General features: G+C 32.3%; 221 protein-coding genes and 47 pseudogenes across 268 annotated transcripts, besides 63 other annotated features; 122 read left to right on the top strand and 146 right to left on the bottom strand.

The window, feature by feature from the left end:
• Positions 1 to 1,775: 1,775 nt before the first annotated feature.
• Positions 1,776 to 2,763, bottom strand: TVAGG3_0587570 (annotated as a pseudogene). Its single transcript has one exon. A coding segment is annotated over exon 1 (988 nt).
• Positions 2,764 to 2,782: 19 nt separating this feature from the next.
• Positions 2,783 to 4,352: a mobile genetic element.
• Positions 4,353 to 5,804: 1,452 nt separating this feature from the next.
• Positions 5,805 to 7,764: a mobile genetic element.
• Positions 7,765 to 8,581: 817 nt separating this feature from the next.
• Positions 8,582 to 8,836, bottom strand: TVAGG3_0587540 (protein of unknown function, DUF4107 family; the record flags this gene model as incomplete). The annotated part of the gene is made up of 1 exon (XM_001293263.1): positions 8,582 to 8,836. The coding sequence occupies one exon, from the start codon at positions 8,834 to 8,836 to the stop codon at positions 8,582 to 8,584; it is 255 nt and encodes an 84-aa protein (XP_001293264.1).
• Positions 8,837 to 9,344: 508 nt separating this feature from the next.
• Positions 9,345 to 12,475: a mobile genetic element.
• Positions 10,272 to 10,775, top strand: TVAGG3_0587530 (uncharacterized protein; the record flags this gene model as incomplete). The annotated part of the gene is made up of 1 exon (XM_051239375.1): positions 10,272 to 10,775. One exon carries the CDS (start codon positions 10,272 to 10,274, stop codon positions 10,773 to 10,775), a length of 504 nt encoding a protein of 167 aa, XP_051097199.1.
• TVAGG3_0587520 (uncharacterized protein) lies at positions 11,122 to 11,523 on the bottom strand (the record flags this gene model as incomplete). Its single annotated transcript, XM_051239374.1, has 1 exon — positions 11,122 to 11,523. One exon carries the CDS (start codon positions 11,521 to 11,523, stop codon positions 11,122 to 11,124), a length of 402 nt encoding a protein of 133 aa, XP_051097198.1.
• On the top strand, positions 11,539 to 12,161 carry TVAGG3_0587510 (annotated as a pseudogene). The gene has a single exon. A coding segment is annotated over exon 1 (623 nt).
• A 1,114-nt stretch (positions 12,476 to 13,589) lies between the features above and the next one.
• TVAGG3_0587490 (uncharacterized protein) lies at positions 13,590 to 14,321 on the bottom strand (the record flags this gene model as incomplete). Its single annotated transcript, XM_001303161.2, has 1 exon — positions 13,590 to 14,321. The coding sequence occupies one exon, from the start codon at positions 14,319 to 14,321 to the stop codon at positions 13,590 to 13,592; it is 732 nt and encodes a 243-aa protein (XP_001303162.2).
• Positions 14,322 to 14,329: 8 nt separating this feature from the next.
• Positions 14,330 to 15,431: a mobile genetic element.
• A 73-nt stretch (positions 15,432 to 15,504) lies between these two features.
• Positions 15,505 to 16,555: a mobile genetic element.
• Positions 15,768 to 16,555, bottom strand: TVAGG3_0587470 (ribonuclease H-like family; the record flags this gene model as incomplete). Its single annotated transcript, XM_001303160.2, has 1 exon — positions 15,768 to 16,555. A coding segment is annotated over one exon (788 nt), but the record flags the coding sequence as incomplete, so codon positions are not given.
• Positions 16,556 to 16,709: 154 nt separating this feature from the next.
• Positions 16,710 to 18,466: a mobile genetic element.
• Positions 18,467 to 19,412: 946 nt separating this feature from the next.
• Positions 19,413 to 19,631: a mobile genetic element.
• A 3,675-nt stretch (positions 19,632 to 23,306) lies between these two features.
• On the bottom strand, positions 23,307 to 24,131 carry TVAGG3_0587430 (uncharacterized protein; the record flags this gene model as incomplete). The annotated part of the gene is made up of 1 exon (XM_001303159.1): positions 23,307 to 24,131. One exon carries the CDS (start codon positions 24,129 to 24,131, stop codon positions 23,307 to 23,309), a length of 825 nt encoding a protein of 274 aa, XP_001303160.1.
• A 1,739-nt stretch (positions 24,132 to 25,870) lies between these two features.
• TVAGG3_0587420 (tRNA cytidylyltransferase protein) lies at positions 25,871 to 27,220 on the top strand (the record flags this gene model as incomplete). The annotated part of the gene is made up of 1 exon (XM_001303158.1): positions 25,871 to 27,220. The coding sequence occupies one exon, from the start codon at positions 25,871 to 25,873 to the stop codon at positions 27,218 to 27,220; it is 1,350 nt and encodes a 449-aa protein (XP_001303159.1).
• Positions 27,221 to 27,258: 38 nt separating this feature from the next.
• Positions 27,259 to 27,447: a mobile genetic element.
• Positions 27,448 to 27,907: 460 nt separating this feature from the next.
• Positions 27,908 to 31,539, bottom strand: TVAGG3_0587400 (helicase protein; the record flags this gene model as incomplete). The annotated part of the gene is made up of 1 exon (XM_001303157.2): positions 27,990 to 31,529. The coding sequence occupies one exon, from the start codon at positions 31,527 to 31,529 to the stop codon at positions 27,990 to 27,992; it is 3,540 nt and encodes a 1,179-aa protein (XP_001303158.1).
• A 788-nt stretch (positions 31,540 to 32,327) lies between these two features.
• On the top strand, positions 32,328 to 33,011 carry TVAGG3_0587390 (uncharacterized protein; the record flags this gene model as incomplete). The annotated part of the gene is made up of 1 exon (XM_001303156.1): positions 32,328 to 33,011. One exon carries the CDS (start codon positions 32,328 to 32,330, stop codon positions 33,009 to 33,011), a length of 684 nt encoding a protein of 227 aa, XP_001303157.1.
• Positions 33,012 to 33,049: 38 nt separating this feature from the next.
• TVAGG3_0587380 (basic proline-rich protein precursor PRP-SP-A) lies at positions 33,050 to 36,852 on the bottom strand (the record flags this gene model as incomplete). The annotated part of the gene is made up of 1 exon (XM_001303155.1): positions 33,131 to 36,829. One exon carries the CDS (start codon positions 36,827 to 36,829, stop codon positions 33,131 to 33,133), a length of 3,699 nt encoding a protein of 1,232 aa, XP_001303156.1.
• Positions 36,853 to 36,974: 122 nt separating this feature from the next.
• Positions 36,975 to 37,012: a mobile genetic element.
• Positions 37,013 to 38,190: 1,178 nt separating this feature from the next.
• Positions 38,191 to 38,227: a mobile genetic element.
• A 137-nt stretch (positions 38,228 to 38,364) lies between these two features.
• Positions 38,365 to 38,564: a mobile genetic element.
• Positions 38,565 to 41,185: 2,621 nt separating this feature from the next.
• TVAGG3_0587340 lies at positions 41,186 to 41,902 on the top strand (annotated as a pseudogene). The gene has a single exon. A coding segment is annotated over exon 1 (717 nt).
• Positions 41,903 to 42,463: 561 nt separating this feature from the next.
• Positions 42,464 to 42,790, top strand: TVAGG3_0587330 (protein of unknown function, DUF4106 family; the record flags this gene model as incomplete). Its single annotated transcript, XM_051239373.1, has 1 exon — positions 42,464 to 42,790. One exon carries the CDS (start codon positions 42,464 to 42,466, stop codon positions 42,788 to 42,790), a length of 327 nt encoding a protein of 108 aa, XP_051097197.1.
• An 830-nt stretch (positions 42,791 to 43,620) lies between these two features.
• Positions 43,621 to 61,302: a mobile genetic element.
• Positions 45,023 to 46,285, top strand: TVAGG3_0587320 (annotated as a pseudogene). Its single transcript has one exon. A coding segment is annotated over exon 1 (1,263 nt).
• On the top strand, positions 47,203 to 47,991 carry TVAGG3_0587310 (uncharacterized protein; the record flags this gene model as incomplete). Its single annotated transcript, XM_051239372.1, has 1 exon — positions 47,203 to 47,991. The coding sequence occupies one exon, from the start codon at positions 47,203 to 47,205 to the stop codon at positions 47,989 to 47,991; it is 789 nt and encodes a 262-aa protein (XP_051097196.1).
• Positions 48,021 to 49,256, top strand: TVAGG3_0587300 (uncharacterized protein; the record flags this gene model as incomplete). Its single annotated transcript, XM_051239371.1, has 1 exon — positions 48,021 to 49,256. The coding sequence occupies one exon, from the start codon at positions 48,021 to 48,023 to the stop codon at positions 49,254 to 49,256; it is 1,236 nt and encodes a 411-aa protein (XP_051097195.1).
• On the top strand, positions 49,324 to 49,713 carry TVAGG3_0587290 (annotated as a pseudogene). Its single transcript has one exon. A coding segment is annotated over exon 1 (390 nt).
• TVAGG3_0587280 (uncharacterized protein) lies at positions 49,730 to 50,182 on the bottom strand (the record flags this gene model as incomplete). The annotated part of the gene is made up of 1 exon (XM_051239370.1): positions 49,730 to 50,182. One exon carries the CDS (start codon positions 50,180 to 50,182, stop codon positions 49,730 to 49,732), a length of 453 nt encoding a protein of 150 aa, XP_051097194.1.
• Positions 50,219 to 51,094, top strand: TVAGG3_0587270 (protein of unknown function, DUF4106 family; the record flags this gene model as incomplete). Its single annotated transcript, XM_051239369.1, has 1 exon — positions 50,219 to 51,094. The coding sequence occupies one exon, from the start codon at positions 50,219 to 50,221 to the stop codon at positions 51,092 to 51,094; it is 876 nt and encodes a 291-aa protein (XP_051097193.1).
• TVAGG3_0587260 lies at positions 51,114 to 52,254 on the bottom strand (annotated as a pseudogene). The gene has a single exon. A coding segment is annotated over exon 1 (1,141 nt).
• On the bottom strand, positions 53,182 to 54,047 carry TVAGG3_0587250 (organellar and viral DNA polymerase type B; the record flags this gene model as incomplete). The annotated part of the gene is made up of 1 exon (XM_051239368.1): positions 53,182 to 54,047. A coding segment is annotated over one exon (866 nt), but the record flags the coding sequence as incomplete, so codon positions are not given.
• Positions 55,075 to 55,737, bottom strand: TVAGG3_0587240 (uncharacterized protein; the record flags this gene model as incomplete). Its single annotated transcript, XM_051239367.1, has 1 exon — positions 55,075 to 55,737. One exon carries the CDS (start codon positions 55,735 to 55,737, stop codon positions 55,075 to 55,077), a length of 663 nt encoding a protein of 220 aa, XP_051097191.1.
• TVAGG3_0587230 (uncharacterized protein) lies at positions 57,092 to 57,754 on the bottom strand (the record flags this gene model as incomplete). The annotated part of the gene is made up of 1 exon (XM_051239366.1): positions 57,092 to 57,754. The coding sequence occupies one exon, from the start codon at positions 57,752 to 57,754 to the stop codon at positions 57,092 to 57,094; it is 663 nt and encodes a 220-aa protein (XP_051097190.1).
• Positions 58,578 to 58,979, bottom strand: TVAGG3_0587220 (uncharacterized protein; the record flags this gene model as incomplete). Its single annotated transcript, XM_051239365.1, has 1 exon — positions 58,578 to 58,979. The coding sequence occupies one exon, from the start codon at positions 58,977 to 58,979 to the stop codon at positions 58,578 to 58,580; it is 402 nt and encodes a 133-aa protein (XP_051097189.1).
• Positions 59,022 to 59,552, top strand: TVAGG3_0587210 (K02A2.6-like family; the record flags this gene model as incomplete). The annotated part of the gene is made up of 1 exon (XM_051239364.1): positions 59,022 to 59,552. The coding sequence occupies one exon, from the start codon at positions 59,022 to 59,024 to the stop codon at positions 59,550 to 59,552; it is 531 nt and encodes a 176-aa protein (XP_051097188.1).
• TVAGG3_0587200 (phage tail repeat-like family) lies at positions 59,953 to 60,624 on the bottom strand (the record flags this gene model as incomplete). Its single annotated transcript, XM_051239363.1, has 1 exon — positions 59,953 to 60,624. The coding sequence occupies one exon, from the start codon at positions 60,622 to 60,624 to the stop codon at positions 59,953 to 59,955; it is 672 nt and encodes a 223-aa protein (XP_051097187.1).
• Positions 61,303 to 61,383: 81 nt separating the features above from the next.
• TVAGG3_0587180 (uncharacterized protein) lies at positions 61,384 to 62,132 on the top strand (the record flags this gene model as incomplete). The annotated part of the gene is made up of 1 exon (XM_051239362.1): positions 61,384 to 62,132. A coding segment is annotated over one exon (749 nt), but the record flags the coding sequence as incomplete, so codon positions are not given.
• A 139-nt stretch (positions 62,133 to 62,271) lies between these two features.
• Positions 62,272 to 62,479, bottom strand: TVAGG3_0587170 (uncharacterized protein; the record flags this gene model as incomplete). Its single annotated transcript, XM_051239361.1, has 1 exon — positions 62,272 to 62,479. A coding segment is annotated over one exon (208 nt), but the record flags the coding sequence as incomplete, so codon positions are not given.
• An 18-nt stretch (positions 62,480 to 62,497) lies between these two features.
• Positions 62,498 to 62,860, bottom strand: TVAGG3_0587160 (uncharacterized protein; the record flags this gene model as incomplete). The annotated part of the gene is made up of 1 exon (XM_051239360.1): positions 62,498 to 62,860. One exon carries the CDS (start codon positions 62,858 to 62,860, stop codon positions 62,498 to 62,500), a length of 363 nt encoding a protein of 120 aa, XP_051097184.1.
• A 2,466-nt stretch (positions 62,861 to 65,326) lies between these two features.
• On the bottom strand, positions 65,327 to 66,664 carry TVAGG3_0587150 (ribonuclease H-like family; the record flags this gene model as incomplete). Its single annotated transcript, XM_051239359.1, has 1 exon — positions 65,327 to 66,664. One exon carries the CDS (start codon positions 66,662 to 66,664, stop codon positions 65,327 to 65,329), a length of 1,338 nt encoding a protein of 445 aa, XP_051097183.1.
• Positions 66,665 to 66,750: 86 nt separating this feature from the next.
• Positions 66,751 to 70,629: a mobile genetic element.
• A 4,033-nt stretch (positions 70,630 to 74,662) lies between these two features.
• TVAGG3_0587130 (ribonuclease H-like family) lies at positions 74,663 to 75,517 on the top strand (the record flags this gene model as incomplete). The annotated part of the gene is made up of 1 exon (XM_051239358.1): positions 74,663 to 75,517. The coding sequence occupies one exon, from the start codon at positions 74,663 to 74,665 to the stop codon at positions 75,515 to 75,517; it is 855 nt and encodes a 284-aa protein (XP_051097182.1).
• A 679-nt stretch (positions 75,518 to 76,196) lies between these two features.
• Positions 76,197 to 97,724: a mobile genetic element.
• Positions 77,081 to 77,466, bottom strand: TVAGG3_0587120 (annotated as a pseudogene). Its single transcript has one exon. A coding segment is annotated over exon 1 (386 nt).
• Positions 77,569 to 79,142, bottom strand: TVAGG3_0587110 (annotated as a pseudogene). Its single transcript has one exon. A coding segment is annotated over exon 1 (1,574 nt).
• Positions 79,648 to 79,893, top strand: TVAGG3_0587100 (uncharacterized protein; the record flags this gene model as incomplete). Its single annotated transcript, XM_051239357.1, has 1 exon — positions 79,648 to 79,893. One exon carries the CDS (start codon positions 79,648 to 79,650, stop codon positions 79,891 to 79,893), a length of 246 nt encoding a protein of 81 aa, XP_051097181.1.
• TVAGG3_0587090 lies at positions 80,845 to 81,422 on the bottom strand (annotated as a pseudogene). The gene has a single exon. A coding segment is annotated over exon 1 (578 nt).
• TVAGG3_0587080 lies at positions 81,710 to 83,001 on the bottom strand (annotated as a pseudogene). The gene has a single exon. A coding segment is annotated over exon 1 (1,292 nt).
• TVAGG3_0587070 lies at positions 83,136 to 83,778 on the bottom strand (annotated as a pseudogene). The gene has a single exon. A coding segment is annotated over exon 1 (643 nt).
• On the bottom strand, positions 83,789 to 84,622 carry TVAGG3_0587060 (organellar and viral DNA polymerase type B; the record flags this gene model as incomplete). Its single annotated transcript, XM_051239356.1, has 1 exon — positions 83,789 to 84,622. A coding segment is annotated over one exon (834 nt), but the record flags the coding sequence as incomplete, so codon positions are not given.
• Positions 85,001 to 85,183, top strand: TVAGG3_0587050 (uncharacterized protein; the record flags this gene model as incomplete). Its single annotated transcript, XM_051239355.1, has 1 exon — positions 85,001 to 85,183. A coding segment is annotated over one exon (183 nt), but the record flags the coding sequence as incomplete, so codon positions are not given.
• TVAGG3_0587040 (KilA, N-terminal/APSES-type HTH, DNA-binding family) lies at positions 85,659 to 86,299 on the bottom strand (the record flags this gene model as incomplete). Its single annotated transcript, XM_051239354.1, has 1 exon — positions 85,659 to 86,299. A coding segment is annotated over one exon (641 nt), but the record flags the coding sequence as incomplete, so codon positions are not given.
• On the bottom strand, positions 86,463 to 87,428 carry TVAGG3_0587030 (organellar and viral DNA polymerase type B; the record flags this gene model as incomplete). The annotated part of the gene is made up of 1 exon (XM_051239353.1): positions 86,463 to 87,428. One exon carries the CDS (start codon positions 87,426 to 87,428, stop codon positions 86,463 to 86,465), a length of 966 nt encoding a protein of 321 aa, XP_051097177.1.
• On the bottom strand, positions 87,637 to 88,302 carry TVAGG3_0587020 (uncharacterized protein; the record flags this gene model as incomplete). Its single annotated transcript, XM_051239352.1, has 1 exon — positions 87,637 to 88,302. One exon carries the CDS (start codon positions 88,300 to 88,302, stop codon positions 87,637 to 87,639), a length of 666 nt encoding a protein of 221 aa, XP_051097176.1.
• On the bottom strand, positions 89,031 to 89,556 carry TVAGG3_0587010 (integrase core domain containing protein family; the record flags this gene model as incomplete). The annotated part of the gene is made up of 1 exon (XM_051239351.1): positions 89,031 to 89,556. A coding segment is annotated over one exon (526 nt), but the record flags the coding sequence as incomplete, so codon positions are not given.
• Positions 90,789 to 91,780, bottom strand: TVAGG3_0587000 (organellar and viral DNA polymerase type B; the record flags this gene model as incomplete). The annotated part of the gene is made up of 1 exon (XM_051239350.1): positions 90,789 to 91,780. A coding segment is annotated over one exon (992 nt), but the record flags the coding sequence as incomplete, so codon positions are not given.
• Positions 91,949 to 92,485, bottom strand: TVAGG3_0586990 (organellar and viral DNA polymerase type B; the record flags this gene model as incomplete). Its single annotated transcript, XM_051239349.1, has 1 exon — positions 91,949 to 92,485. One exon carries the CDS (start codon positions 92,483 to 92,485, stop codon positions 91,949 to 91,951), a length of 537 nt encoding a protein of 178 aa, XP_051097173.1.
• On the top strand, positions 92,503 to 93,279 carry TVAGG3_0586980 (uncharacterized protein; the record flags this gene model as incomplete). The annotated part of the gene is made up of 1 exon (XM_051239348.1): positions 92,503 to 93,279. One exon carries the CDS (start codon positions 92,503 to 92,505, stop codon positions 93,277 to 93,279), a length of 777 nt encoding a protein of 258 aa, XP_051097172.1.
• On the bottom strand, positions 93,875 to 94,157 carry TVAGG3_0586970 (uncharacterized protein; the record flags this gene model as incomplete). Its single annotated transcript, XM_051239347.1, has 1 exon — positions 93,875 to 94,157. A coding segment is annotated over one exon (283 nt), but the record flags the coding sequence as incomplete, so codon positions are not given.
• TVAGG3_0586960 lies at positions 95,876 to 96,363 on the top strand (annotated as a pseudogene). Its single transcript has one exon. A coding segment is annotated over exon 1 (488 nt).
• On the top strand, positions 96,874 to 97,119 carry TVAGG3_0586950 (protein of unknown function, DUF4107 family; the record flags this gene model as incomplete). The annotated part of the gene is made up of 1 exon (XM_051239346.1): positions 96,874 to 97,119. The coding sequence occupies one exon, from the start codon at positions 96,874 to 96,876 to the stop codon at positions 97,117 to 97,119; it is 246 nt and encodes an 81-aa protein (XP_051097170.1).
• Positions 97,725 to 100,962: 3,238 nt separating the features above from the next.
• Positions 100,963 to 101,163: a mobile genetic element.
• A 4,491-nt stretch (positions 101,164 to 105,654) lies between these two features.
• On the bottom strand, positions 105,655 to 106,757 carry TVAGG3_0586920 (spectrin binding; the record flags this gene model as incomplete). Its single annotated transcript, XM_001317383.1, has 1 exon — positions 105,801 to 106,646. One exon carries the CDS (start codon positions 106,644 to 106,646, stop codon positions 105,801 to 105,803), a length of 846 nt encoding a protein of 281 aa, XP_001317418.1.
• Positions 106,758 to 106,767: 10 nt separating this feature from the next.
• Positions 106,768 to 106,788: a mobile genetic element.
• A 445-nt stretch (positions 106,789 to 107,233) lies between these two features.
• Positions 107,234 to 107,320: a mobile genetic element.
• Positions 107,321 to 107,968: 648 nt separating this feature from the next.
• On the bottom strand, positions 107,969 to 109,471 carry TVAGG3_0586890 (armadillo (ARM) repeat-containing protein family; the record flags this gene model as incomplete). Its single annotated transcript, XM_001317382.1, has 1 exon — positions 108,091 to 108,735. The coding sequence occupies one exon, from the start codon at positions 108,733 to 108,735 to the stop codon at positions 108,091 to 108,093; it is 645 nt and encodes a 214-aa protein (XP_001317417.1).
• A 239-nt stretch (positions 109,472 to 109,710) lies between these two features.
• On the bottom strand, positions 109,711 to 110,155 carry TVAGG3_0586880 (NFU1 iron-sulfur cluster scaffold; the record flags this gene model as incomplete). The annotated part of the gene is made up of 1 exon (XM_001317381.1): positions 109,888 to 110,085. The coding sequence occupies one exon, from the start codon at positions 110,083 to 110,085 to the stop codon at positions 109,888 to 109,890; it is 198 nt and encodes a 65-aa protein (XP_001317416.1).
• A 1,782-nt stretch (positions 110,156 to 111,937) lies between these two features.
• TVAGG3_0586870 (uncharacterized protein) lies at positions 111,938 to 112,572 on the bottom strand (the record flags this gene model as incomplete). The annotated part of the gene is made up of 1 exon (XM_001317380.2): positions 111,965 to 112,558. One exon carries the CDS (start codon positions 112,556 to 112,558, stop codon positions 111,965 to 111,967), a length of 594 nt encoding a protein of 197 aa, XP_001317415.1.
• Positions 112,573 to 114,190: 1,618 nt separating this feature from the next.
• TVAGG3_0586860 (A-type inclusion protein-related family) lies at positions 114,191 to 117,825 on the top strand (the record flags this gene model as incomplete). Its single annotated transcript, XM_001317379.1, has 1 exon — positions 114,191 to 117,763. One exon carries the CDS (start codon positions 114,191 to 114,193, stop codon positions 117,761 to 117,763), a length of 3,573 nt encoding a protein of 1,190 aa, XP_001317414.1.
• A 967-nt stretch (positions 117,826 to 118,792) lies between these two features.
• Positions 118,793 to 119,647, top strand: TVAGG3_0586850 (proteasome regulatory particle assembly; the record flags this gene model as incomplete). The annotated part of the gene is made up of 1 exon (XM_001317378.1): positions 118,793 to 119,647. The coding sequence occupies one exon, from the start codon at positions 118,793 to 118,795 to the stop codon at positions 119,645 to 119,647; it is 855 nt and encodes a 284-aa protein (XP_001317413.1).
• Positions 119,648 to 120,619: 972 nt separating this feature from the next.
• Positions 120,620 to 122,271, top strand: TVAGG3_0586840 (spectrin binding; the record flags this gene model as incomplete). Its single annotated transcript, XM_001317377.1, has 1 exon — positions 120,986 to 121,525. One exon carries the CDS (start codon positions 120,986 to 120,988, stop codon positions 121,523 to 121,525), a length of 540 nt encoding a protein of 179 aa, XP_001317412.1.
• A 97-nt stretch (positions 122,272 to 122,368) lies between these two features.
• On the bottom strand, positions 122,369 to 123,919 carry TVAGG3_0586830 (transcription initiation from RNA polymerase II promoter; the record flags this gene model as incomplete). The annotated part of the gene is made up of 1 exon (XM_001317376.1): positions 122,369 to 123,919. The coding sequence occupies one exon, from the start codon at positions 123,917 to 123,919 to the stop codon at positions 122,369 to 122,371; it is 1,551 nt and encodes a 516-aa protein (XP_001317411.1).
• Positions 123,920 to 124,108: 189 nt separating this feature from the next.
• Positions 124,109 to 124,960, bottom strand: TVAGG3_0586820 (uncharacterized protein; the record flags this gene model as incomplete). Its single annotated transcript, XM_001317375.1, has 1 exon — positions 124,109 to 124,960. The coding sequence occupies one exon, from the start codon at positions 124,958 to 124,960 to the stop codon at positions 124,109 to 124,111; it is 852 nt and encodes a 283-aa protein (XP_001317410.1).
• A 62-nt stretch (positions 124,961 to 125,022) lies between these two features.
• Positions 125,023 to 126,171, top strand: TVAGG3_0586810 (zinc finger, C2H2-type family protein; the record flags this gene model as incomplete). Its single annotated transcript, XM_001317374.1, has 1 exon — positions 125,038 to 126,135. The coding sequence occupies one exon, from the start codon at positions 125,038 to 125,040 to the stop codon at positions 126,133 to 126,135; it is 1,098 nt and encodes a 365-aa protein (XP_001317409.1).
• A 364-nt stretch (positions 126,172 to 126,535) lies between these two features.
• Positions 126,536 to 127,891, top strand: TVAGG3_0586800 (major facilitator superfamily transporter; the record flags this gene model as incomplete). Its single annotated transcript, XM_001317373.1, has 1 exon — positions 126,536 to 127,891. One exon carries the CDS (start codon positions 126,536 to 126,538, stop codon positions 127,889 to 127,891), a length of 1,356 nt encoding a protein of 451 aa, XP_001317408.1.
• Positions 127,892 to 127,962: 71 nt separating this feature from the next.
• On the bottom strand, positions 127,963 to 129,202 carry TVAGG3_0586790 (glycerophosphocholine phosphodiesterase protein; the record flags this gene model as incomplete). Its single annotated transcript, XM_001317372.1, has 1 exon — positions 128,037 to 129,158. The coding sequence occupies one exon, from the start codon at positions 129,156 to 129,158 to the stop codon at positions 128,037 to 128,039; it is 1,122 nt and encodes a 373-aa protein (XP_001317407.1).
• Positions 129,203 to 132,027: 2,825 nt separating this feature from the next.
• Positions 132,028 to 132,699, top strand: TVAGG3_0586780 (Hop2A-like protein; the record flags this gene model as incomplete). The annotated part of the gene is made up of 1 exon (XM_001317371.1): positions 132,028 to 132,699. The coding sequence occupies one exon, from the start codon at positions 132,028 to 132,030 to the stop codon at positions 132,697 to 132,699; it is 672 nt and encodes a 223-aa protein (XP_001317406.1).
• Positions 132,700 to 133,173: 474 nt separating this feature from the next.
• On the top strand, positions 133,174 to 136,782 carry TVAGG3_0586770 (protein ubiquitination; the record flags this gene model as incomplete). The annotated part of the gene is made up of 1 exon (XM_001317370.2): positions 133,194 to 136,730. The coding sequence occupies one exon, from the start codon at positions 133,194 to 133,196 to the stop codon at positions 136,728 to 136,730; it is 3,537 nt and encodes a 1,178-aa protein (XP_001317405.1).
• A 502-nt stretch (positions 136,783 to 137,284) lies between these two features.
• Positions 137,285 to 141,606: a mobile genetic element.
• Positions 141,607 to 163,467: a mobile genetic element.
• Positions 142,251 to 142,766, bottom strand: TVAGG3_0586750 (protein of unknown function, DUF4107 family; the record flags this gene model as incomplete). The annotated part of the gene is made up of 1 exon (XM_051239345.1): positions 142,251 to 142,766. The coding sequence occupies one exon, from the start codon at positions 142,764 to 142,766 to the stop codon at positions 142,251 to 142,253; it is 516 nt and encodes a 171-aa protein (XP_051097169.1).
• On the top strand, positions 143,920 to 144,769 carry TVAGG3_0586740 (annotated as a pseudogene). Its single transcript has one exon. A coding segment is annotated over exon 1 (850 nt).
• TVAGG3_0586730 (uncharacterized protein) lies at positions 144,766 to 145,167 on the bottom strand (the record flags this gene model as incomplete). Its single annotated transcript, XM_051239344.1, has 1 exon — positions 144,766 to 145,167. One exon carries the CDS (start codon positions 145,165 to 145,167, stop codon positions 144,766 to 144,768), a length of 402 nt encoding a protein of 133 aa, XP_051097168.1.
• On the top strand, positions 145,193 to 145,807 carry TVAGG3_0586720 (uncharacterized protein; the record flags this gene model as incomplete). The annotated part of the gene is made up of 1 exon (XM_051239343.1): positions 145,193 to 145,807. One exon carries the CDS (start codon positions 145,193 to 145,195, stop codon positions 145,805 to 145,807), a length of 615 nt encoding a protein of 204 aa, XP_051097167.1.
• TVAGG3_0586710 lies at positions 146,034 to 146,809 on the bottom strand (annotated as a pseudogene). Its single transcript has one exon. A coding segment is annotated over exon 1 (776 nt).
• On the top strand, positions 146,827 to 149,793 carry TVAGG3_0586700 (annotated as a pseudogene). Its single transcript has one exon. A coding segment is annotated over exon 1 (2,967 nt).
• TVAGG3_0586690 (integrase core domain containing protein family) lies at positions 149,834 to 150,919 on the top strand (the record flags this gene model as incomplete). The annotated part of the gene is made up of 1 exon (XM_051239342.1): positions 149,834 to 150,919. One exon carries the CDS (start codon positions 149,834 to 149,836, stop codon positions 150,917 to 150,919), a length of 1,086 nt encoding a protein of 361 aa, XP_051097166.1.
• TVAGG3_0586680 lies at positions 151,145 to 151,806 on the top strand (annotated as a pseudogene). Its single transcript has one exon. A coding segment is annotated over exon 1 (662 nt).
• On the top strand, positions 152,013 to 152,978 carry TVAGG3_0586670 (organellar and viral DNA polymerase type B; the record flags this gene model as incomplete). The annotated part of the gene is made up of 1 exon (XM_001317364.2): positions 152,013 to 152,978. The coding sequence occupies one exon, from the start codon at positions 152,013 to 152,015 to the stop codon at positions 152,976 to 152,978; it is 966 nt and encodes a 321-aa protein (XP_001317399.1).
• TVAGG3_0586660 (KilA, N-terminal/APSES-type HTH, DNA-binding family) lies at positions 153,385 to 153,786 on the top strand (the record flags this gene model as incomplete). The annotated part of the gene is made up of 1 exon (XM_051239341.1): positions 153,385 to 153,786. One exon carries the CDS (start codon positions 153,385 to 153,387, stop codon positions 153,784 to 153,786), a length of 402 nt encoding a protein of 133 aa, XP_051097165.1.
• Positions 154,186 to 154,551, bottom strand: TVAGG3_0586650 (uncharacterized protein; the record flags this gene model as incomplete). Its single annotated transcript, XM_051239340.1, has 1 exon — positions 154,186 to 154,551. One exon carries the CDS (start codon positions 154,549 to 154,551, stop codon positions 154,186 to 154,188), a length of 366 nt encoding a protein of 121 aa, XP_051097164.1.
• TVAGG3_0586640 (Prim-pol domain family) lies at positions 155,904 to 156,545 on the bottom strand (the record flags this gene model as incomplete). Its single annotated transcript, XM_051239339.1, has 1 exon — positions 155,904 to 156,545. A coding segment is annotated over one exon (642 nt), but the record flags the coding sequence as incomplete, so codon positions are not given.
• TVAGG3_0586630 (HNH endonuclease family) lies at positions 157,876 to 158,455 on the bottom strand (the record flags this gene model as incomplete). The annotated part of the gene is made up of 1 exon (XM_051239338.1): positions 157,876 to 158,455. A coding segment is annotated over one exon (580 nt), but the record flags the coding sequence as incomplete, so codon positions are not given.
• Positions 158,776 to 159,633, bottom strand: TVAGG3_0586620 (uncharacterized protein; the record flags this gene model as incomplete). The annotated part of the gene is made up of 1 exon (XM_001317363.1): positions 158,776 to 159,633. One exon carries the CDS (start codon positions 159,631 to 159,633, stop codon positions 158,776 to 158,778), a length of 858 nt encoding a protein of 285 aa, XP_001317398.1.
• Positions 159,656 to 159,926, bottom strand: TVAGG3_0586610 (annotated as a pseudogene). The gene has a single exon. A coding segment is annotated over exon 1 (271 nt).
• On the top strand, positions 162,029 to 162,499 carry TVAGG3_0586600 (uncharacterized protein; the record flags this gene model as incomplete). The annotated part of the gene is made up of 1 exon (XM_001317360.1): positions 162,029 to 162,499. One exon carries the CDS (start codon positions 162,029 to 162,031, stop codon positions 162,497 to 162,499), a length of 471 nt encoding a protein of 156 aa, XP_001317395.1.
• TVAGG3_0586590 (uncharacterized protein) lies at positions 162,548 to 162,784 on the top strand (the record flags this gene model as incomplete). Its single annotated transcript, XM_051239337.1, has 1 exon — positions 162,548 to 162,784. One exon carries the CDS (start codon positions 162,548 to 162,550, stop codon positions 162,782 to 162,784), a length of 237 nt encoding a protein of 78 aa, XP_051097161.1.
• Positions 163,467 to 164,810: a mobile genetic element.
• A 150-nt stretch (positions 164,811 to 164,960) lies between these two features.
• Positions 164,961 to 165,946, top strand: TVAGG3_0586560 (putative DNA-binding domain family; the record flags this gene model as incomplete). Its single annotated transcript, XM_001317358.1, has 1 exon — positions 164,975 to 165,523. One exon carries the CDS (start codon positions 164,975 to 164,977, stop codon positions 165,521 to 165,523), a length of 549 nt encoding a protein of 182 aa, XP_001317393.1.
• A 350-nt stretch (positions 165,947 to 166,296) lies between these two features.
• Positions 166,297 to 166,327: a mobile genetic element.
• A 10-nt stretch (positions 166,328 to 166,337) lies between these two features.
• On the bottom strand, positions 166,338 to 167,742 carry TVAGG3_0586540 (armadillo (ARM) repeat-containing protein family; the record flags this gene model as incomplete). The annotated part of the gene is made up of 1 exon (XM_001317357.1): positions 166,360 to 167,742. The coding sequence occupies one exon, from the start codon at positions 167,740 to 167,742 to the stop codon at positions 166,360 to 166,362; it is 1,383 nt and encodes a 460-aa protein (XP_001317392.1).
• A 514-nt stretch (positions 167,743 to 168,256) lies between these two features.
• On the top strand, positions 168,257 to 168,922 carry TVAGG3_0586530 (protein of unknown function (DUF3447); the record flags this gene model as incomplete). The annotated part of the gene is made up of 1 exon (XM_001317356.1): positions 168,257 to 168,922. The coding sequence occupies one exon, from the start codon at positions 168,257 to 168,259 to the stop codon at positions 168,920 to 168,922; it is 666 nt and encodes a 221-aa protein (XP_001317391.1).
• Positions 168,923 to 168,994: 72 nt separating this feature from the next.
• Positions 168,995 to 169,573, top strand: TVAGG3_0586520 (cyclin-dependent kinase inhibitor 2C-related family; the record flags this gene model as incomplete). Its single annotated transcript, XM_001317355.1, has 1 exon — positions 168,995 to 169,573. The coding sequence occupies one exon, from the start codon at positions 168,995 to 168,997 to the stop codon at positions 169,571 to 169,573; it is 579 nt and encodes a 192-aa protein (XP_001317390.1).
• Positions 169,574 to 169,796: 223 nt separating this feature from the next.
• TVAGG3_0586510 (armadillo (ARM) repeat-containing protein family) lies at positions 169,797 to 172,181 on the bottom strand (the record flags this gene model as incomplete). The annotated part of the gene is made up of 1 exon (XM_001317354.1): positions 169,797 to 172,181. One exon carries the CDS (start codon positions 172,179 to 172,181, stop codon positions 169,797 to 169,799), a length of 2,385 nt encoding a protein of 794 aa, XP_001317389.1.
• Positions 172,182 to 173,182: 1,001 nt separating this feature from the next.
• On the top strand, positions 173,183 to 175,005 carry TVAGG3_0586500 (myosin rod-like family protein; the record flags this gene model as incomplete). The annotated part of the gene is made up of 1 exon (XM_001317353.1): positions 173,185 to 174,927. One exon carries the CDS (start codon positions 173,185 to 173,187, stop codon positions 174,925 to 174,927), a length of 1,743 nt encoding a protein of 580 aa, XP_001317388.1.
• Positions 175,006 to 175,509: 504 nt separating this feature from the next.
• TVAGG3_0586490 (protein of unknown function (DUF3447)) lies at positions 175,510 to 176,019 on the bottom strand (the record flags this gene model as incomplete). The annotated part of the gene is made up of 1 exon (XM_001317352.1): positions 175,510 to 176,019. One exon carries the CDS (start codon positions 176,017 to 176,019, stop codon positions 175,510 to 175,512), a length of 510 nt encoding a protein of 169 aa, XP_001317387.1.
• A 333-nt stretch (positions 176,020 to 176,352) lies between these two features.
• TVAGG3_0586480 (surface antigen family) lies at positions 176,353 to 178,818 on the bottom strand (the record flags this gene model as incomplete). The annotated part of the gene is made up of 1 exon (XM_001317351.1): positions 176,353 to 178,329. The coding sequence occupies one exon, from the start codon at positions 178,327 to 178,329 to the stop codon at positions 176,353 to 176,355; it is 1,977 nt and encodes a 658-aa protein (XP_001317386.1).
• Positions 178,819 to 179,084: 266 nt separating this feature from the next.
• Positions 179,085 to 182,386, bottom strand: TVAGG3_0586470 (TOR signaling; the record flags this gene model as incomplete). The annotated part of the gene is made up of 1 exon (XM_001317350.1): positions 179,211 to 181,937. The coding sequence occupies one exon, from the start codon at positions 181,935 to 181,937 to the stop codon at positions 179,211 to 179,213; it is 2,727 nt and encodes a 908-aa protein (XP_001317385.1).
• An 82-nt stretch (positions 182,387 to 182,468) lies between these two features.
• On the top strand, positions 182,469 to 182,834 carry TVAGG3_0586460 (uncharacterized protein; the record flags this gene model as incomplete). The annotated part of the gene is made up of 1 exon (XM_001317349.1): positions 182,469 to 182,834. The coding sequence occupies one exon, from the start codon at positions 182,469 to 182,471 to the stop codon at positions 182,832 to 182,834; it is 366 nt and encodes a 121-aa protein (XP_001317384.1).
• A 227-nt stretch (positions 182,835 to 183,061) lies between these two features.
• On the bottom strand, positions 183,062 to 184,020 carry TVAGG3_0586450 (uncharacterized protein; the record flags this gene model as incomplete). Its single annotated transcript, XM_001317348.1, has 1 exon — positions 183,115 to 183,984. The coding sequence occupies one exon, from the start codon at positions 183,982 to 183,984 to the stop codon at positions 183,115 to 183,117; it is 870 nt and encodes a 289-aa protein (XP_001317383.1).
• Positions 184,021 to 184,321: 301 nt separating this feature from the next.
• Positions 184,322 to 184,624, top strand: TVAGG3_0586440 (UDP-glucose 4-epimerase family; the record flags this gene model as incomplete). Its single annotated transcript, XM_001317347.1, has 1 exon — positions 184,322 to 184,624. The coding sequence occupies one exon, from the start codon at positions 184,322 to 184,324 to the stop codon at positions 184,622 to 184,624; it is 303 nt and encodes a 100-aa protein (XP_001317382.1).
• Positions 184,625 to 184,650: 26 nt separating this feature from the next.
• Positions 184,651 to 185,343, top strand: TVAGG3_0586430 (UDP-glucose 4-epimerase family; the record flags this gene model as incomplete). The annotated part of the gene is made up of 1 exon (XM_001317346.1): positions 184,651 to 185,343. The coding sequence occupies one exon, from the start codon at positions 184,651 to 184,653 to the stop codon at positions 185,341 to 185,343; it is 693 nt and encodes a 230-aa protein (XP_001317381.1).
• A 1,692-nt stretch (positions 185,344 to 187,035) lies between these two features.
• Positions 187,036 to 187,790: a mobile genetic element.
• Positions 187,791 to 188,316: 526 nt separating this feature from the next.
• TVAGG3_0586410 (uncharacterized protein) lies at positions 188,317 to 189,938 on the bottom strand (the record flags this gene model as incomplete). Its single annotated transcript, XM_001317344.1, has 1 exon — positions 188,575 to 188,856. One exon carries the CDS (start codon positions 188,854 to 188,856, stop codon positions 188,575 to 188,577), a length of 282 nt encoding a protein of 93 aa, XP_001317379.1.
• A 979-nt stretch (positions 189,939 to 190,917) lies between these two features.
• On the top strand, positions 190,918 to 191,555 carry TVAGG3_0586400 (protein of unknown function, DUF4106 family; the record flags this gene model as incomplete). The annotated part of the gene is made up of 1 exon (XM_001317343.2): positions 190,918 to 191,555. A coding segment is annotated over one exon (638 nt), but the record flags the coding sequence as incomplete, so codon positions are not given.
• A 76-nt stretch (positions 191,556 to 191,631) lies between these two features.
• TVAGG3_0586390 lies at positions 191,632 to 192,668 on the top strand (annotated as a pseudogene). Its single transcript has one exon. A coding segment is annotated over exon 1 (1,037 nt).
• Positions 192,669 to 193,261: 593 nt separating this feature from the next.
• Positions 193,262 to 211,153: a mobile genetic element.
• TVAGG3_0586380 lies at positions 195,001 to 195,266 on the top strand (annotated as a pseudogene). Its single transcript has one exon. A coding segment is annotated over exon 1 (266 nt).
• On the top strand, positions 198,165 to 199,160 carry TVAGG3_0586370 (uncharacterized protein; the record flags this gene model as incomplete). The annotated part of the gene is made up of 1 exon (XM_051239336.1): positions 198,165 to 199,160. The coding sequence occupies one exon, from the start codon at positions 198,165 to 198,167 to the stop codon at positions 199,158 to 199,160; it is 996 nt and encodes a 331-aa protein (XP_051097160.1).
• TVAGG3_0586360 lies at positions 199,311 to 199,618 on the top strand (annotated as a pseudogene). The gene has a single exon. A coding segment is annotated over exon 1 (308 nt).
• TVAGG3_0586350 lies at positions 199,635 to 200,088 on the bottom strand (annotated as a pseudogene). The gene has a single exon. A coding segment is annotated over exon 1 (454 nt).
• Positions 200,551 to 201,000, top strand: TVAGG3_0586340 (protein of unknown function, DUF4106 family; the record flags this gene model as incomplete). The annotated part of the gene is made up of 1 exon (XM_051239335.1): positions 200,551 to 201,000. The coding sequence occupies one exon, from the start codon at positions 200,551 to 200,553 to the stop codon at positions 200,998 to 201,000; it is 450 nt and encodes a 149-aa protein (XP_051097159.1).
• On the bottom strand, positions 201,462 to 202,326 carry TVAGG3_0586330 (annotated as a pseudogene). The gene has a single exon. A coding segment is annotated over exon 1 (865 nt).
• On the bottom strand, positions 202,415 to 202,825 carry TVAGG3_0586320 (organellar and viral DNA polymerase type B; the record flags this gene model as incomplete). Its single annotated transcript, XM_051239334.1, has 1 exon — positions 202,415 to 202,825. One exon carries the CDS (start codon positions 202,823 to 202,825, stop codon positions 202,415 to 202,417), a length of 411 nt encoding a protein of 136 aa, XP_051097158.1.
• On the bottom strand, positions 204,247 to 205,161 carry TVAGG3_0586310 (organellar and viral DNA polymerase type B; the record flags this gene model as incomplete). The annotated part of the gene is made up of 1 exon (XM_051239333.1): positions 204,247 to 205,161. The coding sequence occupies one exon, from the start codon at positions 205,159 to 205,161 to the stop codon at positions 204,247 to 204,249; it is 915 nt and encodes a 304-aa protein (XP_051097157.1).
• On the bottom strand, positions 206,578 to 207,437 carry TVAGG3_0586300 (annotated as a pseudogene). The gene has a single exon. A coding segment is annotated over exon 1 (860 nt).
• TVAGG3_0586290 (phage tail repeat-like family) lies at positions 207,574 to 208,158 on the bottom strand (the record flags this gene model as incomplete). The annotated part of the gene is made up of 1 exon (XM_051239332.1): positions 207,574 to 208,158. One exon carries the CDS (start codon positions 208,156 to 208,158, stop codon positions 207,574 to 207,576), a length of 585 nt encoding a protein of 194 aa, XP_051097156.1.
• On the bottom strand, positions 208,178 to 208,330 carry TVAGG3_0586280 (uncharacterized protein; the record flags this gene model as incomplete). The annotated part of the gene is made up of 1 exon (XM_051239331.1): positions 208,178 to 208,330. One exon carries the CDS (start codon positions 208,328 to 208,330, stop codon positions 208,178 to 208,180), a length of 153 nt encoding a protein of 50 aa, XP_051097155.1.
• Positions 208,350 to 208,751, bottom strand: TVAGG3_0586270 (uncharacterized protein; the record flags this gene model as incomplete). Its single annotated transcript, XM_051239330.1, has 1 exon — positions 208,350 to 208,751. The coding sequence occupies one exon, from the start codon at positions 208,749 to 208,751 to the stop codon at positions 208,350 to 208,352; it is 402 nt and encodes a 133-aa protein (XP_051097154.1).
• Positions 209,321 to 209,728, top strand: TVAGG3_0586260 (uncharacterized protein; the record flags this gene model as incomplete). The annotated part of the gene is made up of 1 exon (XM_051239329.1): positions 209,321 to 209,728. The coding sequence occupies one exon, from the start codon at positions 209,321 to 209,323 to the stop codon at positions 209,726 to 209,728; it is 408 nt and encodes a 135-aa protein (XP_051097153.1).
• Positions 211,154 to 211,606: 453 nt separating the features above from the next.
• On the top strand, positions 211,607 to 212,455 carry TVAGG3_0586240 (uncharacterized protein; the record flags this gene model as incomplete). The annotated part of the gene is made up of 1 exon (XM_001314543.1): positions 211,607 to 212,455. One exon carries the CDS (start codon positions 211,607 to 211,609, stop codon positions 212,453 to 212,455), a length of 849 nt encoding a protein of 282 aa, XP_001314572.1.
• Positions 212,456 to 212,459: 4 nt separating this feature from the next.
• TVAGG3_0586230 (serine threonine-protein phosphatase family) lies at positions 212,460 to 212,702 on the bottom strand (the record flags this gene model as incomplete). The annotated part of the gene is made up of 1 exon (XM_001314544.1): positions 212,460 to 212,702. The coding sequence occupies one exon, from the start codon at positions 212,700 to 212,702 to the stop codon at positions 212,460 to 212,462; it is 243 nt and encodes an 80-aa protein (XP_001314573.1).
• An 18-nt stretch (positions 212,703 to 212,720) lies between these two features.
• TVAGG3_0586220 lies at positions 212,721 to 212,996 on the bottom strand (annotated as a pseudogene). Its single transcript has one exon. A coding segment is annotated over exon 1 (276 nt).
• Positions 212,997 to 215,212: 2,216 nt separating this feature from the next.
• TVAGG3_0586210 (microtubule motor protein) lies at positions 215,213 to 217,207 on the top strand (the record flags this gene model as incomplete). Its single annotated transcript, XM_001314546.2, has 1 exon — positions 215,270 to 216,679. The coding sequence occupies one exon, from the start codon at positions 215,270 to 215,272 to the stop codon at positions 216,677 to 216,679; it is 1,410 nt and encodes a 469-aa protein (XP_001314575.1).
• A 104-nt stretch (positions 217,208 to 217,311) lies between these two features.
• On the bottom strand, positions 217,312 to 218,235 carry TVAGG3_0586200 (phosphorylation of RNA polymerase II C-terminal domain; the record flags this gene model as incomplete). The annotated part of the gene is made up of 1 exon (XM_001314547.2): positions 217,374 to 218,228. The coding sequence occupies one exon, from the start codon at positions 218,226 to 218,228 to the stop codon at positions 217,374 to 217,376; it is 855 nt and encodes a 284-aa protein (XP_001314576.1).
• A 15-nt stretch (positions 218,236 to 218,250) lies between these two features.
• TVAGG3_0586190 (uncharacterized protein) lies at positions 218,251 to 218,805 on the top strand (the record flags this gene model as incomplete). Its single annotated transcript, XM_001314548.1, has 1 exon — positions 218,265 to 218,561. One exon carries the CDS (start codon positions 218,265 to 218,267, stop codon positions 218,559 to 218,561), a length of 297 nt encoding a protein of 98 aa, XP_001314577.1.
• Positions 218,806 to 218,937: 132 nt separating this feature from the next.
• Positions 218,938 to 219,822, bottom strand: TVAGG3_0586180 (serine/threonine-protein kinase IAL-related family; the record flags this gene model as incomplete). The annotated part of the gene is made up of 1 exon (XM_001314549.1): positions 218,938 to 219,822. The coding sequence occupies one exon, from the start codon at positions 219,820 to 219,822 to the stop codon at positions 218,938 to 218,940; it is 885 nt and encodes a 294-aa protein (XP_001314578.1).
• Positions 219,823 to 220,413: 591 nt separating this feature from the next.
• TVAGG3_0586170 (error-prone translesion synthesis) lies at positions 220,414 to 222,002 on the top strand (the record flags this gene model as incomplete). The annotated part of the gene is made up of 1 exon (XM_001314550.1): positions 220,420 to 221,946. The coding sequence occupies one exon, from the start codon at positions 220,420 to 220,422 to the stop codon at positions 221,944 to 221,946; it is 1,527 nt and encodes a 508-aa protein (XP_001314579.1).
• Positions 222,003 to 222,020: 18 nt separating this feature from the next.
• Positions 222,021 to 222,064: a mobile genetic element.
• A 16-nt stretch (positions 222,065 to 222,080) lies between these two features.
• On the bottom strand, positions 222,081 to 223,918 carry TVAGG3_0586150 (uncharacterized protein; the record flags this gene model as incomplete). The annotated part of the gene is made up of 1 exon (XM_001314551.1): positions 222,694 to 223,821. The coding sequence occupies one exon, from the start codon at positions 223,819 to 223,821 to the stop codon at positions 222,694 to 222,696; it is 1,128 nt and encodes a 375-aa protein (XP_001314580.1).
• Positions 223,919 to 224,228: 310 nt separating this feature from the next.
• Positions 224,229 to 225,202, bottom strand: TVAGG3_0586140 (WD repeat-containing protein 53 family; the record flags this gene model as incomplete). Its single annotated transcript, XM_001314552.1, has 1 exon — positions 224,302 to 225,186. One exon carries the CDS (start codon positions 225,184 to 225,186, stop codon positions 224,302 to 224,304), a length of 885 nt encoding a protein of 294 aa, XP_001314581.1.
• A 181-nt stretch (positions 225,203 to 225,383) lies between these two features.
• On the top strand, positions 225,384 to 228,699 carry TVAGG3_0586130 (HSP90/HTPG type heat shock protein family; the record flags this gene model as incomplete). Its single annotated transcript, XM_001314553.2, has 1 exon — positions 225,384 to 227,729. The coding sequence occupies one exon, from the start codon at positions 225,384 to 225,386 to the stop codon at positions 227,727 to 227,729; it is 2,346 nt and encodes a 781-aa protein (XP_001314582.1).
• A 1,594-nt stretch (positions 228,700 to 230,293) lies between these two features.
• Positions 230,294 to 231,334: a mobile genetic element.
• A 1,090-nt stretch (positions 231,335 to 232,424) lies between these two features.
• TVAGG3_0586110 (uncharacterized protein) lies at positions 232,425 to 235,253 on the top strand (the record flags this gene model as incomplete). The annotated part of the gene is made up of 1 exon (XM_001314554.1): positions 232,425 to 235,253. The coding sequence occupies one exon, from the start codon at positions 232,425 to 232,427 to the stop codon at positions 235,251 to 235,253; it is 2,829 nt and encodes a 942-aa protein (XP_001314583.1).
• A 248-nt stretch (positions 235,254 to 235,501) lies between these two features.
• TVAGG3_0586100 (regulation of choline O-acetyltransferase protein) lies at positions 235,502 to 237,340 on the bottom strand (the record flags this gene model as incomplete). The annotated part of the gene is made up of 1 exon (XM_001314555.1): positions 235,502 to 237,340. The coding sequence occupies one exon, from the start codon at positions 237,338 to 237,340 to the stop codon at positions 235,502 to 235,504; it is 1,839 nt and encodes a 612-aa protein (XP_001314584.1).
• Positions 237,341 to 237,877: 537 nt separating this feature from the next.
• Positions 237,878 to 237,915: a mobile genetic element.
• A 556-nt stretch (positions 237,916 to 238,471) lies between these two features.
• Positions 238,472 to 238,505: a mobile genetic element.
• On the bottom strand, positions 238,506 to 240,532 carry TVAGG3_0586070 (regulation of choline O-acetyltransferase protein; the record flags this gene model as incomplete). Its single annotated transcript, XM_001314556.1, has 1 exon — positions 238,506 to 239,426. The coding sequence occupies one exon, from the start codon at positions 239,424 to 239,426 to the stop codon at positions 238,506 to 238,508; it is 921 nt and encodes a 306-aa protein (XP_001314585.1).
• Positions 240,533 to 242,069: 1,537 nt separating this feature from the next.
• On the top strand, positions 242,070 to 242,465 carry TVAGG3_0586060 (glycine-rich protein family; the record flags this gene model as incomplete). The annotated part of the gene is made up of 1 exon (XM_001314557.1): positions 242,070 to 242,465. One exon carries the CDS (start codon positions 242,070 to 242,072, stop codon positions 242,463 to 242,465), a length of 396 nt encoding a protein of 131 aa, XP_001314586.1.
• A 219-nt stretch (positions 242,466 to 242,684) lies between these two features.
• TVAGG3_0586050 (regulation of choline O-acetyltransferase protein) lies at positions 242,685 to 243,173 on the bottom strand (the record flags this gene model as incomplete). The annotated part of the gene is made up of 1 exon (XM_001314558.1): positions 242,685 to 243,173. One exon carries the CDS (start codon positions 243,171 to 243,173, stop codon positions 242,685 to 242,687), a length of 489 nt encoding a protein of 162 aa, XP_001314587.1.
• A 3-nt stretch (positions 243,174 to 243,176) lies between these two features.
• TVAGG3_0586040 (regulation of choline O-acetyltransferase protein) lies at positions 243,177 to 243,503 on the bottom strand (the record flags this gene model as incomplete). Its single annotated transcript, XM_001314559.1, has 1 exon — positions 243,177 to 243,503. The coding sequence occupies one exon, from the start codon at positions 243,501 to 243,503 to the stop codon at positions 243,177 to 243,179; it is 327 nt and encodes a 108-aa protein (XP_001314588.1).
• Positions 243,504 to 244,009: 506 nt separating this feature from the next.
• On the bottom strand, positions 244,010 to 245,845 carry TVAGG3_0586030 (regulation of choline O-acetyltransferase protein; the record flags this gene model as incomplete). The annotated part of the gene is made up of 1 exon (XM_001314560.1): positions 244,010 to 245,845. One exon carries the CDS (start codon positions 245,843 to 245,845, stop codon positions 244,010 to 244,012), a length of 1,836 nt encoding a protein of 611 aa, XP_001314589.1.
• A 711-nt stretch (positions 245,846 to 246,556) lies between these two features.
• Positions 246,557 to 248,401, bottom strand: TVAGG3_0586020 (regulation of choline O-acetyltransferase protein; the record flags this gene model as incomplete). Its single annotated transcript, XM_001314561.1, has 1 exon — positions 246,557 to 248,401. One exon carries the CDS (start codon positions 248,399 to 248,401, stop codon positions 246,557 to 246,559), a length of 1,845 nt encoding a protein of 614 aa, XP_001314590.1.
• A 1,113-nt stretch (positions 248,402 to 249,514) lies between these two features.
• Positions 249,515 to 250,759, bottom strand: TVAGG3_0586010 (regulation of choline O-acetyltransferase protein; the record flags this gene model as incomplete). The annotated part of the gene is made up of 1 exon (XM_001314563.1): positions 249,515 to 250,759. The coding sequence occupies one exon, from the start codon at positions 250,757 to 250,759 to the stop codon at positions 249,515 to 249,517; it is 1,245 nt and encodes a 414-aa protein (XP_001314592.1).
• A 1,090-nt stretch (positions 250,760 to 251,849) lies between these two features.
• TVAGG3_0586000 (regulation of choline O-acetyltransferase protein) lies at positions 251,850 to 253,034 on the bottom strand (the record flags this gene model as incomplete). Its single annotated transcript, XM_001314564.1, has 1 exon — positions 251,850 to 253,034. One exon carries the CDS (start codon positions 253,032 to 253,034, stop codon positions 251,850 to 251,852), a length of 1,185 nt encoding a protein of 394 aa, XP_001314593.1.
• A 114-nt stretch (positions 253,035 to 253,148) lies between these two features.
• Positions 253,149 to 253,628, bottom strand: TVAGG3_0585990 (regulation of choline O-acetyltransferase protein; the record flags this gene model as incomplete). The annotated part of the gene is made up of 1 exon (XM_001314565.1): positions 253,149 to 253,628. The coding sequence occupies one exon, from the start codon at positions 253,626 to 253,628 to the stop codon at positions 253,149 to 253,151; it is 480 nt and encodes a 159-aa protein (XP_001314594.1).
• A 433-nt stretch (positions 253,629 to 254,061) lies between these two features.
• TVAGG3_0585980 (uncharacterized protein) lies at positions 254,062 to 254,385 on the bottom strand (the record flags this gene model as incomplete). The annotated part of the gene is made up of 1 exon (XM_001314566.1): positions 254,062 to 254,385. The coding sequence occupies one exon, from the start codon at positions 254,383 to 254,385 to the stop codon at positions 254,062 to 254,064; it is 324 nt and encodes a 107-aa protein (XP_001314595.1).
• A 546-nt stretch (positions 254,386 to 254,931) lies between these two features.
• TVAGG3_0585970 (regulation of choline O-acetyltransferase protein) lies at positions 254,932 to 255,942 on the bottom strand (the record flags this gene model as incomplete). Its single annotated transcript, XM_001314567.1, has 1 exon — positions 254,932 to 255,942. The coding sequence occupies one exon, from the start codon at positions 255,940 to 255,942 to the stop codon at positions 254,932 to 254,934; it is 1,011 nt and encodes a 336-aa protein (XP_001314596.1).
• Positions 255,943 to 257,865: 1,923 nt separating this feature from the next.
• TVAGG3_0585960 lies at positions 257,866 to 258,264 on the top strand (annotated as a pseudogene). The gene has a single exon. A coding segment is annotated over exon 1 (399 nt).
• A 932-nt stretch (positions 258,265 to 259,196) lies between these two features.
• Positions 259,197 to 277,480: a mobile genetic element.
• On the top strand, positions 260,250 to 261,714 carry TVAGG3_0585950 (annotated as a pseudogene). The gene has a single exon. A coding segment is annotated over exon 1 (1,465 nt).
• Positions 264,830 to 265,247, top strand: TVAGG3_0585940 (annotated as a pseudogene). The gene has a single exon. A coding segment is annotated over exon 1 (418 nt).
• TVAGG3_0585930 lies at positions 265,751 to 266,543 on the top strand (annotated as a pseudogene). Its single transcript has one exon. A coding segment is annotated over exon 1 (793 nt).
• On the bottom strand, positions 266,633 to 267,241 carry TVAGG3_0585920 (annotated as a pseudogene). The gene has a single exon. A coding segment is annotated over exon 1 (609 nt).
• On the bottom strand, positions 267,803 to 268,738 carry TVAGG3_0585910 (organellar and viral DNA polymerase type B; the record flags this gene model as incomplete). Its single annotated transcript, XM_051239328.1, has 1 exon — positions 267,803 to 268,738. One exon carries the CDS (start codon positions 268,736 to 268,738, stop codon positions 267,803 to 267,805), a length of 936 nt encoding a protein of 311 aa, XP_051097152.1.
• TVAGG3_0585900 (uncharacterized protein) lies at positions 269,267 to 269,605 on the bottom strand (the record flags this gene model as incomplete). The annotated part of the gene is made up of 1 exon (XM_051239327.1): positions 269,267 to 269,605. One exon carries the CDS (start codon positions 269,603 to 269,605, stop codon positions 269,267 to 269,269), a length of 339 nt encoding a protein of 112 aa, XP_051097151.1.
• Positions 269,921 to 270,286, top strand: TVAGG3_0585890 (uncharacterized protein; the record flags this gene model as incomplete). The annotated part of the gene is made up of 1 exon (XM_051239326.1): positions 269,921 to 270,286. One exon carries the CDS (start codon positions 269,921 to 269,923, stop codon positions 270,284 to 270,286), a length of 366 nt encoding a protein of 121 aa, XP_051097150.1.
• TVAGG3_0585880 (uncharacterized protein) lies at positions 270,420 to 271,050 on the bottom strand (the record flags this gene model as incomplete). Its single annotated transcript, XM_051239325.1, has 1 exon — positions 270,420 to 271,050. A coding segment is annotated over one exon (631 nt), but the record flags the coding sequence as incomplete, so codon positions are not given.
• Positions 271,415 to 272,005, bottom strand: TVAGG3_0585870 (DNA/RNA polymerases family; the record flags this gene model as incomplete). The annotated part of the gene is made up of 1 exon (XM_051239324.1): positions 271,415 to 272,005. One exon carries the CDS (start codon positions 272,003 to 272,005, stop codon positions 271,415 to 271,417), a length of 591 nt encoding a protein of 196 aa, XP_051097148.1.
• On the bottom strand, positions 272,023 to 272,956 carry TVAGG3_0585860 (uncharacterized protein; the record flags this gene model as incomplete). Its single annotated transcript, XM_051239323.1, has 1 exon — positions 272,023 to 272,956. A coding segment is annotated over one exon (934 nt), but the record flags the coding sequence as incomplete, so codon positions are not given.
• TVAGG3_0585850 (uncharacterized protein) lies at positions 273,662 to 274,178 on the bottom strand (the record flags this gene model as incomplete). Its single annotated transcript, XM_051239322.1, has 1 exon — positions 273,662 to 274,178. A coding segment is annotated over one exon (517 nt), but the record flags the coding sequence as incomplete, so codon positions are not given.
• On the bottom strand, positions 274,370 to 274,729 carry TVAGG3_0585840 (uncharacterized protein; the record flags this gene model as incomplete). Its single annotated transcript, XM_051239321.1, has 1 exon — positions 274,370 to 274,729. One exon carries the CDS (start codon positions 274,727 to 274,729, stop codon positions 274,370 to 274,372), a length of 360 nt encoding a protein of 119 aa, XP_051097145.1.
• TVAGG3_0585830 (phage tail repeat-like family) lies at positions 275,742 to 276,611 on the bottom strand (the record flags this gene model as incomplete). The annotated part of the gene is made up of 1 exon (XM_051239320.1): positions 275,742 to 276,611. The coding sequence occupies one exon, from the start codon at positions 276,609 to 276,611 to the stop codon at positions 275,742 to 275,744; it is 870 nt and encodes a 289-aa protein (XP_051097144.1).
• On the bottom strand, positions 276,656 to 277,480 carry TVAGG3_0585810 (phage tail repeat-like family; the record flags this gene model as incomplete). The annotated part of the gene is made up of 1 exon (XM_001314568.1): positions 276,656 to 277,480. The coding sequence occupies one exon, from the start codon at positions 277,478 to 277,480 to the stop codon at positions 276,656 to 276,658; it is 825 nt and encodes a 274-aa protein (XP_001314597.1).
• Positions 277,481 to 277,498: 18 nt separating this feature from the next.
• On the top strand, positions 277,499 to 277,831 carry TVAGG3_0585790 (uncharacterized protein; the record flags this gene model as incomplete). Its single annotated transcript, XM_001314569.1, has 1 exon — positions 277,499 to 277,831. One exon carries the CDS (start codon positions 277,499 to 277,501, stop codon positions 277,829 to 277,831), a length of 333 nt encoding a protein of 110 aa, XP_001314598.1.
• Positions 277,832 to 278,020: 189 nt separating this feature from the next.
• Positions 278,021 to 278,347, top strand: TVAGG3_0585780 (uncharacterized protein; the record flags this gene model as incomplete). The annotated part of the gene is made up of 1 exon (XM_001314570.1): positions 278,021 to 278,347. One exon carries the CDS (start codon positions 278,021 to 278,023, stop codon positions 278,345 to 278,347), a length of 327 nt encoding a protein of 108 aa, XP_001314599.1.
• A 4-nt stretch (positions 278,348 to 278,351) lies between these two features.
• TVAGG3_0585770 (serine threonine-protein phosphatase family) lies at positions 278,352 to 278,585 on the bottom strand (the record flags this gene model as incomplete). Its single annotated transcript, XM_001314571.1, has 1 exon — positions 278,352 to 278,585. The coding sequence occupies one exon, from the start codon at positions 278,583 to 278,585 to the stop codon at positions 278,352 to 278,354; it is 234 nt and encodes a 77-aa protein (XP_001314600.1).
• A 17-nt stretch (positions 278,586 to 278,602) lies between these two features.
• On the bottom strand, positions 278,603 to 278,965 carry TVAGG3_0585760 (uncharacterized protein; the record flags this gene model as incomplete). The annotated part of the gene is made up of 1 exon (XM_001314572.1): positions 278,603 to 278,965. One exon carries the CDS (start codon positions 278,963 to 278,965, stop codon positions 278,603 to 278,605), a length of 363 nt encoding a protein of 120 aa, XP_001314601.1.
• Positions 278,966 to 280,409: 1,444 nt separating this feature from the next.
• TVAGG3_0585750 (uncharacterized protein) lies at positions 280,410 to 283,034 on the bottom strand (the record flags this gene model as incomplete). The annotated part of the gene is made up of 1 exon (XM_001314573.2): positions 280,446 to 283,013. The coding sequence occupies one exon, from the start codon at positions 283,011 to 283,013 to the stop codon at positions 280,446 to 280,448; it is 2,568 nt and encodes an 855-aa protein (XP_001314602.1).
• An 823-nt stretch (positions 283,035 to 283,857) lies between these two features.
• TVAGG3_0585740 (uncharacterized protein) lies at positions 283,858 to 286,086 on the bottom strand (the record flags this gene model as incomplete). Its single annotated transcript, XM_001314574.2, has 1 exon — positions 284,646 to 285,302. The coding sequence occupies one exon, from the start codon at positions 285,300 to 285,302 to the stop codon at positions 284,646 to 284,648; it is 657 nt and encodes a 218-aa protein (XP_001314603.1).
• A 1,287-nt stretch (positions 286,087 to 287,373) lies between these two features.
• TVAGG3_0585730 (endocytosis) lies at positions 287,374 to 287,992 on the top strand (the record flags this gene model as incomplete). The annotated part of the gene is made up of 1 exon (XM_001314575.2): positions 287,383 to 287,949. The coding sequence occupies one exon, from the start codon at positions 287,383 to 287,385 to the stop codon at positions 287,947 to 287,949; it is 567 nt and encodes a 188-aa protein (XP_001314604.1).
• Positions 287,993 to 288,764: 772 nt separating this feature from the next.
• Positions 288,765 to 291,609, top strand: TVAGG3_0585720 (armadillo (ARM) repeat-containing protein family; the record flags this gene model as incomplete). The annotated part of the gene is made up of 1 exon (XM_001330577.1): positions 288,808 to 291,492. One exon carries the CDS (start codon positions 288,808 to 288,810, stop codon positions 291,490 to 291,492), a length of 2,685 nt encoding a protein of 894 aa, XP_001330613.1.
• Positions 291,610 to 291,855: 246 nt separating this feature from the next.
• TVAGG3_0585710 (flavodoxin-like fold) lies at positions 291,856 to 292,492 on the bottom strand (the record flags this gene model as incomplete). Its single annotated transcript, XM_001330578.1, has 1 exon — positions 291,864 to 292,463. One exon carries the CDS (start codon positions 292,461 to 292,463, stop codon positions 291,864 to 291,866), a length of 600 nt encoding a protein of 199 aa, XP_001330614.1.
• A 116-nt stretch (positions 292,493 to 292,608) lies between these two features.
• On the top strand, positions 292,609 to 293,171 carry TVAGG3_0585700 (flavodoxin-like fold; the record flags this gene model as incomplete). Its single annotated transcript, XM_001330579.1, has 1 exon — positions 292,618 to 293,157. One exon carries the CDS (start codon positions 292,618 to 292,620, stop codon positions 293,155 to 293,157), a length of 540 nt encoding a protein of 179 aa, XP_001330615.1.
• A 755-nt stretch (positions 293,172 to 293,926) lies between these two features.
• Positions 293,927 to 294,723: a mobile genetic element.
• A 494-nt stretch (positions 294,724 to 295,217) lies between these two features.
• Positions 295,218 to 319,011: a mobile genetic element.
• TVAGG3_0585680 lies at positions 295,868 to 296,267 on the top strand (annotated as a pseudogene). Its single transcript has one exon. A coding segment is annotated over exon 1 (400 nt).
• On the top strand, positions 296,566 to 299,139 carry TVAGG3_0585670 (annotated as a pseudogene). Its single transcript has one exon. A coding segment is annotated over exon 1 (2,574 nt).
• Positions 299,634 to 300,528, top strand: TVAGG3_0585660 (annotated as a pseudogene). Its single transcript has one exon. A coding segment is annotated over exon 1 (895 nt).
• Positions 301,812 to 302,609, top strand: TVAGG3_0585650 (uncharacterized protein; the record flags this gene model as incomplete). The annotated part of the gene is made up of 1 exon (XM_051239319.1): positions 301,812 to 302,609. The coding sequence occupies one exon, from the start codon at positions 301,812 to 301,814 to the stop codon at positions 302,607 to 302,609; it is 798 nt and encodes a 265-aa protein (XP_051097143.1).
• On the top strand, positions 302,877 to 303,748 carry TVAGG3_0585640 (uncharacterized protein; the record flags this gene model as incomplete). Its single annotated transcript, XM_051239318.1, has 1 exon — positions 302,877 to 303,748. A coding segment is annotated over one exon (872 nt), but the record flags the coding sequence as incomplete, so codon positions are not given.
• TVAGG3_0585630 (protein of unknown function, DUF4108 family) lies at positions 303,908 to 304,327 on the top strand (the record flags this gene model as incomplete). The annotated part of the gene is made up of 1 exon (XM_051239317.1): positions 303,908 to 304,327. The coding sequence occupies one exon, from the start codon at positions 303,908 to 303,910 to the stop codon at positions 304,325 to 304,327; it is 420 nt and encodes a 139-aa protein (XP_051097141.1).
• Positions 304,344 to 304,795, bottom strand: TVAGG3_0585620 (annotated as a pseudogene). The gene has a single exon. A coding segment is annotated over exon 1 (452 nt).
• Positions 305,013 to 305,708, top strand: TVAGG3_0585610 (protein of unknown function, DUF4106 family; the record flags this gene model as incomplete). Its single annotated transcript, XM_051239316.1, has 1 exon — positions 305,013 to 305,708. The coding sequence occupies one exon, from the start codon at positions 305,013 to 305,015 to the stop codon at positions 305,706 to 305,708; it is 696 nt and encodes a 231-aa protein (XP_051097140.1).
• Positions 306,196 to 306,786, bottom strand: TVAGG3_0585600 (KilA, N-terminal/APSES-type HTH, DNA-binding family; the record flags this gene model as incomplete). Its single annotated transcript, XM_051239315.1, has 1 exon — positions 306,196 to 306,786. A coding segment is annotated over one exon (591 nt), but the record flags the coding sequence as incomplete, so codon positions are not given.
• On the bottom strand, positions 309,350 to 309,670 carry TVAGG3_0585590 (organellar and viral DNA polymerase type B; the record flags this gene model as incomplete). The annotated part of the gene is made up of 1 exon (XM_051239314.1): positions 309,350 to 309,670. One exon carries the CDS (start codon positions 309,668 to 309,670, stop codon positions 309,350 to 309,352), a length of 321 nt encoding a protein of 106 aa, XP_051097138.1.
• Positions 312,458 to 312,682, bottom strand: TVAGG3_0585580 (uncharacterized protein; the record flags this gene model as incomplete). The annotated part of the gene is made up of 1 exon (XM_051239313.1): positions 312,458 to 312,682. One exon carries the CDS (start codon positions 312,680 to 312,682, stop codon positions 312,458 to 312,460), a length of 225 nt encoding a protein of 74 aa, XP_051097137.1.
• On the top strand, positions 316,296 to 316,895 carry TVAGG3_0585570 (uncharacterized protein; the record flags this gene model as incomplete). Its single annotated transcript, XM_051239312.1, has 1 exon — positions 316,296 to 316,895. A coding segment is annotated over one exon (600 nt), but the record flags the coding sequence as incomplete, so codon positions are not given.
• TVAGG3_0585560 (uncharacterized protein) lies at positions 317,410 to 317,772 on the bottom strand (the record flags this gene model as incomplete). Its single annotated transcript, XM_051239311.1, has 1 exon — positions 317,410 to 317,772. The coding sequence occupies one exon, from the start codon at positions 317,770 to 317,772 to the stop codon at positions 317,410 to 317,412; it is 363 nt and encodes a 120-aa protein (XP_051097135.1).
• A 423-nt stretch (positions 319,012 to 319,434) lies between the features above and the next one.
• TVAGG3_0585540 (alpha tubulin) lies at positions 319,435 to 320,804 on the top strand (the record flags this gene model as incomplete). The annotated part of the gene is made up of 1 exon (XM_001299096.2): positions 319,446 to 320,804. The coding sequence occupies one exon, from the start codon at positions 319,446 to 319,448 to the stop codon at positions 320,802 to 320,804; it is 1,359 nt and encodes a 452-aa protein (XP_001299097.1).
• A 541-nt stretch (positions 320,805 to 321,345) lies between these two features.
• TVAGG3_0585530 (glycine-rich protein family) lies at positions 321,346 to 321,963 on the top strand (the record flags this gene model as incomplete). Its single annotated transcript, XM_001299097.1, has 1 exon — positions 321,346 to 321,963. One exon carries the CDS (start codon positions 321,346 to 321,348, stop codon positions 321,961 to 321,963), a length of 618 nt encoding a protein of 205 aa, XP_001299098.1.
• Positions 321,964 to 322,447: 484 nt separating this feature from the next.
• TVAGG3_0585520 (structural constituent of cytoskeleton) lies at positions 322,448 to 322,615 on the top strand (the record flags this gene model as incomplete). The annotated part of the gene is made up of 1 exon (XM_001299098.1): positions 322,448 to 322,615. The coding sequence occupies one exon, from the start codon at positions 322,448 to 322,450 to the stop codon at positions 322,613 to 322,615; it is 168 nt and encodes a 55-aa protein (XP_001299099.1).
• Positions 322,616 to 325,401: 2,786 nt separating this feature from the next.
• On the bottom strand, positions 325,402 to 325,617 carry TVAGG3_0585510 (uncharacterized protein; the record flags this gene model as incomplete). The annotated part of the gene is made up of 1 exon (XM_051239310.1): positions 325,402 to 325,617. The coding sequence occupies one exon, from the start codon at positions 325,615 to 325,617 to the stop codon at positions 325,402 to 325,404; it is 216 nt and encodes a 71-aa protein (XP_051097134.1).
• A 69-nt stretch (positions 325,618 to 325,686) lies between these two features.
• Positions 325,687 to 326,135, top strand: TVAGG3_0585500 (uncharacterized protein; the record flags this gene model as incomplete). Its single annotated transcript, XM_051239309.1, has 1 exon — positions 325,687 to 326,135. A coding segment is annotated over one exon (449 nt), but the record flags the coding sequence as incomplete, so codon positions are not given.
• Positions 326,136 to 326,750: 615 nt separating this feature from the next.
• Positions 326,751 to 340,818: a mobile genetic element.
• Positions 328,285 to 328,893, top strand: TVAGG3_0585490 (annotated as a pseudogene). Its single transcript has one exon. A coding segment is annotated over exon 1 (609 nt).
• Positions 332,817 to 333,221, top strand: TVAGG3_0585480 (phage tail repeat-like family; the record flags this gene model as incomplete). The annotated part of the gene is made up of 1 exon (XM_051239308.1): positions 332,817 to 333,221. One exon carries the CDS (start codon positions 332,817 to 332,819, stop codon positions 333,219 to 333,221), a length of 405 nt encoding a protein of 134 aa, XP_051097132.1.
• Positions 336,198 to 337,082, bottom strand: TVAGG3_0585470 (DNA/RNA polymerases family; the record flags this gene model as incomplete). The annotated part of the gene is made up of 1 exon (XM_051239307.1): positions 336,198 to 337,082. One exon carries the CDS (start codon positions 337,080 to 337,082, stop codon positions 336,198 to 336,200), a length of 885 nt encoding a protein of 294 aa, XP_051097131.1.
• Positions 337,469 to 338,624, bottom strand: TVAGG3_0585460 (uncharacterized protein; the record flags this gene model as incomplete). The annotated part of the gene is made up of 1 exon (XM_051239306.1): positions 337,469 to 338,624. A coding segment is annotated over one exon (1,156 nt), but the record flags the coding sequence as incomplete, so codon positions are not given.
• On the bottom strand, positions 339,748 to 340,701 carry TVAGG3_0585450 (uncharacterized protein; the record flags this gene model as incomplete). Its single annotated transcript, XM_051239305.1, has 1 exon — positions 339,748 to 340,701. The coding sequence occupies one exon, from the start codon at positions 340,699 to 340,701 to the stop codon at positions 339,748 to 339,750; it is 954 nt and encodes a 317-aa protein (XP_051097129.1).
• Positions 340,819 to 342,871: 2,053 nt separating the features above from the next.
• TVAGG3_0585430 (flavodoxin-like fold) lies at positions 342,872 to 343,498 on the bottom strand (the record flags this gene model as incomplete). Its single annotated transcript, XM_001306576.2, has 1 exon — positions 342,890 to 343,489. One exon carries the CDS (start codon positions 343,487 to 343,489, stop codon positions 342,890 to 342,892), a length of 600 nt encoding a protein of 199 aa, XP_001306577.1.
• Positions 343,499 to 346,357: 2,859 nt separating this feature from the next.
• TVAGG3_0585420 (flavodoxin-like fold) lies at positions 346,358 to 347,049 on the top strand (the record flags this gene model as incomplete). The annotated part of the gene is made up of 1 exon (XM_001306577.1): positions 346,365 to 346,964. The coding sequence occupies one exon, from the start codon at positions 346,365 to 346,367 to the stop codon at positions 346,962 to 346,964; it is 600 nt and encodes a 199-aa protein (XP_001306578.1).
• A 1,020-nt stretch (positions 347,050 to 348,069) lies between these two features.
• TVAGG3_0585410 (PQ loop repeat-containing protein) lies at positions 348,070 to 349,056 on the bottom strand (the record flags this gene model as incomplete). Its single annotated transcript, XM_001306578.1, has 1 exon — positions 348,070 to 349,044. One exon carries the CDS (start codon positions 349,042 to 349,044, stop codon positions 348,070 to 348,072), a length of 975 nt encoding a protein of 324 aa, XP_001306579.1.
• Positions 349,057 to 350,125: 1,069 nt separating this feature from the next.
• Positions 350,126 to 350,803, top strand: TVAGG3_0585400 (OS-9-related family; the record flags this gene model as incomplete). Its single annotated transcript, XM_001306579.1, has 1 exon — positions 350,147 to 350,746. One exon carries the CDS (start codon positions 350,147 to 350,149, stop codon positions 350,744 to 350,746), a length of 600 nt encoding a protein of 199 aa, XP_001306580.1.
• A 430-nt stretch (positions 350,804 to 351,233) lies between these two features.
• Positions 351,234 to 351,685, bottom strand: TVAGG3_0585390 (flavodoxin-like fold; the record flags this gene model as incomplete). The annotated part of the gene is made up of 1 exon (XM_001306580.1): positions 351,236 to 351,604. The coding sequence occupies one exon, from the start codon at positions 351,602 to 351,604 to the stop codon at positions 351,236 to 351,238; it is 369 nt and encodes a 122-aa protein (XP_001306581.1).
• Positions 351,686 to 353,010: 1,325 nt separating this feature from the next.
• On the bottom strand, positions 353,011 to 353,341 carry TVAGG3_0585380 (flavodoxin-like fold; the record flags this gene model as incomplete). The annotated part of the gene is made up of 1 exon (XM_001306581.1): positions 353,090 to 353,308. The coding sequence occupies one exon, from the start codon at positions 353,306 to 353,308 to the stop codon at positions 353,090 to 353,092; it is 219 nt and encodes a 72-aa protein (XP_001306582.1).
• A 501-nt stretch (positions 353,342 to 353,842) lies between these two features.
• Positions 353,843 to 353,982: a mobile genetic element.
• Positions 353,983 to 354,172: 190 nt separating this feature from the next.
• TVAGG3_0585360 (flavodoxin-like fold) lies at positions 354,173 to 354,982 on the top strand (the record flags this gene model as incomplete). The annotated part of the gene is made up of 1 exon (XM_001306582.2): positions 354,232 to 354,831. The coding sequence occupies one exon, from the start codon at positions 354,232 to 354,234 to the stop codon at positions 354,829 to 354,831; it is 600 nt and encodes a 199-aa protein (XP_001306583.1).
• A 292-nt stretch (positions 354,983 to 355,274) lies between these two features.
• Positions 355,275 to 356,501, bottom strand: TVAGG3_0585350 (uncharacterized protein; the record flags this gene model as incomplete). The annotated part of the gene is made up of 1 exon (XM_001306583.1): positions 355,275 to 356,501. One exon carries the CDS (start codon positions 356,499 to 356,501, stop codon positions 355,275 to 355,277), a length of 1,227 nt encoding a protein of 408 aa, XP_001306584.1.
• A 126-nt stretch (positions 356,502 to 356,627) lies between these two features.
• Positions 356,628 to 358,149, top strand: TVAGG3_0585340 (SART-1 family; the record flags this gene model as incomplete). Its single annotated transcript, XM_001306584.1, has 1 exon — positions 356,628 to 357,959. One exon carries the CDS (start codon positions 356,628 to 356,630, stop codon positions 357,957 to 357,959), a length of 1,332 nt encoding a protein of 443 aa, XP_001306585.1.
• Positions 358,150 to 358,215: 66 nt separating this feature from the next.
• Positions 358,216 to 359,015, top strand: TVAGG3_0585330 (uncharacterized protein; the record flags this gene model as incomplete). The annotated part of the gene is made up of 1 exon (XM_001306585.1): positions 358,422 to 358,988. One exon carries the CDS (start codon positions 358,422 to 358,424, stop codon positions 358,986 to 358,988), a length of 567 nt encoding a protein of 188 aa, XP_001306586.1.
• Positions 359,016 to 359,139: 124 nt separating this feature from the next.
• On the bottom strand, positions 359,140 to 360,133 carry TVAGG3_0585320 (uncharacterized protein; the record flags this gene model as incomplete). Its single annotated transcript, XM_001306586.1, has 1 exon — positions 359,186 to 360,109. The coding sequence occupies one exon, from the start codon at positions 360,107 to 360,109 to the stop codon at positions 359,186 to 359,188; it is 924 nt and encodes a 307-aa protein (XP_001306587.1).
• A 176-nt stretch (positions 360,134 to 360,309) lies between these two features.
• Positions 360,310 to 361,496, bottom strand: TVAGG3_0585310 (post-chaperonin tubulin folding pathway; the record flags this gene model as incomplete). The annotated part of the gene is made up of 1 exon (XM_001306587.2): positions 360,603 to 361,376. The coding sequence occupies one exon, from the start codon at positions 361,374 to 361,376 to the stop codon at positions 360,603 to 360,605; it is 774 nt and encodes a 257-aa protein (XP_001306588.1).
• A 273-nt stretch (positions 361,497 to 361,769) lies between these two features.
• TVAGG3_0585300 (amino acid transmembrane transporter protein) lies at positions 361,770 to 363,231 on the bottom strand (the record flags this gene model as incomplete). The annotated part of the gene is made up of 1 exon (XM_001306588.1): positions 361,808 to 363,199. One exon carries the CDS (start codon positions 363,197 to 363,199, stop codon positions 361,808 to 361,810), a length of 1,392 nt encoding a protein of 463 aa, XP_001306589.1.
• Positions 363,232 to 363,275: 44 nt separating this feature from the next.
• Positions 363,276 to 364,317: a mobile genetic element.
• A 1,435-nt stretch (positions 364,318 to 365,752) lies between these two features.
• On the bottom strand, positions 365,753 to 367,441 carry TVAGG3_0585280 (uncharacterized protein; the record flags this gene model as incomplete). Its single annotated transcript, XM_001306589.1, has 1 exon — positions 366,354 to 367,292. One exon carries the CDS (start codon positions 367,290 to 367,292, stop codon positions 366,354 to 366,356), a length of 939 nt encoding a protein of 312 aa, XP_001306590.1.
• A 529-nt stretch (positions 367,442 to 367,970) lies between these two features.
• TVAGG3_0585270 (cyclin-dependent kinase inhibitor 2C-related family) lies at positions 367,971 to 369,107 on the bottom strand (the record flags this gene model as incomplete). Its single annotated transcript, XM_001306590.1, has 1 exon — positions 367,971 to 369,107. One exon carries the CDS (start codon positions 369,105 to 369,107, stop codon positions 367,971 to 367,973), a length of 1,137 nt encoding a protein of 378 aa, XP_001306591.1.
• Positions 369,108 to 369,250: 143 nt separating this feature from the next.
• TVAGG3_0585260 (spectrin binding) lies at positions 369,251 to 369,487 on the bottom strand (the record flags this gene model as incomplete). Its single annotated transcript, XM_001306591.1, has 1 exon — positions 369,251 to 369,487. One exon carries the CDS (start codon positions 369,485 to 369,487, stop codon positions 369,251 to 369,253), a length of 237 nt encoding a protein of 78 aa, XP_001306592.1.
• A 215-nt stretch (positions 369,488 to 369,702) lies between these two features.
• On the bottom strand, positions 369,703 to 370,138 carry TVAGG3_0585250 (spectrin binding; the record flags this gene model as incomplete). Its single annotated transcript, XM_001306592.2, has 1 exon — positions 369,703 to 370,138. A coding segment is annotated over one exon (436 nt), but the record flags the coding sequence as incomplete, so codon positions are not given.
• Positions 370,139 to 371,447: 1,309 nt separating this feature from the next.
• On the top strand, positions 371,448 to 372,269 carry TVAGG3_0585240 (WD40 repeat-like family; the record flags this gene model as incomplete). The annotated part of the gene is made up of 1 exon (XM_001306593.1): positions 371,448 to 372,269. One exon carries the CDS (start codon positions 371,448 to 371,450, stop codon positions 372,267 to 372,269), a length of 822 nt encoding a protein of 273 aa, XP_001306594.1.
• A 71-nt stretch (positions 372,270 to 372,340) lies between these two features.
• Positions 372,341 to 373,240, top strand: TVAGG3_0585230 (spectrin binding; the record flags this gene model as incomplete). Its single annotated transcript, XM_001306594.1, has 1 exon — positions 372,341 to 373,240. The coding sequence occupies one exon, from the start codon at positions 372,341 to 372,343 to the stop codon at positions 373,238 to 373,240; it is 900 nt and encodes a 299-aa protein (XP_001306595.1).
• A 253-nt stretch (positions 373,241 to 373,493) lies between these two features.
• Positions 373,494 to 375,091: a mobile genetic element.
• Positions 374,435 to 374,686, top strand: TVAGG3_0585220 (uncharacterized protein; the record flags this gene model as incomplete). The annotated part of the gene is made up of 1 exon (XM_001306595.1): positions 374,435 to 374,686. The coding sequence occupies one exon, from the start codon at positions 374,435 to 374,437 to the stop codon at positions 374,684 to 374,686; it is 252 nt and encodes an 83-aa protein (XP_001306596.1).
• A 153-nt stretch (positions 375,092 to 375,244) lies between the features above and the next one.
• TVAGG3_0585200 (putative GTP-ase activating proteins for the small GTPase, ARF family) lies at positions 375,245 to 375,424 on the top strand (the record flags this gene model as incomplete). The annotated part of the gene is made up of 1 exon (XM_001306596.1): positions 375,245 to 375,424. One exon carries the CDS (start codon positions 375,245 to 375,247, stop codon positions 375,422 to 375,424), a length of 180 nt encoding a protein of 59 aa, XP_001306597.1.
• Positions 375,425 to 376,056: 632 nt separating this feature from the next.
• On the top strand, positions 376,057 to 377,134 carry TVAGG3_0585190 (3'-5' exonuclease family; the record flags this gene model as incomplete). The annotated part of the gene is made up of 1 exon (XM_001306597.2): positions 376,057 to 377,091. One exon carries the CDS (start codon positions 376,057 to 376,059, stop codon positions 377,089 to 377,091), a length of 1,035 nt encoding a protein of 344 aa, XP_001306598.1.
• A 1,025-nt stretch (positions 377,135 to 378,159) lies between these two features.
• Positions 378,160 to 378,909: a mobile genetic element.
• A 280-nt stretch (positions 378,910 to 379,189) lies between these two features.
• On the bottom strand, positions 379,190 to 380,674 carry TVAGG3_0585170 (uncharacterized protein; the record flags this gene model as incomplete). The annotated part of the gene is made up of 1 exon (XM_001306598.1): positions 379,230 to 380,669. One exon carries the CDS (start codon positions 380,667 to 380,669, stop codon positions 379,230 to 379,232), a length of 1,440 nt encoding a protein of 479 aa, XP_001306599.1.
• Positions 380,675 to 381,010: 336 nt separating this feature from the next.
• TVAGG3_0585160 (KPL2-related family) lies at positions 381,011 to 383,512 on the top strand (the record flags this gene model as incomplete). Its single annotated transcript, XM_001306599.1, has 1 exon — positions 381,011 to 383,512. One exon carries the CDS (start codon positions 381,011 to 381,013, stop codon positions 383,510 to 383,512), a length of 2,502 nt encoding a protein of 833 aa, XP_001306600.1.
• Positions 383,513 to 383,701: 189 nt separating this feature from the next.
• Positions 383,702 to 383,734: a mobile genetic element.
• A 628-nt stretch (positions 383,735 to 384,362) lies between these two features.
• Positions 384,363 to 398,954: a mobile genetic element.
• Positions 387,279 to 388,103, top strand: TVAGG3_0585130 (annotated as a pseudogene). Its single transcript has one exon. A coding segment is annotated over exon 1 (825 nt).
• Positions 389,180 to 390,346, top strand: TVAGG3_0585120 (integrase core domain containing protein family; the record flags this gene model as incomplete). The annotated part of the gene is made up of 1 exon (XM_051239304.1): positions 389,180 to 390,346. A coding segment is annotated over one exon (1,167 nt), but the record flags the coding sequence as incomplete, so codon positions are not given.
• On the top strand, positions 390,600 to 390,887 carry TVAGG3_0585110 (uncharacterized protein; the record flags this gene model as incomplete). The annotated part of the gene is made up of 1 exon (XM_051239303.1): positions 390,600 to 390,887. The coding sequence occupies one exon, from the start codon at positions 390,600 to 390,602 to the stop codon at positions 390,885 to 390,887; it is 288 nt and encodes a 95-aa protein (XP_051097127.1).
• Positions 391,508 to 393,553, top strand: TVAGG3_0585100 (uncharacterized protein; the record flags this gene model as incomplete). Its single annotated transcript, XM_051239302.1, has 1 exon — positions 391,508 to 393,553. A coding segment is annotated over one exon (2,046 nt), but the record flags the coding sequence as incomplete, so codon positions are not given.
• Positions 396,616 to 397,284, bottom strand: TVAGG3_0585090 (uncharacterized protein; the record flags this gene model as incomplete). The annotated part of the gene is made up of 1 exon (XM_051239301.1): positions 396,616 to 397,284. The coding sequence occupies one exon, from the start codon at positions 397,282 to 397,284 to the stop codon at positions 396,616 to 396,618; it is 669 nt and encodes a 222-aa protein (XP_051097125.1).
• Positions 397,318 to 398,214, bottom strand: TVAGG3_0585080 (annotated as a pseudogene). Its single transcript has one exon. A coding segment is annotated over exon 1 (897 nt).
• Positions 398,955 to 405,171: 6,217 nt separating the features above from the next.
• Positions 405,172 to 407,004, top strand: TVAGG3_0585060 (uncharacterized protein; the record flags this gene model as incomplete). Its single annotated transcript, XM_001299592.1, has 1 exon — positions 405,172 to 406,965. The coding sequence occupies one exon, from the start codon at positions 405,172 to 405,174 to the stop codon at positions 406,963 to 406,965; it is 1,794 nt and encodes a 597-aa protein (XP_001299593.1).
• A 157-nt stretch (positions 407,005 to 407,161) lies between these two features.
• Positions 407,162 to 414,410: a mobile genetic element.
• A 2,255-nt stretch (positions 414,411 to 416,665) lies between these two features.
• Positions 416,666 to 416,694: a mobile genetic element.
• Positions 416,695 to 417,280: 586 nt separating this feature from the next.
• Positions 417,281 to 418,716: a mobile genetic element.
• Positions 418,717 to 422,188: a mobile genetic element.
• A 6,996-nt stretch (positions 422,189 to 429,184) lies between these two features.
• Positions 429,185 to 429,233: a mobile genetic element.
• A 3,657-nt stretch (positions 429,234 to 432,890) lies between these two features.
• Positions 432,891 to 432,919: a mobile genetic element.
• Positions 432,920 to 433,528: 609 nt separating this feature from the next.
• Positions 433,529 to 447,459: a mobile genetic element.
• TVAGG3_0584990 (uncharacterized protein) lies at positions 434,093 to 434,683 on the top strand (the record flags this gene model as incomplete). Its single annotated transcript, XM_051239300.1, has 1 exon — positions 434,093 to 434,683. One exon carries the CDS (start codon positions 434,093 to 434,095, stop codon positions 434,681 to 434,683), a length of 591 nt encoding a protein of 196 aa, XP_051097124.1.
• TVAGG3_0584980 (protein of unknown function, DUF4108 family) lies at positions 434,713 to 435,132 on the top strand (the record flags this gene model as incomplete). Its single annotated transcript, XM_051239299.1, has 1 exon — positions 434,713 to 435,132. The coding sequence occupies one exon, from the start codon at positions 434,713 to 434,715 to the stop codon at positions 435,130 to 435,132; it is 420 nt and encodes a 139-aa protein (XP_051097123.1).
• TVAGG3_0584970 lies at positions 435,149 to 435,569 on the bottom strand (annotated as a pseudogene). Its single transcript has one exon. A coding segment is annotated over exon 1 (421 nt).
• TVAGG3_0584960 (protein of unknown function, DUF4106 family) lies at positions 435,638 to 436,513 on the top strand (the record flags this gene model as incomplete). Its single annotated transcript, XM_051239298.1, has 1 exon — positions 435,638 to 436,513. One exon carries the CDS (start codon positions 435,638 to 435,640, stop codon positions 436,511 to 436,513), a length of 876 nt encoding a protein of 291 aa, XP_051097122.1.
• TVAGG3_0584950 (KilA, N-terminal/APSES-type HTH, DNA-binding family) lies at positions 436,835 to 437,369 on the bottom strand (the record flags this gene model as incomplete). Its single annotated transcript, XM_051239297.1, has 1 exon — positions 436,835 to 437,369. A coding segment is annotated over one exon (535 nt), but the record flags the coding sequence as incomplete, so codon positions are not given.
• On the bottom strand, positions 437,610 to 437,843 carry TVAGG3_0584940 (KilA, N-terminal/APSES-type HTH, DNA-binding family; the record flags this gene model as incomplete). The annotated part of the gene is made up of 1 exon (XM_051239296.1): positions 437,610 to 437,843. One exon carries the CDS (start codon positions 437,841 to 437,843, stop codon positions 437,610 to 437,612), a length of 234 nt encoding a protein of 77 aa, XP_051097120.1.
• TVAGG3_0584930 lies at positions 438,119 to 438,440 on the bottom strand (annotated as a pseudogene). The gene has a single exon. A coding segment is annotated over exon 1 (322 nt).
• Positions 438,864 to 439,055, bottom strand: TVAGG3_0584920 (organellar and viral DNA polymerase type B; the record flags this gene model as incomplete). Its single annotated transcript, XM_051239295.1, has 1 exon — positions 438,864 to 439,055. A coding segment is annotated over one exon (192 nt), but the record flags the coding sequence as incomplete, so codon positions are not given.
• Positions 439,674 to 439,937, bottom strand: TVAGG3_0584910 (uncharacterized protein; the record flags this gene model as incomplete). Its single annotated transcript, XM_001293678.1, has 1 exon — positions 439,674 to 439,937. The coding sequence occupies one exon, from the start codon at positions 439,935 to 439,937 to the stop codon at positions 439,674 to 439,676; it is 264 nt and encodes an 87-aa protein (XP_001293679.1).
• Positions 440,337 to 440,702, top strand: TVAGG3_0584900 (uncharacterized protein; the record flags this gene model as incomplete). Its single annotated transcript, XM_051239294.1, has 1 exon — positions 440,337 to 440,702. One exon carries the CDS (start codon positions 440,337 to 440,339, stop codon positions 440,700 to 440,702), a length of 366 nt encoding a protein of 121 aa, XP_051097118.1.
• On the bottom strand, positions 441,909 to 442,673 carry TVAGG3_0584890 (DNA/RNA polymerases family; the record flags this gene model as incomplete). The annotated part of the gene is made up of 1 exon (XM_051239293.1): positions 441,909 to 442,673. A coding segment is annotated over one exon (765 nt), but the record flags the coding sequence as incomplete, so codon positions are not given.
• On the bottom strand, positions 443,107 to 443,959 carry TVAGG3_0584880 (uncharacterized protein; the record flags this gene model as incomplete). The annotated part of the gene is made up of 1 exon (XM_051239292.1): positions 443,107 to 443,959. A coding segment is annotated over one exon (853 nt), but the record flags the coding sequence as incomplete, so codon positions are not given.
• On the bottom strand, positions 444,004 to 444,588 carry TVAGG3_0584870 (phage tail repeat-like family; the record flags this gene model as incomplete). Its single annotated transcript, XM_051239291.1, has 1 exon — positions 444,004 to 444,588. The coding sequence occupies one exon, from the start codon at positions 444,586 to 444,588 to the stop codon at positions 444,004 to 444,006; it is 585 nt and encodes a 194-aa protein (XP_051097115.1).
• On the bottom strand, positions 444,608 to 444,760 carry TVAGG3_0584860 (uncharacterized protein; the record flags this gene model as incomplete). The annotated part of the gene is made up of 1 exon (XM_051239290.1): positions 444,608 to 444,760. The coding sequence occupies one exon, from the start codon at positions 444,758 to 444,760 to the stop codon at positions 444,608 to 444,610; it is 153 nt and encodes a 50-aa protein (XP_051097114.1).
• A 975-nt stretch (positions 447,460 to 448,434) lies between the features above and the next one.
• On the top strand, positions 448,435 to 448,758 carry TVAGG3_0584840 (uncharacterized protein; the record flags this gene model as incomplete). Its single annotated transcript, XM_051239289.1, has 1 exon — positions 448,435 to 448,758. The coding sequence occupies one exon, from the start codon at positions 448,435 to 448,437 to the stop codon at positions 448,756 to 448,758; it is 324 nt and encodes a 107-aa protein (XP_051097113.1).
• A 264-nt stretch (positions 448,759 to 449,022) lies between these two features.
• On the bottom strand, positions 449,023 to 449,385 carry TVAGG3_0584830 (uncharacterized protein; the record flags this gene model as incomplete). Its single annotated transcript, XM_051239288.1, has 1 exon — positions 449,023 to 449,385. The coding sequence occupies one exon, from the start codon at positions 449,383 to 449,385 to the stop codon at positions 449,023 to 449,025; it is 363 nt and encodes a 120-aa protein (XP_051097112.1).
• Positions 449,386 to 452,504: 3,119 nt separating this feature from the next.
• Positions 452,505 to 453,342: a mobile genetic element.
• A 155-nt stretch (positions 453,343 to 453,497) lies between these two features.
• Positions 453,498 to 454,673, top strand: TVAGG3_0584810 (regulation of ARF protein signal transduction; the record flags this gene model as incomplete). Its single annotated transcript, XM_001300245.1, has 1 exon — positions 453,503 to 454,531. The coding sequence occupies one exon, from the start codon at positions 453,503 to 453,505 to the stop codon at positions 454,529 to 454,531; it is 1,029 nt and encodes a 342-aa protein (XP_001300246.1).
• A 167-nt stretch (positions 454,674 to 454,840) lies between these two features.
• TVAGG3_0584800 (uncharacterized protein) lies at positions 454,841 to 455,481 on the bottom strand (the record flags this gene model as incomplete). Its single annotated transcript, XM_001300244.1, has 1 exon — positions 454,940 to 455,428. The coding sequence occupies one exon, from the start codon at positions 455,426 to 455,428 to the stop codon at positions 454,940 to 454,942; it is 489 nt and encodes a 162-aa protein (XP_001300245.1).
• Positions 455,482 to 455,610: 129 nt separating this feature from the next.
• Positions 455,611 to 456,378, bottom strand: TVAGG3_0584790 (BVR-B (biliverdin IX beta reductase B)-like domain-containing protein; the record flags this gene model as incomplete). Its single annotated transcript, XM_001300243.1, has 1 exon — positions 455,611 to 456,378. One exon carries the CDS (start codon positions 456,376 to 456,378, stop codon positions 455,611 to 455,613), a length of 768 nt encoding a protein of 255 aa, XP_001300244.1.
• A 260-nt stretch (positions 456,379 to 456,638) lies between these two features.
• On the bottom strand, positions 456,639 to 457,151 carry TVAGG3_0584780 (Rab guanyl-nucleotide exchange factor protein; the record flags this gene model as incomplete). Its single annotated transcript, XM_001300242.1, has 1 exon — positions 456,724 to 457,140. One exon carries the CDS (start codon positions 457,138 to 457,140, stop codon positions 456,724 to 456,726), a length of 417 nt encoding a protein of 138 aa, XP_001300243.1.
• Positions 457,152 to 458,858: 1,707 nt separating this feature from the next.
• Positions 458,859 to 460,907, bottom strand: TVAGG3_0584770 (protein of unknown function, DUF563 family; the record flags this gene model as incomplete). Its single annotated transcript, XM_001300241.1, has 1 exon — positions 459,657 to 460,874. The coding sequence occupies one exon, from the start codon at positions 460,872 to 460,874 to the stop codon at positions 459,657 to 459,659; it is 1,218 nt and encodes a 405-aa protein (XP_001300242.1).
• A 123-nt stretch (positions 460,908 to 461,030) lies between these two features.
• Positions 461,031 to 461,101: a mobile genetic element.
• Positions 461,091 to 462,130: a mobile genetic element.
• Positions 462,131 to 462,792: 662 nt separating this feature from the next.
• On the top strand, positions 462,793 to 463,200 carry TVAGG3_0584740 (MULE transposase domain-containing protein; the record flags this gene model as incomplete). Its single annotated transcript, XM_001280735.1, has 1 exon — positions 462,793 to 463,200. One exon carries the CDS (start codon positions 462,793 to 462,795, stop codon positions 463,198 to 463,200), a length of 408 nt encoding a protein of 135 aa, XP_001280736.1.
• Positions 463,201 to 463,290: 90 nt separating this feature from the next.
• Positions 463,291 to 463,529: a mobile genetic element.
• Positions 463,530 to 463,535: 6 nt separating this feature from the next.
• Positions 463,536 to 485,006: a mobile genetic element.
• On the bottom strand, positions 463,742 to 464,068 carry TVAGG3_0584720 (uncharacterized protein; the record flags this gene model as incomplete). Its single annotated transcript, XM_001324072.2, has 1 exon — positions 463,742 to 464,068. One exon carries the CDS (start codon positions 464,066 to 464,068, stop codon positions 463,742 to 463,744), a length of 327 nt encoding a protein of 108 aa, XP_001324107.2.
• On the bottom strand, positions 464,246 to 464,713 carry TVAGG3_0584710 (protein of unknown function, DUF4107 family; the record flags this gene model as incomplete). The annotated part of the gene is made up of 1 exon (XM_001324073.2): positions 464,246 to 464,713. The coding sequence occupies one exon, from the start codon at positions 464,711 to 464,713 to the stop codon at positions 464,246 to 464,248; it is 468 nt and encodes a 155-aa protein (XP_001324108.2).
• TVAGG3_0584700 (uncharacterized protein) lies at positions 465,428 to 465,746 on the bottom strand (the record flags this gene model as incomplete). The annotated part of the gene is made up of 1 exon (XM_051239287.1): positions 465,428 to 465,746. A coding segment is annotated over one exon (319 nt), but the record flags the coding sequence as incomplete, so codon positions are not given.
• Positions 467,146 to 467,684, top strand: TVAGG3_0584690 (uncharacterized protein; the record flags this gene model as incomplete). Its single annotated transcript, XM_051239286.1, has 1 exon — positions 467,146 to 467,684. A coding segment is annotated over one exon (539 nt), but the record flags the coding sequence as incomplete, so codon positions are not given.
• Positions 468,178 to 468,777, bottom strand: TVAGG3_0584680 (uncharacterized protein; the record flags this gene model as incomplete). The annotated part of the gene is made up of 1 exon (XM_051239285.1): positions 468,178 to 468,777. One exon carries the CDS (start codon positions 468,775 to 468,777, stop codon positions 468,178 to 468,180), a length of 600 nt encoding a protein of 199 aa, XP_051097109.1.
• TVAGG3_0584670 lies at positions 468,795 to 471,690 on the top strand (annotated as a pseudogene). The gene has a single exon. A coding segment is annotated over exon 1 (2,896 nt).
• On the top strand, positions 472,293 to 472,844 carry TVAGG3_0584660 (integrase core domain containing protein family; the record flags this gene model as incomplete). The annotated part of the gene is made up of 1 exon (XM_051239284.1): positions 472,293 to 472,844. The coding sequence occupies one exon, from the start codon at positions 472,293 to 472,295 to the stop codon at positions 472,842 to 472,844; it is 552 nt and encodes a 183-aa protein (XP_051097108.1).
• TVAGG3_0584650 lies at positions 473,517 to 473,976 on the top strand (annotated as a pseudogene). The gene has a single exon. A coding segment is annotated over exon 1 (460 nt).
• On the top strand, positions 474,339 to 474,749 carry TVAGG3_0584640 (organellar and viral DNA polymerase type B; the record flags this gene model as incomplete). Its single annotated transcript, XM_051239283.1, has 1 exon — positions 474,339 to 474,749. The coding sequence occupies one exon, from the start codon at positions 474,339 to 474,341 to the stop codon at positions 474,747 to 474,749; it is 411 nt and encodes a 136-aa protein (XP_051097107.1).
• On the top strand, positions 475,141 to 475,602 carry TVAGG3_0584630 (uncharacterized protein; the record flags this gene model as incomplete). Its single annotated transcript, XM_051239282.1, has 1 exon — positions 475,141 to 475,602. One exon carries the CDS (start codon positions 475,141 to 475,143, stop codon positions 475,600 to 475,602), a length of 462 nt encoding a protein of 153 aa, XP_051097106.1.
• TVAGG3_0584620 lies at positions 475,885 to 476,359 on the bottom strand (annotated as a pseudogene). Its single transcript has one exon. A coding segment is annotated over exon 1 (475 nt).
• On the top strand, positions 476,450 to 477,003 carry TVAGG3_0584610 (organellar and viral DNA polymerase type B; the record flags this gene model as incomplete). Its single annotated transcript, XM_051239281.1, has 1 exon — positions 476,450 to 477,003. A coding segment is annotated over one exon (554 nt), but the record flags the coding sequence as incomplete, so codon positions are not given.
• TVAGG3_0584600 lies at positions 477,536 to 478,366 on the top strand (annotated as a pseudogene). Its single transcript has one exon. A coding segment is annotated over exon 1 (831 nt).
• Positions 480,333 to 481,187, bottom strand: TVAGG3_0584590 (annotated as a pseudogene). Its single transcript has one exon. A coding segment is annotated over exon 1 (855 nt).
• Positions 481,518 to 481,946, top strand: TVAGG3_0584580 (uncharacterized protein; the record flags this gene model as incomplete). The annotated part of the gene is made up of 1 exon (XM_051239280.1): positions 481,518 to 481,946. The coding sequence occupies one exon, from the start codon at positions 481,518 to 481,520 to the stop codon at positions 481,944 to 481,946; it is 429 nt and encodes a 142-aa protein (XP_051097104.1).
• TVAGG3_0584570 lies at positions 483,260 to 483,546 on the top strand (annotated as a pseudogene). The gene has a single exon. A coding segment is annotated over exon 1 (287 nt).
• TVAGG3_0584560 lies at positions 483,577 to 484,060 on the top strand (annotated as a pseudogene). Its single transcript has one exon. A coding segment is annotated over exon 1 (484 nt).
• Positions 484,109 to 484,345, top strand: TVAGG3_0584550 (uncharacterized protein; the record flags this gene model as incomplete). Its single annotated transcript, XM_051239279.1, has 1 exon — positions 484,109 to 484,345. The coding sequence occupies one exon, from the start codon at positions 484,109 to 484,111 to the stop codon at positions 484,343 to 484,345; it is 237 nt and encodes a 78-aa protein (XP_051097103.1).
• TVAGG3_0584540 (uncharacterized protein) lies at positions 484,474 to 484,800 on the top strand (the record flags this gene model as incomplete). The annotated part of the gene is made up of 1 exon (XM_051239278.1): positions 484,474 to 484,800. The coding sequence occupies one exon, from the start codon at positions 484,474 to 484,476 to the stop codon at positions 484,798 to 484,800; it is 327 nt and encodes a 108-aa protein (XP_051097102.1).
• Positions 485,007 to 486,324: a mobile genetic element.
• On the top strand, positions 485,238 to 485,717 carry TVAGG3_0584520 (MULE transposase domain-containing protein; the record flags this gene model as incomplete). The annotated part of the gene is made up of 1 exon (XM_001300092.2): positions 485,238 to 485,717. A coding segment is annotated over one exon (480 nt), but the record flags the coding sequence as incomplete, so codon positions are not given.
• Positions 486,325 to 486,845: 521 nt separating the features above from the next.
• Positions 486,846 to 488,752: a mobile genetic element.
• Positions 487,562 to 487,635: a mobile genetic element.
• Positions 487,966 to 488,225: a mobile genetic element.
• Positions 488,753 to 488,928: 176 nt separating the features above from the next.
• Positions 488,929 to 488,969: a mobile genetic element.
• Positions 488,970 to 489,223: 254 nt separating this feature from the next.
• On the top strand, positions 489,224 to 489,858 carry TVAGG3_0584460 (transposase-related family; the record flags this gene model as incomplete). Its single annotated transcript, XM_001300093.2, has 1 exon — positions 489,224 to 489,858. A coding segment is annotated over one exon (635 nt), but the record flags the coding sequence as incomplete, so codon positions are not given.
• Positions 489,224 to 490,127: a mobile genetic element.
• Positions 490,128 to 490,683: 556 nt separating this feature from the next.
• Positions 490,684 to 490,771: a mobile genetic element.
• Positions 490,772 to 490,933: 162 nt separating this feature from the next.
• Positions 490,934 to 491,019: a mobile genetic element.
• A 363-nt stretch (positions 491,020 to 491,382) lies between these two features.
• Positions 491,383 to 491,423: a mobile genetic element.
• Positions 491,424 to 495,312: 3,889 nt separating this feature from the next.
• Positions 495,313 to 496,108: a mobile genetic element.
• Positions 496,109 to 496,311: 203 nt separating this feature from the next.
• Positions 496,312 to 498,277: a mobile genetic element.
• On the bottom strand, positions 497,172 to 497,693 carry TVAGG3_0584400 (MULE transposase domain-containing protein; the record flags this gene model as incomplete). Its single annotated transcript, XM_051239277.1, has 1 exon — positions 497,172 to 497,693. One exon carries the CDS (start codon positions 497,691 to 497,693, stop codon positions 497,172 to 497,174), a length of 522 nt encoding a protein of 173 aa, XP_051097101.1.
• Positions 498,278 to 498,433: 156 nt separating the features above from the next.
• Positions 498,434 to 498,542: a mobile genetic element.
• Positions 498,543 to 502,346: 3,804 nt separating this feature from the next.
• TVAGG3_0584370 (uncharacterized protein) lies at positions 502,347 to 502,583 on the top strand (the record flags this gene model as incomplete). The annotated part of the gene is made up of 1 exon (XM_001300094.1): positions 502,347 to 502,583. One exon carries the CDS (start codon positions 502,347 to 502,349, stop codon positions 502,581 to 502,583), a length of 237 nt encoding a protein of 78 aa, XP_001300095.1.
• Positions 502,584 to 502,607: 24 nt separating this feature from the next.
• Positions 502,608 to 502,823, bottom strand: TVAGG3_0584360 (uncharacterized protein; the record flags this gene model as incomplete). The annotated part of the gene is made up of 1 exon (XM_001300095.1): positions 502,608 to 502,823. One exon carries the CDS (start codon positions 502,821 to 502,823, stop codon positions 502,608 to 502,610), a length of 216 nt encoding a protein of 71 aa, XP_001300096.1.
• A 1,131-nt stretch (positions 502,824 to 503,954) lies between these two features.
• Positions 503,955 to 521,213: a mobile genetic element.
• Positions 505,424 to 506,325, top strand: TVAGG3_0584350 (annotated as a pseudogene). The gene has a single exon. A coding segment is annotated over exon 1 (902 nt).
• TVAGG3_0584340 (uncharacterized protein) lies at positions 508,297 to 509,360 on the top strand (the record flags this gene model as incomplete). Its single annotated transcript, XM_051239276.1, has 1 exon — positions 508,297 to 509,360. A coding segment is annotated over one exon (1,064 nt), but the record flags the coding sequence as incomplete, so codon positions are not given.
• On the top strand, positions 509,714 to 510,103 carry TVAGG3_0584330 (keratin-associated protein family; the record flags this gene model as incomplete). The annotated part of the gene is made up of 1 exon (XM_051239275.1): positions 509,714 to 510,103. The coding sequence occupies one exon, from the start codon at positions 509,714 to 509,716 to the stop codon at positions 510,101 to 510,103; it is 390 nt and encodes a 129-aa protein (XP_051097099.1).
• On the bottom strand, positions 510,672 to 511,339 carry TVAGG3_0584320 (annotated as a pseudogene). The gene has a single exon. A coding segment is annotated over exon 1 (668 nt).
• On the bottom strand, positions 512,338 to 512,979 carry TVAGG3_0584310 (Prim-pol domain family; the record flags this gene model as incomplete). Its single annotated transcript, XM_051239274.1, has 1 exon — positions 512,338 to 512,979. A coding segment is annotated over one exon (642 nt), but the record flags the coding sequence as incomplete, so codon positions are not given.
• On the bottom strand, positions 513,399 to 514,064 carry TVAGG3_0584300 (uncharacterized protein; the record flags this gene model as incomplete). The annotated part of the gene is made up of 1 exon (XM_051239273.1): positions 513,399 to 514,064. One exon carries the CDS (start codon positions 514,062 to 514,064, stop codon positions 513,399 to 513,401), a length of 666 nt encoding a protein of 221 aa, XP_051097097.1.
• TVAGG3_0584290 (uncharacterized protein) lies at positions 516,561 to 517,133 on the bottom strand (the record flags this gene model as incomplete). Its single annotated transcript, XM_051239272.1, has 1 exon — positions 516,561 to 517,133. One exon carries the CDS (start codon positions 517,131 to 517,133, stop codon positions 516,561 to 516,563), a length of 573 nt encoding a protein of 190 aa, XP_051097096.1.
• On the bottom strand, positions 518,661 to 519,135 carry TVAGG3_0584280 (DNA/RNA polymerase superfamily; the record flags this gene model as incomplete). Its single annotated transcript, XM_051239271.1, has 1 exon — positions 518,661 to 519,135. A coding segment is annotated over one exon (475 nt), but the record flags the coding sequence as incomplete, so codon positions are not given.
• TVAGG3_0584270 (uncharacterized protein) lies at positions 520,068 to 521,198 on the bottom strand (the record flags this gene model as incomplete). The annotated part of the gene is made up of 1 exon (XM_051239270.1): positions 520,068 to 521,198. One exon carries the CDS (start codon positions 521,196 to 521,198, stop codon positions 520,068 to 520,070), a length of 1,131 nt encoding a protein of 376 aa, XP_051097094.1.
• Positions 521,214 to 532,948: 11,735 nt separating the features above from the next.
• Positions 532,949 to 533,767: part of a mobile genetic element that runs on past the window's edge.

The raw sequence follows: 533,767 nt of genomic DNA, 5'->3' as shown, positions 1-533,767 counted from the left end.
TGTCAAGGAACATGTTTTTCAATACTAACATTTCATTTGGTACTGTCCATTTGAGTTTTCTAAATATTCATCCCTTCTCGATTCATCGTCTGCAAAGTAAGTTTTTATGACATTTTGTAAACTTTCGTTTGCAAGGTCATGTACAATAGGTTCTCTTCCTTCTCTCCCTAACTTTCTTTCTAAACTCTTCACCAAATACCATCTTTATGGTTCTGTGTAGTTCTTTGAGATAAATGTTCTAGAACGTCAGGTGTTATATTTCATCAGCCATGTTCATTTCAATACTGGTCCAAATATCTGCATCTTTCATATCTTTCAATGGCATTAAAGCCGCGCTTAAAATACCAGCTATGTCTCGTTCACCATTGACTTCCATTGCGTCTACAACTTCTTGGAATTGAGGTTGTAAGTTTATGAACCACCTATCCGGGTTAGCTTTATGACCCCATCTCATTGTAGTTCCATCGTCTGCAGAAACAAAAGTAGGTTTGTTTCCATCTTGGTTAGGTTCTGAATGAACTTTAAACAATGTTTTCATTTCTATATGTTTTCTTGAAATTTAACCTTTTATTTTCACCGAGTTCATCCGAAGATTGAACGTTAAATGCTCGTAAGTAAAAAGGGTTGTTGTATTTGTGTACATTTTCTTTCAGTACTTCCATTCTATGCTGAATATTTTCATCTGGTGTTGGAGTCTTTTGTATGTCGCAAACATTTTTTCGATATTCTTCTACTATGTCAGCCGAATTTTTTTTTTAGACTCTTGGAAATATTCCATATTCTCCGCATACTCTTGTTGAGGGTCAAGATTTTTCGGCTGTTCCAAATCTTCATCTGGTTCTGTGAAGTTAGTTTCCAAAGGAGGGACTTGTTTGTTTCCTTCAGGCTCTTCTAGCTGTTGTTGCTGAACTATTTCTTCCATGCTTGGTTGTATCTGAACTTCTTCCTGTGGAGTTTCTTGTACCTCATCTGCTGGCATTTCATATATTCCGAGACCGTTTCAACAATTTCCCTATCTACGTCATCCGCATTCATAAGCTTTTGTTCTTTCGTTCCGTCTCTATTTTTTACGCGTTTCATGACGAAAGTTGAATTGTCATTTAGCTCTGACATCAAATATCTCGGAGTAAATTCATCCATGTCATTTGGATGATATGCTATTAAATCATATCCCTTAGCGAGCTTGTATTTTCCAGGTTTGAGATTATATCCGTTTTGGTGCTGAGCCATAAAGCTAAATAGGTTCGGGTCAGTATTTCCATCCTTGAACTTTCCAATAGCTTCTTTAATATCTGTCACTAAAGTCAATACTATCTGGGAAACCACACTCTTCTTTAAGCATTTTTAAGAATTCTTGGTTTCCTTGTTCTCTACTTCTTTTATGTCCTTGCTCTGTTTGTGGTTGTTGTTGTGCTGGATTTTGAACTGTTGGTTGTTGTGCTGGATTTTGAAACTGTTGGTTGCTGTGCTGGTTTTTGAACTGTTGGTTGTTGTGTTGGTTTTGGTGCATGCCTGTGTCTGTGTCCATGTGACGATGTAAATGTTCTAGGTAGTCCTGGTGCAGGTGCTTCTCTTGGAGGGTTTGGTGGTATATAAATTCCACCAGCTGGCACATATGTTCCATCTGCAGCGTAATGTCCTACCTGACTTTTCGTTTCTTAAGAAAGCATTTACTAGGTCTGTTTTGGTCTGTTGTAACTCTTTTTCTTGACTTTTCACAACAGTTGCTCTAACGGCGTCATAGGCACTTTGAACTGCCTGTCTCGTTGCTGCATCTGTTATTTTCGTCATATTTTGTGCTACTTCTTTTAACTCTTTGTCGAAACCTTCAGACTTCAGTTTCTTTCCAGATGAGAAGTCGTTCACTTGTTTCACCTTACTATGAAGAGCTTCGAAGGCGTTCTTAAAGTCAGCATTTGTTAAAGCTTCATTTGAACTGTCTTCATCCGCTTGTATTTTTGTCCTTATTGACCCTATGAGTTGGGCTGCTTTAGCGTTGGCTTGGGCATCTAACCAGTCATTGTTAGCTTTTATATATTCTGCGCTTTTCATTGCCTTTTGCATGGCTGCGTCGTTATTTTACTTTCTTGTGCTAAGTTTTCATACTGTACGGTTTGGTTTTGCAACTGTAAAAGTTTTCTGCCTTTACATTTGCTTCAACTTCCTTTTTATACTCATCGCTATCCATATATGTCTTCAGGGCTTTTTGTTTTATCTCTTCATCTTTCAGTATTTTATATTGAGTAGTATGGTTTTTCAAATTTATGACATCTTGTTCCATTTTTGCTACTTCTGCTGCTTTTTCTGACACTTTTTTCGCATATTCCTCTGTACTTAGTTCTTTCAGTTGTTCTTCTTTCTTCTTTTTCTCTACGTTTAACTCATTGAGTTTCTTTGTGTGTCTGTCATATTCTAGTTTCTTTTCGTTTTCACTTATTTGCTTCTGTATGTCTATGTTTGACTTTTTGACATCTGTTATTTGATTTTTGAGTGAACTCAAATTCATTTGACTTTGAGGGTTATAGGCTGTTCCGTCTGCAGCTCACCATAGCCTGCCATTTTCGCTAAAAGTGCCGCTCTTAAACCTCCACTCTGTGCACCAACAACTCGGTTTAAAAGCATAGGATTGCTTGACATTTGTTGCAACATAGTGGGGTCATTCAGCATTTGTTGTTGCAACTGTTGTTGTGGTGTTAGTTTTACTATTGGATGTTTCAATGCTCTCTTCCTCTTACGTATATTCTTACGTAGCTTACGTGGCATTTTAAGTGAAGTTAAAAAGGAAACAATAAGAATTACCGAAAAAGTGACAAAACATCAAAAACAGGGAGGAGGTCTCAATTTTTATTACTTATATTATTTTACAATATTTATATAAATACTCTTTAGAATATATTTTACTATAAAATTATACCTCAAATTCAAATATTTAAAATATTATTTACATAATTATCTCAAAATTATATTTTTATATATTATTTTTCATATGTATAAATCATATAATCTATATCTATGCAAATCTCATCTAATTTTTTTGAAACAAACCGCTACCATTTATAATGGTCCATCTTAAATTCATCAAAAATTCTGGTACATGTTAGTACCAGAGTCTTCAAATCTCAAACACTCTGGTACTAACATGTACCAGACGCGAGTTTCCAATGCCCTCGTACGATTTTCTATTCAGATCTTCTTGAATGAGAAGGTCTTCATAGAAACTCGTACGAGGGCTTCTCTTTTAAATACTCTGGTACCTGCTGGTATCGGAGTCGACTTTACAGCCCTTTCCCCAATTTTGAAGCTGGGGAAAGTTTTCAAGCAATGAAAGGGAAGCTCTCGCTATGAGGTGAAAATCTAGAATTTTTACCTCATAGCGAGTAATCCTTTGTTAATTGCTTGAAAACTTTCTTCAAATTATCAAAATTTCGAGGAAAGTTTCCTTGCTTCAAAGTAGAGATGGAGCCCTTTGAGCCACTGCATATAGGTCAGTAACTCAAAATACTCCATCTCTACTAGAAATCGCCAAAATTTGGGTCGCAATCTTTGAAATGCGACGCAAGTTTGGGCAATTTCGCGAGGGACTTGCTCCATTTGGTGCATAGATTCACACTCTATGCACCAGATGGAACAATTCTTTCGCTGACAGCGGGAAACTTTGTCTGAATAGTTTAACATTCAGACAAAGTTTTCCGCTGTCAGAGAGGGAATGGAAGGGTAAGGGGTATATATTCATAATGTATACCGCTTACTCTTCTATTCCCTCAAGAAAGTTCAAAAACTTGGGTGCAATCAGTTCTGATTGCACCCAAGTTTTTGAACTTTATATAAGGAATTGTTGGCTATGATGTACTGATCATGAATCAGTACATCATAGCCAACAATTCCTTCGCAAACAGTGGGAAACTTTGTCTGAATAGTTTAACATTCAGACAAAGTTTCCCGCTGTCAGGGAGGGAATTAGAGGGTGGGAGATATATAGATAGACTATAAATCTCTCACCCTTTAATTCCCTCAAGAAAGTTCAAAAACTTGGAAAATGCTGAAGAAAAACTTTCTCAAATAAATGAGAAGATACAAAATTCAATTACATATTTAAGATCGTTTGAAATTCCAAATGAATTGTTAGATACGTATATGTTAGAAATTAATGAATTTTGTTATAATTCTCCGGGTTATATTTTAGAACATTTCGAAGAATTTTTGGAGGATTTCAAAGAAAAGAATAATTTAATAGACTAAAAAAATTATTATTTTTATTTATTGTGAATTTTAAATTGTCACTTTTTGAGTGTTACTCCCTATTGAAAGTGTCACTTTTTGGGTGTCACTTTTTCGGAAATTCTTATATACTCCTATTGGATGTTTCAATGCTCTCTTCCTCTTACGTATATTCTTACGTAGCTTACGTGGCATTTTAAGTGAAGTTAAAAAGAGGCTTTTGACAGATGTTTATATGAGACTTTCTCCGGTTTATAGGACCTCTCTCATATTCTATCTTGTTAAGACTTCCTGGACTGTTGTCAAAATGTCATGTTGTCTCATTTTTTCAGAGAAGTTGGTTTAACCGAGGGACCGAGGGACCTGGTGTTATACTAAACATCTTCAGGGGCTAGAGGGGCGCAGCCCTGGAAGCCCCAATACCTTTTTTTTTTTTTTTTTTTTTTTTTGTTAGAGATGTGAAAACTTAAATTTTATAATCCCTGGGATGCACTTTCTTCGATTTTTTTAAAATTTTTGGGATAAATTTTGACATCTTTTTTTTGCTGGCGACCCCCCCGTTCACAAAAAAAATATCGAGCGAAGGGGGGGTCGCCAGCAAAAAGCGAAAATTTTTTTTGGTGAACGGGGGGGTCGCCAGCGAGAACCTTAAAAATAAACTTCAGAAAAAAATCTAAAAAGAAAAAAAGCGAAAAGGCCCTGGAGTCGAACTGGGGAACTTAAGGCTTATACTATGACTCTTACCACTGAACTATATTATCTGTGGATCGGTGCTTTAAAAATTGTAAATATAAAGATTATCATAACGAATTAAAATGTAAAATAATAAATATTACTCTTATATATTATTAGATTTTAAATTACAAAATAATAATAACAAAAAATATTCATGACCGGAGGTTTTAATTAATGTTTAATGAAAGAGAACGATTCATTATAAATTATTGAATTTTAAATTGTTGTAAAAACACATTGAAATATTTGTGAAGAAAATGGCTATTTAATATTGAAAAATAAATAATAACAAAATGTTTATTTCATTTAGTTGCCATTAAGATATGACGGCTATTTAACAAGTTTTTCTTGGATCTTAACCGCCTAACGTTCAAAATTAACCTTTGTGCTTTGATATTACGTTCACATGTTGCCTCCGAAGGAGATGAACATAACAAGCGTAATGCTATTTCCGCAAGGATGGATTTTTCTCCAATTCTATGCGAGATCTCTTCCCAAGCATAATTTTGTGCCTCGTCCATCAGATCGTTCTCAAAGATGTCTGATTCCTTATTGATGAACGTATTATATAACGAGAGTACAAGCGTTTTTTGTCTTTTGTTCAATCGGAATTGAACCAAAATGCGCTTGAGGTAATCTTTAGCTGCTGTTAGATCATTTTCGGCAGTCTGATGATTATCCTCGCGTACATCTTGCAATGTAAGCCTAAGTTGATCATCAGATTCGACAATTCTACGAAATGTGCCTTCATCTGTTACATCAATTACAGCGTTTGTGTTACCTTCCTCAAAAATAGAATCCATGTAAATGTCCTGTAAATCTTCTGCCGGAGCTTTATCAGGAATATGCTCGAAACAATAAGAATTACCGAAAAAGTGACAAAACATCAAAAACAGGGAGGGGGTCTCAATTTTTATTACTTATATTATTTTACAATATTTATATAAATACTCTTTATAATATATTTTACTATAAAATTATACCTCAAATTCAAATATTTAAAATATTATTTACATAATTATCTCAAAATTATATTTTTATATATTATTTTTCATATGTATAAATCATATAATCTATATCTATGCAAATCTCATCTAAAATTTTTTGAAACAAACCGCTACCATTTTATAATGGTCCATCTTAAATTCATCATAAATTCTGGTACATGTTAGTACCAGAGTCTTCAAATCTCAAACACTCTGGTACCAACATGTACCAGACGCGAGTTTCCAATGCCCTCGTACGATTTTCTATTAAGATCTTCTTGAATGAGAAGGTCTTCATAGAAACTCGTACGAGGGCTTCTCTTTTAAATACTCTGGTACCTGCTGGTATCGGAGTCGACTTTACAGCCCTTTCCCCAATTTTGAAGCTGGGGAAAGTTTTCAAGCAATGAAAGGGAAGCTCTCGCTATGAGGTGAAAATCTAGAATTTTTACCTCATAGCGAGTAATCCTTTGTTAATTGCTTGAAAACTTTCTTCAAATTATCAAAATTTCGAGGAAAGTTTCCTTGCTTCAAAGTAGAGATGGAGCCCTTTGAGCCACTGCATATAGGTCAGTGACTCAAAATACTCCATCTCTACTAGAAATCGCCAAAATTTGGGTCGCAATCTTTGAAATGCGACGCAAGTTTTGGCAATTTCGCGAGGGACTTGCTCCATTTGGTGCATAGATTCACACTCTATGCACCAGATGGAACAATTCTTTCGCTGACAGCGGGAAACTTTGTCTGAATAGTTTAACATTCAGACAAAGTTTCCCGCTGTCAGAGAGGGAATGGAAGGGTAAGAGGTATATATTCATAATGTATACCTCTTACTCTTCCATTCCCTCAAGAAAGTTCAAAAACTTGGGTGCAATCAGAACTGATTGCACCCAAGTTTTTGAACTTTATATAAGGAATTGTTGGCTATGATGTACTGATCATGAATCAGTACATCATAGCCAACAATTCCTTCGCAAACAGTGGGAAACTTTGTCTGAATAGTTTAACATTCAGACAAAATTTCCCGCTGTCAGGGAGGGAATTAGAGGGTGGGAGATATATAGATAGACTATAAATCTCTCACCCTTTAATTCCCTCAAGAAAGTTCAAAAACTTGGGTGCAATCAGTTCTGATTGCACCCAAGTTTTTGAATTTTGTATCAGGAATTGTTGGCTATGATGTGGATAGCCGCTGCCAGACCAAATGAATTAACCGTTGTGAATAACGTTTCTGAATCTTTATTTAAAAAGATAAAATATCACGATTTTGGCTGCGTTAAAAATCAAAGAATTGATGTTTTTGTCAAAAATCTTTTAGAAGAAGTTGCACCCAATTACTTTTATCGTATTAAAAACGATTTACTTCAAACAGGTTTTATTCCTTCAATTAGAATTTCGCGAGCCTCGATTGACAGATTATAAAACAAAATTGAAAAGAGAAGTTCAATCACGTTTATACCAAGTATTAAATTTTGTTCAGAATCAAGAAGCCAATTTGAATCCATTAAGATTTTTATTGGAAAATGCTGAAGAAAAACTTTCTCAAATAAATGAGAAGATACAAAATTCAATTACATATTTAAGATCGTTTGAAATTCCAAATGAATTGTTAGATACGTATATGTTAGAAATTAATGAATTTTGTTATAATTCTCCAGATTATATTTTAGAACATTTCGAAGAATTTTTAGAGGATTTCAAAGAAAAGAATAATTTAATAGACTAAAAAATTTATTATTTTTATTTATTGTGAATTTTAAATTGTCACTTTTTAAGTGTTACTCCCTATTGAAAGTGTCACTTTTTCGGAAATTCTTATATACTCGTTTGTGTTACCTTCCTCAAAAATAGAATCCATGTAAATGTCCTGTAAATCTTCTGCCGGAGCTTTATCAGGAATATGCTCACTTTGAAAGGAACTCAAGGGATCGGCCAAATCTTCTACTTCTTCGTTTTTAACAAACTTTCTATGGAAGTAGAACCTTCCTCTCGGCGTGAGAGAGAATGCCAAACACCATAGCCCACCAAAGTCAGAGTCCAAGGTATAGCTATCCAATGAGTTAGTATACAATTCTTCAGTATGGTGGCACTGCGTTCCACCATACGCAATACTTGTGAATTTGACACTTTACAAAACCGTTAACATATATTTTACAACACAAACGACAACACTAACTTAACCTTAAATATTTACAAAGCCGCCAACCACTTCACCTCACTAACGAACTCACTAATGTAAAAAAATAAACGTTCTCACTAACGTTCTCACTAACGACTTCACTAACGTTCTCATAAATTTTCCTCAATATCTTCATCATCAGTGTTAACCATATTGTAGTCATACTTGAAGCCATAAACTTTCTCTAACTTCTTAACGTACAATTTACATAACTTACCTTCGTCATCGTATGGTTTAATGATATAACTATTTCTATCTTTATACACAGTCAATGAAAAGTCAACTGGTCTCGGATGTATTTGAAAGAACATGTTATGCTCAGGAAGGAAGAATAAATGTTTAAATGTATGTTTGTTATACTGTGGAATTCGAATGAGTTGCTTTTGTTCTGTCATTACATCCAAATAAAAATTTTCAGTAAAAATAAAACTAACGTTAAAAATTTCTCATAACATAAACGTTCTCATTGCTTTATAACTCTCTTCCTTGGTTTCTTTTTAGTTGCTTTCTTTACGTCCGTCTCCAACTTGACTGTCTTTCTTCTTCGTCCATAATGATACCAGTTACTTCCACCAGTCAATGGGTCAAATGGTCTTTCGTAAGGGTTTCCATACATTCCATAGGGACCATACGGAAGAACTACTGGTGGAAGTTGTGGAGAAGAAACATTTTCTTTAGTTCCATCGAATCTATTTAAATGCATTGTTTCACCTTTCATCTGGTCATTAAAGTCTTTTGCATGTTTTGCAAACTCATCGTCCTTTCCTAAAGCATTTTCTGACTCAGTCGCAACCAAATTGGATGCTTTATTTATGAGCCCTATTTTATTTAATCTTAACTTCTTTGCAACCCAGCCTCCAATCTTTCCTTTATTTGCATCTAATGTCTTCGAAACTCTTCCTCCACTCATTTTATTTACTGCGTCATAAGCTCCAAGTGCTTTTGCTCCAAATGCTAATGCTTTTGTTCCCATTGCGCCTAAAGCTGCCCAAGCTACCATTTACACCATATTAAAATCATCTCTCTTCAATATTATCTCATAAAAGTTCTCGTTACTGGAGAAAGTCAATGAAACAAAGCGTTCTCCGGGCTTCGTCCTCACCGCTTTGCGGTCTATCTAACTTATTTCTTATATCATCTATACGCTTCAAAATGTCTGAACAATTGCTAACATCTTCTACAACAATTATTTCATCATGAATGACCTTCAAGAACAAGCTCATTTAATATGCTATTAAAATCATCTCAATAATGAGTCCATCCTTTCCATCTTTAGGTAGCACAACATCTTTCATTGAAGAAGGTTCAACAAGTCTTATATTAAACTTACTGACAAAGTTTGTTATACTATAATGCTTCGGCGGCGAATACATATAGTTTGAAAGACATAATATAGATTCTTCAGCAAATTCACTTATACTGGATTTTATAACAATGTTCTCACGAGACCAAATGCCACCAATTGAAAAACTTGTAAGCAATCCTGCTGAACCTTCTACTGTAAACGTCGATGGTAACATTCCACGAAGGTCATCTATTGACATCGTTGAGTCACTGAATTTAAAGATTTTCTTAAAGCAATCGTCATTATCTAACCATGCAATAGCTTTGAAGTTTTCATTCGAATAGACATCTGCTTCATTAAATGTAAATCCTGACTTCTTTGCAGAGACGACTTTAAAATCTATTGAGTTTGTTTCAAAATTATATGCTATGGTAACTTCTGAAGGTAATGGATGTCCTTCCGCAGTAAGTTGTTCTCTCACTACCGTTTGAAGCTTTGTGTTAAAAACTTTCATGTCATCTCCTGTGTCTAGGTTCACATACACAGCAACAGGGAAACTATCTTGCTTCTTTGTTTCATCATTATATCTCAAAACATTAAAGTTCTTCAATAATATTGTTCTTCCTGCTGGAATACTTCGAACCTGTCTGATTTCAATAGCTTTCTCACCTCCTACATACTCTACCCAGTGTCTTGGATATTCATAGTATACTGACTTTCTTGAATTTTGGTTGGTTTCATCATAACGTGTTCATAGTATATCTTTATACTCTTGTCAGTTAGACTCGGTGCTATGTTCTGAATATTTCTGACTTGCATTTTTAATGGAGATAAAATGAAGCATTTAATACATGATGTAGATGAAGACATGAATGAAACTACAGACATACTTAACTCTTCTCTTATTCTTCCTTTCAGCAAAGATTATGAATTCTGTTCAAATGGTGTGTATTTCTATTGTGGAAAGATGGGTTCAGGTAAGACATTTAACCTCATTCGTCATATACTCATAACAGAGCGTTTAGGAAACGACTCTTACTATGACCAAATCATTATATCAGCAACTTCAGACTCTATGGATTCAACAGCGAAAACATTCATGTCAAAAGTTCAAGCATCTGTCGTTAAAGTTCCAGATAGCGAACTCATTGAATTTCTTCAACGTTACATTCGACGTAAGAGGAAATATTATGCCATCGTTGAATTTATACAGTCAGGAATGCAAAAGACTTCTGAGGAGATGGAAAGAATTATTGACAAACACCACTTACGTCAATACTCAGGAGTTTACGATATGAAACGACTTACAAACTACATTCTGTCAAAACTTTCAAAATACCCCTTCAAAAATATCCATCAAACACTTTATTAGTTTGTGACGACTTCGCTGGTAAAGGTTTAGTGTCAAAACCAGACTCACCATTAGCTAACATCATAACTAAAGTCAGACATTACCATTTAACTGTAGCAATACTTATGCAAACATGGCGTTTTCTTGCTTTAAACATAAAACGTCTCATAACTGACTTCGTTATCTTTCAAGGTTTCTCACGTTATGATATTGAACTCATTTGGAAACAGTCAGGTATAACATTACCTTTTGAAGAAATTTGGGAAGCATATAAGTCTCTCATCTCTCCTCGTTCATACCTTGAGATTCATATCATGACTAATACCATTAAAGTCAAAAATATTCCATGGGAACGACCAACATTGTTTTAAAGTTTAACCTTCAATTGACTGATGGTAAACAAATTCCATGCATCTCTGTCGCCATTTCTGTTAATATTTTTGCTGTCATTCATATCATCCACTTCCCCATCCGTTAGCTTTTGAGGATATGCGTTAGAATAGCTGTTCTTAAATGAAGGCTTTTCACCTTTGAGAGCATAAACTCTATAACTTTCTGCATACTTTATGTTTGAACCTCCTGAGCCATCGTTGACATAAATTTTTATAGGCTTCCACCCTTTGTTCATGTTCCTGCTTCTTCCCTTAGCTCTTTTGTTCAGTAGTTCTACATCTTTATACACAGCTCCTGTCTCAGTGAATTCAACAGTATTTTCATTCGTTAGCTTTACATTCAAACCCATGTCGAGTATATTGTTCATTTCATACATATAAAAGGTTTTTATATGTATGAAATGAGAAGCAAATCCATCTTAGCTGGTGCCGTTAATGTTCCAATTGAACCAACAGCAAATGTTGACTCACGAACGACAAACAATATTGTCATAAAGAACTATAGTTCAGAGTGTTTGAAAGAAAAAGAACCAGAACTTAAGTCGGTGAATTTAAACTCAGCTTCAAACGCTAACGCTACATCAGATGTTAAGTTAGAGTATCCACCACTGGACCAAATTCTTTCAAGAGAAGCCAACGACAATCCTTACACAAATGTTCAAACAAATCCTTCAGATAACGTAGACCATTACCTTCTTCAGTTATACCAAACAATTTTACTCAAAGACGATAAGAAGCTTTTGACAAATCTTATAAGCAAGAACCAAATAATTCTAACAAAGGAGGACCTTGAAAATGTTATATCACGAATAACAGGGAAACAATGTGTCATTGACTATCTCGACCCTGAAATCGAATGCTGTGGTCAAACTCCACTATTCATGAAAATAGGTAACATCCGCATCATTGAAACACCAGGAACTACAGGAGTTGAGTTTAAGTATAAATATTCGAACGAGTATACAAACTATCTACTGACTATAAGCTTTGTTTGAAATATGTTTTAGTAAATTAAAGCAGTCAGGAGGGCTCTTTGAGCCCATCTTGACGCTTTGCGCCGTCAGTCAAAAAAAATTTCAAGTTAGCAATTTGTAATATCTATCCAAAACTTCTTCAACAGTATCGAACTCATCTTCATAATGCAAACCTAATCTTATTGACTTGGTGCACTTTTCACTAACACAATATTTTTCTGTTCTCTTGACTGACATAACTAACTCATTTGTTTCATCAAACAGCAACAACCAAAGTTCATGACCTAATACATAACATTCATACTTTATATTTTTAGCTCTGAGTTCTCTTGTAAGCTGTTGCATTTAATATTTTAGACTCTTTTGATCTTTTATAATTATATAATTTTTTATTTTCTTATATTATCTTATTTACTTCACATAATATATAACTCCATAGTATATGTAATTAAATTTTAACCTTGATTTTATTACAAATTCTGTTATCATGAATATGCGCAATCAAAACATATTAATATAGAGTTTTGAACTAATTCAATATTGTGTAATGGATCAAAACAACAAATTATATAAAATATTACAGATTTACATTGTAAATCAATATAATCAAATTATATAATCTTATATAAAAACAAAGATCCTTCATCTGCTTAGATCTAATAACTTCAAGGTATACCCTGATTAATTGCATACATAGAATTTAACAAAAACAAATATTTCATATTCCTGGAGGTCTATCGTCATGATCGGAACGATTTTCGGGAAAAACATCAAAAGACGATTATTTTTCGGGAAAAACGTTTCTTCCCAATATTTGTCACAAACATTAGATTATTAAAATATATGTTGGATATCCCTTAGTATGAGACTTCATGACTCTTGTTGTCTAACGTGAGCTTTGGATTGCAAGCTCTGTGGTTAACGAACATAAATTAATTGTAAAGTTTTCAAAATTTTCATCGTTTCTATCAGCATCTATTTTTCCTTTAAAATAATATATTTGTATGAATACAATATTTAGTAATTTTTTTATTTCCCATAATTTCATTCAAAATTTCAGAAAAAATTAATTTCTATTCAATATTATTTCAGCTTCAAAACACTTCATTCTTATAGATGTTGATTCACTAAAGTGTGATTCTATTTATATGAGGTAGGGGCATGAGGCTCGCAAGTCTTATTGCTTTTTACCTCAATTTAGGTATTAAATAATTATAATGATTCATAGTGGCCGCTGCTGACTGGCCATCAGCAGTCCCCTGGCCAAGATTAATATAATTATTTAATACTTATCCGGTTTTACATCAATAACAACAAAGCTAATCAATCATCATTCAGAAATGCGGGAAATTACTACTAATATTAAAGATTGATAGACATTAGGCTGGCCACCTTCTGTCTAATATCTTTACGAATAAAAATATACTTTTTAAAACAAATTATTTAATAAATTTTATTAAAAAACAAAATCAAATATCAAATTGATCATCATTCAACTTGATGAAGAAGCGGCATGCTACATATTCTTCTTTGCATGATTCGTTCATTGAATTTCTTGTCTTTCGCAATTCAGATATTACACGTTCTACATCTGCTTCACTGCACGAAAGTGACATCATCCTTTTTCCAATTGGTCTTATTGCTTTTAGTTGCTTTATGCCATTCATGTACCAAAACTTGCCATCATTTTGAGCAAGATGATGACCATTTATAAGATGGGAATCATCTTGCTCTATGAAGAAATCGTAAGCATCAATCAATTCCTTGGCTCTATCGTCTTTATTGATCGTTGGATCAACTGTTGATTCGGCAATTGCTCTTTGTCTGAGGATTGTTATCATGAATGTGTATAGATCTTTTATCTCTTCATCTACAACATCCCAGACCAAGAAATTCCTCGAACCATCGGCATTTGTTTCGGCTGCATGATCGTCGTTAAGCATTTGTTCCTCTTCTGCTTGCTGGATCTCTTCATCATGCTCGGCTACCTCGTCAACACGTTCTGTTCGTTCTTCTTCAAGGATTTCACCGAGTTTCTCAAATGTGATCTCGCGATTGATGATCCTCAGGGAAGGAATCGTTGGGACTTGCACATCTTTCAACTGCATTATAGGTGGATAGCTTGTCTTTCCTCCAAAACCCTTCTTGTCTCTGATGATCTTCCTTGCTAACGGTGTAAAGCCGAAAGCAAACCGAAGCAAATCTATTCTGTTGTAAACGAAAACGATAAAAACAGTTTGACAGAAAAGTGACACTTTACATGGCAAAAAATAGAGCCTTACTTTTGAGATACTTGAGATTGAAACTGAATCTTATGAGGCGGTGATCTTGAATCACTACCTCATAAGGTTCAGTTTCATATAAAATTTGTTGCAATTTGTTATTCTTTTGCAATTATTTCTTATAAGATTTTACATCTTTTAGCGGGGAATGTTTGTTATCATGTATATATTATAAATATCTACACAATAACGAACATTCCTCGCTAAATTGCTGAGAAACTTTGAGGAAATGTCGAACAATTTCCTCAAAGTTTCTCAGATTTATATAGATCACTAGAGTCCCCTAGGCACTGATTCTGGTTCAGTACCTAGGAGGCTCTAGTTCTCTAACGAACTGATAAAATGTTTTTAAATTTTTGGATATTGCTACCTGTGAAGCACTGACTTCAAGTCAGTACCTCACAGGTAGCAATTACATTGAAAGATGGGAGAAACTTTGTCCGAAAGTTAAACTATTCGGACAAAGTTTCTCCCATTTGTAGTGGAGATGGAAGGCTTTGAGGTATATTGTATTAATATATACCCAAAGCCTTCCATCTCCACTTGAAAGTTCCAAAACTTTGGGTTAATAGTTTGCAATTAACCCAAAGTTTTGGAACTTTCTAGAAGGAATTGCAGGGTAAGAGGTACATATTCATACTATGTACCTCTTACCCTCCAATTCCTTCCTTAACATAAACAAATTTGGAGTTAATTGTTTGCAATTAACTCCGGGTTTGTTGACCTCCAAATGAAAATGAAAGGGTAAGAGGTATATAGTGACCCTATATGCCTCTTACCCTTTCATTCTCATTAATTATGGGAGAAACTTTGGCCGAATGTTAAATTATTCGACCAAAGTTTCTCCCATTTTTTGAAGGGATTGGAGGCTATGAGATACTGATGCAATGTCAGTACCTCATGGCCTCCAATTCCATCCTGAAACTGATCAAAGTGGACCTTACATGCATTTGAAATTTGCCATGTAAAGTCCACTTTTTGAGAGAGAGAGGATTTGACTGCGTCAAATCCTCTTTTTCGTTTACGAGAATTCTACCATATTCTTTCATATCATTTTTGAATATTGTAGTGATTGATCGGAGAATCTCTTCACCATCTGGCGTTAATCTTCCTGCCATTTCATCCAACATCCCTTGGCACTGTTGTATCATCAGGAATGCATAAGCACCCATGGACTTGTTGGATTCCAGCCATAATTGAAGTTGCTTTAATGGCTTGAATATCATTAAAGCATCTTTAAAGAGTGGAGGAATTCCATCACGTGTCCATTGTAACTGTTCACGTGTAGCTCTGGAAAGGGATAGTGGGAGATCTCCACTTCTTAAAGCAGTATTAATTGTTTCCAGATTATCAAAGATGAAAAACAGAGTATCATATATGTATAGCCAGCGAGTTTCCGGGATTGATGGAACCCTGATCTTGTATCTCGCTCTCATATCGTGATTCTTAAAGATAATGATAATCTGGTGAACTCTATTCATCAGTTCATTCAACAATGGACATTGCTTACGTGCGTGGACAATAGCATTGTTCAAGACGTGGTTAAGGCAACGAATGTACACGGTTTGTAAGCCAGGGAAAAGGGCTCCTTCTGGCCTCCAGTGGCAGAGTCCTTTAACCTGGGCTGGCAAACCATCTCCGACTACTCCAGCTACGTGGTTTTTATTAACCTTAAGAGAATCAAACCACGTATGGTAGTCCTCGTATGTCCAATTAGTCGAAATTGTTGTGTCGAAGAATTGGTGGCGATCTGTTTTGCCTGGATTGCACACACAAGAGAATAGACCATGACAGCTGCCGTGTGTTCCGCAGTCCAGGGAAATTGAGAAGATGCGGAATTCCTCGCAGAACTTTAGGCCCCGAGGGGAGTCTGTTTTGCCTAAAGTAATCAATGCCTCTCTGACACCGCGCCGTGTGAACTCAATGTCTGGGATTGTAAAGTTGATGCCTTGTTCGCGATTGACTTTATTTTTAAGCCACTTGGCGAAGCTCTCTAGGAAGCTTTTAAATGCTGGCTTCATTGTGGCATAAAGGCTTATATCTAGGCTCGCAATAAGCCTGGCAATGATCTCTTCTAACGAAGGATCATTACCAGAGCCAACTGCTTGCGGAGTATTCTCAACTTGGTGCTCAGCAGGAACGTAGTTGGGCATTGTGAGTAAAAATTTGCACTTATGATCTTTAAAATCATTTTTCCTGCTTTTTTTAATGCATTGCACGAACTGCCCTTGAACTAATGTTTCACTACATTCGGCACAGTATGTAAAGAGCCTTCCTTTGTCTGATTGATTAGGCTCATTCTCATAAGAGTATATAAGAATTTCCGAAAAAGTGACACCCAAAAAGTGACACTTTCAATAGGGAGTAACACTTAAAAAGTGACAATTTAAAATTCACAATAAATAAAAATAATAAATTTTTTAGTCTAATAAATTATTCTTTTCTTTGAAATCCTCTAAAAATTCTTCGAAATGTTCTAAAATATAATCTGGAGAATTATAACAAAATTCATTAATTTCTAACATATACGTATCTAACAATTCATTTGGAATTTCAAACGATCTTAAATATGTAATTGAATTTTGTATCTTCTCATTTATTTGAGAAAGTTTTTCTTCAGCATTTTCCAATAAAAATCTTAATGGATTCAAATTGGCTTCTTGATTCTGAACAAAATTTAATACTTGGTATAAACGTGATTGAACTTCTCTTTTCAATTTTGTTTTATAATCTGTCAATCGAGGCTCGCGAATTCTAATTGAAGGAATAAAACCTGTTTGAAGTAAATCGTTTTTAATACGATAAAAGTAATTGGGTGCAACTTCTTCTAAAAGATTTTTGACAAAAACATCAATTCTTTGATTTTAACGCAGCCAAAATCGTGATATTTTATCTTTTTAAATAAAGATTCAGAAACGTTATTCACAACGGTTAATTCATTTGGTCTGGCAGCGGCTATCCACATCATAGCCAACAATTCCTGATACAAAATTCAAAAAACTTGGGTGCAATCAGAACTGATTGCACCCAAGTTTTTGAACTTTCTTGAGGGAATTAAAGGGTGAGAGATTTATAGTCTATCTATATATCTCCCACCCTCTAATTCCCTCCCTGACAGCGGGAAATTTTGTCTGAATGTTAAACTATTCAGACAAAGTTTCCCACTGTTTGCGAAGGAATTGTTGGCTATGATGTACTGATTCATGATCAGTACATCATAGCCAACAATTCCTTATATAAAGTTCAAAAACTTGGGTGCAATCAGTTCTGATTGCACCCAAGTTTTTGAACTTTCTTGAGGGAATGGAAGAGTAAGAGGTATACATTATGAATATATACCTCTTACCCTTCCATTCCCTCTCTGACAGCGGGAAACTTTGTCTGAATGTTAAACTATTCAGACAAAGTTTCCCGCTGTCAGCGAAAGAATTGTTCCATCTGGTGCATAGAGTGTGAATCTATGCACCAAATGGAGCAAGTCCCTCGCGAAATTGCCAAAACTTGCGTCGCATTTCAAAGATTGCGACCCAAATTTTGGCGATTTCTAGTAGAGATGGAGTATTTTGAGTCACTGACCTATATGCAGTGGCTCAAAGGGCTCCATCTCTACTTTGAAGCAAGGAAACTTTCCTCGAAATTTTGATAATTTGAAGAAAGTTTTCAAGCAATTAACAAAAGATTACTCGCTATGAGGTAAAAATTCTAGATTTTCACCTCATAGCGAGAGCTTCCCTTTCATTGCTTGAAAACTTTCCCCAGCTTCAAAATTGGGGAAAGGGCTGTAAAGTCGACTCCGATACAGCAGGTACCAGAGTATTTAAAAGAGAAGCCCTCGTACGAGTTTCTATGAAGACCTTCTCATTCAAGAAGATCTTAATAGAAAATCGTACGAGGGCATTGGAAACTCGCGTCTGGTACATGTTGGTACCAGAGTGTTTGAGATTTGAAGACTCTGGTACTAACATGTACCAGAATTTATGATGAATTTAAGATGGACCATTATAAAATGGTAGCGGTTTGTTTCAAAAAATTTTAGATGAGATTTGCATAGATATAGATTATATTGTTGCATGCTAAGATCAGTCATAATGTAAACCTCTCAATTTTATTGTCGTGGGAAGTATCTCAATTCCTTCAAAAAAATTGAAAAACTATTTAATTTTAAAAATATAATACTTTTAATTAGTTAATTAATTGGAGATATTTTTAAAAAATCACTTTTGATAATACTTTTGAGAACTTTAATTAAAAAAATATATTCAAAAATATCCAGGATATCAAGAGTGAATTGTTCCTTATGAGGTATATAGTTATAATGTATACCTCATAAGGAACAATTCCCTCCTTAAAACGAGAAAACTTGTTCGAAATTGTTTATCATTTCGAACAAGTTTTCTCGTTTTTAATAACAAACTAAAGGCTATGAGGCACTGATTATATATTAGTGCCTCACAGCCTTTAGTTCCTAATAGATAGCTGGGAAACTTTCTCCAAATGATAAGTTATTCAGAGAAAGTTTCCCAGCTATCAAGAGGGAATTGTTCCTTATGAGGTATATAGTTATGATGTATACCTCATAAGGAACAATTCCCTCCTTAAAATCGTAGACATTTTTATACTTATTAATCAACCATTCAAAATCATATTCCTCTGAAAGTTATTTTATTAAAAATTTAGAATTTTAATAAATATAGAGTTTGAATTTCATACAATACCTATATATTTTCAATAATGGAATTTGAAAACCATTCTCAAAAGTTCTCAGAAAACCTTTTTTTCATTAATTTTAAGAAATCTGAGTATTAAATTAAGTGATAAATTCGTTTGACACTACTTTAATTTTTAAATTCAAAAAATTATATGTGCTTCTTAAAATGACTCAAAAAAATTTATTATAAAATAATATATAATATTAAAAATCCCACAACATTTTTTACTTTACATAATCGTACTTCCTCGACGATTAATTTCCACTCAATTTCTATCGTTGACCGAACTTAGCATGCAACAATATGATTTATACATATGAAAAATAATATATAAAAATATAATTTTGAGATAATTATGTAAATAATATTTTAAATATTTGAATTTGAGGTATAATTTTATAGTAAAATATATTATAAAGAGTATTTATATAAATATTGTAAAATAATATAAGTAATAAAAATTGAGACCCCCTCCCTGTTTTTGATGTTTTGTCACTTTTTCGGTAATTCTTATTGTTTCCACGAACTGCCCTTGAACTAATGTTTCACTACATTCGGCACAGTATGTAAAGAGCCTTCCTTTGTCTGATTGATTAGGCTCATTCTCATAATAGCCGATCGTAGTGAAACATTTTTTCCACACTTTGTTTCCAATGTTTCAGGAGTTGGTGGATATTTCGTCTTCTTAAATGGAATCCACTCATCATATACATGAGGATCCCATGCAGTCATAATAAAAATAAAGCTTTTTGAATATATTCAATTTTTAAATGATATTTTCACGGGTTAAATATAAAATAAAGAATAAGATGTAAATTATTAAAATATTTAATTTTAAATTTTGAACCCGTGATAAATATTTTTTTTGCATTGTTATTAATAATGAAAAATAAAGCTTATTTCAATGAAAATTGTTCTGCAAATTTATTTCACTTTTGACCTCACTTTTTCCGTAATTCAATTTTTTACTTTTAATATTTTAGATCTTCATAATATCATTTGAAAAATTAACCATATAAAAAAATCAAGTTATCAATTCACTTTTTCCGTAATTCAAAAATCAAAAATATAAATAATATATCTTTTTATCAAATATTATTATTATATTCTATGAAAAATGAGGTCCGGAAATTTTGCGGATTCCCGTAACTCAATTTTACGAAAAAGTGCAGTAAACTATTCAAAATACGAGAGAGGGTCAAAGTTGCTATTTGTCACTTTTCCACAAGAATATAATGGGGAAAAAGTTATCATATAGTTGATCTCATTCACTGAGGTGAGAGATGCATGTAGTGTAATGTTATAAACAGTGGGATTGCTGCTCTAAGTCCTAGGTTCGAGACACATTGGCTTCATTTTTCTCTTTTTTATTGACGTAAACTATTCAATTTTTGTGTTCTCCATTCAAATTTCAGAATTTTTTTTGCAGATTTCACGCTACATTCGAAGTTACCTTTTGTAACAACCACCACTGCCTACGAAAGACGAAAGTGTGTCACGATTTCACCCGGAAATCCGACGGTTGTTTAAGAGTAAGCACTTTTGGCACCTACTCTTCAAAATACGGGAAAATTGGTGTAAACTAATGATTTTACGGTAAAATCACGGAAAGTCCCGGAAGAATATATGTGCCTATATGAAATTATACAAAAATGAATCAAACGCATTTTAAAAGATTGTTCTTGTATTATAAATGCTATTCGCAGATTTATTAGTTGAAGAAAATTACCAAATTTTTGCCGATTTACAAAAAATGATTTACAAAGCATATTTTTATAAGGCTTAAAAACTCTTTAAAATGTGACCGGTGACGGAAATCCATGGTAACCAACCGCGGTTCCCGTTTGGAATGCCATATTATTAAGATTCTAAATACTCATACTATTCAAATCTAGATTTTTTCAAATCTCTATTTTTCATATCAAAATTGTTATTTTTTCTTTCAAATTTCAAATTTTGATTTTTTTTTGAAATTTTTATTCAATTTTATGTTTATTTTATCATATTCTTATTATATAGTATTCTTATTCATATTTATTGTTTTAATTTTTCAATGCATACGATAATTTCTTATTCAATTTTTAAACGAATGTTTTGATGGGACGAGCTTACTGAGCATAGGCTCATCCCATCAAAACATTCCTTTAAAAACTCTGGCCTTCATCGAGGCCAGAGTTCGCAATTCATCTCCTCAAAGCCAAGTTCCTCGACGGTCGTCCTCATTAGGCACGATCCGAGAGGAACTTGGCTTTGAATGAAAATTACAAGCTCTGGCCTCAGGAAAAGCCAGAGCTTCGCATACCATCCTCGGGGCCGGCTTCCTCAAAGACCGCCCTGATTCGGGGCGGCCGGAGAGGAATCCAGTCCCGAGAGAACGTCCCTACGAAGCTCTGGCCTTTCCCGAGGCCAGAGCTTGCAAGTACAATCCGCAGGGCCGATTTTGAGGGAGATCGTCCACGTCGTTGACGATCTCCTCTCATCTCGGCCCTGCAAGAAAGAAATATACAGGCTCTGGCCCTAGCAAAGGCCAGAGCTTCGCTTACATTCCCCAGGGCCGGTTTTCCCAAATGCCGTCCTGATCTAGGGCGGCAGGAGCGGAATCCAGCCCTGGGAACATCCAAATACGAAGCTCTGGCCCTAGCAAAGGCCAGGGCTTCGTTTTAAATCCACAGGGCCGGCTTCTCCAAATGCCGCCCTTATCCCGGGCGGCAGGAGAGGAATCCGGCCCTGGGAACATCCAAATACGAAGCTCTGGCCCTAGCAAAGGCCAGGGCTTCGCTTTAAATACTCAGGGCCGGCTTTCTCAAATGCCGTCCTGATCTAGGGCGGCAGGAGAGGAATCCGGCCCTGGGAACATCCAAACACGAAGCTCTGGCCCTAGCAAAGGCCAGGGCTTCGTTTTAAATCCACAGGGCCGGCTTCTCCAAATGCCGCCCTTATCCCGGGCGGCAGGAGAGGAATCCGGCCCTGGGAACATCCAAATACGAAGCTCTGGCCCTAGCAAAGGCCAGGGCTTCGCTTTAAATACTCAGGGCCGGCTTTCTCAAATGCCGTCCTGATCTAGGGCGGCAGGAGAGGAATCCGGCCCTGGGAACATCCAAACACGAAGCTCTGGCCCTAGCAAAGGCCAGGGCTTCGCTTTAAATACTCAGGGCCGGCTTTCTCAAATGCCGTCCTGATCTAGGGCGGCAGGAGAGGAATCCGGCCCTGGGAACATCCAAACACGAAGCTCTGGCCCTAGCAAAGGCCAGAGCCCGCACAATACATCCTCAGGGCCGATTTTGAGGGAGATCGTCCACATCATTGACGATCTCCTCTCATTTCGGCCCTGAAAGAAAGAAATACACAGGCTATGACCTCTGCTAAGGCCATAGCCCCGCTTACAATCTACTTTGCCGAATCTCAGGAGATCCTCCAAATCACGGCGCTTCTCCCTGAGATTCGGCAAAAGCATTTAAAATACAGCTCTAGAAAGCCAAGAAGGGGGTCCTGACCTCGAGAAAGGGCCCCCTTCTTGGCCTTTCTGAGGAACTTTGGTTCGCATTGCGGGCGTCTGCTGCTTCTTTGGACTGGAGCAGCAGACACTCGCAATTTTGAATCATCGCAAGTGCATTTGTGATTGGAGAATGCACTTGCGATGACTTTGGTGCAATTTCGAGAGAATTCTCTATTGATCATGATAAGTGCACTATAGCATCATATGTGCACTTACCATGATCAATAGACTTATTCTCTCGCTGCATTCGCCGAAAGAACAAGAAGACATTCGCAATCACATCTCAACTTGAATAAAACTCTAATATTTCTTTATAATAGTACTCTACTCATTCATAAACTCACCAATAATATATCGTGACACAATTTTTATATTCATATTTCGATATTTGAATTAGTTATATAAGATGTCATACTATAAGTTGTGAGATATTCATATATTATATATATAATATTGTTATATAAAGGCTATATAATATGCGCATAAGAATATTTGATCTAAATATTGACTTTTGATAAATTTATAATGTGAATAACTTGGGTCCAAAAATATTTTCCATTCATTGCTACACTTTTAGATGCGCACATATATAGCGCATCTGCCCCTAAAAGATCAGGTCTGAATATCAACCTTTGCCACTGCATACTGTTCAAAAGGACGATCGTGGTATGGGAAAAATTCACCTCACATGGTATCGTCTCAAAAGTTTTCATAAGTAAATTTTTCTTTTAACTCTCTAAATAATTCGGGTGTTAATGGTTTAGAATGCCATTTATAATTAACCCTAAAGCAGAACATGTATTTATTTTCTGCAGACGTTTGACCTAAATATTCTTCAATCCATTCTTTCAATAAAGGAAATATTGTCTTCCTCCCCGTTGATGTTAAATCTCTTAACTCCAAAACGTTTTCATAAGGATTTCGCATAAACACATCCCACTTATCATACGATAACGTTTTTTGGTTATCGTCTGAATTTAACGCTTTCCACTGTTTATAATTTCTTACATCAATTTTATTTTCCTCCTTAGGTTCTAATTTTTCCATAAATTCCGCACCTTCGTTATAAAACGATTGTAGATAATGTTTATAATCTATCCTATAATCAACCTCTTTCTTTAATTCCTCTTTTAATCTATTCTTTAACTCCCTATTTTCTTTTTTCAATTTATCGTTTTCGACTCTCAATCTCAGTAGTTCGCTATCGTCCTTAACCCTCTTCACATTCTTCACATAGTTTAAATATTTGAAATCGTCGGCACTTTTTGGTTTTACTTCCTCCCTTTCTGGTGGAGGTGGTGGTTCTGGAATAAATCCCGCTTCTGGTAAGTAATAACCCAAAAACTTTTTAACCGTGAATGTTGTATCATCCTCCCCATGTTTATCCTTCACTTCTAGCACATAATCCCACATGTCCTCATAATCATTCTCGAAATTCTCAAAATCAGGAATATATTTTTGCAATTCTTCCTCCGAAAGTTCGAAAATGTTTTTGTTCAAAATTTCAGCAGGTATATTTTCCATATCTTTTATGTAGAAAATAAAAAATCAAATTAATGAAAAATAAAATTTTTATTTTCTGTAAAATGAGCGGAAGACCTCGAAAATATAAAACTGATGAAGAACGTAAAGCAGCAAAAAATAAACAATCTCACGAAAGCTATTTAAGAAATAAAGAAGTTTATAATAAAGGTAATTTAATTAGGTATTACAAAAAGAAACTTGAAAAAGAAAATGACGAGGAAGTAAGGGAAAAAATAATGATGAAAATTAAGTCGCTTAGCGACGAGATGATCCGTAGGATCTCATGAAAACATAGAAAGCTATCAGTGAAAACATCAGACCCTCAAGGTCTCGCCGCTTAGCGGCTAGGTGAGAAATCGGGTGAGATCTCACCTAAGCCACAAAGTGGCTCATGACCCCGTAGGGGTCTTTTAAAAATTTACGCCTTTCGTTAACGAAAACATTACCTTTAAAAACTAACCTTAAGCCGTTTGTCCTAAAAAACTAACCTTAATTTATTTTTTATTTATTTTTTTATTTTATATATGTGTACGTGAAAAGTAAATGTTAAAATTTATGATTTCACTACTTAATAAATTGCCGTGGCTGCGTCATTTCTGTGAAAAATTCATGTAAGGAATTCGTGAATTTTCAGAAGTGGCTTAGTAGTTATTTTTCGTTTCTGGGCGCAGCCAGGGCAATTTATATATGTAGTAATTGAATGTTGAAATTTTTTTATAAGAGATGACGTAAGGTCTGGTTGAAAACTCGTACATTAAAAAAAAACTCGTACATGCCTCAAAAATTGAATACTTTTCAATATACTTTCTCAATCCTATCGTCAAAAATCTGTCATCCTATCGTTCACTTTACAAAACCTATTGTTCACTTTACGCAACCTATCGTCGAAAATCTGTCATTCCTCTCAATTTTTGAGGCATGTACGAGTTTTTTTGAAGCCCTCCATTTTTCAACCCAACCTTATATCATTTTGCAACTATGAAAATTATTTAAATGATTATGTAACTGATTGCCTTGTTGAGAGCAAAAGTGATTCAATTTGTTAAAAAGTGAATTGATCAGCTCAAATTCGGTGAAGTGAAGTAACATATTTTTCTTGCTCACAATTTATATCTCAAAAAAAGTTGGTGAAGTGAATAAAAGTTAGAGTGAATAAGGTCTGATTGAGGGAGAAAAAAAAACTCATAGTTGACTCAAATATTGAATACTTTTCAATGGACTTCTAAATTCTTCATAAATCTGCCATTTTATCGTCCATTTTTCGAAATATATCGTCTAATTTCTGCTATTCAATCGTCGAAAATACATCATTCCTTTCAATTTTTGAGGCATGCTGGTTTTTTTACAGCCACCCATATTTCAACCGGAGTTTGATTGCATTTAACATTCCACGGTCCGGCCAAATGAAATCATAGATATCTACATCATATTTATATTCTGTTTAGATTTTGTCAACGAATAAGCTCCAATAAATTGATTCAAGTTAAAGACGATAACAATTATTCACATTTTTTCTTTCAAGATAAAGATGATAACAATAATGTACGGTGGACCCTTAACTTACATATGATAATATGATACAGCACAACTCAAGGTTTGCGGTCAGTTAAGAAAATAGAATTAAAAATGTTTTTATAATAGTATTGACCTCATTTCTGGAAGCTTTAAAACATTTGAATCAAAAATAATCGTATTCAAGAGATTTTTTTCTTGGCAGAATTTTGAAGTAGTTTTAATAAATGATTGAACAAAACATTGCACTTCTTGAAAGTGGCGAACTCCTTACTAAAAACGAATCAGTTATATTTGATAAAATCAGATCTGCAGGTGATCATTTCGGAAATAAGGTTGTTTGCCGCGTTGCAGGAGGCTGGGTACGAGATAAACTGCTTAATAAGGAATGTGATGACATAGATATCTGTGTTGAAGGCTGTACATCTGAAGAATTCGCTTTGCAACTTGCAGAACAATATCCGAAAAAAGCAACAAAGATAGTCGTATTCGAAGAGAATCCTAAACAAGCCAAATTCATGAAAACTGTTCGAGTTTGTATATATGGATCTGCATGGATCGATATTTGCAATCTAAGAGGAGAAAATTTGGTTGCAACCGCTTTAACTGACGCTCAACATCGTGACCTATCTATTAATGCTCTATTTTACAATATTACAGATTCTAAAGTCGAAGATTTCGTTGGCGGAATCCAAGATCTTAAAAATCAAGTTATTAGAACGCCAATATCTCCAGATGTTACATTTACAGAGGATCCTCTTAGAATTATAAGATCAATTAGATTCCATGTTCGCTATGGATACAAAATTGATGAAAATTTACTTGAAATTGCCAAATTACACCTTTCTGATTTCGAACAAAGGGTTTCCAAAGAAAGAATTGCATCAGAGATCATCAAAATCATAAGGATGGACGGATTTATTGAGTTTGTTGACTTAATAATCAAAATCGGCTTTTTTGAAACAATTTTTGACCCTTTCCACAGATATTCCATAGACCCATTACAAGCACGAGAGAGACTTTCAATCGTAACTCAACGTTCTCCTAAAGAATTTGTTATTCCAATTCAATTAGGTGCAATCTTGTTTCCAATCTACAACGAAGAACCAGTACCAGATCCAGAACATCCAAAGACAAAAATACCGCCAATAGAATGTACAATTTGCAGATATTTGAAATTTCTAACAAAATATGCTCACGAAGCTAATATTTTAGTTAAAGGAGCTTTGAGAGCTAACACAATTAAACTCGACAGAAGAATTGTTGGTCACTGGATAAGAGAAATAGGTCCAATTTGGCCTTTTATTAAGTTTTTAATTTTTGATCAGGCAGAATATGAAAAATGTGAGAATGTGTTATATAACTTCATCAGAGAACAAGGTCTTGCAACATGTTACGACATGAAATGCTTGATTAATGGAAAAGATTTGGCAAATTTACTCGGTGTTAAACTTGGAAAAGGATTTCAGACACATGTTGATGATTTGATAGATTGGCAGCTTGGAAATCCTAATGGAACTCGTGAAGACTACATAGAATTTATTAAAAATAAAAAATTTAATTGTTTGTTTGAATAAATAAAGAAATTGTTTAAAAAATGTATCTTTTAAGGATGCACTTTCTGACTTGCTCCCATAATATCAATATATTTTTATTGCAAAAAAGTATAACAGTAATATAAGGTACTAAGTAGTGATTTAAAATAGTTTCTTCCCGAACAAAGTTAATGACCTTTTACCATAGAAAAAATGGATAAAAAACTAGAATGTCAAAAAATTGAGAGAATGTCAGAAAGTGGTAAGTGTATCGGTAATATTTTGGTGTGATAATTGATTTCAATTAGATGATCTTCATGAAAAAATTAAACTTACAACAGCTCATTTTAATAAGAATTCTCTTCCTTATTGATCATTTGTCTCTCAAGAAATTCAGAGAAATAGGAGTGAAAAAAACTAAGCTGCATATCTGAAGAATTATTTTCACAACTCTAAGAGCAAAATCATAATTACTAATGCTTGGTAAGTTGATACTTAGACATTGGAAGAATTACATAGTATATATTTGTCATCATAGCAACAAGTGCACTTATTTTAGGACTTTAAATTCCTTTTTCCTGTGTAATAGCATTGCTTTCTTTTTATTAAAATAAATTCTAAATATGCCTCTATATTTGTAAAAATATATATTGTAATAGACAGTTTCCTCTTAAGCTCTTCAGATATAATGATAGCGGGATCCAAAGTCTTATAAAAATTAAGTTTTATCAGAACAACAAGAATAAAGTTTAAATTTTATATAAAAAAATAAACAACACAATAAAAAATAAAAAAACATAATATATAAATATTAATCTTTTGGTAAGAAATCAGAGAAATCAGACCAGTAACTGAATGCGTCGACCAAACTCTGTGTCAAAGGACCAGTAGTGAAATCGAGTGCCAAACTCTTTGATTGGTCAGCAGCTAAAGGAGCGAAATCAACAACTAAAGGAGGAGGTAAATCTCCGAAAACTCTCTTCTTAAACTTGAACTTCCTTGGAATAACATTTCCACTTGATTTTGCTGGAGGAACAGTCTGAACAGTTGCTTTTGGTTGCGCAATAACCATTGCTTCTGGTTCCTTCTCGAACTGACCAATGACAGGCCATTTTTGTGTCAAAGGAATCACAGAACTAAAATACCTTTTCTGGTAACCATTTAACTCATCAATTCCTTCCATATTCTGCAGCAAAATATTAACTAAAGGTGATGTCAATCCATACATTTCATGGCCATCAATATAAGTAACAGGTTGGCCACAAAATCTCTGTAGTTGAAGCCTGTATTGGTTGAAAACATCATCTGGATCTTTTCCTTCAATTTTGCTGTTTGGATCCGAATCCGGCCAAATAACGAAATTCAATTTTTCATCGTTCAATTCAATTTTACAATACATCCACACTTTTGTGTCTTTGTGAATTAGACTGTAAGATTGGACGGAAACATGGTAATCAATGGGATAAACGTATTTGTCGTTGAAGAATCTTTTATCAATTTTTCCAATGTTTCTAAGCATCATCATGTCGTTGATTCTCAGTGGCATTTTCTCCTTGAAATCTTCAGGAATTCGCTGAATAACTTTCGTCCTTTTCGTCTCTTCAAATATCAGTTTAACCCTGTTATAAAGTTTTGCTTCTGTTGGCTGTCCTCTACAAGCACAAAGTAAAACAGGAGAATTGAGCCATAATCCTAATCCATGTGAAGAAACAGCTGTCAGAAACTCGATGTCTTCTGCTGAATATTCATCGAATTTTGTGGAACACTCGCGAACTTTTTCAAATAATTTGACACGTAAAGGAATTTTCTGACTGTGATATTTGACAATTCTTTTGACAAAATTGTCAGAAAATTTCTTTTTATCATCAGAACTTGTTTGGCAAAATCCGATGATGTTATCCACGTAGTTTTGCACTGATTCAGGGCTGTACATCATTAAACCAGCCGCTTGCATGAATTTTTCCAAAGAAGGAAAACCGTATGACATCAAAGTATTTAGAACTTTGTCGTGAGAAGAAGAATCAAACTTAGTTTTGCAACTTCTCAATGAAATTAATGTGGATGTCTTTTTATCGGTTTTGTCACTTTTTACGGGCTTATTTTTAGCAATTTGGATTAAATTTCTTATGTATTTTTGGTCCTCTTCTGACAAAGAATTTAATCCATCTTCCCATGCAGAAAAGAGTAATTTTTTAACATCATCAATTTTCCTATTATCTAAATCATTTTCAAAAAGTGACAGATCTATATCGTCGGGTGAAGTGACGGTTTTTTCACCGATAAGACGATAGAAAAATCTTTTATTTTCTACGTCTCCTAAGAGTGGTTCTACTTTAGCTGTTGCAAAAACTGATGGCCATGCAGCCAAAGACGTTAATAAACGTTTTTGATCAAATTTATTATTTTCTTTGATCAAAATCAAAACATTTGGATAAATTTTGTCACCTTCTTCCACTGTTTTTAATAAATGCTTCAAGAAGAGAACACCGAGCTTTTGGAGATCACCTTCTGGGCGTCCGAATTCTTGGAATTTCTCCCATCTGCCCCATCCATATAAATTGAATAGTTGTAAATATCTTTGTAACCTTGGTTCTGTCCAAAACTGTGCTGGCGTGAGGGGCCTCGACTGCCTGGGCGCGTGTATCGAGAGATGCTTCTCAGGCATAGTCCAGTATTCATCTAAAAATGGTTCGGAATTCTGAGGAAAAGCGGTTTTGTCAGAATATTGTAAAACTCTGATTTCTTTAAACAGCATCCTCGGCATCTGATGGACAACGTCTAAATGCTTGTATGCAAGTCTGTAGCAGTCTTTGATTAGGTTAAATAATTCGGTTTTGTCACTTTTTTCAGGAATTTCGAAATTTGACGGTTTTTTATCACGATTATTCCAGAAAAATGCGAAAGATACGTATTCAAAGGAATCAGACGTGATGAGTCTGTATATCTGTGCCTTGGAATTCCTCGCGTGCCACTTGACAATGAGTTTTCCGTCTTCAATCGGTGTCCAATCAGTATCAAACGCGAAAACTGTCTCCCCGTTGAATTTCTCGAGACAGAGGGACGCGTAGTTGGCAGGAACAATGATAACTCGGTGTCCTTGTTGATGATTAAAATCATCAATTAAAATATTCGCTTCGTTTTCCGTGGAATTGGCTTCTATCTGCGTGTAGATGGTCTTACACTCGGTCATGATGGTGTGTAGAGCTGTAACCATGTTAGAATTGCAGAAAATTGCCACTTTTTTGCCGTCATTTCGTTGAATTGAAAGTAATTTCGACAAAACAGGGACTTTTCCGGATGCTGTCATGATGTCGCATGGAGTATCGGTCGCAAGGAAAGGATGTGATGACAATGCACGTAGTTTTGAGGCAAATTCGCAAAGATCTTTGATATCTGCATTTTCTGATCGAATTTTTTCGGAAGATTCCTGTAGTAATTCGATATACATTGCCTGTTGAAGAGCTGCCATGGGACAAGGAGTGAAATTCTCCTCAAATAAGTAATCATCGGCCGCATCTTCTGGTTTTATGATAAAAACGGTTGATGGATCAACAGCAGCATCAGGAGGTACTTCTAGGAAAGTTTCGAGTGATGGATATTCGTCAAAGAACTCAGTTCCAACAAAAGTTTTATGAAAAGCAAATAATCCGTCCAAAGGCATTTTTGGAGAAGGATCGTCAGCAATAACTGATGCCCATTGACGGTAAGGTATAATTGTCCTGTCATTTATAAACTGTTCGTAGTTTGTGATAACTATTCCGTAATCTGAGGTTGGATTCACATCTAGTAGTAACTGCTGGTCTGTTATAGTATCTCTTTCAGATTGGTCACTCGTGCAAACAGATATTGATTGAGATGTCCAATATTTTAATTGTTCTACCCAAACAGAAATCTCTTTTGGCTGCGCTATTAACAAAAATGGAGGGCACTTGCTGTATGCTGATCGAATTTTCTCGATAAAAATGCTTACTGCTGCGTATTTGATTGATTTTGTCTCATCTATTAAAACACAATTAGTTCCTTGCAACCATTTACTGCAAAGAAATGCAGATGATGATTTTGAGATATTTGCTGCTATATTTTCTGCTTTTGTCGTTGGTAATTTTAATTGTTTTGGCGGGTATTGAAAAACATGATCTAATTTCAAAGAAACATGCGTGCTTAGCTTCTTGTGAGGTGGATCTGGTTTAACAGGTTGCATTGGCGTCTTAAGAAAGATTCTTGTGTTGGAGGCTTCAGATTGCGCTCTTTGAGCAGCACGCCTCGGTGAACCTCTTACACCAGGCCTCTGCTCGACTTCCCTTGATGATTCAGTCCCTTCCTCAATCGCTGTCCGGCGGCGACTTCTCATCTTGGAAAAGCTAATATTTTTGTCACTTTTTTATAAATTTGAAGTTGCTTGATTGTTTTAATCATATGAAATTATCATTTTTAGAAATGATGTAAGGGTGTATAGCATTTTCAACCAATAAAATCCTTGTTTTGCATAAAAAGCATTCAGGAAATCAATGTTTCAGCACATCCACTCTTTATCCCAAAACAAAACATTAAAAAGAAAGAAATAACACATATAAATGACAAAAGAAAGAAAATGAAAAAGAAATCTGTAAAAGATCTCTTTCGAGTGGAACAGATTATGAGCATAGTAGAAAATATCATAACAGTTAGAGATATGTGAAATAAGATGCCCTTACCACGTAAACTATTAAAATGCGTTTTGAAACGTCATTGAAAATTAACAATAGGTAATTCCATATGTATAACTTTCTTGGCATGAAATAAGTATATATTCATTAGCAAAATTGCAAGACGATTTTGAAAATCCGATTCCCTTTATTTGTACGACTTTTTTTTTTAATTTTACAAAATAACTCACTTAAGGACTGGGTTTGTTCTTAATTATGAGTACATTGCCAACCACATCAATGATTATATTCAAGATGACAAATTATTCGATATTTTTGAAATAGAAGACTTAAAATTAATCTTACAATCTTCAAATTTGCATTCATATGACTTTATCCAGATTCTCAAACAGTCTCCTAATACATTAAAAGCAAATGAATTATATGAGTGCGCCTGCAATACAAAACTTGTAATAAATAATCTTGAAGAAGTAATTTCAGCATTGAAATCAGTTAGAAAATATATGGATATAGGTCTGTTAGATGGTATAATCAATGTTTTAACACAAATTTACACAGAATTTTTGGGTTCAAGAATCAATAGGAGCAATGAAGAAGATTTTATTGAAAGAAATCAATACTGTACTGATAATGAAATTAGTGTTTCATCTTATAGTCCAGGAATCCGTTCAAATTCAGATCCATTCGTAGTAATATCCAACAAACCAACAAACTCATCTAATTCAACAGATTTTAGTGCTCAACAAGATTCATCTGCAGATCCATTTGCATCACCATTCAACACTCATGAAGATACATTTACAGCATCATCCAACACTCATGAAGATCCATTTGCATCATCATCCAATGCTCGAGAAGATCCATTTGCATCATCATCCAACACTCGTGAAGATCCATTTGCATCATCATCCAACATTCAACAAAAACCATTCAGACGTGATCCGTTTGCAGCACCTTCTAATAAACCAAAAGACTCATCTAAACCAACTGAATTTAGTACTCAACAAGACCCATTTGCTGATCCATTTAGACCCTCATTTAACAAACCAACAAACTCACCTAATTCATCAGCTTCTAACACTCAACAACATCCATTAAGACGTAATCCGTACGATACACCATCGAACCATCTAACAAACTCATCTAATTCAAATGATTACGGATCTAGTCTCTTTTTAGAATTTTAAAAATTGATAAAATTTTAAAATATTTTGATAATTAAATTATTTTTAATAAAAAAAGAGAAATCACAGTGAAAGAATAAATAATATAAATAAATAATAAAATAATATATAGCGAAATAAACTTATTTGATACTTCTCATGTTATTGAACAGAACTTCTGGATCATACTTCTGTCTGCACTCATTCTCAATGTCAGCATTTGAAGGTTCAGCAACATCATCAAATACCATTGATCTCCAACTCAAAGCTGCCCTTTCTTCATCAGTAAGTTTAGTTGTTGTGGGGATAGCAAGTGATAGATCTAATTGCTGACCTGGAGGCGCAAATGGCATTCCAATTTGTGGCTGTCCTCCAGCGAGAGGAGAAACAGGAGCATTCGGGAATGATGGAAATCCCGGAGAACTCGTGCTGACTCCAGGGAATCCAAGTGGTGGTGAATTGCTGACTCCGACGTTGGGGAAAATTGGAGAAGACTGCATCGCCTGTTGGTTCTGTCCGCTGAGAGATTGAGGAAGGCCTGGTTGAGGTGAATTTGGCCTTCCTTGCTGTGGGAATCCAATTGCTGCTGATGGGAATGGAGGTGGTTTGGATGCTTGAGGTGGTACAGGGAAAGAAGGTGATGGTGTTGTGGATGGATCTGGTTGAAAGAGAGGTAATTCTGATGAAGCATCATCATCCTTTGATCCAGGTAATTTCGTTGGGAGTGGTGCTGCTGATGAGTTGATTGCAGCTGAAGGGAATGGAGGAGCTGCATTTGATGACTCATTAGCCAAAGGTGCTGCAGGGAATGCAGGTGTTGCGGAAGAAGCTGGTGGTTGTGGGTATGGAGGAACTGATGAATTTGGATTTCCTGGGTATGGAGGGATTTGTGATGATTTCGGCGGTGCAGGGAATGGAAGAACTGTTTGATTCGATCCTGGAGCAGCTGGAAACTGAGAAGCAGAAGAGTTAGAACCTGGTGCACCAGAGAATGGAGGAATTACCTTTGTTTCTGTTTGCTTTGGCTCAGGTTTTTGTTCTGGTTTTGGCTCTGGTTTAGGAGCAGCAGAATTAGAACCTGGTGCAGCAAATAGAGGAAGAGTAGCATTTGATCCTGGAGCAGCAGCTGGGAATGGAGGAATTGCTGGTGTTTCAGGAAGTTTTGGTTCAGGCTTTGACTCTTGTTTTGGTTCAGGTTTAGGAGGAACAATTGGAGAAGGTGTTGGTTCTTCTTCTTTCTTTGGTTTATCTTCTTCTTTGATCATTGAACTTGATCTCGATTTCCTTCCCTTCTTTTCTGTTTTCTTTTCTTCTGATTGCTCTGTATCACTGTAGTAGTAATATGAGTAATATGAGTAATCATCACTGTAGTACTCAGTGTCACTTTCTTCCTTCTTCTTGATTAGATCCATGAGAGAAGGAGCGACCTTTTCCTCTTTGGGTTGGGCTGGTTTATCTTCTTTTGGTGTCATGTTCAATTGAGAGAAGTCCAATGCAATGCTTGGCATGGCCGGCCTGTTTACTGGACCTCTGGCTTGTGGAGATAATACATCTGATGGAAGAGGAATTTGGAGAGGAGGTGGAGCAATTTCAGGTGGTTTCTGTGGATTTGAACTGGGTAATGGAGGAGGACTAGTAATCGATCCTGGTAATGGAGGCATTTCACTATTGGATGAAGCAGGTAATGGAGGTGGAGCGGCAACTCCTGGGAATGGAGGCATTGTACCACTGGATGAGCTTGGAATTGGTGGTTGAGGTTTGATTCCAGGAAATGGAGGAATTCCACCACTGGAAGAGCCAGGTAATGGAGGTTGCGAAGAACTGCTTCCTGGGAATGGAGGAATTGTACCACTAGAAGAACCAGAAACAGTTGATTGTGGTTTGATTCCAGGGAATGGAGGAATTTCACCACTGGATGAACCTGGCATTGGAGGTGGATTTGGCTTTACAGGATAAAACGGAGGAATTGAAGGAGCTGTAGATGCTGGAGGGGTATTTGGTTTAATTCCTGGAAACGGTGGGATTTCTCCGCTGGAAGATCCAGGTGATTGTAATTGCGGTTGTTTTGGTGAAGGTGGAGCTGGTCCATTAGCTGAGCCTGGTGGAGATATTGGTTTAATTCCTGAAAACGGTGGGATTTCTCCGCTGGAAGATCCAGATGATTGTAATTGCGGTTGTTTTGGTGAAGGTGGAGCTGGTCCATTAGCTGAGCCTGGTGGAGATATTGGTTTAATTCCTGAAAACGGTGGGATTTCTCCGCTGGAAGATCCAGATGATTGTAATTGCGGTTGTTTTGGTGAAGGTGGAGCTGGTCCATTAGCTGAGCCTGGTGGAGATATTGGTTTAATTCCTGAAAACGGTGGGATTTCTCTGCTGGAAGATCCAGGTGATTGTAATTGCGGTTGTTTTGGTGAAGGTGGAGCTGGTCCATTAGCTGAGCCTGGTGGAGATATTGGTTTAATTCCTGAAAACGGTGGGATTTCTCCGCTGGAAGATCCAGGTGATTGTAATTGCGGTTGTTTTGGTGAAGGTGGAGCTGGTCCATTAGCTGAGCCTGGTGGAGATATTGGTTTAATTCCTGGAAACGGTGGGATTTCTCCGCTGGAAGATCCAGGTGATTGTAATTGCGGTTGTTTTGGTGAAGGTGGAGCTGGTCCATTAGCTGAGCCTGGTGGAGATATTGGTTTAATTCCTGGAAACGGTGGGATTTCTCCGCTGGAAGATCCAGGTGATTGTAATTGCGGTTGTTTTGGTGAAGGTGGAGCTGGTCCATTAGCTGAGCCTGGTGGAGATATTGGTTTAATTCCTGGAAACGGTGGGATTTCTCCGCTGGAAGATCCAGGTGATTGTAATTGCGGTTGTTTTGGTGAAGGTGGAGCTGGTCCATTAGCTGAGCCTGGTGGAGATATTGGTTTAATTCCTGGAAATGCGGAGATTTCGTTTTGACTTGTAGTTGGAGAAGGTTGTATATTAATAGATGGAAATGCTGGTAATGCAGCCGGTTGATTATTTGGCTTTGGTGAAGTAAGATTTGGAAATGGAGGAATTTCTTTTTCAGAAGTTGTACTTTTCGGCTGATTATCTGTTGGTGGGAATGGATGTGGATCTGCTTTTACAGGAGTTGGTGAATTAGCCTTTAATACTGGGAATGGAGGAATTGAACCAGAATTTTGGCTTTGAATTCCAGGGAATGCTGGTATCTGACCAGCAGATGGTTGGTTTGACATTGGTTGGCCCGGGAACGGCGGAATATTACTGCTATTTGTTGTTGGAGATGGAATTGGGAAGGGTGGTATGCCGTTACTTGCTGCTGGTTTAGGTGATAGTACGGGTTCTTCTGGTTTATTTGGTGTTTCTGATGGCTTCGGTTCATTTAACGATGAATCAGGGTTAAATGGCGGCATTTGTGGTGCATGATCCGGTTTCGGAGAAACAGGTTCACTTTTTTGTGGCATTGCAAATTGAGGAAAAGCCGGTATACTTGAATTTTGATTATTTGGAGATGGCGGTGGATTAAATGCTGCTATAGGAGATTTCGGAGATTTTTCTGGTGATGGTGAAAAAGCTGAGGCTTGATTAAGGGGTGCAGGTTTAATTTCAGAATTAAATGTGCTCACAGCTGGAGGTCTGAATGCTGAATTGTATCCACCAGTTGGAGGAGGTTTAAACGCGGGTAATTGCCCATTTGTTGCCTTTGGCGGAACAAATTGAGGCATTTGAGCTGAAGAAGTTGAACTAAAACCAGGAGCATGGAAACCAGATCCTCCTGGAGACTGAAACGGTGGTGCTTGAAATGATGGAAGTTGATTTGGTGGTTGCTTAGGAGGAGGCTGAAATGCCATTTAATTCAATTCGTATGAATTTTCTGTAAGAAATCCCTTTTTCATTTAATTCTATCGGCGCTTCGCGCCGATAGAATTAAGACAGTGTGTATATAGAGGACAACACAGTAACTTTTGACATTATGAATTTACAGTAAATAGGTAGTGTTGTAAACAGAAATTCATCAAAAGTGACACCTCAGAAAAGCTAAAATATTGAATTTTTGGAACTTTTGATAGAGCACGTTTTTAAATATTAATTAAAGTAAATGTATATTTTGTAAAGATTCTTTTTAATAAAAAAATAAAATTTTGAAGAAGAACACAAAATCTTCTGAAAAATAATATCACATAAACTCATATTATTTTCTAATATATAACTATTTTATATAAAAATCAAATTCAATGATCTTAAAAGCGAAGGATAAACCTCAAAATTTACGAATATAATGAGTGGGAATATAATGCTTATCTATCATAAAACCATATGAAATATCAATTTTTGCTTTACGCCTAATTTTTGACGACAATTAGCAAAAAATGTTAAATGTTAACACTCAGTCCATTTGAATATGAAAAATAAAATTGACTTTGATTAAATGTTTTTATTTATCATGCAATTCTTCTTGCGACCAAAGATTTGAATAAAATTTCAAAAAATAAGATAGCTTAAAAAATAATATACGGTAGTGTTTACTAATAGATGAATAGTATATAAATTCTATTAAAATGGATTTGATCCAAAAAAATATAAAACCAAAAATAATTGTTATAATTTAAATGAAGAAGTAATTTAAAACGATTTTATTTATGATCAAATTTTATATATTTTTTTGGATCAAATCCATTTTAATAGAATTTATATACTATTCATCTATTAGTAAACACTACCGTATATTATTTTTTAAGCTATCTTATTTTTTGAAATTTTATTCAAATCTTTGGTCGCAAGAAGAATTGCATGATAAATAAAAACATTTAATCAAAGTCAATTTTATTTTTCATATTCAAATGGACTGAGTGTTAACATTTAACATTTTTTGCTAATTGTCGTCAAAAATTAGGCGTAAAGCAAAAATTGATATTTCATATGGTTTTATGATAGATAAGCATTATATTCCCACTCATTATATTCGTAAATTTTGAGGTTTATCCTTCGCTTTTAAGATCATTGAATTTGATTTTTATATAAAATAGTTATATATTAGAAAATAATATGAGTTTATGTGATATTATTTTTCAGAAGATTTCATTCTATATGCCTATGAAAAGTACTCTCAAAACTAACTTTTTCCTAATTATAATTAAATCTAGAATATTGTATTATGCTTAGTATTATTTCATTTTTCTCATTCAATTTAGAATTTACAAATGTCAAAAAATTGAGAGCTGTCACTTTTGATGAATTTCTGTTTATTACAGGTAGGTCAATAAAAAATACGTTATTTCGCAAGAAAAAAAATTCTCATGAACAACTTCAAGCCGATTTTTCTCAGTAATAAAACTCCAAACTTCTCTTAATTGTGGAGAGAAATTGAAGTTTTCTTCATGCATAGTAGGGCTGTACAAGATTTAAAAAAACATTGCCGGGTTACCGTAGAGGCCTAAAAAAATCGCGCCTCGGCGGCAAGCCGCCTCGGCATTAAGAATGCGCATCTAAATTTTTATATGTCCTTCTTTCTTTTATTTTTTTCCTTCCCTTTCTTTTCTTTTTCTTTTTCTTTTTTTCCCTCCTCTTGCTCTCATTTAGCTTTTTTTTTCCTTTTCTCATCATTTTTCAAAATTTAAAATTTTTATCAAAAATCTTGCCTATAAAAGCAGACTATGGAACCTTTTAATGCCTCTTAATCAATATTATACAGCATAAAGCATATTAAATGAAAGTAATTACGTATAAATTTATTTTATTATCTTATTTATTAATTCTTTAGCATGTATTGTTTAATATTAACTTTTCTGTACATTAAATATGATATCTCCAAAGTATGAATGCCTTGTAACGAAACGAAAACTTAATTTTATGTTGAATATTTGTCGGGAAGAAACGTTTTTCCCGAAAAATAATCGTCTTTTGATGTTTTTCCCGAAAATCGTTCCGATCATGACGATAGACCCATAGGATATTGATTTTGGTATGAAGGAGTTGAATTTCACTTCTGAAATTGATATGATAGATAGCTCAGAACATATGAATATGAATTAACTAATCAAAATAGTATATTATATAAATATGCTAACTTAATTAAGATAATTTAATTGATATAAGGGAATTATAATACAATTTAAGTTAAGGGCATAAAATTCATAGGCTATATATTGCATCTGCCATCAATATTATGTTAAATTCAATAATTTTATAATGAGAATAAGATTCGAATCAAAAAAGTATCGCAATATGAAGTAAAATACTGGCGACTAGTTTCACATACTTATGATATATGATATATGACTGTGTTTATGGTTAAAAAGTAGTTTTATAAGTAGAATTTTAATAAAAGTAAATTTTTATTCATAATTTAAGAAATTAAACAAGGAAAACTCACTACTTCGAAAAATTTCATATGAGTGAGCTGCAAATTTGTAAATAAATCGCGAAATAAAAATAATATTCAATTGTATTTAAATTTTTTTATGATTTGTATAAGCAGATGATTTTAGTGCAGTAATTGATGTTTGAAAACGAAAAGCAATGCTTGGATTTGTAAATTGAAATATGAATCGCGAAAAACTCTGATTAGTAAGTAACACGCTTTTATATTTCGATAAAATTTATCGTCGATATACTAAATCCGATAAAAATTCGATAATTGTAAAAAATATGATGTAAATTGTAAAAGAGTTGAAAATGTTTGGGGTGGCTTGAAATGAATCGGAGGATGTAATAATTTGGTACTAATTTAATTGCATTAAAATGCTAAAATTATGAAATTGTAAATTTAATCGAAAGATATGAGTTTAAATAAAGAAACGAGAGATATTTTAATTGATTTAATTATTTTATATCACTGATTGTCAGTAATATCCTTTGATCTTTGATTCAATGAATACGTTAGTATGAATAATCAATATTCATTGAACAAAAATGAACAAATACAGTGTAATATGCCGATTTTAGTATGCAAATGTTATATCGTGTGATAAATTCTCCGTAATAAAGAAGATATTTACAATTATTTTTATATGAGCTTTAAATCTGTTGAAATAGTTCCAATATTGCATGAAATTGGCAGATTTGAAGTAATTTGATTAGTTTTGAGATGGAAAATTTCTAAAAAAATTCTGAAATCAAGAAAATATTTCGAAATTTTGTTAAAAATACTTTCAAAATGCTGAATTTAGAAAAAATTTGGAATTTCTTGATCCTAGAATTTTGATTAATTTTGTTAAATAGCTTAAATCATCAGTGATTTATGAAGTTTTGGATAAATTCTTAATCAATATTCATTCAATGAATTTGAGCAATAACACTGAAACAGTAAGGTTTACACATGAATTAAATGGAAAATAACCAGCATATCCTATAGAATTTCTATTTTTTTATCATTGATTTGAAATGCACTATATTAGAAATCAATATCTTTAGAAAATGTGCCATAATATTTTATTTTATCTTGAATATTGTTTATTAACATTATACTAGTATCTCTTCTCGATACGAATTAAAAGATTTAACGGATTGGCTATTAAACTATAAGATTGTTCAATCTTACTAGATAAGGCAATATATATATAAGTTAAGGAAACCTTAATTTAGTTAATATCTTTGATTTATACTAATTATAAATGAGTGAATTCTGGATTGTTCTATTTTTACATCCATCATTTAACACAATCTTTTTTGAACAATTTTATATAAAAGAGATCTATTATAAATGATTAAAAATGTCATTTAATTGATAAATTTGTATATCCTTGTCATGATATTGTTTTTCATATATAAAGCAGTTAACTATATGTAATTGATCTATTCCAATCTAGTTTTGATTCACAATCAAGAGTTAATATCTACTATTTACTATATTATCCATAATTTTAAATTAATGTTGAATAATTACCAAAAATATACATATAATATATATAAAATATGGAAAATTAATGGTTTGAGGTCAGGTATGAGGGGCTTCCAGGCACTTCGTGCCCTCTAGCCCTGAAGATGTTTAGTATAACTTTGTCCGGACAAGTAAGGGTCTATCGTCGCTACAGGAAAAGTTACAGGCGTTCCAAGGAAGTATACTTTGAGAAGACTTTCCCCCTTATAGAATGAGATAGGACGGTTATTTTACAAAACTGACAACACTTTGACCGAGTAGTTTTTTGTGCTGAACAAAAAGTGTCATATAAACATCTGTCAAAAACCGCTTTTTAACTTCACTTAAAATGCCACGTAAGCTACGTAAGAATATACGTAAGAGGAAGGGAGCATTGAAACATCCAATAGTAAAACTGACACCACAACAACAGTTGCAACAACAAATGCTGAATGACCCCACTATGTTGCAACAAATGTCAAGCACCCTATGCTCTTAAACCGAGTTCTTGGTGCACAGAGTGGAGGTTTAAGAGCGGCACTTTTAGCGAAAATGGCAGGCTATGGTGGAGCTGCAGACGGAACAGCTTATAACCCTCAAAGTCAAATGAATTTGAGTTCACTCAAAAATCAAATAACAGATGTCAAAAAGTCAAACATAGACATACAGAAACAAATAAGTGAAAACGAAAAGAAACTAGAATATGACAGACACACAAAGAAACTCAATGAGTTAAACGTAGAGAAAAAGAAGAAAGAAGAACAACTGAAAGAACTAAGTACAGAGGAATATGCGAAAAAAGTGTCAGAAAAAGCAGCAGAAGTAGCAAAAATGGAACAAGATGTCATAAATTTGAAAAACCATACTACTCAATATAAAGTACTGAAAGATGAAGAGATAAAACAAAAAGCCCTGAAGACATATATGGATAGCGATGAGTATAAAAAAGAAGTTGAAGCAAATGTAAAGGCAGAAAAACTTTTACAGTTGCAAAACCAAACCGTACAGTATGAAAACTTAGCACAAGAAAGTAAAAATAACGACGCAGCCATGCAAAAGGCAATGAAAAGCGCAGAATATATAAAAGCTAACAATGACTGGTTAGATGCCCAAGCCAACGCTAAAGCAGCCCAGCTTATAGGGTCAATAAGGACAAAAATACAAGCGGATGAAGACAGTTCAAATGAAGCTTTAACAAATGCTGACTTTAAGAACGCCTTCGAAGCTCTTCATAGTAAGGTGAAACAAGTGAACGACTTCTCATCTGGAAAGAAACTGAAGTCTGAAGGTTTCGACAAAGAGTTAAAAGAAGTAGCACAAAATATGACGAAAATAACAGATGCAGCAACGAGACAGGCAGTTCAAAGTGCCTATGACGCCGTTAAAGCAACTGTTGTGGAAAGTCAAGAAAAAGAGTTACAACAGACCAAAACAGACCTAGTAAATGCTTTCTTAAAAACGAAAAGTCAGGTAGGACACTATGCTGCAGATGGAACATATGTGCCAGCTGGTGGAACTTATATACCAGCTGGTGGAACTTATATACTAGCTAGTGGAACTTATATACCACCAAACCCTCCAAGAGAAGCACCTGCACCAGGACTACCTAGAACATTTACATCGTCACATGGACACAGACACAGGCATGCACCAAAACCAACACAACAACCAACAGTTCAAAACCCTGCACAACAACAACCACAACCAACAGTTCAAAACCCTGCACCAAAACAACAACCAAAACCAACAGTTCAAAACACTGCACCAAAACCAACAGTTCAAAACCCTGCACCAAAACCAACAGTTCAAAACACTGCACCACAACAACAACCAGCACAACAACCACCTCCACAACCAGCACCACAACCAACAGTTCAAAACACTGCACAGCAACAACCACAAACAGAGCAAGGACATAAAAGAAGTAGAGAACAAGGAAACCAAGATTTCTTAAAAATGCTTAAAGAAGACTATGGTTACCCAGATACTCTTGACTTTAGTGACAGATATAAAGAAGCTATTAGAAAGTTCAAGGAAGGAAATACTGACCCGAACCTATTTAGCTTTATGGTTCAGCACCAAATGGGATATAATTTCAAACCTGGAAAATACAAGCTCGCTAAGGGATATGATTTAATAGCATATCATCCAAATGACATGAACAAATTTACTCCGAGATATTTGGTGTCAGAGCTAAATGACAATTCAACTCTCTTCATGAAACGCGTAAAAAATAGAGACGGAACGAAAGAAGAAAGGTTTATGAGTCCGGATGACTTAGATAGGGAACTTGTTAAAAACGGTCTCGGAATATATGAAATGCCAGCAGATGAGGTACAAGAAACTCCACAGGAAGAAGTTCAGATACAACCAGACATGGAAGAAATAGTTCAGCAACAACAGCTAGAAGAGCCTGAAGGAAACAAACAGGTCCCTCCTTTGGAAACTAACTTCACAGAACCAGATGAAGATTTGGAACAGCCGAAAAATCTTGACCCTCAACAAGAGTATGAGGTGAATATGGAATCTTTCCAAGAGTTTAAGAAAAATTCGGCTGAAGGAGTAGAAGAATATCGAAAAATGTTTGCCGACATACAAAAGACTCCAACACCAGATGAAAATATTCAGCATAGAATGAAAGTACTGAAAGAAAATGTACACAAATACAACAACCCTTTTTACTTACGAGCATATAACGTTCAATCTTTGGATGAACTCGGTGAAAATAAAAGGTTAAATTTCAACAAAACATATAGAAATGAAACATTGTTTAAAGTTCATTCAGAACCTAGCCAATATGGAAACAAACCTACTTTTGTTTCTGCAGACTATGGAACTACAATGAGATGGGGTCATAAAGCTAACCCGGATAGGTGGTTCATAAACTTACAACCACAATTCCAAGAGTTGTAGACGCAATGGAAATGAATGGTGAACCAGATTTAGCTGGTATTTTCAGCGCGCTTTAATGCCATTGAAAGATATGAAACATGCAGATATTTTGAACCAGTATGAAATGAACATGGCTGATGGAAATATAACACCTGACGTTCTAAAACATTTATCTCAAAGAACTACACAGAACCATAGAGATGGTATATTTGGTGAAGAGTTTAGAAAGAGAGTTAGGGAGAGAGAAGGAAGAGAACCTATTGTACATGACCTTGCAAACGAAAGTTTACAAAATGTCATAAAAACTTACTTTGCAGACGATGAAATGAGAAGGGATGAATATTTAAGAAAACTCAAATGGACAGTACCAAATGAAATGTTAGTATTGAAAAACATGTTCCTTGACAAAATAAAACCAACTACAGAAATAAATGACGCAAGACTGAAACGTTGGGTAAAAGCTTTCCCATTCACAAAAGATATTGTTGGTAACATGGAAAGAAAACCAGAATGGCTACAAAAACATATATTTGGAAACAAGTTTATTCCATATGGACAAGCTATATTTGAAGAGCTTGAACCGGAAACTCAGGAAAGAGTCATGCAAACAATACGCGAAGACTCAAATACAAACTATGACGAAATCTTTCTAGGATATTGGTTACCTGAGATGGGCGACCAGAGCCTAAAGGCAAAAAGGACACGTGAAATTTGCAACATACTAGATGAACATGATGCAAAGATGCAACAACTTAAAGCAGAGGGCAAGTTACCAAAGAAGAAGAGTAGAACAAAGTGAAAGTAGTGAAGAAGTAACTTCATCTAGTGAAAGTAGTGCAATGAAGGAAAAAGAAGAGTTAAAAAACTCAGCCAGGAAGAAAGTAAAGCTTGGTACACGTGGGTTCTATTATGACATAAATTCCAACTATTCTATATTTTTACCCATATGAAATGTACGCCGCTCAGAATATAAACGCCAACAGTTTTGGATGCCATGAATGGAAATGTTTCCGAATGGTATAACGAATGCGACAATGCCATTAGAAGGTCAGAAATAGTTCCTGGAACTTACGAATATACAACTGCTGTTTCTTATGGAAATGTAGGTGAGTTTGGAGAAGGTTCTTCAACAACAGTAGATATTGCTTGCGACAGGTTTCATATAATTTCTATTGACAACTCATTCTTATACGTGGAACAAGACATTGAAATAAAACCTTCTGCCAAGTTGTCTGACAAGAAAGGTTGCAATGGAATTTTCTATGTCGGATACCAATATGCTCCAGAAGTTTTCATGGGATATAAGATATATTCTAACTCTGACTTAGTTCAAACAGTAACATGGGCAAACTATGAATGGTTCGCTTTGAGAAACTCAGTACAACCACAAGCTAGAGAACAAACAGACCAGTATGCCAACTATTGAGAAAATAAGAAGACTTGACCCTAACGTTCCAGGAGTTTATGTTGACCTTTCTGGACAAACTGCAGCAGCAGTAACCAAAGTAAAACTGAAACTTAGAGTTCCTTTGTCATCTTTCCTCATCTTCAGGTTTTTAAGATACTTGCCAAACTGGGCAGGAAAAATTTCTATCGAACTTACTCCAAGCAAAAATAACTTAGTCATTGCACCAACACAAGACCCATTCACTCTTACAGACGTAGAGGGAACTAAAACGCCATTCGCCGACTTTTGCAAAGACAAAGTTGACTTAGACTTTGGTTTCTCAAACCTCAACACTGAAGTAAACTATTATTTCAATGCTGCTGGAACTGCTTGGGACCCAGTTAAGTTCACATGCGAAAAATTTGAATGCAAGAGAATAGAAAGCAGACTTGCAGTCTATATGTTGGACCCAGATATTTCAAATGCTTTAGCTGCCAAATATATTGCAGTTCCACTTATGTTCCCTATACACCAAATATCTGTCAAAGACTTTGCAGGTGAAGTTGGAAACCAAAGTGCTGACCCAGGTGCAAGAACAGATATTGCTTTAACAACTGCAATGAAACATGCAGATACTATGTTTGTACTGTTCAGACGAACTATAAATGACTATTCTTGTTTCTACAACCCTGGTATTAAATATCATATAAACATAGATGGCAAATATTATCCAAGAGAAGAATATTCTACAGTTGAGGATATGAGGTCATACAACTTGACATTAGATGCTATGAACTTTAACAACAACTTCACAACAACCATTAACCCTGAAATGCAAAGTTCTATTATGCCATATGTGAAAGTATGGACTCATACAGGAGGTCAAAAAACTCAATATACAAATGGAGACCGTTCAAACTTTTGGCTTGGCATTCCATTTGCTGACTCAGAAGACTTTATGGGTGGTATTTCAACTGTTGGTACTGTACAAATACAATATACTGGTGACAGAGACGGTCCAGATGAATTGAAAGCAAAGAAGTTTACAAAACCAATAGCACTTTTCACGGAAGATGCTCTTTTGAAGATTCGTTCGATGAAACCTGCTGGGCTCCTCAGATTGGCATAACGACAGCTTCCATCGAGCAGATTTTGGCAGCAGGTCAGTAAGTTGTTCTTGAACTGACTTCTCTCCGTCAAATATTGACAGTACGCCAGTTTTGACATAAAATTGTATTATAAACTTACCTTTAGAAATATCTGTAAGTTTGTTGTTATATTTTTGTCTGCTTCAAGAACTTTCACCATTTCAGTTATACCAACTTTCTTTGCTTTATGGAAATATTTTGGTTCAGCAAATATTGCTATTCTATAACATTTTCCATTGTTTGTGTAAAGAACTATTCTGTCAATGTATTTGTATTGTTTGTGTGTGTAAACTTTGTTCTGCTTCAATTCGAAGAGATATCCGAATACGTCCATATTTTTATTCGAAGTAAAATGTCATTTCCGAAAAATAGAAGCGTAAGTGTTTCAAAAGGTTTAATAGCGGTGGCAGATGTGAAGTTAAATTCACCAACTCAAACAAACAGTCAAAGTGTTGTTGTCAATGTCAAAGAAAGAGATGTTGAAGTGGGGAAACCATACGAAGACGAAGATGGTATAACAATTGTTCCTGTAAAAGAACAACCAACATACCCTGAAGTTAGCAGAGACTTAAGTTCTGTTGCAGATATTCGAAATGACTACCAACAACTGAAAAACAAACTTCAAACTCAGGAGAAGATTTGTCAAGCTTTAGGTATAATGTTAAACTTGGTCGAACACAACCCTGTAAAAGTGAACTCATATGTCATTGCACCTCATGAAGTTTTGAAAGAACTATTGAAACTTTTGACAGAGGCAGACGATATAAACATCAAAGAAATAGAACCCGACGTTAGTTGCTGTGGTGTTTCATATAATGTCATTGACAAGATATACGTTATGAAAGGAGGTGAAACGTTGAACTTAAAATATAGTTTCCCAGACGTTATAAAAATATTTGACGACCACAACATTTCATTAAAATTTATTTGCTAAGTAAAATGGCAGAAGACACAATGGTTTATACTATTACGACTAAAAACCCTGAGTCATATAATTCTATAACAACAAACTTACAAAGTCCTCAAGGACGATATTGTAAACTAACCTTAAACACAATGACGACTAAAGCTTGTTTTGCTCTTTTGACACCAGAAGATTTTATTGTTGTGAATGGTAAAAAATACTCCTTTGAAGATACTTACTCAGATATACCACCAACAGGTTTTGTTGACTTATTTAATACTTTAAGTACGAGTGTAACATGTGCTGCAACTAGAGCAGGTTTCATTATGTTTGGATGTCCGACTGAGTTTACTATAAACGATATGAGCTATAATACAAAACTTATATCTGGTTTTTACTACCAACAGTTTCCTATAACAGGAAAAGGTGTCATACAAGGAATGTCTGTTCCATTGACTTTAAGTACACCTATTTTATATATTGTTTCAAACTTAGGTTCAAAGTGCTATTCGAATGTCGACAGAAACTACTATGACCAAAAGATACTTATGCGTATAAACAACACTTTCTCTGCTGGTTTGCCTATTGTTCATTCGAATGCAGAGTTTTCAGCTTTAGTAAACTCAAACACTTTAGCAAACATAAACTTAACCTTAGTTGACGCAAACTTTGTTCCTGTAAAACTTTTATGTCCTATGTATTTGTCAATGACGGCAGAAAGTTTCGAATTGGAAGATGCAACTGGTGAAAGTATTGTATTACAAGAACAACTTCAACAACAAATAGCTCAAGAACAACAAATGCAACAAATAGCTCAAGAATAAAAAAAATGTTTTTTTTTATTTTTATAAAAATGTACAGAATAGATGTTTCAGATTTTTATGACTTCCAAGCATTCAGAAATATGTGTCCATTTCGAGACTATAACAAAGCAGTCGAGAATTTGAAACGTTTAGTCATTTATGTCGACTCTGCCCCAGAATGTTATGTTATGAAAGAATGGGATGTAGTCTTTAACAAACCAAGAGCAACAATAGTTTCAGAACAAGAATGTAAACAGAAACTTAAGAAAATAAAAGTCGTACAAGTTGGTATGAAGATGTTAGATGCTTGGGATATCTTATTGTCAAAACTTGAAGATTTTTCAGTTCGTGGTATAAAGTTTTATACACCTTCTCCAAACTTCTATTCTATCTTCACTGGATATAAATACGAACAAGTAGAATGGAAAGAAAATGTTATAGAAGCTTGGTTAGACCATGTCAAAGAAATTATATGCAATGGAAACGAAAGAGTCTATGAGTATATCTTATGTTGGTTTGCAAACATCTTACAACATCCAAGTGCTAAAAATGAAACTGCTCTCATTATAATTGGAAAACAAGGAACAGGTAAGAACACTTTCTTTACAGATATTTTGTGCAAACTGTTAGAAGGTTATTCGAATCCGAATATGATAAACTTAGAAAACATCTGCGGTAAATTTAACTCTTCAATAGAGAATATGAAACTTATAGTATGTAACGAACTTCAAAGTATAGATACAACAAAAGTTTTAAACTCAGATGCTTTGAAGAGTCTTATAACAGACAAAGTTGGAGTTGTTGAAAGAAAATATAAAGACCAAAGAGTTTGTGAAAATGTTGCAAATTTCATTATGGTTTCAAACAATGCTGTTCCGATGAAGTTAGAAAGTTCTGACAGAAGATATGTAGTTGTCAGAACGTCAGAAGCTCATATGCAAGATACAGAATATTTTGACGACTTAGCAGAAACTTTGACATCTGACTTTTACAACCACTTGTTCTCATATTTCATGACATTAGATATTTCAAAGTTCAATCCAAGACAAATTCCACATACCGAAGAGAGACAAACATTGTTAGAAGCAAACAAGAGTGTATATGAACTGTTCATAGATGAAACTGACTTTGAGTGTTTAGATGAAAGGTCATTGTACGATTCGTATAAACAATATTGTCAAGAGTATGGTTATATGACAGCGTCTAAACGAACATTCTTGGCAAATGTCAAAAGTCTTTTAGACGTACAGAATGGTGTATATACAAAGAAAAATTTTTCTGAGTAAATTTTAAAAAAAATATTTTTTTTATCCGATAGAAAAGATGACAAAATTCATCTCAGTAAACAAGTACATGTCAGGACTTAAATAAGAACTAGACCCATTCACATATTTGAATGTTTACTTCTACCATTTTGAAAAGTCTTCATTCAGCAAAGTTTGGAACATCGAACCAGTTAAGTTTGCTATTGTGACTAAAAATGGTGCGAAATTTGAAGACTTAGACATAGAAGGTTTGTTAGCAGTCAAAGAAAGTTTTGACAGAAGGTTCTCAAAACTCGAAGAAGGTAAAGCATACAAACTTGTTATACCTTATGAACCAAAGAAAGCAGACGACTATGAATATTATGAGTCTAAAGTTGTAGAAGTTCAAGGTAAATTGGGTAAAAAGATTTTAGAGTCTAAGCCAGTGTTTACTCCTAAAGAGGAAGAGAACATTGACATTGACCCAGAAATGTTCTAAAAATAAAATTTTATTTTTACATGTCAAATTTCTTCTTCTCTGGAACTGGTTCAGGTTCTTTCTTCTCTTCTTCTACTTTCTTTTCTTTCTTTTCTTTCTTCTTCTTTTCTGGTGGAGTTATGTCAAACTTCTCAGAACCATATTTTTGTAAAAGTTCTTTGTCCTTTAATAGCTCTTCTATTCTGTTTTCTATTTCATCTTCAAGAACAGTGCATGTGTCTTCTTTGCATTCTAAGAAGTTTTGTTGGACTTCATCTCTCCAAGAGGCGTCATCTCTGTCAACAAGTCTATCATTGACAAATTTTAAGACTTCTCTGCTTAATGTTTTATGGTTCTTGTCATATTCCCAGAAACAGAACTTTAGAACAAATTCACCTTTCTTGTTTACACTATGTAAGATTTTATGGTCGACAGATGTTTTGCTGTCGAAAAGCTTGTCTCGAATATAGATGGCGAAATCGCTAGACATTTTCTAAAAGATAAAAATTTTAATTTTTCTAAAAATATGTTAGAAAAAAAGTTTGCTGACATTGACAAAAAATTTGAGAATGTTTTAAACAAGAACAAGAGGAAGTTGGAAAATGCTCAGATAAAACCCATACATGACAAGTTCTTATTTGCTCAGAATGGTATAACAGGTCTAATTGCACCACCTGGGTCGGGTAAGACTTTCACTTATCTTAAAATGGCTGCACAACAACAAGAACTAGATGAGAAGAACCCATTCTATGAGTTAGTTGTTATTTGTAGTACTTCGGGTCAATTTGACCAAACCGTCAATTCGTTCAAAGATATTATAAAGAAGTCTAAGTTAGTATGTATAAAAGACTCTGAGTTGTTAGATTGGATAAAGAAGTACCAAAGAAGAGTTTTGAAGTACAATGCTATAAATGAGTATATAAATTCGAAGTTTAAAGACCCAAATGAGGAAATGCAGAGAATATTAGAGAAGAAACACTTCAGAAACAAACAGAAAGAGATAGAATACATTTCGAAGAAATTGCAATCTTACGATTGGAAGACATACCCTCACAGATGTCTTCTTATCTTAGATGATTTCGCCTCTCATCCTTTGTTAAAGAACAGAGAACAAGACATGTGTCGAATTCTTAAGAAGCTCAGACACTTTAACATCTCAGTTGTCATTTGTGTACAGACAGCCAAGAGTTTAAGTAAGGATGTAAAGAGAATACTTACTGATATTATACTTTTCCCCGGATTGTCCGAAGACGATTTCATGGAACTTATGAAAGAGTCCATGGCAGGTAAGTTTGACAGACATGAACTATGGGAGAAGTACAAAGTCATACAAGACCCTCATACTTCTTTCAGAATTCATATCTACGCAAACAAAGTTCAAATTGTAAAAAGTCAAGCTTGAAAAATCTAAGTGTTTAGTCTTAGTAAGTCTGTTGTGGTGCTGCAGCTTTCGGTTCTTCTGGCTTTGGAATGGACTCGGTTGGTGGTACGTCGGACATTCGTTTGTGTCCTGTCGGAAGGAAGAACTTTTTCTGTCGGAAGGAAGGACTCGGAATGTCGGAAGGAAAAACTTTTTCTGTCGGAAGGAAAAACTTTTTCTGAAGTTCGACCAAAAAGTTCTCAATTTTCGAAAATTTGAATGGTTTACGGACGAACAACAGGAAATTTTTTTCCAGTTGTCAGGAAATTTTTTTCCAGTTGTCGGGAAGAACTTGGAATGTCGGAAGGAAGGACTTGGAATGTCGGAAGGAAGGACTTGGAATGTCGGAAGGAAGGACTTGGAATGTCGGAAGGAAGGACTCGGAATGTCGGAAGGAAGGACTCGGAATGTCGGATGGAAGGACTCGGAATGTCGGATGGAAGGACTCGGAATGCCAGAAGGATTTGACAAGACAATTTACCTTATAGAGCTACCTGAGCCATCTGAAGTCAAGACCAAAAATAAACGCTTTACATGTATTTTTCAGCAACTTCGTCAAATAATTTTATAGCACTATCTATCTCATCTACTTCAAACGTTTCTTTACCTTTTATGGGAGCACCATACATTTTCTCAAACTTTTCAAGTAGTTCTGTTTCAGCAGCTCTCATATCGTTAACGAACACAACCTTAACTCTATTGACTATACTGTCATATCTTTTAGTTATATTATATGTTCTTCCTATCTTATATCTCTTTGTATTGAAGTCCTTCGGTTTCTGAACGATGTAAAGTAAGCCTTCACTGCAACGTTCAGTATCGAATGAACCATATGTTATGAAGTTATATCCAACAACTGGGTCAATCCATAACAAAACTATTGGTATAAGACTTTTGTCTATAAGATATGCTCTTGTTCCATGAAATGCTACTGATATCATAAGCTCAGGATTTCTTGTCAAAATTTTCTGAGTTGAAGCAATTTTAACCCAGTCGAATGCTTTCTTTCCAGATGGAGATATAATGTCTGACAAAGAATATTTTTTGTATTTCTTTGAGTATCTTACGTTTAAATCACCTATTCTAACCACTTTGGTGTCATTGTCTATCTTTCTAACTGTTTCAAACTCAATGTTTGTCATTTTCTGTTTCTTACATACAAAATAAAAAATATTTTTTTAAAAAAAACTAACTTTATTTTTTCTATTTTGTATCTTAAGGAAATTTACGATTTTCGTATGGAATCTCGTTCCTCGGTTTTCCTCGGGTCGCAAACATATGAGGAAATTCATGAAATTTGGTCATTTTTTCACGATTTTCGTATGGAATCTCTATCCTCGGTTTTCCTCGGGTAGCAAACATATGAGGAAATTCATGAAATTTGGTCATTTTTTCACGATTTTCATGAGTTTTAGGCGACCCCGGAAAAAGTCTAAATCGCAATTTTTTACGATTTTCATGTATAAAAGATATGATTTCAGGGATTTTTTACGAAGTGTTAAAGTTCTCTTCGTAAAAAAATAACAGTTATATAATGAAATTTGGTCATTTTTTTCACGATTTTCATGAGTTTTAGGCGACCAGGTTTTTTTCCCTACTCGCAATTTTTTACGATTTTCATGTATAAAAGATATGATTTCAGGGATTTTTTTACGAAGTGTTAAAGTTCACTTGGTAAAAAAATAACAGTTATATAATGAAATTTGGTCATTTTTTTCAGCAAAAATATATTTTAGGGTAGATGGTTTTTAGGTGTCACCAGGTCCCTCGGTCCCTCGGTCAACTAACATCTTTTTGAAAATGGTGACAACATGACATTTTGACAACAACACAGGAAATAAACTTCTTCGTATATGTTTTGTCATGATTTCATCGAAATGAGTGTAAATGTTTTGTCAAACATGAGTGTAAATGTTTTGTCATGATTTCATCGAAATGAGCGTAAATGAACCAAAAATATATTTTAGGGTAGAAGGTTAGATCTAACCTCTTTTCTAACCTCTTTTCTACCCCAGTTATTTTATAAGCGTTTTACATGGTAAACGTTATGAATTCGTGAGACTCTAAACAATTTTGTGGCTTCTATTTCTTCGCTGAGGATATCGAATGTTTTAACTATGCCGAAAGTCTCTTTATATTTCTTCTTGACGTCAGATAGAAGGAAATCTTCTGCTGTTGGATAGTTTTTGTTCAGAAATTCTAACATGTCCATTTTATCTTCTGCTGGTTTCTCTGCTTCTTTCTTTAAGTCAGCATAGTCGTTTCGCATACGTTCTATCTCTTTGACGGAGTAGTTATATTTCCTCATTGCTGCTTTACATTTAGAACATTGTGGGTTCATTTTTGCGTTATATTCTGAAACCTTACCTGCTAAAACAACTATAGCGTCAATGGTCCTCTTAAATTCAAAACATGCAGGTTTTATTTGTTCGTTCCATACTTTACCTCTTCTATCTTTATCTCTTATCTGCCATACACATTCAGCAACTAACGAAACAAAGTTGTCGTAGGTCTTAAATTCTTCAGATTTATATATGTCAGAGATGTTCTTATATACCATATCGCAATCTTTGTCCATGACTTTGTGGTTGCAATGAAAACCAAGGAATTCATAGTTTACCTTACGTATGAACTTCTTTATTTCTACTGAGTCGGTTGTTTTTACTTCAATTTCATCGAATTCAGGAATAGTGAGCTTTTGTTGTTGGATTTCAGGAAGTTTAGGTAGATGGTCGATGAGGTCCTGCATTTCATAAAGATATTGTTCATTTGTTTCATCTTTTGCAGTGCAATCTAAATCTCCTTGGAGAAGTTCCTGCTTTATCTTCTGGATTTCTGTTTCGAAAGTATATGAAGAAGGAATGAAGCTTTTCATTTCTACTAACATTGAAGTTGGGTTCATGACTAAAGAGTTTGGTGAAGTTGTTGCTAACATGTTCTTACAATAAAAATAAAAAATATTTTTTTAAAAAAACTAACTTTATTTTTTATGTTTTTTGTGAAAGTGTCAAAATTCATGAAATTTCAAGAGTTTTCTACGATGGTAGAAAAGAGGTTAGAAAACGTGTTAGATCTAACATGCTAACATAAAATATATTTTTTGGTGGTACGTCGGACATTGTTCTGAAACAGTACAAATATTGTTCTGAAACAGTACAAATATTGTTCTGAAACAGTACAAATATTGTTCTGAAACAGTACAAATATTGTTCTGAAACAGTACAAATATTGTTCTGAAACAGTACAAATATTGTTCTGAAACAGTACAAATATTGTTCTGAATCAGAACAAATATTGTTCTGAATCAGAAAATTTTTCTCACAAATTGAGAGCTTTTACGGGAAATATTGTTCTGAATCAGAACAAGTATTGTTCTGAAACAGTACAAATATTGTTCTGAAACAGTACAAATATTGTTCTGAAACAGTACAAATATTGTTCTGAATCAGAACAAGTATTGTTCTGAAACAGTACAAATATTGTTCTGAAACAGTACAAATATTGTTCTGAAACAGTACAAATATTGTTCTGAAACAGTACAAGACTAGTTCTGAAACAGAACAATGGACAACATCGAGCCATTCATGAAATTTCAAGAGTTTTCTACGATGTTAGAAAAAATGTTAGAAAACGTGTTAGATCTAACATGCTAACATAAACTTTATTTTTCAATACTTTTTCTATCTTAAGGAAATTCATGAAATTTCAAGAGGGTAGAAAACAGGTTAGAAAACAGGTTAGATCTAACCTTCTACCCTAAAATATATTTTTGGTGTAAATTTCATGAGTTTTCTACGATGTTAGAAATGAGGTTAGATCTAACATGCTAACATAAAATATATTTTTGGTGTAAATTTCATGAGTTTTCTACGATGTTAGAAAACAGGTTAGAAAACAGGTTAGATCTAACCTTCTACCCTAAAATATATTTTTGCTGAATTCAATAAAAATAAATGGTTCATTTACTCACAATATTTTTTTACAAAACGACCCCAAACTTTTAACTTCTTTTCTGCAGCTTCTAATGCTATCTTAGCGAGTTCATATTCTCTAAATTCTCTCTTTAAATCTTCTTGTTCCCATTGGTCTAGTTCGTATGGAGAATCTCTATAACCATAACATATCTCACGTTCATGTTCAAATTGTTTTTCGCACATTTTTCTAACTTCTTGTTCGAACAAAGGTTTAGCATTCTCTACTGTATCTTCAAGTTCTTCTTCATCTAATTTCTCATGAACTTTCTTGTCTATGGAGTCCATAATTTTTCCAACTGCTATGCAATATTTTGGAGAAGCCCACATTGCTATATAGTTTATAAGTCTTGGGTCTACATACGTTCCTCTAACCTGTTTGATTTCATCTGGAATTCCTGCATGAATTTTGTATAAAAACCAACCGCCGGAATTCCGGCGGTTGCTATATTCTTCACAAAATGCCTTATAATACTCTTCCCAGGACTTATTTTCCAACAACTTTCTAAAGTCTTTCCTAAACTGCTGACACATATTTGTTACATTTATATAACCATCCTTGTCTCTACGTAAGACTTCAATACCGTTGTAAGTGCCTTTTGTGAATGTTTCGCCATTAGATTTGTTCGTGAACGTTTTTGCTTCGACTGACATTTCTGTTCTTACAATAAAAATAAAAAATATTTTTTTAAAAAAACTAACTTTATTTTTTATTTCGGGAAATTTCATGAGTTTTCTACGATGTTAGAAAAGAGGTGAGAAAACAGGTGAGATCTCACCTCTTCACCTAAAATATATTTTTGGTTCATTTACACTCGTTACGATGAAGAAGTCTTGACATTTTCCCGACTGTTGTCAAAATGTCATGTTGTCACCATTTTCAAAAAGATGTTAGTTGACCGAGGACCGAGGGACCCCTCAGTAAACATCTCAATTTTAACTCACTTTTTTTCTATCTTAAGGAAATTCATGAAAATTCAAGAGGGTGAGAAAAGAGGTGAGAAAACAGGTGAGATCTCACCTCTTCACCTAAAATATATTTTTCAATACTTTTTCAGCACTTTTCCGTAGTTATATATGAAAGACAATTCGAGATAAAAGTCATAGTACAATGGTATAATATGCTGCACACCATTTGTTGTGAACCAAACTTGAAAGTCAGAGAAACTGTTACTAGGTGGTTCGTAGAATTTAGAAGCAAAGTCATAAACGTCCTTACCAATACATAGAAAACTATTGTTGCTTGAACTGAAACTTGCATGACACATAACATTTTGAGGGTCAAACACGTTTCTATAAACTGTCAAATCTGCTGGTGGATGTATAAATTTAAATGGACCATCTGGCGGTAATGGTTCGTTCTGGTTTAGTAACCGAAGAAATTGTGCCCAAGAACGTTTGTCTACTTTCCAAAATAAAACTCTGTATCTCTTGAGGGTTAATTTCAATCTTTTGAAATGAAACGGTGGAGTTCATCTTGTCATATTCTAGTTTCAGATAGTATGTTCCATTTAGTAAAGAGTCGTATTTTTCTTGAAATTCCCAATAGTATTTGTTCATTTGAGTTTGAAAGTCATTTAGAGTTTTCTCAAGACTTTCGTCTGAACGAACTGTAAAGATTCTCATTTCATCAAATTTGTCTATTAGACCATCAGAACCTTTATACTGCCCATGAAAATATACTGCGAACATAAATGCGTTAGTTCTATTTGAAAACAAAACTCTTCTAAATCCTATTGCCTTTGCATCTGAAGGACTTTGAAGCCAACGAATTGGATAGTCAAACCTGTATGCTCGGATGAAATTTCTTCATCTGAAATAGTCCTACCAGCATTTGTAAAGATATAGTCTAACGGTTTTGTATCTGCTACTTTTGTTCTTTGTTTTTCAACCTGAAGCATTTAATATATGTAAAAATATATGGTTTAAAAAACGTTTTTACTTCATGCAATTTCATATTTCTCATCTAACAAACATGTTGTCTGACTTCTTGAGGGTTAGGTTGGTACTATTCGAACTTGACACTTGCAATTCCTTCAATTGCATTCAAAATGTCTGAGTCGGAGTCAACCATTTGTTCTCTCTTTGTAGTCTTGAAAGCGTCAAGAAGTTTTGCGGCTGTTTGTTCATTGCCATGTGCATAGTAAATGTGACCATCCAAATCTGTTATGGTCAATCTGAGATTGTGTCCTTTCTTATTTCCGTCTTGTATGGCAGCAAGTACACCCATGAAGCCTTCTTTGTTCTTTCCTTCGTCAAAGTTTACTGTAAAGGTTCGACCAGAAGTAATTTGACTTTCTAACTTCACGTACTTCTCATATGCATATCTTGTTCTTTCCATGGGAGCATGTGTGTCTTCACCTTTTCCTTTTTTCCTTCTCAAAGGATGCAATTGTTCGTCATGTTTCCAATAGAATCTGGCAAAGCCGTCGTGTCCTTCAACTTGAGGTTCACTAACATCGAAAGGCATGTCCATAAGACGTTCTTCTTCTAACCTCTCTAGTCTGTTTGGATAATTTGCACGTGCTGTTTCCAAATCCATTTCGTAGCGAAGACCAGACAATTTGTCATAGACTTTTATGGGTCTTCCCTTCCTATATTTAAACTTCTTCGAAACTCTCCAACCATAACTTTGCAACTCTGCTTTTATTCTAGCAGATTTTCTATCCATTCTATATGGGGGCATTTTTATAAAAATAAAAAAATATTTTTTTCTTTACTTTACATAACCGCCTGCTGCCATAAGTCTTTGACGCCAACCCATACCAGCTAATGAAGGTTGACTTGGTTTAGTTTGGAAACTAAACTTTGGTTTTGGTTTATCTTCAGTTTTTTTTTTTCTTCTTCTATCGGTTTTTCGTCACTTTTCGGTTCCTCTGACTTTACTTCACTTGCAGGAACAGTTGTGTCGTCAACATCTTCATAAATATCATATGCCATTTGTTTTTGTTTTCCTTTCAACTTTTTGTGTTTGTTGTAAAGTTTAGAATATTTCGACTCTAAGTCAATGAGATGTTCTATAATGAACTGTTGGTCAGTGAAGTAAACTTTTCCATCTGTTGTCTCGAAAGCTCCTTCAGACTTCAATATTTTATTTGTGAGAGTCTGTTTCTTTTTTGAGATACTAGCCGTTCCATTTTTATGAAAAGTGACTTTGTAGTTAGGGTTTGTAATTCCAGACCTGGCACTTTCTATTTATTGAATTTTTCTCTTCATCTGTAAGTTCTTTGACAGGTTTTGACAATGGTTCTGAACTTTTTGTTTGTGGTGTCAAATCTACCGTTTCAACTTCTTCGGTCATTTCATCTCAGTAAAAAATTTTAGTTTGGTTTGTTTTCAAACTGGTTGTTTTTGTTTTTTAAGTCGGTCTAAAACTTCCTGAGGTATAGGAAGAACTTGACAAACACGTTGTGTAACTGCTGGAAGCCGACAAATCCATCTTGAACCCATTTGTCTCAATGCTGTATTGTTCATTTCATCTCAGTAAAAAAACTTTACATTCCCCACGTTTGAGGCGGTTGAGGTTGGTTATTGTTTACCCATTGTTGTGCATGGTTATATCCTCTGTTAAAGAATCTTTCACCTTGGTCCATATAGTGTCCTGCTTGGTTATAGTAGTCATTTGCTTTGTTATAATAGTTTCCTGCTTGTCTTCCTACATTGTCCATCCATCCTTGAACTTTTCCTCTTGTTTCAGGATTTGGAATAAGATTTGTTGCATCTCGTGCTACATCCCAACCTTTCTGTACAGTTTGTATAATAGGTTGTGCTTTCTCTTTCAGTATACCTAATGTACTCAAAATCTTCCTTCCAACTCCAAATACACCTCTGGCTATTGTTCCCACTGCGGGTAAAAATCTGGATGCAACTCCTGCTAACGCGCCAAATAAATCCATTTCTTATAGGGTAAAAAATGACGAATCCAAACAAGGACCCCTATGTTTCTAAAGCGACAAAGAAAAGCACTCATGGTAAAAATCTTTAGTTCAACACCAAATGCTTGGTTTATGGATATCTTGGAAAACATTCCGAGGTATAGAGAAGATGGACCACCATACTGGCTAATATTTGTCGGTCAAAACACAAGATACTGTGAAGCCATACCATTACAGTCCAAAAATATTTTAGATATCTTAGCAGCTTTGACAATATTCGTTGACAAATACCATCCAACAAAACTGACATCTGACTGTGAAAGTTCTTTCAAATCAGACGATATTAAAAACTATCTGCGTTCAAAAAATGTAAACCAATATTTCATTGTCGACCAAAACCATTCTGCTCTTGGTGTCATTGACGGTTGTATAAAAATGTTAAGAGACTTAAACCAACCACAAGGTGGTGAAGCAAATGAAATGTCATATGACGACAAATATAGACACTTCTCCATGGCAAAGATGAGACAAGTTTTAAATATTACAATAGCCGTAAACAAAAAGGTTTGGGAAACCACTCCCCCGAAGAAATGAAAAACAACCCTGACTTAGAGAAAGACTATATATTTAATAATTTAGTCAAAAGAGACAAACAAGAAAGAATGCCGGGCTTCAAACTTCAGAAAGGTGACAAAGTAAAAATAGAAATACCTAAACGCGACCCATATGAAAATACTATTGACTATGACAACAATGGGAACTCGACAGGTACTCACATTCGTGTTCGTAAAAATAGAAGAAAGTATACAAGAGAATATTATGAAGTTTTAGGCAAACATGGCAAAATGTACAGACTGCAAGCAGAAGATAAAACTACTATTGTCAGACCTCGTTTCAAACTTGTCAAAGTTCAAGGTGGTATACTTTCAAAGACAGTTCCTAACAAATATAAGACAACTCCTGACGAATATGCTAAAGAAGTTGAAAATGACGACTAAGCATTTCTATACCATGCGTAAACTGTCATGTAAGGTGGCATGTAGTCTTTACTTTGTCCCGTTGTTTGCGTATACCCTGAAACGCGATGTGTATGGTTTCCATCTCCCTGAGTGTTACCCCAGAAACAATTTATAGCAAACTGAACGTCGTCTTTAACATCATATCCTTTACCTTTTTTCATTGCTGACCAATCCCAAAAATTATGCTTATGCCAACCTGCTTGAGATGTACTTAAATCTATGTAGTGACTGTGTGCAGGTAAATTTTCACCTGAAATCGTTTTACTTCCACCTGTTTCCTTTGAAGAGTTTGCACAATACAAAAACCTGTCGACTATTTGAGTCCAAGTTCCAAAACCAAGTACTGTTTCTGGTCTGGTAGAGTTCATTGACGTATAAATAGAGCCAACCGGGTAAATAAGATTCGGCAAAATTTGTTTAAGCACATTGAGTTCCTGTCTTAGATGTATAATACTATTGTCATTAGATATCAAAGTATCTACAAGACTTGTTGCCGGTGGTATTGTTGGAGCTTTACTTGGCAAGGTTGTGTTTAGTGTAATATCATCTGCTGTAAAAGTTGTAAAACTTGTATGTGTATGGTTCTTGTCTGCTTTCTTGTCATATAAATCTTGAGCAGTGAATTTAACGTTATTTTCATCCTTCATGACATAAACATCTTTACATCTAATGTTTCTCATCGTCGTTATGTCGTCATCCGATGTTAAACCTTGTGGAAAGTTAGGAGGTTTACAATATAATACATCCCCATCAGGTTCTTCAACCGTTCCTTCAATACTTTCTATAGCAACAGTTGTAAAACTTGTATGTGTATGTCCAACGTCACTTTTACTGTTTAAGGTTTCTTGTAAGTTTGTAATATTTGCAATGGTATGTGTATGAGTCTTATTTGCTTTTGTCTCTAAGGTTTCTTGTAAGTTTGTAATATCAGATATAGAATGTGTATGAGTCTTTTTAGAATATTCGTTTTCAGCTCTTGTCACTTCACTTGACATTTTATTGTCAACATATGTTTTGTCTGCTAGTTCAGGATGAGTATGTTCTTTTGTTGCATATGTTGCATCTGCTCTGTCATGTTCTTCTTGAACTTTTTCAATGACATATTCTTTGTCAGCTTTGTTGTCAACATCTGCTTTCAAAAGAAGTTCAGATATAGGTTTCTCGTTTAAAGTTCCTTTTGTTGGATTTATACAAACAGTATGGTTCTTATTGTCTTGAAATAGAAACTCATCTGTCATTGGGTTTATTGTCAGTTTTAAGTCACCCCCTTTCAATGACTCAGATATCTTAGAATAGTTTGAAAAGTTTGTTGTGTTCTTATTTAGAGCTTGTATAATGAGTTGTCGGTTGTGTTGTATTTCTCTCATAGACGCTGTTTCATTTGACATTTTTATTCTAGATAAAATATGCTTTCAATAGAAAAAGAAAATTCAAGAGTTGCTACAACTAAACCATTAGATGAACTTTTTACGAATGTCGGTCAAAAGTTTGAGACAGAGACCGTAAAGCATGAAGGCTATCGTTTTGACTACCCGTTAAGATGGTTAAGAGACCCATCTGTCACAAAAGCTATTGGCTTTCGTAGAATGAAGTTTGTGTCTGTAGAAGATAAAAGTTTTCCATTTATTGTAAGGTTTCATATAGATTATATATCTGAAGGGAAACGAAAAATGTGGGAAGAAATTGAGCTAATACAAGTTGACCTTTCATCTTCTCTACAGACTGCGTTAAAAAATATAGAAGATAAAATAAATTCATGTTATGCAAAATATGCTGATGAATATGCAAATACCGAGAGCACACTTTATGTGAGAATTGTATATGACAAACAAAATTCACAAGTGTCATTTCAAATCTACGAAGACAATCCAAAGAAAGACGAACAAATATATACAGAATTCACTGCAATGTCATGGTATTATTTGCAAAGAATGTTAAATCAGAAAGTCGAACTTCCTTTAGCAAATATCTACAGTCGATATGCAAGAGATGAACCATATTTATTTAAAGATGTTTTCGACCCAGCTGCTATTATAGTTCATGCTTCATTTTCTGGTGCACAAAACTCTTTTTTATGCTTGGCAAATGACTTTTACGAAAAACCTACAAAGCTATATGAACCACCAAGTGGAAGTATTTCAGACTTTCAAGTATGGTTTACAACAGATGGAAGAAAGAGAATAATTCCATTATACCATGCGTTTTACTTAGAACTTAGTTTCATATACAACTACTATCGAACGGTAAAAATATAATTTTTTAATACGGTTGAGGTGTTGGATTTGGTTGCCAACTAGACTGTGGTGCAGGTTCAGGCTGTTGTATAACAGGAGCTTGTTCTTCTGGTTCAGGGTCTTTAGGTATAATACCAACGAACTGACCTACTCTTTTACCAATATTTTTGACACCGTTCCATACTCCTCTTCCGACAGATTTTATTCCATTCCATATACCTCTTCCAACTCTTCTGAAGAAGTTTCCAATACTACTGAAGAAACCCATTTTACTATATGTAAAAATCTAATGTCCGCCTAGTCTCTTACGTTTCCTGTTGAGTTCCATAGCATTCTTTAACTGGAGCTCATACATTCTGTTTCTCCTCTGGTAGAAAACATATTCTGGGTCAACTCCTGTGTTCGCGTCATCTGCATAAAGTTGTTTATATCCCACTTCAGGGTTTGTATAAAACTCTTTCCATCTCATATTTGCATACCATGGTGGCAAACCTAACGCAGCGTCATTTGACATGGCAGTTTGCATTTGTACATCTGTTGGCACTTGACCATAGTTTGCCATTGCAGTTTGTATTCTAACTTCATTTGGAATATTCTCTGGGTTTGGTTGTCCAGGTTGCTGTGCATTCGCTAAGTTCTGTGCGTCCATTTAATATTAGATAAAAATATCTCTTACGAGTACATATGCTGAACATTTGCAGACATTGGTTCATCTTCATATTCTCTATATCTTTCTGCCACGTCAAATAAATAAATGACACAATGGAAAAAACCTAAAACAAGTAGTCCTATTTCAAACCACATTTACTTACTAGTAAAATTTCTTTGTTATGACACTTTCTCCGGTTTATAGGACCTCTCTCATATTCTATCTTGTCATATCTAAACTCATAGTCATGTATGTCCTCTAACCATCTCATAACGGTTTCCAAACCACTTTTATCGGATGTAAAGTAAAAGCATGGATGGTTATGTATAACGTCTAAAGTTTCTAAAGAGTCTCTCAAAGTCCAGTCTACTTGGTATTGAAAATCCCATGTGTTATAGAACGGCGGGTCCACTATAAAGAAAATATTTTCCTTGTCTTTATATTTTTCATACAACTCTGTCCAATGACATCTCACAAACTCTATACCCTCAATATATTTTTCTATGTCCTCTTTGAAAACATTTGTATAGTTAAGATATAAAACTTTTGACATAAGTGTTTCAATGTCATGAACTCTTATAGCACCACTATATAATAGTCTAGCAGATATACTATCCCAGTCTATATATTCTGCTTTTTTCAAAACCTCTCTCACAATATTTTTCTTATCTAATGGTATACGTTCCATCTTACCTATAGGTATCTTTTCTTTTAACTCTTCAATATATTGTTTGTGTCTGGTATATGTTTGAGACGGTCCATATAGTTGTCGAAGTCATTGCATATAATCTTTGAGTCTGGGAATATTGTATGGCACAAATGGGATATATAGAAACTTCCACCGAACAAATCTACAAATGTTAGACCATTCGGTAGTTTCTTAAGTTCTCTCAATAGAATATCTTTACATTTACTCTTATTTCCAAAGAACGGTAACGGTGGTTTTGTAAAATTCATTTATATATAATAATAAAAATGTTTTTTTCCTGAAAAGTGACAGAAAAGTGACAAAACATGAAAACATATATAATTTGTGAAAAGCGACACATTATATAATGTTTTCGACCCAGAAGAAGGCTTCTCAAAGTATACTTCCTTGGAACGCCTGTAACTTTTCCTGTAGCGACGATAGACCCTTACTTGTCCGGACAAAGTTATACTAAACATCTTCAGGGCTAGAGGGCACGAAGTGCCTGGAGGCCCCACACACCTGACCTGTTTGTCTCATAAAAATGCTAGAATTACACTTTTTATTATCATATTAGATTTTCGACTTAAAACTATTGAAATACATTATATTACATTTCAAATCTATAACTACATACAAACACTCAGGTTGGAAAAACATAGACTCTTTTGATCTTTTATAATTATATAATTTTTTATTTTCTTATATTATCTTATTTACTTCACATAATATATAACTCCATAGTATATGTAATTAAATTTTAACCTTGATTTTATTACAAATTCTGTTATCATGAATATGCGCAATCAAAACATATTAATATAGAGTTTTGAACTAATTCAATATTGTGTAATGGATCAAAACAACAAATTATATAAAATATTACAGATTTACATTGTAAATCAATATAATCAAATTATATAATCTTATATAAAAAACAAAGATCCTTCATCTGCTTAGATCTAATAACTTCAAGGTATACCCTGATTAATTGCATACATAGAATTTAACAAAAACAAATATTTCATATTCCTGGAGGTCTATCGTCATGATCGGAACGATTTTCGGGAAAAACATCAAAAGACGATTATTTTTCGGGAAAAACGTTTCTTCCCAATATTTGTCACAAACATTAGATTATTAAAATATATGTTGGATATCCCTTAGTATGAGACTTCATGACTCTTGTTGTCTAACGTGAGCTTTGGATTGCAAGCTCTGTGGTTAACGAACATAAATTAATTGTAAAGTTTTCAAAAATTTTCATCGTTTCTATCAGCATCTATTTTTCCTTTAAAATAATATATTTGTATGAATACAATATTTAGTAATTTTTTTATTTCCCATAATTTCATTCAAAATTTCAGAAAAAATTAATTTCTATTCAATATTATTTCAGCTTCAAAACACTTCATTCTTATAGATGTTGATTCACTAAAGTGTGATTCTATTTATATGAGGTAGGGGCATGAGGCTCGGCAAGTCTTATTGCTTTTTACCTCAATTTAGGTATTAAATAATTATAATGATTCATAGTGGCCGCTGCTGACTGGCCATCAGCAGTCCCCTGGCCAAGATTAATATAATTATTTAATACTTATCCAGTTTTACATCAATAACAACAAAGCTAATCAATCATCATTCAGAAATGCGGGAAATTACTACTAATATTAAAGATTGATAGACATTAGGCTGGCCACCTTCTGTCTAATATCTTTACGAATAAAAATAATACTTTTTAAAACAAATTATTTAATAAATTTTATTAAAAAACAAAATCAAATATCAAATTGATCATCATTCAACTTGATGAAGAAGCGGCATGCTACATATTCTTCTTTGCATGATTCGTTCATTGAATTTCTTGTCTTTCGCAATTCAGATATTACACGTTCTACATCTGCTTCACTGCACGAAAGTGACATCATCCTTTTTCCAATTGGTCTTATTGCTTTTAGTTGCTTTATGCCATTCATGTACCAAAACTTGCCATCATTTTGAGCAAGATGATGACCATTTATAAGATGGGAATCATCTTGCTCTATGAAGAAATCGTAAGCATCACTCAATTCCTTGGCTCTATCGTCTTTATTGATCGTTGGATCAACTGTTGATTCGGCAATTGCTCTTTGTCTGAGGATTGTTATCATGAATGTGTATAGATCTTTTATCTCTTCATCTACAACATCCCAGACCAAGGAATTCCTCGAACCATCGGCATTTGTTTCGGCTGCATGATCGTCGTTAAGCATTTGTTCCTCTTCTGCTTGCTGGATCTCTTCATCATGCTCGGCTACCTCGTCAACACGTTCTGTTCGTTCTTCTTCAAGGATTTCGCCGAGTTTCTCAAATGTGATCTCGCGATTGATGATCCTCAGGGAAGGAATCGTTGGGACTTGCACATCTTTCAACTGCATTATAGGTGGATAGCTTGTCTTTCCTCCAAAACCCTTCTTGTCTCTGATGATCTTCCTTGCTAACGGTGTAAAGCCGAAAGCAAACCGAAGCAAATCAATTCTACCATATTCTTTCATATCATTTTTGAATATTGTAGTGATTGATCGGAGAATCTCTTCACCATCTGGCGTTAATCTTCCTGCCATTTCATCCAACATCCCTTGGCACTGTTGTATCATCAGGAATGCATAAGCACCCATGGACTTGTTGGATTCCAGCCATAATTGAAGTTGCTTTAATGGCTTGAATATCATTAAAGCATCTTTAAAGAGTGGAGGAATTCCATCACGTGTCCATTGTAACTGTTCACGTGTAGCTCTGGAAAGGGATAGTGGAAGATCTCCACTTCTTAAAGCAGTATTAATTGTTTCCAGATTATCAAAGATGAAAAACAGAGTATCATATATGTATAGCCAGCGAGTTTCCGGGATTGATGGAACCCTGATCTTGTATCTCGCTCTCATATCGTGATTCTTAAAGATAATGATAATCTGGTGAACTCTATTCATCAGTTCATTCAACAATGGACATTGCTTACGTGCGTGGACAATAGCATTGTTCAAGACGTGGTTAAGGCAACGAATGTACACAGTTTGTAAGCCAGGGAAAAGGGCTCCTTCTGGCCTCCAGTGGCAGAGTCCTTTAACCTGGGCTGGCAAACCATCTCCGACTACTCCAGCTACGTAGTTTTTATTAACCTTAAGAGAATCAAACCACGTATGGTAGTTCTCGTATGTCCAATTAGGAGATATAAAAATTGCTCACATTTGCTCACATTTTGGCACTTTTTTGTACGTTTGTCAAAAAATTGTGAGGAAGATCTCACAAAAATAGTCAAAATGTGAGCAAATTTTGAGAAGTGCTCACATTTTGACATACGATTATTTTCATACGTTTTTTTGATGAATTCTAATAAAACTTCATTACCACTTTCAGAACGAAGCGTAACTTTTCAGCACGTAACGCTCTATCATGTGTAGTGACATATTATTCAAAAAAACTCAGATTGCTTATCTTATAATAACAATTTCATTAGAAAAAATGCACGATTTCACGCTAAAACTTTGAAGCAATTCTTAAATTCGGATAAAAAATCGATATGTATTACACTTTAAACTTCAAAAAATGGTTCAAAATTTAGACTTAGTTTATCTTAACAATATAGCAGATTTTAAGCCGAACAAGTAGGAGTAATAGAAATAGCTCTTGAAAATAATTACAATTAGTAATATGTAAGTCAAAGTTCGAGTATTCTAATAAATAAACGTTCCGGATTTTCTTTACTACAAGAATCAATACTTAATATATAGAAGCAACAGTAAAAACTTATTAGAGATTCAAAAAGAAAGTTGACTAAAGAGAATCTTTTTATATAAGTAATTTTATTTTTTTGAAATACGAGATCGAATAAACATGTATTTTATTTTATTACTATAATAATACGTTTTTACATAGTAAGAAAGTTTAGAGACTGAAATGAAATTAAAAATTGAGAAAAAAATAAAGCTTTTCTATAAAAATTCATATTAATATATAGTATAATGATATTACAATTTATTGATCAAATAAAAAGAATATTTGTTGAATAATTTCTGTTCAAATTAAAAGTTCTTCAACTTACGGTAAATCTATCTGCCTTAAAAAGTATTACGATATTATGCAAAGTCAATTTTCTCCAAAAAAATATTTGAAGATGATACTTTAAGTATACCAAAAATACAAGAATTTTGAGAGAACTCAATGAATTTTTGTGAAGGTGGAGTTAAATTGAGAAGATTTTTGGTCAGAGAAAAACAAAAATTACTATCTGATAAAATGGTATTAAAATGAAAAAAGTTTAAACAAAGGAAATGAAGAATTTATATTATATTAGAATTTAAAGAGTAAATATAAAAGATTGAAAGAAAGAATAATAATAGGATTCTTGAATGCAACATTTGGAATGATGTTTCCAGTTGTAGATGTGTTAAGCAAAGAGAGATAATGATAGTTTCTTGAGTTTTGAGTTAAGCTTGTTGTAGATGAGAGAGAAATTTTGACGAGACTGAGGAACTTCATTTGGAATGATGTTTCCAGTTGTAGATGTGTTAAGCAAAGAGAGATAATGATAGTTTCTTGAGTTTTTGCAATTAACCATCCTCAATGACTATTGTTTTAATATAATTTTTAAATTTTTTAAAACTGACATTTTAGTTGTATATTTTTTCTAACAAAGGTACATTCACTAGGCGATAACAGTAAAATGGGATGAAAATATGATAAATAGCATCCCTATATAGTGCTAAACAATATTTATACGGGCCAAAAAAATTGGCTAGAGATTTGGCGAGTTATAAAACTTAGAAAATTGAGAGGGATTTTTATTTTTGAATTTTTTTGGAAAGTTAAAATTGCGATTAAAAATCGATTTCCAGGAGAACTAAGCATCTCATCATATATTTAAATCGATAAAAATATTAAATAATAGTTGAATAGTATAACAACGTGAAATTATGGCTGAATCTACAGAAAAAATGAACATATTTGACATTTTTGAAAATTCATACGTTAGATGGTGACAGACTCATAAACTATACTTTAGCTAAGATTGATATATGGTTTCAACAACACATGGTTAAAATTGTAAAAATATTTTAGATTTCAAAAAGATATATATGGTAATATAATGGAACAAAGTCAACAAATAGCATGTTAAATATGTTATAATTAACTTTTTATTAGATCCAATAGTAGATATCGAATGGTTTCCAGCTTTATGGTTAAATATTTTCTTTTCGAGCTTCTCTTTAACTGTTGTATTAAGGTTGTAAATTTTTGATGCTAGAAACTATGGAATCTTCTTTGCTGCTGCATTTTTCTTGAGAGTTCTTGCAATTTCGAATAGATCTGCGCATTGTATGAAATTGAGGCTTTAAAATATCTTGAAAACAGAATAGGACTGCTTTTCCAAAGGAATGCTTACTTGTAAATCAGAGAGTTTCAAAATTGAGAGCAAGATTATCATCATAACTTTCGATTTTGCTGCGAAAAAGGAAGACAAGTAATTAACAAATCATTTACTGTTGTTCATAAAAGAAGAAAACTTTGATAACAACTAATGATGATAAAATCAAGCTATCTTTTAATATTTTAAATTGATAAGACATTCAAAATATTTGAATGGTTTAAAATATTTTCTTTTAATTTCTATAAGATATTATCATGATTATATAATAAAATTTAAATTTTTATTCAAAAAGGCAATATTTCAAACTTTTAATTTCAAAAATCTTAATTCTGCAATAAGTGTATTTAATTGTAGCAAATTTAATGATCCTTCGTCATGCTTAGCAATTTGGAACTCATAAATTAATGATTTCTTCAAGTAAAATTCTGCATTATTTCAAAAGTCAATAATTCTCTAGTAACTTTTCTTCAAACCCTAACCATTATATTATATGTATAATGGAGAATAATTGCAAAGAAAGATAGCCGAATTTACTGGGTAGTTCTTGTGATGCGAAATAATTGCAAATTAACACATAGTTTTAACAGCATCAATCTCTTTTTGCTCTCATTTAAATGCATTCGCACACTTTAATTTTGAAATATAAGAGTTTTGGAAATTATCAAATTTATCTGCTCAAATACTATAGATCTTCATAAGTGTTAATAGAATCACCAGCCTTACATATAGTGTTTAATATAATGATGCACATCATACTGGGATTTATTCCTTATTCATCTAGTTATTATAAGATTTACAACCCCATGAAAATTTAAAATTTTGTCAAAAATAGTGAATGTACCTTTTTTCTAACACAACTATCAATAAATTGTAATATCATTATACTATATATTAATATGAATTTTTATAGAAAAGCTTTATTTTTTTCTCAATTTTTAATTTCATTTCAGTCTCTAAACTTTCTTACTATGTAAAAACGTATTATTATAGTAATAAAATAAAATACATGTTTATTCGATCTCGTATTTCAAAAAAATAAAATTACTTATATAAAAAGATTCTCTTTAGTCAACTTTCTTTTTGAATCTCTAATAAGTTTTTACTGTTGCTTCTATATATTAAGTATTGATTCTTGTAGTAAAGAAAATCCGGAACGTTTATTTATTAGAATACTCGAACTTTGACTTACATATTACTAATTGTAATTATTTTCAAGAGCTATTTCTATTACTCCTACTTGTTCGGCTTAAAATCTGCTATATTGTTAAGATAAACTAAGTCTAAATTTTGAACCATTTTTTGAAGTTTAAAGTGTAATACATATCGATTTTTTATCCGAATTTAAGAATTGCTTCAAAGTTTTAGCGTGAAATCGTGCATTTTTTCTAATGAAATTGTTATTATAAGATAAGCAATCTGAGTTTTTTTGAATAATATGTCACTACACATGATAGAGCGTTACGTGCTGAAAAGTTACGCTTCGTTCTGAAAGTGGTAATGAAGTTTTATTAGAATTCATCAAAAAAACGTATGAAAATAATCGTATGTCAAAATGTGAGCACTTCTCAAAATTTGCTCACATTTTGACTATTTTTGTGAGATCTTCCTCACAATTTTTTGACAAACGTACAAAAAAAGTGCCAAAATGTGAGCAAATGTGAGCAATTTTTATATCTCCCAATTAGTCGAAATTGTTGTGTCGAAGAATTGGTGGCGATCTGTTTTGCCTTGATTGCACACACAAGAGAATAGACCATGACGGCTGCCGTGTGTTCCGCAGTCCAGGGAAATTGAGAAGATGCGGAATTCCTCGCAGAACTTTAGGCCCCGAGGGGAGTCTGTTTTGCCTAAAGTAATCAATGCCTCTCTGACACCGCGCCGTGTGAACTCAATGTCTGGGATTGTAAAGTTGATGCCTTGTTCGCGATTGACTTTATTTTTAAGCCACTTGGCGAAGCTCTCTAGGAAGCTTTTAAATGCTGGCTTCATTGTGGCATAAAGGCTTATATCTAGGCTCGCAATAAGCCTGGCAATGATCTCTTCTAACGAAGGATCATTACCAGAGCCAACTGCTTGCGGAGTATTCTCAACTTGGTGCTCAGCAGGAACGTAGTTGGGCATTGTGAGTAAAAATTTGCACTTATGATCTTTAAAATCATTTTTCCTGCTTTTTTTAATGCATCGCACGAACTGCCCTTGAACTAATGTTTCACTACATTCGGCACAGTATGTAAAGAGACTTCCTTTGTCTGATTGATTAGGCTCATTCTCATAATAGCCGATCGTAGTGAAACATTTTTTCCACACTTTGTTTCCAATGTTTCAGGAGTTGGTGGATATTTCGTCTTCTTAAATGGAATCCACTCATCATATACATGAGGATCCCATGCAGTCATAATAAAAATAAAGCTTTTTGAATATATTCAATTTTTAAATGATATTTTCACGGGTTAAATATAAAATAAAGAATAAGATGTAAATTATTAAAATATTTAATTTTAAATTTTGAACCCGTGATAAATATTTTTTTGCATTGTTATTAATAATGAAAAATAAAGCTTATTTCAATGAAAATTGTTCTGCAAATTTATTTCACTTTTGACCTCACTTTTTCCGTAATTCAATTTTTTACTTTTAATATTTTAGATCTTCATAATATCATTTGAAAAATTAACCATATAAAAAAATCAAGTTATCAATTCACTTTTTCCGTAATTCAAAAATCAAAATATAAATAATATATCTTTTTATCAAATATTATTATTATATTCTATGAAAAATGAGGTCCGGAAATTTTGCGGATTCCCGTAACTCAATTTTACGAAAAAGTGCAGTAAACTATTCAAAATACGGGAAAATTGGTGTAAACTAATGATTTTACGGTAAAATCACGGAAAGTCCCGGAAGAATATATGTGCCTATATGAAATTATACAAAAATGAATCAAACGCATTTTAAAAGATTGTTCTTGTATTATAAATGCTATTCGCAGATTTATTAGTTGAAGAAAATTACCAAATTTTTGCCGATTTACAAAAAATGATTTACAAAGCATATTTTTATAAGGCTTAAAAACTCTTTAAAATGTGACCGGTGACGGAAATCCATGGTAACCAACCGCGGTTCCCGTTTGGAATGCCATAATGCATAGTAATTTATTACTTTGTATTTACATTAATTTCAGAAACAGTGTTGACATATATGCAATTTAAAATCGATGTCATTTATACTTAATAAGAATATATCCAATCGTTCTATTCTTTCAAAATATAAAGCTCTACAATGGAAATTGTATACCTTAAAATTTAATAATCTGCCACGATACTTTGAACGATGAAAATCGTAAGCCACTGCAATAAGATTAATCCTCAATTGTTGTATATATTGATATCTTACTCTCATAAAAATCTGCAAGACCGTTTTCGCGAAAAAGTCATTTTACATACGTGCGTTACTTAGTTAGGCGATTGTTTTAACCTCAACCATAAAAATAATGCAAAATACTGAAAGTCTAGATATGATTAATAGACTCTAAATATTGCTGCTGCGCTTAAAACAAGATTTAACAAATTTGTCGATATTCACTCAACAAATTGAAATTTCATCAATAAAGCAAAAACAAAATGAGTTACAAACGGGAACATGACGAATTTATCTACTAAAAACAAATTTATAACTAATATACAGCAAAAATTCTCGATTAATCCCCGAATTGCAACAAATAACTTGAAGATGTTGTTTTACGTTGCTTACAAAAGCAAACTACATAAAGTTTTTGAAATAGAACCTTTTAAATACGCTCAAATAAAAATATATTCTAATACCTTTTCTCTTTTTTTAAATAAATATATTCTCATTCATTCCCTAAAACAAACCATTATATGAATAACATGAAATATGTCATTAAAAATAAATTATCATAATAATCCAAAATATTCATATGAGATATGGGGAAAAAAGACAAATTTTTATGGCAGTCCAAACGGGAACCGCGGTTGGTTACCATGGATTTCCGTCACCGGTCACATTTTAAAGAGTTTTTAAGCCTTATAAAAATATGCTTTGTAAATCATTTTTTGTAAATCGGCAAAAATTTGGTAATTTTCTTCAACTAATAAATCTGCGAATAGCATTTATAATACAAGAACAATCTTTTAAAATGCGTTTGATTCATTTTTGTATAATTTCATATAGGCACATATATTCTTCCGGGACTTTCCGTGATTTTACCGTAAAATCATTAGTTTACACCAATTTTCCCGTATTTTGAATAGTTTACTGCACTTTTTCCGTAAAATTGAGTTACGGGAATCCGCAAAATTTCCGGACCTCATTTTTCATAGAATATAATAATAATATTTGATAAAAAGATATATTATTTATATTTTTGATTTTTGAATTACGGAAAAAGTGAATTGATAACTTGATTTTTTTATATGGTTAATTTTTCAAATGATATTATGAAGATCTAAAATATTAAAAGTAAAAAATTGAATTACGGAAAAAGTGAGGTCAAAAGTGAAATAAATTTGCAGAACAATTTTCATTGAAATAAGCTTTATTTTTCATTATTAATAACAATGCAAAAAAATATTTATCACGGGTTCAAAATTTAAAATTAAATATTTTAATAATTTACATCTTATTCTTTATTTTATATTTAACCCGTGAAAATATCATTTAAAAATTGAATATATTCAAAAAGCTTTATTTTTATTATGACTGCATGGGATCCTCATGTATATGATGAGTGGATTCCATTTAAGAAGACGAAATATCCACCAACTCCTGAAACATTGGAAACAAAGTGTGGAAAAAATGTTTCACTACGATCGGCTATTATGAGAATGAGCCTAATCAATCAGACAAAGGAAGGCTCTTTACATACTGTGCCGAATGTAGTGAAACATTAGTTCAAGGGCAGTTCGTGCGATGCATTAAAAAAAGCAGGAAAAATGATTTTAAAGATCATAAGTGCAAATTTTTACTCCCAATGCCCAACTACGTTCCTGCTGAGCACCAAGTTGAGAATACTCAGCAAGCAGTTGGCTCTGGTAATGATCCTTCGTTAGAAGAGATCATTGCCAGGCTTATTGCGAGCCTAGATATAAGCCTTTATGCCACAATGAAGCCAGCATTTAAAAGCTTCCTAGAGAGCTTCGCCAAATGGCTTAAAAATAAAGTCAATCGCGAACAGGGCATCAACTTTACAATCCCAGACATTGAGTTCACACGGCGCGGTGTCAGAGAGGCATTGATTACTTTAGGCAAAACAGACTCCTCTCGGGGCCTAAAGTTCTGCGAGGAATTCCGCATCTTCTCAATTTCCCTGGACTGCGGAACACACGGCAGCCGTCATGGTCTATTCTCTTGTGTGTGCAATCCAGGCAAAACAGATCGCCACCAATTCTTCGACACAACAATTTCGACTAATTGGACATACGAGGACTACCATACGTGGTTTGATTCTCTTAAGGTTAATAAAAACCACGTAGCTGGAGTAGTCGGAGATGGTTTGCCAGCCCAGGTTAAAGGACTCTGCCACTGGAGGCCAGAAGGAGCCCTTTTCCCTGGCTTACAAACCGTGTACATTCGTTGCCTTAACCACGTCTTGAACAATGCTATTGTCCACGCACGTAAGCAATGTCCATTGTTGAATGAACTGATGAATAGAGTTCACCAGATTATCATTATCTTTAAGAATCACGATATGAGAGCGAGATACAAGATCAGGGTTCCATCAATCCCGGAAACTCGCTGGCTCTACATATATGATACTCTGTTTTTCATCTTTGATAATCTGGAAACAATTAATACTGCTTTAAGAAGTGGAGATCTTCCACTATCCCTTTCCAGAGCTACACGTGAACAGTTACAATGGACACGTGATGGAATTCCTCCACTCTTTAAAGATGCTTTAATGATATTCAAGCCATTAAAGCAACTTCAATTATGGCTGGAATCCAACAAGTCCATGGGTGCTTATGCATTCCTGATGATACAACAGTGCCAAGGGATGTTGGATGAAATGGCAGGAAGATTAACGCCAGATGGTGAAGAGATTCTCCGATCAATCACTACAATATTCAAAAATGATATGAAAGAATATGGTAGAATTGATTTGCTTCGGTTTGCTTTCGGCTTTACACCGTTAGCAAGGAAGATCATCAGAGACAAGAAGGGTTTTGGAGGAAAGACAAGCTATCCACCTATAATGCAGTTGAAAGATGTGCAAGTCCCAACGATTCCTTCCCTGAGGATCATCAATCGCGAGATCACATTTGAGAAACTCGGTGAAATCCTTGAAGAAGAACGAACAGAACGTGTTGACGAGGTAGCCGAGCATGATGAAGAGATCCAGCAAGCAGAAGAGGAACAAATGCTTAACGACGATCATGCAGCCGAAACAAATGCCGATGGTTCGAGGAATTCCTTGGTCTGGGATGTTGTAGATGAAGAGATAAAAGATCTATACACATTCATGATAAAATCCTCAGACAAAGAGCAATTGCCGAATCAACAGTTGATCCAACGATCAATAAAGACGATAGAGCCAAGGAATTGATTGATGCTTACGATTTCTTCATAGAGCAAGATGATCCCCATCTTATAAATGGTCATCATCTTGCTCAAAATGATGGCAAGTTTTGGTACATGAATGGCATAAAGCAACTAAAAGCAATAAGACCAATTGGAAAAAGGATGATGTCACTTTCGTGCAGTGAAGCAGATGTAGAACGGGTAATATCTGAATTGCGAAAGACAAGAAATTCAATGAACGAATCATGCAAAGAAGAATATGTAGCATGCCGCTTCTTCATCAAGTTGAATGATGATCAATTTGATATTTGATTTTGTTTTTTAATAAAATTTATTAAATAATTTGTTTTAAAAAGTATTATTTTTATTCGTAAAGATATTAGACAGAAGGTGGCCAGCCTAATGTCTATCAATCTTTAATATTAGTAGTAATTTCCCGCATTTCTGAATGATGATTGATTAGCTTTGTTGTTATTGATGTAAAACTGGATAAGTATTAAATAATTATATTAATCTTGGCCAGGGGACTGCTGATGGCCAGTCAGCAGCGGCCACTATGAATCATTATAATTATTTAATACCTAAATTGAGGTAAAAAGCAATAAGACTTGCCGAGCCTCATGCCCCTACCTCATATAAATAGAATCACACTTTAGTGAATCAACATCTATAAGAATGAAGTGTTTTGAGTTAGTACACCTATCTTGGGTACGGAGGCACTGCGCGCCTCCTTACCCATTATATGTGAATTTGACACTTTACGAAACCGTTAACGTATATTTTACAACACAAACGACAACACTAACTTAACCTTAAATATTTACAAAGCCGCCAACCATTTCACCTCACTAACGAACTCACTAATGAAAAAATAAACGTTCTCATAAATTTCTTCTATATCTTCATCGTCAATGTTAACTCTATTGTAGTCATACTTGAAGTCATAAAGTTTCTCAAGTTTTGAAATGCATAGTCTTGTTAACTTACCTTCATCATCATAAGTTTTTATAAAACTACCATGACAATCTTTATACACAGTCAATGTATAATCTACTGGTCTAGGATGAAGTGTAAAGAACATGTTATACTCAGGAAGGAAGAATAAATGTTTAAATGTATGTTTGTTATATTTTTCGATTTGTATGAGTTGCTTTTGTTCTGTCATTTATATAAAAATAAAATAAAACATTTATATCACCACCCTCACACGTATGAAAACATAGCACAAAAATATATTTAGGTGAAGTGGTGAGATCTCACCTCTTTTTTCACCTGTTTTTTCACCCTGTTGAATTCATTGCTTTATAACTCTCTTCCTTTCTCCAACTCTTCTAACTTCTTCTTAAGTTCAGCAATGTTGTCCTCATGAAGTTTAATCTTTCTCAAAATTCCTTCTTTATCTAATGGTTGCTTTATCTTTCTAAACTGAACTCTACCATCCTTCATAGTATGAATGTAAAAACCTTCTGGAATAGTTCCTGATTTAATGTATTCTACCAAAAACTTTTGTTTCATTGCTTCAGTGACTTTATTTGTCATTTCAATCAAATAAAAATTTTAATATTAAATAAAAAATAACGTTATTTTTTCAGTAAGGAAACGTAGGAGTTTTACGATTTATTTGAGGAGTAGGTTCTGGTTTAAATGTTGGAGTCGGTTTAGGAGTTGACTTTTGAATAGGAGTTTGTACTTCCATAGGTTCAGGAGTCATTGAAGGTTTTGCTTGTGAAGGCGTTGGTTTTGGCGAAGGTGTTGGAGTTTGTTTAACTTCAGCTACTTCAGTATTATTTACAACATTTGCTTTATTTCTTTTCAACATCATAACTGCTCCTGCTGTAGCTAGCAAACCTAGTGGGAGACCATATTTATATAAGGACTTGACCAAATGCTATTTTTGACAGGAGCTGGTGGAACACCTAACCTTGGTGAGACTGCTCTTTGCCATTGTGCAGCTCGTAAGAAATATTCAATAGGTGCTCCATAATCGTTTGGTAAAGTTTGTTTCATAGATGGTGAAGGTTCACGAGAGCTTGATGAAGAACTCATTTATAAGCTTTAAAAATAAACGTTCATCCTTTATTCCTCACTGTCGTCCGTAGCTAAGTTATAGTCATCTAATCTTATTATGGGATGCCATTAGCACGCACCTGAATGGCAAAGCAACAATCCCTCATAAATCCAATAAGTGGCTTTGGTACATTTTCAGTTGCTAGTTCAATAGGTCCTTTAACAGACAATTTGTATGTTATTGGAGCAGTAGATGTTTGACCTTGCTGGAAGCAAAAGTCCACTTCTGTTGGAAAACCACATAAGAAATGTGTGTTGTCATAGCTATCCCATTTATGTTCCACACTACCATCATCCACCAATGACCTCATAACATCTTCATTAAATCCTATCATATCATTGTTTGTATTGCAAGCGTTCGCAACCATTTCATAAAATACAGGTCCATATGATTTTTCAGGTTCTGCAGGCATATTTCCATAAGCTCCCATGGAAAGCTGAAGATATTTAAACTTAGGGTTCTCAAAATTAACATAATAGTTGTCTTTCTTTCTAAATAGTGCCCAAATACTTTTAACATTAATAGGCGTATAAGCTGCTGTAAATGTTGCACTTGAACTATCTGTATTCTTTGAGAATGAACCGTCCATAGGAATCCAATCCATAACTTTAACAGGAAAACATAAAGCCTCGTTTGTATAATGTTCTACAAGTTCTGTATAAATGTTAGGGTCTAAAGAGAATGACTTTGGATGAATGAAACATTCATTAAAATCCATCTTTGTTCGAAATAGTTGCTGGGTTACAGTTGTAATAGTAACTGTTCCACTAGCTTCTACTGCCTTCGTTATCATAGTGAATGGTTCATTCCATGGAACAAATTTATTTGTCGGTGGATTTGAATCTGAAGCAAATGCAACTTTAAGAGTTGGATTGAAAGCAATGATATCATTTACAGATATAGATGTGCATTGTAAGGCGTCGCTACTGAACTTTACTTTAAGCTGAATGTTTCCTGCAAAAGCTGGAATAAATCGAATAGCTTCTAATGGAAGGAATCTTCTAACAGGAATTCTTAAACGAAGCTTAAAATCAAATGATTTTCCTGCTGTAATTGGACCACTAACAATTTGTCCTGTTCTGCATGTTCCCGAATGACTCCATACATCTTCATGTCGAGTCTTTGAGAAAACATCTACTTTCTTTATTTGTTCGGTAGTTTGTGAGTTTGAAGTTATATATGCTTCTTCTCTTGCGTTGTCTTGAGAATATACGATACGACCATTTGCAAGGATTTGATATCCAGCAACTGCATAGAAAGCGTCATCGAAACCAATCCAAAATCCTGGTGGGTTTGTTTTATTGGAACCTGAACCAATTTCTTTATCTACAATAAATTGACCTTCCATTTTATACGTAATGAATGTATTGTAAAGGTCCAACATATTTTCACCAGGAGGTGAGAGATTGAATGTTACCCATGTGTTATCTTTAGCAGTTCCAGGTTGTGATGGAATCTTTGCGTCAGAATATTTTCTATTAGTGTCACCAATTTGAACTGCATTGTCTATGATATCGAAATATGAGCGAATCTGATGAATATGCTCTGCTGGAGTAAATTCGTTTAGCTGTTCGTTCTGCATGTATTTACTTCAGATAAAAATATCTATTTACTTCATTATTCTCACTCTTCTTCTTGGCATTCGTGGTGGAAGTTGTTTCTTGACATTTTCAATGAACTGTACATTCTCTTTTGTCTCAACTTCTTTCACTGGTGGGTCAGGGTTCTTTGACTCGGTTTGTTTTTCAATGAAATTCACGAACTTTGCAATAAGCTCTTGGTTCGTTATTGAAAGTACATCTGGCTTCTTTTCTTCTGGTTCTATGGTGCTCAGTTTGAACAGAAGGTTTTATATGGGCTTCGTGGACTTCACCCTTGCCATGCACCTTAATGTTGTCGCTTTCTGCATTCGCTAATGGAACCTTTCTTTTTCTTACGTATATTTTACCATCTTTACTCTGACTTACGTAATAGAAAGGATGTTGTATTCCTCTTGCGTCATTTAATATAATAGACTCTCGCTCTGATTTTGACAAGCTCATTTTACATCGGTTAAAGTTTTAATTTTGTTTTTTATCTGCAGTCAAATGACTCAGACAAGCCCTACGGACAAGACCCAAGGGGTCATAGATGTTGAAGCATTGAAGAAAGAAATTCGTGAGCAAATTTTATCCGAACTGAAGGAACAAAAACAAGAACAAAAGCCAGAGAGACCAAAGAGAAAACTTAGTGAAAAACAACTTGCTGCATTAGCTGCTGGAAGACAAAAGAACCCACGTTTGCTGGCGAAGAAAGCTAGAGAAGAAGCTGAAGCAAAAGCAAAGAAAGAGTAAATGGTTTATTTTTATCCGAATTAAATGTATAGACAAATACCTTTATCTGTTGCGTTCAGTAGTGAAAACCCTGACGTCAAAATAAAGGGGAACAGAGTAACGTTTAAGTTTCCAACAGACTGGATTGTGAACATAAATGAAGAGAAGTACATTGGCATAACATCTATGTATATAACACGTGCTTTCAGAAAGGTTGACTTTATACTTCAAGTCGAGATAGAAAATGACGAACAGTCTTTAAGCGCCCAAAACATTCACATATACAAATACTTTAAAGACGATACAACGTTGAAGACTGTATGATTCATTTACGAAAATTTCAAAAAAGTTTAACATTGAAGTACAAACTTTACAGCCTTTACGTGAGTTTCTTGCACAACTGAAAGAAGAAGGTGTAGAAAATTATAGACTTTCATTACGATTTTAATAAAATGAAGATGGAACACATGACTGTCAATTCATTGTATTCTCACCATTCAATGAAGTCGCTAAAAAGAAAGAAAATCCATTACGTATAAGATTCAAAATCTCTGAACCAAGTGATGATTTCAAGAATGTTTTCAATTATGATGCAATGCTTCCGAGGAAAAATGATTTTTCCGAAATTAGATTTCCAGGCATTTGGGATAGAAAGCAAGCTATATTATATTCAAACTTAAGTAAGGGAGTTGAAAATGAGTTCATTGGTCATACAAGAACTTCACCACTTCCTAACCCTAAATACTATAAAATTAACTGGCTTCAATCGTGAGTTTTGGATAGACATGTTCTCCACTCATGACCATAACTGCCCAGTGTTCTTACCTCCAGACCATAAGGACTGTCTCTACATTGAAGCACAACTCTTAAACTCTACCATCGCAGTATTGTAAATGACCACATGGGCTTCGCCTTGCCGCTAGTTTTTATTTTTATCACGAATGACCTCATTGCTGACAAAAATAAATGACCTCAGAACTTCAACTTACGAATAAAGCTTGTTTTAGTCGTTATTGAGAAGTTAAACTTCTCTTCAAAGCAAGGTTGACATGACTTACATAAGTCAAATCCAATCTCTTGACCGTCATAAAGTGCTTTGTATATAACTTCATAACACTGAACTCAGAGTCTTTGTCAAATTTTCCTTGCGGAACCATTAAACCTTTATCTTCATCATAGAAACACTGAACAGAGTCAGGAAACATTTCATTAGCGGTTAAAGCAATAACATCTTGCTTCACGCCTTTCATTCTGCAGTGAAATGCAACTTCATTTAAATCATTCGTGAGTAAGTCTATGTAAGTCTTCTTTCCACAAAATATTGACTTGTATGCTAAACTTTGTTTATCTTTTGTGATTTCTGCAAAGTCGCTATGAAATTGACCAAGGTTTTTACCAATGAGAACTCTTCCATAACGTTTCTCAAACTCTTCAGCTAAACGAGGGATATCTTCATTGTAGAGATGCATACTGTCCGTATCGCTATAAAAGATGTCCATTCCTAAGTCCTCAGCAGTACAGAATACTTCACACATTATTCTCTTCGACATAGACAGAATGTTAACACCAAGTGGACAGAAGTTAAAGTGTCTGCAAATGCTTTTCGTTAGCTTGAAAATAGTTTTATCTGAACCATCCAAACCTTCGAACTTCACTATATGGTTGTAGTTTCTGATGGCATATCTTATAGCATCTTTGTCATTTACTATGGTTATTTTTGACTCAATAGGAGATAGAATAGTTTTGCCATAAATACTGTTCAGAATGAGCTTTATATTTTCTTGCAAAGGATTTCCTTCTTTCTTATACTTTAACCTTAACTCAAACAACTTCTTTACTTCATCTCTTATTCTAATATCTCTGTTTCCATCGTAATAGTATCCTTGCAACACTTCACATTTGACACCTTGATATTTTATGAGGTCTTGTAATGTTATATGGTCAACATACATTAAACAGCAAGTGTTTGAACTTCTGGGAACGTTAAGTTCTGGATTTAGTTCAGGGTCACAAACTATTAAAGGAAAGTGTCTATGTATTCCAATCTCTGTTATCTTAATGAGAACAAAGAAGCCAGACATAAACTTTTCACCAATGGGTTCCTTTTGGTCGTCATCGAATAAATGTCTCATGAGATACTCTGTGCTTAACATTTCTTTCTTCATAACCTTTGGAATACCTTCTAAAGTATAAAGTCTTGCTATAGCTGATGGATATAATGAAACAGCGTCGAAATCAGCAATGAGTTTCTCTTTCTCTTTTGTTTAATGTTATCTGACAGCATACATCTTCCACCTTGAATACAGCGTGAAATAAATTCTCTTGGTTTATTTGAGAGGTCATATAAATTTCCATTCGGGAAGTACACTCTGTTCTCAAACAATTTGTTAGCAATTGAACAAATACTAACGTAGTCATAAACGTTTAAATCAAATTCTTTCAATATGTCATTGCGGAACTTAACAAAACCTTCTCTTAAAATTCTTACATCTTGTTTGCAATAAAATGTGCTATACTTTTCTAAGTCGAAGTGGTTCTCATCTATTCTGCAACCTTTGATGGAATCTATGTTTTTCATGAATGTATCTGCATCCCGGATAAACTTACATGCTTCAGAAATGACACCAGTTCTGTTGTCATTTGCTAACAAAACTGCTGTAGTAGTTGTATGGAAATACTTCTTTCGGTCCTGTTTGTAAGTTAAACATAGCAGGAAATAGTTTAAGCTTCTTATTTATAACACTGTAAGAGTCTTTTATAATAATTGCCCTTCCTTTATATAAGCCAGTTATTTGCATTGTTCGTGAACCTTTAATGATGGGAGTTCCTTTCACTTCTGTCATGTGTCTTAAGATGAAGTTTATATCATAACTGAGGTTATGGAAATATATTAAACTCTTGTCAGGAAGTCGTTCCAAAAATTCTGTTGCACAGTTCTGACCCCAAATGCTTTCACTCACTGAACCATCTTCACTGTCTAACATATGTTAAAAGCTTTATGAAAGCCATCGGTACTGCACTCAAAGTCAGCAAAGAAAACGTGCTCAGGAATGAACTTGCACTTATTTTTATTTACTTCTTTTGACTCGGCTTTCTTCTTCAGTTGTACACAATACTTTGGAGCATATGTCAAATCTTTAAATGGTGCAAGGTTCTGTTTATATAAGTCAGTCGTATATGTGAAAAGTTCTCCATAAGAAATAGGTTCGAAATATTTGCACTCCCACAATGTTTTCATAACATCCCATAACGGTGTTGTTCTATCATAACGAACTACATATTTGTTCTCTCTCTTTGTATAAATCTTCATCTGTTTCTCAATGTTCATTCCACCACACTCCTTCAAGATTTCTATATAGTTGCGAATGAAATATGTTGTCATTGGTAATCTTTCGTTTAGCATGTAGTGGTCTTCAACAAGAAGTAAGTCAATAGTTCTAACAGTTTCACATTCTTTTGGTATGTATCTCTTTATTTCATTATGTCTTGAGTCATTGAAATAACCAATGGTAACATTAAATGCTATACCTGTTGCGTCAGAAATTTCTTGTACTTTACTTTGAGGAAAGTCTCTAACACGAATGACTTCTCTCATGTGGTCAATAGTTTCTTCATTTACTCCAGCCTGAATGCAAGCATAAACGAAGCAGTTATCTTCTGTCATAAGTGTTGCAGTTCTTTTGTTCAATTCATTGAAGATTTGGTAGCGTTCAAGATTTATAGGTAATGTGCAAAGATACTTCCAGAACTGACCGCTTCTCTTCTTATAAAACTTCTTTTCACCATTATCTTTCCAAAAGCTTTCTATAAGTGCTGGGTTTCCTGTTTGCTTAAGAGCTTCCAAAATGGCTTTCTGGTCATTTGTCAGTGTGCTTTCATCTCTATATGGTCTCTTTTTTGGTTTGCCTTTCTTTACATCTGACATCGTTAAGCCTTCATATTCTGTTAAATCATACATCTTTATTTCAGTAAGATTCTTTATGTTTGTCAAGAAGAAGTCATAGTGCATTTCAACAATACCTGCAGCATTTGCTTCTATCTCTGATATAAAGTTCTCCTTCAAGAGCTGATGTAGTAATGTTCCAATATTATTGAGGTTTAACGTAGAACATTCATACTTTCCACCAAGTTTATAACATACCATCCATCTCTGTTGTGAGTTTATTTTAATTTTCTCTAAGAGTCTCATGAAAACCTTACCGAAATGTTTGTGTAAGTAGTCTCTGTTTGGTTCATCTAAAGCTTCGATGTTAAAGTCAATGAGTCTATTGCCTGACTTCACATTTCTCTTCCTATTCTCTTCATCTTTCTTTAACCATCTCTCACCTTCTTTTGGTTTGTCGTCAATGGAACGAATGACATCGTTAGCTTTGCGAACTTGTTCTATAGCGCTCTTAAACATCTCTCTTCTCTGTTGTTTCAGTGTGTCGTCTCTTCTTCTTGTTTCACCAACGTTTGCATTTGTTATGTCAAACATTTCTCTTCTTACTTCATGAGGTACTGAACGTCTATGATATAAGTCAATAGCAACGTCATTTAAAGGAAATGCTCTTGCATGGACTTCGTCCTCGCCGCGTTGCGGCTTTATGAACTCATGAATTCTATCATAACTTATTGCACCATTATAGTCTTTAATGAAGTCAGCGAGTGCTTTTTTGTTTGTTGCGTAATGTTTTGCAACATCTATATTAGCTTCTGTAAGAAGTTGTTTTATTTCCGAGTGTTCTAACTTAGACAACTTCCGATACATCTTTAGTAGGAAATAAAAAAAATATTTTTGAAAAAATTAGATTAGATTTTTTAAAGTTATTTTTCAAAATAATTTAATATTTTTATTTTAATGAAACACATGCAAGATTGCAAGTTCTTTTCATACAATGCTCTCGCTACTGCATCAAGAATGAGTTCAATGGTTTCAAATGTTAATGTTATCTTTAACAAGAAGTTTGTGAAAGAATCTAAGTTTGGTCAGTATGTCAGACCATTAGCTATCGTCATTGACCGCAAAGGTTATACTTCACGAGAGTTAGCAGTAGTTTTGAAACAAAAGAGTTTCTTCGTGAATGTCAAAGATACTCATTATACTGTTATAAAGAACTCTAATATTGACTTCTTCAGTATTGCTTTAAATCTTTCCGAACAGAAAGAATATAAGAAAGGTGAAACAAATGTGAAATATTATCCTTCATCTCTGAAGACAATAACGAACAAAGATGTTATACAGAAATTCTTACCAAAGGTTGAAGAAGCTTCTATTGACATTGACGAAGGAAGTGAAATGGTTGAAGAAATAGACCCTGAAGCTATTTAAGCAAAAATATATTTTTGGTTAGTCTTCATATCGATATTTTACAACAATTCCCCAATGTATAAACTTTTCATACGCTTTTTCATAAGCTTTATATACCTTCAGAAATTTTGCATAATCTTTAGAAGCATTTAGATATTGTTTAAATGCTTTGTATGTCTTCAGAAATTTTGCATAATCTTTTACATGCTGTTTGTTCTCCTCTTCTGTCAAGAGTTCTGAATATTCTAAATTCATGTTCTTTCATATGAGATAAAATTTTATAAAAAAATAAAATTAGCTTAGATTTTTTTATTCTTCCTCTTTGAAGTTATCGAAATATTCTGTTATTTTTTCCTTCAGTAATGTTAAGTCTTCTTTGAATGTAAGTATTGTGCAACCTTTGATGTCATAGTGTGTTTGAGGAAGAGTATTTTTGACAATTTCCTTTATTTGCTCATTCGGTGTCATTGAAATCGGTAAGTTTTCACGATAGAACCAGTTTCTGTCAGATTTATATATTTTAGCTAAGTCATAAAAGCTCTTGTTGTTTCTTCTGACTAAATGCAACATAACCATATCTTTATCTTCTTCTTTCTCCAACTCTTCAGTATATATCATATACCTATAACTCTTTTCCTTTCCTTTTGGTACTGAACGCGGTATTCTTTTCTGTATGCTTTTGTCTTTGGATTCAATGACTTCATCTTTTGTATGAAGTTTCTTTTCCATCTCTCCACGTTCTGCTTTATATAGTTCGTCTAACATCATGAAAATATAACAAGCATAACGAGGTGAAGCCCATATTGCTACAGCGTTTACTAAAAGTCTATGAACATAATAACCTTTCAAACCAGGAGCCAAATTCTTGCGATTTTCGTACGGAATCTCTTCTCTCGGTTTTCCGAGGGAAGCAATCATATGAGGAAATTCTTCTAAAAGTTCTTTTGTCTGTTGGTTTTCAAACCAATGATATGCTTGCTTTGTAGAACGAAGAGCGTTCATTATACTTTGCATCTGGTACATGTCATCTTTGACTGAACGAATGAGACGTAACTGTTTGTTATACTGTATGTACTCGTATTCTTCATTTATGGCTTCATGAACGATAGCAATTGTTGTGTTCTCTAATGTTGACATTACTGTCTTTACATACAAAATAAAAAAATAAATAAAAATAAAATTAGCGTTATTTTTCTAACTAATGAAATTCATTATTTTTGTGCTGAATTCAATAAAAATAATGTTGAGGTGAAGAGGTGAGATTTCACCTGTTTTTTCACCTGTTTTTTCACCTCTTTTTTCACAAGCGTTTTACATGAATTGTACGATGTATATTTGAAATCCTAAACAATTTCGTAGCTTCTATTTCTTCTTTTAGTACATCAAAAGTTTTAACAATGCCGAAGGTTTCTTTATACTTCTTCTTGACGTCAGATAGAAGGAAATCGTCAGCAGTTGGATAGTTTTTGTTCAGAAATGCTAACATGTCCATTTTATTTTCTGCTGGTTTTTCTGCTTCTTTCTTTAAGTCTGCATAGTCGTTTCGCATTCTTTCTATCTCTTTGACTGAGTAGTTATATTTTCTTATTGCTGCTTTACATTTTGAACATTGCGGCATCGTTTTTGCGTTATACATTGAAATAAAACCAGCTAGAACAACTAAGGCGTCAATGGTTTTCTTTAACTCAAAAGCTGCTGGTTTTATCTGTTCATTCCATACCTTACCTCTTCTATCTTTATCTCTTATCTGCCATACACATTTTGCAACTAATGAAACAAAATTATCGTATGTCTTAAATTCTTCGGATTTGTAAAGGTCAGAAATATTTTTATAAACCATGTCGCAATCTTTGTCCATAACTTTATGGTTGCAATGAAAACCAAGGAATTCATAATTTACTTTACGTATGAGTTTCTTAATTTCTACTGAGTCAGTTGCTTTGACTTCAATTTCGTCGAATTCAGGAATAGTTAGTTTTTGCTGCTGAATTTCAGGTAGTTTAGGCAAATGGTCGATGAGGTCCTCCATTTCATAAAGATACTGTTCATTTGTTTCATCTTTCGCACTACAGTCTAAATTACTTGTTAAAAGTTCTTGCTTTATCTTCTGGATTTCTGTTTCAAAAGTATATGAAGAAGGAATAAAGCTTTTCATCTCTACCAACATTGACGTAGGATTCATGACTAGCGAGTTTGGTGCTGTAGTTGTGGACAGAGTCCCGCCGTTCGTGGCTTGAATTGTTGTTGTGCCGGTTGTTGAAATCATATCTTTTATACAAAATAAAAAAATAAATAAAAATAAAACTAACTTTATTTTTTCTATCTTAAGGAAATTCATGAAAATTCATGAGAAAGCTAAAGCAATCTGAGCCGCTAAGCGGCGAGGGTGAAAAAACAGGTGAAAAAAGAGGTGAGATCTCACCTCTTCACCTCAATTATATTTTTGGTGAATTCAATAAAAATAAATGGTTCATTTACTCACAATATTTTTGTACAAAACGACCCCAAACTTTTAACTTCGTTTCTGCAGTTTCTAATGCTATCTTAGCGAGTTCATATTCTCTAAATTCTCTCTTTAAATCTTCTTGTTCCCATTGGTCTAGTTCGTATGGAGAATCTCTATAACCATAACATATCTCACGTTCATGTTCTAATTGTTTTTCGCACATTTTTCTAACTTCTTCTTCAAACAAATGTTTAGCATTCTCTACTGTATCTTCGAGTTCTTCTTCATCTAATTTCTCATGAACTTTCTTGTCTATGGAGTCCATAATATCTTTGACATAAAATGCATACTTTACAGAGCACCATTCAGCAACAAAATGAACGAGGTCAGGATGTATGTAAATACCTTTGAATTCATTTATAACGCCCTTAGTAAGCTCATAAAATGCTTGTTTTGAGGTCGAGCCACTTTTGGCTTGACCGTATTCGTTCATCCAAAACTCAAGAATTTGCTGCATTTTAGCACTATTGAGAAATCTGTTTAAATGGTTTAACCTTCCCGCTTCTCTTGCCATCTTTGTTGCATTAATGTAACCATCCTTGTCTCTACGTAAGACTTCAATACCATTATAAGTGCCTTTTGTGAATGTTTCGCCATTAGATTTGTTCGTGAATGTTTTTGCTTTGACTGACATTTCTGTTCTTACATACAAAATAAAAAAAATAAATAAAAATAAAACTAACTTTATTTTTTTCTATCTTAAGGAAATTCATGAAAATTCGTGAGGGTGAAAAAACAGGTGAAAAAAGAGGTGAGATTTCACCTAAAAATTATTTTGTCTGATTTACATCTAATGAAAAAGTTTAGAAGAATTTTCTTATTCTTTCTGGCTTATTTTTGTCTTTCCAGTACTCCCGCTCTAATGGTCCCAGATGTGTTGGCTTTGACTCTCTCAAGTTCTTAGATGGTATAACATCTTCAACGCCTCCTTCATATCTTACTTTATAAGTGTCATCGTTTATGTTATAGCCAAGTATTTCAATAACCACTCCTCGCTTTGCTTCGTCAATGGTTTCAGCAAGTTTGCCATTACTACTTTCGACTAATTTGTGACGAGGGTAAAACGCAATAGAGTCGTCAGCAGCTTTTATAAGATATCCATTACCTTGCGTAGAGTCTACGATATAATAGTTTCTACTTAACCTTAAACGTTTCTTTGTCAACGGTTTGTCGTCAAGAACTACACGAACTTTTGTACCAGGAATGAGGGTAAATTGTGTTGAATTTCTGATATTTTGTGTTTGGCTTCGTTTCTTTTGTATATACTTTTCTTCTTGTTGTTGTGTCATTGAATTTGGTGTATGTCCTGTTGTAGAATGTGTTGAGGAATTATATACTTCGAGAAAATGTTTCATTGTTTCTTCAGTAAAGTCTCGCTCTTGTTTAAATCTCTGAGCGTTCTTATGAAGCGGTTTATGATGCCGAGTATGTTATGGTTATGGTCTTCAGTAGTGTAGTGAGTTATGTTATGCTTAATGAGAAAATCTGTGATTTCATTGCTGAGGTATGCACTGTCTTGGTCTGATGTTAAAGTACTTGGGCTATGTTCTGCTACAAACTTTTGTAAAACTCTTAACACTTCACGAGTTCCTTTATTTTTCATTGGATATGCATATGCTTTACGAGTGTTAACATTAATGAAGATGAGGAATGGTTTATGTCCTCCTTTTCTGCTTTGAATGAGAGTGTCAAATTGGTATGTGTCAGAAGCGTTGGAGTAAATTGGTAAAAAGTAGTCGTAAGGGTTTATTTTTGTTTGATGTACAACATTTTTGTCAAAGAACCTTTTCACTTCAGCTCTGTTAGTAAATCCCCAACTCTTTGCAGCTTCATTGAACTTCTTAAATGACCTCCATGGATGTTGTTCGAATACTTCTTTCAAGCTCATTTATGTAAAGTTAAAGATTTTATTCTAGGCTCAAGCGCGTTCATTGAACGCGGTACCATGCAAATATAGTCATAAATGGTGGCATATAATCTTCACCCGAGCCTGTTGGATTTGTTGTGAAAGTGTGTGAATGATTACCTGTGGTTCCACAGAAAATACCTGTGCTTGAATCTACTGGATCACTTGAAATATCATATCTATTCATTCCCTGTCTATCCGAACCTGCTGCAAGATTTGTATAACCTCTTTTTGTTATTGAATGTGAATGACTACCTGTTGTGTTTGTAGTTCCTGTATGAGTGTGCGGTGGAAGGTTTGCTTCTTTAATTTTCTTCGAACCTCCTGTTTGCTTTGAAGAGTTAGCACAGTATAAGAATTTATCTACAATCTGCTTCCACGTACCAAAACCTAAAACTGTTGCTGGATTTGTTGAATTCATTGACGTATAAATAGAGCCTATAGGATATAATGTTTGAAGTATTTCAGTCTTTAATGTTTGAAGCTCTGTTTTGTCTGCTTTCTTATCATATAAATCTTGAGCAGTGAATTTAACATTATTTTCATCATCCATGACATAAACATTTTTACAGCTAATTTCTTTCTTCGTTGTTATGTTTTCATTCGATGTTAAACCTTGTGGAAAGTTAGGAGGTTTATAATATAATGCATCTCCACCAGTTCCGCCAACCGTTCCTTCAATACTTTCTATAGCAACAGTTGAGAAGGAGTTATGTGTATGTTCTTTATCTGCTTTTTTATCTAACATTGCTGGTAGTTCATGTGTTTCAAAGTTTCTGACATGACCTTCAATGTTCATACATTTACTATTTAAGGAGTTTAGTGTATCTTTTACGCTTGTACTTGGATTCTCTAAAGGTGCACTTGAACCAAGGGTATAGTTCAATATTATGTCGTCTGCTCTAACAGTAGTGAAGGATTTATGTGTATGGTTCTTGTCAGCTTTACTATTTAATGTAGCTTGAAGTTCATTTATATCGGAGATATTGTGTTTATGAGATTTCAAAACTTTGTTCGTTGCGTCAAGTTCATCTTTGTCAGCTTTACTTTTAATAGCATCTTCAAAAGTTATTTTTGCCTTAACTCTCAATGTAAATCTTGGTTCAACTAATACACCGTTAACAAAGAAGTATGAAGCATAAATTTCATTGTTATAACCAAATGCTTCTGGTGCTTTACCTGTGTCATACTGTACAGTACCGTGTATGTCATAACCTTTAGCACGAATGAATTTATATCTTCTTTCATTAACATCTTCCATCTTCACTTCTTCTTCAGTTCGTGTTAAATATCCATGGTAGTCCGTTATAATCTGTTCGTCTGAACTTATATAATGAACATGGTTTTTATCTGCTTTTTCGGCTAATTTCTCTTCTATCTCATTTATTTCAAGTTCATGCCTACCACCACCTCCCGAAGAAGTATTTTTCTTCAGCTCTTGAAGAACGTCCACTTCGCCATCTTTGGTGTCAATAATGAGACTTTGAGTTAAAACCTTTCCTGTCTTAATGGATGTTTGTAAAACTTCTTCTTCACCGTGTTCGGGGTCATGGTCGTCATCATATCTTGTGAAATCAGAGATGTTGTCATACATTAAGCATATCTGTCTCAAAAGTTCTGCTATTTGAAACTGGAACGAAAGATATACAGAACTTTCATCATCTCCTAAAGTCAAGTCTGCTTTCTTAAGTATTTCTTGAATGTATGCAATGAGAACAGAGTACCTTGGAAAATATTCGAACAATATTTCATTAGCTGTTGGTTTTGGTGGTTCTTCTGGAGTTTCTGTTGTTTCAGTTCCTTCTGTAGGTTCTGTTGGAGTTTCTGCATCTCTTGACTTCAATGCTCTTGCTCTCAAAGACCTAAATGTTAGAGCACCAGGTTTTACAAAGGACTTTATAAATGCTTTAATAGTTCCTGGTAAGTTATTGTTAGCATTAAGTAAGTTCCTTATGCTTCCATCATGTACGTCCATAGCACTATGTAAAAAATCTATACTTTTCTTGTAGTCAGCAATAGACTGACTGTGATTTTTTAAAGATTTGTCAATACCTTTAAGCCAATCTTCATGCATGTCTGATACTGAGCCAAGAATATCATTTGCTTCCTTTAGTGTATTTTGTGCTTCTCGTAAAGTATCCAATCCCGTACGTGCATTGTTTGCTATACGTCTTACAGTATCTATTTGACTCCTTGTTTCTTGCATCCAACCAGATAAAGTTTTAATAGTATCAGAACCATTTGAAATGAAGTTCAAAGCATTTTTAACGTCATCTAAAACTTCTTCACCAAGTACTGCCCATATCTTTCCGATTTGGTATTGAAGAACTCCATATGAAGCAGCTGTTAAACCAGTATTTATAAGGTTCCATATTCATGATTTAGCAGTTTTTCCATCCTTTCCATCTTCACCATCCAAACCGTTTTCGCCTTGAGGTCCTTGTATTCCTTGTATTCCTTGTGGTCCTTGAGGTCCGGTGTCACCCTTCTCTCCTTTCAGTTCATCTTTATGTTCGTTATAATATTCTAATGTCATAAGGTGTACATCATTACTGCTACCAGCAACGCCGAGAATTTGTTTCTCATTCATGACTAAATTCTTTAGGCATTTAATGTTGTCGTCAAATCGAAAGCTCTTTAACAATTCAATGAGAACATTTAATACTTTCACTAATGAGGCATCTACTGTAGAATTTATATATTGCACCGTTCCATCATTTATGATGGGAACCTTGCTTGTTGTAATGAATGGGTCATAAGTGTTAAAAGTATCGAAATCAATGACTTTTTTAGTTTTTCCATCGTCAATGACTAAATCCTTGCCTTCAATGGTTAAAGTTGAGTTTTCGTTTACTAGTTCATGTGCTCTTCTTGCTTCATTTGTTTCATACGCATATGCAGCAATAGTCATATTTTAATGAGAATAAAATGTTGTTCTATTTGCAAAGTACAGACCCAAACGAATACGGGACAGTAAAGCTACAAACAAACTTAGGTCTTCAGAATGAAGCGCTTGCTTTCAGAGTTGTTGACTTCAATACTATCGCAACTTTTGTCATAACAGATGAAACAGATTTCATGGAGATTGAAATAGATGGAAAGAAGCACGAAATAAGATTTCACAATAATGTAGAATATAAGATGGAAACATTAGCTGGAGTGTTAAATGCTCTCATAAATACTACAATAAACAAGGATAACGAAGAAAACTTAATGAATGTTAAACTTATTGCAGGAGTTTTGAAGTTCAGTTATGCGAAGGAGTTTAAGATAACACGAATGAGTCATAGAGTACAACTTCTTTTGGGTGCATACCATATGACATTTCCTTTGAAAAGTGTTGACAAAACGATTGAGATGAAATCTGTTCCATACGTATGTTATGGTAATTGTTTATACATTGAGTCTAAAATAGCTAATGTCACAGGCATTTCAGGAGTTAATAGTAAAGGTTCAGTAGAATATAAATCCTTCTGTTATGCAGTCAATTCAATGTTCATTCCAAACGTTCCTGTCATAGCAACTCATTTAGGTAAATGGGTTCGCATTAGTCCTCATAATTTGAAAGACATGCAATTCAGACTTGTTGACTTTCAAGGAGAGCCTGTAGAACTGAAGGCACCAGTGCGAATGACTGTTGAAGTTGACTTTTTAGAAAATATTAAATGCAACAGCTTACAAGAGAACTCAGAGCTAAAAATATAAAGTATGAATGTTATGTATTAGGTCATGAACTTTGGTTGTTGCTGTTTGATGAAACAAATGAGTTAGTTATGTCAGTCAAGAGAACAGAAAAATATTGTGTTAGTGAAAACTGCACCAAGTCAATAAGATTAGGTTTGCATTATGAAGATGAGTTCGATACTGTTGAAGAAGTTTTGGATAGATATTACAAATTGCTAACTTGAAATTTTTTTGACTGACGGCGCAAAGCGCCAAGATGGGCTCAAAGAGCCCTCCTGACTGCTTTAATTTACTAAAACATATTTCAAACAAAGCTTATATTCTGTTGAAAGTTTTGTATATTCATTCGAATATTTATACTTAAACTCAACTCCTGTAGTTCCTGGTGTTTCAATGATGCGGATGTTACCTATTTTCATGAATAGTGGAGTTTGACCACAGCATTCGATTTCAGGGTCGAGATAGTCAATGACACATTGTTTCCCTGTTATTCGTGATATAACATTTTCAAGGTCCTCCTTTGTTAGAATTATTTGGTTCTTACTTATAAGATTTGTCAAAAGCTTCTTATCGTCTTTGAGTAAAATTGTTTGGTATAACTGAAGAAGGTAATGGTCTACGTTATCTGAAGGATTTGTTTGAACATTTGTGTAAGGATTGTCGTTGGCTTCTCTTGAAAGAATTTGGTCCGGTGGTGGATACTCTAACTTAACATCTGATGTAGCGTTAGCGTTTGAAGCTGTGTTTAAATTCACGGATTTCAGCACTGGTTCTGGTTCTTTCAAACACTCTGAACTATAGTTCTTTATGACAATATTGTTTGTCGTTCGTGAGTCAACATTTGATGTTGGTTCAATTGGAACATTAACGGCACCAGCTAAGATGGATTTGCTTCTCATTTCATATAGAATAAAAACCTTTTATATGTATGAAATGAACAATATACTCGACAAGGGTTTGAATGTAAAGCTAACGAATGAAAATATTGTTGAATTCACTGAGACAGGAGCTGTGTATAAAGATGTAGAACTACTGAACAAAAGAGCTAAGGGAAGAAGCAGGAATATGAACAAAGGGTGGAAGCCTATAAAAATTTATGTCAATGATGGCTCAGGAGGTTCAAACATAAAGTATGCAGAAAGTTATAGAGTTTATGCTCTCAAAGGTGAAAAGCCTTCATTTAAGAACAGCTATTCTAACGCATATCCTCAAAAGCTAACGGATGGAGAAGTGGATGATATGAATGACAGCAAAAATATTAACAGAAATGGCGACAGAGATGCATGGAATTTGTTTACCATCAGTCAATTGAAGGTTAAACTTTAAAACAATGTTGGTCGTTCCCATGGAATATTTTTGACTTTAATGGTATTAGTCATGATATGAATCTCAAGGTATGAACGAGGAGAGATGAGAGACTTATATGCTTCCCAAATTTCTTTAAAAGGTAATGTTATACCTGACTGTTTCCAAATGAGTTCAATATCATAACGTGAGAAACCTTGAAAGATAACGAAGTCAGTTATGAGACGTTTTATGTTTAAAGCTAAAAACCTCCATGTTTGCATAAGTATTGCTACAGTTAAATGGTAATGTCTGACTTTAGTAATGATGTTAGCTAATGGTGAGTCTGGTTTTGACACTAAACCTTTACCAGCGAAGTCGTCACAAACGAGCAGAGTGTTTGAAGGATACTTTTTGAAGGGGTATTTTGAAAGTTTTGATAGAATGTAGTTTGTAAGTCGTTTCATATCGTAAACTCCTGAGTATTGACGTAAGTGGTGTTTGTCAATAATTCTTTCCATCTCCTCAGAAGTCTTTTGCATTCCTGACTGTATAAATTCAACGATGGCATAATATTTTCTCTTACGTCGAATGTAACGTTGAAGAAATTCAATGAGTTCACTGTCTGGAACTTTAACGACAGAGGCTTGAACTTTTGACATAAATGTTTTCGCTGTTGAGTCCATAGAGTCTGAAGTTGCTGATATAATGATTTGGTCATAATATGAGTCATTTCCTAAACGTTCTGTTATAAGAATATGACGAATGAGGTTAAATGTCTTACCTGACCCCATCTTTCCACAATAGAAATAAACGCCATTTGAACAGAACTCATAGTCCTTACTGAAAGGAAGAATGAGAGAACTGTTGAGCTTTTCACTGCTTTCATTCATGTCTTCATCTACGTCATGTATTAAATGCTTCATTTTATCTCCATTAAAAATGCAAGTCAGAAATATTCAGAACATAGCACCGAGTCTAACTGACAAGAGTATAAAGATATACTATGAACATGTTATGATGAAACCAACCAAAATTCAAGAAAGTCAGTATACTTATGAATATCCAAGACACTGGGTAGAGTATGTAGGAGGTGAGAAAGCTATTGAAATCAGACAGGTTCGAAGTATTCCAGCAGGAAGAACAATATTATTGAAGAACTTTAATGTTTTGAGGTATAATGATGAAACAAAGAAGCAAGATAGTTTTCCTGTTGCTGTGTATGTGAACTTAGATACAGGAGATGACATGAAAGTTTTTAACACAAAGCTTCAAATGGTAGTGAGAGAACAACTTACTGCGGAAGGACATCCATTACCTTCAGAAGTTACCATAGCATATAATTTTGAAACAAACTCAATAGATTTTAAAGTCGTCTCTGCAAAGAAGTCAGGTTTTACATTTAATGAAGCAGATGTATATTCGAATGAAAACTTCAAAGCTATTGCATGGTTAGATAATGACGATTGCTTTAAGAAAATATTTAAATACAGTGACTCAACGATGTCAATAGATGACCTTCGTGGAATGTTACCATCGACGTTTACAGTAGAAGGTTCAGCAGGATTGCTTACAAGATTGTCAATTGGTGGTATTTGGTCTCGTGAGAACATTGTTATAAAATCCAGTATAAGTGAATTTGCTGAAGAATCTATATTATGTCTTTCAAACTACATGTATTCGCCGCCGAAGCATTATAGTATAACAAACTTTGTCAGTAAGTTTAACATAAGACTTGTCGAACCTTCTTCAATGAAAGATGTTGTGCTACCCAAAGACGGAAAGGATGGACTCATTATTGAGATGATTTTAATAGCATATTAAATGAGCTTGTTCTTGAAGGTCATTCATGATGAAATAACTGTTGTAGAAGATGTTAGCAATTGTTCAGACATTTTGAAGCGTATAGATGATATAAGAAATAAGTTAGATAGACTGCAAAGCGGTGAGGGCGAAGCCCGTGAGAACGCTTATGTTTCATTGACTTTCTCCAGTAACGAGAACTTTTATGAGATAATATTGAAGAGAGATGATTTTAATATGGTGTAAATGGTAGCTTGGGCAGCTTTAGGCGCAATGGGAACAAAAGCATTAGCATTTGGAGCAAAAGCACTTGGAGCTTATGACGCAGTAAATAAAATGAGTGGAGGAAGAGTTTCGAAGACATTAGATGCAAATAAAGGAAAGATTGGAGGCTGGGTTGCAAAGAAGTTAAGATTAAATAAAATAGGGCTCATAAATAAAGCATCCAATTTGGTTGCGACTGAGTCAGAAAATGCTTTAGGAAAGGACGATGAGTTTGCAAAACACGCAAAAGACTTTAATGACCAGATGAAAGGTGAAACAATGCATTTAAATAGATTCGATGGAACTAAAGAAAATGTTTCTTCTCCACCAGTAGTTCTTCCGTATGGTCCCTATGGAATGTATGGAAACCCTTACGAAAGACCATTTGACCCATTGACTGGTGGAAGTAATTGGTATCATTATGGACGAAGAAGAAAGACAGTCAAGCTGGAGACAGACGTGAAGAAAGCAACTAAAAAGAAACCAAGGAAGAGAGTTATAAAGCAATGAATTCAACAGGGTGAAAAAACAGGTGAAAAAAGAGGTGAGATCTCACCACTTCACCTAAATATATTTTTGTGCTATGTTTTCATACGTGTGAGGGTGGTGATATCATTAATTTTTAAGTTTATTTTTTATTTTATTTTTATATAAATGACAGAACAAAAGCAACTCATACAAATCGAAAAATATAACAAACATACATTTAAACATTTATTCTTCCTTCCTGAGTATAACATGTTCTTTACACTTCATCCTAGACCAGTAGATTATACATTGACTGTGTATAAAGATTGTCATGGTAGTTTTATAAAAACTTATGATGATGAAGGTAAGTTAACAAGACTATGCATTTCAAAACTTGAGAAACTTTATGACTTCAAGTATGACTACAATAGAGTTAACATTGACGATGAAGATATAGAAGAAATTTATGAGAACGTTTATTTTTTCATTAGTGAGTTCGTTAGTGAGGTGAAATGGCTGGCGGCTTTGTAAATATTTAAGGTTAAGTTAGTGTTGTCGTTTGTGTTGTAAAATATACGTTAACGGTTTCGTAAAGTGTCAAATTCACATATAATGGGTAAGGAGGCGCGCAGTGCCTCCGTACCCAAGATAGGTGTACTAACTTTTTGAAGCTGAAATAATATTGAATAGAAATTAATTTTTTCTGAAATTTTGAATGAAATTATGGGAAATAAAAAAATTACTAAATATTGTATTCATACAAATATATTATTTTAAAGGAAAAATAGATGCTGATAGAAACGATGAAAATTTTTGAAAACTTTACAATTAATTTATGTTCGTTCACCACAGAGCTTGCAATCCAAAGCTCACGTTAGACAACAAGAGTCATGAAGTCTCATACTAAGGGATATCCAACATATATTTTAATAATCTAATGTTTGTGACAAATATTGGGAAGAAACGTTTTTCCCGAAAAATAATCGTCTTTTGATGTTTTTCCCGAAAATCGTTCCGATCATGACGATAGACCTCCAGGAATATGAAATATTTGTTTTTGTTAAATTCTATGTATGCAATTAATCAGGGTATACCTTGAAGTTATTAGATCTAAGCAGATGAAGGATCTTTGTTTTTTATATAAGATTATATAATTTGATTATATTGATTTACAATGTAAATCTGTAATATTTTATATAATTTGTTGTTTTGATCCATTACACAATATTGAATTAGTTCAAAACTCTATATTAATATGTTTTGATTGCGCATATTCATGATAACAGAATTTGTAATAAAATCAAGGTTAAAATTTAATTACATATACTATGGAGTTATATATTATGTGAAGTAAATAAGATAATATAAGAAAATAAAAAATTATATAATTATAAAAGATCAAAAGAGTCTATGTTTTTCCAACCTGAGTGTTTGTATGTAGTTATAGATTTGAAATGTAATATAATGTATTTCAATAGTTTTAAGTCGAAAATCTAATATGATAATAAAAAGTGTAATTCTAGCATTTTTATGAGACAAACCATTAATTTTCCATATTTTATATATATTATATGTATATTTTTGGTAATTATTCAACATTAATTTAAAATTATGGATAATATAGTAAATAGTAGATATTAACTCTTGATTGTGAATCAAAACTAGATTGGAATAGATCAATTACATATAGTTAACTGCTTTATATATGAAAAACAATATCATGACAAGGATATACAAATTTATCAATTAAATGACATTTTTAATCATTTATAATAGATCTCTTTTATATAAAATTGTTCAAAAAAGATTGTGTTAAATGATGGATGTAAAAATAGAGCAATCCAGAATTCACTCATTTATAATTAGTATAAATCAAAGATATTAACTAAATTAAGGTTTCCTTAACTTATATATATATTGCCTTATCTAGTAAGATTGAACAATCTTATAGTTTAATAGCCAATCCGTTAAATCTTTTAATTCGTATCGAGAAGAGATACTAGTATAATGTTAATAAACAATATTCAAGATAAAATAAAATATTATGGCACATTTTCTAGAGATATTGATTTCTAATATAGTGCATTTCAAATCAATGATAAAAAAATAGAAATTCTATAGGATATGCTGGTTATTTTCCATTTAATTCATGTGTAAACCTTACTGTTTCAGTGTTATTGCTCAAATTCATTGAATGAATATTGATTAAGAATTTATCCAAAACTTCATAAATCACTGATGATTTAAGCTATTTAACAAAATTAATCAAAATTCTAGGATCAAGAAATTCCAAATTTTTTCTAAATTCAGCATTTTGAAAGTATTTTTAACAAAATTTCGAAATATTTTCTTGATTTCAGAATTTTTTTAGAAATTTTCCATCTCAAAACTAATCAAATTACTTCAAATCTGCCAATTTCATGCAATATTGGAACTATTTCAACAGATTTAAAGCTCATATAAAAATAATTGTAAATATCTTCTTTATTACGGAGAATTTATCACACGATATAACATTTGCATACTAAAATCGGCATATTACACTGTATTTGTTCATTTTTGTTCAATGAATATTGATTATTCATACTAACGTATTCATTGAATCAAAGATCAAAGGATATTACTGACAATCAGTGATATAAAATAATTAAATCAATTAAAATATCTCTCGTTTCTTTATTTAAACTCATATCTTTCGATTAAATTTACAATTTCATAATTTTAGCATTTTAATGCAATTAAATTAGTACCAAATTATTACATCCTCCGATTCATTTCAAGCCACCCCAAACATTTTCAACTCTTTTACAATTTACATCATATTTTTTACAATTATCGAATTTTTATCGGATTTAGTATATCGACGATAAATTTTATCGAAATATAAAAGCGTGTTACTTACTAATCAGAGTTTTTCGCGATTCATATTTCAATTTACAAATCCAAGCATTGCTTTTCGTTTTCAAACATCAATTACTGCACTAAAATCATCTGCTTATACAAATCATAAAAAAAATTTAAATACAATTGAATATTATTTTTATTTCGCGATTTATTTACAAATTTGCAGCTCACTCATATGAAATTTTTCGAAGTAGTGAGTTTTCCTTGTTTAATTTCTTAAATTATGAATAAAAATTTACTTTTATTAAAATTCTACTTATAAAACTACTTTTTAACCATAAACACAGTCATATATCATATATCATAAGTATGTGAAACTAGTCGCCAGTATTTTACTTCATATTGCGATACTTTTTTGATTCGAATCTTATTCTCATTATAAAATTATTGAATTTAACATAATATTGATGGCAGATGCAATATATAGCCTATGAATTTTATGCCCTTAACTTAAATTGTATTATAATTCCCTTATATCAATTAAATTATCTTAATTAAGTTAGCATATTTATATAATATACTATTTTGATTAGTTAATTCATATTCATATGTTCTGAGCTATCTATCATATCAATTTCAGAAGTGAAATTCAACTCCTTCATACCAAAATCAATATCCTATGGGTCTATCGTCATGATCGGAACGATTTTCGGGAAAAACATCAAAAGACGATTATTTTTCGGGAAAAACGTTTCTTCCCGACAAATATTCAACATAAAATTAAGTTTTCGTTTCGTTACAAGGCATTCATACTTTGGAGATATCATATTTAATGTACAGAAAAGTTAATATTAAACAATACATGCTAAAGAATTAATAAATAAGATAATAAAATAAATTTATACGTAATTACTTTCATTTAATATGCTTTATGCTGTATAATATTGATTAAGAGGCATTAAAAGGTTCCATAGTCTGCTTTTATAGGCAAGATTTTTGATAAAAATTTTAAATTTTGAAAAATGATGAGAAAAGGAAAAAAAAAGGTAAATGAGAGCAAGAGGAGGGAAAAAAGAAAAAGAAAAAGAAAAGAAAGGGAAGGAAAAATAAAAGAAAGAAGGACATATAAAAATTTAGATGCGCATTCTTAATGCCGAGGCGGCTTGCCGCCGAGGCGCGATTTTTTTAGGCCTCTACGGTAACCCGGCAATGTTTTTTTAAATCTTGTACAGCCCTACAAATTTTGGAACAAGCATCAAAAATAAATAACATTTGTAATTCCAAAGATTTTTTCATTTTGCAAATTTTCATGGAAAATTCGTATTTCTTATCTCCATTTTCAAATTTTTGAATTTTTTTGGAATTTTAAATGAAGAATTGAGAAACCTAATATAGATGGTTGTTATCTCATATGTGAATATGTTCGTTTTATTTCACAGTTTGGAATTTTCTCATATTTTATGACTTAATTTTGATAGTTTTCGTTCAGAAATTTTAATCATATTTTTAGTAAACATTTATTAGTATTCTTCATTAGTTGGTTGGCGCAAAGCGCCAACCAAATAATGAATAATTCAATTTTTCAAAAAATTATTTAATTTGGCCGAAGGTGGCGTGCTTGCCCGAAGGGCAAGCGAAGGCACTTGAGGCCCCAAATTATATTTGATCAAATATGTATCTTCACATTGCAGATCAATAAATCAAATGATATGCTTGTCCAAATCTTTCTCTGATAGTGCGCACTGTAATAGGAATACTATTATATAATAGGAATACAATTATATAAGATAATATTAAGCAGAAACGTCCAAAAGGGAATTTTCAAAAAAGATGATCATGATTAAATAATGTAAATTATTTAAAAATTGATCGCCCTATATTGTTGTATTGGTTTAGTTTACATCTATTTAAATTTTAATGATACTTTTTCCCATGACAGAATTGATATTTTTTATGAACAAACGTAAAATAGCATGCATTCATTACACCCCATCTTTTCACTTTTTTAATGGTGCACTTGGCATTTTCTGACTTTTTTTTTCCTATTCAATATAAAATAATTTTATTATTTGTCAGTTGTAGCACCATGTTCAACTAAGAATTTGAAAATATTTGTTGCTTTAACATCGATGGCAATAGAAAGAGGGCATTTATTAATATCGAGAGAATTTCATAAAACAATGATAAATATGAAAATAAAAAGAATGTAATCGAACAATGATTAATATGAAAAGAAAGAGAATTCTATAAAACAATGATAAATATGAAAAGAATGAGAGTTTTATAAAACAATGATTAATATGAAAAGAAAGAGAGTGTTATAAAACAATGATTAATATGAAAAGAAAAAGGATTTCATAAAACAATGATAAATATGAAAAGAAAGGGAATGTCATAAAACAATGATGAATATGAAAAGAAAGAGAATTCTATAAAACAATGATAAATGTGAAAAGAAAGAGAATAAGTTTCATGTTAACATCAGCACCATGATCAACTAAGAATTGGACAATTTCTATCGATTTCACTTTGATGGCAATACTAAGAGGGCATTCATTAATATCGAGAGAATTTCATAAAACAATGATAAATATGAAAAGAAAGAGAGTGTTATAAAACAATGATTAATATGAAAAGAAAGAGAATTCCATAAAACAATGTTAAATACGAAAAGAAAGAGAATTTCATAAGATAATGTTAAATATGAAAAGAAAGAGAATATCATAAAACAATGATTAATTTGAAAAGAAAGAGAATATCATAAGATAATGTTAAATATGAAAAGAAAGAGAGTGTTATAAAACAATGATAAATATGAAAAGAAAGAGAGTGTTATAAAACAATGATAAATATGAAAAGAAAGAGAAATTCATAAAACAATGATGAATATGAAAAGAAAGAGAATTTCATAAAACAATGTTAAATATGAAAAGAAAAAGAATTATATAAAACAATGATAAATATGAAAATAAAAAGAATGTAATCGAACAATGATTAATATGAAAAGAAAGAAAATTCTATAAAACAATGATTAATATGAAAAGAAAGAGAATTCTATAAAACAATGTTAAATATGAAAAGAAAGAGAATTATATAAAACAATGATAAATATGAAAATAAAAAGAATGTAATAAAACAATGTTAAATATGAAAAGAAAGAGAATTTCATAAAACAATGATAAATATGAAAAGAAAGAGAATGTGATGAAACAATGATAAATATAAAAAGAAAGAGAATTCTATAAAACAATGATAAATGTGAAAAGAAAGAGAATAAGTTTCATGTTAACATCAGCACCATGATCAACTAAGAATTGGACAATTTCTATCGATTTCACTTTGATGGCAATACTAAGAGGGCATTCATTAATATCGAGAGAATTTCATAAAACAATGATAAATATGAAAAGAAAGAGAGTGTTATAAAACAATGATTAATATGAAAAGAAAGAGAATTCCATAAAACAATGATTTATATGAAACAAAAAAGAATGTTATAAAACAATGTTAAATATGAAAAGAAAGAGAAATTCATAAAACAATGATGAATATGAAAAGAAAGAGAATTTCATAAAACAATGTTAAATATGAAAAGAAAAAGAATTATATAAAACAATGATAAATATGAAAATAAAAAGAATGTAATCGAACAATGATTAATATGAAAAGAAAGAAAATTCTATAAAACAATGATTAATATGAAAAGAAAGAGAATTTCATAAAACAATGTTAAATATGAAAAGAAAAAGAATTATATAAAACAATGATAAATATGAAAATAAAAAGAATGTAATAAAACAATGTTAAATATGAAAAGAAAGAGAATTATATAAAACAATGATAAATATGAAAATAAAAAGAATGTAATAAAACAATGTTAAATATGAAAAGAAAGAGAATTTCATAAAACAATGATTAATATGAAAAGAAAGAGAATAAGTTTCATGTTAACATCAGCACCATGATCAACTAGGAATTGGACAATTTCTATCGATTTCACTTTGATGGCAATACTAAGAGGGCATTCATTAATATCGAGAGAATTTCATAAAACAATGATAAATATGAAAAGAAAGAGAGTGTTATAAAACAATGATTAATATGAAAATAAAAAGAATGTAATCGAACAATGATTAATATGAAAAGAAAGAAAATTCTATAAAACAATGATTAATATGAAAAGAAAGAGAATTCTATAAAACAATGTTAAATATGAAAAGAAAGAGAATTATATAAAACAATATTAAATACGAAAAGAAAGAGAATATCATAAAACAATGATTAATTTGAAAAGAAAGAGAATTCTATCAAACAATGATTAATTTGAAAAGAAAGAGAATGTGATGAAACAATGATAAATATAAAAAGAAAGGGAATGTAATAAAACAATGATAAATATGAAAAGAAAGAGAATAAGTTTCATGTTAACATCAGCACCATGATCAACTAAGAATTGGACAATTTCTATCGATTTCACTTTGATGGCAATACTAAGAGGGCATTCATTAATATCGAGAGAATATCATAAAACAATGATTTATATGAAACGAAAAAGAATGTCATAAAACAATGTTAAATACGAAAAGAAAGAGAATATCATAAAACAATGATTAATTTGAAAAGAAAGAGAATTCTATCAAACAATGATTAATTTGAAAAGAAAGAGAATTCTATCAAACAATGATAAATATAAAAAGAAAGGGAATGTAATAAAACAATGATAAATATGAAAAGAAAGAGAATAAGTTTCATGTTAACATCAGCACCATGATCAACTAGGAATTGGACAATTTCTATCGATTTCACTTTGATGGCAATACTAAGAGGGCATTCATTAATATCGAGAGAATCCAATAAAATAATGATAAATATGAAAAGAAAGAGAGTGCTATAAAACAATGATTAATATGAAAAGAAAGAGAATCCAATAAAACAATGTTAAATATGAAAAGAAAGAGAATATCATAAAACAATGATTTATATGAAACGAAAAAGAATGTCATAAAACAATGTTAAATACGAAAAGAAAGAGAATATCATAAAACAATGATTAATTTGAAAAGAAAGAGAATTCTATCAAACAATGATTAATTTGAAAAGAAAGAGAATTCTATCAAACAATGATAAATATAAAAAGAAAGAGAATATCATAAAACAATGATTAATTTGAAAAGAAAGAGAATTCTATCAAACAATGATTAATTTGAAAAGAAAGAGAATTCTATCAAACAATGATAAATATAAAAAGAAAGGGAATGTAATAAAACAATGATAAATATGAAAAGAAAGAGAATAAGTTTCATGTTAACATCAGCACCATGATCAACTAGGAATTGGACAATTTCTATCGATTTCACTTTGATGGCAATACTAAGAGGGCATTCATTAATATCGAGAGAATCCAATAAAATAATGATAAATATGAAAAGAAAGAGAGTGCTATAAAACAATGATTTATATGAAACGAAAAAGAATGTCATAAAACAATGTTAAATACGAAAAGAAAGAGAATATCATAAAACAATGATTTATATGAAACGAAAAAGAATGTCATAAAACAATGTTAAATACGAAAAGAAAGAGAATATCATAAAACAATGATTAATTTGAAAAGAAAGAGAATTCTATCAAACAATGATTAATTTGAAAAGAAAGAGAATTTCATAAAACAATGTTAAATATGAAAAGAAAAAGAATTCTATCAAACAATGATAAATATGAAAAGAAAGAGAATAAGTTTCATGTTAACATCAGCACCATGATCAACTAAGAATTGGACAATTTCTATCGATTTCACTTTGATGGCAATACTAAGAGGGCATTCATTAATATCGAGAGAATTTCATAAAACAATGATAAATATGAAAAGAAAGAGAGTGTTATAAAACAATGATTAATATGAAAAGAAAGAGATTATAATTTTTGTTGATATCAGCCCCATTAGAAATCAAACACGAAGCAACGCTATAATTACAAAAATACATGCTTTCTGCTATTGAATCAGGAGTTTGACGAAAATTTGATTTAAGGTACTCAGCAATTTCATAGTTTCGATAATCCAATGCTGTATTAATCATCTTATCAAATGATATACCATCTTCTATCATTTGCATAAAAATGTTTTCATTTCCACCTTGAACAGCATATCTTTCGGAGTATGTAGTGTATTGAGCTCCTAAATTTTTCAAGTAATTGAAACACAATTCTGATCCATATTTAATTGCCCAGTCAAGTGGTGTGATTTTATTAATTTCCTCATCAATATCAAGATTTGGGAATTTACTCTTAAGATCATCAACTTTATCCCATGCAATATAGTATAAAGGAGATTCTTTTGAATATAAATTCAGAATTTCATCTTCTTCAATTTCAGGTTCGAAGTTTTCGAATTTGAAACCTTGATAATGTAGAAGAGTAGCTAATTTATTATTTTGCGGTTTATAAATGTATGAAAATGCGTTTAATATCTTTTGATAAAGTTCTGAAAATAATTTGATTTCTTTAACACGAATTTGTGAAAAAATGTCTATGAAATAAAGTGCCATTTGGATATGTATTTTGTGGGTTGTTATTAATTCGATAATTTGTGAAGATATTTGTATAATATTATTGCAATTGACGCCCCAAATAATTTTTGATGCTTGATCTGGGTATTCGAATACATTAATTGGCTTAAGGTCGCTGTAATTGCGCCAATTTTCATTTTTTGGCTCTGAACTTGTCATTCTTTTTGAAAATTTTGGTTGTGGCACTTTTAAGGGTGGCATCCGACCAAATTGTCACTTTCTAACCCAAGCGAGAAAATTTCGTAATTTATAACCAAGTTTTTTAAAATCTATATATAATGCTTCACTAACATGACAAAAATTATCCCTACAAATCCACATAAATTAAAATAAACATTTTTATAAAAACATTTTTCGAATTACCTCAGACTTTTCAGAGGATTGAGTGACAACTCAATCCTCTGAAATAGCCTGTGATAATTCTTAGTCTCTACACTATTTCAATACAAGATTTTTTTGCCAATCACTCCAAATCACTTGATTTTATGGATATATGTCAAGGATCACACATAATTAATAATAATATTTTTTATTTTCAAAAAGGTACTTTTAATGGGCCAAAAATTGAAAATTTTTAATTTCTCTAGTTTCTAGCCAGAATCAATATAGAGTTCATATGCAAAAAGTGAAACTACTATGGTGTGGAAAAAAATATCAAAGTTCCCCACTTAAACACTATATATATATACAAGCTCCATTTTTAAACATTTTTTTAAAAATCGAGTATTGAAGAAAGTGTTGAAACCCTCAATTTGTGGGAAAAGTTCTCAATTTTGTGGTCATTTCATCTTATCACGTGGTAAGTTTTTATAAAACTCTTTATTTTCCATCGAAAAGTATAGGAAGTATTTGGTATTTATACATTGATTTTGAGCAAATATGATAAGTAATTCCGGATTTCATCACTTAGATTTAATAGATACGTGTTTTGCTGAATAGAAAAGATAGATTTTTGTACCTATATTGAATACCTTAAGTATTTTTGATATTAATTCAAAAAACAGAGACGAGATAGATACAATTAATGTAAAATTCATTTTTTTCATTCATTATTTCTCTACCAAATAAAGACATCAGACTATGCAAACTTTGTTGTAAATACTTGTCTTTACATGTCAATTATGAAATTATTTCTAATCGCAATTCAAAATCTCTTTCCTCAGATCATTATTGATCCAACTCATAATTTTGATCAGAAAAATCTAAATCCATTTTTTGACATCGCCTTTCGTAAGAACTTTATTCAGGATCTTGAAGATGAAGTATGAAAAGAATCATTCCATTTGAATCATTATGTTTAAGAGTATAACGCATGCAAACTTATGCAAATTAAATGAGGAATTGCGTATTTTATAAAAATGTATTGTGATTTCAAATAAATCAAACTATTTTCTCACAAAATCTATAACACTTGATACCGAAAGTCTGAAAGAAAACCTTCTGTAAATTCTGACTGAAGAATACATAAATAGGATTCGGGTAAATGACGTATCATTTCCAATTTAGCGGTAAAACATAATTTACTCTATACTTTATAAAGAAAAGGATTTATAAACAAGAAAATATAAAAAATCTGAGCGAAATCTCTTGAAGATATACATTCTTAAGCTTCATTATCTGAGTCATTAAAATATTTTGATTTAAACAAGTCTAATCTTTCAGATAATTCAGGATCATTTTCTTCATTTTCAAATTCATCAAGATAATCATTGATTGATTTATCAAAGAACATTTGTCGCATCTCCTTAAGTTGAGAATCGCTTTCTGCCATAGCAAATAACTTTTCACAAAGTGCCAAAGCTCCCATTCGTATTTCGTCATTAGAATATTGAATTCCTCTTTCTAGCCATGCGAAAGCATCCATTTTTGAAGGATCAACTAATATATCAAGACTAATTTGTTGAGAATTCATGATTTCGAAAATAAGAGTTATAATTAATGCATTTTGGATATACTGACCTCCATATTTGCTCTCTAGTTTCCCTTTTAGATTAGCGATAAAATCTAAATCAACTTCTGTTTTGTGAAGATAAGTTTGTAAACAAAAAATAGCACAAGAGAAATCACCAATTACGAAAGGTTCAGAATCTAATAATAAAATGATTTCATCAACATTAAGATATTGTATTTCTCCTTCAAGCTTGAAATAATTAAATAAAAATGCACAACAAGCTGATTTAATGCTAGGATATGTTGAATGCAAGCCTTGATATATTATGTTTAAAGTATTTTCTTGGCTAGGATTCATAATTAAAAATTTATTTTGTTTCATTAATTTGATTAATGTCCATATCAATAAGTGATCACATTCCATATCCAATTTCAAATCAATTGAACATATTGCAATTTCACAAAGACCTTCTGCAAACTGATTTTCTAAATTATCACTTGCAAAATTATACAAAAACTGACAGTATTCGCTACGAGTTTCAAATATTTCTTGAATGGGATATGAGGCGAGCAATTTTTGCATTGTTTCATGGACTAAATTGAGATTTATTGTGTTTGATAAATATTGAATGATATCTTTCTGTACAAATAATGAATTTAAGCAAATGATAACGTATTTAAATAGTTTCTCATCTTGGCTGCTTAATATATTTGATATTATTTGCGAAAAAGAATGATTTTCAAGAAACTCAACAGTATTTTCTATGTTTATCCTAGAAATCAGTATTGATATTACTCGTAATGATTCAGAAAGTATCTGTGCAGATGGATTTTGCAAGCAAGAAAAAATTATATTGATTGAATCGAATTCATTAAAAATATTTTCATCTAATACCGCATTAGGATAGTTTCTAACTATCCAATTGATGTTTTTTAAACTCATATATAAATCAGCAGCATCAGAATTTTGAAATCCATTTTGCAATGTAATGAAATGCTGATGTAAATGATAATTAAGTTGAAGTGTTTGCTCATTTACGTCAATTTTGACTGGTTCACAGATCGTTTTGTCTTCATTATCCTCTGAAATTTTTATATTCATCACTAAGAATTGTCACTTTTTCAAATTTTATCTTATGCTATCATATCAGCTGATCGTCTTCACGCCAAAAATGATATACGAGTGTTTTTGTGTTTAGCATTATATTTCAAATTCTCTAAAAATAGATCCAATATCCAGAACATATATTTTGCGATCTCAATAAATCAAAAACTATAGAATAACACTTTTAAGTCTGTTTTGTGTCACACGGCGTCGGTGATAATATGTTCTAAAAGTGTTAATCCTGAGGAGTCTAAAATATATTCAAATTTTATCAAGCTTCAGCTTTTTAACACATAAAATCAGCTGATTTCACATTCAAATTGTAAAAAATCGCTAAAAATTTAAAAAATTACGAGTAATACATGATAGAAAAATATAAAACTATTAATTTTGTCCTATATTTAACTACTGCTTTACTTCTTCATCAAGAGGGAGTTCCTTGATATCAATGATTTGCTTTTCACCGAATTCTTCCTGAAGGCATCCAAGAATTCCAGCATTTAATGTATTTCTACGAGAAGGACAGCCAGAGCAATGTCCCATAAGCTGTACAGAAACGATACCATCTGTGATGTCCTTTAAAACTATATCACCTCCATCCATTTGAAGGACAGGGCGAACACGCTCATCGATAACGGCATTAACTTTGTCGAAGAATTCCTTTGAAGCCTTTGCAAAGAACTTTGTCACTTTTTAAATTGTTTGGGAATATTTTATACGTGGAAAGTACGAAGGATTGACTAACAAAGCTTTAAAATCATATTTTTACGGAACCAACTTTCAAATATGTGCTTGTGAATAAAATTTGCAATTGAATGAAATTATATTTAGCCCAGGATATGAATTATTGTTAACAATAAAATTTTTACTTACTGCTAATAAGGATGTCAATTTGGAAGAAAAGTGAGAAAATTCCTAAAATGCTAAAAATGAATTTTCCAAATGTACTTTTTTATCTCATTTTTTTGATTTTGAAAAAAATTTGGAGAGAAGAACTCTTCGTTTTTGAATTTTATCACGATGGTTTTAAAGTATATTAGACACATGTATTGGTATTACTATTTTTGTATATTTTGAGAGAAAATCCCTAAAAAGTGAGAAAATCTAAGACAGTTTGAGAAAATATATAAACTATTGAAAATTTGAATTAAACTTCTAATTTGGAAAAAAGAAATTTGGAAAGAAGAAAATTCAAAAATCGAGATTTAGACTCAGCATCAAATGGAGAACAAAATGTTTTTTCATATGAAGGAAAAAAATTTTCTTGTGAAGAAATAGAGTTTTTAAAATTTTATTGTATGTAATGAAATAAACAAATATTAAAATTATTTTTTGATAACAAGAAAATTCCCAATAGAAAATATTTGAGAGAAAGAAAAAAAGAAAATTGAAAATATTACTCTCCTTTATATTTCATGAGATTTTAAATTTATTCTCATAAAATTGACAATTTTATACGTTTAGATGAAAATAAGTGATTTTGGTTGAAATAGAAATTATTATTTGCTTACAACTATCAAATAGATTTTTGCTATTTTGATTAAAATTTGTTAATCAAATTAATAAATTTTTTCTAAATATCTTAAATATCTGGATCACTCACATATACAATGAATTGAACGATAAAAATAATACAAACTCAACTAAGTTTCCTGTCTTTCAACTAAAAAAAATTATGCAAATTAAATTAAATTGTTTATTCAAATATAAAACAAAGATGAAGTAATTACAGTTATCATAAACTTTATGAATAACTCTGTAATTGGTTCAGATTTTCGTAAAAATATTTTTATTAATATCGATAAGAATACGTTTACCTACTATCACAACATATCGATAAACAAGAGTAGAGTGATTTTTATCATCGAAACTTTTTAAAAGCTGTAAGCTGGAAGGAAAAATCTTGTTTTTTCTGAGTTAGTTGTAGAACTATTGATGCACGAGTTATCATTGTGATGTAGAAGGATGTCAATGTACTGACTGAAGGATATGAAGTGAATTGAATTTCATTGCATTTCAATTTGATCAAAATTTGTTGAAATGATATGAATGTGTCAACATCTGTATCACTCTCTTTCACTCCTTCCCTATTCTTTCGAGAACGAAGCTAGCTCAGCTTTCGCTGAGCGAATTGACACTTTTGATGCCCTAAACGTGCATGCTCTCAAATTTATCGAAAAAAATTATACCACCTAAACTAGTATATTCTTATTTTAAATATGATATTATCCTTAGAATCCACACTAGAATATATTTAAATCAACTTTTAAAAAAGTTCGAATCCTGCGCGTCTCACTTTTTAAATTTTCGAAAAGGAAAATTATATTTTCCTAAAATGAAAACAATTTCCGAATTGACATCCTTACTGCTAACTATTCCTTTTTGCTATCTGTTAGATATTTGAAAATTTGATATCCAAAATTAAAAATTAAAAGTAATGTTGATAGTAAAAAACAAATAAGCGTTTATTAATAACATTCAATTACCATGGGCCGTAGTTCGGCATTGGAGCATATACAGGTGGAGGTTGGTTAACAAGTGGAAGACCACATTGGCATAACTGTGGTGAAGTAGGCATTGAATATTGATAATATGGGTAAGGATTTGGATATGGCTGTTGATATGGATAATATTGAGGAGGATATTTCGGCTGCTGTGTTGGTGGATATGGTAAAGCATTGCAATTGCAATAAGGAAGATTAAGCAGCGGAGGAACAAGAAGTGCAGGATTAATTGGCTTAGAATTATTATTATTTATAGGCTGATTCATTTGCTTTTGTTGTGTATTTGGAATTTGCTGTTCGGGATTGAATCCATTTTGCTTGTTTTGTTCATTTGATCTTTGGATCTTTACTTGGATACGACTTCTCCAGCATAAGAACATTTGATACTCTTTAGCATCAACTTCGTACATCTTTTCCTCTTCTTCTTTGTTACAGCATTCTTCTGATTTGCATTTACCACAGCATTTTCCCTCGTTATTGTTGCAACATTTATGTGCTTTCTTGTGTGATATGATTGAAATATCGGTTTCTTGGATTTCCGAACTTTCTGGCTGTACAGGTGAATCAGACATCCTAAAAAAACAAGTAAAAATGAATTTGAAAATTGAGAGGAATTTTTCCCTATTGTAAATAACTCAATCAATATTTTCAATTGGATTTTCCCTTTTTGCAAAATCGAAAAGATTTGAATCAACCTTAAGTAGGGATTTCTCAATCAAAAATTGTTTTTAGCAATTTTTTTGGGAAAAAATCCCTCAAATAAAACCAATCGATTAGAAATATATATTTCATACAATCATGTAAGGGTTTCGTTTTGCTAAAATTGTCACTTTTATAGCATATTTGTTTTTGGATGTTTTGCGAAACCAAAAAAAAACTATGATATACAATGTGTGTGTAAAGAAAATACTTTATTTACTAGTTAAAAAATCATTTGGTATTGATCAAGTTATTTTTTCTGGATAAGATATTATATGGATAATTGGATAGAAAATACAATTATATAATCTTGTACCTGGTTTAATTAAGCTAATTGTCATCAGAAACTTGTAATTTTTATGAATTTCAGATTTTCTTTTCATTACTGCTTTTCTTAATAGGTCAAGTTCTTATTTACGTTATAAAGTATGATATTTACAAATATCAAGTTATCATGTTTTTTGAGAAATTATGAGAAACAAACAAGAATGAAAAAGATAGGAATAGCAATGAATAGTGATGTGGGTATAGAAAATGTAAGAGATATGAATGCAAAGCAATCAGTATTTAGGATATTGACCATAGATTTCGAAAAAAAAATGCTGCATATTGAGCGAAAACTATGATTATATTATAAGGCTGTCATTTAAAGCATAATGAAACTATTCCCTTTTCATTTTAATCGAATAAGATAGTAAAGATTTTTGAATTAGCTAGAAACTGATGAGATGTTTTCACAAATCAGATTTTTAATCTCTATAATGCATAATTCACTCAATATCTCAATTTTGATATTGCGAGATATTTTTGCTATCGGTTTCGCAATTTTGACACAATAGCAAGAGGGTTCTATAAGCATTATTATCAACGTAGAATCTGAATATCATATCAGAAAATGTCGCAAATCTGACATTTACCCGACCAAATAGCAAAAATAATTGAATACTTTTCGCAAAAACTTTAAAAATCGATAAAAATATGAAATATAGATATTAAAGAGACTTTTTATATAATATTCATAAAGATTTTCCAAAAATATGATACCGCAAAATTAAAAAAGTGACGTCTTGAGTGGAGTCAAAGGTCGAAATTGCTAGCTAAATGTTTTTTTAGCGAAATTGCGTATTGTACGTTTTTTTCGCAAAACGAAACCCTTAAATCATGACTGCTGTCACAATTAGATGCATCATAAAACCTGTAAATTGATTTTGTTTTGATTTGATTGTGTATTGAGAAATTATCTTATAAGTATTCAATGGCTATATAGAATAGCATGATATATTGTGCAATGATTCAGAATAATTTATGATGATATGATTGAACTCATTCAAAATTATCGATTCAGGCTTCATTTCTAGGCATTTTACGTAAAAAGAATGCGTTTTTCAATCTATGCAAACATAGCGGGGATCGATACATGACTTTGTCAAGAATCATGGAAAACTCCCCCTCTTTTTTATAAACTTTGCCCCCTTTTGAAATTTCATTTTTTTTTATAAACAGTAATGGAATCAAAACAGCCTAAACTAGTTCAAAAGAATGATTCAACAGAGTCTGAAGGACAAGTAGAAGTGGCTGCTGCTTCCAGGCAAGAAATAGAGAATCTAAAACGAGACAATAAAGATCTTCTTAACCAACTTTCTAATTTGCAAGCAAAATATGATGAATTGCTTAAATCAACTAACGTATTTACAGATACTTCATCTTTAAAGAACGTTAATGGCGATAATGATTCAAATAACAATTTACCGCCAAACCAAACAAACAATTCATCAGGTGAAAATAATCATTTATATGAGCATCTTTTATCCTTACTTGCAAATCACGAATCTAATGAAAAACAGGATTCTTCTTCAGATAGTTTTACGAAAGGAGGTGATAATCGCCTTTCTGCCAAATACAACACAGTCATTAACGAATTACTAGAAGTTCAAAAGCAGAACGACGAGCTTCTCAACGAAAATGTCGAATTAGAAAAAGAAAACGATCAACTTCGAAATCAGCTTGCTACTGCTACATCCGATTTGAAAGAGAGCGAAAAGATTATAAAAGGTCTGAATGCTCAATTATCTTCACTTCGAAGGGAATTAGACGCAAGAATCGGAGATAACGAAAAAGCCGACCACAGATTATTGGTTACCGATACAGAGAAGCAGGTAGTTCAAATGCAATACGAAGAACTCCAAAACCAGGCTGTTAAAAGAAAAATTAAAATAAACGGTCTCAAGAAACTCAACGAGAAACTCCAGGAAGATAATAAATCTATCAGTAAAAAGAACGCTACACTCAACATGGAATACCAGAAACTCCAATTTGCATACGAAGAATTAAATAGACAATATGAGATCAATCTAAGCGATAAAACAAACGAAGAAGCGTTACAAACCAAAGAAAAACAGATACAGAAATTACAAAAGGCGTTAGATGACATGACTTCTCATCTTGAATCTACATGTTCAGATTTAACCTCCGAAAACGAGAGAAGGACACAAATGCAAAGCGTTTTACAGAAGCAGAACCAATTATTATCATTATTAGAACAAAAAGTTACTACTTTTTCAGAAGAAAACTCAAATCTGAAATCCCAAATCGAATCTCTCAAGCAAGAGAACTCAGATTTGAATCCCTTCAAGACCACGAGACAGTGCCCACACAAGGAAGTCAGTATAGCCCTTCTAAACTACATAAAATCAGAACTTCCTGAAACAAATCTTTCAATTGAACTCGAAAACATTCTTTGCCAATCCGAACTCGATACAACGGAAAAGGTTGTCACTGCCTTTTCAACGCTACTCAATTCTTCCCTCTGCAGCAACGCGTTTACCATCAAAATGGACCAATATAATTCTGACATGACCGAGCTGAAGACACAAAACAACAGACTTGTCAATTATATCGCAAACATGGTCCAGTTCATCGACCACGTTGCAAACAGCGGTGATATCCAAGAGTGGCTCATCGGACACGTACAACCTGAAGACTTTAGAAACTCCTTGAATTCTCAAGTCGCAAGAATTCAGAGTTACTTGCAATCCAACAAACTTTTGAACGAAAATGAAGATTTATGTGATTCATTTGCACACTTTCCAACATACATCAACAAGAAACTTGCAAAAGAAGATGTCTACAAGTCGAATGACAATGAATTATTATGTCTTTTGCAAATGTTTTCTCTTGCAAATGACATTTTAACGAAATTCAGTGTCGAATTGCAAAACAGAAGTTCTTTGTTGATGGCGGAGTTAAGAAGAACAAGAGATGAATTCGCTGAAAGTGAGCAATCAACAAAAGACGAAATAGAACTTAAGACACAAGAAATTGAAATCGAAAAACAGAATTTGATTGAAGAAAACGAAATTTTGCAGAGAAAAATTGAAAATGCAAAAGAAGAACTTAGAAAATCCGAAGTTTCGAATTCTTTGGCAATTCTTCAGTTGTTGAATGATGATTTAGACAATTCAGAAGTTGTTCCATCCAATGACGAATACACACAACAAATTGAGCAGAAGTTGTATCAAAAACAAGAAGAAATGAAGAAGAAAGATGAAGAGAACCAGAAAGAAAAAGAAAATTTGATGAACCAAATCAATGATCTTAAGAAGAAATTGGGTGATTTGTCAACAGAAAAAAGGAACTTAAATGAAAAAATGGAGAAAGAAAAAGACATTTTCGAGGAAGAAATCGAAAATCTTAAAGAAGACAATGAAACAATCAAAAACTTGAATGATAAATATGTTGAAGAAATCAACAAACTCAAAGAATTAGTTGCTGAAGAACTAGAACACAACAAACAATTGATTGAAGCGCATGAAAAAGCGATGAATGACTTGCAGAATGATATTGAAGAGAAACATCAAAAAGAACTGATGCAAGTAGGTGATGAAATTGATAAATTACATAATCTCATCACGAAGAAAGAAGAAGAAAACACAGAAGCATTAAAACAAGTAAAGAATCAGTTCAGAGATGAAATAAATAAACTTAAAAATGAAAAAGAAGAAGCTGAAAAACATTCAGAAGAAATCACCGAAAACTATGAAAATTTGTGTGAAAACTATAAGCAAAAGATGGAAGAAGCAAGAGAAAATGAATCTAAAGCAAGAGAAGAAATGATTCGTGTTCAAACAACAAACAAATCATTGAACGACGAACTCAGCGAAATCAGAGTTGATTTCAAGATGTTGGCAATGAAATATAAGAGTTTAGAAGAGAAATCTAAACGAGAAAAACAACAAATTGAAGCAAAGATGCAAATGGTCAACATGGCAAATGAAGCTGCAATGAAGAAGAAAGTTGGAGAAGCTGAAATTGTTGCAAGAGAATCATTCAAGAATTTCTTGATTTCTGTTTGTGAAAAATTCACTTCATTTGTTGACTTTTCGAAACAAATTGATGAAAATTCAGTGAATGAATTACTAGATAAAGTCAGTTTGGAAGTAGAAAGCAAGTCAGCAAATGGAATGAACTTCACAAGACAGATCAGCGAATACAAAGATGCTAAAGCTCTTTTAGGAATCAAAGATGAAGAATCCCTCGTAAATAATTTGCAAAAATTAGTTGAAAAATGCAGAGATTACGAGAATATGAAGACTTCAATCGAATCAGAACATTCTGAAGTTAAAGACTTACTTAACAAAGTCTCCAAACAATCACAATCTGCTTCAGAAGCACAAGATTGGTTGGAATGGGCTGTTAACTTACATGGAATTATTTCTGACAGTTTTTCATTGGTTAAAAAACCAAGCGAATTGAGATTTGCAATTGGAGAAGCTGTCATGTCTTCACTCGGTAAGAAGAGGTTATGGAGACACATGGAGATTTTAAGATCTGAGAAACAGATCTTCGTCAATGGCCTTGATCGACAAAAAGTTGTTATTCCACGAACAACAATTACAACATTGACTGCAGTTTTAGTTTCGATTAGAAGAATCCAGAAAATGAGTGGACATTTGTTTTCTCCTATTTCTATTCCTAGAAATAATGAAGAAACACAGATATTGTCTTTAACACCAAGAAGAGGTAAGGTTATGGAAAGTAACTCGCCAAAGAAGAATTGGCCTTTACTAATTCCAAAATAATTTTAATTATATAAGTTTATTTGTTTTTGAGATTGTATTAAAAAAAAGTAAGTATATATTCTATATTCTGTGATTTCATTAGTACCTTGTTAATTATCATTATATATAGTTTGTTATTATCCAAATTTTTGCAGACTTTTCATAACATCTACTCAATATTAAGACCATTTCAATATAAGCTCCATTTTTAAATTCATTTTAAAAATTGCACATTGAATACTGGGTTAGGATTATCACAATATTATAATATCTTTTCGAATTTCCTTTTTATCAGACTAGAAAGTAAATACATATTTTTAGTGATTAGAAATACGTTTATTATGCTAGAACGTAAATCTAATCATACACATTAGAATCTAACTTAATTATTGATCTTCAAATACACGAATCTGAAATGCAAATATATAATATCATTAGATAGTTCAGTAGAAATTGAGAATAGATATAAACAAAGCTCCGAAAGTAATATGTATTCAAGCAATGATTGAATATAAAATATGTTTATAGATTTTTATCTCCTATTTCTGACATAGGACAATGGAGAAAATCCAATTGCCTAATAGTTCATAGTTTCGACTTTTTTAAAAAATTTCGACTATTTTTTTTAATTTTTCAAATGGCGGAAAAGAAAGATATCCATCTCATATACGAAGATTTGACAAAAAGGTATCGAAATAATTATAAAATCATTGCTTCTTTCGTACGTATTAACACAACAAATACAACAGAAATACAAGAAATTTATCAAAAGATAAAAAAAATTTCTGTTGAGATAAATTTATTTCCATTTGTACGTCTCCCTATCGTTTTTAGTGCTTACAGATATAATAATAGATATTTGAAATCATATTGGCTCATTTTCAAAATGTTATTTGAAGAATTTCGAATAAAATTTGATTTAATAGATCATCCGGCTTTAGAATATTTCTTTAATAAAGAGTATGGTTTCCCAAAAAGTTATAAAAGTGAAAAATCTTATGGAAATTATACATTAGATCTTCATGAAAAAACACAATTTATAGATCAATTATGGATGATGATAAAGATTCATTTATTGTATTCATTGAAAGCGAATCATTTGATAAAACTCAAAAACTCAAACATGATTTTTATCCAGAATCATCTGAAGGATATTCATTTCTTGAATTGTGTTGCTATCACGGAGCGGTTGATTGTTTTAAGTTATTAAGAACAAAATTCAACTCAGAAATTACTCCACAATGTCTTCAATTTTCATTCTTAAGTGGGAAACCAGACATTTTGAACGAATGTTTGAAATTCCAAGAACCCGATCAAGAATGCATGAGATATGCAATTATTTCATTCAATGTTGATTTTATAACATTTTTGAATAGAGAGTATGAATTAGAAATCGATTTGGATACTTGTAGGCTCTGGAAGAATTACCAAGCTTTCTTTATTTATCTTGATGTTTCAAATGACATTGAAAACTGCTTTCCTTATACTCCCTGTTTCGGTACTTCTATTTTCGAATATTTTATTTCACAAGGAGTTGATATTAATGCAAAAGAGAATCAATTTCATGCTACAGCCCTTCATTTCGCAGCCCTTATTGGTAATATAGAAATAGTTAAATTTCTTATTTCTCGTGGATTAAATATTAATTCAACTGATATTAGTGGGGCATCTATTCTAAATTATGCAGCTTTTTACAGTGACAAAAAAACGATCGAATTCCTTATTGAAAATGGAGCAGATATTAATGCAAAAAATAAAAACGGAATTACCATTCTTCAAGTGGCAGCTTCAACAAATAATTATGGTGCTGCAAAAATTCTTATTTTGCATAGTAAGAAAATTATTTCAAAAAGTAATTTTGAGGAAACAATTGCTTTTATCGATGAGCGAGATAATGATGGATAAACTGCGCTTTTTTATGCAATTCAAAATAATTCATTTGATACTGCTAAGCTTCTCATTTTAAATGGAGCCAATGTAAATATAAAAACAAATAAAGAAAATTCTCCCCTTCTACATGCAACACACCAAAACCATTTTGAAATTGCAGAAATACTTTTATCTAATGGTGCAAATATAAATGATAAAGCGATACATGGATTCTCCTTACTACATTTTGCGGTGGCCCACAAAGATGTAGATAAAGCAAAATTCCTTATAATGCACAATATTGACATTAATGCAAAAGATAATTATGATCATTATGCTGTTGATTATGCATATTTTATGAAAGACAAAGAGATGATAGCATTTCTTGAGCAATATGGTGCAAAGCGATCTGACCAAAACTAATATTGAATTTTCAATGTTGTTTAAACTCATTTTTTAAAAGTATTACTTATTCAGCTCAAAGCATGTTTCTTCTGATATTTGTTAATCATATATTATCCCCTTTGTTGATGATAAATTTCTTTTTAATTATTATTCTATTCTGGCTTTTTCGAATTGGCTATGGAAGAGCATGCAATTACATGAGATATGCAGAGGCATTATCTCCAAGAATGAGACGTGCTCATTCATAACAAGACTCTTGTCGGTCAACATTCCACATTCAAGTTATGAATGAGCAACAGTATGCATTCCAGGAAACATGCCGATTCAAAACATTGAACGTATTGAGTTTGGATCCTTTGTCAAACAAATAGAGCTTGGATCCTCTAAATTATCTGCATCAATAATTTCTTTCATTTCTGGTATGACAAGCAGAAAGAAAGCGATCAGTAACCCTAGGAAAAAAGAAAAGGGGTGTCACTTTTCGTATATGTACCTTTCGTTTGTGTACCATCAACATAATACTATAATTTGATAAAAATATCAATTTATTTTATTTTCGAGATGATTTTCTGCCAGATAAAAGTGACAATTTTAGCAGAGTTATAAAAAATGAATAAAATGATTTTTTCTGAACTTACAGAGAAACATAAGGACATAATTGATACATTTAATGCTATCTACAGTCTTAAATCAGAAAATGAAGAAGAAATCGAGAACATTTACCAACTAATTAAGACAAAATTAATAGAAACTAATACAATTTCACTATCTTACGTTCTGAGCGCTATTTGCAATGCCGAAAAATTCAGAAACCGTTACATGAAATCGTATTATGCTATCTTTAAAAAGTTAATTGATGAATTCAATCTAAAAGAAATACCACACATTTCTATTTTATTTGATTATTTAATTTATAAAGAAACAGGTGTTGTCTATGATGTAAAACATAAATTGAATTTTTAAATTTTTATGTCATCAAATAGCTTGAATTCATATGAAAATGATGAACTTTATAAATCAATAATGAAAAATGATAAAGAGTCATTCATTATTCAAACGGGAAAAGAAGGATTCGATGAAAACAAAGTATATGACAATGGTTTGTTTTCTACTGATAATCTTCAATATACATTGCTTGAATTATGTTGTTATTATGGGGCTGTTGATTGCTTCAAGATTTTGAGATCAAAATACAAATCCGAAATTACAGATGAATGTCTGATGCTATCTTTTTTAAGTGGTATTCCTGATATCGTCAATGAATGTTTGAAATATAAACAACCAACTGAAAAATGCATGAAATACGCAATTATTTCGCATAATATCGATTTCGTTTGTTTTTTGATGAACGAATATGGATTAGAAATCGATTTGAACTATTGCTGCAAATTCAACAATCTACAAGCATTATTAATATATTTAGATCAAACAAATGATATCGAAAATGTTTTGTTTATTCATCGTGCTTTGGAAATTCGTTGGTTGAGTATTTTCTTGCGCAAGGTGTAAACATTAATTCAAGAGATCATCTCGGAAGAACTGCACTTCATATTGCTACATTGTACAATAACATAGAGTCATTAGAACTCCTTATTTCAAAAGGTATCGATATAAATGGAAAAGATGACCTCGGTAGAACTGCAATTTATTTTGCAGCCGAAAATAATCTTGTCGATATATTAAAAGTACTTATTTCTCATGGTGCAGATATCAATGCTGTTAATACAACTAAAAGATCTGCTCTACATGTTGCTACACTAAACAGATGCAAAGAAGCTATTGAATTTCTAATATCTCATGGTGCAGAGATTAACGCATATGATAATTTTAATAACAGTCCTCTTCATATCGCTGTTGGAAATTCATGGATTGATATTTCACGAATTTTTGTTTCGAATGGCGCTGATGTTAATTGCAAAAATCAAAACGGGAGGACTTGCCTTCATATTGCTGCATATAATAACAACAAAGAAACAGCTGAATTACTTATTTCAAATGGTGCTGACATAAATGCAAAAGATATCTTTGGAGAAACTCCGCTTCAAATCGCCTCTGAAAATAATAACCAAGTAGTTATTGAAGTTTTAATTTCACATGGTGCTGAGCCAGCTACACAAGATAAGTGAAATTATTTCATCTCATAAATGCATTTGGATTTTTTATTCGTTTTTTCTATTTCAATCGAAGTAAAATTAACATTAAATAGATGCGACTAAGTACCTTAAATTCTTGGAAAAATCGATAATTAGATATCAAGACATTTAGTGATAGTAATTATATATGTTGACTTCATTTTCTTTCATTATAAATATACATATAGATTATTTATTGAATACAAACATATATTTTTATTCACACTTTATAAGAGCGGCCACAAATTACAATTGAATCATCATTCAATACTTGAATGGAATCTGATGTTGTTGAGTCAGGTTTTACGGATGTTTGCTTGCTTCCATTAATATCATAAATGGAAACAATTCCATCTTCGCATGCAGTAATAAAAGAAAGTTCATTTGAACTAAATTTGATATCATTTACAGGTGAATCTGTTTTTGATTCATGCAAAATATCTCCATCAAAAGAAAGTAAAGCAAAACCTTTCGTCATTCCGACACAAATCATTCGACCATTTTCCGTAGTATCCAATGAAACAGGTGTATCATTCAGTTCTATTTTATTGAGTTCTCTTCCTTCTCCAACATCCCAAATTCTGACAGTTCCATCTAAAGAAGAACTGACAAATGTTTGTCGATTTTTTGAAGACAAACAAGTGACAGTACTCGTATGTCCTGCAAAAAGTCTAATAGGAAGATGATGGCTCATCTCCCACATTGATATAGTACCGTCAAAACTGCCTCCAAAAAATAAAAAAGTGTCATCATAAAAAGTGACATTTGAAATTGGTTTTGTATGGAAATCATATCTTCCTACTTGAGAAGCTGCTTCTGTATGTGCTATTCTTATCTCATTATCCATTCCACCTGAGACAACCATCGCGGAATTAGCTGAAAATGCAAAATTTGTAACTCTTTTCGAATGCTGATTTAAAATTGTTGTTGATGTCTTGTTTGGAAAGTAAAATCTATGCTCTTTATCGAGAATGAATAGTCTAACAGAGTTTGCTTCAGCATAGCCTAGTAAGCGACCGCAAGGAGAGAGTTTTATACATGATAAATTATTATGATGATTGAAAAGCGTAATATGGGACATATCATGGATATAAGTTTGCTGTATATCTTTCTGTTGCATTGTATCTCTATTTTTGGCCGTATAGATTGATCCAGGATTAAATAACTCGAATAATCTGATTTTTTCTTTTTCATCGTTTATTTTAGCTTGGGATTGGTTTACATTTGTATTTTGTATGTTAAAAGTATCTTCCGCGATAGTATATCGTATTTTTTCTGTTATTATTATGAATGCATACGACAATTTATCATCTTCGAGTATTTTCTGGAGTTTGAATGCAGAATATTTCGAAATAGAGATATCTGTTGATGGTAATTTAAAAGCTCTTGGATTCTCAATTAAATTCTGTAAAATTTCATTCTGGTAATGAGTGAGATTCGTTTTATATGAGTTAATGAAGTTTGAAAAGTAAAATTCATAACCTCGAATGATTAAACTTGACGCAAAATGTATAAATAATGGAAAAATAAATTGATTAAGATCTTTTTGGACAAATGCTGAACATTCAGCAACTTTTTGTAAAAAAATCTCTAATGCTTCCATTATTCTTTTTGGTTCTGGTGATGAAATGTATTCTTCGAAAATTTTCTCTGTTTCGGTCAACTTTGGGCCTTTATCATTAAACAAATGCTTGTTTATCTTCGTCTGTTGCTTTTTAAGCAATAAATATTCTTCAACAAAAAAAGGCATTGAAAATTGATTCTCATTCATTCATAAAATTGACATAAACCATCATATCACGTCATCTTAATCATATTTATATAATAATAAAGACATTAATTTCAGCTAAAATCAAATTTATAAAAATAACACAATTTTTTATTGCAAACAATATAGACAAAACAATTGATGATATATTGCTTTGAATTTGGCAATCTAAATTTAATAAGGAAATGCGAATTAAACTCTCCATTTGCCCTTCATTCTATCAAATCTATCATCTGATGAATCATCCATTTGCAAAAGTACATCGTAATTATTTCCGAATAATGAAACTCTTGCTGGACATCCTGATTCATTAATTAAAATAGCAAAAGGTGAATCTCTTGCAGGTTCGCAGCTCCAGCCTAATCTATTAGCAGCAGCAGTGATTTTTTCATATGCATTCAATCTCTCCATTACTTGAGCAATGCAAACTCCTATTGAATCTTCATCTGGAGATATATCACTAACAAATACATCTTTCTTTTCTAGTTCAACCTTTGTTTGGTATATGTTAAGGATATATTTCTTTTTCAGTCTGTATTTATTTTCCGAGATGACTTCAATATTTGTAAATTCGGAAAGCTTGTTATAAGCGTTTTCATACCACTCATACTCTGCAGAACTCTTTTTAAGATCAGTGATCTCTTTATCGCAGATTTCTACTAAACGATTATAGTCTGTTGTATTGGATGAAGGTATTTTGTCTTTAAGTTGCTTTAAAATAGAATTAGATTGTGATATTAAGGTTTGGAATTCATCTGCCGTCATTTCATTTCTTACTCGATCGTTTTGAATTTTTTGTAATTCTTGTTCAATTTTTTGTCTTTGGTCACGGGCTTGATCCAATTCGCTCTTCTTGAAGGGTTGTATAGTTTTATCCTGTTGTAATGTCTCATATAGTTTTGCTTTTGTGTACAAATCGACGTACTCGTTTGCAGCTTGCTCAAATTGACGGATATCATCATTTCCTACGTTATTTTTGATATCTCTGAGCAACTCGTTTCCTTCCTGAATGCCATTCTGGAGTTTGTCGACAACAGAATCCATTTTTGAAAAAAAAATTCTTGACGCGTAAAGTCAGTGGCAAAAAATTTGTTTTTTAAACGTATAAAAATTTTTGAGGAATGTACCCAACTCCGGGCGCTCCTCCTCCTCAATATGGATATAGACCACAGATGGGAATGCCTCCACCAGGAATGCAACCTCCTGGAATGAATCCATATGGACCCCCACCCGTTTTTCAACCTCCAATGCTCGGAAGACAACCACCACAAATGAATCAACCACAAATGATTCCAGTATTCAATATGCAAATGCAAGGTGGAGCTCTTTATCAGCCATCAAATCAACCTCCTCCACCACAAATAATTCTTACACGACCAAATCCGCCAAAAGAACAATATGCATGGGCACCAAGAACAGAGCCAATGAATTGGGGATTAGCCGAATCACTTGATGTTAACCAAATGGTTCAAAAAGGTGATTTAGCTTCAGTCGAATTTTATATGAATAAGTTTACATTTGCAAATATATCAAAGGATGATATGAAGCAATTCGGAAGCAAGGGTGCCCTTAATGCCTTTCTTATATTACAACTCGCATGTGATTATCTAATGGCTCAAAGGAATATGGCACCACCTCCATCTACTGATGAGCCAGATGCGAAATTGCTTGAGCAATACAATGCTAACATTGCTCAAGCAACTAAAGCTATCGAACAATATAAACTTAAAGTTAAAGAGCTGCAAAAACAAGTCGAAAGACTGAAAAATGATAGAGCAACAGAGAAAAAGATCATTTTGAAGCTTAAAGCCAAATGTGGTAAGCTTCAAGAATCCATGAAATCACGTCGATTTAACAAAAATAATAACATGGCTACTACAGAAACAGAACCAGGTGCTCTTAAAGAAACTCTTGCACTTCAACAACTTAGAAAGAATGAGAAGAAGCTTGGGCAGCTAGACAGCAGCGAAATTTCGTCATCATTAAGTGAAGCTATAGATACAAAAGATCTAAATAGAGAAACTGGAGAAATAGTAGATGATGATTCAGATGAAGCTCAATCTTCAACTGGAGAATTCACAGGAAGTGAATACGAAGATGAAGATGAAGGCGAATATGGATCTATTAATGATAGTGGAGCCTATGATGATGGCACCGGTACAGTTAGATCAGATGACGATGATGATAGCGGAGGAATTTATTCAGAAGGCGAAGTTTAAGTTATTTTTTATTTTATTTATGTAAATCATATTGTGTGCACTAATCTAGAATCCTCTAACTTTTTAAATCTGAAATTGAATTTTTCGAAACTTGACTTTTAAGAGTTTTAACTCCATGAACCTTATAAGATAGTCTATTTTACTGCATAGTTTAGAGCCTTTGACTATATGATTCAAATGTTATCAGATTATCTGACACTCAAAAACCTTAAATACATTTTATTGATTTAATAATGATTGTGACATTTATTTGATAAATAAAAGTTTTTGACGTAATCAGTGTATTGAATTTTTCCGAACTCATCGTTTTGTCATATTTATATTATATGTTTCTATTTAAAATTACATGTTTTTTAAATTCAGAGATTTCTGAAAATTGAAAAGGGGTTATTTTAATTTCATGAACGATCCATTAATAGAGCCTACAAAGCATTATTCCTCATGCAAAATTTTCTGTATCACAATGTCATGCCTAGCATTCCAAGTTGGCTGGACTGTTGTGTTTGGACTTGTAGATCCTTTAATGACTGACTTAAATCTATCAAAAGTTACTAAATTCATAGCTTGGTCAATTGGACCAATTACAGGTTTCTTCGTTCAGCCAATTATAGGTTATTATTCCGACCGCTGCAGATCCCGTTTTGGTCGCCGTCGTCCATACTTGTTTTGGGGTGGAGTTGGAACATTTATTGGTCTTGGTGGACTATTTGCTCTATACATGCTCAGAGAGAAATGGTCCCATAATTTAATCACTCCAATCTTACTAATTGTTATTGCTGTTACATATATTTCGATTAATACATTCCAAAGCCCAGCTCGTTCTATTATTGGCGATATACTCCCACCAGACCAAAGAACAAGAGGTTTTGCATTTTCATCAATTTTAATTGGAATTGGCGCAGTTGTTACAAATCTTCTTGGCGGTATTGGCTACTTTGTTAATAGTCCATCATATCAAAAGAAAGTTTTTCCAATTACTTTAATTCTTTCAACGGTCACAATTGTAATTTCACTCGCTACTACAATTATTGTTGCAAATGAGAAGCAATTTACAGAAGAAATCGAAAAAGGCAGTATCTTTGACTTGAAGTCAATATTTCATATGTCCAAAGTTCAAACTAGGGTTTCTATCGCTCTTATGACTTCATGGGCAGCTTTTACAGGCTTTTCAATTAAATTAACTACATTTTACTCAAAAGAAGTTTTCCCAGATGATAATAATAAGGGCTTGTGTTTCGGATTGGTTGTGAACGCACTTGTTAACACTTTAGCCTTCCTGTATGGTGCAATCCATGAGAAATTTGTTAATACTTTAGGAACAAAAATGGCATATTTTGTTTCTCACTTTTTAATGTTCGGAAGCTTACTTGGCGTATTATTTGCAAAGAACAAATGGGTGTTTATGGCTTTGATGGCACCTCTTGGCATGGGATCAACAGTTTTCAATACAATTCCATTTTCTATTGTTACTGCAGACTCCACACCTCAATCATTAGGTAAAAACATTGGAGCTCTTAATATTTTCCTTGTTCTTGGCCAACAAATTGCAAACCTTGTTATTATTGCAGTTGGATATATTCATAAGAAGTGGGATTGGTTAAATCAAAGAGTTGGTGAAAACCAAGCTTATATAGGCTCCGGTTTTGTTGCTAGTGCGATTGCCTGTGTTTTATCTTTTTGGATTATTGTTCCAAAGGGCGAAGAAGGAGCTATTTCAATTACAAGCTCAGAAGAAAAATATGAACAACTCAAATGATTTCTTTTAGAAAGACTCTACTATATCTTTCAATATATTAAAAAAAATTAATAAAAATTAATAGTATATTTCACGCAAAAGCAATGTTTATTTTTGTTAAACGAATAAATAATATTTATTAAGATTGCATGGCATTATGTACTCATCATTTGCCTACTTTCTTCAATTTTTCGACAGCTTCATTATATGGCTGAATGTAATCACTAATAATAGAAGCTATTCCATGATTCATTAGCATTTCATAGTATTCCTTTGTCTGTTCCTGATAATAATAAGTCATGAAACTAATATTGAGTTTTGTTGCTTCATCAATGATCTTACATTCAGGTAATAGGTTGCGCGGATCAGTGGAAATATATGCTATTCCAAGCTTTTCCAGAAGAGGGAAGAATGTTCTAATTCTGTCCCTAACATGACTAAGTTCTTCACCATTTGATGGATTTATTAACAATGCTACGGGGTACCTCTTTTGTCTAACAGCAAAGCTTATAACAAGAGTTGGATCAAAAGAACCCAATATAACCGTACGATTCTTTCCATGTTCTTTGAGTTCTTTCAATAATATATCAACATATGCATTTCTTTCTTCGAATGGAATCATTTTTTCAAGCTCCTTGGAACATGGGTACTTTACTTCCGTCAAAATTGAAAGATCTTCTGGAAGTTGAGTAAGGACTCCTGAATATGTGCACCTCAATGTGTTATACTCTGTATTTAAGCCCGATTCTTGATGTTCTTCAACAGTTATATCTTGGTTACAATACAAATAATTTCCTTTTTCATCAATTTTAATTGGATCTCTGCCGGTTGCAGATTTATGAGGAAGAGTAACCAAAAATGGATGAATAACAATAGGAATCCCACCATTGGCTAACTGGACATCCATTTCAACGCATCTCGCACCATTTTTATATGCCTCATGAAAAGATGGAATTGTATTTTCCAAGAAATCATGGACAATTTGGTTATTTCCGGCACCTCGATGTCCAATAACAAATCTATCAGGAAGATTATTAATTGTTGGACCAGGAAGGTCGATTTTTGGATCATCGATAATGATAGCATCAATATTAATGAAACAGTTGCTTTTAGATGTTAATTCCAAGTGATTATAGTTTCTGAGGGTATTGAATTCGATTTCAAAAGCGTCACTTTTATTTTCGAATTCGAAAGGAATTTTCAGCTGGATTTTTTTCATTATACTGACCAAAGAGAAGCAAGTAATTGTGTTTACCGTATATATTAATACCTTCTGATACTGAATCATAAGTAGTTAGACTTTCAGATCGGGAGGTTTCGTATGCAAAGAAGTATTTCATAAAAATGACATTTTTTATTGAAACTGACAATTGAGCGAAAAAAGCCGCTTATCGTTTTATCCTTGATCATACTGGATATTAATATAATTATTAAATAATTATGTAAGTCCTAATGCTGTTGAAAAAGCAATATTGGCTAGGAAAAGATAATTTCGAAATAAATAAGGATGATTTTCTGTTTTGATAGTATATTAATAAATTTTAATGAGATTCAAGCCATTCCTTTTATGGATTTTCAATAGAGAACAAAGAAATACAGTAATTCTTAAAAGAAGATTTGATTTAAAAGAGAAGTGCCGCCACGCCCAAACTTTGATATCATTGTCCCAGACTTTACTACGAAAATCTAGTCCTATAGGTGACAATAAAAGTCTACCAAATGATCCCCTTATTTGCTTCACCCCAAAATAATATTTGCGATTTCAACGACAAAAGATAAAACACCCAATATGACGAATGAATAAGTACTACTAGCATAACCTAATTATTGACAACAGTTTGAATTTCCTATTTATTCAAAATTTGTAAAATTTCTATCTCAAATAAGATCAATTAAGCGATATAGTATACTTGAATTATGATAATTATGTTTTACATCCATAGTAGATTACCATTACTGACTATTTTTTAGACAGGATCAAAATTTTCAAATAATGAAAAATGAATATTTATATTCTAACTTATATAGCATGCTGATTTGCTTTTTATGCAATCAAAAGATTCATATCTCTTATTGCCTACTCATTTAATAAAAATAATTTTTGAAATTTGATGTTTCTATAATTTACTGCTTCAATAAAGCTCAGTAATGAGCACTATTGATTCATCTATTAAGCCTTTTATATTTTGCAATTATTAAGGAATAACAAATAATTTTTGATCAATTAGCGAATATAGCATGAATTAAGCTTAGTAAACATCATACAATCTGAATTCGGATATTAGTATCTAGATTACGATGGTTAATGTGAAAGATAACCGTATCATTTTTTAAACTATCTTTGAAAACTATGGAAAATTCTCGCATTATAGTATTTACTGAATGTATGAAGTTGATTGTCTAATTGTCAATATAATTGTCATATTGATTAGATAAAAATATTGGAAATCTTTTGCAATGAGCATTTTTGTAGTAAAATATATTGCTTTTACAAAATAATATTCATGTATTCTTACTTACAAACTCAAAACTCAGGATGATTATATAGAAAAATAAAAATTTGTTAGTAATCAAACAAAATATTGATAGTGCTGCTTCAAAGAAATTCAATGAAATCTAACGTGTCCATATTGAATTATTTCGACTTCTCTTTATGAAATTCGTTTATAACATATTATCAGGATGCTGAAAAAGTGAGAGTGTCAAATATTTAAGGTTCTTTTTTGAGAACAACCGCTAAATAAAAAATACAAATAAACGACACATTTGGCATCTATGATATATAACAAAACTATTTTCCCATATATTTTGAGCAAAAAACTTAAAATTGAGAGTGGTAGCACTTCTTTTAAAAGTGACATTTTTATGATAGTTCAACATATAATCCTTATGCAATGACACTAAGATTCCAAAACTTCAATAATGATTTACAAGGAACTGGATATAATATTGAAGTTTATAGTTCCATTTTCGAGAGCCAAATCTCATGTCCAATCTTTGTTGAACAGCAAGTTGATTTATCTGTTATAAATTGCTTTTTCACATCTTGTACTAGTACCAGAAAAATGAGTATCGCGTCATCGAGGATACCATCCACTGTTGCTTTTTCTGGCAAAAAATTCATATTTCAATATATCTCTATTTTCAATTGTTCTTCGGGTAAAATTGGATTAGCAGTGTCTTATTCAGATATAAACCAGACGTATGACCACATTTCTTGTGTTTTAGCCCATAGGAGTGGATTAAATCCAAATTTCGGTTATTGCAGCTTAACACATATAAACATAACCGATTATGTTCCAAGTAGAGGATCAGGAGCAATATTCATAGCAAATGGACCTGAAGAATATAATGTATCCGAAGTAAACTTTATTAACAATTCCTTAGCTCAAATTTATGCCATAAGCTCCAACAGAACTGAAGAACAATTGACAAAAAATGTCAATTTTATCAAAAATTTGGGTCTCCAATCTTTAATAGGAATGTGGGGCAAAAATCATTTATTTCAAAACATTTGCATATTTGAAAATACCTTCGATAAATTATTGGACATTAGAGCTACTACAAATTATCGATTTGTTAATTCTCAAGCTGATAATGAAACTCTCACAAGTTCATTCCAAATTACAGATTTTTCAATGAATATGATATCAAATTTCACTATCAAGTTTAGTGCAGTACCTTTTCAATGTACAGCTAATGCTAATCATCTACCATTTTTAATTAGGGGATATTTTATAAACGTAATGATCGTCATTTTTATTTAACTTGATTTATTTTTTGTATGTGTGTGTGTATGTGTGCGCACGGGCACGCATGCGTGCATTTATATCTTCATGAGTGTGTGCATGATTGTCAGAAACAAATACAATTTCAAAAACTTTGATAATGTCAAATAAAATTAAATGTTTTAAAATTGTAAACAAGCACAACCTTCTAATTATAAATGTAAATTATAGTAATTTTCCTTGCTACTTCCTTTTTGAAATTTATATTGCATCGAATTCAAAAATAATTTGGTAATAATAGCTATTTAAACCCAAAAATATTTGAAATTTTATTTAACATTACTTATTTAAGATATTTTAAAATCCGAATTAGAAAAAATATTTTTGAATCCAAAAGGGAAGTTCCCCGGGGAACTTTGTTCATTTTTGATGCCTAAGTCTAAAGCAAACCCAACCAACCAAATTCTTCAGTTCCTACTTGAGAAGAATAGGCCATATAGTGCAACCAACCTTGTTGACGAGCTTCATGGCGAATTTACCAAAACTGTGATTCAAAAATCACTTGATCAACTAACAGAAAGCGGTCAGATAACATGCAAACTATGTGGAAAGTCTACAAAGCTATACTTTGCCAAGCAAGAAGGAAAGGAAGTTGCTTCTAAAGAGCAATTAGTTGAAATGGATCAAAACAACAATCTTCTCCAACAAAAGATCGAAGAACTAAAGAAGAAAAGAGATGAATTAAAATCCAAAAGAGATACTTTGTCATCTACCAGAACTTTGGAAGATCTTAGATCATACAGAGTTCAAATTGAAATTGATTGTCAAACAGCAGCCAAGCAAAGAGATGAACTTATACAAGCCGCACAAGGCATCAATCCTGATGATATTGCTCAGATAAATAAAGAATTTAACACAAGATGCGATCAATGGAAGAAGAGAAAAGCTCTTTGCATGGATATACTAAACCAACTCTGCGACCAAGACGGAATGGATAAGAAGCCAAAAGATCTCATTGAAGATATCGGAATTGAAACCGATGAGCAGTATCATTTGAAACTAGAGTTCAAGGACAGGAAATTTATAGTTACAGAAGTATGATTTGAATATATCATTTGGGAAATAAACATCTTAAATTTAAATTTTAACATTTTTAAGAATTAATCTTGAATAGGACCTTCAAGAGTTACTTGTCTTACCAAAATTAAGATATTCTTGTAGTGGTAATTTGTAATTATTGATTGTAAAAAAAATATTTCGAATTAATGTTTGATGTAAACATAAGAAGTGCTCTAATCATATAAAATGAAGCTAATCGATGTAATAACTTACTTACTAATTCTCTGAAATTCTGAGTTTTGCTGAAAATATTGAAAAGATTGCAAAATTTAATGGAAAGAAGCTTGAATTCCTGGCAAAACCAGACCAGGATGCTAAATTTCAAAGATGTGATTCAAGAATCTCTAAATCTAAGTCTAAAATCATCAAAAAAAATTTTTTTTGTCATGGATTTTTTTGATAGGATGTCAAAAGTTGATGGAAAAAAAGTGCGAGAAATTTTATTGTCGGTTTTTGAAAATTTTGGTCATTTGAAAATGAAAAAGATTGCCAATTTTGCACCACGTGGAGCTCCGTTAGCCACATTTGAGATGTACGGAACATCGCAAAATGTCCGTCTCCCAGCTGCTGCGACAGCAACAGCGATTTCTGACTCTTCAATTCGGGCAACTTTCATGCAAATGTCGAAACCAAACGTCCAAATCAAAAAAGACGGCTTTGCTTCTCTTTCTGAGAAGATACCGATGATGGATGACCATCAGGAATTCCTTGTTGCCGTTACACCAAGTATAGCATTATTCGATCAAACGTTTATTGACTATCATCCAAACGTAAGAATACTTGCAGTCAACTTCATACAGAAAATATGTGAGAAATTAGGTAGAGATATCGTTGAATTTGCACCAAAAATTTTCCCATCATTACTTTTATACTCTTGTGATACAGAACAAGAGATAAGCAATGCTGCAAAAGCCATATTTAATGGATATTTCTCAACATCAGAAAAGAAAAATGCAATTATCTCAAAATTACGCTCTGAAATTAGTCTTCGCATCAAATACTCATATAATGACTTAAAAGATATGGAAAAACACTTTTCTAACAACGATGAAATCGAAAACTGGGGTAGAGTCGCTTCAGCAACCCTTATTTTATCAACTTTGTTATTAAGCGCTTGCAAGTTTGCCCCAGAAGTTCTTTCCTCTTTCGGAGATGTCCAATTACGCAGATGGATATCCCTGAAGGACGCAAAGTTCTTGCCTCAGTCTACAACTCAAATGAGATCTTCCGCTTACTTATACATCGCCATTAACACGCAAAACGATTTTTTCGGAAACGAATATGCCGATTTGATACTCAAACTCATCGGATCAGAGTCTTCTCCTCTCTGCCAATCCCGATTAATTAAATTAATTTCGATTTACATGGACAAAGAGTATTTGACGACAGAAAAAGTCAGATCAGCCATTCTTCCTGCATTAACACTCTACTACGATCCGATTAAAACCGGAATTCCTGCATTACTTACAAGAATTGCCGATCAAAGCTTCGTAGAAAGCGCTTTGAACACTGTTTCATCACTTCCTGATATCGAACTTGCCAATTTATTCTTCAAGATACTCTTTGATCTGTCATCTGACCGTATTGAGCTTAAACCAAGCAATGATTGTTTGTATCAACTGTTCAATGGTGCTATTTCCAAGACACCACCCAGCAGATTCCTCGGACAAGTCGATTTGAAGTACTTTGTCGGCATTTCTTCCGATCCAAGAGTCAGATCTTCACTTGAATCAGGAAATGACGACAGAGCAACAGAGTATTTGCAATACCTGGATACTCAGTCATGCGTTGACTGGCTAAAGACACGTGAAACAATAGGAATTAACACGATTATCCGCTTGATTAAGAATCTTGGCTCAACAATAATTCGCAAGACCTGGCCATCAATCATAGATATACCAATAGAAAAGGCTTCTGACCAAAAGCGCGCAGAACTCATTCAGCTTTACGCAAGAACTGATGAGATGCCAGCAATTATTAAACAATTCCCAGAAACCGTTCGTTATTTCCTTCCTAATTGGTCTGCTGGCTACGATTGCTTGCGTTGCGATGAGCTTTTGGCCATGACCGGCGAATTATTAAAACAATCAATCGGATTATATCGTATTCTCATCCAGATTTTCCCTCAAAACGAGAAAATCGAGTCCGAAATGGAAGAAGCCATCCTCAACGAGATCCAGGAAAACGAAGAAGCAGATCCTGTCTTATTCGAGTACTACACAAAACCAACTGAGAAGGTTTTGACAGCCTTTTTGAACTGTCTTTCAGTTGAAGTACTCGAACCAGGCGACAAAATCATTCCTTTGTTGGTCGACCACATTCCGAAAATTATTAACGATACAAAACAGAATAATTTGGCTGAACAAGTCTACAAGTTCATAGAATCCAGCCAAATCGATCCTTTATCAATAGATATACATCCAAAGGACAATCCAGTCTTTTATTTAGAATTGTGGGAAAAAATCGGTTTTGACAAACTTCCACAAGACAAATTCATTGAATTATTGAGTTCCACATTGAACAGGAAGTGTCCATGGCTTGAGATCTTTTTGTACATCAGGAATATCGACTGGACACTTGTTCCAAGTAAATTATGGGATTATTGTTCACTTCACCCCGAATTAAGTGAACTTGCTATCAAAAATAACGATGTCATTTCACTTTCAGCGATTTGTGCTAGTAACAACTTGAGTTACGACAAACTTCCTAAGACAGGCATTGTTTTAGAAGCTCTTTCATTGATAGAACCACCAATGAATATCAACAATGATTTGATTTCTTCTGTAATTCAAAATGAATGGAATCATTTCACTCCGAAATCTAATTTGATTTCCAATGAAAACTTGACAATTTCTTTGAGGCAAGTAATCAATGTTTTGGAACATTCTGCACCGATAATAATGTCAATCGATGAATTCGTGCCTTTCATTGAAAAAGGTGCAAAAAGTGACAATAAATTTGACTTCTTCCTCACATTGAGAATTTTGTCAATTTTGAGAGACATTGAAATGAGATTTGACAGTTTACAAGAAACTTTACAAACGGTTATTGACAAATCTGTCGAATTTTATCCACTTCCATCTCCTGTTGAACGCGAATTTGCTTCTGCGATGAGAATTGCTCAGTTATTGTCTCCAAACAAATTTTTGACACTCCTCAAATTGGTCGGACATCACTTCACTTCACCTACTTCAAAGATGCTTTCCAAACAATTTTCACAGCTTATCAGGTACTTCAATGTTTGGGATATCATTGAATGCAGACTTGAATCGAACTTGAATTTGACAAATCCACTTTCATGGCATTTGATTGTTCTTTCTTTAGAAATCATGCCATATCAAAAGAGAATGGACATGGTCAATTCATTTACATCTGAATTATTCTCAATTTTCGATTCATTGTCAATAGAAAGTGATGATTTCATCAATTTGATTTCGACATTTCCTGCAACAGCTTTTGATTGGTCGACAAAACTTTCAAATAACATTTTACATCCTTTGAATAGAGAAATGACAAAACGTGGAACACAAAGAGTTTTCGAGATTTTGGCAAAGAAATTAAAGAAAGTCAAACTCGGAAACACAACAATCCAAACGAACGTAAGAAACATGACAATCTCATGTGTTTACGTCGAAGATGCAGCGAGTGTTCCAATAAAAATGGATATAACTCTTCCTGACATTTATCCATTCAGGAGAGAAAAAGTTTCTTGCAATATTGATAAAGGTGAGAATTCTAGTGATTTGAGATCAAGAGTTGCTGCTGCAATCATTCAAGGACAAGGTGTGGAAGCAGGTATTAGATCATGGCATAATTATATTGTTAAGGAATTGCAGGAAAAGGAACCATGTACAATTTGTTATTCATATTTGGACGATCAACAAAGAATTCCGAAGGTCAAGTGTTCTGTTTGCGGTCAAAAGTTCCACGGTGCTTGTTTGTCAAAGTGGTTCGCTCACTGCTTACAGCCTACTTGCCCATTCTGTGCTTCTCCTTGGAAACCAAAAGGTTAAAAATAAAATTATAAATGTAACTTTTTTTAATTTTAAACTTCATTTTTTGACATTTTTAGTAGTGCACTTACCTTTCTGACACACTCAGATAAAAAAATTTTATCTTTTTTGTAATAACAAAAAGTATAACATCTATATTAGGTACTATAACAGCTTTTCGCTTGATCAATTAGGACATAAAGTTAGAGATGCCAAACAAATTGAGAATGATTAATTGATCTTAATTGAATTCTTTTATGTCAGAAATTGAAATAGAACCATTAGGAGAATAGTACTATTAACAAAATCACATGATCTTAATTGAATTCTTTTATCACAATTTTTCTGAAGGTTGGGACTCGAGATTTTGGAACTACAATCGATTTTTGTCAGAATGAAAATTGGAACACTATAGAATGAAATGCGGCTCATTTACTTTTCGCTGAATAATAGTTTTATTGAATTATTTTTATTCAATTTACAGTCATTTCCTGAACAATATAACATCTGAGCAAGAATACAAATAGTTTGATTGAAAAAGATACTATCTACATGATCTAAGGTGTAATTAAATTGGTAAAAAATGGGGTTGGCGTCCTAAGGCGTCCTAGTGTAAATTTCTCAAAATTGTGATATTTACATCACATTTTTGAGAGGTTTATGGGCGTCCTAAGGGAAAATTGAATAGCTAGGGCGTCCCGAATTTTCATTCTAAGATTTAAATATATTATATACTTAAGTATAATACAAGCAATATAAAAATTAAATTTTTATTATGTTAACTTATAAGAAATTTTTTTGAATTATCGTTGATTTATTGTAATCTTTTCAGGCTATACTTTTGAAATCAACTTTACCTGTCATACGCATTAATGTCGTAGATGTCCAGGTGTAGCTATTATATCCCAGCAACATTGGTATTTTATCATTGTAAGATATCCAAATGAAGCATTTTTTCAGATATAATTTTTCGTAAATTTTTCAAAAATAAGATGGTAAAAAAGCCTCGACTTGCTCGAAAAATAACATTTTTTTACTTGTAAAAATAACCCTTTTACAGCATGGGCAGCTAATCACTATTTCTTTTTCTAAAAGTATATTTTTCAAAAAAAATTAAGATCAAATTCGACAATTTCTTGATGAAAGCAAAAATATTACACATACTTCTAGATGCATGGGATAAAATATGCAATTATTCATTCAATTCGCATGATTTGAAAAAAAAATCTAAATTTGATAAAAATGTAGAAATTTTTTATTTTTAACTTGAGATTCGATTTTTTTTGATCCAATTTGTGAATTTTTTTTGATCGGAATTTCAATTAATTTGTTGATCAAAAATGACCTCACAATGTTTGATCATAAGTGAAGTCATCTTCATGGGTATTTAGAAATTCCAAGAGAAATTGCTTATTTCTCGCAGATGTAATATCTGAGAAAATCGAATTTAAATATTCATAGAAACCCAAATCATTCTCCGGTTCGAATAATTCATCTGTTGCTTTTTCTGTTTTTTCTATGAATTTTAATAATTTGATTAATAAATCTTCATCAGGAAGAATTATTGCTGCATTTGTGTGATAAATTCCATATTGAGGTAATATGGCAATAATTACATTTATAAAATGTAATTTTATCCAAATTTTTTTGGCAAATTCGCATAATAGCATTAATATTTGAAGCTGAGATTAAACCTGTGATTACTTCTGTAACTTTTGGAAAATCATCGCAATTTAATATCTCTTTATATTGAATTGAGAAATAAAAAAAAAATCAAATGGATTCATTTCTTCAATTTCAAGGAGATTGTAAAAATTGATAGAAGTGTTATTGCAACAAATTGTATTTGCAGCAAAAAATATCATTTGCTTGATTCCATTTTTGGAATAAATTTGCTGGAACAATGTTAAATTAAAACAGTTGCTTAATTTTTTCATTGTTTTCATAAAAAAGTAACAAGTTTGCAACTGAAATTTCAAAATTTTGATAATTGCCAGTTATTTCAGTAAATATATATATTTGCTTTTCTTCATCTAAAAATGGCAAATATTGATTTGCAATATTAACTAAAGTTTGGGATAAATTGTTCCAGTTTGATTTTACAATTTGTGAGCACATTATGTAATATGTAAATTTATCCGCTTTGTAGGAATTTAAAATTGTTTGTTGTTCTGTTTCAGTTAAATTACTGAATTTTTCAAGATTAATATTGTGATAAAAAATAGAATCCTTGAAACATTCTGATATCTTTTCAATGTTTAAAAGGATGCTAAAAAATGTAAAAGAACTTCATCAGTCACTGTGATTTTTTTGAAAAATTTATCCCAATTCAAGCATCCAATTGATCTTTCTGTCATTGTACTTATGCATTGATAAAGTTGATTTAATGAATCCGAAGAATAATCATTATGCTTGACTAGTTGAGTTAGTTGATACAGACTGTCGTCAGCCATTTTAAAAAAATGAATAAAATTGTATAGTAAATTATATTTGTGAAATTTGTGACGCTACATTCAATCTAAGACCAATATCTCAAGAATTCCTCATTTAAGTATTACTTTTCATTGTTTTTTAAAAAATATCTTTGCTTATTTGTTCACTTTTTTGACATTTATTATATGCTTTTTATCATATTTCCGATGATATGAATATATATTCTATATAAGAATGACGCTACATTCAATCTAAGACCAATATCTCAAAGAATTCCTCATTTAAGTATTACTTTTCATTGTTTTTTAAAAAATATCTTTGCTTATTTGTTCACTTTTTTGACATTTATTATATGCTTTTTATCATATTTCCGATGATATGAATATATATTCTATATAAGAATGACGCTACATTCAATCTAAGACCAATATCTCAAAGAATTCCTCATTTAAGTATTACTTTTCATTGTTTTTTAAAAAATATCTTTGCTTATTTGTTCACTTTTTTGACATTTATTATATGCTTTTTATCATATTTCCGATGATATGAATATATATTCTATATAAGAATGACGCTACATTCAATCTAAGACCAATATCTCAAAGAATTCTCATTTAAGTATTACTTTTCATTTTTGATTCAATTTTCGAACGGTTTTCGTAAATTTTGCATCATTTCATTTTTTAATGGGAAAATCATCTATATTTAATCAAAAAAGAGCAAACTTTACAGACGAAAATAAAATATTTATCAGGGAACAATCTGATAAATACCAAAAATCAACATCGAGAGATGAAAAAACGAATATAATCAAACAAGTTCTTCAATATTTTAATATTAAATACGCCGAAAATGAATCTAAAGCTGTCAGAAGATATTTTAGTTATATTGCAGTTAAAAATATTCCCGCAGTTACTGGAAAATATCCTGATACAATTGTTCGCAAAGATATGCTTTATTCGCATGATCATACAAATATTATTAATTCAAATAATATTGAACGTTACTACCGTTGCATCGATCATTCTTGTCAAGCACGTTATTTAGTTAAAATTGAGAACAGTTCAGTTTCCGAAGATTTACAAAAGGAACATATACCCGAATGCAGACAATTTAAAAAGTTACAAAATGAAAAAAATGATCTTCATAAATCAATGACTCTGACAGAAATATACAATAAGGCAATGGCAAAATTTTCTGAAGACAACGGCACTTTTCAGCAGATTAAAAAATTTATGACAGAACTTGCTGTTGGTACTGATGAAAACCCATTAATTAAAGATTCATTGGTCAGGGAAGTTTATAATAAGTCCAGAAAATTTTCTGTTGGAGAAAAAATTACAGACGATGAAATTGCTAATTTTTGTTTAATAAATGGCGAGCAGTTTTTCATTGGCCATGATTTTCAAGCAAATTGTGAGACGATGTTTTTTGGTTTTGAGAAGGCAATTCAATTTGCAAAAGAAGCCACAGATTTATTTTGCGATGGAACTTTTAAAATTACACCAAAACATTTTCAAAAAGGACAGATGCTAACAATTATGATTTGTGAACCTTCAACAAATCATTATCTACCACTTTTATTTATATTCATGAAAAACCGCACATTTGAATCTTATAAGAAGGCATTTGAATATATTTTTACTGTCAAGGGATTTCAATTTTCAAAGCTAATTCAAATTCATTGTGATTTTGAAAAGGGAATGATAGAGGCACTTCAACAAATTTTCCCTAAAGTCCGTATAATTGGATGCCTATTTCATTTCAAACAAGCTTTACACAGGAAAACTTGTAGCACTTTATATACAAAAAATTTCAATACTTTACAAAATTCTTTATTAAGCTATATTCTATTACTCCATTCATGTCTCATGAAGAATTTGTACTTACAATGCATATAATTAATCAAAATAAAGTTGATTCGATCAAAGATTATATTGATATTTCAACAAAGTTTGGTTGCCGCACTACAATTTAATATCTCAATATAATAATGCAACTGCAATATTCACTAATGATTGCCTCGAGAGTATGCATTCAGAATTTTCTTCGTTAAAACATCCAAACATTTATGAAGCTATTAAGAAGATATCTCAAATCCAATTAGATAAATATAACGCATCAAAAATAACCAGAAGATCGAGCGCCATATAAAAACCGTTATCACTGATAGCTACAAAAATTATATTCTTGACTGCTTTCAAAAAGAACTTGAGAAAAAAATTTTTCTATCAAACAATACAACGTAAGTGATCTTTCTTTGGCTCAGAACGAGATTTCTCCATATGGTTCCATAGAATCGAGTTCATTGTTCGAAAATATTCCAGTTCATGATGCAGATATACTCAAATCGATCGATCTAACAGATAAAGATACAATGATCACTAAGTTTTATTAATGAAAAAAGAGAAAAAATTATGGCATTATTTAATGAAACATTAAATCATCCAGATTTTAATTCATCAGTTAGTATGGTTATCTCGTGTACGGAGGCACTGCGTTCCTCCGTACGCAATACTTGTGAATTTGACACTTTACAAAACCGTTAACGTATATTTTACAACACAAACACAAACACCAACTTAACCTTAAATATTTATAAAGCCGCCAACCACTTCACCTTACTACTGTAAAAATAAACGTTCTCACTTATAAAAGTATTGCAACTCTTCCATTGCTGTGCTTCACACAATAGTTCATATCTTCAGTATCGCTGCTGTCGCTCCAATCGTCAGAGTCAAAATCACTGTCAAAATAAATGTTAGTAAGTTTTGACAAAGCTAATGAAACACGCTTACCGTTTGTATCGTATGCTTGTATAAACTTTCCATTCTTCATTCCTTCATAAACGCTCAAACTAACTTTACCCTTTCTCCCTCGTATCTGATAGAATGTATTTTCACGAGGAACGAAGAACAAATTCTTGAACTCATGACCGTTGTAGTTTGTTATCTCAATAGTTTTCGTCATTTAATAATAAAATAAAAAATAAAATAAAAAATAATGATATCACCACCCTCACACGTATGAAAACATAGCACAAAAATAAATTTAGGTGAAGTGGTGAATCTCACCTCTTTTTTCACCTGTTTTTTCACCCTGTTGAATTCATTGCTTTATAACTCTCTTCCTTGGTTTCTTTTTAGTTGCTTTCTTCACGTCTGTCTCCAACTTGACTGTCTTTCTTCTTCGTCCGTAATGATACCAGTTACTTCCACCAGTCAATGGGTCAAATGGTCTTTCGTAAGGATTTCCATACATTCCATAGGGACCATACGGAAGAACTACTGGTGGAGGAAGAGTTCCATCGAATCTATTTAAATGCATTGTTTCACCTTTCATCTGGTCATTAAAGTCTTTTGCGTGTTTTGCAAACTCATCGTCCTTTCCTAAAGCATTTTCTGACTCAGTCGCAACCAAATTGGATGCTTTATTTATGAGCCCTATTTTATTTAATCTTAACTTCTTTGCAACCCAGCCTCCAATCTTCCCTTTATTTGCATCTAATGTCTTCGAAACCCTTCCTCCACTCATTTTATTTACTGCGTCATAAGCTCCAAGTGCTTTTGCTCCAAATGCTAATGCTTTTGTTCCCATTGCGCCTAAAGCTGCCCAAGCTACCATTTACACCATATTAAAATCATCTCTCTTCAATATTATCTCATAAAAGTTCTCGTTACTGGAGAAAGTCAATGAAACATAAACATTCTCATGGACTTCGTCCTCGCCGCGTTGCGGCTTCATAACTTCTTTCTTATCTCATCTATACGCTTCAAAATGTCTGAACAATTGCTAACATCTTCTACAACAGTTATTTCATCATGAATGACCTTCAAGAACAAGCTCATTTAATATGCAATTAAAATCATCTCAATAATGAGTCCATCCTTTCCATCTTTAGGTAGCACAACATCTTTCATTGAAGAAGGTTCGACAAGTCTTATGTTAAACTTACTGACAAAGTTTGTTATACTATAATGCTTCGCGGCGAATACATGTAGTTTGAAAGACATAATATAGATTCTTCAGCAAATTCACTTATACTGGATTTTATAACAATGTTCTCACGAGACCAAATACCACCAATTGACAATCTTGTAAGCAATCCTGCTGAACCTTCTACTGTAAACATCGATGGTAACATTCCACGAAGGTCATCTATTGACATCGTTGAGTCACTGAATTTAAATATTTTCTTAAAGCAATCGTCATTATCTAACCATGCAATAGCTTTGAAGTTTTCATTCGAATATACATCTGCTTCATTAAATGTAAAACCTGACTTCTTTGCAGAGATGACTTTAAAATCTATTGAGTTTGTTTCAAAATTATATGCTATGGTAACTTCTGAAGGTAATGGATGCCCTTCCGCAGTCAGTTGTTCTCTCACTACCGTTTGAAGCTTTGTGTTAAAAACTTTCATGTCATCTCCTGTGTCTAGGTTCACATACACAGCAATGGGAAAACTATCTTGCTTCTTTGTTTCATCATTATACCTCAAAACATTAAAGTTCTTCAATAATATTGTCCTTCCTGCTGGAATACTTCGAACTGTCTGATTTCAATAGCTTTCTCACCTCCTACATACTCTACCCAGTGTCTTGGATATTCATAAGTATACTGACTTTCTTGAATTTTGGTTGGTTTCATCATAACGTGTTCATAGTATATCTTTATACTCTTGTCAGTTAGACTCGGTGCTATGTTCTGAATATTTCTGACTTGCATTTTTAATGGAGATAAAATGAAGCATTTAATACATGACGTAGATGAAGACATGAATGAAACTACAGACAAACTTAACTCTTCTCTCATTCTTCCTTTCAGTAAGATTATGATTCTGTTCAAATGGTGTTTATTTCTATTGTGGAAAGATGGGTTCAGGTAAGACATTTAACCTCATTCGTCATATACTCATAACAGAGCGTTTAGAAAGATTCATATTATGACCAAATCATTATATCAGCAACTTCAGACTCTATGGACTCAACAGCGAAAACATTTATGTCAAAAGTTCAAGCCTCTGTCGTTAAAGTTCCAGACAGTGAACTCATTGAATTTCTTCAACGTTACATTCGACGTAAGAGGAAATATTATGCCATCGTTGAATTTATACAGTCAGGAATGCAAAAGACTTCAGAAGAGATGGAAAGAATTATTGACAAACACCACTTACGTCAATACTCAGGAGTTTACGATATGAAACGACTACAAACTACATTCTGTCAAAACTTTCAAAATACCCCTTCAAAAAGTATCCTTCAAACACTCTGCTCGTTTGTGACGACTTCGCCGGAAAAGGTTTAGTGTCAAAGCCAGACTCACCATTAGCTAACATCATTACTAAAGTCAGACATTACCACTTAACTGTAGCAATACTTATGCAAACATGGAGGTTTTTAGCTTTAAACATAAAACGTCTCATAACTGACTTCGTTATCTTTCAAGGTTTCTCACGTTATGATATTGAACTCATTTGGAAACAGTCAGGTATAACATTACCTTTTGAAGAAATTTGGGAAGCATATAAGTCTCTCATCTCTCCTCGTTCATACCTTGAGATTCATATCATGACTAATACCATTAAAGTCAAAAATATTCCATGGGAACGACCAACATTGTTTTAAAGTTTAACCTTCAATTGACTGATGGTAAACAAATTCCATGCATCTCTGTCGCCATTTCTGTTAATATTTTTGCTGTCATTCATATCATCCACTTCCCCATCCGTTAGCTTTTGAGGATATGCGTTAGAATAGCTGTTCTTAAATGAAGGCTTTTCACCTTTGAGAGCATAAACTCTATAACTTTCTGCATACTTTATGTTTGAACCTCCTGAGCCATCGTTGACATAAATTTTTATAGGCTTCCACCCTTTGTTCATGTTCCTGCTTCTTCCCTTAGCTCTTTTGTTCAGTAGTTCTACATCTTTATACACAGCTCCTGTCTCAGTGAATTCAACAATATTTTCATTCGTTAGCTTTACATTCAAACCCTTGTCGAGTATATTGTTCATTTCATACATATAAAAGGTTTTTATTCTATATGAAATGAGAAGCAAATCCATCTTAGCTGGTGCCGTTAATGTTCCAATTGAACCAACATCAAATGTTGACTCACGAACGACAAACAATATTGTCATAAAGAACTATAGTTCAGAGTGTTTGAAAGAAAAAGAACCAGAGCTGAAATCCGTGAATTTAAACTCAGCTTCAAACGCTAACGCTACATCAGATGTTAAGTTAGAGTATCCACCACTGGACCAAATTCTTTCAAGAGAAGCCAACGACAACCCTTACACAAATGTTCAAACAAATCCTTCAGATAACGTAGACCATTACCTTCTTCAGTTATACCAAACAATTTTACTCAAAGACGATAAGAAGCTTTTGATAAATCTTATAAGCAAGAACCAAATAATTCTAACAAAGGAGGACCTTGAAAATGTTATATCACGAATAACAGGGAAACAATGTGTCATTGACTATCTCGACCCTGAAATCGAATGCTGTGGTCAAACTCCACTATTCATGAAAATAGGTAACATCCGCATCATTGAAACACCAGGAACTACAGGAGTTGAGTTTAAGTATAAATATTCGAACGAGTATACAAAACTTTCAACAGAATATAAACTTTGCTTGAAATATGTTTTAGTAAATTAAAGCAATTTGTAATATCTGTCCAAAACTTCTTCAACAGTATCGAACTCATCTTCATAATGCAAACCTAATCTTATTGACTTGGTGCAGTTTTCACTAACACAATATAGCGCTTTGCGCTCGGCGCCTTTGACGCCTTTTTCTGTTCTCTTGACTGACATAACTAACTCATTTGTTTCATCAAACAGCAATAACCAAAGTTCATGACCTAATACATAACATTCATACTTTATATTTTTAGCTCTGAGTTCTCTTGTAAGCTGTTGCATTTAATATTTTCTAAAAAGTCAACTTCAACAGTCATTCGCACTGGTGCCTTCAGTTCTACAGGCTCGCCTTGAAAGTCAACAAGTCTGAATTGCATGTCTTTCAAATTATGAGGACTAATGCGAATCCATTTACCTAAATGAGTTACTATGACAGGAACGTTTGGAATGAACATTGAATTGACTGCATAACAGAAGGATTTATATTCTACTGAACCTTTACTATTAACTCCTGAAATACCTGTGACATTAGCTATTTTAGACTCAATGTATAAACAATTGCCATAACATACGTATGGAACAGATTTCATCTCAATCGTTTTGTCAACACTTTTCAAAAATGTCATATGGTATGCACCCAGAAGCAATTGAACTCTATGACTCATTCGTGTTATCTTAAACTCCTTCGCATAACTGAACTTCAAAACTCCTGCAATAAGTTTAACATTCATTAAGTTTTCTTCGTTCTCCTTGTTTATTGTAGTATTTATGAGCGCATTTAACACTCCAGCTAATGTTTCCATCTTATATTCTACATTATTGTGAAATCTTATTTCGTGCTTCTTTCCATCTATTTCAATCTCTATGAAATCTGTTTCATCTGTTATAACGAATGAAGCGATAGTATTGAAGTCAACCATTCTGAATGCAAGCGCCTCATTCTGTAGACCTAAGTTTGTTTGTAGCTTTACTGTCCCGTATTCGTTTGGGTCTGTACTTTGCAATAATAGAACAACATTTTATTCTCATTAAAATATGAGTATATGCATATGCGTATGAAGCTGACAGAGCTAAACGTTTATATTTTGGTCAATACTCTCTCACACTTACTGACAAATATATTGTTTTATTTCTGATGGAAATATGAGAATTACATAACATGGAAGGACTATGAAAAGTTTGACCCTATTTTAACTCCATGTACTATGCCTTTCATTGTAAATGGAGAATTGTCATGAAGAACGACACAACAGTATATAAGTCTGTATATGAAGCGTTAGAATATATGTTGAATTATAATCCGAAAGATTTGACCCAAGCACTACACCATGTGCAATGCCATTTATTAAGGACGGTGAAATCGTAAGAGTTCCGGATTCAACGGTTTACCAGCTGTTCAAAACAGTTTACAAAAACATTTTAGCGAATATCTTTAATTCAGAAACTACAGAAATAAAATTACCATATATAACAGATGCTAAAGAAATTAAATCAAAACGACAAATTATTTACGTCACTTAATGATTTAATGACTTATATCATTAATATTCCTGCCACCAACTACAGCATTTGATCCAAATCGACGGTTTGCAGTGTACCTTTCATAAAGGACAGTTCAGTAATTGTTTTAAGGATTACAGTTAACGAATCATTAAAGGCGTCATTAATGAAATCATTGATTTTAATTCATTCACGAATACATATAATTCATTCATTAATGTTTCATATGCTTCTAAAGAAGGTGAGCCAAAAAACTATCAATAAAGCGGTGTATGAAATAAAAGCATCAACGACGAAATTGAATTCATTAACTTTTGACGGTGATAGTTTCGTTAATGACATAACATCGGGGAAAACAATTTTAACGAAAGAATATTTAAAATCTCATGTTAGTGAGTTCGTTGAAATTGAAAAAGAAGGTGGAATTAAGTTCGATCCACTGAATTTCATTTCAACTTAGCGAATGCGGTGGTGTTAGTTTCGCTGAATGGACAACTATACAGAGTGAAATAAATGCAATATGGACGTTTTTGGGGTCAAAAGCGGGAATGGGTGAGCTTGTAAATGCTGCAAGAACATTAGGTGAAACAGGAAATTTTGTAGATGGTTTTAAAAGACTTGTTTTCAAATGTTTTAACAAACACAAAGAAATTATTTAGATATACCATACATAACGGACGGATTTTTCGAACAGGTAGCAACAAACCCTCCGGTTATGGCTGCGTTGATGATGGTTAGAGATATAAAACCACGTAACGACGGGAACGAAGAACATGAACAACAGAGCCCAACGGGCTCAGAGCCACATAGTGGCGAGGATACTGGTCGGGTTATTCAAGACATTAAAAACGTGTATCCTGAAGTTATTGATATTTAGAGGAGTTAATGATTCAATTTCAAAACATTCTATAACCCTCGATGAAGAGAATAAATTAACAGATTATATATTCGTCATTATTGCAGAATTAATGAAGAGAATAAATGAAAAAGGAATTGGTGATATCATTAATGTCAGCGATGTAATGATGAAAAGAAATTTTGACTCATTATTTACAAAACCGAAAACAGAATATAGTCTTTTGACGTAATTACCGAATTAATGAAAAAGATTAATGATAATAAGAGTTCTGGCGGAAGAGTTGAATTAGAAGTGAGATGTTAATGAGAAATTAGCCGAAAAAGCAGATAAAAACCACGTTCATTATATAACTTCAGACGAACAGATTATAACGGACTACCATGGATATTTAACACGAAGTGATGAAGCGAAGACAAAAAATGTTAATGAAAGAAGATATAAATACATTCGTGCTAAAGGTTATGACATAAGCTGTACTGTACAGTATGACACAGGTAAAGCACCAAAGCATTTAGTTAACGATGAAATTTATGCCTCTACTTTCTCTGTTAAAGGTGTATTAGTTGAACCAAGATTACTTTGAGAGTTAAGTCAAAAATAACGTTTGAAGATGCTATTAAAAGTAAAGCTGACAAAGTTGAACTCGAAGCAATGAAAAAGTTTTGAAATCTCATAAACACAACATCTCCGATATAAATGAACTTCAAGCTACATTAGACAGTAAAGCTGACAAAAACATACACATAACTCCTTCTCAACTGTTAGAGCAGACGACATAATTTGAACTATACCCTTGGTTCAAGTGCACCTTTAGAGAATCCAAGTACAAGCGTAAAAGATACACTAAACTCCTTAAATAACAAATGTATGAATATCGAAGGTCATGCCAGAAACTTTGAAGCACATGAACTACCAGCAATGTTAGATAAAAAAGCAAATAAGACTCATACACATACAAGTTTTACAACTGTTGCTATAGAAAGTATTGAAGGAACGGTTGAAGAAACTGGTGGGATGCATTATATTGTAAAACCTCCTAACTTTCCACAAGGTTTAACATCGGATGACGACATAACGACGATGAAAAACATTAGATGTAAAGATGTTTATGTCATGAAGGATGAACATAATATTAAATTCACTGCTCAAGATTTATATGACAAGAAAGCAGACAAAACAGAGCTTCAAACATTAAAGACTCAGATTCTTCAAACATTATATCCTATAGGCTCTATTTATACGTCAATGAACTCAACAAATCCAGCAACAGTTTTAGGTTTTGGTACATGGCAGCAGATTGTAGACAAATTCTTATACTGTGCTAACTCTTCAAAGCAAACAGGAGGTTCGAAGAAAATTACTGAAGCAAACCTTCCACCGCACACTCATACAGGAACTACAAAACAACAGGTAGTCATTCACATTCAATAACAAAAAGAGGTTATACAAATCTTGCAGCAGGTTCGGATAGACAGGGAATGCATAGATATGATATTTCAAGTGACCCAGTAGATTCAAGCGCAGGTATTTTCTGTGGAACCGCAGGAAATCATGCCCATACTTTCACAACAAATCCAACAGGCTCGGGTGCAGATTACATGCCACCATTTGTGACTGTATTTGCATGGTACCGCGTTCAATGAACGCACTTGAGCCTAGAATAAAATCTTTAACTTTACATAAATGAGCTTGAAAGAAGTATTCGAACAACATCCATGGAGGTCATTTAAGAAATTCAATGAAGCTGCAAAGAGTCGGGGATTTACTAACAGAGCTGAAGTGAAAAGGTTCTTTGACAAAAATGTTGTACATCAAACAAAAATAAACCCTTACGACTACTTTTTACCAATTTACTCCAACACTCCTGACGCATACCAATTTGACACTCTCATTCAAAGCAGAAAAGGAGGACATAAACCATTCCTCATCTTCATTAATGTTAACACTCGTAAAGCATATGCGTATATAATGAGAAATAAAGGAACTCGTGAAGTGTTAAGAGTTTTACAAAAGTTTGTAGCAGAACATAACCCAAGTACTTTAACATCAGACCAAGACAGTGCATACCTCAGCAACGAAATCACAGAATTTCTCATTAAGCATAACATAACTCACTACACTACTGAAGACCATAACCATAACATACTCGGTATCATTAACCGCTTCATAAGAACGCTCAGAGATTTAAATCAAGAGCGAGACTTTACCGAAGAAACAATGAAACATTTTCTCGAAGTATATAATTCCTCAACAAATTCTACAACAGGACATACACCAAATTCAATGACACAACAACAAGAAGAAAAGTATATACAAAAGAAACGAAGCCAAACACAAAATATCAGAAATTCAAAACAATTTACTCTCATTCCTGGTACAAAAGTTCGTGTAGTTCTTGACGACAAACCGTTGACAAAGAAACGTTTAAGGTTAAGTCGAAATTATTATATCGTAGACTCTACGCAAGGTAATGGATATCTTATAAAAGCTGCTGACGACTCCATAGCATTTTACCCTCGTCATAAATTAGTCGAAAGTAGTAATGGCAAACTTGCTGAAACCATTGACGAAGCAAAGCGAGGAGTGGTTATTGAAATACTTGACTACAACATAAACGATGACACTTATAAAGTAAGATATGAAGGAGGCGTTGAAGATGTTATACCATCTAAGAACTTGAGAGAGTCAAAGCCAACTCATCTGGGACCATTAGAGCGGGAGTATTGGAAAGACAAAAATATGCCAGAAAGAATAAGAAAATTCATCTAAACTTTTTCATTAGATGTAAATCAGACATGAATGAGAACAATCATGGAATTATTAATGTTTTCATAAATTTACACCAAAAATAATGTTTAGGTGAAGAGGTGAGATTTCACCTGTTTTCTCACCTGTTTTTTCACCTCTTGAATTTTCGTGAATTTCCTTAAGATAGAAAAAATAAAGTTAGTTTTTATTTTTATTTATTTTTTTATTTGGTATGTAAGAACAGAAATGTCAGTCGAAGCAAAAACATTCACTAACAAATATAATGGCGAAACATTCACAAAAGGCACTTATAACGGTATTGAAGTCTTACGTAGAGACAAGGATGGTTACATTAATGCAACAAATATGTGTCAGCAGTTTAGGAAAGACTTTAGAAAGTTGTTGGAAAATAAGTCCTGGGAAGAGTATTATAAGGCATTTTGTGAAGAATATAGCAACCGTCTGAATTCCGACGGTTGCTTTTTATACAAAATTCATGCAGGAATTCCTGATGAAATCAAACAGGTTAGAGGAACGTATGTAGACCCAAACTTATAAACTATATAGCAATGTGGGCTTCTCCAAAATATTGCATAGCAGTTGGAAAAATTATGGACTCCATAGACAAGAAAGTTCATGAGAAATTAGATGAAGAAGAACTTGAAGATACAGTAAAGAATGCTAAACCTTTGTTCGAACAAGAAGTTAGAAAAATGTGCGAAAAACAATTTGAACATGAACGTGAGATATGTTATGGTTATAGAGATTCTCCATACGAACTAGACCAATGGGAACAAGAAGATTTAAAGAGAGAATTTAGAGAATATGAACTCGCTAAGATAGCATTAGAAGCTGCAGAAAAGAAGTTAAAAGTTTGGGGTCGTTTTGTACAAAAATATTGTGAGTAAATGAACCATTTATTTTGTTGCTAAATTCAGTAAAAATAATGTTTAGGTGAAGAGACCCAAAGGGTCAGAGCCGCAAAGCGGCTAGGTGAGATGTCACCTGTTTTCTCACCTCTTTTCTCACCTCTTGAATTTTCATGAATTTTCACAAAAGACCAAAAATAACGCTAGTTTTATTTTTATTTATTTTTTTATTTTGTATAAAAGATATGATTTCAACAATAGGTTCTACAACAATTCAAGCCGCGAACGGCGGGACTCTGTCCACAACAACAGCACCAAACTCGTTAGTCATGAATCCTACGTCAATGTTGGTAGAGATGAAAAACTTCATTCCTTCTTCATATACTTTCGAAACAAAAATCCAGAAGATAAAGCAAGAACTTTTAACAAATAATTTAGACTGTAGTGCGAAAGATGAACAAAATGAACAGTATCTTTATGAAATGCAGGACATTATTGACCATTTACCTAAACTACCTGAAATCCAACAACAAAAACTCACTATTCCTGAATTCGATGAAATAGAAGTGAAACCAACTGACTCAGTAGAAATAAAGAAGTTCATTCGTAAGGTAAATTATGAATTCCTTGGTTTTCATTGCAACCATAAAGTTATGGACAAAGATTGCGACATGGTATATAAAAACATTTCTGACATATATAAATCTGAAGAATTTAAGACCTACGACAACTTTGTTTCGTTAGTTGCTGAATGTGTATGGCAGATAAGAGATAAAGATAGAAGAGGCAAAGTATGGAACGAACAAATAAGACCCGCTATGTTTGAGATGAAGAGAGCAATTGACGCCTTAGTTGTTTTAGCAGGTAAGGTTTCAGAATATAACGCAAAAATGAACCCACAATGTTCAAAATGTAAGGCAGCAATTAGGAAATATAACTACTCAGTCAAAGAGATAGAAAGAATGAGAAACGACTATGCAGACTTAAAGAAAGAAGCAGAAAAGCCAGCAGAAGATAAAATGGACATGTTAGCATTTCTGAACAAAAACTATCCAACAGTAGAAGATTTCCTTCTATCTGACGTCAAGAAGAAATATAAAGAGACTTTCGGCATTGTTAAAACTTTTGACATACTGACAGAAGAAATAGAAGCTACGAAATTGTTTAGGATTTCAAATATACATCGTACAATTCATGTAAAACGTTTATAAAATAACAGGTGAAAAAACAGGTGAAAAAACAGGTGACATCTCACCTAGCCGCTTTGCGGCTCTGACCCTTTGGGTCTCTTCACCTAAATTATATTTTTATTGAATTCAGCAACAAAATTCTGAGTAAAATAATTTTTAGGGCTTGTGTCAAACCGTTGAGTTTTCACAAAATTTAAAAAAATAACGTTTACCATGTAAAACGTTTATAAAATAACTGGGGTGAGAAAACAGGTGAAAAAACAGGTGACATCTCACCTAGCCGCTTTGCGGCTCTGACCCTTTGGGTCTCTTCACCTAAATTATATTTTTGCTGAAAAATGACCAAATTTCATGAATTTCCTTAAGATAGAAAAATAAAGTTAGTTTTTATTTTATTTATTTTTTTATCCTGTATGTAAAGACAGATATGTCAACATTAGAGAACACAACAACTTCTATCGTTCATGAAGCCATAAATGAAGAATACGAATACATACAGTATAACAAACAGTTACGTCTCATTCGTTCAGTCAAAGATGATATGTATCAAATGCAAAGTATAATGAACGCTCTTCATTCTACAAAGCAAGCATATCATTGGTTTGAAAACCAACAGACAAAAGAACTTTTAGAAGAATTTCCTCATATGTTTGCTTCCCTCGAAAAACCGAGGGAAGAGATTCCATTCGAAAATCGCAAGAATTTGGCACCTGGTTTGAAAGGTTATTATGTTCATAGACTTTTAGTAAATGCTGTAGCAATGTGGGCTTCACCTCGTTATGCTTGTTATATTTTCAAACTTCTTGACAACAGTTCAGGAGGAAGGTAGTTATGAATTATTTTTGAAGAACCGAAGGTGCTACCATGCTACCATGTGCTACCAGGTCATTTAACTTCTCTGAAAAAGTGTGACAACTCGACATTTTGACAACATCATGGGTCATTCAATAATTAATTATTTTTGAATAACCGAAGGTGCTACCATGCTACCATGTGCTACCAGGTCATTTAACTTCTCTGAAAAAGTGTGACAACTCGACATTTTGACAACATCATGGGTCATTCAATAATTAATTATTTTTGAATAACCGAAGGTGCTACCATGCTACCATGTGCTACCAGGTCATTTAACTTCTCTGAAAAAGTGTGACAACTCGACATTTTGACAACAGTCATGAAAGGATTAATGCAAAAATAAATTCCAATCATACTTTATAAAGCTAGACCTTCAGGTCTCGCCGCTTCGGTCTGAAAGACCTTCAGGACTCAAAGAGTCCGTTAGCGGCTCATTTACAGGTATTTCATCATCAGTAAATGATTCCTCATTATCGTTTGGTTCAACCTGTTTATATAATCCTTTCATTTCTTCTTTCAAAACATAATACCATGTTTGTTTACCGTCTATTCTTCTATGTTTCCTATCACATTTATCCTTAATACTCATTTGAAAGTTTTTGTCTTTCATGTCTGATGGTTTGCAGAATAGAGCATTTTCACACGTCATACCTGCACACAATTCATCATAATGTGTATTTATCCATACATCTAAAGGATTTGATGATAATTCAATTAAATCTTGTTTGGCTTCAGTCATCGGTATGATTCGTACATTAAATGATGAAAGGTCATATTGCATAAAATACGTCAGTAAATTATCATAAAATTCCTTTGTGCATGAATCCATTAAATTCTTGAAGTAATCAAATTGACCCTTGAATTTACCATTAACTCTTAAAACTACGTATCTTCTGTCTCCAACTTCAATTTTGACAGGGTAAACGTTGTTAGTTACGAAAATGAAATTGGCAACATTCTGAGCAGTTCTTCTGGGTTGATTCTTTTCATTAATTCTTATCTCATTATCCGTTATAATTGATTTCAAAGCGTTGAAGTTTGCGAGTCTATCTTCACCAACATTCTTGAGTTCATTAAGTACAAGAAACATTTTATTTTCAACAACTGAGTTGAAATTACCCGTTAGCTCACTTATTTCGGTAATGTTTTTACATGAATAACCAGCGAGGAGTTCAGAAATAATGTCTGTGAATCTGTTTTTACCTGTTCCCTGAAGTCCTTTCAAAATAATTGCTGTTTCATTCTTGATTCCAGGATGTTGAATCATTGATGCAATCCAGCCGAGAAGGTATTTATACACTTCATCGTTATTACACAAATGGCTTCTTTAATGAAATTCATAAACATCTCAATTTTTGAGTAATCTGGTTTTTCGAGAACGTTGTATTTATAACCTTGAAACGTTGAGAAAACATCTGGGGAATCAGATTTAAAGCAAACACCCTTAACGGTTAATGAAGACAATTGATTTAGTAGTACATCCCATGCTGTTATGGTTTTACCTTCTTCTTTAAATAATTTAATCATTTTGAGTGACTCTTTCATGTTTGACTGAAGAACAAATGATATTTGATTCATTTTGTCGTGGATATTATAGTCCTTTTGAATGAAATATTTATTTCCACAATCTACAAAACGAATGACACGTGATAAATCCTCAATTACTTCAGAACTGTTTTTATACTGATGATTTTCAGCCTTGCGTCTAATATCTGTTATCAAGAATGAATCATCAAGTTTGATATCAAATGTTATTTTTGGCTTACGTAACAAAGGTAAAACATATTCATCATAATATTCCTTTTGATATAGTTTTAGAATCTTTACCAAAACAAATGGAGAAGTCATTAAATGTGCATATCTACTACGTGCTTTTTCAAAATTACTTTTTGCATTTTCTGTTAAACTGCAGAAGTTATAAACGTTATCGTATGCTTCATTAATTAAATGATCCGGTAACGAATTAATAGCTTGAAACAGTGTGAATAATGTTATTTCTTTTTCTAAATTCATGTTTCCACCGTCATTATGTACTTCAAAATCACACATGCCATCAACTATGCTCTGGGCAAGTTTATCGTCAATGTTTACATCTTTGTTTTCATTCATGATAGTCTTTATTTCTTCATTCTTCTGTTCAACTCTTACCTTAATATTCAAATCATTTAATATATCATTCACTGTTCTAGTTAATGTTGAATCATAACTTCCACGAATGAATGAGTATGTATTGATTGGTTCTGTTGCATTCTTGCGAACTCTTGAATCAGCCATAACCACTAAAGAACGCTTTGAATCATCCATAGAAGTCATTATATCAATATCATAATCATTGCAGGAATAACATTTAATCATTCTGTTCGAAACTGCATAGAAGAAATTAGTGTTGCAATAAATGTGAAGACCTCCTGAAGCGGTTTTAACGATAACATCTTTATCCGAAAGTTTTGATAAAATGTCTTTTCTAACTGTTTCTTTAAGTTCATCATTGTATGATTTATTGATATCAACATCTATAATCGTTAAATTTGAAATTTTATTTACTAATAAAGCCATACCAGTTTTCCTTCCTCTTCCTCCATCGTGTTTGAGGTAGTTACGTAAATCAATCTTGTTTTCACCAATTCTTTCGTTGAGGGTTTTAGTTTCTGCCACAACTAATTCCTCAGCTAATGAATCAATAACTTTTTCATCAGAAACGATATAGTTGCTGTTGTTGTTTGTTGCTGTCATTTATATAGGAATAAAAAATAAAAACAATTCATAACTACCTTCCTCCTATGTTGTTGTCAAAATGTCGAGTTGTCACACTTTTTCAGAGAAGTTAAATGACCTGGTAGCACATGGTAGCATGGTAGCAGTGAAAACATTAACGTAAACATTATTTTTGCTGAATTCAACAACAAAATGAACGAGGTCAGGATGTATGCAAATACCTTTGAATTCATTCATAAATGCCTTAGTAAGCTCACAAAATGTTTGTTTTGAGGTTGAGCCACTTTTGGCTCGACCGTATTCTTTCAACCAAAACTCAAGAATTTTCCTGCGTGAATTTTGTATAAAAAGCAACCGTCTGAATTCAGGCGGTTGTTATATTCTTCACAAAACATATACGTTTAGTTTCGATGAAATCATGACAAAACATGTACGATGAAGAAATCATGACAAAACATATACGAAGAAGTTTATTTCCTGTGTTGTTGTCAAAATGTCGAGTTGTCACACTTTTTCAGAGAAGTTAAATGACCTGGTAGCACATGGTAGCATGGTAGCACCTTCAGTTCTTCAAAAATAATTAATAACTACCTTCCTCCTGAACTGTTGTCAAAATGTCGAGTTGTCACACTTTTTCAGAGAAGTTAAATGACCTGGTAGCACATGGTAGCATGGTAGCAGTGAAAACATTAACGTAAACATAAACGTAAAACATTAACGTAAACATAAACGTAAACATAAACGTAAACATTAACGTAAACATTAACGTAAAACATTAACGTAAACATAAACGATAAAATTTATTTCCTATGTTGTTGTCAAAATGTCAGTTGTCACCATTTTTAAAAGAAGTTAAATGACCTGGTAGCACATGGTAGCATGGTAGCAGTGAAAACATTAACGTAAACATAAACGTAAAACATTAACGTAAACATAAACGTAAACATTAACGTAAAACATTAACGTAAACATAAACGATAAAATTTATTTCCTATGTTGTTGTCAAAATGTCAGTTGTCACCATTTTTAAAAGAAGTTAAATGACCTGGTAGCACATGGTAGCATGGTAGCAGTGAAAACATTAACGTTTAAGTTCGACAAAGCATGTACGATGAAATCATGACAAAACATGTACGCTCATTACGATGAAGAAATCATGACAAAACATGTACGATGAAGAAGTTTCGACACATTCATTTATGCTCATGTTTGACAAAGTCATTTACGATGAAATCATGATAAAGTCATTTACGATGAGGTCATAACAAAACATTTATGTTATACAGTAATGTTAGTCATGAATGTTTGTCCTACGTGTTGGCGTTAGTGTTGAAAAATAATGTTTGTCCTACATGAAGCCGTACAAGCGTTTGAATTTGTTTATGCATAAAATTACACTCTTGTTTTCTGTATCTATCATAGAAACATAAGCAGCACCTTTTTGTAAAGTTTATATGAAGTTTTCGATAGTTAGGACCTGTATAGTAATAGAATGCGTCCTCATTCTCAACATAGTAGTAGAACTCAAACGAATGCTTACCATAATCTGTTATTTCAACAGCTTCGTCAGATATTTCATCAACGAACTCATAAACTATATCGCCATACTTGCTTTTATTTCTATTGTTTTCAGATTTAGAACACCAACGAAGGTTTGAGATTCTATTGTCGTCTCTTTGATGGTTTATATGGTCCACACACGGTAAATTGTTCGGATTGGAAATAAAATGAGTAGCTATGAGAACATGTTTTTGGTACTTTTTGAGGTTTAATGTTACACAAATATAACCTGTTCCTCTGTTATATTCATGTATAATTCTCTTGGTTTCTTTCTTCCTTATTTCAAAAGGCTCAGAACAGTGAATTTCATACTCTTCATCTTGTAAACATTCTTTCCATACATCTTGACCAACAAGTTCAGCGTACATCTGTCTTTACATACAAAATAAAAAATAAATAAAAATAAAACTAACGTTATTTTTAAAATTTGTGAAAACTCAACGGTTTGACACCTGCCATACGTCATTTTACTCAGTAATGAGGATGAAGAGCTTTATTCGTAAGCTTAAGTTCTGAGGTCATGGGCTTCGCCCTTGCCGCTAGCGGCTTATTTTTGTCAGCAATGAGGTCATGAATGAGGTCATGGGCTTCGCCCTTGCCGCTAGCGGCTTATTTTTGTCAGCAATGAGGTCATTTATTTTTGTCAGCAATGAGGTCATTCGTGATAAAAATAAAGCTAGCGTAGATTTTACAATACTGCGATGGTAGAGTTTAAGAGTTGTGCTTCAATGTAGAGACAGTCCTTATGGTCTGGAGGTAAGAACACTGGACAGTTATGGTCATGAGTGGAGAACATGTCTATCCAAAACTCACGATTGAAGCCAGTTAATTTATAGTATTTAGGGTTAGGAAGTGGTGAAGTTCTTGTATGACCAATGAACTCATTTTCAACTCCCTTACTTAAGTTTGAATATAATATAGCTTGCTTTCTATCCCAAATGCCAGGTGTTACAATCTTTGAAAATTCATTTTTCCTCGGAAGCATTGCATCATAATTGAAAACATTCTTGAAATCATCATTTGGTTCAGAGATTTGAAATCTTATACGTAATGGATTTTCTTTCTTTTTAGCTACTTCATTGAATGGTGAATATATAACAAACTGACAGTCATGAGTTCCATCTTCATTTTCATTAAATTCATAATGAAAGTCTATAAGTTGTGGCTGACTACCTTCTTCCTTCAGTTGTGCAAGAAACTCACGCAAAGGCTGTAAAGTTTGTACTTCAATGTTAAACTTTTTCTCGAACATTTCATTAAATGAAATCATACATTGCAACAATGTTGTATCGTCTTTAAAGTATTTGTATATGTGAATGTTTTGGGCGCTTAAAGACTGTTCGTCATTTTCTATCTCGACTTGAAGTATAAAGTCAACCTTTCTGAAAGCACGTGTTATATACATAGATGTTATGCCAATGTACTTCTCTTCATTTATGTTCACAATCCAGTCTGTTGGAAACTTAAACGTTACTCTGTTCCCCTTTATTTTGACGTCAGGGTTTTCACTACTGAACGCAACAGATAAAGGTATTTGTCTATACATTTATTGGATAAAAATAAACCATTTACTCTTTCTTTGCTTCAGCTTCTTTGCTTTTTGTTCTTCCTTTGCTTTTGCTTCTTCTCTAGCTTTCTTCGCCAGCAAACGTGGGTTCTTTTGTCTTCCAGCAGCTAATGCAGCTAGTTGTTTTTCACTAAGTTTTCTCTTTGGTCTCTCTGGCTTTTGTTCTTGTTTTTGTTCCTTCAGTTCGGATAAAATTTGCTCACGAATTTCTTTCTTCAATGCTTCAACATCTATGACCCTTGGGTCTTGTCCGTAGGGCTTGTCTGAGTCATTTGACTGTAGATAAAAAACTAAATTAAAACTTTAACCGATGTAAAATGAGCTTGTCAAAATCAGAACGAGAGTCTATTATATTAAATGACGCAAGAGGAATACAACATCCTTTCTATTACGTAAGTCAGAGTAAAGATGGTAAAATATACGTAAGAAAAAGAAAGGTTCCATTAGCGAATACAGAGAGCGACAACATTAAGGTGCATGCAAGGGTGAAGTCCACGAAGCCCATATAAAACCTTCTGTTCAAACTGAGTCAAAGAACAAGAAGAAAAGAAGCCAGATGTACTTTCAATAACGAACCAAGAGCTTATTGCAAAGTTCGTGAATTTCATTGAAAAAACAAACCGAGTCAAAGAATCCTGACCCACCAGTGAAAGAAGTTGAGACAAAAGAGAATGTACAGTTCATTGAAAATGTCAAGAAACAACTTCACCACGAATGCCAAGAAGAAGAGTGAGAATAATGAAGTAAATAGATATTTTTATCCGAAGTAAATACATGCAGAACGAACAGTTAAACGAATTTACTCCAGCAGAGCATATTCATCAGATTCGCTCATATTTCGATATCATAGACAATGCAGTTCAAATTGGTGACACTAATAGAAAATATTCTGACGCAAAGATTCCATCACAACCTGGAACTGCTAAAGATAACACATGGGTAACATTCAATCTCTCACCTCCTGGCGAAAATATGTTGGACTTTACAATACATTCATTACGTATAAAATGGAAGGTCAATTTATTGTAGATAAAGAAAATTGGTTCAGGTTCCAATAAAACAAACCCACCAGGATTTTTGGATTGGTTTCGATGACGCTTCTATCAGTTGCTGGATATCAAATCCTTGAAATGGTCGTATCGTATATTCTCAAGACAACGCAAGAGAAGAAGCATATTATAACTTCAAACTCACAAACTACCGAAACAAATAAAGAAAGTAGATTTTCTCAAAGACTCGACATGAAGATGTATGGAGTCATTCGGGAACATGCAGAACAGGAACAAATTGTTAGTGGTCCAATACAGCAGGAAAATCATTTGATTTTAAGCTTCGTTTAAGAATTCCTGTTAGAAGATTCCTTCCATTAGAAGCTATTCGATTTATTCCAGTTTTGCAGGAAACATTCAGCTTAAAGTAAAGTTTCAGTAGCGACGCCTTACAATGCACATCTATATCTGTAAATGATATCATTGCTTTCAATCCAACTCTTAAAGTTGCATTTGCTTCAGATTCAAATCCACCGACAAATAAATTTGTTCCATGGAATGAACCATTCACTATGATAACGAAGTCAGTAGAAGCTAGTGGAACATTACTATTACAACTGTAAACCAGCAACTATTTCGAACAAAGATGGATTTAATGAATGTTTCATTCATCCAAAGTCATTTCTCTTTAGACCCTAACATTTATACAGAACTTGTAGAACATTATACAAACGAGGCTTTATGTTTTCCTGTTAAAGTTATGGATTGGATTCCTATGGACGGTTCATTCTCAAAGAATACAGATAGTTCAAGTGCAACATTTACAGCAGCTTATACGCCTATTAATGTTAAAAGTATTTGGCACTATTTAGAAAGAAAGACAACTATTATGTTAATTTTGAGAACCCTAAGTTTAAATATCTTCAGCTTTCCATGGGAGCTTATGGAAATATGCCTGCAGAACCTGAAAAAATCATATGGACCTGTATTTTATGAAATGGTTGCGAACGCCTGCAATACAAACAATGATATGATAGGATTTAATGAAGATGTTATGAGGTCATTGGTGGATGATGGTAGTGTGGAACATAAATGGGATAGCTATGACAACACACATTTCTTATGTGGTTTTCCAACAGAAGTGACTTTTGCTTCCAGCAAGGTCAAACATTACTGCTCCAATAACATACAAATTGTCTGTTAAAGGACCTATTGAACTAGCAACAGAAAATGTACCAAAGCCACTTATTGGATTTATGAGGGATTGTTGCTTTGCCATTCAGGTGCGTGCTAATGGAATCCCAATAATAAGATTAGATGACTATAACTTAGCAAACTGACGACAGTGAGGAATAAAGGATGAACGTTTATTTTAAAGCTTATAAATGAGTTCTTCATCAAGCTCTCGTGAACCTTCACCATCTATGAAACAAACTTTACTAAACGATTATGGAGCACCTATTGAATATTTCTTACGAGCTGCACAATGGCAAAGAGCAGTCTCACCAAGGTTAGGTGTTCCACCAGCTCCTGTCAAAAATAGCATTTGGTCAAGTCCTTATATAAAATATGGTCTCCCACTAGGTTTGCTAGCTACAGCAGGAGCAGTAATGATGTTGAAAAGAAATAAAGCAAATGTTATAAATAATACTGAAGTAGCTGAAGTTAAACAAACTCCGACACCATCGCCAAAACCAACGTCAAAACCAACGCCTTCACAAACAACACCTTCAATGACTCCTGAACCTATGAAAGTACAAACTCCTGTTCAAAAGTCAACTCCAAAACCGACTCCAACATTTAAACCAGAACCCACGCCTCAAATAAATCGTAAAACTCCTGCGTTTCCTTACTGAAAAAATAATGTTAGTTTTATTTTATTTGAACATTTTATTTAGAGTAAAATGACGACTAAAGTCACTGAAGCAATGAAACAAAAGTTTTTGGTAGAATACATTAAATCAGGAGCGGTTCCAGAAGGTTTTTACGTTCATACTATGAAGGATGGTAGAGTTCAGTTTAGAAAGATAAAGCAACCATTAGATAGAGAAGGTATATTAAGGAAGATTAAACTTCATGAGGACAACATTGCTGAACTTAGGAAGAAGTTAGAAGAGTTGGAGAAAGGAAGAGAGTTATAAAGCAATGAATTCAAGTGGGTGAAAAAAGAGGTGAAAAAAGAGGTGAGATTTCACCACTTCACCTAAATTTATTTTTGTGCTATGTTTTCATACGTGTGAGGGTGGTGATATCATTTATTTTTTATTTTATTTTTAAAATTATTTTTATTTTATTTTTTATTTTATTTGGATGTAAATGACGAAAACTATTGAGATAACAAACTACAACGGTCATGAGTTCAAGAATTTGTTCTTCGTTCCTCGTGAAAATACATTCTATCAGATACGAGGGAGAAAGGGTAAAGTTAGTTTGAGCGTTTATGAAGGAATGAAGAATGGAAAGTTTATACAAGCATACGATACAAACGGTAAGCGTGTTTCATTAGCTTTGTCAAAACTTACTAACATTTATTTTGACAGTGATTTTGACTCTGACGATTGGAGCGACAGCAGCGATACTGAAGAATATGAACTATTGTGTGAAGCACAGCAATGGGAAGAGTTGCAATACTTTTATAAGTGAGAACGTTTATTTTTACAGTAGTAAGGTGAAGTGGTTGGCGGCTTTATAAATATTTAAGGTTAAGTTGGTGTTTGTGTTTGTGTTGTAAAATATACGTTAACGGTTTTGTAAAGTGTCAAATTCACAAGTATTGCGTACGGAGGAACGCAGTGCCTCCGTACACGAGATAACCATACTAACTTCATCCACTCCAATTCAAACTAATTTTGAGCAAGCCGATACAAATCAAGGTTCAGATGCTCCAATTCGCTCCGAAAATTCAAATATTGCAGACTCTACAGATTTAGAACCAGAAAATCAAAACCATCCTTCTACAAATCAAATGTCTAGTAATCTAGAACATAAGCTGGACCTTCTTGATCATATTGAAAAACAATTATCGAAAATGCGCTCGTTATTGGGAATTCTTCCTACTACAAATGCTATTGTTGGGCCGTCAAAACAAGTTTCAGTTAATAGCAAGCAAAATTCTGAAAAAAATAAGAAAAAATCTTCCATAACAACAAAATCAAACAATAAAAAACAAAATTCATCCGACAATCCTCCTAAACGTAAAGCTCCTATTTCGGAAAGGATTCTCAGCGATAATAACTTATATTTTCAAGTTCATCGAAAGAGATCGAAAAGCAAACGTTCCACATCTACAGAGAAAAAGAATTGATATATGAAGTCTAATTCCTTTTATAACTACTATATTTTTATTCTTATGACTAAAAAATAATATATTATTTAACAATTTTCATTTTTTTCTTTTAACAATTTCGTTTTATTTCCATTTATTGTTAAATGATTTTTAGCATACACCTTTCTTTGTTCATCTTCTAAATACAATTTATTTTTTCTTAGATATAATTCTATTCATTCAATTCGATCGTCATTTTTCAGTACATGATCGTAATTTTCAATTATTGATCGCGATTTTACTTCAGAATTTGTTCGCAATATTGCTTATCAAAATTATATCTCTATTCTCTCATTTCTGTTTAGTCAATATCATTACACTCCTATTGTCTAATAACATGCTATTAATTTTCTTAAAATTAAAAAAAAAAATATCAACTTTTAAAAACAGAAACTTAACATCCTTAGGTCAATGGATTTTGATGTGAGATACATTTAATCTGTTTTTCTTTTTTTATTTTAAATAATTGAATATTTATAGTTGTTATGGGTCTTGCATCATGTAAAACGAATTTTCTTAAAGTAAATTTACTTTTTCTTCAATCTTTCTTACATATTTATTAAAAAAAAATTATCCAAAAAAAGATGTTTTAGAATGAAAAAAATAGAAAAATCTTCATTTATAGTCTTTCTTGAATGTATACGTTTTGATTTTTTTCTTTTTTAAAAAATTCAATTTCTAGAAAAATCGAGAAAAAATCATTTTCTTCTATTTTTTAGGACGCCATACCCCATTGAAATCTCCTCTCAGGACGCCATAAACTATTCAATTATGGTGTAAACTTCTCAAAAATTGAATAGTTTACATCAGGACGCCGTAGGACGCCAACCCTTTACGCGCCCATTAAATTTTGCAAAGAAATTTATTGAAAGAATTGAGTGTTTTTATGAGTTGTGAGGAGTCTTTTCTACCTAATTATGGTTATGGTGCGTTTCAAGATACATCATTCTTAGATTTATCTTCAGAAGGATATCATTGTCACTTTTTATAGTAAATAATTTAGGAAATGAATGATCAAATCAAAGAGCAACTTGAGAAAGAAGGGTTTGAAATTCCCGTTGAAGATCCACCCGCAAATTATATGGTAACTACAAATCCATTTGGAGAAGACGGATCTTTCAATCCTGTAGATACTAGCGCTTTATATCAAATGTCACGAGGAGACTCGGCTCCAAAATCCTTAGAAGATAAATATTGGAAAGTCAGACAATTTTATGCTCATCAATTGAGATCATTACAAAGAGCTGAATTAATTGGCGATGAAATCACAAATATTAGAGAAATATTAGCTAGTGGAAATCTAAATAAAATCAATGAGCTAATGCATGAAAGGCACAAATGGGTTGAAAAAGCATATTATTCTAGAAAAGATAATAGACCTATCTGTGCAGATGTTTCATGTTCACATTATGCATTGCCTTTCTCAAAGTATTGCATTAACCATATAATTTACGATACAGAACAAAAACTTTATGAAAAATGTCCTGTATGTGGTACTGTAAAGCCCGTTAACGGCATTTGCTGCTATTGTCAAGCTGAAGCAACAGAAAAATAATAAAATACTTGTTTTTATTATCTATAAATGTACATTACAAAAAAAAATCCTATTGAATTATTTTTAATTGCTATTTCCAGAACCAAATGCTTTACGCTTATATTAGAAGATAAATCCATTTGAATAGTAGATGTGTACAAACCAATCATTGAATTAATCTATTTTTTTACAAAAGATATATTACATGTGCTATTAAAATCTCATCTAATAAGGTCTCTCATTTTCCCTTATTAAACTATTAATTATCCAATGCCAATTTTAGAATTCGAGAATTTTTCGCCTGATATAGAGCCACTCAAAATATAATTTGTGTTTTCCCTCTCTACACATAGATGGTATTGATGTTCTTCCTATTTTAGGTATCAAAACATGCTTGTAAAATCTCTTTTTTAGTCGACAATGATAATTTTGTCACTTTTCCAGACGACAATAAAACATCCTTCATTTATTTAGGGCTTTCCAAGTTTGAAAATTCATTTACAAAGATAGAAAATGTCTTGTGAACCAAAAAATAAAGATATGTATGAGAGGATTGAGCTTAAATTAATAGAAATATAGTTATAGTTCATTAATTCAGATGCCGGATGAAAATGATAATTATCAAACATACGATTATTTTTGATTCAAATGCTGTTCGGCATTAGAACCATTAATATGATAATTACACTTTTATTGCATTTTTAACAAGCTTCACGCATGTATAAAAACGCAACAAAAGTGTAAATTTTGTTATTTTTCTGATATTCTTCATGCCTGTATTCCGATTTTTGAGCGAATGTCAGAAAGTGGTAAGTGCACCCTTAAAAAAATTATATCACATTATATTATTCTTTATTTTATCGATATTTTAGAGGTTCTCCAATCTCCAGAGCCAATCGATCTCTTTCTTCTTTTGCTTCTTTCAATTTCTCAGTTAATCCATAGAAGTCAATGTTTAAATTCAAGAATTCTATTGCATCAATCAAGTTGTCGCTTCCAGAAACACTGTAAGTTTCAATCATTTCCATCAAACCAATGTTATCTGCCTGATCTTCATATTTCTGGGCCAATCCATTCATTGACATCTTTGCTTTGATCTTGAAAGCGACTTTTATGACGAAATAAGCAACCATTTCATCAGAACCGTCTGCAATCTTCTCGATAAGGATCTTTAGTACTTCAAAAACATTTGGAAACTGAGTATAAGGGTCTTCTAAGTTGGAAATCATGCAACACAATGCAAGACCACTTTTTTGATAGACATTGTAGTTTGGACTGTTAGTGTACCAATCACAAAGATAAGAAACAATATCTGTCTGTAGTATATCTAAGGTTCTTGTTCTACCAAGTTCGGTAATTAAACTAATTAATGACAATCTGCAAGATTCTTCGAAATTTCCTATATTTTGAGCGAAATAATCAAGTGGAATAGCTTTGCTAAATACATCCTTTTTGTTCGTATCCTCAAACATTTCGTTATGAACAAATCTTGACAAAATAAAAATGACTGCATCGAGATATTCACCGGAAAGCTGCGGTAGTATTTCGATAAATCTATCAAAGAGTCCACAAGCATTAAGAATACGTGTAGAACCAAGCATTCTGAGAACAGTATTATTTGCAAGTGTAAATAAAGCAACTCTTCCTATTTCAGGAGGGGAATTGAAAGCTACTTCGAATAGCAGACGCATTACATTGCATGTTAAAGGATTGTCTACAGGCTCATACGGTAATCCTGTATGAACATTGTAAAGATAAAGGACATCGTAATAAGTGATTTCGCGTTTTTTAAGAGATTCTAAGAGAAGTTCTGAAAACGATGCTAATTCTATTATTTCATGTGAATTATGATTGTATTCACTTGCTATATTAAGAAGACAAGCGAAAATAGGTACATTTTGTTCTAATAGGATTTGAGATGATGCATGCTTAAACAATTCAATGATATTAATCTTGAGAGAGCTTGTTAATTTATCTGTTGCAAAAAATATTTTTGAAAGCATTGAAAAAACTGAAATTAAGATAGGAGCATTGGATTTGCTAAGCGATATTTCGAGAGCTGTTACAAAATTTTGTGATGTAAACGTTGTAACCGGAATTTTGATATTTTCTTGAATTAAATTTGTAATATTGTTAGCAGATGAAATGATGTCTGTTGCTATTTCACTTTTCACAGCGTTAACAAACGTATCTAAAGCATTTCCAACTTGATTAATATACTGAAGTTCTTCTGGTTTCATTTTCAAAAAAAAAAAATTGAGGTCAAACCTTCATTCCTCTGTAGTTTAAACTATTCAATTTTCGACACTTCGAGGTCTATTTTCTCTTGATAGAATAGATATAATTATGCATAAGCATGACCATAACATGACCATATCATTATCTACCTATCTGTCGTTTCAGATATCAAAAAGAAGAGATTTGATCAAAATCTTAAACAATGGAGTTTTCACTGAGAGCCTGCTGATCAAGGTTTCTCAAAATTGGTACATCCAATGTTCATTTTTTATTGAAATAATATGTTTAAATATGATTAAGAGTCTATATCTTCATCATTGAAAAAACTCTACAACCCATTTTTGAAGAATTTCTGCGATTCACCACATTAGATATTTGAATACATTTGTGCATAAGATAATATTGTATCATTGATTATATATTTCATAATATTGGTCGCCAATTCTTTGTTGTTATACCATTTTTAAAGCAAATGTTATAAATTGAATAGTTGTAAACTAAGACAGTGGTTTCTTCATGTCTGAACAAAACATCCATCCAAATAAATACAGTGAATTGCGAAGTATGTTTGCACACCAAATTGATTTATATATTGCGTTGCATCAGCTAAAAACAGAAAACGAAGAAGATTTAAACAAGATTTACAATACGATCAAAACAGAATTGATTGATTCAAGGAATATCGTCCTCAAAAAAATTATGAAAGATATTTTATATATTATTCTTTATAATAATCGTTACAAAAAGTCATATTTGAGACTTGCCAAACTCCTATCTGATGATTATCATATAACAGATGTCGGTTTTCTTACGCTCACTTCTAACTATCTATTTTACAAAGAATATGGAATTAAATTAGACAAGTCTGATGATTTCGAAAAACTTAAATTAGAAAATCTGGATATTCATTCCAAAGATACGATTTACAGAGCAATTATGTACAATGACCTAGAAAGATTCATTTCATTCACTGAAATAGAAGGGTTTAATAAAAATCAAACACTTGAAAGTAAATTATACCCAAATATTGGAAAACTTTCATTACTTGAATTATGTTGTTATCATGGAGCAGTTGATTGTTTCAAGTTCTTAAGAACCAAATTTAACTCAAAGATAACTCAAAAGTGTCTATATCTTTCATTTTTAGGAGGAAATCAAGAGATCATAAGTGAATGTTTGTAACACGAGACACCAGATAAATATTCCATTGAATATGCAATTGCCTCGCACAACATTGATTTTGTCACATTCTTGATGAATGAATACAATATAAAGATCTTTTTATATGATTGCGGAATGCATAATAATCTTGATTCATTTTTAGTTTATTTTGATCAAACTAATGATATTAGCGAATGCTTTGTTCTTTCATCGATTTTTGATATTCCTTCCCTTTGTGAGTATTTCCTTTCACATGGTGCAAATATCAATGAAAAAGATAATGATGGAAGAACAGCTCTTCATTTTGCAGCAAATTATAATAGTAAAGAAGCAGCCGAATTTCTTATTTCACATGGTATAAGTATCAATGAAAAAGATAAATATGGAAAAACCGCTCTTAAAAATGCAATTGATTTCAATAGTGATGAAACAGCCAAACTTCTTATTTCACATGGTGCAAATATAAATGAAAAAGATTGTAATGGAAAAACCGCTCTTCATTATGCAGCAGAATATAAATATAAAAAAGAAATAGTCGAACTTCTTATTTCACATGGTGCAAATATAAATGAAAAAGATAATTATGGACAAACTGCTCTTCATTATGCATCAGAAAATAATAATAAAGAAATAGTCGAACTTCTTATTTCACATGGTGCAAATATCAATTAAAAAGATAAAGATGGACGCACAGCTCTTTATACAGCAAAACGGGAAAACTGCTCTTTATTATAGAGCAAATAAAAATAATAAAGAAACAGTTCAACGTTTTATTTTGCATGATTAAAAAAAATGCTCCTGCAAAATACTCTTCCCTTATTTTTCTTTTAATTTCGAGTAAAAATTATGTAAAAATTAGAAAGTAATATATGTTATATTTTTACAAACATTGGTCTTAATCCGCAACATCCTTTTCGTCTTCTTCAGAGATATCCACATACTCTGATACATCTATTTCAATTTGTTCTAAAAGGAAGATCAAATTATTTCGAATTTCATAGCAATCATCATTAAAAAGAAATGATTTTGAAAGGATTTTAAAAAAAGTATCATGAGAAAGAATAAATTCTTTTGCGACATCTTTGTCACATAAAATCATATCTCGATATAAACTCATTAAATCACTGCAAACAATTCCACTCACATATGCAATTTCTTTGCAATTTTCGATGATACTAAAAACGAATTCTTTCATCATAATAAAAAGATCAAGATGTGTTGAGAGCAGTGCTGATAATAAATTCAAATTGACTGAGATTGTTTGGTTTTCTGCTGATTGATCAAAATTTTCAAAAAATGATTTAACAATTTCGATTAAATATTCATTAAAACGTTCCATTTGATTGGGAAATAATTCAACAGCTCTGGAAAGCACATAAATAGAATCATTAGAAATATTTTGACTAATTGTTCCAACATTTGATAATAAAATGTTGGCCAAATTCTCAATATATATTGCAAAGTTGTTATTTTTCATTATATCAAGTAAATTCATACATCTACTTGTGTAAACTTCCTCATCTTCAATATTTTGAAGAGAAATAATGAAAATATTATGAAGAATTTCTAAATATTCTTGAGATATATCATTAACAAATCCTGAAACATAACAAATCACTTCGAATATAGTATCAGATTGTTCTATGTCTTCAATAAGCGCTTCAATAATATCCATCGCGTAATCTTCGATGACAACTTTTGCAGTTGTTGCACAAAACATAATTGAATCAGCAATATTTGTATAATATGTTTCATTTTGAGATTTTTCTCTATATGCTTGTAGAAGGAAAGGAATAGATGCTAAAGCACAATCAATGCTCTCTGTGACATCAAAAAATAATTCTAAGGCATCTGTTGCTCCATTTGATACTAATTCATCATCACAAATAATTTTTGACAAAATTAATTCCATAATTTCATTTCTGGGAGACAATTCGAAAACAGACAAATAAGAAAGGCATGCCAAGGAAATCTTAATAATAAATAAATCATTACAATCTAATAATGATGCTACTGGTTCTACAAGTTGTAATAATCCACTTTTTTCTTCATCAGAAAGACCAATTTTGTTTCTATTTACAAAAACAATAATGAAATTAAGACATTGAAATATAACACGCAAACAAGAATCATTATTAAACATTGTAGAAAGAATTGTCATGAAATGATCATATGATAATGATATGCTTTCTTCTACACAATTTATAGCTAAAAATAAACAAGTTTCTTTGTGTTTCTCATCATCAAAATTAGATAAAATATTATCAATATTTTCTAATAAAAATTGACCAATTTTATCTCCTGAACTTCTGCAAAGAGATGTTATTGCATTGCCAGATGCTTGGTAAACTCCCCATTGTTCATCTTGTGGATTTTCTTCTGGAGTTGATAATAAATGAATATTAATAAGATTTTGACAAATTTTGAACATTTTTTCTAAATTTATAAATATTTTTTGCTGGGAAATCTGAATTTTAGCAATTCTTTCAACAATCATTGATATATTAATAATTGTAGACTGTTCTAATTGATCGAAAGATTCTAGATCGCTTTCAATTGTGGATAAAAGAAAATCTAAAAAAATTTCAAAAACTGAAAAGGAACTTTTGATGAGTTTATACCAGAATCGATAAGATTCTGCCTTGTATTCTTTTGATTGTGTTGATTGAGTTATTATTTCAAAAATTTTATTGAAAATATTTTCTTGGTTAATAACAATTGGTATTTCATCGCAAAGTAGTGTTAGAGCTCTAATTACATCTTTTGTAAATAAATTTGAGTCTGAAATTTGTAAAATTGATTCGAAAATTGGTATTGATTGTTCTCTTTCAAGAGAACATTCTTTGAGTATACCTTCAATCGATGTTATAATAAAATGAACAATTCTTGGATCATTAGTTGTATTGAGATTTGAAACTAGATCAGTAATAATATTATTAGCTAAATTAGATCGTATTAATGGTGATGATGCAATTGCAAGTATTTGTGAAGCAGATTGTGCAACTTGGTCATTTGGATGAGAAAGAAGATTAAATGACTTTTGGACAGCATCGAAAAATATATCTGATCCATTATTTTCTATTGTCATAACTTGTAGAATTTGATATGAAATGATTGCTGCAAGTGATAGGGCGCGATAATCTTTGTGAAAATCATTCAAAATTTGTAGCAATTCAGACAAAAGTTGTTCTGGCTGATTTTCTTCTAATTCTTTGATTTTGTTTTCCGCAGATTCGCGTAGATCACAATTTGTTTGAGCAGTAATTAAAAGATCCTCCATAAAAGCTTCGTAAACTATTCAAATAAAATCTTGATTACAAAGGTACAATATTTAAATTCTAGGGTATTTATATGCCTCTATTATCTCTATGTATTTTATAAAGTAATCCTTCAATAGGACAATGCAACAAAACACATCCATCTATGTATTCTCAATGCGTATTTATTCGAATTAACCCTCTTCTGACTGATTATATTTTGTAATTTCAGTAAATTTCGTTATAAACTATTCACAGTAATAAAATAGCTTCTATAATGAATAAGATTATAAATTACCTATACAGAGTTAGCTGGCTTTTTCTAAACTCATCCTATACTACAGCTATATGCAGTTCCTAACTAGAGTTTTAGTCCATAATTTTGTTTGGAAGGAAGTGACTGCACTTTTATTTTCTTCATGTGTTTTGGGTAGGAAATTTCAATACCGATGAGAACTATGATAAGTATGCATAAAAATACCTCTTATTTCATGTGATACATGGAGCGATACATGTAATTCGTTTTAATTGCTTATTCTTTTTGAAGAATTTTTCCAATTCAAAATTCATGAAAAGTGGGTAAATTTTGTTTGTCCCCCTTTTTTAATATTTAATGAATTGGACAATCAACTACTTGAATGATTTTAAAAACATGCCATTAGAATGATGACATGCTGATAATCTATTGACCAGAACGGAAATTCGTCGAATTATGATGAATTACTCAAAACAGAGGAATATCAGATTGTAATTCTAGAAGAAATCAAAGATATCCAAAAAAATTATCTGGATTTCGCATTAACTATTTACATATTACTAGAAGAGACCTTAAGTTCAATGTATAGAGCAAATATTTTAGAAGATTTGTTACATAGATCTTCTCAAATTCAGAAAAACCGAGTTTTAAAGTATAAATTATAGCCATCAGCAGATATACATGAGATTCCCATTAATCAATTGCATTAATTTATAAATGCTCACTAAAATTTTATATAGCGACCGTTTAAAAAATCTTGAAAATCATTTATGACCGAAATTGATAATAGTATCCTTGATGAATCTTCATTTCTTCACGATACATCTACTACAGAAGATAATTTAAATGGGAAACAAGATCCTTTCATTCTTGTTAGGGAATATCAAGTTTTATTAACAAAGACTCAGAAAGAATTATTCGATTTAAAGATGAAATACAAACAAATTGAAGAGGAATACGAATTATACAAAGTAAGGATTGTCGATTTAAAGAGAAATAATACACAAATGAGAGATGCGATTGCAGAAAATACTACGCTTAAGATACAATTCGAAAATATTAAGACAAACGCAGATAAAAGGAACAAAGAACTCATGCAGAAGATTCAAAATCTCCAAAAAAGCAATGATGACTTAAGTCGCGATAAAATTAAACTAGAGGGCGAATTAGATGATGCAAAACGAAATGATTTGAGAAATGGTGCTCCAATTACATTACCAGATGGAACAAAAATCTTACTTTCTGACTTAATTCAAAAATTCACATCACTAAGCGCTAAATACTCTTCAGCAAACGATCAAATTATTCAATTACGGGATTTAAATGAGAAATATGCAAAGAATGGACAATCTATTGATGAGCTTACCGAAAAATTAAAAAATGCAAATAATCAAATTGCTTTATTAAAAGACCAACTCCAGCAAAACGCATCTAAATATGAAATAACGATTGAAATCCTTAAAAAGAATTACGAAGAACTGAACAATACTCGTGAACGTGAATTATCTCAATTAAATCAGACTTTAAACGATGGAACTGATACAATTGCTGCTCAAAAAGCTGATATTGATAAACTTACTAAACAAGCGCTTCAATATCAAGATCTTATCAAGCAATTACAAGAAAAGATTTCGGAACAATACAATGATCATAAACAGCTCGAAAATAAGCTTGGAGATGCACAAAAAAGGATTGGTATTCAGCAAAAACGCATGGAACAGAAGACTTCTGAAAAAGAAGACGAAATTGAAAAGCTTAAGCATGAATTAGAAATCCAAAGTGATAAAAACGCTGAACTCCAAGCTCAAAATAAACAACAACAAGATCAAGTGTCCGAATACATAAATTCACTTCAAAAACTTAAACATAAACTATCTAAAGCTACAAGCTTAAACAATGATCTAAATTCGCAAATTTCTGAACTAAATGGGCAACTAAGAGTCAGTAAAAAGGAAAACGATCTTAAAAACGAAAAGATTAATATTCTTGAAGATAATTCTAAACAAATTCCAATTCTTGAATCTAAACTATCTGATGCAACAACTGAAAATGATCATTTAATAGCGGAGGTTGATGATTATATGAAGAAATTAGCAGAAAAAGATCAAAACATATCAGTATTAGAAAAACAATTGAAAGAAAATGAAATGAAGTATAATTCAGAAAATGGTCTATTACAAAATGAAAAAGCACAATTAAATCAAAAAATTCAAGAGTTAAACATCAAAATAGAAGAACTCCAGAATGAAATTAATGAATTAAATGATCCTCATTGCCATTGTATCAGAAGAACAGAGTTCCAAAGCTTAAAAACAGATATTTTGGAATCTTTAAAATCATCACTTCAAAATAAAACAGAAAAATCAGTTGACTACGAAAAAACAACCAATCAAATTCTACAATTATCAAATGTTGTAACTAATTCTATATCACAGACAAAGCTTTCGTTATCAAAACAGCATGATGAGATTTTGATGCTAATGAATCAACCTATTAAAGAAGGAAAGAAGTGAAGCTATAATATTATTTTGCTTGTTTATTTGTTATAAAAATTTAATTTTACTATCAGATAAAATAGAACTGTAAAAAAGGCACATATAGTTTTCATCTTTTTCAGAGATTTTTGCACCATGTGAAATAAGTAGATTCATTGGTTCTTTATTATTATCATATACTGCATAATGAAGAGTTGATTTTTCATCATTATCTTATTCATTTACATTTTCACCATGTGATCTAAGAAAATCGACCATTTCTTTAGAATTATTTTTGATTAGAATATGAATAGCGGTTTCTCCATCTTTATCTTTTTCGTTGATGTTTGCACAATGTGATAAGAAGTTCAGCTATTTTTTACTATTACATCCTGCTGCAATATGAAGTGCGGTTTGTCCATCGTTATCTTTTTCATTTATAGTTGCACCATGTAAAATAAGAATTTCGACTATTTCTTTGTTATAATTATTTACTGCTGCATAATGAAGAGCGGTTCTTCCAGCATCATCTTTTTCATTGATATTTATCCCATCTGAGATAAGAAGTTCAGTTGCATCTTTACATTCATATTTTGCAGCAATATGAAGAGTGGTTTCTCCTCATATATCTTTTTCATTGATATTGGAGCTTTGTGAAATGAAATATTCATAAAAGGATGGAATATTAAGACTTATGGAACAAATAATGCATTTGTTAATATCATTGGTTTGGTCGAAATAAACTAATAATAAATCAAGATTATTATACCGTACACAATAATTTAAATCGATCTCCATATTGTATTCATTCATCAAGAATGTGACAAAATCAATGTTGTGCGAGGCAATTGCATATTCAATGGAATATTTATCTGGTGTTTGATATTTCAAACATTCACTTATGATTTCTTGATTTCCTCCTAAAAATGAAAATTGAAGACATGTTTGAGTTATTTCTGAGTTAAATTTCGTTCTTAATAACTTGAAACAATCAACTGCTCCATGATAACAACACAATTCAAGTAATGAAAGTTTTCCAATATTTGGGTATAATTTACTTTCAAGTGTTTGATTTTTATTAAATCCTTCTATTTCAGTGAATGAAATGAATCTTTCTAGGTCATTGTACATAATTGCTCTGTAAATCGTATTCTCTGAATGAATTAGATTTTCTGATTTAAATTTTTCGAAATCATCAGACTTGTCTAATTTAATACCATATTCTTCGTAAAATAGATAGGAAAAAATAGTTGGAATGCTGATGTCCTCTGTTATATGATAATCATCAGAAATGAGTTTTGCAAGTCTCAAATATGACTTTTTGTCACGATTATTATAACGGATAATACGTAAAATCTCTAAATGTAGAAAATCGGTATACTCAGCATTTTCTTCAGGATCAAAATTTCTTAATCCCTGTTCAACTTTTTAATAAAACTGAAGATTATGTTTAAAATAAAATTTTTAGAATATTTCTACATTTAGAATAATAGCGAATGCATAAAGAAGTGATTGGGTGATTTCAGCGTTGATAACTCTACATTGACATGTAAGGAAGTCGCATGAGTATATCGCTTTAGGGTTAAGAAGACATTCTGATATGATTTTACTAATGAATGGGATTGACCTGTTCTCGATGATGACACCACATCGCAGATGATCACATCCGAAGAAGATAGAACTCTCGACGTTTTCAACGCACTTAGGGATGTTGATCGATGTCAGTGAAGAGCAGTTCGCGAAAGCATATTGTTCGATGGTACGAACTGAGTCGTCTGGGATAGAGATGCTGATCAGATTTCTGCATCCAATGAATGCACATGATGATATAGTACGAAGTGTCTGTGGGAGGTTGAAGAACTTTATATCTGATGCTGGCGGGAAGCAGAAGAGGATTGTCTCTGACTTGTTGTAAAGAGCACCGACATCGACTGAGAAGTATTCACTTCGTGGGCACTCAATGACAGAAAGAGATGAACATCCGTCGAAGAACAAGTTGCCGATGTTTCGAAGAGAACAGTCTTCTGGAATTGTGAACTTGACTAGATTTGTGCATCCTTTGAAGACGTAGTCTGACATGTATTCGGTGTGATTTGGAACTGTGAACGAAGTGATGTTCGTGTTCTCGAAGCAGTTAGATCCTATCTGCTTGACATTTGGAGGAAGTGTGATGTGTGAAAGATTAAAACATTTGCTGAAACAACCCATACCAATAGATGTCAGTTTAGAGTCTGATGGAAATGTGATGTTTGTGATTCCTGTGTTACTGAATGCATATGTATCAATATTCTCTAATGATGATGGGAAAACAATTTCTCTCAACGACAAACAATCTGAGAATCCTAATCTCTGAATAAATGTTATATTGTTTGAGAAAATTACATTTTTGAGATTCGTACAACTAATAAAGGCATAATCTCTAATTGTTGTATTTTCGCATTCTGAAAATTCTATTGTTTCAAGACCTGTGCAACTTTGAAAAGCTGAATCATATATTGTTTTCAGTTTATTTCCGAATTTCATTATTCGGATTGATATGCATTCTGCAAATGCACGCCGTCCAATAATTTCAAGAGAATTTGGAAGAATAATATTTATTAGATTTCTGCAGTTAGCAAATGCTGCGCCATCTATATATTTAAGCTTCGATTCACCTTCAAAAACAATAGTTTTTAGATTATTATTTTCATTAAAAACATTGTCACGAATCTCTTCAACATACTCTGGTATTGTATACGATTCTTTCTCGCTCAAACGTAAAGACAGGGCTGTTCTTGAATTATATATTAGATTTTGATCATCGCTTATGAATTGAGATCCTTCCTCAAAGGTAATATTGGTGTGCGGAGAAAAACATCTTCCCCCCAATACTGTAACTGAACTTGGGATAGTAACATTAATCAGATTATTACACTTTGCAAAAGCATTAGCGCCAATAGTTTTTAATGTATTTGGAAATACAATACTAGATATATTTACTCCATAGAAACATATTGCGCTAATTTTTGTGACTCCATTCTCTATTGTAATTTCATTTAGGCTTGCACAATTTTGAAACTGTCCATAACCATTTAAATTAATGAAAGGTTGGAGATTCATTGATTTTAATTGGGAGCCAAGAAATGCATATGTTTCAATTGTTTTTATGTTTGATGTGAATGTAATGGATACGAGCAATGAATATCCAAATGCATAATATCCAATATTTTCAATAAAGTTTGGAGTTGTGAATGATTTGGAGTTATTTCTCGGAAAGAAAACTAGTGATTTTTTATCTTTTGTATATAGAATACCATTCACTGAAGTGAAGGAATCACTTAATTCATCGCATTCGATTGTTTTAAGTGGTTCTGGAGAATCTATGTTTGCATTCATCATTGAGACATGTTTTGGAATAAAAAGATTTTTAAGAATTGTTCCTTTAAAACATCCGGAATCCATTGTTTGCAGTTCTGAATCTGATGAAATAAAAACATTCTCAAGCTTTGAGCAATCCAAGAAACAGTATTTTGACAAAACTTGTATTGAAGATGGTAAAGATATATTCACTAGTGAATAGCAATTAAAGAATGCATAAGTATTGATTGTTTTAAGATATTTACAGTTTGAAAAATCAATAGCATTGAGTTTTGTACATTGAAAAAATGCACATTCACCGATTGTAGTAAGTTTGGAATTCTCTTGAAATGAAACCGATTTGAGAGTGCGTCTGCTCCCTTCGAAAGCATGATTTCCACAATATGATGGACCGAGTTGTCCAAAAACAATTTCACACCTAGATTTGATCTCAATATTTGTAACTCCATTAGTAGAATCCTGATAATTTTCTTCAAATTGTATTTACTGGCATATAAGGTCGATGAAAAATTGAGCGTTTTTAAAAAACCGCCGTTTGAGAGGAAAATTGAGAGCCCCGATGTATACTTTTTGACATTGTCAAAAACTTTGAAAGGACCAAAAAAATTTTAGTGTCAGAAAGTTTACAAATGTATACTTTCTGACGAACAGACTCTCAGAAAGTACTCAAACTGCGGTTTTTTATTTCCGCACCTTTTTTTGGCGACCTTATGCGAGAAAATTAAAGGTTATAAAGACCAAACATCCTCTATCGTCATTGCTTGATCCAAAAAAAATAAACATCTGAATTAAAGATCATATCATAGGGTCGTAAGTGAACCCTCAAACATGAAAAGTATTTTCATGTAAAAAAAGCTTGTTTACATATAAAAATAACCCTAATTTTTGGGATTAAATTATTCCATTTTTCAAACAAACTCTACAATGCATAATGTAAGAAAAAGTTATAACAAACAAGTTAATTTTTAATTAGCAACATTTGTTGCATGTATTGTGTTTCCATTTGCAACAAAACAAAAAGTATGTTGATGAGAATTAAAGTCAATTGACGAAATTGCACCAGGTTTGAACGAATACAACCTTGGAAGCACGTGGAAAGGTGTTCCACTAATCAAATCAACTACATCAAGCGATTTTCCGCATGCAATAAAGCAAGGTTTGTGTAAAGATACATCAAATATCTCGTAATTATCAAGAGATGTAAAACTTCTTTTGTTCATCGAGTTCAATCTAAATTGTGACATTTTCCCGTCACTACCTAGCGCGAGGAAACCTCCTCTTTCGAATTTAACAGTTTCAAATTCAACAAATCCATCTCCATAATAAATTACAGGATTGTCAAAACCGCTTCTTGAATCAAACCATTTTAAGCAGCCACTTTTTCTTCCGATAACACCAATTAATGAGTTATCTTCTGGGCTGAGATGTATCTTTGATATTCCTTCATCAAGCAGCTTGATAGGGTTTGTGTTTTGGCATCTTGAAGCATCCCAGATTTCGACAGTTCCTTCTTCTGTTCCAATCATAAAACAGTTTTTGATATCATCGAATTCTGTGGAATTCAACTCCAAATGACAAGCTGCAGGAACTTTAAAGGAATCATTGAGATACATTTCGCCGTGTATTCCGCTTATTATGGAAATAAATCCGTTCTTTGTTCCTGTAATCAATGAATCATTCAAAAACGGAGTAACAAAAGATAAAGGCGAATTATTGTCACTTCTAAAGAATTTCTGCTTGTTGTGCTTTATTGTGATGTGCTCCGTGAAATTACGTACACAGATGGAGCCATCGACATCTCCAAAAGCATAGAAATTCTCATCAATGAAGGCAATATTTGTTGTCACTTTTTTATCATGTTCTACCTTATCAATTTCGTTGAAAATGTAGTTTGATTGCGGGAATGCACCCATTGATGGCAACACTTTCTTTGTTAGTGGCATAATATGAGGATTGAAAGGTGGATCTGTGCAGATATGCAAATTATCAAATTTAATCTTCAAGAAAGCGGAAATCGAACCATCAATGAGGGCTGATGAGTGATAAGGTATTATTAGCACATCATTTTTGTCTTTATTATGGAACTTTTGGAAGATATATTTCGCCGCATTTGCTATATCTGGATTTGCATCATCTTTCATAGCAACTAAGCATTCGAATACATCTTTAAAGTATACTTCGTCATTCGCCATATCAGATATCAAGAAATTCTGCAGCAAAAGGAAAGTTTGCATTCGAACAATTTGAGATGGGCTCAAATAGTTCTCAACAATGGTGTTTCTTACGAGATCAATTGATATAAACCCGATATCATGCACAATTAAGCTGGAAAGAACGTTAATACTTGCACTTTTTATGTCGGGATCATCAATAATTATTGAATTGCAAACTTTATTGAAGAAAAGGTTAAAATCTCCTTGGGGAAGTTCCTCGAATGCATCAACGAACAAAGAGATGAACAGAAGTGACCAAAAGATGTGCATTTTGTTTCTGCCATTTGACAAATTTACAAAATATTCTTTGTTTGGGAAATTTTCAACGTAACTTCCATCCAAAGAGCACATGATTGTTAGCAAGACAATAGCGAGTGTTATATTGACATCATTACTATTATCACGTATTAAATTTGTCAAAATATCATTCGGATAACTCAAAAACAGTTCATAACCGTTTTTATTTGTATACGCGAAAGCCAACAATTTGCAGAGACAATAAGCAATTCCTTTTATAGAAGAGAGGTGGTTCTTTGTTTGTATTGTTGTCAGACACTCGATCATTCCAAGACAAATTGAGTTTTTGATTGACAAATTTTGTCTTTTGTCAAAATACAAAATTAATGTTTCTATTCCTTTTTCAACCAAATTGTCGTCATCAAAAATCAATGGGAATAAGGCGAATTGGCGTGGAATATCTTTGTTGAACCTGTCATTCAATGCATTAGTAATTGACGACAAAACATCTGAAAGAAAAACGTTTTTGTCGTAATTTACAATTTGATTTTGTTTTGTGTTGTCGAAAGGAGCCAATAAATAATACAAAACATGGTCTAAGTACATGCAAAGATATTCCCAGAGAGGATGCTCCGTGAAATCAGGTATTTTTGGATAAGAAAGTGGATGAAATCCGATTTCATTTCCAATGTGTTGTGCAAAACAAAAATTGACAAATAAATGTGAAACTTTTGGATCTTTGAAGAAGATATTGTAATGATCAGTAGGTTTAAGGACTTCTAAACTCATTGCTCTGACAAGACAATTCATCATCTTGTTGATTATTTGTGTAAAAGGCATAATTAAATTTTTCAAATTTCCGTTTTCGGAAAAATCTTCAAGTTCTAGTTCATGGATACCTTCTTTCTTGAATGCATAGAATTGACGTGATTCTAGAAGTATTGCGACGTATGCTGGAGTTAACATACAAGATGTAAATAAATCTGCTGGTAAACGTACTTTTCTTGGTAGTATTTCGTCTTCTGAGCATGCAAAGAACCCTATTCTGTCTTTGTTTCCTATTGTTTCGTCTGCAAAAATCGGATACATATTTCCTGCGTAATCAGCATCAATAATAAAGCAACTTGGATCTTTGAATGCGGATATCAAATCTGTATACTTTAAGGAATCGTTTTCGTCTTCTATTGTTGGCGATAAGTTTAAAGTTGTTTGATCAGGATTTTGTTGTAATCCATGGCCCATTAATAAAAATAATGTTCGTCTTGGATTGTCGTATGTATTTAACGAATTTATACATGAAAGTAATTGACTAGGAGTCGGATCTGGTAAAATTAATGAATCATTTATAACAAAATTGAATAAATACTGCTTAATTAGGAAACCTGCTTTCCTAGATTTTGAGCTTTGACCGATATTTTGAAAAATTTTCATATCATACCACCCAAAATATCTGGATGATAATTCATAGCCTCTGAAAAGCAAATTCGTTTCAATATCTTGTAAGCATATAGCAACTACTGCATTTATGAGTATAGGACTTAGTGGTAGCTCGCTTTCATCTGTTTGTTCATTTGAAATTGTAAAAGGAACTTTGTATTTAAGGGCGCCAAAATGATAATCTGGCTCTGATTCCAAATTACTATTTGGGTCGGGATAACTAAGCTGCATTGTCGGAATTAATTGGTATTAGAAATTGAAAATCTTTGAAAAATTTGACATGTCAAAAATTATAAGCGTTTTCAATAAATGTAAAATGTCAAATATATTAATATTATGAGTCAACAAAAAATGCATGTTATTAAGATAGAAAAAGGAAAAACAAATGAATATTACTCCGAAATAGTCAAAAAAGGCGATGAGACTATTTTACTTCTTTATGAATCAGATACAGCAAAATTTGCAAAGTTTGATTACGATTTAAAGAAAACTTACGCATCAAGTGGATCAACAGTAAATTCTTTGTATTTGATTACCCCATTAACTGATTTCATTCTTGTTTTTGATGGTCCAAATGACAAAAATAATTTTCTTCAAAAATTAACTGCAGTTTCAATCATCAAAAAAGATAACGATTACATGGAAACATTACAAGAACAAATTGCACCAACAGTCAAATTCTCAATGCATGGAATTTATTGAACTCAAATTTATTTTTGGGTTCAATATATCTCGGATCAAAAAATTATCTAATTGCACTGTTGTTATTTTTATTGTTTAGTTAACTTTATAGAATTGCATTTATTGTTCAATATATACAAAATATAATGTAATTTGTTTCATTCCATGTTTCAATTGTTACTCCACTTTCATGAATAAAAGCTTTTGTTTATTTCGATTCTACAAAATACAAAAAATATTTTTTTTTAAATAAATAGAGATTTTGAAACATGTAAATATAAAATTTAGTATACAAGGTGAATTATATTGATGGGAAAGGTGCTTTCCAGAATTTGAATGAAACTTCCAAAGCAGGAAGAGATTCCTTTGGAACTTTTTCTGAAATATAGGTTTCAATCATTTTCTTGAGACTATCTGATTCTAGAAACTCTGCAATTAAAGCTAAGAATGGTAATTTTTCGATGGATAATCTGATTGATTTTCCCCAGAGGTAATCAATAATGTCATCTATAGGACCTTCAAGTTTTGGTAAAATAATGATTCTGTCTTTGGATTTGGCGATATAATTTGAATAATTTGAAGCAATGTACTTGCAAATTCCAAATTTCTTCTTGTAATAGAGTAATTGCATATCATGAAGTTTCGTAAAGTTAACAATATTCATTAAGTCGGAAGATGGAATCTCAAATGGGACCGGATCAGAGATAACTGGCTTCCATTCATATCTTCTGAAATTGTGTAACTTCTTTAGAGTGTATTCTCTATCGGTTACTTGCATAGAAGTGACATTGATGTAATGTCCAGGAATATCAACAAATGAACGAAGAATATCTTGATCAAAATCAGCGGCTAAAGCATTTTGAACATCATTTTTGCGTACGTTGAAAAATAGAAAATGTAAATTGAATGAGTCTGCTTTAGATATAAAGTTAAGTGTAACTTCTTGGTTTTTAATTGAGAAAGGAGACTTTTTAAATTGAAATGTTTGCGATATAGGAAGAGGTGATTTGAGTTTTGCTAAAGCAGAACGAAAATCAAATACACCATAAGAAGTATGATATTGCATCATATGCATAATATCACATTTTATTACAGAATTAATTGCTTTTGATAATTCTGCCATTGAAATTCCTTCTGGAAGTCCTTCCAAATATAGATAATTTGCATCCATAATAAATTTTATATTTTTTTTCTATCGTCATTTTTAATCACATCGGCGCTTCACACCAATACACCACAATCACTAAATCAGAATCAAATGTCTAAATCGGATAATCAATTCGATAGAAATGACATTCGGACAACTTGTGCAATCGTGATACCCATAAATTGGACAAATTTAGATAAATCCGATTGTTGGAAATTGATAATGATAGCAGATACATGTAAACTTCAGAAAATATTGCTTGGCATAATTATGGATAAATGCAAAATACTTAAATTTTTCATTAGGCAATGTATGCCCTGTGTTTTGAGAACAAAATTGAGAACATTTTCATTTACTTTTAATGACAATTCTCATTACAGGTGGTGCTGGTTATATTGGAAGCCACACTTTAATAGAACTATTCAAGGTCGGATATGACTTTGTAGTATTTGATAATCTTAGCAATTCTTGCGACGAATCTTTAAAGAGAGTTTCTAAGATCATCAACAAAGAAGTCAAATTTGTTAAGGGTGATATCAGAGATCATGCAGCATTAAAGGAATGTTTTGAAAAATACAAACCCGACTCAGTAATTCACTTTGCTGGTTCAAGGCAGTCGGTGAGTCAGTTGTTAAGCCTATTGAATACTATGACAACAATGTAAATGGTACATTGGTACTTCTTGATGTTATGCGCCAATACAACTGCAAGAAGATCATCTTCTCAAGCTCTGCCACTGTTTATGGTAATCCTAATGCTCCACTTATCAAGGAAGACTTCCCAGTTGGTGGCACAACAAACCCTTATGGCACTTCCAAGTACTTTATTGAAAGAATACTTCAGGATTGCTACATTGCCGATAACAAAATGCAGATTGTACTCCTCAGATACTTTAACCCAGTAGGAGCTCACGAATCTGGCACAATCGGCGAAGATCCAAGTGGCATACCAAATAATCTTATGTATTACATTTCTCAAGTTGCCGTCAGAAAGCGCCCACACTTGAATGTATTTGGCAACGACTACCCAACTTGCGATGGTACAGGTGTCAGAGATTATCTTCATGTTGTCGATCTTGATATCGGTCATGTCAAGGCTCTTGATTATATCAATGCTCATCCAGGAAGCAAGCCACTTGTTGTCAATCTTGGCACAGGCAATGGTTGCTCCGTTCTTGAGCTTGTTAAAGCCTTCGAAAGAGTAAATGGAATTGAAATTCCATATAAGATTGTGGATCGCAGACCAGGAGACCTTCCAACTGTTGTTGCTGATCCATCTTATGCTAAAGAAGTTCTTGGTTGGCAAGCGACAAAGACAATTGACGACATGGTTCGCGACTCTTGGAATTGGCAGTCTCATAATCCAAACGGATACAGATCGTAAATAACAATAAAATCTATTTTTAATCCAATATAATACTAAAGTGCTTATAGTGTTGATGCCGAAATCACATTTATGTTTGTTTGAAGAATTCAGAAGTATAACAGTTCCTGAGTTGTAGATGCAAATACTCTTTATACCCCCACCTTCACCTCCAATGTTGATTTCAAAATTTTTAGACATGCACCATTAATGAATTTGCATCATACAACAACAATCTGTCCGTTTAATATTACTGTTTTCCTATAAGTTGACAACAAATTTCTCGGAGTTTTTATGATCATTGATTTCTACATGTCTAATATATAATAATTGCTTCTTCTAATTAGTTTAAAAGATATTAATATGTTAAAATGTAAATGTCACCCTTTAAAAAATTATTCATGTCCAAACATGACATTCATCCAAATAAATTCAGCACATTGCGAAGTATCTATAAATACTACATTGATTCATTTATTGCGCTGTATCAGCTGAAAACGGAAAAAGAAGAAGATTTAAACTCAATTTACAAATTGATCAAAACAGAATTGATTGATTCAAAGAAATATCCGCCATAAAAATTATTGAAGATATTTTATATATTATTCCGTATAATAATCATTATACAAAGTCATATTTATATCTTGCCAAACTCATATCTGATGATTACCATGTTATAGAGGTCAAGAGAGTTGACCATATTTCAAACTTCCTGTTTTATAAAGAATATGGAATTGAATTAGGCAAATCCCATGATGATGAAGAATTTAACTCTGAAAATCTGGATATTCATTCAGAAAATACAATTTACAGAGCAATTATGAATAATGACAAAGAAAGATTCATCCAATTCACGGAAAGTGATGGATTTGATAAAGATCAAAAACTTAAAAGCAAATTGTATCCATATTATTCTAAAGGATATTCATTACTTGAATTATGTTGTTATCATGGAGCAATTGATTGTTTCAAGTTATTAAGATCAAAATTTAGATCAGAAATAACTCAAATGTGTCTCAAATTATCATTCCTAGGAAGAAATCAAGAGATCATGAGTGAATGTTTGAAATATCAAAAACCAGATGAAGAATGCATGGAATATGCAATTATTTCACACAACATTGATTTTGTTACATACTTGATGTATGAATACAATTTAGAGATCGATATATATTATTTATCATTTTGCGGACAGTATTGTAATCTTGAATCATTTTTAGCTTATATTAATATAAGCTTTCATTTTTCAGTGAAGTTTAATATTCCATCTCTTTGTGCTTATTTCCTATCAAATGGCGCAAATATCAATGTAAAATTTTTTGATGGAAAAACTATTCTTCATATTGCTGCAAAATATAATTGTAAAGAAACAGCCGAACTTTTTATTTCACATGGTATAAATATCAATGAAAAAGATGATGCTGGAAGAACCGCTCTTCATATCGCAGCAGAAAGTAATAATAAAGAAACAGCCGAACTTCTTATTTCACATGGTATAAATATCAATGAAAAAGATAAAGATGGAAGAACCGCTCTTCATACTGCAGTATTTTATAATCTTAAAGACATAGCCGAACTTCTTATTTCACATGGTATAAATATCAATGAAAAAGATAAAAATGGATCCACAGCTCTTCATATTGCAACACTTTTTCATAGGCATAAAGAAATAATCGAACTTATTCTTTCACATGGTGGCATTATTGATGTTTTTAAGGGTGGCGGAAAGTGATGTGACCGAATAACAAAAAGTAAAAATAACTAAATAAATATTTGAAATTATTTTGTTATTGTAGCATAACTAAATATTGAATATAAATAAGTATTTACTACGAAGTTTGCGTAGTCTGAGATCTCTATCTGATAGAGAAATAATGAATGAAAAAATTGAATTTTCAACTGTATCTAGTCTCTGGTTTTTGAATTAATATCAAAAATACTTAAGATATACAATATAGGTACATAGGTCTATCTTTTCTATTGAACAAAACACGTATCTATTAAATTCCTCTAAGATGCAATAAGTGATGAGATCTGGAACTACTTATAAAATTTGCACAAAATCAATGCATGAGAATAAACAACACATAGATGCCAATTACATCCGATACTTTTCTTTACAGTTTGCACCTATTCAGAGTTTAATTAGATTTGTATCTACTCTTTCAATATGAGATAAGGAGTCTTTCTTCATGTTGTTTTCTATGTTTTCTATTGAGCATATTTTGTGCTTAAAGCTCCAGTCATGAGATATTTAAATTTTTTTACCCCTTTCAAACGCAAAATTCAAATATTTATCATAGGAGGGAAAACCAAAAGCTTGCATATATGATAATGAAATTATGGCATACATATACTTCTACAAATGAGATTTGTAGCTATATAATTTTTACCGAAAGATATTAAACATATGACGAGATAATAGCATTTTATTTTTGTTCATTCACTTCACTTTCCGTCACCCTTAAGAATTTTGATATTTGAAATTGAATCATTAGATATTTTTGTCAAATGATTTATACTTTTGGTGATGTATACTCAATGTAAACTTCTTTTTTAAATAACATACACCGAATATTTTTAATTTTCTATTTTAATAGTTCGGATAATGCCATATTAATTTTGCACAATATATTAATATGGTCACACTTTTGAGAGTTTTATATGTCATTTGCTGCCAGATTAGCTAAAAATTTTATGCGTTGCTAATGAGGTTTCCATTTTTTGTCTCATACTAATATTATATGCTCTATTTCTGATTCTCTTCCTATATAACATAAATTCTCAGACATACGATTATTTTTGATTCAAATGCTGTTCGGAATTAAATGCAAAAATAATCATATACATGAGAATTTATGTTATATTCATACATTTTTGGGTCGCTTCGCGCCCCTGACAAAACATCGGAAAAGTGTAAATTTAGTCTTTTTTTTTTCCGGAAGTGAAAAGAAAACTTTAATATAGAAATATCATCTGATTTCAATTTTTTAGGGAAAATACACAGACAACCATTGATCTTATGGATGGGTGAATAATCACGCACGTTGACCAAGAATTTAAATTTATCACGAATTTAATGCTTTGTTGAGAATCATTTTGAACAATAATAGTCCAACAAATTTCTAACATGCATTTTGGCTTGAAACACTGGAAATCGCTCATTTAAACATCAAAATTCTTGTGTGAATGGATAAAATAAATAATTTACAAATAACAAAAATTAAGGAAAAACAACAATATTTCCGACACTTATTGAGACAATTGTTCTGATTGTTGTGTCAATGTTGGAACTGGTATATTTTCGATTATTGTATCCAATTCTTTATGAATATAAGCAACAAAACTTGCTGGATATTGTGTGTTAGCAAGAAGTTCTGTTACAATAGCTTGACATTCTGGAATAGCGTTAGATGAAGACCTACGACGCTTCATTATTTTTCTGCATTTTTGAATCTTTGCCAATATCTCTTTAAACTCTTTTGTTTCTTTTCTATTGTTAATATTAGTAATTTTGTCAAACTCATATGACATTAATTTATAAGTATTTGAGATATAAATTATTAACAATGGAATATCTAAGATAACATGCTTAACTTGATATGAAAACTTAAATGGTATCAAGATAACAAGGAAACACTGAAAAACAAAGATCAATTTATTTGACCAATCAAGTAATCGCAATCCATAAACGAAAATTTCTATGTAATTTTTATCTATTGACAGTACCTTAACATATTTTGGTGGGGTGAGCTCATATTTCAATACAAATTTGAAAATTGAAAATAAAATTATTGAAAATGCAGCAAAAAATGCGCAGACGTTTTGGTTATGCGTTGCTTGAACAATATAAAGAGAGAATCCTTGAAGAATGCAAAGGGAATAGGAAATAAATCCCAAAATATATGAACTGAATGGTTTTAAGCAGAATATACGCACAGAATAGAAAATAGTTATTAGTATACCTGCTGTTGGTATAACAACATCCTCCAAATCTGTTCTAATAAACGCATAAGGATTAATATCTAACTTATATGTTAAGTCTTCCCAATTATTTTTACGACTTCTTGTATTGAAGATCTTATTGACCAATAGTAAATAAAAAACCATAAATTTTTTGACCCGTGACCAAGGAATTTTGAAAAATTTCTGAAGCCATGAAAAATTAAGTATTGTATATATATATTCTTCATAATGTAGAATGCGTGGCATCCATTTTTCTCTTGAGTCAAGATTAGTACCAACGTTTCTAAAATTGAAAGTATAAAAGATATTTTGCTTGTTGCAATTAAAAATTATAGGGTAGTATATATTTGAATCACGAACGCCAGTAATCCAATGGGCAAAACTGTAGTTTGTAACCCTGAATTGAAGATTTTTGTCTGTTAAATTTTTTGAACAGTAATTATCTTTTGTTTCCATTTGAAGATACTCTCTCTTATACTGTTTTCGGTTTAGTAATAATACTGTCGTTCCTGAAATGTTTTCCCCTTCTAATGAAATTGAAAATTCTCCTGCAATATCAAGTTCAATATCCGGTAAAACAACTTGTGGTGATTTGCTACTTATTCCTCCGTATTTTTCTAAATAAATGCCTAATAAAACTAATGCCGACCTCATGTTAAAAAATGAAATGTAAATTTAATTCAATTTTGAATAAATGTCAAAATTTAAATTAGTTATTGTATGTTTCAGCTTTTCTAAATAATATCGAAAATTTTGTTGACACTTTTATTCACTACTCAAAGTCAACTTATGATCGAATATCGAACTGACTTTGAGTTTTAAACTACTTGATTCGATCACTGAACAATGGTTATGCTTTCTGTTAATTAAAGTAAGAAACAGAATATTCAAAATTACTTCATTTATATAGCTCTATCGTGCAATGCTTCCTATATAACAAGATAAGACTCTTGGAAATAAAAAGAACGTTGTTATTAGAACTTATACTACGAAATAATCTGATTCAATATCATATTTTCAGAATAATTACTGTTTTGGCCATCGTGATGGAGTTAATTCACAATTATTCTTGAAAATAAAATAAGTTTTAAAGATACAGCTGACAGTGGCTCCTTTTTATTTAGGAATTAATCAAGAGTATTAAGAAAAAGGAAAATGATATGAATATTAGCTTTGTTATTACTTTTATATATAATCAATAAGGGTTTCGTTTTGCGAAAAAAACGTACAATACGCAATTTCGCTAAAAAACATTTAGCTAGCAATTTCGACCTTTGACTCCACTCAAGACGTCACTTTTTTAATTTTGCGGTATCATATTTTTGGAAAATCTTTATGAATATAAAAAAAAAGAAAAAAAAAGGTAGTGGGGCCTCCAGGCACTTCGTGCCCTCTAGCCCTGAAGATGTTTAGTATAACTTTGTCCGGACAAGTAAGGGTCTATCGTCGCTACAGGAAAAGTTACGGGCGTTCCAAGGAAGTATACTTTGAGAAGACTTTCCCCCTTATAGAATGAGATAGGACGGTTATTTTACAAAACTGACAACACTTTGACCGAGTAGTTTTTTGTGCTGAACAAAAAGTGTCATATAAACATCTGTCAAAAACCGCTTTTTAACTTCACTTAAAATGCCACGTAAGCTACGTAAGAATATACGTAAGAGGAAGAGAGCATTGAAACATCCAATAGTAAAACTGACACCACAACAACAGTTGCAACAACAAATGATGAATGACCCCACTATGTTGCAACAAATGTCAAGCAATCCTATGCTTTTAAACCGAGTTATTGGTGCACAGAGTGGAGGTTTAAGAGCGGCACTTTTAGCGAAAATGGCAGGCTATGGTGGAGCTGCAGACGGAACAGCTTATAACCCTCAAAGTCAAATGAATTTGAGTTCACTCAAAAATCAAATAACAGATGTCAAAAAGTCAAACATAGACATACAGAAACAAATAAGTGAAAACGAAAAGAAACTAGAATATGACAGACACACAAAGAAACTCAATGAGTTAAACGTAGAGAAAAAGAAGAAAGAAGAACAACTGAAAGAACTAAGTACAGAGGAATATGCGAAAAAAGTGTCAGAAAAAGCAGCAGAAGTAGCAAAAATGGAACAAGATGTTATAAATTTGAAAAACCATACTACTCAATATAAAGTACTGAAAGATGAAGAAATAAAACAAAAAGCCCTGAAGACATATATGGATAGCGATGAGTATAAAAAAGAAGTTGAAGCAAATGTAAAGGCAGAAAAACTTTTACAGTTGCAAAACCAAACCGTACAGTATGAAAACTTAGCACAAGAAAGTAAAAATAACGACGCAGCCATGCAAAAGGCAATGAAAAGCGCAGAATATATAAAAGCTAAAAATGACTGGTTAGATGCCCAAGCCAACGCTAAAGCAGCCCAACTTATAGGGTCAATAAGGACAAAAATACAAGCGGATGAAGACAGTTCAAATGAAGCTTTAATGAATGCTGACTTTAAGAACGCCTTCGAAGCTCTTCATAGTAAGGTGAAACTAGTGAACGACTTCTCATCTGGAAAGAAACTGAAGTCTGAAGGTTTCGACAACGAGTTAAGAGAAGTAGCACAAAATATGACGAAAATAACAGATGCAGCAACGAGACAGGCAGTTCAAAGTGCCTATGACGCCGTTAGAGCAACTGTTGTGGAAAGTCAAGAAAAAGAGTTACAACAGACCAAAACAGACCTAGTAAATGCTTTCTTAAAAACGAAAAGTCAGGTAGGACATTATGCTGCAGATGGAACATATGTGCCAGCTGGTGGAACTTATATACCAGCTGGTGGAACTTATATACTAGCTAGTGGAACTTATATACCACCAAACCCTCCAAGAGAAGCACCTGCACCAGGACTACCTAAAACATTTACATCGTCACATGGACACAGACACAGGCATGCACCAAAACCAACACAACAACCAACAGTTCAAAATCAACACAACAACCAACAGTTCAAAATCCAGCACAACAACAACAACCAACAGTTCAAAACCAGCACAGCAACAACCACCTTCACAACCAGCACAGCAACCAACAGTTCAAAACCCTGCACAACAACAACCACAAACAGAGCAAGGACATAAAAGAAGTAGAGAACAAGGAAACCAAGAATTCTTAAAAATGCTTAAAGGAAGATTATGGTTACAGATACTCTTGACTTTAGTGACAGATATAAAGAAGCTATTAGAAAGTTCAAGGAAGGAAATACTGACCCGAACCTATTTAGCTTTATGGTTCAGCACCAAATGGGATATAATTTCAAACCTGGAAAATACAAGCTCGCTAAGGGATATGATTTAATAGCATATCATCCAAATGACATGACTGAATTTACTCCGAGATATTTGGTGTCAGAGCTAAATGATATTCAACTCTCTTCATGAAACGCGTAAAAAAGAGACGGAACGAAAGAAGAAAGGTTTATGAGTCCGGATGACTTAGATAGGGAACTTGTTAAAAACGGTCTCGGAATATATGAAATGCCAGCAGATGAGGTACAAGAAACTCCACAGGAAGAAGTTCAGATACAACCAGACATGGAAGAAATAGTTCAGCAACAACAGCTAGAAGAGCCTGAAGGAAACGAACAAGTCCCTCCTTTGGAAACTAACTTCACAGAACTAGATGAAGATTTGGAACAGCCGAAAAATCTTGACCCTCAACAGAGTATGAGGTGAATATGGAATCTTTCCAAGAGTCTAAGAAAAATTCGGCTGACATGGTAGAAGAATATCGAAAAATGTTTGCCGACATACAAAAGACTCCAACACCAGATGAAAATATTCAGCATAGAATGGAAGTACTGAAAGAAAATGTACGCAAATACAATAACCTTTTTACTTACGACCATATAACGTTCAATCTTTGGCTGAACTCGGTGAAAATAAAAGGTTAAATTTCAACAAAACATATAGAAATGAAACATTGTTTAAAGTTCATTCAGAACCTAACCAATATGGAAACAAACCTACTTTTGTTTCTGCAGACTATGGAACTACAATGAGATGGGGTCATAAAGCTAACCCGGATAGGTGGTTCATAAACTTACAACCACAATTCCAAGAAGTTGTAGACGCAATGGAAGTGAATGGTGAACCAGATATAGCTGGTATTTTCAGCGCGGCTTTAATGCCATTGAAAGATATGAAAGATGCAGATATTTTGGACCAGTATGAAATGAACATGGCTGATGGAAATATAACACCTGACGTTCTAGAACATTTATCTCAAAGAACTACACAGAACCATAAAGATGGTATATTTGGTGAAGAGTTTAGAAAGAAAGTTAGGGATAGAGAAGGAAGAGAACCTATTGTACATGACCTTGCAAACGAAAGTTTACAAAATGTCATAAAAACTTACTTTGCAGACAATGAACCGAGAAGGGATGAATATTTAAGAAACTCAAATGGACAGTACCAAATGAAATGTTAGTATTGAAAAACATGTTCCTTGACAAAATAAAACCAACTACAGAAATAAATGACGCAAGACTGAAACATTGGGTAAAAGCTTTCCCATTCACAAAAAGATATTATTGGTAACATGGAAAGAAAACCAGAATGGCTACAAAAACATATATTTGGAAACGAGCTTATTCCATATGGACAAGCTCTGTTTGAAGAGCTTGAACCGGAAACTCAGGAAAGAGTCATGCAAACAATACGCGAAGACTCAAATACAAACTATGACAAAATCTTTCTAGGATATAGGTTACCTGAGATGGGCGACCAGAGCCCAAAGGCAAAAAGGACATGGGAAATTTACAACATACTAGGTGAACATGAGGCAAAGATGCAACAACTTGAAGCAGAGGGCAAGTTACCAAAAGCGACACCAAAGAAGAAGAGAAGAGTAGAACAAAGTGAAAGTAGTGAAGAAGTAACTTCATCTAGTGAAAGTAGTGGCAATGAAGGAAAAAGAAGAGTTAAAAACTCAGCAGGAAGAAAGTAAAGCTTGGTCCACGTGGGTTCTATTATGACACATAAATCCAACTATTCTATATTTTTACCCATATGAAATGTACGCCGCTCAGAATATAACGCCAACAGTTTTGGATGCCATGAACGGAAATGTTTCCGAATGGTATAACGAATGCGACAATGCCATTAGAAGGTCAGAAATAGTTCCTGGAACTTACGAATATACAACTGCTGTTTCTTATGGAAACGTAGGTGAGTTTGGAGAAGGTTCTTCAACAACAGTAGATATTGCTTGCGACAGGTTTCATATTATTTCTATTGACAACTCATTCTTATACGTGGAACAAGACATTGAAATAAAACCTTCTGCCAAGTTGTCTGACAAGAAAGGTTGCAATGGAATTTTCTATGTCGGATACCAATATGCTCCAGAAGTTTTCATGGGATATAAGATATATTCTAACTCTGACTTAGTTCAAACAGTAACATGGGCAAACTATGAATGGTTCGCTTTGAGAAACTCAGTACAACCACAAGCTAGAGAACAAACAGACCAGTATGCAAATATTGAGAAAATAAGAAGACTTGACCCTAACGTTCCAGGAGTTTATGTTAACCTTTCTGGACAAACTGCAGAGCAGTAACCAAAGTAAAACTGAAACTTAGAGTTCCTTTGTCATCTTTCCTCATCTTCAGGTTTTTAAGATACTTGCCAAACTGGGCAGGAAAAATTTCTATCGAACTTACTCCAAGCAAAAATAACTTAGTCATTGCACCAACACAAGACCCATTCACTATTACAGACGTAAAGGGAACAAATCAAACGTCATTCGCCGAATTTTGCAAAGACAAAGTTGACTTAGACTTTGGTTTCTCAAACTTCAACAATGAAGTAAACTATTATTTCAATGCTGCTGGAACTGCTTGGGACCCAGTTAAGTTTACATGCGAAAAATTTGAATGCAAGAGAATAGAAAGCAGACTTGCAGTCTATATGTTGGACCCAGATATTTCAAATGCTTTAGCTGCCAAATATATTGCAGTTCCACTTATGTTCCCTATACACCAAATATCTGTCAAAGACTTTGCAGGTGAAGTTGGAAACCAAAATCTGACCCAGGTGCAAGAACAGATATTGCTTAACAACTGCAATGAAACATGCAGATACTATGTTTGTACTGTTCAGACGAACTATAAATGACTATTCTTGTTTCTACAACCCCGGTATTAAATATCATATAAACATAGATGGCAAATATTATCCAAGAGAAGAATATTCTACAGTTGAGGATATGAGGTCATACAACTTGACATTAGATGCTATGAACTTTAACAACAACTTCACAACAACCATTAACCCTGAAATGCAAAGTTCTATTATGCCATATGTGAAAGTATGGACTCATACAGGAGGTCAAAAAACTCAATATACAAATGGAGACCGTTCAAACTTTTGGCTTGGCATTCCATTTGCTGACTCAGAAGACTTTATGGGTGGTATTTCAACTGTTGGTACTGTACAAATACAATATACTGGTGACAGAGACGGTCCAGATGAATTGAAAGCAAAGAAGTTTACAAAACCAATAGCACTTTTCACGGAAGATGCTCTTTTGAAGATTCGTTCGATGAAACCTGCTGGGGCTCCTCAGATTGGCATAACGACAGCTTCCATCGAGCAGATTTTGGCAGCAGGTCAGTAAGTTGTTCTTGAACTGACTTCTCTCCGTCAAATATTGACAGTACGCCAGTTTTGACATAATATTGTATTATAAACTTACCTTTAGAAATATCTGTAAGTTTTGAAGTTATATTTTTGTCTGCTTCAAGAACTTTCACCATTTCAGTTATACCAACTTTCTTTGCTTTATGGAAATATTTTGGTTCAGCAAATGCTATTCTATAACATTTACCATTGTTTGTATAAAGAACTATTCTGTCAATGTATTTGTATTGTTTGTGTGTGTAAACTTTGTTCTGCTTCAATTCGAAGAGATACTCGAATACGTCCATCTTTTTATTCTAAGTAAAATGTCATTTCCGAAAAATAGAAGCGTAAGTGTTTCAAAAGGTTTAATGGCGGTGGCAGATGTGAAGTTAAATTCACCAACTCAAACAAACAGTCAAAGTGTTATTGTCAATGTCAAAGAAGAGATGTTGAAGTGGGGAAACCATACGAGGACGAAGATGGTATAACAATTGTTCCTGTAAAAGAACCAACATATCCTGAAGTTAGCAGAGACTTAAGTTCTGTTGCAGATATTCGAAACGACTACCAACAACTGAAAGACAAACTTCAAACTCAGGAGAAGATTTGTCAAGCTTTAAGTATAATGTTAAACTTGGTCGAACACAACCCTGTAAAAGTGAACTCATATGTCATTGCACCTCATGAAGTTTTGAAAGAACTATTGAAACTTTTGACAGAGGCAGACGATATAAAATCAAAGAAATAGAACCCGAATTAGTTGCTGTGGTGTTTCATATAATGTCATTGACAAGATATACGTTATGAAAGGAGGTGAAACGTTGAAACTTAAAGTATAGTTTCCCAGACGTTTATAAAAATATTTGACGACCACAACATTTCATTAAAATTTATTTGCTAATAAAAATGTCAAAACTTCTTGAAAGATGTTTGAAGAAAAATAATATAGACTTTATTTCATGTAAAGGATTTACACACTTTTTGAACGATATGAAAGACCCTGTTTTGTTTGTTCGTGTAGACAAAGGAAAGTTCTATATGTCTTTACAAAATATTTGAACTTCTTAGACAGAGAACTTCAAGAAACGCCATGTGAAAGTTTTAGATGAAGTTCTTCTCCACTTTCAGAAAAACTTTTAAATATATGTAAATGGCAGAAGACATATAATGGTTTATACTATTACGACTAAAAACCCTGAGTCATATAATTCTATAAAACAAACTTACAAAGTCCTCAAGGACGATATTGTAAACTAACTAAACACCAATGACGACTAAAGCTTGTTTTGCTCTTTTGACACCAGAAGATTTATTGTTGTGAATGGTAAAAAATACTCCTTTGAAGATACTTACTCAGCTATACCACCAAGGTTTTGTTGACTTATTTAATACTTTAAGTACGGGTGTAACATGTGCTGCAACTAGAGCAGGTTTCATTATGTTTGGATGTCCGACTGAGTTTCTATAACAATATGAGCTATAATACAAAACTTATATCTGGTTTTTACTACCAACAGTTTCCTATAACAGGAAAAGGTGTCATACAAGGAATGTCTGTTCCATTGACTTTAAGTACACCTATTTTATATATTGTTTCAAACTTAGGTTCAAAGTGTTATTCGAATGTCGACAGAAACTACTATGACCAAAAGATACTTATGCGTATAAATAACACATTCTCTGCTGGTTTGCCTATTGTTCATTCGAATGCAGAGTTTTCAGCTTTAGTAAACTCAAACACTTTAGCAAACATAAACTTAACCTTAGTTTGACGCAAACTTTGTTCCTGTAAAACTTTTATGTCCTATGTATTTGTCAATTGACGGCAGAAAGTTTCGAATTGGAAGATGCAACTGGTGAAAGTATTGTATTACAAGAACAACTTCAACAACAAATAGCTCAAGAACAACAAATGCAACAAAATGCAACAACAACAGTCAAGAATAAAAAAAATATTTTTTTTATTTTTATAAAAATGTACAGAATAGATGTTTCAGATTTTTATGACTTCCAAACATTCAGAAATATGTGTCCATTTCGAGACTATAACAAAGCAGTCGAGAATTTGAAACGTTTAGTCATTTATGTCGACTCTGCCCCAGAATGTTATGTTATGAAAGAATGGGATGTAGTCTTTAACAAACCAAGAGCAACAATAGTTTCAGAACAAGAATGTAGACAGAAACTTAAGAAAATAAAAGTTGTACAAGTTGGCATGAAGATGTTAGATGCTTGGGATATCTTATTGTCAAAGTTAGAAGATTTTTCAGTTCGTGGTATAAAGTTTTATACACCTTCTCCAAACTTCTATTCTATCTTCACTGGATATAAATATGAACAAGTAGAATGGAAAGAAAATATTATAGAAGCTTGGTTAGACCATGTCAAAGAAATTATATGCAATGGAAACGAAAAGGTTTATGAGTATATCTTATGTTGGTTTGCAAACATCTTACAACATCCAAGTGCTAAAAATGAAACTGCTCTCATTATAATTGGAAAACAAGGAACAGGTAAGAACACATTCTTTACAGATATCTTATGCAAACTGTTAGAAGGTTATTCGAACCCTAATATGACAAACTTAGAAAACATCTGCGGTAAATTTAACTCTTCAATAGAGAATATGAAACTTATAGTATGTAACGAACTTCAAAGTATAGATACAACAAAAGTTTTGAACTCAGATGCTTTGAAGAGTCTTATAACAGACAAAGTTGGAGTTGTTGAAAGAAAGTATAAAGACCAAAGAGTTTGTGAAAATGTTGCAAACTTCATTATGGTTTCAAACAATGCTGTTCCGATGAAGTTAGAAAGTTCTGACAGAAGATATGTAGTTGTCAGAACGTCAGATTCTCATATGCAAGATACAGAATATTTTGACGCTTTGTCAGAAACTTTGACATCTGACTTTTACAACCACTTGTTCTCATATTTTATGACATTAGATATTTCAAAGTTCAATCCAAGACAAATTCCACATACCGAAGAGAGACAAACATTGTTAGAAGCAAACAAGAGTGTATATGAACTGTTCATAGATGAAACTGACTTTGAGTGTTTAGATGAAAGGTCATTGTACGATTCGTATAAACAATATTGTCAAGAATATGGTTATATGACAGCGTCTAAACGAACATTCTTGGCAAATGTCAAAAGTCTTTTAGACGTACAGAATGGTGTATATACAAAGAAAAATTTTTCTGAGTAAATTTTAAAAAAAAAATATTTTTTTATCCGATAGAAAAGATGACAAAATTCATCTCAGTAAACAAGTACATGTCAGGACTTAAAGAAGAACTAGACCCATTCACATATTTGAATGTTTACTTCTACCATTTTGAAAAGTCTTCATTCAGCAAAGTTTGGAACATCGAACCAGTTAAGTTTGCTATTGTGACTAAAAATGGTGCGAAATTTGAAGACTTAGACATAGAAGGTTTGTTAACAGTCAAAGAAAGTTTTGACAGAAGGTTTTCAAACCTTAAAGAAGGCAAAGCATACAAACTTGTTATACCTTATGAACCAAAGAAAGCAGACGACTATGAATATTATGAGTCTAAAGTTGTAGAAGTTCAAGGTAAATTGGGTAAAAAGATTTTAGAGTCTAAGCCAGTGTTTGCTCCTAAAGAGGAAGAGAACATTGACATTGACCCAGAAATGTTCTAAAAATAAAATTTTATTTTTACATGTCAAATTTCTTTTTCTCTGGAACTGGTTCAGGTTCTTTCTTCTCTCTTCTTCTACTTTCTTTTCTTTCTTTTCTCTCTTCTTCTTTTCTGGTGGAGTTATGTCAAACTTCTCAGAACCATATTTTTGTAAAAGTTCTTTGTCCTTTAATAGCTCATCTATTCTGTTTTCTATTTCATCTTCAAGAACGGCGCATGTGTCTTCTTTGCATTCTAAGAAGTTTTGTTGGACTTCATCTCTCCAAGAGGCGTCATCTCTTCAACAAGTCTGTCATTGACAAATTTTAAGACTGCTCTGCTTAATGTTTTATGGTTCTTGTCATATTCCCAGAAACAGAACTTTAGAACAAATTCACCTTTCTTGTTTACACTATGTAAGATTTTATGGTCGACAGATGTTTTGCTGTCGAAAAGCTTGTCTCGAATATAGATAGCGAAATCGCTAGACATTTTCTAAAAGATAAAAATTTTAATTTTTCTAAAAATATGTTAGAAAAAAAGTTTGCTGACATTGACAAGAAATTTGAGAATGTTTTAAACAAGAACAAGAGGAAGTTAGAAAATGCTCAGATAAAACCCATACATGACAAGTTCTTATTTGCTCAGAATGGTATAACAGGTCTAATTGCACCGCCTGGGTCTGGTAAGACTTTCACTTATCTTAAAATGGCTGCACAACAACAAGAACTAGATGAGAAGAACCCATTCTATGAGTTAGTTGTCATTTGTAGTACTTCGGGTCAATTTGACCAAACCGTCAATTCGTTCAAAGATATTATAAAGAAGTCTAAGTTAGTATGTATAAAAGACTCTGAGTTGTTAGATTGGATAAAGAAGTACCAAAGAAGGGTTTTGAAGTATAATGCTATAAATGAGTATGTCAATTCGAAGTTTAAAGACCCAAATGAGGAAATGCAGAGAATATTAGAGAAGAAACACTTCAGAAACAAACAGAAAGAGATAGAATACATTTCGAAGAAATTGCAATCTTACGATTGGAAAACGTACCCTCATAGGTGTCTTCTTATCTTAGATGACTTTGCTTCTCATCCTTTGTTAAAGAACAGAGAACAAGACATGTGTCGAATTCTTAAGAAGCTCAGACACTTTAACATCTCAGTTGTCATTTGTGTACAGACAGCAAAGAGTTTAAGTAAGGATGTAAAGAGAATACTTACTGACATTGTACTTTTCCCCGGATTGTCCGAAGACGATTTCATGGAACTTATGAAAGAGTCCATGGCAGGTAAGTTTGACAGACATGAACTATGGGAGAAGTACAAAGTCATACAAGACCCTCATACTTCTTTCAGAATTCATATCTACGCGAACAAAGTTCAAATTGTAAAAAGTCAAGCTTGAAAAATGTAAGTGTTTAGTCTTAGTCTGTTGTGGTGCTGCAGCTTTCGGTTCTTCTGGCTTTGGAAGACATTCAGGAAGAGGAACGTCAGTCATCCGTTTGTGTCCTGTCGGAAGGAAAAATTTTTCCTGTTGGAAGGAAATTTTTTTCCTGTCGGAAGGAAAATTTTTTTCTGTCGGAAGGAAAAACTTTTTCTGAAGTTCGACCAAAAAGTTCTCAATTTTCGAAAATTTGAATGGTTTACGGACGGACAACTGGAAAAATTTTTCCTGTTGGAAGGAAAATTTTTTCCTGTCGGAAGGAAAATTTTTTCCTGTCGGAAGGAAGAACTTGGAATGCCAGAAGGAAATTTTTTTCCTGTCGGAAGGAAGGACTCGGAATGCCAGAAGGATTTGACAAGGCAATTTACCTTATAGAGCTACCTGAGCCATCTGAAGTCAAGCTTGAAAAATAAATGGTTCATCTACTCTACTTGTTTGAAGTTGTCAAAATACTCTGTTATTTTTTCCTTTAACAATGGCAAATCTTCTTTGAAGGTAAGAATTGTACAACCTTTAATATCATAGTGTGTTTGAGGTAACGTATCTTGAACTATTTGTTTCACATCTTCATTTGGTGTCATTGAAATCGGTAAGTTTTCGCGATAGAACAATTTCTGTCAGATTTGTAAATCTTAGCAAGGTCGTAAAAGCTTTTGTTGTTTCTTCTGACTAAATGCAACATAACCATATCTCTGTCTTCTTCATTTTCCATCTCTTCAGTTAAATCATATACTTATAGTTCTTTTCCTTTCCTTTTGGTACCGAACGTGGTATTCTTTTCTGAAGGCTTTTGTCTTTTGCTTCAATGACTTCATCTTTTGCTTCAATGACTTCATCTTTTGCTTCAATGACTTCATCTTTTGCATGAAGTTTCTTTTCCATCTCTTCACGTTCTTGTCTATGAATTTCGTCAAGAAGTCTGTAAATATACCATGCATAACGAGGAGAAGCCCATATTGCAACAGCATTTACTAAAAGTCTATGAACATACCAACCTCTTAAATTTATTGGCAAATTTTTACGATTTTCATGTGTTTTATGCAAGACCGAAAAAAGTCGGTCTAGAGAAATTTCACTCAAAAGTTCTTGTGTGCTTTGGTTTCTGAACCAGTCGTCTGCGTGTTTAGTGTCTGGAGCAAAACATGCTGTCAAAATACTTTGCATTTGGTACATATCGTCTTTGACCGAACGAATGAGACGGAGTTGTTTGTTAAACTGTATGTACTCGTATTCTTCATTTATAGCTTCATGAACGATAGCAGTTGTTGTGTTCTCTGTTGTTGTCATATCTGTCTTTATATTCCGGATAAAAAAAATATTTTATAAAAAACTAGCGTTATTTTCTAACTTTCACAAAAGACCAAAAATAAACGCTTTACATGTATTTTTCAGCAACTTCGTCAAATAATTTTATAGCTTTACCTATCTCATCTACTTCAAACGTTTCTTTACCTTTCGTGGGAGCACCATACATTTTCTCAAACTTTTCAAGTAGTTCTGTTTCTGCAGCTCTCATATCATTAACAAACACAACCTTGACTCTATTGACTGTACTGTCATATCTTTGAGTTATATTATATGTTCTTCCTATCTTATATCTCTTTGTATTGAAGTCCTTCGGTTTCTGAACGATGTAAAGTAAGCCTTCACTGCAACGTTCCGTATCGAATGAACCATATGTTATGAAGTTATATCCAACAACTGGGTCTAACCATAACAAAACTATTGGTATAAGACTTTTGTCTATAAGATATGCTGCAGTTCCATAGAATCTTACCGATATCATAAGCTCAGGATTTCTTGTCAAAAATTTCTGAGTAGAAGCATTTTTAACCCAGTCCTTCGGTTTCTTTCCAAATGGAGATAAAATGTCTGACAAAGAATATTTGTTGTATTTCTTTGAGTATCTTACGTTTAAATCACCAATTCTAACCATTTTGGTGTCATTGTCTATCTTTCTAACTGTTTCAAACTCAATGTTTGTCATTTTCTGTCTTTACATACAAGATAAAAAAATATTTTATAAAAAACTAACTTTATTTTTTTATTTTGTATAAAAGATATGATTTCAGGGATTTTTTTTACGAAGTGCAAAAGTTCTCTTCGTAAAAAAATAACAGTTATATAATGAAATTTGGTCATTTTTTTACGATTTTCATGAGTTTTAGGCGACTACGTTTTTGTCCGTACTCGCAATTTTTCACGATTTTCATGAGTTTTAGGCGAGTAAGATTTTCTATCTTGTATAAAAGATATGATTTCAGGGATTTTTTTGACGAAGTGTCAAAGTTCTCTTCGTAAAAAAATAACAGTTATATAATGAAATTTGGTCATTTTTTTACGATTTTCATGAGTTTTAGGCGACCAGATTTTTTTCCCTACTCGCAATTTTTTACGATTTTCGTACGGAATCTCTATCCTCGGTTTTCCTCGGGTAGCAAACATATGAGGAAATTCATGAAATTTGGTCATTTTTTTCACGATTTTCGTACGGAATCTCTACCCTCGGTTTTTCGAGGGTAGCAAACATATGAGGAAATTCATGAAATTTGGTCATTTTTTTCAGCAAAAATATATTTTAGGTGAAGAGGTGAGATCTCACCTGTTTTCTCACCTCTTTTCTCACCTCTTTTTTCACCCCATATGTCCTTACTGAAAAAGTATGTGTTCCATATGCCATTTTACTCAGAATTTTATACAGAATTCAATAAAAATATATTTTAGGTGAAGAGGTGAGATCTCACCTGTTTTCTCACCTCTTTTCTCACCTCTTTTTTCACCCCATATGTCCTTACTGAAAAAGTATGTGTTCCATATGCCATTTTACTCAGAATTTTATACAGAATTCAATAAAAATATATTTTAGGTGAAGAGGTGAGATCTAACCTCTTTTCTCACCTCTTTTCTCACCTCTTTTTTCACCCGTTGAATTTTCATGAATTTCCTTAAGATAGAAGGAAATCGTCAGCAGTTGGATAGTTTTTAGGTGCTACCATGTTACCATGTGCTACCAGGTAATTTAACTTCTCTGAAAAAATGAGACAACATGACATTTAGACAACAACACAGGAAAATGTCAAGACTTCTTCATCGTATATGTTTTGTCAAGACTTCTTCATCGCAATGAGTGTAAATGAACCAAAAATATATTTTAGGGTAGATGGTTAGATCTCACCTCTTTTCTCACCTGTTTTCTCACCTCTTTTTTCACAAGCGTTTTACATGAATTGTACGATGTATATTTGAAATTCTAAACAATTTTGTGGCTTCTATTTCTTCTTTTAGTACATCGAATGTTTTCACAATGCCGAATGTTTCTTTATATTTCTTCTTGACATCTGAAAGAAGGAAATCGTCAGCTGTTGGATAGTTTTTGTTTAGAAATGCTAACATGTCCATTTTGTTTTCTGCTGGTTTCTCTACTTCTTTCTTTAAGTCAGCATAGTCGTTTCTCATACGTTCTATCTCTTTGACGAAGTAGTTATATTTCCTCATTGCTGCTTTACATTTAGAACATTGTGGGTTCATTTTAGCATTGTACATTGAAATTTGTCCTGCAAGTACAACTATAGCGTCAATGGTCCTCTTAAATTCAAAGGCTGCTGGTTTTATCTGTTCGTTCCATATTTTACATCTTTTATCTTTATCTCTTATCTGCCATACACATTTTGCAACTAACGAAACAAAGTTGTCGTAGGTCTTAAATTCTTCAGATTTATATATGTCAGAAACATTCTTATATACTATATCGCAATCTTTGTCCATGACTTTGTGGTTGCAATGAAATCCAAGAAACTCATAGTTAACCTTACGTATGAACTTCTTTATTTCTACCGAGTCGGTTGTTTTTACTTCTATTTCATCGAATTCTGGAATAGTGAGCTTTTGTTGTTGTATTTCAGGAAGTTTAGGCAAATGGTCGATGAGGTCCTCCATTTCATAAAGATATTGTTCATTTGTTTCATCTTTTGCAGTGCAATCTAAATCTCCTTGGAGAAGTTCTTGCTTTATCTTCTGGATTTCTGTCTCAAATGTATATGAAGAAGGAATGAAGCTTTTCATCTCTACTAACATTGAAGTTGGGTTCATAACTAAAGAGTTTGGTGAAGTTGTTGCTAACATGTTCTTACAATAAAAATAAAAAATATTTTTTTAAAAATACTAACTCACTTTTTTTCTATCTTAAGGAAATTCATGAAAATTCAAGAGGGTGAAAAATTAGGTGAAAAAACAGGTGAGATCTAACCATCTACCCTAAAATATATTTTTGGTTCATTTACACTCGTTACGATGAAGAAGTCTTGACATTTTCCCGACTGTTGTCAAAATGTCATGTTGTCTCATTTTTTAAAAGAAGTTAGTTTACCTGGTGACACATGGTTACCCGGTGACATGGTGACCCCTTCAGTAAACATCTCATTTTAACTCACTTTTTTCTATCTTAAGGAAATTCATGAAAATTCAACGGGTGAAAAATTAGGTGAGAAAACGGGTGAAAAAACAGGTTAGATCTCACCTCTTCACCTAAAATATATTTTTGGTTCATTTACACTCGTTACGATGAAGAAGTCTTGACATTTTCCCGACTGTTGTCAAAATGTCATGTTGTCTCATTTTTTAAAAGAAGTTAGTTTACCTGGTGACACATGGTTACCCGGTGACATGGTGACCCCTTCAGTAAACATCTCATTTTAACTCACTTTTTTCTATCTTAAGGAAATTCATGAAAATTCAACGGGTGAAAAATTAGGTGAGAAAACGGGTGAAAAAACAGGTTAGATCTCACCTCTTCACCTAAAATATATTTTTGGTTCATTTACACTCGTTACGATGAAGAAGTCTTGACATTTTCCCGACTGTTGTCAAAATGTCATGTTGTCTCATTTTTTAAAAGAAGTTAGTTTACCTGGTGACACATGGTTACCCGGTGACATGGTGACCCCTTCAGTAAACATCTCATTTTAACTCACTTTTTTCTATCTTAAGGAAATTCATGAAAATTCAACGGGTGAAAAATTAGGTGAGAAAACGGGTGAAAAAACAGGTTAGATCTCACCTCTTCACCTAAAATATATTTTTGGTTCATTTACACTCGTTACGATGAAGAAGTCTTGACATTTTCCCGACTGTTGTCAAAATGTCATGTTGTCTCATTTTTTAAAAGAAGTTAGTTTACCTGGTGACACATGGTTACCCGGTGACATGGTGACCCCTTCAGTAAACATCTTATTTTAACTCACTTTTTTCTATCTTAAGGAAATTCATGAAAATTCAACGGGTGAAAAATTAGGTGAGAAAAGAGGTTAGATCTCACCTCTTCGCCTAAACTTTATTTTTGCTGAAAAATGACCAAATTTCATGAGTTTTGGTTGAAAGAATACGGTGGAGCCAAAAGTGGCTCGACCTCAAAACAAGCATTTTGTGAAGAATATAGCAACCGCCGGAATTCCGGCGGTTGGTTTTTATACAAAATTCAACAGGTGAGAAAAGAGGTGAGAAAAGAGGTGAGATCTCACCATCTACCCTAAACTTTATTTTTCAATACTTTTTCAGCACTTTTCCGTAGTTGTATATGAAAGACAATTCGAGATAAAAGTCATAGTACAATGGAATAATATGCTGCACACCATTTGTTGTGAACCAAACTTGAAAGTCAGAGAAACTGTTACTAGGTGGTTCGTAGAATTTAGAAGCAAAGTCATAAAAGTCCTTACCAATACATAGAAAACCACTGTTGCTTGAACTGAAACTTGCATGGCACATAACATTTTGAGGGTCAAACACGTTTCTATAAACTGTCAAATCTGCTGGTGGAAGTATAAATTTAAATGGACCATCTGGTGGTAATGGTTCGTTCTGGTTTAGTAACCGAAGAAATTGTGCCCAAGAACGTTTGTCTACTTTCCAAAATAAAAACTCTGTATCTCTTGGAGGGTTAATTTCAATCTTTTGAAATGAAACGGTGGAGTTCATCTTGTCATATTCTAGTTTCAGATAGTATGTTCCATTTAGTAAAGAGTCGTATTTTTTTGAAATTCCCAATAATATTTGTTCATTTGAGTTTGAAAGTCATTTAGAGTTTTCTCAAGACTTTCGTCTGAACGAACTGTAAAGATTCTCATTTCGTCAAATTTGTCTATTAGACCATCAGAACCTTTATACTGCCCATGAAAATATACTGCGAACATAAATGCGTTAGTTCTATTTGAAAACAAAACTCTTCTAAATCCTATTGCCTTTGCATCTGAAGGACTTTGAAGCCAACGAATTGGATAGTCAAACCTGTATGCTCGGGATGAAATTTCTTCATCTGAAATAGTCCTACCAGCATTTGTATAGATATAGTCTAACGGTTTTGTATCTGCTACTTTTGTTCTTTGTTTTTCAACCTGAAGCATTTAATATATGTAAAAATATATTGTTTTAAAATGGTATGCCATTTCATATTTCTCATCTAACAAACAAGTTTCCCAACGGTCTTCTCCAACAAACTCAGCGTACATTTCAAATAAAATAAAAAAATATTTTTTTTCTTTACTTTACATAACCACCTGCTGCCATAAGTCTTTGACGCCAACCCATACCAGCTAATGAAGGTTGACTTGGTTTAGTTTGGAAACTAAACTTTGGTTTTGGTTTATCTTCAGTTTTTTGTTTTTCTTCTTCTATCGGTTTTTCGTCACTTTTCGGTTTCTCTGACTTTACTTCACTTGCAGGAACAGTTGTGTCGTCAACATCTTCATAAATATCATATGCCATTTGTTTTTGTTTTCCTTTCAACTTTTTGTGTTTGTTGTAAAGTTTAGAATATTTCGACTCTAAGTCAATGAGATGTTCTATAATGAACTGTTGGTCAGTGAAGTAAACTTTTCCATCTGTTGTCTCGAAAGCTCCTTCAGACTTCAATATTTTATTTGTGAGAGTCTGTTTCTTTTTTGAGATACTTGCCGTTCCATTTCTATGAAAAGTGACTTTGTAGTTAGAGTTTGTATTTCCAGACCTGGCACTTTCTATTATTGAATTTTTCTCTTCATCTGTAAGTTCTTTGACAGGTTTTGACAATGGTTCTGAACTTTTTGTTTGTGGTGTCAAATCTACCGTTTCAACTTCTTCGGTCATTTCATCTCAGTAAAAATTTTTAGTTTGGTTTGTTTTCAACTGGTTGTTGTTGTTTTTTAAGTCGGTCTAAAACTTCCTGAGGTATAGGAAGAACTTGACAAACACGTTGTGTAACTGCTGGAAGCCGACAAATCCATCTTGAACCCATTTGTCTCAATGCTGTATTGTTCATTTCATCTCAGTAAAAAACTTTACATTCCCCACGTTTGAGGCGGTTGAGGTTGGTTATTGTTTACCCATTGTTGTGCATGGTTATATCCTCTGTTAAAGAATCTTTCACCTTGGTCCATATAGTGTCCTGCTTGGTTATAGTAGTCATTTGCTTTGTTATAATAGTTTCCTGCTTGTCTTCCTACATTGTCCATCCATCCTTGAACTTTTCCTCTTGTTTCAGGATTTGGAATAAGATTTGTTGCATCTCGTGCTACATCCCAACCTTTCTGTACAGTTTGTATAATAGGTTGTGCTTTCTCTTTAAGTATACCTAATGTACTCAAAATCTTCCTTCCAACTCCAAATACACCTCTGGCTATTGTTCCCACTGCGGGTAAAAATCTAGATGCGACTCCTGCTAATGCGCCAAATAAACCCATTTCTTATGGGTTAAAAAATGACGAATCCAAACAAGGACCCCTATGTTTCTAAGGCAACAAAAAAAGCACTCATGATAAAAATCTTTAGTTCAACACCAAATGCTTGGTTTATGGATATCTTGGAAAACATTCCGAGAGTTAGAACAGATGGACCTCCATACTGGCTAATATTTGTTGGTCAAAACACAAGATACTGTGAAGCCATACCATTATGGTCCAAAAATATTTTAGATGTGAAAACTGCTTTGACAATATTCGTTGACAAATACCATCCAACAAAACTGACATCTGACTGTGAAAGTTCTTTCAAATCAGACGATATTAAAAACTATCTGCGTTCAAAAAATGTAAACCAATATTTCATTGTCGACCAAAACCATTCTGCTCTTGGTGTCATTGACGGTTGTATAAAAATGTTAAGAGACTTAAACCAACCACAAGGTGGTGAAGCAAATGAAATGTCATATGACGACAAATATAGACACTTCTCCATGGCAAAGATGAGACAAGTTTTAAATATTTACAATAACCGTAAACAAAAAGGTTTGGGAAACCACTCCCCCGAAGAAATGAAAAACAACCCCGACTTAGAGAAAGACTATATATTTAATAATTTAGTCAAAAGAGACAAACAAGAAAGAATGCCGGGCTTCAAACTTCAGAAAGGAGACAAAGTAAAAATAGAAATACCTAAACGCGACCCATATGAAAATACTATTGACTATGACAACAATGGGAACCCGACAGGTACTCACATTCGTGTTCGTAAAAATAGAAGAAAGTATACAAGAGAATATTATGAAGTTTTAGGCAAACATGGCAAAATGTACACACTGCAAGCAGAAGATAAAACTACTATTGTCAGACCTCGTTTCAAACTTGTCAAAGTTCAAGGTGGTATACTTTCAAAGACAGTTCCTAACAAATATAAGACAACTCCTGACGAATATGCTAAAGAAGTTGAAAATGACGACTAAGCAATTCTATACCATGCGTAAACTGTCATGTAAGGTGGCATGTATTCTTTACTTTGTCCCGTTGTTTGTGTATATCCTGAAACGAAATGTGTATGGTTTCCTTCTCCCTGAGTGTCACTCCAGTAACAATTTATAGCAAACTTAACGTCGTCTTTAACATCATATCCTTTACCTTTTGTCATTCCTGACCAATCCCAATATCTATGCTTATGCCAACCTGCTTGAGATGTACTTAAATCTATGTAGTGACTATGTGCAGGTAAATTTTCACCTGAAATCGTTTTACTTCCACCTGTTTCCTTTGAAGAGTTTGCACAATACAAAAACCTGTCGACTATTTGTTCCCATGCACCAACACCAAACATTACTTGAGGACCTCTTGCTTCCACAGATGTATAAATAGAACCTACTGGGTTCATTAAATCAAACATATGAGACATTATAGGATTGTCTCTTTTGAACTTAAAATATAGTGCAACTATTTCAGGTTTCTTCTGGTTTGTGTCAGAATATTTTTTATAATATAATCTTATGTTTTCAGGGTAGGTAAAGTCTTGACTATAATATTTATTTCTGTCATCTTCATAATAGTATACTATTCTCGTTTTTTCTATTGCATTATATCTTTTATATCTATAATAATCTAAATATAATGTTAGCTTTTGTTCATCTACATGTGGTGTTCTGACGTCATCTCCATAGTCATAATAATATGGTGCTGGAGCTGGGTCAGGCAATGTCATATCTGCCATTTCATAAACTCTTAAATATTTCTTTTGTTCGTCTCCATATAAGTTTAAGTAGCAGTTGTTGTCTAATGGAACTTTAACTTGTGTACCATCATTCTTTTTATAGCTTACATACATTTCATTGTTATTTTTCGGAATGAGTTTATACCGTATACCATTTTTTAAGGAATGTACAAACTGCCATCTAAAATATTTATTTCTTCATTGACAGAAAAGTCACCAACAATAGTTTCAATATTTTTTGTTCCAACTAAACTTTGGTATATTTCATTGACATATGTTTTATCTGCTTTCTTTTCAAGGCTAACGTTTAAGTCTGTTATTTCAGAAGATGTATGTGTATCCAACGCACTTTTCCTGTTTAAGGTTTCTTGTAAGTTTGTAATATTTGCAATGGTATGTGTATGTCCAACGTCACTTTTCCTGTTTAAGGTTTCTTGTAAGTTTGTAATATTTGCAATGGTATGTGTATGTCCAACGTCACTTTTCCTGTTTAAGGTTTCTTGTAAGTTTGTAATTTTGCAATGGTATGTGTATGTCCAACGTCACTTTTCCTGTTTAAGGTTTCTTGTAAGTTTGTAATATTTGCAATGGTATGTGTATGTCCAACGTCACTTTTCCTGTTTAAGGTTTCTTGTAAGTTTGTAATATCAGATATAGAATGTATATGAGTCTTTTTAGAATATTCGTTTTTCAGCTCTTGTCACTTCACTTGACATTTTATTGTCAACATATGTTTTGTCTGCTAGTTCAGGATGAGTATGTTCTTTTGTTGCATAAGCTTTGTTAGCTCTTTTTCTTCTTTTGCTATTGCATCGTCTACATATTCTTTGTCAGCTTTGTTGTCAACATCTGTTTTCAAAAGAAGTTCATTTATAGGTTTCTCGTTTAAAGTTCCTTTTGTTGGATTTATACAGACAGTATGGTTCTTATTGTCTTGAAATAGAAACTCATCTGTCATTGGGTTTAATGTCAGTTTTAAGTTTCCTTCTTTCAATGACTCAGATATCTTAGAATAGTTTGAAAAGTTTGTTGTGTTCTTATTTAGAGCTTGTATAATGAGTTGTCGGTTGTGTTGTATTTCTCTCATAGACGCTGTTTCATTTGACATTTTTATTCTAGATAAAATATGCTTTCAATAGAAAAAGAAAATTCTAGAGTTGCTACAACTAAACCATTAGATGAACTTTTTACTAATGTAGGTCAAAAGTTTGAGACAGAGACCGTAAAGCATGAAGGCTATCGTTTTGACTACCCGTTAAGATGGTTAAGAGACCCATCTGTCACAAAAGCTATTGGCTTTCGTAGAATGAAGTTCATTTCAGAAGCCATACATGGTTTCCCATTTACGGTCGGTTTTGAAGTTCGATACTATAACAAAGAAAAACGTATGTATGAGAAATTTGAACAGGGAAAACTTTTACAAGTGAATTTGCTTGTAAACTTAGAAACAACTCTTCAAGCTTTTCAAGAAAAAATAAACGATATCTATATCGAATATGCAAAGCAGTATAACATTGACGAAGGAGAATACCATCTCGATATTATATATGACAGGAAAAATGCAACTGTTAAAATCAATAGAATAGAAGACCTTGGAGAAAACGTTTATATTTCTACAAAATATAACAACTTGGCATGGTATAGATTTATGAGGATGTTAAATCAGCCTGCAGCATATCCAGTACACCCAGACTTTTATGAAGTCGAAAACCCTAATGGAACATATGAAAATGTTTTCGACCCAGCTGCTATTATTGTTCATGCTTCATTTTCTGGCGCCCAAAACTCTTTTTTATGCTTGGCAAATGACTTTTACGAAAAACCTACAAAGTTATACGAACCACCAAGTGGAAGTATTTCAGACTTTCAAGTATGGTTTACTACAGATGGAAGAAAAAGAATAATTCCATTATACCATGCGTTTTACTTAGAACTTAGTTTCATATACAACTACTATCGAACGGTAAAAATATAATTTTTTAATACGGTTGAGGTGTTGGATTTGGTTGCCAACTAGACTGTGGTGCAGGTTCAGGCTGTTGTATAACAGGAGCTTGTTCTTCTGGTTCAGGGTCTTTAGGTATAATACCAACGAACTGACCTACTCTTTTACCAATATTTTTGACTCCGTTCCAAATTCCTCTTCCGACAGATTTTATTCCATTCCATATACCTCTTCCAACATTTCGAAAGAAGTTTCCTATTCTTCCAAAGAAACCCATTTTACTATATGTAAAAATCTAATGTCCGCCTAGTCTCTTACGTTTCCTGTTGAGTTCCATAGCATTCTTTAACTGGAGCTCATACATTCTGTTTCTCCTCTGGTAGAAAACATATTCTGGGTCAACTCATGTGTTCGCGTCATCTGCATAAAGTTGTTTATATCCCACTTCAGGGTTTGTATAAAACTCTTTCCATCTCATATTTGCATACCATGGTGGCAAACCTAACGCAGCGTCATTTGACATGGCAGTTTGCATTTGTACATCTGTTGGCACTTGACCATAGTTTGCCATTGCAGTTTGTATTCTAACTTCATTTGGAATATTCTCTGGGTTTGGTTGTCCAGGTTTGCTGTGCATTCGCTAAGTTCTGTGCGTCCATTTAAATATTAGATAAAAATATCTCTTACGAGTACATATACTGAACATTTGCAGGCATTGGTTCATTTCATATTCTCTGTACTTTTCTGCCACGTCAAATAAATAAATGACACAATGGAAAAACCTAAAACAAGTAGTCCTATTTCAAACCACATTTACTTACTAGTAAAATTTCTTTGTTATGACACTTTTCCGGTTTATAGGACCTCTCTCATATTCTATCTTGTCATATCTAAACTCATAGTCATGTATGTCCTCTAACCATCTCATAACGGTTTCCAAACCACTTTTATCGGATGTAAAGTAAAAGCATGGATGGTTATGTATAACGTCTAAAGTTTCTAAAGAGTCTCTCAAAGTCCAGTCTACTTGTATTGAAAATCCATGTGTTATAGAACGGCGGGTCCACTATAAAGAAAACATTTTCCTTGTCTTTATATTTTTCATACAACTCTGTCCAATGACATCTCACAAACTCTATACCCTCAATATATTTTTTCTATGTTCTCTTTGAAAACATTTGTATAGTTAAGATATAAACTTTTGACATAAGTGTTTCAATGTCATGAACTCTTATAGAATCACTATATAATAGTCTAGCAGATATACTATCCCAGTCTATATATTCTGCTTTTTTCAAAACCTCTCTCACAATATTTTTGTTATCTAATGGTATACGTTCCATCTTACCTATAGGTATTTTTCATTTAACTCTTTCAATATATTGTTTGTGTCTGGTATATGTTTGAGACGGTCCATATAGTTGTCGAAGTCATTGCATATAATCTTTGAGTCAGGAAATACGGTATGACATAAATGGGATATATAGAAACTTCCACGAACAAATCTACAAATGTTAGACCATTCGGTAGTTTCTTAAGTTCTCTCAATATAATATCTTTACATCTACTCTTATTTCAAAGAACGGTAACGGTGGTTTTGTAAAATTCATTATATATATAATAAAAATGTTTTTTCCTGAAAAGTGACAGAAAAGTGACAAAACATGAAAACATATATAATTTGTGAAAAGCGACACATTATATAATGTTTTCGACCCAGAAGACTAACAATTTTCCGAATAAAAACTTCATTTATACTAAACATCTTCAGGGCTAGAGGGCACGAAGTGCCTGGAGGCCCCACTACCTTTTTTTTTTAATATTATATAAAAAGTCTCTTTAATATCTATATTTCATATTTTTATCGATTTTTAAAGTTTTTGCGAAAAGTATTCAATTATTTTTGCTATTTGGTCGGGTAAATGTCAGATTTGCGACATTTTCTGATATGATATTCAGATTCTACGTTGATAATAATGCTTATAGAACCCTCTTGCTATTGTGTCAAAATTGCGAAACGATAGCAAAAATATCTCGCAATATCAAAATTGAGATATTGATGAATTATGCATTATAGAGATTAAAAATCTGATTTGTGAAAACATCTCATCAGTTTCTAGCTAATTCAAAAATCTTTACTATCTTATTCGATTAAAATGAAAAGGGAATAGTTTCATTATGCTTTAAATGACAGCCTTATAATATAATCATAGTTTTCGCTCAATATGCAGCATTTTTTTTTCGAAATCTATGGTCAATATCCTAAATACTGATTGCTTTGCATTCATATCTCTTACATTTTCTATACCCACATCACTATTCATTGCTATTCCTATCTTTTTCATTTTTGTTTGTTTCTCATAATTTCTCAAAAAACATGATAACTTGATATTTGTAAATATCATACTTTATAACGTAAATAAGAACTTGACCTATTAAGAAAAGCAGTAATGAAAAGAAAATCTGAAATTCATAAAAATTACAAGTTTCTGATGACAATTAGCTTAATTAAACCAGGTACAAGATTATATAATTGTATTTTCTATCCAATTATCCATATAATATCTTATTCAGAAAAAATAACTTGATCAATACCAAATGATTTTTTAACTAGTAAATAAAGTATTTTCTTTACACACACATTGTATATCATAGTTTTTTTTTGGTTTCGCAAAACATCCAAAAACAAATATGCTATAAAAGTGACAATTTTAGCAAAACGAAACCCTTATAATCAATGATGATTAGCAATAACTTATAATTTTAGTGAACGTTTTGAATTTCACTAAAATCTTATAAAATCTGATGTTTCAGCTTGATCATTCAGTAAGCACCTTAAAATTAATGCCTCCAATATCACCACGTGGTGTACCAAAAACGCCTCAACCATTAAATATGTCAAATTCAAACGCAGCATTCTTTAAAAAATCAATCCCTCAAACTCCATCAAGTGAAAGGGATCCAGAGTCAGACATAAAGGTATTTTTACGAGTTAGACCAATTCTTCCAGGAGAAACACAAGCAGATTTGCAGATCAATGAGAATACAGTAATTGCCAAAGTTCAGCAAAAAGATAAAACATCAAAACATCATGCAGAACGAACTTACTCATTTACTCATATTTTTAAGCAAGAATCAGAACAAGAAGAATTATTCCAGGAAATCGCTATGCCACTTCTTAAAAAGTTTATACGAGGTTATGACGCACTTCTATTTGCATATGGAGCAACAAGTGCAGGCAAAACATTTACGGTTAGAGGAACTGAGCAAAATCCAGGTCTCATTCCAAAAATGGTAAGAACTTTACTTGCAGTTGAACAACCAGTAGATGCAGAACGTGGTTTATTTGTGTCTTGCGTGGAAGTTTATAACGAACGCATTCATGATCTTCTTGGCGATACAAAGCAGCCAATGCGTATTTCAAAGGATGGTTTTGGCTTTACAGTCATCAAAGATGCTAAAGAAATCGAAATCAAAAGACTTGAAGATTTGAAATCAATTTTATCAACCGTTGATAAAGCTAAATCAGTATGTGCAACTACATATAATTCTCAGAGTTCAAGATCTCACTGTGTTTTTATGCTCAAGTTAATTTCAATTCCTATTGATCCGAAGACCAAGCAAAGAGTTAACGATATTTCAAAAGTTAGTGCTTCAAGGCTTTCTATTGTTGATCTTGCTGGTTCTGAAAGAGTCGATCCCCAAGATAAGAATCAAAAAGCTGTAAATGAGGCAATTAGTATTAACTCCTCAATGTTTACACTTGGACAGTGCATTAGGATGATCAGGCAGACAAAACTTGGCGTAAAAGGTCTTAAGATACCATACAGGCAGTCAAAGATTACAGAGCTTTTTAAGGACTTTTTCGATCCTGTTACATCACGAAAAACATATTGCTCTATTATAATCAATATTTCTCCTTCGACAAAACAGATATCAGATACTTTATTTGCACTTCAATTTGCTGCAGAAGCTGTTGAGTGTAGAGTTGCAGCTGATGATGTAGAGGAAGAAGATTTAGTTGTTGGAAAAGCCCTCAACTTCTCAGATGAATCAGAAAATGTTGATGATAATAACAACGATGCTGAAGAAGAACAGAATGAAATAGAACTCCTTAAATTAAAAGAAGCAAAGATTAGACAAGAAATCCACTCTGAATTCCAAGATAGATACAAGAAAATCACAAAAGAGTTTGAAAACAATATTACGCAATTGAAAGCTTCTTCTGCTCAAGTTTATCCATGCAAACTGTAAGCGATGCTTGCTCAGAAGGCTCAAGCTGATGCTTACAAGAGATCTTTACTTGAAGCAAAAACAGAATTAGAGAGATTGCAATCAAAGAGCAAAGAGTTAGATAAGAAAGTTGAGGATGTCGAAGTTGAATTGAAAGCCATGATTGAAAAATGTAAAATTGAAGGCCAAAAGAATAGACAAGTCACAGAAGAGCTTGCAAATATGGAATCTACAAATACTAAACTTGAAGGTGCTTTAGAACAAATACATCAAAAATTATTAGAGACCCAAACTCAATGCAGAAAAGAGTACGAAGAAGAAATGGATGAATTCCAGAGAAGAATCAAAGAAATCAATTAATTGTTTTGTTATGATATTAGTTTTATTCATGTGTTGTTATAAGGGTAAAAATTATGCATAATTATTAATTGTTCATATGTCAATATCACAGTTGCATATATCATATGTGAATGTTATTGAGCTTACATATATGCAACTGTTTTAATCTATTGATGAATACCATATTAGAATATTCTACCAACATCGTGTCATATATACCTTATTACTTTCGACATTACTTTTGTAAACTGTAATATTATAATGTGAAAGAAAAAAATCATTTATTTTGTTATCTAAATGTTCATTAATCTTTAATAAGAATTTGTGTAAATGTATATAAGCTTTATTTATAAAAAGAAATAACAATATATTCTGATTATAAGAGATTTTTCAATTCTTCACTCTTAAATTCTGTTTGGTTGATATAGAAATTCACACTTCCATACCTAGTGTTACAAATTGGACATGTTCTGCAGGCTTCTTCAAGTATTGAAAGACAGACAGGGCAAATGTAACCTCTGCTGATCATTTTATGTGTATCAGCGCTAGGGGCCGAATACTCAAGCGGCTCAGGTGCTGGTAATGCCATTAAGTCTCGTACGGTTGTTGGTGGTAATGAGAATAAATATTGAGCCAAAGCAGCGCCCATCTTGATTGTCTTTGAAAAACCATGAGTAAGATCGGCAGCTTGGCTGAGGAAGCACAATCTATTTGAATTTAAGAATAAAACATCGATTACGACATCAAGCCTTTTAGCAGCGAATAAAAGATTATCGTACTGTGAGCCAGTCTCAGGAGAAACTGAAAACGCAAGTATTCTCTTTTTGATGTTTTTATTAGGTAAATTATTCATTAAACATAAAGATTTTGAAAGAGCAACATCAAGACGAACATGTGGTGTTGGTGGTATACTAGCTGATCTGCCATTAAATTCTGCAATCTGAATGATGATATTTTCGAAATAATTTTTAATTTGTTCTTGGTTTGTTGGATTGAACTTTTGATTTATGACATCTTTTGTACGGCCAGGTTCTGGGAAAATGAATTCGGCATGACTTTGGTTATAAGCTAATACGCAAGGTGGAAGAATACAATCTGAAAGAATCATTTGCTTCAAGTACAGAAACAAATGGTTCATAAATCCATCAAACTTAATATCTTTCATTTCCTTCCATTCAAGAGGATTGACATCAATTAGAATTGCTAAAAATTCATGAGTTGCGTCGTTCATGATTTTTTTAGTCAAATTTTTCAAAAAAAGAAGCAAATGAAAAAAAAGTCATTAGCTCCAAGACCTCATAGCACTGTTTTACGTGCTAATTCTCTTAAGGTCATCTCCAAACAAGATAGAAGTAGCATATCCGAAATACCGGTTATTACTTCTCCGCATTTCGACATTATTCCACAATACGAAGTTGTTGAACACGAAAACCAAATCGACATAACAAAATCCATTGTAGAACAAACAGTTAAAAAGCAATCACCTCAAGTCGAAAAAGATGAAAAATTTTTCATGCCATTCTTTGAAGTTGATTTCCAAAAATCAGTGTATTCATATGATTAACCATAGCATTTATATACCATTACATTATTTAATTTTCATAGAATTAATTCTTTGAACTTCATTGTATATTTCTTTAGTTTATTAGGTAATCCACTCATTTTTTGTTTTTGTTGGAATTTGAACTTTACTATCCCTTGGTAAGGAAGTATTTAGAATATTGCTGTATTTTTTTTTTATTACCGAAGGTTCCGGATCTTTTTATGTATGCCTCAATATTTTAGTTCATTTTCCAAACCATTCCGTTACTTAAACATTAGTTTTTCAAATAATTTTTTTTATCAAATTTATTTCAAATTTATTTCTCAACACGGTTCTCTATTATTTGAATTATAGATTATTAACTTTTATAAAACATACAAAAATATTGTTTATTTCTCTATATCCATTGAAGTATCCATGGATGAGATCCAACCTCACCCAAAGATATACGCTTTGTAGGATCTTTTTGCAAAAGTTTCTGTATAAGATCTTTTGCTAATTCTGGCATATCATCTGGGAACTTAATATTTACAGATTTGATCCTCTCGATTGTTTTATCGCGTTCAGGCTCTTCAAATGGAGCATTTCCTGTTAAAAATTCATAAAGTAGAACACCTATTCCCCAAATATCAACAGCGAAATCATACTTCTCACCATTGAGCATTTCAGGTGGAAGATAATCAAGAGTCCCGCAAAGAGTTGATCTTCTGTTAGTATTTGAAATAGATGCAGACCATCCGAAATCTGAAATTTTTAGGTTGCCATCTGATCCGATTAAAATATTTTCTGGCTTGATATCTCTATGGATAACACCTTTAGAATGGCAGTATTTGATTGCTTCTACAATTTGCATTATGTAAAAAGCAGAAGTCTCTTCATCGAAACGATCATTTTCTCTAAGTATTTTAAACAACTCACCATTTGGTGCATACTCCATAACTAGATATATTTTAGCTTTGTCGTAAAAAAATCCGTATAATCGAAGAATATTGGGATGTCTTAAATGAGATTGTATTTCGATTTCGCGTCTAACTTGGTGTTCTATTTCTGCTTTTGCTAAATGTGACTTGTACATTACTTTAATAGCAACAATGAAATGTGTTTTCTTTTCTCTTGCGAGATAGACTCTTCCAAATTTCCCAGTTCCAAGAGGCCTTCCAATTTCGAAATCATTGATGGACCAATCACTTTGTTGTCCTCTAGACATCAACAATTCTAACTTTTGTTGAGCGAGAGTATTCTGTGGTCTGTTTTCTCGCCTCAACATTGTTGATGCTGACATGGAAATATGTTAAACGGCCACATTATCAACGGAATAGTATCCATTTCGCAGAGAAATATTATTATTTTACCAATTGTGGACAATATACTTGTAAAATGCTTCATTTTAAAAAAGTTAACAGAATTAAATCTCATTTTGAGTTTCAATCCATACTTACATATTTTCATCTAGGAAGTAAATGATGGTCCGAAACAGCTCCAAGAATGTCTCTATGTTAGTTAAATACCAACAAATTTAATTCAATTTTATTATTGGTAATCAATTTGATCAATTTATGCATTTATATATAAAACATAATGCATTCATTAAAGTACTTATAATCTGGGCATTGTGTTCAAGATATTTTGGATTCTCTCTTCAATATTTCTTGAGTGAGATTCTTAGAATAAAGTCAGAATATAGAGCTATTCAAAATGAGAGGCTATTCATATCTTGCCTTTAATAATATGAATAATTAATTGGATGGATGTCATCGTAGCTCTTTAACTACTTTAACTTTAGCATAGAAAGGCAGTGTTACTTATCTTTCTATCATAAATGGCCTTCCATTTTGAGAACAATTCCATTCTTTTTTTAGTTTTTTTTTGGTAAAAAAAAATGAATGATAGGAAAATAGTAGAGGCATTCAAAATGTATCAAAAAAAGCCACAAAGATCTGCTGTTGTGGCCTTGAAAGAGTACCTTAATGCTGTCTCTGATCAAGAAGCAATGCTTGAACATATTATAAACGAAATCATGAAATTGATTGGCGACGAAACAAACGTTGATAAAGAAATCATTGAGAAAGTACTTACCAACATTCAAAAGCAAAATTCAATATCTCATCAAGTTTTTGATTTTCAATCTGCATTCGACGCTCCTAAGTTTGAATTCGATATGAACACACAAAACCTTGTTCCATCTACTCAACCAAAGTCAATTCTCGGAAAAGGACCAAGTAAAATCTCTCTTTACAGGGAAAGATTTCAAATCTTAAAATATTCACTCATAAATTCCAAAGCTTTCGCCAAATCAGCACTTAAATTCTGGTCAGATGACGATGGAAGCCTCTCAATCGTTGATATTGCAACTTTAGTTAGTAAACCACACGATTCTACAGTAGTTTTTATTGGAATTCTTGATTACGAAGGCGAGGTATACACAGTTGAAGATGAATCCGGCGTAATAAATCTTGCAATTAGTCCAGAATGCCAATTCTTTGGAGGAATTCTTCCAGTTGGCTGCATTGTCGTTGTTCAAGGCAAAGCATTAGGTGATTATGTCAATGCTCTTGTTATTGGACATCCTCCTGCTCTTACAACCAGTGATTTCATGAACAAATTCTGGTCATTACCATATGATCCATTTGGATGGAACTTAAATAGGGAATCAATGAGTAATTTGCAAAGTATCTTACATGAAGAACATGAAAATGCTCTTATTCTTGTTTTCTCTGATGTTTGGATCGATGTTCCATCATGTGTAACAGAATTCAGTCATGTTCTTCAAAATTACGACAGTTCTCCACCAAACATGATCATATTGTGTGGTAGCTTCACTCAAAAACCACTTCCTTTCAATGGAATGAAACAATTTGAAAGAGATTTCAGAAAATTCATCAAAAAGATCTCAGATGAACATACAGCAATGATACAGAACTCCAAGTTCGTATTTATTCCATCGTTAACAGATCCAGGAGCTCCAAAAGTCTTTCCAAGACTTCTTTTCCAAGATTCAATCAAAAACATGTTTCCTGAAGCAATTTTCATGTCAAATCCATGCAAGATAAGATTTTTAAGTAGAACAATAACTGTATTCAGAGATGACATCATGTCCAGACTTGCAAGAGCTTCTCCACGCACTGTTCCTGAAGAGAATGAGCACGAAAACTTGTTAATTACAATTATTCACCAAGCTCATTTAACTCCAACAGATCTCGCACACGCACCAGTTGCATGGGAATACGACCACACAATGAGATTGTTCCCTGCACCAGACTGCTTGATTCTAGCTGATGCAGCAGCACCATGGAGATCTGAAGAAGGAGATACAGTTGCCTTCAACCCTGGCCAATTCGGAAATGGAGGAACATTTGGTCTTTACAGTCCAGCTGAAAATACTTGTCTTCTTCAGAAACTGGCTTAATACATATATATATAAATCTTGTAAACTTATATTTTTTTGTAAATAATAAAGAAGAAAACTATATTAAAAGTTTGTGTAATTTGTTTGTGATGATATTGTTTGGATGTCTCTCAGATGAAAAGCCAAATCCAGATTCTGGAATCAGTTAATGATGTTATGATAATATGGCTCTTCAGAGGTCAGAGAATGAAAAACGAGTTTATGGTGGAACTAAGTTCGTTTTATTCATTTAAGCAGCAAATATATGTTATTTTTTATACAACTTTATTAAAAAGTACCATATTTTCTTAATTAAACCTAATTTTCCTCCGCAATTGAAAAACTCCCAAAATGTTGAAATCAATTACATATATAAAAACTTAATCGTATGGAAACAACGGAACTTCTTATTACATATGGTGCAAATATCAATGAAAAAAATTATTACGGAGAAACCACTCTTCTTATTGCAGCCTGTAATAACATTTCTCAATTCAAATTTCGAAAACTCAAAATACATTAGAGCATTTGGATCCAAAAATAATTGTACTATTTCTGCAGATAACTGTGCATCAAAGTAGAACCATTCTTAACTATCAGAGCCAAACAGATAGTCATATGGCTGTACGAATTTGTATTCATGAATCCATATACAGACGTATTCCTCATAATAGCACAGAAATTTGATACCCTTGAAGGAAATTTAAGAATAACAACCTAAGAAGTAAATAAACTACTGAGAAATATACAAACAATTTATTAAAGTCATTACCATAAGAGGTAATCAATATATAATCTGACATCATATGAATTAATTCCACAGTTAAAAAGTCTGTTATTAGTAATAAACAAATACTTTTTTTCTGGTGTATATGTATGCCATAATGATGCAGATTGAGATACAGTAACATTAACACAGATGAAATCCATTGGATTAATAAATCCGCCACGATTTCCATGCATTGCCATAGCCCACCAACCTAATCTGGAACCAAAAGTGTGAACAACGTACTTGGATGAGATTAATTGATATAATCCACACTTCTTTGACTCATCATCGTCGTAAACAAGTGTTGAATTGGCTTTTTCTGGTATTTTCGCACTTCGATGAGTAATAATTTGGAATTTTTCTGGAACTCCACATCTCCAGAGTTTCTGATAGTATCTTGATGATGACACCATCTCGTCATCATCGTATTCTTTAACTTCTACAGCAAATTCATTTTTCAAATTTTGACATCTATTTTCTGGCTGATTTTTTGATCCAAACAAATAATTTCCCAAGTAATAGGCAGCATGGAACCCAAATTCGGCTCTTAAGAAGGGAGCAATCGAAAAATGAGTGTAAATAGCTTGTGGCCACGTAATATTATTTAAAATGATGTTATTGTTTTTGTAACCTAATTCAGAGCAACTAAATGTGTAATCTGTCGATATTACAGTTCCTTGCATTTCGTTTCGGATGTTAAAAATTACACTTGGTAATTTAAATGGAAAATAACTGTGATTTACATAAATATAGCGTTCCGTTGCGATTGCAATTGCTAATGCGTGATAAAGCATCGTCATTCTATCTTCTAATTCGTAATTTTTTACATCAACGTAGATATATCCGTCAGCATTCAATGAAGAAACTGATTCTTCGTATTTTTTAATCACTTCTGATGCATGAACAATCTCGTAACATGATACTTCACTTTTATTATTATAGCAATCAACAAATCCTTTTGACCGTGTTGGTAATTTCATATGAGATTGAGCGCGGATGAAATCTACTAGTTTACTATCTTTCTTCACTATTGGAAAATCGAGATCAAAATCAATCTTTGAGTAATTTTTAATGTAATCATTCTTATTTTGAACGTAAGATCGTGATACAATACTTCTATCTTGCATTGATAGTTGTAAGCATGCAAGAAGTAACAAACTTAAGATTATTGCTAATCGAAAAAAGTTACCAACTCGCATCTGAATTTTTTACCAAGAGAATTATACGACCAACAATAATTAGTTCATCACTTGATTTATAAAAAGCAATAAACAATAAGATTTCAAAATATCCAAGAACGAAGTATTTATTTTAATAATTCTCAAAATCTATTTGAATATGAGTCCTTGTTTCAAATGTGTTTTACGTTGAATATCTGCACAACATACACTTCCAATGCATTGCTTGATGATGACATTGTTATCGATAACAATTACGGAAGAATATTTTTTAAATTCAAATTGATAAAAATGTTTGGAAATTTGATGCTATTCTCACTTCCACACTTAATTCTTAGTTAAATTAAGCTATCTTTAAAATAATATATTTTTTGAAATAAATAATATCTAAATTCTATTTTTTATGATATAAATATATATACAAAATGATTATTGCTCTTCTTCATGGTTTGTGAAGTCATCTGGTGTAAATATTCCAATTGATCCGGAATCTGATGTATCTGCAACAGCAACGAAGTTCTGATTTGCAGAAATCATCTGAATCTTTTCTTCTTCATTTCCTATAACATCTATTACGTGCATTTTCTCTACATCCAGAACCATCAAAGATCCATCAGCTCCGCCCGAAACAGTGACCTTTCCAGAGAAGCAGGGAGCAAATGTAATATAATGTACAGCGCCTTCGTGTTCGAAATTTCCTGATGCAACGATTTTTCCATCAACGAAAATGGAAAGACCATTTTGAGTAGCTGCAGCAACAGTATTGCCTTGGCATGCAACACAGTGAACAACTGCGGGGTTGACTTGTTGTCTTTGGTTACTTAATTTATATGATTGGAATTTTTTAGATGATAGGGTCCATTCACCTACAGATAAGTCAATATAACCAGCAATTATTTTGTCTTTGTTCTTAAAACAAAGAGAATTGCATACTGGTGGTAAAATTGGAGAAGATTGCGGTTTTTTAAGTATGCGCTTATCAGTAAGAATGATATCATTAGACATTGTTGCTACAGCTATTACAGAGTCATTGATTGCAAAATCAGAAATTTCACTAGGTGCCTCGAAAATTAAATTTCCGGAATTTTTTTCACGAATGTCATGTTTAAATATAGATGCTTCTGTTGCTGAGTATACAATATTGTCATCTGCGACCTTTACACCGATTAATGCGTCATCTCTCATGAATTCAAAAATTTGAGTTTGTTTTTGGATATCTAATACTGCAAATTTACCTTCATCACATCCAACAGCAACCATATTACTTGTTCCTTTGAAACAATCAATGCTATCTACAAGATCTCCAACATCCATTATTTTTTTGCTCTGGATTTCTACCTGAAATTTTAATTAATTCCCCCTAAAATTTTCATTTTTCTGTTTTGTTAAAGTATATCGTAGATCACATACTTATATTCCACTTTTACCATTAAATATATTCCAAATTTTCAATATATAGTCCAAAAAGTCGATTTGACCGAAAATAAAAACCGCTCTTTATTTTTTTCAAAATGTTTCAAGTTATCTTTTTTGCAAAGGCCTCTCTGAGCGCGGCACCTGGTCTTCCTAAGAACAAGAATGTCCAGTTCATTGATGAAGGCCTTCGTGGACGCGTAGAGCATAATTTTTCACCAGATCAAATGAAAAGTATCGAAAACAAAGCAGAAAAACACGAATTCGAAACAGAAATTTCTAAATTGATGAATATTTTAATTGACTCACTTTATGAGAACAAAGATATCTTCCTTCGTGAAGTAATTTCAAATGCAAATGATGCACTTGACAAAATCCGTTTCCAAGCAATCAAAGATCATAAAGCACTCGACCAAGGCAACAGAGAGCTCCAAATTTTGATTGATGTCAATGAAGATGATAGAACAATCACAGTTACAGATACAGGCATTGGTATGACAAAACGAGACTTAATAGAGAATCTTGGTAGGATTGCACGTTCAGGTACAAGCGAATTTAAGAAAATGATTCAATCTGGAGATACATCTTTAATTGGCCAATTCGGTGTTGGTTTCTACTCAACATTCCTTGTTGCCGATAAAGTTACTGTTATTTCCAAGCACAACGATGATCCAAAACAATGGATTTGGACAAGTGATTCATCAGCTCAATATACAATCGCAGAAGACCCTCGTGGAGTCACTTTAGGACGTGGTACACAAATTATCATGCATATCAAAGAGAAAGATTACCAATATCTCAACAGAGATCGCTTAATTGCAATTGCTCGTCATTATTCCATGTTCGTCGACTTCCCTATCAAGATTTGGCAATACCACGAAGAGAAAATCTGTACAGACGAGATCCCAGAAGCCGAATCTTCAGAAACAACCGAAGATGATATTTTTGATAGCCAAGATACGGTCAAAGATGAGGATTCTGATGAAGAAATCGTTACCATTGCCACACCTGAAGACAGAGCATCACCAAAGAAGATCGTTTGGGAGTGGGAACAGATTAATAATCGTCAACCAATTTGGATGCGCGATAGGAACGATATTAGCGAACTTGAGTACAACGAATTTTATAAAGGAGCATTCAAGGATACTAAGAATCCTATGTTTAAGATTCATACTTGCGAGGAAGGTCGAATTACCTTCAATGCCTTATTATACATACCATCAACCGCACCATCTTCCGACAAAATGATGCAACATACAACACGAAACGTCAAGCTTTACGTCAAAAGAGTCCTCGTTTCCGATGAATGGAACGATGAATTACTTCCTGACTACTTACACTTCATTAAAGGCGTTATCGATAGCAGCGACCTTTCTTTGAACGTTGACAGAGACCATCTTTCAAAGGAGGGTACATTAACTTTAATTAAACGTCGTATTACAAATAAAATCATCTCCGAGCTACAGCATTCATTCCAATTCGAACCAGGCTTATACTTCCAATTTTACAAGCAGTATTCTGCAGCTCTAAAGTACGGAGTTATACAAGATCAGAAGAATAAAAATTCTCTGGCCAAACTTTTACTTTTCTACACATCTTACTCCCCGAACTCTATGGTAACCCTCGACGAGTACGTTAGCCGCATGAAGACCGGCCAAGACAAGATTTACTTCATTGGATCTGCCAACAGAGAATCCGCCGCTGTTTCACCTTATCTCGAGAGTTTGTATTCACGCGGCATCGAAGTAATCTTCGCAATCGAGCCAATCGATTTGTACTGCCTTGAAAGAATGGATACTTTCGATGGCTACAAGTTTGAGAACCCCGAGACACAAAACGACAAAGGTTCTTTGACAAAGGACTTAATGGCCTGCAATTTGACTCAAAGAGAATGGTCTGTAATTCAAAGATGGTTCAAAAAAGTGCTCGGAGATAAAATTGAAAAAGTGTCACTTTCATCACGTCTTAAATCTACTCCAGCAATTTGTACAGCTACAAACTGGGGTTACACAGCTTCCCACGAGCGTCTCATCAGAGCACAGACCGTTTATGACCAGAAACTTACAGATAATTTGCAGATGAACAAAAAGATCCTTGAAATGAACCCAGAACATCCAACAATCATCGAATTGTTCGATAGAATAAAGAACAATGAAAAAGATCCGCAATTAGTTGAAGACGCCAAGTTAATTTTCGAAACAGGTTTGTTGGCAGGCGGATTCACAATCGATGGTGTACTTAACTATACATTGAATGTATTTAAGATGCTGGGAAGATCAAACGGAATTGAACAGAAGGTGAAAGAATTCGAGGAAGCAAACAAAGTTTACTACACAACAATGGAAGACGAGTTCAAGGCAACAACTAACATTCCTAAGAGACAGAAGCCTAAGAAGGCTGATAAAAAGAGAGAAACAAAACCCGAAAACGTCAATGAACCCTAATATATTAATTTTTATGTAAATTATATATAAAACAAACAAACAAAGTTTTTTTATTTTTTATTTTTTTATAACATTGCATCATTTTTTAAGTCCCACATTATTATAAAACAGTTGACTATAGAAACACTCAGACTTATTTGTTATAGTTATATATAATGAAAATAGTTGAAGATAGCTTCATATAGTCTGTCCTGATAAGGAGAATTGCTGATGATTGTAAAAGAATATTAATACAAGTTTTGATATTTCATATGCATTTGAGATGGCTACTGTATAGTCAGCCGTTTTCAATCCCATTAGCCGTTCTGTAACCGCTGGATAAGATGGTGCAGGGTAGTTGGGATTCTCAAGCACAAAGTCAAGGAGTTTCCTCTTCTGAGTGGATCCTTCATCTAATGCCACGCATACATACGGCATGTAGCTTATTGAGAACCTATTCATGATCTTCTTATGTACGTCATTAGCCGTTTGAATCATAATCTCTCTGAGCTTGTCTCTCTTATAGTGAGGGATCATATCTGTAGCAACCTGAGCTGGCGCCTTATTAGCAACCCTTGTTGCTGTATAGCCAACCAAGAATGAATAAACAATCAAGTTATATAATTCTTCAGATTCTCCAACTAATAAACTAATATTGTTTTTTGCTAAAACAACTACTAATCTAGTGAAGATTCCTTCAACTGTGTATGTACCGGGTTGTTCTAGATAATTTTCGGGTGAATTAAAAAAATTTTGTATGGATTCTTGTCTTTGGTTATCAGGAAAGCATACATGTAGCTTCCCCTTCGCAATACTTTTTTGAGCAAATCATCTCTTTTTTGGAAACCACATTGAAATGTGGTTCCATCTTGCTTTGGGACCTCTGCTGTGCATCCCATAATATAATGTTTGCTAGACCGATCATAACTAATTCTTCGATATTTTCGGTCATCGCCTGGGTATGAATAAAGCTCTAACATAAAACAAAAAATGAAAAAATATATCATTCAAAATTATTTTGTTGTAAAAATTTTTAAAAAATATTATATAAATTAAATAATTAATATTTACTCAAAACGATTAATATTGAAAATTTGAATTTGAATTTAAAATTTTTTGAAACTATTATAATTATCAATTTTGTATATTAATCTGTAATTTTATTTTGAACACGCACCATGTTTGAATATACTCTCTGAACAAAATGTATGGTGCGTATATTTCAATATACGCACCGCTATATCTCCCATTGAATTTTGAGAATAATGATCGATTTTTGATATCGCAAATCACTTTTGCGTATTCTCAAATTACGCACTACACAAAAAATTCAATGAGTTTGCTAATATGAATACGCACCAGATGAAAGATGCATATATTAGATGTTTTTAAGTTAGTAGTATGATAAGTTGCTAAAATTAATAACCATTGTAGATTTTTTAAGTTCCAAAAAAATTTTGAAAAGGAAAAAATAAAGTAAATAGATACGTTTTTATTTTTATTTTTTTTTAGAAAAAAATATAAGTGCGGAAGTGAAGTGCGAATAATTTTTTGTTCCGCATATGGTTTTTGCGTAAATAGCGCACCCTTATTCTTAAGAACAGAATTTGACTCAAAAATAACAAAAAGGTGCTTACTTTTTTCATTTTTAGGAGGAAATCAAGAGATCATGAGTGAATGTTTAAAATATCAAAAACCAGATGAAGAATGCATGAAATATGCAATTATTTCACACAACATTGATTTTGTTACTTTCTTAATGAATGAATATAATATAGAGATTGATTTATTTCCTTGCGAATTTTATAATAATCTTGATTCAATATTAGTTTATTTCGATCAAACTAATAATATTAACAATTTTTTGTTTATTCAGCCATCCTTAATATTCCATCAATTTGTGAATATTTCCTCTCACATGGCACAAACATCAATGAAAAAGATAAATATGGTAAAACTGCTCTTCATTATGCAGCATATAATAATAGTAAAGAAACTGCCGAATATCTTATTTCACATGGTGCTAACGTCAATGAAAAAGATATATATGGGAAAACCACTCTTCATTATGCAGCAATTACAAATCATAAAGAAATCCTCGAACTTCTTATTTCACATGATGCAGACATCAATGAAAAAGATATATATGGGAAAACCACTCTTCATTATGCAGCAATTACAAATCATAAAGAAATCCTCGAACTTCTTATTTCACATGATGCAGACATCAATGAAAAGGATATAAATGAAAAAACTGCTCTTCATTATGCTGCATTAAATAATTGTAAAGAAACAGCCGAACTTCTTATTTCATATGGCGCAAATATCAATGAAAAGGATAAAAATGGAAAACCTGCTCTTCATTATACTGCATTAATTAATTCTAAACAAACAGCCGATCTTCTTATTTCACATGGTGCAAATGTAAATGAACAAGATGATGAAAAATCAGGTCTTCATTAATCATTACATTATAATAGTAAAGAAACAATTGATCTTCTTATTTCACATGGTGCCTTCTTTACAGTTCTGTTTTTTTCCAATACTAAGATTAAATTTTTATAGCATATAAACAAGCGTCTTAAGGGTGCACCTGTATGTACGTTTATTTGAGAGGAGGAGGATTACCCTCTCAATTTTGAGGGATTCGTTAGTTTATTTTCTCGATGAATATGCAATAAAATTTGATTTTTACCTTATCAATATACTTCATATAATATACACATGTTCATGTAAAAACTTTTTTCCAAAATCCTCAGGAATTAAGGGATTTTTGAATTTTAAGAATTTTTTTCGAATTTTTTCGAAAAAAAAATATTTTCAGAACAGCCTTAACGGCTAAGATTTAGGAACAATGTTCAGTATCAAAAAGAAAGGAGGTCTGATATAGACAACATATATCGTTGAAGGGTGAAAAAATCTCTAATATTTGAGCCCAAAATTTCAAATTTTAATTTTTTGAAAAAAGAGGCCACCCGTATGTACGTTTATTTGAGAGGAGGAGGATTATATTTTTGAAAGGGTGAAACATTATGAATATGTTAATTATATAATAATATGTATTATTATAAAAAAGAAAAAATAAAGCACGTTAAAATTTTTCTTTCTTGATTTTTTACAAAATCTACTTAGAATTATGCAAAATATGACTAAATAATTATAAATTTCAAGTTAAATTTTAATTATGATAAATAATTTAAATTTCAAAATGTCAAGTTCAGTTCGACTATGTATGTAGTAATTCCTCAATAAAGTGCCAAAACCCTATTAAAATATATGAACATTTTCAACATTTTAATGTTTTTATTTAAAAATTTGATGGAATATGAGCTTCAAACAATTATTATGTAAATAAAAATAATTAAATATATGTATTTATTCGTATTACAACCGTAGTAAGTCGATTCTTCCTTTCTTCTACTGAGATTTGAATTTGATTTCGAATTGTAAAGAGATTCAAAGGGAAAATACTAGCGGATAAAAACTACCTCCATGAAAGGGTCATAATGGACTCAAGTTGTATTTTTTGATATTTTTTGCTTTTCGAGCCTAAATAGGTAGCCAAGATAATGCCTAAAAATAAGGTTCTAAATTCTGAAGTTTACATGATCCTCTCGTGTGCACCCTTAATATACTATAAAAATTCTCATTAAGAACATTCTCATTATATATGCAAAAGAATCGAACTTATTGTTATAGCATTTGACAAATAAATCAAAATTTGATCTCCAGAAACAAGTTAGCAAAAAGAAATGAAAACAAAATAGAGGTAATATAGTGTATAGTTTTGCAATGAACTTTATTTATGTTAGTGTTGCAGTATATGAGTTATTTATTGAATTTTATTGATGAAATGCGTATTGGATTTTCGATATTTACATTTGCACTATTTTTCTCACCGCTTTTCATGATGTTATTGAGTGAATTAGAAGAATGAATATTGATGCAGCTATCATTGCCAGTTGTAAAGAATAAATAATTACAAGTATTTTCTTGAATAAAACTGTCACATATATCAACACTTGATGATGCAGTTCCCACGATGATTCCCCAGTCTCCTTTATGAAAATTTTTGATAATATTTATTCTAGAGAGTTTGCATGTCACTTGACAGTTGTAAAAGAGACATTCTGCATATTTGGCAATTTTTGGTGCAATTTTGCTATTTTCTGACAACTTCTCAATTTTTTGGTGCTCTATAACTTGCGAAAAATACTTCGCCGTAAAATAAACCCGTTTTTTCTTTTACGACCTCTTTTGTTAAAAAAGTGTCAGAAAGAGGGTTAAGCGGAATATAAATCATATCATATGTTTAGTTAACCGTTTAATATGCATGCTAAATGCCTAGTGAGAGAATATCACTTATTTCTATCGAACCATACAAAGAAATAGAAAAAAGACAATGCAAAATGATCTTTCCAGATAATTGTGTAGCTTGATGATACATTCCAGAATAAAAGAATAATGATAACAATATTGAGAATTGCTGATGGATGGGAAAGAAAAATTAATGCGATTTATAGATGGTTTCTGATTTAAATGCTTAATTAAATAAAATTTATCTATTACCAATAGATGATCTCAATTACATATTATCAATTTGAAAATTAGAACAATTTTCCTTAATAAATTTGACTTTTCAGTGAAAATATAGTATGGACTTGGCATTTATTCTTTTATTTTAGAATGCACGTTATTAAATTTTCAAAATCTTTTATGTACCTGTTCTCACCAACAGGTTTTACTGATATAGTACGAGGGCCTAATGTGATATATGAAGCCCCATCCACTATTGCAGCTTTCAAGGAAAGAATAGAATTAGTTAAGGAAGAAGAAATTAAATTACGAGAAAAAATCAAGAAACTATCATTCAAATCCAATCAACTATCATTATTAATAGATAAAACGCTCCAAGAAAGAGAAGAAAACCCAATTGTTTTAGGTCCTTTAAAACCCGTTATTCCTCCATTGGCAAATATTGAAAATGCAGCAGATAAAATACTTCAAAAACTATTGTTACAGTCAGATACAACGCAAATATTAAACTATCTCAACGAAAATCCAATTTTTGAACAATTAATATTTTCTCAAAAGTCAATTTTTGATGATAAACTACAACTTGCGCTTACTCATGCTACACCAGAAGTTCAGATACTGTTTTTAAACAAAATGACAGAGAGATTTACTAAAATACAAAACTATTTCACAGATACACTTAAATTCATTACAGATCTTGCACATGAAAAAGAACTAATAGATATGTTAACTACTCCTAATACATCTGAAACAGAATTTATGAAATTTTATTTTTCACAATTAAATAAAATTTCTGAACGTCTTAATTTCGATTCCTTTAAAGTAGTTTACACGTGTTCTGAAGGAGAGACTCTATTTTATCCAGATCTCAATCAATCAAGGTTTATTGACATTGATGATTCATTATCTGGCCAATTAATTCATAATGATTGTTACGATTTTATCAATGATCCAACAGCATCAAGAAGCTTTGAAATAACATGTGAAGCACCTATATTTAATACAACATCAGCTCATTGTCTTCCTTTGCATTTGAATCAGATGCATGTTGCTTTGTGTTTGTTGTTTTCGAATAGAAGAGTTAATTCCATTGAAAAAGAGTTTATTTTAGCAACAATGAATTTAATGAAGCCATTGATATCTTTATGGAGATTTGCATTCTTACATGCTTCTCCTTTCTCATATACGAAATTAGCCAAATCAATTTCGAATTTGCGAGAACATGAAAATTCAGAAAATGAATTGTTTTCAAATGTCTCAAAAGAAGCTTGCTATTTATGTAATGCGAAAGTTTGTAGAGTTCTAGCTGTTGAAGGTGCTGAAGTTGATTTCCCATCGCTTCCGATTTTACCTGCTGAACCTTCTCTCATTAGAGAAAGTTATGAAAACAACATTGTTAATGCAATAAGAAATCCGAGATCTCAATCTTTTTTCAACAAAAAATGTGATGATGAAATAACTTTACCAAAAATCACATCACTTTTAGTTGTTCCTGTCAAAACATTGCCTGTTATTTTAGCTATTTATAATCCATTGTTTTCTAATGAGTTTTCTAATATAACTGTTGGAATGTCAAGATTGTTTGCTGAATCTTTATCTCCTTTATTGTTGCAGTACAAACTTAGAAGGCAACTGAATGTTGCAAAGAAAGAGCAACAAAGAGAATTAGGATCTTTTCCATTTTCTTCTGATTTTTTGTTGAAATTTACAAAAGAAATTGGAAAAAGCGATTTCATTGAAAATGTTTCGAAATTTTTGAAGATGGAAATCAATATTTTCTTGAAACTAGATGATGATTACTACGAAAACATCATAACGAAAGAAAAAACTGAGAAAGAAAACTTGACATTGGAAAATGAAGAAGAAGATTCCGAAAATTTGAAGATTTTTCATGTTGTTTCACATGATAAAATGATTTATTTGAAAGCAACTTATGCACCTCAAGAGGATGAAGAAAGATTTGATAACCATATTAATTGTTTAGAGACATTTGTTCTTATGTTATCTGTTTATTTGCAGAACAAAGAAAATGAAAAAGTCATCAAAATAATTGATTCTCTTTCAAATCCAAGTGATGAGAAAATGTCTGAACTTTTGGAATGTAAAATCACATCTGATAAAAAGAGTATGAGATCAGCAAGTGTTACAGCAAGTGTCTGTGATGATGGAACTCCTATTTATGTTGCAAGTGATAAAAAACTTAATGATAAAGAGTTCGAATTACTTGAATCTTATGCTGAATGGCAAGCTTTTGCTAAATCTCATGAAAAAGAGAAAGAAAGGAATGATGTTTTAGTCGCTGCTTTTATAAGAAATAAAGCAACAGATGTATTCGATTGTGATGTCCATATGTTGTCTGATTTCTTGACTACAGTAACTTTTTCGCATTCTGAAGGAAGTTTTGCTCCAACGAGAATATATGAAACTGTAAATTCTTTGTTGATCAATCCAACTTGGAAAGAAATGTTTAATGACACAGAAAAGGTTATTATTGGTTTGTTGGCTGTTACTTATGGTTGTATGGAACAATGGACAAAAGTTGATTCAAAAAGTTATCAAAAAGAAATTCAAAAATTGCCTATTTACTGTCACAAGTTTGCTTGTAGAGTTATTGACCAATTATGTACTAATTTAGAAGAAAATGATGTTCTTCAAATATTGGAAACTATCAAAGATTATTCTCTTAATAAAACAGCAAGTGAGGAGTGTTTGATTATTGCTAAACTGAAACTATATTCCTTAGATAATTACAAACCAAGTATTGTTGGAAAAATCGCTGTTGGAAAAGCAATTATTTATGTTTCACAATCAATTTTAGCAAGTTTAGATCCACAAGCTTCAGTTGAAGAAATGAACACAAAATATAATGAAGAATCATTGAAACAAATCTTGTTTGCTGCTGAAAAAGTTTTAATTCCAATGCTCACATATTTATCTTCTAAAAATACTGCAATATTAAAGATGCTCTCTAATGTTAGAGAATCCATGAAATTGCTTAGATCAAAATGATAATCCATTCTTAAGAGGCTTCATTTTTCATTCCATTGTTAAGTTATTTTATATTTTTATGTTTTAATTTACTTGATGGTTAATCTGAATAAAATGTTAATACTTTCTAAATATGTTAAAGTTTACCTATTGTAATTATAGATGGTTCATAGAATTATATAAGAAAATAATATCTCGCAAAAATGTTTTTAGGTTTTGCACAAGGTCAAAGATGAATAATAAATAGATATTGAAACATATAAATTATATTAGTTTGGTAAATAATCATTTTGTTGATCATTTAACTCTATATCATTATCACTCTTATCTTTATTAGAGTGACGTTTCTTTCGGATGACAATTACTGTAATGATAATAGCAGCAATAATAATAACTCCGACAACAACACATGGAATTACAATTTTGATGATATTGTTCGATTTGTTTGTGCTATTAGATTTTTCGTCGGTTTCATTGTTATTATTACTATTATTTATAATATTGTTATCATAGTCATCAAGTTGTCTTACATTTAGATCTGGATCTAATGGATCACGAACAAAATGCATTTCGCTCAATTTCACAGTTCGGCAGAACAACTCTGGATGAACACATGTAATATTCGTATAACCTGAATAGTAAGTAGATTCTGCTGTTATTATTTTGTTTGGATTTTCTTTGGTGCAAGTAAGATTTGTCTGATTTCCATAGATATCTTTTAATTCTGGAGTTATCAATGTAAAACTTTCATATTTGTTGCAAATATATTTTCGACAGTATGCATATCCTGGAATCATAGCTTCTCCTTTTTCACAATATGCTTCATATGGAACTTTAACCATTGTATAATCAAAAATATCGTGATGGCATAGCCTATTCTTTTTCAATGGGTTATAAAACTCTTGGTTAGTGCACAATTTTTCCCAGTCTCCACTACAATCTGATCCACGTTGGAGACCAAAATCCAAAGCAAAATATTTAAAATCAAATCCAACATAATCGGGCTGATAATAAAATGGAATCATTTGGTATTCGTCTTGTTGTTTAAGATAATGTTTTGGAAAGACAAGTTGTGGTGGTCCTAGAGCAAAGTCTTTAATTGGTTTGCCTCCAATTTGGGATTCTGGATTTCCCCAAACTAATGGTTGTGCCATTGACCAGTTGCATATATAGTTTCCTGTGTCTTGAAGTATGGCAATTGTTGCATCTGTAATTCGTTCAAATTTCATTCCATTACTTTGTGTAGACATTCCAATATTCAAATCTGAATAGAATCTGCTTGCTTTAATATGAAAACCCTTTGTATCAGGGCCACCACCATCTTCTATTTCGATACCTGATGTACAATTCTTATCATCACCTTCAAATACATCTATACCATAATGTTTTTGTGCGAAAATATGAGAATATGGTCCAGTGATAAATTTGTATGTTTTTCCATACTTTTTCATTGAACAGAATGCTCGTCTCTCTGGATAAAACAAAGTAGAATTTCTATAATGATAGTTCTGTTGTAATGCATATAATGCATGTGTAAATTCATGAAACATTACATTAGCAAATGCACTTGTGTTTGTTTCAAATTCTGAAACATAATTTGGAAGTTCAAGGTCTTTGATTAGCACATGGGCTTGCAGAGGGCGTTCGAATTTATCACGTGTTAATGCACCTGCCTTGGCAATTACATCAGATCCTCTTGGATACCTTATAATTTTTACAAAATATTCAATATCGTAATCTTGATTTGGAGTTGGAATGACTCTGAGGAATTTTTCGGCAAATGATTTGAGATTATTCATTGCAATAGTTAGATTTGTTAAATCTTTGTTAGAAACAATCATTTCTTTTGTGCATGTTACACTTTTACTTGAGGTGAGTTGAATAACTTGACCTACTTCATAACATGAAAGTGATTCACGGAGTTCGCCTGTGATGTAACTGTAGTTTAACTTGATTCGGATGTTCTTCCATCCACTTTCGTCAAGATTTTGTCTCGTTCCGTATGGATAAGTATCAACAACAATAGGTTCTGGCAATATAAGTTGTCCATCATCTGTAAAATATGCGTTATCGAACGATTTAACAAGCAAAAACAACATAAAAAGCATTTTTTATTTTAAAAATTTTATTTCTTTCAATTTTTCCGATAATCTTATAACATAATTAAATTGAATCGGGTTTTGATATTAAAGTAAAGACTTGTTAATATATTTAAATTCATTTTTATAATGATCAGGATTAACCTTATTGTATTGATTAATAACAATTTTATCTGATTTTAAATCGTATATTTTAAAAATTATTCTTTTACCAATTTTAACTATTTTTGAAACGTAAATATCGGATTTTTTACAGGATTTTCCTTCATCGTCTTTGATAATGCTAATTAATGATGAACAAAATGATTAATTATAAAGGAATTATATTCCTTTATCCTTACAGAACAGTGTTTTTAGCTAACTTTTATTCAGTAATTTATTCTAATCTTTTGCATTTCTTCTGAGCTGGATATTAGTATGAAAGATGATAATGTAAAAATTACAGACAAAAATATTTAATTTAAGATAAATTTTACCAATACTGAATATTTAATTTGTCAAGAAGTTATCGCATGAATGAGCTATTTGGTCTTCTTCGATTTCTTCTGTTGTAAACAGAAATTCATCAAAAGTGACACCTCAGAAAAGCTAAAATATTGAATTTTTGGAACTTTTGATAGAGCACGTTTTTAAATATTAATTAAAGTAAATGTATATTTTGTAAAGATTCTTTTTAATAAAAAAATAAAATTTTGAAGAAGAACACAAAATCTTCTGAAAAATAATATCACATAAACTCATATTATTTTCTAATATATAACTATTTTATATAAAAATCAAATTCAATGATCTTAAAGCGAAGGATAAACCTCAAAATTTACGAATATAAATGAGTGGGAATATAATGCTTATCTATCATAAAACCATATGAAATATTCCCACTCATTATATTCGTAAATTTTGAGGTTTATCCTTCGCTTTTAAGATCATTGAATTTGATTTTTATATAAAATAGTTATATATTAGAAAATAATATGAGTTTATGTGATATTCTTTTTCAGAAGATTTCATTCTATATGCCTATGAAAAGTACTCTCAAAACTAACTTTTTCCTAATTATAATTAAATCTAGAATATTGTATTATGCTTAGTATTATTTCATTTTTCTCATTCAATTTAGAATTTACAAATGTCAAAAAATTGAGAGCTGTCACTTTTGATGAATTTCTGTTTATTACACTTCTTGTTCGTTAGCGTTATCTTCATGATTTGATTTGCGTTTCAAGATAACGATAGTTACAACAACAATAATAACAATGACAACAGCAGCAGAAACTCCTCCTGCTACATATGGAACTATTGATTTGCCATCTTTCTCTGATGATGATTCAGTAGTATTAGTAGTAGTTGAATTTGCAGTATTTAAATATGGATCATCAAGTTGTTTGACACTCAAATCTGGATCGAATGGATCACGAACAAAATGCATATCGCTTAACTTTACAGATCTGCAAAATAGCTCTGGATCAACACATGTAACATTAATGTAAATCTCAATCTTTCCAGGAAGTTTAACCGTCATTGTTCGATTTGGATCATCTTTGGTGCACGTGATGTTTATTAAATTTCCATCATAATCTCCATAATCAGTCGTAATCAATGTGAAATTATCATATCTATTACAAATATAAGGATGACAGACCCCATCATTTGGAATCATTGCTTCTCCATCCTTGCATTTGACTGCTGGATATCTCACAGGAGCATAATCAAATTCTTTAAATCTCGAAAGATATGTGAAGTTTAATGGGTTATAAAATGTACCTGAATAAGATTGTGGAGCTTCAAGCTGAAGTAAATATCCGCCGTGTTTGAAATCGAATCCTACAAATGATGGATGGTTGTTGTTAGTATTTACAAAAACTGAATTTGAGTAATAAAGATATCGTTTTGGAAAAACAAGTTGAGGAGGACCAAGGGCAAAGTCTTTAATTGGCTTGCCACCAATTTGTGATTCTGGATTACCCCAAACTAATGGTCTTGCCATTGACCAATTGCAAATGTAATTTCCTGTATCTTGAAGAATCGCTATCGATGCATCTGTAAGTCGGCCAATAAAACTATTGTCGGTATTATAATCAAATTGTATATCCATTTCAAAAAAAAAACACTCTTCCTTTAAGAAAGTTATATGTTGTGCCTCTGAATCCATCATATTCTATTTCTATTCCTGATGGACAAGTCTGGTTGTCATCACCTTCAAATACATCAACACCATAGTGTTTCTGTGCAAATAAATGTGAATATGGAGCAATTAAAAAAATGAACTGTTTACTGTATTTTGTAAGTGAACAATAAACTTTTTCATACGGATATAGCTTTGTTGAATTTCTTGGATGATATCTTCCATAAATTGCGTTACAAGCTTTAAGAAATTCTTTCAAAAGGTTACCCATAAAATAATAATTAGTTTCAGATTCCCACATTGAAACTTCTGATGAAATTGCTGCTTGGTTCAAATATATAGTAGATGTAGTTGGTCTATTATATTCATTGTATGTGTCTGGACTTGCAAGTGAGCTATAACTATATACCGATCCTGGCGGAAATCTAATTACTTTAATAATTAATTCCATGTCATAGTCTTTGTTGGGAGAAGGGAGTACCTTAAGGAATTTTTCCTCAAATTCCTTTAAATTGTTGAGAGTTTTCGTAAAATTAGTTAAATTTAAATTTGAAATTAACATACTTTTGGTACAAGTAGCCTGTTTGCCCATATACTGTATAATTTGACCTTCCTCATAGCATGTTTTTGATTCCCGAAGCTCTCCAGTGACGTAACTCATGTTAAGTTTGATTCTGATGTTTTTCCATTCCTCATCTAGAACTTGACGTTGAGTATTTGAATATTCTGGAACAAATTTGGGTTCGGGAAATATCAGTCGACCTTCTTCGTTGAAATATGCTTCATCTGAACATCGAATTTTGTATAACAATGAAAAAAGCATTTGATATAAAATTTTTTCTGAAAAAATTTTATCGATTTTACAAATATGAATCGTATTTAAATATTATCTTTCATACACTATTTTAGATATATTAATGAACATTGAGGGCAAGTCGATTATAATTTGATCAGAATTAACCTTATTAAATATCTTTTCATAACTGATATTGAAAACATACCATCTTATATAATAAAATTATTTTACAATTATTTTGAGATTCATCATAAGCAAATAAAAATTTGAAATTTAAAAACGCTAAAATTATCTGTTAAAATGATAATATTTATGATAAGAATTAAATTATTAAACATTTTCAAGTATAAACTTTTAAATATTTAGATTTTTCAAAATATTAATTTTTTATTTCTTTAAATAATCAACTATATCCATAAAATTTTTTAATTCCGTAGAAATTATGACATTTTATTGATATGACAATTGAATAAAGATTATAGTGTCAAAGACTCAAGTTGTGTTGACAAGAATAGAAAGCATCACAACAACCAGAGAGTGATAATGACATTTATTATCAGTGAATTAAATATGAAGCTTAATGAGAATTTTTCTATAACAATAATATTATAATTTCACTAAAAATAGATTGATAATAATAAGCAAACATATTATAATCAATCCGATGAATGACTACTAATCTGAGAGATAGTTTTCTTCAGTATCGGGCGTTTGTGCTTCTGCCTGTTTCGTTTTATTAGGTTTGTCTGGTTTGTTTGTGTTTTCAATATTTTCGATATCATCGTTCTTGTGATCATAGACTTCTTCGTCGTCATTTTCTTCATTAGAGTGTTGTTTCTTACGAATGATGATTACAATAATGACAATAACTGCAATAATGATTATACCTAATATAACACATGGAACAACAATTTTGACAACTTTGCCTTTGCTCGATTTCGCGAATGAAATGCATCTCACTCAACTTCACTGTTCGACAAAATAACTCTGGATGAACACATGATATGTTTATGTATGAGCTAATGCTTGAAATAAATAACCTTAAAAAACTAATGCCTGAAATAAATAACCTTTAGCTAACATCAAAACAAATAAATATGGGAAATCCAAAATGAATCGGAATAGGCTTTTCATAATCATCAACATGTGAGTATATCACTTTTTCCGGTTTTTTTTTAGGTTTCCCAACGCCCATTTAACATCATCACTTCATTTTATGTTTTGATGATAAAGAATTATATTACAATATGAGCTATCTAAGAAAAACATTGGTAAACTCAATGTTACTCGGAATGGAAGTCGATTTACTTTTGGTTTTCCATGTGATAATTCTTCAGGTGATTGTACACCATATACAATTAAACTTGTTCATGGAGTGTACTTATTTGAAGCATGGGGTGCATCAGGAACGGCACAAAAACATCCTGATGGGCCAGTATTTCAAGGTTTAGGTGGATATTCATCAGGAATTCTTAAGGTTAATGAACCACTATTGACGATATATTTATATATAGGATCCCAAGCTTTGTTTAATTCCATCAAAGAATCAAGAGGAGAGGCATATATTGGTGGAGGTTCTTCTGATATTCGCCTGTATTCAAATCCCTCATTTGATTGGTTTGACCCTTTGTCTCTCCGCTCCCGAATTTTGATTTCAGGTGGGGTGGTGGGTCAGAATGGCCTGGTTCACAAGGAGGCCACGGTGGAGGATTAGAAGGAGGTGCTAGTAACAGAGATGCAAAAGGAGGAACACAAACAAGAGGTGGAATTGCATGTCATGATTTTTTGGGCATAAATGCACAGAAGGATTATTTGGTATGGCATCATATGTTCCAAATTCAACTGGTTTTGGTGGGATGGGAGGTAATGGATATTATAGTGGTGCTTCTATTGATTATGCAGGTGCTGGTGGTGGAGGAAGTTCATTTATTTCAGGATATGAAGGTTGTATTGCTCTTAATAGTGATGCAGACAACTCTCCAAATCCAAATAACTCTTCTATCCACTATTCAGGTAAATATTTTATTAATCCTATAATGATCCAAGGAAATAATTATATGCCTCTTTACACATCAGATTCTTATGGTATTGGAAATTTAGGACGATGTGTTATTCGAATTACAGTCCTATCCCATTTCATTTGTACCGATCAGCGTAATTATATTCTTGAATTAAATCTTGTTAAAATTTCTTTAGTTTTTATCGAAATGTAATATAAAAATATCATTTTTATTAATTATTTTTTAATCTTTCAGTTTTTCCTAATTACTGTAAGAAAATAGGATTTTCAAATGCAAATTTAATTTTCAGAAGTATTTTTAACTTTCTTATACATTTGCATTATATGATTTCCAAACATATATTTCCATTGGTTATATTTTTTTATACTCCTACTAATCAATATATATTATAACTTTTAAGGAATTTCTTATTCACTGGATTGCCATTCTTCGAATTCGTTCAAACCTTACTCCAAAATCTTGAATTGACATACCGATATTCAAATCTAAATAGAATCTGCTAGCTTTAATGTGTCCACTAGCTGTTCCAACTTCATCACCGCCATCTTCTATTTCGATGCCTGATGTACAATTATTATCATCGCCAACGAAGACATCAACACCATAATGTTTTTGCGCAAACAAATGCGAATAAGGGCCTGTGATAAATGAGAAATTCTTTCCATACTTTGATAATTTACAATAGTTTTGTTTTGTTGAATAAAAAAGGGTAGAATTTTTATGATGATAATTAGTAAACAATGCGCCTAATCCATGTGTTAATTCATGAAACATTAAATTGACATATGCACTTGTATTTGTTTCAAATTCTGATGCATATTTAGCTCGTTTAGCTTGATTGATAAGCACTTCTGAAAGAATTGGTCGGCGAAATTTATCTGTTTCCAAATAACCTGTCATGGCTTAAATAGAAGAATCGCTTGGATATCTCGTAATTTTAACTATATATTCTAGGTCATAATCTTTGTTTGGAATTGAAATAACTTTGAGGAATTTTTCTGCAAATTCTTTATGATCATTCATTATAATAGTGAGATTTATAATATCCTTACCAAGATCAATAATTTGGCCTACTTCATAACATGAGAGTGAATTATGGAGTTCACCTGTGATGTAACTGTAGTTTAACTTGATTCTGATGTTCTTCCATCCACTTTCGTCAAGATTTTGTCTCATATATTTCGGATCTGGAGCTGGTTCAACAGGATCTGGAAAAATAAGCTTTCCCATTAGAAAAATATTCATTGTTTAATGATTTCACATTCCAAAATCTGGTTTGTTTTATCAATTTTTTTTCAATACTCTTATGAATCGGTTTAACTATTTCAGTAATGACATGAAAACCAATATCAGCACTCATTCTTATAATTCTGACTATATATATCAATTTTCACTCTTTTAGTTATTTATATTCTTTTGATAGGAAAAATATTTATTTCCTCTCAACTTTTTCTATTTTTTTATTAATCTAAAGAACTAATGAAAAGAAATGTATTTGGCAAACATATACATTTTTAGTATGATTGTTCAATAAAAATTCTTAATGCAGAGATACTTTAAAAAAATGATATCAATAAAAGGGACCTTAGAGTATAAAAAATTGATAAACATCAGCAGTATTTATAATTTTCATTTCTCATTAAAATTAAACTAAACAATATCTTTACTAATGTTAGGGAAATTTTTTTGAACAACAATAATATGTAGGAACACAATGACTTTGTCTGTGATCAATTTTAGTCTGATAAGTAATTATCGCCTGAATTCGCATCTTGGTCTTCTTCGATTTCTTCTTGTTTAGATTTTCTGCCATGATCTGCAGTTTCGACATTATCAAATTCTTCTTGATCCCCGTGACTTGATCGGTATTTGAAGATAACAATGAATACGATAATAACGATGACAACAATAACTGTAATTCCGACAACTGTATATTGAGAAATGACTCTTGTAAGCCTTGCAGATTGTGATTCTGCATAAGGATCATTAAGTTGTGTGACACTCAAATCTGGATCGAAAGGATCACGAACGAAATGCATTTCTTGCAATTTAACTGTTCGGCAGAACAACTCTGGATCAATACATGTAATATTCTTGAAAAGATCAAAATATCCAGGAAGCTTAATTGTAAAATTCAAATTTGCATTCTCTTTTGTGCACGTTATATTTGTGAAATTTGCATCGATATCGCCATAATCTGGTGTAATCAATGTGAAATTATCGTATTTGTTACAAATATATTGATGACAAACTGAATCTCCTGGGATCATTGTTTCTCCATCTTTGCACATCATCGATAGATATTTGATTGGAAGATAATCATGGTCGGAATAAAACCCAACGTAAAATTTGTTTAATGGGTTGTAAAAATCAATCCCTTTGCAATATGCTGTTTTGCTTGATCCGCATATTGGTGCCTTATCACAAATTGTATATCCACCGTGTTTGAAGTCAAAACCTACATAGTCTGGACTTTCTTTATCCCATTCCATATTTCCTCTTGTTGGATAATAGTAATATTGTTTTGGAAAGACAATTTGTGGTGGCCCTAGTGCAAAGTCTTTGATTGGTTTTCCATCAATTTGCGTTTCTGGATTTCCCCAAACTATCGGTCTTGCCATTGACCAGTTGCATATGTAATTTCCTGTATCTTGAAGAAGAGCTATTGTTACATCTGTAATTCGCACCATCGAATTATGATCTACACGGAGATTATTTTCAATGGCTATATCTGTGTAAAATAATCTTCCCATAACATAGTTATTACTATATAGCGAGCGAGAGCCGTCATATTCTATTTCTATTCCTGGTGGACATGTTTTATTGTCGCCTTCAAATATATTAACACCATAATGTTTTTGTGCAAATAAATGTGAATAAGGACCAATCAAGAAATTGTATTGTCTTCCATACTTTGTGAGTGAACAATATGTTTCATTGACCGGATATAATTCAGTTGAATTCTTTGGATGATATCTTCCACTTATAATATTCAATGTATTAAAGAAACCATGCATCATTTCACCAACAAAATATGAAGAATCAGTATCCCAAATCGAAGGTTCTGTTGGTAATGAATCGTAGTCAATAATTAGTGTTGCTTGAGTAGTTCGTAAATATTCATTATATTTATCTCTACTAGACTTCACAGGTAATCCGAATCTTGGAGGATATCTTACAATCTTGATAATTAGTTCCATATCATAATCTTTGTTTGGAGAAGGAAGTACTTTAAGGAAACTCTCTTGAAATTCCTTGAAGTGATTAAGAGTTTTTGTAAAATTCGTTAAATCAGTATTAGGAAGGGTTGACTTTTTATCGCATTTAATTTCATGGCCATAATAATCAATAATTTGTCCTTCATCATAGCAGGAGTACTGTTCTCGAAGCTCCCCTGTAACGTAACTCATGTTAAGCTTGATTCTGATGTTTTTCCATTCATCATCTAGAGTCTGGCGATGAATATTTGTATACTCTGGAACCATCTCAGGTTCTGGAAATATCCATTGACATTTTTCGTTGAAAAATGCTTCTTCCTGTGACTTTGAACTGAAAAACAATGATAAAAACATTTGACAAAAATTTTACCTTGAAAGTCATTGTGTTGAATCGGACTTAAATGTTGATGTTGATACACTATGTTGGACATTATATATTACTTTGAGGGCAAGACGATTGTATTTTGATCAGTATTAACCTTAATTTTGGAATTTCATATATTTTCATTAAATGTGATGAACTTCCATAGGTAATCGCTTCTATTCATTTTTAAGGTATGACGTAAGAAAATACGATTTCGGAATTTCGGAATTTTAGAATTTACTCATAAATAGTTGAAAAATAATGATATTATAAATTTTGTTAATTTTTATGACTGTTATTTCCTAAATCAATAGGTAATTTATTCCGAAATTTTGCATTTCTCTATAAATATCAAATTGCGCAAGAATATAATCTATTACCAGTAGATTTCAAGTAATTTTTTAATATAGAATGCAATGAAAAAAACAAAAAGAATAATGATAATCATAAAACTTGAATTAGAGTTAAGCTAAGCATTAGGTTATGAATCCAATAAGTGTATGGGTATAATTGGAAAATTTAAGGCAATATGTTTTTGGAGCCTTACATTATTAGAAGCTGATCGTTAATTATTAAAAGATAATGCGTTAATATACCTTTTTACTAAAAAGTATCCGTAAATTATATATATTGCAATACAACAAACCATTAGAAAAAACAATTTCTTATCATTCAAATTGATCATTAACAATAGATGTTTTCTAATCTGAGAGATAGTTTTCTTCAGTATTAGGTGTTGGGGCTTCTGCCTGTTTCGTTTTATTAGGTTTGTCTGGTTTGTTTGTGTTTTCAATATTTTCGATATCATCGTTCTTGTGATCATAGACTTCTTCGTCGTCATTTTCTTCATTAGAGTGTTGTTTCTTACGAATGATGATTACAATAATGACAATAACTGCAATAATGATTATACCTAATATAACACATGGAACAACAATTTTGACAACTTTGCCTTTGTTCGATTTCTCGTATGGATCATCAAGTTGTGTTACACTCAAGTCTGGATCAAATGGATCACGAACAAAATGCATCTCACTCAACTTCACTGTTCGACAGAACAACTCTGGATGAACGCAAGTAAGGTTCTCGTATTTGTTCTTATAGTTAGAATTTCGGACTATAATTGTTTCATTTGGATTATCTCTCGTGCATGTAATATTAGTTTCAGACCCGTTGATATCTTCGAATTCTGGAGTGATAAGTGTAAAACTATCATATTTGTCGCAGATATACTTTCGGCAGCCGCCAACACCCGGAATTATTGCTTCACCTTCTTTACATGATTCAAAGGGCATTTTAACCAATGCATAATCAAAAATATCATAGCCTGCAAGATATTTTAAATTCAATGGATTGTAAAATTCCTTGTTAGAACATAATTTTGCCCAATAGCCATCACAGCTGGAATCATATGGCGAACCCAAATTCATCCCAGTATATTTATAATCAAATCCAATACTATCACCTAATTTTCCTTGGGCAAGATATAGTTCGGGAAAGACAAGTTGTGGAGGTCCAAGGGCAAAGTCTTTAATTGGTTCACCTCCAATTTGTGACTCTCTATTACCCCAAACTAATGGTTTTGCCATTGACCAATTGCAAATGTAATTTCCTGTATCTTGAAGGATTGCAATTGTGGCAGCTGTAATTCGCTCAACTATTGCAGTTTCTTGTTGAACTGACATTCCGATATTTAAATCTGTAAAAAATCTATTAGCTTTGATATGGCTACCATCTGATCCAATATCTTCAAAACCATCTTCAAGTTCAATTCCAGATGAGCAATTCTTATCATCTCCAACAAATACATCAACACCGTAATGCTTTTGAGCAAATAGATGTGAATAAGGGCCTGTGAGAAATGTGTAATTTTTACCATATTTTGATAGTGTGCATCTTTGTTGTTTTGTGGAATAATAGAGAGTAGAATTTCTATGATGATAATATGAATGAATCGCACCTAAAGCATGTGTAAATTCATGAAACATTATGTTAATAAATGTGCTTCTGTTCGTTTCAAATTGAGAAACATATTTCACAAGGTGATCTTGATTAATCAGCACTTGGGAAAGAATTAGACGATGTAAATTATCGGTTTCAAGGTAACCTGCTCTGGCAGCAACGGAAGAACCTTTTGGATATCTATTAATTTTAACTATATATTTTAGATCATAATCTTTGTTTGGAGTTGGAATAACTTTCAGGAATTTTTCTGCGAATTCTTTAAGATTGTTCATTGTAATAGTGAGATTTGTCATATTGAAATTTAATAGGGCCATTTCTTTTGTACATGTAACACTTTGAGTTGAAGTGACTTTAACAACTTGGCCTTCTTCATAGCAAGAAAGTGGATCTCGAAGTTCACCTGTGATATAACTGTAGTTTAGCTTAATTCTAATGTTCTTCCACCCACTTTCGTCAAGATTTCTTCTAGTTCCTTTTGGATAAGTTTCGACTTCAATTGGATCAGGGAATATAAGTTGTCCATCATCTGTAAAATATGCATTATCAAGCGATTTAACAGACAGAATCAACCCAAAAAGCATTATTTGGCACTTCTGTTTCTTTTTTTCTCAAAAAAATTATTTCAATAATAGAATTGAATTGAATCGAGCTTTAATATTCCGGTGCACATAAGTGTGCTAATTTAAATACATTATTAAAAATGATCAAATTTTCATCAACTGTAATATTTATAAATCGGATATATAAATATTTATTTCTTTTATTATTTACATTAGTTTTAATAGGAAATTATCAATATTACACTTTTTTCTTAAAATTTCGGAAATGTTGATCTCAAGAACGGTGAAAAATAAATGAGTATTGTTGAACACATTCATTATGAAGCTTATATCAATTAAAAATAAGTATTTGCATTTCATTAGATTGTTATCGGTTCCGTTTCAGAGTGAAATTTTAATAGTTATAAATGTTACTATGTAAAAAATAAAAAAATAGTTAAAAGGCATCTTGAAAAGAAATATTTAAATAAATTTTTACAAAAAGTTTACTATGTGAATGTTTTCAACTAATATAATTGTATAATTGATTATTTTTAATCTGATAAGTAATTATCGCCTGAATTCGCATCTTGTACTTCTTCGATTTCTTCTTGTTTAGTTTGATTAAATTTATTGGATCTTCTGACTCGATCTGCAGTTTCGACATTATCAAATTTTTCTTGATCCCCGTGACTTGATCGGTATTTGAAGATAACTATGAATACAATAATAATGATGACAAAGATGACTGTAATTCCAACAACTGTATATTGAGAAATGACTCTTGTAAGCCTTGCAGATTGTGATTCTGCATAAGGATCATCAAGCTGTGTGACACTCAAATCTGGATCGAAAGGATCACGAACGAAATGCATCTCTTGTAATTTAACTGTTCTACAAAACAACTCTGGGTCAATGCAAGTAATATTTTTGTAAACATCAAGATATTCAGGTAGTTTGATTGTAAAATTTTTACCTGCATTCTCTTTTGTACATGTAATATTTGTGAAATTTGCATCGATATCGCCATAATTTGGTGTAATCAATGTGAAATTATCGTATTTGTTGCAAATATATTGATGGCAAACTGAATCACCTGGAATCATTGCTTCTCCATCTTTGCATTTCATAAAAGGTAGCCTAATTTGAATATAATCATAAGTATACCATGAGCTTATAAATGAACGGTTTAATGGGTTGTAAAATTCTTTTGCAATAGTCTTCCCAATAACCTGTGCATGATGATGGTGCATTAGATGAGATTGTGTATCCTCCATGTTTAAAATCAAAACCAACATATTGGGGAGAATCTTTATCTAAAGTAATTGCAGTTGTATCGGAATAATAGAAATATTGTTTTGGAAAGACAAGTTGTGGAGGACCCAGTGCTAAGTCTTTGATTGGTTTTCCACCAATTTGCGTTTCTGGATTTCCCCAAACTAATGGTTGTGCCATTGACCAGTTGCATAAATAATTTTCTGTATCTTGAATAATAGCCATTGTTGCATCCGTCAGTCGTTCAATATAATTTCCGCTTGCACGAAGATAAAGTTGAATGCTCAACTCTGTGTAAAACAATCTTCCACGAATATAGTTATTATATGTTCCGCGAGTACCATCATATTCAATTTCTATTCCTGATGGACATGTTGAATTATCGCCTTCAAATACATCAACTCCATAATGTTTTTGTGCAAATAAATGTGAGTAAGGTGCTATCAGGAAATTGAACTGTCTGCCATATTTGATTAATGAGCAATATGTTTCATTGTCTTTATATGGTTTTGTTGAATTCTTTGGATGATATCTTCCGTGAATTGCATCCAATATTTTATTGAATTCACGCATTATATTGCCCATATATTCTCCTGATTCTGTTTCCCACATTGATGGCTGAGATGGAAGTCCAAGGTGATTGAAATTCATTGTGGCTTTAGTAGTTCTTTGATACTCATTATAAGTATCTGGATTTACTCGAAGAAAACTTTCAATATAAGGATATCTAATAATTTTGATAATTAGCTCCAAATCATAGTCTTTGTTCGGCGAAGGAAGTACTTTCAGGAACTTTTCTTCAAAATTCTTGAAATTATTAAGTGTTATTGTAAAACTCGTTAAATTTGTATTAGAAAGTATCATATCTTTTTCACATGTAATATTTTTATTATAAAATTTGAGAATTTGTCCTTCTTCATAGCATGCATTTGGATCTCGAAGTTCTCCAGTGACGTAGCTCATGTTAAGTTTGATTCTGATGTTTTTCCATTCCTCATCTAGAACTTGGCGATTAGTGTTTGAATACTCAGGAACAAATTTAGGCTTCGGAAATGTTAATCCACCTTCCTTGTTGAAATGAACTCCGTCCTGAGACTTTGTACTGAAAAACAATGAAAAAAACATTTGTCAAAAATACTTCTGAAATCCTCTTTGCATTTTTTCGGATTTGAATCGGATCTCAACATTAGTATATATATGTAATCATATTTATATAGTTCTAAAATTTAAGAGATATTTGATTGTATTTCGATCAGTTTTAACCTTATTATATCATTTCAGATCTATTTTCATTAAATATCTGACCGACCTACATCAAAAATTATTTTGTTATGATTTTCATATTTAACGCAAATAAATACGATTTCGGATTTTAAAATCTAGAATTATCAAATAAAAATACTAAAACACATTATAAATATGACTTTTTAATAGATGTGATCAACAGTTACCTCTAAATTAAAAGAAAATTATGGACGATAATTTTATAATCTTTATAATTTCAAATCTCACTGCAACATTGTAAAGTTTTCTTACATATTTAAAGATAGTGTTTACCAATAATCCAATAAAAATCAAAAATCATAAAACAATAACAAAAAAATGCAATAAAAACTGAATAACTATTGAAATTTTATCAAGTTATAATTTCAATTGATAAAATTATGTAAAATATATTCGAAAATAAATATACAGCACATATTTTGACAAAAATTTGATTCTTCATTGAAAGATCCATCATGAACTTATGGATGAATATCATCTAGAAGATTTTCTTGATTTTAATAATAGAAATGATAGTGTTGATAGCTTTCATGATGTTTCAACTAATAACAGAAGTGAAGATAATTTTATTAAAATTCATGTCTTTAGAGTTAGAAGATGGATCTTCCTGTTTGGATTCAATAATTATTTGGTCCTTATTTTTGTACCTCTTTCTCATATGTATTATCGAGTTATGTAACACTCATATTTGGATCTACAAGATCACAAAAAAAAATCATGTAATTTCACCGTACTACAAATAAGCTCTGGATGGATACATGCGAATAATTAACTATAATTGATTCGAATGATCGTATAATAGGTATACTATTTCATGTGGATTTAAATGATCCAATGCCCATCATACTTAAAAAAATATTTAAATTATTAATATTAGATCGTTTAAATTTTCAGAAAATAACAAATTCTGATAACGCCCATTCACGAAAGGTTAAACTTCATCATCTTTGAGGTTGTTGATACTTTCATCTTCACTGATATCTGTATTTGACTTTCGTTTCTTGATGATAAAAATAATAACAATGACAATAATAGCAATAACAATAACGCCGCAAACAACACATGGAACAATGATCTTGATTTTGTTGTTAGATTTAGATTTAGAATCTGATTCAGAATCTGATGTTGTATTTGTGTTTGCATCTGTTTTAGTACTTGATTCACCATATGGATCATCGAGTTGTGTAACACTTATATCTGGATCGAATGGATCTCTTACAAAATGCATTTCATGCAATTTAACTGTTCTACAAAACAATTCTGGATGAACACATGTGATATTTCTAACAGCATCTGAATAGGACGAGGCTAGAACTGTTATGTTTTTGTTTGGATCATCTTTTGTGCATGTAATATTAGTTTGATTTCCATTAGCATCTTTGAGATTTGGTGTTATCAATGTGAAACTATCATATCTATCGCAGATATATTTCCTACAAATTCCATCGCCTGGATACATTGCCATACCATTTTCACATGAAGACCAAGGAAATCTGAATAAATTGTACTCAAATACTGCGTATTTTGAGATAAACTTTTTATTCAACGGATTGTAATAATCTTTACCTTTGCAATATTCCGCCCATTCACCATCACAATTGCTTGGAGTTGAAATATCTCCAAATGCAATTCCTCCATATTTAAAATTAAATCCCGTAAAATCTGGATCCGATTCCATCAATACATAACTTGTCTTTTCTTTTAGATATTGTTTTGGAAATACTAATTGTGGAGATCCAAGTGCAAAGTCTTTGATTGGTTTGCCTCCAATTTGGGATTCTGGATTGCCCCAAACTAATGGTTGTGCCATTGACCAATTGCACAAATAGTGTCCTGTATCTTGAAACAGTGCCATTGTAGCATCAGTTATGCGTTCAAAATGTAGTCCAGGATTTTGAACGAATGCAGAAGCCAGAATATCTGTAAAGAACTTAGTGCTTTTAAGAATTGAACCGGATTGTTCAATGCCAGATGGACATGTATTGTCATCACCAACAAATTCATCAATACCATAATTTTTTCGTGCAAAAAGATGTGAATATGGTCCAATCAAAAAACTAAATCTCTTTCCATTTTTCGTCAATGAGCAATAGTTGTATTTATCGGGATAGAACATTGTTGAATTTTTGTGATGATACTTAGGATATGTTGCCCCAAGAGCATGTACACTTTGGGAAAATAGTTCAACAATGAAATCACTAGTTTTTGTTTCAAATTCTGAAACATATTTTTAAATTTTGGCAGGATTAATCTTTATATCAGATTTTAATGGTCTTCTTAATTTGTCGTATTCTAATATATTTGCATCAGCTATAGTAGAAGAAGAAGATTTGTATTGAGGTAATTTGATAATATATTCAAAATCATAATCTTTATTAGGTGTTGGAATAACTTTGAGGAAATTTTCGAGGAATGTTTTCAGATTGTTCATTGTAATAGTAAAGTTAGTGAGATCCATATTTGAAACAACTTTGTTTTTGTCACAAGCAATAGTTTCTGAGCCAACTTGTATCTGTTGATCTTCTTCATAGCATGTTTGAGGATCACGAAGATTTCCTGTAATATAATCGTAGTTTAACTTGATTCTAATGTTCTTCCAATCTGGATCATCAAAATTATATCTTTCTTGAATCGTCTTGATATTAGAAAGAACACTATTGGATGATCTACGTTCATCATATCTTGTTAAGTTTATATGTTTCAAAGACATAATAGATAAAATAAGTTCAAAAAACATTGTAAAAATTTTTCTAAATGAATCTCATTTGAATTCAAATGAATCGGATTTTTGCTACATTACTATGAACATGGATGGTGTTGTAAAAATGTATTTTTGAGCTGATCAGAATAACCTTATCGTATTGATGATGCATCGTTTTATTTATTATAAATCGCAGTTAAGGATAATGTATGGTTTCGTATTTCTTATTCATTTCCGTCTGAAACTTTTGAATTTATCATAATTTCTAAAATAAGATATATTTAAATTTATGTTTAATAACATAAATACATGATTTTTACTCATATTTCATTGCCAAAATTTTAAAAATTCTAAATATCTTAGATAAACATAAGATTATATTGTTTTAAATAAGTTTAAATATAAAAAAAGACTAAACATAATGAATAAATTGGTTATAATTCTAATCTGATAAGAAGTTATCAGCTGAATCGGGTGCTAGACCTGTTTCAATATCACCTTTTCTTGCTGATTTATTAGACCTATTAGGATCTTCGGCATTGTTGCCATAGTCATTATCTTCATTTGATTTTCGTTTCTTGATGATAAAAATAGTAACAATAACAATGATAGCAATAATAAGAACACCACAAACAACACATGGAACAATGATCTTGATTTTGTTGTTAGAATTAGATTTAGAATCTGATTCAGAATCTGATGTTGTATTTGTCTCTTCTTTCGTGCTAGATTCCAAATATGGATCATCGAGTTGTGTAACACTCATATTTGGATCGAATGGATCTCGAACAAAATGCATATCACTCAACTTCACTGATCTGCAAAACAATTCTGGATGAACACATGTGACATTTATATAATCATCCATATATCCAGGAAGTTTCAGTGTAATTGTCTTATTTGGATCGTCTTTTGTGCATGTAATATTAGTGAAATTTCCTTCAATATCACCATATTCAGGTGTAATCAATGTGAAACTATCGTATTTATCACATATGTATGGATGACAAATTCCCTCGCCAGGAAGCATTGCTTCGCCCTTTGGACATTCAGATGATGGGTATCTAATATTTGCGTAATTAAATATATCAGAAGAAGAGATTGTTGGTAAGTTTAACGGATTGTAGTATTGTTTTGCATCACAATATTTTTTCCATACTGTGTTTGAATTACAATTTGGAGCATTTATGGAAAATGGTATTCCTGAATGCTTGAAATCAAATCCTACATACTCTGGATCTTTTCTGTTAAATACATTCTGTCCAGGTTTAGCATTATATAGATATCCTTTTGGATAAACAAGTTGAGGAGGTCAAAGAGCAAAGTCTTTAATTGGTTGGCCTCCAATTTGAGATTCTCGATTGCCCCAAACTAATGGTTGAGCCATTGACCAGTTGCAAATGTAATTTCCTGTATCTTGAATAATAGCAATTGCTGCATCTGTTAGTCGAATTAGTGGGCCCGTTCCGATATTTATTTCACCAAAGAAAGTTAATCCTTTAAGATGGAAATCTTTTGTACCTTTTCCGCCACCATCTTTTATTTCAATTCCTGATGGACATGTTTTATCATCACCAACAAATTCATCAACACCATAATGTTTTTGTGCAAAAAGATGTGAATATGGAGATATTTGGAACTTGAATTCTTTTCCATACTTAGTCAATGAGCAATACATTTGATCTCGTTTATAAAAATCCTTTGAATTTCTTGGATGGTACAATCCTTGTAATGCATATAGTGAATGTGTGAATTCATGAATCAAAGTGTTCATATAACTACTTGATTCTGTTTCAAATATTGATAGCTCAGATAGTACTCCTAATGCATTCAGCCATATAGTTCCTGATGTTGGTCTCCAATATTCATCAAAAGTCTCGGGTCTTGCTTGTGCAACTACTCTAGATGTGCTAGGAAAGTAAATTATTCTCACAGTTAGTTCCATATCATAATCTTTAGTTGGCGTAGGGAGAACTTTAAGAAATCGTTCTGCAAAATCCTTTAAGTTGTGTATCATGATTGTTAAATTTGTATAATCATGACTTGAAAATATCGTACTTTTATTACATTCAAGATTTTCATTTGCATCCTGAAATTCGATGATTTGACCTTCCTCATAGCACATTGATGGGTCTCGAACTTCACATGTAATATAACTCATGTTAAGCTTGATTCGGATGTTTTTCCATTCATCATCAAGTGTTTGACGTGTGAGATTTGAATATTCTGGAATAAGAACTGGGTCTGGGAAGATGATACGACCTTCTTCATCAAATCGGAGACGTTCTTCTGACTTGATAAAATAGAATAAAATAAAAAACATTCTGTTATAAAAAATTATTTGACAAAAATTATCAAAATTGCCAAGTTGAATCGGATTTGAATGTTGACATTAACAGATTATATCAGTCTCATTAATAATGTTTGTGATAAAAATGCTCACATTTGATCAGAATTAACCTTATTGATAATTTTATGTTTCTGATTTCATAAAATGGTTATTTTAATATCAAGATACATTATATTCTTATTTTTCGGATAAGATGTAACTAAATAATATATTGAAAACAAAGATCTTATGCTGTATTGAATATGGTGTTATCATACTTAAATGTCATATCTTTAAAATACTTTGGTAAATATTATTTCCCTAAAATTTGAGAAAAAGAATCGACAATTGAATAAAGTGTTATTAGCATAAATTGCTAAATTACAAAACATATTGAGTAGCATTTGAGTATTATTGATTGCCGTCATGTCCCTAGATAATACACTTTGAGAAAAAGTTTTTGAGATAACACAAAAGACTGTCAACAATTCGTGTCATTAAAAAAAAGGTAGTGGGGCTTCCAGGCGCGTTGCGCCCTCTAGCCCTGAAGATGTTTAGTATAAATGAAGTTTTTATTCGGAGGGCTTCCAGGCGCGTTGCGCCCTCTAGCCCCGAAGATGTTTAGTATAAATGAAGTTTATATTCGGAGGGCTTCCAGGCGCGTTGCGCCCTCTAGCCCATAAAAAATTTCTGAGGACGAGCCAGCCGTTGACTTTTTTGTAGAGCACTCAAAATAGTATAACTTTGTCCGGACAAGTAAGGATCTATCATCGCTACAGGAAAAGTTACAGGCGTTCCAAGGAAGTATACTTTGAGAAGCCTTTTTCCCCTTATAGAATGAGATAGGATGGTATTTACAAAACTGACAACACTTTGACCGAGTAGTTTTTTGTGCTGAACAAAAAGTGTCATATAAACATCTGTCAAAAACCCTTTTTAACTTCACTTAAAATGCACGTAAGCTACGTAAGAATATACGTAAGAGGAAGGGAGCATTGAAACATCCAATAGTAAAACTGACACCACAACAACAGTTGCAACAACAAATGATGAATGACCCCACTATGTTGCAACAAATGTCAAGCAACCCTATGCTTTTAAACGAGTTATTGGTGCACAGAGTGGAGGTTAAGAGCGGCACTTTTAGCGAAAATGGCAGGCTATGGTGGAGCTGCAGACGGAACGGCTTATAAACCTCAAAGTCAAATGAATTTGAGTTCACTCAAAAATCAAATAACAGATGTCAAAAAGTCAAACATAGACATACAGAAACAAATAAGTGAAAACGAAAAGAAACTAGAATATGACAGACACACAAAGAAACTCAATGAGTTAAACGTAGAGAAAAAGAAGAAGAAGAACAACTGAAAGAACTAAGTACAGAGGAATATGCGAAAAAGTGTCAGAAAAAGCAGCAGAAGTAGCAAAAATGGAACAAGATGTTATAAATTTGAAAAACCAAACTACTCAATATAAAGTACTGAAAGATGAAGAGATAAAACAAAAAACCATGAAGACATATATGGATAGCGATGAGTATAAAAAGAAGTTGAAGCAAATGTAAAGGCAGAAAAACTTTTAAGTTGCAAAACCAAACCGTACAGTATGAAAACTTAGCACAAGAAAGTAAAAATAACGACGCAGCCATGCAAAAGGCAATGAAAAGCGCAGAATATATAAAAGCTAATAATGACTGTTAATGCCCAAGCCAACGCTAAAGCAGCCCAACTTATAGGGTCAATAAGGACAAAAATACAAGCGGATGAAGACAGTTCAAATGAAGCTTTAATGAATGCTGACTTTAAGAATGCCTTCGAAGCTCTTTCATAGTAAGTGAAACTAGTGAACGACTTCTCATCTGGAAAGAAACTGAAGTCTGAAGGTTTCGACAACGAGTTAAGAGAAGTAGCACAAAATATGACGAAAATAACAGATGCAGCAACGAGACAGGCAGTTCAAAGTGCCTATGACGCGTGTAGAGCAACTGTTGTGGAAAGTCAAGAAAAAGAGTTACAACAGCACAAAACAGACCTAGTAAATGCTTTCTTAAAAACGAAAAGTCAGGTAGACATTATGCTGCAGATGGAACATATGTGCCAGCTGGTGGAACTTAATACCACCAAACCCTCCAAGAGAAGCACCTGCACCAGGACTACCTAAAACATTTACATCGTCACATGGACACAGACACAGGCATGCACCAAAACCAACACAACAACCAACAGTTCAAAATCCAGCACCACAACAACAACCAAAACCAACAGTTCAAAATCCAGCACAGCAACCAACAGTTCAAAACCCTGCACAGCAACAACAACCAACACAGCAACAACAACCACCTCCACAACCAGCACAGCAACCAACATTCAAAACCCTGCACAACAACAACCACAAAACAGAGCAAGGACATAAAAGAAAAACAAAATTCTTAAATCTTAAGGAAGATTATGTTACCCAGATACTCTTGACTTTAGTGGACAGATATAAAGAAGCTATTAGAAAGTTCAAGGAAGGAAATACTGACCCGAACCTATTTAGCTTTATGGCTCAGCATAAAATCGGATATAATCTCAAACCTGAAAATACAAGCTCGCTAAGGATATGATTTAATAGCATATCATCCAAATGACATGAATGAATTTATCCGAGATATTTGTGTGTCAGAGCTAAATGATAATTCAACTCTCTTCATGAAATGCGTAAAAAATAGAGACGGAACGAAAGAAGAAAGGTTTATGAGTCCGGATGACTTAGATAGGGACTTGTTAAAAACGGGCTCGGAATATATGAAATTCCAGCAGATGAGGTACAAGAACTAACAGGAAGAAGTTCATACAACCAGACATGGAAGAAATAGTTCAGCAACAACAGCTAGAAGAGCTCGGAAAACGAACAAGTCCCTCCTGTGAAACTAACTTCACAGAACTAGAATGAAGAGATGAACAGCCGAAAAATCTTGACCCTCAACAAGTGTATGAGGTGAATATGGAATCTTTCCAAGAGTCTAAGAAAATTCGGCTGACATAGTAGAAGAATATCGAAAAATGTTCGCCGACATACAAAAGACTCCAACATCAGATGAAAATATTCAGCATAGAATGGAAGTACTGAAAGAAACTGTACGCAAATGCAATAATCCTTTTTACTTACGACCATATAACGTTCAATCTTTGGCTGAACTCGGTGAAAATAAAAGGTTTAATTTCAACAAAACATATAGAAATGAAACATTGTTTAAAGTTCATTCAGAACCTAACCAATATGGAACAAAACCTACTTTTGTTTCTGCAGACTTATGAACTACAATGAGATGGGGTCAAGCATAATCCGGATAGGTGGTTCATAAACTTACAACCTCAATTCCAAGAAGTTGTAGACGCAATGGAAGTGAATGGTGAACCAGTATAGCTGGTATTTTCAGCGCGGCTTTAATGCCATTGAAGATATGAAAGATGCAGATATTTTGGCCAGTATGAAATGAACATGGCTGATGAAATATAACACCTGACTCTAGAACATTTATCTCAAAGAACTACACAGAACCATAGAGATGTATATTTGGTGAAGAGTTTAGAAAGAAAGTTAGGGAGAGAGAAGGAAGAGAACCTATTGTACATGACCTTGCAAACGAAAGTTTGCAAAATGTCATAAAAACTTACTTTGCAGACAATGAACCGAGAATGGATAATATTAAGAAAACTCAAAGGACAGTACATAATGTTAGTATTGAAAAACATGTTCCTTGACAAAATAAAACCAACTACAGAAATAAATGACGCAAGACTGAAACATTGGGTAAAAGCTTTCCCATTCACAAAAGATATTATTGGTAACATGGAAAGAAAACCAGAATGGCTACAAAAACATATATTTGGAAACGAGCTTATTCCATATGGACAAGCTCTGTTTGAAGAGCTTGAACCGGAAACTCAGGAAAGAGTCAGCAAACAATACGCGAAGACTCAAATACAAACTATGACGAAATCTTTCTAGGATATAGGTTACCTGAGATGGGCGACCAGAGCCCAAAGGCAAAAAGGACATGGGAAATTTACAACATACTAGGTGAACATGAGGCAAAGATGCAACAACTTGAAGCAGAGGGCAAGTTACCAAAAGCGACACCAAAGAAGAAGAGTAGAACAAAGTGAAAGTAGTGAAGAAGTAACTTCATCTAGTGAAAGTAGTGCAATGAAGGAAAAAGAAGAGTTAAAAACTCAGTCAGAAGAAAGTAAAGCTTGGGTCGAGTGGGTTCTATTATGATATATAAATCCAACTATTCTATATTTTACCCATATGAAATGTACGCCGCTCAGAATATAACGCCAACAGTTTTGGATGCCATGAACGAAATGTTTCCGAATGGTATAACGAATGCGACAATGCCATTAGAAGGTCAGAAATAGTTCCTGAACTTACGAATATACAACTGCTGTTTCTTATGGAAACGTAGGTGAGTTTGGAGAAGGTTCTTCAACAACAGTAGATATTGCTTGCGACAGGTTTCATATTATTTCTATTGACAACTCATTCTTATACGTGGAACAAGACATTGAAATAAAACCCTCTGCCAAGTTGTCTGACAAGAAAGGTTGCAATGGAATTTTCTATGTCGGATACCAATATGCTCCAGAAGTTTTCATGGGATATAAGATATATTCTAACTCTGACTTAGTTCAAACAGTAACATGGGCAAACTATGAATGGTTCGCCTTGAGAAACTCAGTCAACCACAAGCTAGAGAACAAACAGACCAGTATGCAAATATTAGAAAATAAGAAGACTTGACCCTAACGCCAGGAGTTTATGTTGACCTTTCTGGACAAACTGCAGCAGCAGTAACCAAAGTAAAACTGAAACTTAGAGTTCCTTTGTCATCTTTCTCATCTTTAGGTTCTTAAGATACTTGCAAACTGGGCAGGAAAAATTTCTATCGAACTTACTCCAAGCAAAAATAACTTAGTCATTGCACCAACACAAGACCCATTCACTCTTACAGACGTAAAGGGAACAAATAAAACGTCATTCGCCGAATTTTGCAAAGACAAAGTTGACTTAGACTTTGGTTTCTCAAACCTCAACACTGAAGTAAACTATTATTTCAATGCTGCTGGAGATGCTTGGGACCCAGTTAAGTTCACATGCGAACAGTTTGAATGCAAGAGAATAGAAAGCAGACTTGCCGTTTATATGTTGGACCCAGATATTTCAAATGCTTTAGCTGCCAAATATATTGCAGTTCCACTTATGTTCCTATACACCAATATACTGTCAAAGACTTTGCAGGTGAAGTTGGAAACCAAAATCCAGGAGCCGAAGGTGCAAGAACAGATATTGCTTTAACAACTGCAATGAAACATGCAGATACTATGTTTGTACTGTTCAGACGAACTATAAATGACTATTCTTGTTTCTACAACCCTGGTATTAAATATCATATAAACATAGATGGCAAATATTATCCAGAGAAGAATATTCTACAGTTGAGGATATGAGTCATACAACTTGACATTAGATGCTATGAACTTTAACAACAACTTCACAACAACCATTACCTGAAATGCAAAGTTCTATTATGCCATATGTGAAAGTATGGACTCATACAGGAGGTCAAAAAACTCAATATACAAATGGAGACCGTTCAAACTTTTGGCTTGCATTCCATTTGCTGACTCAGAAGACTTTATGGGTGGTATTTCAACTGTTGGTACAGTTCAAATACAATATACTGGTGACAGAGACGGTCCAGATGAATTGAAAGCAAAGAAGTTTACAAAACCAATAGCACTTTTCACGGAAGATGCTCTTTTGAAGATTCGTTCGATGAAACCTGCTGGGGCTCCTCAGATTGGCATAACGACAGCTTCCATCGAGCAGATTTTGGCAGCAGGTCAGTAAGTTGTTCTTGAACTGACTTCTCTCCGTCAAATATTGACAGTACGCCAGTTTTTACATAATATTGTATTATAAACTTTCCTTTAGTAATATCTGTAAGTTTTGAAGTTATATTTTTGTCTGCTTCAAGAACTTTCACCATTTCAGTTATACCAACTTTCTTTGCTTTATGAAAATATTTAGGTTCAGCAAAGACTGCTATTCTATAACATTTTCCATTGTTTGTGTAAAGAACTATTCTGTCAATGTATTTGTATTGTTGTGAGTAAAACTTTGTTCTGCTTCAATTCAATAAGATATCCGAATACGTCCATCTTTTTATTCTAAGTAAAATGTCATTTCCGAAAATAGAAGCGTAAGTGTTTCAAAAGGTTTAATGGCGGTGGCAGATGTGAAGTTAAATTCACCAACTCAAACAAACAGTCAAAGTGTTGTTGTCAATGTCAAAGACAGAGATGTTGAAGTGGGGAAACCATACGAAGACGAAGATGGTATAACAATGTTTCCTGTAAAAGAACCAACATATCCTGAAGTTAGCAGAGACTTAAGTTCTGTTGCAGATATTCGAAACGACTACCAACAACTGAAAGACAAACTTCAAACTCAGGAGAAGATTTGTCAAGCTTTAAGTATAATGTTAAACTTGGTCGAACACAACCCTGTAAAAGTGAACTCATATGTCATTGCACCTCATGAAGTTTTGAAAGAACTATTGAAACTTTTGACAGAGGCAGACGATATAAACATCAAAGAAATAGAACCCGACATTAGTTGCTGTGGTGTTTCATATAATGCCATTGACAAGATATACGTTATGAAAGGAGGTGAAACGTTGAACTTAAATATGTTTCCCAGACGTTATAAAAATATTTGACGACCACAACATTTCATTAAAATTTATTTGCTAAGTAAATGGCAGAAGACATAATGTTTATACTATTACGACTAAAAACCTGAGTCATATAATTCTATAACAACAAACTTACAAAGTCCTCAAGGACGGTATTGTAAACTAACCTTAAACACAATGACGACTAAAGCCTGTTTTGCTCTTTTGACACCAGAAGACTTTATTGTTGTGAATGGTAAAAATACTCCTTTGAAGATACTTACTCAGATATACCACCAACAGGTTTTGTTGACTTATTTAATACTTTAAGTACGGGTGTAACATGTGCTGCAACTAGAGCAGGTTCATTATGTTTGGATGTCGACTGAGTTTACTATTAATGATATGAGCTATAATACAAAACTTATATCTGGTTTTTACTACCAACAGTTTCTATACAGGAAAAGGTGTCATACAAGGAATGTCTATTCCATTTACATTAAGCACACCAATCTTATATATTGTTTCAAACTTAGGTTCAAAGTGTTATTCGAATGTCGACAGAAACTATTATGACCAAAAGATACTTATGCGTATAAACAATACTTTCTCTGCTGGTTTGCCTATTGTTCATTCGAATGCAGAATTTTCAACCTTAGTGAACTCAAACACTTTGGCAAGTATAACGTTGACATTAGTTGACGCAAACTTTGTTCCTGTAAAACTTTTATGTCCTATGTATTGTCAATGACGCAGAAAGTTTCGAATTGGAAGATGCAACTGTGAAAGTATTGTATTACAAGAACAACTTCAACAACAAATAGCTCAAGAACAACAAATGCAACAAATGGAACAACAAAGTCAAGAATAAAAAAATATTATTTTTTTTTATTTTTATAAAAATGTACAGAATAGATGTTTCAGATTATCTCTCAAGCATTCAGAAATATGTGTCCATTTAGAGATTATAACAAAGCAGTCGAGAATTTGAAACGTTTAGTCATTTATGTTGACTCTGCCCCAGAATGTTATGTTATGAAGAATGGGATGTTGTCTTTAACAAACCAAGAGCAACAATAGTGTCTGAACAAGAATGTAGACAGAAACTTAAGAAAATAAAAGTCGTACAAGTTGGCATGAAGATGTTAGATGCTTGGGATATCTTATTGTCAAAGTTAGAAGATTTTTCAGTTCAGGTATAAAGTTTTATACACCTTCTCCAAACTTCTATTCTATCTTCACTGGATATAAATATGAACAAGTAGAATGGAAAGAAAATATTATAGAAGCTTGGTTAGACCATGTCAAAGAAATTTATGCAATGGAAACGAAAAGGTTTATGAGTATATCTTATGTTGGTTTGCAAACATCTTACAACATCCAAGTGCTAAAAATGAAACTGCTCTCATTATAATTGGAAAACAAGGAACAGGTAAAATACTTTCTTTACAGATATCTTATGCAAACTGTTAGAAGGTTATTCGAACCCTAATATGACAAACTTAGAAAACATCTGTGGCAAGTTTAACTCCTCAATAGAGAATATGAAACTTATAATTTGCAATGAACTTCAAAGTATAGATACAACAAAAGTTTTAAACTCAGATGCTTTGAAGAGTCTTAAACAGACAAAGTTGGAGTTGTTGAAAGAAAATATAAAGACCAAAGAGTTTGTGAAAATGTTGCAAACTTCATTATGGTTTCAAACAATGCTGTTCCGATGAAGTTAGAAAGTTCTGACAGAAGATATGTAGTTGTCAGAACGTCAGAAGCTCATATGCAAGATACAGAATATTTTGACGACTTAGACAAAACTTTGACATCTGACTTTTACAACCACTTTTCTCATATTTCATGACATTAGATATTTCTAAGTTCAATCCAAGACAAATTCCACATACCGAAGAGAGACAAACATTGTTAGAAGCAAACAAGAGTGTATATGAACTGTTCATAGATGAAACTGACTTTGTGTCATTATGTAAAGGTCATTGTACGATTCGTATAAACAATATTGTCAAGAATATGTTATATGCAGCTTCTAAACGAACATTCTTGGCAAATGTCAAAAGTTTTTTAGATGTTCAGAATGGTGTATATACAAAGAAAATTTTTCTGTAAATTTTAAAAAAATATTTTTTTATCCGATAGAAAAAGATGGCAAAATTCATCTCAGTAAATAAGTACATGTCAGGACTTAAAGAAGAACTAGACCCATTCACATATTTGAATGTTTACTTCTACCATTTTGAAAAGTCTTCATTCAGCAAAGTTTGGAACATCGAACCAGTTAAGTTTGCTATTGTGACTAAAAATGGTGCGAAATTTGAAGACTTAGACATAGAAGGTTTGTTAACAGTCAAAGAAAATTTTGACAGAAAGTTCTCAAAACTCGAAGAAGGTAAAGCATACAAACTTGTTATACCTTATGAACCAAAGAAAGCAGACGACTATGAATATTATGAGTCCTAAGATAGTTGAAGTTCAAGGTAAATTGGGTAAAAAGATTTTAGAGTCTAAGCCAGTGTTTACTCCTAAAGAGGAGAGAACATTGACATTGACCAGAAATGTCTAAAAATAAAATTTTATTTTTACATGTCAAATTTCTTTTCTCTGGAACTGGTTCAGGTTCTTTCTTCTCTTCTTCTACTTCTTTCTTTCTTTTCTCTCTTTCTTCTTTCTGGTGGAGATTATGTCAAATTTGTGCGCAACTATATTTATGTAAAAGTTCTTTGTCCTTTAATAGCTCATCTATTCTGTTTTCTATTTCATCTTCAAGAACAGCGCATGTGTCTTCTTTGCATTCTAAGAACTTTTGTTGGACTTCATCTTCCAATCGGCGTCATCTCTGTCAACAAGTCTGTCATTGACAAATTTTAAGACTGCTCTTTGTAATGTTTTATGGTCTTGTCATATTCCCAGAAACAGAACTTTAGAACAAATTCACCTTTCTTGTTTACACTATGTAAGATTTTATGGTCGACAGATGTTTTGTCTGTCAAAAAGTTTGTCTCGAATATAGATATGCGAATCGCTAGACATTTTCTAAAAGATAAAAATTTTACTTTTTCTAAAAATATGTTAGAAAAAAAGTTTGCTGACATTGACAAAAAATTTGAGAATGTTTTAAACAAGAACAAGAGGAAGTTAGAAAATGCTCAGATAAAGCCTATACATGAAAAGTTCTTATTTGCTCAGAATGGTATAACAGGTCTAATTGCACCACCTGGGTCTGGTAAGACTTTCACTTATCTTAAAATGGCTGCACAACAACAAGAACTAGATGAGAAGAAACCCATTCTAGAGTTAGTAGTCATCATTTGTTCGACTTCTGGTCAATTTGACCAACCGCTCAATTGGATATTATAAAGAAGTCTAAGTTAGTATGTATAAAGGATACTGAGTTGTTAGATTGGATAAAGAAGTACCAAAGAAGAGTTTTTTGAAGTATAATGCTATAAATGAGTATATAAATTCGAAGTTTAAAGACCCAAATGAGGAAATGCAGAGAATTAGAGAAGAAACACTTCAGAAACAAACAGAAAGAGATAAATACATTTCGAAGAAATTGCAATCTTACGATTGGAAGACTTACCCTCATAGATGTCTTCTTATCTTAGATGATTTCGCCTCTCATCCTTTGTTAAAGAACAGAGAACAAGATATGTGTCGAATTCTTAAGAAACTTAGGCACTTTAACATTTCAGTCGTAATATGTGTACAGACAGCAAAGAGTTTAAGTAAGGATGTTAAAAGAATACTTACTGACATAATACTTTTCCCCGGATTGTCCGAAGACGATTTCATGGAACTTATGAAAGAGTCCATGGCAGGTAAGTTTGACAGACATGAACTATGGGAGAAGTACAAGTCATACAAGACCCTCATACTTCTTTCAGAATTCATATCTACGCAAACAAAGTTCAAATTGTAAAAAGTCAATAAAAATAAATGGTTCATCTACCCTACTTGTTTGAAGTTGTCAAAATACTCTGTTATTTTTTCTTTCAGTAGCGGTAAGTCTTCTTTGAAGGTAAAAATTGTACAACCTTTCATATCATAGTGTGTTTGAGGTAACGTATCTTGAACTATTTGTTTCACATCTTCATTTGGGGTCATTGAAATCGGTAAGTTTTCGCGATAGAACCAATTTCTGTCAGATTTGTAAATCTTAGCAAGGTCGTAAAAGCTTTTGTTGTTTCTTCTGACTAAATGCAACATAACCATATCTTTATCTTCTTCATTTTCCATCTCTTCAGTATAAATCAATATACTTATAGTTCTTTTCCTTACCTTTTGGTACCGAACGTGGTATTCTTTTCTGAATGCTTTTGTCTTTTGCTTCAATGACTTCATCTTTTGCATGAAGTTTCTTTTCCATCTCTTCACGTTCTGCTTTATATAGTTCATCTAACATCATGAAAATATATACAAGCATAACGAGGTGAAGCCCACATTGCTACAGCATTTACTAAAAGTCTATGAACATAATATCCTTTCAAACCAGGAGCCAAATTCTTGCGATTTTCGTACGGAATCTCTTCTCTCGTTTCCGAGGGAAGCAATCATATGAGGAAATTCTTCTAAAAGTTCTTTTGTCTGTTGGTTTTCAAACCAATGATATGCTTGCTTTGTAGAACGAAGAGCATTCAAAATACTTTGCATTTGGTACATATCGTCTTTGACCGAACGAATGAGACGTAACTGTTTGTTATACTGTATGTACTCGTATTCTCATTTATAGCTTCATGGACTATAACTGTTGTTGTGTTCTCTGTTGTTGACATATCTGTCTTTACATACAAAATAAAAAAAATAAATAAAAATAAAACTAACTTTATTTTTTCTATCTTAAGGAAATTCATGATTTTTGTGCTGAATTCAATAAAAATATATTTTAGGTGAAGAGGTGAGATTTCACCTCTTTTTTCACCTCATTTCTACCCCAGTTATTTTATAAACGTTTCACATGGTAAACGTTATTTTTTAAATTTTGTGAAAACTCAACGGTTTGACACAAGCCATATGCCATTTTACTCAGAATTTTGTTGCTGAATTCAGCAAAAATATATTTTAGGTGAAGAGGTGAGATTTCACCTCTTTTTTCACCTCATTTCTACCCCAGTTATTTTATAAGCGTTTCACATGAATTGTACGATGTATATTTGAAATCCTAAACAGTTTTGTAGATTCTATTTCTTCTTTTAGTACATCGAATGTTTTAACAATGCCGAAAGTTTCTTTATACTTCTTCTTGACGTCAGATAGAAGGAAATCGTCAGCAGTTGGATAGTTTTTGTTCAGAAATTCTAACATGTCCATTTTATTTTCTGCTGGTTTCTCTGCTTCTTTCTTTAAATCTGCATAGTCGTTTCTCATTCTTTCTATCTCTTTGACTGAGTAGTTATATTTTCTTATTGCTGCTTTACATTTAGAACATTGCGGGTTCATTTTTGCGTTATATTCTGAAACCTTACCTGCTAAAACAACCAAGGCGTCAATGGTTTTCTTTAAATCTGAAGCAGTTGGTTTTATCTGTTCATTCCATACCTTACCTCTTCTATCTTTATCTCTTATCTGCCATACACATTTTGCAGCTAATGAAACAAAGTTGTCGTATGTCTTAAACTCCCCAGATTTATATATGTCAGAGATGTTCTTATATAACATGTCGCAATCTTTGTCCATAACTTTATGGTTGCAATGAAAACCAAGGAATTCATAATTTACCTTTCGTATGAACTTCTTTATTTCTACTGAGTCAGTTGCTTTGACTTCAATTTCGTTGAATTCAGGAATAGTGAGCTTTTGTTGTTGGATTTCAGGTAGTTTAGGCAAATGGTCGATGAGGTCCTCCATTTCATAAAGATACTGTTCATTTGTTTCATCCTGTGCGGTACAGTCTAAATTACTTGTTAAAAGTTCCTGCTTTATTCTTTGTATTTCTGTTTCGAAAGTATATGAAGAAGGAATGAAGCTTTTCATTTCTACTAACATAGATGTTGGATTCATGACTAACGAGTTTGGTGCTGTTGTTTGAATTGTTGTTGTGCCGATTGTTGACATTTCTGTTCTTTTATACAAAATAAAAAAATAAATAAAAATAAAAATAACTTTATTTTTTATTTCGGGAAAATTCATGAAAATTCAAGAGGGTGAAAAAAGAGGTGAAATCTCACCTCTTCACCTAAATTATATTTTTGCTGAATTCAGCAACAAAATGAACGAGGTCAGGATGTATGTAAATATCTTTGAATTCATTCATAACACCCTTAGTAAGCTCATAAAATGCTTGTTTTGAGGTCGAGCCACTTTTGGCTCCACCGTATTCTTTCAACCAAAACTCAAGAATTTCCTGCATGAATTTTGTATAAAAAGCAACCGCTGGAATTCAGACTGTTGCTATATTCTTCACAAAATGCCTTATAATACTCTTCCCAGGACTTATTTTCCAACAACTTTCTAAAGTCTTTCCTAAACTGACTGACTGACTGACTGACGGCACAAAGTGGCTTAACGAAAACATTAATATATAAAATTCATGAAAATTCAAGAGGGTGAAAAAACAGGTGAAATCTCACCTCTTCACCTAAATTATATTTTTTGGTCCAGGAACAACTTTCTCTCAATTGGAGCTGTAGCATACTCTTTGTGTAAGCGGTTCAGACCTTCTTCGAAGTCTTGGTCTCTCTTGGACTGAGATTGGAATTGGAATTGTTGGGGTGGAGCTTGCTGGAACATCCAAGGGTTGGGGAAGTAAGGCATAGGCTGAGGAGGGTAGTTCGGGAAGCCTTGTGGTGGGTAGTAACCTTGAGGTGGAAATTGGTAGTAATTCGGAGGTACTTGCTGGAACTGAGGTTGCTGAGGAGACTGTTGTGGTTCTTTAGGTTCCTCTGGTTTGGGAATGGACTCGGTTGGTGGGACGTCGGACATTCGTTTGTGGCTTAACCGTCGGACCACAACGATAAAAATCTCTGCTACTAGCAGTACTTTTACTGACAGTAGCAGTACTTTTTCTGACAGTAGCAGTACTTTTTCTGACAGTAGCAGTACTTTTTCTGACAGTAGCAGTACTTTATCGTCGAAAACCCTCTCAAATTTTCCTTTTTACTGACAGTAGCAGTTGTTTTACTGCTACTAGCAGTACTTTTACTGACAGTAGCAGTACTTTTACTGACAGTAGCAGTACTTTTACTGACAGTAGCAGTACTTTTTCTGACAGTACCAGTACTTTTTCTGACAGTAGCAATGGTCGAGGTCGAACCTACCGACGAGGCAATTTACCTAATTGAACTTAACGAGCTTGTTAAAGACTTCCTCAGGCAGAATGTAAAAGGCAAGCTTGTTAACGGTTGGATAACGGGAAGGTCTACACTTCAGCTCGAGACTTCGACTGGAATTCCAATTCAAATACCAGACGGGACAGCCTACGATGGCATAAAGGACGCCAAAAGAGAAGCTCTTGTTAAGTTCTTTGCCAAGCGTCCTTGGATACTACTTCCAAACAGAGAGAACCCTTTCCCAAGAATGAACCAAATTCTCAAGGGTCTCCTTCACTTCTCTGGTCAACCATTCTACATAACCTGTGAAGGCGACATTCAGCCAGTTCAGTAAACATCTCATTTTAACTCACTTTTTTTATGTTTTTTGTGAAAGTGTCAAAAATAAATTGTTTTCATGAGTTTTCTACGATGTTAGAAAAAATGTTATTTTCTAATATCTTCACATTCAATACTTTTTCAGCACTTTTCCGTAGTTATATATGAAAGACAATTCGAGATAAAAGTCATAGTACAATGGAATAATATGTTGCACACCATTTGTTGTGAACCAAACTTGAAAGTCAGAGAAACTGTTACTAGATGGTTCGTAGAATTTAGAAGCAAAGTCATAAAGTCCTTACCAATACATAGAAAACTATTGTTGCTTGAACTGAAACTTGCATGACACATAACATTTTGAGGGTCAAACACGTTTCTATAAACCATCAAATCTGCTGGTGGAAGTATAAATTTAAATGGACCATCTGGTGGTAATGGTTCGTTCTGGTTTAGTAACCGAAGAAATTGTGCCCAAGAACGTTTGTCTACTTCCCAAAATAAAAACTCTGTATCTCTTGGAGGGTTAATTTCAATCTTTTGAAATGAAACGGTGGAGTTCATCTTGTCATATTCTAGTTTCAGATAGTATGTTCCATTTAGTAAAGAGTCGTATTTTTCTTGAAATTCCCAATAATATTTGTTCATTTGAGTTTGAAAGTCATCTAGAGTTTTCTCAAGACTTTCGTCTGAACGAACTGTAAAGATTCTCATTTCGTCAAATTTGTCTATTAGACCATCAGAACCTTCATACTGCCCATGAAAATATACTGCGAACATAAATGCGTTAGTTCTATTTGAAAACAAAACTCTTCTAAATCCTATTGCCTTTGCATCTGAAGGACTTTGAAGCCAACGAATTGGATAGTCAAACCTGTATGCTCGGGATGAAATTTCTTCATCTGAAATAGTCCTACCAGCATTTGTAAAGATATAGTCTAACGGTTTTGTATCTGCTACTTTTGTTCTTTGTTTTTCAACCTGAAGCATTTAATATATGTAAAAATATATTGTTTTAAAATGGTATGTCATTTCATATTTCTCATCTAACAAACAAGTTTCCTTCAACTTGAGGTTCACTAACAAACTCAGCGTACATTTCAAATAAAATAATAAAAATGTCACTTTTTTAAAAATAAATTTTTTATTTCATGCAATGTTTTATTTCTGTGCTGTCTTCAAGTATACCCCAATATTTCCTTTTCGATATTACATGAACTTCGGAAAATACCTTATCTAGCTTAAAACAGCCCATCTTTTCACCAACCATTCCCATTTCAATGAGTTTGTTGTATCCTTCTTCGTTCGTCATGAGTGCGTCAATGTTCTCATAGTAAACCTTCACTTTCGATTTGACTTCGGAGAAGAATTTGTTGTAGTTGTCAAGGACTGCCTTTGCGAACTGAGGATAAGACCAATGTTCGACAATAGGTTTTAATGTGGTTACTAAGCCACTTTGACCTTGAGTGAATTCGTACTTCAAAACAAAAGGAGAAAACCTTTCAACAAAGTTGTCGACCTTCTCATAATGTTTACTCTTCATCTCTTGAGGTTTCTTAATGGAATATCCCCATGTCGAATTCATAAGCAATTTGAGTGTCATTGCAAGTTTGGGGTTTGAAGCTTTCCTAATATCATACAGTTGTTGTATGACTTTTCCAACTGTATAGTTCCTTCCCGGGAACTCACCATCTTCGTTTGGAATTCCAGTCGGAATATATTGGACAAACCTCATGTATGCAGCGTTAAGGTCGACATAGTATATCTTTTCATCTGAGTCGAACTTGTCGCAACCAATTGGTCCAGTTTGTGGAAATTCAAGTGAGTCTCTTATCTTCTGAGAAACTTCTCCTGTTATCTCATAAACATCGTCGAAGCAACCTGTTTCATATAAAACCTTCTGACCTAACTCAGATGCTCTCCAATACAATTTGACGTCAATTGGATGTCTCAATGGAAGTTTGTTTATAGCATCTTGAAGTTCTTGCAACCTCATTGGAAGTTCTTCTGGTTCAGGTTGGTATCCGAACAATCCAACTCCTTGTGGAATTGTGTACTTCTTTTGTACTAGAACTTTGTCTGGAACAACTTTTGGTCTTGCCAACAGTGAAAAGTTTGTTTCGTCTTTTGGTACAAAAGTTTCTGTCAGCTTGTCATCTGGAATTGGTTCCAACAAACCTTTCTCGAAAAGAATGTTTACAGCTCTGACAATGTTGCACTTGCCTTTTCCGAACAATGGGTTTGTAAGACTTTCGTTCAACATGAAGTGGTTGTGGACAATTGCAATCTTCAACCATGGTAAATTGAACTCAACAACATAGTCGTCATGTGAAGAACCTTTAGCTGTAAGTATGTTGACTCGGATATTGACATTTGCCAACGGTGCAATTTTTGCCAATTGACCTCTGAGAATGTACCTTGTCTTCACACATGACTCAAGATACTTCATCTTCTCATCTGTAACAAGACCAGAGTTCCTGAGACATGTAAGAATACAAGGTTCATTGACAATTGTTTCAATTGAATTGTAAATTCCATACCTTGTCAAGTCAATGTCAGACTTATTTATGAACGGGAAGTATCCAGCATGTTGTCTGACTGCTTGATGGTTAGGTTGGTACCATTCGAACTTGACACTTGCAATTCCTTCAATTGCATTCAAAATGTCTGAGTCGGAGTCAACCATTTGTTCTCTCTTTGTAGTCTTGAAAGCGTCAAGAAGTTTTGCGGCTGTTTGTTCATTGCCATGTGCATAGTAAATGTGACCATCCAAATCTGTTATGGTCAATCTGAGATTGTGTCCTTTCTTATTTCCGTCTTGAATTGCAGCAAGTACTCCCATGAAGCCTTCTTTGTTCTTTCCTTCGTCAAAGTTTACTGTAAAGGTTCGACCAGATGTAATTTGACTTCTAACTTCACGATACTTTTCATATGCATATCTTGTTCTTTCCATGGGAGCATGTGCGTCTTCACCTTTTTCTTTTTCCTTCTCAAAGGATGCAATTGTTCGTCATGCAGTAGAATCTGGCAAAGCCGTCGTGTCCTTCAACTTGAGGTTCACTAACATCGAAAGGCATGTCCATAAGACGTTCTTCTTCTAACCTCTCTAGTCTGTTTGGATAATTGGCACGTGCTGTTTCCAAATCCATTTCGTAGCGAAGACCAGACAATTTGTCATAGACTTTTATGGGTCTTCCCTTCCTATATTTAAAATTCTTCGAAACTCTCCAACCATATCTTTGTAACTCTGCTTTTATTCTAGCAGACTTTCTATCCATTCTATATGGGGGCATTTTTATAAAAATAAAAAATGTTTTTTTTCTTTACTTTACATAACCGCCTGCTGCCATAAGTCTTTGACGCCAACCCATCCCAGCTAATGAAGGTTGACTTGGTTTAGTTTGGAAACTAAACTTTGGTTTTGGTTTATCTTCAGTTTTTGGTTTTTCTTCTTCTATCGGTTTTTCGTCACTTTTCGGTTCCTCTGACTTTACTTCACTTGCAGGAACAGTTGTGTCGTCAACATCTTTATAAATATCATATGCCATTTGTTTTTGTTTTCCTTTCAACTTTTTGTGTTTGTTGTAAAGTTTAGAATATTTCGACTCTAAGTCAATGAGATGTTCTATAATGAACTGTTGGTCAGTGAAGTAAACTTTTCCATCTGTTGTCTCGAAAGCTCCTTCAGACTTCAATATTTTATTTGTGAGAGTCTGTTTCTTTTTTGAGATACTAGCCGTTCCATTTCTATGAAAAGTGACTTTATAGTTAGGGTTTGTATTTCCAGACCTGGCACTTTCTATTATTGAATTTTTCTCTTCATCTGTAAGTTCTTTGACAGGTTTTGACAATGGTTCTGAACTTTTTGTTTGTGGTGTCAAATCTACCGTTTCAACTTCTTCGGTCATTTCATCTCAGTAAAAAATTTTAGTTTGGTTTGTTTTCAACTGGTTGTTTAGGTTTTTTAAGTCGGTCTAAAACTTCCTGAGGTATAGGAAGAACTTTACAAACACGTGGTGTAAATGCTGGAAGCCGACAAATCCATCTTGAACTCATTTGTCTCAATGCTGCATTGTTCATTTCATCTCAGTAAAAAAATTTACATTCCCCACGTTTGAGGCGGTTGAGGTTGGTTATTGTTTACCCACTGTTGTGCATGGTTATATCCTCTGTTAAAGAATCTTTCACCTTGGTCCATATAGTGTCCTGCTTGGTTATAGTAGTCATTTGCTTTGTTATAATAGTTTCCTGCTTGTCTTCCTACATTGTCCATCCATCCTTGAACTTTTCCTCTTGTTTCAGGATTTGGAATAAGATTTGTTGCATCTCGTGCTACATCCCAACCTTTCTGTACAGTTTGTATAATAGGTTGTGCTTTCTCTTTAAGTATACCTAATGTACTCAAAATCTTCCTTCCAATTCCAAATGCACCTCTGGCTATTGTTCCCACTGCGGGCAAAATCTGGATGCAACTCCTGCTAATGCGCCAAATAAACCCATTTCTTATAGGGTAAAAAATGACGAATCCGAACAAGGACCCTATGTTTCTAAAGCGACAAAGAAAGCACTCATGATAAAAATCTTTAGTTCGACACCAAATGCTTGGTTTATGGATATCTTGGAAAACATTCCGAGAGTTAGAACAGATGGACCTCCATACTGGTTAATATTTGTTGGTCAAAACACAAGATACTGTGAAGCATACCATTATGGTCCAAAAATATTTTAGATGTGAAAACTGCTTTGACAATATTCGTTGACAAATACCATCCAACAAAACTGACATCTGACTGTGAAAGTTCTTTCAAATCAGATGATGTAAAAAACTATCTGCGTTCAAAAAATGTAAACCAATATTTCATTGTCGACCAAAACCATTCTGCTCTTGGTGTCATTGACGGTTGTATAAAAATGTTAAGAGACTTAAACCAACCACAAGGTGGTGAAGCAAATGAAATGTCATATGACGACAAGTATAGACACTTCTCCATGGCAAAGATGAGACAAGTTTTAAATATTTACAATAACCGTAAACAAAAAGGTTTGGGAAACCACTCCCCCGAAGAAATGAAAAACAACCCTGACTTAGAGAAAGACTATATATTTAATAATTTAGTCAAAAGAGACAAACAAGAAAGAATGCCGGGCTTCAAACTTCAGAAAGGTGACAAAGTAAAAATAGAAATACCTAAACGCGACCCATATGAAAATACTATTGACTATGACAACAATGGGAACCCGACAGGTACTCACATTCGTGTTCGTAAAAATAGAAGAAAGTATACAAGAGAATATTATGAAGTTTTAGGCAAACATGGCAAAATGTACACACTGCAAGCAGAAGATAAAACTACTATTGCCAGACCTCGTTTCAAACTTGTCAAAGTTCAAGGTGGTATACTTTCAAAGACAGTTCCTAACAAATATAAGACAACTCCTGACGAATATGCTAAAGAAGTTGAAAATGACGACTAAGCAATTCTATACCATGCGTAAACTGTCATGTAAGGTGGCATGTATTCTTTACTTTGTCCCGTTGTTTGTGTATATCCTGAAACGAAATGTGTATGGTTTCCTTCTCCCTGAGTGTCACTCCAGTAACAATTTATAGCAAACTTAACGTCGTCTTTAACATCATATCCTTTACCTTTTGTCATTCCTGACCAATCCCAATATCTATGCTTATGCCAACCTGCTTGAGATGTACTTAAATCTATGTAGTGACTGTGTGCAGGTAAATTTTCACCTGAAATCGTTTTACTTCCACCTGTTTCCTTTGAAGAGTTTGCACAATACAAAAAACTGTCGACTATTTGTTCCCATGCACCAACACCAAACATTACTTGAGGACCTCTTGCTTCCATAGATGTATAAATAGAACCTACTGGGTTCATTAAATCAAACATATGAGATATTATAGGATTGTCTCTTTTGAACTTAAAATATAGTGCAACTATTTCAGGTTTCTTCTGGTTTGTGTCAGAATATTTTTTATAATATAATCTTATGTTTTCAGGGTAGGTAAAATCTTGACTATAATATTTATTTCTGTCATCTGTATAATAATATACTATTCTCGTTTTTTCTATTGCATTATATCTTTTATATCTATAATAATCTAAATATAATGTTAGCTTTTGTTCATCTACATGTGGTGTTCTGTCGTCATCTCCATAGTCATAATAATATGGTGCTGGAGCTGGGTCAGGCAATGTCATATCTGCCATTTCATAAACTCTTAAATATTTCTTTTGTTCGTCTCCATATAAGTTTAATGAGCAGTTGTTGTCTAATGGAACTTTAACTTGTGTACCATCATTCTTTTTATAGCTTACATACATTTCATTGTTATTTTTCGGAATGAGTTTATACCGTATACCATTTCTTAAGGACTGTACAAACTGCCATCTAAAATATTTATTTTCTTCATTGAAAGAAAAGTCACCAACAATAGTTTCAATATTTTTTTTGTTCCTATCAAACTTTGGTATATTTCATTGACATATGTTTTATCTGCTTTCTTTTCAAGGCTAACGTTTAAGTCTGTTATTTCAGATATAGAATGTGTATGTCCAACGTCACTTTTCCTGTTTAAGGTTTCTTGTAAGTTTGTAATATTTGCAATGGTATGTGTATGTCCAACGGCACTTTTACTGTTTAAGGTTTCTTGTAAGTTTGTAATATTTGCAATGGTATGTGTATGAGTCTTATCTGCTTTTGTCTCTAATGTTTCCTTAAGACTTGGTATTTGGTTAATATAATGTATATGAGTCTTTTTAGAATATTCGTTTTCAGCTCTTGTCACTTCACTTGACATTTTATTGTCAACATATGTTTTGTCTGCTAGTTCAGGATGAGTATGTTCTTTTGTTGCATAAGCATTGTTAGCTCTTTCTTCTTCTTTTGCTATTGCATCGTCTACATATTCTTTGTCAGCTTTGTTGTCAACATCTGCTTTCAAAAGAAGTTCATTTATAGGTTTCTCGTTTAAAGTTCCTTTTGTTGGATTTATACAGACAGTATGGTTCTTATTGTCTTGAAACAGAAACTCATCTGTCATAGGGTTTATTGTCAGTTTTAAGTTTCCTTCTTTCAATGACTCAGATATCTTAGAATAGTTTGAAAAGTTTGTTGTGTTCTTATTTAGAGCTTGCATAATGAGTTGTCGGTTGTGTTGTATTTCTCTCATAGACGCTGTTTCATTTGACATTTTTATTATAGATAAAATATGCTTCCAATAGAAAAAGAAAATTCTAGAGTTGCTACAACTAAACCATTAGATGAACTTTTTACTAATGTCGGTCAAAAGTTTGAGACAGATACCGTAAAGCATGAAGGCTATCGTTTTGACTACCCATTAAGATGGTTAAGAGACCCATCCGTCACAAAAGCTATTGGCTTTCGTAGAATGAAGTTCATTTCAGAAGCCATACATGGTTTCCCATTTACGGTCGGTTTTGAAGTTCGATACTATAACAAAGAAAAACGTATGTATGAGAAATTTGAACAGGGAAAACTTTTACAAGTTAGTTTGCTTATAAACTTAGAAACAACTCTTTAAGCTTTTCAAGAAAAAATAAACGATATCTATATTGAATATGCAAACCAGTATAACATTGACGAAGGAGAATACCATCTCGATATTATTTATGACAGGAAAAATGCAACTGTTAAAATCAATAAAATAGAAGACCTTGGAGAAAACGTTTATATTTCTACAAAATATAACAACTTGGCATGGTATAGATTTATGAGGATGTTAAATCAGCCTGCAGCATATCCAGTACACCCGGACTATTATGAAGTCGAAAACCCTAATGGAACATATGAAAATATTTTCGACCAAGATGCTATTATTGTTCATGCTTCATTTTCTGGCGCCCAAAACTCTTTCTTATGCTTGGCAAATGACTTTTACGAAAAACCTACAAAGTTATACGAACCACCAAGTGGAAGTATTTCAGACTTTCAAGTATGGTTTACTACAGATGGAAGAAAAAGAATAATTCCATTATACCATGCGTTTTACTTAGAACTTAGTTTCATATACAACTACTATCGAACGGTAAAAATATAATTTTTTAATATACCGGTTGTGGTTGCCAACTAGACTGTGGTGCAGGTTCAGGCTGTTGTATAACAGGAGCTTGCTCTTCTGGTTTAGGGTCTTTAGGTATAATACCAACGAACTGACCTACTCTTTTACCAATATTTTTGACTCCGTTCCAAATTCCTCTTCCGACAGATTTTATTCCATTCCATATACCTCTTCCAACTCTTCTGAAGAAGTTTCCAATACTACTGAAGAAACCCATTTACTACGTGTAAAAATCTAATGTCCGCCTAGTCTCTTACGTTTCCTGTTGAGTTCCATAGCATTCTTTAACTGGAGCTCATACATTCTGTTTCTCCTCTGGTAGAAAACATATTCTGGGTCAACTTCTGTGTTCGCGTCATCTGCATAAAGTTGTTTATATCCCACTTCAGGGTTTGTATAAAACTCTTTCCATCTCATATTTGCATACCATGGTGGCAAACCTAACGCAGCGTCATTTGACATGGCAGTTTGCATTTGTACATCTGTTGGCACTTGACCATAGTTTGCCATTGCAGTTTGTATTCTAACTTCATTTGGAATATTCTCTGGGTTTGGTTGTCCAGGTTGCTGTGCATTCGCTAAGTTCTGTGCGTCCATTTAATATTAGATAAAAATATCTCTTACGAGTACATATACTGAACATTTGCAGGCATTGGTTCATCTTCATATTCTCTGTACTTTTCTGCCACGTCAAATAAATAAATGACACAATGGAAAAAACCTAAAACAAGTAGTCCTATTTCAAACCACATTTACTTACTAATAAAATTTCTTTGTTATGACACTTTCTCCGGTTTATAGGACCTCTCTCATATTCTATCTTGTCATATCTAAACTCATAGTCATGTATGTCCTCTAACCATCTCATAATGGTTTCCAAACCACTTTTATCGGATGTAAAGTAAAAGCATGGATGGTTATGTATAACGTCTAAAGTTTCTAAAGAGTCTCTCAAAGTCCAGTCTACTTGGTATTGAAAATCCCATGTGTTATAGAACGGCGGGTCCACTATAAAGAAAACATTTTCCTTGTCTTTATATTTTTCATACAACTCTGTCCAATGACATCTCACAAACTCTATACCCTCAATATATTTTTCTATGTTCTCTTTGAAAACATTTGTATAGTTAAGATATAAAACTTTTGACATAAGTGTTTCAATGTCATGAACTCTTATAGCACCACTATATAATAGTCTAGCAGATATACTATCCCAGTCTATATATTCTGCTTTTTTCAAAACCTCTCTCACAATATTTTTCTTATCTAATGGTATACGTTCCATCTTACCTATAGGTATCTTTTCTTTTAACTCTTTCAATATATTGTTTGTGTCTGGAATATGTTTGAGACGGTCCATATAGTTGTCGAAGTCATTGCATATAATCTTTGAGTCTGGGAATATTGTATGACATAAATGGGATATATAGAAACTTCCACCGAACAAATCTACAAATGTTAGACCATTCGGTAGTTTCTTAAGTTCTCTCAATATAATATCTTTACATCTACTCTTATTTCCAAAGAACGGTAACGGCGGTTTTGTAAAATTCATTTATATATAATAATAAAAATGTTTTTACCTGAAAAGTGACAGAAAAGTGGCAAAACATGAAAACATATATAATTTGTGAAAAGCGACACATTATATAATGTTTTCGACCCAGAAGACTAACAATTTTCCGAATAAAAACTTCATTTATACTAAACATCTTCGGGGCTAGAGGGCGCAACGCGCCTGGAAGCCCCACTACCTTTTTTTTCATTAGCATTAATTACTAATTCACAAATCATATTGAGTAGCATTTTAATATTATTGATTGTCATTATTTCAAAGAATTCAGAGTAATCTCATATTGTAATCTCATTTTCATAGTTATGTCTCCATAACCTTCGCCTACATAACCTTTAGAGGTTCTCATTGCAAAAAAAATTAAAATTGAAAGGAAGATTATGAAAAATGGCTGAAATAATTTCGGAAAAAACGAGAGATTAATAGTTAACTTATCTTTAAATTCAAAGTAAAAGAGTCATAAGTCAAGAATTAATTAAGATATTAGTCAATTTTTATTAAATTTTATTTAATGAAAGAATATAATTTGAAGAATTCAGAAGCGATATTACTAGCAACTCTTGGATCAGCAATAACAGACTTGAGTGAATCTGACATATCAGTTTGATTCTTTGTGACAAGAATTTCAGCAAATTCTGTTGCTTCCTCTTCATCTACGCCGTGTTCGCTTAGTTTATTAGCCATCCAAGCTTCACGAGACATCTTTGGCTTCTGTTGTTTAGTTTCTTTAGAAATTTTTGCCAAATAAGGATTAGATTTCTTCTTATTTTGAGGTTTAACTTCAGTAATGATCTCATCATCTTCATTGACATCGTCGAAGTCCCAGAAGTCGTTTGCACCAATATTTCTCTTCTGCTGTTTGTTCTTCTTCGATTTTTTGTCTTCGAAAGTTGAAAATTGTTGATTTTCTTGTTCCAAACCGAAACCAGCGACTTCGAATTGTTCTGCCTTTTGTTGTTCTTCTGCCATCAATTGTTCGAATGAAGTAGCTGTTGCCTGTGTTCTTGTTGCAGTATAACCAAGTCTTACGTTTTGTTTGTTTGATTTAGCGCTTAATTTTTCTTCTTTTTCGAGTAAAGAAGCGAAATCTGTCTTTATTGGTTGATTTACTGCTTTTCTTCTTTGTGCGACGTATTCTTCTTCTGCTTCTGGATCATAAACATCTACATGATGTGTAATAATATTCTCAGAAATAACAATCTTCTTACCTTTCTTTCTTCCTCCCGAATTTTGTTGCTGAGAAATTTGCGGATTTTTCTTTTCTTCGGCAGCCATCAACTCTTCGAATGAAGGACCATTTGATTTAGGTCTTTGTGGCTGTGTAATGACTCTCTCTGGTTCAACATAATCAACATATTTCTTCTTTTTCTTTCCGCCAACAACAACATTATTAGTTTGTTTTGGAGTTGTTGTTGTTTGTTGAGTTTTTTGTTGAGATTTTTCAGCGGATTCGAGAAGAGAAGAGAAAGAAGGAGTTACAGGGGATGATTGTGTTTGGAAGACTTGTTTTGGTTTCTCTTCTGGAACAAATGGTTGGTATTTCTTCGATTTCTTCGATGGTTGTGTCGGTTTTGACTGAACAACTTTGATTGGATTTTTATCTGCTTCTGCTTCATTCAAGAGCTTATCGAATGAAGGAACATTTGGCTGAACAGGAGGAGGAAGAGGTTCTTTCTTTGGTGCAACAAATGGTTGGTATTTGCCACGTTTTCCTGTTGATATTTTTTCTTGTTTTTCAACTTTAGGTTTTTGTTTTTCTTGTTCCCTGATGATGTCGTCCATTGATTGGCCTGAGAACTTAACGGGAGCACCGTATTGGATGACCTGTTCCTGTTTTTTGTTCTTTGATCTCTGTTGCTCTTTAAGAGATTCTTCAATTGCGCGTTTAACCATCATTTCTTCTTCAATCGAGCCGAAATCATTGGCAGGGGATTGTTGTGGTGCTGGATTATATGTGATGACTTCTTCTTTCTTCGGTTTCGGCTTTTCTGACTTTTGGGATTCTTTGATCTTCTTTTGTTCGTTTTCTAACTGGGAGAAGTCAACAGGAGGATTGTATGGCTGTGGCTGGTATGAGATCTTATCTTCTTTTGGTGTCTGTTTCTTCTCTGGCTTCTGAGATTCTTTGATTTTCTTTTGTTCGTTCTCTAACTGAGAGAAGTCAACAGGAGGAGTGTATTTGGCTGGCTGGACTTCGATTTTCTCTGTTTCCTTTGATGTTTCTTCTGCTTTCGGCTTGTTTTGGAGCTCATCTTGCTCGATCTTGGAAATTTCTGGAACTGGAGCTTGTGGCTTCTCCTGTGGCTGGAATACTGGTTGTGTCTCCACTTTTGGCTGTTCCGGCTTTGGTTCTGGAGCTGTTTGAACAGATTCTGTAGTTGGATTTGGTTGTGGAACAAATTGTGGCTGGAATTGAGGAGTTTGTGGTGCTGGTGATGGATTGAATGTGAATACCATTGGAACTTGTGGCATCATCTGTGGCTGGAAGACAAATTGATTTGGATCATAGATTGGCTGTGGTTGGAAGCCAAAAGGAGGCTGCATTTGAGGGAATCCGAATCCAATTTGTTGTTGTGGATTGAATCCTGGTGGGAATTGTGGATTATTCATTGGTTGGAATCCAAATTGAGGAGTTTGATTGTTTTGTTGGATTTGTTGTGTTGGCTGTTGTGCAGCGACTTCTTGTTGTGGTGCTGTATTAACTTGTTCAGTTTTATTTGCATTATTTTGGACAATATCTCCGAATGTAATTTCTTTGTGCTCTTCCTGAACTTGAGCTAATGCTTCGATATTAGGTGGTATAGCTGGTTGTGGCTGTGGTTGTGGTAGAGGACTGTTATTGTGTTTATATTGTTTGTGGTTTGAATCTTTAGACTTATTCTCGTTCTTATGTTGATTATTATGCTCGCCTGGTAGAATTACAGGATTAGATTTCTTGAAATCGTCGTATTTTAATGGTTTATATTGTATTTTAGATAAGAGTGGTCCGAAAGCCTCTGCAAAGTCTGGGATAGGGCTTTCTTTGTAATGGTCAATAATTTCTTGAGGAGTTAACTTTATTCTCGTTGACATTATTACAAAATTTTAACTGGCCATCAACCTCGCGACGATAGGATTTCATCAAATAATTTTGTCAATTATGTTTTCAATTGGAAAGTTAAACATGATTAATATTGGAAAATACAACTCTCAAAAAATTATCGGCCAATTGAAAAATTTTGTAAAAAAATCTTGATGAAACCTCTTAAACTTCTTGGAAAAAAACATTTATTGCTCATTAAAACGAGATATTTACTGAATTAGTTAGGAGCGGTATCGCATAATGTGAGATTTATATACAAAAATTGTTTTCGAAATAATATTTTACTTTTTATAATACTAGAAAATATCCTTTTTATAATACTAGAAAATAAAACGAATTCTAATGGATTAGATATCAAATTTATGAGTGTCTGTTATAAATTATTATGCAACTCGTAAAAGATACTCTATGGATGGCTTTCCTTGTTTTAAAAAGTTAATTAGATTCGTGTGATAAACTAATACAATAGCAATTTTCCTTTGAATATGTCATAATTTGGATGATAAGCTCTGTTTACAAAAAAAATGAATGTCACAGTAATGGCTGGAGGAGGAAATATGAATTTAGACCTCAAAATGAAGTTACCATATTTCTCATCATCATTTGTTTTTACAAGAAATAGAATATAGAAACATTCAATATAAGCCATAGGTATGCCTACGGATTTACTGTGCAGCTTAATTAGAATACTTTGGTTTAAATTCAATATTTAATGATTGGTATTCTTAAAAATTTTTCTTCAAAAATTGTTTTCGGAGCTAGTAATTGCGAGCTATTATGTGATTTAGAATTATAAGAAATTGAGATGACTCATTGAATTATAAACATCAAATTTTTCGAGTGAGAATTTCTTCACGGTCTTTTATAAAACGGAATCAAAATAAATATGATCGCTTACATAGGAAGGACTTTACATAAATACGTGATCATTATACGGGAGGTACATCAAAGAGATCAAGAATTAACTGTCACAAAAAATCGCATGTGGTGCAAACCTAGTAATAACATGGAACTTTTAGAATTGTAATGTCTATTTAAAGCAGTTACATACGCTCATCCTTTTCCAATTCAAAATTATTTTGGATGATACCAATAACGGAACTACTAACAAATTCTTTTGAGCAATAAAACAAAGATTTTACAATATCCACATTGAATTAAAAGCGTTAAAAATATAATAAAACAACAAAAAACGATTACGAATATGTAAAAGCTTATTCTCGAGTTCCAGAATACCATATATGACTGTCACGGCATGATTACTCAGTAATTCCGATATATCTCTCATATGACTGTCAATAATCCAATTTAAAAAGAAAACATGTAACCTCCACCACAGGACACCACTAATTAAAGCTGTAAAATGATGAGAATGTCAGAAGCGGTGAAATCTCATGGAATAATGAACACCACTAAGAATTGCAGAAAAAAATATCGAAAATTTTCAGAAGTTGTAAAAATTCTTATTGAAATAGAAAAAGAAAAAAATCTCCTCCCGTGTGGATAAATCAAAGTTTATTCGAAGGAATAAAGTTATTGTCATTGTTTGTTCGGAAATTAATTTCACGCAGTTTGTAGTATGTGTAATATGAAATCTGATTTCTAAAACTTTTCTTGTCTTTTCAACACATCTTATTCGGCAAGATGTGTTTCAAGACGATACTTGAGAGAGCTATCGTCTGTGTACTGAAATGAATCTGAACGAATCTTCTCATGGAATCTAAGTTCCATATAAACGACAAAGAAATGAGTAATGAACGGGAGGTAAAGGCAAATGCAGTCTCGCTCTGCATATCAAGCCGGCAGCCCACGGGAACAGCTGCCCTCGCGGTCATTTGCTCATTCAAGCTACAACGGAGATGATCATCGGCGGCACTCCAACCATAGGTGCGGTCTACATCTCTTTCGCCATTGGGTGTTAAGAGGCTTTGTAGGTTTTTGCATTGTGTTTGAAGGAAAAGAGAGATTATGAGGTGAGTTTCAACAGGAAACATATACAGTAAAGATGTAACTTTCTCGCTGTATCTCTGAGTTTTTGTTGCATTATCAGAAATCTTAAATCTTATGATCAGTTTATAGAGACCAAGGGACGCAGCATATGGGATGCTGCAATGGCCTCTACCACCAAAGAGGGAAGCAGGGTGGGAAAGAGTAATCGGGTAAGATAAAGAAAGATTAAACAGGATAATGAACAAGGTCTCAGAAAGAACAAAATGTGAAACGGAGTAAACGTTTGCATTATCATATGAACTCGTCAATCGGATTGACAAGAGGTTCATTTCTCTTAAATGGTGGAAGAGCTCACATCTTATGATTATCTCATAGAGACTAAGGACCGCAACATACGGGATGTTGCTGTAGTCTCTACCACCAAAAATGGTTACAGGGTGGAAAAGAGAAATCGGGTAAGATGAAGAGTATCTCAATCTCAACTTTTCCGCAAAAAGGGTTATCAGGCAAAAAAACGAGATTGGGCTTCTTTGAACCAAATAAAATGAAATGATCAGTATATTGGTCGCTAAAGCGGCCGGGATTCCACTTCTTCGCAGGACCCTTATAATGCTTGAGAACGAACAGCGATCAAAAATTGAGAGGATTTTTGCGGCTTTAACGGTTCTCGAATGGCCATCAATGGGACAAGCTTTGGGCGAATTTAGGGCTTCTAGGACCGCCACGCCCGGTTTGAACGGTCCCCCGCACTCATACAAGATCAGTGCGATCACTGTATAGGAGGATATCCAAAATGGCACAATTGTTATGATTATTGTTCACAAATTTAGTTCAATTTTCAATAAACTCTTTTTATTCTACTCCATTTATAATAATGCTGTCTTTGAGACTATATTTTACCAGACCCTCCTTTATTAGTTTTTTATTTCAAAATTTGGGTTAAATCTAATAAGCTAAATATCTTATTCAAATTTGAGATATACAAATTACTTCAACTAAGGGTTTCGTTTTGCTAAAATTGTCACTTTTATAGCATATTTGTTTTTGGATGTTTTGCGAAACCAAAAAAAAAAAACTATGATATACAATGTGTGTGTAAAGAAAATACTTTATTTACTAGTTAAAAAATCATTTGGTATTGATCAAGTTTTTTTTTCTGGATAAGATATTATATGGATAATTGGATAGAAAATACAATTATATAATCTTGTACCTGGTTTAATTAAGCTAATTGTCATCAGAAACTTGTAATTTTTATGAATTTCAGATTTTCTTTTCATTACTGCTTTTCTTAATAGGTCAAGTTCTTATTTACGTTATAAAGTATGATATTTACAAATATCAAGTTATCGTGTTTTTTGAGAAATTATGAGAAACAAACAAAAATGAAAAAGATAGGAATAGCAATGAATAGTGATGTGGGTATAGAAAATGTAAGAGATATGAATGCAAAGCAATCAGTATTTAGGATATTGACCATAGATTTCGAAAAAAAAATGCTGCATATTGAGCGAAAACTATGATTATATTATAAGGCTGTCATTTAAAGCATAATGAAACTATTCCCTTTTCATTTTAATCGAATAAGATAGTAAAGATTTTTGAATTAGCTAGAAACTGATGAGATGTTTTCACAAATCAGATTTTTAATCTCTATAATGCATAATTCACTCAATATCTCAATTTTGATATTGCGAGATATTTTTGCTATCGGTTTCGCAATTTTGACACAATAGCAAGAGGGTTCTATAAGCATTATTATCAACGTAGAGTCTGAATATCATATCAGAAAATGTCGCAAATCTGACATTTACCCGACCAAATAGCAAAAATAATTGAATACTTTTCGCAAAAACTTTAAAAATCGATAAAAATATGAAATATAGATATTAAAGAGACTTTTTATATAATATTCATAAAGATTTTCCAAAAATATGATACCGCAAAATTAAAAAAGTGACGTCTTGAGTGGAGTCAAAGGTCGAAATTGCTAGCTAAATGTTTTTTTAGCGAAATTGCGTATTGTACGTTTTTTTCGCAAAACGAAACCCTTACTTCAACAAATCACTTCTCTATACATTACTTTATCCATTGATTATTCCATTAGTTATAACAACTAAACAAGTAACATCTGATAACAATAAAAATTTCATGTTCTATACTTGAGAAGATTCATATAATGAATGTTAAATTATTCTCGATGACTGATGTCAATAACAGATATCAATGATATTTTATCTAATTACATCTGAAATTAATCTTCAATTCGGCAGAATTGACAGACCGATGAAATTATAAAATATATTAATTTGTGCATTATAAGCGTCATTTTTATACTAATATAAAACCCGAAAACAAAGAAAATAGGAGATGCAATGAAACGATAAGAAACCGCTAAACAGTCTTAAAATGGCTGAAGACTTTGAAATCAACCTTGGTGATGAGTTCGAGAGGCAGCTTACATGCATCATGAACGCACACGTTTTCAAAATCCCACCACTTCAGCAGTCTGATGGTTACAGATGCACTGGCTGGGAAGGAAATCAGCTCTGGACAGGCCGCTGCCGTGTTCTTACAAAGGGAAAGTTCAGCCGTGTTGTTCTCGATAATCCAAACACAGGCGAAGTTTTCGCTGAGTGCCCACTTGACCATCCAAACGCTGTAGAAAAGGTTTTAGACTCCTCCCGTTACTTCGTTCTTCGTGTCGTCAAGGGCACAAAGCACGCTTTCATTGGCATGGGCTTTGATGATAGAAACCAAGCTTTCGATTTCAACGTTGCTCGCGAAGAAGCCGCTAACAATATGAATAACTACGATCAGCGCAAGACTCAGGCTCAGTCTGGCGCTCCAGCTGAAATCAAATCTTCCGGAACAGATTACTCTCTTCAGGCTGGTCAGAAAATCACAATTAACATTCCAGGCGGTGCTTCTACTCGCAAGAAGCGCACTGTTGGCAGCGGTGGCCTTCACCTTTAAATAACTTTTGGTATTTATTTTAATACGAAATCTAGTTTTTCAATAAATATTTCAATAATATTATTCCTTGAGGTAATGATATATAAAACATTTACCTAGGCATTGAAATATGTATACTACGAAACTTATAACAATTTCTTTTCTAAATTAAATAATAATATTAACAAATCATGGAATTTTTCTATATAAAAATGTATAATTTCATAAGTAGATCAATTTTAAAATATGTCTATAAATCCAAAAATATTTTGCTTTTTCATTTTTGATGCTAAATTTGTATTTTTTCAAATCATTTTTAAAATTTTTGATTTTTTTTGGAATTTGAAAAGATAAATTGGGCATATGATGCAAAGAAAAAACAGTAATACATGTACTATTGTTTATTATTTTTTATAGATGAATGATCTATCTTCTTTTTTTCATGAAATCATACTTATATTTCATTCCTAGAAAGCATTATTATGACAATTTAGCATTAAATAACTTTTATACAACTTTAATACATATTTTCCTTATGCAATCATATGTTCTTATTCTTCTTATAGCTCATTTGACATTCAATTATCTTATTATTCCTATTTTAATAAATATAAGTGATGTAAATGACATACTGATATCATAAAATATTAGGATATATGAACCATCTGAAACACAGTCTATGAATTATGTAATCATTTAAATGGTCATGTATCAAAATCAAATAATTTTGCCAAATGAAGTAAATGAAACAATCTTATAGGCCTTGTATTCTCTTAGTTGTCGAACAGATCATTAGATTATGAACTTATCTCACTCAATTTTGATACAATTTTTATATTTGCTTTGGACATGCAAAATTTTAGAAAAATTTTTTTGTTTATGCAAGAAGAGCTTTACACTCTTCTTCCAATTACATTCCAATCAAGTGATGATAGTCAAATCAAAGCTGCCTCAGATCGTCTCCTTGAGCTGAGTGAGTCTCCAGAGTTTTACACAGTTTTAATCGACATCATATTAAACAAAGAAACAAGCGAATCCATCAAAAAGAGTGCCCTTATCAGAATCTCGCATGAAATTTCCCAAAAATGGAATGATTTTCCTGAAGAAATACAAGCCACAATCTTACAATCCCTACCAGCAATCCTTACAAGCAAAACAGAGAACACAAAGCAAATAATTTCCCATTTCTCACGCTTAGTCGTTAAATTCTCCTATAGTTCTGGTCAATATTCAAATATTATTGGTGATATTCAACAATCTTGCTCGAATCCAGATACTGTTCTCTTCGGGTTAATGCTTGCCAAGTCATTTTCATCAATTGTAAGCGATAAAACACTACCAACAGAAGTTCAAATTTCAGCAGCCGATCAATTAGTACCATTTTTAACAAATTTCTTAGATTCAACAGATAATTACGTATGCTTAGGCTATATACTTACTTGTTTTTATCATATCTTAACAAATCCAGAAGTTAAAATTTTTGATGAAAATTTCCAAATGTTTACACCTATTTTAGTCAAAGCACTTGCTATTTCCAGCATGGTAGACGATCCATCATATTATTTCTACGCAAAAAGCTCTACAAAGTTCTTAATTGTTTTTATTGACAGATATCTTCCTGTTCTTGAGCAAGACGTCATTTCTCCAATCATAAACGTTTCGATATCATTACTATCCCAATCTACAACCCAGCCATACGTTCGTGCAAACTTATTAAGAATATTATATCAATTAGTTTGCAGAGAAGAAGTTTATGAGTACTTTATCCATCCATCTGCCCAAGAATTCTTTGAACAAGCCATGTATCCTCAATTTTCCGTAACAATTGATGAAATCAACACCGCGATACAAGATCCGAAATCATTTGTTGACGAAATGCACAAATCATCAAATGATTTCAACGACAGCCGTGAAACAGCGGGTTTAATCATCAAACATCTCGCTGAACACAACCAAGATTCAAATGAGCCAATATTTAATGTCCTTTTACAAGGTTTCAAAGAGTTTGCTGACTCAAATGGCGATGTTGAATCGCAAGGAAAGTTCTTTGCCATTGCTCATTTCTTCTCTTTCGCGGCAGATTCGTTCGCAAGATACCAAAAACCGCTTTTAAACCGTTTGGTCGCAGAAGTGTCACCTTTATTCGAACATGACAGTGAACTTGTTCGTGCGAGTGCATTTCTGTTGATCTCCGATATCCACTGCCATCTTTCCGTCCAAGTTGCTACAGCATGTGTCCAGAATTGTGGAGATTTGAGTCCTTTAGTTAGATATTATTGTCAGAAAGCCGCTGCCAATTTACTTGACAAAATTCCTGAACAAAAGATGGCGGACGAGATCAGGGAAACAGTGAGTGATGATGTGTTGACAATAATGTCTGCGATGCTTCAAACAAGTAATGAATTTTCTGATGCTGACTTCACAAATATTTTGAATCAAATTGTCAAATTTTTCGGTGACATGTTACTTCCATCTGCTGCCGAAATTGCACAAGAACTTTGTACATTGATATCAAATAGTGGTCAGCAGCCAATTGACGACGAAGATGCTTTAGACAACGTGATCAAAATCAATCAAAGTTTGGCAACTTTGGTTGAATTAGTTTCTGATCAAGGCCAAGGTTTGGAAACTTTCGCACAACAAGTCTTGGAATATTGTGTCCAGGCGTTGTCAGAAATGACAAATCCGATGGCTGTTGATCCTTTCTTGGAAACTGTTGGTCAAATTTTGGAATGTTGTAATTCAATTTCACCTCACTTTTGGCAGATGACGGAATCACTTGCAAAACACTTTGCAAATCCTGATTTCGAGATGCCTGTTGGTGCATTGTGTGAAATACTTAATTTACTTGTTTCTAAAGACCCAGAATTCCACACAAGAGAAGAAATCGCTGTTCCTTTGATTAATTTCCTTTTGGAGCTTTTGCAAAGAAAAATGGAAACTCCTGATTCTTGGAATGAATTGGCGAAGGTCGCTGAAGGAATACTTGTTAGAGTTCCTAAGGATTCTCCACTTTTGAACGAATTTTTGCCTCAGATTTCGGTGATGATCCAGAATTACATACAAAATGTCGACACAAGGTATCACGATTATGATGGTGCTATCTTGGCAATGAATGGCGTTTTGTATAATAATTTCAACGCCGCACAACAAAGTTTGGGAGAAGATTTCCCAAATTTCCTCGAAAATTGGGTTGAAAATCCAATTTTCCCTGAAACATATGTTACAGTCATTGGTAACTTTGGAAATATCAATGCAGATCTGCAGTTTATTGCACTGAAAAACTTAATTGCACAAACTTTCGATGACATTCTCTCGAAATATGTTGAAAATGGAGATGATTTCGACCAGGACATCGAAAGAGATGGTGTTGTTTGGTTTGATTACGGAGAGACGATTTTACTCTTCTTCCAGTTTTTGCAACAAGTACAAGGAACTTTCCCTGACATGATTGCTGATATAGAAAGCTACTTCGACCCAGAGGCATGGGCTGATTTGTTGAGATTGCCTCAGATTGCGCAGTTATATATTGATACAAGAGATAGAAAACTCAAGAAAGAATAATATATATATATTAATATTTATAGATAATAAATTTTAGAGATTTTTAGAGAGATTTTTTTAAATATACATCGTTTATTTCAGTCAGAACTTATTGTGTTGTTCTAGAGTAATCAAATTTTCATGTTTTTGGAGTATGATAGGATACTTTCATTCTAAAAGTGTGATATCGTTGATTTCTAATCCAGATAATTATCAAACTTATAAATCATATTGAAACAACTTTGAATATTATGATTTTAATAGGGTTTTAACTTTGAAGAAGAGATAGTTTCTTTGAACAAACCATTATTCATAAAAATTAGTTTAAAATAATATCATATCAATGTTTTATTCACGATATAGTATCTAATTATATTTGTTTTTGTTGTTTCTTATTTGAAGTACTTTTCGAGAAGTTGTTTGTATTGTTCGATTTCTTGTTCAACATGTGGGTTCTTGTGAACATCGAAGAAGTACATTCCTTCGAGGACATCGAAACCGATGAACTTGAAAGCCTTCTCGACTGTAAGCCAGTGATTCTTCTTTCCGAGATCTGCGTAGAACTGTCCTTCTTCTGTGAATGCGATTTCTGGTGCATTCCATGTTGACGAGATCATAACATGCTTTCCTATCATTAATCCACCAGTTCCATACTTCTTTGATGGATCTTTGCGGGTGCGGCCATCGTTTTTGACTAGTGTTCCTTTTCCAGAGGAAAAGACTGTATCGATGTATTTCTTGACTTGCCATGGAAGACCCATCCACCATCCTGGAACTTGAAGAATAACAATGTTGCACTTGAGGAATTTATCGATCTCTTCTTGAATGTCGTATCCGTTCTCAACGACTGTAGTGATAACATTCCATCCGAATGATTCGAGCTGTTTCTTAGCAACATCTGTCAAGTAATGGTTTAAGTTTCCTTTCGACATGTTGAACTCGCATCCGCCATCGATGATGAGTGCTGTACCTTTAGATGTCTGTGCTGACATTGATAAAAATGATATGGAGTACTAGCCAATTTATTATTCTCAGAATATTCAAACTTGAACAATTGTAAACATTTCAATTTTTTTATTAGAAAAAATCATCTCAATTTTCTGATGTTTACAATTGTCCAACCGAAATTTCTCATAAGAGTTCAACATGTCGAAAGGAAACTTAAACCACTACTTGACAGATGTTGCTAAGAAACAGCTCGAATCATTCGGATGGAATGTTATCACTACAGTCGTTGAGAACGGATACGACATTCAAGAAGAGATCGATAAATTCCTCAAGTGCAACATTGTTATTCTTCAAGTCCCAGGATGGTGGATGGGTCTTCCATGGCAAGTCAAGAAATACATCGATACAGTCTTTTCCTCTGGAAAAGGAACACTAGTCAAAAACGATGGCCGCACCCGCAAAGATCCATCAAAGAAGTATGGAACTGGTGGATTAATGATAGGAAAGCATGTTATGATCTCGTCAACATGGAATGCACCAGAAATCGCATTCACAGAAGAAGGACAGTTCTACGCAGATCTCGGAAAGAAGAATCACTGGCTTACAGTCGAGAAGGCTTTCAAGTTCATCGGTTTCGATGTCCTCGAAGGAATGTACTTCTTCGATGTTCACAAGAACCCACATGTTGAACAAGAAATCGAACAATACAAACAACTTCTCGAAAAGTACTTCAAATAAGAAACAACAAAAACAAATATAATTAGATACTATATCGTGAATAAAAACTTCGATATGATATTAATATGAAAACTATTATAAAAATTATGATAGAAATAATTTAAATATGGGAATACACAACCAATCAAGGTAAATTTGTTGCATGCTAAGTAGTGTCAACGATAGAAATTGAGAGCCTATTAATCGTCGAGGAAGTACGATTATTTTTTGGGCGAAAAAGTATCTTAAAATATGATTATTAATATGTTTTTAAAATAAAAAAATTGAAAGTTAATTTGAGATTCTCATATAATTTTTTGAATGAAAAAAATAAATATAGTCTATATGAGTTTTTGAATAATCACACTTGAGATATATCTAAAAAATAATTAAAAATAGAGTTTGAGAAGACTTTTCAAGGTGTAATGAAAAGTGTGATATAGAAAATAATTATAGATATTTTAATTTTATATATTGTGCTAAGCATTATATTAAATTTTTAGGAAAAACACTTTTCATAAGTATTCAATATTTGAAAATACGCTCCAAAAAAGAATAGATTCTTTTATATTCGCTTATATAAAAGGAGACTCTCTATCAGATGCGAATGCATGAATTCAGCACCTCTGATAGAGAGTTTCCTCTTATATAAGCAAATCTTTTTCATTCGTTTTTGTTAATATAAAAACATCAAAATCTACCAATATGAGAAATTAAACCCTGCGAGGCACCAGTCTAGAACTGGCACTTCGCAGGGTTGAATTTCTCTTGACAAAATACAATAATCAAATGCTCCAAAGTTTTCAAATTTTTATTAGGAATAGGAACCTACAAAGCACTGATTATATATCAGTGCCTGGTAGGCTCCTATTCCTTCTCTAAATGGGAGAAACTTTGTTTGAATAAGATAACATGCGAACAAAGTTTCTCCCATTTAGAGTGGGATTTGGAGGGTGGGAGGTACATAGATAGACTATGTATCTCTCACCCTCCAATTCCCTCGGGAAAGTTCGAAAACTCGGTCGCAATCAGATGCAATTGCGACCGAGTTTTCGAACTTTCTATTAGGAATAGGACCTACAAAGCACTGATTATATATCAGTGCCTGGTAGGCTCCTATTCCTTCTCTGAAGCTGGGAAATTTTGTCTGAATAGTTTAACATTTGGACAAAATTTCCCAGCTTCAGAGAAGGAATTGGAGGGTGAGAGGCATATAGGCATACTATATACCTCTCACCCTTCAATTCCCTCGGGAAAGTTCGAAAACTCGGTCGCAATCAGATGCAATTGCGACCGAGTTTTCGAACTTTCTATTAGGAATAGGAGCCTACAAAGCACTGATTATATATCAGTGCCTGGTAGGCTCCTATTCCTTCTCTAAATGGGAGAAACTTTGTTTGAATAAGATAACATGCGAACAAAGTTTCTCCCATTTAGAGTGGGATTTGGAGGGTGGGAGGTACATAGATAGACTATGTATCTCTCACCCTCCAATTCCCTCGGGAAAGTTCGAAAACTTTGGTGCAATCATCAACGATTGCACCAAAGTTTTTGCGTTTAATTGAAGGAATTGCTCTTTATGATATATACAGTTACAATGCATATATCATAAGGAGCAATTCCTTCCAGATATCTGGCAAACTTGCTCGCAATGGTTCACAATTGCGAACAAGTTTTGTCATTTGTCAAGAGAAATTCAACCCTGCGAAGTGCCAGTTCTAGACTGGTGCCTCGCAGGGTTTAATTTCTCATATTGGTAGATTTTGATGTTTTTATATTAACAAAAACGAATGAAAAAGATTTGCTTATATAAGAGGAAACTCTCTATCAGAGGTGCTGAATTCAGGCATTCGCATCTGATAGAGAGTCTCCTTTTATATAAGCGAATATAAAAGAATCTATTCTTTTTTGGAGCGTATTCTCAAATATTGAATACTTATGAAAAGGGTTTTTTCTAAAAATCTCAGAATATATTTACAATAGTAAAATAAATAAGATATTTAAATTTATTTTTAAATGCTTTTTTTATATGAGATTCTCAAAAGTTATATCAAAAGTCTGTTTTTTCTAAAATCTAATATAAAAAAAAAAAAAAAAAAAAAAAAAAAAGGTAGTGGGGCTTCCAGGCACTTCGTGCCTTCTAGCCCTGTTGATGTTTAGTATAAATGAAGTTTATATTCGGAGGGCTTCCAGGCGCGTTGCGCCCTCTAGCCCATAAAAAGTTTAGTATAAATGAAGTTTTTATTCGGAAAATTGTTAGTCTTCTGGGTCGAAAACATTATATAATGTGTCACTTTTCACAAATTATATATGTTTTCATGTTTTGTCAAGACTTCTTCGTAAATGTTTTGTCAAAACTTCTTCGTAAAATCAGACAAAAATAAAGTTTAGGGTAGAAGGTTAGATCTAACCTGTTTTCTAACCTCTTTTCTACCCTCATGAATTTTCATGATTTCATCGTACATGTTTTGTCAAGACTTCTTCGTAAATGTTTTGTCAAAACTTCTTCGTAAAATCAGACAAAAATAATGTTTAGGTGAAGAGGTGAGATCTCACCCGTTTTTTCACCTGTTTTCTCACCTCTTGAATTTTCATGATTTCATCGTCATAGGCACGGAGATAGGACGGTTATTTTACAAAACTGACAACACTTTGACCGAGTAGTTTTTTGTGCTGAACAAATAGTGTCATATAAACATCTGTCAAAAACCGCTTTTTAACTTCACTTAAAATGCCACGTAAGCTACGTAAGAATATACGTAAGAGGAAGGGAGCATTGAAACATCCAATAGTAAAACTGACACCACAACAACAGTTGCAACAACAAATTATGAATGACCCCACTATGTTGCAACAAATGTCAAGCAACCCTATGCTTTTAAACCGAGTTATTGGTGCACAGAGTGGAGGTTTAAGAGCGCACTTTTAGCGAAAATGGCAGGCTATGGTGGAGCTGCAGACGGAACAGCTTATAACCCTCAAAGTCAAATGAATTTGAGTTCACTCAAAAATCAAATAACAGATGTCAAAAAGTCAAACATAGACATACAGAAACAAATAAGTGAAAACGAAAAGAAACTAGAATATGACAGACACACAAAGAAACTCAATGAGTTAAACGTAGAGAAAAAGAAGAAAGAAGAACAACTGAAAGAACTAAGTACAGAGGAATATGCGAAAAAGTGTCAGAAAAAGCAGCAGAAGTAGCAAAAATGGAACAAGATGTTATAAATTTGAAAAACCATACTACTCAAATAAAGTACTGAAAGATGAAGAAATAAAACAAAAAGCCCTGAAGACATATATGGATAGCGATGAGTATAAAAAAGAAGTTGAAGCAAATGTAAAGGCAGAAAAACTTTTACAGTTGCAAAACCAAACCGTACAGTATGAAAACTTAGCACAAGAAAGTAAAAAAACGACGCAGCCATGCAAAAGGCAATGAAAAGCGCAGAATATATAAAAGCTAATAATGACTGGTTAGATGCCCAAGCCAACGCTAAAGCAGCCCAACTTATAGGGTCAATAAGGACAAAAATACAAGCGGATGAAGACAGTTCAAATGAAGCTTTAATGAATGCTGACTTTAAGAACGCCTTCGAAGCTCTTCATAGTAAGGTGAAACTAGTGAACGACTTCTCATCTGGAAAGAAACTGAAGTCTGAAGGTTTCGACAACGAGTTAAGAGAAGTAGCACAAAATATGACGAAAATAACAGATGCAGCAACGAGACAGGCAGTTCAAAGTGCCTATGACGCCGTTAGAGCAACTGTTGTGGAAAGTCAAGAAAAAGAGTTACAACAGACCAAAACAGACCTAGTAAATGCTTTCTTAAAAACGAAAAGTCAGGTAGGACATTATGCTGCAGATGGAACATATGTGCCAGCTGGTGGAACTTATATACCAGCTGGTGGAACTTATATACTAGCTAGTGGAACTTATATACCACCAAACCCTCCAAGAGAAGCACCTGCACCAGGACTACCTAAAACATTTACATCGTCACATGGACACAAACACAGGCATGCACCAAAACCAACACAACAACCAACACAACAACCAACAGTTCAAAACACTGCACCACAACCAACAGTTCAAAACACTGCACCACAACCAACAGTTCAAAACACTGCACCACAACCAACAGTTCAAAACACTGCACCACAACCAACAGTTCAAAACACTGCACAGCAACAACCACAAACAGAGCAAGGACATAAAAGAAGTAGAGAACAAGGAAACCAAGAATTCTTAAAAATGCTTAAGGAAAATTATGGTTACCCAGATACTCTTGACTTTAGTGACAGATATAAAAAAGCTATTAGAAAGTTCAAGGAAGGAAATACTGACCCGAACCTATTTAGCTTTATGGTTCAGCACCAAATGGGATATAATTTCAAACCTGGAAAATACAAGCTCGCTAAGGGATATGATTTAATAGCATATCATCCAAATGACATGACTGAATTTACTCCGAGATATTTGGTGTCAGAGCTAAATGATAATTCAACTCTCTTCATGAAACGCGTAAAAAATAGAGACGGAACGAAAGAAGAAAGGTTTATGAGTCCGGATGACTTAGATAGGGAACTTTTTAAAAACGGTCTCGGAATATATGAAATGCCAGCAGATGAGGTACAAGAAACTCCACAGGAAGAAGTTCAGATACAACCAGACATGGAAGAAATAGTTCAGCAACAACAGCTAGAAGAGCCAGAAGGAAACGAACAAGTCCCTCCTTTGGAAACTAACTTCACAGAACTAGATGAAGATTTGGAACAGCCGAAAAATCTTGACCCTCAACAAGAGTATGCGGAGAATATGGAATCTTTCCAAGAGTCTAAGAAAAATTCAGCTGACATAGTAGAAGAATATCGAAAAATGTTCGCCGACATACAAAAGACTCCAACATCAGATGAAAATATCCAGCATAGAATGGAAGTACTGAAAGATAATGTACACAAATACAACAATCCTTTTTACTTACGAGCATATAACGTTCAATCTTTGGATGAACTCGGTGAAAATAAAAGGTTAAATTTCAACAAAACATATAGAAATGAAACATTGTTTAAAGTTCATTCAGAACCTAGCCAATATGGAAACAAACCTACTTTTGTTTCTGCAGACGATGGAACTACAATGAGATGGGTCATAAAGCTAATCCGGATAGGTGGTTCATAAACTTACAACCACAATTCCAAGAAGTTGTAGACGCAATGGAAGTGAATGGTGAACCAGATGTAGCTGGTATTTTCAGCGGCTTTAATGCCATTGAAAGATATGAAAGATGCAGATATTTTGAACCAGTATGAAATGAACATGGCTGATGGAAATATAACACCTGACGTTCTAGAACATTTATCTCAAAGAACTACACAGAACCATAGAGATGGTATATTTGGTGAAGAGTTTAGAAAGAAAGTTAGGGAGAGAGAAGGAAGAGAACCTATTGTACATGACCTTGCAAACGAAAGTTTACAAAATGTCATAAAAACTTACTTTGCAGACAATGAACCGAGAAGGGATGAATATTTAAGAAAACTCAAATGGACAGTACCAAATGAAATGTTAGTATTGAAAAACATGTTCCTTGACAAAATAAAACCAACTACAGAAATAAATGACGCAAGACTGAAACATTGGGTAAAAGCTTTCCCATTCACAAAAGATATTGTTGGTAACATGGAAAGAAAACCAGAATGGCTACAAAAACATATATTTGGAAACGAGCTTATTCCATATGGACAAGCTCTGTTTGAAGAGCTTGAACCGGAAACTCAGGAAAGAGTCATGCAAACAATACGCGAAGACTCAAATACAAACTATGACAAAAGCTTTCTAGGATATAGGTTACCTGAGATGGGCGACCAGAGCCCAAAGGCAAAAAGGACACGTGAAATTTACAACATACTAGGTGAACATGAGGCAAAGATGCAACAACTTGAAGCAGAGGGCAAGTTACCAAAAGCGACACCAAAGAAGAAGAGTAGAACAAAGTGAAAGTAGTGAAGAAGTAACTTCATCTAGTGAAAGTAGTGGCAATGAAGGAAAAAGAAGAGTTAAAAACTCAGTCAGGAAGAAAGTAAAGCTTGGTACGAGTGGGTTCTATTATGACAAATAAATCCAACTATTCTATATTTTTACCCATATGAAATGTACGCCGCTCAGAATATAACGCCAACAGTTTTGGATGCCATGAACGGAAATGTTTCCGAATGGTATAACGAATGCGACAATGCCATTAGAAGGTCAGAAATAGTTCCGGAACTTACGAATATACAACTGCTGTTTCTTATGGAAACGTAGGTGAGTTTGGAGAAGGTTCTTCAACAACAGTAGATATTGCTTGCGACAGGTTTCATATTATTTCTATTGACAACTCATTCTTATACGTGGAACAAGACATTGAAATAAAACCTTCTGCCAAGTTGTCTGACAAGAAAGGTTGCAATGGAATTTTCTATGTCGGATACCAATATGCTCCAGAAGTTTTCATGGGATATAAGATATATTCTAACTCTGACTTAGTTCAAACAGTAACATGGGCAAACTATGAATGGTTCGCTTTGAGAAACTCAGTACAACCACAAGCTAGAGAACAAACAGACCAGTATGCAAATATTGAGAAAATAAGAAGACTTGACCCTAACGTTCCAGGAGTTTATGTTAACCTTTCTGGTTCAGATGGAACTGCTGCCACTAAAGTAAAACTGAAACTTAGAGTTCCTTTGTCATCTTTCCTCATCTTCAGGTTTTTAAGATACTTGCCAAACTGGCAGGAAAAATTTCTATCGAACTTACTCCAAGCAAAAATAACTTAGTCATTGCACCAACACAAGACCCATTCACTCTTACAGACGTAATGGGAACAAATAAAACGTCATTCGCCGACTTTTGCAAAGACAAGGTTGACTTAGACTTTGGTTTCTCAAACTTCAACAATGAAGTAAACTATTATTTCAATGCTGCTGGAACTGCTTGGGACCCAGTTAAGTTTACATGCGAAAAGTTTGAATGCAAGAGAATAGAAAGCAGACTTGCAGTCTATATGTTGGACCCAGATATTTCAAATGCTTTAGCTGCCAAATATATTGCAGTTCCACTTATGTTCCCTATACACCAAATATCTGTCAAAGACTTTGCAGGTGAAGTTGGAAACCAAAGTGCTGACCCAGGTGCAAGAACAGATATTGCTTTAACAACTGCAATGAAAACATGCAGATACTATGTTTGTACTGTTCAGACGAACTATAAATGACTATTCTTGTTTCTACAACCCCGGTATTAAATATCATATAAACATAGATGGCAAATATTATCCAGAGAAGAATATTCTACAGTTGAGGATATGAGGTCATACAACTTGACATTAGATGCTATGAACTTTAACAACAACTTCACAACAACCATTAACCTGAAATGCAAAGTTCTATTATGCCATATGTGAAAGTATGGACTCATACAGGAGGTCAAAAAAACTCAATATACAAATGGAGACCGTTCAAACTTTTGGCTTGGCATTCCATTTGCTGACTCAGAAGACTTTATGGGTGGTATTTCAACTGTTGGTACAGTTCAAATACAATATACTGGTGACAGAGACGGTCCAAGATGAACTGAGAGCAAAGAAGTTTACAAAACCAATAGCACTTTTCACGGAAGATGCTCTTTTGAAGATTCGTTCGATGAAACCTGCTGGGGCTCCTCAGATTGGCATAACGACAGCTTCCATCGAGCAGATTTTGGCAGCAGGTCAGTAAGTTGTTCTTGAACTGACTTCTCTCCGTCAAATATTGACAGTACGCCAGTTTTGACATAATATTGTAAGATAAACTTACCTTTAGAAATATCTGTAAGTTTTGTGTTATATTTTTGTCAACGTCAAGAACTTTCACCATTTCAGTTATACCAACTTTCTTTGCTTTATGAAAATATTTTGTTCAGCAAAGACTGCTATTCTATAACATTTACCATTGTTTGTATAAAGAACTATTCTGTCAATGTATTTGTATTGTTTGTGTGCTGTAAACTTTGTTCTGCTTCAATTCAATAAGATATCCGAATACGTCCATCTTTTTATTCTAAGTAAAATGTCATTTCCGAAAAATAGAAGCGTGAGTGTTTCAAAGTTTAATGGCGGTGGCAGATGTGAAGTTAAATTCACCAACTCAAACAAACAGTCAAAGTGTTGTTGTCAATGTCAAAGACAGAGATGTTGAAGTGGGGAAACCATACGAAGACGAAGATGGTATAACAATTGTTCCTGTAAAAGAACCAACATATCCTGAAGTTAGCAGAGACTTAAGTTCTGTTGCAGATATTCGAAACGACTACCAACAACTTAAAGACAAACTTCAAACTCAGGAGAAGATTTGTCAAGCTTTAAGTATAATGTTAAAACTTGGTCGAACACAACCCTGTAAAAGTGAACTCATATGTCATTGCACCTCATGAAGTTTTGAAAGAACTATTGAAACTTTTGACAGAGGCAGACGATATAAACATCAAAGAAATAGAACCCGACATTAGTTGCTGTGGTGTTTTCATATAATGTCATTGACAAGATATACGTTATGAAAGGAGGTGAAACGTTGACTTAAAGTATAGTTTCCCAGACGTCATAAAAATATTTGACGACCACAACATTTCATTAAAATTTATTTGCTAAGTAAATGGCAGAAGATATAATGGTTTATACTATTACGACTAAAAACCCTGAGTCATATAATTCTATAACAACAAACTTACAAAGTCCTCAAGGACGATATTGTAAACTAACCTTAAACACAATGACGACTAAAGCCTGTTTTGCTCTTTTGACACCAGAAGACTTTATTGTTGTGAATGGTAAAAAATACTCCTTTGAAGATACTTACTCAGATATACCACCAACAGGTTTTGTTGACTTATTTAATACTTTAAGTACGGGTGTAACATGTGCTGCAACTAGAGCAGGTTTCATTATGTTTGGATGTCCGACTGAGTTTACTATAAACGATATGAGCTATAATACAAAACTTATTTCTGGTTTTTACTACCAACAGTTTCCTATAACAGGAAAAGGTGTCATACAAGGAATGTCTATTCCATTGACATTAAGCACACCAATCTTATATATTGTTTCAAACTTAGGTTCAAAGTGTTATTCGAATGTCGACAGAAACTATTATGACCAAAAGATACTTATGCGTATAAACAATACTTTCTCTGCTGGTTTGCCTATTGTTCATTCGAATGCAGAATTTTCAACCTTAGTGAACTCAAACACTTTGGCAAGTATAACGTTGACATTAGTTGACGCAAACTTTGTTCCTGTAAAACTTTTATGTCCTATGTATTTGTCAATGACGGCAGAAAGTTTCGAATTGGAAGATGCAACTGGTGAAAGTATTGTATTACAAGAACAACTTCAACAACAAATAGCTCAAGAACAACAAATGCAACAAATGGAACAACAAAGTCAAGAATAAAAAAAATATTTTTTTTATTTTTATAAAAATGTACAGAATAGATGTTTCAGATTTTTATGACTTCCAAGCATTCAGAAATATGTGTCCATTTCGAGACTATAACAAAGCAGTCGAGAATTTGAAACGTTTAGTCATTTATGTCGACTCTGCCCAGAATGTTATGTTATGAAAGAATGGGATGTAGTCTTTAACAAACCTAAAGCAACAATAGTTTCAGAACAAGAATGTAGACAGAAACTTAAGAAAATAAAAGTCGTACAAGTTGGCATGAAGATGTTAGATGCTTGGGATATCTTATTGTCAAAGTTAGAAGATTTTTCAGTTCGTGGTATAAAGTTTTATACACCTTCTCCAAACTTCTATTCTATCTTCACTGGATATAAATATGAACAAGTAGAATGGAAAGAAAATATTATAGAAGCTTGGTTAGACCATGTCAAAGAAATTATATGCAATGGAAACGAAAAGGTTTATGAGTATATCTTATGTTGGTTTGCAAACATCTTACAACATCCAAGTGCTAAAAATGAAACTGCTCTCATTATAATTGGAAAACAAGGAACAGGTAAGAACACATTCTTTACAGATATCTTATGCAAACTATTAGAGGGCTATTCGAACCCGAATATGACAAACTTAGAAAACATCTGTGGCAAGTTTAACTCCTCAATAGAGAATATGAAACTTATAGTTTGCAATGAACTTCAAAGTATAGATACAACAAAAGTTTTGAACTCAGATGCTTTGAAGAGTCTTATAACAGACAAAGTTGGAGTTGTTGAAAGAAAGTATAAAGACCAAAGAGTTTGTGAAAATGTTGCAAACTTCATTATGGTTTCAAACAATGTTGTTCCGATGAAGTTAGAAAGTTCTGACAGAAGATATGTAGTTGTCAGAACGTCAGATTCTCATATGCAAGATACAGAATATTTTGACGACTTAGCAGAAACTTTGACATCTGACTTTTACAACCACTTGTTCTCATATTTTATGACATTAGATATTTCAAAGTTCAATCCAAGACAAATTCCACATACCGAAGAGAGACAAACATTGTTAGAAGCAAACAAGAGTGTATATGAACTGTTCATAGATGAAACTGACTTTGAGTGTTTAGATGAAAGGTCATTGTACGATTCGTATAAACAATATTGTCAAGAATATGGTTATATGGCAGCTTCTAAACGAACATTCTTGGCAAATGTCAAAAGTCTTTTAGATGTTCAGAATGGTGTATATACAAAGAAAAATTTTTCTGAGTAAATTTAAAAAAAATCTTTTTTTATCCGATAGAAAAGATGGCAAAATTCATCTCAGTAAATAAGTACATGACAGAAGTCAAAGATAAGTTAGCTCCATTCGCATATTTGAATGTTTACTTCTACAATTTTGAAAAGTCTACATTTGACAAAATTTGGAACATTGCACCAGTTAAGTTTGCTGTTGTTAGAAAAAGTGGTGCAACTTTTGAAGACTTATACATTGACGGTATGTTGACAGTCAAAGAAAATTTTGACAGAAAGTTCTCAAAACTCGAAGAAGGTAAAGCATACAAACTTGTTATACCTTATGAACCAAAGAAAGCAGACGACTATGAATATTATGAGTCTAAGATAGTTGAAGTTCAAGGTAAATTGGGTAAAAAGATTTTAGAGTCTAAGCCAGTGTTTGCCCCTAAAGAGGAAGAGAACATTGACATTGACCCAGAAATGTTCTAAAAATAAAATTTTATTTTTACATGTCAAATTTCTTTTTCTCTGGAACTGGTTCAGGTTCTTTCTTCTCTTCTTCTACTTTCTTTTCTTTCTTTTCTCTCTTCTTCTTTCTGGTGGAGTTATGTCAAATTTGGCGCAACCATATTTATGTAAAAGTTCTTTGTCCTTTAATAGCTCTTCTATTCTGTTTTCTATTTCATCTTCAAGAACAGCGCATGTGTCTTCTTTGCATTCTAAGAAGTTTTGTTGGACTTCATCTCTCCAAGAGGCGTCATCTCTGTCAACAAGTCTGTCATTGACAAACTTAAAGACTTCTCTGCCTAATGTTTTATGGTTCTTGTCATATTCCCAGAAACAGAACTTTAGAACAAATTCACCTTTCTTGTTTACACTATGTAAGATTTTATGGTCGACAGATGTTTTGCTGTCGAAAAGCTTGTCTCGAATATAGATAGCGAAATCGCTAGACATTTTCTAAAAGATAAAAATTTTAATTTTTCTAAAAATATGTTAGAAAAAAAGTTTGCTGACATTGACAAGAAATTTGAGAATGTTTTAAACAAGAACAAGAGGAAGTTAGAAAATGCTCAGATAAAGCCTATACATGACAAGTTCTTATTTTGCTCAGAATGGTATAACAGGTCTAATTGCACCACCTGGGTCGGGTAAGACTTTCACTTATCTTAAAATGGCTGCACAACAACAAGAACTAGATGAGAAGAACCCATTCTATGAGTTAGTTGTTATTTGTAGTACTTCTGGTCAATTTGACCAAACCGTCAATTCGTTCAAAGATATTATAAAGAAGTCTAAGTTAGTATGTATAAAGGATACTGAGTTGTTAGATTGGATAAAGAAGTACCAAAGAAGAGTTTTGAAGTATAATGCTATAAATGAGTATATAAATTCTAAGTTTAAAGACCCAAATGAGGAAATGCAGAGAATATTAGAGAAGAAACACTTCAGAAACAAACAGAAAGAGATAGAATACATTTCGAAGAAATTGCAATCTTACGATTGGAAGACATACCCTCATAGATGTCTTCTTATCTTAGATGATTTCGCCTCTCATCCTTTGTTAAAGAACAGAGAACAAGATATGTGTCGAATTCTTAAGAAGCTCAGACACTTTAACATCTCAGTTGTCATTTGTGTACAGACAGCAAAGAGTTTAAGTAAGGATGTAAAGAGAATACTTACTGACATTATACTTTTCCCCGGATTGTCCGAAGACGATTTCATGGAACTTATGAAAGAGTCCATGGCAGGTAAGTTTGACAGACATGAACTATGGGAGAAGTACAAAGTCATACAAGACCCTCATACTTCTTTCAGAATTCATATCTACGCAAACAAAGTTCAAATTGTAAAAAGTCAAGCTTGAAAAATCTAAGTGTTTAGTCTTAGTAAGTCTGTTGTGGTGCTGGGGCTGTCGGTTCTTCTGGCTTTGGAAGGCATTCAGGAAGAGGAACGTCAGTCATCCGTTTGTGTCCTGTCGGAAGGAAGAGTTCTTCCTGTTGGAAGGAAGAACTTTTTCTGTCGGAAGGAAAAACTTTTTCCTGTCGGATGGAAAAATTTTTCCTGTCGGATGGAAAATTTTTTTCTGAAGTTCGACCAAAAAGTTCTCAATTTTCGAAAATTTGAATGGTTTACGGACGGACAACTGGAAAATTTTTTCTTGTCGGATGGAAAATTTTTTCTTGTCGGATGGAAAATTTTTTCTGTCGGAAGGAAAAACTTTTTCTTGTCGTCGGGAAAATATTTTTCTGTCGGATGGAAGGACTCGGAATGCCAGAAGGATTTGACAAGCCAATTTACCATCTAGAGCTACCTGAGCCATCTGAAGTCAAGCGTAAAAATAAATGGTTCATCTACCCTACTTGTTTGAAGTTGTCAAAATACTCTGTTATTTTTTCCTTTAACAATGGCAAATCTTCTTTGAAGGTAAGTATTGTACAACCTTTAATATCATAGTGTGTTTGAGGTAACGTATCTTGAACTATTTGTTTCACATCTTCATTCGGTGTCATTGAAATCGGTAAGTTTTCGCGATAGAACCAATTTCTGTCAGATTTGTAAATCTTAGCAAGGTCGTAAAAGCTTTTGTTGTTTCTTCTGACTAAATGCAACATAACCATATCTCTGTCTTCTTCATTTTCCATCTCTTCAGTATAAATCATATACTTATAGTTCTTTTCCTTTCCTTTTGGTACCGAACGTGGTATTCTTTTCTGAATGCTTTTGTCTTTTGCTTCAAGCTTGTTCTCTAGCTCTTCACGTTCTTGTCTATGAATTTCATCTAACATCATGAAAATATAACAAGCGTAACGAGGTGAAGCCCACATTGCAACAGCATTTACAAGAAGTCTATGTACATAATATCCTCTCAAACCGTTTGGCAATTTTTCACGATTTTCATAGAGTTTTGGCGACTGGGGTTTTTTACCTACTCGCTGTTCTTCACTGTTTTCAGAAAAAAGTATGTCTCGCTGTGCTTCGCTCAAAAGTTCTTGTGTGCTTTGGTTCCTAAACCAGTCTTTAGGAAGCTTAGTATCTGGAGCAAAACATGCTGTCAAAATACTTTGCATTTGGTACATATCGTCTTTGACCGAACGAATGAGACGGAGTTGTTTGTTAAACTGAACCCACTCATATTCTTCATTTATAGCTTCATGGACTATAACGGTTGTTGTGTTCTCTGTTGTTGACATATCTGTCTTTACATACAAAATAAAAAAATAAATAAAAATAAAACTAACTTTATTTTTTCTATCTTAAGGAAATTCATGATTTTCATAGAGTTTTGGCGAGTAGGGAAAAAAACGGTCTAGAGAATTTTCATGATTTTCATAGAGTTTTGGCGACTGGGTTTTTTTATCTACTCGCTGTTCTTCACTGTTTCCGAGGGAAGCAATCTTATGCCATTTTACTCAGAATTTTGTTGCTGAATTCAGCAAAAATATATTTTAGGGTAGAAGGTTAGATCTAACCTGTTTTTTTTCACAAGCGTTTTACATGGTAAACGTTATTTTTACATGTATTTTTCAGCAACTTCGTCAAATAATTTTATAGCTTTATCTATCTCATCTACTTCAAACGTTTCTTTACCTTTTATGGGAGCACCATACATTTTCTCAAACTTTTCAAGTAGTTCTGTTTCTGCAGCTCTCATATCATTAACAAACACAACCTTAACTCTATTGACTGTACTGTCATATCTTTGAGTTATATTATATGTTCTTCCTATCTTATATCTCTTTGTATTGAAGTCCTTCGGTTTCTGAACGATGTAAAGTAAGCCTTCACTGCAACGTTCTGAGTCGAACGAACCATATGTTATGAAGTTATATCCAACAACTGGGTCAATCCATAACAAAACTATTGGTATAAGACTTTTGTCTATAAGATATGCTGTAGTTCCATAGAATCTTACCGATATCATAAGCTCAGGATTTCTTGTCAAAATTTTCTGAGTTGAAGCAATTCCAACCCAATGCCATGTTTTCTTTCCAGATGGAGATATAATGTCTGACAAAGAATATTTGTTGTATTTCTTTGAGTATCTTACGTTTAAATCACCTATTCTAACCAATTTAGTGTTATTGTCTATCTTTTTAACTGTTTCAAACTCAGTGTTTGTCATATATGTTCTTACATACAAAATAAAAAAATAAATAAAAATAAAACTAACTTTATTTTTTCTGTCTTAAGGAAATTCATGATTTTCATAGAGTTTTATGCAAGACCAGGTTTTTTTCCCTACTCGCTGTTCTTCACGATTTTCATGTGTTTTAGGCAAGGCCGGTAAAATCCGGTCTAGAGAAATTTCACGATTTTCATGAGTTTTAGGCGACTAAGTTTTTTTTCCCTGGTCGCTGTTCTTCACGATTTTCATGTGTTTTAGGCAAGGCCGGTAAAATCCGGTCTAGAGAAATTTCACGATTTTCGTACGGAATCTCTTCTCTCGGTTTTTCCGAGGGAAGCAAGCATATGCCATTTTACTCAGATTTTTGGTCATTTTTCAGTAAAAATAATGTTTAGGGTAGAAGGTTAGATCTAACCTCTTTTCTCACCTGTTTTCTAACCTCTTTTCTAACCTCTTTTCTAACCTCTTGAATTTTCATGATTTCATCGTACATGTTTTGTCAAAACTTCTTCGTAAATGTTTTGTCAAGACTTCTTCGTAAATGTTTTGTCAAGACTTCTTCTTCGTAATGAGTGTAAATCAGACAAAAATATATTTTAGGGTAGAAGGTTAGATCTAACCTCTTTTCTCACCTCTTTTCTACCCTCTTGAATTTTCATGATTTCATCGTACATGTTTTGTCATGATTTCATCGTACATGTTTTGTCAAACATGAACGTATATGTTTTGTCAAGACTTCTTCTTCGTAATGAGTGTAAATCAGACAAAAATATATTTTAGGGTAGAAGGTTAGATCTAACCTCTTTTCTCACCTCTTTTCTACCCTCTTGAATTTTCATGATTTCATCGTACATGTTTTGTCATGATTTCATCGTACATGTTTTGTCAAACATGAACGTATATGTTTTGTCAAGACTTCTTCTTCGTAATGAGTGTAAATCAGACAAAAATATATTTTAGGGTAGAAGGTTAGATCTAACCTCTTTTCTCACCTCTTTTCTACCCTCTTGAATTTTCATGATTTCATCGTACATGTTTTGTCATGATTTCATCGTACATGTTTTGTCAAACATGAACGTATATGTTTTGTCAAGACTTCTTCGTAATGAGCTTAAATCAGACAAAAATATATTTTAGGTGAAGAGGTGAGATCTCACCTGTTTTCTCACCCGTTTTCTCACCTTTTTTCTACCCCAGTTATTTTATAAACGTTTCACATGGTAAACGTTATTTTTAAAATTTTGTGAAAACTCAACGGTTTGACACATGCCCTAAAAATTATTTTACTCAGAATTTTGTTGCTGAATTCAGTAAAAATAAAGTTTAGGTGAAGAGGTGAGATCTCACCCGTTTTCTCACCTGTTTTCTCACCTGTTTTTTTATAAGCGTTTTACATGAATTGTACGATGTATATTTGAAATCCTAAACAGTTTTGTAGCTTCTATTTCTTCTGTCAGTATGTCAAAAGTTTTAACTATGCCGAAAGTTTCTTTATACTTCTTCTTGACGTCAGATAGAAGGAAATCTTCTGCTGTTGGATAGTTTTTGTTCAGAAATTCTAACATATCCATTTTATCTTCTGCTGGTTTTTCTGCTTCTTTCTTTAAGTCTGCATAGTCGTTTCTCATACGTTCTATCTCTTTGACGGAGTAGTTATATTTTCTTATTGCTGCTTTACATTTAGAACATTGCGGGTTCATTTTTGCGTTATATTCTGAAACCTTACCTGCTAGAACAACTAAAGCGTCAATGGTTTTCTTTAACTCAAAAGCTGCTGGTTTTATCTGTTCATTCCATATTTTACATCTTTTATCTTTATCTCTTATCTGCCATACACATTCAGCAACTAACGAAACAAAGTTGTCGTAGGTCTTAAACTCCCGGGTTTTGTAAAGGTCAGAAACATTCTTATATACCATGTCGCAATCTTTGTCCATAACCTTATGGTTGCAATGAAATCCTAGAAACTCATAGTTTACCTTTCGTATGAACTTCTTTATTTCTACTGAGTCAGTTGCTTTGACTTCAATTTCGTCAAATTCAGGAATGGTTAGTTTTTGTTGTTGGATTTCAGGCAATTTGGGTAAATGGTCGATGAGGTCCTGCATTTCATAAAGATACTGTTCATTTGTTTCATCCTGTGCGGTACAGTCTAAATTAGATGTTAAAAGTTCTTGCTTTATCTTCTGGATTTCTGTTTCAAAAGTATATGAAGAAGGAATGAAGCTTTTCATTTCTACTAACATTGAAGTTGGGTTCATAACTAACGAGTTTGGTGCTGTTGTTGCTAACATGTTCTTACAATAAAAATAAAAAATATTTTTTTAAAAAAACTAACTTTATTTTTTATTTCGGGAAAATTCATGACAAATTCAAGAGGGTAGAAATGAGGGTAGAAAAGAGGTTAGATCTAACCTTCTACCCTAAATTATATTTTTGCTGAATTCATGAGTTTTGGTTGAAGAATACGGTGGAGCCAAAAGTGGCTCGACCTCAAACAAGCATTTTGTGAAGAATAATACAAAATTCAACGGGTGAGAAAAGAGGTGAGAAAACAGGTGAGATCTCACCTTCTACCCTAAACATTATTTTTGTGCTATGTTTTCTGTATAAAATTCATGACAAATTCAAGAGGTGAAAAAAGAGATGAAAAAACAGGTGAGATCTCACCTCTTCACCTAAATTATATTTTTCAATACTTTTTCAGCACTTTTCCGTAGTTATATATGAAAGACAATTCGAGATAAAATTCATAGTACAATGGAATAATATGTTGCACACCATTTGTTGTGAACCAAACTTGAAAGTCAGAGAAACTGTACTAGGTGGTTCGTAAAGAATTTAGAAGCAAAGTCATAAAAGTCCTTACCAATACATAGAAAACTATTGTTGCTTGAACTGAAACTTGCATGACACATAACATTTTGAGGGTCAAACACGTTTCTATAAACTGTCAAATCTGCTGGTGGAAGTATAAATTGAAATGGACCATCTGGTGTGTAATGGTTCGTTCTGGTTTAGTAACCGAAGAAATTGTGCCAAGAACGTTTGTCTACTTCCCAAAATAAAAACTCTGTATCTCTTGGAGGGTTAATTTCAATCTTTTGAAATGAAACGGTGGAGTTCATCTTGTCATATTCTAGTTTCAGATAGTATGTTCCATTTAGTAAAGAGTCGTATTTTTCTTGAAATTCCCATAATATTTGTTCATTTGAGTTTGAAAGTCATTTAGAGTTTTCTTCAAGACTTTCGTCTGAAACGAACTGTAAAGATTCTCATTTCGTCAAATTTGCCTATTAAGACCACCAGAACCTTTATACTGCCCATGAAAATATACTGCGAACATAAATGCGTTAGTTCTATTTGAAAACAAAACTCTTCTAAATCTATTGCCTTTGCATCTGAAGGACTTTGAAGCCAACGAATTGGATAGTCAAACCTGTATGTTCGGGATGAAATTTCTTCATCTGATATTGTCCTACCAGCATTTGTAAAGATATAGTCTAACGGTTTTGTATCTGCTACTTTTGTTCTTTGTTTTTCAACCTGAAGCATTTAATATATGTAAAAATATATTGTTTTAAAATTGTATGCCATATAGCTTCTTGAATTTGTTAAGACGTATTTGAACGTATTTTCCATCTGTATCTCTAGTGTTTACATAAGCATAGCCTGCCTTAGTAAAATATACTTGTAATTTCCTATAGTTTACGCCGGTATAAAAGTAGAAAGAGTCTTGTTCTTCGCTATAGTAGTAAAACTCAACGTATGCTTGCCATATGTCTGTAATTTCAATTGTTTCATCTTCTAGTTCGTCGACAAATTCGAATACAATACTCCAAATTTGCCTTTGGTTCTTATTGTTTTCAGAACAAGTGACCCAACGTAAGTTTTCAAGTCTATTGTCGTTTCTTATACGGTTTATATGGTCTACAAAAGGTAAATTGTTAGGATTCAGTATAAAATGAGTTGCAATGACAATATGTTTAAAATAGCGTTTTCCCACTCATCTTCATAATAGCATATCCGTCATTTCGCTCCCATTCGCTTAAACTCTTTTTGTCTTTTTGTTTCTGACTTCAAATGACTCACAACAGTGAATTTCAATTTTCTCATCTAACAAACAAGTTTCCCAACGGTCTTCTCCAACAAACTCAGCGTACATTTCAAATAAAATAAAAAATGTCACTTTTTTAAAATAAATTTTTACTTCATGCAATGCTCACTAACATCGAAAGGCATGTCCATAAGACGTTCTTCTTCTAACCTCTCTAGTCTGTTTGGATAATTGGCACGTGCTGTTTCCAAATCCATTTCGTAGGTCAGACCAGCCAGTTTGTCATAGACTTTTATGGGTCTTCCCTTATATATTTAAAATTCTTCGAAACTCTCCAACCATATCTTTGCAACTCTGCTTTTATTCTAGCAGATTTTCTATCCATTCTATATGGGGGCATTTTTATAAAAATAAAAAAATATTTTTTTCTTTACTTTACATAACCAACCTGCTGCCATAAGTCTTTGACGCCAACCATACCAGCTAATGAAGGTTGACTTGGTTTAGTTTCCAAACTAAACTTTGGTTTTGGTTTATCTTCAGTTTTTGGTTTTTCTTCTTCTATCGGTTTTTCGTCACTTTTCGGTTCCTCTGACTTTACCCTACTTGCAGGAACAGTTGTGTTGTCAACATCTTCATAAATATCATATGCCATTTGTTTTTGTTTTCCTTTCAACTTTTTGTGTTTGTTGTAAAGTTTAGAATATTTCGACTCTAAGTCAATGAGATGTTCTATAATGAACTGTTGGTCAGTGAAGTAAACTTTTCCATCTGTTGTCTCGAAAGCTCCTTCAGACTTCAATATTTTATTTGTGAGAGTCTGTTTCTTTTTTGAGATACTAGCCGTTCCATTTCTATGAAAAGTGACTTTATAGTTAGGGTTTGTATTCCAAGACCTGGCACTTTCTATTATTGAATTTTTCTCTTCATCTGTAAGTTCTTTGACAGGTTTTGACAATGGTTCTGAACTTTTTGTTTGTGGTGTCAAATCTACCGTTTCAACTTCTTCGGTCATTTCATCTCAGTAAAAAAATTTTAGTTTGGTTTGTTTTCAACTGGTTGTTGTTGTTTTTTAAGTCGGTCTAAAACTTCCTGAGGTATAGGAAGAACTTGACAAACACGTTGTGTAACTGCTGGAAGCCGACAAATCCATCTTGAACCCATTTGTCTCAATGCTGTATTGTTCATTTCATCTCAGTAAAAAACTTTACATTCCCCACGTTTGAGGCGGTTGAGGTTGGTTATTGTTTACCATTGTTGTGCAATGGTTATATCCTCTGTTAAAGAATCTTTCACCTTGGTCCATATAGTGGTCCTGCTTGGTTATAGTAGTCATTTGCTTTGTTATAATAGTTTCCTGCTTGTCTTCCTACATTGTCCATCCATCCTTGAACTTTTCCTCTTGTTTCAGGATTTGGAATAAGATTTGCTGCATCTCGTGCTACATCCCAACCTTTCTGTACAGTTTGTATAATAGGTTGTGCTTTCTCTTTAAGTATACCTAATGTACTCAAAATCTTCCTTCCAACTCCAAATACACCTCTGGCTATTGTTCCCACTGCGGGTAAAAATCTAGATGCAAACTCCTGCTAATGCGCCAAATAAACCATTTCTTATGGTTAAAAAATGACGAATCCAAACAAGGACCCCTATGTTTCTAAGGCAACAAAGAAAGCACTCATGATAAAAAATCTTTAGTTCAACACCAAATGCTTGGTTTATGGATATCTTGGAAAACATTCCGAGGTAATAGAGAAGATGGACCACCATACTGGCTAATATTTGTCGTCAAAACACAAGATACTGTGAAGCCATACCATTACAGTCCAAAAATATTTTAGATATCTTAGCAGCTTTGACAATATTCGTTGACAAATACCATCCAACAAAACTGACATCTGACTGTGAAAGTTCCTTTCAAATCAGATGATGTAAAAAACTATCTGCGTTCAAAAAATGTAAACCAATATTTCATTGTCGACCAAAAACCATTCTGCTCTTGTGTCATTGACGGTTGTATAAAAATGTTAAGAGACTTAAACCAACCACAAGGTGGTGAAGCAAATGAAATGTCATATGACGACAAGTATAGGACACTTCTCCATGGCAAAGATGAGACAAGTTTTAAATATTTACAATAGCCGTAAACAAAAAGGTTTGGGAAACCACTCCCCCGAAGAAATGAAAAAACAACCCTGACTTAGAGAAAGACTATATTTTAATAATTTAGTCAAAAGAGACAAACAAGAAAGAATGCCGGGCTTCAAACTTCAGAAAGGTGACAAAGTAAAAATAGAAATACCCAAACGCGACCCATATGAAAATACTATTGACTATGACAACAATGGAACCCGACAGGTACTCACATTCGTGTTCGTAAAATAGAAGAAAGTATACAAGAAGAATATTATGAAGTTTTAAGGCAAACATGGCAAAATGTACACACTGCAAGCAGAAGATAAAACTACTATTGTCAGACCTCGTTTCAAAACTTGTCAAAGTTCAAGGTGGTATACTTTCAAAGACAGTTCCTAACAAATATAAGACAACTCCTGACGAATATGCTAAAGAAGTTGAAAATGACGACTAAGCAATTCTATACCATGCGTAAACTGTCATGTAAGGTGGCATGTAGTCTTTACTTGTCCCGTTGTTTGCGTATATCCCGAAACGCGATGTGTATGGTTTCCATCTCCCTGAGTGTCACCCAAAACAATTTATAGCAAACTGAACGTCGTCTTTAACATCATATCCTTTACCTTTTTTCATTGCTGACCAATCCCAAAATTTATGCTTATGCAACCTGCTTGAGATGTACTTAAATCTATGTAGTGACTGTGCGCAGGTAAATTTTCACCTGAAATCGTTTTACTTCCTCCTGTTTCCTTTGAAGAGTTTGCACAATACAAAAACCTGTCAACTATTTGTTCCCATGCACCAACACCAAACATTACTTGAGGACCTCTTGCTTCCATAGATGATTATAAATAGAACCTACTGGTTCATTAAATCAAACATATGAGATAATATAGGATTGTCTCTTTTGAACTTAAAATATAGTGTAACTATTTCTGGTTTCTTCTGGTTTGTGTCAGAATATTTTTTATAATATAATCTTATGTTTTCGGGGTAGGTAAAATCTTGACTATATATTTATTTTTGTCATCTATAATAATATATACTATTCTCGTTTTTTCTATTGCATTATATCTTTTATATCTATAATATTCTAAATATAATGTTTGCTTTTTTGGGTCTACACGTGCGTCAACCATAGTCATAATAATATGGTGCTGGAGCTGGGTTAGGTAATGTCATATCTGCCATTTCATAAACTCTTAAATATTTCTTTTGTTCGTCTCCATATAAGTTTAAGTAACAGTTGTTGTCTAATGGAACTTTAACTTGTGTACCATTATTCTTTATATAGCTTACATACATTTCATTGTTATTTTTTCGGAATGAGTTTATACGTATACCATTTTTTTAAGGACTGTACAAACTCCCATCTAAAATATTTATTTTCTTCATTGACAGAAACATCCCCAACAATAGTTTCAATATTTTTTGTTGTTCCTATCAAACTTTGGTATATTTCATTGACATATGTTTTATCTGCTTTATTTTCAAGGCTAACGTTTAAGTCTGTTATTTCAGATATAGAATGTGTATGTCCAATGTCACTTTTCCTGTTTAAGGTTTCTTGTAAGTTTGTAATATTTGCAATGGTATGTGTATGTCCAACGGCACTTTTATTGTTTAAGGTTTCTTGTAAGTCTGTTATTTCAGATATAGAATGTATATGAGTCTTTTTAGAATATTCGTTTTCAGCTCTTGTCACTTCACTTGACATTTTATTGTCAACATATGTTTTGTCTGCTAGTTCAGGATGAGTATGTTCTTTTGTTGCATAAGCATTGTTAGCTCTTTCTTTTTCTTCTTTTGCTTATTGCATCGTCTACATATTCTTTGTCAGCTTTGTTGTCAACATCTGCTTTCAAAAAGAAGTTCATTTATAGGTTTCTCGTTTAAAGTTCCTTTTGTTGATTTATACAGACAGTATTGTTCTTCTTGTCTTGAAATAGAAACTCATCTGTCATTGGGTTTAATGTCAGTTTTAAGTTTCCTTCTTTCAATGACTCAGATATCTTAGAATAGTTTGAAAAGTTTGTTGTGTTCTTATTTAGAGCTTGCATAATGAGTTGTCGGTTGTGTTGTATTTCTCTCATGGAAGCAATATCTTTCGACATTTTTATTCTAGATAAAATATGCTTCCAATAGAAAAAGAAAATTCAAGAGTTGCTACAACTAAACCATTAGATGAACTTTTTACTAATGTCGGTCAAAAGTTTGAGACAGAGACCGTAAAGCATGAAGGCTATCGTTTTGACTACCCATTAAGATGGCTAAGAGACCCATCTGTCACAAAAGCTATTGGCTTTCGTAGAATGAAGTTTGTGTCTGTAGAAGATAAAAGTTTTCCATTTATTGTAAGGTTTCATATAGATTATATATCTGAAGGGAAACGAAAAATGTGGGAAGAAATTGAGCTAATACAAGTTGACCTTTCATCTTCTCTACAGACTGCGTTAAAAAATATAGAAGATAAAATAAATTCATGTTATGCAAAATATGCTGATGAATATGCAAATACCGAGAGCACACTTTATGTGAGAATTGTATATGACAAACAAAATTCACAAGTGTCATTTCAAATCTACGAAGACAATCCAAAGAAAGACGAACAAATATATACAGAATTCACTGCAATGTCATGGTATTATTTGCAAAGAATGTTAAATCAGAAAGTCAAACTTCCTTTAGCAAATATTTACAGTCGATATGCAAGAGATGAACCATATTTATTTAAAGATGTTTTCGACCCAGCTGCTATTATTGTTCATGCTTCATTTTCTGGCGCCCAAAACTCTTTCTTATGCTTGGCAAATGACTTTTACGAAAACCTACAAAGTTATACGAACCACCAAGTGGAAGTATTTCAGACTTTCAAGTATGGTTTACTACAGATGGAAGAAAAAGAATAATTCCATTATACCATGCGTTTTTACTTAGAACTTAGTTTCATATACAACTACTATCGAACGGTAAAAATATAATTTTTTAATACGGTTGAGGTGTTGGATTTGGTTGCCAACTAGACTGTGGTGCAGGTTCAGGCTGTTGTATAACAGGAGCTTGCTCTTCTGGTTCAGGGTCTTTAGGTATAATACCAACGAACTGACCTACTCTCTTTACCAATATTTTTGACTCCGTTCCAAATTCCTCTTCCTACGGTTTTTATTCCATTCCATATACCTCTTCCAACATTTCGAAAGAAGTTTCCAATACTACTGAAGAAACCCATTTACTATATGTAAAAATCTAATGTCCGCCTAGTCTCTTACGTTTCCTGTTGAGTTCCATAGCATTCTTTAACTGGAGCTCATACATTCTGTTTCTCCTCTGGTAGAAAACATATTCTGGGTCAACTCCTGTGTTCGCGTCATCTGCATAAAGTTGTTTATATCCCACTTCAGGGTTTGTATAAAACTCTTTCCATCTCATATTTGCATACCATGGTGGCAAACCTAACGCAGCGTCATTTGACATGGCAGTTTGCATTTGTACATCTGTTGGCACTTGACCATAGTTTGCCATTGCAGTTTGTATTCTAACTTCATTTGGAATATTCTCTGGGTTTGGTTGTCCAGGTTGCTGTGCATTCGCTAAGTTCTGTGCGTCCATTTAATATTAGATAAAAATATCTCTTACGAGTACATATACTGAACATTTGCAGGCATTGGTTCATCTTCATATTCTCTGTACTTTTCTGCCACGTCAAATAAATAAATGACACAATGGAAAAAACCTAAAACAAGTAGTCCTATTTCAAACCACATTTACTTACTAATAAAATTTCTTTATTGTGACACTTTCTCCAGTTTATAGGACCTCTCTCATATTCTATCTTGTCATATATAAACTCATAGTCATGTATGTCCTCTAACCATCTCATAACGGTTTCCAAACCACTTTTATCGGATGTAAAGTAAAAGCATGGATGGTTATGTAAAACGTCTAAAGTTTCTAAAGAGTCTCTCAAAGTCCAGTCTACTTGGTATTGAAAATCCCATGTGTTATAGAACGGCGGGTCCACTATAAAGAAAACATTTTCCTTGTCTTTATATTTTTCATACAACTCTGTCCAATGACATCTCACAAACTCTATACCCTCAATATATTTTTCTATGTCCTCTTTGAAAACATTTGTATAGTTAAGATATAAAACTTTTGACATAAGTGTTTCAATGTCATGAACTCTATAGAACCACTATATAATAGTCTAGCAGATATACTATCCCAGTCTATATATTCTGCTTTTTTCAAAACCTCTCTCACAATATTTTTGTTATCTAATGGTATACGTTCCATCTTACCTATAGGTATCTTTTCTTTTAACTCTTTCAATATATTGTTTGTGTCTGGTATATGTTTGAGACGGTCCATATAGTTGTCGAAGTCATTGCATATAATCTTTGAGTCTGGGAATATTATATGGCACAAATGGGATATATAGAAACTTCCACCGAACAAATCTACAAATGTTAGACCATTCGGTAGTTTCTTAAGTTCTCTCAATATAATATCTTTACATTTACTCTTATTTCCAAAGAACGGTAACGGAGGTTTTGTAAAATTCATTTATATATAATAATAAAAATGTTTTTCCCTGAAAAGTGACAGAAAAGTGACAAACATGAAAACATATATAATTTGTGAAAAGCGACACATTATATAATGTTTTCGACCCAGAAGAAGGCTTCTTCCCAGAAGCAATGGAGGAAGAAGAAGAGTCCTCCGAATTCACACCAGAAGACTAACAATTATCCGAATAAAAAACTTCATTTATACTAAACATCTTCGGGGCTAGAGGGCACGAAGTGCCTGGAAGCCCCACTACCTTTTTTTTTTTTTTTTTTTTTTAATATCATAATCTATTTCTCATTTTAAGTACATCTTAATTCATTTTATTTTCTATATTTTTTCAATATTTTTGAGGGAATTGTGTTGCTTCCCCGATGATAAAATTGAGAGGTTTACACATTGACACTACTTAGCATGCAACAAGTTTCATTATCTGTTTAATATTTTGCGGCCATTCATCTATGATACAAAAATAGTCTCTGAGTCCAGCATTAATTAAATGATGACAATAATCTGTCCAAAATCTAAACGTAAATGTAATTGAATTTCTAAAAAGACGTTATAGTTTTGTGAGCAAATTCCGATAATATTTCCGGAATTCAAATATTGCATTATATGACTATTTTGCAGCAAGATTAAAAACGGATGTGTCCGTTTTTTAATAAAAAACTCTCAGAAAATATTGTAGGGTTTGTTCAAATCACTCTTCATCAATGCGTGAAGTTATCTCCATCCACGTTGGTCAGGCCGGTGTCCAGATTGGTAACGGCTGCTGGGAACTCTACTGCTTAGAACACGGTATCCAGCCAGATGGCCAGCTCCCATCAGATAAGACAATTGGCGTCGAAGATGATGCCTTCAACACATTCTTCTCCGAGACAGGCGCCGGCAAGCACGTTCCACGTGCTGTTTTCGTTGATCTTGAACCAACAGTTATCGACGAGGTCCGTACAGGCACATACCGCCAACTCTTCCACCCAGAGCAGCTTATCTCCGGCAAGGAAGATGCTGCTAACAACTACGCTCGTGGCCACTACACAGTTGGTAAGGAAATCATCGATCTCACACTCGACCGCATCCGTAAGCTTGCTGATCAGTGCACAGGTCTTCAGGGCTTCCTTATCTTCCACTCCTTCGGTGGTGGCACAGGTGCTGGCTTTGGCTCCCTCCTTCTCGAGCGTCTTTCTGTCGACTACGGCAAGAAGTCCAAGCTCGAATTCACAGTCTACCCATCTCCACAGGTTTCCACAGCTATCGTCGAGCCATACAACTCCATTCTCGCTACACACTCCATGATCGATCACTCCGACTGCGCTTTCATGGTCGATAACGAAGCTCTCTACGATCTCTGCCGCCGTGCTCTTGATATCGAGCGCCCAACATACACCAACCTCAACCGTCTCATCGGCCAGGTTGTTTCCTCCCTCACAGCCTCCCTCAGATTCGATGGTGCCCTCAACGTCGATTTCACAGAGTTCCAGACAAACCTTGTCCCATACGCTCGTATCCACTTCCCAATCTGCTCATATGCACCAGTCATTTCTGCAGAGAAGGCATACCACGAGCAGCTCTCAGTTGCCGAAATCACGAACTCACTCTTCGAACCAGCGAACATGATGGTTAAGTGCGATCCACGCCACGGCAAGTACATGGCATGCACACTCCTTTACCGTGGTGATGTTGTTCCAAAGGATGTCTCCGCTGCTGTCGCAACAATCAAGACAAAGCGCACAATCCAGTTCGTCGACTGGTGCCCAACAGGCTTCAAGATGGGTATCAACTACCAGCCACCAACAGTCGTCCCAGGTGGCGACCTCGCAAAGGTCCAGCGCGCTGTCTGCATGCTCGCTAACACAACAGCCATCGCCGAAGCTTGGTCTCGCCTCGACCACAAGTTCGACCTCATGTACGCTAAGCGTGCTTTCGTCCACTGGTACGTCGGTGAAGGTATGGAAGAAGCTGAATTCCCAGAAGCTCGTGAAGATCTTGCCCTCCTCGAGAAGGACTACGACGAAGTTGCTGCTGAATCAGTCGAAGGTGGCGACGAAGAAGAAGATGGTGGCGAAATGTAAGAACAATAAAAACATCTAACGTTTTCTCCTTTTAAAAAATTTTTAATTTTTCATCAATAAATACTCAATTATACCTTATCATATTGACTAATCCTCCATCAGATATTAAGGAAAAGAGAAATCTACAACATTTAGCCTCTTGTTTCAAAATTACTTAATTGATTTCAAAATCTGTTTCAAAATTACTTAATTGTACAAAAATAGAATTGTGTATGATTTAACTTATAAGGGCACTAATAATTCCGAATTTTACCCTTATGAGATTAACCTCACCGCAGGAAAATGGAAAGTTGAGTGCTGGGGTGCAAGTGGTGCATCAGTTTCAGGCGTTAATTATGGATGTGGTAGTTATACAAGTGGGTATTTATCACTTCCAAACAATTTGACATTATATATTCATGTAGGAGCTAGTGGTAACAATTCTCAGCGTGAATATACTTATGGCGGCGGAGGCCCAGGACAAGTTGGAGGCGGCGGAGCTTCAGATGTGAGATTACTTCCAGGATCATATTTCGATGAAGATGGCCTGAAAAGTCGAATTATGGTAGCAGCTGGTGGGGGCGGCCATGATGCTTTTAAATTCGGTGGTTCTGGCGGTGGACTACAAGGTTTTGATAGTGATGGTAAAGGAGGAAATCAAACCTCGGGAGGTGATGGCCTTTATCCAGGAAATTTTGGATTAGGAGGTGGAAACGGAGAAAGAACTTTACCCAATGGTACTCCAGATGGCAATGCAGGCGGTGGCGGAGGTTATTTTGGAGGTGGTACAAGTTTTGGCGAATCATATGGTTCTGCAGGTTGTGGAAGTTCATATATAAGTGGTTATCCAGGTTGTATTTCTGTCGCTGAAGATTTCAAAATCTTAAGTCCTAAATTTTCCAGTCAAGCAGATCCATCAATACATTTCTCTGGAATCAAGTTCGAAAACCCGATAATGATTGATGGGAATAGTCTTATGCCAGCTCCATTTTTTGATAAAGTAATCACAAGAACGGGTAATATTGGAAATGGCCACGTCATCATTTCATCAGTTGATTATCATAATTATCCTAAAATTCATACCATTCCTTATCGAGTTTTATGCTCAATTCCATTGAAAATTCCACCATCTTTTGATGGAACATTCTTATTTTCGCTGTTAAATATATCTCATGACTAAAAAGTATATATATCTTTTCTTGATTTATTTAATATGAATTTTTTACAATTTTGTTGATTCACTAAGTATATAGAATGTAGTGATACGCATGAAATTATAGAAAGTTGAAGATTGATGAACAACATTAACAAAGATCATATATTGAGTTACATTGACTTATTTGTTCTTCACTATTTAGAATATCTGTACAATACATCATAAATATTTTCTGGAAGACTTATTGAGATATTATACTATTACAAAAGGTATGAAATTCGATTTAGTTTTTGAATCATCATCTTGACTTAAAATAAAATTTAACATTCTCATCAGATACAATGTTGCCTACAACGTCGATTTCACAGAGTTCCAGACAAACCTTGTCCCATACGCTCGTATCCACTTCCCAATCTGCTCATATGCACCAGTCATTTCTGCAGAGAAGGCATACCACGAGCAGCTCTCAGTTGCCGAAATCACGAACTCACTCTTCGAGCCAGCCAACATGATGGTTAAGTGCGATCCACGCCACGGCAAGTACATGGCATGCACACTCCTTTACCGTGGTGATGTTGTTCCAAAGGATGTCTCCGCTGCTGTCGCAACAATCAAGACAAAGCGCACAATCCAGTTCGTCGACTGGTGCCCAACAGGCTTCAAGACATGTGTATGATGAAAGATGGTAGCGATAAGGAAGAAGATATTGGTGAAATTTAAGAACAATAAAAGTACCTAAAGTTTTCTTTTTTTAAATCATTTTTGCGTATTCATCCTAAATTGAAACATTATTTATATATCTCACAAGGTGATGAATTAAAGATGAATCTTAAAAAATTAAAAGGTGACCAAACTATTTTTTGAAAGTCCGCCATAACTTTAATGGTACTATTTCAGCGTGTACAATGAATACAAAAATTCTAAGAGTGCCACATAAAATAGTACTTTAGACTTGAGTTAATGCTACCAAGCAAATGTTAAAAAGATGACTTTAGTGTTTTGATAATCAAAGATTAAAATCATTATTGTCTAAATCAATAATCATAACGACAGAAGTTAATGTTTTTTCATAAGTGCTTTAAATCCACTTTTAAAAGTATACCTCAAAAATCAAAATATCAAAAAAAATTGGCCGATAGGTTTGGCTTTAATTTTTGTCTGCTTTTATGATTTGATATGGATGTTATAATTTTAAAAGTTGAGCCAAATTCACCAATAGATTTTTGAGATTTGCAAATACTCAATAATTTTCAGCGTGTTATCTTTTATTAAAAGAACTATTTGGTTTCAGTATCATATAAATTGATATTTACTTTCTATTTGAACCTTCATTTAGCTAATGATTTAATAATACAGATTTCATCTAGTCCTTATAAGAGAATTTTGAATTTGTTATAATAAAAAAACAAACAGATATAGCTTACACTTCTATAATAAAGATACCTTTTATAGAAATCAGTATGAAATGTGTTTTTTGACACGTAAAGCTCTCAATTCATTATAACATGTTTGTCGATTTTTATATATTTTTCGCTTTCATTATCTATGATATTAAAAATTATGTCATCAGAATGTGAAATAATTAAACAAATGCCCTACGGGAAGTATTTTAAAAATTGATTGTAATTATAGTTAGATTAACCATCATCACTTGCAAACTGAACTAATTTACTACTTCTCCAATTAACACTCATGAACAATGTTTTTTTAAAAAAAAGTAGTAGAAGATGACGGGTTTTGTGACTTTTTTTGTAAACGTAAGAATTCATACAATATTGAACGATTTTGTATCATTTAAAATTAACATTATTTTTAAAATAATTTATTTTTTTATTCTTACATAAATAACCCAACAAGTAAAACCGGATAAAATAGATTATCGAATTTTAGAGGATGGTGTTCCTGTTTATATTCAAAGATTTAAAGGGAAGCAATATTATAGAATTCTTAATCCTGAATACATAAAACATTTATTTAAAAAGGAAGACTGTGAATTATTAAACGTTAATGAATATGAAAATGCTAAATCAAAACTGAGATATAAATATATTGGAAGTGATGAAAGGTGTAAAGATAAAGATAAAGTTTATTCAGTTTCATATTATGAATGGAAAACGATAAGATTAGAAAACATTTAGGAGATTATGGGGAAAATCTGAATTCTTTAAATCTAGTATATACGAGAGAGTAAAAGAAATTAGAAATAATTATTTTCATGAATAAAAAATAAACTTTAAAAATTCATGTCTTACATTTTTGAATAATTTATTTTTAATTCGTAAGAAAATGAGTGGATCAAGATTCGTAACCGTCAATCAATTAATGGATGCTCTTTCACCAATTCTTGAAAATGTTAAACAAGTAGATGTTTATTTCGATGATTATGTAGAAAGTTTATATTATAAAGGTAAACATAATATTAAACCATTGCTTTTGCATTTGATAATAAATTAATTGAAAATGCAAAAATTTGGGAATTAATTCCAGATATTGAATATATAACGAATATAATAATAAATGGTTCAAACGAATTCCAACCACAAAAGTTCTTTGTAAATTAATGATCAAAACGAGGCCAAAGAATTTCATGAATTTACATATCATCCAAATAAAGTTTCAGAACTAGAAAATGAAAAACTTCAGAAAAAATTAAACGATAGACTTTCAAATGATCGTATTGAAAAAATAAATAAACTAGCAGAAGTTGCATTTAATAATGAAATATTTGATGAATATAACCTTGAACTCAGTGATGGGCTTTAAGGACCCGGGCTCAACGAGTCATGATTTATGAAATCAATAATTTGATTTATTCGCTCTTCAATAATTTCTATTCTTTTTGTTAAATCATCTATTTTCATTAATGAGGTGATTCTTGATTGAGGAATAGATTTCAAACTAACCACTCCTTTTATTTTTGAAATTTTGAATCCATCAACTTTAAACATTTTATTCAATTTACATGTTGTCAATTCTTCAAATAATTTTTTATTATTAGCATAATAGTCATTAAATTCTTCAACAGATGAAAAAATTTTTATTTCAGTAATTGGTTTAACAACGTTTATTTTTTGTTGAACATTTTCACTTTCATTTATTTCTTCCTCCTCTGTTTCATTTATTTTTAAAATGGTTTCATTTATCATTAAATAAAAATTAGAATATAAGTGATGAAATATATTTTTTAATTAATATTAAATCAGAAATGGCGGCAGGATTCTTTAAAAAATTATGGGATGGAATTAAGAAAGCTGCGGGTTGGGTTCATAAAAAATTATTAAACCTGTTGCAAACTTTTTGGCACCAGTAGCGAAAACGGCAGGAACTATCATAGGTGGAGTATTAGGTACTAAAGCAGGTAATCCGGCGATGGGAGCACAAGCAGGTAACGCAATTGGTGGAATGCTGAAGGAATACTTAATAAAATAGGAGGTAGATAGTGGAAAAATAAATATATTATTTTTATCTTAGTATCGGTTGAAGTCTTTGATAAACTTTTTCTCCTTTATTTAATATTTCTCTTATTGGGGCAGCTTTTGGTGTTATTGATTCAGCAACGTCACTAATTGCTTCTTTATTCTTAAATATCCAATTTGCTCCTTTCTTCATTGTTTCCCAAACTTTATGCGCTCCTCTTTTTACTTTATCCCACAGTTTCTTAAAGAATCCTGCAGCCATAGTTGATTATTTCATTAAAATTAAAAATTCATTTTCATCTTTTAATTTTGATTTTTTATTTATTAATAAATGACGACTAACTATTTGGTGCCAAACACTAAACCGATTAATGGAAATGTGTTTCATTCATTCGAAAAGATAAATGAAATATTCGCAAAGAATGACGGTAGAAGATATTATAGAGAACTTGAAAGTTCATGCTATGACTCTGATGCTCCATATTTTGATGATAAACAAACTCATTTAAGAATTACAAATCCGGCTCATGATGTGAACCAATTAGGTGACACATATATTAAACGCAAAGTTAAAGCAACTCTAGTTTCAAATAAAGCTTTCACATGTGATGCCGCTTTTAAATGCATGCGTTTATTCGTTGGTTACAAATCATCAAATCAAAGCTTTAAACAATTAGAAGTAGAAACCGAAAGAGGTGATGCCGGTTATCTTCAGATGGATTGCGCCCGTGAATCTTTCGCATTTGCAACATATAAACCAAAATCAGAAAGGAAAGTTAAAAAGTTTGTTCATTCGTTATATAATAATGTTCAAAAATATGATAACTCAGTATGTGGTAAATATATTGACCCTTCAGAAGTTTTCAAGAAAGCAAATGAAGAAGTTGATGTCACTTTTGATATGATTATTCCGGTAAATGATTTGTTAGCATTTCAGGCGTTCGATGATTATCCTAAATCATTTGGTGAAATCATTCTTAAATATTATGTTTTCAGGGATACTTTAGTATTTTGTCAGGTTGACCCGTTAAGAGTTGCTGATTTACAAAATTACGTTTATGAAAAGATAACTGATGAAAATTATGAAAAGATTATGAATCATGTTTATAAATATGATCGCAAATTCCAACAAATCGGACTTCCTGCCAAATTAATTACAAGCTTAGCCGCTACATCTGCTGACGCAACAGTTGAGACGTTATTATTTCATGCACAAAGATGGAAGTTTTAGAGGATAAATGCATTACACCAGGATACGGTTTAATTGAAGAATCAGTTAAAGCAATACCACGTTTATTCAGTAAGGAAGATCCATTCATGATTCCAGCTCAACATATTGACGTTCGTTCACTAAATGGAGGTTGCATCACTCCTGAAGGTATTAGCTCAGATTTCTCATACGCTCTTCATAATGTTACAGATGTTGTGTTAACATTTCCGAAGAATGCAATGCAAAGAACAGTTTTAGAAAATCCAATGCTTCGAGGTCTTCAGGTCACTATAGATTCCAGAAACTTCCCCGATCAAGCGATGACCACAGTGGGTGACATATTCTTTACACGTATGCTTCAAGCTTCTGATTTAGATGGAGTGAATGAATGCACAGAAGAATACGAGGACTCATTAACTAGACCACTGAATGATGATAATGGCACGCCATTAGCTAGAACATGGAAAGACCAAACTTCATTCTTATGCACTATTCCAGTTCAACGTGATGGAGCGGGTATATTCTTTGATGGATTAGAAACTTTCAACTCACAAGTTACAGTACAAGTGAAAGCTTATCCAATCATTCAGGGTGAAAATGACACTTACTGTTCAAAGGTGACAAATCCTCCTCAGGTTTGGTTTACTAGGACTACATATTGGACATGGACACCGGATGAAGGTTTGAAATATCATCCAACAGGTACACCACCACAGTATAGAAGTTCATATGATGAAATATTGATGAATAGAAATGTTTAAAATTATAAATTTATTTTTGATTAAATGGATTTAAATTCATCCACCTTATGAAGAATTAGCGGGAGTATATAATACATACGTAGATGATATGATTAATGAAGCATTGAGTGATAATAGAAATGCTCTATCTAAGGAAAAATTAATGAAAATTCCATATTCTGAATGTTACTTAAATTCAATCACTGCAGCAATTGGTAAACAAAATAAAGGTAAAACATTAACGATATTAAAACAAATTATCATTATTGCTAACACTTCCCCCATTCACATGTGTTAATTTATATCAACCGTTCAGGTTCACCTTCAGATGATACATTTGAATCTTTAAAGCATTTAATCAAAATTCCAATTATTTATTTATCACAAGAAGAAGCAGAAGATTATTTAAAAAACTTTTTAATGTATAAAGAATTATATAATACAATCAAGAAGCAAGGATTAGAGGATAAAATTATTGATAAACAACGGGATGAATTATTTGAAACACTTTCTATTTCAAATTTTGATAGAGAATTTTTGCATTCACTCATTTTTCTAGATGATGCGTGAAATCAAAACTAATAACAAATGAGAAATCATATTTTAATCAGTTATTAACTCAATGTCGACACATTCAGTGTTCATTCTTATGGCTGTTCAATACTTCAAAGCATTAAGCACAAACATTAAATCAAATCTATCAACTTTTCATTTTCAGTGGTTTTAGTCGTCAACAGTTGAACGTTATGCTTTATCAAGTGAATTTACCAATGAGCATTAATGAACTTTACACACAATATCAGCAATTAGGTGAACATGGAAAAATAATAGTTGATTTAAATAAAGGTTGTTAAATTTGATTAACTTTTTATAATTAATTTTTATTTTTTATTTATAATTAAACATGACAGAAATAGCAAATCTTCTACAGGTTCCATTAAAACAAGGGACAAACAAAAAGGGTGCATATAATAGAACTATGAAAGTTCCAGACGGAATGAAAGAATTAGTCACATTGTTGCCGGTCTTCAAAAGGATGTTAAACAAATGAGAAACGTTTTAACATTACCAGAAGCTCAAGCATATGCCAAACGTCATGGACCAAATTGGGAAGCACACGAAGCAGACATTACGGGTCCAAATGGAAAACCTGATGGTATAAATGAAGTTTTCGTTACTGATGGTCAAGGTAATATTAAAGTCATAAATGGTTATAAATTAACAATGACTGATTATCCTAAACGTAAAGCATATAATGAACGTTATCCTATGCAATTTGATGAAAATGGAAAAGCTGTTAAACAATACATTGGAGAAGGTGAAATGGTCCAATTAATTCATACCGTCATAATCCATATTCTTATTTCAATGAAGAATTAAATGCTATTGAAGAGGGACCGGATGGATTACCACGATATGTTAATCAGTTTGATGGTCAATATGCAAATTTGAGACCTGAAATTCCAGCTAAGAAATTCTTTAAAGTTGCTTTATTCGATCCAGTGTTCAATGAACAGAAAGAAGCAATGAAAGCAGAATTTAAACCAATTCAAGTGGCAAGAATTTCTTCATCTTCACTTTCAGAAGCGTTCAAGGAATTGATAAAGAAACCACTTTATTCTCAACAAGGTTATAACTTTGATTTAATTAAAGAAAGTGATAGACGTAAATTAGAAAAATCAGATGGTTTTAAGAATGCATGTAATGAAATGATTAAAGATATTGTAAATGATAAAATAAGACTGGAAGAAACTCAAAGCAATATCAATAACATAATTGGTGCAGTTACAAAGAAAGTATAAGCAAACAATGATGAACCTTGGGATATTACCGTAACAACTAAATAAAACTTTAAATATATTTTTCTTTTTTTTATTCGTTTATAAATGAGAAGACGTTTCACTAGTCAAAAGAACACTAACGCAAAAAGCAGAGATTACGGTTGGTTATAACGTAAATGATGATAAATCACGAGATTATTCAAAATGTTTAAAGTTAATGTTAGTCCTGAATTAACAAGGTCAGCAACTCAACCAAATTTATTAACTCGTGACTTACCGAAGAATGAGGAGAATGAAGAAAACCATGAGAATGGAGACCCAATCATTTTATCTGAACCCGGTAAAGAACCCGTTGAAATCCCCACATATCCAACATACCCCCCACCTCTTCATCAAACATCGAGAACCCAGGAATATACGATTCCAGTCGCAATGCGCCATATAAAATAGACATTAATTCTGAATTAATGAAAATTTACCGTGATATATAATAACTGATAATTATGATTCAATAATAAATTTAATTGATCAATCCGGTTTAATTATTTTACCTTATGAATCATTAATTCACATTATCGCCATTCTTTGTGATGTTCAAGATTCAGACGTTAAGATTCAATTTTTCATAGATGATGAGGTTTCATGCTGCGGAACAGTTGCAAAATAAATCCTATAAAGGATATTAGCACAATTAAGATATCAAAGAATGGAACAACAACTGAACTACATTTAACTTATAATAACATATACAATAAAATAGTTGATGAATATAAAATATCACTTGAAAAATTCTTTGTTAAGACTATTTAATATTCAAGCATTAACATTATCGAATAATAATCCTTTGAATCATAATCAATAATAATTGACCTTTCACCAGTTTCTATCGTTTGTTTTATTTCTTTTTGTTCCCCACTATCTGGATCGGTCATTGTAATTGTTTTTGTTATAGTATCAGCTTTATCTTTAACTTCAATCTTTTTTCCATCAGGATATTTAAACCAAAATTCCAAAAATTCGATATTGTCAATCTGTTCATATTTTAATCTATCAATTACATTTTTAATACCATCTGAAAATCTTATGAAATGGTCATTATATGGGTTTGATTGAACTAAATTTGAATGAAGTGAAATATAACCTGATGATGAATATGACATTGACTCATATTTTCTGAAAACACTGAAATTTTATAACATGAATGAATTTCTTATTCGTTGAATTTATGAATTCTTGAGGTAATCTTATTCTAGTTTTATTTATCACTGGAAAATAACGCTTTACCATATTTTTAATCGTAATAAAAATGTCAATTATCAATATTATTTCGAATAATAGTTGTGAATTAAATTTAACAGTTAGCGGAATTTATAATGTTACTCTCGTTTCTGTGAGTGGTAAATTTAATCCCATTCTTTTAGACCCTTCAGATATATATATCATTTATTAAAGATGACCTTGAAAAAACGTATGATATGTATATAAATAATGTGATAGTGAAATGGGATATTAACATGATTTTAAGTTATTTAAATGAATCATTTATCGTATGGTATGAAGAAAATTTTAAATCAAAACCTGATAAACTTTTTGAACTTGATGAAATAAATAACCTTATTAAAATTCCCGCTGAAAATTAAATTTTGTACTCCTCATCTTCGTTCATTGTTGGGGATATTAAATTTTGAAAAAGATGTTGGGGATGTTTTGTATTCTGACACTGGTTCCAATTTCATTTTAATCAAATGTGATAAAGTTAATACCCCAATGAGATTTTCACATCAAACATTAGACCCTAACTCTTACCCATCAATACAAAACATTTTATCCATCAACTTAAACACATTTTCTTTATCATATCCGTTTCAATTATCCGGAAATTCATTTATTCTTCATTCAAAAGATTTATCAAATATTAAATTTAGAATAACTGACCTATTTGATTGTGATTTAGAATTTATGAATGAAATATTATGGCAATTTCAAATAGAAAAAAATAGCTGATGAGATAACGGATTAAATATTTATTTTTAAATCATAATAAATGATTAAACAACAGCAACCACAGCAACTTAAGGCACAAACCATTACATACGCCACATATGCATATAATTCAAAGACGGCAGAACAAACGCAAAGGTTGAAATATGGAGATTTGGAGATAGTATTGAAAAATGACCATTTTGAATTCGTTTGCAAGGGTGGTGCAGTGATATCAAATATAAAAGAAATTTTATTTATGAATTCAAAAATTAAAGGAATAACGGATGATATAACATCAATTCCACCAGAAGAACAGAGATATTACGCATTAAATGCATTTCCTAAAGTTTTGAAGATTGGAAGATTTAATTTAAATGAGGAATTCATAGAAGGTTTCCTAAATGACATAATGAAGAAAGCAGATAAGGAATATGTGGATAGTGAGTTAATGAAGAAGGCAAATTTGGTTTATGTTGATGAAAAAGATAATGAAATTAAAGAAAAGGTTGAATGGTATCATGAATGGACATTTGAGACTTTTAAAGTTAAAGCTGATACAGAATGGGTTTCTGAATGTTTAGACCTTAAAGCAGATAAAACTTATGTTAACGATGAGTTAGAGAAGAAAGCAGATAAGGAAAAAGTTATTTCATTCATTAATACTGAGTTAATGAAGAAAGCTAATATATCATTTGTTAATGAAGAAATAAAACAATCAGAGGTCTATTTTACCCCACCATTTTTAAATTTTATGAAATCATCAGATAAAACCTTTGATATAGATTCTTTTGAATGGATATGTTTCGATGGAGTGACCATGTATTTATTTTATACAGCTGGAGTGCTTTATTATTTTAAAACAAATGATTTTAAAAACTATGAATCATTTACTCCATCTGTTTTGAATCCTGATACACGAAAGCCAATCATTAATCCAAGAATTTTATATGTTGAATATAATAACGGTAAATTTATGGGAATGATAACGGTTGGAGATGATTTTTGCCCTTGTTATTCATTCGATTGTATCCAATGGTTCAAATGTAATTTAAATCAAGATGCTAAATTTAAATATTCAAATAATCCTATTAGATGCGTTAATAATAAATGGGTACTAATTTATGAAGTCAATCAAATTTTCATTAGTGAGGATGGGATAAATTATTATATGTTTAGTATGATGTCATCAGATTTGAAAATTGATTATACAAGTAAGTGGTATTACATTAACAACATGTATTTTATCCTACAAAATGATAAAATTTATAGATCATCTTCAATACCACAAGGTCAATTTGAACAAATTTTTCAAGCTGATGGAGACATTGAAGCTTTATGTTATGGATCAAATGTTTATGTTCTCGTTTCAGGTGAAATGGTCTATTCATATCCTGTAAGTTATAACAGACATATTTATTTATCACAAGATTTATCAAATTGGGAATTGGTTTATTCATTCACTCCAAAACTTACTCGAAATTATAGATTTACAAATTTATTTATATTGATGGGTATTTCATTGCTTTAGGATGGTGATTTAGTAAATATCAGTAGTGATGGAAGAAACTGGTCTGAAATCACAAAATTTCAAGATGTTAGAAAAGCAATTTTCAAAAATAATACGTTAATATTGATAACAAGACCAGTTTTAAATACTCACCCAAATTCAATATTATATAATAAATTCAATATTCATAATGGATTAAATACAATTCTTGAGATGATTTACCCCATTGGTTCTTTATATATGTCAATGAATTCAACAAATCCGGCAACAGTTCTGGGTTTCGGTACGTGGAAGCAGATTGTAGATAAATTCTTATACTGTGCTAACTCTTCAAAGCAAACAGGAGGATCGAAGAAAATTACTGAAGCAAACCTTCCACCGCACACTCATACAGGAACTACAAACACAACAGGTAATCATTCACATTCAATAACAAAAAGAGGTTATAGAAATCTTGCAGCAGGTTCGGATAGACAGGGAATGGATAGATATGATATTTCAAGCGACCCAGTAGATTCAAGCGCAGGTATTTTCTGTGGAACCACAGGAAATCATTCACACACTTTCACAACAAATCCAACAGGCTCGGGTAAAGATTACATGCCACCATTTATGACTGTATTCGCATGGTTTCGCGTTCAATGAACGCTCAATGTTTGTGAAACAAACTTTAGAACGGACTGAAAGTCCTGAGCTCCAAAAGAGCGAACGGCATAATTTAAATTTTTATTTTAGTATAAATGAAGATTCTACCATATGGTGTTATTGGAAGAGATAAAGATGGAAACCCAATATTTGATCCAAAGTTAAAATTAAAGTTACTGACAAGACAACAACTTGAAAAGTTGCTGAAACCAAAACAGAATGAAAAATGAGAAAATGAGAAAATGAGAAAGAAAAAAATTTAAATTATGCAATTTTATTTTTATCATAAATGACCAAATTAATTAAGCCAACTATTTCTAAATTAATGATACCAATGAAATCATTTCATGGAGTACTTATCCCAGGTTCTTCACAATTAGCCGGGGCAAGTGTTGTGACTCAAGGTGGAACATTAGCGAATCCATTCAAATTATTAACTAAAGATGAACTTAATAAAATGATGATAAAATAACTGATAACAAAATTTTATTTCACTGCTACCATAAAAACAGGTGAGATCTCACCTCTTCACCTAAAATATATTTTAGGTCAAAGCTTCCACGAGAGAAAAGATTCCTCATTCGCTAAGGATTCCAAAAATGAAAAAATCATTGATTTCGGCTGAGAAAAAACAGCAAAACCCTTCTTCCACGGGAACAAAGAAATAAAGAAGAAATAAAGTAAATTTTTTATTTATTCCCGTGGAAGATAGAGCACTTTTATGACACTTTTTATTCACGACAAACAAGACAAATAAAGAAAATAGAAAATACGGCGCTGTCGCGGTTCGAACCACAGACCCTGACCCCTCCATAACACCACCTTAGACCACTGTGCTACGTAGCCTGTCGACATAAGATTTTATAAATTGCATATTTGACGTAAATTTATTTCCCAGTTATTCAAAAATAATTAATTATTGAATAACCTAAAATCATTAATGAAAACATAAACGATAACATTTATTTCCTGTGTTGTTGTCAAAATGTCATGTTGTCATCATTTTTAAGAGAAGTTAATTGACATGGTAGCACATGGTAACATGGTAGCACTGAAAAAAATTAAATTTGGATTGAGTTTAAAAATTCATCTTTATTAAATTCATCTCTTCCAATCAATTTATTTATTCTATTAAATTCTTTTATTTTTACTTCACTCAGTTTAAGAATTGAACGGTAAGTTTCTAATTTTTCGATTATTTCTTTCCTCTCTTTATCGTTTTCAACCTCACCGCATTGCGACTTCTTTTTGTAATAGCATATTTTTGATTTAATTCTGTTTAGTTTCTTTTTATATTCATCGTCTGGACTCTTGGATGCTTCGTTGTCACTCATTTCTTACGAAATAAAAAAAATTAAATGTTATTTAAATATAATGGAGTAATAAAATAAATCGGAATTTCTATTAATTTATTGTTAACCTCAACTAATGCATTGCCGTTAATATATCTAACAAATTCAGCTATTGTGTCAAATCTTCGTCTTCTTTTTGTCATTGATTTATCAGTTTTTCCATAATCGAGATGAATCAAAACTTTATCCCCTTGTTTAAAATTCATGAGCCCCGAATTAATTTGTTCACGTTTAACATCATTCAACCTTTCCATTTGCTTTCTAATATATTCCCATTCTTTTGAAATATCATTTTTCATTTCCACCGGTTTCATGTTTATAGTTCTATGCCATGTATTATTGTAATAATATACTAACTGCTGTATGATGGAGTCATGATTTCCATCCCAGTATATCTGACCGTTAACCCCTAACGCATCTCTAAGAGTTCTCATTACCGCATCAACTATTTTATTATGAAACGTATATGGAGAGGATGAAAAGAAAAAATTAATTTGTGGGAAATAATGAGTCATAGCTGCCTGAAATCCTTTATCACCATCACCCCTGATATTATCTACTCTTTCATGATCTAGTAAGTATTGAATAGCTCTTCTTGTTTCCTGTTCTGTTTTCCCTTTCACCGGAATGCAATATAAATATCTAGTGTTAATGTTAATGGCAAATAAATAAGTAACGTTTCCTTTTGAATATTCAGATGATCGATTTCGTATGAATATGGATATGGTGCAAATGAAGGGCGACTAAATTTTTCCTTTAACGGTTGAATTTTCGGGTCAATTGGTTTATTTAATATCTTGAAATCCTTTTTAAAATCTTTTTGCTTCTTTAATGTTTGAAATGGATATAATAAAGTGAATGATGAAGGATTAACTGAAGGAGGAGGAGGTACTGTCGTTAGAGGTTTTGGTGTTGCAAGTGGTTTAATTTTATCTGCTTTGATTTTGGATTTCATTCCTTCCTTCATTAATTCTGGATGTATTCTATTCATTTGTTTTAAATATGCTGTATATAAAGGTTTAATATACTTTCCCGCTTCGAGTTTATGTTGAAGGATGAATTCCAAAAGTTGATCTTCATTTAAAAGTCGGGCTGAATATGGTTTAACTAATGAATCATAAATTAAAGCTTGTGCTTCATTTATGGTCTGAAGGACCTGGGCGTTTTGCACCTTTTGTTTTTGCTCCTTTTGCTTTTGCGGCTCAGGATTATATAATTTATATAATTCATCAATATCTTCTTCTGTTAATACTTTATTTTTAAAATCTTTCAATTGTTTAAGTTGTGATTTAGTTTTTCCCTTTGAATATTCATTATTTTTAATTTTGTCTTTAATTTCAGAAATTATTTTATTATGATATTTCAAAATTTCATTTTTATAATATGGATAATAATATTCCATATCATCACCCGTTATATTATTATTATATTTTTGGAGATATGATTTTAATTCATAATAACTAAGAAATTTTTGATTAAGTACTAAATCAGCAATTAAATTTTTTAAATCTGTGTTATCCATTTATATAAAAATAAAATCAATGTTTTAAGGGTGCCCACCTCTTTGAATCATAGTATCAAAAACATCATTAACGGTTCCTTTTGTCTCTTCTGTGGTATTTTATTAAATAAATGGCATACAACATCCATTTTCACAACATACAGCCTTAGTGTGTGCTCCTGTTAATGCAGTCTTACCAATTGTTAAGCGAGTCATTGACCCATTTTTAAGTTGTAAATTAATATTCTGACCATCAAATATCACTTTATCATTTATTATATCCAAATAATTTTTAGGTGTTAATTGTTTATTTTGTCGTAAACTAACTCCTTTCATTTTTTGTGCAATCTTTTTAAAATCACTTCCATCAATTGAACCGTTGAATGATGTATAACACTTGGGGCATAAAGCAACCATGTTATCACCTTGTTTCTCAATTGCTAAACCCAATAACTTCTTCTCATGTGCTTTTTCTTCAGCTTTATTCTTTAATTTAGGTTTAAATTTCTCATCAAAACAAAAGAAATCAAAAGGTGCGAATTTGTAAATGTTTTTATCATAAAATTGTTTATCAGTAACAATTGCTTGAAATGCTTGAGTGTTAGGAAGATTTGGGTCGCCAGCGATTGCCCAATAAGATGAATCAGTATCACCTTCAATGAAATGAAAACGATTAACATTCATGCATTTATACATAAAATCATAAATGAAAACCAAATACCAGTATTTTGCGTTATCTAAAGTGAAGAATGCCTCTTGTAAACATGTATCACATCTATAAAATCTATCTTTAAGCATCACTTGATACGTATCTTCACCTATTTCTCTTATGTTTTTAAACTTATTTGACATACATGCAACGCGTGCCTTCTGTGCATTCATTATTTTAGTCTTTGCGTAATTTTGTGTATTCATTGCATCGTAACCATATGATCCATTAAGTGAAATCTTGCAAAATAAACTTTTTCCTTTATTTCCTTCTAATTCAGCCTTTTGTCTTTCGTTCATAAATTCGTTCGCAAATTCATTAAAGCAAGTGTTTTTCGTAAATGTTAAAATTGATTGAATATCATCAATGATAAAATGAAATCTGTCTATTAGATACCAAAGATAATAAGAAGAAAATGGTTGATATTGGTTGTGTGTTGATGCTAACTGAGTTAATTTTTTCTGTTTCTGGTCAACTGGTAGATTGTTTGATTTCATGTAATTATACATAAAACTGCCAATTGTTTTTTCATCTGTGATAATATCTAAGTTTCTTATTATCGGTAAAAAGTTTATGTAATCATTAATGTATTTTTCATCAATGTGACCCTTTACTTCAGCCACGAATAAAGTATTTTTCTTCTTAATTATTCCCAGTGCTTTTGCTTTCTTTGTTGCTGTATCACAAATGATAACACCATTCAATCTTCCCGGCATATACATTTTATGGTCAGTATATTGAATGAAATCATGAGGATTAGATGAAAATGATGAAGGATATAATGAATTAAAGTCAACTCCAACGAAATGAGTCATAATGTTGGTGGTGTCCTCATTTGATACAGTTTTAGTTTCTGGATTATATGAAAGTTTATTAATGTGCGTGATTCCTTTAAGATTAACACGATGTTGAACATTTGATAGACCACCAGTAATTCCATTACGGAGAATGTGATAAGCTTCAACTGAATCTAAAGTCATTGGTAAATTATTTTTTAATGCATAATTTCTTAAATTGATTCTTAAACGTTGAACATCTTCATCTTTATTTGATTTTACGACATTGCAATAACAACACATTAACTGACAATTTTCTTTGGTATGTGGTTTTTCATTATCGATTCTATCCAATGTTGGTTTATTTACATATGTAAACGCTTTACCACACATTTTGCATTTAGATGAAAGGATTAAATCGTGATAGTATTGAAAGTCATCCATTGAAACATTGTTTTTGGTATCTCTTTTCGCCTTTTCATCTTGTTTCTTATATGAATCAATTTTATATTTCCAATACTTTTTTGTTAATTCAAAACTTGATTCCACATTTTCTTCTTCTGGATATGTTTCGTTAGGATTGAAGTTCTTATATGCTAACGCGTAACGAATCATTGATGCATTCGATGATAAAGAAAGATTATGAAGCATGTCAATTTTATAAACAAATGTTTCTTCAATAATTTTATCGATTGGGTCAATCATAATTTCAACGTCTTTATTGCAATAATGAATAAAATATTCTAATCTATTCTCAAAATTTTTAGCATCATTGAGATATATTTGATAATCTGAATCGGATATAGTTTCTTGAGTTAATGCTGAATAAAATGAATCTTGAGTGAATGGTTCCACTTTATATAATTCTTCTTCGTAATTCTCCCATGTGATGAATTGATAAGGGAAAAAGGATTTAACACGTGATTTATTGTTTCCGAAATCTTGAGTGAATTGGTCTAATGTTCCACCCGCTATATAATTTCTGATGTCAATAAATCTTAATTCATATGGACAGTTTGTTTTCTTTACTATGACTTGCTTAAATTGAGAAGAAGAACCCAGCATTGATTTTATTTTCCATTTTGCAGTGTTTAAATCACGAAGAATTAAATTTAAATCAAACTTTCCCGAATTAAAACCTATGATATTCACTTTATTGAATTCCTCATCTAAAAGCTCTTTCATTGCTTCCTTTTGTTTCTCATTTAATGTATTCATTAATTCTTCATATTGTTCAATATTTGATTTAGCAACTAATGAACAGGTTGAAAATAAAAATTCAATCCAATCAGAGATGAACGAATCACTTGATGTTAAGCAAAAATTCCTCGTAAATGTTTTATCACGGTCTACGACCTCGCCGCTTTGCGGCTTTATTTTGACAGTTGATGATACCATAAATGGTTTTAAGTAAGCGTTCAAAGTTGCACATTCAGAAAGTTGAAGTTCTTCTTTAGTCTCTAATGTTTCGAAGTCAAAAGTAATATAATATCTTGTTGGTTTATAATATTCCTGCAAATTATGTGCTAATAGCCATTGATATATCTTCTGTTTCGTGATATGTGGTGCATATGGTTGTTGTGTGTTTTGCAATTGAACGTCTTGAATTAATCTTCCATTATTTTCTTTACATTTCTCACAATGTTTTAAAAATCTTCTTTGGTTTTTCCTTTCTGGATCATCACGGATAGAATATACTTCTTCTTTGCAAAAGGGGCAAACTTTATATCCTGTGAGTGCTTCAACGTCTGTAATTCTGTCAGCGTGAAGTTTTCCACATGGACTCTGTGTTAATAAAATATTTACTGTTTCAAATTCTGGATCTATCATTATTGATTCCACTAATGGAAAGTCTACCTTGTTAATGTCTACGTCTTCTGGTTGAGGGTCACAATAATAAAAATCAATATTAACGTTTAACATTCTTGCTAACCTCTCACTTTCTGATGAAATGTCAAATCCTTCATATACATCTATGGCTTCATTTAAATAACTTCTACGAGTTTTAGGATTAACACCATCAGGAATGTTATAGAAGCGTTTAAATAACCTTCTACCTTCGGCTCTTATTTGATTATCATTCATTTTAGCTGTTCCATTTTTATTCATTTATGTAAGAATAAAAATTAAAAAATAAATAAAAATAAAGTTTATTTTTTTTAAAGTCCGAGACTCAGAGAGTCCAGGGCTAAAGTCCATAAAATGAATTAAGAACACATAAATTTTTATCATCTGCGACGTGACGAATACATTTTAATTTACTCAAGAATGCGTACCCTGATACATTAAATCTAATTCCTGTCTTATTTAATTTCACAACTTTGAAAAGGAATGTATGAATAGCTATAAAATGATGAGAAGATGTTTTATGGGTTGCTTCCATTTTTTCTGAAATAAATGAATAAATATAATGTTTATAAGTTTTCATATCTTTTATGTTCTTAATAACGAATGGTATAGACCTTTCAACTTCGTCTTCCTTCGGTGCTGTTCTTTCATATGAAACATTATTGGTATCTTCAATAATGAAACCACAATCGCATAAAATTTTATATGTACCAATTGTTTCTTTTGATATTTTATCTAACAAATCAAAAACTTTATCAACACCTGTACATTTATTTAAATAATAATTTGTGTAAATATCATGGTCTTCTTTCTTAATCGTATTTGTTGCATATGTTACATTTTTCAGTGCTTTTTTGAATTTTTCAGAATCAAGAGGAGGTGAAAGTAATATACATGGATAATCTCCATCGTCAATAAACTGAAGCTTATGTTTATGAATAAATTTAGTTCCTTCTTCTGAAAGTGTTTCGTCAATATCACCATCTAATAAATTTTTAGTAGATTCCAAAAAGTAATTTTTATATCTTTCCTCATGTGATTTTTGAACTTCTGATTCTGAAGCTGGGATATTCATTAAACCCTCTACTTCATTTTCATTATATTTTTCAACTTCTCTTAATTCCTTAATTTTTTCATCTATTTCATCTCTTATTTTTTCCAGTCTTTCAATTTCATCATATTCATCATCTTTAATCCGTTCTTCATAATATTCAGGGAAAACATCAGGTTCTTTAGGTTTTTCTTTCTTTTTAGATGCGGGATATAAGAAATTTATAACATCATCTTTATTCATTTTTCCATCATAATCAAACTCATTTAAAAACTCCGCGAATTTTTGACAATTTCTTAAATAATATTTATCAACCTCATAACCTGCCTCCTCTAATATATCCTTTATTTCCCTGTTTGTGAATCCTAATTTTTTAACGTCGTTAGTTTTGACACTCATTTTCTTACGAATTAAAAATAAATTATTCAAAAATGTAAGACATGAATTTTTAAAGTTTATTTTTTATTCATGAAAATAATTATTTCTAATTTCTTTTACTCTCTCGTATATACTAGATTTAAAGAATTCAGATTTTTCCCCATAATCTCCTAAATGTTTTCTAATCTTATCGGTTTTCCATTCATAATATGAAACTGAATAAACTTTATCTTTATCTTTACACCTTTCATCACTTCCAATATATTTATATCTCAGTTTTGATTTAGCATTTTCATATTCATTAACGTTTAATAATTCACAGTCTTCCTTTTTAAATAAATGTTTTATGTATTCAGGATTAAGAATTCTATAATATTGCTTCCCTTTAAATCTTTGAATATAAACAGGAACACCATCCTCTAAAATTCGATAATCTATTTTATCCGGTTTTACTTGTTGGGTTATTTATGTAAGAATAAAAAAATAAATTATTTTAAAAATAATGTTAATTTTAAATGATACAAAATCGTTCAATATTGTATGAATTCTTACGTTTACAAAAAAAGTCACAAAACCCGTCATCTTCTACTACTAAAAAAATATAATTTTTTATTCTAAATTTTACATTAACATGTCATTTATTATGATCTCATAAAACATATCCATATATTATAGTTACAGTAATATTAAAATTTCAAATTTTGAATTAATTTGGTTATATTATGACCATTAAGCCAAGATCCCAACTTCTCTATGCTATCTATGAATTTCAACTCTATATGTAACTAACACGTTATAAGTTTTGTTTATAAATATAAGGTGCATTTCAGTAAATTACTCTTTTATAATAGTTCTTTTATTACAGCTATAAAATCTATACTAAATCTATATGTTTTTATACTAAATTTATTAATTGTAATACTAATTTTAATTGTTGCTGATCATATGCTAAATTTTATATGAAATCCTTAATTAGAAACTTGAGTTGAATATATATTATATGAAACAATCGGTGTTTAAAACAAAATACAGCTTGATTTATATAGTAATTTATGCTTTACATGTATTTTATATAAATTTTTATTGAATTCAAATATTCAATAGTTTTTTATGCTAGATTAGTTGTATTTATTTAAATATATTATATTGGCAACCTTTCTTTACCCTGTCCTAATAAACGCATTTTGTAAAAAAATATAGTGCATCAGTTTCGAACTAGCGTCCACGGTACCCAACAGTAAGGGGTAATAACCATTCGACCATTTGCCACGTAAAGCATCGCCAGATTTTTTTGTATTTAATCACTCCCAAAACACTGTTTTGGCTTATTGGAAGCATATCAGACATAATCGCCATAATCAAAAAATCTTATACCCAATAAGTAATAAATTTGTCGATATAGATTTTCCATAAAATTAGTTTTTAGTCTGATCTTAAAATAAATTTAATTTTTTATAAAAAAAATCACATTTAAAAGTACCTTTTTAGTAGCTCGAAATCCTGTTGGTGGATTTCGGGCGTACTTCAAAATTAGCTTTTCTTCTACATATGCAAGCTATATTTTAAATATGGGGCAAATCGGATCGGCGAAAGGAGTTTAGTTACCTTTAAAAATTATTTTAAATCACAAATATCATCCTCATTTCCATTTGTTCTAAAAAGAATAGTATTACGCATTGATAGAACACGGTCTATATTAGGAAAATACTTGAATGAAAAGAGTAAGAGTAAAGTTTTTATTAGTTTTTATGTTTGTCTTAAAAACTGCTTCTAGAATTTTACATATTATACCTGAAATAGTGATCCATTTTTATTACATTATTTTAATTCAAATCGTCAAATGTAAGCATTCAAATCTCTTATTTAACTAAGAAACTGTATATTACATAATGAACCATAATCATATAAGCTGGAAATGTTATGGTTATATTCCAAAGCTCGAAGAAGTAGTTTCTTTGAACAAACCATCATTCATAAAAGTATGTTTAAAATAATATAATATCAATGTTTTATTCATGATATAGTATCTAATTATATTTGTTTTGGTTATTTCTTATTTGAAGTACTTTTCGAGAAGTTGTTTGTATTGTTCGACTTCTTGTTCAACATGTGGGTTCTTGTGAACATCGAAGAAGTACATTCCTTCGAGGACATCGAAACCGATGAACTTGAAAGCCTTCTCGACTGTAAGCCAGTGATTCTTCTTTCCGAGATCTGCATAGAACTGTCCTTCTTCTGTGAATGCGATTTCTGGTGCATTCCATGTTGATGAGATCATAACATGCTTTCCTATCATTAATCCACCAGTTCCATACTTCTTTGATGGATCTTTGCGGGTGCGGCCATCGTTTTTGACTAGTGTTCCTTTTCCAGAGGAAAAGACTGTATCGATGTATTTCTTGACTTGCCATGGAAGACCCATCCACCATCCTGGGACTTGAAGAATAACAATGTTGCACTTGAGGAATTTATCGATCTCTTCTTGAATGTCGTATCCGTTCTCAACGACTGTAGTGATAACATTCCATCCGAATGATTCGAGCTGTTTCTTAGCAACATCTGTCAAGTAGTGGTTTAAGTTTCCTTTCGACATGTTGAACTCGCATCCGCCATCGATGATGAGTGCTGTACCTTTAGATGTCTGTGCTGACATTGATAAAAATGATATGGAGTACTAGCCAACTTATTATTCTCAGAATATTCGAACTTGAACAATTGTAAACATTTCAATTTTTTATTAGAAAAAATCATCTCAATTTTCTGATGTTTACAATTGTCCAACCGAAAATTTCTCATAAGAGTACATTCAAAATAAATTAAAATACATGCAAGTGTTTTGTGCTTGCATCATTTATTCAATTATCTGAATATTTGATATTTTCCCAAAAATCCCGAAAATTTGATATAAATATTCTATGTAATATATTCTATTCATAACAAATAGATAGTTAAATCCAATGAAATTTCATTATGATCTATAATATTGTTGCATGCTAAGATCAGTCATAATGTAAACCTCTCAATTTTATTGTCGTGGGAAGTATCTCAATTCCTTCAAAAAAAATTGAAAAACTCTTTAATTTTAAAAATATAATACTTTTAATTAGTTAATTAATTGGAGATATTTTTAAAAAATCACTTTTGATAATACTTTTGAGAACTTTAATTAAAAAATATATAGTTATGATGTATACCTCATAAGGAACAATTCCCTCCTTAAAATGAGAAAACTTGTTCGAAATTGTTTATCATTTCGAACAAGTTTTCTCGTTTTTAATAGGAAACTAAAGGCTATGAGGCACTGATTATATATTAGTGCCTCATAGCCTTTAGTTCCTAATAGATAGCTGGGGAACTTTCTCCAAATGATAAGTTATTCAGAGAAAGTTTCCCAGCTATCAAGAGGGAATTGTTCCTTATGAGGTATATAGTTATAATGTATACCTCATAAGGAACAATTCCCTCCTTAAAATCGTAGACATTTTTATACTTATTAATCAACCATTCAAAATCATATTCCTCTGAAAAGTTATTTTATTAAAAATTTAGAATTTTAATAAATATAGAGTTTGAATTTCATACAATACCTATATATTTTCAATAATGGAATTTGAAAACCATTCTCAAAAGTTCTCAGAAAACCTTTTTTTCATTAATTTTAAGAAATCTGAGTATTAAATTAAGTGATAAATTCGTTTGACACTACTTTAATTTTTAAATTCAAAAAATTATATGTGCTTCTTAAAATGACTCAAAAAATTTTTATTATAAAATAATATATAATATTAAAAATCCCACAACATTTTTTTACTTTACATAATCGTACTTCCTCGACGATTAATTTTCACTCAATTTCTATCGTTGACCGAAATTAGCATGCAACAATATCAATAATTTTAATAAATATAAATTCAATTTATGATGTGAACGAGATATCACGCGATTTACCAATTTTTGATTACCATAATTAAATTACCCAGATTTGCCTTACTTTTACCACCTCTCTAAAGCTGGGGACACCGCCTATCGTTGGGAGTAGCTATTAAATAGAACCACCAAGGGTATTTTTCGAACTGCCGGTGTAGTGGAAACATCCGACATAATGATTCATTATGCCAAGGTTTGATTCTCATTTACCCAATTTTTTCTTTTTTGGATCATGAATTTTTTTTTGGGTCACTATAAGATTTGTTTCATGTTCTAAATCTGCTGCATATGTAATCTATTTTTATTTACCTATTTTTTAAAAATCTATTGGATTGCCAAAATTGAATATATTTAAAATCATAAAACTCCAAAAAAACTATAAATATATGTTTTATGCATAGTGCCGATACTCAAATATCAGATTACTTAGATCCATGAATAATATCCGAATTTTTTTTCTTAAAATTAAACTTCAAAACTTCTTCCAATCTTATTCTTAATCAATTGTAAATTTTTAAAACCATTTTTTAAAATAATTTTGCGTAAATTTTATTCTCATGTTGTTTTAATCGAAAATTGATACATTTTCAAAAAATAATATTGACTTATGAAATTCATTTTTAAGGTGAAATAGTATTGTTTTTATTAAAGTATATGAATAATATATAAAAAATTAATGAATAATATAAGCAGATTTTTAGTTTACAAAACAAATATGAGCAATGCAATTTCAAACTTTTGCTGGCAATTTCGATATTGCTCAAGTTTGTAGTATTTGTGATACCTATAACATCGGCTTAATCAAAATTCGATTTTTCTTATGAGTTATTGAGAAAATTTGATTGCAATGAGAAGGATTTCGACGTTTTTGATAAACTAAGAGCTGAGCTTTAGGGGTTCAGTTCATTTATGGCTGTAGTTTGATGCGTAGATCTCTTTTTTATTGTAAATTCTTTCAGCATGGAGATCGAGAATGAATCTTTTGAGAACTTTATGAGTTTTTACACCCGTAAAGAGGTCCTTCGAGGAAAGATAGTCCAGACTACATGAAGATGTGGGTTAACCAAAAAAATCCGATGGTTTCCCCATATTCATGTAGATCTTCGAAAAAATGAGCACCAAAAAAGCCAAAAAAATAGGCTTTTTATTGGATTTGTACACTAGATCAATAATCTATTTAGGATCTGACACTCTTTTTAGCCAGAGATATGAGGTCCTTTCAAGGAAAACGATCTATTCATCCATAAAAAAAATGAATTATCGTTTTCCCCAGAAATTACATGGGAGTGGTAAAAGTAAGGAAAATCTGGGTATGATTAGTAATAATTGGATATTATTGGAAAAAATTAATCAAGCATATGAAAAATCATGGGACATATAGTATTTGATGAATCAATCGCATGACAAATGCGACAAAATAGTTTAGAAAATAGCAGACTTGTTTCAAAGTCAACTCTTATGAGAAATTTTCGGCTGGACAATTGTAAACATCAGAAAATTGAGATGATTTTTTCTAATAAAAAATTGAAATGTTTACAATTGTTCAAGTTCGAATATTCTGAGAATAATAAGTTGGCTAGTACTCCATATCATTTTTATCAATGTCAGCACAGACATCTAAAGGTACAGCACTCATCATCGATGGCGGATGCGAGTTCAACATGTCGAAAGGAAACTTAAACCACTACTTGACAGATGTTGCTAAGAAACAGCTCGAATCATTCGGATGGAATGTTATCACTACAGTCGTTGAGAACGGATACGACATTCAAGAAGAGATCGATAAATTCCTCAAGTGCAACATTGTTATTCTTCAAGTCCCAGGATGGTGGATGGGTCTTCCATGGCAAGTCAAGAAATACATCGATACAGTCTTTTCCTCTGGAAAAGGAACACTAGTCAAAAACGATGGCCGCACCCGCAAAGATCCATCAAAGAAGTATGGAACTGGTGGATTAATGATAGGAAAGCATGTTATGATCTCATCAACATGGAATGCACCAGAAATCGCATTCACAGAAGAAGGACAGTTCTATGCAGATCTCGGAAAGAAGAATCACTGGCTTACAGTCGAGAAGGCTTTCAAGTTCATCGGTTTCGATGTCCTCGAAGGAATGTACTTCTTCGATGTTCACAAGAACCCACATGTTGAACAAGAAGTCGAACAATACAAACAACTTCTCGAAAAGTACTTCAAATAAGAAATAACCAAAACAAATATAATTAGATACTATATCATGAATAAAACATGTATTGAATAAAAAACTTGATAATGCAACTAAGAGCTTTAAATTTACCTTGTTTGGCTGTTTATTCCCATATTTAATGTATTTCTATCATAATTTTTATAATAGTGCCAATATATTAATATAATATCAAAGTTTTTATAATAGTGTCAATATGATAGAATTAATACAATAATTTATTCAAAGACAAATATAATTGTAGGGCTAGTGAAAAATTGGCGTCACAATGACGTGGCATGTAAACTATTCAATTTTGAGTGTAAACTACTCAATTTTGAGTACCCCTGGCGTCATATTGGCAAAAATTGAGAAGGGCCGCGTCACATTTAAGTGTCAAAAAAATTTTTTTCTTGTACGTCAGAGAAAAATACTGGCTAGTGCCCCTTCTGGTCTTTCATGTGCCGGAAGGAGTGGCTTTTGCCAGTATTGCCGCTCCTTCCGGCATCATCTTTGCATTTCGCAAATGTCGCGGCAAGTACACCTGTGGTACCAGAATGCACTTGCCGCGACCTACAATTGCGAGTGTCTGCTGCTCCGCCCCAGATTCGCAGCAGACACTCGCAATGCGAAACAAAGTTCGCCAGAAAGACCGGGAAGGGGGTCCTTTCTCGAGGTCAGGGCCCCCTTCTAGTCTTTCATAAGAAGCGTTGTCTCTTGTCTAGCGCCTCTCAGGCTCCGATTCTCTCTCATAAAAAATTTGACAAGTAAATTACTTTGTAAATTATGACGCGGCGGTATTGAATTTTTTGGCATGTGACGCCATAAAGTATTCAATGTTGAGTACTTTACGTCTTCACGCCAATAACACTCGAACCCTTTATAAACCTATAATTGTATTGAATAAAAAACTTGATATGATATTAAACAATTGCAAAGCATTCAAAAATTGTTTTAGTGTGTATAGTTTTAATTGTTACTGAATAAAAAGTCCAAGAACAAAAGATATAAAAAAATTATTCACTTTACAACATTTAATATTGAAATATCTACATGATATAAATACATATGACTGAATAAAAATAGAATTACAAATAGATTTACTAAAAAAAGAAAAACAAAATTAATCTGGTATATAATCTGGGTTACCTTCGACATCAACACCTCCTGGAGAAGCTGTAGCAACAGCCTTTTCAGCATCAACTCTCTTCTCCATGTCTCTGTTATCAACTTCCATATCTGGAAGCTCAATTTCGTATTTGGCCTTATCTGAGGAAGCAGACTCCTCCTTCTTCTTGTTGGCGACCTTGTTGAAGTAGATGCACATTCCAAGTAATACGAATTCCCAGAATCCATCGGCAACTGAAGCTGCATAAGTTGTCCAACTCTCGTGGTTACCAAAGCACATGAAAATGGCGTTTCCAAGGTTAACTGGAGCTTGAATTTCAAGCATGAGAAGAGATAAAGAGCCACTGCTTCTCATTTTGTAGGTTTTGATGATCTGTGGTAAGAATTGAAGGACTTCAATAATAAAACCGACAATACCTGAAATATGACCTAAGTAGTCGATAGCTGGAGACATAAAGCTGAACTTCATACCTAAGACTCCCCAAACGAATATGCAAGAAATATAAAGAACGGCAGCAATAAGTGAGACGGATCTAAACTGTTTCCAGCCTTTCTTGATGTCGCTTTCGTCAACTCCGGGTCTTATTTCTTTATCGTAGAAAATCATGATCAAATAAGGTACTTGAGACATTAAAAACCACTGTGCAAAGCAGTTTGCGAATGTTAAAAAGCGTGCATAGGTGTAAAAGTTCAAATGATGAAAAACTCCAACAAAATCTTCCCATTTGAGACATAAAACATTGAAAACGACGCACCAAAGGCAAATAGTTGAAGAAAATGTTGTAACAGGAGCTAAACCGTATGATGTTCTCATCTTCATCAGTTTAATTGGTTGCGGAATGTAAGATGCAATTGTAATTATCAAAAGAACTGTACCGACAATTGTCCAAACAATGACGGGCTTTGGATAGAAGTAAGCGAAATCGTTGAACCCATGAAAATCCACATATGATGGGATTTCTTCGCCCATTTTGGATCAAGTGTGGTCAGAAGTAAACTATTCAATTTTATTTTCAATTCAATCGTTAAACCATATGAATCATTTCAGAGTAATCACAAAATTTGAAAACCCACCATGTTAGAAATTTTCATATTTGTTCACCTCAATCTGAAAAAAAAATAAAAGTTCGGAACTTTTTCAATGTAAATTTTATCGGATAAAATTAACCAAAATTATCAGCAAACCCACGCAAGTAAAATGATTTAATCCAAAATGTAACGTACTCATTTGAGAGCGCGATAATAGAGTTTGATTACTTCTGAGGTCGTGTCAATTTTTATCGTTCCGGAACTCATATCGTTTTTTCGATCGAATGTAAACGTGCTATTCTATGTCGCACACAGAAGATTATTCAAAAATTAGAAAAGACAACCCATCATTTTTTACAAAGAAAGCACCAATGTCCGATTAGGCACAAACATTTAAAGGAACTTTCTGAAGAACTAGATTCACATCAAAATTAAGCATTTCTCTAAAATTGTCAAATCATCGTTCTTATTTATCTTCACAATCTCGATTTCATTCCTTCATTTAAAAATTTTGCGCAATGGTAACCATTACACTTGAATTATAGACAGAGATTATTATATATAATTTTAAAAAAATTGCCCATATGCAAATCTAATACTGTTAGAACGAATATTGAGTCTAGTTGGTCGTTATAAGAAAATACTCTCACTTTTCAGATCTTAAGGATGCAAAAAATAGAAAAATTGCGAAGATGATTTGAAAGTATGATATCTCTTAAAATATTTAATAAATTTATGTGGACAAAGTATATTAGTTATGAACAGCATTTTTTGTTGAAATGACAATCCTTCAAAATTCAAGAAGAAGTTTTGATAAAACAAAAACTCAATTTTTATTTTAATCTCAAGCTAACTTGAATGGTTTCAATTTTAAAATTTTGGAAAAATATTCTGATCAGAAAGAATCGAACTGGCCTCTGATCCGTGTCAAGGATCTATTCTAACCAATATACTACTGGGACTTTACAATTTAGATCTAAATTTTTAATTAATAATTAATCCATTATTATCACTCTTGTACAAAAAATTTGACACCTGCAAAAATGTTATCTTTTTTCACTTCAGCTTCATTCTCCCAGGTTGTTTATGAATCATCATTTTTGTCTGAAGCTCCTAAAGATTTTAAAATCAAGAAATTTGAAAGTAATTTTTCCCAAATTTATCAAAATCATTCTTATACTTGCTACGTTGGTCGTTCCGTTAATTCATCAATATATCCACAAACACTCTCGGAACTACAGCAAAATCTCATTGGTCAGTGTTTCGAATTTACGCATACAGGGTATTGGTATTTCAAGTTCTGCCCATTCAAAATCCTAAATCAATTTAGATACGAACCACTCAATCAGATACCAACTGATAATTTTATTTTAGGTCAAGAAGATGATTCAAAACCTAAATCGATTTATAACGGAATTTCATACGATTGGAATAACGGAGATAAATGTGTTGTTACTAATCGCCCAAGACATACTAAAATTGAATATATTTGCGACAGATCTACTTCTGAAATCGGATATATTGCAGCAATATCCGAACCTGATTATTGCGAATACCTCGTGCAATTCCACACACCTTATGTTTGCTGTTTGAATGACGATAAGCGCGAATTTTTGTCAGAAATAGTTTGTATTCGTGATTAATACCTGTTATTTATTTCATAATATAGAATAAAGAATGTTGTTTAATAACTGTACTAAAAAATCTGATTTTTTTTAATAAAATATATTGTAGAATATGATACTGATGTTAATATGAAAATTATTCTCTTTATTTTCAAATCTATCATTCCTTTATGGAATGATCATTCTTTTCATTTGAAGGAATTTTCTAAAAAATGTCTAAATATAGTCTTGGCTAAATCTTTAAATTTGAGTCATTTTTTGCAGTTTGATCGGATAAAACTTGGGATTTCGACATGAAACCGACATCAAAAATTCGAGAAAAATTATTAAATGAGGTCTATTGCCCCAGATCAGGAATTTAGTTTTAATGAAAAATCACATAAGAAAGATTTGGAACAAAATTTGAGTTTCACCACGAAAAAGTTTTACACATGAAAATTTAGCTTAGGCAAATAGTATTGAAAACAGAGATATCTGTTAAATTCTCAAAACATAAGAGTTTAAATCTTATTTGAAGTACTTTTCGAGAAGTTGTTTGTATTGTTCGACTTCTTGTTCAACATGTGGGTTCTTGTGAACATCGAAGAAGTACATTCCTTCGAGGACATCGAAACCGATGAACTTGAAAGCCTTCTCGACTGTAAGCCAGTGATTCTTCTTTCCGAGATCTGCATAGAACTGTCCTTCTTCTGTGAATGCGATTTCTGGTGCATTCCATGTTGACGAGATCATAACATGCTTTCCTATCATTAATCCACCAGTTCCATACTTCTTTGATGGATCTTTACGAGTGCGGCCGTCATTCCTGAACAATGTACCATGACCTGTCTGGAAGACTGTATCGATGTATTTCTTGACTTGCCATGGAAGACCCATGCCCCATCCTGGAACTTGAAGAATAGTGATGCGAAAAATTCCCAAACATATGGGGTTTCTCATATCCCGTCCCCTATCGTTTCCCCAATTCAATTTTTTTGGAATTTTATTTTTTTTCCCGCCCATTTGAATTAAAAATGGGCGATTTTCGTTAATGTGATTGAAATATCATAAAATTAATACGTATTTTAGCTAATAATTCTATTTTTATACAATATTCTCTCATTAAATCAACATTTTTTTTTAATTTTAATTTTTAATTTTTAATTTCTTCATAATTTTAGCGATTTATGCTCATTATTAGCAAATAAATAATATATATAATATACTTATTTCATTTTATTCAGATAGGTCTTTGGGATTGGGATACCTTGTCCAAATTCAGAGGAAGTTTGAGAGGTTGGGATGGGGTAGCCCATATTCAATTATCCCAAGTGTACTCCACGAATTTAAAATTATATTATATTATTGATGACATATCTAAATTTATAGATAAAAATTTCAATGCGTACACAATTTTTTTTGAGAAAATTCTTTTTTTTACTTATTTTCATTCATAAAAGCTCACGTGAACTTAATTAACAACTGAGACATTTCCTATGAAATCATTTAATGCCGTCAAAATAGACATGTCTAAGCTGTTTTGAGTGACTTTCGCTCGATGTCTGATGCAATATCAGACATCGAGCGAAAGTCTCTCATATTGGCAACACATCCATACGATCAATACTATAGCTACGAATTACAAGCCTGTTTGGGCAATTTTTGGCCGAGTTCTGATTTTTCATTAGATCTCGAGCGAAAGTCTCTCAAATTGGCTGCCAGTTCATAAGAGTGAAACTCTAGCTACGAATTAGAAGCTTGCTTGAGAGACTCTCGCTCGCGTTGGGATCTGCATCAGAACTCGAGCGAAAGCCTCTCAAAGTGGTAAGACCTGCTCATTGTTGAGCAGGAGCTGCGTAATGTGTTCGAGTAGAGTGAGGCTCTTCTAAGATCTTCCTTGTGATTGGAAGAAATTAGAAGAGTCTCACTCTACTATTTTGTAATTGTATGCCCTGGCCTTTGAGTGACCAGGGCTGCGTAATGTGTTCGAGTAGAGTGAGGCTCTTCTAAGATCTTCCTTGTGATTGGAAGAAATTAGAAGAGTCTCACTCTACTATTTTGTAATTGTATGCCCTGGCCTTTGAGTGACCAGGGCTGCGTAATGTGTTCGAGTAGAGTGAGGCTCTTCTAAGATCTTCCTTGTGATTGGAAGAAATTAGAAGAGTCTCACTCTACTATTTTGTAATTGTATGCCCTGGCCTTTGAGTGACCAGGGCTGCGTAATGAATTCGAGTAGGATTGTACAATAGCTCGGCAAACGCCGAGCAAATTGATATAAACGTACATCCCACAAAAAATGGATTGTCAAAATTTATCCCAAATTTTACAAAACCGCAGCGGTTATGACATCCCAGGGCTAAAAAAATTCGGAAACTCGCATCTCTATTGAAGAATAACAATGTTGCACTTGAGGAATTTATCGATCTCTTCTTGAATGTCGTATCCGTTCTCAACGACTGTAGTGATAACATTCCATCCGAATGATTCGAGCTGTTTCTTAGCAACATCTGTCAAGTAGTGGTTTAAGTTTCCTTTCGACATGTTGAACTCGCATCCGCCATCGATGATGAGTGCTGTACCTTTAGATGTCTGTGCTGACATTGATAAAAATGATATGGAGTACTAGCCAACTTATTATTCTCAGAATATTCGAACTTGAACAATTGTAAACATTTCAATTTTTTTATTAGAAAAAATCATCTCAATTTTCTGATGTTTACAATTGTCCAACCAAAATTTCTCCTAAGAGTACATTCAAAACTAAATTTTTGTTATGTTATTAAACTTAAAATATTATTAATATCAAAAACTATATTTACGGAACATCAAATTCTATTGAAATTTTGATTCATTATTTTCAATTACCCTAGAATTTGCATGATATTTTGATATTATGATATATTTTATAAGCAAACCCTAAGATATTATATATCACTATCCAAGTATCGTAATATAATAAGTATAAACTTGATTATGATCTATTCAAAAAAAAATTCAAATTTTCATTGCAGATAAAATGAATGTAATAGATAATTAGAGGGTGGTATTAATTTATACATATGTTTTTAATGAAATGTGTTAAGATATTCAAAATAAATTATATGAAATTTTGTGAATTTTTGGGAAAATATTAAGGGTGCCCTATAACGATAATGTAAACATCACAAAATTAACCTTATTAGAACTCGAATGAATGGATTATCCAGATTCTAGTTCTCAATATAATAGCCTTAAAAGTGCTTTTCTGAGGGTGGTCTATCGTCTATAGGGCACCCTTAAATTTCACAAATGTAAATAGAAATAAGTTGTATATGCATCAAAGAGCATTTAATAAATAGTATATTGGACTTGCAAGATCAAATTTTGTTTTGAATGTACTCTTAGGAGAAATTTTGGTTGGACAATTGTAAACATCAGAAAATTGAGATGATTTTTTCTAATAAAAAATTGAAATGTTTACAATTGTTCAAGTTCGAATATTCTGAGAATAATAAGTTGGCTAGTACTCCATATCATTTTTATCAATGTCAGCACAGACATCTAAAGGTACAGCACTCATCATCGATGGCGGATGCGAGTTCAACATGTCGAAAGGAAACTTAAACCACTACTTGACAGATGTTGCTAAGAAACAGCTCGAATCATTCGGATGGAATGTTATCACTACAGTCGTTGAGAACGGATACGACATTCAAGAAGAGATCGATAAATTCCTCAAGTGCAACATTGTTATTCTTCAAGTCCCAGGATGGTGGATGGGTCTTCCATGGCAAGTCAAGAAATACATCGATACAGTCTTTTCCTCTGGAAAAGGAACACTAGTCAAAAACGATGGCCGCACCCGCAAAGATCCATCAAAGAAGTATGGAACTGGTGGATTAATGATAGGAAAGCATGTTATGATCTCGTCAACATGGAATGCACCAGAAATCGCATTCACAGAAGAAGGACAGTTCTATGCAGATCTCGGAAAGAAGAATCACTGGCTTACAGTCGAGAAGGCTTTCAAGTTCATCGGTTTCGATGTCCTCGAAGGAATGTACTTCTTTGATGTTCACAAGAACCCACATGTTGAACAAGAAGTCGAACAATACAAACAACTTCTCGAAAAGTACTTCAAATAAGAAATAACATATTGTATTGAATAAACGTGATATGATGTTAAAACATTGACACAATTTCATATAAGGTAAAAATACATGATTTTAGATGAATGCTTATGAATTCATAATTAGTTCATTATTGAACGTTGCTGAAATAAGATTGCATGAAATTATGATACCTTTAATATACCAGATTCATTTGCCATTAGATATTGATTAAATTATTCTAATTGATTAAATATATCATAATTAATGAAAATTAAACACGAATTATTAAATTCCAATAATATTACAGACCATATATTTGTCCGAGATCTAATTTTTTTTCCTCAATTCATCATCAAAAAAATAATTAAAAACTATTTATAAATCATAAGAATCTAATGATGTGAAATCAATTTTTGCATAAGATTAGTAAAAATCATGATTCAATTTTAAAAATATAAGTTATACAAAAAAATTTATTAAAACAATTTGTTGAGTTCAGCCTGAAGTTCATTATATTCTGAATCAAGAAGGTCCAAATAATCTCTTCCCTTCGAAGACTTCTCTTCTTCGTTCAGCATCAAAGTTGAATTCTTATAAAAGCTCTCCAAAGTGCCCAAAGACTTCTCAAGGAGTTCCTTACGACGAACAAGTTCCTGGTAGTAACTTTCTTCGGCGTTTGCGTCCGAAATTTCCTCAACAGTTGGAGGAGCTTGTAATTCGTGTAATTCTGCTAATGCAATCGCTCGTGCTCTTATGCAGTTGCTATCCTTGTCGTTGAATAACTTCATAAATCTGTTCTCTAGGTCGGAAATGATCTTCTGGTTTCCGATTATGTGAGTTTTTTCTTGATTCGTTTGGTTTTTGAGCATTTTTATGTTGCTGATTAAGCTCTTTCGTTCTGCTTCCCATGATTTGATCGAAGCAATGTTTTGAATATCATTTTGGGACTTTTGTTTATTTAATTCCGCCAATTGTCGTTTTTGATTGACAACAGTAATGAGATTCTTCTCTTTTGCAAGATAAGCTTCGTATTCTTTACGTTGTTTGTTTAATTCCGCTGTTAATTCTTCAGTTTTTTGTTTTAACGTTTCTTGATCGTTTGTTTCTGCATTTACTTGGCTTAATACCAGTTCAGAATTTTCTGCTGTCTGTATTAATGCGTTTTGTGCTGAAATTTTCTTGGATTTTAAGTCTAATAAAATATCATTTGAAGATTTTTCTTTTGTAACTTCTTTATCGTATATTTCTAGCGTTCTTTGTAGTTTTTCTTTTAATTCCTTTTCAATTTGATGGAGTTTTCCCTTCTTATCTTTGAGTTCCGCGCGAAGAACATTCGATGCCTCGAGTTCAGCTTCCTTTAGAGCTAAATATGATTCCAATTTGGAATATCCTTGGAAGAATGATACATCTTGTGGTATAAAATCTTGGCTAGCGAAACCTTGTGGATCGTTTTCATTAAATGAAGGAGATTCTGCTGAATATGCATCCAATTCGACTTCACATTCGGCAATCTCAAATTTAAGATCATTATTTTCTTTCTCTAATGCGATTTTACGGTTTTCTAGAGCTGTAATCTGTAAATGAGCGGATTCTATATCTGAATTCAAATTATCTTCAAGTAATTTCTGATCTCGAGGCGTCATCTGAAGCTTTTGATCAATGATGCTGCTTACATCTGAAAAACTACTATTTGCAATGCTCATTTCCAAGATTGTCACTTTTTTGAGACCTTATCTTTTATTTTTTACATTGAATTTGCTATAAGATATCAAAATAGAATTCATATTTTTTTCTATCAAGGGAAAAAGTGACATCGAAAATTTGAAAAAATGAGGAGAAGGAAATTCGTTCCACGAGAGGATATCAACCCATTAGTACACCCAGTACCGAATTCTCCTTTGAAGCCACTCATTCAGACTCCTCAAACACAACAAATTCCTTCTCTTAGTGCTCCTGATGAAAAAGACTTGCTAAAGAACACAGTTCCTAAAGATAATTCGCAAACATTAGATAACAAACCAAATATTGCTGAAAATAATGATAAACAAAATGAAATTATTAGTCAAAATAGCGAAATAAGTAATAATAATGGATCATCAAACCAATTAGCTATTAATGAAACACTTCAAAACGTTTCCAAGCCAAAACCGAAGTTTACTTTTCAAAATGTACCAACTTCACAAAATGATGTCAATATTTTTGAGAACCATCAAGTAGAAACAGGTGATACCGATCATCCACAAGCCGTTTCAGAAAATACTTCTAAACCAAAGCCTAAATTTACATTATTAAATGTTCCTGCTTCAAATAATAGAGAAGAAAATACAAACAGCTCAAATAATGATGCTAATATAACTCAAATAAGTAATGAGAATAATAGTTCTGTTCCAACCAATGAAGAAAAAACAAATCGAAAATTTTCTTTCTTTAATTTACCAAATACTGATATCAATAGCGAAAATAATCAGCCAAATGACATTAAAAATGAAAATGAACCACAAACTAATACAAATAAACCAAAACCAAAATTTACATTTTTAAATCTTCCAAACAAGCCAATAGAACAAGAACAAACAGAACAAAGTAATATAGAACAACCAGAAGTTACAAAAGACCACTTAGAACCTATTACAGAAGAAAAGAAGAAAGAAATTGCAGAAATTTTAAATCACGACAAACCATTAGGATTTGGAATATTCAGAACATTTCAATATCTCCAAAATACATCACAACTTATCATCCATAAAGGTGAAAATGAGAGAATTCTTGAATATCGAGATGAATTTGGAAATCTTGTGGACGAAAAGGGCGCATTCAGGACACAATCACACGTTTTCCATGGAAGAAGGCCAGGCGCAAAGAAGATGAAGAAACTCAAAGAGAAATCTCTTGCAAAGAAGAGAATTGAAGATTCAATGGTCGGAGACACTCCTCTTCAATCAGGAAAGGCACTTAGAGAAGCTCTTGCTAATTCTGATAAGCCATTCATTGAACTTACAGGAACAAATCGACAAATTATTCCTTATATTCCTGCTGAAGTCCAGGTTGATCCAAAGATGGAGAAGAGGAAGAAGAGGCTTAAGAAGGTTAAGAAGATGAAAGTTAAAGAAGTTGGAGGTAAAACGGTGCATAATTTCAAGTCAATTATTAATCCTCAATAATTCATTATTTTGTTTTAATAAATGTTATGTATATATAGTTATTATTGCCTCTACAAATAGTAAATTTAAGGAAAGAAAAGTATATCATTTGAAATAGAAGATGATTTGTTTGGAGTCAGTAAGCCATTATAGGTACCACATGTATGTATGCGATGATAAAAATAGTAATTAGTGCTCAAATGAAGTTAATTCATCAAAAAAGAATCTCAGATTGGTTAAATTTCTAAAATTATGTTTGCTTTCAAGCAAATAGATTGCTTGAACCATTTTAATCATTTTCTTTTCTCAAGGTATTATCTCTCGCAATTTCGAAAATCAGAATGACGTGTGGCATTACATAAATATGTAATGCCGGCTGTTTATTATATTATACACGTGTGTTTCAAGGTGAAAATCTGATTTCCTAACTCTAAAATCTAATGTCACTTTTTTATACTGGATCAAAATTTTGTCAATTTTTTCATGACTGAGTGGATTCCTCTTTCTGGGGATATCCTATCAGGTAAAACACAAACATTATACAAAATACTACGTGAGCTTTTGAAAACTGGAAAAGTCCAAGTTTGCGGCTTTTTCCAACCTTCTAGAGAAACAAATAAAATTCGCGATGGTTATGACTTAGCATTCATTGGCCAAAATGCAATTACATATAAAAAATTTGCTGTGAAGAACCTTAATGCCCCTCCAAAAACAATGCCTTGGTTCTTTAATAACGCGTTATTTGATGAAGCGCTTGAAGAATCTAAATCCTTTAAATTTGATGGTAGACCAGTTGTTCTTTTACTAGATGAACTGGGACAACTTGAAGTTCATCAGAAAGGCCATTTTAATGCGATTTCTTCTTGGGTTGAAAGACTTAAAGGAAGAAAAGCATTCATTATAGGTACCACATCAGCATATAGAGTTGAATTAGCCAAAGAAATGATGGAAAATTTAGGTGTAAAAACTTCAGAACTAAATTACAAAGTTCCTCTTGATGATAACCAAGTTTCAGAGTTTGTCAAGACACTAATAGAGCATCTTACATAAGATTTAATAGAGATATATTATTTTTCTGTAAATTATAGATGATTTTATTTCAATTTCATTTGTAAGATTATTTTTTTAGTAAAACATTTTTCCTTTAAACATGTTTTATAAAGATATGAAAGTTAAGATATGAAAACAAAATTGAATTAAGTTTTAATATAAAATTAACAAGTTTTTTACAAAACGGCGAACAAATATTACTGAAGAGCTTCAGTTTGGCACCATTGCCATACTGATGGTTTCATCTTTACAGATTTATCCATGCAAACTTGGACATCTTGTCCAGTTATGAGGTTGTAGTCTCTGAGATCTTTCTGTCTGCCTTCTAAATTATAACGGCAGCCGATTCTTTCTGTTTCACGCGCTGCTATTTTTTCTCTTTGTTCAACAATTTCTTTTTCGCGAGCAATAGACTTCTTATTTCTTTCGCACGAGGAGCTAAAGTCCTTAACAAACTCGTTTGCAACCTTTTCATCGGTTGTTTCGCCAGTAACAATGTTAACTGTATTCTCCATGGCTCTTCTCTCGTTTGGCGGCACTCTGCTCAGCTTGAACTCATGAGTTCTGGTTCTTGCATCCAATTCGCTCTTTGCACGTGTGGCCTCGAGATTTGCAGTAGGGAATGTATTTGAAATAGGATCAATTGAACGAGTAGCCATGATTTTTTCTGAACGTTCGCGCTGTTTAAGGATTTGAGTAATTGAATTCTTGAATGCATTGGTTTTTGCAACGCCTGTAACAGAATCAAATTCGGTGTTTTCATATGAAGGTGTAATTTCGCGCATTTGTCTTGGCTTAGCCTCATCTTTGAATCCTTTCTTGCCATTCCATGACAAAAGATCTAAGCCATGATCATTAGAAGGCTTGACTTTTCGCTTAACTTCCTCTGGTGGATCGAAAAGATTATCTGTTGCATAAAAATGAGAATCGCAATTGATTTTTGTCTTTGTGTATTCCTCATTCGGCTCTGGTTCTTGTCCAAAGATACCACCATCTTGGTATTGTTTAATTTTTTCGCGAACATAAAATGATTTATCAGGTGGAGCGTTCCTCCTGGCTTCTTCTTGCTTTAAAAGTTCTGCCCATGACTTTGGTTCTGGCTCCCCAGGTCTTTTTATCATCCTAACGAAAAAATTATATCGTTTCTCCTGCTTGGTAACGTATTTTTAAAAGTCACTTTTTTTATTTATAGAGAAACAAAAACTTATTGTACAATAAGAACTAGTATGGGAAGAAATAACTGGTTATTTACCTCTTATACTGAAATTGCAAAATGAGAATTGAAATTGAATCTCATTAATGATCTTCAAGCTTTCTAGTTTACATATAAAATATATTATGAAGAATATTTATTTTCTACATCTGAAATGTTCTATAATGATGAATTTGAGAATAAGAATTTTTATTCATGATGAAAAGAATCTATATAATTGTAGCTCAATTCAAAAACTTTGTGGTCAGAATTAGGTAATTAGAAATTTGCATCACCGCAATGATATGTGTTAAATTCGCGAATTTTTAATTTGAATGTGAGAAGAAATCTGCATTTTCATTAAGAAGAAGATGAAACACAAGCATATGTTTAAAATAAATCAATAAATATATAGAATATAATTAAGCTTTAGTAACATACTGTGGAACTGATTGTTCATTTTCAGGAATTGTTGTCCAATGTGGTGATTTCTCAGATTTAAGCCACTTAAAGTCCTTAACATCGTTCCATGGACCTGGCTGAGATCCATAAGGAGCAAAACGAACTCTATCACAATCTTCAATAATTGGTCCAGACATCATTTCAACATAGAAATCAGTATCATATGTTTCGTGTATACGCAATTGCTTGCATCCAAGTAAGAATTTGCAGTTTGTGCACTTAGTTATATGAATAGATCCTCCAATGTTGAGAGCAATGACTGTTGTATCCTTTAAGTTTGTAAAACAGCATGCCATTGGAGAACCAACGATCTTTACAGTGCAATTTTCGAGCTCTGTAAGACCAACTCTTGTTTCATCAGATGAAACTTCTTTAGAAACATTCTTTTCGCCTTTCATTTGCCATGTTTGGATATCATTTATTATGTCATTATCAATTGTAGTTGTATTTTGCTGCTTTTGCTGGGTAGCCTTTCTAGAAAATTTGAACACTGGCTTTGCAACAGCAATTTTGACTTTGGAGTTTTCTAACTGATGAACATATAGCTGAAAAGTAAATCTTGGTAAAAGATTTTGACCTTGTTGAAGAATTACCATCAAAGCGTCAACATCACTGTTATGCTTTGCCGCATCTGTTATTTTTTCACTAGAAATTTGTTTTATTCTGTTTTCCATCTCAGATAAGAATCCTTGTTTGTTCTGAGAGGATAAGCATCTTTGCAATTCGTCGTTCATAAAAAAATGTTTTCTTTTCTAAACGTGCACTTTTTAATTCGTTTTTGTTCTGGCTACTTAATAATTATATTGAATCTTCTTTACCCCGGCTACTCTTGAAAAGAGTTAGTAGTATTTGGCATATATCTGGCTATTTCAAACAAATTCAATAATTTTGATATAATATCATAATATTACCAGTTATGAGTAAAGGAAAATTTGCCTTTTGCAGTATGTTGTAGCATAATACATAATTGATAGCCCTCAAAATCTAAATTATTTTTGATATTGAAAATAATATTGATTTCCTATTACGTTATTAGTAAATATCATAAGTAAACGAATGTTTAGCACTAGAAATAGGATATCTTGCTTAAAAAGAAAGATATAAAAAGTTATTTAACAATAAAACATGTAAATTTATTCGATAGGTATTATAATATTAAAATATTCTAAGCGCCTTTTGAAGAAAAGGCGTGAACTGCATCAACAAATGCCAAATATGTTGAAATAATTCCAGCAGCTAAACCGAAGAGGCCAAGAAGAATTGCCAAGATATTCTTCCAATATGTCCACTTCTGTTTCGAGTTAAAGAAGTAAAGAATGGCTGGATACATATAATTAGCAAAACAACCACCAAGAGAGCCAGAAACACCAAGAGCTGGCTTGACCTTGGATAAGAACATAGCAATAATAAGAGGAATGCCATTTGTAAGGCATAAAATTAAAGCACGCTTTCCATTTGATAAAGTATTTGGTGTATTAACTTTATAAATCAAAGAAGACCAGCTACCGAGTACTGCTTGGCTAAGTAATGGATAAGCGCATGTAACAACTACAAAGAAACAAATTCTGACGATAAGAATAACAATATCATTATTTTCAAAGCTATTAAGGATATTATCTGAAGTTTCGGCACCAAAGATTGTATATCCTGTGATTCCGGTTACACCAACAACAAGGCAGCAGAGAATACAAGTAATAATAATTATTCTGCATCTTTTTCTGTAATCTGGGTTGTAAAGCTTCATTGATGGTATAGTTACAACAGGTAATGAAAAGGTGATCGCATAAATTGATAATGTTGAGAAAACTTTGAAATCAAGTTTCCAATAACTGATTGACTTGCTAATTCCTTGCTTGGGGACGATTGAACTGCATTTGTATATCATTACAATGAGGAAGAATGAAAGGCAGAATACTGTTGCTGTTGAAAAGTATTGCAAGAATGAAATATTACGTGGAATAGTAAGAGGAATTGGGAGACATATAGAATAGACGAAAATCATGAGGGCTCTCCACCAAATTCCTTTAGTTAGATCGATTCCTCCCATAGAAAACCATGAAATGAGCATATCTCCAGCGACAATCATATAAGCTAGGAGGGCACAAGTTAAGAAAAGAAGTGTTAATACTGATAAAACAATCGAACCAATCTTACCTAGAATCTTAAAAGCGAGGTCGTCAAAACCATCTGCTCCTGTTTGCGTCTGTAGCTTGATAACGATATTTGTTGCGAAGAATGATAAGACAGCCATAAGTATTAGAACAACATATGACATTATTACGCCTGTATTTATGAAAGAATTAGGAACACTTAATAGACCAATGCCCAAAACAGAGTTTAAGAGATTGAAAATAGTTCCAATAGCACTAACTTGCTTAACTTGCTGTTTTTGGCTTGGTTCTTCGTTAACATCCTCTTCTTCTGGTCGAGGGACATCTGGAGCTTGCTGGATTGGAAGACCATCAATACCAATTTGGACCTTTCCAGCAGTTGGATGCTGATTTTCGTTCATGCTTGGTAATTCATGGTCTTCATTAACGATGTCTTCGAGCTCCATCGTATTTTCGATTTTGATAGTTTCGAAAAACGATGATATTTTTTGAAAGAATTTTTAGAAAAATATTATCGGAAATGAGTAGGGGTAATTTTAGCTAAAAGTGACACGCCTGTAAAAAGCGACACACCCGTGAAGGGTGTGATTACCGATCGGTAATTTCGACAGTTTAGAATTTAAAATTTTTTATGGAACTGTTGCGAGTTTCATAAAGAATTTAAGGAATATAAGCAAAGATTTGAATCAAAATCTTAGACCTAAGCCGCTCGATTCGCTCGCGGCTTCCGCGAATTACAGATCAGCAAAGATTTGAATCAAAATCTTCGAACTAAGCCGATCGCTTCGCTCGCGGCTTTCTTTATTATTTTAAATTTGCATATTTCCATCAAAAGTTCATAAGGTAAAAAATTTCGTTTATTTTTACTAAGAAAAAAAAGGTTTTTGATAATAAATTTATTTTATTTCGAAAAAGTAGCAATAATCGTAAAAGGGTATTGATAGGCTTGCTAAAGTAACTAATTTTAGCTGTCAAATACTTTTGTATTTTGAAGTAAATTAGTATAAATTTGTTTTTACTTTTATTTCGAAAAAGTAACAATAATCGTAAAATGGTATTGATAGGCTTGCTAAAGTAACTAATTTTAGCTGTCAAATACTTTTGTATTTTGAAGTAAATTAGTATAAATTTGTTTTTACTTTTATTTCGAAAAAGTAACAATAATCGTAAAATGGTATTGATAGGCTTGCTAAAGTAACTAATTTTAGCTGTCAAATACTTTTGTATTTTGAAGTAAATTAGTATAAATTTGTTTTTACTTTTATTTCGAAAAAGTAACAATAATCGTAAAATGGTATTGATAGGCTTGCTAAAGTAACTAATTTTAGCTGTCAAATACTTTTGTATTTTGAAGTAAATTAGTATAAATTTGATATTATTTTAACTCCCTTTGAAAACCTCAATTTTCCATACAGAGGGAACGGGAATAGCATCCAATATTCCCTGAGAATGGTTGCGCATTCTCAGTTCCCTCTATATTTCGAACGAAGCTCTTATCGGTCTTTTTTTTTAATACTAAACGTTTTTTTTCCCCTGTCACTTTTAGCTAAAATTTGGGTTTGCCAAAACATTTAGCTAGCAATTTCGACCTTTGACTCCACTCAAGACGTCACTTTTTTAATTTTGCGGTATCATATTTTTGGAAAATCTTTATGAATATTATATAAAAAGTCTCTTTAATATCTATATTTCATATTTTAATCGATTTTTAAAGTTTTTGCGAAAAGTATTCAATTATTTTTGCTATTTGGTCGGGTAAATGTCAGATTTGCGACATTTTCTGATATGATATTCAGATTCTACGTTGATAATAATGCTTATAGAACCCTCTTGCTATTGTGTCAAAATTGCGAAACCGATAGCAAAAATATCTCGCAATATCAAAATTGAGATATTGAGTGAATTATGCATTATAGAGATTAAAAATCTGATTTGTGAAAACATCTCATCAGTTTCTAGCTAATTCAAAAATCTTTACTATCTTATTCGATTAAAATGAAAAGGGAATAGTTTCATTATGCTTTAAATGACAGCCTTATAATATAATCATAGTTTTCGCTCAATATGCAGCATTTTTTTTTCGAAATCTATGGTCAATATCCTAAATACTGATTGCTTTGCATTCATATCTCTTACATTTTCTATACCCACATCACTATTCATTGCTATTCCTATCTTTTTCATTTTTGTTTGTTTCTCATAATTTCTCAAAAAACATGATAACTTGATATTTGTAAATATCATACTTTATAACGTAAATAAGAACTTGACCTATTAAGAAAAGCAGTAATGAAAAGAAAATCTGAAATTCATAAAAATTACAAGTTTCTGATGACAATTAGCTTAATTAAACCAGATACAAGATTATATAATTGTATTTTCTATCCAATTATCCATATAATACCTTATCCAGAAAAAATAACTTGATCAATACCAAATGATTTTTTAACTAGTAAATAAAGTATTTTCTTTACACACACATTGTATATCATAGTTTTTTTTTTTTTTGGTTTCGCAAAACATCCAAAAACAAATATGCTATAAAAGTGACAATTTTAGCAAAACGAAACCCTTAATCCAATCGAAGATTCATGGATGAATAAATTGAATAGTTTACATCTTTAGGATCAAATGAATGATTGTATCGTTAATTTAAATTGAACAAAGATACTTTAAAATTAAAAATCAAGGATAGTTGATAATACTGGATATTAAAACGTTATTTTCTTTTGTTCCAAATTTTGAAAGACCTTCCGCGGATTCACAATTTATTTTCTGGAAACTCTTATAAATCTTGTAATAGCCTTACATCATCATCGTGATTTCATCAAGCGTAAAAATAATTGATAGAACATATAAAATCTACGCTTTCATCAAATCAGAAATCTAATTTGTAAATAATTTTATGATGTTCGTATATGCGTATAAATGCAGTTCAGTTAGATGCTACCCTATACTGCATAAAATTAAGAAAGATGAACAAAAATTAGAAAACCAGCAACAAACTCTTTTTTATTTGAAAAATTCTAGTTGTAGCCTGCTTTATTCATGCACATGATCAAAAAAAAATAAATTGAAAAGCAGAATTAGAGCGAGTAAAACAAAATCATCATGTTCATGAATCTTTGAAAAGCCATTTTGTATTATTTCTTTAATGTTTGCTGGTAAACGAGAGCTGCGAACAAAATCTCACTGGCGCAATAATCTATGAACATCTTTATTAGTGCTTCGATCATTTGATCATGATACTCATCACCAGAATAACCATCAGATCCATACATGTTACTAGCTCAAGTTTTAATGTATAGATTTTCATCAGCATCTAATTGCCTGATTATAGAATTCCTATTTTCTTTAGGCATCGATCTTCCAGATGTTGTTGCAAGTATTGCATTAAGCACTCTGAAAGACATAATATGCCCAGATCCGAACTTTGAACGCCCAAGATCCATGCTAAATGGATTGAAATACAATTTCAAATTGTAAGAGGACGGGAACTTTCTTTAGATGCCTCTTGTAATTCAATATAAATAGTAATTTCTATAAACTAAAATGTTTTATTATTGAATTGTACAGATTTCAGCACAAAAAATAACAAAGTTATTTTACTGTGCATAGAAATGAAGCAATAGCAAATCCAAAAACAATTAGCGGCGGTATATTTTGGTTTGCCTCTAATTGGGCTTCACTATTTGATGTTCTCATCAGAGATAAAAATTCGGTTTGTTTTTCATCAAGAAGGATGCAGTTTTTGATACTAGAGATAGCAAATCGTCCATTGTGGTTCAAAACCCAAACACCACATGGACTTATTGAAGGAATTTTTGAATTAAGTGCAGAAGGAACTTCTGGAATAGGATTTTTAAAAGAAAGTGATACAGTTCGTGGAGATTTAGGTATTTTGCCTGGCATGAATGAGACTTCCATCAATTCCTTTTCGCCAGAGTATAAAGTATTAAAATCGTAATTTTGGGTCGAAACAAGTTTTGCATCGCTGGATGATGACGATAAGTGGGCTTTTGTTCCCTTGAAAATAGGAATTGTACGCATTGATTTTTTGACTTTTGCGTGATATAAATATTCTGCTCCTCTTTTAAGTTGAAAATGAACCATTCCACCATTCCAAGATATTTTCGTTATTTTTTCGAAATTATATGGAACCAGTGTCGATGTGTAAACGTAACCTGGCAATCGATTAATTTCTTTTTGAAGTACGTGAACTTCTTCTTGCGATAATCGGCGATTTGGATCTGAAGGTTGCTCATTTTGCACTGTTTCTACTGGCTCGGCTTCGTTTTGATGTTCTTCAACATTTTCTTCTGATTTTGGTTCTTCTTTTGGGGCCGGAACTTCATTTATATCTTCATTTGGTTTGCTTTGATCATCTATTTTATCAGATTTCTCGTCTTCGAGAATAAGAATTGGTTTTTTCTGCCTAACTTTACGAACTCTTGTTCTCGTTGGTGAACCTTTTGGTGGAGAAATCTTTATCTCTTCCTCAGATCCACTGTCATCGAAGACAACAGTTTTTAGAGTCATTGATAAAGAAACTTCTTATAAATTTTTTTTTTGTGCTCAAATTTTGTAAAAAAAAAGTCTCACACCTAACTTAATTGGAACTCCAAATCCTAAGTGTCTAATTGAATGAAAACTAAAACTTTTTATTTCAATTGGTTCTGGCATTCATCAAATCTGAAAGATCGTTTTAAACATTTTCCAAGGTCATAAGTTAATACTTTTTGGTCGGGATAAAGTAAATATAAATCAATATATACTACCTAATATGACTGTTATACTTTTCTGCTATTAAAATAAAGATATGTTGATTTTTGCAAAGCATATCAGAAAGCGATAAGTGCACCATTAAGTAAAATAGCAAAACCCCCTTTGAAAAACTATTATCAGACAATATATTATGATCTCTATATTCAGTCTTATAAAAATACTTCTAGTAATGTTTGCATAAGTGAATAATAAGTTTGAGGTTTATTCTTTGATAAAAAAGAATGCAGTTGCTCATTTATTGAGGGAATTTTGGAAATCAATGTGATCTATTTTAGACAATTAAGGAAAAAAAGCTTCATATTCATTCAGATGCATCTGTATATACTATATTTTATAGATGCATGACTACAAATCTTGAAATTAATTTCCAATATCATTGGCTCATTAGTAGACGAAAATGCAAAAAAAAATTGAGAAATGGTACGAAAAAAGTCACTTTTTATTATAGACTTGTGATTTCTTTACTGATTTTATCTGCGGCAATATGACGCGCGGTTTTTTATATTTATTTTTTGGCTTGGTATTTGCACTATGTGAAATAAGAGGTTCTTCTGTTTTTTTACTGTTTTTATTAATGGCAATATTAAGAGCGGGTTTTCCATTTTGATTTTTTGCCTTGGTATTTGCACTATGTGAAATAAGAGGTTCTTCTGTTTTTTTACTGTTTTTATTAGTGGCAATATTAAGAGCGGGTTTTCCATTTTGATTTTTTGCCTTGGTATTTGCACTATGTGAAATAAGAGGTTCTTCTGTTTTTTTACTGTTTTTATTAGTGGCAATATTAAGAGCGGGTCTTCCATTTTGATTTTTTGCCTTGGTATTTGCACTATGTGAAATAAGAAGTTCTTCGGTTTCTTTACTGTTTTGATTTGTGGCAATATTAAGAGCGGTTTTTCCATATTCATTTTTTTCATTGATATTTATACCATGTGAAATAAGAAGTTCGGCTATTTCTGTGCTATTATGATATGCTGCAATATGAAGAGCGGTTTCTTCATGCTCATCTTTTTCATTGATATTTATACCATGTGAAATAAGAAGTTCGGCTATTTCTTTGCTATTATTATATGCTGCCTGATGAAGAGCGGTTTTTCCATTATTATCTGTTTTATTGATATTCGCACCATGTGAAATAAGAAGTTCAGCTATTTCTTTGTTATTATCATATGCAGCTTTATGAAGAGCGGTTTGTTCATAGTTATCTTTTTTATTGATATTTACACCATGTGAAACAAGAAGTTCAGCTATTTCTTTAAAATTATATTCTGCTACAAGATGAAGAGCGGTTCTTCCATTTTTATCTTTTTCATTGATATTTATACCATGTGAAATAAGAATTTCGGCTGTTTCTTTACTATTATTATGTGCTGAAATATGAAGAGCGGTTTCTCGATCTCTATCTTTTTCATTGATGTTTATACCATGTGAAATAAGAAGTTCTGCTGTTTCTTTACTATTATTATATGCTGTTTTATGAAGAGCGGTTTCTCCCTCATAATCTTTTTCATTGATATTTATACCATGTGAAATAAGAAGCTCGGCTATTTCTTTGTTATTATTATATGCCATTTCATGAAGAGCGGTTTTTCCATCTTCATCTTTTTGATTGATATTTGCGCCATGTGAAAGGAAGTATTCAAGCAAGGATGGAATATTGAGCCTTGCGGAATAAAGAAAGCATTTGTTAACATCATTAGTTTGATCGAAATAAATTAAAAATGATTCCAAATATTGAAACTCGTGGAATTAATAAAGCATTTGTTAACATCATTAGTTTGATCGAAATAAATTAAAAATGATTCCAAATTATGATACAATCCGCAATAATATAAATCGATCTCTGAATTGTATTCGTTCATCAAGAATGTAACAAAATCAATGTTGTGAGAAATAATTGCATATTTCATGCATTCTTCATCTGGTTTTTGATGTTTCAAACATTCACTCATGATATCTGGATTTCCTCCTAAAAATGAAAACTTTAAACACATTTCAGTTATTTCTGAGTTAAATTTCGTTCTTAATAACTTGAAACAATCAACTGCGCCATGATAACAACATAATTCAAGCAATGAATATCCTTCGTAAGAATATGGATAAAAATCGCTTTTAAGTATTTGATCTTTATCAAATCCATCTCCTTCAGTGAATGCGATGAATCTTTCTAAGTCATTACACATAATTGCTCTGTAAATTGTATCTTCTCTCTGAAAACTGAGATCTTCTAATATAAGTGTTTCGAAATTATCAGATTTGTTTAATTTAATTCCATATTCTTTATAAAATATGTATCTAACACTTTGTTCTTGTGTGATATCCTCGTTTAATTGATAGTTATCATATATGAGCTTGGCGAGAGATAAATAAGCCTTTGTATAGCGATTATTAAACAGAATGATACAAAAAATATCATTTACAATAGTATGAGGAAGACATTTCTTTGAATCAATCAATTCTGTTTTGAGCATTTTGTAAATCTTGTTTATTTCTTCTTCATTTTCAGTTTTCAGCTGATACAATGCATTATATAAATCGATGTGGTATTTATATTTACTTCGCAATTCACTGAATTTATTTGGGTGAGTGTCTTGATCAGACATAAATAATTTATTATAAGAACGCATTTCAATTTTACCATTTAAAATATCTTTAAAACTATATTCGGAAAATAAATACTATACTATTTCAGCGGAAAAGCACTAAGGTATAATATCGGATTTCTTTTATGCAATTTGATTAAATTTGTAGATATGAAATAACCCAATAACAACAGAAACGTCTAAATCATTAATATTTTCATCCAGATGCGCATGATAAAAGCGTTATTTGCTTTTGGAAGTTACATATAAAGTTATAAGTTAAACATGTATATATTTTTCAACAAATTTCTTTTAATTTCATGGAATGCAAGGGATATCTAATAAGCAGTCCAGAATTTGGAAGTGATATATGAGATTATTGCATATTTTATAAATATCTAAGTTTGTTATTATATGCAGATGCCAATGAAGCATGATGTTCAAGCCAAAAAAAAATTCAAAAAAAGACTTTTTTTCCAATCGCAGGAATTGATGTTTCATATTCAGACTTTAAGTTAATTGGAACTCCAAACCCTCAGTGCCTCACAGAGTGGAAAACTTCATGCGCATGGTGGTCTACAAGTTCAGCTCCTTATTTTGATATACTGTCTCCAGCTCCTTTTATTCTTAAGTCAATATCATTTTTATCATATACTGGAGATGTACCTCCAAACACTATTCATGTGTATGGATACACAAATCCAGAAGATAAAGTTGAAGTTTTTTACGTTAACGATTCATTTTGCCGTGAGTTTTTATATTCAGATTGGAATGGAAATAAACTTTGTCCAACAAATAAAAGTAAGACATATAAAATCAATTCCGAAACTCCATATAAGACATATCGAATATTTATGGAAACAAATACATGTTTTAAACAAGGAACTTGTTGCTTTACATGCTTCCTTCTATCAGGTTTCAAATTTACTGGAGTAGTTCCAAACAAATTTTGTTTAACAAATATAATCCAAATGTATTCTTTTCAATTACTACACATACTAAATACATGCTTATTTCTACTTATTTTAGACTAATTTAATGATTTTTTTATGTGAAGAACGTGTTGCAGGTCATAAATATAATGCTATGATTTGATATTGCTTTTTCTCATGATTAAGGATAGTGTTTCCCATGAATGTAAATTTCAAGCGCAAAATTTGCTTGATTTCATGCAAATATATGATGCCTATTTGAGTATCCAACGAATGATATATCTTTGGAGGAGGCATATGAGATGATTTTTGATGATTCGATTTTGAATCACTTTTTGTCAAAACCGACAATTTCGCGAATTTTATAAAACGAACTGATAGTCTAATTTAACAATATAATGTTCGAAATTTTGGACGATAATTTTGAATTGTATCAATTTTTTTCCCCCCCCCCCAACTATCACAAAATGAACAAACCCATCGATGTTACACGACATCCTTGGAAGTTTGATACTGGCGAAAGTAACGAAGACATTTACATTATTGGAGAAACACACAACATGAAAAAGTATTTGTTTTTGACAAGCCGCGCCAGAATTATTGAATCTTATCCTCCATTTGAAACTTTTACACGTCTTCAAGATGATCTAATCAACCAAGATAAGATAACTGCGATAGCAATTGCAAATAAATCGAACTTGTTGGCTATTAGTTTCGCTAACGGAAGACTTGTTTTATATGATACAGATAATAAAAAGGAAGTTACGGTTTTCACAAGAAAATCCACATCAAATCTAAAGTTTATGAGCTTCACACCTTCAGATGATGGAATTCTCTCAGCGGATTCCGAAGGAGACCTTTATTCATATACTGTTGGCAAACAGATCCAAGAATCGAGGATATTTACTAATGGAATTAAGTCATTTTCTATTTTTGCCCCATCATTAACTTCAAATTTTGTATTTTTCAATTCAAAGTCCGATACTTACTTAAGATTGACATATTCTAATACCCAAAACATCATATTCTCATCGCAAAACAACGACCCGTTGTCAGCAGTACTTAAAGTTACTCCGAAATCTGCGATTTATTATTGTGTCGCCAGTTCTTCACTTTGTATCTTTTCTGTATACGAAAAAGGCAATTGGGAAGTCAGCCAATACCTTGTATTACCTCTACCAGCCATAGAAATCTATTTACCGAATGTTTCAAATTGTTAAGAACGAAATTCACATTACCAATCACTCCTCTTTGTCTTCAATTTTCATTTTTGCATGGAAATTCATACATCATGACTGAATGTTTGAAAGAACAAACGCCAGATAAAGAATGCATGACATATGCAATTATTTCGCACAATATTGGTATGATTTCATTTCTAGAAAAAGAATACAAATTAAAGCTGAATTTGCAAGATTGTGGTGACTTCCACAATTATGAAGCCTTTTCTTTTGACTTGGATCAAGAAGAATATTTCAGTTATTCATTAGTTTTTTCAATAAACTTTCTCATACCATCACTTTGTGAATATCTTACTTCACATGGTTCAAAAATTCGAGGAAGTGATTTTTTCGAAAATACAGCTTTACATTATTCAGCTCAATTTAATTGTACCGAAATAGCAGAAATTCTTATTAAGAACGGAGCAATTATCGACGCAAGAAATTTTGATGGAGAAACTCCTCTCATGGTAGCATCTCGAATGGAGGGTAAAGAAACAGCAGAGCTTCTTATTTCTCATGGTGCAAATATGAATGCAGCAGATAAATTTGGGAAAAATGCTCTCATCAAAGAAGCGCGCTACGGAGGGAAAAATGTCGCAGAACTTCTAATCTCACATGGAATAGGTGTAAATGCAAAAGGTAATGATAATAATACTGCTCTTCTTTATGCGTCGAATTCTGGTAACAATGAAATGGCTGCAATCCTTCTTTCTCACGGAGCAAATGCTCCTCTACATTTTGCCTCGAAATCCGGTGATAAAGAAATGGTTGCCGTTCTTCTTTCTCATGGAGCAAATGCCAATGAAAAAGATATCCTTGGTAACACTGCTATACATTACGCGATATCCTCTAATGATAAAAAATGGTTGAACTCCTTCTGTCTCACGGAGCAAATGTCAGTGCAAAAGGTCTATTTGGAGATACGCCAGTTCAGTTGGCAAGGTAAAAGAAACATTTGGAAATTGTGAAACTTCTTAAAAATCATGGCGCAGAAATCAGTATTTCTGATCAACTCCGCGATTACTTTGAGGAACATCCGATGGCTTGGCTATTGACGTTTTTGCTTATTATTTTAATTTGCCGATATTTTAATAAAAAATGAATCTGAGCAATGCACGGAATTGCATACGGTTAGATTTTTCATTAGTATTACAAATTTAAACGTTATTGGTATATTAATTTCTTTTATTTCATATAATAAAACATGGATTCATTTAAGGGTATAGATCCGTATTTTTCCCAAGTGAGCGGGGTATCTCCAATCCCAGCCCTATCGTCCTCCCAGTGTCAGTTTTCAATATAAAATCCAAATTTTTTTTGAAAATAAAAATTTCGAGAAATTTTTCTGATTTTTTTTCTTTGATTTCAATAATTCAAAATAAATTTGGGAGTAAAAAGACACTATTTAATGAAATTCATATGAGTGAATGTGGATAAATACTCTCAAAACATACAATTTATCTATTTTTTCTTTATATTATCAACTAATTAGTGATAATTTTTTTTGAATCAGATTTTTTTTCATTAAAAACATAATATATAACACAACAATGATGCACACATACGTATCTACACATCAAAATATAAAGCTTGTTTTGGTCTGGGCATCCCAACCCAAAATTCTTTAAAAATTGAATAAAATTGAATACTTGGGGCTGGGATGCCCATCCCAAAACCGAATTGAATTTTTTGAATTAAAGAATATATTTATGTATTTATAATATACATGTGATGTCTATAAAAAATACTAAATTCTAAAAAAAATTCAATTTATTCAAAACGTATACTAAGTGATCACTTCATTAGTAGGATCAGCAATCCTACTAAATGGTGAGAACGCCACTAACTAAAAAAGGAGTCCTTGGAGCTCTTGATCTCTTGTCAGTAGAGTTCATAATGAGGCATGGCATCTACTGATTAGAGATCAGAGCAATCCTACCTTACCTTCAGGAGCTACAAAGCTCCTAATCGTTACGAGAGGGAGTCTTGGAGCTCCTGAAGCTCATCAGCAGAGGCTATTTACCATTTGGGCCTCTTCTGATGAAAGATGCGAAACACGTCTACGAACCAGGAGCTTCAAAGCTTCTAATCCTTACTAAAGGGAGCTTTGGAGCTCCTGAGTCTCCATCAACAGAGTCCCAGATGGTAAATGTCCTTTGCTGATGAAAGATGCGAAACACATCTACGAACCAGGAGCTCCAAAGCTCCTAATCCTTACGAAAGGGAGCTTTGGAGCTCCTGAAACTCCTTTTACTATAAAATATGACAGTTTTCTTCTGAGGTTCTCATCAAATCTAAGACTTCAGAAGAAAGCTGTCCTATCAATGTATACTTACACTCTCATGGACTACAAGTGTACAATTTTAAAGCAGAGATTATCCGAGGCCTCTCATCAAATGAGGGACCTCGGATAATCTCTACCTTAAGTAGTCAAATAACTTTTCTCACTATTTAGGAACAAAAGAACAAGAGTTGGAGTACTTTAAGGCAAGATTTTTCCGAAATCTCTCATCGAATGAGAGACTTCGGAAGGACCTTGCCAAATCCTTGAACGCCAATATCCTTGGAACTGAGCTAGAACCAGGGAGAAGTAGCATACTATAGAGCACGATGGTAATCTCGGAAATACTTATATCGCCCCAAGCACAATATTTAAGAAGTCTAACTCATATATACAAGAAGTCAGGCTGAATAGATATTGTGCATATGGTTTGCAGAACTCTCATGATATTTAAAATTCATGTTATCCCAAAAAAGGTGACACTTTGGGTGTATCGTCCATCCCAGGGATGCAAAAATCACATCACCTTGGATCTATAATTTAAGGGTGCCGGAAAGTGAGGTGACGCGATTATCGTGGTGATATTGCTCTCCATCATGCCATATTCTTTGAATGTAAAAATATCACGAAACGCTATGTTAATGATTATTGACATGATTTCTTAAATGATGATTTTGTAAATTCTTTTGATATGGAAAGAAACTCCAATGATTTGGTTGAACTTCTACTTTCAAACCGTGCCACTGTCAATGCAAATAACCATGATGGGAATACACCTCTTCATTTAGCTTCAATGATGGATGATGACAAAGTCATTGAACTATTAATTTCTCATGGTGCTACAATAAATCCTTTAGGTATAATGATCTAACTCCCCTTGACTTAGCTGTTATACGTGAAATAAGTTGCCGAAGGGGCGCAGAAGATCAATGCGGATCTAGTCCTGATTATCAATTGGCAAATAAGGTAGTGAATCTCTTAATATCACATGGAGGAATAACTACGAAAATAGGGGACCAGGCGTATACTTAACTTTTGAAATTAAGAGAAAGTTAACAAAATAGTATATGAAAGAATAAGCATTCGTTGTATTTCAAAGATTCTCCAAATTGTACTATGGGTATTTTATTGAATTAATTTCATTTCTAAAATAACATATATTTGGACATTATATAAATTCATAAACTAAAAACTTATTTATAACTATATACAATGTATTTCGTTATGGAATACATTATCAAATATTTTGGTTTCCAACAAAAATCTGAAACGGTTCTATCAACGGTCTAAAGTTTGATATTTGAAATAACAATTTATATGCGTCTAATTTTTATCTCTTTTAAAAAACTGCATCGAATAAATTCCGGTAAGAAAATTTCATCAATTTTTTTTGAATCATTATTCAAATTTGAGAGATCGTCTCATATGACAATAATTCAGAATACAATCATAAGACATGAACTTAACAATCCTTTCAAACCGATTTCCTGTATTACATAAGACATGCTAACATGTATAATCATCAGAAAATTTGTATCATTTCACATTTCATTATTAATGATACCTCAATCAGTACCATGCATGATTACAGGTGTTAACCATCTTCCTGTAACTCAAAATCTAAATCAGAATGCTTTTAATGCATCTGCCATGGATATTCTTACAAGATTAAACAATGGAGAAGAGGTAAGAGTTGCAATTGATTGCGAAGGTTTTCAATTAGGTTATCACTCACATTCACTTGGAATTCTACAAATAGCTGAATGCTTCAAGAGTGGATTTCCTAGTTCAAACTCTTCACATGTATCAATTGAGCTCCAGCAAGGATTTTTAATTAAAACTCCATTCTCTCAGCAAACTACTACATATCTCTCAAACATCTTAAGCCATAAGAATATAAAGATTATTATGTTTGGCTGTACGTGCGATATTCCAGCCATTCTTGAAGAAGGTGTAAACTTAAATATCAAAGCAATCATTGATGGACAAACTTACTCCATTGATAGACCAAAAAGTCTTAAGGACACAATAGGCATTGCTACAAATTGCGTAGAATACAATAATGCATTAAGATCATTAGCAACAAAAGATGAAATCAATTTTGACTTATTCTACTATCAAAACAAGGATAAACCAGATCCATTTTCAATTATGCTCACGCAAAGATTCTGGAATTATAGCGGAAATGATATTGGATTAACAGCAATCGGCCTGATGGGCGCTCTTAGAATGACAAGTTTCGAAAACTTAATAAGATCTTCAAATATAAAAACCCAGAAAATATATGATCTAATCCAGCGTCATGGATATATCGCTCCTGCTTGCGAAAACGGTTTCCAATATTCACCACCTTATATTAATGGAAGGATTCCAAACATGGAAGTTGCCCTTAAACTTTATGTAAGATGTTGCTTAATCGAAGAAAATTTCAATCTTTATCAATTATTTGCACCATGGGATAAGAAGCTTTCTTTGAATCAAATTCGCCAAGGAAAATCAAAAGCTCTAAATTATATAAGAAATCAGAGATTTTACTAATTTGATCTGATATTTTTAAAATCTGAAATTCTTAAGACTAAACTTATCATATATTATCAAAACGGCATATGAATTTAAATTTAAATGTCAACAATAGGATCAATTCGATATCGTAGATTTTATATATAAAAATTTGAGTCAAATAAAGAATTTGCATGTATAAAGCTCTAAAAATACGGAAATATATGCTATATATAATTAAAACATGGGCGATGAGTTTAGATGAAATAATTATGTCATTCATTGAAATAATTCCATTCAAATCATAGCAATTGCAATCCCCAGCTAATCTAATGTGGTTTTAATTAAAGTGTTGAGGGTGAGTGCACTGTAATTTCCAAAAATTCTACTTTACAATTGTAAACCATGTAAAAATGCCCGTTTTTTAGTGTATCTACCGGGATGCATTTTCCAAGAAATCTATCGAAATATGCATGATGATTTGCTGGATATGTATATCGCCATCACAAAAACAAATTTCAGAAATGAAATCATAAAAAAAAAACGTGGTTCTTGGGCAAAAATAAATCAATATTAGATGCATCAAATTTCAGAAAGTTGGTACCCGGTATGACTCTGAATTAATTTCAATTAATTCAATTTTAACAATCATAATTCAAATGCATTGTCTGCTTATTTTGGCAAGATCTCATGATTTTAAGTGTTTACATAATGAAAATGAAAAATGGCTTGTTCCAAAAATAGATCTTACTTCAATTAAACCACAAAAGAGAAAAATTAAAGAATCATCTTGGCAAAATATACGTATAAACATCGTTACAGATTTTATTACAGGTGCACTTGAAGACAATCTCAAATGTAAATCTGTTGGTCAAACAGTTTCATGGAGCCGTGGTACATTTAAGTGCGCCCAAGAAGATATTCTGAACGAATCAAGAAAAGCTAATTTTATTCAAACTCTAGATAACGTTAAGGTATACTTGCAGAAACTACTCAAAGTTATACCTTTTTCTGGCTCAATAACCATGGCAACAGCTGCTTCAAATTCTTTTTCATATTCACCGTTGAAAAGTTATACAGGTTATGATTTAGTTCTAGCTGTTGTTCTTCGAGTATTGCTCATAACTTCATTTGTAGTAAAGATATTAATGATATTGAAACATATATTAGTAGTGTATATACTAAGGTTTTTATTTCTATGATATTGATGTCTTGGATACTTCCAGTTTGAAGTAAACTGTTTCGCAATTTTCGAACTTGCGGGCCTATCTAGTCCCTGGTTATTCCATGGCAGGGGCTGATACTGCAGAAATGATATCTAGGTACAAGATACTAGATATTTTATAGAAAACATTTGGCACTTGTTAAAAAGTGTCGAGATCTAATTAGTGGGTTACTTCAAAACTAAGACCGATTGCACTACCATCTCACTGGATTCTGCTAATTACCATTAGGGAACAAACCCAATGGTAGCGGTTTCCAGTCGAAATGGTCTCATTCAAAGTTTAATTAGGTTTGTATCTAGTCCTCCAATATTGTGTTTAAGCCAGTGAGATACATTAAACACAAAATTTCAATAGTTATACTAAAAGTTTTACAGAACAAAGTTTATTTTCAATTCTCATATGTTGAGATAAATGCACTTTTTCCCTTCCAGATTTTAAAAATTTTGTATGATTTTTTATGTTTTCGATAACCTTATAATTATAAACATCGTTTTCACTTAGTTTGAATATGATACTATGATACATCATCACTTAAGGTTTATACTCATATAAACAAAACAAAATAAAAATGATTTTATGGGTTTGAAAAGTGTTGTTTTTGTAATAGCTTTCACTTCACTTTCCGGCACCCTTAAAGGAAATATATAACCTATTGGTGACTTCCATTTCATTGAAGTTTGTATGATGGACAACCCAGTCATCAAAATGGTAACGTCATGATGGTGACTTCCTTTTCATTTACTTTTTTATGTACAATATGATTTCAGAAGCTTATTATAATATGTCTCGAAAAATTGAAATTTTCAATATGATTTTGAAAGTTATTGAACACATTTTCACTTCTAACTCAATATATTCAGGTGCCCAATGGGAACTTTTATCATGAAAATGAGGTTTGAAATTGCATAATAAAAAAAGTGATATAAATAACTTTTAACTCTGAAACAAAATTTAATATATCTTTGGACGACAAATTTCCTCGAAGTAAGTTGTACCCCAGTCGTTTCCTTGGGCTCCAGTGGAATTCAACTCGAAATGTGAAGAAGTGAAGTAAGTTGGATCGACTTTAACAGTTGGTCCGTATCTAACTTCCTTCTTCTGATCAGCTTTCTCCTCGTAGTATGGATCGAAAGTGCCTCCTGTGGCAAATCCGACTCCTCGAAGGTGGTGAAGGTCTACGCCCTTCTCAGCTGGTTTTCCTGTACCGGCCAGTTTGTTGAAATCCTTTGCTGTTGTACTGTAATCCGGATTATCTTGACCAAGGAAAAGATGATCGTCGCGAGCATCAACAAACTTGCCGCGGCCATCCTTTGTACGATCGTAATTACCAATAAGATCGGATGATGTTGTTTGATAACGTCCTTGGCCATCACCTTTGAAAACAATATTTGATTCTTGGAGGTTAACTGTAAGACGCTCTGGACGGACGGTCTCAACCTTCTTGTTACGATCTGGCCATTCGTTCTTTTCATGTCCTGGATCGAAATGAGTATCACGAAGCTGAGCTTTATCAATTGGATTTGGAATTGGTTGTCTGTTGGTAAAATCGGTTGTATAGTTGGACTTCCACATACTTGAGTTGCCAGCATCACCATGATCACTAAGAACAGCGCATGGAGGAGCCTTGAAAGTTTCTGGACGTCCTGCAAGTTTTGACGGTTTGTAGAGGGAAGATCCCATTGTTGTCTGGTAGTTTGGCTTATCATAGCCTATATCGAAGTTTGCTTTGTTCATATCCATGATTTTGGCGTCTGCAACTTGTGGATAATTTTGTTTTGCTTTCTGGTTTGATCTGGCTTTCTGATGCGGGCCAAGACCAGCGGATTTATCAAATTCGACGTGAGATTTCTGTAATTCGAGATTGTATGTCGGTGGTTTTTCGATTGGACGTTCGATGAAGTCGTTATTGTATGTTGTATCAAAAGATTTAGGATCTGAGCCGAAGTAGAAGTGAGAAGAAACGCCTTCTGCCTTTCTTGCCTTAGCTTCTGCGTTATCATAAGGAGGCCTGCCTTCGTTAGCCTCTTTCAGAGCTGCATGGCAAGTAGATTCGGGTATCGGTTCATCTCCTTTAATGATGTCGGAGCATGGTAGTGGATCTGCTCTTTTTGGAACGTCAGATCTATCAAAACGTTTGTAAGTTCTTTGGTAATCTGTTTTCATTTCTTCAGCATCTGGTTCTAAGTTACCACCACCAATGCTTATGCCTTCTGGTGGAGCGTTTGTTTTGTAATTGAAGTTAAGAGGATGCCTAATGTACGTATCGTGATAAAGAGTTGACCAATGATCATCAATCTCCTTCGGATTGACACTATCCCTGCGCGCATTCTGTTTAATCTCTGAGATATCATCACGCTTTGGGATAGGACGGAATTTGTACTGTACTTGCATTGATTAATAACGGATGAAAAAAAGTGCAAAAAAAAATTTTTTGATTTTGATATTCTAATTATATTCAGATATTTTCATATGTATTTATTTAATATAGTTTGGTTGCATTACAGAAAACAAATCAAATTATCAAAAAGCTTAAAATAAATTTCGAAATAAGAATTTTCACTTAAAATATATAAAATAGCCATTATAATGAGTATACTTAGACTAGTTAAAGCATTTTCATTAAACAGAATATAGTATTTATACTCAAAACATCAGAGAAATCTTTTCCATTGATAAAATAAAAAAGTAACGAAAATTTTTATTTTGAACGTTATTTTTGATAATTTTGTGTGATGTGCCCTCCAAAAAAGCTCACAGCGCCACCAAAAAAGGCACAACAAGCGCAAAAAGCCAGTAAACTATCCAAAGGCAAAAATTCGAAATCGAAAAACCCAGAACCAGAAGAGCAACCAGAAGTTGTAGAAGAAGAAAAGCCAGTTGTTGAAGAACCACCAAAGAAAACAACATGGCTCGATACATTAAAGTATACTCCACCGCCTGATCAAGAATTGCACATAAAACTTTCAAAAGAAAGACAAGCAAAAACAAAACTCAAACATGAACAGATTTGTATGAAAGAACTACAAGGAATATTAAATTATTCGTTAGCAGTTAGTCAGCAAACTACAGATTTTAAAGAAAACAACGGTTTTAATGAAAAATTACTTCAAAGAAAATTACGCCATTTAAGAGAAGATTATCAGAAAGGAGAATATCTTCCACCAGAAGTGCAAATAGAAACATCGCGTAGTACAGTTGTCCGTAGAGAATTCAAAGCAACGATTTTGAAATCACCAGATATTTCTTGCCTTTTACAGACAGAACCTGTTGATGTTTACAAATCATTAATCAATCTAATGAAGGCTACATCATCAAATGAGTTCACTTACGATGCAAATCCAGAGATGGATTCGTTATTAAGTCAATTATCAAAAATGGGCAAAGCTTTTTCAGATCCAGACAAACTACCAGATCATGTTGATCTTCCTTTTATTATTTGTGTTACAGGACCTCCATGTTCCGGTAAAACAACAATATCACAATTCATTCATAAATTTTTCAAAGTTACACAGATAAATGCCTTAAATTCAGATAGTGTACCTGATTCTGGTGATCCACATGTTATCAATGTCTCTTCTAATGATGAAAAAGGCATTTTAAACGCCATTCAAAATGTTTTAGATAATTCAAACGATGGAATTTTAATTGCCAACTATCCAACGACCAAAAACCAACTTTCTGGTCTTGAAAAGTTCTTTGCTGGTTATTCCAAGAAATCAAGTAAGAACGCAAACTTAAATATCATCTTCAGAACGTCAATGACAGAAGAAGAAGCTCAAGAAGCCATAAAAGAAAGAAAACTTGATACAAACAGCGGATTTGTCTATAACACAACATTCAATCCACCAAATGCAATTGATATTGCACAAGGAGCTGTTTTAGAAGATTATCCAGGCGATTTAAGTAACTACCAGAAACTTTTACAATCAACATCTAATATGGATAATGCAACAAAGAAAGGAGCGATTGTAATACAAATAGGAAAGTTAGATACAGTTGATAAACTTTATTTACAGATAGAGAATGCATTGAGACAATGTTTTGATCAGAATAATGTTCAACCAACATTTACAACTTTCGTTGGATTAAGAGATAGAGAACAACTTGAATTTGCAAAGCAATGCTTTAATATTTTCAATTTATGGAATTCTGTTTGTGTTACAATGTTTGCACAAGGATTGAGCGAGATGTTCCAAAGATCTAAGTTAATTAAAGAACAAACAAAATACTTGGCAAACGCTGCTTTGGAGAAATACGCAATGATTTTGTCTCAAAAAGATTTTAGACCTGAAATTTCTGTCTCTTTGAGAGGAAATTCTGGTTATTTTGATGCGATTTGGAACGAAACAATTAAAGAAAGAGATGAAAGAATCAAAGATATCAAAACAGTCTTAAGAAGAAGTGGATTGGAAGACTTAAAAACGATGTTAGATAATGATAGTAATTTAATTTACGAATCAATTTTGAACAGATTATATATAACTTCATGGTTCTCTAGAGAGTTCGGAGAAGTTGTTTCTGGTAAGAAAGTAGAGAATATCGATAAACCGACATTGCCAATGTTCGATAACACTGATGATTTCGAAGAAATTGCAAATAATTTCAATTTGGAAAACTTTTCTTCATCAAAGGAATCGAAGATGGATAAATTTGTTGATTTCTTAGTTTATTACAAAGATAACGCGAAATCAAATATAGAGCGTGATGACGCTGTTCTAGGAAATAAGATGTTTTCTTATTTAATTGAAGCGAAAGAGAAAATTGATAGTGAAATCAATAAAGAACTCGAAAACATGGAAACAACAATGAAAAGCTGGGCAAATAAAAGATATAGAAATGAAATGGAGTCTTTTGCTGAGAAATATAGTCATTGTGATGAATTACCAGCTGGACAACCTTTGTTCACTTTTGATAAAACATTTGCTGATGGAGATGTTTTGAAGTTAATTGAAAGACTTGGATACAGATTCTCTCCAAAACTCCCGTTACCAATAGAAGAAGAAAAGATCTTGAATATGGTGAATGCTGTGAAAGGAACAAATGTTTCTTGTGTTACAAAGTTTCTTGAAGCTGCTGATAAAGCTAATTTCACAAATGAAGAGAAAGATTACTTGGAATGCTTCATTAGATGGTCAACTATTCCTGAATTTATAGATGTAAATTCCTTCTGCATGGCTTTCGTCCCTGATTCTGAAACATCAGATAAAGTTTCAATTTTGTTATTTAAAAAATAAATAAAAGTCTTTATGTTGTATATTTTAAATTTTATTCGATTTTTCTTTAAGGGGCTCATAGAGCTTTCTGACATGCTCTCACAAAATCAATATATCTTTATTGTAACATCCATATAAGGTGCTATTTAGTGATTTCTAATAACTTTTTCTAGACTAATAATATGATGCTTATGAATCAAAAAAAATTCTGAGTATGTCAGAAAGACGTAAGTGCACCCTTAAGTGTGTGAAACTTCATTGAAAATTAACTTTAAACAACAAACCAACATATGTGCGCTCTTAATTTACATATAAATATAATCATTGATATCAAATAATTTGAGTAGTAGAATAGGATGGGTTGTGTGACTTTTTTTGTAAACGTAAGAATTCATACAATATCGAGCGATTTTGTATCATTTTTTTAACATTAATTTTAAAATATATTTATTTTTTTATTCTTACATAAATGACCCAACAAGTAAAACCAGATAAAATAGATTATCGAATTTTAGAGGATGGTGTTCCTGTTTATATTCAAAGATTTAAAGGGAAGCAATATTATAGAATTGTTAATCCTGAATATCTTAAACATATATTTAAAAAGGAAGACTGTGAATTATTAAACGCTAATGAATATGAAAGCCAAAATAAGCTAATGAGGTATAAATATAATGATAAAGAATATTTAATTTCATGGAATCAATGGAGTCATAATCAAAGACCTCATAAACGAGAGAGTAAAAGAAATCAGATATAATTATTTTCATGAATAAAAAATAAACTTTAAAAATTCATGTCTTACATTTTTGAATAATTTATTTTTATTTTGTATGAAATGAGCGTCAAAACTAACGACGTGAAAACATTAGGATTCACAAACGAGGAAATAAAGGATATATTAGATGAGATGTGTTATGAAGTTAGTAAATATTATTTAAGAAATTGTCAAAAATTTGCCGAGTTATTAAATGATTTAGATTATGATGGAAAAATGAATAAAGATGATGTTATAAATTTCTTATATCCTACATCTGAAGAAGAAAAACCTAAAGAACCTGAATATTATGAAGAACGGATTAAAGATGATGAATACGATGAAATTGAAATTGAAAGACTGGAAAAAATAAGAGATGAAATAGATGAAAAAATTAAGGAATTAAGAGAAGTTGAAAAATATAATGAAAATGAAGTAGAGGATTTAATGAATATCCCAGCTTCAGAATCAGAAGTTCAGAAATCTCATGAAGAAAGATATAAAAATTATGTCTCAGAATCAACACAAAATTTATTAGATGGTGAAATAGACGAAACACTTTCAGAAGAAGGTACTAAATTTATTCGTAAACATAAGTTACAATTTATTGATAATGAAGAATACCCTTGTATCTTACTTTCACCCCTCGATTCTGAAAATTCAAAAAAGCTCTTAAAAACGTGACATATGCAACTAATACAATTAAGAAAGAAGATCATGATATTTACACAAATTATTATTTAAATAAATGCACAGGTGTTGATAAAGTTTTTGATTTATTAGATAAAATATCCAAAGGAACCATTGGAACCTATAAAATTTTGTGTGATGGTGGTTTCATTATTGAAGATACCAATAATGTTTCATATGAAAGAACAGCACCGAAGGAAGATGAAGTGGAAAGGTCTATACCATTCGTTATTAAGAATAAAAGATATGAAAACGTATAAGCATTATATTTATTCATTTATTTCAGAAAAAATGGAAGCAACCCATAAAACATCTTCTCATCATTTTATAGCTATTCATACATTCCTTTTCAAAGTTGTGAAATTAAATAAGACAGGAATTAGATTTAATGTATCAGGGTACGCATTCTTGAGTAAATTAAAATGTATTCGTCACGTCGCAGATGATAAAAATTTATGTGTTCTTAATTCATTTTATGGGCTTTAAAAAAAAACTTTATTTTTATTTATTTTTTAATTTTTTATTCTTACATAAATGAACAAAAACGGAACAGCTAAAATGAATGATAATCAAATTAGAGCAGAAGGTAGAAGGTTATTTAAACGCTTCTATAACATTCCTGATGGTGTTAATCCTAAAACTCGTAGAAGCTATTTAAATGAAGCAATAGATGCATATGAAGGGTTTGACATTTCATCAGAAAGTGAGAGATTAGCGAGAATGTTAAATGTTAATATTGATTTCTATTATTGTGATCCTCAACCAGAAGACGTGGACATAAATAAGGTAGACTTTCCATTAGTGGAATCAATAATGATAGATCCAGAATTTGAAACAGTAAATATTTTATTAACACAGAGTCCATGTGGAAAACTTCACGCTGACAGAATAACAGACGTTGAAGCACTCACCGGCTATAAAGTTTGTCCATATTGTAAAGAAGAAGTTTATTCTATCCGTGATGATCCAGAAAGGAAAAACCAAAGAAGATTTTTAAAGCATTGTGAGAAATGTAAAGAAAATAATGGAAGATTAATTCAAGACGTTCAGTTGCAAAACACAGCAACCATATGCACCACATATTACGAAACAGAAGATATATCAGTGGTTATTAGCTCATAATTTGCAGGAATATTATAAACCGACAAGATATTATATTACTTTTGACTTTGAAACATTAGAGACTAAAGAAGAATTACAACTTTCTGAGTGTGCAACTTTGAACGCTTACTTAAAACCATTCATGGTATCATCAACGGTTAAATTAAATGATAAAACATATACGAGGAATTTTTGCTTAACTTCGAGTGATTCTTTTATTTCTGATTGGATTGAGTTTTTATTTTCAACCTGTTCATTAGTTGCTAAATCAAATATTGAACAATATGAAGAATTAATGAAGTCGCAAACGGACCAAACGGGGGACTTTGTCTCATACATTAAATGAAAAACAGAAGGAAGCATTTAAAGAACTTCTAGATGAGGAATTCAATAAAGTGAATATCATAGGTTTTAATTCGGGAAAGTTTGATTTAAATTTAATTCTTCGTGATTTAAACACTGCAAAATGGAAAATAAAATCAATGCTGGGTTCATCTTCACAATTTAAGCAAATCATTGTAAAGAAAACAAACGTTCCATATGAATTGAGATTTATTGACATCAGAAATTATATAGCGGGTGGGACATTAGACCAATTCACTCAAGATTTCGGAAACAATAAATCACGTGTTAAATCCTTTTTCCCTTATCAATTCATCACATGGGAAAATTACGAAGAAGAATTATATAAAGTGGAACCATTCACGAAAGATTCATTTTATTCAGCATTAACTCAAGAAACTATATCAGATAGTGATTATCAAATATATCTCAATGATGCTAAAAATTTAAGAATAGATTAGAATATTTTATTCATTATTGCAATAAAGATGTTGAAATTATGATTGACCCAATTGATAAAATTATTGAAGAAACATTTGTTTATAAAATTGACATGCTTCATAATCTTTCTTTATCATCGAATGCTTCAATGATTCGTTACGCTTTAGCATATAAAGACTTTAATCCTAATGAAAAATATCCTGAGGAAGAGATAGAATCAAGTTTTGAATTAACGAAAAAGTATTGGAAATATAAAATTGAATCATATAAGAAACAAGATGAAAAAGCAGAAAGGGATACTAAAAATAATGTTTCAATGGATGATTTTCAATACTATCACGATTTAATCCTTTCATCTAAATGCAAAATGTGTGGTAAAGCGTTTACATATGCAAATAAACCAACATTGATAGAATCGATAATGAAAAACCACATACCAAAGAAAATTGTCAGTTAATGTGTTGTTATTGCAATGTCGTAAAATCAAATAAAGATGAAGATGTTCAACGTTTAAGAATCAATTTAAGAAATTATGCATTAAAAAATAATTTACCAATGACTTTAGATTCAGTTGAAGCTTATCACATTCTCCGTAATGGAATTACTGGTGGTCTATCAAATGTTCAACATAGAGTAAATCTTAAAGGAATCACGCACATTAATAAACTTTCATATAATCCAGAAACTAAAACTGTATCAAATGAGGACACCACCAACATTATGACTCATTTCGTTGGTGTTGATTTTAATTCATTATATCCTTCATCATTTTCATCTAATCCTCATGATTTCATTCAATATACTGACCATAAAATGTATATGCCGGGAAGATTGAATGGTGTTATCATTTGTGATACAGCAACAAAGAAAGCAAAAGCACTGGGAATAATTAAGAAGAAAAATACTTTATTCGTGGCTGAAGTAAAGGGTCACATTGATGAAAAATACATTAATGATTACATAAACTTTTTACCGATAATAAGAAACTTAGATATTATCACAGATGAAAAAACAATTGGCAGTTTTATGTATAATTACATGAAATCAAACAATCTACCAGTTGACCAGAAACAGAGAAATTAACTCAGTTAGCATCAACACACAACCAATATCAACCATTTTCTTCTTATTATCTTTGGTATCTAATAGACAGATTTCATTTTATCATTGATGACATTCAATCAATTTTAACATTTACTAAAAACACTTGTTTTAATGAATTTGCGAACAAATTTATGAACGAAAGACAAAAGGCTGAATTAGAAGGAAATAAAGGAAAAAGTTTATTTTGCAAGATTTCACTTAATGGATCATATGGTTACGATGCAATGAATACACAAAATTACGCAAAGACTAAAATAATGAATGCACAGAAGGCACGCGTTGCATGTATGTCAAATAAGTTTAAAAACATAAGAGAAATAGGTGAATACATATCAAGTGATGCTTAAAGATAGATTTTATAGATGTGATACATGTTTACAAGAGGCATTCTTCACTTTAGATAATGCTAAATACTGGTATTTGGTTTTCATTTATGATTTTATGTATAAATGCATGAATGTTAATCGTTTTCATTTCATTGAAGGTGATACTGATTCATCTTATTGGGCAATCGCTGGCGACCAAATCTTCCTAACACTCAAGCATTTCAAGCAATTGTTACCGATAAACAATTTTATGATAAAAACATTTTCAAATTCGCACCATTTGATTTCTTCTGTTTTGATGAGAAATTTAAACCTAAATTAAAGAATAAAGCTGAAGAAAAAGCACATGAGAAAAGTTATTGGGTTTAGCAATTGAGAAACAAGGTGATAACATGGTTGCTTTATGTCCTAAGTGTTATACATCATTCAACGGTTCAATTGATGGAAGTGATTTTAAAAAGATTGCACAAAAAATGAAAGGTGTTAGTTTACGACAAAATAAGCAATTAACACCTAAAAATTTTGGATATAATAAATGATAAAGTGATATTTGATGGTCAGAATATTAATTTACAACTTAAAAACGGGTCAATGACTCGCTTAACAATCGGTAAGACTGCATTAACAGGAGCACACTAAGGCTGTATGTTGTGAAAATGGATGTTGTATGCCATTTATTTAATACAATTTAAAATTTTATTCTTAATAAAATGCCACAGAAGAGACAAAAGGAACCGTTAATGATGGTTTTGATACTATGATTCAAAGAGGTGGGCACCCTTAAACATTTATTTTATTTTTATATAAATGGATAACACAGATTTAAAAATTTTAATTGATGATTTAGTACTTAATCAAAATTTTCTTAGTTATTACGATTTAAAATCATATCTCCAAAAACATAATAACAATATAACGGGTGATGATATGGAATATTATTATCCATATTATAAAAATGAAATTTTGAAATATCATAATAAAATAATTTCTGAAATTAAAGACAAAATTAAAAATAATGAATATACAAAGGGAAAAACTAAATCACAACTTAAACAGTTGAAAGATTTCAAAAATAAAGTATTAACAGAAGAAGATATTGATGAATTATATAAATTATATAATCCTGAGCCGCAAAAGCCAAAGGAACAAAAACAAAAGGTGCAAAACGCCCAGGTTCTTCAGACCATAAATGATGCACAAGCTTTAATTTATGATTCATTAGTTAAAGCATATTCAGCCCGACTTTTAAATGAAGATCAACTTTTGGAATTCATCCTTCAACATAAACTCGAAGCGGGAAAGTATATCAAACCTTTATATACAGCATATTTAAAACAAATGAATAGAATACATCCAGAATTAATGAAGGAAGGAATGAAATCCAAAATCAAAGCAGATAAAATTAAACCACTTGCAACACCAAAACCTCCAACGACAGTACCGCCTCCTCCTTCAGTTAATCCTTCATCATTCACTTTATTATATCCATTTCAAACATTAAAGAAGCAAAAAGATTTTAAAAAGGATTTCAAGATATTAAATAAATCAACTGACCCAAAAATTCAACCGTTAAAGGAAAAATTTAGTCGCCCTTCATTTGCACCATATCCATATTCATACGAAATCGATCATCTGGAATATTCAAAAGGAAACGTTACTTATTTATTTGCCATTAACATTAACACTAGATATTTATATTGCATTCCAGTGAAAGGGAAAACAGAACAGGAAACAAGAAGAGCTATTCAATACTTACTAGATCATGAAAGAGTAGATAATATCAGGGGTGATGGTGATAAAGGATTTCAGGCAGCTATGGCTCATTATTTCCCACAAATTAATTTTTTCTTTTCATCCTCTCCATATACGTTTCATAATAAAATAGTTGATGCGGTAATGAGAACTCTTAGAGATGCGTTAGGGGTTAACGGTCAGATATACTGGGATGGAAATCATGACTCCATCATACAACAGTTAGTATATTATTATAATAATACATGGCATAGAACAATAAACATGAAACCAGTGGAAATGAAAAATGATATTTCAAAAGAATGGGAATATATTAGAAAGCAAATGGAAAGGTTAAATGATGTTAAACGTGAACAAATTAATTCGGGGCTCATGAATTTTAAACAAGGGGATAAAGTTTTGATTCATCTCGATTATGGAAAAACTGATAAATCAATGACAAAAAGAAGACGAAGATTTGACACAATAGCTGAATTTGTTAGATATATTAACGGTAATGTATTAGTTGAAGTTGACAATAAATTAATAGAAATTCCGATTTATTTTATTACTCCATTATATTTAAATAATATTTAATTTTTTTATTTCGTAAGAAATGAGTGACAACAAAGCAGTCAAGAGTCCTGATTTAATTAAGATTCAGAGTCCAGACGATGAATATAAAAAGAAACTAAACAGAATTAAATCAAAAATATGCTATTACAAAAAGAAGCCACAATGCGGTGGGGCTGAAAACGATAAAGAAATAATCGAAAAATTAGAAACTTATCGTTCAATCCTTAAACTGAGTGAAGCAAAAATAAAAGAATTAAATAGAATAAATAAATTGATTGGAAGAGATGAATTTAATAAAGATGAATTTTTAAACTCAATCCAAATTTAATTTTTATTCCTCTTCGACAACATCTCTCTTTCCATCATTATTGCATAACCACATTTTCTCAATTTTAGTGGTTTGTTATTTTTAACATGTTCTTGCATCATTTTTATCATTTCCTCCCTTGTTATGATTCGTGGTAAATTTTGAGCTTGTGGGGTATCCATTTATGATAAAAATAAAAATTTGTTATCACTTATTTTATCGTTAATGTTTTCGGGTTATTCAATAATTAATTATTTTTGAAGAACTGAAGGTGTCACTACGTCACCATGTGTCACTCGGTCATTTAACTTCTCTGAAAAAATGTGACAACGTGACATTTTGACAACAACACAGGAGGAAGGTAGTTATGAATTATTTTTGAAGAACTGAAGGTGTCACTACGTCACCATGTGTCACTCAGTCATTTAACTCATGACATTTAGACATCAACACAGGTTATTCAATAATTAATTATTTTTGAAGAACTGAAGGTGTCACTACGTCACCATGTGTCACTCGGTCATTTAACTTCTCTGAAAAAATGTGACAACGTGACATTTTGACAACATTTACGAAAATTTGATGCAGTCCAAAAATAAAGTTAGTTTTAAAATTATTTTTATTTTTTTATTCCTATATAAATGACAGCAACAAACAACAACAGCAACTTTATCGTTTCTGATGAAAAAGTTATTGATTCATTAGCTGAGGAATTAGTTGTGGCAGAAACTAAAACCCTCAACGAAAGAATTGGTGAAAACAGGATTGATTTACATAACTACCTCAAATATGATGGAGGAAGAGGAAGGAAAACTGGTATGGCTTTATTAGTAAATAAAATTTCAAATTTAACGATTATAGATGTTGATATCAATAAATCGTACAATGATGAACTTAAAGAAACAGTTAGAAAAGACATTTTATCAAAACTTTCGGATAAAGATGTTATCATTAAAACCGCTTCAGGAGGTCTTCACATTTATTGCAACACCAATTTCTTCTATTCAGTTTCGAACAGAATGATTAAATGTTATTCCTGCAATGATTATGATATTGATATAATGACTTCAATGGATGATTCAAAGCGTTCTTTAGTGGTTATGGCTGAATCAAGAGTTCGCAAGAATGCAACAGAACCAATCAATACATACTCATTCATTCGTGGAAGTTATGATTCAACATTAACTAGAACAGTGAATGATATATTAAATGATTTGAATATTAAGGTAAGAGTTGAACAGAAGAACGAAGAAATAAAGACTATCATGAATGAAAACAAAGATGTAAACATTGACGATAAACTTGCCCAGAGCATAGTTGATGGCATCTGTGATTTTGAAGTACATAATGACGGTGGAAACATGAATTTAGAAAAAGAAGTTACATTATTCACACTGTTTCAAGCTATTAATTCGTTACCTAATCATTTAATTAATGAAGCATATGATAACGTTTATAACTTCTGCAATTTAACTGAAAATGCAAAAAGTAATTTTGAAAAAGCACGTAGTAGATATGCACATTTAATGACTTCTCCATTTGTTTTAGTGAAGATTCTAAAACTTTATCAAAAGGAATATTATGATGAATATGTTTTACCTTTATTACGTAAGCCAAAAATAACATTTGATATAAAACTTGATGACTCGTTTTTGATAACAGATATTAGACGCAAGGCTGAAAATCATCAGTATAAAAACAGTTCTGAAGTAATTGAGGATTTATCACGTGTAATCCGTTTTGTAGATTGTGGAAACAAATATTTCATTCAAAAGGATTACAACATACACGACAAAATGAATCAAATATCATTCGTTCTTCAATCAAACATGAAAGAGTCACTTAAAATGATTAAATTATTTAAAGAAGAAGGTAAAACCATAACAGCATGGGACGTACTATTAAATCAATTGTCTTCATTAACCGTTAAGGGTGTTTGCTTTAAATCTGATTCTCCAGATGTTTTCTCAACGTTTCAGGGTTATAAATACAACATTCTCGAAAAGCCTGATTACTCAAAAATTGAGATGTTTATGGATTTCATTAAAGAAGCCATTTGTGATAATAATGATGAAGTGTATAAATACCTTCTCGGGTGGATTGCATCAATGATTCAACATCCTGGAATCAAGAATGAAACAGCAATTATTTTGAAAGGACTTCAGGGAACAGGTAAAAACAGATTCACGGACATTATTTCTGAACTTCTCGCTGGTTATTCATGTAAAAACATTACCGAAATAGGTGAGCTAACGGGTAATTTCAACTCAGTTGTTGAAAATAAAATGTTTCTTGTACTTAATGAACTCAAGAATGTAGGTGAAGACAGACTCGCAAACTTCAACGCTTTGAAATCAATTATAACGGATAATGAGATTAGAATTAATGAAAAGAATCAACCCAGAAGAACTGCTCAGAACGTTGCTAATTTCATTTTCGTAACTAATAACGTCTACCCTGTCAAAATTGAAGTTGGAGACAGAAGATACGTAGTTTTAAGGGTTAATGGTAAATTCAAGGGTCAATTTGATTACTTCAAGAATTTAATGGATTCATGCACTAAGGAATTTTATGATAATTTACTGACGTATTTTATGCAATATGACCTTTCATCATTTAATGTACGAATCATTCCGATGACTGAAGCCAAACAAGATTTAATAGAATTATCAACAAATCCTTTAGATGAATGGATAAATACACATTATGATGAATTGCGTGCAGGTATGACGTGTAAAAATGCTCTATTCTGCAAACCATCAGACATGAAAGACAAAAACTTTCAAATGAGTATTAAGGATAAATGTGAAAGGAAACAGAGAAGAATAGATGGTAAACAAACATGGTGTTATGTTTTGAAAGAAGAAATGAAAGGATTATATAAACAGGTTGAACCAAACGATAATGAGGAATCATTTACTGATGATGAAATACCTGTGAATGAAGCTTTATAAAGTATGATTGGAATTTATTTTTGCCTTCCTCCTGTGTTGTTGTCAAAATGTCATGTTTTCACATTTTTTCAGAGAAGTTAAATGACTGAGTGACACATGGTGACGTAGTGACACCTTCAGTTCTTCAAAAATAATTAATTATTGAATAACCTGTGTTGATGTCTAAATGTCATGAGTTAAATGACTGAGTGACACATGGTGACGTAGTGACACCTTCAGTTCTTCAAAAAATAATTCATAACTACCTTCCTCCTGTGTTGTTGTCAAAAATGTATGTTGTCACATTTTTTCAGAGAAGTTAATGACCGAGTGACACATGGTGGACGTAGTGACACCTTCAGTTCTCAAAAATAATTAATTATTGAATAACCTGAAAACATTAACGTAAACATTAACGTAAACATTTATTTCTGCAGTTCATCCATTACTTCATTACCTAATTAATTACAGACATAAAATATATTTAGTTCATTCGGTAAGCCTAAACCTTTGGGTCAAGTCTCAAGCACATTCAATGAACGCGGTACCATGCGAATACAGTCACAAATGGTGGCATGTAATCTTTACCCGAGCCTGTTGGATTTGTTGTGAAAGTGTTGAATGATTACCTGTGGTTCCACAGAAAATACCTGTGCTTGAATCTACTGGGTCAGTTGTGATATCATATCTATTCATTCCCATCTATCCGAACCCGCTGCAAGATTTATATAACCTCTTTTTGTTATTGAATGTGAATGATTACCTGTTGTGTTTGTAGTTCCTGTATGAGTGTGCGGTGGAAGGTTTGCTTCTTTAATTTTCTTCGAACCTCCTGTTTGCTTTGAATATCTAGCACAGTATAAGAATTTATCTACAATCTGCTTCCACATACCAAAACCTAAAACACTTGCTGGATTTGTTGAGTTCATTGACGTATAAATAGAACCAACAGGATATAATGTTTGAAGTATTTCTGTCTTTAATGTTTGAAGCTCTGTTTTGTCAGCTTTCTTATTTAATTCATCGTTAACATAAGTTTTATCTGCTTTAAGATCTAAACATCCTGAAACCCATTCTGTATCGGCTTTAACTTTAAAAGTCTCAAATGTCCATTCATGATACCATTCAACCTTTTCTTTAATTTCATTATCTTTTTCATCAACATAAACCAAATTTGCCTTCTTATTTAACTCACTATCCACGTATTCCTTATCCACCTTCTTCATTATGTCATTTAGGAAACCTTCTATGAATTCCTCATTTAAATTAAATCTTCCAATCTTCAAAACTTTAGGAAATGTATTTAATGCGTAATATCTCTGTTCTTCTGGTGGAATTGATGTTATATCATCCGTTATTCCTTTAATTTTTGAATTCATAAATAAAATTTCTTTTATATTTGATATCACTGCACCACCTTTGCAAACGAATTCGAAATGTTCATTTTTCAATACTATCTCCAAATCTCCATATTTCAACCTTTGCGTTTGTTCTGCCGTCTTTGAATTATATGCATATATGGCGTATGTAATGGTCTGAAGGACCTGGGTGTTTTGTGCCTTAAGTTGTCGTGGTTTAATCATTTATTATGATTTAAAAATAAATATTTAATCCGTTATCTCATCAGCTATTTTTTCTATTTGAAATTGCCATAATATTTCATTCATGAATTCTAAATCACAATCAAATAGGTCAGTTATTCTAAATTTAATATTTGATAAATCTTTTGAATGAAGAATAAATGAATTCCCGGATAATTGAAACGGATATGATAAAGAAAATGTGTTTAAGTTGATGGATAAAATGTTTTGTATTGATGGGTAAGAGTTATGGTCTAATGTTTGATGTGAAAATCTCATTGGGGTATTAACTTTATCACATTTGATTAAAATGAAATTGGAACCGGTGTCAGAATACAAAACATCCCCAACATCTTCTTTTTCAAAATTTAATATTCCCAACAATGAACGAAGATGAGGAGTACAAAATTTAATTTTCAGCGGAATTTAATAAGGTTATTTATTTCATCAAGTTCAAAAAGTTTATCAGGTTTTGATTTAAAATTTTCTCATACCATACGATAAATGATTCATTTAAATAACTTAAAATCATGTTAATATCCCATTTCGCTATCACATTATTTATATACATATCATACGTTTTTTCATGGTCATCTTTAATAAATGATATATAATCTGAAGGGTCTAAAAGAATGGGATTAAATTTACCACTCACAGAAACGAGAGTAACATTATAAATTCCGCTAACTGTTAAATTTAATTCACAGCTATTATTCGAAATAATATTGATAATTGACATTTTTTATTACGATTAAAAATATGGTAAAGCGTTATTTTCCAGTGATAAATAAAACTAGAATAAGATTACCTCAAGAATTCATAAATTCAACGAATATGAAATTCATTCATGTTATAAAATTTTAGTGTTTTCAGAAAATATGAGTCAATGTCATATTCATCAACAGGTTATATTTCACTTCATTCAAATTTAGTTCAATCAAACCCATATAATGACCATTTCATAAGATTTTCAGATGGTATTAAAAATGTAATTGATAGATTAAAATATGAACAGATTGACAATATCGAATTTTTGGAATTTTGGTTTAAATATCCCGATGGAAAAAAGATTGAAGTTAAAGATAAAGCTGATACTATAACAAAAACAATTACAATGACCGATCCGGATAGTGGGGAACAAAAAGAAATAAAACAAACGATAGAAACTGGTGAAAGGTCAATTATTATTGATTATGATTCAAAGGATTATTATTCAATAATGTTAATGCTTGAATATTAAATAGTCTTAACAAAGAATTTTTCAAGTGATATTTTATATTCATCAACTATTTTATTATAAATATCATTATATGTTAAATGAAGTTCAGTTGTTGTTCCGTTCTTTGATATCTTAATTGTGCTAATATCCTTTATAGGATTTATTTTTGCAACTGTTTCGCAGCATGAAACCTCATCATCTATGAAAAATTGAATCTTAACGTCTGAATCTTGAACATCACAAAGAATGGCGATAATGTGAATTAATGATTCATAAGGTAAAATAATTAAACCGGATTGATCAATTAAATTTATTATTGAATCATAATTATTAATTATTATATCACGGTAAATTTTCATTAATTCAGAATTAATGTCTATTTTATATGGGTTCTCGATGTTTGATGAAAGAGGTGGGGGGTAGGTTGGATAAGTGGGAATTTCAACAGGTTCTTTACCGGGTTCAGATAAAATGATTGGGTCTCCATCTTCTTTATTTTGCTCCTCCTCATTCTTCGGTAAGTCACGAGTTAATAAATTTGGTTGAGTTGCTGACCTTGTTAATTCAGGGCTAACATTAACTTTAACATTTTGAATAATTCGTGATTTATCATCATTTACGTTATAACCAACCGTAATCTCTGCTTTTGCGTTAGTGTTCTTTTGACTAGTGAAACGTCTTCTCATTTATAATCGAATAAAAAAAATATATTTAAACTTTTATTTTGCTGGAACTTTTGAATCTATTATTCCCTGTATTTGTTCATGAAGTTGATTTTTAGCATTTTCATCGAAATTAATAGACCGAATATATTCATTAATTGCATTCTTATAATCATCTGATTTCTCAAATTTTCTTTTATCTGATTCCTTAACTAAATCATAAGTTAAACCTCGTTGCTGATATAATGGTTTCTTAATTAAATCTTTGAATGCTTGAGATAAAGCACCTGATGCAATTCTTGCTACTATAATTGGTTGGAATTGCTGTTTAAGTTCATCTTTAACATTTGCGAAAACTGGATCGAATAAAGCAACTTTAAAGAATTTCTTAGCTGAAATTTCAGGTCTAATATTTGCATATTGACCATCAAACTGGTTAGAATATCGTGGTAATCCATCCGGTCCTCTTCAATAGCATTTAATTCTTCATTGAAATAAGAATATGGATTAGACGGTATGAATTAATTGGACCATTTTCACCTTCTCCAATGTATTGTTTAACAGCTTTTCCATTTTCATCAAATTGCATAGGATAACGTTCATTATATACTTTACGTTTAGGATAATCAGACATAGTTAATTTATAACCATTTATGACTTTAATATTTCCTTGACCATCAGTAACGAAAACTTCATTTAGACCATCAGGTTTTCCATTTGGACCCGTAATGTCTGCTTCGTGTGCTTCCCAATTTGGACCATGACGTTGGCATATGCTTGAGCTTCTGGTAATGTTAAAACGTTTCTCATTTGTTTAACATCTTTTTGAAGACCAGCAACAATATGAACTAATTCTTTCATTCCATCAGGAACTTTCATAGTTCTATTATATGCACCCCTTTTGTTTGTTCCTTGTTTTAATGGAACCTGTAGAAAATTTGCTATTTCTGTCATGTTTAATTATAAATAAAAAATAAAAATTAATTATAAAAAGTTAATCAAATTTAACACCCCTTTATTTAAATCAACTATTATTTTTCCATGTTCACCTAATTGCTGATATTGTGTGTAAAGTTCATTAATGCTCATTGGTAAATTCACTTGATAAAGCATAACGTTCAACTGTTGACGACTAAACCCACTGAAAATGAAAAGTGTTGATAGATTTGATTTAATGTTTGTGCTTAATGCTTTGAAATATTGAACAGCCATAAAGAATGAACACTGAATGTGTCGACATTGAGTTAATAACTGATTAAAATATGATTTCTCATTTGTTATTAGTTTTGATTTCACTGCATCATCTAGAAAAATGAGTGAATGCAAAAATTCTCTATCAAAATTTGAAATAGAAAGTGTTTCAAATAATTCATCCCGTTGTTTATCAATAATTTTATCCTCTAATCCTTGCTTCTTGATTGTATTATATAATTCTTTATACATTAAAAAGTTTTTTAAATAATCTTCTGCTTCTTCTTGTGATAAATAAATAATTGGAATTTTGATTAAATGCTTTAAAGATTCAAATGTATCATCTGAAGGTGAACCTGAACGGTTGATATAAATTAACACATGTGAATAGGGGGAAGTGTTAGCAATAATGATAATTTGTTTTAATATCGTTATGTTTTACCTTTATTTTGTTTACCAATTGCTGCAGTGATTGAATTTAAGTAACATTCAGAATATGGAATTTTCATTAATTTTTCCTTAGATAGAGCATTTCTATTATCACTCAATGCTTCATTAATCATATCATCTACGTATGTATTATATACTCCCGCTAATTCTTCATAAGGGTGGATGAATTTAAATCCATTTAATCAAAAATAAATTTATTAATTTTAACATTTCTATTCATCAATATTTCATATATGAATTCTATACTGTGGTGGTGTACTGTTGGATGATATTTCAAACTTCATGGTGTCCATGTCCAATATGTAGTCCTAGTAACAAAACCTGAGGAGGATTTGTCACCTTTGAACAGTAAGTGTCATTTTCACCCTGAATGATTGGATAAGCTTTCACTTGTACTGTAACTTGTGAGTTGAAATTTCTAATCCATCAAAGAATATACCGCGCCCATCACGTTGAACTGGAATAGTGCATAAGAATGAAGTTTGGTCTTTCCATGTTCTAGCTAATGGCGTGCCATCATCTGCATTCAGTGGTCTAGTTAATGAGTCCTCGTATTCTTCTGTGCATTCATTCACTCCATCTAAATCAGAAGCTTGAAGCATACATGTAAAGAATATGTCACCACTGTTGTCATCGCTTGATCGGGAAGTTTCTGGAATCTATAGTGACCTGAAGACCTCGAAGCATTGGATTTTCTAAAACTGTTCTTTGCATTGCATTCTTCGGAAATGATAACACAACATCTGTAACATTATGAAGAGCGTATGAGAATCTGAGCTGATACCTTCAGGAGTGATGCAACCTCCATTTAGTGAACGAACGTCAATATGTTGAGCTGGAATCATGAATGGATCTTCCTTACTGAATAAACGTGGTATTGCTTTAACTGATTCTTCAATTAAACCGTATCCTGGTGTAATGCATTTATCCTCTAAAACTTCCATCTTTGTGCATGAATAATAACGTTATCAACTGTTGCGTCAGCAGATGTAGCGGCTAAGCTTGTAATTAATTTGGTAGGAAGTCCGATTTGTTGGAATTTGCGATCATATTTATAAACATGATTCATAATCTTTTCATAATTTTCATCAGTTATCTTTTCATAACGTAATTTTGTAAATCAGCAACTCTTAACGGGTCAACCTGACAAAATACTAAAGTATCCCTGAAAACATAATATTTAAGAATGATTTCACCAAATGATTTAGGATAATCATCGAACGCCTGAAATACTAACAAATCATTTACCGGAATAATCATATCAAAAGTGATATCAACTTCTTCATTTGCGTTCTTGAAAACTTCTGAAGGGTCAATATATTTACCACATACTGAGTTATCATATTTTTGAACATTATTATATAACGAATGAACAAACTTTTTAACTTTCCTTTCTGATTTTGGTTTATATGTTGCAAATGCGAAAGATTCACGGGCGCAATCCATTTGAAGATAACCGGCATCACCTCTTTCAGTTTCTACTTCTAATTGTTTAAAGCTTTGATTTGATGATTTGTAACCAACGAATAAACGCATGCATTTAAAAGCGGCATCACATGTGAAAGCTTTATTTGAAACTAGAGTTGCTTTAATTTGCGTTTAATATACGTGTCACCTAATTGGTTCACATCATGAGCTGGATTTGTAATTCTTAAATGAGTTTGTTTATCATCAAAATATGGAGCATCAGAGTCATAGCATGAACTTTCAAGTTCTCTATAATATCTTCTACCGTCATTCTTTGCGAATATTTCATTTATCTTTTCGAATGAATGAAACACATTTCCATTAATCGGTTTAGTGTTTGGCACCAAATAGTTAGTCGTCATTTATTAATAAATAAAAATCAAAATTAAAAGATGAAAATGAATTTTTAATTTTAATGAAATAATCAACTATGGCTGCAGGTATATTTAAGAACTGTTGGGATAAAGTAAAAGAGAGCGCATAAAGTTTGGGAAACATTGAAGAAGGGAGCAAATTGGATATTTAAGAATAAAGAAGCAATAGTGACGTTGCTGAATCAATAACGCCAAAAGCTGCCCCAATAAGAGAAATATTAAATAAAGGAGAAAAAGTTTATCAAAGACTTCAACCGATACTAAGATAAAAATAATATTTATTTATTTTTCCACTATCTACCTCCTATTTATTAAGTATTCCTTCAGCTATTCCACCAATTGCGTTACCTGCTTGTGCTCCCATCGCCGGATTACCTGCTTTAGTACCTAATACTCCACCTATGATAGTTCCTGCCGTTTTCGCTACTGGTGCAAAAAGTTTGCAACGGGTTTAATAATCTTTTTATAAACCCAACCGCAGCTTTCTTAATTCCATCCCATAATTTTTAAAGAATCCTGCCGCCCATTTCTGATTTAATATTAATTAAAAATATATTTCATCACTTATATTCTAATTTTTATTTAATGATAAATGAAACCAATTTTAAAAATAAATGAAACAGGGGAGGGAAAAATAAATGAAAGTGAAAATGTTCAACAAAAATAAATGTTGTTAAACCAATTACTGAAATAAAAATTTTTTCATCTGTTGAAGAATTTAATGACTATTATGCTAATAATAAAAAATTGTTTGAAGAATTGACAACATGTAAATTGAATAAAATGTTTAAAGTTGATGGATTCAAAATTTCAAAAATAAAAGGAGTGGTTAGTTTGAAATCTATTCCTCAATCAAGAATCACCTCATTAATGAAAATTGATGATTTAACAAAAAGAATAGAAGAGATTGAAGAAAGAATGAATCAAATAATTGATTTCATAAATTCAAATAATCATTAATTTCTTAAAGTTCAATGTTGATTCTGAGACATGAATTTTAAAAGTTTATTTTTTATTTCATTATGGTAGTGAATCTTTTATTCATGAAAATAATTATTTCTGATTTCTTTTACTCTCTCGTACATACTAGATTTAAAGAATTCAGAACATTTCCCATAATCTCCTAAATGTTTTCTTATCTTATTGGTTTTCCATTCATTATATGAAACTGTATAAACTTTATCTTTATCTTTACACCTTTCATCACTTCCAATATATTTATATCTCAGTTTTGATTTAGCATTTTCATATTCATTAGCGTTTAATAATTCACAGTCTTCCTTTTTAAATATATGTTTAAGATATTCAGGATTAACAATTCTATAATATTGCTTCCCTTTAAATCTTTGAATATAAACAGGAACACCATCCTCTAAAATTCGATAATCTATTTTATCTGGTTTTACTTGTTGGGTCATTTATGTAAGAATAAAAAAATAAATATATTTTAAAATTAATGTTAAAAAAATGATACAAAATCGCTCGATATTGTATGAATTCTTACGTTTACAAAAAAAGTCACACAACCCATCCTATTCTACTACTAATTTGATCATCTCAGATTTGCAAATTTGACTCAGCAAATAAAAAAAATATCATAATTAATGTTTATTTTATATACAAATACATTATTGTATTCATCGTCTTCTGAAATGGGATAATTTATAAATCCTTATTCGAGGATTTGCAGGTGAAGAACGAATCGCATTACATGACTTAATAAGATTTTTATCAATCCCTGAATTTGCAATCATGCCAATGTAGTCAATTGATTTATTCCCAATAATGAGAGGGCATTGAATAGATTTGCATTCGTAGAAGGCAAATTCTTCCACAGTTTCAACTGATAGAGGGAAATTAATGTATTTCAGATTTGCACATTTGATAAATGAACATTTTTTAATTAATGTAACACTGTTTGAAGAAATGCTTATGTTTTCTATATTAAGGCTGATGTTGAATGAATAACTACAGATTACATTACAGTTAATAACTAAAACTTTATCAATTGATTTACTCACATGATGAATAAGGTGTATTTTTGAATCATTTTTGTAGTAAATAGTATTATATTCACAAGAGTATTTAGATGATGAAAAATCACTGATATTTTTAAGAGATACGCAATTTGATATAGATAGGATAGAAAAATTCTCTAATTTGTTTGATTTTGAGAATTTGATGATTTCCAATTTGGTGCAATTAATGAATGCATAATCTGAAATCATTATAATAGATGATGGAATCTCAATTTTCTTTAAAGAAGAACAATCTCTAAAAGCGTAATTACCAATATAAGTTAATGTTGAGTTTTCTTCATATTTCAATCCTAAAATAGTTGAATTGTCAAATGCTTTTTCCCTGATTTTTATCACTGATTTGGGAATTGTAATAGTATAATATCTGTATCTCCAATATTCATATATTTCTGTTTGTTCTGAATCCATAATAAATAAATCTTCTGTAATAATGAGATTTGATGCATTAAGATATGAAACTGAAACATTTGCTATTGTTTCAATTGGTGAATAAGAAAAGAGAGTTTTGTGAGTGAATGATAGCTGTAATTTTGGAGATTTAAAAATAAATACACCATTGTTCACAATCATTGGTGAGTTAGGGAAAATAATAAATTCAAGATTTTTGCAATAGAAAAATGCTTCCTTTCCAATAGAATCTAAAGGACCTAAAAGTGTGACATTTACTAAATTTGCACACCAAATGAAAGCTTCATTTTCGATAATTTTCACACTTTTCGGTATTGTAATAGTTATTAATTTAGAATTATAAAAGCAATTATTTTCAATAATTTCGATCGAATTTGGCAGAGTAATTGTTGTCATATCTGAATCATAAAAGCAATATTCTCCAAGTATTAGAACAGAATTTGGAATTTCAAAATTATTGAGAGTTTTATTAAATACTAAAAACAAAATACTTCTATTTGCTGAATAAACGTCTCCATTGTCAAATATTAAATATATATTTTTAGGATGAGTAGTTAAATTTATTGTTTTTCTATCTAAGGCAAATCCACTCAATTTTGAAACATTTTCTGGTATTTGAAAAAATATAATATTGGTGGAGGCAAATACACGACTTTCTAATGATGTTAATTTTGATCCTTCTTCAAAAACAACATGTTGTAATTTTGAACAAGTATAAAATGCCCTATCATTGATTTTTTCAACAGAAGCTGGTATTGTAATGTTAGTTATCATTTTATTCGAATAAAAAGCACTACTTTGAATGTTAATAAGCCCTTTTGGTAAGAGGATTTCTTGAACATTGTAACATGCATAAAAGGCACCAATGGAAATTGTTGTTAGTTTTCTGCAAGATGACAAATCAATTTTAGTAAGATTTATACAATAATGAAAACTATTTATTCCTATTGTAGTTAAGTTAGGATTTTCTTCAAATGAAAATGATTTTAAAGATACAAGCTCATCAAAGCATTTATATCCTATTGTTTCACACTTTGCTGATATTCTAAGATAGGGATATGTATCTTTGACTTTAGTAAGTTCCAGTCCCTCTTTTGAATAGCAACTTGCATCAATATCTTTGAAAGATGTGTTGATAGATGAGTCATTATTGGTGATTATTTCAATATGAAATATATGAAACCATAGTTGTAATGTGGCAAAAAATTCCACAATTGAAAAATAAAACAGGATCACATTAAATATTATCCTATTCTTAATTAATATGCTTATTTCGGATAACTGGCAGATTTGTCAAATTTAGAATTGAATTGTGTGGGGAAAATTTTGGAAAATAATGCAAATATAGATTAGGTAATTAGATAAAATGAAGTATACTCTAGCAGATTTAATTGAGAAAATAAGGCAGTTCATTATAATGAAACATTGATTTTCCAATTTAAGTGATTGAAATATAAACGATGTGCTGAAGGAAAATCAAGAGCATCATGCAGATATTATCATCAAAACGTAATCGAATAATCGATCGTATTGCATGCTTCATTGCAAAACAAAATAAAATAAAGAAACCATGCCATTTATTGCAGGGCATCTATCAAAAGTAATATTTTATTGTAATTTCTATTTAAAATAGACTGAAATTAACGAAAATATATTGTTTGTTATGTGCAATTATTCAGTTCTTGTTTTTATATGTAATTTCAATTTGCATTGTGAATTTTGAAAAATGAAAGGATTAATTTGGTTAATTGGTCTATGTTTACCTCTAACACCCTATTTATTCAGTACATATTATGATATATTTGACAATACATCAAAATGTTTTCAAAATTAACTTTTTCTCCAAATTTCTATAGCCAAATTCCTCATAACTCATCACACAACCTTACGTTTATACTCTGAGCATGTTTTGGGTTTCCAAAGATCAAAATTTACATGAAAATGATTCCCCCTGAAATTTTTTATACGTTTATAACATAATAATGATTCGCAATAGGACCCGACCTCCGTTTGAATATCAACGTCAGGGCCCTATTGCAAGACCCACTGGACATAAACCAGATGTTAGTCTAGGAATAAACATTAGGCCGAAAACAAAAAATAATATTAAACCATCAACAGCACCAAATAATGCAAGAACACCTAGAAGAATATCAGTAAAAAGAAAAACCGCAAATATACTCGATTCAATTTACCTCTTAGAACTATTAAATTCAACAGATCTTTCAAGTATTCAATTTATCGAAGCATCAGGCAAAAAACTGACAGAAGTTGACATAGAATCATTAAAAGAACTTGCTTCTCTAGAAAAAGCAGATTTCAGTGATAACAAACTGCCACTTGAACCATTTTCTGTTATTTCTACGCTAAAAGATCTTGATCTGAGTTGCAACTCTATCAAGAACTTTGATTATAAGTCATCAGAATCATACTGTGACAAAAATCGAGGTTGGGATTTGCTACAAAATTTGAATTTGAGTTTCAATTATGCATCTTCTTTCATAAATGAACTTCAATTCATTCCTCATCTAGCAAATCTCAATCTTTCTAACAATTCAATATTAGAATTACCATCAAATTTAATGCATTTTACATGTTTAACTAAATTAAACTTATGCGGCAATTTAGTTAACTCAGATCAAAGCTTTTACGCATTAGGAACTATAAGCTCCTTACAAATTCTTATTCTTGACGATAATCAAATCAAATCAATTCCAAAGCCTCAATTTGGCTTCGAAAGTCTTAAGGAACTATCAGTTAAAAGAAATCTTTTAGAGTATGTTGATGATGTTTCATCACTTGTTGACTTTCCTGCCCTCGAAAAAGTGAATATTACAAATAATCCAATTGTATTACGTTCAAAAATGATGAAAGCAGTAGATGATATATTCGAGAAGACCAAAATACTGATAATAACAGAAGAAAAGCCTAATAGAGTCCAGAAAAGAGCTCTTCCAGTCAATGTTCGAACAGTAAATTTCGATCCTTTGACACTTCCTTCATTTACAAAAGGTCATCTTAGAGCACTTAATAAGAACTCAAAGAAGATTGATAGAATTACTCAGAAACCTAAAGAAAGAGCACCAGAAGAGGAAGAAAAGGACGAATTAGTCGAACATTTCACTCCAAAGGCAGAAAAGAAGGCGCCAGAGGATAATTCTTCATTCTTCCTTACAGCTACAAATGCTACTGGTTCAAATGAAGAAGAAAAGACAGAAGTTACTCAATTAGTTATGCCAATTGAAGAAGAAGAGGAAGAAATAGAAGTTGAGCAGAAAATTAATTCTATATGGAGTGAAGTTCCTGTTGTTGATGCTTCTGAGCGACTTCCTCTTAATAATAAACGAAGACAAGATTTCATGGCCGCATTTCGGAAGTTAGAGTTCATTATTTCTCATCCTGATGTTAGAATTAAGCCCAGGGAGAGTGCATCAAAGCCTTCTGCTACTACAATTCAAGTTAGAGAAGAAACTACTGTTGTTGAACCTCCAAATTTACTTTCATCAGAGAAAACTCAGAAAACTATTGTCAAAAAGAAACAAAAAGATGTTACTATGTCGAAGTTGGCAGCAAGAACAGAGTATACAAAGACAGAAGTCCAACAGATGCTCAGATCTATGGCGGAAAGACTCAGAACGGTGGAAAGAGATTTGCGTTCGGCAGACGAAACAGGCATGAGAGCTGTCGATATTGCATTGGAACAGAAGAACTTCACCACACTCCAGAAACAGTACGAAACTATTCGTGCAGAATTGATCAATACATTAAATTCTTAAATTGTTTGTGTATGTTATGTAAAATATATTTATAAATAATGTTGTATTTTTTAAACTTATGACCGCATTGTGATATCTTTTGAATTTAAAATTGAAATTTGATTGGCAATTTAGATCATTTAATTCTTGAATACTCAAGTATGAAAAAAGTTTTAGCAAAATAATCGATATTTTCCCATCAATCTTAAATAATTTCGAGATTGGGACAAAGTTGCAATTCGGCACTTTTTGTAAAAAAAAATGGGGTCATACTCATAATGAATAGAGACTTATAGCCAAGTCTTGATATCATGCAGGGAGAATATACATAGATAAGCAATTATATTTTATAGTAGTAGTATTCAGAAATTCTTACAATTTACAATACAATTTTCAAAAATGGATAAAGACTAATAGCCAAGTCTTGATATCATGCAGGGAGAATATACATAGATAAGCAATTATATTTTATAGTAGTAGTATTCAGAAATTCTTACAATTTACAATACAATTTTCAAAAATGGATAAAGACTAATAGCCAAGTCTTGATATCATGCAGGGAGAATATACATAGATAAGCAATTATATTTTATAGTAGTAGTATTCAGAAATTCTTACAATTTACAATACAATTTTCAAAAATGGATAAAGACTAATAGCCAAGTCTTGATATCATGCAGGGAGAATATACATAGATAAGCAATTATATTTTATAGTAGTAGTATTCAGAAATTCTTACAATTTACAATACAATTTTCAAAAATGGATAAAGACTAATAGCCAAGTCTTGATATCATGCAGGGAGAATATACATAGATAAGCAATTATATTTTATAGTAGTAGTATTCAGAAATTCTTACAATTTACAATACAATTTTCAAAAATGGATAAAGACTAATAGCCAAGTCTTGATATCATGCAGGGAGAATATACATAGATAAGCAATTATATTTTATAGTAGTAGTATTCAGAAATTCTTACAATTTACAATACAATTTTCAAAAATGGATAAAGACTAATAGCCAAGTCTTGATATCATGCAGGGAGAATATACATAGATAAGCAATTATATTTTATAGTAGTAGTATTCAGAAATTCTTACAATTTACAATACAATTTTCAAAAATGGATAAAGACTAATAGCCAAGTCTTGATATCATGCAGGGAGAATATACATAGATAAGCAATTATATTTTATAGTAGTAGTATTCAGAAATTCTTACAATTTACAATACAATTTTCAAAAATGGATAAAGACTAATAGCCAAGTCTTGATATCATGCAGGGAGAATATACATAGATAAGCAATTATATTTTATAGTAGTAGTATTCAGAAATTCTTACAATTTACAATACAATTTTCAAAAATGGATAAAGACTAATAGCCAAGTCTTGATATCATGCAGGGAGAATATACATAGATAAGCAATTATATTTTATAGTAGTAGTATTCAGAAATTCTTACAATTTACAATACAATTTTCAAAAATGGATAAAGACTAATAGCCAAGTCTTGATATCATGCAGGGAGAATATACATAGATAAGCAATTATATTTTATAGTAGTAGTATTCAGAAATTCTTACAATTTACAATACAATTTTCAAAAATGGATAAAGACTAATAGCCAAGTCTTGATATCATGCAGGGAGAATATACATAGATAAGCAATTATATTTTATAGTAGTAGTATTCAGAAATTCTTACAATTTACAATACAATTTTCAAAAATGGATAAAGACTAATAGCCAAGTCTTGATATCATGCAGGGAGAATATACATAGATAAGCAATTATATTTTATAGTAGTAGTATTCAGAAATTCTTACAATTTACAATACAATTTTCAAAAATGGATAAAGACTAATAGCCAAGTCTTGATATCATGCAGGGAGAATATACATAGATAAGCAATTATATTTTATAGTAGTAGTATTCAGAAATTCTTACAATTTACAATACAATTTTCAAAAATGGATAAAGACTAATAGCCAAGTCTTGATATCATGCAGGGAGAATATACATAGATAAGCAATTATATTTTATAGTAGTAGTATTCAGAAATTCTTACAATTTACAATACAATTTTCAAAAATGGATAAAGACTAATAGCCAAGTCTTGATATCATGCAGGGAGAATATACATAGATAAGCAATTATATTTTATAGTAGTAGTATTCAGAAATTCTTACAATTTACAATACAATTTTCAAAAATGGATAAAGACTAATAGCCAAGTCTTGATATCATGCAGGGAGAATATACATAGATAAGCAATTATATTTTATAGTAGTAGTATTCAGAAATTCTTACAATTTACAATACAATTTTCAAAAATGGATAAAGACTAATAGCCAAGTCTTGATATCATGCAGGGAGAATATACATAGATAAGCAATTATATTTTATAGTAGTAGTATTCAGAAATTCTTACAATTTACAATACAATTTTCAAAAATGGATAAAGACTAATAGCCAAGTCTTGATATCATGCAGGGAGAATATACATAGATAAGCAATTATATTTTATAGTAGTAGTATTCAGAAATTCTTACAATTTACAATACAATTTTCAAAAATGGATAAAGACTAATAGCCAAGTCTTGATATCATGCAGGGAGAATATACATAGATAAGCAATTATATTTTATAGTAGTAGTATTCAGAAATTCTTACAATTTACAATACAATTTTCAAAAATGGATAAAGACTAATAGCCAAGTCTTGATATCATGCAGGGAGAATATACATAGATAAGCAATTATATTTTATAGTAGTAGTATTCAGAAATTCTTACAATTTACAATACAATTTTCAAAAATGGATAAAGACTAATAGCCAAGTCTTGATATCATGCAGGGAGAATATACATAGATAAGCAATTATATTTTATAGTAGTAGTATTCAGAAATTCTTACAATTTACAATACAATTTTCAAAAATGGATAAAGACTAATAGCCAAGTCTTGATATCATGCAGGGAGAATATACATAGATAAGCAATTATATTTTATAGTAGTAGTATTCAGAAATTCTTACAATTTACAATACAATTTTCAAAAATGGATAAAGACTAATAGCCAAGTCTTGATATCATGCAGGGAGAATATACATAGATAAGCAATTATATTTTATAGTAGTAGTATTCAGAAATTCTTACAATTTACAATACAATTTTCAAAAATGGATAAAGACTAATAGCCAAGTCTTGATATCATGCAGGGAGAATATACATAGATAAGCAATTATATTTTATAGTAGTAGTATTCAGAAATTCTTACAATTTACAATACAATTTTCAAAAATGGATAAAGACTAATAGCCAAGTCTTGATATCATGCAGGGAGAATATACATAGATAAGCAATTATATTTTATAGTAGTAGTATTCAGAAATTCTTACAATTTACAATACAATTTTCAAAAATGGATAAAGACTAATAGCCAAGTCTTGATATCATGCAGGGAGAATATACATAGATAAGCAATTATATTTTATAGTAGTAGTATTCAGAAATTCTTACAATTTACAATACAATTTTCAAAAATGGATAAAGACTAATAGCCAAGTCTTGATATCATGCAGGGAGAATATACATAGATAAGCAATTATATTTTATAGTAGTAGTATTCAGAAATTCTTACAATTTACAATACAATTTTCAAAAATGGATAAAGACTAATAGCCAAGTCTTGATATCATGCAGGGAGAATATACATAGATAAGCAATTATATTTTATAGTAGTAGTATTCAGAAATTCTTACAATTTACAATACAATTTTCAAAAATGGATAAAGACTAATAGCCAAGTCTTGATATCATGCAGGGAGAATATACATAGATAAGCAATTATATTTTATAGTAGTAGTATTCAGAAATTCTTACAATTTACAATACAATTTTCAAAAATGGATAAAGACTAATAGCCAAGTCTTGATATCATGCAGGGAGAATATACATAGATAAGCAATTATATTTTATAGTAGTAGTATTCAGAAATTCTTACAATTTACAATACAATTTTCAAAAATGGATAAAGACTAATAGCCAAGTCTTGATATCATGCAGGGAGAATATACATAGATAAGCAATTATATTTTATAGTAGTAGTATTCAGAAATTCTTACAATTTACAATACAATTTTCAAAAATGGATAAAGACTAATAGCCAAGTCTTGATATCATGCAGGGAGAATATACATAGATAAGCAATTATATTTTATAGTAGTAGTATTCAGAAATTCTTACAATTTACAATACAATTTTCAAAAATGGATAAAGACTAATAGCCAAGTCTTGATATCATGCAGGGAGAATATACATAGATAAGCAATTATATTTTATAGTAGTAGTATTCAGAAATTCTTACAATTTACAATACAATTTTCAAAAATGGATAAAGACTAATAGCCAAGTCTTGATATCATGCAGGGAGAATATACATAGATAAGCAATTATATTTTATAGTAGTAGTATTCAGAAATTCTTACAATTTACAATACAATTTTCAAAAATGGATAAAGACTAATAGCCAAGTCTTGATATCATGCAGGGAGAATATACATAGATAAGCAATTATATTTTATAGTAGTAGTATTCAGAAATTCTTACAATTTACAATACAATTTTCAAAAATGGATAAAGACTAATAGCCAAGTCTTGATATCATGCAGGGAGAATATACATAGATAAGCAATTATATTTTATAGTAGTAGTATTCAGAAATTCTTACAATTTACAATACAATTTTCAAAAATGGATAAAGACTAATAGCCAAGTCTTGATATCATGCAGGGAGAATATACATAGATAAGCAATTATATTTTATAGTAGTAGTATTCAGAAATTCTTACAATTTACAATACAATTTTCAAAAATGGATAAAGACTAATAGCCAAGTCTTGATATCATGCAGGGAGAATATACATAGATAAGCAATTATATTTTATAGTAGTAGTATTCAGAAATTCTTACAATTTACAATACAATTTTCAAAAATGGATAAAGACTAATAGCCAAGTCTTGATATCATGCAGGGAGAATATACATAGATAAGCAATTATATTTTATAGTAGTAGTATTCAGAAATTCTTACAATTTACAATACAATTTTCAAAAATGGATAAAGACTAATAGCCAAGTCTTGATATCATGCAGGGAGAATATACATAGATAAGCAATTATATTTTATAGTAGTAGTATTCAGAAATTCTTACAATTTACAATACAATTTTCAAAAATGGATAAAGACTAATAGCCAAGTCTTGATATCATGCAGGGAGAATATACATAGATAAGCAATTATATTTTATAGTAGTAGTATTCAGAAATTCTTACAATTTACAATACAATTTTCAAAAATGGATAAAGACTAATAGCCAAGTCTTGATATCATGCAGGGAGAATATACATAGATAAGCAATTATATTTTATAGTAGTAGTATTCAGAAATTCTTACAATTTACAATACAATTTTCAAAAATGGATAAAGACTAATAGCCAAGTCTTGATATCATGCAGGGAGAATATACATAGATAAGCAATTATATTTTATAGTAGTAGTATTCAGAAATTCTTACAATTTACAATACAATTTTCAAAAATGGATAAAGACTAATAGCCAAGTCTTGATATCATGCAGGGAGAATATACATAGATAAGCAATTATATTTTATAGTAGTAGTATTCAGAAATTCTTACAATTTACAATACAATTTTCAAAAATGGATAAAGACTAATAGCCAAGTCTTGATATCATGCAGGGAGAATATACATAGATAAGCAATTATATTTTATAGTAGTAGTATTCAGAAATTCTTACAATTTACAATACAATTTTCAAAAATGGATAAAGACTAATAGCCAAGTCTTGATATCATGCAGGGAGAATATACATAGATAAGCAATTATATTTTATAGTAGTAGTATTCAGAAATTCTTACAATTTACAATACAATTTTCAAAAATGGATAAAGACTAATAGCCAAGTCTTGATATCATGCAGGGAGAATATACATAGATAAGCAATTATATTTTATAGTAGTAGTATTCAGAAATTCTTACAATTTACAATACAATTTTCAAAAATGGATAAAGACTAATAGCCAAGTCTTGATATCATGCAGGGAGAATATACATAGATAAGCAATTATATTTTATAGTAGTAGTATTCAGAAATTCTTACAATTTACAATACAATTTTCAAAAATGGATAAAGACTAATAGCCAAGTCTTGATATCATGCAGGGAGAATATACATAGATAAGCAATTATATTTTATAGTAGTAGTATTCAGAAATTCTTACAATTTACAATACAATTTTCAAAAATGGATAAAGACTAATAGCCAAGTCTTGATATCATGCAGGGAGAATATACATAGATAAGCAATTATATTTTATAGTAGTAGTATTCAGAAATTCTTACAATTTACAATACAATTTTCAAAAATGGATAAAGACTAATAGCCAAGTCTTGATATCATGCAGGGAGAATATACATAGATAAGCAATTATATTTTATAGTAGTAGTATTCAGAAATTCTTACAATTTACAATACAATTTTCAAAAATGGATAAAGACTAATAGCCAAGTCTTGATATCATGCAGGGAGAATATACATAGATAAGCAATTATATTTTATAGTAGTAGTATTCAGAAATTCTTACAATTTACAATACAATTTTCAAAAATGGATAAAGACTAATAGCCAAGTCTTGATATCATGCAGGGAGAATATACATAGATAAGCAATTATATTTTATAGTAGTAGTATTCAGAAATTCTTACAATTTACAATACAATTTTCAAAAATGGATAAAGACTAATAGCCAAGTCTTGATATCATGCAGGGAGAATATACATAGATAAGCAATTATATTTTATAGTAGTAGTATTCAGAAATTCTTACAATTTACAATACAATTTTCAAAAATGGATAAAGACTAATAGCCAAGTCTTGATATCATGCAGGGAGAATATACATAGATAAGCAATTATATTTTATAGTAGTAGTATTCAGAAATTCTTACAATTTACAATACAATTTTCAAAAATGGATAAAGACTAATAGCCAAGTCTTGATATCATGCAGGGAGAATATACATAGATAAGCAATTATATTTTATAGTAGTAGTATTCAGAAATTCTTACAATTTACAATACAATTTTCAAAAATGGATAAAGACTAATAGCCAAGTCTTGATATCATGCAGGGAGAATATACATAGATAAGCAATTATATTTTATAGTAGTAGTATTCAGAAATTCTTACAATTTACAATACAATTTTCAAAAATGGATAAAGACTTATAGCCAAGTCTTGATATCATGCAGGGAGACTCTCTACAAATACAAAAATTGATTATCATAAGGAAATACAAATTTATCAATTTTCATGTGAAAATTACATAAATTTGTTCTCCAATAAATAGCAATAATACTTTGAATGTTATATTAAGTAATATTGTCATAAGACGAAATGGTTGAAGTGAGGTGAAGTCAAAAAGTGACATATATTTGGCCGGCTAAATTCCCCTTTAGTTTACATGTCAAAATTACAATAAATTAATTATTTTGCTTAGCAATTAGCTATGTATTAAAACTAAAATTATTACTATTCAATTCTTTACATTCAAATATTAAACAATTCAAATTTAATAACAAAGATATTACAATAAATAAAAAAAAATGATTAAAAATGTCCCTGAAAATTTTCTGAAAGCTATCTCGTGTTTAGGTCTCAATTTTTTTTAGAAATAGAAAAAGATTGGATTTAACTTTCAAACATTATATATAGTTTTGTATATGGAAGCCTTTAAATACAAGTTAATGATATGGAGTTGTATTGCGAGGAAGAGGGAATCAAAGAAATTGACGAAGTTCCAGAATTTTATTCAACAATTCTTAATCAAGTTATGAAAGGAGTGAAACGTTGAACTTAAAATATAGTTTCCCAGACGTTATAAAAATATTTGACGACCACAACATTTCATTAAAATTTATTTGCTAAGTAAAAATGGCAGAAGACATAATGGTTTATACTATTACGACTAAAAACCCTTGAGTGCATATAATTCTATAAACAACAAACTTACAAAGTCCTCAAGGACGATATTGTAAACTAACCTTTAAACACAATGACGACTAAAGCCTGTGTTTGCTCTTTTGACACCAGAAGACTTTATTGTTGTGAATGGTAAAAAATACTCCTTTGAAGATACTTACTCAGATATACCCACCAACAGGTTTTTTTGACTTATTTAATACTTTAAGTACGGGTGTAACATGTGCTGCAACTAGAGCAGGTTTCATTATGTTTGGATGTCCGACTGAGTTTACTATAAACGATATGAGCTATAATACAAAACTTATTTCTGGTTTTTACTACCAAACAGTTTCCTATAAACAGAGAAAGGTGTCATACAAGGAATGTCTATTCCATTGACATTAAGCACACCAATCTTATATTATTGTTTTCAAACTTAGGTTCAAAGTGTTATTCGAATGTCGACAGAAACTATTATGACAAAAGATACTTATGCGATAAACAATACTTTCTCTTGCTGGTTTGCCTATTGTTCATTCGAATGCAGAATTTTCAACCTAGTGAACTCAAACACGTTTTGGCAAGTATAACGTTGACATTAGTTGACGCAAACTTTGTTCCTGTTAAAACTTTTTATGTCCTATGTATTTGTCAATGACGGCAGAAAGTTTTCGAATTGGAAGATGCAACTGGTGAAAGTATTGTATTACAAGAAACAACTTCAACAACAAATAGCTCAAGAAACAACAAATGCAACAAAATGGAACAACAAAGTCAAGAATAAAAAAATAATTTTTTTTATTTTTATAAAAATGTACAGAATAGATGTTTCAGATTTTTATGACTTCCAAGCATTCAGAAATATGTGTCCATTTAGAGACTATAAACAAAGCAGTCGAGGAATTTGCAGAAACTTTCATGCAGGCATAAAATATAAATGTCCGCAAACTACTGCATAATGGTATGCTTTAAATCTTTTCATTTAAAAAATAAGCGTATTGAATAATTTTCGTAAAAGATATTATAGAATTACTCGATATTAAGCATATTGGCTGTTGTCTTATGCATATATGCTTATATTCTACAATAGTGTTACCGAAACATCGGGCAAGCATGCAATACGTATAATACAAGCTTTTTTAATACTTGAACGTCAATTTGAAACAAGACCTGCTAAGTTTCGAATTAGAAGACCGGAACTTTCATGCAGCTATAGTATATGTGCGCAAACTACTGCATTTAATGGTAAAATGCTTATCTTTTCATTTTAAAAAATACGTTTAATTTGAAATAATTTCGTAAAATTAGAAAATTAACTCTGATATTAAGCATATTGGCTTTTCTATGCCATATTATGCTTTATTATTCTACAATAGTGTTACCAAACATCGGGCAACATCATACGTATAATACAACTTTTTCGTACTTCTTTTATCGAATTTAAATAGAAACTAAGTTTTTATTTAAATAAAAGAGAAATAATTCTAATTTATAATCTCATTATTAATTTATTCTCATTTTAATATTTCATCGATTTTTTTATTATCGATATTCAATACAAATGAATTCATATTATAATAGTATCTAGTATAACTAGGTATTCTATCACAGTATTTCTTCAATTTATTATAATATTTCAGCATTTTTTAGTTTCAATGCTGATTTGTTCCTTAGCTTGTAAACTATAGTTACTTTATATCTTCGGCTATTATCCTATTCAACTTAGACGTAAAAAATTAAATAACGTATAAATATAATTTTAATGGTAAAAGATTAAATGTTTATTCCGTATGTAATGTGATTTGATTTGGATGGTAAGATAAGTTTCAGTATAGTTTTTGTTAATTGATTAAGAATTGTTGAATAAAATTCTGGAACTTCGTCAATTTCTTTGATTCCCTCTTCCTCGCAATACAACTCCATATCATTAACTTGTATTTAAAGGCTTCCATATACAAAACTATATATAATGTTTGAAAGTTAAATCCAATCTTTTTCTATTTCTAAAAAAAATTGAGACCTAAACACGAGATAGCTTTCAGAAAATTTTCAGGGACATTTTTAATCATTTTTTTATTTATTGTAATATCTTTGTTATTAAATTTGAATTGTTTAATATTTGAATGTAAAGAATTGAATAGTAATAATTTTAGTTTTAATACATAGCTAATTGCTAAGCAAAATAATTAATTTATTGTAATTTTGACATGTAAACTAAAGGGGAATTTAGCCGGCCAAATATATGTCACTTTTTGACTTCACCTCACTTCCACCATTTCGTCTTATGACACATTAGGTTCAATCCTTCGGCTTTCGACAATTTCCAAAATGTGTTGAATTAATTTCAAACATTCATCGTGTTTTGAAGCTCTTTGCTCAACAATCTGATTACCTGCCCTTGTAAGAATTCTTACTGCTCTTTCTTCATTCAAAACATTAGCGACTTGAACCTTAATAATCGCATTTGGAATCACAACAGTGATGAGAGTTATGACGATGTCATCAATGCGCTCATTTTTCTTACCCAAGAAAAATGTTTGCTTTAATTGATGAAAGTGTGATTCCGCAATGTTATTCGTGGAATCACCTTCTCCACGATATAACATCATCCAATGTTCTTTGGTTCTTCTCCATTGTTTATCGAAATACTTCAAAGCGCGCGGTTCTTCTTCTTCTAACATTGTTGTCAAGAACTCATATGTTTCATCAGACTCTTCAGCCAGCTTTTCTGCATTCGTTGCATCTGCACGTAATGTCAAAAAGTCCATTGCTAAATAGAAGTTCTACAATTCTTGTGGATTGTCAAAAATAGCTTCCAACTTTTGCACATGCGCGTAAAACATGCACAGCGCACCAACTGAGCTGCGCAAGAGGAAATCCGTCCTCAATTGCGCGAGCAATGTTTAGCGCACAGTCAGCGCTCCAATGCTGTGGATCCAGGTGCGCAAACTCACAGAATTTCACCAAACATTCTTGAATTTTTTCAGATGTCTGAGGGTTCACTAAAAATATAGCAAAAGGGGAAAATTTGTTTTTGACTTGTTTTCATTGTTACTGCAAACAATTGGATCTTTCCTTTAATTAAAGAATGAGTGGAATCGACGTGGAGAGGGTTATACAATGCTATGCACCATTCTTTTGCAGCAAAAGGTGCATATATGATTGTAAACTCGGAAAAATCTCCATTGTAATCAATTGAACGAGATCATTTGGGCCACTCTTCCTGTAAATATTCAAAAATGCTTCCAAAGAAGTGTAAGGATCGTTTGATAATCTTTGTGCAATAATCTCATCAAGGCGATAAAATTTGGGCTTTAAAGATCAGTAGACTGCGCGAAAAGTTTCAATCGTTTCTTTGTTATTCGTATCAATTCCGAACTTATCAAAAAATGCTTTTTGAGCAAGAAATTGCTTTCCACCGTTTTTAATATAAAGTTCGATCCATTTTTGATAAAATTACTCGCGTAATGTGAACCCATTTCAACTCTATAATGATGGCAATGTTCTTCATTAACTTTGCTTATAGTAAACACTCCATTTTGTTCTTCAACCCTAAATTTTTGCCTTGCATAGGGGATACGAACAATGAATAAGTGACATATTGCTTTGGAGATCCCGTTCTTCTTCTGTATGGGACACCGCCCTTGACTTCCTGTTTAATACCAAAGCAATAAGCTCCTCTAAGTCCACCGAAATCATAAAAATGAAGTGATTTGGAAAAGAGTGAGTATATAAGAATTTCCGAAAAAGTGACACCCAAAAGTGACACTTTCAATAGGGAGTAAACACTTAAAAGTGACAATTTAAAATTCACAATAAATAAAAAATAATAAATTTTTTAGTCTATTAAATTATTCTTTTCTTTGAAATCCTCTAAAAATTCTTCGAAATGTTCTAAAATATAATCTGGAGAATTTATAACAAAATTCATTAATTTCTAACATATACGTATCTAACAATTCATTTGGAATTTCAAACGATCTTAAATATGTAATTGAATTTTGTATCTTCTCATTTATTTGAGAAAGTTTTTCTTCACATTTTCCAATAAAAATCTTAATGGATTCAAATTGGCTTCTTGATTCTGAACAAAATTTAATACTTGGTATAAACGTGGATTTGAACTTCTCTTTTCAATTTGTTTTATAATCTGTCAATCGAGGCTCGCGAATTCTAATTGAAGGAATAAAACCTGTTTGAAGTAAATCGTTTTTAATACGATAAAGTAATTGGGTGCAACTTCTTCTAAAAGATTTTGACAAAAACATCAAATTCTTTGATTTTTAACGCAGCCAAAATCGTGATATTTTATCTTTTTAAATAAAGATTCAGAAACGTTATTCACAACGGTTAATTCATTTGGTCTGGTAGCGGCTATCCACTGTTTGTTTATGAATGTCCCACTGACGTGTAAAGTATTGATTAAATTCCAATTGATCTTGAATTTTATCAATAATAGTGCTCTTTATACATTTTTGCAGCATCTTCTTCTGTGCAAATCACGATAATAACATAAAAAGTTTCAATTAAATTTTTCGACTTCTGATCTAATCTCTTCATCATTTATCTTTGAGAGATTCTTTTTAAGTGCGCGTATTACATGTAGGCGCGCACCAAAAGATATTGCACTCCGGGAATGAATTCCTAATCCCGTTGAAAATGTTTTAGTGCACAGTCAGACAATGATAATTCAGGTTCTGTGTGAGTTGTTTCAAAAATATTTACTTAAGCAAAAAGAAATTTTTTCACTATTATCTGGATATATTATAAAATAACACAAAGGGATAGAAATGAGTATTAGCAAATTTGGTAGCTAATACATAAAAAGGAAATCCATGAAATAATTAATTTAAACGTAGAGTCTAAGTGATAAATTGGTGGTTTTTTCATGAATTTGAGAGATCATAATCATTATCAGAGTAAATAAAAACCAATTTGTCTGGAAATCAAGTATCTTCACGCTTGAATGTCAAAATAAATAAGGTCATCATGTTGATCTTCGCCATTGATTAACATAGTTTTGTAAAGAATTGAAATTGATTTTAAAAGATATGTCTGGTAAAGATCTCATAAGATCTTTTTGTTGTAAATAGATATTTCAATTGATTGATTGCAGTTTGTTTCATAGTCATGTGAATACAAGTATGATCTTTAGGTATGTTCAAGTGTTTTGTTGACTTCTTGTGTTGCATTAAGTGGACTTCCGTGATTCATGAGAATATTTTTTAATCCAAGCACGGTAAAGTACCACTTGTAGGTGTATTTTTATGTTGTTGTGGTGTCCTGAGTGAATATGAGTTAAGTTTGCAGATTTAAAAAATGTAATTGTCGAAAATTTTTAATAAAATTTAAAGCCTGCTGGCAGCCTTCGTATTCGCATTCGGTGGTAGTATTAATACTCCTGTTCCAATTGATAGTTTTTGTGGGTCTTTGACAAATCTTTATGTTACCATGCAGGCTCTGCAGCCTAATAACAAAACGAGAAATATTTCTAATATCCTATGGCTTGATCAACCTCGCATGGAGGATCGGGTGAGGATGTTGCATTGAAGCAGCAAAAAGGAAAAATAAAATTGAAAACTCACATTGAAAAAATAACGGTTTAAATAGAAAATATTTTTTTTCTTGCTGAAAAGAATTATCTTTGAGTATCTAAATTGGGATAATAAGGATATAGAATGAAAGATAACTAGTACTTAATATATGATACATGTACACGAAATGGAAGAATGTGTACTAAAAAGAAAGAGAAATTTTAGCGCTTATAATTTTACATACGAATCAATTATCTTTGGTTAAAAGGTAGAATTGTTGGCTATGATTTACTGATTCATGATGCAGTAAATCATAGCCAACAATTCCTTATAGCAAAATTCAAAAACTTGGTGGCGAATCAGTTCTGATTGGCACCAAGTTTTTGAACTTTCTTGAGGGAATAAAGGGTGAGAGATTTATAGTCTATCTATATATCTGCCACCCTCTAATTCCTCCTGACAAGCGGGAAACGTTTTGTCTGAATGTTAAACTATTCAGACAAAGTTTCCCACTGTTTGCGAAGGATATTGTTGGCTATTGATGTACTGATTCATGATCAGTTACATCATAGCCAACAATTCCTTATATAAAGTTCAAAAACTTGGGTGCAATCAGAACTGATTGCACCAAGTTTTTGAACTTTCTTGAGGGAATGGATAGAGTAAGAGGTATACATTATGAATATATACCTCTTTACCCTCCATTCCCTCTCTGACAGCGGGAAACTTTGTCTGAATGTTAAACTATTCAGACAAAGTTCCCCCCGCGCTGTCAGCGAAAGAATTGTTCGCATCTGGTGCATAGAGGTGTGAATCTATGCACCAAATGGAGCAAGTCCGTCGCGAAATTGCCAAAACTTGCGGTCGCATTTTACAAAAGATTGCGACCCAAATTTTGGCGATTTCTAAGTAGAGATGGAGTATTTTGAGTCACTGACCTATAATGCAGTGGCTCAAAAGGGCTCCATCTCTACTTGAAAGCAAGGAAACTTTCCATCGAAATTTTGATAATTTGAAGAAAGTTTTCAAGCAATTACAAAGGATTACTCGCTATGAGGTAAAAATTCTAGATTTTCACCTCATAGCGAGTAATCCTTTGTTAATTGCTTGAAAACTTTGCCCCAGCTTCAAAATTGGGGAAAGGGCTGTAAAAGTCGACTCCGATACCAGCAAGGTACCAAGAGTATTTAAAAGAGAAGCCCTCGTACGAGTTTCTATGAAAGAGCCTATACTCATTCAACAAGATCTTAATAGAAAATCGTACGAGGAGCATTGGAAACTCGCGTTGGTACATGTTGGTACGGGCAGAGTGTTTGAGATTTGAAGACTCTGGTACTAACATGTACCAGAATTTATGATGAATTTAAGATGGATCCATTATAAAATGGTAGCGGTTTGTTTCAAAAAAATTTAAAATGAGATTTGCATAGATATAGATTATATGATTTATACATATGAAAAATAATATATAAAAAATATAATTTTGAGATAATTATGTAAATAAGTATTTTAAAATATTTGAAATTTGAGGTATACATTTTATAGTAAAATATATATAAAGATATTTATATAAAATATTGTAAATAATATAAGTAATAAAAATTGAGACGCCCCTCCCTGTTTTTGATGTTTTGTCAACTTTTTCGGTAATTCTTATTGTTTCGTTTCGTTTTGCTAAAATTGTCACTTTTATAGCATATTTGTTTTTGTATGTTTTGCGAAACCAAAAAAAAACTATGATATACAATAAGGCAAGGCAGTTGGGGCTTCCAGGCGCGTTTGCCGCCCATCTAGCCATAAGAAATTTTGTCCCAAGACCCAAGAGGAGGAACCGAACCACCAGCCCTCAGCCCATAAGAAATTTTGCCCAAGACCCAAGAGGAGGACCGAACCCCAGCCCTCTAGCCCATAAGAAATTTTGCCCAAGACCCAAGAGGAGGACCGAACCCCAGCCCTCTAGCCCCGAAGATGTTTAGTAATAAAATGAAAGTTTTTTATTCGGAGGGCTTCCCAGGCGGCGTTGCGCCCTCTAAGCCCATAAATTTCTGAGGAGCGAGCCAGCCGAGTGACTTTTTGTAAGAGCACTTCAAATAAGTATAACTTTGTCCGGACAAGTAAGGGTCATATCGTCGCTACAGGAAAAGTTACAGGCGTTCCAAGAAGTATACCTTAAGAAGCCTTTTTCTCCTTATAGAAATGAGATAGGACGGTATTTTTACAAAAACTGACAACACTTTGACCGAGTAGTTTTTTGTGCTGAACAAAAAGTGTCATATATAACATCTGTCAAAAACCGCTTTTTAAACTTCACTTAAAAATGCCACGTAAGCTACGTAAGAATATACGTAAGAGGAAGGGAGCATTGAAACATCCAATAGTAAAACTGACAACCAACAACAACAGTTGAGCAAGCAACAAATTGATGAATGACCCGCACTATGTTGCAACAAATGTCAAGGCAACCCTATGCTTTTAAACCGAGTTATTGTGGCACAGAGTGGAGGTTTAAGAGCGGCACTTTTAGCGAAAAATGGCAGGCTATGGTGGAGCTGCAGAACGGAACAGCTTAATAACCCTCAAAGTCAAATGAATTTGAGTTCACTCAAAAATCAAATAACAGATGTCAAAAAGTCAAACATAGACATACAGAAAACAAATAAGTGAAAACGAAAAGAAACTAGAATATGACAGACACACACAAAGAAACTCAATGAGTTAAAACGTAGAGAGATAAAGAAGAAGAGAAAATGGAAAGACTAAGTACAGAGGAATATGGCGAAAAAAAAGTGTCAGAAAAAAAGCAGCAAGAGAGTAGCAAAAATGGAACAAGATGTTATAAATTTTGAAAAAACCATACTACTCAATATTAAAGTAACTGAAAGATGAAGAGATAAAACAAAAAAGCCATGAAGACATATTATGGATAGCGATGAGTATAAAAAGACGCTTGAAGCAAATGTAAAAGGCAGAAAAACTTTTACAGGTCTGCAAAACCAACGTACAGTATGAAAACTTAGCACAAGAAAGTAAAATAACGACGCAAGCCATGCAAAAGAGGCAATGAAAGGCGCAGATATTATAAAAGTAATATGATGGTTAGATGCCCAAGCGCAAGCTAAAGCAGCCCAACTTATAAGGGTTCAATACAGAGCAAAATACAGGCGGATGAAAGACAGTTCAAATGAAGCTTTAATGAATGCTGACTTTAAGAATGCCCTTCGAAGCCTCTTCATAGTTTAAGGTGAAACTAGTGAAACGACTTCTCATGCTGAAAAGAAACTGAAGTCTGAAGGTTTCGACAAAGAGGTTAAGAGAAGTGCCACAAAATATGACGAAAATAACAGATGCAGCAACTGAGACAGGCTAGTTCAAAAGATGCTATGACGGCCGTTAGAGCAACGTTGTGGAAAGTCAAGAAAAAAGATGTTACAACAGACCAAAACAGACCCTAGTAAAATGCTTTCTAAGAACGAAAAGTTCAGGTAGGACATTATGCTGCAGATGGAAAATATGTGCCAGCTGGTGGTAACTTTATATACCGAACAAACCATCCACACGAAAGCACGCTGCACCGGATACCTAAAACATTAGCATCGTCACATTGGAACAGCAGACACAGGCATTGCAGCCCAAAAACCAACACAAAACCTAACAGTTTTCAAAAAAATCCAGCAGCCATCAACAACCAACCAAAACAACAGTTCCAAACGACCTGCACAACAACCTAACATTTCAAAATCACAGCACCTGCAACCACAACCAAAACCAGCACAACACGACCACCTCCACAGACCAGCAACAGCAACCAACAGTTCAAAAACCTGCACAAGCAACAAGCACAAACAGAGCAAGGGAACATAAAGAAAGTAGAGAAAAAGGAAACCAAGAAGTTCCTTAAAAATGCTTAAGGAAGATTATGGTGTACCACAGAATAGCTCTTGAGCTTTAGTGACAGATATAAGAAGCTATGTAAAAGTTCAAAGAAGGTAAATATGGACGCCGAACTATTTAGTTATGGCTCAGCATAAAATTGGATATAATGCTCAAACGCTGGAAAATACAAGCTTCGCTAAGGGATATGAATTTAATAGCATATTCATCCAAATGCACATGAATTGAATTTACTCCGAGATAGTTTTGATGTCAGAAGCTAAATGATAATTCAACTCTTCTTACATGAAACGCTAGTGAAAAAAAAATAGAGACGAACGAAAGAAAAAGGTTTAAATGAGTGCCGGATGACTTAGATAGGGAAGCTTTGTTAAAAACGGTCTCGGAATATATGAAATTGCCAGCAGATGAGGTACAAAGAAACTAAAATCGGGAAGAAGTTCAGATACAACCGAGACATGGAAGAATATAGTTCAATGCAACCAACAGCTAGAAGAGCTGAAGGAAACGAACAAATCCCTCCTTTGGAAACTAACTTCACAGAATAAATAAAGATTTGGAACAGCCGAAAAATCTTGACGCCTAGCACAAGAGTAGTGAGGTGAATATGGAATTTCTTTCCAAAGAGTCCTAAGAAAAATTGCGCTCTGACATAGTAGAAGAATATCGAAAAAATGTTCACCAACATACAAAAGACTCCAAACATCAGATAGATAAATATTCAGCATAGAAATGGTAAGTATACTGGAAAGAAAATGTTACCAATACAATAATCCTTTTTAACTTATACAACCATATATAACGTTCAATTTTTGTCTGAAACTCGGTGAAAAATAAAAGGTTTAATTTCAACAAAACATATAGAAAGTGACATTGTTTTAACAGTTTCATTCAGAAGCCTAACCAAATATGGAAAACAAAACCTAGCTTTTGTTCTCTGCAGACTATGGAAACTACAATGAGATGGAGGTCATAAAAGCTAATCCGGATAGAGTGGTTCTAAACGTTACAACTCAATTCCAGAAGTTGTAGACCGCAATGGAGTGAATGGTGAGCAGAATATAGCTGTATTTTCAGCGCGCATTTTAATGCATTGAAAGATATGAAAGATGCAGATATTTTGGACAGTAATGAAATGAACATGGCTGATGGAAATTATAACACCTGACGTTTCCTAGACATTTATCTCAAGAACTACACAGAACATAGAGAATGGTATATTTGGTGAAAGAGTTTTAGAAAGAGAGTTAGGGAAAAGAGAAGGAAGAGAACCTATTGTACATGACCTTGGCATAACGAAAGTTTGCCAAATGTCATATAAAACTTACTTTGCAGACAATGAACCGAGAAGGGGATGAATATTTAAGAAAATCTAAATGGACCAGTACAAATGAAATGTTAAGTATTGAAAAACATGTTCCATGACAAATAAAACCAACTAACACGCAAATAAATGACGCAAGACTGAAACGTTGCGGTAAAATGCTTCCCATTCACAAAAGATATTAATTGGTGAACATGAAAGAAACGCAGAATGGGCTTACAAAAACATATATTTGGAAACGAGCATATTCCATATGGACAGCTCTGTTTGAAGAGCTTGAACCGGATAACTCGGAAAGAGTCATGGCAAAACAATAAGCGAAGACCAAATAGCAAACTGATGACAAATTCTTCTAGATATAGGTTTAGCCTGAAGATGGGCGAACAGAGCCCAAAGGCCAAAAGGACATGGGAATTTATAACATACATAGGTGAACATGAGGGCAAAGATGCAACAGGCTTGAAGAGAGGGCAAGTTACCCCAAAGCGACACCGGAGAAGAAGAAGAGAAGAGTAGAACAGAAGGTGAAAGTAGTGAAGAAGTAACTTCGATGCTGGTGAAAGTAAGGTGGCAAATGAAGGAAAAAGAAGAGTTAACAGATTCAGTTAATACACTCAGTCAGGAAGAAGAAGTAAAGCTGGTCCGAGTGGTTCTATTATGACATATAAATCAACTATTCAATATTTTTACCCATATGAATGTAACGGCCGCTCAGAATATAAACGCCAACAGTTTTGGATGCCATGAACGGGAAATGTTTCGAATGGTATACACGATATGCGAAATGGCCATTAGAATCAGAAATAGTTCCTGGAACTTACGAATAGTACAACTTGCGGTTTCTTATGGAACGTAGTGAGTTTGGAGAAGGTTCTTCAACAACAGTAGATTATTGCTTGCAGACACAGTTTCATATTATTTCTATTGACCAACTCATTCTTATATATCGTGGAACAGACATTGAAATAACTTCTGCCAAGTTGCTCTGAAAGAAGGTGCAATGGAATTTTCTATTGTCGGAATACCAATATATCTCCAGAAGTTTTCATGGGTATAAGATATTTCTAAGCTCTGACTTTAGTTCAAACAGTAACATGGGCAAACTATGAATGGTTCAGCTTTTGAGAAACTCATACAACCACAAGCTAGGAACAAAGAGCACAAGTATGCAACTATTGAGAAAATATAAGACTTGACCGCTAGACGTTCCAGAGTTTAGTTAAACACTTTTCTGGTTCAAGATGGCTGCTGGCACAATTACAAGTAACTGAAAATTAAGAGTTCCTTTGTCATCTTTCCTCAGTTCAGGTTTAAGAGATACTTGCAAACTGGGCAGGAAAAATTTCTATCTGAACTTAACTCAAGCAAAAATAACTTAGTCATTGCAGCCAACCGGCACGTCGACAAGACCCCATTCACTATTACAGACGTAAGGGAACAAATCAAAACGTCAGTTCGCCGAATTTTGCAAAGACAAAGTTGACTTAGACTTTGTTTCTAAAGCTACTCTCAACACAATGAAGTAAACTATATTTCAATGCTGCTGGAATGCTTGGGACGCGCAGTTAGTTTCACATGCGAAAAATTTGAAATGCAAGAGAAGAAAAGCAACTTGCAGTCTATATGTTGGACCCAGATATTTCAAATTGCTTTAGCTGGCAAATATATTGCATGTTCCAACTTATGTTCCCTATACACCAAATATGCTGTCAAAGACTTTGCAAGGTGAAGTTGGATAAGCCAAATTTCCAGGAAGCCGCAGGTGCGCAAGAACAGATTTGCTTTAACAACTGCAATGAAACATGCAGATACTATTGTTTGTAGATGTTCAGACGAACTATAAATGACTATTTCTTTGTTTCTAGCAACCCTGGTATTAAATATCATATAAAACTAGATGGCAAATATTATCCAAGAAGAAGAAATATTCCTAGCAGTTTGAGGATAATGAGGTCATACAACTTGACATTAGTATGCTATGAACTTTAACAACAACTTTCACAACAAACATACGAGACGTGCTGAAATGCAAAGTTCTTAATTTATTGCCATATGTGAAAGTATGACTCTACAGGAGGTCAAAAAACTCAAATATACAAATGGAGAACGTTCAAACTTTTGGCTTGGCATTCGCCATTTGCTGACTAGAAAAGAAAAAGAAAGAAACCTTTTTTTATATGGGTTGGTATTTCAAGCTGTTGGTAACAGTAAAAATACAATATACTGGTGACAGAGAGGATCGAGATGAATTGAAAGCAAAGAAATTTTACAAAACCAATAGTACTTTTCAGCGAAAGATGCCGTCTTTGAAGATTCGTTCGATGAAACCTGCTGGGGCTCCTCAGATTGGGCATGAACGACAGCTTGCCATCGAGCAGATTTTGGCAGCAAGGTCAGTAAGTTGTTCTTGAACTGACTTCTTCTCCGTCAAATATTACAGTACGCCAGTTTTGACATAATAATTGTATTATAAACTTTCCATTTAGTAATATCGTCAGTTTTGAAGTTATATTTTTGTCTGGCTTCAAGAACTTTCACGCATTTCAGTTATACCAACTTTCTTTGCTTTAATGAAAATATTTAGGTTCAGCAAGACTGCTAATTGCTATAACATTTTCCATTGTTTGTGTAAGAACTATTCGTGTCAATGTATTTGTATGTTTGATGAGTAAACTTGTTCTGCTTTCAATTCTAATAAGATATGCTCGAATACGTCATCTTTTATTCTAAAGGTAAAAATGTCATTTCCGAAAAAATATGAAGCGTAAGTGTTTTCAAAGGTTTTAATGGCGGTGGCAAATGTGAAGTTATAATTCAACCAACTCAAAACAAACAGTCAAGTGTTGTTGTCATATGTCACAAGACAGAGATGTGAGTGGGGAACCATACGAAGAGACGAGAAGATGGTATAACAATTGTTCCCTGTAAAAAGAACAACATATCCTGAAGTTAGCAGAGACGTGTAGAGTTCTGTTGCAGATATTCGAAACGATAACCAACAACTGAAAGACAAAACTTCAAATCAAGGAGAAGAATTGTCAAGCTTTAAAGTATAAATGTTAAACTTGGTCGAACACAACCCTGTTAAAAGTGAACTCATATGTATTGCAGCCTCATGAAGTTTTAAAAGAAACTATTGAAACTTTTTGACAGAGGCAGAACGATATAAACATCAATAGAAATAGAACCGCGACAATTAGTTGCCTTGGTGTTCCATATAATGTCATTGAGCAAGATATACGTTGATGAATTAACAAAAACTATACTGAAACTTATCTTACCATCCAAATCAAATCACATTACATACGGAATAAACATTTAATCTTTTACCATTTAAAATATATTTATACGTTTATGTATTTAATTTTTTACGTCTAAGTTGAATAGGATAATAGCCGAAAGATTAAAGTAACATATTTTACAATAAGGAACAAATCAGCATTGAAACTAAAAAATGCTGAAATATTATAATAAATTGAGAAATACTGTGATAGAATACCTAGTTATACTAGATACTATTATAATATGAATTCATTTGTATTGAATATCGATTAAAATAAGATGGAACGTCAATTTGACAGACTCAAGTTTCGAATTAGAGACCAACTTTCATGCATAGTATATGTGCGCAAACTACTGCATAATGTATGCTTATCTTTTCATTTTTAAAAATAACGTATTTGATAATTTCGTAAAAAATTAGAATTTACTCGATATTAAGCATATTGCTTTTCTATCATATATGCTTATATTCTACAATAGGTGTTACCAAACATCGGCGAACATCATACGTATAATACAACTTTTTAATACTTGAACGTCAATTTGACAGACTCAAGTTTCGAATTAGAGACCAACTTTCATCAGCATAGTATATGTGCGCAAACTACTGCATAATGGTATGGCTTATCTTTTCATTTTAAAAAATAACGTATTGAATAATTTCGTAAAAAATTAGAATTACTCGATATTAAGCATATTGCTTTTCTATCATATATGGCTTATATTCTACAATAGTGTTACCAAACATCGGGCAACATCATACGTTAATACAACTTTTTAATTACTTGAACGTCAATTTGACAGAACTCAAGTTTCGAATAGAACCAACTTTCATCAGCATAGTATAATGTGCGCAAACTACTGCATAATGGTATGCTTATCTTTCATTTTAAAAATAACGTATTGTGAATAAATTTCGTAAAAAATTAGAATTACTCGATATTAAGCATATTGCTTTCTATCATATATGCTTATATTCTACAATAGTGTATCCAAACATCGGCAACATCATACGTATAATCAACTTTTTAATAACTTGAACGTCATTTGACAGACTCAAGTTTTCGAATTAGAGACAACTTTCATTCAGCATAGTATATGTGCGCAAACTACTGTGCATAATAGGTATGCTTATCTTTTCATTTAAAAAATAACGTATAAATTGAATAAATTTTCGTAAAAAAATTAGAAATTACTCGATGATATTAAGCATATTGCTTTTCTATTCATATATGCTTAATATTCTACAATAAGTGTTACCAAACATCGGGCAACATCATACGTATAATACAACTTTTAATACTTTAACGTCAATTTGACATCAACGTTTCGATATATTAGAGACAATCTTTACTCAGCATAGTATATTGTGCGCAAACTACTGCATATACTTATCTTTACTTTTTAAAATAATTAACAGAATAAAAAATTTTTCTGTCTAAAAAATTAGAATTACTCGATATTAAGCATATTGCTTTTCTATCATATATGCTTATATCTACAATAGTGTCCTACCAAACATCGGGCAAACATATCAGTAATAATACAACTTTTTTAATACTTGAACGTCCCATTTGACAGACTTTCAAGTTTCATAACCAACTCCCATAAATGTGCGCAAAACTATCATTGGATAATGGATATGCTTATTCTTTTTTATTATTAAAAAAAAAATTTAACTAATTCGTATAAATTAGAATTAAACTGGCGATATTAAGCCAAGCTTTCTATCAATTGCTTATATTCTACAAGTACCAAACATCGCACATATACGCTATATATACACATTTTTAATACTTGAACGTAATTTGAAACTCAAGTTTTCGAATTAGACGATCCAACTTCTCACATTCAGATAAGTATATGTTGCGGCAAATTAATGACATAATGTAATGCTTATCTTCTTCAATTTTAAAAATAATCGTATTTGAATAATCCTTATTATGCGGTAAAATAGAATACAGATATTATAGCATATTGCTTTTCATATCATAATGCTTAACCTCCCCGACAAAACTCTCCCCGTATTGTTGTTGTTGAGAAGGATTAGTCATTATATAGATACCATCTAATCCGCAATATGCTTAATATCGAGTTATTCTAATTTTTACGAAATTATTCAAATACGTTATTTAAAATGAAAAGATAAGCATACCAATAGCGTAGTTTGCGCACATATATACTATGCTGATGAAATTGGTCTCTAATTCGAAAACTTGAGTCTGTCAATTGACGTTCAAGTATTATAAAAGTTGTATTATACGTATGATGTTGCCCGATGTTTGGTAACACTATTGTGAATATACATATATGATAGAAAAGCAATATGCTTAATATCGAGTAATTCTAATTTTTACGAAATATTCAAATACGTTATTTTTTAAAAATGAAAAAGATAAGCATACCTTATGCAGTAGTTTGCGCACAATATACTATGCTGATGAAAGTTGGTCTCTAATTCGAAACTTGAGTCTGTCAAATTGACGTTCAAGTATTAAAAAGTTGTATTATACGTATGATGTTGCCCGATGTTTGGTAACACTATTGTAGAATATAAGCATATATGATAGAAAAGCAATATGCTTATATCGAGTAATTCTAATTTTTTACGAAATTATTCAAATACGTTATTTTTTAAAATGAAAAGATAAGCATACCATTATGCAGTAGTTTGCGCACATATACTATGCTGATGAAAGTTGGTCTCTAATTCGAAACTTGAGTCTGTCAAATTGACGTTCAAGTATTAAAAAGTTGTATTATACGTATGATGTTCCCGATGTTTGGTAACACTATTGTAGAATATAAGCATATATGATAGAAAAGCAATATGCTTAATATCGAGTAATTCTAATTTTTACGAAATATATTCAAATACGTTATTTTTTAAAAATAAGATAAGCATACCATTATGCAGTAGTTTGCGCACAATACTATGCTGATGAAAGTTGGTCTCTAATTCGAAACTTGAGTCTGTCAAATTTACGTTCAGTATTAAAAAGTTGTATTATACGTATGATGTTGCCCGATGTTTGGTAACACTATTGTAGAATATTAAGCATATATGATAGAAAAGCAATATGCTTAATATCGAGTAATTCTAATTTTTACGAAATTATTCAAATACGTTATTTTTTAAAATGAAAAGTAGCATACCTTATATGCTAGTATGCTGCCAATAAATGGAAAAGTTGTCTCTAATTGACAACTTGAGTCTGTCAAATGACTTCAAGTATTAAAAAGTTGTATTATACGTATGATGTTGCCCGATGTTGGTAACACTATTGTAGAATATAAGCATATTGATAGAAAAGCAATATGCTTAATATCGAGTAATTCTAATTTTTACAATTATTCAAATACGTTTTTTTTAAAATGAAAAGATAAGCATACCATTATGCAGTAGTTTGCGCACATATACTATGCTGATGAAAGTTGGTCTCTAATTCGAAACTTGAGTCTGTCAAATTGACGTTCAAGTATTAAAAATTGTATTATACGTATGATGTTGCCCGATGTTTGGTAACACTATTGTAGAATATAAGCATATATGATAGAAAAGCAATATGCTTAATATCGAGTAATTCTAATTTTTTACGAAATTATTCAAATACGTTATTTTTTAAATGAAAAGATAAGCATACCATTATGCAGTAGTTTGCGCACATATACTATGCTGATGAAAGTTTGTCTCTAATTCGAAACTTGAGTCTGTCAAATTGACGTTCCATCTTATTTTAATCGATATTCAATACAAATGAATTCATATTATAATAGTATCTAGTATAACTAGGTATTCTATCACAGTATTTCTTCAATTTATTTTATAATATTTCAGCATTTTTTAGTTTCAATGCTGATTCTCTTGCTTGTAAACTATAGTTACTTTATATCTTCGGCTATTATCCTATTCAACTTAGACGTAAAAATTAAATAACGTATAAATATAATTTTAATGGTAAAAGATTAAATGTTTATTCCGTATGTAATGTGATTTGATTTGGATGGTAAGATAAGTTTCAGTATAGTTTTTGTTAATTGATTAAGAATTGTTGAATAAAATTCTGGAACTTCGTCAATTTCTTTGATCTCCTCTTCCTCGCAATAACAACTCCATATCATTAACTTGTATTTAAAGGCTTCCATATACAAAACTATATATAATGAAAGTTAAATCCAATCTTTTCTATTTCTAAAAAAAATTGAGACCTAAACACGAGATAGCTTTCAGAAAATTTTCAGGGACATTTTTAATCATTTTTTTTTATTTATTGTAATATCTTTGTTATTAAATTTGAATTGTTTAATATTTGAATGTAAAGAATTGAATAGTAATAATTTTAGTTTTAATACATAGCTAATTGCTAAGCAAAATAATTAATTATTTGTAATTTTGACATGTAAACTAAAGGGGAATTTAGCCGGCCAAATATATGTCACTTTTTGACTTCACCTCACTTCAACCATTTCGTCTTATGACAATATTACTTAATATAACATTCAAACAATTTGAAACGTTTAGTCATTTATGTTGACTCTGCCCCAGAATGTTATGTCATGAAAGAATGGGATGTTGTCTTTAACAAACCTAAAGCGACAATAGTGTCTGAACAAGAATGTAGACAGAAACTTAAGAAAATAAAAGTCGTACAAGTTGGCATGAAGATGTTAGATGCTTGGGATATCTTATTGTCAAAGTTAGAAGATTTTTCAGTTCGTGGTATAAAGTTTTATACACCTTCTCCAAACTTCTATTCTATCTTCACTGGATATAAATATGAACAAGTAGAATGGAAAGAAAATATTATAGAAGCTTGGTTAGACCATGTCAAAGAAATTATATGCAATGGAAACGAAAAGGTTTATGAGTATATCTTATGTTGGTTTGCAAACATCTTACAACATCCAAGTGCTAAAAATGAAACTGCTCTCATTATAATTGGAAAACAAGGAACAGGTAAGAACACATTCTTTACAGATATCTTATGCAAACTGTTAGAAGGTTATTCGAACCCTAATATGACAAACTTAGAAAACATCTGTGGCAAGTTTAACTCCTCAATAGAGAATATGAAACTTATAGTTTGCAATGAACTTCAAAGTATAGATACAACAAAAGTTTTGAACTCAGATGCTTTGAAGAGTCTTATAACAGACAAAGTTGGAGTTGTTGAAAGAAAGTATAAAGACCAAAGAGTTTGTGAAAATGTTGCAAACTTCATTATGGTTTCAAACAATGCTGTTCCGATGAAGTTAGAAAGTTCTGACAGAAGATATGTAGTTGTCAGAACGTCAGATTCTCATATGCAAGATACAGAATATTTTGACGACTTAGCAGAAACTTTGACATCTGACTTTTACAACCACTTGTTCTCATATTTCATGACATTAGATATTTCTAAGTTCAATCCAAGACAAATTCCACATACAGAAGAGAGACAAACATTGTTAGAAGCAAACAAGAGTGTATATGAACTGTTCATAGATGAAACTGACTTTGTGTCATTAGATGAAAGGTCTTTATATGATGAATATAAACAATATTGTCAAGAATATGGTTATATGGCAGCTTCTAAACGTACATTCTTGGCAAATGTCAAAAGTCTTTTAGACGTACAGAATGGTGTATATACAAAAAAAATTTTTCGGAGTAAATTTTAAAAAAAATATTTTTTTATCCGATAGAAAAGATGACGAAATATATTTCAGTAAACAAGTACATGTCAGGACTTAAAGAAGAACTAGACCCATTCACATATTTGAATGTTTACTTCTACCATTTTGAAAAGTCTTCATTCAGCAAAGTTTGGAACATCGAACCAGTTAAGTTTGCTGTTGTTAGAAAAAGTGGTGCAACTTTTGAAGACTTATACATTGACGGTATGTTGACAGTCAAAGAAAATTTTGACAGAAAGTTCTCAAAACTCGAAGAAGGTAAAGCATACAAACTTGTTATACCTTATGAACCAAAGAAAGCAGACGACTATGAATATTATGAGTCTAAGATAGTTGAAGTTCAAGGTAAATTGGGTAAAAAGATTTTAGAGTCTAAGCCAGTGTTTACTCCTAAAGAGGAAGAGAACATTGACATTGACCCAGAAATGTTCTAAAAATAAAATTTTATTTTTACATGTCAAATTTCTTTTTCTCTGGAACTGGTTCAGGTTCTTTTTTCTCTTCTTCTACTTTCTTTTCTTTCTTTTCTCTCTTCTTCTTTTCTGGTGGAGTTATGTCAAATTTGGCGCAACTATATTTATGTAAAAGTTCTTTGTCCTTTAATAGCTCATCTATTCTGTTTTCTATTTCATCTTCAAGAACAGCGCATGTGTCTTCTTTGCATTCTAAGAACTTTTGTTGGACTTCATCTTTCCAATCGGCGTCATCTCTGTCAACAAGTCTGTCATTGACAAATTTTAAGACTGCTCTTTGTAATGTTTTATGGTTCTTGTCATATTCCCAGAAACAGAACTTTAGAACAAATTCACCTTTCTTGTTTACACTATGTAAGATTTTATGGTCGACAGATGTTTTGCTGTCAAAAAGTTTGTCTCGAATATAGATAGCGAAATCGCTAGACATTTTCTAAAAGATAAAAATTTTAATTTTTCTAAAAATATGTTAGAAAAAAAGTTTGCTGACATTGACAAGAAATTTGAGAATGTTTTAAACAAGAACAAGAGGAAGTTAGAAAATGCTCAGATAAAGCCTATACATGACAAGTTCTTATTTGCTCAGAATGGTATAACAGGTCTAATTGCACCACCTGGGTCGGGTAAGACTTTCACTTATCTTAAAATGGCTGCACAACAACAAGAACTAGATGAGAAGAACCCATTCTATGAGTTAGTTGTTATTTGTTCGACTTCTGGTCAATTTGACCAAACCGTCAATTCGTTCAAAGATATTATAAAGAAGTCTAAGTTAGTATGTATAAAGGATACTGAGTTGTTAGATTGGATAAAGAAGTACCAAAGAAGAGTTTTGAAGTATAATGCTATAAATGAGTATATAAATTCTAAGTTTAAAGAACCTAATGAGGAAATGCAGAGAATATTAGACAAACACCACTTTAGAAACAAACAGAAAGAGATAGAATACATTTCGAAGAAATTGCAATCTTACGATTGGAAGACTTACCCTCATAGATGTCTTCTTATTTTAGATGATTTCGCATCTCATCCTTTGTTAAAGAACAGAGAACAAGATATGTGTCGAATTCTTAAGAAGCTCAGACACTTTAACATCTCAGTTGTCATTTGTGTACAGACAGCAAAGAGTTTAAGTAAGGATGTTAAAAGAATACTTACTGACATAATACTTTTCCCCGGATTGTCCGAAGACGATTTCATGGAACTTATGAAAGAGTCCATGGCAGGTAAGTTTGACAGACATGAACTATGGGAGAAGTACAAAGTCATACAAGACCCTCATACTTCTTTCAGAATTCATATCTACGCAAACAAAGTTCAAATTGTAAAAAGTCAAGCTTGAAAAATAAAGAGTTCATCTACCCTACTTGTTTGAAGTTGTCAAAATACTCTGTTATTTTTTCTTTCAGTAGCGGTAAGTCTTCTTTGAAGGTAAAAATTGTACAACCTTTCATATCATAGTGTGTTTGAGGTAACGTATCTTGAACTATTTGTTTCACATCTTCATTTGGGGTCATTGAAATCGGTAAGTTTTCGCGATAGAACCAATTTCTGTCAGATTTGTAAATCTTAGCAAGGTCGTAAAAGCTTTTGTTGTTTCTTCTGACTAAATGCAACATAACCATATCTCTGTCTTCTTCATTTTCCATCTCTTCAGTATAAATCATATACTTATAGTTCTTTTCCTTTCCTTTTGGTACCGAACGTGGTATTCTTTTCTGAATGCTTTTGTCTTTTGCTTCAAGCTTGTTTTCCATCTCTTCACGTTCTTGTCTATGAATTTCGTCAAGAAGTCTGTAAATATACCAAGCATAACGAGGCGAAGCCCACATTGCAACAGCATTTACAAGAAGTCTATGTACATAATATCCTCTCAAACCGTTTGGCAATTTTTCACGATTTTCATAGAGTTTTGGCGACTGGGGTTTTTTACCTACTCGCTGTTCTTCACTGTTTTCAGAAAAAAGTATGTCTCGCTGTGCTTCGCTCAAAAGTTCTTGTGTGCTTTGGTTCCTAAACCAGTCTTTAGGAAGCTTAGTATCTGGAGCATAACATGCTGTCAAAATACTTTGCATTTGGTACATATCGTCTTTGACCGAACGAATGAGACGGAGTTGTTTGTTAAACTGTATGTACTCGTATTCTTCATTTATAGCTTCATGGACTATAACTGTTGTTGTGTTCTCTGTTGTTGACATTACTGTCTTTACATACAAAATAAAAAAATAAATAAAAATAAAACTAACTTTATTTTTTCTATCTTAAGGAAATTCATGATTTTTGTGCTGAATTCAATAAAAATAATGTTTAGGTGAAGAGGTGAGATTTCACCTCTTTTTTCACCTCTTTTCTACCCCAGTTATTTTATAAACGTTTCACATGAATTGTACGATGTATATTTGAAATCCTAAACAGTTTCGTAGCTTCTATTTCTTCTTTTAGTACATCGAATGTTTTAACAATGCCGAAAGTTTCTTTTCCATCTCTTCACGTTCTTGTCTATGAATTTCGTCAAGAAGTCTGTAAATATACCAAGCATAACGAGGTGAAGCCCACATTGCAACAGCATTTACAAGAAGTCTATGTACATAATATCCTTTCAAACCAGGAGCCAAATTCTTGCGATTTTCGTACGGAATCTCTTCCCTCGGTTTTCCGAGGGAAGCAATCATATGAGGAAATTCATGATTTTTGTGCTGAATTCAATAAAAATAATGTTTAGGTGAAGAGGTGAGATTTCACCTCTTTTTTCACCTCTTTTCTACCCCATTTTATAAGCGTTTCACATGGTAAACGTTATTTTTTAAATTTTGTGAAAACTCAACGGTTTGACACAAGCCATATGCCATTTTACTCAGAATTTTGTTGCTGAATTCAATAAAAATATATTTTAGGTGAAGAGGTGAGATTTCACCTCTTTTTTCACCTAATTTTTCACCTCTTTTTTTCACAAGCGTTTTACATGAATTGTACGATGTATATTTGAAATCCTAAACAGTTTTTGTAGCTTCTATTTCTTCTTTTAGTACATCGAATGTTTTAACAATGCTGAAGGTTTCTTTATACTTCTTCTTGACGTCAGATAGAAGGAAATCGTCAGCAGTTGGATAGTTTTTGTTCAGAAATTCTAACATGTCCATTTTATTTTCTGCTGGCTTTTCTGCTTCTTTCTTTAAGTCTGCATAGTCGTTTCGCATTCTTTCTATCTCTTTGACGGAGTAGTTATATTTCCTCATTGCTGCTTTACATTTAGAACATTGCGGGTTCATTTTTGCGTTATATTCTGAAACCTTACCTGCTAAAACAACCAAGGCGTCAATGGTTTTCTTTAAATCTGAAGCAGTTGGTTTTATCTGTTCATGCCATACCTTACCTCTTCTATCTTTATCTCTTATCTGCCATACACATTTTGCAGCTAATGAAACAAAGTTGTCGTATGTCTTAAACTCCCCAGATTTATATATGTCAGAGATGTTCTTATATACCATGTCGCAATCTTTGTCCATAACTTTATGGTTGCAATGAAAACCAAGGAATTCATAATTTACCTTTCGTATGAACTTCTTTATTTCTACTGAGTCAGTTGCTTTGACTTCAATTTCGTCGAATTCAGGAATAGTTAGTTTTTGCTGCTGAATTTCAGGTAGTTTAGGCAAATGGTCAATAATGTCCTGCATTTCATAAAGATATTCTTCATTTGTTTCATCTTTCGCACTACAGTCTAAATTACTTGTTAAAAGTTCCTGCTTTATTCTTTGTATTTCTGTTTCGAAAGTAAATGAAGAAGGAATGAAGCTTTTCATTTCTACTAACATAGATGTTGGATTCATGACTAACGAGTTTGGTGCTGTTGTTTGAATTGTTGTTGTGCCGATTGTTGACATATCTGTCTTTACATACAAAATAAAAAAATAAATAAAAATAAAACTAACTTTATTTTTTCTATCTTAAGGAAATTCATGAAAATTCAAGAGGGTGAAAAAACAGGTGAAAAAAGAGGTGAAATCTCACCTCTTCACCTAAATTATATTTTTGCTGAATTCAGCAACAAAATGAACGAGGTCAGGATGTATGTAAATACATTTGAATTCATTCATAACACCCTTAGTAAGCTCATAAAATGCTTGTTTTGAGGTCGAGCCACTTTTGGCTCCACCGTATTCTTTCAACCAAAACTCAAGAATTTCCTGCATGAATTTTGTATAAAAAGCAACAGTCCGAATTCCGGCGGTTGCTATATTCTTCACAAAATGCCTTATAATACTCTTCCCAGGACTTATTTTCCAACAACTTTCTAAAGTCTTTCCTAAACTGACTGACTGACTGACGGCACAAAGTGGCTTAACGAAAACATTAATATATAAAATTCATGAAAATTCACGAGGGTGAAAAAACAGGTGAAAAAAGAGGTGAAATCTCACCTCTTCACCTAAATTATATTTTTTGGTCCGGGAACAACTTTCTCTCAATTGGAGCTGTAGCATACTCTTTGCGTAAGCGGTTCAGACCTTCTTCGAAGTCTTGGTCTCTCTTGGACTGAGATTGGAATTGCTGGGGTGGAGCTTGCTGGAACATCCAAGGGTTGGGGAAGTAAGGCATAGGCTGAGGAGGGTAGTTCTGGAAGCCTTGTGGTGGGTAGTAACCTTGAGGTGGAAATTGGTAGTAATTCGGAGGTATTGCTGGAACTGAGGTTGCTGAGGAGACTGTTGTGGTTCTTTAGGTTCCTCTGGTTTGGGAATGGACTGGGTTGGTGGGACGTCGGACATTGTCTTGAAACAGTACAAATATTGTTCTGAAGCAGTGCAAGTCTTGTTCTGAAGCAGTGCAAGTCTTGTTCTGAAACAGTACAAATATTGTTCTGAAGCAGTGCAAGTCTTGTTCTGAAACAGTACAAGTATTGTTCTGAAACAGTACAAGTATTGTTCTGAAACAGTACAAGTATTGTTCTGAAAAAGTACAAGTATTGTTCTGAAACAGAAATTTTTTCTCACAAATTGAGAGCTTTTATGGGAAATTTGTTCTGAAAAAGTTCAAGTCTTGTTCTGAAAAAGTTCAAGTCTTGTTCTGAAACAGTACAAGTATTGTTCTGAAAAAGTACAAGACTAGTTCTGAAACAGTACAAGTATTGTTCTGAAAAAGTACAAGACTAGTTCTGAAACAGAACAATGGACAACATCGAGCCATTAGATGAGGCAATTTACCTTATAGAGATAAATGAAGTTGTTAAGCAGTACTTGGGCAAGGACAAAGCCAACAAGTCCCTCGGCTTCTGGTTGTCTGGAAGAGGTGCACTGAAAATCGAAATTGAAACCGGAATTCCAATTCAAATACCAGAAAACACTCCTGTAGACGACATAAAGGAGATGAAGAAAGAAGCTCTTCTCAAGTTCTTTGCAAAGCGCCCATGGATACAACTTCCAAACAGAGAGAGTCCAATTCCACGAATTATACAAATTCTCAGAGCACTGTTCCACTTCTCGGGTCAGCCATTCTACATAACCTCAGAAGGCGACATCCAACCAGTTCAGTAAACATCTCATTTTAACTCACTTTTTTTATGTTTTTTGTGAAAGTGTCAAAAATAAATTGTTTTCATGAGTTTTCTACGATGTTAGAAAAAATGTTATTTTCTAATATCTTCACATTCAATACTTTTTCAGCACTTTTCCGTAGTTATATATGAAAGACAATTCGAGATAAAAGTCATAGTACAATGGAATAATATGTTGCACACCATTTGTTGTGAACCAAACTTGAAAGTCAGAGAAACTGTTACTAGATGGTTCGTAGAATTTAGAAGCAAAGTCATAAAAGTCCTTACCAATACATAGAAAACTATTGTTGCTTGAACTGAAACTTGCATGACACATAACATTTTGAGGGTCAAACACGTTTCTATAAACCATCAAATCTGCTGGTGGAAGTATAAATTTAAATGGACCATCTGGTGGTAATGGTTCGTTCTGGTTTAGTAACCGAAGAAATTGTGCCCAAGAACGTTTGTCTACTTCCCAAAATAAAAACTCTGTATCTCTTGGAGGGTTAATTTCAATCTTTTGAAATGAAACGGTGGAGTTCATCTTGTCATATTCTAGTTTCAGATAGTATGTTCCATTTAGTAAAGAGTCGTATTTTTTTGAAATTCCCAATAATATTTGTTCATTTGAGTTTGAAAGTCATTTAGAGTTTTCTCAAGATTTCGTCTGAACGAACTGTAAAGATTCTCATTTCGTCAAATTTGTCTATTAGACCATCAGAACCTTTATACTGCCATGAAAATATACTGCGAACATAAATGCGTTAGTTCTATTTGAAAACAAACTCTTCTAATCCTATTGCCTTTGCATCTGAAGGACTTTGAAGCCAACGAATTGGATAGTCAAACCTGTATGCTCGGGATGAAATTTCTTCATCTGAAATAGTCCTACCAGCATTTGTAAAGATATAGTCTAACGGTTTTGTATCTGCTACTTTTGTTCTTTGTTTTTCAACCTGAAGCATTTAATATATGTAAAAATATATTGTTTTTAAAATGGTATGCCATTTCATATTTCTCATCTAACAAACAAGTTTCCCAACGGTCTTCTCCAACAAACTCAGCGTACATTTCAAATAAAATAAAAAATGTCACTTTTTTAAAAATAAATTTTTTATTTCATGCAATGTTTTATTTCTGTGCCGTCTTCAAGTATGCCCCAATATTTCCTTTTCGATATTACATGAACTTCGGAAAATACCTTATCTAGCTTAAAACAGCCCATCTTTTCACCGACCATTCCCATTTCAATGAGTTTGTTGTATCCTTCTTCGTTCGTCATGAGTGCGTCAATGTTCTCATAGTAAACCTTCACTTTGGATTTGACTTCGGAGAAGAATTTGTTGTAGTTGTCAAGGACTGCCTTTGCGAACTGAGGGTAAGACCAATGTTCGACAATAGGTTTTAATGTGGTTACTAAGCCACTTTGACCTTGAGTGAATTCGTACTTCAAAACAAAAGGAGAAAACCTTTCAACAAAGTTGTCGACCTTCTCATAATGTTTACTCTTCATCTCTTGAGGTTTCTTAATGGAATATCCCCATGTCGAATTCATAAGCAATTTGAGTGTCATTGCAAGTTTGGGGTTTGAAGCTTTCCTAATATCATACAGTTGTTGTATGACTTTTCCAACTGTATAGTTCCTTCCCGGGAACTCACCATCTTCGTTTGGAATTCCAGTCGGAATATATTGGACAAACCTCATGTATGCAGCGTTAAGGTCGACATAGTATATCTTTTCATCTGAGTCGAACTTGTCGCAACCAATTGGTCCAGTTTGTGGAAATTCAAGTGAGTCTCTTATCTTCTGAGAAACTTCTCCTGTTATCTCATAAACATCGTCGAAGCAACCTGTTTCATATAAAACCTTCTGACCTAACTCAGATGCTCTCCAATACAATTTGACGTCAATTGGATGTCTCAATGGAAGTTTGTTTATAGCATCTTGAAGTTCTTGCAACCTCATTGGAAGTTCTTCTGGTTCAGGTTGGTATCCGAACATACCAACCCTTGTGGAACTGTGTACTTCTTTTGTACTAGAACTTTGTCTGGAACAACTTTTGGTCTTGCTAACAATGAAAAGTTTGTTTCGTCTTTTGGTACAAAAGTTTCTGTCAGCTTGTCATCTGGAATTGGTTCCAACAAACCTTTCTCGAAAAGAATGTTTACAGCTCTGACAATGTTGCACTTACTTTTACCAAAGAATGGGTTTGTAAGACTTTCGTTCAACATGAAGTGGTTGTGGACAATTACAATCTTCAACCATGGTAAGTCTTTGTCAACAACATAGTCGTCATGTGAAGAACCTTTAGCTGTAGGTATGTTGACTCGGATATTGACATTTGCCAACGGTGCAATTTTTGCCAATTGACCTCTGAGAATGTACCTTGTCTTCACACATGACTCAAGATACTTCATCTTCTCATCTGTAACAAGACCAGAGTTCCTGAGACATGTAAGAATACAAGGTTCATTGACAATTGTTTCAATTGAATTGTAAATTCCATACCTTGTCAAGTCAATGTCAGACTTATTTATGAAGGGGAAGTATCCAGCATGTTGTCTGACTGCTTGAGGGTTAGGTTGGTACCATTCGAACTTGACACTTGCAATTCCTTCAATTGCATTCAAAATGTCTGAGTCGGAGTCAACCATTTGTTCTCTCTTTGTAGTCTTGAAAGCGTCAAGAAGTTTTGCGGCTGTTTGTTCATTGCCATGTGCATAGTAAATGTGACCATCCAAATCTGTTATGGTCAATCTGAGATTGTGTCCTTTCTTATTTCCGTCTTGAATTGCAGCAAGTACTCCCATGAAGCCTTCTTTGTTCTTTCCTTCGTCAAAGTTTACTGTAAAGGTTCGACCAGATGTAATTTGACTTCTAACTTCACGATACTTTTCATATGCATATCTTGTTCTTTCCATGGGAGCATGTGCGTCTTCACCTTTTCCTTTTTTCCTTCTCAAAGGATGCAATTGTTCGTCATGTTTCCAGTAGAATCTGGCAAAGCCGTCGTGTCCTTCAACTTGAGGTTCACTAACATCGAAAGGCATGTCCATAAGACGTTCTTCTTCTAACCTCTCTAGTCTGTTTGGATAATTGGCACGTGCTGTTTCCAAATCCATTTCGTAGCGAAGACCAGACAATTTGTCATAGACTTTTATGGGTCTTCCCTTCCTATATTTAAAATTCTTCGAAACTCTCCAACCATATCTTTGTAACTCTGCTTTTATTCTAGCAGACTTTCTATCCATTCTATATGGGGGCATTTTTATAAAAATAAAAAAATATTTTTTCTTTACTTTACATAACCGCCTGCTGCCATAAGTCTTTGACGCCAACCCATACCAGCTAATGAAGGTTGACTTGGTTTAGTTTGGAAACTAAACTTTGGTTTTGGTTTATCTTCAGTTTTTGGTTTTTCTTCTTCTATCGGTTTTTCGTCACTTTTCGGTTCCTCTGACTTTACTTCACTTGCAGGAACAGTTGTGTCGTCAACATCTTCATAAATATCATATGCCATTTGTTTTTGTTTTCCTTTCAACTTTTTGTGTTTGTTGTAAAGTTTAGAATATTTCGACTCTAAGTCAATGAGATGTTCTATAATGAACTGTTGGTCAGTGAAGTAAACTTTTCCATCTGTTGTCTCGAAAGCTCCTTCAGACTTCAATATTTTATTTGTGAGAGTCTGTTTCTTTTTTGAGATACTAGCCGTTCCATTTCTATGAAAAGTGACTTTATAGTTAGGGTTTGTATTTCCAGACCTGGCACTTTCTATTATTGAATTTTTCTCTTCATCTGTAAGTTCTTTGACAGGTTTTGACAATGGTTCTGAACTTTTTGTTTGTGGTGTCAAATCTACCGTTTCAACTTCTTCGGTCATTTCATCTCAGTAAAAAATTTTAGTTTGGTTTGTTTTCAACTGGTTGTTTAGGTTTTTTAAGTCGGTCTAAAACTTCCTGAGGTATAGGAAGAACTTTACAAACACGTGGTGTAAATGCTGGAAGCCGACAAATCCATCTTGAACTCATTTGTCTCAATGCTGCATTGTTCATTTCATCTCAGTAAAAAATTTACATTCCCCACGTTTGAGGCGGTTGAGGTTGGTTATTGTTTACCCACTGTTGTGCATGGTTATATCCTCTGTTAAAGAATCTTTCACCTTGGTCCATATAGTGTCCTGCTTGGTTATAGTAGTCATTTGCTTTGTTATAATAGTTTCCTGCTTGTCTTCCTACATTGTCCATCCATCCTTGAACTTTTCCTCTTGTTTCAGGATTTGGAATAAGATTTGTTGCATCTCGTGCTACATCCCAACCTTTCTGTACAGTTTGTATAATAGGTTGTGCTTTCTCTTTAAGTATACCTAATGTACTCAAAATCTTCCTTCCAACTCCAAATGCACCTCTGGCTATTGTTCCCACTGCGGGCAAAAATCTGGATGCAACTCCTGCTAATGCGCCAAATAAACCCATTTCTTATAGGGTAAAAAATGACGAATCCGAACAAGGACCCCTATGTTTCTAAAGCGACAAAGAAAGCACTCATGATAAAAATCTTTAGTTCAACACCAAATGCTTGGTTTATGGATATCTTGGAAAACATTCCGAGAGTTAGAACAGATGGACCTCCATACTGGTTAATATTTGTTGGTCAAAACACAAGATACTGTGAAGCCATACCATTATGGTCCAAAAATATTTTAGATGTGAAAACTGCTTTGACAATATTCGTTGACAAATACCATCCAACAAAACTGACATCTGACTGTGAAAGTTCTTTCAAATCAGATGATGTAAAAAACTATCTGCGTTCAAAAAATGTAAACCAATATTTCATTGTCGACCAAAACCATTCTGCTCTTGGTGTCATTGACGGTTGTATAAAAATGTTAAGAGACTTAAACCAACCACAAGGTGGTGAAGCAAATGAAATGTCATATGACGACAAATATAGACACTTCTCCATGGCAAAGATGAGACAAGTTTTAAATATTTACAATAACCGTAAACAAAAAGGTTTGGGAAACCACTCCCCCGAAGAAATGAAAAACAACCCTGACTTAGAGAAAGACTATATATTTAATAATTTAGTCAAAAGAGACAAACAAGAAAGAATGCCGGGCTTCAAACTTCAGAAAGGTGACAAAGTAAAAATAGAAATACCTAAACGCGACCCATATGAAAATACTATTGACTATGACAACAATGGGAACCCGACAGGTACTCACATTCGTGTTCGTAAAAATAGAAGAAAGTATACAAGAGAATATTATGAAGTTTTAGGCAAACATGGCAAAATGTACACACTGCAAGCAGAAGATAAAACTACTATTGCCAGACCTCGTTTCAAACTTGTCAAAGTTCAAGGTGGTATACTTTCAAAGACAGTTCCTAACAAATATAAGACAACTCCTGACGAATATGCTAAAGAAGTTGAAAATGACGACTAAGCAATTCTATACCATGCGTAAACTGTCATGTAAGGTGGCATGTATTCTTTACTTTGTCCCGTTGTTTGCGTATATCCTGAAACGAAATGTGTATGGTTTCCTTCTCCCTGAGTGTCACTCCAGTAACAATTTATAGCAAACTTAACGTCGTCTTTAACATCATATCCTTTACCTTTTGTCATTCCTGACCAATCCCAATATCTATGCTTATGCCAACCTGCTTGAGATGTACTTAAATCTATGTAGTGACTGTGTGCAGGTAAATTTTCACCTGAAATCGTTTTACTTCCACCTGTTTCCTTTGAAGAGTTTGCACAATACAAAAACCTGTCGACTATTTGTTCCCATGCACCAACACCAAACATTACTTGAGGACCTCTTGCATCCATAGATGTATAAATAGAACCTACTGGGTTCATTAAATCAAACATATGAGATATTATAGGATTGTCTCTTTTGAACTTAAAATATAGTGCAACTATTTCAGGTTTCTTCTGGTTTGTGTCAGAATATTTTTTATAATATAATCTTATGTTTTCAGGGTAGGTAAAATCTTGACTATAATATTTATTTCTGTCATCTGTATAATAATATACTATTCTCGTTTTTTCTATTGCATTATATCTTTTATATCTATAATAATCTAAATATAATGTTAGCTTTTGTTCATCTGCATGTGGTGTTCTGTCGTCATCTCCATAGTCATAATAATATGGTGCTGGAGCTGGGTCAGGCAATGTCATATCTGCCATTTCATAAACTCTTAAATATTTCTTTTGTTCGTCTCCATATAAGTTTAAGTAGCAGTTGTTGTCTAATGGAACTTTAACTTGTGTACCATCATTCTTTTTATAGCTTACATACATTTCATTGTTATTTTTCGGAATGAGTTTACACCGTGTACCATTTTTTAAGGACTGTACAAACTGCCATCTAAAATATTTATTTTCTTCATTGACAGAAAAGTCACCAACAATAGTTTCAATATTTTTTTTGTTCCTATCAAACTTTGGTATATTTCATTGACATATGTTTTATCTGCTTTCTTTTCAAGGCTAACGTTTAAGTCTGTTATTTCAGATATAGAATGTGTATGTCCAACGCACTTTTCCTGTTTAAGGTTTCTTGTAAGTTTGTAATATTTGCAATGGTATGTGTATGTCCAACGGCACTTTTCCTGTTTAAGGTTTCTTGTAAGTTTGTGATATTTGCAATGGTATGTGTATGAGTCTTATCTGCTTTTGTCTCTAATGTTTCCTTAAGACTTAGTATTTGGTTAATATAATGTATATGAGTCTTTTTAGAATATTCGTTTTCAGCTCTTGTCACTTCACTTGACATTTTATTGTCAACATATGTTTTGTCTTCTAGTTCAGGATGAGTATGTTCTTTTGTTGCATAAGCATTGTTAGCTCTTTCTTCTTCTTTTGCTATTGCATCGTCTACATATTCTTTGTCAGCTTTGTTGTCAACATCTGCTTTCAAAAGAAGTTCATTTATAGGTTTCTCGTTTAAAGTTCCTTTTGTTGGATTTATACAGACAGTATGGTTCTTATTGTCTTGAAACAGAAACTCATCTGTCATTGGGTTTATTGTCAGTTTTAAGTTTCCTTCTTTCAATGACTCTGATATCTTAGAATAGTTTGAAAAGTTTGTTGTGTTCTTATTTAGAGCTTGCATAATGAGTTGTCGGTTGTGTTGTATTTCTCTCATAGACGCTGTTTCATTTGACATTTTTATTATAGATAAAATATGCTTCCAATAGAAAAAGAAAATTCTAGAGTTGCTACAACTAAACCATTAGATGAACTTTTTACTAATGTCGGTCAAAAGTTTGAGACAGATACCGTAAAGCATGAAGGCTATCGTTTTGAGTACCCATTAAGATGGTTAAGAGACCCATCTGTCACAAAAGCTATTGGCTTTCGAAGAATAAAGTTTGTGTCTGTAGAAGATAAAAGTTTTCCATTTATTGTAAGGTTTCATATAGATTATACATCTGAAGGGCAACGAAAAATGTGGGAAGAAATTGAGCTAATACAAGTTGACCTCTCATCTTCTCTACAGACTGCATTAAAAAATATAGAAGATAAAATAAATTCATGTTATGCAAAATATGCTGATGAATATGCGAATACCAATAGCACACTTTATGTGAGAATTGTATATGACAAACAAAATTCACAAGTGTCATTTCAAATCTACGAAGACAATCCAAATAAAGACGAACAAATATATACAGAATTCACTGCAATGTCATGGTATTATTTGCAAAGAATGTTAAATCAGAAAGTTGAACCTCCTTTAGCAAATATCTACAGTCGATATGCAAGAGATGAACCATATTTATTTAAAGATGTTTTCGACCAAGATGCTGTGATAGTTCATGCTTCATTTTCTGGCGCCCAAAACTCTTTCTTATGCTTGGCAAATGACTTTTACGAAAAACCTACAAAGTTATACGAACCACCAAGTGGAAGTATTTCAGACTTTCAAGTATGGTTTACTACAGATGGAAGAAAAAGAATAATTCCATTATACCATGCGTTTTACTTAGAACTTAGTTTCATATACAACTACTATCGAACGGTAAAAATATGATTTTTTAATACGGTTGAGGTGTTGGATTTGGTTGCCAACTAGACTGTGGTGCAGGTTCAGGCTGTTGTATAACAGGAGCTTGTTCTTCTGGTTCAGGGTCTTTAGGTATAATACCAACAAACTGACCTACTCTTTTACCAATATTTTTGACACCGTTCCATACTCTCTTCCGACAGATTTTATTCCATTCCATATACCTCTTCCAACATTTCGAAAGAAGTTTCCAATACTACTGAAGAAACCCATTTTACTATATGTAAAAATCTAATGTCCACCTAGTCTCTTACGTTTCCTGTTGAGTTCCATAGCATTCTTTAACTGGAGCTCATACATTCTGTTTCTCCTCTGGTAGAAAACATATTCTGGGTCAACTCCTGTGTTCGCGTCATCTGCATAAAGTTGTTTATATCCCACTTCAGGGTTTGTATAAAACTCTTTCCATCTCATATTTGCATACCATGGTGGCAAACCTAACGCAGCGTCATTTGACATGGCAGTTTGCATTTGTACATCTGTTGGCACTTGACCATAGTTTGCCATTGCAGTTTGTATTCTAACTTCATTTGGAATATTCTCTGGGTTTGGTTGTCCAGGTTGCTGTGCATTCGCTAAGTTCTGTGCGTCCATTTAATATTAGATAAAAATATCTCTTACGAGTACATATGCTGAACATTTGCAGGCATTGGTTCATCTTCATATTCTCTGTACTTTTCTGCCACGTCAAATAAATAAATGACACAATGGAAAAAAACCTAAAACAAGTAGTCCTATTTCAAACCACATTTACTTACTAATAAAATTTCTTTATTGTGACACTTTCTCCAGTTTATAGGACCTCTCTCATATTCTATCTTGTCATATATAAACTCATAGTCATGTATGTCCTCTAACCATCTCATAACGGTTTCCAAACCACTTTTATCGGATGTAAAGTAAAAGCATGGATGGTTATGTATAACGTCTAAAGTTTCTAAAGAGTCTCTCAAAGTCCAGTCTACTTGGTATTGAAAATCCCATGTGTTATAGAACGGCGGGGCCACTATAAAAAAACATTTTCCTTGTCTTTATATTTTTCATACAACTCTGTCCAATGACATCTCACAAACTCTATACCCTCAATATATTTTTCTATGTCCTCTTTGAAACATTTGTATAGTTAAGATATAAAACTTTTGACATAAGTGTTTCAATGTCATGAACTCTTATAGCACCACTATATAATAGTCTAGCAGATATACTATCCCAGTCTATATATTCTGCTTTTTTCAAAACCTCTCTCACAATATTTTTCTTATCTAATGGTATACGTTCCATCTTACCTATAGGTATCTTTTCTTTTAACTCTTTCAATATATTGTTTGTGTCTGGAATATGTTTGAGACGGTCCATATAGTTGTCGAAGTCATTGCATATAATCTTTGAGTCTGGGAATATTGTATGACATAAATGGGATATATAGAAACTTCCACCGAACAAATCTACAAATGTTAGACCATTCGGTAGTTTCTTAAGTTCTCTCAATATAATATCTTTACATTTACTCTTATTTCCAAAGAACGGTAACGGCGGTTTTGTAAAATTCATTTATATATAATAATAAAAATGGTTTTACCCGAAAAGTGACAGAAAAGTGACAAAACATGAAAACATATATAATTTGTGAAAAGCGACAGAAAAAGTGACAATTAAAAAGTGACACCATTAATATGATGTAAATAACAACGGTTTTGGTTTTGTCACCGGCTGGTCGGCTGGGGTTCGGTCCTCCTCTTGGGTCTTGGGAAAAATTTCTTATGGGCTAGAGGGCGCAACGCGCCTGGAAGCCCTCCGAATAAAAACTTCATTTATACTAAACATCTTCGGGGCTAGAGGGCGCAACGCGCCTGGAAGCCCTCCGAATAAAAACTTCATTTATACTAAACATCTTCGGGGCTAGAGGGCGCAACGCGCCTGGAAGCCCCAACTGCCTTGCCTTACAATGTGTGTGTAAAGAAAATACTTTATTTACTAGTTAAAAACTCATTTGGTATTGATCAAGTTATTTTTTCTGGATAAGATATTATATGGATAATTGGATAGAAAATACAATTATATAATCTTGTACCTGGTTTAATTAAGCTAATTGTCATCAGAAACTTGTAATTTTTATGAATTTCAGATTTTCTTTTCATTACTGCTTTTCTTAATAGGTCAAGTTCTTATTTACGTTATAAAGTATGATATTTACAAATATCAAGTTATCATGTTTTTTGAGAAATTATGAGAAACAAACAAAAATGAAAAAGATAGGAATAGCAATGAATAGTGATGTGGGTATAGAAAATGTAAGAGATATGAATGCAAAGCAATCAGTATTTAGGATATTGACCATAGATTTCGAAAAAAAAATGCTGCATATTGAGCGAAAACTATGATTATATTATAAGGCTGTCATTTAAAGCATAATGAAACTATTCCCTTTTCATTTTAATCGAATAAGATAGTAAAGATTTTTGAATTAGCTAGAAACTGATGAGATGTTTTCACAAATCAGATTTTTAATCTCTATAATGCATAATTCACTCAATATCTCAATTTTGATATTGCGAGATATTTTTGCTATCGGTTTCGCAATTTTGACAGAATAGCAAGAGGGTTCTATAAGCATTATTATCAACGTAGAATCTGAATATCATATCAGAAAATGTCGCAAATCTGACATTTACCCGACCAAATAGCAAAAATAATTGAATACTTTTCGCAAAAACTTTAAAAATCGATAAAAATATGAAATATAGATATTAAAGAGACTTTTTATATAATATTCATAAAGATTTTCCAAAAATATGATACCGCAAAATTAAAAAAGTGACGTCTTGAGTGGAGTCAAAGGTCGAAATTGCTAGCTAAATGTTTTTTTAGCGAAATTGCGTATTGTACGTTTTTTTCGCAAAACGAAACCCTTAATCTTGCCTTTTATTTTTTTCTCGCTGTGAAACGTATTCGGTCATTTTTTTAAAAATTAATTTTTTGTTAGAGATAAGAGCTAAAACTCGGTAAACAACTTCTTTATGTCTAGAAAATTCTATCTTGCCTTTTATTTTTTTCTCGCTGTGAAACGTATTCGGTCATTTTTTTTAAAAATTAATTTTTTGTTAGAGATAAGAGCTAAAACTCGGTAAACAACTTCTTTATGTCTAGAAAATTCTATCTTGCCTTTTATTTTTTTCTCGCTGTGAAACGTATTCGGTCATTTTTTTAAAAATTAATTTTTTGTTAGAGATAAGAGCTAAAACTCGGTAAACAACTTCTTTATGTCTAGAAAATTCTATCTTGCCTTTTATTTTTTTCTCGCTGTGAAACGTATTCGGTCATTTTTTTTAAAAATTAATTTTTTGTTAGAGATAAGAGCTAAAACTCGGTAAACAACTTCTTTATGTCTAGAAAATTCTATCTTGCCTTTTATTTTTTTCTCGCTGTGAAACGTATTCTGTCATTTTTTTAAAAATTAATTTTTTGTTAGAGATAAGAGCTAAAACTCGGTAAACAACTTCTTTATGTCTAGAAAATTCTATCTTGCCTTTTATTTTTTTCTCGCTGTGAAACGTATTCGGTCATTTTTTTTAAAAAAATTTTTTGTTAGAGATAAGAGCTAAAACTCGGTAAACAACTTCTTTATGTCTAGAAAATTCTATCTTGCCTTTTATTTTTTTCTCGCTGTGAAACGTATTCTGTCATTTTTTTAAAAATTAATTTTTTGTTAGAGATAAGAGCTAAAACTCGGTAAACAACTTCTTTATGTCTAGAAAATTCTATCTTGCCTTTTATTTTTTTCTCGCTGTGAAACGTATTCGGTCATTTTTTTAAAAATTAATTTTTTGTTAGAGATAAGAGCTAAAACTCGGTAAACAACTTCTTTATGTCTAGAAAATTCTATCTTGCCTTTTATTTTTTTCTCGCTGTGAAACGTATTCGGTCATTTTTTTAAAAATTAATTTTTTGTTAGAGATAAGAGCTAAAACTTTGCAGACAACTCCCCCATGTCTAGCAAATTTAACATTCGTCTCCCATTTTTATATATTTGGTTTAGAATGTTCGAAAATGCGTAATATGGTCATTAATATTAATTGAAAAGAACCTTGAATTAATTCAATCTGATCTCACAAAATATTTTAAATTACAAACTTTGTAGTTTGAATAGATAATTAGTATTAAACTCAAATAACTGGTTTATTTTTGAATAAAAATTATTTGAATTCATTCAATTTTGTGAATTTTCCTTCAAAAATCAAGTTTAAATATCATATTTGCCATATAATTATAAATACAATGAAACATATTCGAAATTGAAAAGAATGACTTTTTCTGTTCTTTCAATCATTCAATTTGAATTTTGCAATATTGGATTTCTCATTAAATAGCCATTAAAAACAACAAGCAATTTAACTTACATTCAAATTTATTTGTGTTATATTCAATCATCTCAAAACTTATAATTTTCGGCTATAGCATGATTATATGCTATATAATATAATAAACCTATAATAGTATCATTCTTTCAATTATTTGAAGAGAAAACCGAAAAAATCTATTTTCGGTTTATAACAAAAGAGAAATTTTATCCTTCTTCTCAAAAAGTGGTACCCCATTAAGTAAATTCTGAGCAAAGAGAGTCTTGCATCACTATGGCTTTCTGTATGCAATAGCATCTTCCAATTTTGATATTTCACATTTCATATAAAATTATTTCCTCTCAAAATCTGTAATGAGTGATTTGCCGGGAGATCTGGCGCGAAGCTGGAATGGCCCGCCTCCAGATGTTCCAAGCCATTTAATACCAATAGATTTACCCAAGTTCACATACCCAACTGACTATGCCAAAATGTTTAATCAAGATCCGATGTTAATGATTACAGTTGCCATCACAACGGATTCAACAATTGTACAATTACATAATATGGGGCCTTATCTCTTTTATTGCAAAGGAATTTATCCCTCATCTATATCAAAATTAATATTCAGTCCTAAATTTCCATTTGAAATCAAATCATTCCTTTATTTTTACTTCAATTCTATAATACACGAGTTTAACAGTTTATCAGACTCGATTTATTACTGCCTTTCTAGGATTGCTTTTCCTCCAAATTTAAGTCAAGTTAATACAATACTTGAAATATTTTCAGCTGTATATCTGACAGCCAATCCAAATTTTGATTATGATATTCCCGCTTTAACTTCCTTATTAGCTGCTCTTTTACTTCAATCTGGATACAACATTCCAAGCAAGAAGTTCCCAAAGTCAAAATATCTTGAATTAACTCACATTAATAAAATTCCACGTGCATACAGAGAACGTGTATTCAATGATTTAGAGAAACGACCTTTCCCTGTGTTTTTCACTTTTACTCATTTTAATAACCCACCAGAATACGAAAAGAAGGGCATGCTGAAGAAGATAGGCGGCCTCTTCAAAACAAAGAAAGATCGTTGCTTCGCAATCGAAGGTTTTGTTCTGAAATATTATAATGATAATACAATGATAGATCAGATTGGAGAACTTGATATACCTGGAACCATATCATCCTATCAACCTGCACAGAAGAAAGAACCAGAGCATCTTCTGATAAGGAAGAGCGATGGCGGTTCATTAGGATACAAGATTTCTAAGGAAGGAATCCGTAAAAAGAGTAACCATAGTGATTATATAGCTTACGCAGATAAGGACGACATTTTAACATGGGCAAATAATCTTAATTTGATAGCTTTTTGGAAAATTGTTTATGATCTTATATAGTAAATATTCTCTCAATATTACTAATATGCAATAGACGTTCACTTTTTACTTTCCTAGTTTCAAAATGTAATTCTTTTTGAAACCCTTTTTTTCTGCCACTCGAAGGGATAATCTAAATGAACTGGGGTAAGTCATTCATGAAATCAATACTTGTTGATACCAACGCTAATTTTAACTGAATGTTATCAAAAGATCACAAGGATTAGGTTATTTCTGAAGTCTTTTTTCACTTATTTTTTCTTAATTTCAATTAGTTCATAGACTATCATTAACCGTTATAATGCTGTTATCATATTTTTTGTTCAAAAATTTTCAAATCAAGAAAATTTAAAAATGAAATGAAGGATATCGCAATGCAATTTGATAGCAAGTTAGGTATTTAAACAAATGATATGAAATATTAGAAAATTAATTTTTCTTATATTCTTCGAATGAAGGCAAAGATGGATCAATAATTTGAGCAAGTTTATCGGCTCTTTGTATGAAATTTGATAATGAATTCGTAGCTTCTTTGATATCATCATCCAAAGATTGGAAAGTTTTTAACATTTCATCTAATTTAACATTTAAAGTATCTTTTCTTTTCTCTAATGCAACGTTCAAACTTGAGTATTGATCCATTTGCCTTGCAATATTCTTAGCAATTATTTCTTCATTTTTATTTAAATGATATGTTAATTGACTAAAATAATCTTTGATTTCTGCTTGTGCAGCAGGTAGTTTTCCAGGAGGGATATTTAGATCTTTCGGATAATTTTCTGAAATTAATGATCGAGCTATTAAAGGATTGATAACAGGGATTGGAGGAACATCTGATGTTGCACTTCTTGCTGTTTTTTCAACTGTTTTCACATTGATAATTTCAACCGGTTTGGCTTCAGATTCTTCGTTTCCCATTCTTTTATAAATTTGATGATATAACTGATTCAAATATAATAAATATCTGTAAAAGCTCAACCACATGCTATTTCCAATCATTTAGAGCAAAAATTCATTACATTTAAAAAAAAAACTAAAAAGATGATATATTGTGTGAAAATATTAATGTATTATCAAGACATTAAGAATAATATGTATTTTTATCTACCAATAATTGGCATATCATGAGCAAACAAATTTTCATTAATATTAGAGAGAATAAACGAGCTAATATCCTCTCTACTAACAAATGGATTGGTCTTATTTTCACCATGGTTAATAAGGATGCGGCCATAAGCTGGATCATCAGTTGGTTTCATATATCGAACTACTGTCCAGTTCAAAGAGGATTCTTCTGTATCTTTAGCCATTCTGATATGCTCCTTATATGCTTCTGGATATAGCTTCGTTGCATACAGATCATAGAGGTTGATATAAAAATTCATTTTATCTTCTTTGTATTTGTATGCAGGCGTTGAGATTGTAATGAATCTGGTAACGTTCGTCTGTTCGACTGCCTTAATAATGTTTTTATGGGCGATAGAAACATTGTGAGTTGCGGTCTTTGAATATTCTGGTCCAATGCAAGATATAACGGCTACAGATCCTTCAATAGCCTTCTTCATTTGGTCTATATTAACATAATCGCCATAAACAACATGAAGGTGACTGTTTTTCCTGAAAGTTTTTGATGAATTTTTTGCATAAGCAGTAACATTAAATCCATAAGCGAGAGCATTTTTAACTACAGCATGACCAATATTTCCTGTAGCTCCAAAAACGGTTAACTTTTTATCTTTTCCAACTGGAAGGTGATCTCTAAAAATGTAGTATTCATAATACTCGTAAGTTGGTGGCATTAAGTCGTTATAGATTGTTGCAGCTGCAATCACTAAAAATCCAAGAACAAAATACAAGTAAGCTTTCATTTTGTAAAGAAAATGTAACACCCGTAAAATTCCCCTCAATTCAGAAGAAGGTCTGGATAAGTTTAATAAGTAGGCATTGCGCAAGTAAATTTTGGAGTGGTGCAACTATGTGTACTCATTTTCAATCGTTTCGTTCATTGAACATGAATATTAGGGAATGATATTTTAATAATATCTTAATGTAATGTAGCATCCGACTTAAAAACATTTACAGATGATATGAATATGCAATTTTTCATTAATGATTATATAGCTTAATGCAGAAATATTTAATAAAAAAAAAATAACGCTAAGATGGTAAGAATGACGATTATAGAATTTTGCTATTTTAATAATTATATAAATTTAAGCACCATATTTGTCAACAACGCTGGCAACTTCAGTAACAAATTTTTGACAAGAGTTTGCAATAGGCATATCAAGATGATAGAATGGATTCTTGAGAACATAATCCGCATAAACTCCATAGATTTCCTTTAAGAGTTCCTGGGATTTTACAAACCCTGTATCTGTAAACACCATAAACTTTAAGCCAGTAATTGTTTGAAGAACGGATACCTTCCATGTTGTGCATTCTAATTCGGTAAAGCCGGATGATTTTGGTGTTGGAGAAATAGCGACTGAGATTGCATGAAGTGAGTGAAGTGTTGATCCGATGATAATAACTTCGTTTGAATCGAGCAGAGGAGCGTCTTTATTGTATGACCATGAAAATATAAGGCCACCACTACTGTTGCAGATCATAACATTGTAGACTGGCATTCGACGATTTCTCGATAATGTCAGGAAAAAGTTTACAAATAAAATTGATTGATTTTGATACCATAGCATTTTTTTATACCATTCATTAATATTTTGTCGGAGTTTTTAAGAAAATTATAGATAAGATTTTACATGTCATTTGCTGGCAAATGCCAAGTAAAAATCTCAAAAGTGAAATTATCTCTATGGGAATATAAATCGCTCAAATAAATTGCCCATAGAAAGTTTCCATGAATACGAGGGCAATGTCCTTCTCCAAAGCTTCTCCATTTATCCATTTCTATGGAGAAAGTGAATTATTCTATCTTCTCCACGTATTTAAAATTGAAAGTCATGACATAAGGGCGTAAATTTACCCTTTAAAAATCAATTCAAATAAAAAAATCAAGAAAAATGTACCCATTTATTCATTCCACTGAGCCTTAAAAAGCTGTAGGAAATCAAGAATAAAATAAATTGAGAATATTGTCATTGCTAAATAAACAAGACTGTTATGTGATCTCATTTGAGTTTTTTGGATTTAGAGGTTAAATAAATTGATGTATTGCACAAGTGTGTTATAACAGGTCGATTTATAATAAAATAATTATTATAATAAATTTGATATTCAGTGATGGCGCTACACGCCTTTTAGCATCTTGGGCAGTTATATGCCCAGAATGCAAGCTTGAGAAATTTGAAGCTTCGTTTCAAATTTCTGCCTTGCTGTTATATAAAACAGGAGCTCAATTTCGGTTTCTTTGCACCATGTGAGATAAGAAGAAGGTATGTATATCGGCAAGAAAGATAATGTGCATACTGAAGAGGGGTTTTTCCACTGTTTGTTTTTCGTTAAGTGTTCACGTATTATAAACTTCCTTATTCCAATAAACCGACCCTAAACATAATTAATTCTAAGCATGATAATGGTCTCTTTTCTATGATAACCAAATCAATTTGGTTATCATAGTAAAGCACCAAAAACTGGAATAGGAATAACCGCACTTAAACAGGAATAGGCAGTGTGGAAACTAGAGAAGACTCAACTGATTTTTTAAGCAACTCTTCTTGCCGATTCAAATCTGCTTTGCTAATCATTGTATATTACTATATTCTGATTAGGATACTTTAACGCTTGATGCATGCACATCATTCTTTTAGCTGATTTCTAAAATACAATCTTCTATTAACTTTGAAATTTCTTCAAAAGTTATAGTAATTCCATAGTTCATTCGTAAAATGTTATTAAATAGCTCTGACTATTCCTTTGCACGCAAAATGAGGTAGTATTTTTTGAATTTTTTACTCAAAATAAAACAAAATCTACCCAATTTTATACCACTAAAGCCTATATTGACACACACATATATAAATCTCTATTGTTATAAGATAAATTTGAAAAAATAAATTTTTTTCCTAAAATGTAAAATTATACTTGTATTCAAAGAAAGTAGATCGTTTATAAGGAAGGTATTATATATTTGGGGAGAAAATCCCTTACAATATACAAAAATATGAAAGAATATTCAATCATCAGGAAAGAGCTTAGTACTAACCATTTGTGAGACGTTCATATAATATCTTTTTCCTTTTTGGGGTTTTTAATCGGATTATCCATTTCCCTGCATTGACTTTAATTCATTCTTGATGATCTGAGTATACATGATCATTATCGAACGTTTGCCATACTCTTCCACAGTTAATGATTGCTGAAAAATGAATAGTACTGAATAACAGCTGGAATTTCATAAGTATTTTGCGTATTTATACTGATTTAAACATGAAATACTCATACAAAATGCAAAGTTTTTAAAAACAATCAATAAAAGATTTTAAATTAGATAAAATATCATATGTCACTTCTTTTTTCATCTGGATAATAAAATTGATAAATTTTTTTCTAATTAAAGATAAAGATGCATTTATAGTAGTAGAAAATTAATTTCTAGACTAAAGCTTGTTTATTGTCACCGTTTTAAGTCTAAATTTATAGGAAATGGTTATTTTATTATGCATTAAAAGTTCTTCTATAAAATTAACATTAAAATCATCTTTCGCCTAAGAGTAATAACAAGGTTATGCAAATTTTATTGAAAATAGTACGAGAATTTTGTTTGAAAATATAATATGGTTAAAAATAGGGAATGGATGTATGAATGTTCCATATTTATTTTATCCGAGTTGCTTCATGATTCCATATTGCCGATTCCTATTCCAGTTTTTGGTGCTTTACTATGATAACCAAATTGATTTGGTTATCATAGAAAAGAGACCATTATCATGCTTAGAATTAATTATGTTTAGGGTCGGTTTATTGGAATAAGGAAGTTTATAATACGTGAACACTTGTTTCCTCATCGAAAAGTCAGAACGCATAAAGTCAATGTTTCCTTAGTACAAAAAGTGACATATGACGCTTAACTCTTTATTCCAGATAATGACCATATTTATGGGATTAAAAAGTTTAGGAAGCTTCTCCCCAATATTATTATAGAATGTTACTGCAAAAAAACAATTATTGAACAAATATTCTAAAATTAATTTTCTAATTTTTCAATTGCCTTTGTTATTAATCTAGAAATATAAAGAGCATCAACATTTGTCTTCTGGACAGGTATATGCATGATTGACGCATCTCTTCCTTCAATCATATTAACTTCTGTGAATCCTCCCAAATAAATGAAGGAAAGAAGCCATTTTTCCATTTGTAATTCAACAACTGATGTTCCTTTCTGCATGAATATAATATTAGAAAGGACAGAACCGTGAACGGCGAAGAAAACTCTGATGGAATTGAAATATTTCGCTTGTTCGGCCAAAGTAATCAAGTTATAGCCTACTTCCCACTTGTACTCTGGATGTTGGGTCCTAATAGCATCTAAAACCTCTTGCCAGTTGCCAATTTCTCTTGACATATTAAATCTGTTGTATAAAACGTATTTTGAAGGCTTTTCTCTGTTCAGTTTGAACATTTCGATGAATTTCTGCTTCATGTTTTGTATTAATAACTGGTTAATGTCACCACACCAGTTTGAATGCATCATGTAAAGATTTTCTGCGTATAAATAAGTATCTTCAGCGAAAATAATTTTATCTTCGGTTATGTTGAAAAGAGATAAGTGTTCAACGATATATTTCTTGTAATGAGGAACGACAATTACAGATGTATCCAAAATCCATTGAGGAACTGCAAAGAAACACGGAAGAACTTCTAAGAACCAATGTCCAAAGTCGGATGTGTGCTGATGGCCAATGCAAACAGCAGAATGGTACTTATAATAAGTAATAAAGTTGATATTGTAGAATTTCGAGTATGAGGCATTCCAAAATCGAGGGTGGCATACTAATGACATAACATGAAATCCATTCCACTTGACAATGACTGATTCAGGTGTGAAAACTGAATTTCTGAATACTAAAAGCATTGGTTCTAAGAGCTTAACATCATTTTCACCAGGAATATAGCCTGATGGATAAATAGATTTGAAAAATATTGGAGGTTGATACTTATTAAGTGAAAAATTCATCGGATTCATAGGGATTTTAAAGCCTTCTCTGAGCTGATTGACTGAATCACGCGCAAACATTGTTCCGTAACCAATTTCGAAAGAGTCCCGTGCTGGATTTACTTTGAATAATAATTCTGTACCGAAATTCCAGAAACAGAACAAGACAATCACTAATGAAATGAATGCTAAGCATTTTTTGGATGTCCAGATTGTTTCATATATCGTCGGTTTGTTTTCTGTTCTCATTGTAAATTTTTTTGACAAAAATTTTAAGGTGTGCATTCAAAGAAGTTGTAAAATCAATAAATCAGAAAGTTGATTGAATTTTTACATTTAAAATAGCATATTTCATGGGAAAATTTGAAGAAATTTACAGATCGGATGGAGATTTAACTTCTCTTCGGGGCGGCGACAAATTTGCCCAGCCAGTAAAGTATTCAATTTTTTTTTGCTTTTTTTTAAGGGTGCACCCGCATGTACGTTTATTTGAGAGGAGGAGGATTACCCTCTCAATTTTGAAAGCTTCGTTAACTTAATATCTCGATGAATATTGGATTAAAATTGAATTTGCCCATACCAATATATCTGATACAATATCCTTAAGTTTTACTAAAAAGAATTTTTTAAAATCCCTGCAGATTCGGGGATTTTTAAATTTTTTGGTTTTTTTCGAAAATTTTTCGGAAAAAAAAATATTTTCAGAAGAGCCTTAACGGCTAAGTTTTATGTTTAATGTTGAGTATCAAAAAGAATGGGCATCTGATATAGCCATCATATATCCCAGAAGCAAATAAAAATTCTGACTTTTTAAGCATAAAAAATGAAATTTTATTTTTTGCAAAAAACAGGCCACCCGGATGTACGTTTATTTGAGAGGAGGAGGATTAAATTTTTGAAAGCACTAAAATTTGTAAATATGCTAGTTATATAATAATATGCATTATTTTAAAAAATAAAAATTAAAGCACGTTAAAATCTTTTTGATGAATTTTTACAAAGCTACTCAGGATAATGCAAGATATGAGTAGTTAAACATAAATTTCAAATCAGATTTTACTTATAATAAATATTTTAAATTTCCGATAATTAAGTTCAGATCGACTCTATACGTAGTAAATACTAAATAAGGTGCCAAAAACCTATTAAACAGTATCAAAACTATCAAGATTGTAATGTTTTTGAAGAAAAATTTATAGAATTATGGACTTCAAACAGATATTATGTAAATAAAAATAATATAATGAATTTATTTATTCGTATAATAGCAGTAATAAGTCGATTATTCACTTCTACTTCTGAGATTTGAATTTAATTTCGACAGAAAAAGAGATTCAAGAGGAAAATACTAGGGGATACAAACAGCCACCATGACAGGATTATTATGGAGCCAAGTTGTATTTTTTGATATTTTTAGAGTTTTCCTACCTATTTAGGTACCAAGTTATTGCTTAAAAATTAAGGTTCTAAATTCTGAAGTTTACATGATCCTCCCGGGCGCACCCTTAAAGCTTCTTAACTTAAATCATGGAATGTCTCAAAGACAAAAGTAGCATACAGCATGTAAAGCTAAAGAAAGATAATCATAATTAATACCTTAATTTTTAATATTACGCATTTTTAGGTGCAAAATTTAAAAACATTCTAATACAATAGAGCAGTTTCCAAAAGTAGCATACAGCATGTAAAGCTAAAGAAAGATAATCATAATTAATACCTTAATTTTTAATATTACGCATTTTTAGGTGCAAAATTTAAAAACATTCTAATACAATAGAGCAGTTTCCAAAAGTAGCATACAGCATGTAAAGCTAAAGAAAGATAATCATAATTAATACCTTTAAAGTTTAAAATCTTGATTTTTTTTAAAATCAAATATTTATAACTTTAATACATACAGCTTAAACCTTATACTTGTTTTCTCTTGTGAGAAAGCAATCTTACAAAGCTAACAATCCTAAAAAATAAAGAATTAAAATTTAATAATTTAATCTAACAAAATTTTTCTCTTTATCCTTTTGCACTCTTTATATGCAACTCAAATCCATCATATAATATTCCTATAATACTCTTGCCTCAAACAATGACGAACAAACTGCTATTCTCATTTAATTACAGACCAAATCTATTCAAATTTCTGAATTTTTAATTTTCATTTCAATTTCAAATGGAATTAGAAGAAGAAACTATCTTTACTGTTATGGATCTTTGTAAATTTGGAGTTAAACAAGAAATACAAGCACAGTATGGATATGGTGAACGTGTCAGGAAAGAAAGATCTCAGATTTCATTCCACTGCAAATATCCAAAATGTCCTGCACATTTTAATGTTGCAATCTTGGATCAAAATAAATACAAACTAATCAAAATAGTTGAAGAACATGATCATTCCGCCCCAAATGACAAAAGTCAATATTCGTCTGTCTTTTATCGCAAATATTTAGAACATTACTTCCAAACAGATGACAATCAAAGAGCGATAGCACAGCTAAATGCATTCAAAGATCTTGAAATTCCTCTTACGGGTCCGTCCATTCCAGAGATGTACGCTCAAAAACCACGTGCAATCAAATGATTTGCAGAGAGAATACATGCTCTTCAAACTAGATATTCTCCTGACGATGTTGTGTCATTGCAAATCTTTGTTCAGACAGTACAAGAAGAATCTCCAGATGATCTCATTGCATTTGAAGTCTCAGACAATAATATGTGTTTCTATTACGCGCCTTTTGAAGGCAAAGCTTATGCGCATAGTATCAAGACATTTCATATAGACAGCACCTATAAATTGTTGCGATCAAACATTCCATTGTATGCATTTACTGGCAAAATCAAAGATTTTCACATTTTCACTTTTTTATATTTCTTTTGTCAACCAGACACTTATCAAAACATTCAAGTTTGCGTGTGAGTTAGTATACATATCATGTGTACGGAGGCACTGCGCGCCTCCTTACCCATTATATGTGAATTTGACACTTTACGAAACCGTTAACGTATATTTTACAACACAAACAACAACACTAACTTAACCTTAAATATTTACAAAGCCACCAACCACTTCACCTCACTAACGTTTTCACAAACGACTTCACTACTGTAAAAAATAAACGTTCTCACTTACAAAAGTATTGCAACTCCTCCCATTGCTGTGCTTCACACAATACTTCATATTCTTCAGTATCGCTGCTGTCGCTCCAATCGTCAGAGTCAAAGTCACTGTCAAAATAAATGTTAGTAAGTTTTGACAAAGCTAATGAAACACGTTTACCGTTTGTATCGTATGCTTGTATAAACTTTCCATTCTTCATTCCTTCATAAACGCTCAAACTAACTTTACCCTTTCTCCCTCGTATCTGATAGAATGTATTTTCACGAGGAACGAAGAACAAATTCTTGAACTCATGACCGTTGTAGTTTGTTATCTCAATAGTTTTCGTCATTTATATAAAAATAAAATAAAAAATAAACTTAAAAATTAATGATATCACCACCCTCACACGTATGAAAACATAGCACAAAAATAAATTTAGGTGAAGTGGTGAAATCTCACCTCTTTTTTCACCGGTTTTTCACCCTGTTGAATTCATTGCTTTATAACTCTCTTCCTTGGTTTCTTTTTAGTTGCTTTCTTCACGTCTGTCTCCATAATGATACCAATTACTTCCACCAGTCAATGGGTCAAATGGTCGTTCATAAGGGTTTCCATACATTCCATAAGGTCCGTATGGATAAACCGCTGGTGGAGAAGAAACATTTTCTTTAGTTCCATCGACTCTATTTAAATGCATTGTTTCACCTTTCATCTGGTCATTAAAGTCTTTTGCGTGTTTTGCAAACTCATCGTCCTTTCCTAAAGCATTTTCTGACTCAGTCGCAACCAAATTGGATGCTTTATTTATGAGCCCTATTTTATTTAATCTTAACTTCTTTGCAACCCAGCCTCCAATCTTCCCTTTATTTGCATCTAATGTCTTCGAAACCCTTCCTCCACTCATTTTATTTACTGCGTCATAAGCTCCAAGTGCTTTTGCTCCAAATGCTAATGCTTTTGTTCCCATTGCGCCTAAAGCTGCCCAAGCTACCATTTACACCATATTAAAATCATCTCTCTTCAATATTATCTCATAAAAGTTCTCGTTACTGGAGAAAGTCAATGAAACATAAGCGTTCTCACGGGCTTCGCCCTCACCGCTTTGCGGTCTATCTAACTTCTTTCTTATATCATCTATACGCTTCAAAATGTCTGAACAATTGCTAACATCTTCTACAACAGTTATTTCATCATGAATGACCTTCAAGAACAAGCTCATTTAATATGCTATTAAAATCATCTCAATAATGAGTCCATCCTTTCCATCTTTAGGTAGCACAACATCTTTCATTGAAGAAGGTTCGACAAGTCTTATGTTAAACTTACTGACAAAGTTTGTTATACTATAATGCTTCGGCGGCGAAATACATATAGTTTGAAAGACATAATATAGATTCTTCAGCAAATTCACTTATACTGGATTTTATAACAATGTTCTCACGAGACCAAATACCACCAATTGACAATCTTGTAAGCAATCCTGCTGAACCTTCTACTGTAAACGTCGATGGTAACATTCCACGAAGGTCATCTATTGACATCTTTGAGTCACTGAATTTAAATATTTTCTTAAAGCAATCGTCATTATCTAACCATGCAATAGCTTTGAAGTTTTCATTCGAATATACATCTGCTTCATTAAATGTAAAACCTGACTTCTTTGCAGAGACGACTTTAAAATCTATTGAGTTTGTTTCAAAATTATATGCTATGGTAACTTCTGAAGGTAATGGATGTCCTTCCGCAGTAAGTTGTTCTCTCACTACCGTTTGAAGCTTTGTGTTAAAAACTTTCATGTCATCTCCTGTGTCTAGGTTCACATACACAGCAACAGGAAAACTATCTTGCTTCTTTGTTTCATCATTATATCTCAAAACATTAAAGTTCTTCAATAATATTGTTCTTCCTGCTGGAATACTTCTAACTTGTCTTATTTCAATAGCTTTCTCACCTCCTACATACTCTACCCAGTGTCTTGGATATTCATAAGTATACTGACTTTCTTGAATTTTGGTTGGTTTCATCATAACGTGTTCATAGTATATCTTTATACTCTTGTCAGTTAGACTCGGTGCTATGTTCTGAATATTTCTGACTTGCATTTTTAATGGAGATAAAATGAAGCATTTAATACATGATGTAGATGAAGACATGAATGAAACTACAGACAAACTTAACTCTTCTCTTATTCTTCCTTTCAGCAAAGATATGAGTTCTGTTCAAATGGTGTTTATTTCTATTGTGGAAAGATGGGTTCAGGTAAGACATTTAACCTCATTCGTCATATACTCATAACAGAACGTTTAGGAAATGACTCATATTATGACCAAATCATTATATCAGCAACTTCAGACTCTATGGACTCAACAGCGAAAACATTTATGTCAAAAGTTCAAGCCTCTGTCGTTAAAGTTCCAGACAGTGAACTCATTGAATTTCTTCAACGTTACATTCGACGTAAGAGAAATATTATGCCATCGTAGAGTTCATACAGTCAGGAATGCAAAAGACTTCTGAGGAGATGGAAAGAATTATTGACAAACACCACTTACGTCAGTACTCAGGAGTTTACGATATGAAACGACTGACAAACTACATTCTATCAAAACTTTCAAAATACCCCTTCAAAAAATATCCTTCAAACACTCTGCTCGTTTGCGACGACTTCGCCGGAAAAGGTTTAGTTCAAAGCCTGACTCACCATTAGCTAACATCATAACTAAAGTCAGACATTACCACTTAACTGTAGCAATACTTATGCAAACATGGGTTTTTCTTGCTTTAAACATAAAACGTCTCATAACTGACTTCGTTATCTTTCAAGGTTTCTCACGCTATGATATTGAACTCATTTGGAAACAGTCAGGTATAACATTACCTTTTGAAGAAATTTGGGAAGCATATAAGTCTCTCATCTCTCCTCGTTCATACCTTGAGATTCATATCATGACTAATACCATTAAAGTCAAAAATATTCCATGGGAACGACCAACATTGTTTTAAAGTTTAACCTTCAATTGACTGATGGTAAACAAATTCCATGCATCTCTGTCGCCATTTCTGTTAATATTTTTGCTGTCATTCATATCATCCACTTCCCCATCCGTTAGCTTTTGAGGATATGCGTTAGAATAGCTGTTCTTAAATGAAGGCTTTTCACCTTTGAGAGCATAAACTCTATAACTTTCTGCATACTTTATGTTTGAACCTCCTGAGCCATCATTGACATAAATTTTTATAGGCTTCCACCCTTTGTTCATGTTCCTGCTTCTTCCCTTAGCTCTTTTGTTCAGTAGTTCTACATCTTTATACACAGCACCTGTCTCAGTGAATTCAACAATATTTTCATTCGTTAGCTTTACATTCAAACCCTTGTCGAGTATATTGTTCATTTCATACATATAAAAGGTTTTTATTCTATATGAAATGAGAAGCAAATCCATCTTAGCTGGTGCCGTTAATGTTCCAATTGAACCAACATCAAATGTTGACTCACGAACGACAAACAATATTGTCATAAAGAACTATAGTTCAGAGTGTTTGAAAGAAAAAGAACCAGAACTTAAGTCGGTGAATTTAAACTCAGCTTCAAACGCTAACGCTACATCAGATGTTAAGTTAGAGTATCCACCACTGGACCAAATTCTTTCAAGAGAAGCCAACGACAACCCTTACACAAATGTTCAAACAAATCCTTCAGATAACGTAGACCATTACCTTCTTCAGTTATACCAAACAATTTTACTCAAAGACGATAAGAAGCTTTTGACAAATCTTATAAGCAAGAACCAAATAATTCTAACAAAGGAGGACCTTGAAAATGTTATCTCACGAATAACAGGGAAACAATGTGTCATTGACTATCTCGACCCTGAAATCGAATGCTGTGGTCAAACTCCACTATTCATGAAAATAGGTAACATCCGCATCATTGAAACACCAGGAACTACAGGAGTTGAGTTTAAGTATAAATATTCGAACGAGTATACAAAACTTCAACAGAATATAACTTTGCTTGAAATATGTTTTAGTAAATTAAAGCAGTCAGGACTCTTCGAGCTTGGCGCTTTGCACCGTCAGTCAAAAAATTTCAAGTTAGCAATTTGTAATATCTATCCAAAACTTCTTCAACAGTATCGAACTCATCTTCATAATGCAAACCTAATCTTATTGACTTGGTGCAGTTTTCACTAACACAATATTTTTCTGTTCTCTTGACTGACATAACTAACTCATTTGTTTCATCAAACAGCAACAACCAAAGTTCATGACCTAATACATAACATTCATACTTTATATTTTTAGCTCTGAGTTCTCTTGTAAGCTGTTGCATTTAATATTTTCTAAAAAGTCAACTTCAACAGTCATTCGCACTGGTGCCTTCAGTTCTACAGGCTCTCCTTGAAAGTCAACAAGTCTGAATTGCATGTCTTTCAAATTATGAGGACTAATGCGAACCTATTTACCTAAATGAGTTGCTATGACAGGAACGTTTGTAATGAACATTGAATTGACTGCATAACAGAAGGATTTATATTCTACTGAACCTTTACTATTAACTCCTGAAATACCTGTGACATTAGCTATTTTTGACTCAACGTACAAACAATTACCATAACATACGTATGGAACAGATTTCATCTCAATCGTTTTGTCAACACTTTTCAAAGGAAATGTCATATGGTATGCTCCCAGAAGCAATTGAACTCTATGACTCATTCGTGTTATCTTAAACTCCTTCGCATAACTGAACTTCAATGTTCCCTCAGAAGAGAGTTCGACATCTATGTTGTCAATAGTTTCTTCATTTATGAGAGTATCTATGACTCCAGCAATTTTATCTATTCTATACCCAGCTCTGTTAGGAAATGTTATAACACTTCTTTTGTCATCTATTTCAATCTCTATGAAATCTGTTTCATCTGTTATGACAAAAGTTGCGATAGTATTGAAGTCAACAACTCTGAAAGCAAGCGCTTCATTCTGAAGACCTAAGTTTGTTTGTAGCTTTACTGTCCCGTATTCGTTTGGGTCTGTACTTTGCAAATAGAACAACATTTTATTCTCATTAAAATATGACTATTGCTGCATATGCGTATGAAACAAATGAAGCAAGAAGAGCACATGAACTAGTAAATGAAAACTCAACTTTAACCATTGAAGGCAATGATTTAGTCATTGACGATGGAAAAACTAAAAAAGTCATTGATTTCGATACTTTTAACACTTATGACCCATTCATTACAACAAGCAAGGTTCCCATCATAAATGATGGAACGGTGCAATATATAAATTCTACAGTAGATGCCTCATTAGTGAAAGTATTAAATGTTCTCATTGAATTGTTAAAGAGCTTTCGATTTGACGACAACATTAAATGCCTAAAGAATTTAGTCATGAATGAGAAACAAATTCTCGGCGTTGCTGGTAGCAGTAATGATGTACACCTTATGACATTAGAATATTATAACGAACATAAAGATGAACTGAAAGGAGAGAAGGGTGACACCGGACCTCAAGGACCTCAAGGACCACAAGGAATACAAGGAATACAAGGAATACAAGGACCTCAAGGCGAAAACGGTTTGGATGGTGAAGATGGAAAGGATGGAAAAACTGCTAAATCATGGATATGGAACCTTATAAATACTGGTTTAACAGCTGCTTCATATGGAGTTCTTCAATACCAAATCGGAAAGATATGGGCAGTACTTGGTGAAGAAGCTTTAGATGACGTTAAAAATGCTTTGAACTTCATTTCAAATGGTTCGGATACTATTAAAACTTTATCTGGTTGGATGCAAGAAACAAGGAGTCAAATAGATACTGTAAGACGTATAGCAAACAATGCACGTACGGGATTGGATACTTTACGAGAAGCACAAAATACACTAAAGGAAGCAAATGATATTCTTGGCTCAGTATCAGACATGCATGAAGATTGGCTTAAAGGTATTGACAAATCTTTAAAAAATCACAGTCAGTCTATTTGCTGACTACAAGAAAAGTATAGATTTTTTACATAGTGCTATGGACGTACATGATGGAAGCATAAGGAACTTACTTAATGCTAACAATAACTTACCAGGAACTATTAAAGCATTTATAAAGTCCTTTGTAAAACCTGGTGCTCTAACATTTAGGTCTTTGAGAGCAAGAGCATTGAAGTCAAGAGATGCAGAAACTCCAACAGAACCTACAGAAGGAACTGAAACAACAGAAACTCCAGAAGAACCACCAAAACCAACAGCTAATGAAATATTGTTCGAATATTTTCCAAGGTACTCTGTTCTCATTGCATACATTCAAGAAATACTTAAGAAAGCAGACTTGACTTTAGGAGATGATGAAAGTTCTGTATATCTTTCGTTCCAGTTTCAAATAGCAGAACTTTTGAGACAGATATGCTTAATGTATGACAACATCTCTGATTTCACAAGATATGATGACGACCATGACCCCGAACACGGTGAAGAAGAAGTTTTACAAACATCCATTAAGACAGGAAAGGTTTTAACTCAAAGTCTCATTATTGACACCAAAGATGGCGAAGTGGACGTTCTTCAAGAGCTGAAGAAAAATACTTCTTTGGGAGGTGGTGGTAGGTATGAACTTGAAATAAATGAGATAGAAGAGAAATTAGCCGAAAAAGCAGATAAAAACCATGTTCATTATATAAGTTCAGACGAACAGATTATAACGGACTACCATGGATATTTAACACAGGATGAACAAATAAGCACTGAAGATGTTAATGAAAGAAGATATAAATTCATTCGTGCTAAAGGTTATGACATACACTGTACTGTACAGTATGACACAGGTAAAGCACCAGAAGCATTTGGTTATAACAATGAAATTTATGCTTCATACTTCTTTGTTAACGGTGTATTAGTTGAACCAAGATTTACATTGAGAGTTAAGGCAAAAATAACTTTTGAAGATGCTATTAAAAGTAAAGCTGACAAAGATGAACTTGACGCAACGAACAAAGTTTTGAAATCTCATAAACACAATATCTCCGATATAAATGAACTTCAAGCTACATTAAATAGTAAAGCTGACAAGAACCATACACATGAATCCTTCACTACTGTTAGAGCAGACGACATAATATTGAACTATACCCTTGGTTCAAGTGCACCTTTAGAGAATCCAAGTACAAGCGTAAAAGATACACTAAACTCCTTAAATAACAAATGCACTAATATTGAAGGACATGTCAGAAACTTTGAAACACATGAACTACCAGCAATGTTAGATAAGAAAGCAGATAAAGAACATACACATAACTCCTTCTCAACTGTTGCTATAGAAAGTATTGAAGGAACGGTTGGCGGAACTGGTGGGGATGCATTATATTATAAACCTCCTAACTTTCCACAAGGTTTAACATCGAATGAAAACATAACAACGAAGAAAGACATTAGCTGTAAAAATGTTTATGTCATGGATGATGAAAATAATGTTAAATTCACTGCTCAAGATTTATATGATAAGAAAGCTGACAAAACAGAGCTTCAAACATTAAAGACTGAAATACTTCAAACATTATATCCTGTTAGTTCTTTATATACATCAATGAATTCAACAAATCCAGCAACAGTTCTGGGTTTTGGTACATGGCAGCAGATTGTAGACAAATTCTTATACTGTGCTAACTCTTCAAAGCAAACAGGAGGCTCAAAGAAAATTAAAGAAGCAAACTTACCTGCGCACACTCATACAGGAACGACAAACTTTTCTGGCGACCATAGCCACTCATTAAGAGACCACCCATTATACAACTCAGACTATAAAGCTGGCAATGACGTTTTATCTCCATCTTATAACAATTCAGCAAAAAAGACTTTTCGACCAACTGAACCAGGAGGAAATCATGTCCATACTTTCACAACAAATCCAACAGGCTCGGGTGCAGATTATATGCCACCATTTATGACTATATTCGCATGGTACCGCGTTCAATGAACGCGCTTGAGCCTAGACCCTTTGGGTCAAGGCTTACCGTCTTGAATAAAATCTTTAACTTTACATAAATGAGCTTGAAAGAAGTATTCGAACAACATCCATGGAGGTCATTTAAGAAGTTCAATGAAGCTGCAAAGAGTTGGGGATTTACTAACAGAGCTGAAGTGAAAAGGTTCTTTGACAAAAATGTTGTACATCAAACAAAAATAAACCCTTACGACTACTTTTTACCAATTTACTCCAACACTCCTGACGCATACCAATTTGACACTCTCGTTCAGAGTAAGAAAGGAAGAAAGCCACCATTCCTCATCTTCATTAATGTTAACACTCGCAAAGCATATGCATATCCAATGAAAAATAAAGGAACTCGTGAAGTGTTAAGAGTTTTACAAAAGTTTGTAGCAGAACATAGCCCAAGTACTTTAACATCAGACCAAGACAGTGCATACCTCAGTAATGAAATCACAGATTTTCTCATTAAGCATAATATAACTCACTACACTACTGAAGACCATAACCATAACATACTCGGCATCATAAACCGCTTCATAAGAACGCTCAGAGATTTAAACCAAGAGCGAGACTTTACCGAAGAAACAATGAAACATTTTCTCGAAGTATATAATTCCTCAACACAGTCTACAACAGGACATACACCAAATTCAATGACACAACAACAAGAAGAAAAGTATATACAAAAGAAACGAAGTCAAACACAAAATATCAGAAATTCAACACAATTTACCCTCATTCCTGGTACAAAAGTTCGTGCAGTTCTTGACGACAAACCGTTGACAAAGAAACGTTTAAGGTTAAGTAGAAACTATTATATCGTAGACTCTACGCAAGGTAATGGATATCTTATAAAAGCTGCCGACGACTCTATTGCGTTTTATCCTCGTCATAAATTAGTTGAAAGTAGTAATGGCAAACTTGTTGAAACCATTGACGAAGCAAAGCGAGGAGTGGTTATTGAAATACTTGGCTATAACATAAACGATGACACTTATAAAGTAAGATATGAAGGAGGCGTTGAAGATGTTATACCATCTAAGAACTTGAGAGAGTCGAAGCCAACACATCTGGGACCATTAGAGCGGGAGTACTGGAAAGACAAAAATATGCCAGAAAGAATAAGAAAATTCTTCTAAACTTTTTCATTAGATGTAAATCAGACAAAAATAATGTTTAGGTGAAGAGGTGAGATTTCACCTCTTTTTTCACCTGTTTTTTCACCCTCGTGAATTTTCATGAATTTCCTTAAGATAGAAAAAATAAAGTTAGTTTTATTTTTTTATTTATTTTTTATTTTGTATAAAAGATATGATTTCAACAATCGGTACAACAACAATTCAAGCTGCGAACGGCGGGACTCTGTCCACAACTACAGCCCATCGTTTAGATGAATCCTTGTCAATGTTGATAGAGATGAAAAGCTTTATTCCTTCTTCATATACTTTTGAAACAGAAATCCAGAAGATAAAGCAAGAACTTTTAACAAGTAATTTAGACTGTAGTGCGAAAGATGAAACAAATGAACAGTATCTTTATGAAATGGAGGACCTCATCGACCATTTGCCTAAACTACCTGAAATTCAGCAGCAAAAACTAACTATTCCTGAATTCGACGAAATTGAAGTCAAAGCAACTGACTCAGTAGAAATTAAGAAATTCATACGTAAAGTAAATTATGAATTCCTTGGTTTTCATTGCAACCATAAAGTTATGGACAAAGATTGCGACATGGTTTATAAAAATATTTCTGACCTTTACAAATCCGAAGAATTTAAGACATACGATAACTTTGTTTCATTAGTTGCAAAATGTGTTTGGGAAATAAGAGATAAAGATAGAAGAGGCAAAGTATGGAACGAACAAATAAGACCCGCTATGTTTGAGATGAAGAGAGCAATTGACGCTTTAGTTGTTTTAGCTGGTAATGTTTCAATGTATAACGCAAAAACGATGCCGCGATGTTCAAAATGTAAAGCAGCAATAAGAAAATATAACTACTCAGTCAAAGAGATAGAAAGAATGCGAAACGACTATGCAGACTTAAAGAAAGAAGTAGAAAAGCCAGCAGAAGATAAAATGGATATGTTGACATTTCTTAATAAAAACCATCCAACAGCAGAAGATTTCCTTCTGTCTGACGTCAAGAAGAAATATAAAGAGACTTTCGGCATGATTAAAACATTCAATTTACTAAAAGAAGAAATAGAAGCTACGAAATTGTTTAGGATTTCAAATATACATCGTACAATTCATGTAAAACGCTTGTGAAAAAAGAGGTGAAAAACAGGTGAAAAAAGAGGTGAAATCTCACCTCTTCACCTAAACATTATTTTTATTGAATTCAGCACAAAAATAATGAATTTCATTAGTTAGAAAAATAACGCTAATTTTTTCTAAGAAAAATTTTTATTTTGTATGTAAAGACAGTAATGACAAACATTGAGTTTGAAACAGTTAGAAAGATAGACAATGACACCAAAGTGGTTAGAATAGGTGATTTAAACGTAAGATACTCAAAGAAATACAACAAATATTCTTTGTCAGACATTATATCTCCACCTGAAAAGAAAACAAACGACTGGGTTAGAAATGCTTCAACTCAGAAAATTTTGACAAGAAATCCTGAGCTTATGATATCAGTAGCATTTCATGGAACAAGAGCATATCTTATAGACAAAAGTCTTATACCAATAGTTTTGTTATGGTTAGACCCAGTTGTTGGATATAACTTCATAACTTATGGTTCATTCGACTCAGAACGTTGCAGTGAAGGCTTACTTTATATCGTTCAGAAACCGAAGGACTTCAACACAAAAAGATATAAGATAGGAAGGACATATAATATAACTCAAAGATATGACAGTACAGTCAATAGAGTCAAGGTTGTGTTTGTTAATGATATGAGAGCTGCAGAAACAGAACTGCTTGAAAAGTTTGAGAAAATGTATGGTGCTCCCATGAAAGGTAAAGAAACGTTTGAAGTAGATGAGATAGATAAAGCTATAAAATTATTTGACGAAGTTGCTGAAAAATACATGTAAAGCGTTTATTTTTGGTCTTTTGTGAAAGTCAGAAAATAACGCTAATTTTTTTCTAACAAAATTTTTTATCTTGTATGTAAGAACAGCAATGACAACATCAGTTATCGTTCATGAAGCCATTAATGAAGAATATGAATACATACAGTATAACAAACAATTGAGACTCATTCGTTCAGTCAAAGATGACATGTACCAAATGCAGAGTATTTTGACAGCATGTTTTGCTCCAGAGAATAAAACACCAAATGAATGGTTTGAATTAAATAGCACTCATGAACTCCTCTGTGAGTTTGAACATGTAGAACTTAAAAAGATGTACCAAGACAGACAAAACTTACCATCACATCTAAAAGGTATATATGTTCATAAGTTCCTAGTTAGTTCAATAGCAATGTGGGCTTCACCTCGTTATGCAATCTACATACTTATGCTACTTGACGAACTTTGTACAAAGCAGAGAGAAGATATGATGAAAGAAGACAAAAGCATACAGAAAAGAATACCGCGTTCAGTACCAAAAGGAAAGGAAAAGAGTTATAAGTATATGATTTATACTGAAGAGTTGGAGAAAGAAGAAGACAGAGATATGGTTATGTTGCATTTAGTGAGAAGAAATAACAAGAGCTTTTATGACTTAGCTAAGATATATAAATCTGACAGAAACTGGTTCTATCGTGAAAACTTACCGATTTCAATGACACCGAATGAGCAAATAAAGGAAATTGTCAAAAATACTCTTCCTCAAACACACTATGACATCAAAGGTTGCACAATACTTACATTCAAAGAAGACTTAACATTACTGAAGGAAAAAATAACAGAATATTTCGACAACTTCAAAGAGGAAGAATAAAAATCTAAGCTATATTTTTTTTATAAAATTTTATCTCATATGAAAGAACATGAATTTAGAATATTCGGAACTCATGACAGAAGAAGAGAACGAACAACATGTAAAAGATTATGCAAAATTTCTGAAGACATACAAAGCATTTAAACAATATCTAAATGCTTCTAAAGATTATGCAAAATTTCTGAAGGTATATAAAGCTTATGAAAAAGCGTATGAAAAGTTTATACATTGGGGAATGTTGTAAAATATCCATATGAAGACTAACCAAAAATATATTTTTGCTTAAATAGCTTCAGGGTCTATTTCTTCAACCATTTCACTTCCTTCGTCAATGTCAATAGAAGCTTCTTCAACCTTTGGTAAGAATTTCTGTATAACATCTTTGTTCGTTATTGTCTTCAGAGATGAAGGATAATATTTCACAGATGTTTCACCCTTCTTATATTCTTTCTGTTCGGAAAGATTTAAAGCAATACTGAAGAAGTTCAACGTTAGAGTTCTTTATGACAGTATAATGAGTATCTTTGACATTCACGAAGAAACTCTTTTGTTTCAAAACTACTGCTAACTCTTGTGAAGTATAACGTTTGCGGTCAATGACGATAGCTAATGGTCTGACATACTGACCAAACTTAGATTCTTTCACAAACTTCTTGTTAAAGATAACATTAACATTTGAAGCATTATTGAACTCATTCTTGATGGCAGTAGCGAGAGCATTGTATGAAAAGAACTTGCAATCTTGCATGTGTTTCATTAAAATAAAAATATTAAATTATTTTGAAAAATAACTTAAAAAAATCTAATCTAATTTTTTCAAAAAATATTTTTTTATTTCCTACTAAAGATGTATCGGAAGTTGTCTAAGTTAGAACACTCGGAAATAAAACAACTTCTTACAGAAGCTAATATAGATGTTGCAAAGCATTACGCAACAAACAAAAAAGCACTCGCTGACATCCTCAATGACTATAATGGTGCAATAAGTTATGATAGAATTCATGAGTTCATAAAGCCGCAACGCGGCGAGGACGAAGTCCATGCAAGAGCATTTCCTTTAAATGACGTTGCTATTGACTTATATCATAGACGTTCAGTACCTCATGAAGTAAGAAGAGAAATGTTTGACATAACAAATGCAAACGTTGGTGAAACAAGAAGAAGAGACGACACACTGAAACAACAGAGAAGAGAGATGTTTAAGAGCGCTATAGAACAAGTTCGCAAAGCTAACGATGTCCTTCGTTCCATTGACGACAAACCAAAAGAAGGTGAGAGATGGTTAAAGAAAGATGAAGAGAATAGGAAGAGGAATGTTAAGACAGGCAATAGACTCATTGACTTTAACATCGAAGCTTTAGATGAACCAAACAGAGACTACTTACACAAACATTTCGGTAAGGTTTTCATGAGACTCTTAGAGAAGATTAAAATAAACTCCCAACAAAGATGGATGGTATGTTATAAACTTGGTGGAAAGTATGAATGTTCTACGTTAAACCTCAATAATATTGGAACATTACTACATCAGCTCTTGAAGGAGAACTTTATATCAGAGATAGAAGCAAATGCTGCAGGTATTGTTGAAATGCACTATGACTTCTTCTTGACAAACATAAAGAATCTTACTGAAATAAAGATGTATGATTTAACAGAATATGAAGGCTTAACGATGTCAGATGTAAAGAAAGGCAAACCAAAAAAGAGACCATATAGAGATGAGAGCACACTGACAAATGACCAGAAAGCCATTTTGGAAGCTCTTAAGCAAACAGGAAACCCAGCACTTATAGAAAGCTTTTGGAAAGATAATGGTGAAAAGAAGTTTTATAAGAAGAGAAGCGGTCAGTTCTGGAAGTATCTTTGCACATTACCTATAAATCTTGAACGCTACCAAATCTTCAATGAACTGAACAAAAGAACTGCAACACTTATGACAGAAGATAACTGCTTCGTTTATGCTTGCATTCAGGCTGGAGTAAATGAAGAAACTATTGACCACATGAGAGAAGTCATTCGTGTTAGAGACTTTCCTCAAAGTAAAGTACAAGAAATTTCTGACGCAACAGGTATAGCATTTAATGTTACCATTGGTTACTTCAATGACTCAAGACATAATGAAATAAAGAGATACATACCAAAAGAATGTGAAACTGTTCGAACTATTGACTTACTTCTTGTTGAAGACCACTACATGCTAAATGAAAGATTACCAATGACAACATATTTCATTCGCAACTATATAGAAATCTTGAAGGAGTGTGGTGGAATGAACATTGAGAAACAGATGAAGATTTATACAAAGAGAGAGAACAAATATGTAGTTCGTTATGATAGAACAACACCGTTATGGGATGTTATGAAAACATTGTGGGAGTGCAAATATTTCGAACCTATTTCTTATGGAGAACTTTTCACATATACGACTGACTTATATAAACAGAACCTTGCACCATTTAAAGATTTGACATATGCTCCAAAGTATTGTGTACAACTGAAGAAGAAAGCCGAGTCAAAAGAAGTAAATAAAAATAAGGCAAGTTCATTCCTGAGCACGTTTTCTTTGCTGACTTTGAGTGCAGTACTGATGGCTTTCATAAAGCTTTTAACATATGTTATGACAGTGAAGATGGTTCAGTGAGTGAAAGCATTTGGGGTCAGAACTGTGCAACAGAATTTTTTGGAGCGACTTCCTGACAAGAGTTTAATATATTTCCATAACCTCAGTTATGACATAAACTTCATCTTAAGACACATGACAGAAGTGAAAGGAACTCCCATCATTAAAGGTTCACGAACAATGCATAACGGAATATATAAAGGAAGCAATCATTATTAAAGATTCATACACTGTTATAAATAAGAAGCTTAAACTATTTCCTGAAATGTTTAACTTACAAACAGGACCGAAAGAAGTATTTCCATACAACTACTACAGCAGTGTTTTGTTAGCAAATGACAACAGAACTGGTGTCATTTCTGAAGCGTGTAAGTTTATCCAGGATGCGGATACATTCATGAAAAACATAGATTCCATCAAAGGTTGCAGAATAGATGAAAACCACTTCGACTTAGAAAAATATAGCATATTCTATTGCAAACAAGATGTAAGAATTTTAAGAGAAGGTTTTGTTAAGTTCAGAAATGATATATTGAAAGAGTTTGATTTAAACGTTTATGATTACGTTAGCATTTGTTCAATTGCTAACAAATTATTTGAGAACAGAGTGTACTTCCCGAATGGAAATTTATATGACCTCTCAAATAAACCAAGAGAATTTATTTCATGCTGCATTCAAGGTGGAAGATGTATGCTGTCAGATAACATTAAACAAAAGAGCGAAAAGAAACTCATTGCTGACTTCGATGCTGTTTCATTATATCCCTCAGCTATAGCAAGACTTTATACTTTAGAAGGAATTCCAAAGGTTATGAAGAAAGAAATGTTAAGCACAGAGTATCTCATGAGACATTTATTCAATGACGACCAAAAGGAACCCATTGGTGAAAAGTTTATGTCTGGCTTCTTTGTTCTCATTAAGATAACAGAGATTGGAATACATAGACACTTTCCTTTAATAGTTTGTGACCCTGAACTAAATCCAGAACTTAACGTTCCCAGAAGTTCAAACACTTGCTGTTTAATGTATGTTGACCATATAACATTACAAGACCTCATAAAATATCAAGGTGTCAAATGTGAAGTGTTGCAAGGATACTATTACGATGGAAACAGAGATATTAGAATAAGAGATGAAGTAAAGAAGTTGTTTGAGTTAAGGTTAAAGTATAAGAAAGAAGGAAATCCTTTGCAAGAAAATATAAAGCTCATTCTGAACAGTATTTATGGCAAAACTATTCTATCTCCTATTGAGTCAAAAATAACCATAGTAAATGACAAAGATGCTATAAGATATGCCATCAGAAACTACAACCATATAGTGAAGTTCGAAGGTTTGGATGGTTCGGATAAAACTATTTTCAAGCTAACTAAAAGCATTTGCAGACACTTTAACTTCTGTCCACTTGGTGTTAACATTCTGTCTATGTCGAAGAGAATAATGTGTGAAGTATTCTGTACTGCTGAGGACTTAGGAATGGACATCTTTTATAGCGATACGGACAGTATGCATCTCTACAATGAAGATATCCCTCGTTTAGCTGAAGAGTTTGAGAAACGTTATGGAAGAGTTCTCATTGGTAAAAACCTTGGTCAATTTCATAGCGACTTTGCAGAAATCACAAAAGATAAACAAAGTTTAGCATACAAGTCAATATTTTGTGGAAAGAAGACTTACATAGACTTACTCACGAATGATTTAAATGAAGTTGCATTTCATGCACGTTGTAAAGGTGTAAAACAAGACGTTCTTGCTTTAACCGCTAATGAAATGTTTCCTGACTCTGTTCAGTGTTTCTATGATGAAGATAAAGGTTTAATGGTTCCGCAAGGAAAATTTAACAAAGACTCTGAGTTCAGTGTTATGAAGTTATATAAAGTACTTTATGACGGTCAAGAGATTGCATTCGACTTATGTAAGTCTGCTACACCTGCATTTGAAGAGAAGTTTAACTTTTCTATTCAGACTAAGACTTCATTCATAAGAAAGCTTAAGTTCTGAGGTCATGAATGAGAAAAATAATGAGGTCATTTATTTTTGTCAGCAGTGAGACCATTCATGATAAAAATAAGCCGCTAGCGGCAAGGGCGAAGCCCATGTGGTCATTTACAATACTGCGATGGTAGAGTTTAAGAGTTATGCTTCAATATAGAGACAGTCCTTATGGTCTGGAGGTAAGAACACTGGGCAGTTATGGTCATGAGTGGAGAACATGTCTATCCAAAACTCACGATTGAAGCCAGTTAATTTACAGTATTTAGGGTTAGGAAGTGGTGAAGTTCTTGTATGACCAATGAACTCATTTTCAACTCCCTTACTTAAGTTTGAATATAATATAGCTTGCTTTCTATCCCAAATGCCAGGTGTTACAATCTTTGAAAATTCATTTTTCCTCGGAAGCATTGCATCATAATTGAAAACATTCTTGAAATCATCACTTGGTTCAGAGATTTGAAATCTTATACGTAATGGATTTTCTTTCTTTTTAGCTACTTCATTGAATGGTGAATATATAACAAACTGACAGTCATGAGTTCCATCTTCATTTTCATTAAATTCATAATGAAAGTCTATAAGTTGTGGCTGACTACCTTCTTCTTTCAGTTGTGCAAGAAACTCACGTAAAGGCTGTAAAGTTTGTACTTCAATGTTAAACTTTTTCTCGAACATCTCATTAAATGAAATCATACATGGTAGCAATGTTGTATCGTCTTTAAAGTATTTGTATATGTGAATGTTTTGGGCGCTTAAAGACTGTTCGTCATTTTCTATCTCGACTTGAAGTATAAAGTCAACCTTTCTGAAAGCACGTGTTATATACATAGATGTTATGCCAATGTACTTCTCTTCATTTATGTTCACAATCCAGTCTGTTGGAAACTTAAACGTTACTCTGTTCCCCTTTATTTTGACGTCAGGGTTTTCACTACTGAACGCAACAGATAAAGGTATTTGTCTATACATTTAATTCGGATAAAAATAAACCATTTACTCTTTCTTTGCTTCAGCTTCTTTAGCTTTTGCTTCAGCTTCTTCTCTAGATTTTCTCGCCAGTAGTCTTGGGTTCTTTTGTCTTCCAGCAGCTAATGCAGCAAGTTGTTTTTCACTAAGTTTTCTCTTTGGTCTCTCTGGCTTTTGTTCTTGTTTTTGTTCCTTCAGTTCGGATAAAATTTGCTCACGAATTTCTTTCTTCAATGCTTCAACATCTATGACCCCTTGGGTCTTGTCCGTAGGGCTTGTCTGAGTCATTTGACTGCAGATAAAAAACAAAATTAAAACTTTAACCGATGTAAAATGAGCTTGTCAAAATCAGAGCGAGAGTCTATTATATTAAATGACGCAAGAGGAATACAACATCCTTTCTATTACGTAAGTCAGAGTAAAGATGGTAAAATATACGTAAGAAAAAGAAAGGTTCCATTAGCGAATGCAGAAAGCGACAGTATTAAGGTGCATGGCACCGAGGGCGAAGCCCATGTTAAGCCTTCTATTCAAACTGAAAAGTCAATAGAACCAGAAGAAAAGAAGCCAGATGTACTTTCAATAACGAACCAAGAGCTTATTGCAAAGTTCGTGAATTTCATTGAAAAACAAACCGAGTCAAAGAATTCTGACCCGCCAGTGAAAGAAGTTGAGACAAAAGAGAATGTACAGTTCATTGAAAATGTCAAGAAACAACTTCCACCACGAATGCCAAGAAGAAGAGTGAGAATAATGAAGTAAATAGATATTTTTATCTGAAGTAAATACATGCAGAACGAACAGCTAAACGAATTTACTCCAGCAGAGCATATTCATCAGATTCGCTCATATTTCGATATCATAGACAATGCAGTTCAAATTGGTGACACTAATAGAAAATATTCTGACGCAAAGATTCCATCACAACCTGGAACTGCTAAAGATAACACATGGGTAACATTCAATCTCTCACCTCCTGGTGAAAATATGTTGGACCTTTACAATACATTCATTACGTATAAAATGGAAGGTCAATTTATTGTAGATAAAGAAATTGGTTCAGGTTCCAATAAAACAAACCCACCAGGATTTTGGATTGGTTTCGATGACGCTTTCTATGCAGTTGCTGGATATCAAATCCTTGCAAATGGTCGTATCGTATATTCTCAAGACAACGCAAGAGAAGAAGCATATATAACTTCAAACTCACAAACTACCGAACAAATAAAGAAAGTAGATGTTTTCTCAAAGACTCGACATGAAGATGTATGGAGTCATTCGGGAACATGCAGAACAGGACAAATTGTTAGTGGTCCAATTACAGCAGGAAAATCATTTGATTTTAAGCTTCGTTTAAGAATTCCTGTTAGAAGATTCTTTCCATTAGAAGCTATTCGATTTATTCCAGCTTTTGCAGGAAACATTCAGCTTAAAGTAAAGTTCAGTAGCGACGCCTTACAATGCACATCTATATCTGTAAATGATATCATTGCTTTCAATCCAACTCTTAAAGTTGCATTTGCTTCAGATTCAAATCCACCGACAAATAAATTTGTTCCATGGAATGAACCATTCACTATGATAACGAAGGCAGTAGAAGCTAGTGGAACAGTTACTATTACAACTGTAACCCAGCAACTATTCGAACAAAGATGGATTTTAATGAATGTTTCATTCATCCAAAGTCATTCTCTTTAGACCCTAACATTTATACAGAACTTGTAGAGCATTATACAAACGAGGCTTTATGTTTTCCTGTTAAAGTTATGGATTGGATTCCTATGGACGGTTCATTCTCAAAGAATACAGATAGTTCAAGTGCAACATTTACAGCAGCTTATACGCCTATTAATGTTAAAAGTATTTGGGCACTATTTAGAAAGAAAGACAACTATTATGTTAATTTTGAGAACCCTAAGTTTAAATATCTTCAGCTTTCCATGGGAGCTTATGGAAATATGCCTGCAAACCTGAAAAATCATATGGACCTGTATTTTATGAAATGGTTGCGAACGCTTGCAATACAAATAATGATATGATAGGATTTAATGAAGATGTTATGAGGTCATTGGTGGATGATGGTAGTGTGGAACATAAATGGGATAGCTATGACAACACACATTTCTTATGTGGTTTTCCAACAGAAGTGGACTTTTGCTTCCAGCAAGGTCAAACATCTACTGCTCCAATAACATACAAATTGTCTGTTAAAGGACCTATTGAACTAGCAACTGAAAATGTACCAAAGCCACTTATTGGATTTATGAGGGATTGTTGCTTTGCCATTCAGGTGCGTGCTAATGGCATCCCCATAATAAGATTAGATGACTATAACTTAGCTACGGACGACAGTGAGGAATAAAGGATGAACGTTTATTTTTAAAGCTTATAAATGAGTTCTTCATCAAGCTCTCGTGAACCTTCACCATCTATGAAACAAAACTTTACCAAACGATTATGGAGCACCTATTGAATATTTCTTACGAGCTGCACAATGGCAAAGAGCAGTCTCACCAAGGTTAGGTGTTCCACCAGCTCCTGTCAAAAATAGCATTTGGTCAAGTCCTTATATAAGATATGGTCTCCCACTAGGTTTGCTAGCTACAGCAGGAGCAGTTATGATGTTGAAAAGAAATAAAGCAAATGTTGTAAATAATACTGAAGTAGCTGAAGTTAAACAAACTCCAACGCCTTCACAAGCAAAACCAACGCCTTCACAAGCAAAACCAACGCCTTCACAAGCAAAACCTTCAATGACTCCTGAACCTATGGAAGTACAAACTCCTGTTCAAAAGTCAACTCCTAAACCGACTCCAACATTTAAACCAGAACCTACTCCTCAAATAAATCGTAAAACTCCTGCGTTTCCTTACTGAAAAAATAACGTTATTTTTATTTAATATTAAAATTTTTATTTGATTGAAATGACAAATAAAGTCACTGAAGCAATGAAACAAAAGTTTTTGGTAGAATACATTAAATCAGGAACTATTCCAGAAGGTTTTTACATTCATACTATGAAGGATGGTAGAGTTCAGTTTAGAAAGATAAAGCAACCATTAGATAGAGAAGGTATATTAAGGAAGATTAAACTTCATGAGGACAACATTGCTGAACTTAAGAAGAAGTTAGAAGAGTTGGAGAAAGGAAGAGAGTTATAAAGCAATGAATTCAACAGGGTGAAAAACCGGGTGAAAAAAGAGGTGAGATCTCACCACTTCACCTAAATTTATTTTTGTGCTATGTTTTCATACGTGTGAGGGTGGTGATATCATTAATTTTTATATAAATGACGAAAACTATTGAGATAACAAACTACAACGGTCATGAGTTCAAGAATTTGTTCTTCGTTCCTCGTGAAAATACATTCTATCAGATACGAGGGAGAAAGGGTAAAGTTAGTTTGAGCGTTTATGAAGGAATGAAGAATGGAAAGTTTATACAAGCATACGATACAAACGGTAAACGTGTTTCATTAGCTTTGTCAAAACTTACTAACATTTATTTTGACAGTGACTTTGACTCTGACGATTGGAGCGACAGCAGCGATACTGAAGAATATGAAGTATTGTGTGAAGCACAGCAATGGGAGGAGTTGCAATACTTTTGTAAGTGAGAACGTTTATTTTTTACAGTAGTGAAGTCGTTTGTGAAAACGTTAGTGAGGTGAAGTGGTTGGTGGCTTTGTAAATATTTAAGGTTAAGTTAGTGTTGTTGTTTGTGTTGTAAAATATACGTTAACGGTTTCGTAAAGTGTCAAATTCACATATAATGGGTAAGGAGGCGCGCAGTGCCTCCGTACACATGATATGTATACTAACTGTGTGCGCCTATCTCAGATGGGTAACAATTGAGCCAGAATACATTAGCATGGACTGTGCTCCACAGATAGCTCAAGCAATAGAAGAAAGCATTCCACAAGCTCAAATACTTTGGTGCGGAGTACATGTTCTTCGTGCAATTCTTCGCAAATCAAATAAGTTTTCTTCTCAAGAAAAATTTGAACAATTCTATAATTTGATGAAGGATTTAGTCTTCAAATTAGATGCAGAACATGAGGAAGAAGCAAATGCTGCCTATGATCAAGTTCTGGAGTTGCTCGACACAGATCCAACAGCATCTCAATACTTTAACAGACAATGGCGTTACAACATATCAAGATGGATTGCTCGTGACAGGCGTGAAGGCGACGCAACTAACAATATTGCCGAAGCTCATTTTAGAACACTCAAACATGACTATTTTCCTGATCGAAAAAATCTCAGAATTGATGATGTTATTATAGAAATTTATACAAAAGTGATACCATCTTTCGTTATCAAACTCAAAATTGATCAAAATCCAGCAGATGACCGTGTCATTAGGATCATGGAAAAAGCAACTAACGCAGAAATTGATGTAAAAAGACAAAGAAAAATCGAGAGTATTTCAATGCTCAATAGATTGCTCAATGCTGTTAGTGACGACTCAATAGATCCCACTAAAATATATCCTACCTTGAAAGTATTATTACAAAGAACTCATTTTATTTAATTTTGATTTTAATTTTAGATTAAATTATTAAATTTTAATTCTTTATTTTTTAGGATTGTTAGCTTTGTAAGATTGCTTTCTCACAAGAGAAAACAAGTATAAGGTTTAAGCTGTATGTATTAAAGTTATAAATATTTGATTTTAAAAAAAATCAAGATTTTAAACTTTAAAGGTATTAATTATGATTATCTTTCTTTAGCTTTACATGCTGTATGCTACTTTTGTCTTTGAGACATTCCATGATTTAAGTTAAGAAGCTTTAAAAAAATGTAATAAAATAAAAAAAATTTTAGTATCGATAATCTGAAATATGTTGTTTACTTAAGCCGCGAGCGAAGCGAGCGGCTTAGTTTCGTAATTTCATACAATTATTTTTCGAATTTGTTCTTTTTGTCAACCGCGAGCGAAGCGAGTGGCTTTTTATTTTTTAAATTTTTTTTCTTTCTTACTTTTTTTCCCTTACTTACAAATTTGATAGTAACTTACCAAATCTCTCTATCATATAATAATAAATTAATCCATTTTTGTTTCAAATCTGACACTTTACATTTCTGACATGTAAATCTGTCACTTTTCACTTCACCTCACTGGGCAAGTTTGTGCCCCCTCACTTCTCTTCATCTTGCAGCAATCAATAACAATTACCAATAATTTTTGATTTTGGCTATGGATACTTACTATATGGGGGGATGGATATTTGATGTGCGAAGTATCGCATGAAAGTTATCGGGCCGATTTTGAGATGTGAAATGTGTTTACGGTTTAAATTTTGAACATTACATATTTTTCAGAAAATTTAGTATATATTCTTTTATTGTCATTAGATAACATGAATATTTTGGTACAACACACATAAGCTAGAGTTTTTGTAGTTGTGTGTTTCTTCACAACTGTAAAAAATATCATAATTCGTAACTTTGGGAATTTGATTGAGTTGATTTTTGATTATTCTAATAATATTGTTGAACAAAATTGAAGTATTCAACATAAAGAGCGTATTTTAACACAATATTCTATTACAAATAGTTATATTGATAAGATACGAATTGGAATTGAACCAAAAATATATATATATATGATCTCCAAATTATAAAAACCGATCAATATCATCTAGTGGATTATGTCAATTATGGCAGTCCCAACGGGAACCGCGGTAATTTACCGGGGTTTCCGCACACCGGTTCCTTTTTTTAGGAATTTTTTAGATTAAAAAATATGCTTTGTAAATCATTTTTTGTAAATCGGCAAAAATTTGGAAATATTCTGACGACAATAAATCTGGGAATAGTATTTTAAATACGAGAACAACCTATTTAAAAGTGTTTCGCTCGATTTTGTATAATTTCAAATTTTCGCATATAGCTTTCCGTGAATTACCGTGATTTTACCGCCACATCAATAGTTTACGAAACTTTTTCGTAAATTGAGTAGTTTACTGCACTTTTTCCGTAAAATTGATTACGGGAATCCGTAAGATTACCGTACCTCACTTCTAGTTGAAAATAGCATTAGTATATAATAAATAGATATATTATCATATTTTTGATTTTGAATTACGGAAAAAGTGAGTTCAGAATTCCAATTATTATTGATTAATTATGTTAAAAAATACTATAAGGAATTAAAATACATAATGTTGAAATTTGAATTACGGAAAAAGTGAGGTGAAAGTGAAGTGAAAAAGTAAGATATTTTTTGTTGAAATAATCATAGTTGTACAATTTTGAAACTATATGTAAAGCTATAAATTGAATAAATTCAAAAAACAAAAATTGTTTATTCTTATTAATAAATTTTATTAATCAATATTTGAACAACCCGTAATTAAAATTGAATTCCTCTTAAAATTTAATCCATACGTTAATTTTTAATTTGCTCGGCGAATGCCGAGCTTCCCTACTTCTCTTGTCATTCCTTCAAAAAACTCTAATCTCATCGCACTTAAACATCATGATTTGATGTATTGTCGAGAAATCTTAGACTTGTTTTGTCATTTGATTATAGCATTTGAAAGTCATCTCGAAAATCGATTAACAAGACAATTTCCCAAACATCTACATACAAGTAGATGATGGTAAACCCATTAGAGTTGTTTTGCTATGATTCCTCCAATCTTATGATGAGAAAAATCATATCAAAACAGCTCTAATCGAACATTCTACACAGCTTAGCATCCAGCTAGTTCCAAGTAATGCAATTACAACATCAACGGCCAAAGCCTTTCAGAGTCCTTTAATCATTTCTTCTCATCTCAATGTGAAGTGGCCCCAAACGAACTACAAGCTGACGTTACAACGCATTACAACCCGGTTAATACGAGCATATACATTAGAGCTGCTTTGTTATGATCTCCCTCATCAATTGATGAGAGATCTCATTATGAAGCAGCTCCAATCGAACTAAAAACCTACATACAAATGAGTGAAAACAAACTCATTAGAGTTGTGTTGCTTTGATTTCTCTCATCAGAAGATGAGAGATACCAGAACAAAACAACTCTAATCAAACTTTCTACACAACTCAGCACTGTATCAATGCAAAGTAATGCGTCTGTATCGTTAACAAGCAAAGTTGTTTCGGGTCCTTCCATTTTGGAAGAATTCGGAACAACTTTGCAAATTGATAGTGTAAACCCATATACATGAAAGCGTGCATGCATAAAGACAGGTATTGTCAGCAATGACTACCTGCCCAGCTATGAGTGATCAGAGAATTACCATCTCAGGCTTTTTGAGAACGTTTCAGCCAGGACCCTCGTATGTTGACTGTGAGAAAGGCATCCTTTATCTGAAATAGATGCTTTTCCAACAATCAAATTCGAAGATCTTCGACGTTGTTGTAAAAAGAGAAGGAGAAGGAAAGAAGAGGAATGAGAGGAAGAAGGAAAGGAAAAGAAGAAGAAAAAAAAGAAAAAAAAGGACATATTAAATATAATGCGCACTTAATAGTGCCGAGGCGGCGGAGCCGCCGAGGCGCGATTTTTTTGACCCTATATTACCGCACGGCAATGTTTTTCTCGATTTTGTACAGCCCTAATGTCAATACATTTGTTTCTGCTCAAATTCATAATGGAATTTCCAAAAAAAAATTCGAAAAAAATAAAAATCTAGAACAAAAATACAATTTTAACATCAAAAAATGAAAAATGAAAAAATTTTGGAATTATAAAGACGTTTTATAATTGATTTAAATGAGAATGTTTGCATTCTGGTGTTCCATATTAAGTTCTGTCAAAATGTAAGCTATTCAATTCTATCGTCGGGGAAAGTATCACAAATCTATCAATTTTTTTGTAAAAGTATACAAAAACATATGGTGTTCAATTAGTTTATAATAATATAAATATTAAGATTATCCAAAATAAGAAAAACTAGGTTTTGAGAACACTTTTGAGATGATAATCAAAATATTTTGATTGAAAAATAATATATTATTTATCAGATATAGAATGGATTTTTTCAAATTTAAAAATTCTGAAAAATAAACAGTTTTGTAAAGTAAAAAAAATGAACGAAAACTCGAGACCTCGTATTCCAAATGAATGGGTAAGATATATGTATGAAAAACTTGAAAGTGGTGAGTTAACTTACGCAACAGTTTTGAAAAAAGTTCCATATTCTTATCAAAATGTTACAATTTTCAAACAAATTTCAAGAAATACTCTCAAAAAAGCATTCAAAGAAATCGGTGGTACACCAAAAATTAAAAGTGGTCCTCCACAAGAGGAATTAACTCCAGAATTAATTTTGAAGGTTCAGAATTCTTATGAAAATTACAAATGTGGGGTTCAAAAATTGTATTGGACTCTCAATATGAATCCAAAACAATTTCAAATCAGTTACAATGTAGTTATTAAGGCAGCAAAATTTCTGGGAATTTACAAAGAAAAAGATAAAAGTAATCCAAAAGCATATTATGTGGATTATGAAGCAATTCTTCCAAATACAATCTGGCATGTGGATATTCATTTTTTGAAAGAACCAGAAACTTTACCGGTTTATGGAATAATTGATGACAAAAGTCGTTATTTGTTAGCATTGAAATTGCTTCGTAACAAAAGTTCAACAGAAACTTCAAAAGTGGCAATTGCAACAGTTCAAAAATATGGAGCACCTTTCTGTTTCTGGTCAGATAACGGTAAAGAAAATGAGGGAGAGTTCACAAAATTTTTGAGTACTTATGACATTCAAATCAGAAAATCAGCTCCATACATGCCACGTCAAAATGGCAAAATTGAACGCCTCTGGCCATCACTGGACAAAAATGCTCCAAAGTCTTCAGAATTTGAGAGCATCAATCAGGAATTGGAAGAATTCAGGCAAAAATACAATGACATGCCACATGGCGCTCATCCAAAAATTGGAGTTCGACCATACACTCCAAGAGAGGTTTACAACAAATTTAAGAAATGGACCAAGGATGATAAACCGCTCTGGAAAAAATGTGTTAATAAGCAGTGGGAAGTTGAAGAGATTCCAAACTATTGAAATATTCTATATTTTTTCAAAAATTCTCATTCAAATTTGAATTTGGTTTTCAAAATTATGAATAAACATTATTTTTATTAAACTTGATTTTTAGCTCTAAAGAATCAAAAGAATTTAGCGAGAAAGAATATGCAGCTCACATAGGGGTAGATAAAGATATATCTCGAAAAAAATTGAATTTATTGTAAAGAATGAAGAAGTTCATTTTAAGATTGAGTTGATTTTCAACCAAAACGAGAGAGCATGCAGGCAAATGAAATTCGAAAAGTGAAAGGAATGACATATGCAAAAGAAAAGATTCAAATAACGCAAGCGAAATATAGATCAGTTAAAATCACAATAAAATTTCGATCTTTTCTACAGGGAACTAAAGGCTATGAGGCACTAATATATAATCAGTGCCTCATAGCCTTTAGTTCCCTACTAAAAGTGAGAAAACTTGTTCGCAATGCGAAATGATTGCGAACAAGTTTTCTCACTTCAGCGAGGGAATTGTTCCTTATGATGCATACATTATAAATATATACATCATAAGGAACAATTCCCTCTAGATAGCTGGGAAACTTTCTCTAAATAACTTATCATTTGGAGAAAGTTTCCCAGCTATCTACTGGGAACTAAAGGCTATGAGGCACTGATATATAATCAGTGCCTCATAGCCTTTAGTTTGTTATTAAAAACGAGAAAACTTGTTCGAAATGATAAACAATTGCGAACAAGTTTTCTCACTTCAGCGAGGGAATTGTTCCTTATGATGCATACATTATAAATATATACATCATAAGGAACAATTCCGTCTAGATAGCTAGGAAACTCTAAATTAACTATTAATCTTTGAGATATTTTTTATTGAGGTTAATACGTTTTTCTAAATAATTAAAATGTAAAATTTTGATTATGAACTCATCTCTAATATTTTGGCTCTTTAATATATTTGAATCATGATCTTTGAGAAGAGTTCTCAAAAGTATTCACAAAAGCTATTTTTCCTTGAAATTTAAAAATCCTGTTTATCATATATTACCGAATTCAATTCCCTACATATTTCAAAATATTCTATGAACATTTCAATTTTTGAAAAAAACATATTTTTTCCAAATATATTTATTATCATATTTCTAATAATATTTCCTAAAGCGTCACTTTTTACTTCCTCGACGATTATTTCCCTCTCAAAAAATTCAATAGCTTACATTTTGACAGAACTTAATATGTAACACTTAGATTAATGAAAAGTTGGAATTTTTTCAATAAAATTTTATTCATGAAAAAAGATGCATGAAATACAATAATAGTAATATAGATACGTTATACAACATGTTACATAAGTGATCACTATAAGCATAATAGCTTTAAACAAAATAATCATATCAAAATTTGTATCTGTAAGCAGCAAGAGTGTTATATCCTAATATTAAGTGTAACTACTTATTAGACAATGAATACAATATAATGCATTGATTAATAGGCTAAAGAAAAAAAATTATATCCTTCAATTTTGATAATCCGAAATTTTTCTTAATTAATTGAATTACATATACATTAATTTACAATTAAGTGATATCAGCGATAAACTTATATGCACGTTTAACTTTATCAGATTTCAAATGAAAACATGGATTTCATTGCATGTTTTTCAATACTAGCTCCAGAAAAATGATACAAAGATGAATAAATAGTAATGTCCCTAAAATAAGGTACAAAACAAAAAATTATCAACAATATACTTAATTTCGGCTATTATGATAAAAAGTGAATATGTCAAAAGCATTTATTCCATCATCTTGTTATCTGTACCTCACCACGGACTAATATGAAGAGAGATCAATTTCCAAAATTTTACAAAAAAGAGATTAGGCCTAATTTTTATGGCCAATCTTTATGATTTGTTATACAGATACTAGATCTACTACTCCCCAAAACAATTCATTTTTTGAATGGCCCCCTTTTTTAGGTTTTCATTTTATGAAAAATGCCAATATTATACGATTATTAATATATTTATTTTTTTGTTCTCAATAAAGGTATTCAAAAGTCAATATAAACCATTCAAAATTGAGAGGAAACTCATTGAGAGGCTCGGAATTCGAGTAGTGAGGAAGGGTAAATTTTGAGAGCCAAAATTTCAAATCCCCTCAATATTTCAAAGCCCTTCTACTTAGATTTTGTGACTACCTTATGAAATGTTTTGTCACTTTTTAAGTGTTCAAACCATCTGAAACGCTCAATGCAACCAGCATATAAATTCATTGAGGATTTCAGCAACGCCAAGCTTCTTGATATATTCGTAATCCCTAATCAGGCTTCAAAAATCATATGGGACGTCAATTACAATAATATTAAACAAATATCATCACAAATTATCGGTCTCGTTAAAAATAACAAAATAAATATTCAAATGATACATTATTTGATTGATAAATTTTCAGAAATGCGAGAAAAAGATATTGAAATATTTGCGGAACTTTATCAAGACATAACAAACCAAATTCCGTACAATATCAAACCTAAAAATAAGAGATTGGCTGATTTGTTATATTATAAAGGTCACAGATATTCAAATGATAAAGACTTTTCACCCAAAATGACACAAGAAGAAACCTTCTATATATATTCGACAGAATCTCCTTTATACTACATTTTTTGGGATGACATTAATGGTCTAAAAAGAAAATTCCCAAATTTTTCTATTGAAAAATATAAATGGGATCAAAAGCATCCTATTGACTATGCAATTAAATATGGTTCAGAATTATGTTTCAACTACTTGAAGAATTTGGGAGCCAAGTATCATGATAAATCTGCGAAATATGCAATTAAAGGCAGAAACATAAATATTTTTATGCAAATGGTAGATGATGGTGTGTCCTTTGATAATTTGTTCGATCTTGCATTGTATTATAAAAACTATGAGATTGCTGAATATATCCAAACACATTTTAAGCCAAATAATGTTTCATTAATAAGAAGTTTGGATTTCGGAAATTATGATATTGCTTCTTATTTGATTTATAATGGTGTAGATGTTAATGAAGTTTACATCCACATTCTTATTTTATTTATCATTATTTTATGACATTCATAGTCTTTTCATATCAATTAGTATTTTATTACATTATAATTCTTTTCATATCAATTAGTATTTTATTACATTATATTTTTTTTCATATCAATTACTACTTTACAAAATTATTTTGATATTAATGCAACTCCACTCAGTACTGCAATCAAAACGAATTCAATTGATATTGTTAAATTCTTAGTTGAACATGGTGCAAGTATCAACAAAGTACTTTTTTTCTATCTTTTCATATTTCTCATCTTTTTATATTCTCATTTATTTCATATATATCATTGCTTTATGGAATTATTTTTCTTTTCATATCCATCATATCTTAATTATCATATCTATTTCTGATTTATGATATTATATTTCTTTTCATATCTAGTATTGCTTTATGATATTATTTTGAAATTTATACATCCCCGTTCAGAGTTGGTATCGAATCGAATTCAATTGATTGTGTTAAATTCTTAGTTGAACATGGTGCAGATGTCAACCAGAAGTTTTTTCTTTATCTTTTCATATTTATCATCTTTTCATGTTCTCATTTGTTTCATATCTATTATTGTTTTATGGAAATATCTTTCTTTTCATATTTTTCATTGTTTTTTTGGATTCTTTTTGCTTCAAATTTTTTCTCTTTCTTTTCATATATTTCATGGCTTTATGATATTATTGTTCATTTCATATCCAACATTGCTTTGTACTATTCCTTTTATATTAATGATCGCCCTCTCTCCCTTGCAATTAAACAGAATTCAATTGAGCTTGTCAAATATTTTGTTGAACATGGTGCAGATATCAACCAGATAATATTTCATTTTCTTTTCATATCCTCAATTGTTTAATGGTATTTTCTTTATCATAATATCTATCACTTTCTTTTCATATTTATTATTGTTTTATCATTTTCTCTATTTTATCATATCTTTTATTTTTCCATGAGATTTTCTTTTCCTTCATATTTATTATCGGTATATGATATTTTCTTTCCTTTCATATTTATTATTGATACATCGCATTTTCTTTCCTTTCATATCAATCTTTGTTAAATTTGATTTTCTTTTCTTTCATATTTATCATTTCTTTATATAATTTATTTTAATTTTATATTCAGAATGTTTTTATAGAATTCATTATATTTTGATATCTATTATTGCTTTATTATATTCTTTTTAAGTGAATGAATGCCCTTTCACTCTTGCAATCAAATTAAAAGCAATTGAAATTGTACGATATTTATTTGAACATGGCGCAGATATCAACAAAGTATGTTTCCTCTATTGTTTTATTTATATCATTGATTTATGGTGTCCTTTTTTTATTTACATTTATTATTAATTTGTGATATTTTCTTTCTTTTCATATTTATCATTGCTTAATAACATTTACTATCTTTTCATATTTAACATTGTTTTATTCTATCTATTATTATATCATCTTATTCATTTTATTTTTATATTTATCATTGCGTTATGGAATTCTCTATATATTTATGATATTTTTTTGATATTAATGAATGCCCCCTCAGTTGTGCAATTCAAGCAAAGTCATTTGAGCTTATTAAGTTCTTGGTGGAACTTGGTGCAGATGTCAATGTCACACTTTTTTTCAATCTTTTCATATCCAATATTGCTTAATAGAAATTTCATTCTTTTTATTTTTATCTTTGCTTTATGCAATTTAATTTCTTTTCATATTAATCGCTGATTTTTAAAATTCTCTTTATTAACATATCTATTGTTACTTTAAAATATTTTCCTCATCTTCATATCTAATATTGTTTTATGGAATTCATTTTATTTTTATCTTTATCATAAAGTTATAAAATTCACATTTTTTTCATATCTATCATCTTTGTATTACATCCCCAATGCCATCATATATATTATTTCTTTATGATATATATTTTAAATTAATGATTGCCCGCTTTCCGTAGCAATTAAACAGAAATCGCTTGAATTTGTTCGATACTTAGTTGAACATGGTGCAGATATCAACAAGAAACTTTTCCTTCATAATTTCATATTTATTGTTGCGAGTCGGGTAATTTTAGCTAAAAGTGACACGCCTGTAAAAAGTGACACACCCGTGAAGGGTGTGATTACCGATCGGTAATTTCGACAGTTTAGAATTTAAAATTTTTTATGGAACTGTTGCGAGTTTCATAAAGAATTTAAGGAATATAAGCAAAGATTTGAATCAAAATCTTAGACCTAAGCCGCTCGATTCGCTCGCGGCTTCCGCGAATTACAGATCAGCAAAGATTTGAATCAAAATCTTCGAACTAAGCCGATCGCTTCGCTCGCGGCTTTCTTTATTATTTTAAATTTGCATATTTCCATCAAAAGTTCATAAGGTAAAAAATTTCGTTTATTTTTACTAAGAAAAAAAAGGTTTTTGATAATAAATTTATTTTATTTCGAAAAAGTAGCAATAATCGTAAAAGGGTATTGATAGGCTTGCTAAAGTAACTAATTTTAGCTGTCAAATACTTTTGTATTTTGAAGTAAATTAGTATAAATTTGTTTTTACTTTTATTTCGAAAAAGTAGCAATAATCGTAAAAGGGTATTGATAGGCTTGCTAAAGTAACTAATTTTAGCTGTCAAATACTTTTGTATTTTGAAGTAAATTAGTATAAATTTGATATTATTTTAACTCCCTTTGAAAACCTCAATTTTCCATACAGAGGGAACGGGAATAGCATCCAATATTCCCTGAGAATGGTTGCGCATTCTCAGTTCCCTCTATATTTCGAACGAAGCTCTCATCGGTCTTTTTTTTTAATACTAAACGTTTTTTTTTTCCTGTCACTTTTAGCTAAAATTTGGGTTTGCCAATTGCTTTATGTGATTCTCTTCCATTTCATATAAATCATTACTTTACAAAGATCCTTTTATTTTCAAATTTATCGTTGATTTTATACAGTTCCTTTGATATTAATATTACCCCTTTAAGAGTTGCAAAGTTATGTTCAGCAAATGAAATTTTGTCTTACTTATATCATCAAGGTGCCGTTTTCTAATCTAATTGATTATATCGGGCGCGTAAAGGTTTGGCGTCCTAAGGCGTCCTGATGTAAACTATTCAATTTTTGAGAAGTTTACACCATAATTGAATAGTTTATGGCGTCCTGAGAAGAGATTTCAATGGGTATGGCGTCCTAAAAAATAGAAGAAAATGATTTTTTCTCGATTTTTCTAGAAATTGAATTTTTTAAAAAAGAAAAAAATCAAAACGTATACATTCAAGAAAGACTATAAATGAAGATTTTTCTATTTTTTTTCATTCTAAAACATCTTTTTTTGGATAATTTTTTTTTAATAAATATGTAAGAAAGATTGAAGAAAAAGTAAATTTACTTTAAGAAAATTCGTTTTACATGATGTAAGACCCATAACAACTATAAATATTCAATTATTTAAAATAAAAAAAGAAAAACAGATTAAATGTATCTCACATCAAAATCCATTGACCTAAGGATGTTAAGTTTCTGTTTTTAAAAGTTGATTTTTTTTTTTAATTTTAAGAAAATTAATAGCATGTTATTAGACAATAGGAGTGTAATGATATTGACTAAACAGAAATGAGAGAATAGAGATATAATTTTGATAAGCAATATTGCGAACAAATTCTGAAGTAAAATCGCGATCAATAATTGAAAATTACGATCATGTACTGAAAAATGACGATCGAATTGAATGAATAGAATTATATCTAAGAAAAAAAAATTGTATTTAGAAGATGAACAAAGAAAGGTGTATGCTAAAAATCATTTAACAATAAATGGAAATAAAACGAAATTGTTAAAAGAAAAAAATGAAAATTGTTAAATAATATATTATTTTTTAGTCATAAGAATAAAAATATAGTAGTTATAAAAGGAATTAGACTTCATATATCAATTCTTTTTCTCTGTAGATGTGGAACGTTTGCTTTTCGATCTCTTTCGATGAACTTGAAAATATAAGTTATTATCGCTGAGAATCCTTTCCGAAATAGGAGCTTTACGTTTAGGAGGATTGTCGGATGAATTTTGTTTTTTATTGTTTGATTTTGTTGTTATGGAAGATTTTTTCTTATTTTTTTCAGAATTTTGCTTGCTATTAACTGAAACTTGTTTTGACGGCCCAACAATAGCATTTGTAGTAGGAAGAATTCCCAATAACGAGCGCATTTTCGATAATTGTTTTTCAATATGATCAAGAAGGTCCAGCTTATGTTCTAGATTACTAGACATTTGATTTGTAGAAGGATGGTTTTGATTTTCTGGTTCTAAATCTGTAGAGTCTGCAATATTTGAATTTTCGGAGCGAATTGGAGCATCTGAACCTTGATTTGTATCGGCTTGCTCAAAATTAGTTTGAATTGGAGTGGATGAATTAAAATCTGGATGATTTAATGTTTCATTAAATAATGCCATAATTTTTTCTCTTTTTTCATTAATAAACTTAGTGATCATTGTATCTTTATCTGTTAGATCGATCGATTTGAGTATATCTGCATCATGAACTGGAATATTTTCGAACAATGAACTCGATTCTATGGAACCATATGGAGAAATCTCGTTCTGAGCCAAAGAAAGATCACTTACGTTGTATTGTTTGATAGAAAAAAATTGTTTTCTCAAGCTCTTTTTGAAAGCAGTCAAGAATATAATTTTTGTAGCTATCAGTGATAACGGTTTTTATATGGCGCTCGATCTTCTGGTTATTTTTGATGGCGTTATATTTATCTAATTGGATTTGAGATATCTTCTTAATAGCTTCATAAATGTTTGGATGTTTTAACGAAGAAAATTCTGAATGCATACTCTCGAGGCAATCATTAGTGAATATTGCAGTTGCATTATTATATTGAGATATTAAATTGTAGTGCGGCAACCAAACTTTGTTGAAATAATCAATATAATCTTTGATCGAATCAACTTTATTTTGATTAATTATATGCATTGTAAGTACAAATTCTTCATGAGACATGAATGGAGTAATAGAATATTCTTATATACGAAAAAAAGAGATCTGACATTGTGTCAGATCTCAGTAAAAGTGACATTTACATGTCAAAAAAATAGAATGAGTTTAAGTAATTAAAATTGAGGGTGAGAGTAGTATTGTATGAAATAATATCTCTCACCCTCCAATTCATCCTATGGCGCCGAAAAAATTTTGGTGAAATGCGACCACATTTCACCAAAATTTCTCGGCGCCATATAGAGAACTAGAGCCTGTGAGGTACTGATACTATCCATGTACCTCGCAGGCTCTAGTTCCAAGCCAAAATGGCTAAAAATTGCCCGCAATTGTTCACATTCCCATCTTTTGTTGGTAAGACGAAGAATATGAAATAAATTATGAAGAAGATAATGATGAATAAAATATCACTTTTTATATTTTTGACACGTAAAGTTGTCACTTTTCTGTCAAACTGTTTTTATCGTTTTCGTATATAACAATATAGCTTAAATAAAGAATTTTGTAAAGTATTGAAATTTTTTGTATAAAGTGCTACAAGTTTCCTGTGTAAAGCTTGTTTGAAATGAAATAGGCATCCAATTATACGGACTTTAGGGAAAATTTGTTGAAGTGCCTCTATCATTCCCTTTTCAAAATCACAATGAATTTGAATTAGCTTTGAAAATTGAATACCCTTGACAGTAAAAATATATTCAAATGCCTTCTTATAAGATTCAAATGTGCGGTTTTTCATGAATATAAATAAAAGTGGTAGATATTGATTTGTTGAAGGTTCACAAATCATAATTGTTAGCATCTGTCCTTTTTGAAAATGTTTTGGTGTAATTTTAAAAGTTCCATCGCAAAATAAATCTGTGGCTTCTTTTGCAAATTGAATTGCCTTCTCAAAACCAAAAAACATTGTCTCACAATTTGCTTGAAAATCATGGCCAATGAAAAACTGCTCGCCATTTATTAAACAAAAATTAGCAATTTCATCGTCTGTAATTTTTTCTCCAACAGAAAATTTTCTGGACTTATTATAAACTTCCCTGACCAATGAATCTTTAATTAATGGGTTTTCATCAGTACCAACAGCAAGTTCTGTCATAAAATTTTTAATCTGCTGAAAAGTGCCGTTGTCTTCAGAAAATTTTGCCATTGCCTTATTGTATATTTCTGTCAGAGTCATTGATTTATGAAGATCATTTTTTTCATTTTGTAACTTTTTAAATTGTCTGCATTCGGGTATATGTTCCTTTTGTAAATCTTCGGAAACTGAACTGTTCTCAATTTTAACTAAATAACGTGCTTGACAAGAATGATCGATGCAACGGTAGTAACGTTCAATATTATTTGAATTAATAATATTTGTATGATCATGCGAATAAAGCATATCTTTGCGAACAATTGTATCAGGATATTTTCCAGTAACTGCGGGAATATTTTTAACTGCAATATAACTAAAATATCTTCTGACAGCTTTAGATTCATTTTTGGCGTATTTAATATTAAAATATTGAAGAACTTGTTTGATTATATTCGTTTTTTCATCTCTCGATGTTGATTTTTGGTATTTATCAGATTGTTCCCTGATAAATATTTTATTTTCGTCTGTAAAGTTTGCTCTTTTTTGATTAAATGTAGACGATTTTCCCATTAAAAAATGAAATGATGCAAAATTTACGAAAACCGTTCGAAAATTGAATTAAAAATGAAAAGTAATACTTAAATGCGGAATTCTTTGAGATATTGGTCTTAGATTGAATGTAGCGTCATTCTTATATAGAATATATATTCATATCATCGGAAATATGATAAAAAGCATATAATAAATGTCAAAAAAGTGAACAAATAAGCAAAGATATTTTTTAAAAAACAATGAAAAGTAATACTTAAATGCGGAATTCTTTGAGATATTGGTCTTAGATTGAATGTAGCGTCATTCTTATATAGAATATATATTCATATCATCGGAAATATGATAAAAAGCATATAATAAATGTCAAAAAAGTGAACAAATAAGCAAAGATATTTTTTAAAAAACAATGAAAAGTAATACTTAAATGCGGAATTCTTTGAGATATTGGTCTTAGATTGAATGTAGCGTCACAAATTTCACAAATATAATTTACTATACAATTTTATTCATTTTTTTAAAATGGCTGACGACAGTCTGTATCAACTAACTCAACTAGTCAAGCATAATGATTATTCTTCGGATTCATTAAATCAACTTTATCAATGCATAAGTACAATGACAGAAAGATCAATTGGATGCTTGAATTGGAATAAATTTTTCAAAAAAATCACAGTGACTGATGAAGTTCTTTTACATTTTTTAGCATCCGTTTTAAACATTGAAAAGATATCAGAATGTTTCAAGGATTCTATTTTTTATCACAATATTAATCTTGAAAAATTCAGTAATTTAACTGAAACAGAAAAACAAACAATTTTAAATTCCTACAAAGCGGATAATTTACATATTACATAATGTGCTCACAATTGTAAAATCAACTGGAACAATTTATCCCAAACTTTAGTTAATATTGCAAATCAATATTTGCCATTTTTAGATGAAGAAAAGCAAATATATATATTTACTGAAATAACTGGCAATTATCAAAAGTTTGAAATTTCAGTTGCAAACTTGTTACTTTTTTATGAAAACAATGAAGAAAAATTAAGCAACTGTTTTAATTTAACATTGTTCCAGCAAATTTATTCCAAAAATGGAATCGAGCAAATGATATTTTTTGCTGCAAATACAATTTGTTGCAATAACACTTCTATCAATTTTTACAATCTCCTTGAAATTGAAGAAATGAATCCATTTGATTTTTTTTTATTTCTCAATTCAATATAAAGAGATATTAAATTGCGATGATTTTCCAAAAGTTACAGAAGTAATCACAGGTTTAATCTCAGCTTCAAATATTAATGCTATTATGCGAATTTGCCAAAAAATTTTGGATAAAATTACATTTTATAAATGTAATTATTGCCATATTACCTCAATATGGAATTTTATCACAAATGCAGCAATAATTCTTCCTGATGAAGATTTATTAATCAAATTATTAAAATTCATAGAAAAAACAGAAAAAGCAACAGATGAATTATTCGAACCGGAGAATGATTTGGGTTTCTATGAATATTTAAATTCGATTTTCTCAGATATTACATCTGCGAGAAATAAGCAATTTCTCTTGGAATTTCTAAATACCCATGAAGATGACTTCACTTATGATCAAACATTGTGAGGTCATTTTTGATCAACAAATTAATTGAAATTCAGTAGTATATGATGAGGGTTGTGTGACTTTTTTTGTAAACGTAAGAATTCATACAATATTGAATGATTTTGTATCATTTTTTTTAACATATGAAGTAAAAAATGTATGATTCTTACGTTTTTTATTCTTACGTTTTTGAATAAATCAAGATTTAAAAATTTTCAAAATTGTAAGACATTTACACTCAGCCCAAACATAATGAAATAAAAATTTTTTTTATAATAAATTAACATTAATTTTAAAATAATTTATTTCATCTTTTATAAAAGAAGCTATATATAGATGATGTCAGATATTCCGCGATTAATTAAACATTGTTTAAATCCTGAATGGAATCAATGGAGTCATAATCAAAGACCTCATAAATGAGAAAAAATAAATTAGAAACTAATGATTATTTGAATTTATGAAATCAATTATTTGATTCATTCTTTCTTCAATCTCTTCTATTCTTTTTGTTAAATCATCTATTTTCATTAATGAGGTGATTCTTGATTGAGGAATAGATTTCAAACTAACCACTCCTTTTATTTTTGAAATTTTGAATCCATCAACTTTAAACATTTTATTCAATTTACATGTTGTCAATTCTTCAAATAATTTTTTATTATTAGCATAATAGTCATTAAATTCTTCAACAGATGAAAAAATTTTTATTTCAGTAATTGGTTTAACAACGTTTATTTTTTGTTGAGCATTTTCACTTTCATTGATTTCTTCCTCCTCTGTTTCATTTATTTTTAAAATCGGTTTCATTTATCATTAAATAAAAATTAGAATATAAGTGATGAAATATATTTTTTAATTAATATTAAATCAGAAATGGCGGCAGGATTCTTTAAAAAATTATGGGATGGAATTAAGAAAGCTGCGGGTTGGGTTTATAAAAAGGTTATTAAACGTGTTGCAAACTTTTTGGCACCAGTAGCGAAAACGGCAGGAACTATCATAGGTGGAGTATTAGGTACAAAAGCAGGTAATCCGGCGATGGGAGCACAAGCAGGTAACGCAATTGGTGGAATTGCTGAAGGAATACTTAATAAAATAGGAGGTAAATAGTGGAAAAATAAATAAATATTATTTTTATCTTAGTATCGGTTGTAGTCTTTGATAAACTTTTTCTCCTTTATTTAAAATTTCTCTTATTGGGGCAGCTTTTGGCGTTATTGATTCAGCAATGTCACTAATTGCTTCTTTATTCTTAAATATCCAATTTGCTCCTTTCTTCATTGTTTCCCAAACTTTATGCGCTCCTCTTTTTACTTTATCCCACAGTTTCTTAAATATACCTGCAGCCATAGTTGATTATTTCATTAAAATTAAAAATTCATTTTCATCTTTTAATTTTGATTTTTTATTTAATAATAAATGACGACTAACTATTTGGTGCCAAACACTAAACCGATTAATGGAAATGTGTTTCATTCATTCGAAAAGATAAATGAAATATTCGCAAAGAATGACGGTAGAAGATATTATAGAGAACTTGAAAGTTCATGCTATGACTCTGATGCTCCATATTTTGATGATAAACAAACTCATTTAAGAATTACAAATCCGGCTCATGATGTGAACCAATTAGGTGACACATATATTAAACGCAAAGTTAAAGCAACTCTAGTTTCAAATAAAGCTTTCACATGTGATACCGCTTTTAAATGCATGCGTTTATTCGTTGGTTACAAATCATCAAATCAAAGCTTTAAACAATTAGAAGTAGAAACCGAAAGAGGTGATGCTGGTTATCTTCAGATGGATTGTGCCCGTGAATCTTTCGCATTTGCAACATATAAACCAAAATCAGAAAGGAAAGTTAAAAAGTTTGTTCATTCGTTATATAATAATGTTCAAAAATATGATAACTCAGTATGTGGTAAATATATTGACCCTTCAGAAGTTTTCAAGAGAGCAAATGAAGAAGTTGATATCACTTTTGATATGATTATCCGGTAAATGATTTGTTAGCATTTCAGGCGTTCGATGATTATCCTAAATCATTTGGTGAAATCATTCTTAAATATTATGTTTTCAGGGATACTTTAGTATTTTGTCAGGTTGACCCGTTAAGAGTTGCTGATTTACAAAATTACGTTTGAAAAGATATGATGAAATTATGAAAAGATTATGAATCATGTTTTATCGCAAATTCCATCGGACTTCCTGCAAATCGGACTTCCTGCCAAATTAATTACAAGCTTAGCCGCTACATCTGCTGACGCAACAGTTGATAGTGTAACTATTTCATGCACAAAGATGGAAGTTTTAGAGGATAAATGCATTACACCAGGATACGGTTTAATTGAAGAATCAGTTAAAGCAATACCACGTTTATTTAGTAAGGAAGATCCATTCATGATTCCAGCTCAACATATTGACGTTCGTTCACTAAATGGAGGTTGCATCACTCCTGAAGGTATTAGCTCAGATTTCTCATACGCTCTTCATAATGTTACAGATGTTGTGTTAACATTTCCGAAGAATGCAATGCAAAGAACAGTTTTAGAAAATCCAATGCTTCGAGGTCTTCAGGTCACTATAGATTCCAGAAACTTCCCCGATCAAGCGATGACCACAGTGGGTGACATATTCTTTACACGTATGCTTCAAGCTTCTGATTTAGATGGAGTGAATGAATGCACGGAAGAATACGAGGACTCATTAACTAGACCACTGAACGATGATAATGGCACGCCATTAGCTAGAACATGGAAAGACCAAACTTCATTCTTATGCACTATTCCAGTTCAACGTGATGGAGCGGGTATATTCTTTGATGGATTAGAAACTTTCAACTCACAAGTTACAGTACAAGTGAAAGCTTATCCAATCATTCAGGTGAAAATGACACTTACTGTTCAAAAGTGACAAATCCTCCTCAGGTTTGGTTTACTAGGACTACGTATTGGACATGGACACCGGATGAAGGTTTGAAATATCATCCAACAGGTACACCACCACAGTATAGAAGTTCATATGATGAAATATTGATGAATAGAAATGTTTAAAATTATAAATTTATTTTTGATTAAATGGATTTCAATTCATCCACCCCTTATGAAGAATTAGCGGGAGTATATAATACATACGTAGAGATATGATTAATGAAGCATTGAGTGATAATAGAAATGCTCTATCTAAGGAAAAATTAATGAAAATTCCATATTCTGAATGTTACTTAAATTCAATCACTGCAGCAATTGGTAAACAAAATAAAGGTAAAACATTAACGATATTAAAACAAATTATCATTATTGCTAACACTTCCCCCCATTCACATGTGTTAATTTAAAATATCAACCTTCAGGATTCACTTCAGATGATACATTTGAATTTCTTTAAAGCATTTAATCAAAATTCCAATTATTTATTTATCACAAGAAGAAGCAGAAGATTATTTAAAAAACTTTTTAATGTATAAAGAATTATATAATACAATCAAGAAGCAAGGATTAGAGGATAAAATTATTGATAAACAACGGGATGAATTATTTGAAACACTTTCTATTTCAAATTTTGATAGAGAATTTTTGCATTCACTCATTTTTCTAGATGATGCCGTGAAATCAAAACTAATAACTAATGAGAAATCATATTTTAATCAGTTATTAACTCAATGTCGACACATTCAGTGTTCATTCTTCATGGCTGTTCAATACTTCAAAGCATTAAGCACAAACATTAAATCAAATCTATCAACACTTTTCATTTTCAGTGGGTTTAGTCGTCAACAGTTGAACGTTATGCTTTATCAAGTGAATTTACCAATGAGCATTAATGAACTTTACACACAATATCAACAATTAGGTGAACATGGAAAAATAATAGTTGATTTAAATAAAGGTTCCATTAAATTTGATTAACTTTTTATAATTAATTTTTATTTTTTTTTATAATTAAACATGACTGAAATAGCAAATCTTCTACAGGTTCCATTAAAACAAGGGACAAACAAAAAGGGTGCATATTATAATAGAACTATGAAAGTTCCAGATGGAATGAAAGAATTAGTTCATATTGTTGCTGGTCTTCAAAAGATGTTAAACAAATGAGAAACGTTTTAACATTACCAGAAGCTCAAGCATATGCCAAACGTCATGGACCAAATTGGGAAGCACATGAAGCAGACATTACAGGACCAAATGGAAAGCCTGATGGTATAAATGAAGTTTTCGTTACTGATGGTCAAGGAAATATTAAAGTCATAAATGGGTATAAATTAACAATGACGGATTATCCTAAACGTAAAGCATATAATGAACGTTATCCTATGCAATTTGATGAACATGGAAAAGCTGTTAAACAATACATTGGAGAAGGTGAAAATGGTCCAATGTATTCATACCATCTTATTCCATATTCTTATTTCAATGAAGAATTAAATGCTGTTGAAGAGGGACCGGATGGATTACCACGATATGTTCATCAGTTTGATGGTCAATATGCAAATATTAGACCTGAAATTCCAGCTAAGAAATTCTTTAAAGTTGCTTTATTCGATCCAGTGTTCAATGAACAGAAAGAAGCAATGAAAGCAGAATTTAAACCAATTCAAGTGGCAAGAATTTCTTCATCTTCACTTTCAGAAGCGTTCAAGGAATTGATAAAGAAACCACTTTATTCTCAACAAGGTTATAACTTTGATTTAATTAAAGAAAGTGATAGACGTAAATTAGAAAAATCAGATGGTTTTAAGAATGCATGTAATGAAATGATTAAAGATATTGTAAAAGATAAAATAAGACTGGAAGAAACTCAAAGCAATATCAATAACATAATTGGTGCAGTTACAAAGAAAGTATAAGCAAACAAGGATGAACCTTGGGATATTACCGTAACAACTAAATAAAACTTTAAATATATTTTTCTTTTTTTTATTCGATTATAAATGAGAAGACGTTTCACTAGTCAAAAGAACACTAACGCAAAAGCAGAGATTACGGTTGGTTATAACGTAAATGATGATAAATCACGAATTATTCAAAATGTTAAAGTTAATGTTAGTCCTGAATTAACAAGGTCAGCAACTCAACCAAATTTATTAACTCATGACTTACCGAAGAATGAAGAGAATGAAGAAAACCATGAGAATGGAGACCCAATCATTTTATCTGAACCCGGTAAAGAACCTGTTGAAATTCCCACTTATCCAACATACCCCCCACCTCTTGATAACCCATATAAAATAGACATTAATTCTGAATTAATGAAAATTTACCGTGATATAATAATTAATAATTATGATTCAATAATAAATTTAATTGATCAATCTGGTTTAATTATTTTACCTTATGAATCATTAATTCACATTATCGCCATTCTTTGTGATGTTCAAGATTCAGACGTTAAGATTCAATTTTTCATAGATGATGAGGTTTCATGCTGCGGAACAGTTGCAAAAATAAATCCTATAAAGGATATTAGCACAATTAAGATATCAAAGAACGGAACAACAACTGAACTTCATTTAACATATAATGATATTTATAATAAAATAGTTGATGAATATAAAATATCACTTGAAAAATTCTTTGTTAAGGCCATTTAATATTCAAGCATTAACATTATTGAATAATAATCCTTTGAATCATAATTGATAATAATTGACCTTTCACCAGTTTCTATCGTTTGTTTTATTTCTTTTTGTTCCCCACTATCTGGATCGGTCATTGTAATTGTTTTTGTTATAGTATCAGCTTTATCTTTAACTTCAATCTTTTTTCCATCGGGATATTTAAACCAAAATTCCAAAAATTCGATATTGTCAATCTGTTCATATTTTAATCTATCAATTACATTTTTAATACCATCTGAAAATCTTATGAAATGGTCATTATATGGGTTTGATTGAACTAAATTTGAATGAAGTGAAATATAACCCGATGATGAATATGACATTGACTCATATTTTCTGAAAACACTAAAATTTATAACATGAATGAATTTCTTATTCGTTGAATTTATGAATTCTTGAGGTAATCTTATCCTAGTTTTATTTATCACTGGAAAATAACGCTTTACCATATTTTTAATCGTAATAAAAATGTCAATTATCAATATTATTTCGAATAATAACTGTGAATTAAATTTAACAGTTAGCGGAATTTATAATGTTACTCTCGTTTCTGTGAGTGGTAAATTTAATCCCATTCTTTTAGACCCTTCAGATTATATATCATTTATTAAAGATGACCATGAAAAAACGTATGATATGTATATAAATAATGTGATAGCGAAATGGGATATTAACATGATTTTAAGTTATTTAAATGAATCATTTATCGTATGGTATGAAGAAAATTTTAAATCAAAACCTGATAAACTTTTTGAACTTGATGAAATAAATAACCTTATTAAATTCCCGCTGAAAATTAAATTTTGTACTCCTCATCTTCGTTCATTGTTGGGGATATTAAATTTTGAAAAAGATGTTGGGGATGTTTTGTATTCTGACACTGGTTCCAATTTCATTTTAATCAAATGTGATAAAGTTAATACCCCAATGAGATTTTCACATCAAACATTAGACCCTAACTCTTACCCATCAATACAAAACATTTTATCCATCAACTTAAACATATTTTCTTTATCATATCCGTTTCAATTATCTGGGAATTCATTTATTCTTCATTCAAAATTTATCAATATTAAATTTAGAGTAACTGACCTATTTGATTGTGATTTAGAATTCATGAATGAAATATTATGGCAATTTCAAATAGAGAAAATAGGTGATGAGATAACAGATTAAATATTTATTTTTAAATCATAATAAATGATTAAACAACAGCAACCACAGCAACTTAAGACACAAAGCACCCAGGTCCCTCAGACCATTACATACGCCATATATGCATATAATTCAAAGACGGCAGAACAAACGCAAAGGTTGAAATATGGAGATTTGGAGATAGTATTGAAAAATGACCATTTCGAATTCGTTTGCAAGGGTGGTGCAGTGATATCAAATATAAAAGAAATTTTATTTATGAATTCAAAAATTAAAGGTATAACGGATGATATAACATCAATTCCACCAGAAGAACAAAGATATTACGCATTAAATGCATTTCCTAAAGTTTTGAAGATTGGAAGATTTAATTTAAATGAGGAATTCATAAAAGGTTTCCTAAATGACATAATGAAGAAAGCAGATAAGGAATATGTGGATAGTGAGTTAAATAAGAAGGCAGATAAGGAATGTGTTGCTGCTGCGTTAGAGAAGAAGGCAGATAAGGAATATGTGGATGAAAAAGATAATGAAATTAAAGAAAGTGTTGAATGGTATCATGAATGGACATCAAAGATTTTAAAAACTAAAGCCGATACAGGATGGGTTTCAGGATGTTTAGACCTTAAAGCAGATAAGGAATATGTTGACGCTGAATTAAAGACTAAGTTAGAGAAGAAGGCAGATAAGGAATATGTGGATGAAAAAGATAATGAAATTAAAGAAAGTGTTGAATGGTATCATGAATGGACATCAAAGATTTTAAAAACTAAAGCCGATACAGGATGGGTTTCAGGATGTTTAGACCTTAAAGCAGATAAGGAATATGTTGACGAAATATACCAAAGTTTGATAGGAACAAAAAATATTGAAACTATTGTTGGTGACTTTTCTGTCAATGAAGAAAATAAATATTTTAGATGGCAGTTTGTACACTCCTTAAAAAATGGTATACGGTGGAAACTCATTCCGAAAAATAACAATGAAATGTATGTAAGTTATAAAAAGAATGATGACACACAAGTTAAAGTTCCATTAGACAACAACTGTTACTTAAACTTATATGGAGACGAACAAAAGAAATATTTAAGAGTTTATGAAATGGCAGATATGACATTGCCTGACCCAGCTCCAGCACCATATTATTATGACTATGGAGATGATGTCAGAACACCACATATAGATGAACAAAAGTTAACATTATATTTAGATTATTATAGATATAAAAGATATAATGCAATAGAAAAACGAGAATAGTATATTATTATACAGATGACAGAAATAAATATTATAGTCAAGATTTACCTACCCTGAAAACATAAGATTATATTATAAAAAATATTCTGACACAAACCAGAAGAAACCTGAAATAGTTACACTATATCTTAAGTTCAAAAGAGACAATCCTATAATATCTCATATGTTTGATTTAATGAACCCAGTGGGTTCTATTTATACATCTATGGATGCAAGAGGTCCTCAAGTAATGTTTGGTGTTGGTGTATGGGAACAAATAGTTGACAGGTTTTTGTATTGTGCGAACTCTTCAAAGGAAACCGGTGGTTCAAAGAAAATTACTGAAGCAAACCTTCCACTGCACACTCATACAGGAACTACAAACACATCAGGTAATCATACACATTCATTAAGAGACCATCCATTATACAACTCAGAATATTATGCTGGCAATGACGTTTTATCTCCAGATTATAACCATTCGGCAAAAAAGACTTTTCGACCAACTGAACCAGGAGGAAATCATTCACATACTTTCACAACAAATCCAACAGGCTTGGGTAAAGATTATATACCTCCATTTATGACTGTATTCGCATGGTACCGCATTTATTGAATGAACTAAATATATTTTATGTCTGTAATTAATTAGGTAATGAAGTAATGGATGAACTGCAGAAATAAATGTTTACGTTAATGTTTACAGGTTATTCAATAATGAATTATTTTTGAAGAACTGAAGGTGCTACCATGTTACCATGTGCTACCAGGTAATTTAACTTCTTTAAAAAAATGAGACAACATGACATTTTGACAACAACACAGGAGGAAGGCAGTTATGAATTATTTTTGAAGAACTGAAGGTGCTACCATGTTACCATGTGCTACCAGGTCATTTTGACAACATCACAGGAGGAAGGCAGTTATGAATTATTTTTGAAGAACTGAAGGTGCTACCATGTTACCATGTGCTACCAGGTAATTTAACTTCTTTAAAAAAATGAGACAACATGACATTTTGACAACACAGCAGGGGAAGGCAGTTATGAATTATTTTTGAAGAACTGAAGGTGCTACCATGTTACCATGTGCTACCAGGTAATTTAACTTCTTTGAAAAAATGAGACAACATGACATTTTGACAACAACACAGGAGGAAGGCAAAAATAAATTCCAATCATACTTTATAAAGCATCATTTACAGGTATTTCATCGTCAGTAAATGAATCATCATTATCGTTTGGTTCAACCTGTTTATATAATCCTTTCATTTCTTCTTTCAAAACATAACACCATGTTTGTTTACCGTCTATTCTTCTATGTTTCCTATCACATTTATCCTTAATACTCATTTGGAAATTCTTGTCTTTCATGTCTGATGGTTTGCAGAATAGAGCATTTTCACACATCATACCTACACACAATTCATCATAATGTGTATTTATCCATACATCTAAAGGATTTGATGATAATTCTATTAAATCTTGTTTGGCTTCAGTCATCGGTATGATTCGTACATTGAATGATGAAAGGTCATATTGCATAAAATATGTTAAAAGGTTATCATAAAATTCCTTAGTGCATGAATCCATTAAATTCTTGAAGTAATCAAATTGACCCTTGAATTTACCATTAACCCTTAAAACTACGTATCTTCTGTCTCCAACTTCAATTTTGACAGGGTAGACGTTGTTAGTTACGAAAATGAAGTTTGCAACGTTCTGTGCTGTTCTTCTGGGTTGATTCTTTTCATTAATTCTAATCTCATTATCCGTAATAATTGATTTCAAAGCTTGAAGTTTGCGAGTCTGTCTTCACCAACATTCTTGAGTTCATTAAGTACAAGAAACATTTTATTTTCAACTACTGAGTTGAAATTACCCGTTAGCTCACTTATTTCAGTAATGTTTTACAGGAATAACCAGCGAGAAGTTCAGAAATAATGTCTGTAAATCTTTTTTACCTGTTCCCTGAAGTCCTTTCAAAATAATTGCTGTTTCATTCTTGATTCCAGGATGTTGAATCATTGATGCAATCCAGCCGAGAAGGTATTTATACACTTCGTCGTTATTATCACAAATGGCTTCTTTAATGAAATTCATAAACATCTCAATTTTTGAGTAATCAAGCTTTTCAAGAATGTTGTATTTATAACCCTGAAACGTTGAGAAAACATCTGGAGAATCAGATTTAAAGCAAACACCCTTAACGGTTAATGAAGACAATTGATTTAGTAGTACATCCCATGTTGTTATGGTTATACCTTCTTCTTTAAATAATTTAATCATTTTAAGTGACTCTTTCATGTTTGATTGAAGAACGAATGATATTTGATTCATTTTGTCGTGGATATTATAGTCCTTTTGAATGAAATATTTATTTCCACAATCTACAAAACGGATTACACGTGATAAATCCTCAATTACTTCAGAACTGTTTTTATACTGATGATTTTCAGCCTTGCGTCTAATATCTGTTATCAAAAACGAGTCATCAAGTTTTATATCAAATGTTATTTTGGCTTACGTAATAAAGGTAAAACATATTCATCATAATATTCCTTTGGTATAGTTTTAGAATCTTCACTAAAACAAATGGAGAAGTCATTAAATGTGCATATCTACTACGTGCTTTTTCAAAATTACTTTTAGCATTTTCAGTTAAATTGCAGAAGTTATAAACGTTATCGTATGCTTCATTAATTAAATGATTAGGTAACGAATTAATTGCTTGAAACAGTGTGAATAATGTTATTTCTTTTTCTAAATTCATGTTTCCACCATCATTATGTACTTCAAAATCACAGATGCCATCAACTATGCTCTGAGCTAGTTTATCGTCAATGTTTACATCTTTGTTTTCATTCATGATAGTCTTTATTTCTTCATTCTTCTGTTCAACTCTTACCTTAATATTCAAATCATTTAATATATCATTCACTGTTCTGGTTAATGTTGAATCATAACTTCCACGAATGAATGAGTATGTATTGATTGGTTCTGTTGCATTCTTGCGAACTCTTGAATCAGCCATAACTACTAAAGAACGCTTTGAATCATCCATAGAAGTCATTATGTCAATATCATAATCATTGCAGGAATAACATTTAATCATTCTGTTCGAGGTTGAATAGAAGAAATTAGTGTTGCAATAAATGTGAAGACCTCCTGATGCGGTTTTCACGATAACATCTTTATCCGAAAGTTTTGATAAAATGTCTTTTCTAACTGTTTCTTTAAGTTCATCATTGTACGATTTATTGATATCAACATCTATAATCGTTAAATTTGATATTTTATTTACTAATAAAGCCATACCAGTTTTCCTTCCTCTTCCTCCATCATGTTTGAGGTAGTTATGTAAATCAGTCTTGTTTTCACCAATTCTTTCGTTGAGGGTTTTAGTTTCTGCCACAACTAATTCCTCAACTAATGAATCAATAACTTTTTCATCAGAAATGATATAGTTGTTGTTGTTGTTTGTTGCCGTCATTTCTATAAAAATAAAAAAATAAAAATAATTTTAAAACTAACTTTATTTTTGGACTGCATCAAATTTTCTGTGATGTTGTCAAAATGTCATGTTGTCACACTTTTTCAAAGAAGTTAAATTACCTGGTAGCACATGGTAACATGGTAGCACCTTCAGTTCTTCAAAAATAATTCATAACTGCCTTCCTCCTGTGATGTTGTCAAAATGACCTGGTAGCACATGGTAACATGGTAGCACCTTCAGTTCTTCAAAAATAATTCATAACTGCCTTCCTCCTGTGTTGTTGTCAAAATGACCTGGTAGCACATGGTAACATGGTAGCACCTTCAGTTCTTCAAAAATAATTAATTATTGAATAACCTAAAAACATTAACGTAAACATATATTTTGGTCGTTTATGATAAAAATAAATGGTTCATTTACTCACAATATTTTTGTACAAAACGACCCCAAACTTTTAACTTCTTTTCTGCAGCTTCTAATGCTATCTTAGCGAGTTCATATTCTCTAAATTCTCTCTTTAAATCTTCTTGTTCCCATTGGTCTAGTTCGTATGAAGAATCTCTATAACCATAACATATCTCACCTTCATGTTCTAATTGTTTTTCATGCATTTTTCTAACTTCTTGTTCGAACAAATGTTTAGCATTTTCAACTGTATCTTCGAGTTCTTCTTCATCTAATTTCTCATGAACTTTCTTGTCTATGGAGTCCATAATATCTTTGACATAAAATGCATACTTTACAGAGCACCATTCAGCAACAAAATGAACGAGGTCAGGATGTATGTAAATACCTTTGAATTCATTTATAACACCCTTTGTAAGCTCATAAAATGCTTGTTTTGAGGTCGAGCCACTTTTGGCTCCACCGTATTCTTTCAACCAAAAACTCAAGAATTTCCTGCATTTAGCACTATTGAGAAATCTGTTTAAATGGTTTAACTTTCCCGCTTCTCTTGCCATCTTTGTTGCATTAATGTAACCATCCTTGTCTCTACGTAAGACTTCAATACCATTATAAGTGCCTTTTGTGAATGTTTCGCCATTAGATTTGTTCGTGAATGTTTTTGCTTCGACTGACATTTCTGTTCTTACATACAAATAAAAAAAAATAAAAATAATTCATAACTACCTTCCTCCTGTGTTGTTGTCAAAATGTCATGTTGTCACACTTTTTCAAAGAAGTTAAATTACCTGGTAGCACATGGTAACATGGTAGCACCTTCAGTTCTTCAAAAATAATTCATAACTGCCTTCCCCTGCTGTGTTGTCAAAATGTCATGTTGTCACACTTTTTCAAAGAAGTTAAATTACCTGGTAGCACATGGTAACATGGTAGCACCTTCAGTTCTTCAAAAATAATTCATAACTGCCTTCCTCCTGTGATGTTGTCAAAATGACCTGGTAGCACATGGTAACATGGTAGCACCTTCAGTTCTTCAAAAATAATTCATAACTGCCTTCCTCCTGTGTTGTCTAAATGTCATGTTGTCACAAACTTTTAGAACGGCATAATTTAAATTTTTATTTTTATCATAAATGGATACCCCACAAGCTCAAAATTTACCACGAATCATAACAAGGGAGGAAATGATAAAAATGATGCAGAACATGTTAAAATAACAAACCACTAAAATTGAGAAAATGTGGTTATGCAGTAATGATGGAAAGAGAGATTTGTCAAAGAGAATAAAAATTAAATTTGGATTGAGTTTAAAAATCATCTTTATTAAATTCATCTCTTCCAATCAATTTATTTATTCTATTAAATTCTTTTATTTTTGCTTCACTCAGTTTAAGGATTGAACGGTAAGTTTCTAATTTTCGATTATTTCTTTATCGTTTTCAACCCCACCGCATTGTGGCTTCTTTTTGTAATAGCATATTTTGATTAATTCTGTTAGTTTCTTTTTATATTCATCGTCTGGACTCTTGGCTGCTTCGTTGTCACTCATTTCTTACGAAATAAAAAAAATTAAATATTATTTAAATATAATGGAGTAATAAAATAAATCGGAATTTCTATTAATTTATTTCAACTTCAACTAATGCATTACCGTTAATATATCTAACAAATTCAGCTATTGTGTCAAATCTTCGTCTTCTTTTTTGTCATTGATTTATCAGTTTTTCCATAATCGAGATGAATCAAAACTTTATCCCCTTGTTTAAAATTCATGAGCCCCGAATTAATTTGTTCACGTTTAACATCATTCAACCTTTCTCATTTGCTTTCTATATATTCCCATTCTTTTGAAATATCATTTTCATTTCCACGGTTTCATGTTTATTGTTCTATGCCATGTATTATTATAATAATATACTAACTTGTATGATGGAGTCATGATTTCCATCCCAGTATATCTGACCGTTAACCCCTAACGCATCTCTAAGAGTTCTCATTACTGCATCAACTATTTTATTATGAAAACGTATATGGGAGAGGATGAGAAGTAAAAATTAATTTTTGGAAAATAATGAGTCATAGCTGCCTGAAATCCTTTATCACCATCACCCCTTATATTATCTACTCTTCTTCATGATCTAGTAAGTATTGAATAGCTCTTCTTGTTTCTCTGTTCTGTTTTCCCTTTCACGGAATGCAATATAAATATCTAGTGTTAATGTTAATGGCAAATAAATAAGTAACGTTTCCTTTTGAATATTCTAAATGATCGATTTCGTATGAATATGGATATGGTGCAAATGAAGGGCGACTAAATTTTTCCTTTAACGGTTGAATTTTTGGGTCAATTGGTTTATTTAATATTTTGAAATCCTTTTTAAAATCTTTTTGCTTCTTTAATGTTTGAAATGGATATAATAAAGTGAATGATGAAGGATTAACTGAAGGAGGAGGCGGTACTGTCGTTGGAGGTTTTGGTGTTGCAGTGGTTTAATTTTATCTGCTTTGATTTTGGATTTCATTCCCCTTCATTAATTCTGGATGTATTCTATTCATTTGTTTTAAATATGCTGTATATAAAGGTTTGATATACTTTCCCGCTTCGAGTTTATGTTGAAGGATGAATTCCAAAAGTTGATCTTCATTTAAAAGTCGGGCTGAATATGGTTTAACTAATGAATCATAAATTAAAGCTTGTGCATCATTTATGGTCTGAAGACCTGGGCGTTTTGCACCATTTGTTTTTGTTCCTTTGGTTTTTGCGGCTCAGGATTATATAATTTATATAATTCATCAATATCTTCTTCTGTTAATACTTTATTTTTGAAATCTTTCAACTGTTTAAGTTGTGATTTAGTTTTTCCCTTTGAATATTCATTATTTTTAATTTTGTCTTTAATTTTAGAAATTATTTTATCATGATATTTCAAAACTTCATTTTTATAATATGGATAATAATAATCCATATCATCACCCGTTATATTGTTATCATATTTTTGGAGATATGCTTTTAAATCATAATAATTAAGAAAATTTTGATTAAGTACTAAATCATCAATTAAATTTTTTAAATGTACGTTATCCATTTATATAAAAATAAAATAAGTGTTTTAAGGGTGCCCACCTCTTTGTCTCTTCTGTGGCATTTCATTAAAAATAAAAAATAAATTCTTTTAAATAAATGGCATACAACATCCATTTTCACAACATACAGCCTTAGTGTGTGCTCCTGTTAATGCAGTCTTACCGATTGTTAAGCGAGTCATTGACCCATTTTTAAGTTGTAAATTAATATTCTGACCATCAAATATCACTTTATCATTTATTATATCCAAATATTTTTTAGGTGTTAATTGCTTATTTTGTCTTAAACTAACACCTTTCATTTTTTGTGCAATCTTTTTAAAATCACTTCCATCAATTGAACCGTTGAATGATGTATAACACTTAGGACATAAAGCAACCATGTTATCACCTTGTTTCTCAATTGCTAAACCCAATAATTTTTTCTCATGTGCTTTTTCTTCAGCTTTATTCTTTAATTTAGGTTTAAATTTCTCATCAAAACAGAAGAAATCAAAAGGTGCGAATTTGAAAATGTTTTTATCATAAAATTGTTTATCGGTAACAATTGCTTGAACTGCTTGAGTGTTAGGAAGATTTGGGTCGCCAGCGATTGCCCAATAAGATGAATCAGTATCACCTTCAATGAAATGAAACCGATTAACATCCATGCATTTATACATAAAATCATAAATGAAAACCAAATACCAGTATTTAGCATTATCTAAAGTAAAGAATGCCTCTTGTAAACATGTTTCACATCTATAAAATCTATCTTTAAGCATCACTTGATATGTATCTCACCTATTTCTCTTATGTTTTTAAACTTATTTGACATACATGCAACGCGTGCCTTCTGTGCATTCGTTATTTTAGTCTTTGCGTAATTTTGTGTATTCATTGCATCGTAACCATATGATCCATTAAGTGAAATCTTGCAAAATAAACTTTTTCCTTTATTTCCTTCTAATTCAGCCTTTTGTCTTTCGTTCATAAATTCATTCGCAAATTCATTAAAACAAGTGTTTTTCGTAAATGTTAAAATTGATTGAATATCATCAATGATAAAATGAAATCTGTCTATTAGATACCAAAGATAATAAGAAGAAAATGGTTGATATTGGTTGTGTGTTGATGCTAACTGAGTTAATTTTCTCTGTTTCTGGTCAACTGGTAGATTGTTTGATTTCATGTAATTATACATAAAACTGCCAATTGTTTTTTCATCTGTGATAATATCTAAGTTTCTTATTATCGGTAAAAAGTTTATGTAATCATTAATGTATTTTTCATCAATGTGACCCTTTACTTCAGCCACGAATAAAGTATTTTTCTTCTTAATAATTCCCAGTGCTTTTGCTTTCTTTGTTGCTGTATCACAAATGATAACACCATTCAATCTTCCCGGCATATACATTTTATGGTCAGTATATTGAATGAAATCATGAGGATTAGATGAAAATGATGAAGGATATAATGAATTAAAGTCAACACCAACGAAATGAGTCATAATGTTGGGTGTCCTCATTTGATACAGTTTTAGTTTCTGGATTATATGAAAGTTTATTAATGTGCGTGATTCCTTTAAGATTAACACGATGTTGAACATTTGATAACCACCAGTAATTCCATTACGGAGAATGTGATAAGCTTCAACTGAATCTAAAGTCATTGGTAAATTATTTTTTAATGCATAATTTCTTAAATTGATTCTTAAACGTTGAACATCTTCATCTTTATTTGATTTTACGACATTGCAATAACAACACATTAACTGACAATTTTCTTTGGTATGTGGTTTTTCATTATCGATTCTATCCAATGTTGGTTTATTTGCATATGTAAACGCTTTACCACACATTTTGCATTTAGATGAAAGGATTAAATCGTGATAGTATTGAAAATCATCCATTGAAACATTGTTTTTAGTATCTCTTTTCCTTTTTCATCTTGTTTCTTATATGATTCAATTTTATATTTCCAATACTTTTTCGTTAATTCAAAACTTGATTCCACATTTTCTTCTTCTGGATATGTTTCGTTAGGATTGAAGTTCTTATATGCTAACGCGTAACGAATCATTGAAGCATTCGATGATAAAGAAAGATTATGAAGCATATCAATTTTATAAACAAATGTTTCTTCAATAATTTTATCAATTGGGTCAATCATAATTTCAACATCTTTATTGCAATAATGAATAAAATATTCTAATCTATTCTTAAAGTTTTTAGCATCATTGAGATATATTTGATAATCTGAATCGGATATTGTTTCTTGTGTTAATGCTGAATAAAATGAATCTTTCGTGAATGGTTCCTTTTTATATAATTCTTCTTCGTAATTTTCCCATGTGATGAATTGATAAGGGAAAAAGGATTTAACACGTGATTTATTGTTTCCGAAATCTTGAGTGAATTGGTCTAATGTTCCACCCGCTATATAATTTCTGATGTCAATAAATCTCAATTCATATGGAACGTTTGTTTTCTTTACAATGATTTGCTTAAATTGAGAAGAAGAACCCAGCATTGATTTTATCTTCCATTTTGCAGTATTTAAATCACGAAGAATTAAATTTAAATCAAACTTTCCCGAATTAAAACCAATGATATTCACTTTATTAAATTCTTCATCTAAAAGCTCTTTCATTGCTTCCTTTTGTTTCTCATTTAATGTATTCATTAATTCTTCATATTGTTCAATATTTGATTTAGCAACTAATGAACAGGTTGAAAATAAAAACTCAATCCAATCAGAAATAAAAGAATCACTCGAAGTTAAGCAAAAATTCCTCGTAAATGTTTTATCACGGTCTACGTCCTCACCGCTTTGCGGCTTTATTTTGACAGTTGATGATACCATAAATGGTTTTAAGTAAGCGTTCAAAGTTGCACATTCAGAAAGTTGAAGTTCTTCTTTAGTCTCTAATGTTTCGAAGTCAAAAGTAATATAATATCTTGTTGGTTTATAATATTCCTGCAAATTATGTGCTAATAGCCATTGATATATCTTCTGTTTCGTAATATGTGGTGCATATGGTTGCTGTGTCTTTTGCAATTGAACGTCTTGAATTAATCTTCCATTATTTTCTTTACATTTCTCACAATGTTTTAAAAATCTTCTTTGGTTTTTCCTTTCTGGATCATCACGGATAGAATAAACTTCTTCTTTACAATATGGACAAACTTTATAGCCGGTGAGTGCTTCAACGTCTGTTATTCTGTCAGCGTGAAGTTTTCCACATGGACTCTGTGTTAATAAAATATTTACTGTTTCAAATTCTGGATCTATCATTATTGAATCCACTAATGGAAAGTCTACCTTATTTATGTCCACGTCTTCTGGTTGAGGATCACAATAATAGAAATCAATATTAACATTTAACATTCTCGCTAATCTCTCACTTTCTGATGAAATGTCAAACCCTTCATATGCATCTATTGCTTCATTTAAATAACTTCTACGAGTTTTAGGATTAACACCATCAGGAATGTTATAGAAGCGTTTAAATAACCTTCTACCTTCGGCTCTTATTTGATTATCATTCATTTTAGCTGTTCCGTTTTTGTTCATTTATGTAAGAATAAAAAAAATTAAAAAATAAAGTTTATTCTTTAAAGCCCATAAAATGAATTAAGAACACATAAATTTTTATCATCTGCGACGTGACGAATACATTTTAATTTACTCAAGAATGCGTACCCGGATACATTAAATCTAATTCCTGTCTTATTTAATTTCACAACTTTGAAAAGGAATGTATGAATAGCTATAAAATGATGAGAAGATGTTTTATGGGTTGCTTCCATTTTTTCTGAAATAAATGAATAAATATAATGTTTATAAGTTTTCATATCTTTTATATTCTTAATAACGAATGGTATAGACCTTTCCACTTCATCTTCCTTCGGTGCTGTTCTTTCATATGAAACATTATTGGTATCTTCAATAATGAAACCACAATCACACAAAATTTTATAGGTTCCAATGGTTTCTTTTGATATTTTATCTAATAAATCAAAAACTTTATCAACACCTGTGCATTTATTTAAATAATAATTTGTGTAAATATCATGATCTTCTTTCTTAATCGTATTAGTTGCATATGTCACGTTTTTAAGAGCTTTTTTGAATTTCTCAGAATCGAGAGGGGTGAAAGTAAGATACAAGGGTATTTTCATTATCAATAAATTGTAACTTATGTTTACGAATAAATTTGTACCTTCTTCTGAAAGTGTTTCATCTATTTCACCATCTAATAAATTTTGTGTTGATTCTAAGACATAATTTTTATATCTTTCTTCATGAGATTTCTGAACTGCTGATTCTGAAGCTGGGATATTCATTAAACCCTCTACTTCATTTTCATTATATTTTTCAACTTCTCTTAATTCCTTAATTTTTTCATCTATTTCATTTCTTAATTGTTCCAATTTCTCAATCTCATCGTTATAATATTCATCTTGTTTAATTTTTTCTTCAAAATATTCAGGAGGTGTTTCAAGGCTCTCTGGACCATAAAGAGGAATATTCTCCTGTTTTTCAACTTTTTTGGGATATAAATATCTCATTATAGCCTTTTTAGTAATTGGTCCGTTATATTTAAATTCATTCAACAATCTGGAAAACTCTTTCACATTCTGCATATATGTTGGATAAGAACCGTCTCCAAAATTTTCTAAAATATTTTCTAATTCTGAATTAGTGAACTTTAAAGATTTCAATGAATTAGTTGTTATACTCATTTATTATAAAAAAAATTTTTATTTCATTATGTTTGGGCTGAGTGTAAATGTCTTACAATTTTGAAAATTTTTAAATCTTGATTTATTCAAAAACGTAAGAATAAAAAACGTAAGAATCATACATTTTTTACTTCATATGTTAAAAAAAATGATACAAAATCGTTCAATATTGTATGAATTCTTACGTTTACAAAAAAAGTCACACAACCCTCATCATATACTACTAAATTCCGATCAAAAAAAAATTCACAAATTAAAAAAAAGGTAGTGGGGCCTCCAGGCACTTCGTGCCCTCTAGCCCTGAAGATGTTTAGTATAACTTTGTCCGGACAAGTAAGGGTCTATCGTCGCTACAGGAAAAGTTACAGGCGTTCCAAGGAAGTAAACTTTGAGAAGCCTTTTCCCCTTATAGAATGAGATCGGACGGTTATTTTACAAAACTGACAACACTTTGACCGAGTAGTTTTTTGTGCTGAACAAAAAGTGTCATATAAACATCTGTCAAAAACCGCTTTTTAACTTCACTTAAAATGCCACGTAAGCTACGTAAGAATATACGTAAGAGGAAGGGAGCATTGAAACATCCAATAGTAAAATTAACACCACAACAACAGTTGCAACAACAAATGATGAATGACCCCACTATGTTGCAACAAATGTCAAGCAACCCTATGCTTTTTAAGCCGAGTTATTGGTGCACAGAGTGGAGGTTTAAGAGCGGCACTTTTAGCGAAAATGGCAGGCTATGGTGGAGCTGCAGACGGAACAGCTTATAACCCTCAAAGTCAAATGAATTTGAGTTCACTCAAAAATCAAATACAGATGTCAAAAAGTCAAACATAGACATACAGAAACAAATAAGTGAAACGAAAAGAAACTAGAATATGACAGACACACAAAGAAACTCAATGAGTTAAACGTAGAGAAAAAGAAGAAAGAAGAACAACTGAAAAACTAAGTACAGAGGAATATGCGAAAAAAGTGTCAGAAAAAGCAGCAGAAGTAGCAAAAATGGAACAAGATGTTATAAATTTGAAAAACCATACTACTCAATATAAAGTACTGAAAGATGAAGAGATAAAACAAAAAGCCCTGAAGACATATATGGATAGCGATGAGTATAAAAAAGAAGTTGAAGCAAATGTAAAGGCAGAAAAACTTTTACAGTTGCAAAACCAAACCGTACAGTATGAAAAACTTAGCACAAGAAAGTAAAAATAACGACGCAGCCATGCAAAAGGCAAATGAAAAGCGCAGAATATATAAAGCTAATAATGACTGGTTAGATGCCCAAGCCAACGCCAAAGCAGCCCAACTTATGGTCAATAAGGACAAAAATACAAGCGGATGAAGACAGTTCAAATGAAGCTTTAATGAATGCTGACTTTAAGAACGCCTTCGAAGCTCTTCATAGTAAGGTGAAACTAGTGAACGACTTCTCATCTGGAAAGAAACTGAAGTCTGAAGGTTTCGACAACGAGTTAAGAGAAGTAGCACAAAATATGACGAAAATAACAGATGCAGCAACGAGACAGGCAGTTCAAAGTGCCTATGACGCCGTTAGAGCAACTGTTGTGGAAAGTCAAGAAAAAGAGTTACAACAGACCAAAACAGACCTAGTAAATGCTTTCTTAAAAACGAAAAGTCAGGTAGGACATATATGCTGCAGATGAACATATGTGCCAGCTGGTGGAACTTATATACCACCAAACCCCAAGAAAAGCAACCTGCACCAGGACTACCTAAAACATTTACATCGTCACATGGACACAGACACAGGCATGCACCAAAAACCAACACAACAACCAACAGTTCAAAACACTGCACCACAACCAACAGTTAAATCCAGCACCACAACCAACAGTTCAAAACACTGCACCACAACCAACAGTTTCAAAACACTGCACCACAACCAACAGTTCAAAACACTGCACCACAACAACCACAAAACAGAGCAAGGACATAAAAGAAGTAGAGAACAAGGAACCAAGAATTCTTAAAAATGCTTAAGGAAGACTAATGGTTACCCAGATACTCTTGACTTTAGTGACAGATATAAAGAAGCTATTAAAAGTTCAAGGAAGGAAATACTGACCCGAACCTATTTAGCTTTATGGTTCAGCACCAAATGGATATAATTTCAAACCTGGAAAATACAAGCTCGCTAAGGGATATGATTTAATAGCATATCATCCAAATGACATGAATGAATTTACTCCGAGATATTTGGTGTCAGAGATAAATGATAATTCAACTATCTTCATGAAACGCGTAAAAAATAGAGACGGAACGAAAGAAAGAAAGGGTTATGAATGCGGATGACTTAAATAGGACTTGTTAAAAACGGGTCTCGGAATATATGAAATGCCAGCAGATGAGGTACAAGAAACTCAACAGGAAGAAGTTCAGATACAACCAGACATGGAAGAAATAGTTCAGCAACAACAGCTAGAAGAGCCTGAAGGAAACAAACAAGTCCCTCCTTTGGAAACTAACTTCACAGAACTAGATGAAGATTTGGAACAGCCGAAAAATCTTGACCCTCAACAAGAGTATGCGGAGAATATGGAATCTTTCCAAGAGTCTAAGAAAAATTCGGCTGACATAGTAGAAGAATATCGAAAAATGTTCGCCGACATACAAAAGACTCCAACATCAGATGAAAATATTCAGCATAGAATGGAAGTACTGAAAGAAAATGTACGCAAATACAACAATCCTTTTTACTTACGACCATATAACGTTCAATCTTTGGCTGAACTCGGTGAAAATAAAAGGTTAAATTTCACCAAAACATATAGAAATGAAACATTGTTTAAAGTTCATTCAGAACCTAACCAATATGGAAACAAACCTACTTTTGTTTCTGCAGACTATGGAACTACAATGAGATGGGGTCATAAAGCTAATCCGGATAGGTGGTTCATAAACTTACAACCACAATTCCAAGAAGTTGTAGACGCAATGGAAGTGAATGGTGAACCAGATATAGCTGGTATTTTCAGCGCGGCTTTAATGCCATTGAAAGATATGAAACATGCAGATATTTGGACCAGTATGAAATGAACATGGCTGATGGAAATATAACACCTGACGTTCTAGAACATTTATCTCAAAGAACTACACAGAACCATAGAGATGGTATATTTGGTGAAGAGTTTAGAAAGAAAGTTAGGGAGATAGAAGGAAGAGAACCTATTGACATGACCTTGCAAACGAAAGTTTACAAAATGTCATAAAAACTTACTTTGCAGACAATGAACTGAGAAGGGATGAATATTTAAGAAAACTCAAATGGACAGTACCAAATGAAATGTTAGTATTGAAAAACATGTTCCTTGACAAAATAAAACCAACTACAGAAATAAATGACGCAAGACTGAAACATTGGGTAAAAGCTTTCCCATTCACAAAAGATATATTGGTAACATGGAAAGAAAACCAGAATGGCTACAAAACATATATTTGGAAACGAGCATATTCCATATGGACAAGCTATATTTGAAGAGCTTGAACCGGAACTCAGGAAAGAGTCATGCAAACAATACGCGAAGACTCAAATACAAACTATGACAAAATTTTCTAGGATATAGGTTACCTGAGATGGGCGACCAGAGCCCAAAGGCCAAAAAGGACATGGGAAATTTACAACATACTAGGTGAACATGAGGCAAAGATGCAACAACTTGAAGCAGAGGGCAAGTTACAAAAGCGACACCAAAGAAGAAGAGTAGAACAAAGTGAAAATAGTGAAGAAGTTAACTTCATCTAGTGAAAGTAGTGCAATGAAGGAAAAAGAAGAGTTAAAAACTCAGTCAGGAAGAAAGTAAAGCTTGGGTACGAAACAATTATGACAAATAAATCCAACTATTCTATATTTTTACCCATATGAAATGTACGCCGCTCAGAATATAACGCCAACAGTTTTGGATGCCATGAACGGAAATGTTTCCGAATGGTATAACGAATGCGACAATGCCATTATAAGGTCAAGAAATAGTTCCTGGAACTTACGAATATACAACTGCTGTTTCTTATGGAAACGTAGGTGAGTTTGGAGAAGGTTCTTCACACAACAGTAGATATTGCTTGCGACAGGTTTCATATTATTTCTATTGACAACTCATTCTTATACGTGGAAAAGACATTGAAATAAAACCTTCTGCCAAGTTGTCTGACAAGAAAGGTTGCAATGGAATTTTCTATGTCGGATACCAATATGCTCCAGAAGTTTTCATGGGATATAAGATATATTCTAACTCTGACTTAGTTCAAAACAGTTAACATGGGCAAAACTATGAATGGTTCGCTTGAGAAACTCAGTACAACCACAAGCTAGAGAACAAACAGACCAGTATGCAAATATGAGAAAATAAGAAGACTTGACCCTAACGTTCCAGGAGTTTATGTTAACCTTTCTGGACAAAACTGCAGCAGCAGTAACCAAAGTAAAACTGAAACTTAGAGTTCCTTTGTCATCTTTCCTCATCTTCAGGTTTTTAAGATACTTTGCCAAACTGGGCAGGAAAAATTTCTATCGAACTTACTCCAAGCAAAAATAACTTAGTCATTGCACCAACACAAGACCCATTCACTATTACAGACGTAAAGGGAACAAATCAAACATCATTCGCCGAATTTTGCAAAGACAAAGTTGACTTAGACTTTGGTTTCTCAAACTTCAACAATGAAGTAAACTATTATTTCAATGCTGCTGGAACTGCTTGGGACCAGTTTAAGTTCACATGCGAAAAATTTGAATGCAAGAGAATAGAAAGCAGACTTGCAGTCTATATGTTGGACCCAGATATTTTCAAATGCTTTTAGCTGCCAAATATATTGCAGTTTCCACTTATGTTCCCTATACACCAAATATCTGTCAAAGACTTTGCAGGTGAAGTTGGAAACCAAAGTGCTGACCCAGGTGCAAGAACAGATATTGCTTTAACAACTGCAATGAAACATGCAGATACTATGTTTGTACTGTTCAGACGAAACTATAAATGACTATTCTTGTTTCTACAACCCTGGTATTAAATATCATATAAAACATAGATGGCAAATATTATCCAAGAGAAGAATATTCTACAGTTGAGGGATATGAGGTCATACAACTTGACATTAGATGCTATGAACTTTAACAATAATTTCACAACAACTATTAAACCCTGAAATGCAAAGTTCTATTATGCCATATGTGAAAGTATGGACTCATACAGGAGGTCAAAAAAACTCAATATTACAAATGGAGACCGTTCAAACTTTTGGGCTTGGCATTCCATTTGCTGACTCAGAAGACTTTATGGTGGTATTTCAACTGTTGGTACTGTACAAATACAATATACTGGGACAGAGACGGTCCAGATGAACTGAGAGCAAAGAAGTTTACAAAACCAATAGCACTTTTCACGGAAGATGCTCTTTTGAAGATTCGTTCGATGAAACTGCTGGGGCTCCTCAGATTGGCATAACGACAGCTTCCATCGAGCAGATTTTGGCAGCAGGTCAGTAAGTTGTTCTTGAACTGACTTCTCTCCGTCAAATATTGACAGTACGCCAGTTTTGACATAATATTGTATTATAAACTTTCCTTTAGAAATATCTGTAAGTTTTGTTGTTATATTTTTTGTCAACGTCAAGAACTTTCACCATTTCAGTTATACCAACTTTCTTTGCTTTATGGAAATATTTTGGTTCAGCAAATATTGCTATTCTATAACATTTACCATTGTTTGTATAAAGAACTATTCTGTCAATGTATTTGTATTGTTTGTGTGTGTAAACTTTGTTCTGCTTCAATTCAAAGAGATATCCGAATACGTCCATCTTTTTTATTCTAAGTAAAATGTCATTTCCGAAAAATAGAAGCTTGAATTGTTGTAGACCTATGGTTGTGAAAATCATAATCTCTTACCATACAATAAAAAAATAAATAAAATAAAACTAACGTTATTTTTCTAAGTCTTAAGGAAATTCATGAAATTTCAGAGGTGAAGAAAGAGGTGAGAAAACAGGTGACATCTCACCTTGTGAGATAGAGTCTGCCGAGTAGGATATATTGAGTTTTTTTGACCTCCTGTATGAGTCCATACTTTCACATATGGCATAATAGAATTTGCGATTTCAGGGTTAATGGTTGTGTGAAATTGTTGTTAAAGTTCATAGCATCTAATGTCAAGTTGTATGACTCATATCCTCAACTGTAGAATATATTCTTATCTTGGATATATTTGCCATCTATGTTTATATGATATTTAATACCAGGGTTGTAGAAACAGAATAGTCATTTATAGTTCGTCTGAACAGTAACAACATAGTATCTGCATGTTTCATTGCAGTTGTTAAAGCATATCTGTTTGCTTATGCACCTGGGTCAGCACTTTGGTTTCCAACTTCACCTGGCAAAGTCTTTGCAGATATTTGGTGTATAGGGACATAAGTGGGAACTGCAAACTATATTTGGCAGCTAATAAGCATTTGAAAAATCTCTGGGTCCAACATATAGACTGCAAGTCTGCTTTTCTATTCTCTTGCATTCAAATTTTTCGCATGTGAACTTAACTGGATCCCAAAGCTTCCAAGCAGCATTGAAATAATAGTTTACTTCATGTTTGAGTTTGAGAAACAAACAAGTCTAAGTCAACTTTGTCTTTGGCAAAATTCGGCACATGAATTAGAGCTCCGCCTTACGCGTAATAGTGAATGGGTCATTGGTGGTGCAATGACTAAGTTATTTTTGCTTGGAGTAAGTTCGATAGAAATTTTTCTGCCCGTTTGGCAAGTATCTTAAAAACCTGAAGATGAGGAAAGATGACAAAGGAACTCTAAGTTTTCAGTTTTACTTTGGTTACTGCGCTGCTGCAGTTTGTCCAGAAGGTTAACATAAAACTCTGGAACGTTAGGGGTCAAGTCTTCTTATTTTCTCAATTTTGCATACCTGGTTGTTTGTTCTCTATAGTGTTGTGGTTGTACTGAGTTTCTCAAAGCGAACCATTCATAGTTTGCCCATGTTACCTGTTTGAGACTAAGGTCAGAGTTAGAATATATCTTATAATCCATGAAATCTTCTGGAGCATATTGGTATCGAACCATAGAAAATTCCATTGCAACCTTTCGTTGTCAGACAATGGCAGAAGGTTTTATTTCAATGATCTTGTATCCACGTATAAGAATGAGTTGTCAATAGAAAATATAGAAACTGATCGCAAGCAAATATCTACTGTTGTTTGGAAGAACCTTCTTCCAACTCACCTACGGTTTCTATAAGAAACAGCAAGTTGTATATTCGTAAGGTTTCCAGAACTATTTCTGCTTCTAAATGGCATTGTGCATTCGTTAATACATTCGGAAAAACATTTCCGTGTCATGGCATCCAAAACTGTTTGGCGTTATATTCTGAGCGGCCGATACATTTCATATGTGGTAAAAAATAATAGAGATAGTTGGATTTATTGTCATAAAATGGTACACGACCAAGCGTTTATATCTCTTCTCTGAATGAGTTTTTAACTCTTCTTTTTCTTTCATTGCCACTACTTTCACTAGATGAAGTTACTTCTTCACTATTCACTTTCGTTCTACTCTTCTCTTCTTCTTTGGTGTCGTCTTTTTGGTAACTTTGCCTCTTGCTTCAAGTTGTTTGCATCTTCTGCTCATGTTCAATAGTATGTTGAAATTTCCCATGTCCTTTTTGCCTTTGGGCTCTGGTCGCCCATCTCAGGTAACCTATATCCTAGAAAGATTTTGTCATAGTTTGTATTTGAGCTTCGCGTATTGTTTGCATGATCTCCTTTCCTGAGTTTTCCGGTTCAAGCTCTTCAAACTATGAGCTTGTCCATATGGAATAACTCGTTTCAAAATATAATGTTTTTGTAGCCAATTCTGGTTTTCTTTCCATGTTACCAATAATATCTTTGTGTGAATGGGAAGCTTTTACCCAATGTCTTCAGATCCTTGCGTCATTGATTTCTGTAGTTGGTTTTATTTTGTCAAGGAACCATGTTTTTCAATACATACATTTCATTTGGTACTGTCCATTTGAGTTTTTTTAAATATTCATCCATTCTCGTTACATTGTCTGCAAAGTAAGTTATTTATGACATTTTGAACTTTCGTTTTGGCAAGGTATGTACAATAGGTTCTCTCCTTCTTCTCCCTAACTTTCTTTCTTTAAACTTCACCAAAATACCATCATCTATGGTTCTGTGTTAGTTCTGTTGAGATAGATGTTTCTAAGAAGTCGAGGTTTGATGTTTCCATTTCAAGCCATGTTCATTTCATACTGGTCCAAATATCTGCCATCTTTCATATCTTTAAATGGGCAATTAAAGCCGCGCTGAAAATACAGCTATATCTGGTTGCACCATTCATTACCATTGCGTCTAACAACTTCTTGGAATTGTGGTTGTAAGTTTATACACCATATGCCGGATTGCTTTATGACCCCATCTCATTGTAGTTCCATAGTTCGCAGAAAACACAAAAGTAGGTTTGTTCCATATTGGTATAGGTTCTGAATGAACTTTAAAACAATGTTCATTTCTATATGTTTTGTTGAAATTTAACTTTTATTATTCACCGAGTTCAGCCAAAGATTGAACGTTATGATGGTCGTAAAAGTAAAAGGATTTTGTTATTGCGTACATTTTCTTTCAGTACTGTCCATTCTATCTGAATATTTTCATCTGATGTTGGAGTCTTTTGTATGTTCGGCGAAACATTTTTTCGATATTCTTCTACTATGTCAGGAGCCGAATTTTTCTTAGAGACTCTTGGAAAGATTCCATATTCCCTCATACTCTTGTTTGAGGTCAAGATATCTTTATCGGCTGCCAAAGTTTCATCTAGTTCTGTGAAGTTAGGTTTCAAAGGAGGGACTTGTTGTTTCCCTTCAGGCTCTTCTAGCTGTTGTTGCTGAACTATTTTTCCCTGTCTGGTTTGTATCTGAATTTTTCCTGTTGAGTTTCTTGTACCTCATCTGCTGGCATTTCATATATTCCGAGACCGTTTTTTAACAAGTTCCCTATCTAAGTGCATCCATTCATAACCCTTCTTCTTTCGTTCCGTTCTCTATTTTTTACGCGTTATTGTCGGATGAGAAGTTGAAGGTCTCAACATATTTGGAGCGACACCAAATGATCTCGGAGTAAATCATTCATGTCATTTGGATGATATGCTATTAAATCATAATCCCTTAGCGAGCTGATATTTTCCAAGGTTGTAGATTATAAATCCCATTTTGTGGCTGAACCATAAAGCTAAATAGGTTTCGGGTCAGTATTTCCTTCCTTGAATTTCTAATAGCTTTCTCTATATCTGTCCACTAAGTCAAGAGTATCTGGTTAACCATATCTTCCTTAAGCATTTTTAAGAATTGTTGTTTTCCTTGTTCTCTACTTCTTTTTAATGTCCTTCGCTCTGTTTGGTGGTTGTTGTGTGCTACGTGTCTGTGAATGGCTGTTGTGTGCAGTGTTTTGGAACTGTTGGTTTGCGTCAGTGTTTGACTTGTTGGTATGTGGTGCCTGGATTTTGAACCTGGTTGGTTGTGGTGCAGTGTTTTGAACTGTTGGTTCTGTGTTTTGTGGTTGGTTTTGAGGCGGTTGTTTGTTGTTTGCTGCCTGTGTTTCTGTGTTCCATGTGGATCGTAAATGTTTTATAGAGTGCTGGTGATGGCAGGTGGCTTCATTCTTGGAGGTTTGTGGTATAATAAGTTCGCAGCAGTGACTGCGCGAAATGAGTGTTCGATTCTGCAGCATAATTCTAACTGATTTTACGTTTTTAAGAAACAGTTTACTAGATAGGTTCTGATTTGTGGGCTCTGTTATGTAACATGCTTATTTTTCCATTGCTTTCCACAACGCAGGTGTGCTCTAACATGGCGTCATAGGCCTCTCCACTGTAGTGACTGCCTGTCTTCGTTTGCCTGATTCTGTTTTATTTTCGTCAAATTTGTCATTGCTTCTACTTCTTCTGAATAGGCGAATTTTATCGACGAATCTTAGTCAGTTTCTTTCCAGATGAGAAGTCGTTCACTTTAGTTTTCACCTTACTAGATGAAGAGTTCGAAGGCATTCTTAAGTCAGCATTCATTAAAGCTACCAGTACCCCACTCTACGAAGTTTTTGAAGGGACCTGGTCCTTCTCCGAGTCCGCTTGTATTTTTTAGTTCCTTATTGGACACACCTATATAAAAGATTGGGGGTGCTTTTAAGCAGTTGGCTTTGGGCATCTAACCAGTCCATTTATTAAAGCTTTTATACTATTCTGGCGCTTTTTCATTGCCATTTTATTTTTGTGCAATGGGCTGGCGGATCCGTGTATTTTTAAAACTTTCTTGTGCTAAGTTTTTTCAGATTACTGTATCGCGAGTTTGAAGTTTTGCAGACACCTGTAAAGGTATTTTCTGCCTTTACTATAGAGTTTGCTTCAACTTCTTTTTTTCTATAAGCTCAGCCGCGGGCGTATATCCCAGGTAAAAATATTAACCTCTCCGTTCAAGGGGCTTTTGTTTTTGTTCTTATCGGTCGATTGTTATTCGGGTGTGTCCTCGATCAAGCCTGGACTTCAGTGACCATTTATATATCCGGTTAGGTGCGAGCAGGATGGAGCAAGTATCGAAGCTCTTTCAAAGAGATAATTCATAACATCTCTTGTTCCAACCATTTTTTTGCTTTCAATTCTGGCTGCTTTTTTTTCTGACAACTTTTTCCCCGCATATTCCTCTGTAAGACTTTAGTTCTTTTCAGTTGTTCTTTCTTCTTTCTTTTCTCTACGACGCTTTAAAACTCATTGGGCAGTTTTTCGCTTTATTGGTGTGTTCTGGTCATATTCTATGGGTTTCTTTTCCCGTTTTCCCACTTTATTTGCTTTTCTGTATGATGGTTCTATGTTTGACTTTTTGTACATCTGCTGTTATTTGATTTTTGAAGTGAACTCAATTCATTTGACTTTGGAGGGTTATAGAGCTGTTCCGTGCTGCAGCTCAACCATAAGCCTGGCCACGTTTCGCTAAAAAAGTGCCCGGCTCTTAAACCTCCACTCTGTGGCACCCCAATAACTCGGCTTAAAAGCATAGGGTTGCTTGACAATTTTGTTGCAACACATAGTGGGGGGTCAATTCATCAATTTGTTGGGGGTTGGCAAACTGTTGTTGTGGTGTCAAGTTTTTACTATGTGGATGTTTCAGTAGTGCCTCCGCCTTCCTCTTACGTATATTCTTACGTAGCTTAAGTTAGTATACAAAGTCTATGGGGTACGTGGAGGCCACTGCCGCCATTTCATTACCCAAGTACTTTGTGAATTTGACACTTTGAGCAAAGACCGTTCTAACCGTATATTTTGCAACACAGAACCGTACAACACTAACTTAACCTTAATATTTAACAAAAACCACCTCAACAATTCACTTCACACAAAGGAACTCACATAATGTAAAAAATAAACGTTTCTCAATCACGTACTCCTCACTAACGACTTCCACTAATGTTTCTCATAAATGTTCCTCAATATCTTCATTCAATCCAAGTAGTTAACGCCATATTTGTAAGTCATCTAACCATGAACAGCCAATAAAACTTTTCTCTAACTTACTTAACGCTACAATTGTAACCATAACTTACCTTCAGGTCATAACGATATGGTATATGATATAACTATTTCTATCTTTATACAGCGTCATGAAAAGTCAACTGGTTCTCGCGGAATAGGTGATTGTGGAAAGAACATGTTAGTGTGACTCAAGTGAAAGAGAAGAATAAATGTTTAAATGTAATGGTGTTTAATGCCATATGTGAAATGTCGATTTGAGAGTTGCTTTTGTTCTGTCATTTTACATCCAATAAAAATTTTCAGAGTAAAATAAAAATAAATTTGATATCCACTCACCGCTCCACGTAATGAAAACATAGCACAAAATATAAATTCTAGGTCGAAAGTGGTGAGATTCACCCTCTTTTTTCACTACTTTTTTGTTTCATCCCATGTTGAATTCATTGGCCTTTATAACCTCTCTTCCTTGCGGGTTTCTTTTTAGTTTGCTTTCCTTTACGGTCCGTACTCCCAACTTGACGTCTCTTCTTCGTTCCGTAATGTGATACCAGTTACTTCCACCAGTCACTGGGTCAAAATGGTCTTTTGTAAGGTTTTCCATTACATTCCATAGGGACTACCATAACGGAAGAAAACTACTGGTGGAGAAGAATCAATTTTCTTTAGTTCCAATCGGACTCTATTAAATGCATGTGTTCATAACCTTTTCACTCAATCTGGTCATTAAAGTCCTTTTGCGTGTTTTTTGCAAACCTCCATCGTCCCTTCGGTCCTAAGCATTTTTCTGAACTCAAGTCGCGAACCATCTGGATGCTTTATTTATGAGCCTCTATTTTATTTTAATCTTAACTTCTCTTTGGGCACCATCAGCCTCCAAATCTGTTCCCTTTATTTGCAATCTAATGTCTTCGAAACCTTAACCTCCATCTCATTTTATTTACTGGTACATAAGCTCGCAAAGTGCTTTTGCTCCAAATGCTAATGCTTTTGTTCCCATTGGGCGCCTAAAGCTGCCCAAGCTA

This window comes from Trichomonas vaginalis, chromosome II (genome assembly GCF_026262505.1).
Source record: "Trichomonas vaginalis G3 chromosome II, whole genome shotgun sequence".
Lineage (NCBI taxonomy): Eukaryota > Parabasalia > Trichomonadida > Trichomonadidae > Trichomonas > Trichomonas vaginalis.
This window is presented reverse-complemented; position numbering and strand designations above follow the sequence as displayed.